The sequence below is a fragment of the Anopheles arabiensis genome, chromosome 3, assembly GCF_016920715.1.
Source record: "Anopheles arabiensis isolate DONGOLA chromosome 3, AaraD3, whole genome shotgun sequence".
Lineage (NCBI taxonomy): Eukaryota > Metazoa > Arthropoda > Insecta > Diptera > Culicidae > Anopheles > Anopheles arabiensis.
The window spans coordinates 20,167,656-20,685,397 of NC_053518.1; the positions used below are offsets into that span (position 1 = coordinate 20,167,656).

At 45.1% G+C, this 517,742-nt stretch overlaps 36 protein-coding genes and 3 long non-coding RNA genes across 60 annotated transcripts; 18 read left to right on the plus strand and 21 right to left on the minus strand.

Moving 5' to 3' along the window:
* Positions 1 to 2,593: 2,593 nt before the first annotated feature.
* On the plus strand, positions 2,594 to 9,070 carry LOC120904813 (facilitated trehalose transporter Tret1-like). Of its 2 annotated transcripts, none has more exons than XM_040315185.1 (6): positions 2,594 to 3,063; positions 7,058 to 7,421; positions 7,496 to 7,839; positions 7,911 to 8,125; positions 8,188 to 8,388; positions 8,456 to 9,070. In XM_040315185.1, the coding sequence occupies exons 1-6, from the start codon at positions 2,982 to 2,984 to the stop codon at positions 8,684 to 8,686; spliced, it is 1,437 nt and encodes a 478-aa protein (XP_040171119.1). In that variant the 5' UTR covers positions 2,594 to 2,981; the 3' UTR covers positions 8,687 to 9,070. The 2 variants fall into 2 exon arrangements, with proteins under 2 accessions (XP_040171119.1, XP_040171120.1); XM_040315186.1 differs by lacking the exon at positions 2,594 to 3,063 and adding an exon at positions 4,209 to 4,666 and having other exon boundaries at positions 8,456 to 8,686.
* On the minus strand, positions 8,960 to 11,919 carry LOC120904812 (zinc finger protein 250-like). The gene is made up of 2 exons (XM_040315184.1): positions 11,624 to 11,919; positions 8,960 to 11,552 (listed from the first exon to the last, which is right to left on the minus strand). Exons 1-2 carry the CDS (start codon positions 11,653 to 11,655, stop codon positions 9,173 to 9,175), a joined length of 2,412 nt encoding a protein of 803 aa, XP_040171118.1. The 5' UTR covers positions 11,656 to 11,919; the 3' UTR covers positions 8,960 to 9,172.
* A 2,176-nt stretch (positions 11,920 to 14,095) lies between these two features.
* LOC120904814 (probable serine/threonine-protein kinase fhkB) lies at positions 14,096 to 15,771 on the minus strand. The gene is made up of 2 exons (XM_040315187.1): positions 14,991 to 15,771; positions 14,096 to 14,872 (listed from the first exon to the last, which is right to left on the minus strand). Exons 1-2 carry the CDS (start codon positions 15,214 to 15,216, stop codon positions 14,391 to 14,393), a joined length of 708 nt encoding a protein of 235 aa, XP_040171121.1. The 5' UTR covers positions 15,217 to 15,771; the 3' UTR covers positions 14,096 to 14,390.
* Positions 15,772 to 16,152: 381 nt separating this feature from the next.
* Positions 16,153 to 22,752, minus strand: LOC120904811 (leukocyte receptor cluster member 8). Of its 2 annotated transcripts, XM_040315182.1 has the most exons (6): positions 22,604 to 22,752; positions 20,123 to 22,461; positions 19,847 to 20,045; positions 19,562 to 19,769; positions 18,813 to 19,132; positions 16,153 to 18,703 (listed from the first exon to the last, which is right to left on the minus strand). In XM_040315182.1, exons 2-5 carry the CDS (start codon positions 22,361 to 22,363, stop codon positions 18,853 to 18,855), a joined length of 2,928 nt encoding a protein of 975 aa, XP_040171116.1. In that variant the 5' UTR covers positions 22,364 to 22,461; positions 22,604 to 22,752; the 3' UTR covers positions 16,153 to 18,703; positions 18,813 to 18,852. The 2 variants fall into 2 exon arrangements, with proteins under 2 accessions (XP_040171116.1, XP_040171115.1); XM_040315181.1 differs by having other exon boundaries at positions 16,153 to 19,132.
* A 3,054-nt stretch (positions 22,753 to 25,806) lies between these two features.
* Positions 25,807 to 33,478, plus strand: LOC120902118 (cysteine sulfinic acid decarboxylase). Its single transcript, XM_040310630.1, has 4 exons — positions 25,807 to 26,975; positions 30,332 to 30,488; positions 30,578 to 30,788; positions 32,417 to 33,478. The coding sequence occupies exons 1-4, from the start codon at positions 26,238 to 26,240 to the stop codon at positions 33,015 to 33,017; spliced, it is 1,707 nt and encodes a 568-aa protein (XP_040166564.1). The 5' UTR covers positions 25,807 to 26,237; the 3' UTR covers positions 33,018 to 33,478.
* Positions 33,479 to 33,555: 77 nt separating this feature from the next.
* On the minus strand, positions 33,556 to 34,576 carry LOC120902119 (brain protein I3). Its single transcript, XM_040310631.1, has 2 exons — positions 34,392 to 34,576; positions 33,556 to 34,299 (listed from the first exon to the last, which is right to left on the minus strand). Exons 1-2 carry the CDS (start codon positions 34,465 to 34,467, stop codon positions 33,866 to 33,868), a joined length of 510 nt encoding a protein of 169 aa, XP_040166565.1. The 5' UTR covers positions 34,468 to 34,576; the 3' UTR covers positions 33,556 to 33,865.
* A 349-nt stretch (positions 34,577 to 34,925) lies between these two features.
* On the plus strand, positions 34,926 to 45,390 carry LOC120904747 (brefeldin A-inhibited guanine nucleotide-exchange protein 1). 2 transcript variants are annotated; one of them, XM_040315025.1, is made up of 3 exons: positions 34,926 to 36,062; positions 38,003 to 43,110; positions 43,186 to 45,390. In XM_040315025.1, the coding sequence occupies exons 1-3, from the start codon at positions 35,801 to 35,803 to the stop codon at positions 43,369 to 43,371; spliced, it is 5,556 nt and encodes a 1,851-aa protein (XP_040170959.1). In that variant the 5' UTR covers positions 34,926 to 35,800; the 3' UTR covers positions 43,372 to 45,390. The 2 variants fall into 2 exon arrangements, with proteins under 2 accessions (XP_040170959.1, XP_040170960.1); XM_040315026.1 differs by lacking the exon at positions 34,926 to 36,062 and adding an exon at positions 37,731 to 37,913.
* A 180-nt stretch (positions 45,391 to 45,570) lies between these two features.
* Positions 45,571 to 48,272, minus strand: LOC120904748 (carnitine O-palmitoyltransferase 2, mitochondrial). The gene is made up of 2 exons (XM_040315027.1): positions 47,076 to 48,272; positions 45,571 to 47,012 (listed from the first exon to the last, which is right to left on the minus strand). The coding sequence occupies exons 1-2, from the start codon at positions 47,845 to 47,847 to the stop codon at positions 45,790 to 45,792; spliced, it is 1,995 nt and encodes a 664-aa protein (XP_040170961.1). The 5' UTR covers positions 47,848 to 48,272; the 3' UTR covers positions 45,571 to 45,789.
* A 1,261-nt stretch (positions 48,273 to 49,533) lies between these two features.
* LOC120904749 (actin-related protein 2/3 complex subunit 1A-B) lies at positions 49,534 to 51,294 on the plus strand. Its single transcript, XM_040315028.1, has 2 exons — positions 49,534 to 49,952; positions 50,047 to 51,294. Exons 1-2 carry the CDS (start codon positions 49,880 to 49,882, stop codon positions 51,096 to 51,098), a joined length of 1,125 nt encoding a protein of 374 aa, XP_040170962.1. The 5' UTR covers positions 49,534 to 49,879; the 3' UTR covers positions 51,099 to 51,294.
* A 570-nt stretch (positions 51,295 to 51,864) lies between these two features.
* On the minus strand, positions 51,865 to 52,751 carry LOC120902552 (protein D2-like). Its single transcript, XM_040311397.1, has one exon. The coding sequence runs from the start codon at positions 52,703 to 52,705 to the stop codon at positions 52,085 to 52,087; it is 621 nt and encodes a 206-aa protein (XP_040167331.1). The 5' UTR covers positions 52,706 to 52,751; the 3' UTR covers positions 51,865 to 52,084.
* A 265-nt stretch (positions 52,752 to 53,016) lies between these two features.
* LOC120902551 (DNA polymerase delta subunit 2) lies at positions 53,017 to 55,821 on the plus strand. Of its 2 annotated transcripts, XM_040311395.1 has the most exons (5): positions 53,017 to 53,424; positions 53,497 to 53,680; positions 53,867 to 53,875; positions 54,816 to 54,940; positions 55,003 to 55,821. In XM_040311395.1, the coding sequence occupies exons 1-5, from the start codon at positions 53,134 to 53,136 to the stop codon at positions 55,768 to 55,770; spliced, it is 1,377 nt and encodes a 458-aa protein (XP_040167329.1). In that variant the 5' UTR covers positions 53,017 to 53,133; the 3' UTR covers positions 55,771 to 55,821. The 2 variants fall into 2 exon arrangements, with proteins under 2 accessions (XP_040167329.1, XP_040167330.1); XM_040311396.1 differs by lacking the exon at positions 53,867 to 53,875.
* Positions 55,822 to 68,382: 12,561 nt separating this feature from the next.
* On the plus strand, positions 68,383 to 73,094 carry LOC120905240 (serine protease 53-like). The gene is made up of 6 exons (XM_040316132.1): positions 68,383 to 68,518; positions 68,586 to 69,468; positions 69,566 to 70,438; positions 71,647 to 72,220; positions 72,592 to 72,785; positions 73,037 to 73,094. Exons 1-6 carry the CDS (start codon positions 68,392 to 68,394, stop codon positions 73,092 to 73,094), a joined length of 2,709 nt encoding a protein of 902 aa, XP_040172066.1. The 5' UTR covers positions 68,383 to 68,391.
* A 1,389-nt stretch (positions 73,095 to 74,483) lies between these two features.
* Positions 74,484 to 77,611, plus strand: LOC120903733. The gene is made up of 4 exons (XR_005739643.1): positions 74,484 to 74,648; positions 74,732 to 74,890; positions 74,955 to 75,091; positions 77,475 to 77,611. It is a non-coding gene; the product is annotated as an uncharacterized LOC120903733 (long non-coding RNA).
* On the minus strand, positions 75,085 to 79,117 carry LOC120903732 (protein dimmed). Its single transcript, XM_040313330.1, has 3 exons — positions 78,541 to 79,117; positions 76,281 to 76,541; positions 75,085 to 75,998 (listed from the first exon to the last, which is right to left on the minus strand). Exons 1-3 carry the CDS (start codon positions 78,937 to 78,939, stop codon positions 75,231 to 75,233), a joined length of 1,428 nt encoding a protein of 475 aa, XP_040169264.1. The 5' UTR covers positions 78,940 to 79,117; the 3' UTR covers positions 75,085 to 75,230.
* Positions 79,118 to 82,958: 3,841 nt separating this feature from the next.
* LOC120903731 (rac GTPase-activating protein 1) lies at positions 82,959 to 85,707 on the minus strand. Its single transcript, XM_040313329.1, has one exon. The coding sequence runs from the start codon at positions 85,613 to 85,615 to the stop codon at positions 83,666 to 83,668; it is 1,950 nt and encodes a 649-aa protein (XP_040169263.1). The 5' UTR covers positions 85,616 to 85,707; the 3' UTR covers positions 82,959 to 83,665.
* Positions 85,708 to 162,335: 76,628 nt separating this feature from the next.
* On the minus strand, positions 162,336 to 182,501 carry LOC120905189 (activating transcription factor of chaperone). 3 transcript variants are annotated; one of them, XM_040316053.1, is made up of 4 exons: positions 182,339 to 182,501; positions 180,689 to 181,006; positions 180,478 to 180,585; positions 162,336 to 164,930 (listed from the first exon to the last, which is right to left on the minus strand). In XM_040316053.1, exons 2-4 carry the CDS (start codon positions 180,840 to 180,842, stop codon positions 163,750 to 163,752), a joined length of 1,443 nt encoding a protein of 480 aa, XP_040171987.1. In that variant the 5' UTR covers positions 180,843 to 181,006; positions 182,339 to 182,501; the 3' UTR covers positions 162,336 to 163,749. The 3 variants fall into 3 exon arrangements, with proteins under 3 accessions (XP_040171987.1, XP_040171986.1, XP_040171988.1); XM_040316052.1 differs by having other exon boundaries at positions 180,478 to 180,588; XM_040316054.1 differs by lacking the exons at positions 180,478 to 180,585; positions 180,689 to 181,006; positions 182,339 to 182,501 and adding an exon at positions 171,660 to 173,649.
* LOC120905190 lies at positions 176,397 to 178,277 on the plus strand. The gene is made up of 2 exons (XR_005739884.1): positions 176,397 to 176,675; positions 176,747 to 178,277. It is a non-coding gene; the product is annotated as an uncharacterized LOC120905190 (long non-coding RNA).
* A 2,860-nt stretch (positions 182,502 to 185,361) lies between the features above and the next one.
* LOC120901433 (glutathione hydrolase 1 proenzyme-like) lies at positions 185,362 to 198,012 on the plus strand. Its single transcript, XM_040309381.1, has 6 exons — positions 185,362 to 185,817; positions 191,310 to 192,104; positions 192,195 to 192,620; positions 195,950 to 196,762; positions 196,847 to 197,275; positions 197,350 to 198,012. Exons 1-6 carry the CDS (start codon positions 185,813 to 185,815, stop codon positions 197,867 to 197,869), a joined length of 2,988 nt encoding a protein of 995 aa, XP_040165315.1. The 5' UTR covers positions 185,362 to 185,812; the 3' UTR covers positions 197,870 to 198,012.
* Positions 198,013 to 200,269: 2,257 nt separating this feature from the next.
* LOC120903036 (60S ribosomal protein L7) lies at positions 200,270 to 201,670 on the plus strand. The gene is made up of 4 exons (XM_040312220.1): positions 200,270 to 200,375; positions 200,465 to 200,838; positions 200,942 to 201,134; positions 201,220 to 201,670. Exons 2-4 carry the CDS (start codon positions 200,465 to 200,467, stop codon positions 201,481 to 201,483), a joined length of 831 nt encoding a protein of 276 aa, XP_040168154.1. The 5' UTR covers positions 200,270 to 200,375; the 3' UTR covers positions 201,484 to 201,670.
* A 3,423-nt stretch (positions 201,671 to 205,093) lies between these two features.
* On the minus strand, positions 205,094 to 212,820 carry LOC120900648 (DNA topoisomerase 2). The gene is made up of 5 exons (XM_040307938.1): positions 212,711 to 212,820; positions 207,929 to 211,981; positions 207,016 to 207,141; positions 206,595 to 206,915; positions 205,094 to 206,506 (listed from the first exon to the last, which is right to left on the minus strand). The coding sequence occupies exons 1-5, from the start codon at positions 212,723 to 212,725 to the stop codon at positions 206,429 to 206,431; spliced, it is 4,593 nt and encodes a 1,530-aa protein (XP_040163872.1). The 5' UTR covers positions 212,726 to 212,820; the 3' UTR covers positions 205,094 to 206,428.
* Positions 212,821 to 214,845: 2,025 nt separating this feature from the next.
* On the plus strand, positions 214,846 to 216,783 carry LOC120903966 (MAPK regulated corepressor interacting protein 2). Its single transcript, XM_040313652.1, has 3 exons — positions 214,846 to 215,355; positions 215,933 to 216,302; positions 216,601 to 216,783. Exons 1-3 carry the CDS (start codon positions 215,339 to 215,341, stop codon positions 216,748 to 216,750), a joined length of 537 nt encoding a protein of 178 aa, XP_040169586.1. The 5' UTR covers positions 214,846 to 215,338; the 3' UTR covers positions 216,751 to 216,783.
* Positions 216,784 to 219,082: 2,299 nt separating this feature from the next.
* Positions 219,083 to 223,565, plus strand: LOC120902024 (E3 ubiquitin-protein ligase CHIP). The gene is made up of 5 exons (XM_040310468.1): positions 219,083 to 219,873; positions 221,740 to 222,080; positions 222,166 to 222,271; positions 222,348 to 222,404; positions 222,474 to 223,565. The coding sequence occupies exons 1-5, from the start codon at positions 219,754 to 219,756 to the stop codon at positions 222,714 to 222,716; spliced, it is 867 nt and encodes a 288-aa protein (XP_040166402.1). The 5' UTR covers positions 219,083 to 219,753; the 3' UTR covers positions 222,717 to 223,565.
* Positions 223,566 to 224,712: 1,147 nt separating this feature from the next.
* Positions 224,713 to 228,447, minus strand: LOC120902023. Of its 2 annotated transcripts, none has more exons than XM_040310466.1 (2): positions 225,651 to 228,447; positions 224,713 to 225,563 (listed from the first exon to the last, which is right to left on the minus strand). In XM_040310466.1, exons 1-2 carry the CDS (start codon positions 228,341 to 228,343, stop codon positions 224,846 to 224,848), a joined length of 3,411 nt encoding a protein of 1,136 aa, XP_040166400.1. In that variant the 5' UTR covers positions 228,344 to 228,447; the 3' UTR covers positions 224,713 to 224,845. The 2 variants fall into 2 exon arrangements, with proteins under 2 accessions (XP_040166400.1, XP_040166401.1); XM_040310467.1 differs by having other exon boundaries at positions 225,427 to 225,563; positions 225,655 to 228,447.
* Positions 228,448 to 231,184: 2,737 nt separating this feature from the next.
* On the minus strand, positions 231,185 to 419,748 carry LOC120905096. Of its 3 annotated transcripts, none has more exons than XM_040315797.1 (9): positions 419,573 to 419,748; positions 415,259 to 415,764; positions 376,990 to 378,524; positions 295,811 to 301,454; positions 236,427 to 236,525; positions 236,138 to 236,336; positions 235,883 to 236,061; positions 235,621 to 235,777; positions 231,185 to 234,054 (listed from the first exon to the last, which is right to left on the minus strand). In XM_040315797.1, the coding sequence occupies exons 4-9, from the start codon at positions 297,074 to 297,076 to the stop codon at positions 233,114 to 233,116; spliced, it is 2,841 nt and encodes a 946-aa protein (XP_040171731.1). In that variant the 5' UTR covers positions 297,077 to 301,454; positions 376,990 to 378,524; positions 415,259 to 415,764; positions 419,573 to 419,748; the 3' UTR covers positions 231,185 to 233,113. The 3 variants fall into 3 exon arrangements, with proteins under 3 accessions (XP_040171731.1, XP_040171729.1, XP_040171730.1); XM_040315795.1 differs by having other exon boundaries at positions 235,621 to 235,786; XM_040315796.1 differs by lacking the exon at positions 419,573 to 419,748 and adding an exon at positions 417,128 to 417,300 and having other exon boundaries at positions 235,621 to 235,786.
* On the plus strand, positions 248,545 to 249,394 carry LOC120905097. Its single transcript, XR_005739867.1, has 2 exons — positions 248,545 to 248,974; positions 249,041 to 249,394. It is a non-coding gene; the product is annotated as an uncharacterized LOC120905097 (long non-coding RNA).
* A 4,920-nt stretch (positions 419,749 to 424,668) lies between the features above and the next one.
* On the minus strand, positions 424,669 to 425,449 carry LOC120902481 (vitelline membrane protein 15a-1-like). Its single transcript, XM_040311258.1, has one exon. It carries the CDS (start codon positions 425,349 to 425,351, stop codon positions 424,908 to 424,910), a length of 444 nt encoding a protein of 147 aa, XP_040167192.1. The 5' UTR covers positions 425,352 to 425,449; the 3' UTR covers positions 424,669 to 424,907.
* Positions 425,450 to 427,761: 2,312 nt separating this feature from the next.
* Positions 427,762 to 428,928, minus strand: LOC120905246 (vegetative cell wall protein gp1-like). Its single transcript, XM_040316139.1, has one exon. It carries the CDS (start codon positions 428,926 to 428,928, stop codon positions 427,762 to 427,764), a length of 1,167 nt encoding a protein of 388 aa, XP_040172073.1.
* Positions 428,929 to 429,557: 629 nt separating this feature from the next.
* On the minus strand, positions 429,558 to 432,934 carry LOC120902747. The gene is made up of 2 exons (XM_040311740.1): positions 431,918 to 432,934; positions 429,558 to 430,716 (listed from the first exon to the last, which is right to left on the minus strand). Exons 1-2 carry the CDS (start codon positions 432,870 to 432,872, stop codon positions 430,355 to 430,357), a joined length of 1,317 nt encoding a protein of 438 aa, XP_040167674.1. The 5' UTR covers positions 432,873 to 432,934; the 3' UTR covers positions 429,558 to 430,354.
* LOC120902749 lies at positions 429,935 to 436,211 on the plus strand. Its single transcript, XM_040311741.1, has 5 exons — positions 429,935 to 430,249; positions 433,368 to 433,483; positions 433,559 to 433,765; positions 433,839 to 435,534; positions 435,763 to 436,211. Exons 1-4 carry the CDS (start codon positions 430,203 to 430,205, stop codon positions 434,177 to 434,179), a joined length of 711 nt encoding a protein of 236 aa, XP_040167675.1. The 5' UTR covers positions 429,935 to 430,202; the 3' UTR covers positions 434,180 to 435,534; positions 435,763 to 436,211.
* LOC120902750 lies at positions 436,135 to 437,669 on the minus strand. Its single transcript, XM_040311742.1, has 2 exons — positions 437,456 to 437,669; positions 436,135 to 437,393 (listed from the first exon to the last, which is right to left on the minus strand). Exons 1-2 carry the CDS (start codon positions 437,464 to 437,466, stop codon positions 436,859 to 436,861), a joined length of 546 nt encoding a protein of 181 aa, XP_040167676.1. The 5' UTR covers positions 437,467 to 437,669; the 3' UTR covers positions 436,135 to 436,858.
* A 3,637-nt stretch (positions 437,670 to 441,306) lies between these two features.
* LOC120902870 lies at positions 441,307 to 446,066 on the minus strand. Of its 2 annotated transcripts, XR_005739497.1 has the most exons (4): positions 445,751 to 446,066; positions 445,584 to 445,665; positions 442,810 to 442,970; positions 441,307 to 442,732 (listed from the first exon to the last, which is right to left on the minus strand). XR_005739497.1 is itself a non-coding variant. In XM_040311924.1 (3 exons), exons 1-2 carry the CDS (start codon positions 446,027 to 446,029, stop codon positions 445,585 to 445,587), a joined length of 360 nt encoding a protein of 119 aa, XP_040167858.1. In that variant the 5' UTR covers positions 446,030 to 446,062; the 3' UTR covers positions 444,100 to 444,337; position 445,584. The 2 variants fall into 2 exon arrangements, 1 of the variants encoding a protein (XP_040167858.1); XM_040311924.1 differs by lacking the exons at positions 441,307 to 442,732; positions 442,810 to 442,970 and adding an exon at positions 444,100 to 444,337 and having other exon boundaries at positions 445,751 to 446,062.
* Positions 446,067 to 457,584: 11,518 nt separating this feature from the next.
* On the minus strand, positions 457,585 to 459,700 carry LOC120903183 (pre-mRNA-processing factor 17). Its single transcript, XM_040312445.1, has 4 exons — positions 459,408 to 459,700; positions 458,773 to 459,331; positions 458,213 to 458,691; positions 457,585 to 458,171 (listed from the first exon to the last, which is right to left on the minus strand). Exons 1-4 carry the CDS (start codon positions 459,597 to 459,599, stop codon positions 457,638 to 457,640), a joined length of 1,764 nt encoding a protein of 587 aa, XP_040168379.1. The 5' UTR covers positions 459,600 to 459,700; the 3' UTR covers positions 457,585 to 457,637.
* Positions 459,701 to 460,949: 1,249 nt separating this feature from the next.
* On the plus strand, positions 460,950 to 486,514 carry LOC120900929 (phosphatidylcholine:ceramide cholinephosphotransferase 1-like). Of its 3 annotated transcripts, none has more exons than XM_040308546.1 (4): positions 460,950 to 461,662; positions 483,888 to 484,596; positions 484,668 to 484,846; positions 484,931 to 486,514. In XM_040308546.1, the coding sequence occupies exons 1-4, from the start codon at positions 461,597 to 461,599 to the stop codon at positions 485,090 to 485,092; spliced, it is 1,116 nt and encodes a 371-aa protein (XP_040164480.1). In that variant the 5' UTR covers positions 460,950 to 461,596; the 3' UTR covers positions 485,093 to 486,514. The 3 variants fall into 3 exon arrangements, with proteins under 3 accessions (XP_040164480.1, XP_040164478.1, XP_040164479.1); XM_040308544.1 differs by lacking the exon at positions 460,950 to 461,662 and adding an exon at positions 471,938 to 473,398; XM_040308545.1 differs by lacking the exon at positions 460,950 to 461,662 and adding an exon at positions 480,670 to 481,213.
* A 134-nt stretch (positions 486,515 to 486,648) lies between these two features.
* LOC120900928 (protein tilB) lies at positions 486,649 to 488,471 on the plus strand. The gene is made up of 2 exons (XM_040308543.1): positions 486,649 to 487,131; positions 487,207 to 488,471. The coding sequence occupies exons 1-2, from the start codon at positions 487,122 to 487,124 to the stop codon at positions 488,409 to 488,411; spliced, it is 1,215 nt and encodes a 404-aa protein (XP_040164477.1). The 5' UTR covers positions 486,649 to 487,121; the 3' UTR covers positions 488,412 to 488,471.
* On the minus strand, positions 488,407 to 489,234 carry LOC120900930. Its single transcript, XM_040308547.1, has 3 exons — positions 489,034 to 489,234; positions 488,731 to 488,969; positions 488,407 to 488,650 (listed from the first exon to the last, which is right to left on the minus strand). Exons 1-3 carry the CDS (start codon positions 489,107 to 489,109, stop codon positions 488,456 to 488,458), a joined length of 510 nt encoding a protein of 169 aa, XP_040164481.1. The 5' UTR covers positions 489,110 to 489,234; the 3' UTR covers positions 488,407 to 488,455.
* Positions 489,235 to 489,372: 138 nt separating this feature from the next.
* LOC120903486 (probable protein S-acyltransferase 23) lies at positions 489,373 to 492,572 on the minus strand. Its single transcript, XM_040312945.1, has 4 exons — positions 491,843 to 492,572; positions 490,987 to 491,770; positions 490,422 to 490,913; positions 489,373 to 490,355 (listed from the first exon to the last, which is right to left on the minus strand). Exons 1-4 carry the CDS (start codon positions 491,992 to 491,994, stop codon positions 490,164 to 490,166), a joined length of 1,620 nt encoding a protein of 539 aa, XP_040168879.1. The 5' UTR covers positions 491,995 to 492,572; the 3' UTR covers positions 489,373 to 490,163.
* A 334-nt stretch (positions 492,573 to 492,906) lies between these two features.
* On the plus strand, positions 492,907 to 497,062 carry LOC120902415 (threonine--tRNA ligase 1, cytoplasmic). 3 transcript variants are annotated; one of them, XM_040311136.1, is made up of 4 exons: positions 492,907 to 493,096; positions 494,537 to 494,585; positions 494,691 to 496,613; positions 496,684 to 497,062. In XM_040311136.1, the coding sequence occupies exons 1-4, from the start codon at positions 493,079 to 493,081 to the stop codon at positions 496,827 to 496,829; spliced, it is 2,136 nt and encodes a 711-aa protein (XP_040167070.1). In that variant the 5' UTR covers positions 492,907 to 493,078; the 3' UTR covers positions 496,830 to 497,062. The 3 variants fall into 3 exon arrangements, with proteins under 3 accessions (XP_040167070.1, XP_040167069.1, XP_040167068.1); XM_040311135.1 differs by lacking the exon at positions 492,907 to 493,096 and adding an exon at positions 493,598 to 493,792; XM_040311134.1 differs by lacking the exon at positions 492,907 to 493,096 and adding an exon at positions 493,799 to 494,208.
* Positions 497,063 to 497,205: 143 nt separating this feature from the next.
* Positions 497,206 to 499,341, plus strand: LOC120904496 (phosphatidylinositol-glycan biosynthesis class X protein). The gene is made up of 4 exons (XM_040314529.1): positions 497,206 to 497,472; positions 497,546 to 497,824; positions 497,915 to 498,098; positions 498,853 to 499,341. Exons 1-4 carry the CDS (start codon positions 497,348 to 497,350, stop codon positions 499,009 to 499,011), a joined length of 747 nt encoding a protein of 248 aa, XP_040170463.1. The 5' UTR covers positions 497,206 to 497,347; the 3' UTR covers positions 499,012 to 499,341.
* Positions 499,114 to 514,241, minus strand: LOC120904495 (putative inorganic phosphate cotransporter). 8 transcript variants are annotated; one of them, XM_040314524.1, is made up of 7 exons: positions 514,125 to 514,241; positions 513,633 to 513,767; positions 504,522 to 505,863; positions 500,894 to 501,222; positions 499,943 to 500,818; positions 499,715 to 499,865; positions 499,114 to 499,637 (listed from the first exon to the last, which is right to left on the minus strand). In XM_040314524.1, the coding sequence occupies exons 3-7, from the start codon at positions 505,855 to 505,857 to the stop codon at positions 499,576 to 499,578; spliced, it is 2,754 nt and encodes a 917-aa protein (XP_040170458.1). In that variant the 5' UTR covers positions 505,858 to 505,863; positions 513,633 to 513,767; positions 514,125 to 514,241; the 3' UTR covers positions 499,114 to 499,575. The 8 variants fall into 8 exon arrangements, with proteins under 8 accessions (XP_040170458.1, XP_040170457.1, XP_040170459.1 ...); XM_040314523.1 differs by having other exon boundaries at positions 504,522 to 505,866; XM_040314525.1 differs by lacking the exon at positions 504,522 to 505,863 and having other exon boundaries at positions 514,125 to 514,238.
* Between the last annotated feature and the right edge of the window lie 3,501 nt (positions 514,242 to 517,742).

Sequence of the window (517,742 nt, forward strand, 5' to 3'; positions counted from 1 at the left end):
AGAGCAAATTAACATTTCTCGACTTAACATAAAAATTCCTGGAGCTGCGGTATTTAATTCCCCAATGCCCCTTTGCAATTCCCAATGTCGGCGCCCAGCAAAAGCGAATTCACCTTCCAAATACATACACTCGTATGGCATGCATTAAGTTGGTGTCAGTGCTCCATCGGCAATGAATTTATCGGATGGTGCTGTCAACATGTTATATGGAATTTAATAGAAAACGTGGGATGTTGAACAATTTTTGATTTTTTAATGCCTTATCAAGGTCTATTAATTACTACAGATCGGTCCGTCCAGTGTACTTTGACCAAGGTGCATAGCTAAAACAGGTGGGTCTTTAGCTCTGTTTTTGGTAGCCATGATCGATGGAGATTTCTTTGGAGATTGGCATATCGAACTTGTGAGAGTGTCGAACTTGACGTCGGGAATCGTTCGAATCTCACAGGAGTCTGAGGCAAGGTGACGGACTCTCCTGTCTGCTCTTCAACGGCGCCCTGAAAGGTGTCATTCGAGGCGCAGGGCTAGACAACGACATCCGTTGGAACGATCCTCTACCGGTCTCTTTAATTGCTTGGCTTCGCGGATAACATCAGCAGCAAAATCCCAGGAGACGCATTGTTCAGGGGAATCGGGCATACTATGGCCTTCGCCGACTGCTGAGATCCAGAAGACTTCGAGTCTGCACGAAATGTGAGCTCTATCGCACACTGATTAGCCCGATGGTCCTCTATGGACACGAATCCCCTGGACCATCCGAGCAGAGGATGCAAACACTCTGGGCGTGTTTGAGCGACGCATCCTCCGGACCATCTTTGGCAGTGTGTTCGAGCATGGAGCGTGGAGGAGAAGGATGAACCACGAGCTTGCTGAGCTGTACGGTGAACGGAGCATCGTGACGATGGCGAAGGCTGGCAGAATACGATAGCTGGGGCATGTCATGAGGATGCCAGACACATTCCCCATCAAGAAGGTGTTCAACAGCGATCCCCAATTCGGCATAAGGCGCAGGGGATCACAGTGAACTCGACGAGGTGAAGCGAGACCTGTCGGAAATCGGGTGTCTACATGGATGGGAGGCTGCAGCCAAAGCCCGAGGGTTGCTAACATTCTGGGGGGTTGCTAAGGATTTTGTGTGAGTTGCTAAGTAACTTTAGACTCCCTAGCTGTCAAACAAAAAATTGTCGTGGAAAAATTAAACATCGAATTGAAAGATGTTGAGATCGATGGGTAAACCCTGCATTGCAATCAAGTAAAATCACGTGTTTCTTTACTACGTATATGCTCAACAAAAAAGGAGGATCAACACTTATTAGAGTGCGTAAAAATATCTACCCCATTGTGCTTAGCTACTATTAACTGGTTAATGGGAGATGGGTGTAAGCCTCAGTGTGGCCAAACACACCCGCTACTAAATTTAACATTCAACAATCAACTAACATTATTCACCCATAACAAAACAAAAAAACAGCACAAAATGCTGCCCTGAAATTGAGAAAATCTCTGATCAAACAAATGGCCACAAAAAAAAAAATCAACGCGCAAATCGACAATCGCTTTGCCCCGACGACCCACCACTTGCGCAGCATGACGTACGCGCGCGGCTGAGCCGTTTTTAGCCGTTTCCTTAATACGATAATTGAAATACACTACGCACCACACACACACACACACACACACACACACACTGCGCCATCCAGTGGAGCATTCCCGGCACTTTTGCAACTCCAAATTGCCTCCAATTCCGTTCCATTCATTCGTGGACACTCGTGTGGTCGTTCTGCATCGGGAAGCTGACGCGCACAGCACAATCCGGGTGGTGGGAGGTGGAAGGGTATCATTAAATATCGGCTGCAACAATACCGCACACCATAGCCGGCGGGGGGGAGGGGGAAGAGGAGTCGGTTGGACGATCAAATTTGGGAATGACCTAACCTTCGTTGGATGGAAGATGTGGAGTGGAGCACCGGGGAACAAGGGAGCATCCGTTCTACGTGCACGTGTCCTTGACCAGACAAACGTATTCCTTCGGTAAGGGGGTTTGTAAGGGACTAACACACACACACACACCGGTCAATGTGCAATCAAACTTCCGCAAGTGCCGGTGGACCTAACAAGTGGACAACAAGTGAAATCTGCGTCATGTACCTCGCATCCCTTCTCTCGATGCCTTTCACTTAATCTCATTTGCGTATCTTCGTATCCCTTCGTCAATAGGCAGCTGGTGTTGCGTAGCCCGAGCACAGAAGGGCCAATGGCCGTGCGTGGGGCCGTGTCGCCCATGCCGCGAGACGGTTACATCGCGCCCTAACCTTCTCCACTCTCTCCGGAGTTCAGTGGTCGGGAGATAAACATCGCGTCACATCAGCTGCCACCTTGCCTTGTCTGTCCCTTAAGGGATCATCGTCAGCGCTATCAGAGCAAAACACTCAACACACAGTGGGGCGAAGTGTGCGCAAAGCTAAAGCGAGGGGGGGAATAGCAGCACGCGACAAACACAAGCCGCTGCGCCAACAATCGGAAGTCATACTCTTGCGCCCGACTTCTAACGCGCACACAGGCACACACACACGTTCTGGGGCGGCGCTCGCTCCGAGAAGCGTAGTCACTGGACGCGCCGCTACAAATCGCATTCGCCGTCGATCCTCCAAACGAGCAACAGGTGCCGTGTTTTCTGCTGCTGCTGCTGCCGTGTGTGTTTTTGCTGTTGGTTGCACGTGCCGCGTGATTCTTGCCACCGTTCTGATCTTCCCCCGATAGTGGCCGCTCGTTCATCCGGGGCTCGTGTTTCGTGGAGTACACCAAAAAAAAAAAAGGGCACACAACAACACTGCAACAGGCGCAGAGGCAGGCGAATCGCTTTAAAGAAAAAGGCACGTGTCCGTGCGTGTTTAGGAGGAAGTGTGTTTGATCGCGGATAGCGAAAAGTGTGTTGCGGTCCCGCGGTGTTAAAGTGACTCTCTCGCTCGCTCTCTACAGCCATGACGGCCCAAAAGCATGGCAGTTCCGGAACGATTAAGCCGGACCGGAAGATAGTGAAGCTTTATTTGGCCGCGATCGGAGGTAATAATCGGTCTCACATATCACCTGGTAGCAATTAATGTTGTCCAAATTTAAACGTTAAGTACGCTCTAAAAAGAAGAAGAAGAAGAAGTGAAAGAGTTAAAAATAGCAAATAGAAGCTTCGGCTGTGTTCCGGTAAACCGATCGACCCGGTACGGCAAGGGATGATGATCGTGATCGTGAGCGTCTGGCTGCGGCGTGCCCCCGTCGTTTGGTGCTCCAAGTTCAATGTTACAAGCGACGAACCCTTCTCCCTTGTGCTCTCCCTGCTCTTCCCCTTCCATGTACAGTTTATGCACCAAACACTGCACAATACAATTGACCGTTAAGGTCTGTAATAATAGTGTAGTGCGGGGTGTTTCTGCTCTTCCCACTCACTCTCAAACGAAATTAAAAAAAAAAAGCACAAGCACACACGCGTGCGCCACGTGCGTGTGGCATTCATTTGCCGCTTCTTCTTTTTCTCACACCTCTGCCCCCTCCCCCCTCCCCTGAAAATGCCGCTGCAAGTTGCACACACAATGGAGTGATGTGATCGTGGTTCGTTTTTTTTTTATAAACGATCGCAACACACGACACGGATCGATCGCGCTTGATCGAGGTGCTGGGTGAAACTAATTCAAAACGAAATCGAAATCCGTCCGCCGGAGCGTCATTTTAAACGAATTTTCCCACACACACACACACACACACACACATGGCCCCCGAAAACTGCAACGATCTAAGGCAACGCAAGCAAAGTCTTAGACGTTCCGAGATTGTTTGAAGAACACGCGGGGTGATACCGGGATTTACCCTTACGCCGCGCACTGTTTACACTGTCTGTCTGTGTTCAAGGGGGAGGTGAGGGGGGAGGGATTTTGGTGTTTGTGGATTTCGTAAGCCTTCCCCAACAACCCGCTCGAGCTGCTCTCGCTGGTGGGAAGGGGAAGCTTTCGTTGGAAAATTCCATTACCAGCACACACACTCTTTTGCTCATTCGATGTCATATCCTCCCTTGGCTAGAACAACAACCGTCCTTGTGACAGACAGACGCCCTAAAAGGTCGGATGTAATGCGGGGGAGTGTCTTGGTGCATCTTACACCCCCTGGGCACCTGGTCTTTTTGGGGGGAGACAGAAAAAACAGCTCTCTGTTGCAACCCTAAGCCACCCTTTCTCAACAAAACGACCCATTCTGTTGCTTTGTTGGCTGTTCATCCGACCGGCTGTTTGGAAAGAATTGTTTTTTTTTCGTTGGATGGGCTCTCTCCTTATTTGCTCATATGTTGTTATGGGGCGGCAGCATCTTCACCTCAAATCGCGCACAAACGTTCGGCACCGGGGTCCATTTCGGGAGCGGCCCTGGCAACTGTGACCGTCGTTCAGTCATCGGCGGAAGCTGCAGTTGCTTGCAGGTCTCACACAAATCCACCCCTCCCCGAAGATAACGCAGCAAAGTGCACATACGGACAAGCTCTGTCACCGTTCCTCCACTGGAGAAGTTATATTTACCCTTTCCAGAACGCGCGAACCTTCGCACGGCGGGCGTCACGCGATGCGGCCCATGTTGACGAGCTTCCGGGATCGAATTTTCTCGAAAGTGCAGCACAAAGCTTGTGCCGGTAGGGTAGTTTGCTTCTGTTTTGGGGATTCACTGTTACTGTGACTGTGCCATTTTGTTGTGAAGGATCTGAGAATGAGAAATGAGAAAAAAATCTAATTAAAATGGTTTAATTTTAAGAATTGCAACAAGGTGCTCCAGTTGGTTGCTAAGCCAAAACAGGCCAATGTTGCAATGTGCAGTGTACACGGATGACACACGATAAAAACAGATAACAAAACAAATAGAGCAAGTGAATGAATTCCATTAACAAGCCTTATACGCGCGGGGTCTTTAGGCCTGTGAGTGCTAGAATATTCAACAACTCCCAGGCTTAGAACCAGCAACGCGTTGATGTTCGATACCGAGTTTCCAATTCGATGGGCTGTTTTGTGTTTGTATAAATTGGCTACGACGAGCGAACGATGCCGAAAAGTGTTGGTTTAAGCTGTACAACGGTAGAGAGAGTGTGGTGGATAACAATTCGCATTTGTGTGACAGTGGACGACCCATTGTGATGATGTGAGTCATTCTGTGTGGTTGATTTTGATGTTCTATGTGTGTTTTTTTCTATACTGAAATGAGTTTCTAACTTCATTGGAGATCATTAGTTGTAGCTGGAATAAGATCACACATCAAAATGACGAAAATTCTGTAAACTCTCTAGTGCTCAGAAATTATTGCTGTTAGTCACTGTCACCAATTACCATCCATGATATGAAATTGGTGTCATAAACCATGTTCAATCATATCTAAATTTTGAAATGATATTCAAGACCTGGGACTGCAATCGATGTTCTATTCGCTACTCCAGGAACTTTTCGTACCTGTGCCGTAGTTTAGCTTTTAGATGCACTGCTAAGCAATATTTCCATCTTGGGCGGATATCTCGAACTCCTCTTACTCAGGGCTAAGCATCTTACTATTAAGCAAGACCTACAATGTCTGCAGATATTGCCCAGAATACTATTTTCTATGGTGGAACTGCTCCCAAACCTATACCAACTCTGCTAAGGACATCGAATTGGACCTCAGATTGATGCTGACCCTATTCCAGGGCTAAATCTTTCGCTGGACATAGCTCTGGGCCTATATACCTGGTCCTAGACCTATTTCTGAATTTCTATTTTGTGGTTCTCAACCAACCAACCTGTACTGTTCTTCAAACTATTCCAACCTTGGACTTGATCACGAGCTCTACAATTGATTCTGAATTATATGTTATAATGTCTGATCTGGAACTAAGGTCGAACACCTTCGTGATGTTCGGTCTTTCCCTGAATTTATTCTGTAGTTAGGTCTAGCGAAGACAACTGCAAAGAGAGTGAAATTCTAAGCGAAATGAGCGTGAGAACTTAAAGCATTGAGAACTTAGTGTAGGGCTTTCTACCTTCTGCGTTGATCCCATCAAATAAAACGCCATTAAGGGCACACTAAAAAGAACAATCAACACGATAATAGAAATAAAACGATTGAGTGCCTTCTAGTTCACCAATCGCTCAATCTGCGCGCCAATGTTTACCAAACAATCGAATATCTCCCTCCCCAACGATCCCCCCATGAGAAGGGGAGAAACACTCTGGCATTAGGTAGGCATTATCTTGAAGATCAAATCGAAGGACGCATGCCAGTGCCAGTAGCCACTTCACCTTCCACCAACCGGCTCTGATTGAAGCGGGAATGAGGCCCCAACCATTACCCCAGCACCAACAACAACATCAACACCCCCGTCACCTCCCCATCTCACCTTCGGGTGATAATTCGTGACCTTAGCCAAACGGTTGCTCGATAAATAGCTCCGCAATGCCCCTCGCTCCGCGGGTGCGGTGTGATTAAACCGGAACAACCAATTGGGCGTAACATTTATTAACCTCCCCACACACACAGACACACACACACATTATCGTTTGTGCTTAGCGGGGTTTTAGAAAAAGAGAAGGCTCTCCCTCCGAAAAAAAAAACAGATGGAGAAGGCAAGGGCCATGGCTCTCCGGACCACCCGGTGCACCATCACCCTGTAACGCTACTGTGCTCTGCTTGGGGGTGCATCCACAGCAAACTGCAATCGTAGTAGGCTCTATTTTTACCTGGAACGTTACGGACAGACGTAAACATTGCTTTCGTCATCGTCGTCGTCGTGCCAGGTCAGGGCGTTGATAATCGCAAAAGATGGACTCGGTGAAGGTCGGAACCCAGTGGCAGGTCCGTCGGCAAGATAGGCAAGCTGCTTGGGAGCAACAACCAAACCAACCCCCCCCCTCCCCCTCTTTTTTGTTTGGTTTTGTTTGTTGGTCTTCTCCATTGTTGAGTCAACACCGCACGCCTGGACTTATCTTGTTGAACTATATCCCTCTCTTGTATGCATCTCTTACCTTACCTTTCCTTCCTTCCTTATCTAATCCGTCTCCGGCAGCCAACATCATCTCGCTGTCGCTGGGCACGGCGATCGGCTGGCTGTCCCCGTTCCTGCCGCTGCTGATCTCCACCGACTCGCCGCTCGACCAGGGCCCGGTGACGGACGTGCAGGCGACCTGGATCGCCTCCCTGCTGTGCATCGGCGCATTCGGCGGAACGCTTCTGTTCGGCTGGAGTGCGGAAAAGTTCGGTCGCAAGGCGTCACTGCTGGCGACGGCCGTCCCCCTGATCTGCTTCTGGGGCTGCGTTGCGTTCGGGACGACGGTGGAGGTGCTGTACATTGCCCGACTACTGGCCGGGCTCGGTGCAGCCGGCGTCTTTCTGCTGGTGCCGATGTACATTACCGAAATTGCTGAGGACAGGTAAGGGAAATACTGATTAATTCTGAAAGTTCCTGAAAGACACCAACACTTAATGCACTTACGCTTCGTTGCAGGATACGCGGCACGCTCGGCTCGTTCTTCATCCTGTTCCTTAACATCGGCACGCTGGTGTCGTTCGTGATGGGCAGCTACCTGTCCTACCACATGACCGCCTACATACTGTTCACGCTGCCGATCGTCTTTCTCGCCCTGTTTCTCCAATTTCCCGAAACGCCCCAGTACCTGATCCGCCGGAACCGCGTCCGCGATGCGGAAAGTTCGCTCAAGTATCTGCGCGGCTACACCTCCACCCCCGACCATCTGGAGATGTTGCGCTCCGAGATGGATGGACTGCTGGTGCAGGTGTCGGGCGAAAAGGACAGCACCGAGCAGAACAGCATCTCCCTCGCCGACTTTGGTAAGGAAGCCCCATGTGACAGCGTCATAAAAGCATGGCACACTAAGCACACACGCTTTGCTCTCCAACAGCTCCCCCGTCAGCGAGGAAGGCGCTGCTGATTGGACTGGTGCTCGTGTCGCTCAACCAGCTGTCCGGCTGCTTCGCCCTGATCAACTACACCGCCCAGATCTTTGCCGACGCCGGGTCCGATCTCGATCCCAACATGGCCGCCATCGTGGTGGGTGCGATCCAGATCATCGGCTCGTACGGTTCCACCATCATTGTGGATCGCTGCCCGCGAAAGGTAAGTTTACGGGTGGAATTTAAAATGGGACAACTTTTGAGCTAATCAAACACCATTCACAGCATTTGTACATCGTGTCGAGCTTCTTCGCCGCGATCGGTCTGTTCGCGATGGGGACGCACGGCTACCTGAAGAGCCAGCACGTGGACGTGAGCGCAATCAACTGGATACCGGTCGCGAGCCTTTCGTTCGTGATTTTCATCGCCTCGGTCGGCCTGCTGCCACTGACGTTTGTCATCCTGTCGGAGATTCTGCCCCCGAAGGTATGTTCATGCCTTTTTTTTTGGGTGTTTTCATCCGTTTTTTAATCGATTTTCTTACCTTTTCCAGGTTCGTGGTCTTGGTGGCTCGATCTGTACGGCGTTTCTGTGGATGATTAGCTTCCTGGTGGTGAAGTACTTCCCGGTGATGGTGGAGCTGATCGGGCTGCATGGCTGCATGTGGGTGTTCAGTGCGGTTTGCCTCTCGGCCGGCCTGTTCAACGCGATCTTCATACCGGAAACGCGCGGCCGCAGCATAGAACAGATCATACACGCGATGGAGAACAACATTAAGAGCTAATCGAAAGGGGAGATACTATTACGGGGCAGAGGGGAGATATTCAATTCGAAAGGTGATCGTGGTGATCACCGAATCTTGTACAAAGTACTTTTAGCGTTAGCGTTTCCTTGTGCCCCCTTAATCTCCCGTTCCAAAGGTTATTTTATTTATAAAAAGTGTCACCACTTTTGCTTGTACATATTTATCTACCATTTAATGCATTTGTTAGTCGAGCACGCTTCACACAACCCACGTGTGCAGCACAAGGCAAGGAGAAGAAAAGACACGCAGAAGTATTGTCCGTCCCCGGTCGGGAGGATGAAGCGCCGGTTTTATTAAAATAATAATAATAATAATAATAATAATAATAATAATAAACGCCCCTCCGTCATCGATCAATCGCAATCAGGCAAAATATTAATTCCTTTTCCCCTCCTCCCCCTTCTGGTTTCACTTTGTCGAAACAGGAAGACACAATCTTCTCACACCCGTCGTTACACCTCGGCATCACAGCTCAATACCGTGCGAACGCTTCAGATGCACCTCGAGCGCACTCTTGTAGTCGTACTGCTTCGAGCAGCGATCGCACGCGAACGCCCGGACCGCTTCGTGAGATTTCAGATGCCGCTTAAAGTTCCCCTTGGTCGAGAACACCTTCGCGCACACCTCGCACGTGTACGATTCCGGTGCGCGAGGCGCATGCGTCCGCGTGTGGTTGTACAGCTCCCGCTTGTCGTTAAACTCCTCCCGGCAGTGGTAGCAGTAGAACGGGACGCGCGACGTATGGTAGTGGAAGTGGTTCTGGTACGCCTCGAACGTTGGCAGTACGCGATGGCACACGTTACACACCGTTGGTTGCGTATCGTCCGCCGGATCGTACGTACTGCGCGTCAGGTCGAACGCATCATCGCGCCGTACTGGGTCGCACCGCGCACAGTCGGGAAATGGGCACAGGTGCGAACGGTGATGTTCGCGTAAGGACGGTTCATCCTCAAACTGCTTAAAGCACAGCGGACACCTGTGCCCGGTGGTGGCGTTTCCCCCTTCCTCGGCCCGTTTCATGTTTGCGCGGAAATCGGTCGTCCCGTCGGCCACGTGGCGGGCCTCGTGCTGCTGCAGCGTCTCCTCCTCGGTGAACGTTTCCGGACAGTAGTCGCAGGAAAAGTACAGCACGTTCACGTCCAGCGATGCATCGTGCACGCCCATATGCATCTCGAGCGCCCGCTCGTAGTAAAACCGACGATCGCACACGGTACATTTGAACTTGTTGCGGCCCTGATTACCCCCTTCGTTGCTCCCAGCCATTGCACCGCCAGTGCCCGATTCCTGCTGCTGCTGTTCATCTCCCTCCCGCAGACTGCCTCCCTTCCGCTGCGTTTTCTTTTTCGGCCGCGGAAAGTGCACCTTAAACAGGTGCTCCTTGTGGCTCGCCTTGTAGCAAAACACCTTCTCGCAGTGCTCGCACGCGATCGTGTGCTCCTCCTGCAGCTTCTCGTGGTACTGCAGCTGGCACTTCTGGTTGAACGTCTTGTGGCAGCGGCCACACCGGTACGAGTTGGCCGCAATGTGGGCCGCCTTCTCGTGCGTGCTGACCGTGCTCTTGTGATTGAAGCGCTTGTCGCAGTACGAACACTTGTACGGCTTTTCGCCCGTGTGCAGCCGCATATGGACGGCGAGCCGCTCCTCGCTGTCCAGCACCTTGCTGCACCGGGCACACTTGAGCGCCTGCTTCACCTTGTCGTGGATGCGCGCGTGCACGATCAGGTTCGATTGGTGGTTGAAGCACTTCAGGCACACCTTGCACTGGTACGGTTTTTCGCCCGTGTGCAGCCGCCGGTGCACCTGTAGCTTTTCCTCCGTCGCAAACACCTTGCCGCACTCGACGCAGGAGCAGCTGCTGCCTAGGCCACTCTCGCCGTGCACCTTCTCGTGGCAGATGAGCGTACTCTTCGTGCGGAACGTTTTGTCGCACATGCGGCATTTAAACTCGAGCCCGGCCGCACCACCGTTCGGCTGGTGGGTGCGGTTGTGCTTTTCCAGCTTCTGCTTCGTGTCGAACGATTTCGGACAGGTTTCACACTTGAAGCGTACCTTGCTGCTGTCCGGCGGCTCACACAGCGGGGTGTACGGGGAAGGTGTTGCTGCTGGTGGAGCAACTGGCGAGGCGGTCGGGTATGAGGCAGGCAGCGGGGAACCAGTTTCACTGGGCTGGATCGGTGGAACCGGCGGGGCAGGCTTTTGAAGCACGTACGCATACGGTTCCAGGGAGGAAGGATCCAGGTGGTCAAAGTAGTCGTGGAAGCTCGACGGATGCTGTTGCTGTTGGTGCTGTTGCTGTGGCTGGGCTCGCTGTAACTGCTCCGGTCCAAGTTGCTGTGGTGAATGCATATCGGATGGCACGATCGTAGGTAGTGGCGCAAGTGGCTGCTGGTGGTGGTGGAGGAGCTGCTGCTGCTGTTGGTGTTGGAAATGAGGAACCGGCTGACTGTGTACTGCATGGTGCTGGTGAGGCGGCAGTTGGTTAGGATGTGAGGGAAGATGTTGAGGAAACTGTTGCGCAAGATGGGACTGCACGTACGGTGTCGCCATGTACGGCATGTCAAACGCTTTGCGATAGAACAGGGGAGGTTTCTCCACATCGCCCGGTTCGCCGTAACTCCCCGCCGTGCCATAATGATGATGATCCTGGCTGTAGTTGACGGGCGGTGTTACCGTTCCACCCGGAATAACCGATTCTCCGCCCACCGGGACCGTCTCCTGCTTGATGTACGGTGGATTGGGCACTTTAAGGAACGGTGACGGTGCGGTGTCATTGGCCGGGAAGAACCCGGAGCTGCCTGGGACGGCTGCTGCTGCTGGTGGTATGGTCGGCTGCGATATGCCACAGCTAAAACCAACAAGCAAAGTGGGTTTAATGGACCTGCGGGTGGATGCTGTCGTGCTGATGATGATACTTACTACGGTTTGTTGTAGGTGTTGTTGTATTCCATCGCGACGCAAGACGCCAGAACCGGCGTTTTTCCGCGGCCTGCTCTAGGTAAGCGTCGCGATGAAATTGGCCCCTTACTTCAAGCGGGCAACAGCACGTACCAGAACAGCGGAGGCCACTGTGCGGCTAACAAACTGAGCGGGGGGAGGGGTTGGTAGAAAATTACGAAATCATGGATTGTTTTTCTTTGTTTTTAGTAAACCAAAAGCGGGAAGTGCTTTAATTTTGTTGACAACAAATAACCAAAGAAAGCAGTGACGTTGTCAAGCCGCGGACGCATGAAGCGATAACAACAGGCTAAAGCAGCGTCTACACGTTGACGGAGGCGGAAGTGAGATAAAAGTGAGAATGTGGAAATAATGCTAGGGGCATGTGAGACGATTTGCGATTCTTCTCACTATGAACATTCTTCTCAGTATCGATGGCTGTAAACTGAGAATCCTTTACATTGACCTTCTCAAAGTGCACTATACCCAAGCGCCACAGAATAAGCTTAAACGACTGGAAAATTACCTTCACTACTTTCCACAATAGATAGGATTTTATAACTCATCATTATATTGCTGCCCTTTTCGTGCAATGTGTTTTGCCTAGGCTTCATCTAATCATCTAAACATAGGCTTCATCTAATCATTGCATACATAGCCTTCTAACTTTTCAAGCAAAAATCTATAAGAATGGTAGTGTGGTCAGAAACGCGGGTATCAACTTCAACAACCTTTACTCAAATCTCACTTGCTTCATTTCTAATGGTTCACATTGGAGTTTAGTATGTAAACAATCGTATCACCGCTCTAGTTCTAGCGATGCATAACTTCAATGCCATACAAACCATATATAAGTACAGAGGGAAAGAGAAAGTACTCAAAGCGAAGAAAGCTCTACCAGCTGGATATCCCATCAACAGATGGCGCCACCAGCATTTTTTTTTTGCAATTTTTAGAATACATCAGTCGTTTTCCGTCTGCTAAACGAAACCTTTTTAGATTCCTTTTAGGTTGAGAACTTGAGTCGTTAAGAATCCTTTTAGTGATCGTTTAGTCGATTTGTGGCACTTGAGATTCACAGTAATGAACGACTCGGTTCACTCTCGTTCACTTAAAAGAACAGAAACGCCCACCTGAAATCAGCATGGATGGCTTCCTGTTTAGAGTCCTTTACATTGAGCTTCACAAAAATGCACTATAATCACATCACCTAAGGTCCAGTATAATGGTTCAATTTGAAAGTTTGTCGGCTCTTTTCCTTCTAACTTCAAAATCTTTGAGATCGCAGCTACTCTCTTAAGATTGAAGTAAAAGACACCCCAGGATATATGAAAGTAGATCTGGATAACAATTTGGCACAGTCTGCTACAAACCAGAGTTTCAGGTGTATTTTGGTTGAGTCGAAAATGCAAAAAATAAACTGACCGTCGTCGATCCGGTGCGAATAAATGCGAATGCTTTCTATATGAAACTCATTAGTTCCAGCATCCGAAATAAAGCCACATCGTGAAGAATACTATTTTCTCGCCAAACCACCTACAGCTCACTGCACCAACACTCACGATGGCATAGTGAGATCACAGGATTCATCTCATTACGTGCAATCACAAGCCGACATAAACTCAGTATGGAAATTTGAAACTGTCAGCAAAATCGCTATAGCAAGAACGAACTGTCACCAAAATCTCCGTGGACCTGGATGCACGGTTCCCGAAAATACAAACCGATCGCTTGCCGGATTTTATTGGTCCGGTTTTATTTCGGCTCACCCGTAAACATGCTGTTCCATGCTGACTGGAAGGACGATTTAATTTATGTTGAATTTAAAAAAATGTTCTCAGACAACCCAATGCTGGCATGGCAACACTCACCACATGCACCCCGACGGACGGACGGCATGGTGTGCTGTAGATGTAGCTAAAGCTAAAGCGCGCCGAATGCCGTATGATCAATCCTGCTACCGGGTGTATCTGCTTGCTGGGGAGCTATCTTCGACAAGGGAACCTTTATAAGTAATTTTTCTTAACATTGTGATTTAAATGAAAGCTGCATCACAATTAGCAGTACCCAAGCAGTGCATATGATTTGCATTGACAGATTTGATGTTTGGCACGGCACGGATGAAAACGCATCTTCTTGTTGCTCAAGGTGCATGTTATGAGTGGGGTTTTGCGAATAAAGCACCATTGGTCTGAGTTTTTAAAGGGAAAATGGATTTAATGGCTGTATGGTTCATTTATAAATGCCTTCCCATGCCTCTGTTATATACACTTTGCCGATTGGCAGATGGCCTAACAAACATCGGCTAATCATATGCATGGCATCGAACATCATCGAATCGGACTATTGCTTCTCGCTAGTATCATTCAATGATTGTATTCCCAGGATCCGCTCCACTAGAACATTCCTTTCTCAACAGAATCTTCGGAAGCGACAAAACAAAGGACACACTGCTCACAAACAAATGCTTAAAATGCACCCTACATATGATTTATTCACGTAAACGAAATGATAATTTTATTTGCTTCCTCTTTTTTTTAGGAAAAACCGTACAATTAGAACGCACTCCTCGACGCCATCCTCCCTCGGTGGCCCCCGTGTTCCGGGAAGTTAGCAGATATATAAATAAAAATTAAACTATTTTCATCACTCCATTCCTCCATCCATCCGGCAGCATCCGCATGTTGCAGCACAAGTTAGAAACGCATGCTGGTTCGCATCCGTGTGATTTAACCAAATTCTTGCTGCCCTATGACCCATGGGGTGGAAACATTCTACTGTCCGGCGTGGGCGAGCTAGTCGAGGATGAGGACGAGAAGGAAGAGGAAGAAGAAGATGACGACGATGAAGATTCCTGGTGCGCTTGTTGTTGCTGCTGCTGCTGCTGCTGCTGTTGTCGTTGTTCCTGGTGTTGCTGGTGCTGATCGCGCACCCGTTTCCGTTTGGCGAGCCGCTTCTTCGCTATCGACAAGTACTGCATGATTTCGCGCTTAGTACTTTCGGCCGCCTCGTCCGTCATGCGGCTCAGCACCAGCTCGAGATCGTCGAAGAATTCGGCATTCTCCGACCGAAACTTGATGTCCTGGGTCAGCTTTTCTGCCAGCGTCGTGAGGCAGTGGTACAGGATCATCTTGACCGTGCCGATCATCTGGGGCCGCGTGTACATGTCCTGTATCATGCGCTTGAGGCTGTTCTTGCCGCGCAGCTGTTGCGGTTCGCTGTCGTCCTCCTCTGCGTATTTAGGGGATTTTGAAGGGGTGCGGATAGGGAGGTGGGGTTGGGAAAGGCGATACAGATTTTTAGTTATTTGAAGTAGGCCGTGCAAGCACACACTCACACACACACAAACCTTCATCGTCGGAGATGATGTCCAGCATCGATTGGCCGTCGCTCTCCTGCAGGAAGCAGATCATCGCCTCGTCCGGACAGGTCGCCAGGCAGACCTTGTCGATGAGCGTTTGAATCTGTGCCAGCCGGACGGTCGTTTCCCAGATCTGGAATGTGTTGGTCGAGATGGTGTTGCGCTCGTACGACTCCGGCCCGCCACCGATCGGTGGCCGACTGTTGGACTCCATTGCTTCTGCGGACTGGGGGGTGTTCCTGTCCTGTCGCAACCACCCACAATTGGTCTGGTCTCTCTTTCTCTCTCTCTCTCTCTCTCTCAACACAACAAAACAACCCCAACACTTTTTATGCACATCACAGGCCACTAGCAGCCAAATGATTTGCGATGAGGTTTGTATGAATTAAAAGTTCTATCACCGAACTGTTTGACAGCTTTCTGTGCGTTTGAGTGTTTGCTGTTTTTCCTCTCTTTTCTCTTTCGCCTCAGTTTACACGGGCCCTCTTACAATCGTCGCCTCCTTTGCCACAGAGCCTTTGCTTTCTTTACGTACTACTAGCGCAAATCCGATCGAACCTTTTGGTCGTCACACGTTTTCCTCGCACAATGCTCCTACGTACCCTCTATTGCGCTATGCACCACACAGTCACGTATTGCGTACGATTTTTTTGGAAAATGCTCTCCCATAGACGTCTGTCGGGGTACTTGCGCTTGCCTGCTTGCTGCTGCTGCTGCTGCTGCACTTCTACCAAACGAACCCAACTCTTGCTGCACACATTTGACAGGCTGCGTCGTCTACGATTTGTAAACAATCTGTCGCACGCTTTCTGCAGCCGCCCGACTGAGTGCACTCTCTCTCTCTCTCATTCATCCGCCCTTGTTTATGCGCTGCTGTTATGTTGTGTCAGTGCAAAGCTGCTGCTGCCTTGGAAATTCCAATCGAAATCTGATCTAGTTTTACATAATTTACTTACTTCTTGCTGTTCAATTTCCAGCTAGCATTTGCTGCATTTCCAATGTTATCCAAAAGAACTTGGATTCCAGGCAGAATTGTTCGGTAACGTTTCGCTCCCAACGTCATACTTACATCTCTCCTCTTCCTCCAACGCGTCTATGTGATATAGCGTATTGTGTTGCCCGATATTGGAAGATGGAAATACAGCACGCGATTGTTGCAACTAAAACTTTTATTTATTTGAAATTCTTACAAGTACAGTGGATGATGACGCCCAAAAACCCCGCCCCTCCCCGTCACAGGCTCGCACAAGGGGCTGGTGGTTTTTGGGAAGATTGCGAGATGATTGGTGCAAAACAATGAACAAGGGAGAAGGAGGTGGCGATAACATACGATTTCCCTGTACACCGTGGCAACGAATGTGATTTTTTATGTTTGCTCTTCTCGCTATTTTTTACGCCGAAAACTTACATCTCATCTCGTGTAGCGCGCGCGCGTAAACCGGATTAACTAGTAGATAATTTTTATACTCTATATTATTTATATATACACACATATCAACATAGCAAATAATAACAGTAGGGGGGGAAATGGATCGAAATTAACAGCACGGTCCACCTCCCCTCAGTGGCCCATTTTTTGTTTCTTCTTATCCTAAGCGGAGAGCACTGTGCAATACTGTCAACAGCATGTGTCTTTTTACCGGGACGGGGAGATAAAAAGCACACACCAACCAGACAGGAGGATGAAACGGTAATGGTAATGCGGCATTACGTTCCTTTTTTGTATGTTAAGAAGTTAATTTGCACGTGTGATGTTGCGTGTCCAATGATGTTCGATGATTATGGCGACAAACGATTGTACCGGGATATGTTACAGTTGCTGTTGAATTCTTCCTGCCAGGCTTTGCAAACGACGATACGATCCCCTTTCGATGGTTTTCGCGAGAACGAAGTCGGTGTAGCACATCCGCGCCCGGTTGGTGGGGCGGCGGCTGGTTCCATCTAAGTAGTAAGTCAACTGACTGTGTCAGCGTCATAAATACACAACAACAATGGCGTCAACGTGGTTTTGGGACGGGATAAGTCTTGAGGGATGAGGGATAATCTCTTTCGAGATTAGACGGGAATTGTTCGAGAGTTGCCGGACAGGAGTAACATAGAAGGGTTTTAAAGGAGTGTGCCCCAGGATGGATTGTTTGGATAGTGGAAAGTTATAGACCCATTCTTCCCCATCTGCAATCAGTAGTAGCAGCAGCAGCAGTCGGTGTGACCGGAAACCTCCTTCTCTTTGAGCGCATTGTTCACAGCCAGTATTATACGCAAATCGTCGGTCTTCGGATGCGGTGTGTGATGTAGAATTGTGGCAATATAGGTGGAATCTTCGATCGGAAACAGGTTAAACCCGGCGAAAATGTTGGGTTTTTCCTTTCCCTGTGCACGTATACGCACACTCCTGTGAGCTCTGGCCATCGATCTGTCCCCTTCACTAAACGGATTTTCCGTTTGCGCATCGGCCCGGCACACGAGCCAGTCTTTGTGCTGTCCTTTGTTCATAATTTCGAACGACTATCTAGCGTCACACATGTCCCTTTCGCTTGCAACAGTTCTTCGGGGCTGATTGTGCTGTGCCGCGCGGTTCAGAATGAAACGGAAGATAAATAAACATAAATAGTTCCTCTTCTTTTCTTCGCACTGCTCGCCGTTCTCGGAAGGGTTTCGGGTTTCGGTCACACTCTGCAATTCACTAAGAAGACACTTTTTGCTCGATTGCCAGAGTTAGGAATCCCTTCCTCTGTACAGATTGAAAATGATGGAAATGCCAGCCTGGGAGTGGCGGAAAATTGCAACGCTCTGGATGCGCTCGGAGCGATCAATTTGCTTCAAGAGCTCCCGTTTGCTGGCATTTTATGGAGGATAACGCGTGGCACGAGGCAGGAGTAAAGGTAGCAGCGCCATTCTTCCAGCACATCAAAAAACGACGAAATTCATGAAAACAACCGGCTGGAGCTTTTCTAAAACTATTTTACGGTAGCAGCAGTGTGTCCTTTGTGCTATTGTGGTGATTGTTGCCCATAACTTTGTAGCAAATTTTGAACTGTGCTGTTGCCTTGTAACGATAGAAGCGGAATATTGCTTCTTCGAACAAGTTATGGCGATATTTTTTGGAGAGCACATCTAAAGCAGTGAAATTAACGTTTTCACGCAGAAGTTGCTCGAGCGCCGATTAGTCCGATGATCACTGCATTCCAATTTCACTCACTCCATTTAAAAAAAAAGATCCTAAATCACACCGTACTCACACAAATCGCACTTCACATACACACAAAATCACACGCAAGTCCAAATCTATGCCATTTTTTGCGCTGTACGTGTCTCGCCCAGTGTGTGTGGGCCATATTGATTGTTCCTTTCCGTAACCACACACACAAACACGAACAGCATTTGAAGGATTATTGCCGAAAGGAGAAAAATTCTAAAACAAATTTTTCTCCTTCCCCACGTTGAACGTTGCGCGCCACTCACTTCGCTGCGGTGCGTAACGGCTCGAAGAAAAACACGAAGAAAGCGGGAGGAGAGCGGACCAGCTTTGGCCATTGCGTATCGCGTACCGTGCGTACCGACTAAGGGAAGACGGCGGTTACGCTACAGGCTAGATATATGCGCCTGGCAAACGGGACAGGCCGAGACCGCCATGCTTGTACACAGTCGAACATCGGAAGAGAATGCGCAATCTGTTGGCCGAACTTGCCGCCATCGCCACATCAGCTCTTCTTTCTGCCTTGGACGTAAACGAACTCCCAACGGGGCAAGGCATCATCGAAACGAAGACAGCTCCATGGCTTACTTGACTCCGCTTCCCCCTACGGTACGCCGTCGGGCGTGGCGCGTTTGCGTTTTGAGCGCAGCCGAACTAGAAATTGGCCAACAGGTTCATGCATAGCTTGCAGTCGATCACTTTTCTCGTAGCACTTGGTACACTTTTACTATCCACAGCAGCAACAGCAGCAGCAGCAGCAGCCGTACCACCCATCACCGCTTCCGACGATCCCTCCGCCGGCGCTGGTTTAGCCGCTGGCACCGGTACGCTGGCCATGATCATTTCTAACGACTCTAACCACTCGCAACATTTCTGCTCGCTGTCGAATGCCAGCGTTTGGCTGACCATTTCCACTGGCACATTGGGACGATAACTAAACACATAAGTGAAATCGTTAAATGGATTATTTTGCTAAACATTTACATAAAGAGAAAGAGAGAGAGAAATAGGGGAATGCTAAAAACAAGGGAATGTTTGTTATGGTGATGCATCGATGCTAAAAACAAGGGAATGTTTGTTATGGTGATGCATCGATGAGCGCGTTGAGGAATTGTTTCTGCCGACAGCACGTCACACGCAGCAGCAAAAGGGGAAAGGACACCCACTCTCCCAGGTCCCGGTTATGGCCATTCTGAGAACACAGCTAACACAGAGGAAAAGCACGAACATCACAACCGCCGGTTCCGGCAGGAAGGGGGACCCACCGCTCACCTAGAAACCTGTTGTGCCCACAAACCATCACCCCACACACCGCAAAATGGTTCACCCCACGCCCAACCGATTGCCCCGGATGCATACGTACGCTTTAATAATGGATTTGAGTGCAAGTTTGCGTTCACGCTCGATGAACCAATCGATCAAATACCCGGCCATCAATGGCGCATCGCGATAGAGCTTGAAGAAAGTGCTATAATTGCTCAGCGCCCAGGCCGACCGCAGCCGGAGCGCGAACCCTACAATGTCACTCTCTTTATCCGCCGCCGTCAAGGACTTGAGAATGGTGGTCAGATCTGCCCGAGGGAGGAAACACAGAAAAAGAAAGATATTATTGCATACTGCGAACAGTAAGGATCCGGCTGATGCTTACCTAAGGTGTTTTTGGTGAAGATGTAGTACAGGATTCGGTACGCGGTAAACTCTAGATGGTTCTCGCCCCCCACATCGGTATAGAGCATTTTGAGCTGCGTCTGGCACTGGTTAAACTCCTCATGGTCGCCCTTTTCCATCGCAATGCGGGCGTGTGTTTCGTAAACCTGTACGGTGAACGCGTCTCGAATACCTTGTACCTGTAGAATAAGAAAAACAGGAAGTTTTTCAATACACATACATTTTTTTCTGATCGCACACCTCCCCCGCCCCTTACCGTTAAATCCTGCCTGATCGATTTGAGCTGATCGCAGGCATAGAAGTAATCCTGCTTTTCGACCCATCTCTTCTTGACGTTCTGCAACGAGTGGCGCAACACCTCGACCGGGCGCACCTCGGACGCGGCCGGTGCCTTCGTCAGACGGAGGAAGCTCTTTTCCAGATCGCGACACGTGCCGACGATGTGCAGATCGAACAGATCCACCTCATCGTCCTCGTGGTCGCGATCGCCCGCCTCGTCGACGAAGATGCGGGACGCCACCGTCGGCATGGTCTGCCTGCGGTCCTTCCTGCCACCGAACGGCGACACGATGTTGGAGGCAACGACCGGCGGCACCTTCTTGCCGCCCTGGCCGTTAAAGCGCGCGGCACGCTTCCTCAGCTGCTCGAGGTCACCCTCGACCGCGCCGCCAATCTGGCCGTGCTCGGAATAAAATCCACCGTGCGATTTGCGCTGCTGCTGCTGCTGCTGGTTTTTGCTGTTATTCATCTGATTTTTCTGATTCTTGTGCTTCTGTTGCTGCTGCTGGTGCTGCTGCTGCTTGCTGTTGCTGCTACCCTTGCCGAACGATTTGCTAGCGTAACCCCCGGCACGGCTGTCGTTGTCGCTGCTGCTCGACGATCGCCGTCCCTTGCGGCGTGGCGACCGTGAATCGTCGCTGGACGAACGGCTGCGCCGATTGCGGCTGCCGCTGCTGCTATACCGGCTGGGTGAGCGCGAACGCGACCGCGACGGGCGGGAAGATTTCCTGCTGCCCGCGGTCGAACCACCGCCCGACTTGACGCCCAGCCTCGTGCCGAACGATTGCGAAAGACCCGCCTGGTTTGGTGCCGGCTTCTTAGCCCCGTACGGCGCCGGGTGCTGGCCGCCTCCCTTGACGTTTCCGAGCGGGCTCTGGTACTGGGACAGCCCGCCAAGCTTGCCGCCCTTGTTGTTGGGCGAGCCCATGCCCAGCACGCCGCTGCCAAGGTTAGGCAGCAGCAGCGGCTGCTGGTTGCGCTCGCTGTGCACGCTCGGCACCGGCTCGTTGTCCCAGTCTTTCGTCCACAATTCACCCTTGTTGGCCGCGGCCGTAATGCGCCCCTTCAGACAGATGTCGATCTGATCTTTGTCAAAATCGGTCTTGCACTTGGCGTAGCATCGGGCCACGAAGTTGTTCAAGCTTTGCGGCCAATCGTCGGTTGGATTGTGGAACGGGTCCGGCTTCTTCGGCGGCCCAACGTTCGGCGGCGTCGGTGCCTGCGGTTGCGGCGCGAGCCCAATGCCGGCGCCGGGACCGACACCACCGGGAATGGCAACACCCGGCACTGCCGGCAGCGGAGGCGGCGGCTTGCTCAGATCGGGGGGAGACGTTACAAAGCTGGCACCGGTACTGCTGCCAGCAGGCGACACCGGCAGCGAGCCCGCCGGCATCAGTGGCGGAATGTTGGCGGTCGGGTTGAGCATACCGTTCATGAAAATTGTACCACCACCACTAGAGCCACCATTCCCATTGCCATGCTGGTTGTTCATGTTGTTGTTTTTGTTCTTTTTGCGCTTCTTCTTGCCACCGCCCGTACCATTTTGGTTTTGGAACGCGGCCATCATCTGCTGGTGTTGCTGTTGCTGCATATGCTGCTGCTGTTGCTGGGCGTGTATTTGGCTTGCCTGTGCCAGCGGATTGCTGGCCACGATCGGGCTCACCCGCTGCGGATGCTTGTTGATGTTGAAGCGAATCGGCCCGAACTGACTGGGGGCCTGCTTGAAGCCCATTCCGTCATTGCCGGACTGCTGTTGTTGCTGCTGCTGCTGCTGCTGGTTCTGCTGAGGAGAGCTGAAAAACTTGCCACCCGCCATTCCAATGCCAGGCGAACCCATACCACCGGCGACACCGTTATCGGACATTGGGCCAGCCGAAAATCCGGCTGGTGAGTTGTTCATCGTGCCGCCCACGCCGCTAACGCCCTTGTTGCTGTTGGCCGCCCCGAAGCCAGCCTGTCCCATGTTGCCCTGCAGGCCACCGCCAGAGTTGCTGTACTGCAGCTGTTGGTACAGCGCGTAAAACTGAGCATATTGCTGTTGCTGTTGCTGCTGTTGCTGCTGCTGCTGGGTCATTCCGTACGCTCCGCCGTAGCCCCCACCAGCTGCTGTCTGCTGCTGGACTGCCTGGGCGGCTGCCATCCAGGCAGCCTGCTGCTGGCTCAATGTTTGATCTTGCGAGTTCATAATCCTACTTACGGCTGTTTCACCTACATTCATCGCACACGTCTACACGATGCGATGGACACGTTGACGCCAGGGATCGATGTCCACGTCGTTTGCTTCCCGCAGTGTCCCGAAAAACACACCAACCGTGCCTGCAGCACAAAGCAGCAACAGCGGACGAAAGCGAAAAGTGAAAATCCAAGATGGCGTCAGTGTAGGGCTCGTCTTATTTTTACCTGTGCGAGCGGGGTGCAACTTTGCACCGCCGATTTACGGCAGCCAGTTAAAACTTACCGAAAAGAAAATGGTGCTTGTGTAGCAGAAAAGTGTTCTTTGTTGGCTGACGCTGGTTTTTCAAAGGGTTTTGCACGTTTTTATCACTGAAATAGAATAATTAATCTAAGCTCGTTTCACACACGCATCTACACTCTGCGAAAATAAGGCTGTAGTGATGGCTTGACAGCGAGAGGAACAATCATTCCGAGAACGAACCGGTTCACGGGGCGAAACCGGTTCAATTCAAATTGATGTCGGATTGTAAACAGATGACCGTTGCTGGTTTGAAAGAATCTGGTTTTATTGGATGTGTAATTATTCCGTCAGCATAAAAGGTTAAATATTAAGTGATTTATTTACAATATTTTTTTAATAATTTATTTACGAAAACTGTTTTGCTGCAAATTTGTGATAGAGCTGATGAAATGACTGGTTCAAAATATATGGCATATCATATTTGTTGATCTAACATTACTCTCATTACGGACTATGATGATCTGTCTGCTCGGTGAATTTTTTTTTCGATGAGTTGGAGTAATGGAGGATCTAAAGGATATGGAAACGAATATAATGGATCGAAACAACAATTCCAAGACATTTATATATTTGTGGCTTAGACAGACCTTGACCGATAATGTATGATGCACCAAAAAAGAACAAAAAGAAGAAGAAGAAGAAGAAGAAGAAGAAGAAGAAGAAGAAGAAGAAGAAAAAAGCAACCGTCTCGAATACAGGGCTTCTTCTTCTATTTGTAATACACGTCCTACGCGGACAAGCCGGCCTATACAAGACTTTTGAGACTGGGCTACGCAGTATAATTTCAAGGATTTACCCTTTTTTAATACAAAGGTAATCTCTGGTTTCTGTCGGTATTCTCTGGTGAGCCGGTCTCGTAGTACAGTCGTCAACTCGTACGACTTAACAACATGCCCGTCATGGGTTCAATCCCCAAATAGACCGCGCCGCCATACGTAGGACTGACTATCTTGCAGTGGGGGGGAATCAATTAGTCACTGAAAGCCAAAGCCCACTAGTGGTACAGGCAAGCCTTGACCGACATCGGTTGTTGAGCCAAAGAAGAAGAAGAATCTCTGGTTTCTAGCCCTGAGTGGACTTAAAATTGGTCCTGAACCTGCAACGGTCTTGGAAATGCTACCAAAAGGCACTGGGACATCCTGGATCCTGGAACTTATACAGATCCTAGAACTGATCCCAAACCGATATTGATCGTGTAACTGATCCTGAGCTCATACCGGTCGTGGAACTTGTAAAGTACCTATACTTTTTCTGAAACTGATCTCCATACCATACCATTCCTGATACTGATGCTGAACTTTACAATTTAAGTAAGGTACCGGGGTTGTTTTGGTCAAAGAACGAACCGCAAACCTTTTACGATTTCAGAAATGATACAGTATTCGATCCAGTTTGATCCAGCAACAATAATAGTTCACAAATTAACGTGTTTTTTTTACAAAACAAGGTTATTTTCAAACTTTATTTTTCTTTAATTAAGCAGATTTGTGCAGAAATTATCACGAGCCATATATAGAAGGATCTACAATTTGAACTACCCCCGGGATGCTCCAAAATAAGTCAATTAAAAAATGTCAATAAATAAATGCAGAAATAAATAAATACGTTACAAATACACTACGCCTCGTTAGGAAAACAAATTTATTAATTTGCTAATTTGCAATACAGCCAAATTTCCGTACAATCAGTGCGCAACAATCATTACGCCGATTTTACGCAAAACGTTAAGCGTGCCATGAATTAGTTAATCAAACGATAATTTAAACTCCCACCGTTAATAAGGATGTTCCAATTGACCGATCAAACGGTAACAATTTTTTTGCGACTCATGGAACCAAAAATAATAATACTAATAATAACTACAATTGCAAACATTAACTGACCAGCTTGTTCAACCTTCAGGAGCAATAGAAATAAAGAAGAAGCAAAAAATCAGCTCGCACATGTTTTATCACACAGTGGTACAGCTGTGCGTGCTTGAGATTGTGATAAAGAAGGAAATAATAATGTTTTTCCGATCCACGCACGCACAGCGAAATGAGGCGTAAAGAAGAAGCGGGAAGGCGCAGGCCGCGTGAGGCGCTATAAGTTCAAGGTAGAGCAGCACCAGCATTAATATGCGAAAGTGATGCTTTTCTAGCTCGGCCAAGCAAACGGCAAAACAATAACGACTTTTTCTACACCGTATCATTTGGCACCCGAGACTGACTGCCGCCTGACGATCGAGCGCTGATCTTCCGGGCAAACAAGCATAACACACAGACCACATGGGGCACGGCGGTCAGGTCGATATGGTTTAGCATAATTTTTTTTATTTTTATTTTTTGCACTCGCGATCACTCGAGGAAACGTTCTGCCAAGGACGAGTCCAAATAATGCACGCTGGTAAAGGAAGGGAGGTGATCATGCAGATGGATACATCCCCCCCACGCGCCTCAAACTCATTCATGTCTCTACCGGGAAGCGTTATTAGAAGTGGCTTGCGTAACGGTCAGGTAACAATTAAAACCCGTTTAAGTGTTTAGTTTAGTAAATAATCCCCCCCTTCACCAGGGAGTGACCCGTTGCTACCAGCAGCATCAAACATTGTATCGTGCACTCCTGTCGAAAGTTTTTGCTCCACATCTGCCAGCAAATGATCTTCGCACGAAAACGCTTTTTTTGCATCAATCGATCGTGCCCCGTACGCACCAGTTTACGTTCGATTCATTCATATTTTTTGCTGCTCAACTCCTCCTTCAACTAATTGCTCCATCGATTTACCAGCACAATGACAGGCGAACATCGCATGCACTAACCTCGCCGAATTGTGAACACGGTAGCGTGTTGCTCTGTGGCGCGCGCGCGCCCGTACGTCAAATCAAAACCACCGACACGTTCCGGTAGCGGTAGGGCGCGTGCCACTGCCACCCGTTCGCGCTACAACCAATTTCGCACATCGCCCAACGGGCGAGAGCACGCGCGTAGTCGTTCTGTAGTGCATGCCACCCCGTACGTTCTGTGTACTAGGGGACGCGAACCGAACGATCGGCCGACACACACACACGATCAACCTTCCGATCGCGCGCCCCGAACGGAAGGAGCCGAACGGCGGTTCGTCGGTTTGCTTTGCTGAGGGGTTTGATAATCCGGCCGCGAATGGGGCCGCCGTTGTAGATGCATTCGATATGCCCGCGATCGCATCACACACAAACACACGGGGTGGGAAGGCTAGGTAGCGAGAACCGGCCAGTACGCTTCATATATAAGAGCGCGCGCCAATGGACGAAGGAATTTAGTTTGAGCCTGACCGCTTCAAACGTTGCGCAGCAAGCAGCAGTGCGTGTGTGTGTGTATGTGTGTGCGAGAGAAAGAGTGCGTGTGCGTGCGTGTGTTTGTGTGCATTTCGTATACACTTCTTTGCACTCAGTGTCCATTATAGTTGGCAGCAGCCCGCAGGTGCAACGTAACCGCACACAGCATCCTTTCGCCCCACGTGCCCGTGTGTTGCGTGATTTTTGGAGCAGCTCAGCGAGAGTCAGGCGCCTCCACCAAGGAACAGTGTGACCAGGAACAGATACAGCAGGTTGATCATCCACATCATCAGTGCTACGCGAAAGCAAATAAAACACACAAAATGCCCGCCAACGGTGTGTGTAGTGTTGGGCTGGAGGTGATCGAGGACAATGCCACCTATGCCAGCGGCTCGGACAGTGCCGGCGTGTCGGAGGACGAGGACGTGCAGCAGCTGTTTGTCAGCGGTGCCGATCGGGTGACCAGTGTGCTGCCCAAGAAGTCGGACATCCGCAAAGCCTCCCAGGTGGACGAGCAGGCAGCAGCAGCAGCAGCAGCAGCAGCAGTGTCGGAGAAGCGGTACGCCAGCCTGCCGAACCGCGAGCAGCATCAGCAGTTTCTGACGCAGTTCCTGACCGAGGTGCTCAACTCGGCCGTATTCAATGCGACCGATCGGGCGAACAAGGTGCTGAACTGGGTCGATCCGGAGGAGCTGCAGCGGACGCTCGATCTCGCGCTGAAGGACGAGCCGGACACGCACGAGAAGCTGCTGGAGCTGACGCGCGCCACCATTCGCCATTCGGTCAAGACGGGCCATCCGTACTTTATGAATCAGCTGTTCTCGTCGGTCGATCCGTACGGGTTTGCGGGCCAGGTGCTGACCGATGCGCTCAACCCGAGCGTCTACACGTACGAGGTGTCGCCCGTGTTTGTGCTGATGGAGGAGGTGGTGCTGCGGGAAATGCGCACGATCGTCGGCTATCCGGATGGTGAGGGCGATGGAATTTTCGCGCCCGGTGGCTCGATGGCCAACGGGTACGCAATTAGCTGCGCTCGCCACAAGTTCATGCCCGACATTAAGGTAGGTTGCGATTAGAAAGGACACTAAATGTGGGAGGGCTTTTAACTTTACTGCTTATGAGTATGTGTTTGTGGAATGGGAAAATAAGAAGGACAATTTTACTTTTTGCTGTTTTACTGTGCCATATAAGAGAGCGTGTAATTACCAGTCTATTCCAATTATTGTACAGCAGTTAAGCATCTTCCAGTAAACCCCACACTGTGGCCACACTTATCGCTATTAAGATTAAGTACACAAATGTGCGCTGCAAAATTATCCTCAAACGGAATGTACTAACTGCAGCGCAAAATGGTTCTAGTGCCATTAGCATCACACTTTCATTTCGCACGTGTCGCACACCAAGCAATCCCTAGAACGTTCCCTTTCTACGAAACTATACGCCAGCTTGTCTGGCGGTTGTTTGCCGGCACTAGCGTGTGGCATCATCCTCATTCACAGCGCTCAACATTGGCACGAGTTATCTGTACGTAGCCATCTGCTGATGATGATGATTTAAATATAATTCCCGTCTGTCGCTTCGACCATCGATCGCGCCACCGGCAGTAGCTAAAGTGAAAGGGATGTTTGTGTGTGTCTCTGTGTGGTGCTAATATGGGGTTAATTGCAGGAACGAACTCAAGCTCCTTAAAATAGCCTGCCCACCCTACCCATCCAAACGGTGATGCACTCTGAAGCTGTAAAAAGGCTCCCCTTTCGCGTGTGTACCGGGCCCGATCCTCAAATAGTACACCAGAAGGCCAGAAGGCGCGAGAACTACCCCTTGCGATGTCCATGAAAGACATAAAAACCGACCAGAAGCTACCGACCCGCTCACTCATCCGACCATCCCCTTCCCCGAGGAATCCAATCAACCGTTAAAAAAGGGGAAGTGTTACTTCCTGCTACCTCGCTGCCAATCACACCGTGACATCTCTTTTACTGCGCCCAGTAGGCCTAGCTGGTGTTGTTGAATTTTATTTGCACCGTACGCCTCTTTGGCGGCGGAAAGGCTCTTGGCCCCTTAAACAGCCAATGATGACTTTGGCCCTGAACATTGGCTGTGTGTGTGTCCGTGCCCGATACATCGCGAAAACAGAACCTCTGTTATGGGGGGAGGAAACAGCAACAGGCGCTGAACTGTGCGCTCGCGATCACAAAATCCTGCCACGCGCGTGTTCTTGCGCACCGGCGGCGGCAACTGCCGAGGCTTTCGGCCGACACGCGCCACTTCCATCGATCAGTGAACTGTTTTTGTCAAGTGAAGGGTGGAGGTGGGCATGGCATTGACAAGCTAGCGGTGTTTGTGAAGGATCCATTTGACCTCCCGTCTTGAGGAAGAGGGAGTGTGTTAAACGACCAAAAACAAAAAAAGGCTCAACATTGCCATTTTCTGTCTCGCAAAGTGGTTTGAGCCGGTTTCTTCGATCTGTTTCCTCAAAATCATAAATTGGACACTTGTAAAATAAAACGACAACATTAAAAAGGGGCGCCAAGAGAACCCGTCCCATGCATATCAACCGAGATCTCGTCTGTTTACAAACAGTGCCTACGGGTGGAACAGGTTCTCTTTTTTTTTGGTTGGTTGATTGATATTCCGCGATCGTGGTGGTGATCGCTTTCGTGTGCCGTTATAATCACTTCTCGTGAAGGTTAGTTGGTTTTTGTTTGTTTTGGTCTCACTTTTATTCAATTTTTGCCACCTTTTTGTTTAATATTCATTCCATCTCTCATAGACGAGAGACGAGTGCAAGCGCTGTAGAGCATTCCTTCGATTCATTCTTCCTGCTTGCACAATCATGCAACAAAGGCAGAAGCTTTGTAAGAATTTTCCCATTAAACCTATAGACACAGGAACAAAAGACAGCAAACAACTCCATTCACGAGAGCTTGGAATTTCCATCCCCTCATGGAAGTACCCAGCCTTTCTCGAAAGATAAACGCGCCCCAGTACAAGGAAACTCCAAGCAAAATGGGGGAGTTATTGTACAAAGCGCAACGAGACAAGCAGACTACTGTGTGCGAGTGTGTGTACGGGGGGTAACCCCTATCCACCCATTAGTAGACGCTAATTATCGCTAATACTACGTCCGTATCAGATCGCTTAGTGATCGCGTTTGATTCATCAAATCCGCACGCTGTGATCACGCTATCGACAGCATGATCAATCATTATGTGATGTCAGATAGAGGTGCGAGAGAGAAAGAGAGAGAGGTGCTCACTTTGCATGCTAGCCACAGCCTTCTAGAGGGCACAATTGCATTAATGAGGTGGGAAATCTCCCCTTGTTGCACGTCACTGACAACCATTGCATATTGTTAGCAGAACCGATAGTAGGCCTTGACTCGATCGCTAATCTCATTGCGCTCGGTTGTCGCTTTCTACCTCTTTTCAACATTACACAATCTCGGTTGTAGATAAGCTTGGATTGAGCTGGATTTCTGAATAAAACAAACAAATCATGCACATTGACATTGGGTTTGTAAACTTTAACAGCGGTTTAAACTGAAATTAGCTTGTTGTGGAAATATAAGCGTCATCGAAAAGGTCATAACATAACACTACCGGCTAGACGAGACGGTCGTAATCTCAACAGCTGATTGATAAGCTGATTTACATCAAGCGTTCGATTACACCTACCGATAGTGTCAACTCAGTAAGAAAATTTGATATGAATTGGACATATTAGAGGATGATCCTGGGAGGAATAATGGCAGTCTTGTAACAAATTTGCTTGACAGCCTCTTTAAACTTGAACGACTTGTTGATCTAAAGTGATATTTTTATATTTTGTATGGTCTATGTACTAAGGATGACAACCTATGGCAATTTATTAAGCAACCAAGGACTTTTATGAGTTCTCGATCACTTGATCGAGTTCTTAGAAGTTTATAAACAATATAAACTATATGATAAATTAAAAGAATTCTACTAGACGAAGATCGTTCTTACGAGAGTTGAGTTAAAGACGCAATTTCAAATCCTTTGGGATAGGTTCCGCATATTCCGCAAGCTGTTCATAAGCTTAAAAGATTCCTACATGATAGATTGTCAGCGTTAATTAAGCCTTAATTGCATGCCACATGAATTCTTTGAAGTGGTAAAGCGAAAAGGTTAAATTACTCTGTAGAGTGTATGGCATTAGTAAAGTTCTTGATTGCTAATAAAATACTCATTAGATGCACTTGGTAGACTTGCTGTATCAAGTAGAATACTCAAACGGCTCTGTTTATTTGAAAGCTGAACTTTCCCTGATTATCATCGCACATATATGATCATCTGGCAACAGATTCGGATTGATCCTTTATCTATTTGTAATCGGTACCTATTGATGACTTCAACCAACATTCAATTTACTTATTATTTTTGCTTCTTTACAGACGAAAGGATTGCATGCTCTTCCCCGATTGGTGATCTTCACCTCGGAAGACGCACATTACTCCGTGAAGAAACTGGCGTCGTTCATGGGTATCGGTTCAGACAACGTCTACGCTATCAAGACCGACAACGTTGGCAAAATTCGTGTCGAGCATTTGGGTATGTTGGAAACAAACAAAAAACACCCGGCAAAAGGTGAACAACATCATTTACGATATTGATTCGAACGCATTGCTTCGTGTTTGCAGAAAGTGAAATCCTCCGTGCCAAATCCGAGGGAGCGCTCCCGTTCATGGTGTCGGCCACGGCGGGCACCACCGTAATTGGTGCGTTCGATCCACTGGAGCAGATTGCCGACCTGTGCGCCAAGTACAATCTCTGGATGCACGTGGATGCGGCCTGGGGCGGCGGTGCACTGATGTCCAAGAAGTATCGTACCCTGCTGAAGGGAATCGAAAGGTAAGCCTGCTTCTACCGCGTCACAAGCAACAACCGGAAGTGTGTACAGTGGTTGCGTTTGCGTGCTTCGAGTGCTTGGTTGTGATCTCGGGACGTGTTTATCCCTGTTTTGGGGGTAAAAAACACAGCCTGAAAACAGGTTTGCTACCGGCACAAGGAAGAATAGAACCATTCTTACTGGTTTTTGTTGTTGAGTTCTTGCTGATGATGTTGGGGGGTTGTGACCCACGTTGATGGACAGCACATTTCTTCCCCCTTGCTTCTTACAAGCTCTGTCTGCCGTACTGTACTGTCCAGCTGAACGAGGAAATGAATGTAGCTCGATCGAGTTGGAATGCTTCTGACACTGCCACACTACCACGTGGTTCCACTCTCGCCTCCACTGCGCGTAACCTTGCGCGTTTGGCGCGAGGAGGCGCAAAGGCGAGCTAAAAAGGGTTCTGCTTCATCTTGCACGGAGTTCTACTAAACAATGCATTCGAATGAGTGCTACCTGCATACCCCTTCTTACCCACCCGTGCGCTCGATCACAATAAAAGTTTCTTCATTTGGCCTTTACTTTCCGCACTGTACTTTGCGCGGCAAAGCTGCCAAGCCGGTGCGCGACCTTTGCGGCGGGAGGTGGTTTAGCGTGACACGATCAGGTTCGAGATCGGCACAGTTTTTTTAGTTTTTGTTTTTAATGATCAGTTACTAATCGATCGATCGACAATTGGTGCTGCTACTTGATGATTATACTTTCATGACACAATTGCTGCCGCTCTCAGCTTTGTGACAGCGAAGAAATCTGTACAGCGATCGCCCCTGCCTTCCTCTTTATTTCCGGCTCCATGCACCTGACCCATGTGTCCTCCATACGATCACTTGATTTTAAACTCAAGCAAAGCAAAAAAGGCCCAAGCATCGGAACAAATGCATGCAATAATTGCCCGGCAAAGTGATTAACTCCCCAGACCGCACGGAAAGAGACGGTGCTGCTCGATCGATCGCTTGTTTGGGGTCAATTTTCCGGCGAGTGGGAAATATAATTCGCACCGTCACTCGCCTCATTAGCTACCTACGTGGTGGCTACGGTTTTGGGGGCCTGGTACACTTACAGCACACGTTTGGCTTATTGCACTTTATGCCAACGACATTGGCCCAAAAGATCTGTCTACTACCGGTCCGGTTTTGCTGTAGCGGTGTAGTTAATCGCTCACAGCCGCCCCTCCTAACATCACAAGCTGCCCCCGGGGGCCCTGAAGGTAGCTATTTCTTGGTACTGGGGGCCGCCTTCACAACCGTGCCATGCTGCACAGTAAGGCCAATGTCAATGGCACGGCACGGTGAAAATGGACGCATCCTTGATCTGTGGCGGTCGCACATTGGCACATTGGTGGGGCGAGGTATAGGCAAAAACCAGAGCTAAACCGGCTAACCGTAACGCGACTGTGGGTCATGTCGGCGTGGCTAGTTGGGCTTTCATAGGGGGCGGGGTGGATAAAACATTGAATGAAATCGTTTTTGGAGGCCGTTAACCGTGCAGCACGGTGCAGCGTTTGAATGAAAAGTTTGATAAAATGTCTCCAATTGCTTCTCGTACGTATCCAATTAACTCAGTTCCGATCTCACTTCCTGACATTTTGCAGATCCGATTCAGTGACCTGGAATCCGCACAAGCTGCTGGCCGCACCGCAGCAGTGCTCCACGCTGCTGACCCGCCACCGCAACATCCTGGCGGAGGCGCACTCGACCAACGCGACCTACCTGTTCCAGAAGGACAAGTTCTACGACACGCGGTACGACACCGGCGACAAGCACATCCAGTGCGGCCGGCGGGCCGACGTGCTCAAGTTTTGGTTCATGTGGCGGGCCAAGGGTACGGCCGGGTTCGAGGCCCACATCGACAAGGTGTTCGAGAACGCGGAACACTTTACCAGCAGTATTAAGGCGCGGCCCGGCTTCGAGATGGTGATCGAGCAGCCGGAGTGCACCAACGTCTGCTTCTGGTACGTGCCGCCGGGGCTGCGCGGGGTGCCGCGCGACTCGGCCGAGTACCGGGACCGGCTGCACAAGGTCGCACCGAAGGTGAAGGAGCGCATGATGAAGGACGGCTCGATGATGATCACGTACCAGCCGATCCACGACAAGCCCAACTTTTTCCGGCTGGTGCTGCAGAACTCGTCGCTCGACAAGTCGGACATGAACTACATCATCGACGAGATTGAGCGATTGGGCAAGGATTTGTAGGGCCGCGGGTGTGTGTGTGAGTGTGTGTCCGTGCTCGGGCGAATTCCTTGTTGTTTTTTTTCTCTCCCCCCTGTTGCTTAACTTATTTTCCACCCCGTTTCTTTATCGCGTACAGATGTATTTATTGAAAGCATTCGTTTACTAGCTAGGAGCTAGGAGGGTAAAATTTACAACAAAAAAAGGGAAGGCAAAACACAAACGAATTGAATGTAACGGTCACCTTCTTTCCGAAATGGTGCAAGAATTTGAACGGGAGAAGGCAAAACAAAACAAAACAAAAATACATCGCAAGGTGCACCCTGGTAGAGGAGATATGGTGGATGCGATAGTGGATAGTGAAGAGACACGGTACAAGTGGAATAGCATGCACGTCCATAATGGGGGTGATGTTGTTCGCTTAAGATTACTTATTTGTGCTAGAAGTGTAAGCATGTTCCAATATATATGACTATTTTTATCAATGTGTCGTTTTAAAAAGGAATTTTCTTCTTGATATAATATCACATTTAATTCTTCAAACCGAAGCGCTGCGGAAATGTTTAAAGGGTGATTATAGTTCATTTATTTTCTCGTTCTTTCGTCCATTTTTTTGTTTGTCTTTCAATAATAATAAGTGTGGATTACAATGAATAGCATCTGAAAACACACAGAAAACATTGTAAATTATACAAGGTACCATTTCCTTTCCTCATTTCTCTTCCTCTCCAGCTCTCGCTTCCTGATATCTGTGTGTGAGATTATATCATCCTATCTAATGGTTCAGTATCACATACCGTTAGCTAGTACCAATTCCGTGCGTGGGAAATGGTTGGCATACATGATTCGATCCGTTCCCTACCCACCCTGCCTTAGAACTGTACGCCACAGTTCGTGCAGCGCCGATTGCGCAGCGCCAGACAGGCCAGTATGCCCAGTGGGAAGAAGAAGATGGCACAGAATATTCCCAGACAGGAATAGTCGTCCTCCAGCATGCCGATGCGGCACACCGGGCACCCGTTCACGACAATGATCTGGTGGTTGATGATTTCCGCCCGCTGGGGCGGCACGGTTTGTATGGTTACCTGCGGTACGATCGGTACCGGGCCCTTGTTTCCACCGTCCATGGTGCCGTAATACGGAACCGATCCGGCCATCGGCGTCACGTACGTATGGGTGGTCGCGATGGGTTGCTGCTGAACGTACTCCTGTCTTGGGTAGGAAGCCGACGGGGCTGCTGAAGCCGCAGAAGCAGCTACTGTGGGTGGAGCGGAAGGCTGTGCTCCGCCGTTCCCGTTACCCGTTGCTGCAAAAAAAGAAAGAAAGATGAGTAATGTTTTCGCAACGGGGGGAGGTGGATTGCTGTTTTGGTATGGAAGTGGATCTTGCTCTCTTTACCATAGTTCGAATGATAGCTATCCGCTATGACTTGATCGTACGATGGCGGCTCGTTGGAATACTTTTGCGAAGCCATTACGAGGAAATACGCACAATACTTGATTATTTCTTTTTAGCACCCCGAAACAATAAGCTCGCACAACTTCACTGGAAATTAGCTTCTGTGTGTGAGTGTGTGTCAATGTTTACAAGAGGGCGATGAATCAGCTGTCAACCAGCGATTCCAAAATAAACGCATACGTCAGATGTATAAACCGTGTACAGTTTTAGTACAAACATTTGATGTACAAATTGTATCGGAATTTTTGGAAAACTTGGAATATTGGATTGATATTGTTACATAATTTTAGATCAATCTGTTTCTGTTTATTTTTACACACATCAATAAACTCATTTCAATTGAAAAGTAAGAATAAATTTCTCTTTTTGTTTTGTGTATTTGATACCCCTGTATTGCCCATCACTACCAATCGCTGTCGATTTTAGAACAAACAGCCCGTACTAAAACCACCCGAGCTGTCAACGTGACGTGCCAAATAATCAAAAAATAATGAGAGAAAAAAAGTTTGTGAAAAATTGCCACCGTAATCGAGAACGAGAGACCCGTAAATTGGTCCGAAAATTGTATCATTCGTGCGTGTGTTTTTACCCGTAAATGCTACGCCATACAGCGTGGCAGTGTGTTGTGCGATTAGCCTATTAGTGTAGCGATTAGCGAAGCAGGAAAAGCTGGTGAAAGTTGTGCGTGTCGTAGGCAGCGAACAGAAACGCAGACGTGTTGGGTTCTGCCGTGCCGTCTGCTGGACGTCTTGCCACACTGCACTTCGGGTCACTCCCATATTCCCCGTTGCACCTGACCGGAGCTGCACCGCCGTCTGCAGAGATCGGATCGGATTACCCCCCACCCCTTTCTTTGCCAAGTGTCCAACTAGCGTCATTTCCACACGAAGCATCCGTCCAACAAAAAAAAACCTTAACACGTATGACGACGATTGTCCGATTGTTTGACGACGGGTGAATCAAACTCCCAGCTGGGGTAACAACACGGGGGGCGATGGCGAATGATGGGGAGGGTTTGATACGTTTGCTAAGATGAACCATTGATACCATCCGAAAGAGACGGACTAAAGGTAAAGTAGGTGAGTCTAGCCGGTGGTACGATTCGGAAATCGGAGCGAAGGTTAACATCGTCCTCGACGTCGTGGTATTACACAGCTCGTAAAAGTGTCTGTGGGTTGAAAGGCACCATCAACCAAAACGAAGAAAAACAGCGAACATCCGGTGTGTTTGTGAGTGAGTGTGTTTGATGCATACAGTAGCGTCCGGGCGTTTCAGGGGGTAAAGTAAGTGCTATCGAGGTGCGAGGACACACACCACCACCACCGATCGGCCCTAAACGGAACGGAACTATGCAAACTGTGGCCGGCGGTGGAGCAAACACGACCAACACTAGCAGCAGCAGCAGCAACACGACGAAGGGACCGAGCGGCACGACAGGTCCGTCGGTGGCCACCAGCACCAACAGTAGCGGAACGACGACGAAGGCGACGACGGTAACGACAAAAACGAAAGAAATGTTCATCCTACGAGCGCTCGAGAAGATCCTGAGCGATAAGGACATCAAGCGGTCACACCATCTGCAGCTGAAGCGGGCCTGCGATGTGGCACTCGGTAAGCATGCTTGGCCGATGATTAATATTCCCTAAATATTGCGTTATTTGCGTTCACTGTAGATCCCCCCCCCCTCGCTGTCTTGTTACGTTAACGTGTCTGCTGATAAGCCCGGTAACTAGTTCGAGCATGTCGTTTAGCCGGGGTTTTGAAGTGCGTTCGGAGCCAAAGAACCCTTTTACCCCCTTATTATTGATTATCTGTTGGTTACGTTTTTTCCCTCCTTCGGTTCCTCTTTTCGATTCCATTTGTTAGCACATTTATTACTTTCCCTTTCCCGTGCCATCATCGTCTTGAGGCGCCCTTTCCCGAAAGTGCATTCCACCAGCAGGAAGGAACTGACGGTGGAAGGTCACTCAGAGCCTTTGCCTTGTGCAACGAGCGCCACCCGAACCATGTCACGCGTCTTCGTACGCGTATAATTGCCCGCACGGAAAAGCGAATACGTGCTGACAGCGGTCGGAGAAGTCCGGGGAACAAAACCGGGAGGAACAAATGTGTAAAGTGAGAAAAAATCAATAACACTTAAGTAACCTACTTGAAAGAGGGCACCACCAGTACCGTTTTTTCCGTAGGCTACTATGATGTACGACGTACGATGAGGGGGGATACTGGTACGAAAGCACAAGTAACACACGCGCGCTCGCCTGGTCGTAGGTAATTGTCGCCTATAGGCTTCGTCGTCCTTACGTGTTGTCGATCTTGCTCTTCGGGGAGAGGTTGTTGAATGAATGGGGTTTTGATTGAATTAATTATGCGAAAGATTGAAAATTATGCATTGATTCGATTTTTGTTGAAAAGAACAGTTTAGGGTTGAAAAGTTGTTTTATAATTTTCTTCTTTCAATTATACATAGCTTGAAATGTACTTAAACTTCAATTGTATGGACGTTTGGAATTTATAACTTTGTTATAGATATAAAGATTGTTATTCATTTTGTATAATTTTCAAAAATAAGTTTTTCTTTTTTCTCAGTAACCCTTATCGAATATGGGTAAATTTAGCTTTTAAATATATTAAAATAATTGTTTCACAATTTTTGTGTAAATAATTTTATTCGCACGTACGGACATACGGTCCACACAGACAAAATTTCAAATCAATGCGGCTGACCTAATTACACAAAATCAGTTCAGCATATGCTTATCATCAGGATTGTGTATGTAACATATGTTTCTATTGAATCATGCTAAAATTACCATTTCAGTTACCACTAATTTGTTGGTTTAATTTTCCCTTAAAATGTTGCTAATAACGCTTCACACAATTAAACAATCCTGCATGCTGGTTCATAAATTACCCCAGCATAACAACATAAGAGGTGAAAGAGTCAATAAGAGAATGGGAAGAGGGAGGGAATGACGGACTCTGTCCCAAATTACCAATACCTTCAAAAGCCCCCCCCCCCACCTGCCCCATAATCTCTGCGTTCGCCAGGTGACAAACATTGTTAAACTCTTCACAAACAGCCCGAAGAGAGGGAAGGGTTTTTATACAAGCGCAGAGAGATAACACGCTCGCTGTGTGTGCGCCCCGGGATTGTGCAACGCGAGAGAAGTGTACTTGCCATAGACAACTTGTATCCCGAAGGGAACGAAGCCTCGTGTCACCCTAAGTACCATCGGTTGTGCTTTACTCTTCCTCCCTGTTGTGTGCGCAATTGTTTTCTTTCACAAATTCAGCCGAGCCGAGCAAATGATAAGCAGCAGGGTACGGGTTTTTAGTCATCACTCAATCGTCACTGATAGCAGCAGGACGGTGGTTTGTTCGATTCTGTCGCCAAAGCGATGGATGAAGTGTATCTGAATGTGTTCCAGCGCATAGAAGACTATTGGGGATTCGGGGCGAAAGGTCTCTTTTGCAGTAAAAGGTGTAATGTTTCCCCCAATTTACCATTCTAATAAACATTTTTTCCTTCATTGTTTGCCCCCTCTCTACAGAGGACATCAAGGAGGAGCTGAAACAGGCGGGGCACACAGACACCAATGGCGAAACGCCCGTTCCGTCGGCGGCGCTGCCCCTGCCGAAGAACGACTCCGGCAACATCATCAACGCGGAGAAGTACTTTCTGCCGTTCGAGCTCGCCTGCCAGAGCCGCACGCCGCGCATCGTCGTGACGGCGCTCGACTGCTTGCAGAAGCTGATCGCCTACGGTCACCTGACCGGCAACATTCCCGACTCGTCCAATCCGGGCAAGTTTCTGATCGACCGGATCGTCACGACCATATGCAACTGCTTCATGGGCCCGCAGACGGACGAGGGTGTGCAGCTGCAGATCATCAAGGCGCTGCTGACGGTCGTCACCTCGCAGCACGTGGAGGTGCACGAGGGCACGGTGCTGCAGGGCGTGCGGACGTGCTACGACATCTATCTGTCGAGCAAGAATCTGATCAACCAAACGACGGCCCGGGCCACGCTCACCCAGATGCTGAATGTGATCTTCACGCGCATGGAACATCAAGCATTCGAAGCGATCGCGGCGGCAAACTCGTCCGCTGGTGCGGCCGTTGGGAGCAACAGCAGTGCGACGCTGCAGGGAGCGTCACCGAACGTCAGTGCGACGGGCGCAACTGTCGGACCGGACGAATCTCCCACCAAACCGGCCGAGGAGAAGCATCCCGACTACGACGCGGTACGGGCGATCGTGGAGGAAATCGTGGACAGTGTGATAGCGCAAGCGGCGGCTGCTAACGGTGCACAGGAGTCGGAACACACCGTCGACGGTGTGGGACTGACGAGCAGTGTAAGCGAGCCGGCTATAAACCACCACGAAACGAGCGAAACGGCCAGCATCGGGGGCATCTCGAACGGGGGTACCGATACGACCTCCATCGCACGTGTGCCGTCCCAGGAAAGCATGGAGGTGACGAGCGAGAACGACAGCATCGTGACGGCCAAGTTTACGCACATCCTGCAGAAGGACGCCTTTCTGGTGTTTCGAGCGCTGTGCAAGCTGTCGATGAAACCGCTCCCCGAGGGCCACCCCGATCCGAAGTCGCACGAGCTGCGGTCGAAGATTCTTTCCCTCCATCTGCTGCTGTCGATCCTGCAGAACGCCGGGCCGGTGTTTCGCTCGAACGAAATGTTCATCATGGCGATCAAGCAGTACCTGTGCGTGGCACTGTCGAAGAATGGGGGCAGTGCCGTGCCGGAGGTGTTCGAGCTGTCGCTCTCGATCTTCGTCGCGCTGCTGTCCAACTTTAAGACGCACCTGAAGAAGCAGATTGAGGTGTTTTTCAAGGAAATTTTCCTTAACATTCTCGAGGCGCCCAGCTCGTCCTTCGAGCACAAGTGGATGGTGATCCAGGCGCTGACGCGCATCTGTGCGGATGCGCAAAGCGTGGTCGACATCTACGTCAACTACGACTGCGACTTTTCCGCCGCCAATCTGTTCGAGCGGCTGGTGAACGATCTGTCCAAGATCGGACAGGGCCGGCAGGCGCTCGAGCTCGGCACGTCCGTCAATCAGGAGAAATCGATGCGCATCCGCGGGCTGGAATGTTTGGTTTCGATCCTGAAGTGTATGGTGGAGTGGAGCAAGGATCTGTACGTGAATCCCAACTCGCAAACCACGCTCGGCGACCCGCCGTCGGGCGGTATCGGAGCCGTGGAGCGGAAGGGCAGCTCGCTGAACACGAGTGTCGGCTCGCCCGTCGATGAACCGTCGGCCCACGAGATGGCACTGAAATCGCACGGTGGTTCGAGCGTGAGCATCAACTCGCTGGGCAGCACCAACACCTCCGGCGGCAATCGCGAGGTGCTCGACCTGCCCGAAGAGCTGGAAGAGCGCAAGCAGCGCAAGGAGGTGATGGAGACGGGCATCGACATGTTCAACCGGAAGCCGAAGAAGGGCATTGCGTTTCTGCAGGAGCGCGGCCTGCTCGGCACGACCGTGGAGGATGTGGCCCGGTGGCTGCACGAGGACGAGCGGCTAGACAAAACGCAGATCGGCGACTATCTGGGGGAGAACGACGAGCAGAGCAAGTCGGTGATGTGCGGGTACATCGACGCGATGAACTTTGCCGAGCTGGACATCGTGGCGGCGCTGCGCTACTTCCTCGAGGGCTTCCGGTTGCCGGGCGAGGCGCAGAAGATCGACCGGCTGATGGAGAAGTTCGCGTCGCGGTACTGCGACTGCAACCCGAACAACACGCTCTTCGCCAGCGCCGACACGGTGTACGTGCTGGCGTTCTCTGTGATAATGCTGACGACGGATCTGCACTCGCCGCAGGTGAAGCACAAGATGACCAAGGAGCAGTACATCAAGATGAACCGGGGCATCAGCGACAACAAGGATCTGCCGGAGGAGTACCTGTCGCAGATCTACGACGAGATAGCGGGGCACGAGATCAAGATGAAGAACACGGTCGCGAACAAACCGGCCGGCAAGCAGATCATCGTGAACGAGAAGAAGCGCAAGCTGCTGTGGAACCTGGAGATGGAGGCGCTCTCGACGACGGCCAAAAATCTGATGGAATCGGTATCGCACGTGAAGGCGTCCTTTACCTCGGCGAAGCATCTGGAACACGTGCGGCCGATGTTCAAGATGGCGTGGACCTCCTTTCTGGCCGCGTTCTCCGTCGGGCTGCAGGACTGTGACGATCCGGAAATCGCGTCGCTCTGCCTCGATGGCATCCGGTGCGCGGTGCGCATTGCGTGCATCTTTCACATGAGCCTGGAGCGCGACGCGTACGTGCAGGCACTGGCCCGCTTCACGCTGCTGACCGCCAACTCGCCGATCAACGAGATGAAGGCGAAAAACATCGACACGATCAAGACGCTCATCATGGTGGCGCACACGGACGGCAACTATCTCGGCTCGAGCTGGCTGGACATCGTGAAGTGCATCTCGCACCTGGAGCTGGCCCAGCTGATCGGCACCGGCGTACGGCCGGAATTCCTGTCCGGCCCTGCATCGCACCGGGACACACTGGACCCGAGCGCGAAAGAGCACATTGGCGAGACGAGCTCGCAGAGCATCGTCGTCGCGGTCGATCGCATCTTTACCGGCTCGATCCGGCTCGACGGTGACGCGATCGTGGACTTTGTCAAGGCGCTCTGCCAGGTGTCGCTGGACGAGCTGACGCGCCCGCAGCCGCGCATGTTCTCGCTGCAGAAGATAGTGGAGATTTCGTACTACAACATGGGGCGCATCCGGCTGCAGTGGTCCCGCATCTGGCAGATACTGGGCGAGCACTTTAACGCGGTCGGCTGCAACACGAACGAGGAGATTGCGTTCTTTGCCCTCGACTCGCTGCGCCAGCTGTCGATGAAGTTCATCGAGAAGGGCGAGTTCACGAACTTCCGCTTCCAGAAGGACTTCCTGCGCCCGTTCGAGCACATCATGAAGAAGAACAACTCGCCCGCGATCCGCGACATGGTGGTGCGGTGCGTGGCGCAGATGGTCAACTCCCAGGCGCACAACATCAAGTCGGGCTGGAAGAACATCTTCTCCGTGTTCCATCTGGCGGCGGGCGACCACGACGAGGCGATCGTCGAGCTGGCCTTCCTGACGACGGGCAAGATCATTACCGAGCTGTACCAGAGCCAGTTCCACATCATGATCGACTCGTTCCAGGACGCGGTCAAGTGCCTGTCGGAGTTCGCGTGCAACGCGCGCTTCCCCGACACGAGCATGGAGGCGATCCGGCTGGTGCGGACGTGCGCCATCTGCGTGAACGATTCGCCCAACCTGTTCGCCGAGCACGCCGGCATGGAGAACGACGTGTCGGTGCCGGAGGAGGACCGGGTGTGGGTGCGCGGCTGGTTCCCGATGCTGTTCTCGCTGTCGTGCGTGGTGAACCGCTGCAAGCTGGACGTGCGGACGCGCGGCCTCACCGTCCTGTTCGAGATCGTGAAGACGCACGGCGACGCGTTCCGGGCGAACTGGTGGCGCGATCTGTTCAACGTGCTGTTCCGCATCTTCGACAACATGAAGCTGCCCGAGCACCAGCCGGAGAAGGCCGAATGGATGACGACCACGTGCAATCACGCGCTGTACGCGATCATCGACGTGTTTACGCAGTACTTCGACGTGCTCGGGCCGATGCTGCTGGCCGATCTGTACTGCCAGCTGCACTGGTGCGTGCAGCAGAACAACGAGCAGCTGGCCCGCTCCGGCACGAACTGTCTGGAGAATCTGGTCATCTCGAACGGGCTGAAGTTTAGCGAGGACACGTGGAGCAAGACGTGCCAGTGCATGCTGGACATCTTCAACAGCACGCTACCGAACGAGCTGCTCACCTGGAAGCCGGACCCGCTGCCACAATCGATCGGTGGTGGTGGTGGTGTGCAAACAAACCAAGCCGCATCGCCACGTGTGCAGGAGAATGGAGACCTGCCCCGGCACGGCATTCTAAAGCGCTCCGGTTCGCAACATTCCATGCACGGGCAGGACGGCCATGGAGGAGCAGGTGAGCAGGGCGGTGTGACGGCAGGCATTGCCGCCAACACGTCCGTCCTCTTCTCCAACCTGCTGATCAAATGCGTCGTCCAGCTCGAGCTGATACAAACGATCGACAATATCGTATTCTTTCCGGCCACATCGCGCAAGGAGGATGCGGAAACGCTCGCCCAGGCAACGGCGGAGCTGAGCGCGATCCACCAGCAGCACGCCTCGTCCTACCCTTCCTCCCTGTCCGGCGAGGAGTGCCAGCGGGAGGAGCAGGGCATGTACAGCTACCTGAACACGCCGCACCTGCTGCAGCTGGTGGACTGCTTGCTGCAGAGCCACCGGTTCGCCAAGCAATTCAACTCGAACAACGACCAGCGGACGGTGCTGTGGAAGGCCGGCTTCAAGGGTTCGCTCAAGCCGAACCTGCTGAAGCAGGAAACGCAATCGCTCGCCTGCGTGCTGCGCATACTGTTCAAGATGTACAGCGACGAGAACCGGCGGCGCGACTGGCAGGACATCGAGAAGCGGCTGATCGGCGTGTGTACGGAGGCGCTCGATTACTTCCTCTCGCTGCCGAGCGAACCGCACCGGGACGCGTGGACCTCGCTGCTGCTGCTGGTAATGACACGGTTGCTGAAAATGTCGGACGCGAGGGTAAGTTTGGCGTTGAGAAACTCAAATCCACTGTACCGAACCGCTGATGGATCGTGTTCTTTATTTCCGTTCCAGTTTGCGGCCCACATCGCCAGCTATTACGTGTTTCTGTGCGATCTAACGTGCGTGGATCTGAAGCCGGAACTGCGGACCGTGCTGCGGCGCGTGTTTCTCCGCATTAGCCCAGTGTTTGGAATCTCCAGTGCCAGTGCGTCCGGTGCGAACGGCAACAATAGCACCGTGCCGATGGCAGCTACCTAGTATCGGCGGCACGGTTCAGTCAGCCGCACTACCACCGCAGCACCGCACCATCAGCAGTGGCAGTACTACGCATCGCCGCCAGTGCTGTACCACCAACAATACCGCGCCGGTTATTTCACACCGTCGTCCGCCGGCGGCTGCCAGTGTTATCGTTGGCGTGCGCTAGCGCTCAGTGGCCAAAACGGTGGCCACTTGCGCTCCTTCCCGTCCTCGCCGGAGCGACAGTGCGGTGGTGGTGGTGGCAGCAGTCGGACGGCTTACCAACGGCGGGCTTCAACGGCGGGTGTGTTGGGCGCGTTCAGCATCGGTGGCTCGAGGGCGGCGGGACACCACCCGGCAGCGGTGCGCAGTAGCAATAGAGGCAACAGTAGCAGCAATAGCAATAGCATCAAAAATATCATTCACACTACCTCTAGCAATAATGGCAGCGATCGTGTCCGTCGCTCTTCCGGTGCGGCTGCTGCACCTTCACCGGCACCGCGTTTTACATCGCTTGTTTCGTCCTTCACACGGCGCTCTGTTCCCACTTCCGCTTCCCGTTCTTCTTCGCCTTTTAATTCAGGTTCACCTTATTCGGTGAATGCAACTAACCCTACCATCGCTGGTAGGACGGCAGGGACAGGGCGTAAGAACAGTTCCCCGTGGACGAAAAATCGGATCCTGTAGTGTGAGAAACGATCAGCGAATCGATGCACTTAGTGCACCTTTTTATTGCAACTCCACGCAATGCACGGGATTCCAGCACGCTGCATCAAGCGAGAAAACATTTCCCCGTTGATTGAAATTTTTTAGAAGAAAAAACAAACTAATCCAAAGATTGTGATGCAATTCCTCCCGGCCCGAAATGAAGATCGCAAACCAGAAAGACGGCTTGAAAGCTTTCCAACGTAGAGGTACTGTGTGTATGTGTCTTATCTTATGTTCACCACTTTCATAATTTTAGAACAGGCTGTATCTTCTGTTTTTTTTTTTACTACTTGCATGACAGGCCTCTGCAAACACATAATTAGATCCGATTAGAACGATGCTCTGCTAGTAAGAGGAAGAGGAAAACGGTTGTCTTTTGTACATAGCTAAAAAGGAGGATAGAATACTTTAACGAAATTAACACACCACACTCGGTTGCTGTTTGCTTTATGAGAGCAAATTATACCTTTTCTGCACCTTCGAAAGCAATTTTGGGTAGACTGGGAGAGCGTAACATACGCAAACGTCACACGGCGGGATATCTTAGTAAAGGGTTGTCCCGTGTGTTGCGATGTGTAGTACGAAAGAAAAGAAACTCAAAATAGGAAACGGAACGCAGTGTCGTCGCAAAAGTAACATTATTTAATCAGTAAAGTTAGAGAACAAAACAAAAACAGATAGAAATTAAATGAAATAGAACAGATAGCAAGAAATGATGATTAAAAAAACAACAAACAAACAAATAATTAAACAAAAACAGGCACAACTCTTCAAACGGTTGTGTGTGTATGGTTAATGCATAGATAAAAACGAAGCAAAAAGAAGCATACTAAACTAGCAAATCGCTTTTGTAAACAGGAATACACGGCCGCGCGCGCCGCGACGGATGAGATTTCAGTGCAATCGGAACAGTTTTTTTGGTGGAAATAGAATCAAATCCTACTAAGGGGCTTACTACATATAGTATAGAAGGGGGGGAGAGTGTTGATTCGACATCCGGTTCCGTCAGTTTGATCGATTTGAGTGTGTGCACCGTGTACGTGTTTCGGTTGATAGGAATTATGTTACATTTTGGCATTTCCAAGCACTCGGCACGAGCTCTAAGATGGGATTGGTCCAGCAATATGTAGAGCAAACAACACAAAAACATAAGACAAATGAATGATGTACGTTGGTAGCATTATACTCTGTGATCGATGCCGAGGCAAAAACAAAAAGAAAAAACGTACTGCAGTGAAGCGTCGATATATAGAAGGTGATAAACTAATCATTTATTTGTTATGTGAAATTATTATCGAAAGAGAATATACAGTATATATAGAGTATAATGTATACTAACGAAATGCATATGACTAAAACAACAAATGGTGTAGGTTTGGAGGTTAATTTTATTTATTCATCGGATTTGGTTGAAGCGAGAGAGCACTAAAATGCTCGGGAAAAAGGAAATGTGGAACTTGGAACTATTTTTCCCCTAAATTTCAACATCCCATGCTTAAAGTGCACTTGTAGTAGAGTATTACACAATTCAACTTTTGTCTTTATTTTGTCTACATCGTACAAGAAATAACCAATTAGATAAACTATCCCAAAAACCAACACATCTAAAATACAAAATTAACGGGATTTTCGCTCTTAAACATTCAACCCTTCAAGCTTTTTTTCGGCAACAATAATCAATTTGCTCAGTACTGTTGTTGCCTCTCTCTCGCTGTCTGCCTCTGTTTTCAATCACTTTTCCTTAGGCGATGGCCCAGTGGCGGCCAACACCTTGCCAATGTCCTCGTACGCCGCCCGCAGACAGTCGACAAATTCGCGCCCATTCCGGTGCGGTTTGTAGCTCGTCACGACGCTGCCCAAGTACCCGTCCTGGATGTTGTACCCGATGCCATACCCATCCTTCACAACCGGCCCAAATCCACCGGCCAGCAGGGCGGGCGAAGAGAGCGTACTGGTCGACAGGATGTTATGGTTAATCGCACCATACGCCGGATCTTCGTACAGTGCCGGCAGCGGCAAACCGTTCCTCTGTGCCGTATGCTTCAGCCCGAACAGATGCCTATCGAACCCTTGCCCCATGGCCGCTTCCTTCGTCAGCTGACCGTGCACCGTCGAGCATTGGTTCATCATGTCGCGCAGCTCGGCCATGCTTTTCTTCTTGCCCGAATCGCGCCGCTCCACCTCCTGGCAGAACGCTTTCGTCGCGACCGTGCACGGCCGCATCGTTTCCGTGCGCCCGTGCCGGAAGGCGGCCGTACTGCACGATTCGTACGTGCCCACGAACGCACCGTGCTGCTTGTAGTAGGCCAGCTGAAAGCCGAGCTGCATCACCGAGTCCGGGCTGATGCGTTGCCTCTTGCACACGCTCTTGTTGATCGCTTCGTACTTCATGTAGTTCATGTCGAGCGAATCGATCACCGCGTTGTGATTGTTTTCCGCCGTCCGGATGGCCGCCTTCACCCGATCGTCCAGCGTGAACTCGATCGGTACGACTGCGTCCTTGGACTGATTGTCCACGCCTTGCAGTCCGACCTGCGCAAATGGTGCCGTTGTGGTTTCCTTAAAGATCTCCTGGAAGTAGCGCAGCACGGCCACACCATCGCCCCAGGAATGCTCAAAGTTAATACCCGCCGTTCCGTCCTTGGCCACGATCAGCGTGAACGATTTGTCGAACCAACGGTTGGTGCCGTCGCCGAACAGGAACTCACGGATGGCAGGGATGGGATTTTCCGGCTCGATCGTCGAACCGTCGAGACAGATGCAGAACAGGGCCGAATCGACCAGCTCGAGCGAACGGGCATTGGTGCCGAGCTGGGTAAGGTGCGTTCGGGCCGTTGCCCACGTGTCACGGTTTTCCGTCGTCAGCAGACCAAGCGGATCGGCGGCCGGAGCTTTCGCGTCCTTCAGTACCCTTTCGAACCGGGCCAGCAGTGTAGCGGGTTGTTCAATGTTGCCTAAAACAAGCGAGAATTGGTGTTAATTTTCACTACCCTGCGCGTTTGTGATTCTTCCTTTACCCTGCGCGTCTAACACATCCACCGCGTACATGTTTCCGTTGCGCATCACCACCACGTGGCGAGACGAATCCGTCCGATAGATGCGATCCTTGCCCAGCTCGGGAATGCGCGTACCCCCGAACAGTCCTTGGTACTGGCTCATGTCCAGCGGGAACGCCTTGAACGCGTACGCCACGTACGTCGAGATGAAGGACGGCATCATGGAAGTAACCGTGCGGAACGTGGGCGTATCGCTTTTTGCCGGATTCATATGGAACACTTCCGGCTCGAGGATTTTCGCCCGCAACGATTTCATGAAGCGCAGCGAGCTAATGACCAAATTGGTCGTACGTAGCAGCTGATCGTTAAACTGTGGCCGCGGGTCGGGATTCATCATCAGCAGTGGGTTGTAGTTGAGCGGCAGTGGTGCCCGATCTCGCAGGTACATATCGAACCACGGTTCGGAGATGTAGCTCGTGTGCTTGTTGGCCGCATCGAACTCCTTCAGCAGTGTTTGCAGCTTCGGTCCGTCTTGTTGGGAGAACTGGTTGACCAGCTCCTTCGTGCGCTCAAATGCATCGGGCGACAGGAGTGGCTGCTGAGCGGCCAGATAGCGGGCGCACGTTTTCTCCAGCTCCGGTATGGGTAAGCGGGGCAGGGAGGGTTGAAAGTGGAGCATCGGTATCTTGGACCGCTGCAGATACTGATACTCCTCGCCGGTGGTTGGGCGGGCAGAGGTAGACTGGCTACGGGCGAGACATGCAAGCCATTGCGTTTTCGGTACACGTAACATGGTTGGGGACGGTTCTTTGGTTTGGCTTAGAAATTGTGTATAAAATTAAGGCACTACGACGACACCCCGCGCACAATGCACTTTGTTAAACGAATGAATGGAGCTGTGTGCTGTCTTTTGGTTCAAAGTTCACCTCCCTTTGATTTCACTTGTACTGTGGAGGAATACAGCAGGTGACGAAGCTTTGAACTCTCGTAATCTTATCAAACCACAGACACAGGAAAAAAGAAGGAGCAATGTTACACCAAGAACCAAAAACACGGTCGAAAAGATTAAACTACAAAACTAGACAACGGGCATTAATCCCGGGGGTGATGGAGCAGATATGTATCGTGGTGGGGGGTGAAAAGTGAGATTTGTTTCGTGTCTTTTTCAGCCGCTGGCAGCTGATCCACTACCAACAAACAAACCCTTCCGATATTGTTCAAGGGTGTGTTCTATTCGACCGTTGGGACGTTTGAATAATATCCAAAAAATCTTTGCTAGAATGCGAGATCAGTGAATATTCGAATAAAATGACAAAACATTTTAATAAGGGAATAATCAAACATTTTCTATAAATTTTCAATGCTTTACAAACGTTAATATTGAAAATTGTAAACAATTACCAAATTGAACACCAAGCGACGGTTCAATCTGGCAGCACGGCCATCTGACAGCTGTCAACGACATCACCCGCAGAGTGACCAGAAATACCGATTTATCTGTATTCCTACCGATTTTTCATATGCCTACCGATTCACAGATGAGCCCCTAAAACTACCGATTTTTCATTTATCCTACCGAAAATCACAGATTTTTTCGTAATACTAACCAAAAAGTCATATAACCTTTTGTGTTTCGGACTGGTGCACAATTGAGGATATTTAAGGCACACGCGGCGCTTCTGTATAAACCACTTATATTCTAATATAAATAACATATATTCTCCAGGACTGTTGTGTGTGTCGGGTCGCAGCCTATGATCGAGTGCCGACCCTCGGTAGCCCGATCGCTCCCGAAGCTCTTAACGGCCATTCGGACGTCGGATGCTGTCAGTTGCACGACAGCATCGAGTCGCGGTTACACTGCACCGTTTCTGTACACAACATAACCATTTCCCAAATCACTTAATGTATAAAACTCTATATGGAAATCACTAGCAACCAGAACACGTTGCACGACAGCATCGAGTCGCGGTTACACTGCACCGTTTCTGTACACAACATAACCATTTCCCAAATCACTTAATGTATAAAACTCTATATGGAAATCACTAGCAACCAGAACCAGTACTTCAACAGAGACAACTAAGGCCCGTGTCTGCACTTCATGAAGTCGAACGCGCTGATACAATTTTATATGCAATTTGACAGATAATGTAACCCGGCGCTCTAGCAGCAATAGAACACGACATCGAACATGAAAAATGTATAGGACTTCACATGTTCGATTTGTGGGTTATCACATCGAACATGTAAAATCCCATATATTTTTCATGTTCGATGTCGCGTTCGATTGCTGCCAGAGCGTCCCAATCATTTGTTGCGTTAAATTCCCTAGTACAAATTTCAGATCGACACTTCAGAAAGGCCTCATGTGACTCACAAAATTTTAAACTCCTACCGAAAACTACCGATAAAATTTTGATGCGCCTACCGAAAACCGCCAAAATAATCTGGCCACACTGATCACCCGTCCGCTGCTTCTTGGTGAATCATCTTTCTACGGTTGTGTGAGTGCGTGTTTTGCATTTGCAGCGACTGTGTCCCGTTTTTCGGATTCCTCCCGGGGTTTTTGCGGATAAAATTCGTGTAGACGGACCAGAGTCCGCGAATTTTATCACCTCTTCCCACTTTCGGCGTAACTTGCTTCGTTTTTTCATAAAACTGCCCTACTGGAGTTGGGGATCCCGGTGAAGGAAAAGCAAAGGTTCCCGTTTCCTGCGATAAAAGCTGGGCGTTTCCTCCTTCCGTGGTGCTGTGCAGCATTATCTCTTACGGGAAGTGATTTTTAAAGTTTCGATCTCATCTACTGTAAAGTATTTTACGCAATGACGGAGCGCCATACGTTTGGTGGCACGGTGAGCCCCATCACTTGCCATGCCTGGAATAAGGATCGTTCCCGTAAGTAGGCTTGAACTGTCTTTCCACCCCCCTGCTGAGATGATTAGTCAAGTAAAACGGCGCCGACTCACTCTCTAAACCTCACTCCAAACAGAAATTGCCATCTCGCCGAACAACAACGAGGTGCACATCTACAAGCGCACCGGCTCGGAATGGAAGCTGACGGACGTGCTGAACCAGCACGATCTGCGCGTGATGGGCATCGACTGGGCGCCGAACACGAACCGCATCGTGACCTGTGCCGTCGACCGGAACGCGTACGTCTGGACGCAGGGCGACGATGGCAAGTGGAAGCCCACGCTGGTGCTGCTGCGCATTAATCGTGCGGCCACCTGCGTCCGCTGGTCGCCGCTGGAGAACAAGTTCGCGGTCGGTTCGGGCGCCCGGTTGATCTCGGTGTGCTACTTCGAGTCGGAGAACGATTGGTGGGTGTCGAAGCACATCAAGAAGCCGATCCGCTCGACGGTGACGTCGCTCGACTGGCACCCGAACAATATGCTGCTGGTGGCGGGCTCGACCGACTACAAGGTGCGCGTGTTTTCCGCCTTCATCAAGGACATCGAGCAGCACCCGGAACCGACGGCCTGGGGCCCGAAAAAGCCGCTCGGCCAGATACTAGCCGAGTTTAAGAACTCTTCCACCGGTGGCGGCTGGGTGCACAGCGTGAGCTTCTCGGCCGACGGCAACCGGATCTGTTGGGTGGCTCACGACAGTGCGATCAACATCGGCATGGCGAACGGGGGCAACGTGACCGTGAAGCAGAAGACGGAGTACCTGCCGTTTCTGTGCTGCGAGTGGATTTCGCCCCAGTCGATACTGGTGGCGGGCCATAGTTGCGTGCCACTGATCTACACGGTGGGCGAGGACGGTAAGGTTGTGCTGGCGGCCAAGCTGGACCAGTCGACGAAGAAGGAGCAGAGTGGCATTTCGGCGATGCGCATCTTCCAGTCGTTGGACCGCAATTTGCGCACGGAAAACTCGGACACCAACCTGGAGTCGATCCACCAGAATGCGATTACCTGCGTGTGCTTGTACAGCGGGGAGAAGGGCAATGTGCAGCGCGTCAGCACGTCCGGGCTGGATGGGCAGCTGGTCATTTGGGACATTGACACGCTTACCCGATCCATGCAGGGGTTGAAGCTTTAAATGGGGCTTGTCGGCGGGGAATGAAGGAGAAGGAGGAGGAGGAGCAGGCCTGTCTTTCCCTCGCGGGTCCATTACTATCACCTGGTTAAAAGTATTTCCCTTTTTCTCATAGGATTGTTTTAGTGCATTTTAATAGCTCTACTTCCGAGAACGAGAATCGTTGCAAATAAATACTTCATTCCAGCCAAACTTGTAATCGATGTTGGTTGTTTCTGTGCGGTACAAAACATTACAAATAGTAATGAGAAAAATCAAGCTTTCTGCAATAGATTCCTGATAGTAGGTCCAGAATCGATTCCGAAATCGGCTCTGGAATCAGAATCGGTTTCGGAATCGAAATTGATTCCGAAATCGGAGTTGGTTTTAGGTTGTCCATTAGAATAGTCGTTTGGATCCAATGATGCAACGTATTGATAGCCGCAAAGAATCAAAATTTACTTGTAAACGATCCATTTTCATGGAGATTCCCGGAGTGATTTCGCTTCTGAAACTTCTTATTTCAATTCAAGTACTGATTCTCATTCCGGAGCTAATTCCAATTCTGGAGTCAATTCTGATTCTGTTACGCGAGCCGATTCTGATTCCGAAGCCAATTACAATTTTGGAATAGATTCCAGAGTCAACTCTAGACTCGCTCCGGAATCGGAATTGGTATCGGATAGGTCCAATTCGGAGCTCCCACCACTAATTCCAACGACTTACCATCAACACAGCATTGATTTTTTGCCACCCCCCACCTTCCGATTATGACACAGCGAACACAGTATGCGGGGGGTTTATCAGTAGTGTTTATTTTTATTCTTGTTTGCCTTGTTTTTTTCCTTTTTTCTTGTCCATCATTTGCTTCTAGCAATTTCTACCGATGCAACCGGGACGCCACCATTTTCCTTCCCCGCATTGGGTAATAAGTGCAATATGGTACGAGGGATTCCAGAACCTCCAATTAAGCCAATTTAGAGCACTGGCTTCGGTTTCGGGCACTATTTTTATGCACCCAGCTGCTTGTACAGCAGCGGCACATAATCGTCCCATTCGGCCTGGTAGAAGTTACCCGCCACCGGATTGCCCAGCTGGTACTTCTCGGCAAACTTGCGGATGGCGAATCCGCCACGGTTGTCCGCGCTCGTGTTGGTCAGCCGCGGCTCATCGAACGTCAGCTTGCCGTTCTGTTTGTACACCAGAAACACGTACCGATGGAGGCCGGTTCCCTGCGGTGGGCCCGAGCCCACGTACGCCGACAGCGTTTCGCCCTGCGCTACATCGGCCCCGGGAATGTTACCGACCAGCCAGTGGTGCCACTCGCGGTACGTCGGTTCCTTGCGGCTCGGCGCATCCGGATCGGTCATGCAGAGCGTGTACAGGGCGCCACTGTCCGCGTTCCATTCCACCTTCGGCACGTCCTTTACCTGCGTGGGGGTGAGTACGTTGCCCTCGCTGACGACGGCACCGCTCGGGTAGGTTACCTTGGCCACCTCGGCCGGGGCGACCGGCACCACGTCGGGGACGACTTCGTGCTTCTCCATGCTTTTCGCAATCACAGAACTGAACAGCCGGATCGAGGTGGTAAAGATGGACGATGCACGCGTTTGCAGCCGGCAGATTGACATAACTTCGTTGTTGGATGCTGTCTCGCAACTGTGCGGAGGGGAGCACAGGCTTTTTTTGTAATGGGGCGAGCTAGCGAAAGGCGACATCTGCAAGGGATGTTGCTACCTGCGCTTTCGTTTGTGTACGTTTTAAACATTCAAACAATGCGAGGATTGGTATTTTTGCATCATAATTCATGTGAAAACAATGCAAAATAGAACATAAAGGCATTTAAAAACCCCGAATTCCTTCACAAATTCATAAAAAACGGCAATTGTTTTGCATTCCTGGAATGCACGTAACGAATCACCCTGTGCTGTCATTCCTCGCGCGCTGTCAATGTAGGCGCAAAAATCGTTTGTTTTGGTCTGTTCACGTAGCATCATTTTTACAAAGGTCTGCAGTGAAACGCGCCGAAGAGAAAACACGGATCCATTCTATCAGCACCATGTTATTTCCCGACGATACAAACTTTTCCAGCCCATCCGCGGAGGGTGGTGCTTTTGAGCGACTAAAAGTGCCGTACACGTACCGGTCGGAGTGTTACCATTTCGCGAAGAAAGATTTCTCCAAACAGTTCGCGTTCATCTACGCTTCCCGGCTGGAGGAAATGCTGAAGCTGCTGGAGGACAGTGTGCAGAAGAAGTGGGGCACCGAGATGCCGATCAAGCGGTTGGCCGATCTGAGAGAGGACTGTCCGCATAAGTGCGTCATCATCGGTACACTGTTTAAGCATCAGGTATGAGACATTGAAAGGCAACAGCTGGGAGGTCGGTTGGAGATAAATGTTTTATTTACTTTGCATTTTTAGGAACTAAAACCAAGCATATTGCGTGAAATTTCGGAAGAAAATCAGCTAGCACCGCAACCGCCCCGGTCACACTACACGAACGACAACGATATTCTGATCCTGGAGGACGCGCTGCAACGCATCAAGCTGGTGGGCAAAATCGATGTGCACTCGATTGTGACGGGAGTTGTCTGTGCCGTTATGGGTAAGTTTTGTTCCACACCTTGCTTGGGTCTCTTTTGCGAAGAAGAACAGTGAAAACGAATGATGAAGAAAGCAACGCAACAAACGATTTGAATCCTAATGCCATATTCTATTCGTTCCATTGCAATGCGAAACCTCTCTCGAATCAAATAACTTCTCTCCGAACCTATTTCCTCACCACCACAAGGCCAAGACAGTAAGTGAAACAATCGCATCTAGCTTCACTGTTTTCTCACGAGTATGTGTGTGGTTACATTTTTTTAATTTTTAAGGTCTTATTAGCACTCCTTAGCTTTAAGCATTCATGCTGTTTTTTTATACACAAAATCACTTATTTGTACATACACGATATAAAAGCATGGAGGCTTTTCCGTTTTGCTGCTCATACTAAGCTAAGCTATTAATTTTTTTGCCATTCACCACAATTACCTACATAATTAGAGACTTCCTTTGAAAAAAGCCATACATTTTGGGAGAATTTTATTAACACTCTCAGTTCTAATTCAAATCCATATTATGTTCATACATGTAAGTGAATGTATACATCTTTAGCATACCTGTGAATATTTTATCAAACTGTAGCAAACCAAAATTACTTACTTATTCGTCGCACCGTAGCACCGTTTTTGCCATGTCAACTTGCTGCAGGAACGTTCGACATTTGGTCTCCTGCCATTGTCGGCCAACTTCACTCCCCCTCCCCCCTTCCACCCCTTTTTGTCCATGTGGACGATCTCAAAGAACTTTACGAGCTGGTAAAGTCATCCAGTTTCATGCTTGATACTCTGAACGACTAAGAGATCGTAGCGGCTTTTCCATTGTCGATCACATAAACTAATATATAATTTAATCGACATGAAAATTTAACATATAATGATCTAATTTTACTAAATCTTATGAATTTTTCCTACTACTAAAGCTCATTATGTGAATGTTAATGTAAATATGATTGGAAATGTTAATGCTTTATAACAGAGCATTCTTCAAATTAAATATCAAAAATGGGTTTCCTAATGTTAACACGTCATTACACTTCAAACTTATGTTTTTTTGCATTTGAATCTAAATAATGTTCAAAGTATTGGAACTAATTACTCATTTTATTACACCTAAAACTACGAATTGAACCACCGAAGGGTACGAGGAAAGCGATGGACGATTCTTCGTGGAGGATTACATCTTCTATCAAGGAGCGCCGCAGAAAGAACTGCCATCACTTCAAACTTCCCCATTGCTGGTTCTAATTTCGGGCCTTAATGAGGTAATATGAACGTAATGGATTTAGCAATGTATTCAAATTAACACTTTTTCTTCCAATTCCAGTCAGCAGCGAACGATTTTTCCACCCCGCTGGAGCTACTGCAGCAGTGGGTGTTCGGTAATCTCGAAGGCCTGCTCGACGGTCACGATTGGGAAGCGGCCAGTATTGTGCGCATCGTTATCGCTGGCAATTCGGTGAAAGCAAGCCCTAAGCCAAAAAACCACCATTCCTCAAAGGTAACGACCGAAACGGATGCACTGCTCGGCGCGGTAAAAACGGTCGATTCGCTCATACACAACCTCGCCCAATCCGTCCCGATCGATCTGATGCCGGGTGAGTTCGATCCGGCCAATCATATGCTACCGCAGCAACCGATGCACCACTGTCTGTTTCCACGGTCGAAGGGATTTGCCTCGTTCAGGGGTGTGCCAAATCCGTACGCGTTCGATCTAGCGGACCGATACGTCGTGGGCACGTCCGGACAAAATGTGCTCGATGTGATGCGCTACTCCAAGATTGAGAGCTCGCTAGAAGCGCTGAAGGCTACGCTGCGCTGGGGCCATCTGATACCGACCGCGCCGGACACGTTACCATGCTATCCGTACTATGAGAAGGATCCGTTCATTATTGGTGAGTGTCCGCACGTGTACTTCGCCGGGAATGTGGGAGAATTTAGCACGGAAATGTGGACGGGTGCTGGTGGACAGCAGACACGGCTGGTTTGTGTACCATCGTTTGCGGACAGTCAAAGCGTTGCCGTTGTCAATCTGCGTACGATGGAGTGCCGCAAGGTTAGCTTCAAGGTCGGTGGGTTTGAGGGAGAGGAGTGAATTGTGAAGTGTAGTGTGTTTAATATAAAATTTATATTTTTTCATAATTAATCGTTCTGATTTTATATAATTGTGGTGTAGTTGAGAAAATGTTGCTGACTTACCTTTCTTTTTCTATACGATGTTTAAGAAACGCCAATGCCATCGTTTTTCTAACAGTAACTATATTTTGTCAATACTTCACTGATGAAATTTGTTAGAACCAATGCATTATTTACTAAATTTCTAATGAACTTTAAAGGCAAGGAAGTACTGATGGGTAAATACCATTTTTCCGGAGTCGGAAAAGCTACAATTGACAGTTTGTTCAAAGGTTTAACAGCAGGCGGAGTTTCGGAAATTCCGGTTCGTGTATTTTCGGTCTTATACGGAATCGTACATATTCGATGCCTTATTTGAAAGGGAACGCACTCATCAAGAATTGTTTGAAAGATAACTGACAGTCCTTTTGGGATTTAGCAATTGCATCGCCATCTTACCCGCCCGGATTCGACAGATCTGGACTGATTCCGACTCATCCGAACTGATCCGGACTGATACGGATTGATCTGGACTCATCCGGAATTGTGGACTCGAATCCGGTTATGATCCGGAGCAGGATTCATATTTTGAGCACTGGTTTGAGCACCTACTTGTAATGACATTAGTCGAAACATTAAATAATTGAAAAACCAAAGAACTAAGACACTAAATAACTAAGGAACTTACTACCAAAAAAACCTGAAATACTAAATAACTTGTGAAATGATAGAAGAATTAAAAAAAACTAAAGAACCAAAGAACTAAAGAACTAAAGAACCAAAGAATTAAAGAACTAAAGAACTAAAGAACTAAAGAACTAAAGAACTAAAGAACTAAAGTACTAAAGAACTAAAGAGCTAAAGAACTAAAGAACTAAAGAACTAAAGAACTAAAGAACTAAAGTACTAAGGAACTAAAGAACTAAAGAACTAAAGAACTAAAGAACTAAAGAACTAAAGAACTAAAGAACTAAAGAACTAAAGAACTAAAGAACTAAAGAACTAAAGAACTAAAGAACTAAAGAACTAAAGTACTAAAGTACTAAAGAACTAAAGAACTAAAGAACTAAAGAACTAAAGAACTAAAGAACTAAAGAACTAAAGAACTAAAGAACTAAAGAACTAAAGAACTAAAGAACTAAAGAACTAAAGAACTAAATAATTTTAGAACTGAAGAAGTGAAGAAGCGAGAAAAAGGAAATAAATAATTTATGTTTTCAAGAGATTCGAAATACCTACCAGGAAGAATAGAACTAAGGTGTCGGCGACATATCAACTTATCATTTTTATTATCAACACTACAAAAAACACACACTAAAACAAAATCGGTTAACATTATTTGAATGTGGTTTTATTATTGACCCCAACGCACACACACACGGTAAGCTGTATGCGCATATAGCCCGGGTTTTTTTTGCTTATGCTTTGCCATTGTTTTGGCTCAACCTTCATTCTACTAACATTCAGATACACACGAGAATAGGAAGTTTGGTTTGGTAGTACAGTTGAAGAAAACACGCGACAGACACGCTAGATGTGTGAGCACCTAAACACATTTACTCACGAATTAAAGAGGGTGCAAGCGAGCGATGCGTGTCCCGGTGCAAGATGATGGTTCGGTTGGTAGCTAAAGGGACGAAGGTTAAGGTTAAAGGTCGAACAAGATGGTACACAGATGGCCGTCTAATGCTGCAGTGCAGTGTTAAATGTTTTCTAATGCTAATATGCTTGCAACGCTGAGTTGCCGTGTTAAAAGCGATCAATGGTTCTTATCGAATAGAGCTTAATATACATTTACCACTACTAATATAACAAAGCTTTTTTTACTATACAAGTGCGATGAAACACGTTCATCTGAATTTGCTCCCCTGGAGGGTGGCTGCGGTGTCAGTTTTAGTCCGTTTTGCTTACATGTTTCTTTAATAGTTAGAGAATGTATTTTTTGAAATAGCTGCACCATGGAAGGACATCGACACATGTACAAACGGAGATCCCATGTGTTCACTCTTGTTTTTTTCGCTCGCTCTGTTGCTATTTTTACTATAACAATGTGTCGGGTAAACGGTAAGCATTACTACTGGTTTGGTTTAGTTTACTGCTAAAAGTGGACAAGCTATTACTTATAATAATAACTTTTAAGAGTTGTAAATTAGTTAATTAACATCATTCGTCTTAAGTTCTGTTGTATGTTGGCACCAACTGTTTGACTAAATTCCAGCAAGAGTGCTTAAGAACGTTCTGAAATTTTTGTTTCCTTATTTCACGCACAATTTAATAAGCTTATTTTCAATGGCAAAAATTATTATTGAAGTTCGTTAACGATCGCTTAAAATTAATCAACTCTTTCCTACCGTACTTTCTTCTATGCCATTTGACATGCGCTCGCTCGCTCGCTATGCTTAATTTCCTTACTAATCTTAGGTTTTATTTTCTCTTCTACATTTTATTTCATTGTTTCACATTTCATTGGAATGTTTGTTTGTTTTGTTATCATATTTTTGTGCATTTTTTCATTGCATTTTTTGTTTTATTTGGCAATTCGTTTCTTTATCATCCATTTGTACTTGTTCGTGTTGGTACCAGCAGCTATGTTGTATGTTTGGTTTGCGCGGGTGGTTTACTAGTTCCCCTTATTTACACATCGTTTCTGGACAGCTTGCGTTACATCTTTGCGGGAATTAGGTAATTGTTTGCTTTGTTATATTAAACAAATTAAACATATGTTCTTCATTTAATGAACGATCGTTTCATTTGTTTTACCTCTGTTTTTTCATTACACTGTGTTGCACTGTACAAATTATAGTAATAAAACAATATTTCCATTTTTAACTAATCGCTTTTTAACAAACAATAGCGAGTTTGCTGTAGCAGCTCTGCATTTCACCATTCTCGTTAGGTTCTTATGATTTAATTATTTATTCGCACAGCATCGTTGGTTTAGTAACGAATTTTACTAAATAATGTGTAATGTTTAATTTTTAATTAACATGTTTTGCTTATTCTTTTTTGGCTTATTTTTCTACATTTTCCATACCATTTTCTCATCAATTATGAGCCATCAGCGCGCGCTGTATCATTTGACGTCGTTGTGTTATTTAAAATGGTTTCTTTTTTCATTTCTTTTTTTATTTTATTACGCATGGAGGAAGTTGATTTACTTAACATTTAAAGCTTTAAACTATTATTTTACAATTTTGGTTTGTTTTAGTGCCCATGGTTCAATGTTGCAAGCGATCGAGAGTCTCTACCCGTAGCGAGCCGTTTAATGGGGTAACTTAAATGCAAGATAAAACGAGAAAATTATACCGGTAATGATGAAAAAACAGAAAATCAGCTGGCTCGATAATGTTGCTTTGTAAATTTAAAACATCAGATACCGTTCCTTTTCTGCCTTTAATGAATTTGTTTTGTGCAACTTTCTGGTTTCCGTCTCCGAGCTTCACCACCATGGTTGTGGTTGAAAATACGAACCAAATGATTATGATGATGGTGGTCGTTCGGTAGAAAATAGTCTCGTTAAGCTTCCACACCTCTAGGTGGGTGTGTGTTTGATGCAGGGCTTAGAAAGTTGCCAACGCTTTTGAGATCAACCCGTTCGAAAGGAATGGAATGTTGTTGTGCTGCTTTTTTCACCGATGGGTTAAAAATAATTGCATTATACAGCTCCATTAAACCGGCTGTTTCTGTGCAACTCATACTCGGTGGAGTGTGAGCTTGGGAAGAGCACCATGCCAAATAGCACGTGTGGAATGGATGAGAAAATATTACTGCATTCAAAGACACCCACAAAGAGAGAGAGTGCTTGTGTGTGAATGCAGGTCAGTGACCGAGGTGCAAGATGTGCGTTATGCAGCGAGTAAACAGACCATAAATAGAGGATTTAAACTAATGTTTGGGGTATGGAACAAAAAGGATGAATTGTTCAAATGGTGGAACATGTGGAAGACAATTTTAAACAGAAATAGAAAATCTTCCAAAATGGCATTTACAGGGTTTTCCTGGACTTCTCATAGCTGTAGGACACTTTATTGACTCTTTCTTGCGTGAAATGAAAGTAAATCAATGGGAATCAAACTCTATAGCACGCTTGTTGATCAAATCTAATAAGAATTTCCAAGGAGCCTGTTCAATAAGAATGCCATAGAGTAGGGGTCTCCAAACTACGGCCCGCGGGCCGCATGCGGCCCTCGAGAGCCTATTATGCGGCCAGTGGCAACTTTATGAAGGTTAAAATAAATAGTTGATTATTGTGACTATTTTTAAAGAAAATGTAATTGTTGCTTTTTAGAGACGTAGACCAAGCTTTAATAATAGAAAGCTATAGGAGTTTTGTATATTATGCTAGTATTTTCTTATAAAGACGAAATTGAAACGTTCGCATTAGATACAGGCAACGGAAAAATGACCCTCAACACTATTATATGTGAAGCAATGCGGCCCGCGAACTGAAAAGTTTGGAGACCTCTGCCATAGTTCAATTTCCATCATATGAAGTTCACTTCTCATAAGAAAGAGTCATGGAAGTGTCCCACAACAATGACAATCCCTGGTTCCCCTTGTAAGGGGGGACACATGACCCGTCTTGTACGATCGAATTTTAAATTTTAAAGGCCTTTTTAAAAGCTGCATATAAAGCCTGTAGGTGACAACTGTCGTGTCCAGGCCTACTTATCTGCTACAGAACGTACTCGAAAAGCGAAAGTGATCTCCCGAAATGGATTTAACAAAACAACTGTTGTGAAAAGTGCAAAAAAAGTGTCTAAATACAACCAACAGCTTCTTGTTTGCTTCCATTTCCGCGAAAAGTTACTCATCTTATCGAGTAGGATATTTAAAAACACCGTTTCGTTGGTACTGTTGTTTACAGGGGTGCTGATTTTCTCTTGTATCTCCTCTCTAAGGCTATGCAAGCTGTAAATCCCTGTTCCAAAAATAATTCGATTACCAAGCAATAATTAGACCCCACTCCCAGAAGGAGGATGAGGTCCGCTGTCTTGTATGTGCTTTGGCAATGGAGGCAAATCCGCGATGATGCGCGATGACTATTTAAGGAGCAGAACTCATCCGTTAAGAGGAAAAGCACTGCTCCAAGCAAGCCTTTTCCTTGTGTACAAACAAACACCCGCGTCTCTTCAGCCCTTCTTCTTGCTTGGTTGTGATAGAGTGTATTTTGAAGCGTTACATCAAGTTCTCCCACCAGATATGGTACTACAACAGGAGAAGGAGAAGCGCCACGGAACACGGAAGTGCGTTGTTTGATTCCAGGAAATCGGCATGTCAAATTTGATTAACATAAATATGTGAGTTTTTTTTCTCCTCTCGCTAACACAGCATGACACTTTTGAACGAGTGAAATGTCCTCATGTCGTCGGCAGACCGCACCGGCGGCGCCCCAACACAAGCACACAGGGATGTGTGTCACTGTCCCGCCCGGCGTTGTCCCGCTGAATCATATCCAAACAGATAACAGATGATTCGGATGATTCTCGAGATGGAGGAGGACGAGAGGTTTGTTTGAAGAAGAAGAAAAAAAAACAACTACTAATGTGGCACACCAACTCCAAACGACGAGTGTCACGCGAACCGCAAACAACGGCGCTTCGCGTCATGTTGGCTGAAGTTATTACTTTTCAAGCAGCAACCAACCAACCCCATTTCTCGGCCTGCTTTGACAGGGAAGAAAGGGTTTGACAACCTTCCTCACCAAACAAACTCCTTTTCTTTTTTGTTGCAGCATTTTGTTTGAATGAACCGCGTGAACTGGGAGGGAGTTAAAAAATGGGGAAACACAAACACACAGACGCCAAGAAATAGAATAACAAATTCGTTGACGCGTTGAACTGACGAAAATCCTGATAAATCGTCGTCGTACCCGCTGCTCCGTGTTCTCCGTATTTTGTCCCGTTGCGTTCCGTTCGGTCTAAGATTGGTGGATGTTTTATGTTCTCTCTCTCTCTCCTCGCACCGTTTCGTTATGGCACTTTGGTGATGAATGATATGCTTAACAACAACAAGAAAAAAAAGCATTGAAAATGGGGTGTAGGGTAGTAGCAAGGCAAAGGGAAAGCTTCCATATTTGCACGGCAAGAGTGAAACCCGGCGTATGTCTCGTACCGGAGAATTCTTCCGCAGGAGCGAAGCTTACACAAGTACACACATCCCACGGAACAAACGGGTAAACTGGGGGAATGTCCTTTGCCCTCTTGTGAACGAAATCTTTTCCATCGTTTCTTGGGTGGGTTGGAATTTGGGCCCTGTTTTTTTTCAATTCCCCGTTGGCGTTATCACGTTGGTTGGCTCCACAAGCAAAAGCTGGAGCTTGCCCATATATACACTTTTCGGTTGCTAATGGTGTTTCACACCTTCGAGTAGAAGAGGGGGAGTGCGTGGGACACCCGCATGCCCCGAGGGAGGCAACCCCTATCTCTCGAGTCGTCGAGACGTTGCGTGTTGCGCTACTGCACGCCTTTGTAGAAAGGGCGTAAATCTGCGTGTAATGTTATTATAAACGGTTCCTTAAAGGATTTCTGCTTTCGGTTCAACTTTCGATATGAAAAACAACAGCAAAAAAGCAGGCAACAGGCGAAGCAATTCTTGGAAGGATCCCCCAACACCAGACACACCAAAGAGGCGTTGGAGTTGAAGAACACATCTTTTTGTTTTGCGCTCGCTTCGCTTCGTGATATCCTAACCCCATCCAAGGGGGGGTGAGTGCATTATACAGGGTCGTACGAGGCTCGGGGTACAGCATTCAATACATCCCTCACCATGCCGAACTGAGTGGGGCGAAGAATCGGTTTGATAGAATTAGCCCTATAACACATAAATACGTGTTTATCTGCTTTTGCGTCTTTGCGCCGAAAAGACAACAACACGCCTGCCATCAGGCGGCAACACGTGGCCGGAATGGCGCATGGACAGGGTGGCGACAGATTGATGTGAAGCCGTTTGCACATCGCAAGTGGTGGGATGTGTGATGAACGAGGATGTGTTGGGTTGGGAAGGATTAGAAGATTGAGCAAATTGAGAATACACTCGAGTTGAGTTGGAAGCGTTGCGAGGCGTGACGTGACAGTGGGAAATAATTGAGCCTCTAAGAATGAATACCACCTGTTGATTCTCGTGGTTCAAGTGCGAATGATAAAACAATAAATGGGAAATGTTAACCGAGGCCTCGTCAAAGAAGGTTTAGAGGGGAGGGGGCACGCGAGTCTTTTACAATTGAGAGAGCGAGAAAGAGAGTTTTTTTTAAACAAAGCATATGCCAAATGTAATTTAGTAGAAGGAGACATAAGTTGGCGGTATTGAATGTCGTGAATCATTGTTTTATAGTGAAAATTAATGAAAAACTCGAGGACGAACAGCTTCTACACCTTCAATGGAGACGCTTGGTAGCTGACAAAAGATAAGTGTTAAGCCTTTGTAAAATGTAAATGTAAAAAATAATATAATTTAAAGTTTCAAGAGAAATCATTTCACAATTATATACATGATAAAAACACTCAAATGTAATAAAGGGTTGTCTAGAGTTTTAGCTATAGACATTTCTTAAAAGTGTTAAAACTAGTTTAATAATCAATTCGGCACAAATCCAAATCAGCCAAGACAAGAACGATTCCAGAAAGTAAGCGATTACTTGTAACATTAAACCTGAATTGTTTTATAACCTTTAGTACTGGTAAAAAAATAGAGTAAATTTAAAAAAAGATCTTATACAGGTATTCCCAGATATTTGAAAAATTCAATATACGCGATTTGGTAAATTTGACAGCACTTCCAGCAACATGTACCGATTGGACACATCAAATGTGAAAATTTTAAAAGTACAAAATTGTAATCTTCAATTAAAATCAGATAAAATAACTAATTTAGTAAGAAATAACAAATCAAATAACTAAACCTACTACTTCAATCTCAATTGTTCGAAAATTAGCTATAATTTGACTGAAAACCTCGAAATTCGACTTAAGGTAATATTTGCGATACACTATTGCCGCATTAACAGCGTATATCGGGAAATACCTGTATTGTTAAATAACCGATCACAAAAAGTTTTGCTAAATCGTCAAAAATCGATTAACTGGATTGAAATGTTAAATAAAAAAAACTTACCAATAAATTTAAATCTAACAGGATAGAAGAATCAATAACTCTATTTGATAATAGGAAAAAGCACCAAATTCTAATTGTATCGCACGTGGCAACGCAAGAGCCATCTATAGCAGGCGCTGCTTTTACACTTTCCCTTTAAAAGGAGACGCCTTGCCCTTTATTCTTCAACATTGGCGCCAGTTGCTCGAGTTGAAACGAGAAAGTGAAGGAGGAGAAAAAGATAAAATTATGATTGATGTATTCAGATTCTTTCCACAATCGTTCCGATACGGCCTACACGGTGTATCATTTCTCCCCATTGCCACACTGACATTCATCCCACCGGAACCCCGGCTTGGTGGTGGTGGTGTGTGTCGCACGATCGTCAAATTATCCTATTCGATTCGGGTTAGAATGAAATTACTTCCATCTTGGGACGGGCTGGAGATAGAAGGGGTGGAACGGTGTACAAGAACGGAAAGATATAATACTTTCACACGCACGCACGGTCGTCATTGGTGATAACGATTGCCCGATAAACCCGCTTCGTCCTTCCCCATCGAATGATGCCCTGGAAGACGTTCTGGATAGGTAAGGGGTAGCAGGGTGGGGTTTCGGAGTAGGCAAATAAACGACAAAAAAAACAGGAATCGATTTGCCATGACAAACAGGGACGGAACCATGGTTAAACCCCGGCCGCCGGCGAGTTTGCTGCTTCCCTGTCACGTTCTAAATCGTTTTACAGCTTTTGAATTCTTTCGCAACAGAATCATTGCCGTGCACGGTGTCACGGGAGGGTTGTGGAAAGTGGGAATAAAATTGTGGAACTTGAGCAGAAGCAATGAATTCCAAGGTCGTGTAAAAAAAAAAAAAAGAAAAATGAAAGGTGCGTATAACAAGTTCACCCCGGGTTCGACCCGAGTTGACGAGGGTATCAAACTCTAACAAAAAGGAAGCTCTTTAGAGCAGAAGCAGCGTATTATGACAACAGCCAAGAAAAAGTCTCCCATTTGGGCTTGCAGAAAGGTGAAACGTACACAAATCTATCTCCTTCTAAACGGTACCTTCGAACGGTAAGAACGAAGGCGCACGGTGGGGCTCTTTATGATGCAGGAAAGCTCGTAAAAGCGTTAGTGCTGAGGAATGAGGCACCCTGGTAGGGTGGGGAGAAATATTTTCGATAAATTTATTATCTGTCGCCTTTTGACGAAGATACGTTTCGTCGGCGGCGATAACGAGAACGAACGCCTGGCGGCTGGGCTACAGTATCACCGTATCTGCTGCCCAATTGCTGTGCTTTAAGGTGACGACAGTCCTGGGCAAAGCAGGGACACGTTTTGCGTGTTTGCGAGGCCTGCGTCTCGTCCCTTAAGTCCTCGAAGTGTCCCTTCGAAGTGTGTAAAAACGTGTCACCTAATTTCAATCCGCTAACTTCTTTACCGGCCTAGGTTTTGTATGCTTCATCATCGAAGGACGTAAAGGACATCCTTGAAGGCTTGCAGTAGTGCCCAATAGAGGGAACTCGTTGATTCGTTTAGCGTTTTTTTTTGTTTTGTACGTTTTGCGTAGACAAGGAAGGAAGATGCACATGAAGATATTTGGGCAAAAATATCCTCCATCCATTTTAGATCTTTAGGCTCCAGCTTCCATCCAGCCAGGCAGTCTCCAGAGCTAGTCCATTTCGCACACAAGCGTATTTGGGGTGGGTTGTAATTGAATTTGAAGGGCTTAGGAGAAAGTTTGTGTTTTTCGTTACTGAAAGATTTGAGATCTATATATATTTAGACAGGGATAGAGCTGTGTGCATGTAGAGCGTGAAGTTTGAGGAAAGGAAAGGAGGGGTAAAAACTGTACTTCAAAGTATAGGGCATTACTAAAGTATGATTGAATTAAACTTGAATGATATTCGTATTGGCTGTTCGATAAACCTGATATGAGGCTAAATTTACTGATATTCCTTCCATTATTCGAGGCTAATTCGAAAGAATATAACAGTAATCTCATAATTTATGTAAAACATGTGAAAAAACCTTTTCATCTTAATTGAAAATAATTACAAGTATTGTTTTGCCATGAGATACGACTGGTCTATATCGAATGCAGTAGAATAACTGTACCTATTATTAGCAGTGTAACAAAAACCTGAAATGATGCAAAAACGCATTAAAATTTGGCTCATATTAAAATTTTGAATTAAAAAAAAGCGTTTGTAATTGATATACGAAGTTTCACATCATTTCCTTGCGTATTTTCCGAAATATCATACAAAAAGCGCAAAGTTCAAGATTTTTCGGCAGATTTGCTGTCAGCCAATAGTTTGACCAATTCCGTTATTATGAGAACCAGAACAGAAAAGTAATGAAGGTGTGATTTTCAATAAAGATTATTTGATTGCAGGATAGAACTGTTTGGAATTTTAAAATCACGATTAACACATATTTTTTCAATTTAAGTAGTACCGAAAGTAGGTACAGTGGCGGCCACCTAAAGTCGGACAAATCATATTTTCACCTATTATCTGACTTTGCGGCACCCTGGACAGTTCCCCAGTCCACTTATCGGAAAACTTTTTTCACTCATTGATACACAATGACTAAGTAGTTCGCCAATATTAGCCCATATGGTGCTAAAACGATTTGATATCAGTTCTTAAAGGTCCATCGACTGTTTTGGGTGGTTATCTGCGTATTACAAAACCTAGACCAAGTACTCTACGGTCTGAATGCGTGCGAACAGATGGCGTCCACGGGCCTGCCCACGCTCGAATGCAGAGCCGATGGCATACGATTCTATCTTCACCATTAACATGAGAGAGACAGAGCTTATACCACGAACTTACCCGAAAGGTGTGCATGCTTCACTCATCAGGATCTAAAGGCAAGCACAAGGCAAAAGAGACACAGAAAAAAATCCTCCCGGCTATACATGTCCTCTAGACGCGTTGTCTATGCGTCTCGCTCGGTATCACAGCGGCATACGGCAGGTAAGGAGTACAAATGCTGCTACCTGATACGCACACATGTTTATCGAACACAACTATTCGGTTCGACTCGGTAAACTTCACGAGGATGCCGGAACAAAAGGGCGCAGACTTTTTCATGATTTTGTATGACTTCGGCTGTTTTGGACTACGCGTGTAGGCGCTCGCAATGAGCCAATTACCTTGGGTAGAAGGCTCGAAAATAGTATCATAATTTTGAAGACAATTGTGTTTATTTTGCTGATTGTTTTTCATAAGTTTAGCGTTACTTAAACTTTTAGAAGCATCAGAAATGAAGGAGTAATGGAAATATACTGTCCTACTTGCCATTAAATACCTAATTGCCTCAATGTTCATCATTTAGATAGAATAATTACTGCATCGAATTGGTTGAACATTTTCGTTCCTGGCTTGGTAACTGAGCATGCTTGAACCTACTAATAACATGCATCGTATCTATGTCTAGCACGGTAATGACTAAGACGTGCCATAAGCGCTCATGCATCCCCATAACTTTCTAGATACCCTAACAAGTTTGACGGGTTTAACTATGAACATTCCTTCTGGATTTCAACGGCCTGCGCGGCATTTTCCGCATCAAAACTAATGTTTTTGTTTGATTGATGCATTCAACATTCTAAATCAAAAATAAGATTTTAAGGATTCCTTGACCGCTTGCCTAAACCTTTGAATGTGGCTTCCTTACAGTCTTCCTACAGTCAGTACACTCTTAATTTCATAGCAAAATGACTACGTAATTTGCCAATGTTGGCCAATATGGTGTTAAAATCTTTTGATATCAATTGTTAAAAAAAGTCCAATAAACTGTCATAAACATAGTTTCTGCCTTTTTACAATAATTAAAACAGCCTGCCGAAAATAGGAATAAAAACAGAGTTTACTGTTCTTAAAATGAGATATCAAAAATAGCATAACAATACGATGGTTTATCAACCCATAAAACATCCCTTTTAATTGCAAACAATAAAAAAAATTAAGTGTACGACCACAAGTGTACGACCTTGTGCTGATCGAAACACGTTTTAACGACCGCTGATTTCGAATGGTTCGTGCGCTGTAAACCATACGCGACCAAACACTAGTTTGGTTGTGTCTTCTTCACGCGCGAAGATTATTGATTTGCATAACTCGCATATCGAGCTATCAATTTGACCTTGCTCGATGAAGATTCCCAAACCACGGTTATGATTATGTTTGGATTTGGAACCAGTTCTGGGGATTTCCCTAAATTCTAGCGACCACCACACACAGCATTAGCGTTGATCGTTTATTCTCGTACCATATCGACCGGTCGCGGAGATCACTTCCAGTCCAGCTAAGGTTCAGTGCGGTCGCAAGCTATACTCGAGTTTCCTTGTGGTGCATTTCTGTGTGTTTTATAGTGCCATTATGTATTATTCTGTTAAACAGTATCTCCTGCTAATGGGATGTTTGTATTTGGTGACCCAAATACGTGGACAGGACGAGGATCAATTATTGTGCGGCAGACGCAAAGTGCAAACAAATTCCATGAACAACAACGGTGATGCCATTGCTGGTCACTGGCCGTGGTATGCGGCTATCTACCACCGAATAGGCGAGAAGCAAGAATACGCGTGCGGTGGATCCATCCTCGATGAAACGACCATTCTCACGGGTAAGAAGTGATGCGCGAGACGGAAAACGATATGATTGATTTTTTTCTCCCCCTTATCACACTCAAGCATCTAATTGCGTGTACACTCCAAGCGGTGTGATCTCGGCAGCGCTCGTGACAGTACACGTGGGACAAATCCACCCGAAGCAGGCCAGCGCATATGCGCAGACGTACGGTGTGCGCGAGATAGTGGTACACCCTGGGTTTAGCGAAGCCAGCACCGTCAACGACATTGCGCTGATCAAGCTTACCGCCAGCATCACCATGACCACCGAGTACGTGCAGCCCGTCTGTCTGTGGACGATGGACAGTGCGCTGGAGTTGATCGTGGGCAGAAATGGAACGGTTGTTGGATTTGGGCCGAACGAACGGCGGGATGCTGTGTCAAAGGAGCAGCTGCAACAAGCCACGATTGGTGTGGTAGATCCGCAAACGTGCATTGCAAGTGATCCGGCCGTTTTCGGCACACATCCCCCGCTGGAAACGTTCTGTGGCAAAAGACGACAGAATGGTGTGGGCACGTGCAATGGTAATAGTGGCGATGGCCTGTTCGTCGAGGTCAGCGGCCGATGGTTCGTGCGCGGCTTGGTGGCGCGGCTCCAACCAGTGCGCGGGAGTGACGGTCTGTGCGATCCGCTCCAGTACACCGTCTACACCGACGTGGCCAAGTACGTGGAATGGATTAAGCGGTACGTCGATCCGCGTGTGCTACCGGTGGAGAATGGCGTGCTAACAATGGGGGTGGACTACGAGGAGAAGCTTCGTCGGCTGTTCAACTTTGACAGCTGCGGTTTAACATCATCCGTCGCTTTGTATGGTCAACATAATTTAACTCTACCGTGGTTGGGGGAAGTCATGGTACCACCGAATGCAGACAGTGTTAAGTGTATAGTTACACTGATCAGCGATCGGTACGCTGTCGGGCCGGCCCATTGCTTCGTCGGTGGCACGTAAGTATTTTGTGGCAATTCCTGCGAAAGTTACATACAACAACAAACTTAATTGTGGTTTTCCATTGTACACTCCCCCCCCCTCCCCCCACCAAAGACCTTACATTTCGCTAGACGGTGTCGTCTTTAATGACTATTTGGAATGCTATTCCAATGGTAATGAGTCCTCAACGTGTACCGCTTTGAAACAAAAGCGGAAAATTCAGCGGGTTATTGTACATCCAAACTTCGACAAAAACAATTCGACAGACAATATTGCGCTTATCGAGCTGCTGAGCCCGGCAAACACTAGCCACCCGAACGTACTGCCTATCTGCATGCCCGTAATGCCCAAGCTTAGAACGCAAGCAAAGACCAATTTACACGTGGCAACCGCCGAAATGCACGGTACTATACCAAAAAACGTTCCCGTCCGGTATCTGGAGCCCGATGAGTGCACGAAAGTGTACGCGGAAGAGCAAATTGTGCTGAATCTGGACCTGCACAAGCGACTGTGTGCCGTAATAGAGCGCTGGGAGGACGAAGAAGCTTGCAAGCCACTGGTGGCAGGTGCACCGCTCCAAGAAACGAAGCAGTTCCGTGGTAAGGAGCAATACGTTCTGCGTGGATTTGAGCTGGCTGGGCTGGCTTGTCGTTCATCTGCGCCAGCAATTTACCACAGTATCGAACCATACGTCGACTGGATACTGTACAACATGATGAGGTACAACGTGGTAGAAGAGACGGATGTACCAGACGCTGAAATAACTCCACCGACACTCGAGTCAGAGAGGAACAAGTTGCAGCAACAGTCGGGAAGTGATAAGTTGCATCTGTTCAATTTGGATACTTGTGGCCTATTCAGCCTCGAAAGCAACAGCCAGACAGGCAAAGAAGCAACTTTCGCACCGTGGATCGTATCCTTTGACAAGGTACACAAAAGATCAGCTAACGTTAATGAAGTAATCAGTAGCACAGCCGTGCTTACAGGGTTTCCCACGATTTATTGGTGGGTTCCCATTAATTTTTGGTGGATTCCCATATTTTTTTCGTGCGTTCCCACGATTTTTTGGTCGTTTCCCAGAATTTTTTGGTCTAATTGTATTGATATCCAATCGGAAAATACCAATAAATTATGGGATCGAACCAACAATCTATAGGATACGACCAAAAAATCGTGGGAACGCACCAAAAAATCATGGGAACTGACCAATAAATCGTGGGAAACCCTGTATCAGTGAATGGTACGCCTTGGCGGCCAAAACTAGTGTGCAGAAAAATGTTGTTTCGTGAGTATCTTTGTGCGGAGTATGACTGCTCCACGCTCTCTCTCTCTCTCTCACTCTCTTTCCCTCTATCTCTCTCTCTTCTCTCTCTATGTCTCTTTCTATTCCACTCTCTCTTTGTCTCTTGTCTCTCCATATTAGTGATGGGAAAAATGATGTTTTTGTCGAATCGGAATCGGCTCCGGAATCGAAGTCGGCTCCAGAATCGGAATCAGTTCCGGAATCGGAATCAATTCTGGAATCGGAATCGGAATCAATTCCGGAATCGGAATCGGTTCCAGAATTGGAATCGGTTCCGGAATCGAAATCGGCTCTCGAATTGGAATTGGCTCCTATATTAGAAACGGCTTCCAAACGGAGTCAGTTTCGATATCGCCACTGGATCGGCGTTTGGGTCCATTCATACTGCGTATTGATAACCGCAAAAATCAAAATGTACTTATAAAAGATCCATTCTCATGGAGATTCCCGGACTGATGTCGCTTCTAAAACCTCTTTTTTATATTCAAGAACTAATTCACATTCCGGAGCTAATTCTAATTCTGGAGTCAATTATGATTTCGTTATCGGGGCAAGTAGCGATTCCCAGGACAATTCCGATTCCGGAGCCGATTCTGATTGCGGAATCGATTCCAGTGCCGATGCGGGAATCAGCTCCGGAGTCAACTCCGGAATCGGCTCCGGAGTCATTTCTGGAATCGGCTCCGGAATCAACTCCGAAATCGGCTCCGAAGTCAACTCCGGAATCGGCTCCGGAATCGGCTCCGGAATCGACTCCGGAATCGATTCCAGCATCGGAATCGGCTCCGGAATTGATTCCGAACACGGAATCGGAATCGGGTAGGTCCGATTCCGAACTCCCACCACTACTCCGTACTTATCATTCTCTCCCTCCTCTTACTTCTCGTTGCAGGCGATATCTCGTCCTGGGAGTAGGCTCACATTTCGACACGTTCTTCGTGGATATCAAGAACATAATCCTTCCGCCGCCCGATCATCCTAGGCGGCTGTTTGCACTGATCGAGCTGCTCGAGCCAGCTGATCTGACGATTCCGCACATCAAACCGATCTGTTTGCCCTTCTTGGACGGACTGCATCGCAACAAACCCGCGGAGGTGATTTTGTCGACAAGGTTGATAAACTCATTCAAAAAGCTAAAGATGACCGACTACCAACGTTGCCTGGGGCGACTGCTGTACATCGATCAGCCGATCACCTTCGACACCGAGCCTTCGTGTGCGGTAGAGGATTTAGAAGATGTTTACCAAGCGTCATTGGCTTCCGATCCGGGAAGTCCGTTCCAGGCCGCGGTATGGTACGGAGAACGGCCGCGCTACTTTCTGTACGGTATGCATGTCAATGAGTCATCCATTTTCTCAACCCTGCACCACGGCCCATACCTATTTCACAAGATCGAGCAGGCAGATGTTGCATGGATAATGGAGAACGTACGGAAAAATGAACGTCAATCTTCGTTCCCCAGCAAGGTACGCAATGAACGGGTGACTTTGAACCCAGTTCAGCGCAATGCATCCAGGCGCGCTCTGCTTAAGATTTATGGAACTTGCGGCGTATCAACGAACAGATATCCAACGCCTTGGATCGTAGCATTAGTAAACAAACCATCTTTCGGTTTCCCACTCGGATATGTGACACTCATAAGTGACCGGTTCGTTGTTGGTCCAGTATACGGTTGTGATGGTGATTCTAGTACAGTGTAAGTATACGGTTGCGTAGTTTGAATATGTATTAGAAATGTTCTTTCAAATCTTTTTTTTCCAGTTGCACTCTCTTTGTAAGATTCGATGGCCTTCCTGAGCCATTCATTGCAATCGACAAGGTCTTTGTTCATCCACAGTACGATGCAGCCAACCATGCTAACGACATTGCATTAGCTCGGCTCGTCGCCGCTGTGGATACCTCTTTACCGAACGTGCAGCCCATCTGCTTGCCGATCAGCGACACTATTCGCAGCTATGATCTATCAAGCCTATCGATGGACTATTATGATTCTTCATTGTGGAGCTACAACGTAATCAATGCTGGTGATAGGTACATCGATCATACAGATTGCCAACAACGGTGGGAAGGATTGAAGGTTCAACTCAGCGTAGACAGGACGAATCATTGCGTGACTCGCAAACGAACGATAGAAGAAGATGCACTAATCGATATACGTATTGGATTCGCGCTTCACTCACGACAAAGTGCAGCATTGAGTGAAAGAGAGTATCTGCGCGGTTTTGCTGTGTTTAAAGCTATGCATGCAAAAAGTTACTATCCCGATGTTTACATCAACACAGATGCCTATCTGGATTGGATATTGGACACTATGGAGCAGCGACCAGCGCTTCCTTTTGATCTACGAGAGAAGCTTATATTCAGCGATAAGTAAATAAACTTTGTTATCATAAGACGAACAACCACGTTCGAAAGTATAGAATAAAATTCTTTTTTTTTGTAATCACCTTCTTCTCATATCTTATCCCAATTGTAAAAATCGTTTAGTTTGGAAAACTGGAACTCATTTCATCAAACTCATTTTCCTGGCATACTAGATGGTTGCTACAGTTATTTACCGTGGGGTTTAAGGACCGGGCCCAAAAAATGTGTTGCCATCGCTAGAATTTCATGTGATCGTCGTACGTTCCCGCTACAAACGGATTAAATGATACCAGCCAATTTCTCATACTACTTCGCACTTCGGAAAGGCCTACATTCGTCTAAACCGCTTACAGGGGTTTCGAGGATTATAAAAACATGTTCAGCGAGTTGTAGATTCGTTCAGGCATATAATAGACTCTTTCAGCGAGATAAAGAATTGTTCGGAAACCCTGTATTACTTCTTCGCTTAACATTCCCCATATGCTGTTTTCAAAACCTTGCCCCCCCAAAAAATAGCCTCTTTGTGATAGTGATGCTCCAAAATCTAGCACATCATCATTGAAAACAAGGGAACAATACTATACCCCAAAAATCCATTACAAAGAAAGCAATATAATAATTGTCTTTATCCTACAACTGCTTCTAGTGATGTATTTTTCTATCACTCCACATAAGCAAACAATAAGAACGGGCAGCACAGTTTTTCCCCGAATATGCATGCAAAGATTAGAAGTAATCTGGAACACTAAAATGCTCTACCTTCCCTCTCTCTCTCTCTCCGTTGAAACATAACACGTGCATTATTTGCCTCATCCGATTCCATTTTCCATACCATCATCATCCCACACACAGGACTTTCTTTATATGAGGGAAAATGAAAAGAATCTTCCCTTCGCCACACAACCTCTCCTTGTCCCATTTTCCAGCAGTTCCAGGCCGTTGTAACAGAACTCAAGGACGACCACCTACTGGTTGCTGACCCACGGGCTGGCTGGATGGCTGGCTGAGGCAGGGAAGGCGTTGCCAGCGGAGTAGAATTTCAGCCCGCACGTGGAATAATAATAAATCACCAACAACGGACAAAACTGAGGAGAAAAAAGGAAGAAGAAAAAAAAAGATCCAACTATCCCCTCAAGCAGCAGAAGAAGAAGACATCGCGCAGACCGATTGGACAAACTGTATTCGCCGGGTGCGGGTTACACTTGAATGTGTCCACGTTCTGCAAACGAAACAGACAGACACACCAGATCGTAGAAAGCTGGTGCGCTTAAAATTGCCCAAGACACGGTGGGCTAGTAAACATTGAAACCTACAGTGGCCAGGTGACCAGGCGTGCGCGTAGGTTGCGGAGGAACGTTTGTCGGAAGAACGAAGGTTCGTGGACGACGAGCGCGGATCCCTTGGAAAGTGGAAACGTGCATCAGATACAAGCCGAGAGATTTTAAGAACCAATCCCGGACCCGGGCTTGGGAACGGAAGCGTATAAATTCAAATCAAAATGTAGCACAGAGCGGGAGCTGGAGTTACAAAGTAAAGGGAAAACACAACACAAACATTTTCGCTGTAGACTCACACTCACCCTGTGTTGTTCTAATTTTTAAAATATACTGTAGAATTGTTGGAGCATAAGACCACAAGACAAGAAGCAAGAGATTGCTGATGTTGGGAGGTTAAAAGAAGTTACTAAAGTAGGCCATGGCTTTTTTGTTGGATGTTGATATGAGCTGTCAAGTAACAGTGACCTGCACGCAATTCTAGCAAACAGTACTGGGGTAAGGACTGAATTAATTGGGAAGTTTAGGAAAACTAACTCAATGTAGCTTCTCCATTTTTCAGGAGGAAGGAAGAAATCACTACCTTAAAGCCACACTTTTTCCACATTGGCAATTCGCTCCAGAAACTCCGAAAGTTTTGATAAAAAAAGAAACCAGCTGCCACAAAACAATTCACCAATATGGCGGACTATCGTGTAGGTGGGTAGTGTCCTTCACGCTGATTCGTTCTTTTCCTTTGCATTCAGGTAGAATTTATCAGTGTGTGTGTGTATCTGCATGGGTGTATGGGATGCCCCCCTCTTGGGAACGGTGTATAGTTCGAGTCAAGAATGGGGGATTACATCATCTGAAATGGATCCTCGTAGAAGCTGTTTTCGATATCTATACTGCTAGCGCTATTGTTATTGAAATGGTGGGTATTAAGGTGATTGTTGTTTATGCTACCGTGCTGCTGTTGCTGCTGCTGCTGCTGGTGGTGATGGTGATGGTGCGGATGATGCCCATTCGTTCCCGTCACGGCGGACACATCCACGATGCTGCCGGTGGAGTTGGTTGGTGGATTTGGCGTTACACTCGCGTTACTGCGACTGCCATTGCTTGTTGTGCTGGTGCTGCTGTTGCTGCTACTATTGCTACCACCACCACCGCCACCGCCATTGCCTGCACCGTCCTGCACCTGCGGATGATGATGGTGATGAGGATGATGCGGCACTAGCGACAGGTGATGATGCTGCAGGACGCGCTCGTGGCAGTCGAGCGCCGTGCCGACGGACGCGGAGATAAGGTCGAGCGAGGTGGTAATCGGATCCACATCGGCTGCATGACACGGACCCACGACTTCCGGTTGCTGCGCTTTGGTCGGGATTGCTGCAAGACAGTTGTTCTGCAGGGCGAGTGCGCCAGCATCGGTTAGCGGTAACGTGCTGCTGCTGCTGCTACCTGCCAGCGGAAGGCCAGCATTGGCGGCAGCGGCCGCTTCGCCTTCGCCCCGCATCACGATAATGACGTCGGTTAGCGCGGTGATGTAGTTCTTCGCCAGCGTGAGCGTCTCGATCTTCGACAGCCGGCGCTCCTTTTTCACATGCGGTATGACTTCCCGCAGGGACTGGGGTAGGTAGGTTAGGTAGGATAGATAGTAGATTCCACGATTGATGAAAACCCGGCGTTAGAATTCGCACCATATCAAATTCCCGATCGATCCAAATGCCGGCCATCAAGTCAAGTTGGACATTAAAAAGAAAAACAAACAAACGGAAGAACGTATTAAGGCAAGTTGAAGAGCAGTAGCATCGCACAACTTCTCAAGGGCGAGTGCGATATTTGAGCCGGAAGAAAGAACTAAACAATTTCGCGTACCAACAATACCACGCGTGCTGGGAAATCTCACCTGAAACGCATCGTTTAAGCTGTGCATTCGCATTCGCTCGCGTTCGTTCGATTCGAGCCGTCGCAGGTTGCGTTCCTTCGCGTTCATGGCGCCCTTGCGACGGCGGGCCGCACTACTGCTGCTGCTGTTACCATTGCCGGCGGCGCCCTGGCCCGAACGGCCACCGCCGTTACTGCCCCGGCTGCCCGTGCGGCTACTACCGCAGCTCGTGTCGTCACTCTGCGAGCTGGAATCCGTCATGTCCGGATCGATGGTAGCTTCCTGCGTGAATGAGGGAAAGCGGTTTTTTTAGGACGTAAGAAAAGTTTGCACATGGATGGGAGTTGGTAGTTCGATCCGTGTTTTCTTTATATGGAATAGAATCAATAGAATGTGATAGGATAAATGGAAAAGTTCAAAGTTGTACTTTGGTTCAGGTGTTTCTACAATTATCTTGGATTCTACAAATGACAATGGTCGTTCCCTTGAGATCAGAATTCTGACTAATTTGAGCGGTCAGTAGCTGCAAATACTAGATCCCTGTGCATATTTAGTAACTTTCAACAAATCTACGATTCCTGTTAAAGAAAATATGATCAGTACGTAAACAGGAAAAGTAAAAGTCTAGCAAATCTGGTGACTTAGGCTTGGTACAGCGGAAGTGCAATGGGACAATATCGGGAACATTAGCAGATACAGTTCCTGAAACACAGGAACAGATGCACTCTCGCAGATCTAGAATTAGATCAGAATAGTGACAGAAACATGGTATTATGGTATTCCTGGATGTCCAACCCTGGATGTCCGGAATCCGAATACATCCGGACGACTCTGGGCCAATCCGATCGTATGGACTCGGCTGAGTTCTTCTTCCGGAGTCTTGCAGAGTCTTTCGGAATTTTGGAGTGGAATCCGGTTTTGATTTGTAGTCGAATTCTTTTTATCAGAGCCAGAGTTGGAAAGAATATGTGACTCAATTCTTAATTACTCGCCACCATTAGACTAATTCCTAGTGTATGATTGGGAGCAACTTCTCTGAAGTCCAAAACCAAGGTCTTGTGAACTAACTAATGCCCTGTCAACGCTGTTAATTTGTTTTATCGAAATGTGTTTGTTTTATTCTTCATTACTCAGCGATGCATGCGAAAGTTATTGCATCGATTAGTAATAGCCTATCTAATTCATTTTAATTCTGCTCTCTCCTTTTCCATTTAGCTTTCCTGTTTGATGTTTGATCCCTTTCCCCTTCAAACGATACCTCTATACCGATGGATCATCCAATGCAAACCGTTCTCAAGGCTCTAATAGCGCTATAAATTGAACAAGATTACAATCCCACGATAGAAAACTCATTTCACTTTCGCTTTCCTTTTACTTCTAGCTATTTATGACTTTCACTTTCGTTGCGCGTTCAACAGCCCTTGGCTGGTTCGGTAGAATGTGGAATTAGAAAAAGTAAACGGGAGAAAATATTATAGCCCACAAAAACGCAAGTCCCAGTACTCAGCAGCAAAAATAGATGCAGGTGAGTCCAAACATAACGAAAGCCCCGGTTGGAGTGGTGCATTCGTTTTCTGCTGTTCCACGAAACCATGGCCCAATGGGAGAGCGTACCCACCGTTTGCCAATATTCGTGAACCGGATTCAAGGCACGATTATCATTATGACAGAGTAAACAAAAGCGTTTAATATCCACCACGTCGGACACACGATACCGACCGGATTCAACGGTGGCACTTGGGAGGGCTTTGGAGCATTTGTCGCTTCTTTTCGGCAGTTCCCCAGGTACAGCCTTTTCCGCCACTAGGTTGATTGAATTTTCGCATTCGTCGATGCGCCCACAACAAACCCCCCCCCCGCAAGTGTGGCACCTGGCATCTGTTATGGTGGCCTGACCTAGCGCCCCGATACGTGCGGAGTGGTGTGCCGGTACGTTTGTGGGTTGCGATATCGATTTCAGTAATTAGAGTCGTAAAAAGTGTGGACTATCAGCTTATTTTTATCGCAAAATAAAAACCCCATCTTGCAAGGGCGAAATTTCAGGGTGCTCGGGGAGCGTAGAGCGAGAGAGAAAGAGACCGGGTAGTATGAGGACGAGTTGTTTTTACGAAGAAAGTCGATTAAACGGTGCGCAAAGTATGCCATGGTTGGTAAGGTAGCGCGTTCAAACGCTTGAAAACAACGCATGAAGTAACCCTGCACAACACAATCCACCTTAAAGGGCGCTGTAAAAAAAACCCGGCAAAAGGACACAAGTTACTCGGTTGGCCACAACGCTTACCATTTGCATCCGTCTGGTGGCCCTTTTCGGTCGTGACGTTGCCCTCAGCGTTGCACCGCCGGTCGAATGTGTCGTAAGGGAGTCGACCGACAGCAGGTTAGCGTTCTTGTCCTGCTGCAGCTCATGCTGGTGAGGGTGAGGTTGGTGATGATGCTGTTGGGCATGGCCACTGTGATGGTGATGATGGTGATGTGGTTGGTGCGGCGAATGATGTTGCTGCTGCTGCTGCTGCTGCTGCTGCGAATGATGATGATGGGAATGGTGTCCAGTGCCGCTGATGATACCGTTGGTGGAACCGTTCGAGGCCAGCTCGTAGAATCCGCTGGTGTCGGACGATTCGGCTATTTCTGCCGCAGCCAACTGCACGCTGTGCTTGTCGTCGGACAGATCGGAACGCATCGCGATTGTCGAATGCGTTTGCTCTACCGGCGTGGAGAGGTTGGTACGTATTTTGCGTGGAATTTGAATGTGAAAAGGTATCCTTTTTTAAGGAACTGCTACGTCGTCGTTTGAAGCGTTATTCGATGAAAAGGGTCATCATTTTTTCTCATCAGCAATAATGATGAACTAATGTGACGTCTACCTGGAAGAAACATTAAGAAACGAAGTGAGAGAGACATTAAGAAAGGTACTAAAAACGAGATGAAATAACATAAATATTAGAATATTGCAGTTTTACAGAGCGAGAGTGGTGAGAAAAAATGGTATCGCGCAATGCGAAAAAGGAACTCTGGAAAAGAACACGGCGTGATAACAATGTTGCCAATCCTCGTTAGCCAGCCACGTACGGGGTGGGGGGAAAACGGGATAAAATTCTTTACCAAGTGGCAAGCAACCTCTCCTTTCAATCCCCCCCCCCCCCATTTCAACCAAGCGTGTAACGATGGACCGAAGAAAAATGGGCCACGGATGGGCGGGCTGGGTAATCGTCCCAACTATGAATTGCCGTCGGAGGAAACACCGCCCGATTGGCGTGTGCACGCAGGCAGACCGCAGATTATAAAACACTTCCGGACCAATTTAGTCTGCAATCTATTTTTATTTCAAGATTAATTTGAAGACATGCCGCAACGGTGGCCGCGCTGCAGAACCTTTCGTGACGGCTGGGGGCGATATTCTATGCGGCTCTCGCTGTCATGCCGACCGAGCGGGCGGGGTCGTTACAGGGAAAGAAAAATTCCCGCGTCCAACATTCTTCAGCCGAGGGTTGGCTTTGTTCCACGAAGGACTTGGGATACCTTTTACGGTGTGTTTTTTTCTCCTTTCCACTTGCTTTAGTGACACAGAACGGTTTCGCTAGGGCTTTCGTCGGCTGGCAGGTTCTGTCAGGGAGGATATTGTTCTACGACCACCCGACCGACCGACCGACCGGCTCGTAATAACCGTGGGCTACCGTGGAGCGCTCCGATGGCTCCGAGATTATCACCAGGGGTGAACTGATGACGGGAATGGATTAGCAAGTCGTTCCCGGGAGTCGGGTCAGTCCTCGGATGCAGCAGCAAAGAAGAAGAAGAAGAAAAAAAAAATACAAGAACACATTTTCTGCACTGTAGACGATGGCGAGGAGGCAGTTTAAACGGGGTAAATGGGAGAAGAATAACGGTGATGTTTTCCTTTCTAACCCAGCCGGAAGTTGGGGAAAGCTCGGCACGGTAAAATCAAATCTTCTCCCGCCGGCACCACCATATCCGGCTGTGGTAAGATTAATGTTGAAAGTTTACTGCACGAAAGTGTACGAGGAAAAAAAGCGGAATGGATGGCAGATTCTGATTAGCGCGCCACTGAAACGTATCGCACTATAGAACAAATCGTTCTCATCGCTACATCGTGACCTTCGTAGAAGGTGGTACAGGAATTTGTTTTGCCTGTCCTGCATGGGAAGGGTTTGTAAGGGTTTAAAGTACTGTGTGTGTGTGTTCCCTTTTTTAAAACATTTTATCATATATTTGTACTAGTTTATTGAGAGTTGAAAATAATATTGCAAAGTTTGTCCTATGTCCATTTAGGACAGAAAGGACATTCGCAACATCAAGGCATCTTTGTTCTTTGGTTACGAGTAACTTATCCCGCAAACTAGTTTGGAATTATGAAAGACTTCAACAAGATTGTCACAGGAAGTTCACTGCTCACAAGGTCCTCAACATGAGTCAAATTTTGGAGAAGAGGACATAACAGCAACCGAAGAAAGCGCTTTTATCTTTTCATAGCATCAAAAAGGAAAACAATGCACCGACACAGGCTCTGTTTTTGAGTCCCGGTCCCATCTGAAGGCCAGTTAAATAATGAAAAATCTGATGTTTACGAATCACGAGTTGCATATTAAACAGAATAGGACCAACCACTAATAACAAAGGACGTTAAAGGTAGAAATTCTTGATCTTCTTATGCTAACTTAAGTCATCATACTAGACCACTGGCAATAGTTTGGAGATGAAATTGATTACAAAGATCTATCGTCCACAACTTTTGCCTAAATAATAGTGCCCTAGAGTGCACTTAAAGGCTCACTAGAGTTAAATGCAGCTGGTCATGTCATTCATCCGACACCGGACAATCACTCTAATCTGTCTTTGAGGAATTGAGAAATTTTGAAGAATCTAGTGAATGATGGTCAGTCTTGCTTGTGAACTGGAATCCAAGACATTTCACGTAGTCCTGCCTCGTAGGATCCATAGACCATCGACTCTTCCTGAAGTCCAAAAAGCCGTTAATCTATTCAAACAATATACGAATTTCCTGGACGAAACTATACTCTCCTAAGTCATCCAAGACCGTCCCACACCCTGATATCATGTTAATATGGATTCATTTGACAAACAAGTACAAGTGATACAATGTTAAAATTAAATTCGATAACTACAAGATACATGGCTAATTCTAGTATCCTATAATGTGTGAAAATGTCCTTCAAGGTGTGATAACCTGACCAAGGTGGATGGCGGCAGAGATTCATTCACCCGACACACCCGTGGGACACACCGAAAGGATAACAATCCGATCTAAGCCCTTGAAGGGGAGGGTATCTGCACTTGTTCCCCGAATATCGCATTTTCGTGTGCCTCGGTTTGGGATGAAGGGATAATTAATTTATCAAACGTGTCGATTGCCCCGTTGAAGTCCCACTGCTGCTGCTGTATAAACCCTCCCACGTCTAATTTAACCATTGATGAATCGTAAATAGGACTTCATTCAGTGGACGAAAGTTATCGGATGGCGTAATGAGGGAAGAAAAAAAGAACATACATACACACACCCAACACATATCCAAATTGGGACCGGCCACTGCTACATGTGGCGGACGAAACACGGTGGCCCAAAGTTAGTGCCAAAGTGACGAATTAGCTTTGCAGCATTCCTCCGGTTGCCGCTAATTAAGGACATACGTAATTAAATTAGACCAAGTATCCTTTCCCAATCCTTCCGCATCGTCCACGTGCCACCAATGCCAATGCCTATCTGTGTTTGGGCAAACCGGACTCGCACCGTGTCTCGCCGTCTTCCGCTCGCAAACGGAACGGAGAAACCCCGGAGCAAAAAACCGTTCTATTTCCAATTTCATCAAAAATTTATCACTTGTGGGACGACGACTCCGCTGCGTAAGTAATTCTTCGGCCCACAATCTATACCAGTTGTGGATGGGGAGGGTGACATCGAGAGCCATGGCACGCACACACACACTGTTTAGGAACTTTGTTCCGTCTGTGGGGAAAGGAAAATGATTCTTTGACCGGCCAACCGGGTGTGGTGGTGCTGTGGTGTCTATTGAACCGTGGAAGTTGTTGATGAAAACAAATTGAATCATATCCCGCTGAGATTATATTCTTCTAATTTAGCCAATCTTCTCTTTTGCTCCGGGGGACAACAGAGAGCTGGCAAAGGTTCGCTGCTATTGGTCGATCAATTGTAGTTTTTTCACTTTTTCTCTTTTCTGCCGGACGCTTGGGAAGCTTGTGTCGACAGGATATCAAATTGGAACGTTCCAAGGATCAAATACCACGTAGGAATTAAAAAAACGAACGAACGAACGAACGGCCGGTGGTCATCGCCATAGAATGTTGGCGATTGTTCGTCGTGTGTCCTTGGACGAATGATGATAAAACGATCTCGAAGTGCTGCTAAAGGAAAAAGGAGTAATAATTCGAAACGTATCGAGGAAATTAATCAAACTCTTTTACGACACACGAGTGATCGCTGTTTGGCTTTTGAGGGTTATCAAGGGCAAGTCGATGGGTAGGGATGGCAGAACCAGTGTCAGTGGTTGAATGATGATTAATTTTTCAAGTTGAAGTTAAGTGAGTTCTTCTGAGTTTCTATACTCTCTAGGGATGGTAGACCTCATGTACAAAGGTTTTAGGCTATTTTGTTAAACTATATGTTGGACATTTTCTGTAATATTGCGAATTATTCAAAGTATTTCATAGAAAAATGTATATTTTTATGCATACAATGTTTAACGCTAGAAAGTACATTTCATTCAACTTGATAAATTGCTTCTATCATAAGTCATATAGGTCTCGAAAAGGCTTTTAAGGGTTTTAGTATAATTTTTGGTAGAAAAATTGTGTTAATCAGTACACACAAAAGTAAAGCAAAGAATAAAATATCATACTAACTAACAAAACTGCAATTTGAAGCATGATTGTGATCTTGAGAGACGTTGAAATTAGCAGAGTTTTGTTAACTTTCACATGTTTGCTTCATTTTCAATAAGAATGCCGTTTAAAAACTGTTCTGTTTGCTCACAATATATCGTATTTGGTGTGCATACGGTTCTATGTACTACGGCGAATTACCTAATTCCTAAAAACGACCCCAAAATTAGGCGATGCATCGTGTAGGTTCAATGTTTTCCTATTTCTCAAATTCGCTAATCTCTTCGAACTGGTGATATATTGGACTGAAGTGTTAAATTGCTCATTCGATTACATCCCTTTCGGTTTGTTGTGGTTAGTGAATTGCTTTCTTTTTTATTAATCAAAAATGTGGATGGAACAACAAGTTTATACACCCTCGATCGGGGATAAGAGGAAAGTACAGAGAATAATGGTTCATCATTAACTATATAATAAAGGTTAATTTAAGTAACTTTATAACTAAGCCCGTGCGGCGCGGTCGCTCGCTTTGATTAATCTTTCGACGTCTTATACGGCGGTGTCGCATAATACTTCCTGTCCTTGCGCGGTCGGCGCAATATCGGCGTCTCCATGCGCCGATCCTTCGACAGCGACTGCATCATCAGATCGCCCGCACCACCGCGCCTCGGCGTCGGTGCGCCCATGTTGCTGCCCCCGTCGCCACCCTGGTCGACCGGCTGCAGCATGATGAACTGGCTCCAGTAGTCGGTGGAGATGTGCAGCATCGCCTGCACGATGCTAAACTGGACGTACGTTTCCGCACACATCTCGTTCATGTCCAGATCGGCCCGGGTGTAGCCGACGATCGTTGGGGCGAACACGCGCGCCAGATTGTCGATCGGCATCTTGGCCGCCTCCGATTGGGCGACGCGCTGGAAGTGAAGCATCAGGAAGGCAAGCGTGTCGCGGTTCGGCGCCGGCAGACGCTCGATCAGCTGACAGAGCTGTTGCCGCATGCGCTGGCCACCGTTGGGGCTGGTGGCGCCAGACACGGCGCTGCTAAACTCGCCCAGTAGCGCGTTCGGGATGAGCGGTTCGCGCAGCGTGCGCAAAAAGTCCTTGATGCAGCTGCACAGCACGTTCACGTCGATCTGGCCGAGCGTCGGGATGGTTTTGCCGTGCAGGAACTTTTCCTTCAGCGCACGCACCTCCCGCTCCGAGCCGGACAGCCGGTACAGACCGACCTCGGTCAGGCCGCGGTTTTCGATCTCGCTCACGCAGTGCACGATCAGTGCCGGGATGCGCGGGCTGGACGAGGGACAGTAATCGTCGAGACAGCTGATGGCACCGGCAGCTTGCGGTGTCTGCGGGCCACCGTTGGGCGTGGCTGTGCTGGCTGTGCCGCGACGTCCGTTCTTCGTTTGCGACTGCGGTACGCACGGGAACGATATCTTTTCGCGACAGTACGCATGGAACATGGCCTTACATTCGCGGCACCGCAGACTGCTGTTGCCGAAGCGAATGCGCTGCTGGCACTGGTTGCACGTAACCGAGCTGATGAGGGTACGGCTGACGAGGTCGTGCTGGCGCTGGATGACCGTCCTCATGGGCTCGTGGTGCTTTTCCGGCGCCGTTGGTGTTGCAGCCGTCGGTACGTTCACGACCGTTGCGGCGGTCGAGTTGGACGACGCGCAGCTCGTCACGACCGCAGGCTGTCTTTGCGGTGCCATCGTGCGGAAGGTCGATTCGGCCTGTATCGGTCCACCGTCCGGTCCGGTCGGTACCGTTACCTTGGCGTGTGCGATAATCTCACCCTCCGTGCGCGGTTCCATCGTGTTCGCTGTCGTGCTGATTTCCATCACGCGCTTTGTTGGCTCCTGTGGCATCTTGAAGCTGGCGTTGTTGTTGTACGACGGACGGTGCTTCTTCCACGATTTGCGCTTCGCCTGCAGTTTCAGCGGCTCCAGGAAGTCGTCCTCCGATTGCGTCAGCGACAGGTCCACCAGGAACGACCCGGTGGAGTTGATATCGTTGTCCACGCCCCCGCCTCCTCCTCCTCCGCCGCCCGTCATTTCACGGTCATCGTGCCCGGCGTGGCGCGATCGGCGCCTCGGTTCCGTCGCAAACACGGCCAACTGTTCGCGCGTCTCGTCCCGCAGCGTCTGCTCGTTCCGCACGATCTCGCACACGGCCATCATCTTGCGCTCCATCGTGTCGCGCTCGTGTTCCGCGTGCCGGCGGGCCTTCGTTTCCGTCTCGAGCAGCTTGCGGGCGTGGAACAGCTTCGACTCGAGGTTGGTAATGCTGCGCAGCGCATTGTCCAACTCGCGCTGCAGGCGCTTGGCTTCCTCGATCGACTTCAGCCACTGCATCCGGCACTCGTCCTGCAGCTGGACGAAGCGCAGAAACTCCACCTCGGCCGTCCCGTCCAGCAGCACATCGCACGAACGTCGAAGCTCATCGAATTGAGCCACCAGAGACAACTCCATCACTACAACCATCGGTGCACCACCATTCGGTGGGTGATTTTCCGTTATGAATACAAAACTTACGGGGAACGCGTCCTTCTGACGGGACGGACAGCACACACAATGGCACGGAAGCGGCCGCTCGTTTCGAATATTTAGCCGCCGCCGCCGACCGTTACGGAGCCGTGTTGACGGTTGGTGTAGCTGTCAAACGGGCCGATCAGCTGTCAACGCCGGAGCAGGCGGCTGTGAATGATCGCGTTGCGGTGGTATCCTACCCCTCGTGTCGTGAACGTTGTTTTTGAATTATTTTCAAATGTTTTTACGAATTTAACAGTTGAAAATCTTCTGTTCTTATGATTATCGTTTATTTTATACATTTTTATCTGAGTTATTTAATTTTTAAAAGAATAAACTAAAAAAGCCTTTTGTTTGGTTAAAAGTTAATAAGCCGTTAAATTTGAATTTTAACCAATGTCAGTTATATTCGTTTTTCCAAAAAGTGTTTCTGAAAGCGAATGCAACCAGAACGATTTTTGTTCTTTTAACGTTATAAGCTCATTTGTTGGAAAATAAATCCAATTAGAAGGTTTTTATCTAATGATAATAACGTTAAACCTGTTCGTAAGCTGAAGAAAAGCTTTAAAACTCCCTCTTCTATTATATTGTAACCATTAAGCCATGCCCACGTTGCTGTTCCACTCGAACACTAAGGGCCTGTCGTAGCTTGTTAGTTCTCAAAGAGCATTATTGCTGTGTACTTGGTTATCCCACACACAGCAAGAACGAACCCATATACGTGGTGCAACAGCAACAACATTTGCCCAGAAAAATGCACTTCTCCGTGAAGGGTTGGACCTGTTGTTGCAAGTGAAAGTTCTCGCAAGAGAGTGTGATGAAAAACTACTATCATCGACACGTCGTAAAACATCGACAAAAGCCCGTAAAGCACTTATCCAATGATGGTAGGTCGTAAAAAAAATACACGTAGTACCGCGTAACCCAATCCAAACAGGGGGTTGAAAGGAAGTGTGGATAGTTTTACGATCGAACGCTTTTAAACGAGCTCTGGCACGACTTAGGTAGAAGGGATGGAGTGTGGTTCGCTCTTTTTTCTGTATAGAACCTCACATACTCTCGACCATAGTTTTAGAATGTTCCAACGAAGTAGTAAAGCGTTTGAACGCTTTTACACTACAACGCAGCATGTTTTACAGAGGAAAAGTGTGAGCTGTGAGTGAAGAGGGTTAAAAAATGACTCTACAAATATGTTTGCAGTACATTTCTTTGCATAAAAAGAGTCAAATCTCAACACAAGCACCCCGACGACGGTGTGAAGTCTTCTGGGGAGGAAATTGTTGGAGCAATGTTTGGCCATGCCCGACCGGATAGGGAGAAGAAATTAATAGCATAATTATATTCTGCTCTTACACTGCACTGCTTGCCAGTAAGCGTTCCTCATCCGTCACGGGGACAGTTGGCTTCATTAGGCACAATTAATCGTACGGCAAGAAACGTGCCTAGCAGCGAGATTGGTCACGATGGTCCCCCAGGAATCCCATCATCATCATCATCATCGTCGTCATCTTCGTGGTCAGCTTTATCGCTATTACCTTTGCTTGCCGGCTAGGGCAAGAAAATATTTATTTTTGAGGGTAAAAGTTCCACCAGCTCTCTTCGTTGGCTCGAGGGGCGACATCGGGGTTCTGGTTGACCATCCGGCGGCGGCTGACGGGCGAATGGGTGGGCAAAAAATGATTCTTATTTTTCACCCAGAACTTGGCACTTGGAGGCACTTTAGCGCGTAGAAAGTAACAAACGAGCTATTTGTTCGTTTGTTCTGTTTTGATGAATTGCGAAAGAAGAAGGTTCACGCAAACAGACACGCTTGGTGGCCTTTTAAAAAAAAACCCAGACTGGAGCAAAATTGGTTTTATGGATTTTTTTGTTGGTTTCTTTTAATCTGACAGGGGATTTTATGCGCGTGTTAAAATATGTTTTGGTTTTAGATGCCTTGCATTATTTATATCAAACAAATGGTTCTAAAAAGCTTCAAGCTGTCTTTACTATTTATAGCATCTAATAAAACACGAATTCGACCAATTTTTACGGCTTAGAAAAAGGTTCACAGAATAAAACACGAAAAACGATGCAACGACGCTATCGATACGCGTTTGATGTGTTTGATTTGATTAGGCACTTAGCATTGGAGGATATGGGGCTCAATCTCAATCCCGATTGAATGCTTCTGTGCCACCCAGGTGCTCTACAAGGTGTTTGAAGAGATAAAACTGTTGATATTACACATAGCGCCCATGACCCATGAGGGTTATTTTTGTGTGATTTTAAAGGCAACCCTTACCTTTAAATGACATATGATCTGACCCTTCTTAAATGGAATGCCGAAAAACGCGAATCTTTAAAAAAGATTTTATATCAGGCAATAAGGCCGAAGTCGTTCCTTCTGAATAAAAGAAGAAAGAATTTATGTTTCAATAATGAAGGAATTTGTCTCATGCTGGAGAAGGATATAAGTAAAAAGTGATTGAATACGTTTTTCACCCTAAAAATTTGCGTAAAAATATTGATGGCTATTGTTCTGCTACAATTTCTGTAATGCACGAATACCAATTGACATCTCTGGCACAATTGAATCTTTAATAACACTTTTCTCCTATTTATGATGCTTTAAAAGCGTACCTTTAATAAAAAATAACCTCAACAAGGGTCAAAAACATTCGCACCAATGTACCATTAAGCAGCTTTTTTCTCAATTGCCTTCCCATTTAAAATAACCGGAAAAAATCACCAACCTTGAACGGGTCAAAGTTAAAAGCTGTTAAAAGTTTTCCCCTTTCTCCCGTTTTGTGCCACCCAGACGCGTGTTTGATGCAAAGTTGCAGCTTCCGAAACGACGGCGCCAGATTGAACCAGCGATTATAGGGTCACCGGGTGTATAAAGAGAGTGCAAATCGTTACCCTGTTTCGTTGAACCTTGACATAAATACAGCCTCTGCAGTGTGGCACGGCTGCGCCATATGGGCTCAGGTAGTACGGCCGTACGGCACGAGACACTGCTGGGAATGCATTTTAATAGGCTCGTGTGCACGGGTGCAGGCTTTAATGTAGCTAGCTGTTGGGTTGGTTTTGTTGTGGTGGATTTACCTCCATTCTGGCTGCACTGCTAGATGGGACAAATCCGGCAAACGAGTTGTTGAATTTTTTGAATGAATCGGGGAAAAATAAGATTTTTACCCAACTCAAATTTTACCTCCCATCAGGTCTAATCATAACAATACATATAGCTAGGTACAATAATATATTTTTGCTATTTTATGATTTCAAAAAGAGAGCGAATCGAATAGATGAGCCTTTATACCTGTCGCCATTATAGTTATTCTGTATCAGTTGAAACATAACTAGTCAAAGAATGTACCAAAACAAGTTCTTTACAAAGCGACAAATTAGCTAAAAAAACTCCATTAATCAGTACAGATTGTATAAACATTTCCTCAACGCCATTAAGGTCTGGCGATGCAAAGCTACAAGTGATACAAAGTGTTACAAGATTATTGAAAACAAAAAGACCACCACGAACACAACACACCCACTTGCTTGGTTACTCGTTGCTTGCTCCTTTGAACCGTACAACGGATCCACCATGGTACCACCACCATTATCTACTTTGTGTAATTTGGACCGTCAATTGTGTCTTTGTGCCTTAATAAGCGTCATGGGATGAGCTTACTGCAACAGTGGATGATGTTTAATAGAACGCCGGCATTACCTGCATAGTGGTACAAATCAACCCGGTTTGAATCTTAATTTGAGGTTCGCTGCCCATTACGCTTACAATAGTCTCCAAAACGCCTAAATTTATGCAAAAGGATTTTTTAAAGCTAATACACCATTTGCTCCACAAGAGCCATGCAACGCCCGAAAGTAGGCAACATATTAAACATAATCGGTCGTAATTTTTATAATTTTGTTATTGTTATTGTCCTTTCTGAATAAAAAAATAAGCTTTACTGGACTGCGCAATATTTTAATCATGTTTATAATTGATTTAATTGCCTTCATTTTAATCTGCAGAATAATAAATTAGCGAACAAAAAAATGTAATAAACTTTGCATACTTTTAGGCGTTCGTTATATCCATGCAACTGTGAAGAATGCAAATTAGGAGAAAACACTTTGCATCATATTTGTTTAAATTTTACAATGCATTTTTTACGACTTTGCAATATATTTGTAGATTATAATTAATTGAAACATCCATTCTTAATCCTTTCTATTTTGTGTTTTATCAACCTTCTTTAAAGGTTAAAGGCACTCATTTAAACATTAACAAGCTTATTGCAATGCTTGCACCATAAAACCAATTAAATTTTGTCCAAATATCCCTCAACTCCTTTAATACAATTGTTGCATAGTGCTCCACAGACGGCACAAGCGTACGACTGTATGCAGCAGCATTGTTCTCATTCTCGTTCTCGTTTGTCACGACCCTCGCTTTGTCGTTCCGGACCCGGACGGTTCGTCCAACTCGCAGCACATCGCACGTCTCCTACACGCGAAGCGTGGGAAAAGGCGAATCCGGCATGGTGCGCAACCCATTCCTTTCGGATCCCAGGGTTAGCCAACATTGCGTTCTGCACCTTCTGCATCCGGTGCACTTTCGCTCGGAACCGGACACCGTACCAATGTCGTTTCAAACCCACGCGAGGACTCGCTCTCTCTCTCTCTCTCACACACACACACACACACAGACACACACACCGTGTTTGTGAGCTGGCCCGGGCGCACCGGATCCGGACGCATAAATCATGACACTGGGCGCATAAACGTGAGCCATGCTAAAGGTCAACAGAGATCGTGGCTTTTCCACCGGCATGGATTGTCTGGGCCAGGGATGGAAGACTAGGGAGGGGGGTCGTGCGCATTCCAACGTTCGACACGTCTGCGCTTCGGCAGCCAAAAGGGTTTGGGCGTTTGCACAGCAGCGTGTTGCACGGATTAAGGTTACCCCGCGTCGTCAACTGGTGCAGCCGTGAACCGCCAAACCACGAGCACGCGAGATCGGCAGCATTGTGATCATTTACCGGGAAGTTGCATGGTAAATTATTTCCCATAAAACTTTCCCAACCACCTACCACGCTACGGTCCTGACCCGGTTGGGTGCATTACTTCAGTATCAAATAATTGCCTTTTCGGATGGTAATGAAGATAATGGTACGACCCTTCGCAGTGATTAGCTTGGCTGTTCGCCCTCGTTCAGTCCACCGTTCTGACGGCGAGCTCCGAGCGGCCGACGGGTGTGTTAATGTGCTTCCTAATATTTTTGGCCGGTTCCGGTTCGGTTTTTGAGGAACTATGGAGGGAGAGGCATGGAGTTCGACAAAATTATCCCAAAAACAAGCCACGAAAGCCGTGAGAGGGGGCAAGTTTGGATGAGTTTGTTCCTTTAATAAGAGAACACGACAGTAGTGGAGCGGGCATGGGGCATGATGGGGAAGGAGATAGTAAAGCGGCCTTGTTAGTGTTGGAGTTTATCATAATCGCAATCGCTGGCGCTTCGTACAGCTGCTTCTCTGGGCTGGTTGCTGGTCCGTCACGAGCACGACCAGTTTGCGCTCATTGCATATTCATTCAGCTGTTCAGCAGCAGTTGTGCTTTAGATTGTTTTTAAGAAATTCTACACGTTTTCTTTAGTACCATCACCACGCGAGAGGGCAACCCTTTTTTGTGTCCTGTTGCTAACAATACCGAAAGGCAGGAAATAAAACCAGATGAACAATTTAGATGCGACCACCTGTACTGCGGCTGGACAGCACTGCCTTACTGCGCACAGGTTTGTGCCTGTACAACAAACCAATTTGCTGTCGCTTGATTGCTACAACATCATCATCATCATCGTCCTCATCGCTGGTGGAGCTAAGCGTCATCATTATGCCGATGGTGTTTCCATCCAACCATCAAGCCTTACCTTGGCTGTGATTCAAAAGGGCTTTTGAATAAGATTTCTATTCTCTGCTCTCTCGTCCTATTGACAACAAGTTATCGGGGATTGTGTGAGTGTTTGCGTTGCGTTTTCGTTTGAGGGACGCCTGCGAAGCACCGGGATAAGCATAAGCCTTAAGAAAACATTGCTTTCGCCCATGATCAACCCCCGTTTCTCGTTGCGTTGTGGGGAAAAAGGGAAACTTTCTTTCCTTATTTCCACGTGCGCGCTCTCCGTCTCTCTCTCTGTCTTGAGTGCTCAAACTCTCAGCTCAAGGACGAAAAACAAGTCACCGAAAGTCACCGCAGTGAGTCGACGAGGGCCTTCCTTCTTGCGGCGACACCCACTCGACCGGGGTGTGCCCCAACGAGCACACGGCAAAGCACAAACACACAAAAGCCAGAGTGTCAGACGGAGGCGCGCATAAAATGAATTAATTTGAATGAATTTTTCACACTCTCCATCCTTATTTGCGTGGTTCGTGTCTACACCGCCCGGGCGCTGTGGCCTGCGGCGCATGCAATGCAACGAAACGGTCGCAGACGAAAAAAATAAAAATGAAAGCATCAAACTTATGTTGCATTGGGAATGATGGGAATTTGTTGTATGTTTTTTTTTTTTGGTTTGACTATTTCTTTTTTGTTATCATTTTCTTTTCTGCTCTTTCGTGCTTCTGTTAGCGTTGGTGACCTGCTTCCGCTCGGTTTGCAAGCCAAGTGCATCAACTGAACCGGGTGAATTTGCCAAGGTCAGCGCGCTGGGAGAGCGAAAAAGTGTGTCTGCTGCACGCAAGCTTTACCGTTTTATATAGAATTGCTCCATTTCACAGTGTTTAAAACGGTTTGAACGGAAGTTTGAAGCCGATAGGAGTAAAGTGCAGCCGAAGTAGTTGTCCTATATTTAAGGAACAGGCATTAAAGGCGTGAAATTCAAGACTTTGTTCTTCTGAATGTTCTATTTATCATAAACATATTTTGGACTTGATGCCATCAAATCTGAAAAATGTTAAACGTTTTACATACAATCGTTTTCAGAATACTGCTACATCTTCGTCAGTTTGTCTTTTACGCCTGAAGGTATGCAATATGTAATTTTCAATTTTGTGCGGCTAAACGCTTGATTTTAAAATTATTTTAATATTGCTCACATTAATATTGCTAATATTGCTAAATAATATTGTTAACATTATTTAACTATAATAATAAATATTACTGATGCTAAACGGTGTTCCGTGATAAACCATCCGATATGCGTGATATTCGTGGGGAAAAAAGGAAACCTTGCATTTGCATACTTGTAGGCGTAATGTAACTAGGCGAGCAATTTCATATTTTGGAGATAATATACGTTACGCATGTTTTATGCATCCGTTCTGCTTGTTTCATTTAAGCCCTATAATACTCCTACAAAAATGGGATCTCTTCAACTCCAAATCTCTTTATCATCAATGCTTGAAGCCACATGAAAGTTCTATGTTATCGTTAGAGTGCTTCTCTTACTAAAATTTTAATGTATGGTGAAATTCTTACTGTACTGTACTGTACCGTCAAAATTATGCTTTACCGTTGCATAACATCTTCATCTAAACGAAACACCAATCACAGACAAATTGCTTTCCCTTTGCAGAAGAGCATTGCTCAGCGTTTCAACGAACGATTTAATTTTATACCGTTAACCCAAAAAACGCTTAGCGCTTCCGTAGAAAACACCTACACGCGTACTGCTACCATTTCCCATTTCTCATTTCCTCCCCTTTGTTCCCTCTTTTCTTAGCAAAAGTCACGTTTGCCAGTTCGGTATGCGCACAAGAACAATAAAACATGATTTCATTGTTGAGCCGCTCGCATCGTGCGGCACGTGAAATTCTCGATAAATCCTACACGACACCGGAATCACCACCACAGTCACATCCATTTCCATCCCCTCTCCCACCCCCCTCTTATTCCTAATTCCCTGGCTAGGGGGGGGGGGGTTTGTTTTTCCGTTTCATCGCATTACGCAAAAAAAAATCTCATAAACATTTTTCATTTCTTCACTCACTTGCGACTCACCGTACACCGCAGCGGCTCATCCAGCACAACAGCTCGGAATGTATTCCACCGCACGGAGCATTGTCGGAGAATGATTGGCGTTGTCTTAGGCTTCTGAGCGGCATACGGGGCAATATACTGGGCCGCATTCTAACATTTCTACACTGCCTAGATTGAGCCAATCTAGCGGTATGAAACAATGGGGGGAGGAGCTGGCAGGCCATTGAAATTCCAACCCAATGGGAAGCCATTTCTTTCGTTTCGGTTCGCTTGTGATGTGTGATACCAACCAAATAGATAAAAATATGACAAATAATATGATTTTACTTGTTAATTTTCATGGCAAATTGGCATTCGTTGACTAAAAGGAGTTAAAAAAAGTGTTGTTTTATGAAATGTGTAATGTTATTGAAGCTTAAGTGAGTTTTTCAAGGTGGAAAAATTCACGAAAATTTAAATATAGCGGCCTTTTCATTCTAATTTTCCTAATTTTGCTTTTCATCCTGGTAATAATTGCTAGCCCATAGGATTGTGTCGCAAACATTATTAATTAGACAATAGCAAAAAAAGGTTTAGAATAATTTACAAGAAAAGTAACAATTTCAACATGATAACATGGTGATATAATAATGATCTTTAATATAAAGGCCGGGCTACATTGATCGTACTCGCAAGTGTAATTTCGATTTTCACTAGCGCATCTGGCGGCGGCTAACCGAAGCATTTTGACAAACAATTTGAGACTGCTCCAGAAAATACGTTATTTTTCCATGTTTTTCACTTTAACTGGACTGAGAAAGCTTTGTAATTGATACATAAATATGTTGTGCAAGTATTTCAGCTGTTTTCGCATCAAAAAACGATGAAACGACTACTTAATTTTGAGATCCGGTACGACCATTCCCTCTATGACCAAAAAAAGCTTCCACCAGCCGCCGCAAAATTACACTACGGAGTACGATCAATGTAGCCCGGCCTTAATATATTTAACAAGTTTTTAATCGCACGTGTTCTATCCGAACCATCAGAAACTAACCCTTTTGCGTGCCGTTATACATCTGGTTACCAAGTGCTTTTGCTAAGGCAACGCACGGTACACGATGCTTCTTGAACATTTTCACGCACCAAGGGTTATTGACGATTGCTAAGCAACGGATAGGATATTTCACGCAAAGCACATTTTCACAGCGGTTTGAGCAGTGGAGTAAATTTTCTTGTCCGCGTGGGAACGGTGAAGGAATTGAAAAATGAAAGAAAAAAAAATTCAAGAACACAAAATCACACCACGCGCAGCGAAAAACAAAACCTTGCCAAACAAGGGCACAAAAATACCCAAAAAAACCCGGGAGCGGAAAAACAGTTTAGAAAGCGGAGAAGCCAACACCAAAACACAGGGACACAAAACCGGAAAATGAGACCCTCCCTGCCACAACACGCCTTGCATGCCGTCACGTTCGATGGTACCGTTCAATTTCTTCTCCTGTCTCCGTGCATCGTTTGACTTTTGCTTATTGCCAGCCTGTTTGAAAGTTTTACAGCCAGTTGGCAGCAATTTCGGAGGTTTCAGTTTTTCTCGCTGGCAGAGCTTGAAGGCACAGCACAACAAGAACAAACCACCACTTCCACCCGGGGTGGGCACGTGCCGGGAGTGCCAGGGCCCGACCCGAGCACCGAACGAATAAAGAACCGGATGCGCAAAGAAAAAGTGTGAAAGTTCTATACAAAACTCTTCTTCGGTTTTGGGGGCTTTTTTGCTCTCTCCAGCGATTTTCTTTTTTGTTTCTGTGTGTGTGTGTGCACATTCGATTTGGCTATGACACTTTTATGAATAGAGGTAATAAGCGGGAGCAATGTGGGTGCGGGGTAGATTTGGAACTCATTTTCAATTTTCAAAGTATTTTGATGAACTGTTTTGAAGTGGAACGGGAGAGTGTGAGGCAGAGTGGGCCAGAAAAAAAACTTGAGCAAACAAGCCAACAAACGCAGCAAAGTTGAACAGAAGCTCGTAGGGATGTGCAAAAAATTAATAAAAGTACTGAAAAAGTACCTTAAAGAGTAACGAAAGTACAATTAGTGTCATAAGATTTGGAGTAAAAACAATAAAATATCTAATTTAACAAACAACAAAAAACCGAAAGTAAAATAAAGTATGAAAAGAGTAACTTTAAGAGTAACACAAACATAAACCCAAGCAACGAACCTCTTTAAATTTGATAATTGCACTAAAAACCTACGTCCGATCGTTTCCTTTCAATCTTACAGCGTGACCTCCCCACCACCGAAATGCAAGTTGTAAATATTCGTCCTGAAACGTTTATGATCACGACGTCTTCTATGTCTTCAGCTCATTTTACCCTCTTCTCGCCCAGTGTCAGCACAGAAGGACAGCTTCCGGTGTGCGGAGTACATACATGTATGTGCACGTATCCGGTTGAATGCATTGTAAACTTTTGATTACATTTGAGATTAGCAATAAACTTACCGAGCGAAGCAGCAATACACTGCACTAGCCGGTAGCCGAGCCCCGGAAGCTTGCCAGAAGTAATTAAGTCGATGGAGGCAGTACACCCGGCAGAAGCTCTTGTTTGTAAAGATGGCCCCGGGAAACCCTCGGGTCTCCGGTGTCTGGGGCCTCCGGTGCAGTAACAGGGGTGACGTATCACCTTAAGGCGGCGGGAAGGACCACCAGCTACCGCATGGCCCCGTGCGGTGTGTAATTAGAGTCGTAAATCTTAAAACATTTAACGCTTATTCTCACTCGCCCTGTCTCTGTCTCGGTCTGCTGCGAGTGCAAGCATCTCTTCTTCATAGTGAAACCGTCTTCGTGTTTCCCAAAAGTGTCCTTAAGGACAAACAAATCGAGAAATCGAGCTCCTCTTGGATGGAGGGACGAGCTGCTTTTCTGTGCTTCTTTTCTTCCACCGACAGAGCACTTTGGACCAGTTTTGTGGCAAATCGGATTTCCTCGAAAGGTTCTGAAACGTTCGGACAGCAAGAAAATGGAACAAGACAGGGAGATGGTCGACGATGACACGAGAGGTACAGCTCTCTGTCATGGTAAATTCAAGGCAACTACGGCAGCCAAACTGATGCCTGTAAATATTGACATTACAGCGGAATCGGGCAAATCACCATCGATGGTCGGAGTGAAGTGACAGTGTGAAGGACAAATCGTTGGGGCCGAGTCGAGAATTCCCAAAGCTATTTGGCAAATATTTTAATTTGCCTTGCTTGCCGACCTGAGCCCTGACCTCCACCTCCACCATACAGAAACGGGGGCCAGGGGTTTGACTTTGCCGGGTGGAATGCTAAAGACGTAGAGACGTAGCCAGCTGGCTGGCTGGTGTGTGCGATGATCCCCGACGGCGGCGGTAGTGGTGTGAGATGATGAAAACGTTCGTGTTTATTACACCGGAGTTGTATTTCTTCAAACTGGCAATTCCCCCCGTTTTCGTAAACCCTTCTTCCCCTTGGGCTGTTACAGGATGATATAATTTTACAATTCTCCAGTAGTTGGTAAATGGCCCCCGGGGTGGATCAGTGGCAGTTGCTATGATTAACTCGTGCACGGGTGAACCTGAACGAACGGACGAATTCGGGTTAGCTTATTACGTTGCAAGTGTTTAAAGACGGTCTGTTTGATTGGCGTGACAGTACAGGTGTGGTTACAGGCTAGTGGAGAGCTGTTCTGCTTTTGACCGATCGGTAGATGCGAACGCTTTAATGTGAATTAATTCGTTTAAAGGGTGGTTTGTTGACTGAGCATAAAATGATTTAAGTTAAAACTAGTGTTTGTCCATTACATTCATTAGTGACAACACAAGTTGTGTGGAGTTATAGTTATGTACACAGCTTGATAATCTTGATCTAAAGATACCATCAAATGTTCACTTTGTAATACGCATTGCATACCTTAAGACGCTTGATGGCGTAGCTGGAGCGATAATTTCTTTAGCAGTAAATGGAGCTGCTCCAAAACAATGTCGTGTGATAATTTATCAACAAATATGAATAAAAAGAGCATTACAATTTATAAACAAAAATTGTAAATATTCATTCGTATTCGTTTGAGCTTATGTGAGAAAAGCCAAATGTTACATCAAATTGCATACCTTCAGGCTCTTCATGCTTAAAGCTCAAATGAGCTGAAAGCAAACCAAATGTTAATATGCTCATATTGAATATTTCTTAAAATGAATTCAATGACTTTAAATGTAACTTTTTACAATGTTTAAGATTTAAATCCTTCCCAAGTTCAAGTTCGTTTAACCACTTGCCTAGCGTACATCCTACTCCGTTTCTTTGCTGGCTTCTTTCAACGGTTTTGCTTTATGACTGTCCTTCGCAACCGTTTCGGATTGTCATCGAAAAAAAAAAACACACACACAACCTTCCGGCAAAGCACGACCGTTGATCCCCGCAAAGAGAATTATCATCCGGGCGGACACCAGAGCGACCAATGTCTCGCTGCGTTTCGGAGGAGCAAATGTCCTTCGCCAAAGGTTTCGTGCTGTACTGTACTGTAATGTTTACTGCCAGCGTGGCACTTTGCCCTCCTGCATTGGGTGTGAAATCGTGGTCATTCTATCAGACTCCGGCACCGTTGACAGGAAGTGGGTGGGAATATTTAAATAAACTTAAAGTTTTATTTACCTTACACCGAGTCCGGGTGGCTTACACAGTGCAGAGACTGAAGCAAGGAGGTTGTGGGAAGCAGGAAAGCAGCAAAACACTTACAAACAACGCACCAAAGAACCTGCCTGCGCTGAGATGAAGCATGAAGAAGGAAAGTGTATGAAATCTCGCTGGTTTAACCTCTGGAGGTAGAGCTGAAATGGCTACCACACAATGATTCATTATGGTGGCGAATAGACTAAATATACAACGGTTCCGGAGCAACGGACTGTGTTTAATACTGTTGCAGGGATCAGGGTGGGTGTGGATTACCAAAGCATCTTCAGCTCAGGGTACGAGCATTGGTTGCTAATTACAAAAAGGCGAAGGGTAGAACTGTGTTGCTCCGGGAACCAAAGACTGTAAACAGAGCAATTGTGATAGGTTGCTCCTCGGTTGCTTGCTCGTTTTAAGGATGGTCATCTGTTGGTTTCTAATTCTTTGTTTTGAAAATGAGTTTTCGTGGATTATTTTGAATGGAGAAATTGATAAGAAACCCGAGAGAAACTCGCTTTCGCATGCGCCTGAAGGTGCAAAACGATGTAATTTGTTAAAACAGCATCCAAATAATGTAGCAAACATGTTCACTTTTGCACATTTAATTTAATATACTTGCCGCAAAAATATACAAGTATATAAAAGAGTTATTTTGCGAAAAAATACATTCAATTCATTTAAGCAAAACAACCGGTCCAGTGTTAAAATCCAACGAATAAAAAAATTTGCAGCTTCGCACCATGAACGTCCTAAAAGAATGGAGACTTTAAATAGCAACTTAACAATTAACAAGGTTTGATTTGCCTCTTTTAATCAGAAACTTACAACTAATCGTAATATCGAACACCAAAAGGATTAATATTTATACTTGCTTTGCCAAGCTATCTGCATCAATTTTGCATATCTTTAGGCGCTTTGAGCTCTAAGCCGAAAACAATCTTTACTGCACACCTTTCATAATACCACATTCATCATAAATATGAAGTAGTGGTAGAAAATAAAATGAACAGTATATTACAGTACATGTTTTATCTACAATTAAGCACTGATGTACAACAATTTCTTCTATTAGATAATAATTCCAAAAAGGTACAAAGCACCAGGCTGCTCCATCGGGTTTGTCTTTCGCTCCAACTCGCAACAAATTCAATACGCAAATACTTCGAAATGAAATTGTCCATACCGCGAACCATTAACCTGATCCTTTTCGCGCGCACTTTGGCGCTTCGATCTGACCGGAATTTAATCAAACAAAATGAAGATGTCAAAAAAGGCCCCGCGCGTCCGTTTAGCGATTTAATTAACTCTTGCGATTAACGCTTCAATCACAGAGAGAGAGAGAGAAAGAATGCTCCGTGCTACGTTCTTAGCATTGCGCTCCGTTTCCCTTCCGTCCCCGTTTCCGATCCAACGGCGTACGGCGTCATGGCGTTTTCGTTAATGAACCCATCGTGACCGTTGTCCCCAGAAACGAGCCACAAACACCGTCACCGGTTGCCTACCCCGCACCTCCCGCGTGTACAGCAAACCCGAAAGGGAAAGGCTGGCGCTAACATTCTTGTGACAGGAGAGAGGAAAAACTTTTTTCGCTCCTTGCAGCAATGAAGCAAAAAACCGGCAGATTAAATACTCTTTTCCTTTCACTCTTTCGCGGATGCTGTCCTATACTTTGGAAACTTTCTTTTTTTTGTGTGGTTACTGTTGGTAGAGAATTGAGCAAGCTGCTAAGAAATGCCAAACACAGTCCAATAGAAAGCGGAATGGACGATTAAATAAAAATCAACTCGTTTGCGTGCCTGCTTTTCCCCCTTAGTGATCTTGTTGCTGGAAGTTTAGTAGAGCTGTGCAGGGAACGCGGTTAGTGTTTTCTCGTGCTCGGAAGCAAACACAGAGAGACACACATTGTGTACAAGATTAAACAAACACCAAACGGCCCAGCCCGGCCACATTCACTTCAATCACAATTACAACTTCTTCCTGCACGATTCCGCTTCCGTGGGGGTATGCTCGTACCTAGAACAGGCGTCCTCATGCCCTTTCTGCTGCGCGAAACTCATAATTGTGTAACGCACCACCTCCGGCCGGTGGAATTTCGTTCGGCTACCGACGTCATCAACCCTATCGGTATCGATGCGGAGGCGCGGAGGGTGGGATGCGAAAATTATCGCCATAATCTCGCATCGTCGTCGTCGTCGAACGTCGTCAATATTTTGACGATCACCGTTAGTAACACACCGTCGTCACCGGAGGAAGGTCACCAGTATGGGGGAAAAGCAATAGAATCCATCCCTGTGGCAGGTCGGAATCGATAGAACGGCGGAGGGATGCGAGCGGAAGCCAAAGCCGAGAAATGTCTTAATGAAACATAATTCACGCATTGGATCCTGCTGCTGCTGCTGCTGTTCGAGCTGGTAGACTCGGTTTTTCGTTGCCGCGCGCAAGCAAAGAACGGGCAGCAACAGGCTTGACTCGCCATGCTTTTCCGGCGCTTCTGCCTCCCCTTTCCCGTTCGGTTGACAGAATATTGATAAAGTCAACAGCAATCTGTTGTTTATACATGCGACTTTCGTACTAACTAGCCGGTCGGCGGCGAAGCGAAAACGGGGGCGTCCGTCCATTAAGCGGGCGTAGCGACCGGGTGAGAGAAGCATATGCTGGAGACATAGCCAAACACGACAGCGGTGTGTATGCGAAAGAGGGAAAGATTACTACAACAACAACGACAGCCAAAATGGGGGAACACACACCACGACACCAACGACAACGACGACGACGACGAAATAAATGAACACTTTCCGCTGACGTTCTGATGCTTGTTGCCATGGTGGCGACACTTTGCCGGCTTGCTGAGATTTATTTTCGTTCATCAGGTTAAATCGATCCCTCCGTTTCCTCCATCAACCACCATTCTTTCCTTCCTAGCATGCCGCATCGATGGAAAAATTATCACCCAAATGCTATTCCGATCGATTCCGTCCGAAACGCAAGAATCTTGTGAGTGCGAGAATCGGCACCGAGGAACCGTAACACCACGAACCGCGGGCGCGAAGATGACGATGACGCTGATGTACACGCTACAGTTGGTGGCGGCGATGGTGATGAGCGCGATGTTGCATTTTCTAATCTTTCTATCTATCTATCCACCGGCTGGAGACAGACGACTGCCCCCGACTGCCCGTCTAGAGCGCCGGCGGCTAATGTATGCAAATTGTTTTCTCACTCATGGCGACAATCCAATCAACGCGGCAGGCGTTGATTTAAACGCGCGCGCGTCGGATGGCATACGCATACGCCACGCAGCATCGCTGCGCGCTTGATAATTATCAGAAGCGCGAGGGTGACAGCTCTGCCAGTGTATTTGTAGCTAATTTTAAGCTCACAGTGTAGAGGGAGTTTATTTTTATAATTTTAATGTGATTTTTTGTACAAAAATAAGCAGGTGCGTGGGATTTAATGAGCTGAAGTCGAATTATTGGGAAATTGTGCGTGAATAGAAAGGTAAAATGTTCATCGTTCTTGTCATACGAGAATGCAGATGCATTTTCTTGAAAGGAAAACACGAACGCAGCAGTAATTTTTTAGTCTTGCCCTGGCTAAAAGATATGCAAGATGATGATTATTTTTAAAATAAGGACAAACATGATTGTTTTTTTAATTGAAATTAATGATAAACATGAAATCAAAAATAAATACAAAAAAGCATGCCTCGATAATGCAAAGGAAAAGTGTTCTTGCATCCCTTTGCTCATAGGGGGTTAAAATTGCCTACATTCGTTTAGATATCCTCAAAAATAATTATCAATATTTTTCTTATATACCCAGCACAGATGTTGTTTGAAGAAAAATTTCGTAATTAACCACCCCTACTGATAAGGCCACAATATGTTTATTTAAATGTAAAATATGTATTTGCCGTTTTTTACTCTTCCCCACTACAAAGCCTAAACCCAATTTGATTATGCCAGTTTTCTAATTAAATTTCTTTGGAATAGACCAGAAGCCACCAGAATGGTTGGATCTCCCCTCCTCCCCCACTTGCTTCTAACCCTATCGATAGGATAAATCTGTTAATTTAAAAGTAAAACAAAAGTCCCCGCCGCCAAACAGCAAGTAGCGCCAGAAAAACCTTCTACACTCCCCAATCAATTATTGAACAGAATGTCAACCCACCCCAAAAAAAAGCCCTAGCAATAGCAAAGCAAAATCATTTAATGCATAATTAATACCAATAGGCTCATGGCCCTAGGGGGGAAAAAACGGCACAAAGAAAAACCTCAAATGAAATGTAGACGATTTTTTTGTTTTCTCGCTTTCTACTTCATGGATTGATTTTATGCTTTGTCGCTAATAAACTTCTAGATTTCCTTATTACCACACCAACGCGGTTTCATTTAGTGCCTCGTTTTTGCTGAAAAGAGTGCAATGGCTTGACGGGGAAAGCTCGAGACTTTTCAGAAGTGAAAAAGGAGAAAAAAAACAGGTAAGGAGAAAATGTTCACCAAAGTTAATTTTAATTTCTACGTCTTCATACACACCTTTCTGTTTCTGTGTTTTGTCAAGCATTCATTTTGGATTTTTGGTGTTGATTTCCCATTAATGAAACGAACACATGCATCTGCTGATGAAAGAGGGGACCATGAAAAAATGGTACAAAAAAGGGAGGAGGAAATAGAAACACAAAATTAGAGCCCGTTAAATGTTGGTCAAAAGAGTGAAAGAAAGTCACACTTTTTTCAACCGATTTCATAATTGACTTTTAAGCAAACGCAACTCTGCTGACACTGTTTTTTGCTAAAAGTTGCGCGTGCATTTGGGTGTATAATTTGACCGACACGTTGGTGTGGTGAAGGTGAATAAGTTTATCTTTTACCTTCCATTTAGTTTTGTAAAAAAGAACGAAAAGAAATATCAATCAAATGAAATCTAATTAAAACAAATTAATTCTTATGACAGTTTTTGGTTACGGTAATAAAAAAACCAAAGTCACACTTTCTTAACGTCACCGGACGTTAAGGTATCTTTAAGAAATGAATTCTCGACTAGCCTAGATTCGCACATTGATTGGTGTTGTGCGCGGTGTGCCGTCCGCATCGGCAGTGGATTAGATTGTGTTTTACCATTAATCATGCTGCGAGCGGTTGCAAAAAAACAACAACAACGAGGCCGATGGCCTGCCTGCAAACGGTCCAACTCCCAAACACCCCCCGCCCCCAGTCAGTCCCCAAATGCAAATAGAAGCGGTTCGTTGCTTTCGCTGCCTTCGCCACTAATCCACTGGCGCCTGCCGGAAGTATCATTTTCCCTTCCCGGCGTCGCTTCAATCAGAAGCATACGCAGGCCTGGGTTCTTGGGGTCCCACATACCCTCACGAAGACGGTGAAGACGATGGGGGGTGGGCTGCTTTCTTGGGCTGCTTATCGAAACGAAGCAGAAGTAGAAGTAGAAGTGTGTAATGCATTCACTCAGCTGGGGGGGATCCAATTTTTTTTTTTTTTTTGGTTTGTGGGATGAATATCATCGAAACACACACACATACACACGTGCGGACAGAATCCGGCAGAAGCATTTCGGAACGGTTCGAGCTGTTTGCGACATTTTTGCTCCCCTGTTTGACATTGACGGTCACCCATCGTTTCATCAGTGCCAATCGCCAGCCATCCGTCTGGAGACGATGGAGCGAAGAAACAAAACGAATAATAATAATAATAATAATAATAGCAGCACCAAATCTGTCAAATAACAAAACCCACCCACCGCTGCCACCCACTCGAGTGAGTCTCGTGCAACGTATTCAGCGGTGTGGCCGCTGGATGTCGCAAGACATTTCGGGCGGCGCGCTTCGCTCGTTCTGGCGGAAAATGTGACGAAAAATAAAACAAAACTGTGGCTAGCCGGGCCCATAATCGATACCATTTATCATTTTCCTTTTTTTCTAATTGTCTAAGAGTGTGTGTATGTTTGTTTTTCCTTCGAATATAAGGCTGCGGTCGCTAAGGTGTGTCGTTGGAGCAAATTATGAAATGAAGCTCGATTTCAGCGCAACCAGAAGCAGAAGGTAATTGGGTAGAGCTTTTTAAGAATTGGTCATTTCTGTGCTGTGGTGTTGATAGGCAAAATCAATCACGTTACAAGTAGTACTGATTAAAAGAGCTACAAGCAGAGAAGAATGTTAGATTGTGGGAAAAATGTAAACTGTTTTGCAGGAAATAATAAACTCAATTGATATTCCGAAGTTTCACTTTTGATTTACTTCATGAGCCATTTATTTTTCGATTATTTTATAATAAATTATATAGTACGAAAAGAAAGCAACTATGCAAGATCATACCGATTTGTGTGTTCAAGTTTGTGATTTTGTATATGAAGGAACTAGTAAATTCTTTGTTTTTGATATTTGATTTTAGACCAAATTTATTAAAATAAAAATAACTTGTCTGTGACGCTTTAAAATGAAATTAAATTGTAAATTGACAACAAAATGCATCAACACAAGCTCAGACTCATAATAGGCTAACAAATTTGCTGAAATAATAATTCATTTTTTAATTCGTGTATTTGTCGGATTTATGTAGATTTTTTTAACCGATTGCAGCTACTAATGAAATGAAAAATACAAACGACGCCAGATAATTCTTCAGTTGAAATTTCAAATTTCATTTAAATAAGAAATTTCATTCAATTTGCATTCGATTTCTCGTTGCCACAACAATTTTCTTCGTTTCAAAAAAGAATGAAGATTAAAAAAAATCCGCACAAACCTTCAGCCAAAGCACTTTGTTTTCAATTTTTCCTCGCACAGCAGCAACCCAATCACCATCTAAAGCGCATTGGTGCAGCTGATCCACTTACATTGACTGTGGATTTCGTTCCTCTACCCCTTGTTCTAGTTTTGCTTTGTAAAAAACGAAAAGAAAAAACACAGACACAAACAAAAACTGGTAGCGGACAACTACTTGTTGAGTTTTTTTTTTTTCATCTTTTCCAATTGCCACGCGATGTAAGCTCAGCTGCTAGACGGCACTCCCTCTCCGAACATGAACCTGAGTGCTAATACACGCACCCCAAACGACGAAGGTCGACGATTGGATCCCAGCCACCCCAGTCCCGGCAGACGCATGCAACAGGTGGCCAATGATGATGAAGTTCTGGCATCGATCTGCCCTTTCTGTGCTTGTCTGCCAATTGCGATGGTGTGTGGTAGGTGGAGAGTGGGTGGCAAAAAATAGAACGATCGAAAGCGGAACGAAAATCCCCCATAATTGTTCCAAGGGATGCTTTGTGCAAGGACGAATCGTAATCGTTTTTCACTTCATCTGAAGGAAAAATATTTAACCTTTGAGTGACTAGCTAAATCGAATATAATGTGAGAATTAAAGCTTTATTGTCTTGTCTGTTAATATTGCTACAAGAAAAAGCTTAAATTTATCACAAATATATTGTAAGGCTTTATAAAACAAATGTATCTTTCTAGACACTAGCAATTCAAGGGTTATTATAGCTTTTATCTTCCCGTAGCATAAGGGACAAAAATGGATGCTATTCAAAGTATGAGTAAAGATCCCGTGCATGTGGAAGGCAACTCTCAAGGCAAAATCGCAATCACGTCAAAGAATGTGTGTGTGTATATATCCTGTGTCTAGCATGCGTTTCCACTGTGTGTGTGTGTGTTTATGTGTGTTTGACGGCACTCACAACAACAGCACAGGCACAGCACGAGCGTGGTCGCAAGCTTGTAAGGAATCCTGCTAGAACATAATGGGCGAATTAAGAATACTTAGGATGCCACAACGAAGCGCAATCCGATTGTGTGGGACGTACACGGTACCCGGCTTTGTGGCAAAATAAAAACCAACTATAAAGTGAAAAAAAGAGGAAGAGTGGGTAAGTGAAGGTAGGTTAGAATAATCACTTTAAAAGTAGATTTGTTGAGCAAGCAAATTTCTTCATAAAACTTTACAAACTGTACAAGTTGTGAGAGGGTAAATAATGCAATAACAATAATAATGCAAATGCAAATAAACAGTTACAGTGTAGTACATAAATACATTAAGAATGGTAAAACAATATGCAGAGATATTTATTTAATTTATTAAATAAATATATATTTATTTAATACAATATTTATTTAATTTTGCAAGCGTAGCAACGTTAAACCCAACTGCAGCATTTGACAGTACAAGCGCGTCAGTTGTTTTCAAAACGTCATTATGTTTAACTCAACCTTCGCACTTGATATCGCACGCGTGGTACATCATATCACAATTCCAGTGTTGCGGATTCAAGCAAGTATTCAACTACTTGTGTTTAAACGGATCCAGGTCAATTGTCAGCCTTAAAATTTGGTTCAAGCTGTTTGGACATCTTAGAGCAAAATTCAAAACTACTTTTTCACGTAAATTCACAATTATATGGGACAAACACTTTACATAATTCTGTGTTTTCAATGTCCGTGTGTGTGTGTGCATTACTTTAAAAACGTTTAAAGGCGATTGTTAGCTGATAACTTCCAGTCGCAAACCCCTTTGTGATATTGTGTACCGCGCTTGCGATATCAAGTGCAAAGGTTGTCTTAGGCGCGATGACGTTCCGACAACAACTGCTGCACTTGCCCTGTCAAATGCTGCAGTTGCGTTCAACTTTGCTACGCTTGCGAAACCAAGTAAAAAACCTTGTAAATACTTCTCAGAAGAGAAAAGAAGAAAAAACTTCTACAAATTAATATCATTATTAAAACTGTAATTATCATGAAGCAAAAAGAACAATATACAAAATATTCATTAGACTGAACATTATCAAATATAAAAATGAACTTATACAACAAATTAATATAATAGAACATATAATGAGCTCATTTCTATCAATCAAAAAGCAATAGGAACAAAGTAAAAAGCACCTAATGAAATGCCTCTCACAATGACCAAGGTAAGTGACTTTCCGCATCAAAAGAAACACTAAATTTAACGCTTAATTTTGTCCCTCGAAAAATCTGGAAATCTTTGTCCAATAACCCACAATAGAGCAGAGAGAAGGGGAGAGAGAGAAAGAGTGCTGCCTCTAAGGTGCTCGAATAAATCTAGTACCACTTTAGCTGCGCTACTGATAAAACGTAATTTAAAATGATTTTCAGCCAATTTGTAGCCGTTTCGGTGGAAAGCCACCCAATTCCAAAGAATCTTTTTGTCACTCTCCACTCCACTTCTCCCTGAATTTAATCCTCAACACATTTGGTGGTATGGGAAATGGGAAGTGAAAAGGCGGACATTATCTCGATGGTGGGAAAGTACCACCACCCAATATGATCTTGACTTCTTATGCGCCTTCTTTTCCGCTATTTTCAGTCCACTCGTGTGCCACCCGATAATAAGCAACCTTCTTTTCTTTTTACCCCGGTTGGTAGCTTTTCTTTCTTCCCAGCTTTTTTTTCTTCTTCTGTTGTTGCTATGAAGCTAAACGAGGCTGTTGATTGGCCAAGGAATTCAGCTGGTGACAAAATCCATTACACTTCACGGTAAAATGTCACTGAGTATGTATGTGTGCACGCGTATCCGTTACAGCCGCCTTTTTAGCCGTCGTGCCCGTTTCCTTCCGAATCAGCGGGTGGCGCAGCACGAAATGCGACGATATTCTTTCCCATCGCGAGAGCAGATTATCGGCATCGGGGATGCTGGATGCTGGAAAAATCGGCTTCGTTCCGGTGGTCGAAGATTTCGAATTGAACGCGTGGAAGAATGAACGCGTCGGAAAAATGCCTTCGACCAAGATCGTAGAACGCAACGAGGAAGGAAGAAGAGTAAGAAAGGGGGGAAAAAAAACACACACACACACATTGCTTTAAGGACAAACCATAAAAGGAAGCATATCGTGGGCTGCCCACGCACGCCTTTGCTCCCTTGGTTTCAGTGCGGAACGAAGAAAAACAACCAACCAGCAAGAAAACCATCCGCCCCCGGGACGAGAAGAATCTTGCGCGAGAGCGGTATTGACAGTTTAGAGTAGGACGGGCTCAAGATGAGAACCGATACGGGCACCGAAGGAGGGGGTGGCCCCCAGAGAGGGAGAGAGAGAGGAGAACCCGACAGCGAATGAGCTGTAAATGGATTGGAAAATATGTTATTATTTTTATTATTATTTGATTATCGTTTCAGTTGCAGGCATCAGCGACCTGGGACGCTTGTGGGAGTCGTAGGAACGTGGACGCGTAAGGACGCAATGGGAGCGCGCAGACTGGGGGGGGCGGCTATTGTCACACGCCGGGTAATTCTTGAAAGACTGACTGACATCGTACAACAATGGAAAAGCGGGGAAAGGGAAAAGACATATTGTCAAGACACGCAGCTCCGGGCCAAGACGGCCGAGAACGGAAGCAGAACGTCCCCGTGGCGTGGAAGGATGAAACACTTCACTTCACTTCAGTCGGGCACATTAGTCGCCCGTGTTGGTTATGATGGGCAAGGGTGAGTGAAAAATGAGTTGAAATTATACGCACTGCGCTAGGTGCTGGTTCATATTCTGCGAACCGTTTTGCTGGGAATGGCTGGTACGGCTGAAGGTGATCTGTGGTGAGTGGTTTTCTCGATCGAAAGGATTGTCGTATTATACAAACATTGATAATGGAGAGCTAATGATGATGGGAATCATTAATAACTTTATTTTATAGACAAATTTTGAACCTGTTTTGGTGTTGCACAAGACTACTTAAATGGTGTATCCTTGTAGTATTTTGTTTTGACTAGATTTCAGGATCTTCAGATATTCTTTAAATGCTTTCATGCGTCCTGAATAATTAATTTAGTGTATTTGTGTTAACATGGATGAGCTCCAGCGTCTCTCATTATGCTGATTTTATCCGAGTTGCCGACTGCTAGAGCATGAGCATCCTTATTTAAAAGCCTTATTTATAAGAAAATTGGTCTGACAGGCAGGTATGACAATTACTAATTAGAAAATGCAGACTCTATACAAGTATGCGCACGCGAGGGCTATTCTGTTAGAAAATGTCAGCTTAGCAACGATTATAATCAACTCTTAAGATAAGATGAGATGAGATAAGATGGTAAGATCTTTAAATATCTACTTAATTTCCGTGCAGCCTGGATTGATAACATGCGCACCTCCAGTTCAATTCTCCTTTGGATAGTGTACCATCGGCACTTAAATCTTAGATAACACAATGACTTGGCATTGATTCTGAAGTACAGCGTCAACATGTTATATATCTCAAACTTGGAAGTATCTCAAACACTGGCAAACACGCAAACGAGTTTTCTCAAATTTGCTACGAAACTAGTTCACTATTCTATAGCGAATTTTCAGTATCTCAAGGAAGTGAATGCCATTTTGAATGTTCATTATATATCTGGAAGCTAGGAGAAAAAAAAGATCCATCGCAGCCTACGTCCAAGTTAAACCAACTAACCAAGCAGCTTCGACCACCTGTATAGTCTATTAAATTTATTGGATGCATCGTACATTATATTGCACAAAATATTACATTATATTTTATAACCCAAGAACATAATGAAGCATACATTGAGGTAGTATTGGGTTTGGTCATTGGCTTATATAAAGATCAGACGTGGTTCGATTCTTATCCGATCTGGCGTCCCCACGTAAAATCGTCCAATGGCATTGTTTAACCCAATAAAACTCAATAAGACAATAGAAAAGCGGCGGTCTCGTGGTAAATACGCCATCTCGAACGACTCAATAACATATCCATGGGTTCAAGCCCATAATGGACCGTCCCCCCGTGGCAAGGATTGACTATCCAGCTGCGTGATGATGAACTAATTCTCAAAAGCCTGTATATAGGCCGACATGTCCGCGTGGGACGTTACGCCAAATAGAAGAAGAAGAAGAAGATTATATACAATCACAATCACAAAGATCACTAGATCCATAAAGGAATGTTTGATCACAGAAATACCAAAATATCATTCATCTTTTTTTCCTTTACGTTAACCAAAACTTGAAACTTGTTCAATAAAAGAAAATGTTTTCCATTCAACATTTCTTGAAGGTAATTGATATTGCAAAACCAACGTAGTTACAAGAACAAGACACAGTGTCTATTTCCCAGTAAAAAATACTTCCACTACAATCCGGACTACCAGCTCGATTACAAACGTCCGGACAATCATTGCTTCCGGTGTGACTTCAAAGCACGACTGCAATTACCGGCACAGTGCTCAAACTCATTGCTCAACGCAATGCTCTGCTCCTATTCCGGCGTTGGAATGTGTGTGTGTAGAACGGTAAAATGGTACATTGAGGCAAAGTCAACAACCGTTGTTGGCAATAGGTTTGTAAGTTTGCATAAATCCCTCATTCACACACTCACTCACTCACACGTACGCACTGGAACTTGAATGGTCCCTCCACAGGGTGAAGATACACTTACACAAAGGGCGAGAAACATAAATATAGAGCTCGAGAGCCAAACGCACTCGAAAAGGTGTTAATTATACACCTGTCAAACCTGCACCACAGCCCCGTACGAAGGGGCAGCCTTGTCTACCATCTAGTCTACCCCAGCCGAAAACGGTCGGTTGCTAGCAAAACGATGCTGAAGGAGCTTCTGATGAAGCTATGTTACCTTCTCGCCTTCTGCAAAAAGGACAATCTTTCGCCGTGTGGAAGAGAAGAAACGGAACGAAATACAACCCGCTCATCGCAAACGCGCGGAGGTAAAGGGTGCACCACTTTTCACGTAACGCAGGTCGTAACCTTTTCCTTTCCGAGGGACTGGAAGGATGGTTTGGAAAACAATCCCAAATCCTTAGCTTTTCTTCGCAAAAAACAGAGAAGACCGGTGGATAATGAAATGGGATCCTGTTGGCAGCCACTCGTCCTCCTGCACCCTTGTCCATCGATGGCTCGAGGACCACAGATGGAAGCAAAACAAACACACACACACACTCTTATCCAGCATGGCCGGGCGACCGGGACGTAGCAAAAGAATTGGCCCCGGTTTCACTTCATTCTGGCCGAAAGAATAAATCATTTCACGCCAACTGAACCGTTGGCCCAAATTAGGGTTCTTCAACGGCGAGAGGATAACAATCGCTTACACAGGACTACCAAGGTACCAGCGGTGCCACGTGTCAGGGAGAAGGTGAACATTTTGGGGCTTGGAATAAAACTGTTTCCATCCTTTGCACGGCGGTAGAAGCATTGTGCTACAGCAACCCGTTCTCAACCTCGGTGCGGTAGTTCATGGTTCGGTAAAGATTTCATAACTCTGGCACAGACACACGCGTCTGCACGCTTTCTAAAGAGAACTGTTGGTTCGGAAGGATTGGGTGGGCTCGAGCTCAAATGAAGGATCCGAGAAAATGCAACAAGTACCGACTGAATCATGCGGTGTGGTTGGAAAGATATTTTGAGTAAGCAATCGTCGTGCATGCAACAGGTTTGGAGTGCTCAGCGAACCAGCCGGTGCAATATGCAACTATATTGGGTGGATTGGGTGGGTGGGCTAACGAACCTTGGACCTTTCTTTTGTGTGGTTGAGATTGATTCCAAAAATACTATTGTCGATTGAACGGTTCGATTGCTGACGAGTGGTTCAGGGTAGATTAATCTGGATGCATCTGTATATGGACGAAATATGTTTACCATGTTTATGGGGTATACATGATATGTTTGTGTGCTTGGATTTGGAAAAAAAAATCTGTAAAAGAAGAAGTATAAGTATGTATTGAAGGATGTATATTTGATGCACTTATTTAAAATAAACTTTGAAAAGCTTTTTTGGTTTAAAAGAAAGCTTTTAAAAGACCTTTGGACAGTTTTTAGCTGTGTAATCGAAGCAGGCATTGCAAATTCTGTTTTTAAATTGCACGTTAAATTCCTTTGAAGATTGCCCTGGATGTTAAATCGACCACATTTAAAAAGAATAAAAGAAAAGAAAAATAAGCAAACAAATCTTATCTGCTGCGAGCATTATTGATCATGGCAAGTAAGAAAAGCGAGGGCCGTTTAAAGCAATTGGGCAGTATGGTCACGCTTTTTTGAACAACCAGCTGCAATAAAAGGCAGCGAGATGATGTTTTATTATTTTTCATGGAATTGATCTACTAAATCTTTAAAAAAGAAGAAAAAAACATGAAAACTTTAAAGATTGTTCACCAAACTCATCCTTTAAATCTTCCCCAAAAAATCCCCACCTTCAAGTAAACGTAACACAAAGATCAGAAGGCCATCTCATGTTTCTGTCTTGCCATTTGTGGTTATCCACTTACGGGTTAGCAAGAACAAAAAAAAAATGTAAAGGGAAAAAGGGCCAACATCCCTCCCCCAAAGACGTATAAAGTGCCAACGTTTGACGAGCATGAAACATATCATGGTACGCACCAGCACCCAGCGCCCGGAGCTCATGACTCGACACATTTCCGCACGCATCGATACGAAAATCCCAGCCGAGGGAAAAACCCTCCCCCTTACCACCACATTGGAAACACTTCTTTCCATTTCTCTCTTCTTCGATTCGGCGTTCTTCGATCGCCATTTTTTTTTTGTTACTTTTTCAAGAAAAGCAGTCACATCACAGCCCACAGTCGAGAACGTAACGTGCCCTGATTCGGCATAAATCAATTACCGCATCATGAGGCGTCACTTGCGGTGGTGCTAAGACATCGTAAAACGTGTGCGCGTGTGTGTGTGTGTGCGTATCGTACGAAGTGTCTAGAAGAAAAAGAACGACCTAAGATACCGCCCCAAAGTGGTGTTGGATAAGATAAATAGCCCTTAATCGACCGGTTGAATCGATCCGTTTTGCTCGAGATAGGAAGAAAACAAACAAATATGGTTCACATGTGTGTATGGAAACATTGAAGGCAAGTGGTTGAACGCATTCTGAATGTGTAGCACACAAGAAAACAGTGAGAGCGCCTTAACCTCTGTAACACGCAACCACCTGTCGATACATCGTTTCATATACGTTTGCAATTGCATGCTGGAGGCAATTGCTTCGTGCTGTAGCGTCATGTTATGGGGGCGACAAATCAATTCGTCTTACACGCACTCGTCAGACGCTAAATATTTGCCGTGTAAGGCCTGTCAGGTTGGCTGACTGACGGACTGACAGTGTGGCAAAGCGAACGATGGGCGATGAAAGTCTCACCCGTTCTAAGAGTTCATCAGTATCCCACCTCATACCTCATAAAACTCATACGTAAAGAGATTTCTCCCCGCCCGAGGAAGGGTCACCGAGAGATAGCGACCGAGATTCTAGGAACGGCACGCAAAAATGTCAACGACAACATTTCCTCGTCATCTTTTCTGCATCGCTGCTTGCTACATGCCCGAAATCGACAGTTCGTCCGCCGTGCTGGCTGACGTATCCCAGCCGAGAGTGCCCTCGGAATCGGTGCCCCCCCCCTTTGGATGGCGTGGAGGCAAGCGTGCTGTGTATATGTGATGTATGCTTTATGAAAATTGTATCAACATGATTTGATATTTCCTGCGTAGTTTGGGGTGCAGAGGAATTTCGATGATCGATGCCGCCGAATGCGCTCGGAGGAAGACAGTAGAAGACAGGAGGGGGTGGAATTTGTTGACATTCGTAATCTCTGGCTGGAGTCGGGAAGTGCTGTTTGAAACGGAACAAGAGACTAATCGAGTATATAAATAGCAGAAACAGTCGCATTTAACTGTCGGGAAGTTCACCAATTCTTGGAAACTTGCTCGGCTTTTGCATGTAATTTCGTCTTATTATATTTTTATTTTCTTTTTGTTTTTTTGGATTAACTTTAAAATAAAATTTAAAACTTTTATAGACCATTTTTTCTGATTGGATCTAGGCTCAGTTAGACTAGAAAAATATTAAAATATGTAAAAACCACTGTAAACCCAACAATGGGATAATTTTTACTAACTTTATCATTCCATGTCGAGCTTTGGAAAACGCCTAAAAGTATGCAACAAAAGGAACAGCTGTATTGTCTAATATGAGACGAAATAAAGATTTAGGATTTAACAGACGACGAAACTGATTTAACTGAAATGCACATTTTCGAAAGACGTTAAAACTTATCCAAAATAACTACTATAGTCCCACAAGTCATACAATCTACCACCACTTTGTCACAAGCTATGCAATAATATGTTTTCTTGGTAAATAAAATTCAACACGAATCGGTACCATACCGTTGAAAAATATTCAAAACTGTCCATCCGTCTAGACATCAAGCATACGAGCTTGTAAGTAAATTCCGGCCAACCTTCTTACAAGAATGTCACATCCCAGAAGTGTGCTCGATAAATCATATAGCATTTCGTTAGAACATCCTTCCTATATCCATCGGCTCCTTTTGTCAGCTATTGAAAAGCGACAAAATGATAACCTATCAACGGGATAACGTAAATTCCAAAAACATCCGCAACCCCCCCTCCCCCCCCCCCCCCCCCAGTCGGCTTACATTGGATCCACCCTAGCAGTCCTCTACCTGCAGTCCCGGCACCGAAGGAAAAATTCTTAACACAAACCCACACACCCTACCCTGCAGTCTAGCCGTTTCAAAGTGCCAGCACGGATATCAGCTTGCTAAACGTGTTAACTCCATCAGTACATAGCTTCTGATACTGCACCATCATCATCATCATCATCATCGCCATCACCATAATCATCTGCCCGCGTATCTTTTGTCAGAATGTCTCCTTAGCGTGTTCTGTTGAATGTGTCCCTTTGCAGGCGTCTCACGCGGAAGGACGCTCACAATGGCCTCACTCAATCAGGCGCACCCTACTCCGCACCGTCCCACAGTCGCCGTGTCGCCGAGGCAAGTGAGAAAATGCGTGTGGCTCGTCGTGGTTGGGTGTGGAAACGAGGGCCAGACTTTAACGCAAATGTGAACGTATGCGCAACATAGCGGGCGTACTATGACCTTCCGAAAGCAGAGGAAGGAGGTCGTCGTCTTGTACACTTTTGAACCTTCTGGCTACATGCACAAAATGCTTTCCGTGCCCGTGCCGTACCGTGCCATTGCCGTTGATGGAGTAATGATACAAATTTGAAAATATGACTCAATTTATCTTATTCCTCTTTCTTCTGGGCACCGGGCACCGCTTCTAGCTTTATCACCGCTTCTTGTGCTTTCGTCTCCGGTGGTTTAGAATGGCCACCGGATTTCGCTTTGATTGTATGTAGAGCAATGAAGACGCTAGAGCAAATGTCTACACACACCAGGTCACAGGACCGGAAGGGACGGAATAGGGGGCTCCACAAGCTCCGGCGCATCGGACTAAAGCAGTTTCATATAGGTGGCCGTGGTGCCTTTTCTGCCAAGTTGAGGCCGTTTCTTCACTTTATCCCTCTCGAAAAACAAAACCTCGCATCGCGCGTAGTATGTCTTCTGTCCATCGAAGGGAAGATCACAAAAGTGTAGCTACTCCTGTACATTATGTTATTCTTGCGCCTTGCCGTCTCTCCCCATTCCTTTCGACTTCTGCAGGTTCGCATAATTTTTTACTACTTGAGCAAAAAGTTTCACTTGAAGAACCATTTCCATCGTTGCGGCCAGCTCGCTCGTTCGCGAGCCCGGTCTGCGTTTGAGAGGTTTTCCTGATGGGCAAAAGTTTTTCGCTCTAGCTCTATTTTATTTCCCTCCCATTTGTGCTGCTTTATTTTACACTTTTTGGTCGGGCGGGAGTGTTTTTACCGAAGTGTGGAGTGTGTGATTGAGGGAGGACAAAAATAGGAGGAAATATAAAACTGGAATGAAAAAAAACGACAAACACAACATTTGTGTTCGGTGCAGTCGGACTGTCTGTCTTGCTTTTGGGACGATGTTAGTATTGGAGATTGTTAGAGAAAAAACTGATATTTGCATTGGATTTGATATTTTTCTAAGAAATTAATTTTGGATTAAGAAAATACAAGAGAAGGTCACAAAAGCTCAACAAAACATTATATATAAGTCCCACATTTAAATCCCACATTGAGTAGTACACAGTTGTCATTGTCAAAGAAATTATAAAAAAGAATTAGAGAAGAGAAACGAAAAAGTTGACAAGGTTTTATGCAACATACTTGTAAGAAAAATGTAAAACTAATACTTATGTTCATTTTATACATGCATAAGGTAATGTATTTGAAACCAAACAATGCTTATTAGCACAAGAAAAGCATCTCATTGCATACTTTCGGGCGTTTACTTTCGAAAAGATAATCTATATTTGGCCTTTTTTTTTAATTGAGACCGTAAGCCGTACTGATTAATTTTTAATAAAAACAACATGTTGGCTCAAGGTCTCTATAAAAAAAAACAAAAAAAAAAACAATTATAGATAAACATTCTGTTGTAGTTATTTGCTATTTGATATACCTGTGCAAAATGCATTCCGTTTTACGATTCAGTAAATTTCTTAATTTTTGTTTATTCATGTTTCAATGAAAATATTTATTTCTACTCTTTATCACACATCTTTCTCATTAGTGGCATTAGTTGTTTAGTTAAAATTCCAATATTTCATAATATTATAGTCCAATTGCAAAAATAAACATCAATTCACAAAAAACACAACATTTAAAAAAATGTGTCTAAAGGTGCTTAGTCAGCTAATAATCTTATGAATAACAAAATTATCCCAATTTGGCTCTCAATTACGTTAGTGTCACATCTTAAATAGATCTCATATGACCCACACACACACTCACACACAAAGCATGATGCATCTCTAGAAGAAATGTGATGGATGATGTTTGCTTTTCTGTTCGGTTGTAAGCTGCTAAAGGTGCCTGCTGCCCGAAGTGTGTTATTTCGATCGACGCCTCGTAAATGTTTAATTCGATCTTAATGAATTATTTTACCACTGTCTTTTTGCGGGTGTAACAATACACACTTCGCATCGCTGTACTCTTTTTTTGCTGCTTTTGCCGCTCATTTACTCGCCAGTCGCCAAAAATGCTAATGAGAACACGCGGCACGAGAACGAAGCGAAACGATAAACCAGCAGCCAAGAGGTACGATAAACACGAGACACCGTGGGACACTGTCTGTTTTGCCCGTAAAGCTCAGCCCGCCACAGCCCGCACTTAATTAACTTTTCCCGTTCTGACAGAATAACAAATGAATGGTTGCGTCGCTCGGCAAAAGGTTCGGGCAAACCGCAGATACTGTTTCATGTCCTTCCGCTTTGCCACCTGGCTGGAGTCTGTGTGTGTGGTAGTCGTTTGAACAGTGCTCTACCGTTTGAGAACACTTCGAACCCGAAACACACATCGGAATGGATATTCTACGCCACGCCACGCTGGGAAAAAGCCGGCAAGGCTGGAAGTGAAAGGCAAAAAATAGCTAAATTGGGAAAGACGATGACTTGAAGAACGATGGACCGAAGCTCAGTAAACTGACGATGATCCACGGTTTTGCACACGAACAAAAAAGCAAGACCACTACCATAGTCAAGAGTGGGTGGATGGGTTGGCGATGCCTAAGAATACTAATTATAGGATGATGCTAATGATGGGTCACAATCGTCACAAAACTCCACCCGCCCTTTCCGCGGGGGTGCCGACCGTATGCAATTATTTGGCGTTCTCAGCTAATGGGAAGAAAATTAATTTCAGAAACACATTTGACGGCGCTTGCAAAGACGACGATATTTATCATTCTGCCAAGATATGTCTAAATCAGTAGAGAGAAGAGTTGAGTTTTATTCGAATTGATGACAATAACTGGAAATTGGATGCGTGATGTGGTAAATGTTTCGACATTTTAGTGTTTTTCCTTAAAATGATTGAATGGATTTTGAGGGTTTTACGTATCTATGTGTCTGAAACACTTTAAAATAATTGTAAATCGAGCGATTTATAATTTCATTTACAAAATATTTGATAATATTAAACACTACTATTTCGCCCATAAATATATTGAAATTACCGACAATGAAATATGTCAAGAGAAAGTTACAATTAAGTTCCACAGCCTTCACGCATGACTACATGTTTAAAAAACTGTGAAATATGCTTACAAAAATGATAATTGATTAGTGGCACAAAAAAGGTAGAATTTAGGCAAAACTGGATAATTTTTATAGTTTTTTGTACTTTTCAATAAATATGTTTAGCCTTCTACATTTTGTTAAGATATTTTATTTCATGTAGGTGTTAAATGTATGTATAAGTGTATGCATTAGTACATTTTCAAGTACATAAATGTGTATATTTTTTGCATTATAGAACCCCTAAAAAGGTAACATACGAATTAAAACATACATTATTGCATATCTTTAGGCGTTTTAACAAAAATCTAAATTATGTGAGATTATTTTAATTTCTCGCGGGCTCTAACAATTACGACAAAAAAATCTACTTCGAGTTTCTATATTCAATTCAATCAACGGAAGAATGAATTAAACTTGCTTTACAAACAACACCACATTATAAAACGTAAATTAAAAATTTTGAACGTTGCCTGTATTTAAAATAAAATTAAACATCAACCGAACTCATTTCCTTTTGCTCACCCTTTTCAGCACGTTCTCAATTAGTCAATTCAATTTATACTGTCCGCATCGATCCGCATAGTAATCTTTAAGCAAAAACATCAATGCAAACCGCTCACTTTCTTTATGCCAGCAGTTGGCGTGCAGCATTCCGACCCGAAGCACGTAGCCCATTTCTGATGGATGGATAAATTTCGCAATCTACCGATCGAGAATGAAATCTACCCCCGTTCCCCGTGCAATACAATTCGTCTCCACCGGAAGCCAAAACTTCAGAATCCGACATTGCACCGCTCAAAACCCAACAAAAGCAGCAAAACTCGCACCGACTTGAGCGTTGCATAATGTGGCGAATTAATTATTATTTATACGCAGACACCTTTGCCTTTGACGGCGAGCGGGAGGGAGCAAGGGCAAGTTCTGAAGCACAAGACATCACGTGCAACAGCCGCCAAACAGGGGGTGGTGCTGCTTTGCAGGAATGGAGTTGAATTTTCTTGCCCCTATACTTGCAGCAGCACGTAGCAAAAACGCGTGCAGCAAAAAAACCGAATTAAAACCATCGCAGCACCTGCCCACCTGCCTTATCCGGTTTAGCGTCTCGAGCGAGCGACGATGAAGCAGATTGGTTCGAAATCTCGCGATAAGGCAGCCACCCCGGGACCTGTTATAGGTTGGATCGTGCGGGTCGTGAGCTTTCTTCCCCGTGAAAACAAACAACGGGAGGCTGCTCCCGAGGGGTCGTTTATCGGAAAGTTCTGGTCAAAGTAAATTGCTTTCAGGGAAATTGCATTCAGCCCTCAGCCCATGCTCCGTTCTCACTCGCTCCCCGATACATCGGGTGCATCTTGCGATCGTCCCGAATATAAAGATACCATCCCGACCTGCCCTCCCGGACTGCAAGAGCAAACGTGAAGGTGAACCATAAACTTAGCTGTACCAGTGCGAACCGTCGTACCTGGTAGGTTAAGCGAATAAGAGGTTCTTATGTCACCTGGTGTTAAGATATTTGCTCGCTCCGCTGGTAGTAAGGGCTTGGCAGCCCACGCTCCGAACGGGGACGACCAAAAGTGGTACACTATAAACTATAATGCCACCCATTATTTGGTCGCGACACCAGCTGCACTACTGCAGCGGGAAAGGAGACAAAAAATAGGGGAAGAAAAAAGCAAAACGCACAGCAAAATAGGGCCAAGATAAATTCCCATTTTCCTACCTTTTCACTTCACCGCAAGGTCTGGACTTTAGTGGTACAAGGGTAGCATCTTCCGTGGTGCTGCTACTACTGCTGCTGCTATTAGTTGGCCAGGATGTCTCCGTTTCAGCAGGATCGTAGCACAAGCGGTGCTACCACTGCCGCCCTGTCACTGCCGTCTCAAGCCGGAGAGAATTATCTAATTAGCAGTTTAATTTATTAATGGAAAACTCTCGCTGCCACTTCACTAAACACACGCACCGAACAGACAGACACACACACAGCACCTGTACCGAGGTTTGTCGGAATAGTTGGTAAGTGCTCAGGGCTGGGGTAAAGTGAATATCACCTTTGACACTAGAGCACGGGCACACAATCACGGTAGCAGGAAGTTGGAAGTATGCTGCCAAGAATGGTGCCAAGATGCGTACAAGCACACACACACACTACTTGGAGCACGTTCTAATTGGCATTGAATCACACGGCAGCAGTGTCAAAGTTCTATACAGTCCTCTAATTGAGCGTGTAGTATGCCACAGCAGGTAAGCACAACAGGTTTATGGGAAGAATCACTTCTAAAAGTCTTTCCGCAAGAGCACTGGGAAACTTTTGCTCCCTCCTCGATCTATTTGTCACTGGGTAATTGTTGGTACGCTCTGGCACTACACGACACCGACTGTGCTGATGAATCTTTTTGGAAGTTTCTAGCCAAAGTAGCTTACAAAGCAACAGGTAGGATGTTAGCCTACTGTGACTACCAACTACTGCACACTCCGCACATTGTATTATTCTTCTTCGTTTCTACTCACAATGTCCACTTAAATCACCCAATTCGATCATCGACAGATCATTGGTCCGATGCGACACTAACGCACACACAAATCACCTCTAGCACCCACATCCACGGGGGACGTTCAACCTGGACTATTGATTGGCGATGTGCAACAGGCAACTGTTGGACGCGTACTGAACCGAACGCGGGCCGCAACACAGAAGCAACACGTAGCCGTGTCCCATGTGTCGCTTGTTTTCCCCACCCCTTCTGGTTCTATTTTCCACTCCGCTCACCTCCACTTCTTATCTGGCAGCACCAAACGGGAAATGGGAAAACACGCCAACAACAAAACACGAACGAAGGCTTCGGAAGGAGCAGAGGAGATTCTATGTTTCGGTCGCAACAGGTTCTCGAGTGTTGTCGGTGCCGCTTCGGTAGCGTTTTTCCTTCCCCCACACACGCACGCCATTCTCGGCTTTGGAGAGTTTGTCTCACTGTACTGTTCCTTTCCACCCACCCTCTTTGTCCCTCAAGATGTCCACTGCGCGTCAATGAAAAACCGCGAACAGGAGGCCGAACGGCCACAGGGACGGGGGGCGCGCGCGGTCACTAACTGTAACCGAACTTGTTGCTTTTTGCCAACAAGTGGTTCGTTCGGGTTCGCTGTTTCGGCGGCTTCGTGCAAAACTTCGTGCCCGCTTCGTGATCCGTTGCTTTTCAGCCGCACAAATGCCGTTGGACAGAGCGAGTGCGGTACAATTCCCCATGCTGCGATGCTGGTGGCAGTTTTGGCTGCCGTGCGATTGTCGTGCACCACACTGTACCGAAGGGATGTGAGACGCGATGGATATGCTAGTTGTGGTGTGGTTCCATTCCTGTTGGATGCCCGGTGACTTGGTGCGGCGTGAAAGAGTACACTTGCACTCTCGTTTCGCAGCCTGCGTAGCCTACTTGATGTAGGCAGAATACTTGCTCCTTCTGCCGCTGTTGCTGAACGTTTTAAATCTGCTGCTGAGATGGCAGAGGCTACAACGCTTCAACGCTACCCACCACGGTCAGTGTGTGCTGCGGTCACCGCAAAACGCGCTTCTGCCGCTGCCGGTTAGATGGATAACGTGTGGGAATAGCTGCGGTATTTTTGGCGGCCTGCATGGGACAGTTTGTCGCGTGCGTGCGGTGGATTTAGCGCGGCGGTGTGTTGGTTGTTTTTTCTTTGTGTGAGCGACCAGGCGACTCCATCGGGTAGCGTGGTGCGTAGGGAAATGAGGTTGTTTTTTCGACACACACACGCAAAGCCACCGATCGGTTGCAGACTAGCGGCTACAGTTGTTTTGGTGCGGTTGGAGTTCTAGTATGGCTCTTGGGATGGTTTGGATGTGTTGGGTTTTTTGTGTTTTTGTACCATTCACGCGCTGAGATAAAGGATGAATGGGATTACTCTTTCCGCTATGCGGTTGATTTATGCCATTTTAGGAGCAGCAAATAATTCTTATGATTCTTTTATGGCAATGGTTACATGCAGATACAAAAGTCATTTCTAAAGACCGATATATCAACATTTCTATTGTTAAAATTTCAACGATTTTTAAATTTTAAAATTGTATTTGTATTTCTTTAAAATTACATAGCTACTATTTAAATATTTCGATTCATCATTAAAATCAGTTTTTTAAAGGTTTTTTTGTTTTACACATTTCCGGATAGTTAGCAAACCATTAACATTGAAGTCATATGACACCTTGGTTTGTTTATGGGTTTTTTGTAGCGTTGAGAAAAAAAGAAACGACAAATGCCGTATGAATATAAATAGCATAAAAAGGCAATAAAGTTCCATCCCATTCCAAATTTCGTACACCCTCCGACGCGACTCGCATGACACTCGAACCGGCTTTCAAATTTCGCATATGTTCTTATGCTGAAATTGAATTCTTACCCAACGACCGTACGACCTCCCTCGCTTGGCAATCGAATTTCCAGCCTATCGTCTTACGGCGCCTACGCCTGCCTGCCTGTTTTTCCGATGATCGAAGTCGCATCGAACGGCATCGAACCACCGTAAGCCACCAAGCGCCTCCTTCTGAATGTTCTGAAGGGTGTCTGCCTGCCTACTACCATCTTCCCTGTTCCCCCGTTCTTTAGAGTCCACAAGCCTTCGACCGCGTACGAGGACCGCCTTGGTTCCGGGCGCACTAACGCCAACGCAACAGGCGCGCCAACCGTTCTCTAGCAGGCACGCAACACGAACCACAAAACAGCGCGTGGAAAGGATGGTTCGGGTTGGATTTTTTCCCCTCCACACGAAGCGCAGCCGAACCGAAAGTACACGAACGAATGGTTCGCAGTGAAGCTGTCACAAACTGTGAAAGCATTCGCTCGTCGAACGGCGTACTGTGTGGTAGCGCGTTGCTGCTTCATGCCGTAAGCAAACGCTTTACGCAACACGATGCATATCGGAAAGCGCCGCAATGTAGGCAACCAGCGCTGCAGCAAGTAGCGTAGAACAACGCGCAGCGGACATTCTTTGCAAATTGTGGAATGTTTTCTTTTCCATTCTTTTGGCTGCTTCTTTTGCGAGAACGGGAATGGCATAGGGACGTGTCCGGGACGTGGCATAATAATGATAATGTGACACGAGAATGTAATAAAATCTTATCGAACTTGTTTGTTGGCGTATTTTCACACGCCACGCTGTGGTTCTATTTTCGATGCTTGTTTTCCCCTCTTCTTCGGCTTTCACTGCCCCTTTCCCACTCGATACTGTTTTGATAAGGGTGTTTTGCGTTGGCTTGAGCGAGCTGTTGTAGTGGAATAATCTTATCTACCCCTAACAGTGTGGAGAATATGGAAAATGTGTGGGCAGATAGTGGATAGAAGTTATGGAGGGTTTGTTTTCGGTCCTGCTTTTTTGTTTTTGTTTTTTTTTTTTGTGTTGAATACGCAGAACAATTATTGGAAGGCAGAAATGGTAGAATTTAGCATAAATTTTCTGGTTTCAAAAACCAAAAATATTTAAAAAAAAAAAAGCTAACAGAACCAATAAGCGCTTCAACTTCTCAATAACAAAAGTTTGAGGAAAATTAGCACACGACAAGACAAATCGTCCTGCTCAGTTCACGGATGCCTTTCCCGATGACGAGGGTTCTTTTTCCGCATTTGCTCCTCTTGCCATTCAAACTCCAAAATAAAACACTTCATCACCGTTCATCGATTGTCGCCGTCCATGTTTTTCTTTCCCTTTTCGACTGTGGGACTGTACGAAATGGGGGAAAAATAGTATGCTTCAACTAGCACCCGTTCTGTAGGGCGAAAGTGCCAGCACACACACAATAGGGGTGGCCGTGGGATTCTTCCACCGGACGACGCCGTTCGTTGCCGCTTCCTCCGTTCAAAGCCCACCACGGAAGCTGCCCAGAACAGAGAAACAACATTAAAATTAGACACGTTTACTCAGCGGGTGTCCTTTTTGCCTTCCGCCTGCTCGGGCTGCTTCGTCCGTGCAGATCGTGCTGACCGGTAGACGGGAAGTCATGCCGGGCGCGTTTCATCATGGGAATGACGAAGGTTCTTCACCGCGTGCATCTCACTGCAATGTCGCCGTGCATTGGAACAGCAACGAAATAGGAAAGAAAAAAACAAAACAAAACCAATGGATTCGTTTTGGGATGGATTGGACGGCGAGGTACACGCATAACACGGCCACTCACCACTATTGACGAGCTGCTGTGGTGCTGGTGGCGGAGTAGCTTGTATTGAAATAGCTGCCGGGACGGGCATATGGACCGCTAGGTGGGACGGCAAATACGTCAGACTGGGTCAGTCAGTGTGTCGCTCGTTTAAAGTGTTCGATTGTGTGACGTCTTGTGGGGGTCGGGGGTTGGAACGGTTCTTGGTGAGTGAAGTTGGGAATGGTTGAGGAAAGGTCAATGGACGCAATGGTTGATCGATATACTGTCGCAGTACAAGATCATTGGCAGTGAAGTTGAGTTGGATTGAGTTGTTTTAAGATGGGTGTCAAAGCTTACTGTCTTAGAAATATGTTGGATATGAATAAACATTTGTTCTTTGCCCTAGCATGACTATTGTTAATTCAATTCTGTTTCAAATTGTTTATATTTTCAATTTTGTTTTTTATGAATATTCAGAACAGAAAATTTTCGCACAAGTAATCAATAATTAGATTTTTTATATATAATTTAAAAACTGCCTTTTTTGTAAAATTAAGCTAGTACATACCTCAAGTTACTTACGAAAAAATATTTAAATACAAAAGAAGACATATTGGTTTCACTGCCTTATCTAATTATTATAAGGACATTTTGCAAAAAAGACATGACATTAGAGGCACCTGTTGGATTATTGACCAGGTGATTATTGGACCTGTTGGATTGGATTGGAAATATTATTACTAGACATAATAAGAGTTAAAAGAGGGCCGGTCTGGTGGTACAGTCGTCAACTCGAACGACTTAACAACATGCCCGTCATGCGTTCAAGCTTCGAATAGAACGAAGCTCCATATGTAGGACTGACTATCCTGCTACGGTAACAAAAACTCACTGAAAGCCAAGCTCACTTCTCGTTGACGGTCAAGGGCTGTCTTGTACCCACCCACTAGTTGTTGTGCCAAAGAAGAAAAAGAAGACTTGTTAAAAATAAGTATAAATTGACAGAAAAACTACCATAAAACCGATTTTTGAGTATACAAGTCACAAAATAACTAGTTTTTCGCTTTAAATTTGTGATACTTGTATCTCAAAATGAATGATTTTGTAAAATAACTATTTAGGAAATAACATATTCAAGAAAGTTATGATATTCAAGCTTTCCAACCGCTTGTTTTCCAAAAAAAAAATATCTATGTTAATGTTTATCTCCTAACAGATTCTCATATTAAATATTCGACAGCTTCTTGGGCTCCATAGATCACGATCTTAAGTATAGACGCCTGTTTTTGGGCATTGAAAGCTTAAGAGAAAACTGCGTCAACACTAATATTGAACGATGTTTTTATCTTGTTGGTAAAAATATATGATGAGAAACGTACCTTTTCCCAAGTATAACTTCTCTCACTACGAAACCCATTCACTATTCGTACTGCTTGAAAACATTCAGCACCGAATGATTGCACTGACAACAGCATTACCGAAACCGATGGTAAACAGACCACCATCATCGACAGCATCGGAACGAACGGTGATGATTAAACTTTCCCTTTACAGCTGCTGCTGCTGCTGCTGCTGCTGGTCTGTGTAAGGAGTGGAGCGAACCAGATCTGCCATTATTTAAATAGTTACCGGTGGAAAACCTGTTGAATAGGAAATGCAGTACAAATGCAAATAAGCCACCACACACACACACGGTTCGACGGTCGAAGATGATGGCAATTATATGAGGGTAGGATGGTTTTCGTTGCTGCAAGCGACAAAAAAAGGAAACTCACATGTCTAACTACGTTAAGGGTGTGGTACGTTCATTGACCTTTAGCAACAGGTTTCCCTGGACAAGTGGAAAATGCTAATTCGCCTCACATATTCAACCATGAGTTTGGAATGAGTTTTGTAAACAGCATAAGCTTGCGTATGATGAAAGTGGTTGCGTGGAAATGTGTTGGTGGAAATGAGATGTTTGCCTTTGCTAAGAATCGTTTACGATAACAGTTTAAATAGAAAAGCAAAAAAAAAAGTCTTTAGGCTTCCAAAGCAAGCAAAAGTAAAAAATACACACCCCTTCGTTGATTTGAATCAAGGAAATAGAAGCACTCAAACCACCATGCCCCGTCTGTTTGATCGAACGCAATTTGCAGTAATTCTGAATCGGGGCGCATATTAATTGCTACCACTGGCTTTCACGCTTTGCGACTGCAAATCATGAAATCCTTATCTGAGTGTGGTGCAAAAAAAAGAAAGATAAAGCACATACATACGAACTTCCTCTTTGCGGGTGCGATATATCGATAGCAATAAATTGATGCTAACTGTGCGCAGCCCAAGCGACAACCGTCCGCGCGCTAGTGGTCGCTGATTGCGCGATAGGGAAGAAATGATAGATATGATCGCTCCTCCCCCCCCCCTCCCCCCTTCCTCTTCAAACGATAAACTACACACTGCGACTACACCTTCCCGCACTGCTGGATGACTTACGATGGAGCACACACACACTTTTCCCGGGACGTTCTCATGCTTTTCCACGCGGAGTTTGCGAACATTGCGCCACGGCGACGGTTATTGCAGGTGCAATCTCAAGCGCGAATGTAAATACCTTTCGCGCTGGAGAGAGGGGGGATGGGGTGAGTTGTTGCTTATCAAACGGGTTTACGTCATGTGATGATAAGCCTGCTGCTAGAATGTGTGTGATGTATTGGCGGGGATGTGTCGAAAGGTAGCCAATAACGATCGATCGGTCGCTGGTAAGAACGCGCAGGAGAAGCAAGCATGAATTAAGGGTTTTTTTATTAATTTTGTAATTTTGCTTTTCTTTTAATTTCAAAGAGTTTAATTATAGGAATAGATACATAGCAAATATAAATAATAAATTCATGTTTTTTTCTTCTATTTGGCGTAACGTCTTATATGCCGGTCTATACAGGCTTATTCAGTACTACCAATAAGATTCTGTAAAATCCTCAATTTAGCAATGCTAGAACTATGTTTGTAATCCAAAACACATAAGAAAAATTTGAATTATACTTAGGTACATAAAAAAAATTGTTAGTTTAGATAAACAAAGTACATTGAATATTAAAATAAAATTCGTATACTACACCTATACAACGCCATACGCCTAACGATCGCCACCGCCGATCGCGATGATCAGTGTGTCTGTTTACTTCCCACTAGCTCGTAAAACTATCCTACCCGTCGGATACCGTTTCCCTCGAACTACATCTCTAGCACGACTTTTGCTAATCCACCAACACCGATGTCCACCAACATCTCCTGCAGTTGCTATCATTTAAAGAGCGTAAAACTTTCAATCCCACGCCATATGTATTCAAATAGTCGCTCCTCACGATGGTCGAACGTTTGCCTAGTAATATCACTGCTGGCCTCACCGCCCCCAAAACGAAACAGTGGCCACTTACTTTGCGTAGCTGATTTGCATCTTTGGAAGCGTTGTGAAACTTATCAGAGGGGAACAAAATAAAATCAACCCTTGCAAAGTAACGGATAGCAAAGTAAACCGTTCAAAGGGAAAACAAAACCCTGTACCGCGGGATGCAACACAGGAGGGAAGGAAATTAAATTGAACCAAAAGTGGAAACTTACTTCGAAAATCTCCACCAAAGCGACAGTTCTGGTTTCTGGTGTGCTACTGATGTCCTTCTCCTTGCGTGTAGCTTCGGGGGATTTGGGGTAGGGGTGAAATTGGGTTGAGCAGATAAAGTGACATAGTTTGCCCAAGTGGCCACCGTTCGTGATAAAAGAAGTGATACAAGCAACAACGTACAACGAAAGGTAACAATCGATGCTGTTTTGTGCAAATGTGTGCGTGTGTGTGCGTGTGTCTTTTAGGTATTCCCAAAGAGCACTCGAATAAACAATCCCAATATGCTTCAGCAGATGGTGGATATGCTTTCAACCAAATTAGGACACAGTATCGATTTCAATTCGCATCTAGTCAAATTTACTAAATTACTACGCTAATTTTATGCTAGTGGTTAGGAGGTTTTTATTTTAGTTTTTAGGAGGATTTATTTTAGTTAAATTAACGTACATTCCGATGCTAATTCCTGGGCCGATTTTCGACACAGAAGCTATACTGCGAAGAATGGTCGTCGACTTACGGTATCAGTTACTGGATCACAGTTTGGTACAATACCAGGAACGGTATGGCTTCAGTATCAATTCCAGGACCGATTTCTGGTTCGTTGTTAATTACAGGAGCATAATGGATGCTTGATCAGTTCCAAGACTGGTAAAAACTCAATATAAATTCCAGAACCAGTACAGGATCAATATCAGTACCAGGGCCGTTATGATTTTAGTATCAGTTCTGCTACGAATTTAGTATTAGTCATATAACCAGTATCCAGCTCCGCGATCAATTACACGACTGATACGGTAACGAGCTCGTTCGTAGAGCAATCAAAAGTTTGTCTTAATTAATAATTTGCTTTCTAGTTTGGTAGTTGTTTGTTTCGGGGTATTTATTCTAGTGGTGGGAGCTCCGGATTGGATTTCTGAATCCACTCCGACTCCAACACTCTCAATTCGGATCTGACTTCAAAATAAATGTGGCTTCGAATCCGGCTGCTCCGATCGAATCTAGATCCAATTAGCTCCAATTGAATCTGGACTGCTCCGATCAAATCCAATTGGCTCCTATTGAATTCGTTATACATAATATGTGGAGCAAAATACTTATACTACAGCCCATTTTGTCCATCACTAATTTATTCCTTTACCACAAGTAACTGGAAATGGTTAATTATATTGAAATAATCAATTGAAAGAATAAGCTGTTTGTATATTTACAAATTTTTACAGCATAACATTGCGAAAAGCATGGAAGTAAAGACTTCTTATTCATGATTTTTTATTTTTTATTCTTTAATTATTTTTATAAATAAATAAAAGTTGCAATAAAGTATGGATTATTCGATTATACAAAGGATATAACATACTTATACGAATTTTAATAATTAACCTATATTTCATTTACGTCTTATTTTACAACACATAACTCAGTTTAACTTAATGCACTTCTATACTAAATATATAAATCAATCAATCTTACCACTCTATTACAACAGACCGACCGACTGTTTTTATGTATCGATTGCTACCACAATTATTGTGTCGATTTAACAAGCGACAAATCTATCACACACGCATCGCCAGCACCCGGCAAGGTGCGGATAATCCAAGATGTTATCCGTTCTCCGTGCCAAGCTTCCGTTCGCATGGCGTTGCATAAAATTGCTGCCTGTTATGCTTGCACACACACACACACCTAAACGTCCCCGTCCCTCCTCCGGCAGGTGTTAAACGCTTCTCTCTTCTAATCAAATGTAACTTCAAACGGTGATGGTGAAGAGAAGAAGTGAAACATTCCACCTGGCAGCTTGCACACAGGGGATGAGCGATGGACTAATTTCCAACCCCGTTTTAACGTGGCAACCGTGGCAGCAGTAAACAATAGTTCTGTAACACACCGCGTACACGATCGGCACGTATGTAGCGTGATGCAGCGGTGGTCCCTTCTCATGCTGAATACGTCCCTGCTGCACTGCAGCATGATGCAGGTGAATATGTAAATTTCACCTCTCGCCCAGCACAACCGTCCGGACGAATCGTGACGAATCATCGGATCAACCACGGCCCTTCGGCTGTGTGAGGTGCGAAGCGACAGCGTCAATGGTGAAACCAGTCGCAATACCCGGAGCTGTTACAAATGTGGAAAACGCATGCACGCGCAACAATGCCCATGGCATGGCATGCGTTTTCCCCCGGGGGTGGAAGTAAGAGAACCCGTACATAGAGCGGGTAAATCGGAAGACGTAGATTAAAAGCACAAATCACTTAATAAAATGTACATCCAATTGCACAATTTCCCTTGCATGCGGGGAGGCCTTTCATTCCGTACCTGGCTGGGAAAGTATGTAGCAATGGCGTAAATGAAGCGGGGAGTTTTGGTTTTTTTGTGTGGTAGGATTTAAGCGCTTCAAGTAGACGAATATTGAATTGGAGGTTTTATGAAGGTTCGTCATGTCAAGCGTTTCGGACAGAGCGACGGTTTGAGGTTTTTTGTGTTTAAGTGAAACGGTTTTGCTGAATGTTCACACGGTGTATGTATTAGTGATGGGTAAAGTTGGCAAAAATCCGGAGTCGACTCCGATCCGATTTCGATAAATTTGGAAACGACCCCGGAAGGAAGGTCCGCGCTGCAACATCCGGAGTCGTTCGGAATCGTCCGAAAAGGTCCGGAGTCGTGCGGATTCGACTGGAGTCGTTTGGAGTCGCCCAGAGTCGTCCCTAGTCGCCCAGAGTCGTCCGGAGTCGTCCGGAGTCGTTTGAAGTCGTCCGGAGTCGTTCAGAGTCATCTGGATTCGAAGTGGTCCGGAGTCGTTCGGAGTCGTCCAGAGTCGTACGGAGTCGTTCGGAATCGTCTGGAGCCGTCTGGAGTCATCCAGAATTGTCTGCAGACGGAGTTATAAAACGACTCCAAACGACTACTACTCCGGGCGACTCGAAACGACTCCGGACGACTCCGACTCTGGGCGACTCCGGACGACTCCGAACGACTCCGGTCGACTCCGAACGACTCCGGACGAATCCGGGCGACTCATACAGGACATCATACAGCACATCACTAGTGTGTATTAACTTCATTGCTGTTCGTAGTATTATTTTACAATCCTTTTGGGAATATGAGAGTTAACAGTGTCACCTTTAAAGCTTTACAAAAAAAATATGTAAAGAAATATATTCTATGGTTTTCAATGAGAAAGTACCTTTTTATTAAATAAGAATAAATTAAATTAAATTAATTTAAAAAGATAATAACACCAAATTCATCATATACAATTGAATAGGTATGGCATAATGCTAGTAAAATCAAGAAATGTAATGTTTTAATAGATATAAAATATTGGTAACAATGTTTTACAAAGATTTGACGAACAATAAATAAAAAAACAGGAACAAAAAAAGTTATTTAAAAGAGTGATACCGTAGCAAAGTAACTAACATCCTTTAACACGACACCAAACCCGACGAAACCATCCACGGGCACAGTCATCCCGCAGCCAAAGCGCCATCCACAGCGGAAAGTGTTGGCGGAAAATTAGAGCAACGATCGGTCCGGCGCCAACGAGCCAGACACCGGACAACAAGTGATTTAATTCATCTCCTCATCTCCTGTTCCCTTTTAGCTCTTAGCTCGTGCGGCGCCCTTTAACGGGGCGAGCGTACCAATAGTGACCGACATTAACACCCCCCCCCCCCGCGCTCCTGTCGTGTACAAAGAGTGTACAAAGCACCGCGTAAACCGACCTAGACTGCAACGCGACAAGAGTGAAGGCTAAAATGCTTCCCATTTTTCAGCTCCAATGCGGAACAACTATAATAAATCAGCTTAAAAATTGTTCACAGATTCCGTTGAACAAGTGAAGCCTGCGGGCCTGTATGCCGTAGGATGTGTGCAAACTATGTGCCCAGCAAAACCACTAATCTCAATATCATTCCGTTGTAGTTGGGGATTCTTTTTTTGTGCATTGTTTTATGAGCCTTTGAAAAGGGGAACTTTTAAAACAAAGTAAAACAGAGATAGAGAGCTAGGTGGAAATAGTAATACAACCAACCATCCTTGATCTGAATGTTACGAAAGGGCGCGCCCATGTCACGCAAAGCTAATAATCGTCATTATTTACCGAACGATTTTTATTCGAAAACTTTACCGTTCTCTCGATCCCGGGCCGCTCACGCGCTCGTGTGTCCCCGTGTTCGTGTTTCCCGTTCTGATAGGTGGCTTATCCGGCTGGCTTCCTTCAGCTTTTCCCCTCTGCTTCCCAGGGGTGGCCAGTGGTGGTAAGCGATGGAAAACTTTTCCCATTCCCAATAAGGCTTCCGGTAATTGCGTGCACACTTTAGCAAAGACCGTCGTACATCCCATCATGTGTCAATCATTAGATGGGGAATGTTGCGAGAAAAAGTGAGCACACTTACCGATTTACGGGAAAGTTTTAGCACTGCAAGAGGAATGCAATACCTCCACCCCGGGTGCTGTCGTTTGTGTGGGTTGAAGAGGAAAGTTTGATGTGGAAATGAGCTATATTGAGCTTTTCGAAGGGGGGATGGTGTATGATGGGACAATGGATTCATAATTTGGACAAATATATAGTGGAAAGTAGGTGAAGATGGACACTGCGGGAATGATGGACACTTCTCATACATATATTTGAGAAGATTTTAGGCAAGCATATCTAATAAATGCGTTAAATTCATGAACAAAACAAACAAAAAATCATAATCTTGAGCATCTTTGTGGATCTAGTTTTATTTCTATAGATCTTGAGCTCTACAATTTACGTTGTATTTTCGGTAGTTTTACTAAATGGATAAGTGGTCTTGATTATAAAGCAAAAGCCTGTTGAAAATCTGGTAATGAAAACTATAAAAGTTCCTGTTTTCTGGTGGTTTTAGCATCCAGAACACCAAAGAGGGAAAGACGGACACTCTGTCTTAGGGAAAACTATTAAACTCTAATTAATTGTCAAAATAATTTCTTTTTCTAATTGATATAATGATCTGCATGATCGTATCTGTCTACACAGGCTTTCGTCACTTACAAAGTAACAAATACAGTAGATGACCGCTAACTAAGAGGTAAACAAGCTCCAGTTAACAAACAACGTTCGCTGAATGGAGTGACGTTTCTATGGATTGATTGTTTTCATTGGCGTTGATTTGAATAAACATACTAAACTTTTTTTTTTCATTTTTGTTGATATTAAGTATAGTAGTTCGTGTGATGGCGTAAGTTAATAGCAAACGTCGGCAAACGACCCTACATTTGTGTGAAACATGGACATTTGCGATGAATTTCTCTTCATGAGATTCCAGATGTTTCAAGTTTTGACGTTCAAGTGTTTTTTAACTGAGAATCGCTCCAGTTAGCGAAACTCCAGTTAAAAATCACTCCAGTTAAAACAAGTCCAGCCAATAGAAAAAGCATTGAAATAAGCGAGAAATATTCTCGATAATCCTGTGAATTGGTGAAAATTGCAGCTAAATTATCGCTCGACGCTGATGAGGCACTTCACAACACCTAATATCTTGCCATGACGTGTAATACTTTAATTAACCAAAAGAAGACACATCGATACGACATCATTCAGTAATAGATAACAGATTCTAAAAGATAACAACAATATAAACATTTTGATAGTATCGTAAAATTCCCTGGTTAGGGCGACTCACATACTAAACCAGAACAACATTGAGCTAAGAAGGAAAATGTGAGATTTTTGATTGAAATAATTATTTTTATAACAATTTCATATTTGAATTTTGCTTAGTATAATAAAAAACTGAGCTAAAAAGCTGAGAATTTCATAAGTAAAATACACTTTGAGTTGTATACTGAAAACTTCTCCCTTAGTTGATCTAATGAAACACTTGATGACCACTGTATCACATTACTTTTATAGCGTACTGTTAACGAAGATTGCGGTGCTTTCCATGCAAATCTTTCGGCGAGACTTCTGAATGCACTTTATTATGCCTCTCCAACTCAAACAAAATGAACAGTTCATAAAAGGTTATAAAAATGTGGCTAAAACCAGTGAGCGATAACAATCAACCGTACAATAACATCATAAACCCCTGCGCCTGACAAAGTGGTCAAGAAATAATTCGTTTGGCTGCCATTTGGTTCCTTTCGCTTCGTTTACACAATAATCTACATTCTTAACCAACATTGTAGCGATTTATTGATGGTATAATTTTTACCATCCCTTTAGATCAAACGAAATCTCTTAAATCTCTCGCACATCCTCATCGCAAGCACAAACATACAACACCTCAGCAAGCGACATGTTGTAGGTAGAGCTACACGAAATGAAGAGATATCCAATGTTTTTGCCACTCCACACCGAAACCGGGCGTAAGGTCACGAACGTGTCCTCGCCCACCCCCCCCCCCCAACTCGTTTCGCCGGTATCGCTTCAAGGTGCACACATGTATTTAGGATCATCTTTGCATCATGTGCGTCGCATCGGTACGGAGTATCGACGGTTTACCCAACAGGTGCCGTGCCGTTGGGTGCGGGAAAACCACGAGAATGAATAAGATAAACAAATACATCAAGATATAAGATATTGATTACATCAATAAACACCTCACGAACGTTGACGAGCGATGACGAAACGTTTGCACCCCAGCGGCAGCGGGAACCGGCACATGGGGGAAACTGCTTGCTTCCTGCTGGAAGGAGTACAAAGCTCGGAAAAGGATTGAAGGACATACACCGCTTACATTCAACCGTGCTCAATGCAAAACCATCGGATCGGGCATCGGGGCAAAGAATGGGGTGCGAAGTGGTAGGAGGGTCTGATTCCCCCTCCCCCCTCCACCCCCTTAACCGGTGACACATCCGTGAAGGGTTCTGTATCGGTATCGAGTATAGCACCGGATAAGCACCCACGCAGATTGAAACCGGGGGAAAACTTGGAACCACGCCGTCGAGTGTCGCCATGACAGTGTCCAGAGAATGTGCTAGCATCTTAATATGGGGGGTTTGTGCATGTGCGTATTTATTCGTGCGATAATATGTTTACCATCAAGGCGTCGGTCCTCGAGGTTGGATTGGATTCTGGGAACAAGTTTGCAAAGGTGTGAAGGTGTTTTATGTCCAACACACGCGCAGCATGGAATCAGTTTTATTTGATTTACATTTTAAATAGAGACTAAAATAGATTCGTTACATAAATTACTCATCTAATTTTGGCCATTAGTGAAAAAACTGGCCTGACGCATTTATGAAATCTACTAAATGTATTGGAGCTATTGAAATACGTGCAAGATGTCGAAAACCGCACTATGTTGGTAAATACTTAAGACTGGCGGTTTTAAGGTTTGATTTAAATACATGGAAAGCTACTTATTCTTTTGAGAACAATGATTGCTTGATGCAACACACTTAAAACAGGTACAATAGGTGTCATATTTAAGTTAGATCTATATCATTAGTTAGCAGTATGGAATATCTCATATCGATATCAGAGGTTTTTGCATTACCCATATAGGTTTTTCAATAAGCTTTTCATAGCTTTGAGACACATTCTTGACTCTTTTTTTTCCTAGAAGTGAACGTTATGTTTATCAAATTAAGCTAAGGCACTCTTTTTGAACAGGCACATTGTAAATTCCTTCTGGATTTCAAATCAGCCTGCCTGAACAGGGTACCGAAGAGTTCACTTCGTGTAAGAAAGATAAAATAAAGTGTCCCAAACTTATGAGAGCCTCTGAAAAACCATGTATCACTTTATGTGTCGCTGCCTTTAATTTCACAGGGTTTTCCGATAGAACTCAAGACCGCGGGGCACTTATATGAATCGGAGACAGTTAATCGCAAGACTGCGGAACGATACGTGAAAACGTTTACGATACCGGGATCAGTGGATTTTTATCGCAAGACTGCGGTACACTTTTTCGGGCACATTATCACCTCCCAGGGACACATGGTCTGACAGCAGGGATTTTTCAATTTTAAATCTTGGCCGTCCACTGTCTGGGTTTTGGAAAATCAAACATTGGACCCCTTTCTGTTTTTAGATCGTAGACTGAAATTTCAGCCTGTCAGCCTGTGTTTGCATTCTATAGGAGTTTTTGAGCAGCTATCAATGTGGGTATAGTATACAGGTGTGCTTATCCCAAGGTGTATGTATTTAGAAGGCTGATTTTTATCACCTCTGCTTCTGAAAGAAGATTTTAAGAATGTTTTGTGTACTCGTCAAGCTACCAGAAAGCCTGTTTGAGTGAAAGTGTTCAACCGTCCTTTCAAAATGTGACGTTCAAAATTGATTATAAAAAAAACCTGCTACGAGACCACCTGGTTTACATACACTTTGATTCTAGATTCCATCTCCTGATCTCTTTAATGCACCTTTAACACTACCTTGTTTTGCCAGGTTTTCGAGCAGGTACTCGAATCTAATTCTAATTTTGAGGCTGAAATAGTCTAGACTGAAAATCGTAGGGCAGTTTTGTGTGTGGTTTTATATGGAATGTTTACATGATTTCAGCCTCTAACTGTCAAAATCCATATAAAAAAAAGCTGACTAGAAGAAACGTGCTGTGTAGTAAAATAAGTATTAAAAGTTTAGTGTAATAATTTCAAAGTTAATATTAATGCAAATCCATACTTTTCATGTAAGCAAACAAAAAATCCTAGCAAAAAAGCGGTGCAACTCTGTTGTCATCGGCTCAGTGTCAACGATATTTTTTATCAGCACAAATCATTCCAGCAGCTCGCTATTACTACCCTTCGGAGAATCTCCCTCTTTCCGGCCTTACATGTGTACCGAAAGGATCAACAAGTACCGGACAACGGTCACGAACCACGAAGAAGAGAAAAAAGGGACTGATTAAGTACTTGGTACACGGCGTTACCTTAATACCTGCCATCCATCCGGCAGACAATACCCGTTCGATCGGAGGGGGAAGAGGGGGGAGGAGGTGGAATTTTTTGTATCGCTTCACCTGGGTCCGTTTGTGCCACCGCCCACCACTGGAAAGGAATTAAACTGGAGCAAGAACGAATCAAACATCACGCCTGGCGGCGCGACGATGCCATCAGCAACCACCCACAGGTACACAGGTAGTAAAGATGATATTAAAAACTTGTGCATCAAATCGTGCAGTAAATATTGACGATCGTCGGTGTCCCTTTTTTCACTTTGATTCCCGTTCCTGTCTACACCTTCATCGCTGCCCAGGGTTTGCCGTGGTGACCGATTTTCCGGCGACATTTAATACGCTCGATAAAACCGCCGATATAGACTGCTTACGATTGCCGTTTATTCTGTGCACACAGAGCCGTTTGTTGCCGTGGAGCGTAGTGGAGCATCATTTCCATCATTTCATGGATTATATTTTAACGACGCTGTCCTACTGCATGCGAACGCGCACTGATAAAAGATCTAGGACATTCAATGGGCACCGACGGAGGTTGCGTTGTGACATTACAATAAAAATCTATTTCCGGCTAAATGTACCTCACACCGATCGGTCAAGTGTGCTGGACAGTTCCCTGGACGTCCCTGGATTTAGTAATTCAAAAATATCTCCCCACCATTACAGGGGGGATCTTCTGCATCGTTGCCCGTATTGTGCCCCATAGCATCATTTCTTGCCAATGGCGTGCCACAGACGTAGTGCAATTTCAACTGCACGACATACGACATCCACCTAATAACCCACCTTCAATGAAGTCATCCCCGAAGGTACGTGGTTTCGTTGACAAATTATCCTTATTTGCCCAAAACACAAATGCGACTGGCGGCGCATCGCTGTATCGTTTTGCCCCTACCCCAAAACCGCCGTGCCCCGGGAAGTACCCCGGGCGAAGTGGACGCCAAGTGGAAACGTTGACAAGCCGTGAAATAACTCCCGATCTCCCTCTCTTGTTGTCTACATTGGACGAAAACTTGCCCCAGCGTGCCCCAGCGTCATCTATTTCCCGTTCAATTTTCCAACTGTCACCCAGGGACAGGGCGGCGTAGGGGATCTACCCGCACTCCCACTGCCTTACAAAAGCATGTGTGTGTGTGTTTGTGTGAGTCCACACAATACCCACGCGATCATTGTCACGCCGTCCGAAGGTCCGTCCGGGCGTCCAGGGGTGAGGTTTTCTGTGTACATTTTTATCACCAAGCTATAATTTATTATGATTACAGTTTGAATGTTTCAAATTAATCTTACTTGCGCCCGGTCCGGTGCGGAGCCGTACCAATCACGGCCTGGACCCGACATCATCACTCCGACACGTTCTTGTCGCTTTGCTGTGAGATCAGCACAGTGGCGGCAAATAATAATAGCCTCCAGGGCAGGATTGGGGGGGGGGCGTTACCGAGCGATGGGTACATTCTTTGAAATGTGTATATTTTTGTCCTCATTCGTATGATAATGAAGGAAGGCTGAGATCTGTAGCTGTGTACTCTTCAATAGAGTGTCTGTAACTGTATCTTCCCATTGCACCATCAACGGTCCAGCTTTTATGTTCAGGTCACAGTTCGTTGGCTTAACAATCTTTACGGACATTAAATTGCAGTACAAGAATTTCTTACCAATTGACAGTTGAGTAAAGACCCCTCCGGACCGGCGCAATCGTTCAAACACCAAAGCCTACGGGAAACGGAAATGCAACAGGTTAGCCATCATGGGTCCCATCTATGTATAGCGACTTTGCTTTGCTACCTACCCGGATGTCGGCCTGTTTACACCATTCGGTACCATTCCGGTCACGTTTTTCCCGTAAGACAGCATTTCACCGCTGTTTGGCGTGGCGTCGATCCGCGAGGGTGGAAAGATTTCTGAACAAAACAATTTTACTAGGTCCCCTGCGTACTAACCTTTTGCCCCGTTTGGGTAGGAGTTTCCCTCTTCTTAGCAACATCCAAGTAGGCCAGCCAGCGCGGTTGAGTTGCTCGTTCGGTGGTAGGAAAATTAATGTCAGCTCCTGTGTGTTTCACCCGGTGATGACAAATAGGTGTTTGTGTGTGCGTGTGTGTGACAGTGTTCAGTCAGCCGGGTGTGCATAAAACGGCACACGCTCTAATCTTGTCAAATCACACGTGGACACATTGCTCTGAGGTTCGCCCGGTTTACTTTGTTAAAATGGAAATAAAAATTGATAATATGCGTTCGACCGTAGGTGTGCGTCGTGTGGGTCGTTCGAACTGCTGCACGACAGCATGATTGAGATGCAAATCGAATTTGTCGAACCTTTGCCGAACCTTTTCTGTCAATCTTGGGTGTGTGTGTGTCAAATGAAGTCAAAAATAATGAAGATAAAGATTCACTCGTTGTGGGAAAACACGCGTTGGTGTGTTTTGTTTCAAATTCTTTCAACGAAAGTAGAAAAAACTAAACCGGAGCGTCTCGGGGAATTCATTAATTTTAATTTTCAATCATCCGTAACTAGACAAGTTTTTTACAATTTTACACGTATTTTTGCTGCCATTGAGAGAGTCTGTGGCAGTGATATTATTTTGAGATCAATAAATAAGTCAAGAAAGAACGATCAATTGATCCAGCAAACTGAAGCTAAATTTATTCTTCACCTGCAGATTGGTAGTAGTACTTATTCTTTGATACTACGAAAAATGAATATTGTCAATTTGATCATTATTTATTTTTTATACTTCATTCATTGTATGGAAAATTTGGTAATATACCATGTAAAGTATTTTAAATATTGTTAGAAAACGAAGCGGAAAAAATTGGGCTCTTTATTCCGCTGGTTATTTGATAATAATCTCGCGGATTGTCTTTCGAGCCCTTTTTACGCTATTTTGTTGCATATTCTCTCTCTTTTCATCCTCTATTTTCCTCTTTTCTTTCTTCCTAACGATAATATTGACAGGTCGTTGGAACCATCCTAATCTGCTGTTATAAGGTTCCAACAACTATGCTTCCGGTGAAGGTAAGATCTCGTCGTTGTACCGGCATCCGTTGAATGCAAGGACATATGGGGTCAAAGTTCTTTCTGAGCATCTTCATCTCGAATGCAGCTAAGAGGGTTTCATTAGTCCATAACTCAGAGGTGTGTGTGTCTATTGGTACTATAAAGTTGCGATATTGTCCCAGCTTAAACCGTTTCGATAGGTTATTCGAGGGAAACTACTTTCTCAGGATTTAGAATGGCTTATAGTTGGCAACTCAGACTCCACTGCTGTTTTTTGGTGCTGACCTTTAACCTGAGGTAGGGAAAATCTTGGACGACTTCAAAAGCACGATAACCACAAATTCATACGACATTCCTACGTAAATCGGGATTTGTTTTATATGATGCAAAGTCTAATCGATGCTTACTAAATTATTCAAGGAAAAAGCCTTAGTTTCAATAATCATCAATAATTGCTTTTAATAGGTTAAATATGATAGATTAAGTGAATAAAAATTATATTTTTTAATTTATTGGTTGACATGTCTGAATAGTTAATTAGTTAGTTCTTTTATTTCCATTTTTAAATTTCATTAGTAAGTACAACAGTTTGAAATCTTACGCGATAATGGGTACGAAACTATGTTCTCTCCTCATTGAATTCTAATCTTAATGGCAATCTTGGCCGGAAGGACTTAGAAGATTTCTAACAAAAGCTAAAATAAGGAACAATTTGGTTAAGGGGAAAAAATATAATTGGAATTGAAAACCCCTTGGCTGAATACAAGACTTAAACTAGTTTTTGCTGCTTATGATACTATGTACAGGCCTTAACATAAAAATAAAAATAAAAATAGTAATTGTAAACCTAAAACATGTCTGAATAAAATAATCCCTTTGATAATAGAATTCCAAATTTTGATCACATCGATGGTGGTTTTAATAACAGAAAACCGATTTCCCATCGCATCAAAATCCTTCCACAGGTGCATCTGACATCGACACCACTGTCTTTGACAATCAATAGCCAAATAAAAGAAAACGAAGAGGATTAAAAAAAACACAAAAATTGCTTGTCTAACTCAGACTTTCTACCAATCCAGCCAGTGCAGCAGCTGGAGCAAAGATTCCACTTTTCCTTAACAACAACCTGTTCATTACACCGCATCGCACACAGCATGGTACCAAGGTTTGCGTCTTCACAACTCAGGCTCAGGCCCAAGACGCTCCCGACCCAGGACCCGCACAATGTCTCCTTGTCGAACATCATTGCAAGCCATCTTGAAGGCTTAATGCCCGCATCACAATGCTTGTACAGCACTCGAAAGTGCGTCCACGGTGTGCTGACACAGTGTGGTCCTCTTTCTATGCTCAGGGCGTATAGTTCGGTGCGGGAGAAGGAACTGCCTCTCCCATCCAAGAGGAGCGCAAAAAAAGGGGTATCATCTTCATCTTGCATTGTACTGTGCTGACATCATTATATAATTGAGGCATTAAATGAACTGAGAGTGCTATTGACGTTTTCATTATTATCGTTATAAAGTATTATTATTGTTTCCAGCAGCAGAGCGGGTACGTCTTGCACGCGCATCGGAAACGCAGCGGCAGTCGATTGTGCAAACGCAACAAAGAGGAAAGCACCCAAACCAGCACCAGGCGCTAAGAATGATGTTGATGGCAAATAAATGGGAAACAATCAAACGATAGCGATGGCATAGCGATGGAAAGTTGTGAATTAATGTTGAAACAACAAAGTGAGATCGTTTAATGTGTTGTTGTTTTGGCTTTAATACGAAGGATAAGGATGCCATGAACTAGCCACTAACACTGACAAACGTGGAAATTGTGTTAAATAAATACGGAAATGAGCACGAGACAGTGAAAGTCAACCGCTGCCCGAGCCAGAACCCATTACAGAAGGTAAGTTTCTAACGGTTGTTGTTATCTTCACACTATCAACGTGTCTCTATCAACGGGTCCTATCAACCTCTCCTCTCTTCTCCTAATCATTAACAAAGCCATTTCGGTTTAATTGATTTATACTAATGGCATTCAGAATGTTGAACCAACTGTCAACTCATCGGCCCCAAAAGGCCCGAAACCGTTCTGCTGTCTCTTACCAACTGCTCCCCCAAAAGCTGCCCGGGGCCAAACAATAATTATAGCCTAAAACGGGGATACACCGGATCGAAAGACACCTCCATGGGGGAAGGGGAGCATTCACGACGCATCGGAGGCGCCCCCTGTCGGCGTTGTTGTCGTACATCACAACGTACAAAAAATTAATCCAATTAAGGCGCAAGCGTAAACGCTTAGTGCGAGCACATAAAGTCCACGTCCGGTAATAAACACGGCAAGGGAAATGCTCGTGGAGCACGATTTATGGGGCGTCCGGACTCTCGGTTGGTAGGTTGATGGCTTGTAATCCTACGGCGTAGCGTAGGTAGGTAAGAGTCTTCAAGCACTCTTTTCCGTCCTATACGCACCTAAACGCAACGGAAAACGATTGACCTTTTTCGGAGACGGTGGGGAGGGGGGTTGTTTTTCTGCAACCTCATTGCCATCCAGCATCACCACCAGAGCGCTTTGCGTGTGTGTGTTTGGATTGGAACAGCCCATGAGCTGTGGCTGTGAGATTTTAAGGTTGTTTTAGGACGGTTCGGTATGTTTTAAGGACCAACAATCAAGGCCATTCGTGATTTCGAGATGAGTCTGGTCGTTCGCTTTAATGCACCACGGATTAGCTGCTATAGCTCCATGGAAAGGGACTGTAGAGAAGGTGTATCTTTGTTTACAGTGAAACATGAAACAAAATAATGCTAGCAAAATTCGCAAGAAGATAGATAAAAACAAATTGATATGATAATAAGTTAGATTAGCTGCTTGTCGTCTGTTCGATTCGAACTACTAATCGATTAGTATCAAATTTAAAAGGTTTATTCAAACATTCAATTGCTTCGTAATCATGATTGGTTACATGACGTTTAACATGAATGCTTTTGTTATTAACACAGTAATGCACTTCTAAATGTTGTTCAATATCAAAGAAACAGTTGAGAAAGGTTCCGCGAAATACGGCCGATTTTTTACATAAATGAGTTTTCTGTGAGTAATTTACCAAAAAGGGCAAATTTTGCTTTTCTGGCTGAGTGAAATGAAATCAAATCAAATTACGATCAAATTGCGCAAGAAATCAATATTATGACAGAAATCCTTGCTATTCATACGAAAGCTTCAATAGCTTCAAAACTAAGTTCCATTGCTATTATACACTGTTTTATAGGTATATTTGTTTACCACCACCAAAGGAACACAATACGACGACAATAGGAACCATTTCACCATTACAGGTACAACGAAGCAGTCACAAAAATATGTATTTTTTGTAAATTTGATGTGTTTCATGGTAAAAATGGTTGTGATTACAAAGATAAAACATATTCCAATTGCTATGTGTTAAAATATTCATAAAATTTCCTTCCTGACACTTTTAAATCCATTACCACACATCTGCACCACTATTGGTACATTTACCCTAATTAAACATTACTTAAAATAAAAGTTAAAATAAAAAAACAACATAAATAATCAATAAAATACAGAAGAAAAATAGCAAGAAAAAAGCAGTCAAAACGATAATAACACTAGAAAAAATAATCAAAAACCATACAATAAAATAAAAAAATAAATGATAATCAATAATAAATATATCTCACCGTGGGGCAAAGACTGACTATAGGGCTGCTGCATGGTTCTCAATAAGTCTCAATTCCCTGTATAGACCGGTATAACCGCGTAGATCGTTACGCTAACTAGAAGAAATATCTGTTACAGAGCATCGCATTGCAGTTTAAACTAACTCTATCAACGCCGTTATAAACTATAAACTAACTCTCACCTGCCATTATACAAAATGATTCAAAAACTTAGTGAATCTATACTTAATCCTAAATTTATACCGTTGCGGGAGCTAATATTCAACTTTTATTGATTCTGGAACTGATCCTGAACACGAACTAGTGCTGGTACTTTTCCTGGAATTGAAGCCCTAACCTATTCTAGAAGTGTTGCAGAACGCGTGTAAATTTTGAATTGACATATTCACCCAAAAATTATTCCATGAGTCAATCCTGGAATTTATACCCGCACGGGACCTTCCGTAATTTATTCTGAATTTATATCAGTGCTATTTTTTTTTTCTTCTTTTCTTTTTTTATAGTGACTTTGAGCTGATTGGCCTCATTCGCCTCTTTTAATCGGTTGATTAATTCTCTACTTAAAGCCTAACATTCTTTTTTGCAAGCCATTTGTGGTGACAATGCTGTGGTTCAATTTGCAGGTGATGCGTTCCGCAAAATATCCATGGCTTCGGTTAAGATGTGACGAACGGTGGTCGACGCCACAGAAACTGCATAGTGGTGGGCATGTACCTCTGGTCTTGGTGTGATGGATGGTCTTTTCATGGTGGTGTTGTGGTCTTGGTGGTTCTCAGGAAAGAGCGGCCGCTGCTAACCCAATAACCATTCCAGCTATTGGCGATGATGGTTTTGCTAAGGTGAATGAAATCACGGCGTGGAAGAGTGTTATGGCAGCAGGCCGGGATATTACGTCCTGCGTTGGCTAGTCGGTCAGCTATTTCGTTTCCCTGGATACCTGTATGACCAGGAATCCAGCAGAATGTGACTTGGGGTGAATTTGGTATATTGCAGAGTTTTTGGATGTTCGGGTTGCGGGTGGTTCCAGATTCAAGTGCTTGAAGGACACTTGCACTATCGGTGAAGATTACGTTAAGTTTGTCTCTGTGTAGACCTTCATCAGCAGCAATAACCAGGGCTGTGAAGATGAACCAGGGCTGCGGTAAAGATTGAGGTATGGTCTGGTAGTCGGACGGCGCTATTGTCGATACTGGAGTAGATTCCACAGCCAGAGGAACCATTTTGCACTGATCCGTCTACCAGTACTGATAATGATGTCAATCTTTTCCCGGAACTGATACTAATTCACCTAATAGGCCTGGAATTAACCCTGAATCTAAACCGAATCTGCTACTAATCTAGAACCCATTATCATTATTTTCCTAGTCTCGCAGCAGTGCTTTTGGAATTGATCCTGCAACCATTACTGCTGGTACTGGAATTGTTCAATTTTGTATTCTACTCTAACAACTGTACCTGTATCTGTCTCTGTCTCGGTGCATGAACCGATACAGTATCTACTACGATCCAGCATCATATTCTGAGGAAAACAAGAATGAAACTGAATGATTCCTTTGCAGGTCTATCAGAACTATTCCTTCCTGAAAGCTCACCTTACTTGCTAATTCAGTGAATTGTCTTACGTGTACTTCTTTTCTCTAGTTTTAACATTTCCAGCAACTCCATTTTTGCCATATCATCAGATCCACTTTGAGTTATCGTTTCGCAATCTAATTTTTAGTTTCACCGTCAAACAAGAAAAACAATGACACCCTTAGCTTTCACCACCAATATCCTTAACCTACTACTCGACACCATGCTTGATCGATTGGAAACCGCTTAACCACTACAGCGAAAACGATATTTTCTTCCATAAGCTTGTGCCAATATTGTTCCTGCCCTGCAGGTGCCTTCGCGTCGGACAACTTCACAACCCACGCAGATGATCTGCTCCAAAGTGCTCCAAGAACATCCGTCCCACGAACATTCTCCTGCTCGCTTGTCACGCTTGTCTTACTTTTGGGGTGGGACGGGGGGGGGGGCTGGGCGAGCGGTGTGGAAATGATGTCTTGTTGTTTTTCGCCTCCTTCACCACCATTCCTTTGCTTCCCGGTGCACCGATCCGCCGGGTAGCACATCTTGGAAGTTGGCTCGCGTTCTGCACGCGTCTGTTGACTTTGGGATGTTGCAATATTGCCGGCAGCAATCGAGTGCCGCTCAATGAAGGAAACCCGGCAAAGTTCCCGTCTGCAAAGGCGGACCACACGGCAACGATGCAATTGTGTAGCCGTGTGGTATAGGACAGTGGCAGTGGATATTCACGTGGAGGAAGCAGCAAAAGTTCACCGCCAATTTGTCGCAGGCGAGTACACTTCCGTTCTGTTCGCTGCGGGGATGCGGCGAAAGGATAAAGCATTAACCGCAACCAGAATGTAATGGCGTCAGCAAACGCATTCTAGTTGGTTTTTGGGGAAAAGGGAACGGTTCACACAACGGTGTGAACGGTGTGCAATTTCCGATTGTTTACGCGCACGAAATTGATCGACAAAAATTGTGAATACAAACGAAAGCTATCGCGACGGCGGATGGTGGGATAGGATCAAATTGTCTAGCTAGTTGTTGTTTCAAATACTGTTGCGCTGTATGTGAAAGTTTCGCAATGTTGCTTCATTCATTTATTTAAACAAAATAATGTTTTATCACTTACATTGTGATATCATTACAAATAAGTCTTTTACGTATTTGCTCCAGTTTTGGACATGATTTCACTGCTTTGAAAACCTTTAAATAGCATTAAATTAAGTAATAACGAGAACATTATCGTTTGCATGGCAGAAGCAGAGCAGAAAAATCAATTATATAGGCTACATGTTAAAAGCTGTGTGAAAAGGAACTGACCCATTAACAAATGATTCATTCACTACGATTTGTAAATTGAATCATTTCAATTATCTCAAATTCACAATTCATTTAGATTCATTTAGATTATTTTAGATTCACTAAGATAATTTAGATAAGATTCAGAATCATGCTAAGATTAGGAGTACTTTTCATTTCTTTCCTCTTAAGAAAATAGTTTTTTTTTACATTTATCAACTTTATTCATTTATATTTATCAACTTATTTAGTTATGTTGTTATTTATTGATTATTCATTTATTCATTAATTTATTTATTTATGATTTTATTTATTTATTTATTTGTTTATTTTTTATATTTGTTTAATAATTGTTTTATTTTTTTATTTGTTAATTTATTTATTTATTTATTTATTTAATGAATTATTCATACAACTTTTTTTCTATTATTTTTATTATTTATTCATTTATTTATTTTTTAGATTAAATGTAAGAGTAATTTAATTATTATTTACTACTTTCTGTGAAGTTTAGTGAATAATAATTTCTCTCACTTTACTCAATGTTCATATTTTAACATATTTTTACGGATTGTTTTACTTTTGATAAATTTATGCAGTAAAATTTATCACTAATAAAACTACACAAATGACATTTATTTAATAAAATAAATTCATCAAATGAACTTGGATACATTGCATTATGTAAAAAATGCTTAGTAAAAGTTGATGCTTAACATAAGTGACCGAAAATGAGTGTATTTTTACAAAATCGCCATTAACAAAACTATCATATGTATTTAACAAACATACAAACAAGAAAAACGAAATTACTCAACTGATAGATGATATATTATCATTCCTTTTTTAGGTTTGAGAGCTCCTGATACATCCTGATAAAAACTTCACAGTCTCAAGTAAATTATGGAAAGCGCTTCACTCCGTCAAATGATTTCCGCCAGCCAAAACGGGCCAAAAATATTGCATTCCGTCGCCGCCTCGAGGGTTTATGACAGAGTCGGAACGCAACAGTTATCACCATCCCCTTAACCAGAATGCTCCCTACCTACTCGGCAATGATAATCGACACAACCGGAGGACGGCATCAAAATGCTAAACTAAAATAATTTCCAAATTTAACGAACCGAACGATGGAACATCACCATCGCCAGCCGGACCAAATCGGTGTGTACTACGCCCGAAGTACGACGCCAGTCAGCGTTGACTGTTTAGAAGCGCACACAAAATGAGACCAAGTGTTTCGCTCTTTCTCTCTTTCACTATCCCTCCCCTTTTATCTCTCACTCTCTTTGTGCTGTACACACTACCGGGAAGCTGTGCGAACCGGAACACTTTACACACACCCCACAATTGTCGATATCCATGTCAGTGGAAAGCTGTGAGCGCCGGTTCCTGCAAGCTGTGGCTGTGTGCATGTGTTGGCACCCTCCGGTTGGCGCCTGACTGGCGATTCATTATCTCCGATGATGCTGAATTATAATTTGTAACCATTTTCCTCGCCTATAAAAATAGCGTGGTGGAAAGTGTTGTGCCTTTCGCTTTCTCACTGTTACATCCTTCGGCCACCCCTCGCCGTCTGTACCTTCGAGGCAGCATCCCCCCGCTCGTCACTGCGCCTCCCCATTACACTGTGTGCGCGTGTACCACGCGCGTCCAGAACGCTAGCTACACACACATGAGTGTGCGCGCACCCGAACCCCTTTCAAAACCCTTTCAAAGGGGGTGGTTGGTACCAGTTTGTGGTTGATGCGACTCGCATGAATGCACCTAGTGAAAGTGTGCCGGTTTTGTGGCCGATAAAGGCAAACACTACAGCAACAAGCAACAACACAAAGAACGCTGCTCCCTGAACGCTGTTCGAGAGGCTTCGATGGCGAAGCTGCTGTGTTACTACAGTGTTTCGTATTAGATTGGGGGGAGAAGGAAAACAGAACGGAGAAAACCTAGAAAATCCTTCCGAGATCATGATGACATCCTCCTTGCCGAGTGGCGAGGATGTGTGTATGTGCGTGGACCGTTGCCGCCAAACTGGAGACAAACGTTTCTACTCGCAACACCTCGCCCCTTTTTTACACTAATAAACCACCTCTTAGGATTCAAGGGGGTGTGAAGAATGGGTGTATGTTGGGTGTAACACCTAAGTGTTTTGTTGTAAATGTGCGTGGGCTGTAAGGTGTAGTGAGGCAGGAAGCTGGAAACTTTCCTTCCGGCAGCGCTGTGTTTTTGACGTTGTTTGATGCAAATAATAACGACTCGTGTGTCGTTTCAAACTGAACTTTGCTCACTTAACCATGAGCGCCTAAAGGTATGCAATACAATGTTTGGTAACGTACTGAGTATTATTGATTATTGAATATTTTAACCAAAATGTAAGTCTAGTCCCGCAGTACAGTCATTAAATCATATCCAGATCAGAACTGACTACGGTTATTACTTGAAATATGACGAAGAAGTACCAAAAATACAATAATTTCATTTAACAATAACAATTGAAGGTGACATGGCTGAACGCCATAAAGTATGCAATTAAACAATGTTCTATAATTGTGTACTATTTTTCTCAAGAAATCATTTTTTGATGTACAATATACAATAAATTGTATAAAAACAAAGCGTTTGCAGCACATTTTCTTCAGAGCATTTTAGCAATATTTTTTGTTCATTTATCGGAAATAACCAGAGTTCGATTGAATTATTGATTGTTTCTTGCTATCTACTATGACATTATTCGATAACTCACATTCAAAAACAAGTTTGAAGGTCATCGATTACGTTTAAAAAAATTGTACAAATTTTTTTTCAGCAGTTGTAATAAATGACTTTCTATTCAGAGTAGAAAACTTAATCAAGTGCACCAATATGTGAGATTTGAGACCTTGTATTTACAATTTTCTTGATAAATATAGAATTTTTTTTAACACTTATCACACAACAGTCAACCCATCGAACGTAACACAGCTATACCATACAAAAATAGCCAAAATGTGCCCTTTCACTCATAAAGTGTACAATCTGTTTCATTCGCTTTTAACAATAATCTGCTAAGTATTTCATCCTTTAGCATTAATCTTCTCATCGTACGGAAAATACCTCATTCTTTTACTTCGAACAAAAGTGCATTCCTACACACAAACGACTGTCCTTCTTCAGCCGGCAGCCCATTTGCAGGCGTGTGGAAAGCGTTATTATGTAATTTACTGTTATTTTTTCACTTGCCTTTTCCTACAATGTAGCGAAAGCGGATCGAGCGTTAAGCTCGATGGTGCCGTGCACTTTCTTGAGCACCGCACGTACCGGTTGATCAGGCAATTGATTAAATTATCGATTGTGTCTGTTGATGAAACGCTAGTTAGAAACTTAATTCCACCGACACTCAACCGATTGTCGCTGCTTTGTTTTCCATTTCTTTTAATCAACTGACATTTGAGCTCGCGTCCGACATTGCCTGTTGACACACGTTGATTATCACCACTGTAGGTGCAACGGTTTGAGAAAGAAAAAAAAGTCATTCTGCAGATCCAATTAAGTGAAAAGTAATTAATTTGCTGCAGTAGCGTAACACACCCCATCCAGTGCGATATTACAAGAACAATGGTGTTGTTTTCTATACCGTAACAGTCAATTGCTATGTTCGTAGCACGTGTTTTTTAGTTTGATTTTTAAAAAAATATTTTACAATTTTCAATTTCCTTTAAAATAAAATAATGTGAACCAAGTAAAGCTGAATTTGGAAAGACGAGTGAAATTATGCCGACCTTTCGCATGTAACGCAAAGGACACATGAGAATAATAGATACCCTCGAGACACGAGATTAGTGCCGAGGGAGTTAATTTACTTCGGTGGACAGGCGTGAAATGTGAACCCCCGCAGCAGTTGTCAGCAAATTTGGTGTAAGTGATACGCTTTTTCGTCCACAATTTGCCAACCAACCGACCGACCCAGCGATCTCAATCAACGAGAAGCGACAGGACGGACGGCAGCGACAAAACGACACGATTAACGAATTTCAAATAGGGGTCAGATATTTAAAATTAATGAATTAATCACCTACTAACGAGGATGTTGGCACGGTCATTTTCAGTTAGGCACAAGCGGCAGCGTCTGCTTTCCAGTGCCTAATGAAATTAACAAACATTTGGAAGGTGTGCACTAATGCACAAGCCTTATTCGATTAAATCGTACGACCAATTTCAAACCAAACGTCTGCTTTTTTTCTCACTAATTCCGATGCGATTTTGTTGGCTTAAAAAGGAGCAAATAGTGTTGAAAGAAAACCCTCTCGCAAGATTCCTGTTGGAGATTCGAAACATTTTTCAGTAAGTTTCAGACGTTTGTAGCGCGTTCATGTTTCATATAAGAATTTTATATAAATATTTGTAGCTTTAATTTATGTGGACAGTATATTAAATTTAATTATTGATTATTTGGTCACTTTTTGTTCTGGTTTTGTTCTATTTAATTGTTATAATCTATTGTTTATACATCTGAACTTGTTTTAATCAACATTGAACTTTTTGTCATGCCAATTGCATACCTTCAGGCGTTTAGCTAGGTCGTTAAGCAGGAAATGTACAAGTTCCTCATAAAAGGAATAAACGATGAGTTTGAGCGTATTTCCAATTCATTTTAAGATTTTATCTGCTTGATTTAAAAATATTCCCTATGATCTAAATCGCAATATTGATCTAATTATACTGACTTGCAGCACAATAGCTTCCGATGAATTAGACCGTAATGGGGGGAATTTGAACACAGAACGAAGTCATTTTTAAAACATCTATTTAACTACCGTCAATTTCCACTGAACTGCCATGTTTCTAAAACAATTCTCAAGATATTGTAACTCTTACCACTGTTTGCTCACCCACCCAGTACAGGCAGACGGCGCAGCAAACCCCCAGGGGCACCATTGCACAAAACAGTAAATCGTCCATTGTTTGACGTCATTCGAAAGCTCAGCTCGTAAGACACCCACTCGCGCGTCACGCTACTTACATCGTGGCGATGGCGGGTAACGGCCCTGGCCTAAGCCCCATACAGCCGAGCCTACACAAACAGCGGGCGCAAGCGTTTGTCTACCTTTTTGGCTCACAGCACAACACACAGACTCGCACGATGACGGTATTCTTATTTTCCATAGGCTCCTTAGAATGGAGGGTGGGAAGCAATTCGGGAGCGAGCATCACTTTCGCTCACACACGCTTTATGAGAGCAGGTGTGTGTGTGTGTGCGCGTATAAGCATGCGGCATGTCTTGGCACGCTTCAAATCTCATTATGAACTTTTCAATACAATTTCTGTTGCCCCTTTCAATATGTGCGCCATCGCTGTTGTGTGATTTTATTTTGTTTTACTTTGTATTCTTTCTCGCTCTCTCTATGCTAGATCCATTTTAAATCGATGAAAATGTTTCGCCCTTACATCTACTCCTACTTCAACCCATACCTCTCGATTGGGCGCAAATGATAAAAGCGACCGTACAATACCACTTCTTCCTCCACCAAAGACGGGAACGGGGGAAAAACCGGATCAAGTTTTGCCGCTTTCTATTCATAGTATTTTTCTTATCACGCCAGCACCCCGTGCCCGTGACGCGAGCTCTGGCGCAGCTTTTCTCGTTGATGCGTTATTATTGTTCGACCCACCGGCACGGCATGGGAATATCCTTTCGCGCTAGTAAAACGAACCGACGGGAAAGCGGTCCATCTCCCTGGCCCACCCGATACTCCGATTATCCGAGCTGAAGCGGACTTTCTTCATCAACACAGCGACGGTTATGGAGTATGCGGTTAGTGGCATGATGCACCCCGCCTTCGAGTCGAGTCGCGTCACGATGGGAGGTGAATAAAAATCAAAGAAACGTATAAAAAATAACTAACCAGCCCGGCACTGGCTGGTGCGAGGGGGGAAAGAAATTAGAAACTTCATAAATCTGCACATGAAAAGTGAGACTTTCCGTTCTGTGTGCGTTGTGAAAAAAGTTGCTCCTATCGGTTTAGCGCAAGTGAGTTTCCGCTGGTTCGTATCCTCGCTGCAGTCACTGCTGCAGTCACTCCCTTATACTGTGGCTCCGGTGACGTGAGTGGTACTGCAACGACGGTGAAGTTGAATTGATGTCTTATGAGATTAGCTTGCGTGAGTCAAATACTGAACCGCCGGGGTCGAGGCGGACAGAGTCACTTTATGGCGTTTTGATCGAATGTATTAAGTTATGAAAATTCGACACTCAATTATCGGTTCATTGGACCGAGCGGGACCGTGGTAATTGAAGTAGCGCACCCAAGTGCTACTGAAAGGAGAGACTGCTTTCTCTGCTAGTTCGTATTAAGCGTTTGATTTAGCAACACTAAACAGAGCAACTTCCTCTGTAACAAAGATATGAATAAAATGTTTTAAACAGTGAAGAAGTCCTATTTTTGGGTAGTGTAACGCATGAAATAGTTGATTTGTTAAACGATTAAAGTTTATAGCTATTAATTAACTTTAAAAGAAACATAATATAATGCTACTAAATCTTGTAGCTGTGTTAAGGCCAAAACATAGAGCATAAATGCATTGAAAGCGCCTAAAAGTATGCTGAGTGATTGTAGCATTGCTTCTTCAGCTAGATTCAATGTTTGCTTGTTACATTGCATACCTTCAGGCGTGTAACAAGACAAGCTAAAGGAAGGCAAATACTTATGCCTGAAAATCATGAAAATTGTATATAGATAAACAATGCAGCAAAATGGATAATAAAATAAAACGACTTAAGAAAAGTCAAGAAAGAATTTTGAATTTTCCCACTAATATCATTGCCGCTTTTAGCTTATTTCTGATTTGAAAAAGGTTGCTTAATTTCGTTTCAGAATTCTGAAAAGCTTGCTCTTAATTGGTAACCACACTATTTGTGACTAAAATTACATTCTGCTCATTACCCACCACTAGCAGCCTGTTAACTACGAAATGACCCCCTAACGCAATCAAAGGCAATCGGTTTACAACAAACCCCATTCAAAACAATTCCTAGCCAAACGAATTCGGGGTTTTGATTATTATTATTTCCACAAGGAGCTTCCCGCCAGACCCTGTTCTATCTGCGCTTCCCAGTTGCCAAAGCGGCCAACATCAAATAGTTATCGTGTACAGCCTTTCTTCTCCTCGGTGACCATTCTTGTTCAGCCACACGCACCACAGTAGTCATGGAATGGTGAAGCGTGGTGGATAATTTTCCTACGATTGTCATCAATCATGCGTCCCGACCGTGTGCCGTCCGATCACAACCAACATCCAAACCAACAGCACTACCAGCACTGCCGCAATCAATTAGCATTGGGCACCATGGGGCGAACCGTACCAAAACGGACACTGGATCGCTAATTAGCATCGAACAATGAAGTTTCAATTTCACAATAATCGACTTAGCAGGGATTCAATTTCTCGACCTTACAATACCGCCCTTTCGCCTTTCGCCCGTACCCTCGTTTTGGTTCTTCCCCTTCCTATTCCACCATGGCGTGGCTACATTCAAACATAACTAACCCCTTTTAACCAACCCGAAACTTAGGGCGAGAAGCATACTAAGATTTAGCCAAACAACATCACGATTGATAATGTCCTTTGGCGCCATGGTGGTGATGAAATTTGGGGAACTAATGAATCACAGGCAAGCAAACAGACGGCTAGAAAAAGGGTAGCAGAGTGCCACCGTAGTGTGAGGATTCGCTGCCGCCTCTCTAGGTGACCGATTATTAAACAGATTTCTTGTTAACAAACCATTTAACACTGTTTTCATGGAAGCTTTCGGTGCTGTTTGTGTTGTAAAATATAACACTGATACAAACGCTATGTTCTCACGAATTGAGTTGGTTTGATATGAAACTATATTTGCACAGAATTTGATTCAAAATATAACTAATATGTACTTAATGAAAATAACTTGTATGACGTCTTTACTGCTTGATTGTCTGTCTTTAAGGTTGTTCTCTCTGTTGCAATCTTTTACCCCTACCTAAACCCATTTTCTATCATTATTGGTGTATAGTTCCTGTTATAAAAACGAAGCCCTAGTAAAGCAATCACATCGATTCATTTGTTAACTTATACTAAGTAGTTTTTGTTCAACAAAATAGCTTCCGAGACTCACAGTGAGACAAACATTTATAAGACAAACCAGTACGCTAGGATAATCGAATCCTTTTTATGGCTTCGTTTGCGTACATGTTTAAGTGGGAGGCTTTAATTATAGCTTCGAATAGCTCCGCAGTGTTCGTTTTGTTTGTTATTGTTGAACTGATTTTACTCACTAACGTGATGATAGTTCTGATTTTACGTACATAAATGAGATCATATTCAATATTAGGACAACAGCGTCGCGTTTGCATAACTTCAGGAGCTCTTAAGCGGACCATTAAATTAAGGCAGGTACAACATGAAATGTAGACAAACTTATGATTGGTGATTTTTGTACCTTTTCATTACTAACCAGTATTGTGACATCTACACAGCTTTCCTAAGGCTTTCCCACGATTTATGGAGCTATTGCTAGAATTTTTGGATCATTTTTATTGATTTGCAATGGGATGATTTTTCATAAATCCATGGAATCAATCCAAGGCGAATCCAAAACAACACTGTAACTGACCTGTAAATCGTGGGAAACCCTGTATCGAATTAAAAAAAATCGTCTCACTTCATCCCATACATCTTTGAAGGCGCCCGCTTAAGATGCTCATTTTATCGGTCATGAAATAGCTACAATCAATCCATAAACAATAGCATTCAATCACTATTTTGCTCACAACAAATGGATAAACGATGTCACACTCTCCTAATAACTGCCGTACCGAGGGCAAACCCTCAAAGCGAAACCATTGTCGACTCTAAATAAAAGACTCATTTACCACTTTGACTACCGACCGTACTAATCGCTTTGTGCCTGCAGTTTTGGTCAATTTTATGCTCGCCTAGCTTTATGGCTCGACCGGCCTGAACGTGCCGGCCCTAGCCGGAGCTGGTAGCTGGCTACGGTGACCACGGTGGTGAAATGGTTTAACTCTGTTACCCTCGCCTCGTACACTTACAGTGCGCCGGTTTCATCTTTTAATTGCGTTAGTTTTTCAATTTCACCCTACACCATCATCACAGGCGCAACCCCAGGCGCCGGGATAGATACAATATTGAATTTTACATTCACCACCTGATGCTTCGAATGCATCCGGGGGAGCATCGGGATGCATCGCTGGCGTAAACTCTTTTATGGTGGTGTTGGTGGTGGTGGGTTGTATCGAAATGCTGACGAGCTAACGAATCGAAGCATGCCGTGCTGCAGATGCATTCTTTCGTTGTTGTCTGACTACTCGTTCACTCGTTGAATGGAGAAAGCAGAGGAACGGAGCGAGAATTCTGTCAAAACAGCTTTGGAAGTGCCAGTGGCAATTGAATATTTCATTTTTCCACAAATGTTGCATTTATGGTGTTTAGCAAAGCTTTCTTCAATGGAGATGTTTTACTTTAAGATCTCTATCGCATTATGTCTGAAGTGGATCGCTGGATCCTAACGTTTAAACGTCTCCAGTTGTAGATTTGAATTGATTTTGCTGGACAGATTATGGAATTGTGCCACATTACTACTGTGTGCGCTGTAAAGTTTGTACGAATTCTATCTTACTCAATCTCTCAACTTCAATGTCCACATGTCCGTCATGGAGTCAAATCTAGAATGAACTCGTTCCCCCGTTGAAAGGACTTTGACTGACTATCCGGCTGCGTGGTACTGAAAAAAATCACGAAATTCTGTATAGACCGATATGTCCTCGCAGGACGTTACGTCAAGTAGAAGATGTGGGGTCAAATCTGATACAAATCTGGCACCAATCGTACACGACATCGAACAAGCAAAACGTAAGCAATTTGACATGTTCAAGGCGATGTGTGTCAAATTGAACCTCATATCATGTCCGATTGGTGCCAAAACGCAGCATGTTATTATTATTTTTTCTCTCTTTCTGAAGAATTGTTGTGTCATAAAAACGTTCGCAAGGCTAAAAATCATTAAATAATCTACCGCTACCAACATTCTATTACTGTATTCTCCAATATTTTTTGAGTTCCCAAATGATTTTGAGTTCGTCTTACGAATTATTGACACTTTCTCACATGTGCTTGAACCATTCCACGATTGATCAACCATTCCTCAAAACTGTGATAGTCGGTCTCCCAATTTATTGACTTGAAACATCTTCTTATCCTTCTTCTTATTATTTGGCACAACAACATTCGTCCGCCAAGGCATGCGCCTGTGCCACTACCGGGCTTGGCTTTAAGTGACTTTTGGATTACCCCCCATAGCAGAATAGTCAGTCCTACGTGTGGCATGTTGTGAAGTCGTACGACCAGACCGGATCGACGTCGAGACGACTCGATTATAAGAATAGAATACGCTTGATTGAAACATATTTAGGACACAGTCAATCAATCGTAGAACCATTTCTAAACTTTTACTTTTCAACCACAATTTTAAGAGCTGAAGTGATATCACACTATCGTTCAAAGTATTAAAGCTGTAACGAATATTTTCACTGAGCGATGTTGAATAAATAGAAAACGTGTTGATTTTCTATATGCTTTTATTCCTTATCCACGGCTGATCCAGCCTGCAATGAGGTCAATAAGGTATCTCGTGATAATTGACACGCGTCCTTGTGGGTTGGCCTTCAGCTCAGCCTCGATCTCGGCCTCGGATTTGGTACTAGCAATCTGCTCCTGTCCCTGAGTTCCCTGAGATGCCTGTGCCTGAGCGTTCGCATCCTCGGTAGGCTGTGGGTAGGCCTGGCAGATGCATACCACCGCGAACAGAGCAAGCAGCACAAGAGCGAACTTCATGATGGCGGTTGTAGAGAGAGCGTTGGGTACTAGTCAACTGATGATCGTTCGAAAAGCCCGAGCCTATGCTTTTATACTACATCCAGCAAGGGAAGATGTCCTCCAAAGCGCACAACAGCTTTGCGATGAAGTAGAGTTTGCTCAGATGGTATGAGAAGCACAGAATTTTGCATTCGTGGATTTGTATAACGTGTTCAAAAAGATTTCTGTATCGATTTTTATTGCACGGACGCAACATATGTGGACCTGCGTCAAAGTAAGCTAGCGAAGTAGCAACAAGATCTGTTTGTTTATTTTACTGTTTTGAGTTGTGTTTAAACGATAGCTCTTCTTCTCTCTTCTTTGGCACAACAACCGCTGTAGGTCAATGCCTGCCAAATACCCACTATTGAAGTGAGCTTGGCTTTCAGTGACTTATTATTACCATAGCAGGATAGTCAGTCCTACGTATGGGGGGCACTGGTCTATTCAGGAGTTGAACCCATGACGGGCATGTTGTTACGTCGTACGAGTTGACGACTGTACCACCAGACCGGCTCAACACGATACACAATAGCACATATGCGTTAAATATGTCCCATTTTGTATGGCATTTGTATAAGAACTTGTAACTAAAATCAAATCCGATTTCAGTTTGTAAGGAAAGAAACAAGCCAACTAATGGATACCAACTCAAAAGTTGACAAATTATGGAAATTCAATGCAATGAGTTTGACCAGTATTTGCTTCAATAATGTTTGTCCGATATAAAAACATGGCGAAACAAATGGCAAACTATGCAGGAAGAGTCAATAGACGAATATTTGTGTGAAATAAAGTGATATCGCACTAACGTTCAAAGAGTGAAGACTGATATATACGTTTCTATCGTTGCTTTAATTCCTTATCCACGGTTGATCCAGTTTACAACGAGGTTACCGACGATACCAGCAAGCGCTCCCCAAAAGCGTCCCTTTGGGTTGGCTTTCAGCTCAGCGATGATCTCGGCCTCGGTCTTGGCACTATCAGCCTGCTCCTGTCCCTGAGCTCCCTGAGATGCTTGAGCTCCCTGAGATGCCTGTGCTCCCTGAGCGTTCGCATCCTCGGCAGGCTGTGGGTAAGCCTGGCAGATGCACACCACCGCGAACAGGGCAATTAGAAGAAGAGCGAACTTCATGGTGACGGTTGTATATTGAGCGTTGGGTACTAGTCAACTAATGATCGTTCGAAAGGTCCGAGCCTATGCTTTTATACTACAACCAGCAAGTAAAAATGTCCTTCAAAGCGTTTTTTGTGTAAGTTTAACAGCTTTTCGGCTAAGTAGAGTTTGTTCAGATGATTTGGGAAGTACAGAATTTAGCTTCCGTGTATTTGTGTAAAGCGTCCAGAAAGATTTCCGTATCGATGTTTTTTATCACACAGGCCTAACATATGTCGGCCGAACGACCCGCGTCAATGTAGGATAGCGTGGTAGCAACAAGATCTGTTTTTTAGGTAAGCATTTGGACACCATACAAGATAAACAAACACAAAAACCACTCTACTTGAAAAACAGCTCTTTGCGTACACTGTCTTATTCTCACAAACATCCTTTTCGATCGGGTTTAGTAGTTGAAATGTTATAAATGCAAAATATTTTTGGGTAAGAAAAATAAAAATTTATACGTTTCGAAGCTGATAAATATTCACCGAAAATTAGTTTTTTTTAAAGAAAAAATAAACTCTGTCCCATTGGAGTTAATAAAGCACAATAATAAAGCACTTATATCAAAGAACAACAATTCTACAAAATGCAAATATTTTGAAATATATAACAGTTTTTGTAAAACAGTAGATTGATTCGAATCCATGTTTCCTCCATTGACCTTTGCTAGACTTCTCCTGGCTTAAAATCATTAAATTATGCTGTAACAGGTATATTTCCTGATTCTTTAACAACAGCTTTTTTATTTGCTTTACAACGTGGCAACGTTCGGTGCGGTACATCCTCTATTGTGTCATTCAACCTTCATTGGCGATCGTGTAGCAAGCAAAGAGGCGGAAGTATTCTGTGTTTAGTAGGTTTTCTACACAAATCTCTCGCAGTGTGGCTGTCTGTCGTTGCAAAACCATCTATCCAAGCAAAAGTACCAGCTTGCGTACCCCACATATTTGGGAAATACATGTTAAATCTGCTGTGCTAATAGAAACGTATGGAACATTTTGAAGGACGGCTTTAGTGGCGGGTTTAACGCAACCGCGGAAGGTCTATCGATTTGGGGATCCAGTGGATTTAATACAGTGGGTATACTAGTCCCGTGAGGGTTAATGATTGCATTCGTTTCTCTAACCGTAGCATAAGCATTGGGTCGACCGTATAATCGATTATCAGATGACTCTTATTAGTAAGGAGAAAGCAAGTATCCCGGCACACCATTTCAGTCGCAAATTGCGGCTCATTTGAATGTCAACCCGGATATCACCCGTACGTAGGACTGACTATTCTGCAAAGAGTAATCAATAAGTCACTGAAAGCCAAGCCCCACTAGTGGCATAGGCAGGCCTTGACCAACAACGGTTGTAGTGCCAAAAAAGAAGGATAAATAGAAGAAAAAGAACAGTCGTGAAGCCGCACCACTTAACAACATGGCCTTCGTGGGTTCAAACCTCATATGGCTATCCCACTACTTGTTACTTTATAAGTCTCGAAAGCCTGTGTAGACAGATATGATCACTCAGGTCATTATACCAATCAGAAAAAGGAAATTATATTGGCAATTAATTAGAGTTAATTAGAGTCGCTCGATCTTAGAGAGACGTTTCACTCACAGTCAATTGTATCGCCGTTTTAGTTCTAGCGATATATTACTTTAATGCGATCATCATTCACAGTAAAGCAGGAAGTCGAATGCTTTCAAAACTATGAAAGCTCCACTAGATAACAAATTTCACAACAAATTGCGCCACCCTTTTTGTTATTTTTGAAATGCATCAGTCGCTTACCTTCTGCTAAACGGAGTCTTTTAAGATTCGTTTTAGGCTGCGATCTTGAACCGATTACACCTCGTTTAAGAGTCGTTTAGTGGATTTGTTGCGCTTGGGATATTGCAACTAGACTGAGAGCTTGAATCGTCTATACCTCGTTTAGGAGTCGTTGAAGGCATATGTGCCGCTTGGGACAGATCTACACCACTTTTCGCTCCACAAAGTATTTATACATTAAAACAAAACAATTATTCACTGATGAGCGACGATTTTTGTTCGACGAACGAAATAGTTGATAAGTATTCATCCGTCTTTTAGTATGTTCACCTTTATGCCCCGTGAATGACCGGAACATCGTAAATGTTTTCGAGTTATTTTTTTTTCGTTAATGATATATGCTCAAAATCATACCAAAAACCGGCATTTTTGAGAGCTTGGTTCGCCTAGTAACCACAAGTGTGACATGTGTGTCGTTCGAAATGCTGCTTGGGTTTTGCAAACCCCTCAGGCGTTACGTGCGTAACGTCACCGCAGCGCGACGGGGTGGCTACTTCAGCAGATCATATGATTGTCAACGTAAACATAAACACATTCGCTATTTCGCAGACCGTACCGTGACCTTGGGTCATTCGTTTCCGTTCCCCGTGTGCGTGTGTGTGTATTTCCGTCCCGCCCAGCGATGCCAACATGGATCTGCTCGAGCTGGACGAAGATTCGCTGATGGAAATCTTTTCCTACTTCTGCTTCAACGAGCTGCTGGTGCTGTCGTCCGTCTGCAAACGCTTCCTGTACATCAGCCAGCGCCATTTGCGTAAAATACGCAACTTCGAGCTGGACTATCGGAGCGTGGCCGGGCGGGACAACTATCCCGAGTATCTGCGCAACGTATTCACCAGCCTTGGACCGACGATGGAAGCGTTCCGCTTTTCCGGCGGCTACATTATGGACGAGACGCTCAAGCAGCACATAGTGGACAATCTGGCGGCGCACTGCAGCAACCTACGATACCTTACCATCAACTACACGATCCTTACCGAGCAGCATCTCCGTCCGCTGGCCGTCCTACTGGCCACTCTGCACCACCTGGATCTGGGTCGGTGTGATTTGACCGACGAAAGTTTGGGTGAGTTTCTACGGTCCCGCCCGCTGCATCTTCGCACGCTTGCCATACCGGGCAATCCGAATTTGTTGGGCAAGTTTTTCAACGATTGGACCACGGCCCGCGAGCTGGAGCAGCTCGATTTGAGCTGCTGCTTTTCACTGAATGTGCAGGAAATGGATGAGTTTTTAAACACCGCCAAGTGCCTGCAAGCGGTGGACGTTACCAAGAGCCTCTGGTTGGAGCGGAACAAGGACATCTTCCAGAAGGACGGTCGGTCGATAATGCTGGGCACGAGCCTGCCGGTGCTGGAGTACTACAAGGCGGGCTAACGAGTTGTAGGTATAGGGGAATTTACCTTACCTTGCAACAAATCAACGAAACAATTCCTTCCAAAGTGTTCCAAGTTCCAAGTGTTTTCAAAAGGCCTACCCAGAGGAGCGAGATTAAAAGCCGTCCAGCTTAGTTGATTGTTAACTGCACTATATTGGCCATCGTTGTGTGGCAGAGCCTACTTTAATGCGACAATCTCCCTCTGGCCGGCTACACAGGCATAGGAGATCCTACGCCTACTACACAAAGGTGATGGTACAAATAATCGATTCTGAAAAACCTAGTTCAAAACGATATTCTAAAACTGGCATAGCCTCGAAAAGCAATCAATTTATTATTATTTGTATTTAAAAAAAAAAGGTTTGTGAATGTTTTAGGTACATTATTAATTCTATTATTGCATTGTTAAGGCCTTTTTTGCAGCAACCTACCATGATAGTTGCATTCTACGATCAATACGCTAGTACCTGGCCTGCCACTCCCTAGTGCACATACAAGCACGATCGATGATCTCATCGATCAAGTTATTTGAAACGCGAAGATAAAAAATTCACCCTCCCCCAAGATCCATACAGACGAGATGATCGTAGACTAGACGTTGGTTTTTTTTGAGCCGGTTTTTTTTCTTACAAATATCTTTCAAACACATAGACAAATAATAACGCCAACCAGTTTTCTTTCCCCGTTCGGTATAGGGTTTACCGATAAAAATATATATATTTGAATAAACAAACGGGGGGGTTTTATTTTCTGTGATCAAAATCTTCATATTCCTTTCTGGATGTTTTTTATGTGTATTATTACGCCATCACTATCGTATTGAATTCGTTCGCTGCACGATTTGTGCCTTATGGTTGTTTAGAATGAAACGTATTTGAACATGAAATACAGTGCATTTAAAATGTATTAAGAGAGTGTGTGTTTCTTTTTTTTTTTAATTGCCTTCCCTGACCCTAATCTATAACACAGTTTGAGTGAAATTTCGATCCTGTCTCTCTGTTCCTCACTGTCGTTGACAAAAAAAACAAAACGTTGTACATATGTTTTTCTCCCCGAATTCAATACGATCCCCTTGCGCCATGAAAAAAAAAAGAAAGAAACCGTTCCCCCGCCGGAGTGGTGGTAGACAAACGGTTCTGCAGAGCTTCGGCACAGCATCACACTGCACGCCATACACAGAAACCGCCTGCCCACCCACACCGGCAGGGAGCGGGAAGGGGGGGGGGGGGGTTCACAAAAATACAAAACATAGAAACGGCCGTACAATAAATGGCGTCAACTAGCGACGTATGCGTAATCCGATCTCAACGTGAAAATCGAAATTTCCACCGACATTCTCCTACGATTAACTGCAAATGGTCGATGATGGGTAAGATCGATAGAACTAGACAACGAACCTCGGTGGCGGCATTGGCGCGACAAAGTGTCCGGCACAATTGGGTATAACGATTGCCTTTCACACCCCCAACTACCAACGCCACCTCCTCTATGGGACTACAAAACCCTCTACTCTCTCTCTGTCTCTCTCTGCTCTCTGCTAAGATTCTTCGACTTCTCACGACCGTGTTCCTCTAAAACTGAGTGTCGAGCTCGGGATCAGACCGGCGCATTCGTTAGCGCTGCTTACACTAAGCCGACGCGAAAGGAATGAAGATATGGAGTTTTGTTGTTGTTAAAGTCTAAAATGCATCCACAATGATCCCTCCTCTTCTACCCCTGCTAAGGTGCGTTATAAAGGTGTCCTTGGGGTCCTCCTCATACCTCACCTAAGAAAGGGTAGCTTCGGCTCGGACATATAGCATGGATGCATGGATGCATGTTTAAAATAACGACGATCGCTAGGACTGTCTCTCTACACGAAGAAGGTACGCGAAGTAAGTATTTTAATGGTTGTTCTGGTGGCGCGCTGAAGCGCTGCTCTCTCCAAGTTTGCCGTTAGCTCGGTAGCGATTATTGATTGAGCTCCTGATTTTAATATTGCTTTATTTTGCAGGCAAACTACTTTTGCGTGTAAACTATAACTGGGGTACGAGAGATACAAACAATAATTATCTTTTACTGCTTTTTTTACTTTTACTTGACTGTTTTACAAATGGAAAATGTTTTGAATCGCTTTTTTTGCATTTGCTTCTGTTAGATCAAACCCTTGCTACGGCAAAACTCGCGCATCAGCTTCTTGATGCAGCTGATCTCGCGCCCCAGATCCTGCGACTTGCGCTTCAGCTCGTCATTCCTTTCGCGCAGCTTGCTCTCCTCAATAAGAATCTCCTCGATTTCGGCCTTCTTCTTCTGCCGGTAGCGCGTGGCCGCGTTCTTGTTTTGCTCCTTCTTGCGGGACTTTTTCTCCTCCGGCGCGCGGCCACCGTACGTGCGGGTGGTGGTGCTGCCGCCGCCAGTACGCTTTTTCGTGACGGCACCGCCGTTCCGGACGGACAGCTTCTTCGTCTTCGACGGGCTCCAGTCATCGTCGTCGTCGTCGTCGGCGGCGGCAGCCTCATCGTGCCGGCTACCGTAGTATCCGGACGATTCGGCCGAATCGCTGTACACGGGCGAGTGGGCGACCAGCGAGGAAGCCGACGAAGCTGACGACAGCGAATCGGCACCATTCTCAACCGAACCGGTCTCGGAAAATCCGGCACACGAATCCTCATCGTCATCGCCGCCCTGGAACGAATCATCGTCCATCTGCAGACTGCGCACGATGTTGGCCATCTCGCTCAGCTGCTGGGGCGTGTAGGTTTCGCTGAAGTGGAACGGAGCGGACCCGATGTCGGCCGGTACCTGCTGCAACGGTTCCATCGTGGCGGTTTGCTGCTGCTGCTGCTGCTGCGGCTGCTGCATGCCACCAGCACCGATCTGCGTCATTGTGGCATACTCGTCCACGATGTAGTAGCCGGTCGAGAGCACGTTAGTACCCTGGACGAACGGAACCTGCTGCTGCTGCTGCTGCGGCAACAACAGTTCCGAATTCGACAGTGGAGCATACAGGGGTTGGAACTGCTGTGCTAGCTGCTGTTGCGGCAACGGTAGCTGGGTCTGCATGGGCAGGACGGTACCGACAACACCACCGAAGGCCGTCGTTTGGGGCGGCGTTTGCGGCGGTGTCAGCTGGCTCATCAGCTCCAAGCTGCCGGCCCCGGGACAGTCAAACTCCATCATCAGCTCCGGTCCGGCCCCATTGCTGCCCTTCGCCTCCGGCTGCAGCGTGAACGGGTAGAATTCATCCTCCACAACGGTCGGCAACGCGCCATAGCTGGCGGCAAGCAGCTCGGACTCGCTGGACGATATCTTCACCTTGTCATCGTAACATAGATCTGGCGGGAGAAATAAACGAAAAAAAAAGAATAATTAGTTAATATTATCTTTCAAGTGCATTAACCGTCAAAAGAGCATTCTAGACTCGAATTTCTTCCCCGCGGGACAGCAACAGCTGGACCGCGATCACGATTCCATTGGATGGTGATAAAAGAGTTCCATTCAACGACAGCAAAATTCAATGCATTATAAATAAAAGGCATCACATCACGGCGGGGACCTTGCAGATACGGTTGACCGTAAGAACAAATCGACACCAGCCAAGAGAGATAACCGTTGCACGAGATCCGGCTCAAACCGGATTGTCCCGAAAAGTGGATCGTTTACAAAACCGGCTATTGTTTCTATCGTCGTCGCATCGTCGGCTCCACCTTTGACCGTTGTTTTGTGCCTCGGCAGCCGTCAAATTTACAACTGTTCCTCCCTCCGTTCACCTTTTGGACATTTTTTATCGTTAGACGTTGATTAACTAGGCTTGTGATTGTGCGAGATTGAAGCTATAGAGTCAACATGTTGAATTATTGAAGGGAATATTTAAGACTGGCGAAAACAATGAATGAGGATTTGAACGCAACCGTCTCTAATGTTAAGCGACGAACGTCCAATAGTGCGCTAAGCGGAGTACCACACCATATGCTGCAGACGGTATGACTCACAACACTATCCACCGTTTGCAAGGCAAGAGAGCATAGCATAATCAGGAGCATTTTACACTCTCAAACTATGATGTCACGCCAAACCTCGCGCCTCATCGCGCTAAGGCCAATTTCCAACCGCACTCTGAGCGATAACGCTCCGATAAGATATTCTTATTACACCTCTACACACAGACACAGACCGAGTTTGATTTTTTGCGATATAATGGTACAGACCTGTACTGTACGGTAGGGTGTGCTGCACCTTTCTTTCCTTAGCAACAAACAGCGCGTTTATGCTGCAAATATGTTGCGCATAGCAACATAAAGGTAAGATAAGACTGCTATTGCTGACATGTTGGTGAGTGTTGGCGTTTTTCTGTGCCCTACTGTTACCCAGGGGAGGACACGTTGTAGATTACATTTTATGACTCAAACGTTCGAAAACGGACCTGCTTTACGTGTAGAAGCGCCAGCCCAACTTTCTCTGCATCAAGCTGTGAGAAGCAACAACAAATCCCCCTCTCTTATAATATTCAAAAGTTCTAAATACACATCTCGTCCGAAAATAAAGGGTGGTTTCCACCCCCCCTCCCTCCTTTCTTATCGCGCTGCCTACCTGCGCGGGGAAAGTGATAGTTAAACATTTCCGCTCGTGATGTGCAGCGTCAGGCTTTTGCGTTGCTCGCGCGATTCGGCCCGCGGGATCCGGTGCAGCAGGCCCCCGGTCGCCCCACCGGCACAGTAGCAGCAGCAGCAGCAGCGACAATCCCGGGACACGGTGCAGCAGCAGCAGTGTACCGAACCCTCACAGATTGGGCGCGAAGACGAGAGCGGTGCGGCACCACCACCACCACAGGCGGCAACCGACGCAGAAACGGCAAACGATGACAACGGCGTTCCAACACCCGGCAAACAACCGTGCAGCAGCGGTGCGTAAGCGTTTATCTTCATTGACACAGGCGGCGGAGGAGATTGTCTCTGTGGACCGTGGGGGTGATTCTCCTTGCGCTTTTTGTGGTGGACAGAACAGAACAGTGTCTACTTCTTTTCTCCTTCCGTATATCTTTCCCAGCAAGGGGATGCAATGCTGATCACCACCACCACCAACTTGATCGCTTATTTCAAATCTCTATTTAAAACTCAACCGAATGAAGCTACTAAATTTGAGGTGGGCCTTTAGGTAAGCCTTCTTGCGCCCATTCGAAGTCTCTTTCTGTTGCCGCACACTACAACAACCCAGCGCACACACTAACGGTCGGCTGCAAACTAAACTGACTCCTGGGCCCCACCAAACGGACGCCCGAGTCCTCTCCTCGCAAGTTGCCATCAACATCATCATCATCATCATCGGCGGCGGCGGCGGGTTGCGCTCTTATCGGTACCATGAACCTTCCCACCCCAACCCAATAGGTGATAAGGCAAGGGCAGTGGTAGTAGTCGCGGGATAGGTGGCACCCCTTCTCCCCGATGAGCCTGGGATGATGATGCCTGCGGTGCACGATCTTGAACCAGCTCCTCCACGGACCTCCAGGGGTAAGACAATAAATAGGAAATTTGCCAATGAAACCCCCACTGGACACATACCACGCATCACAAATACAAAAAAAGAGAGAGAAACAAATACATTGTAGAGAGCGAAAGAAACACTTTCTTCCTTGATGGAGCTTTAAATACGATCGCGCGCGAGGGTTCGTCGCTTCTAACGATGAAACCGAAGGACACGCGTGGACTTCTATCAGGCAGGGGGCATCTATTTCGGGGACAATGGTCTCCCGACTCGCCGATTGTGCACTCTTTCGCATCCAACCCCCATCCCCTTTAGCTGGTGTTGTTGGTTCAGGGTTCAGGTTAGGCTTCCACAGACAACAACGGTTGCTTGCTGATGCTGCTACTCGTTAGTCCCGTCGTTATCTAATACCAGGCCAAAAGCAGAGCTTTATTGTGAGAGCTAAGCCAGACAGAAATTCCAGAACTTTAACTCTAATGCAAGTGATCTTTCCGCGATGATCGTGCTATACACGCATGAGAGCAAGGCATTGACCGGGTTCAAGGAAGCTCGTGGTACGAATTTCCGGATCACTGCGCTCCGTACGGTGCAAGGTCTTCTTTTGGGGCCATAAGCCAACAACGAACCAATCTCGTTCTACTTCTATTTTCACGGTCTCATTTTTGTACCACGAACAACACACGTGAATTGTGTGGTTTTTCTTTCCATTTTGCTTGCTCAAACAAACAAACCAATATTGCAACAATAACAACGCACAACAACCGTGCAAAACACGATGCGTTGCAGTCTTCTTCTCTCCATTTCTCGCCTTCGATCGATCAATCAAATCTATATTAGATCAATGTGACAAAACATTGGTGTTGGTCGGTTCGGATCACGCCACGCCACCGGTCGATTGGCGGCATTGTGTGAGACCGTCGTTTGATATCAGTGTCACGTTTTGCAAAACAACATCGTGCGATACTACCACTCTCCTCTTGATGGTGGGTCAGAGAGATATTGGGTACACAGAGAGAGTAGGGATTAAAATGCCATATTTCCCTCCCGATTATGTGATCTTTCTTTAATGAGCATGCACTTGTCTCGCAAGGCAAGGACTCTTTATGATTTGTTGTGTCACTCTAAATCACAATTTCATCATAGCGATCATTACAATATCTGGCTCACTCACTCCAAACTACTCTATGGCCATCAGTTGCATTCTCTAGCTCCTTCGCACTTGTTCTTTCTCTTGAACTCATTAAAGCATTACGCGTACATACACGCTCGAGCTGACCTACTTTTGGCATAAACACACACACCAGAAGTCCTCAATTCGCACGCAGCCGAACCAAAACACCGAAGGAATAGAAAGGCAAGGCCAGCGGGTCAATTCATTGATAACTTCTACACCACCACCACCACCTGCAGCAGAGCTCCTCCACTTTGCATTCTTCAACTTCAAATTTGGCGGGCTTAGCTTTGCTTTAAGCTTCAAAAGCAGCACTGCGTGATCAGAAAGGGTCATTGGCTTGTGCGTTTTTTGTTGTTATTCGGCGAAGCATTTCAAGTTTCAAGGTTACAACATTGGCGTTGTGGTTTCAGGGGTGTGCTGCTTCTTGTGCACACTTCCTGTCATTGCAAATTTGTTAGAATTAATCGAATAGAATCTTTCCACGCAAACATCAAATTGCAAAGTGAACATTCCACCAGATGCAAGAAAAACAAACCCATAACATTTATCACACATCATACGTGCACACAACTCCCTTTGCGCACCCGGCTAGACACTCTCCATTACAAAAGCCGGAGTGTGTTGCAGTAGCACACCGAATACACCCAGCGACTGCTGCTTGGCGTACTTGCTTGCTTGGCGCAGATATAACCCGATACAAAAATATAAATATTCATTGACCGTGGAGAATGGAAAGCGCTCTAAGGCTGGCAGAGTTTGGCGGCCTCCCTCGGGGCGATCCAGCACAACCCTTCCGAGGGGAAGGTGTATCCATCCCACTACTAACACGATGCGAAACCTGTTCCTTCCTATGGCAAACAATTCCTCATTGTCGCACGGGAACACCGGTTTCTTCGTTCCATTCCAGACCTTCCTTCCTCTTCGACACACAGGTTGGTTCGTGGTGCCTGCCTGGTGGTGTCGTGTATATTCATGGATTCCGCTTTTATGGGTTCAGATTCCACACAATGCAACATTCGCTTTCTTACGCACGCACACACAGGACCTGGGACTAAAACCCACTTGGGAAGGAATGGTAAAACTGGTTAAAAGCAGTTTGTTCAAGCTCTCTTAAGTCGCGCAGTTAGAACAATTGCCGTCACCGTCACTGTAACGATTGTGTGCAGTCCGTGAGCTAAAAAAAATGTCCCCAACTCCCGCCACAATGTGACCGAATATCGACCGACAGAAAATTAAAACCTGTGCCGGGCGTTTGATTAATAAATAGACCACCAGCTTTGCCGCTTACATTGGCCCGCTGCCCGGCTGTGTACTAAGCCGCGCTGTTTTAAATGGACGCCCACACACGCAACTTAACCACACCACATTTGCATGGGTAATGTTGTTACGTTAAACGAAGGGGGGAGAGGAGGATCTTCGTTTCCTTCCACACCGGTGGGGAATAACCACTCTAAAGCCACCCGCTATCTCCCTCCGCCTTCCGGGGTGTGTGTAGGTACTTGTTGTAAAACGATTCTCAATTAAAAAAGCGATCAAGGGTACTGGTACTCCCTAACCGCGATAATGGGGAAAGAGTGAGTGCTCCCGCTGCTTGATCGTTCACGATCATGATCATTTTGCATGGGAAAATTAAAGCCCATTACAATAGGCAGGTAAAACAGTAAAACAGCGTTCTTTATGCGTGCTTTATAGTGTAACGTAAGGAAAACGTTACACTCCATTCATGAGCAACTGTTTAGCGATGAGTTAAAGGTGTTTAACAGATGTGTGTATATGGGCAGAGAGGAACCTGTTAACGCAGGCAGAATGCATTATTTATACTGACGCATAGAGTTTACGCAACACAGGCGCCATTCCATAGGCAGTAAAGTAAACAGTCTGACGCACAGAGCTGTACAGATATTGTTGAGGTGAGTTTATTGAATTCCCATCTCATCTGTGAGACCTAGAACTGTGATCTACCTATGCCTAGAAGTATGGGAAACGCGCGGAATAACAATAATAACTTCCGGGTTTAATGCACATTTCAAACCTCGTGTATGTAAAAACCCAATCCAAGATTGTGTTAAAATCAAATAACACAAGTCGATAACATATTATGAAAATGAAATATTCAAATAAGAATTTGCAGTCATTATAAAAAAAATCCCCAAATCAATGATATTGATGAATATTTTTAAAGAATTAACAGAAGAAATTCCAAGATGTCCAAGAAAACAAAAAACGTCATACATTGTTGAACTATAAAACATCTAAAAGATAAGGTACCAAGAATCAAGGGAATTCACAATAATTAAAAATTGGTTTAAGATCAAGATCAATCATCTAAAGGTCCTGATTCTTCATCATGTTCAAAACGCATTCCAACTCCCCCAGTGTGCAACCCGGCACAGATATCAAAATGCTATACTACCAGCAAATAAAACGATAAGTCATAGTCCACACACTCATCCACGGCGGTAGGGGGGGACTCACCGACGGCGTGCTGGATCAATGTCCAAACACACACACTTTGAGGTGCGCCCTCTATCGGTAACCTAATTTTGGACGGAATCTAATCTACCAACTACTGCGCGCACCGTACACCGATTGATCAAAGATGGGCCCTCCTCTCTCAACAATTTGCGCAGTTCTGTAGCGGCACCATCTCTCTAGATTCATGCGCTCAATGCTAATGCCAATCACTTAAAATAAGGCCACAAAACCACACACCACACCATTGTGCAATCTGATCCTGATAGACGTATTGTTTAGTAAGATGTGCATGCATCATCACACCGGATCATTCTTCAAAACCCCCACTACAAAGCCCCACAAAATGCATCGGACCTCTTTCGAAGTGTGTGTTCGCGTGTGCTGACTTATCAGCCTTTTCGCAGCCTTACGGCCCATCTGCCCAAAGAAACAAAAGCCGTGTTGTTTTCATTCTTGCGATCATAACGCTCCCGACCAGTGTGTCCTAGCCATACCGCCCGGTTCGCTCAACACACACTTATCAGACTCACACGCGCCGCCGATGAGTGTGACGACGAACCTTCGAAAAAATAAAAACCGATCGCGCCTTAACGCATCCGCCGCTTCATCGCATCATCTGTGGCCTCTTCTGCTATGCGCGAAAAGGCAAAAGTCACAAGAAACTGCCGCGGTTTGCTGATAACCGACCGAAGATAGTGGAGCTGTTTTGCATTTGCAGAAGAAGCAAAGGGCGACGCATCTCTTCACACTGGACTGGAGTCAAACTGGAGCAATGGCTTCAGGTTTAATCTTCGTTTCGTTGCTGCACGATCCAAGAGGAGAGCCATCTTCATTTTATGACGGGTGTTTACATATCGTTTCGAGGGAGCACTTTGAACCCATACACATGTGAGGGGGCAAATGCAAATTCAACTTGAATGCGTTTCATACTAACCGTAGACATTCATCATCTCGTAGGGATCACCCCGCTCGAAGGGGTTTGTGTAAACCGTGTGGGTTGATTTGTCGAAGCTTTGCTGCTGCCGCCAATTCCCACCCAAGCCGTTCTCTATTGTCTATCCCCTACTCTGATGGCTAAAGTTACTTCCTTTCACCTGTTACGAAGTGAATTGAACGTCTTCCGATGTCTGTATCTAAAGACACTCCTGCTCGAGAGGCTCCTTGAGACAGCTCGAATCGTATGTGTGTGCGTGTTTACTGCTTTATTGCTTCCTGTCCTGCTGCTCTCTCTCTCTCTCGCTTCGCTCGTACCGTCGTCCGAGTTAGAACAATGACAAACAATCTAATTTACGCGGTTCAAGTGCTAATGACTACTTCTACTACCTAAAATTAATCTCGCAACAGTGCAATCACACTAAAGTTTAAAAATGTATATATGCTTCCTATGACTAAACCTCTGCTGCTTAAAAGCAATATCCACCAGGGATTCGAAAATATGGGCACAAAAGAATTTCACAATTGGTTTTTCGACAATGCGCTAATGCTATTTCTCCTCCAGGCAAGAATCGAGTGGCAAAAATTGGAAATATTAATGCTGCCAAAAATTGGTACAAAACCTTAAAAAGAAAGGATAACGAAACGGCAAAACAGTGGCGGCCACACCTCCAAAAGCTCACACACACTCACCCACTAACCCCCGAGAATGTGAGTCAACCTCTGTCTGTGTGTGTACGCCGGCGCTGAGAGAGACTTTACCGCACTACAAAATCGTACTAAAATTTAAGCAAATCGTCTAATGATCGTTAACAACAAAACAAGCAAACAAATTATTGTTTAAAAGTATTTATATAAAAAAAACACACAGCAATTTTCAATCACAGATATTGTTTGCGCACACCAAATGAGAAATAAAATATTTCAATATTAAACACACACGCACACAGGGTGGGTGGGTGTTAGTGGTTTTGAGTATTGGCAAGATCCCTCGGTTTGCAGTTTTGTCTATTTTCGCGTATCCTTAACTCTCTTCTTTTTGGGGAGGGTTTGTTGTTGTTGTTGTTTTTCGTAATGCCTCTTTGCCTCCGGAGAATGGTTTAATAACTCTAAAACCGTACTAAAACTGCAAAAAAGAGAGCTTTCTTTAATTATTGTCCCTATATACGTCTCCTTCTCAATTCACAAGTGTTCGTTTTATTCTGCACGTTTTACGTGGCGTTTTCCTACTCAAAAAAGCATTGGCCGTTGTACAAGCGTAATGGGGTTTCGACTCGTGCTAAAGGTCCTTGGACTGTGCTATGTTTGTTGCCCTCTTCCTCTCTCTCTCTCTCTCTCTCTCTAGCTCGCTCGGAAGGACTCAGACGGCAGCAGCAAGCACGGTACGCACCAACGCCACCGGTCGTCTCTTCACCAGCTTCTGGGAGTTGAACACGATCTCGCGATTCCAAGTGTATCGATAGGCCACCGCAACGACGGCCACGACGCTCATGCTCACGGGTGGTAGCGGTAGCACTGTATGCCCAATCTTGCCAGCCCCGTTGCTACAGGGCACGAAAAAGGGGTTAGGATCCCGCACACGGCACACACAGACACACACTTTTTACATTAAACTTCCTGGTCCTGGTATCGCTCCACCGGCAAACACCAGACGACAGCGGACGACCTTCTTTTGCTTCATACACCTCCGCTCACCGAAGCCACACGGACACACGGGACACGCACACACACACTCCGGTGTGGTAAGTTTCACGCGCACTTTTCCTTTCTAAAAATGTCGTGTGCGCGTAAACTGTTAACTGAGTGATTCAATTAGAACACTTGTCGTATTTGTTTGAATAATCACTTGCCGAAATAAAAACAAAGCACAAAAGCTTCCACAACAAACCAAACGGCAACAATCAGAAGAATAAGCAACGCAAGCAAAGCTTTACGCAAGCGCTAGCGCAACCACGCGGACACGCGACTCAAACGATCGACTGAGTGTAACTGATTGAGCCTGTTTTGTGATGGCGCCGCCGCCGGACACCCTCAGCAGCAGCAGCAGTACCCAGCTATTGGTATTGGTGGTGGTTCTAAAGGTGATTTCGATTCGATTTCTCATCCCCCGAAGCAGGGCAGGGTGAGTGACGGCGCATTTTGCTGAAACCCTGAAACAAACACAAACGCATTCCGCATCGCGGTGTGTGCGTATCAACACCACCGTCAAAATGGCTCCACCACACACACACACACACACATAAGGGCGTTAAGTGTGCTAGTGTATTACCCCCGCGCAATCAATCCAGGCCAGGAGAGCCTAAACGGAGAGCGGGCGAACCGTACACATCGTGGTCAGTGAGAGTGATCAACACCCCGAATACTATCGCGCAACCCCCGTGTTTTGAGGGGGTGAGGGTATCGACGACCAAGACGACCACACAACCCCCGCTAATCCCACACCAATACACCCAGCAGCACCCAGCCAAGCACGCATGTTTTGACGCACACCAATGCCACTAGCGAGCGCCAAGACGGGTCAAAATATAATGAGAGGCACAAGTTGCTCGCCCATTGTGTCGACAATCTCGCGATTCGTAATATTAATGGACGAGCTATGGGCTCTGAAAGCGTGTACTAGGGTGGGGATGGAATTGCACCACCTTGTAGCGTTCATCTCAACCTGCACCAGCGACATCCAGCGAAGAGCCTGTGTTTAACATTCCTTGCAATCCTCCTTTGTGCCTTTGTTTCCGTGCGCAAGCATCTTACGCATCTTCGTTTGGGTAGATGACACGTTTTTACACCCCAAACACACCAAACCCCACTTGTGGCCAGTGAAGGGTCTTCCGTAACGGTGTACCAGTCTGCAAACGCCATCGACGACAGCAGCAGTTGAACCTGTTTCACCACTTCCCGGGTGTTGTTCAAGACTCCGAACCACCCTTTACCGGGGAGGAGTAGCCACTTTCCCGTAGCTGCCCTCCTCTTCACGCCCGTGAAGGCTAATGACGGTGACGATGGCCATCCAATTTTAAGAGGTAAGCGCCGCCCCAGCCGACCCCTTGCTGGCTTTGCTGACCCGCGATAAGCGCAGCTGGTCCAGCGGGTCCAGCGGGTCCAACGGATCAGAAAGAAAGAGAGAGAATAAAGCCTATCACAACGCGCCATATCGTACGGCTACAAGACCCAGTGAAAGTCATCCGAATAAAAGCGGGCGACAACACAACACACCTGTTTGCCATGGATTTTCGTGTGGAATCGGTAAAAATATTCGAGGCTACCGAATTAATGGGTTTCCGATGTTGGGAGACAAACCCCGTCAGACATCGAGAGGGTGGGTGATGAGGGGGCTTGAGATTCCTAATTAGAGAGGTAATCTTTGACATTTTCATTTGAATCTTATGCAACGAGTGCTTGTGTGGAATGACCCGACTTCAAGCAGATGAGTTTGGAGATCGGCTTAAGCGAGTGAACAATTATGTTCCCCAATATCCCAATATAGCATCCTTGTTTGACAAATCCAATAGGAATTTGCAAGGCAGGCTGTCCAAACAGGGTACCATATAGTCCAATTCCCATCATATTAAGTTCACTTCCGAAAGGATAGAATCAAGGAAGTGTCCTACAACTATGAGGATCCCTGGAAACCCCAATAAAGTACTTCTTGTAGTACACATCGCACCACTCAATGCAACCTCCACATCACTTCAATTCTTTGAGATTAGCACTGACTGCCACAACGAATCGCCACCAATGCCGATAACACTTCGTTTTTCAGTGCATCATCCCTGTTTCCGACTGCATTATGCGTTGGTGAGATCACGGTCTGTGTTGTATTCTACTTTCCAGAGTGCGAGAAAACATCCTCTAACAGGTCATCTCGGGTGTGGGCACAACATACAGACATTAAGCCCTAACCTTCCCTCTATCTTATCACACCCGAGGCAAGAAAGAGCGCACAAAGCTCTTTCAGTGAGGACGCTTAATGCATTTCCCGGAAGGAAAGGGCAGCAGATTGTTTCAACCGAGTGACCGTTTATAGCAAAAAGTAATTTCACACGCTTAAAAACATGACACCAAAACAAATTGTTTTCATCAACAAACACGCAGCAGCGTCTGCTCTGGTTGCCCATCGGTGTGGTGTGTCCAGTTTGTCCCCTCCCAGGCAGTCTTGATATACAGACATTCCCGTACACACACACACACACACACACACACACACACACACACCAACTGACAGTGACAACGACGCAAATCCCCAATCACATGCTTCAATTAAATCGTTTAAATTATTTATCATTTACCGCGCGTTGTAAAACGTACATCAGCAGCGACTACCGTAAAAGGGTGGCAAGCTGGCAGGCTGGCGGGCTCGCGGCGCTCCTACCAGGGTTGTATGCAAATTGCGACAACATGCGACATATTATTGCCTGTGACTGTGATATTGAGACAAATCACTAGTAGCAGGACCGCGTACAACACATACAGGCAAGAAAATCAAACACACAAAAAGAATTGGATTGTCCATCGCTCCATCGACTGTCCAAGATTGACGGCCACGGGGTATTGCTCAAACCAGCCAACCCGTCAACCTGTAGGTTCCTGTTGACCGTTTCAAATCAATCAAAGGGATTTCCAGACGATTGGAAATTGCCGGTCGGTTGTACGGCCGTGAAGCGAGGGTTTCCCGTACCTCATCGCAAACCGGGCATCGAACGTGACAGAACACAAAAAGGCAGCCCTTTTTTTTGTTTGTCCCGAGAAACGGGTTTTGGAGAGGGTATTGCTTTCTTTCAAAACAACAATCTTCTCCCCCTTAGTTGTCGCTCCCTCTAGAAAAGGCATTTTGAGCGAGCTCGGCTTAGTGTCAATGTGTAAGGGTGTGTAAGGGTCGCTCGCGCTATCAGCATCCACCCAAACGTGCTTCGGGCTAGGGCAGAACGCGTTTCAGACACAGCCGGACAGGACACAGGCGCGGTATTACGTCCAATACAGGAAGCTAACCCGTCAAGGTTAGATACGGTTACATGTGTCTGTAAGTAGTGCGGTTGAAGTCTTCTGATTAAAACGTACTTTGTCAGCACAATATTTAATTCTTTGGACTAGGTGATGCTTTCCGGGTGTCTCAATGGATCATCAAGGGCTTCTGTAAAACAAAATCAATTTAACAAGTCATTGGAGCGGATCGTAGAAACTATTTAGAACGCAACGAACCAGTTCAAACCAGTCACAGTTTGCACTGGTTGTTAGATAAACGATCATTTTGTTTAATTCGTGACCGATCACTGAAAGAACCGGTTGCAGTAAACTAGCAAGACCTAGACGTGCAATCATGATTGATCAAGTGCTAATAAATTAACATATTGCAGCTATCATAACGAAACCGCTAAAGTAATCGAGACTATCAATATAATGCGGTAATTCCCAATCGATCCAGCAATACGTATCATTCCATTTTCATCATTATAGAGCTTCAAATTTGCTCGTAGCGAACGGATTTTTCAAAAACATTACTGCTCCTGCTTTACCTTCATTATTTACTAGTGAAGTTAATAAACTTGTTCCATTATTTTAACGCTCCAATGATAACGCCTTCAGCTCAACAAAGGAATAACGAAAGCATAAATAATAAACTTAAAATCCCCCGGCCCGGTCGAATCGAACACCACCAACTTCCTTTCTAGGTGGATCGATCATGCAGCAGTCACGTGATATCGCTAACCAGTAGCCGCACTCTAGCTGATTCGAGCCCACACGCACACACACCCAACCAATACAGCCATCGAACGCTCGCAGTAACATTGCCAAAGTTGATAGCTCCAAAGCACATTGGGGATGCATTTGGGGTCCGCTTGGGTCAAAAACTTAGAGCAAAACAAAAACGACCCAAAACGAAAGGAAAAAAACAGAACTCAAAAAAAAACACCAACTAACACAAAGCGATCGAAACGAATCATCCTCTCTCGGGGTGGCACACTGATCCCCACCACAAAACCACAGCCTGAATAATGATGCGTGATGGAGCAGGTTTTTGCTTCATGGAAGAGTTTGTTCCATTTTTTGTGTGTGTCTGTTTGTTTTTTACTTGAAACCTCTCGTGTCTTTGAAGGAATAGAGGGCATATAATTTACTAATTACACGATTTTCCTAAACCAGATACAAAAAAATGTTTCAATTGAAGTTAATCGTAACGTTTTTTTTCTCCAAACCGTTATTAGGTCTAATAAACAAAGTAGAGTTAATGTTTTGCCCTTTACTGACTTTTGTGAAGATTTACTTGTATAGAAGATCAAATACATATCATGAACGTTGAGTAGGTTAATTCATGTTTTTGTTATGTCATTAAAACTAAATTAAAAATTGTATACATTAGTATCTTATCTTGACTTCTTGATCGAATTCATTCGATAGTCAATTTTATATGTTGCAGTTCACTACAGAGGCACTCATGGAAATTGAAGATTAAAATGAAATAATCGTGATTTTCTCTCCATCTTATCAAGTCAGTCAGCTCACAACGCCCATCACACAACCAACGCATGAGATAGCAAATGGTAAATCAAATGCATTACGATTATGTTGCAGCGATAAACACAATTAGCATTATGGAAGAAATATAATCACAATATAATCCACATTACTGTGCTTACATGGTTATTTCATTTTCGACGGCAATAGCTTCAGATATCAGATATTGATTATACAAAACGATAATATAAAGCTTTCAGCCTTAGCTGATAGTCGTTTATTTAAAGGATCATATCTGATTAGCATTCAGGTGGATTTGATTGTTTGAAAATTGAGACAGCAATATTCATTGTAATTGCAATTTATAAGGGTTTATGTGCGCACTTACAGGGGTTTTTACTTGATTTCGCAAGCGTAGCAACATTTAATGCAACCGCAGCAATTGACAGGACAACGAGATCAGTTGTTGTCGGAACATCATCACGCCTAAGACAACCTACGGACTTGATATCACAACCGCGGTACACAATATCACAAAGGGTTTTGTGGCTTAAAGCAATCATTTAACCATCGCATATAAAATTTTTCAAAGTGATGCACACACACGAACATTGAAAGTACAGAGTTAGGTAAAATGTTCGTCCGTTATAATTGTGAATTTACATGAAAAAGTATGTAAATGTTCCCTCAAAAACTCCTAAAAACTTGTGAACAACCAAAATTTCAAGCTGATAATTCACCTGAATCCGTCTAAACACAAGTAGTTGAATATTTGCCTGAATCCGCAACACTGGAATTGTGATATAATGTACTGCGCTTGCGATATCAAGTGCAAAGGTTGACATAAACATAATGTCGTTCTGAAAACAACTGACGCGCTTGTACTGTCAAATGCTGCAGTTGGGTTTAACGTTGCTACGCTTGCAAAATCAAGTAAAAAACTCTGCATTAATGTGTTCGCACGTACATATCTACCCTGTTATGTATGATTGTATCTATCAGCGTATTTGTTAGTTGAATCTTTAGTGTGTAGTATGTGTGTAGTCATTACCATAAACTAAGGTAATGTTTTGTTTAGTGATCCTCGGACAGTCCTAACATATTACGGACGGTTGGAACAGAAGCTCACCACCATGACGAGCTTAGAGTGGTGATTTAACGCAATCAACTAATCGTGAAGCACTAGACAACCCAGATGCTGAATACCATCGTTCACCTTACTTACTTATCCGGCCTAAAAAGACGGCCTAAAAAGACTTTACGGGCTGGGTCGTCCGTTTCCATGCTTACAACATGGCCAGCCCACCGGAGCCTGGCGAGCTTGATTCGCTGTACGACAGTGAGGTCGCCGTACATCTCGTATAGCTCGTCATTATAGCGACTCCTCCATTGTCCTTCCACACATACGGGGCCAAGTATCCTTCTGAGCATCTTCCTCTCGAACGCGGCAAGAGGGCTTCGTCAGATTTGGACAGTGTCCATGTCTCAGAGGCGTATGTGAGTACTGGTATTATATAGGTACTATATAGTCCCAGCTTCGTCCGTCGACCATCGTTCACCTCACACCCGCCAAATACGGTGTCGAGGCAAGCTCCACTAAAGCCTTGCTCCTTGGTTGGGAAGACTACAAATTCTCATAAAAATTATGGAAAGAGAACGGCTGGAATCCGAGCCCACCCGGAATAAGGTGCATAAAACCGAGCAAGGAAACGTTCTCCGACCAGCCCATACATGTTATGAAGCACAATAGAACAATCAATGTTAAATTTAAGTCTAGTTCATAAATGATACGGCCAAATAGGCCGTTCTTACGAGAAATTAAAAAAAATGTATAAGGTTTACATGAAATATTAACAAATACATTGCAAAGTAATAAAATAAACTAAACAATAGGCAACAGGCAGAATAATGGATTCTCGTAGTCGAACTGAATATTTAAAAAAGTAACCATTTCCTGCTGTCAGTTATTTAAGTGTCTCTAGTTAGTCGGAAAATATCAAAAGATTCGCGAATGTTTTTCTAATTGCTTCTTTTGTTACGGAAGACAAGCATTTCATGTCTCTTCAAGAGGATAAGCTATACCTTTTGAGTCGTTTAGAAAACCTCCGCATTGCCGCAAGTCTAAGGCATGAAAAATGGAATGTACATTCTTAGTACAGTACAAGGTTATCTCGTTATACAAAAGAAAACGTCGTCGAAAAAGAAACGAAAAAGAAACGTTTAAAACAAACGTATTCCAAAACGTGACCATAAAGTGTAAACATAACAACGCGGAGCGATTGTTGACAAACCTTCGCTGCTGTTAAGAGTACAATGGTACAATTTTGCACCCATTATCCCCAGAAACACACAAAAAACACGTATCCTACCTTCAGGCAGCGTTTCAAGAGGAACCTCCAGAAAACTACCATCCACTAGTACCGATGGTTCCGGCTTAAAATCAGTTTCTAAATCGATGAGAGCATTATTGAACAGGTCTTCTAAAACGAAACAAATTAGAGAGAGAAAAAAGCAAATTGAAGTGAATTTTGTTTGGTTTGCTTGAAGCTTCAAATATGCCAGTGCACGAAAAACACACACCTTTGCAGTAATCGTAGGTGTCGTCGAAAATGGACTCCTCCTTAGCAAAGGAGAAGTCGGATGGAGACGCCGGCTCCATCTTGCCCTCCCAATCGATCTTCAGGGGAAAGGCGGTCGGCGTCGTCAGCATATCCATTAGTGAGGCGGACTGCATTGGTGCGGAAGTTGGATGTTGTTCTTGTTGATGATGATGTTAATGTTCCGCTAAATTGCTCCTGGGCAATGATGGTGGATGATGGTAAAAATTGTTCTTGTACGAAATCGGTGGCCTCCGTCGCTGGGGACATCATTTTGCTGGTTTGGGGTGCCATGACGGCGCTGGAAGTGGGAGAAAAGCAGAAAAAAACCATCAGTGTTTGTGCTAGCGTAGACGTCGAAGGGTTTCATTTGAAAGTGCAACACTTGCTCAGCCCATGTTGAACACGGCAAAATCGCAAAAATCCCCCGTAACCAATTACCTCACAATCAAACTATACGATCGAGGCAGCGTAAAGTAACAAAACAAATACTATTGCATCTGGCATATCTCTTATCGCCGTACCATCGCACTCGACAGTAAATAAACAGCGTTTCGTTTTCGATAAGATTTCGCATTCCGCACCGACCACTTACAAGGGTTCGACGTTAAGAAAATTGATTTCACCCAACCCCCAGGTGGGTTACCTGGCAACGTACAGCGCGGGTCTTTTCTAATGCGATGACGATGACTCATGCTCTCGCAGCTAGAGATCAGGAAATGTGGTGTGCGTATTTGTGCAACATATTTGTATGTGTCTGTAGGGGTGTGTGTATGAGGGTATAAGAGCATCACGGCAAAATTGCTTCGTCATTCGCATAGCATTAATATGTGACGCTAATAGCAGCATCACGTCACCCGCTTCACTACACGGATGCCGGGCCGATCGACCAATGGTCAAAACGTTGTGAAATTCGCTATTCCAACACATGGAGCATTTTTTTTTTTCTACAACAAAAAATAACTCTAACCCATGCTTCAAACAAGCCGTGGTAAAAGTAGGTCAACATAACGCTCAACGCTGCAGAAAAAGAAAATCTGCACCGTGTTGAACTAGCAAGTGCAACACACCCCCACCCATCAATCTATTTAACCCATTAAAGTTTCCATCACAAACCAGTTTTTCTTTTCCCCCCGATAGGCCGAGTAGGCCGTGCTTTTTTCGCCACACACCTGGTGTGTTGAGTCCAACGGGCCACTAACACCACCCCGAGGGGAGTGAAGGCGTCCAACATGAATTGCAAGCACGCGCATAGGGCATTACATCATTCTCGACCGAAATAAATTTCCCTCGCTTTTCCCAAATTTCCGGCATCGTTCGATGGGCGCTTTGTTTTCCTTCCGTTTGACACCCGTTTGGTGACGGTGCGATAACGCTAAGCGGGTAAAATTGCTGCATTTTTGATTGCAGTTTACACACACCCCTCCGCCCTCCCGGTACGCACAGTTCCAGCCAACCCCTTTCCTCCATGACGCGTATGGCCCCAGGGGCTCAATGGGCATGTGTATGTTGCGTAGCAAATATTTCGCACCCCTATGCCCCTTCTCGTTCCTTTACACACCCGTTTGTCTACGAATCACCCTATTGCTTCTCACTGTTCCGTGGGTATATGGAGCGATTTATCGATACTTACAACGTGTTAAATAGCATTTTGTTGGGTGTACTTTGGGCACCGTAGTGCGCTTGCTTTGCAGCTGGCGATTAATCCATTTTTCACCTTTTTATGAGCACAACACAAAATTTCAGTACGTTCGTTCTTGGTGGCTGCATTTGGGAAACTGAACTCCAATCGTCGCGTGTAAACCACGGTACGGTGTGTAGAAAAGCAGGTGAGATCATGACGCTTTGCGAACCGCCATATTGTACACACGTTTCAATTTTGATGCGTTGGCATGTTGGTACGTTGAACATTATTTTGAATGTTTTTTTTTTTGTTATTGTTATTATTACTTGAGTTTTTATACCATTACCACATCATATAGATTCCAGTAAATTATCGGCACACAATTTTGATTAATTTTAATATTTTATCAGTTTTACCTTTATAATTTAAAACTTTTTTTAATTTAACTTTAAAAATTCCTGTTTTTATTTATCAATTAATCCTTAATCCTGATTTCTAGTTGACTACACGTTCAAATGCACAGCATAATACCGTTAATTTAAAACAAAACTTTCCGTGGACAAAAAAAAAATAGCTTAATTTAAATATTCGTGCTTCCGATTACAATTTCACTCAGCCCAGTGTGCAATGGGCCAAATATTCCGATTGACAGGCTAATTTACAGCTGATCGTGTATTGATGATCTTCGCTGGCGGTTGCGACGGAAAGGTAAACAAGGCAAAGGTGAAAAGCCGACGCCTATAAAAACAGAGAGTTTTGTGTGTTATTTTGTGATCAAGCGCAAAAACAAGCTTTTGCAAGTTATAAGTAAATTAAAAATTTTCATAGTGAATGTGAGTATGGTAGTTTGGTGAATACCGGTCGTGCAACGTGGAAACATTTTACCTGGTGAGTGCCGATCGATTGATCTTTTATTGCATTTCTCATTCGTGTCTTTCGTGCATAGAAAATGTATTGTAATGATAACATCATTGTGACTAAAATTAATAACTCATGTCGTTCTTTCACATCGTAATTCATATAACTCAGTATAATTAACTCCGTAAAAGTCAATGTTAAATTGATCCGTTGAAGTGTATTGTGCGAAAGAAATTTAGGCTAACACATTTAGATCACGTGATTCCGGACACATCATGTTCCATCTCGTTAATAGGAAGAACGATTTCCCTTCGATATAGAATTAGAATTTAAAATATCTTGTATCTGCAAATATCTGCTTACGTAATCTATCGAACCTAACGTACTGTGGGTGGGGATATTTGCCATCAATTGTCATCATCAGGCGCGCAAACCTTATTACAATACATCATGCCGGCCCCATACGGACCAAAAACCTGCACCATCAAAACAAATTTATTCCCAAAACTTTCTGCACCAATCAATGTGCAATCGCGAAATAAATAAACGCCTCGTAAACCTTATCAAATTCTGCCAATCGATCAAGCGTTCGCGCGTTCGCTTTCGCGTCAATGAGATAATTAATATGCTGTCTCCGAAACAATTATCTTTGATTGTGTCGCGAGAGATCGCACGGTTTAACCTAGTATTTGGGCACACGCTAGTGCAGAACGCTAGTACACACGCTTGCCAATGTTTACGAGCATCTTCAACGATCCTCTTGGCAGCATCCTCTTGGTGGCTACCCTGTTGGCAAAACTCAGTAGTGCTTCTGAGTGACGGAACTCATGCTGCCGGTACTTTGCCGCATGGAATGCGCCAAAGTGGCCATCATCTCAAAAACTACTAGTCACATTCTAGCGAGCGATACCGTTTTGGAATCAGCTTGTCCTATACAGGCAGTCTCCGAGATACACGGTTCCCCATTAGCCGAAAACAGGCACTAAATTCCGCGTATCTCGAATTTCCGCGTAAGTCGAATCTCGTACTTTCCATCCAAAATATCACTAATGTTCGTATAATTTTGCAAGGTTTTAGCTACTTTATCAATTATTTTATATTATACTGACTGAATACTACAGTTTCAAACCTTTTGAAATGGTTTTTCACATTCGAGAAATTCTAAAGAGAAATTATTTTTATTTGCCAATTTATGTGTCAAATCAGTACAATTTGCCCAAATAACTGTCAAATTTGGAAAACCGCGTATCTCCGATTCCGCATATAAGAGGTACCGTGTATTTCAGGGACCGCCTGTAGTTAAAAAATCAATTTATGTGTCTATTGGTCATCAAACAAAGATATATCGGAATGAGGGGTTTTAAACCAACTTAAAGCGGGTAATAAATAATACCTGATCTTTTATTAGAAGGACAAGTAGTATCGTTATCAAATCCTAGCCGTGCAACTAGACATATCATCCAAATAGCGTCGCACTGTGAAGCGTGAAGCCAAAATCTATTACATATAATGATATTCGATGAGAAGTCCATACAAAAGCAATCGCTTCACTGCGTGAAATTGACTTGACATGTCTGGATGCACGGTAAGGTTAGAGAGCGTAGATTAACCAGCAGCGGTGCGTAAACTTGTACAGATAATAGGTATACGGTAAGCGGAATAAGACGAGTGTGAAGAGATCAATAAAGAGAACGATCATTCGTGTTGAGAGCACGGAGTAGAACACTACAGGCATGATGTATTTCCATCCTTTTTCTGCAATTTTGTCAAAACCAATGATCGGTTGCAATACTTCAAATCATTTCAGCACACTTTCTAAACACCTTCTAACGTTACGTTGTATTCTGTCAACATCACAAGCATTGATACTCCAATTATTCCACTCCAATCGCAAAACACTACTGTTTGCTATTTTGTTACTATGAATTATAAGCACTTTAAAACGATGTTTCACCAACCAAGCTGTGTGTAAGTGTGTGCCACTCGAAAATCGTTTCAACCGGGCGGCAGCGATCCAATGCACTGCTGGAGCATAGAGAGGTTGAGATTGAGTGATTATTTGCCAGCAGGGCAGCGCGCGCGCGCTCTGTATGCCGTAGGGCCAGCGTCCCACGACGACGCAGTGGGAAGGGTCTATTGTGCTGCGGGCAGACCGCGTGCAGTCGTTGTGGACGCCGGTACATTCCCTCCCCCCCCCTTCACACACCTCTCGTAGTCGGTACGCGGAGTATATTAGGCGGTTCATATCGCTTGGCCTCTGCTATCAGTCGCCTCAGTCGCGGTTCGGCAGTGGTGCCCTAGAGATGTGGTTTTACTACGGTGTGATCGATTTTCTTACGTGTTGCTGCGCGTAAACCTTCCCACCCCCCAGCGAGATCTCTGCTAAAGAACCGACTGTAAAGTTTGCGATACTTACTATTAACTCATAGTGAAATTTTGAGTGCGTGTGTGATCAAACAACGAAAACGGGGTGATACATATTGGAGTTGTGATTATAATTCAATTAGCGTTTGCGGAAAGTGGTGTAGTGGTTATTTAAAAATTGCGTTACTTTAGGCACTCGGTATCAACGATCCCGCCCGTGTGTGTGTGTGTTTTTTAACTTCAAACCCGGAGGGTTAGAAAATGATGTAAGTTGACAACCACAAACGCAAAAAAAACATTAACAACGCACCTCGCTGTGAGCCACGTCAAGCACCTGCGCAAAGCTTGCGGTTGTATCACTCACTGCCTGCCGAAGATCGATTTGAACCGATCGCGTTAACCTAGCTATGCAACTCTCTGTGTGTGTCGTTATGTTCTGCATCTATTATTTCCTTTACATCATACAGTGGATCATTTCTTGGGGTCTTGAGTCTTTCCCATTTCTCTGGCACAACATTTATCTTGAGCGCACCCCTACAAACACCCTTCTATTTACGTGCACGCTGCTTGTTGCGAGATTCCTACCATAGGTTACACACTAGCAAATAAGTCGAAACTCTGATCGCGATCGACACAGAAACCGATCAGATAATGTGGATCATTCTAACCATGCGATGCGTCTCCGAAGATGTGAATTAAGTGTTGTATGCTTATGGTGATCAATGGAAACCCTTTGTGCATGCGGGGGGAAACACCCTCTCATCGTTCCAGTGCCTGCGTGTACCGATCGGAAAAGCCATCCGGATGAGAGGTACCACTCCTCCACACTCGCGTCAACCCGGTACTCGACTGCAAACACAGCGCCTCTAGCACAACCTGTGGAACAAGAATGGTAGACAGGCCGCGTGCAAACATTCTGTCATGTATCGAACAAGTATTTGACATTATCTTGAAAAAGTGGGGAGGTGTAGTGTACGGGGGTAAAACGGGGTTTTGTGGGGCGATTTTACAACGCTTCCCGCGATAACCACATTCAAGATTCAAGAGCGCGTAGCACAAATGTACCTCAACCGGTAAATGAAGGCGGCGTGCTGAAGCATTCCACTACGATAGATAAAGCCCTCATACGCGCACTCAATTGTTTGGCGTTATCTAGAAAGGACCAATTATGATGACGGATTTTTAATCCCGATTGCTAGAGTACACGGTAAATTGGGGATCAATGACTGGACAGTTTTGGCCAGTTCGCCCGGGTCCAGCATATCACACGTGGTTATGCCTGTGACAAATGGTTCTTTTATTTTTAGACGAGCTAGTTTTCGGGCATCCATCAAGTGCGAATGAACTTTTTTATTAGAATACATACACGGTTCAGTCTATTTCCGGTTTCGGTTTGGCGAGATAATTTTCCAGGCCCATTACGGAACTCGTTGTACAAAATGTGCAAAACGGGGTTTTTTGAGGGCTGATTTTTTCCAAACATGATCGTACATCTATGGAATCTATGGATGAATACATTAGAGAGAGATAATGATGGCCGCGACGCCAATGGCGACGACGATCAGCAGCAACCCATTCGTCCGTCCGTCCTCTCTATCAGGGTTGTGTCTGAATGAGAATAATAGAATTGTTGCAAAAAAAAAAGCCCTCCACACACACACATTATTGTTCGTATCGTGCATGTAGGGCTTGTGGGGGGATGATGGGAGACCACCCTTATTATTTGATGCAGCTGTACCATTTGGCCTTGGACGTACGGTGAGTGAGCTATAGGCATGGGAGAGCATGGCAGCATTTGGTACGTGCCCGATCCACAATGGACAACATCTCGCACAACCCCGATTCCAATGTGAAGCCAAATCAGATGGAGAGCACGGGAGATCTTGCAAAGGGAGAAAGCACCAACCCACTTCAGTGCCACTGGCGGAGGAACAGTGATCTTTACCAAGTGCCACCGTCCGCTTATGCAATCTACTCCGTTTAAAAAAACTTCTTTTCATTCGCAGTTTGTTGCTTCACTATGTGACACTTAGCATGACGCCCGTGACTGATTGATACGGCGGTCCGTTGGGTGGTTCGTTTGCTGGCCACCGGACCACCGGCTCGGAAAAGGGAGCTACAGACGGGGAGATCCTTTTCTCTATTTGACATGACGATGAATTGACAAAACAGGAGATAATTGAAAAACAACCAGCCAGGGAACCAGCCAGGGCACTACACAAAAGGTTTGATAGTAGTACCTTTCCATTTGCTCGCGCTCCCTTCCATGCTGGATCGATGGCAAACGTCGTCGATCGTCATACAGTAAGACTGTGACTGACACAAAGCGTCGACCAAAAATAGCCAACAATCCATTTAACACCCAATGTGTGTGTGTGTTTGCCTTTCGGATTGCGGATGTTCGGAACAGTTTGAATGGTAATAGGAATGTGCCAAAATCGTCGATCATGCCAATAAATTTAACACCCTTGTTGTGGGGTGTCTTTCCCATTGCATTCACGCTCTCTCTCTCGCTCTCTCTCTCTCTGTCTTTTTGCCTGGCGTTTTATTAATTGAAGAATAAAATAGAACAAAACCCTGCTACACTTCCCGAAGATCACTTAAGAAACTAGGACTAGTTCAATCAATCATCGCCCAATTGTGATGTACAATTGGCCTACATTTGTTGGGGACAGGCTTCCCCGCAGAGTAGCCGGAATGGGCAATAAATAGTGTTTTGCGAATTTCATCTTTTCCCCCACCCAATTGTGGTGGTTCAATCGGAAAACAAACTGTATCCCTCGCTACGCGGGAAAGTGTGTCCATGTGTCAATCTGTCTGTATGGACTACTGTTTAACAAGCTATCAACTTTATCAATCACTTTCAATGGCGGCACAATTCCCACTTCCCACTACACGCTATCTGCGATCTCGTTTACAAGCGTTCATGTTCGTGATGAATGTCGTTTGTACGACGAGTTGCACATCGCTCCCCAAAAAACCGCTTAAATGTTCCCCAATTTTCTTGCACACAAGGTCGTGTGACAACATCCTACAAGGTGTGCCTAGGTAACGGGTAACAACCCTTCAAGCTATTCGCTTTTCTTCTTTGCCTTCCTTTTTTTCCATGTGAATAGGGTTGTGTGGAACGATCGCTTGCAAACTTAATTGCCGCTCCCGATCGATGATGCCTATGCTCCAATTCGGTGCCCGATCACCTTGAACCACCGACAGGGCAAACATAAACAGACAAATTGGTACGCAAATTGTGCCCTTTTAGTGGTAAAAGCACCCGTCACGAAGGTAGACGCTGCCGGGAAATGGGGACAGTTGGTGAAGCAGAGGTACTAATTATCCTCACCCATCGTCATGTCGTTGTTACGGTTCTGGGTCTCCCCCTACGTATGACAACAATTAGCAACAGTAAGGGGTGTACAGTTTTATTGTTATACAAGTGCCGCACGTCTATGTCTCCACGGCTTTTGAAGAGAGGGAATGCACGTGGTCGGTTGCACTGTTGTCCACTGTCCACTCTAAGCACTCGTTCAGGTGAACCCGTTAGCTACCGTGTGTGGTTGGCTTGTTGGCGCCCTCCTGTAAAGCTGTTTGGCTTATTCCGACGCGTGCTGGCACTTTTGAAGCGGTTGTCAAGTTTGAAGTATTTCCTCCAGTGTGTGTGTCCGTAAGCTCATCCCAAGCGAGCAATGTCTTTAGATGGGCAATTAGTTGGTGTTCTAGGTTAGATAAAGTGAAGAATCATTCCAAAACTGTGGCCGTAGATAACTGCTGCGCCATGCTTGAGCAAATGTCGTAAATGTCTTCTGTGCCAAAGCATGCTATCGTTTGCCGTAGCTCCATTCCGAGTTATCAGTCACGATCACTTTTATTGTTCCGCCGGTTGATAAACGTAAGAGATTCCGTCGAGGCGGTTCTTGGGTGGTCATCGTCACAGGGTGTGAGCTCCGGTAGGTTGGTCTACCCATTTTCTGAAGGTCGTTATCGGAGCATCGGAGATTGCGGTGAATTCGGACGTCACGGCACTTCCGCGCCGGTTACAAGTGGATCCTACCACATACCTCATGAATGGATCTCATGAGGAGCATTTAAGATTGGAAATTATTGTTTTAAGATTGGGGTGTCCCCCATCTTGCTGTGAGCTTTATGGCCTAGACTGACGCTGATAATGGTTGTTGTGAAGAGCTAAGAGCCCGAAGAGCAAAGTGAGGACAAGAGTGATCTTTGTAATTAGTATTTCAACTCTTGGCCCACGATCTTCTCGTTCAGTATAGTCTTCAATAAAATACCTCTTCCAAGCTAATTACGACCTTAGCCGCTCTAGATCTTCTCGTTGGGCTCATTTATCTGGCAAACTCACAACATGCAGGTGCCATCACAACAGCATCTAGTTAGGGATGGAGAGCTTTTATGGTACTGCGCACTGCATTCTACGCAGTGGCTCATGCAATCTTTTTACTATCCTTGGATTCTACTATTCGGCAAGAATATATGGAAATTGTAGGTTTACTATAGGCTCCCATTTTAAGCAGTGACTTTAGGCGACGAACTCTACGCTCTTAGGTTACACAGGTTATAATCAGCGAATGTTGATAATTTTGGCCAAAGATTCTGATATCTCATTCTCCTCCTTGGTATATTCACGAAGAATATTAGATCGTTTGGTTCAATAACCTGGATTGTTTTTTTTTGTGTGTGAAATTATAAAATGGAAACCAAACAAGTTCATCTTTCGCATCTTCAAGTTCCTCCTAAAGCAATAACAATGTTCTCTTAGCTTAACTTAGGTTAATAGCTCACGTGGAACCGACTTACACCCTTTTTTAGCATACTTTATTATGTTTTTGATGCTGTTAATACAATTTAAAACAAAAATCGAGTTGCTTCTTTTGTAGTCCATGTAAGATAAACCTTCCTTCGAATTGTTTTCAAAGTGGTGCGATCGTCTGCTACACTGCACGGGGATCACTCGATACCCGATTCTGAGGCTGCTGCGTATGGGAGCTGCGCATGCGTCGGGTTGTCTTGGGATGATATGTGACACCGCACGTGGAGCTACAGCTGAATACCCGAGGCTACAACTCGTGAGAACGTCTTGCTTGTTGATATAGGTTGTCATTATAGTAAAAATAAACATAGACCATAAACTAAAGCACTAGATTGCAATGGTCAGAAAAATGAGGAATTCTTCAATATCAACCGCAAGGAAGGAAAAAATATCATTTATGTTTGCGTAGTCCGTAGTCAGCTCACAGCTCATCTCGAGTTACACAGTAGTCCAATGGAGAGAAAAGACAGTTGGGCTCGAGTAAATGAATTGGGATATTGATGTACGAAACAAAAGTTTTCGTGATCACTTCCACCGTTAAAAGATCGTTATTTTGTGGTATATTGCCTTATCCTAGTCATATAGTTGCAAAGTGCAGTAACGATTAGCAATTGTGAATCTTCGATCGTTGTCAAAACATTGAACTCATCTTTAAGCCACACTGTCTTTAAACAAACATATTTAGATGCGATCAAGACGGCTGAAGCATTCCTCAACTGTTTCCAACTGTTGTGCCCAACAAGAAGAACTGTGTGAAGAGATCTTTGTAATTGGTATCCTAAATCTTGGAATTCAAGACAAAATTTGATCCTCTCATTGTGTGCTGTCTTCAAATCATACTACACAAAACCATGTGTTTGTTACACTTTGCTGCCGTGATCTACCCCATAACCTCTTCAACCGCTCTTACAATCCTGCACCTGTGTCACGTTGCAGATTGAATGTCAATAAGAAAAAGCTTCTGCTGCTATCCGTCCTAGCAGCGATAGTGATCGTCGCCCTTGCCGTCGGCCTCACCGTCGGGCTTCGCTCGCGTGACAGTTCAGACAATCAGCATGCCCGGCTTACCGGAGCCGCCGTCACCTCCAACGGCATCGAGTGTGCCGGCATCGGTGCAGACATCCTGCGGCGCAACGGTTCGGCAGTGGATGCCGCCATTGCAACGCTGTTCTGCGAAGGTGTAACCTGCCCCCAGAGCATGGGTCTCGGCGGTGGCTTCCTGGCCACGATCTACATCCGCGACACCAACACGGCCGTGGCGTTGGACGCACGCGAAGTGGCACCGGCCGCCGCCACCAAGGACATGTACGTGAACCAATCGTCGGTACAGGGCGGACTGGCGGTCGCTGTGCCCGGTGAGGTGAAGGGTTACTGGGAGCTACACCAGCGCTACGGACGGCTGGAGTGGAAGGAGCTGGTCGAACCGACGGTACGACTGTGCCGCGAAGGCCACCTTGTAACGGGCTACCTGGAGCGCATCCTAAAAGGCCGCGAGCAGCGCATCCGCAACATACCAACGCTGCGCGATGTGTTCATCAACCCGGCCACCGATCAAACTTGGCAGGAGGGCGATCGGCTGAAGCGCCCAACGCTGGCCGACACGCTCGAGGTGATTGCGCGCGAAGGCGCGGACGCACTGTACAGCCGCAACGGGACGCTGCTGCCGATGCTGATGCGCGATCTCAAACTGTTCGGCAGCATCATCACCGAGGACGACTTTTACAACTACGAGTAGGTTATCCTTCCAGTCTGTGCGTCTGTCTGTGTCTAGGGTCAGGTATGATCTCGTCTAACGCTTTCGGCCCAATTTGCCATTCGCAGACCACGGTGGGTTGCTCCGGCACGAACCAGTATTAGAAAGTCTAGTCACGTGTACTCGTTCCCGCTGCCCGGCAGCGGTCCCGTACTGAACTACATGCTTAACATCCTGGACAACTACGACGAGCTGCGACCGGACGACCCACTGTCCTGGCACCGGATCGTGGAAAGCTTCAAGCACGGCTACGGCATGCGCACGCGCCTCGGCGACCCGGCCTTCGTGCCCGGCATCGAGGACAATCTGGACAAGCTGGCGAGCAAAACGTACGCCCGCTACATCTCGGAAACGATCCAGAACGATCGGACGCACGCCGAGTACGCACACTACGGCGCGGAGTTTTCCAACGAGCGCGACCAGGGCACGGCCCACGTGTCCATCCTTGCGCCGAACGGTGATGCCGTCGCGGTCACCAGCACCATCAACAGTGTGTAAGTGTGCTTGTGTGTGTATGCTGTGTGTATGTTCCGGCACCGTTCCTCAAACACTCTCTCTCCCCCGTTGCTCTTTATCGTCTATCGACAGCTTGGGCGCAATGATACGCTCCCCCTCGACCGGTATCGTGCTGAACGACGAGATGGACGATTTCTCCACGCCCGGGCTGATCAACTCGTACGGGCTGCCCGCATCGCCGGCCAACTTTATCGTGCCCGGCAAACGGCCGCTCTCCTCGATGACACCGACAATCGTTACCGATGACACGGGGGACGTGCGCATCGTGGCGGGCAGTGCGGGCGGTTCGCGCATTACCACCGCCACGATGCAGCTGATCGTGCGGCACCTGCTGTTTGGCGAAACGCTCGGCACTATCATTAGGGCGCCCCGGATGCACCATCAGCTCGCGCCGATGTCGATCGAGTACGAGAAGGGATTCGATCCGGTCGTGATCGCCGGGCTGGAAGCGCGCGGGCACGTTTGCGTGCAGGCTGCGTCGGACGGTGGGTTTGCGGCGCTGACCGCAATCGTACGCCACGCACGCGGCACACCAATGTCCACCCTCATCGAAGCGACGTACGATCCGCGACGATCGGGCAGTATCGAGATTTTGCAGGATTGCACTAGCACTAGTTGTTAATTTGTGCTGTGCGTGTGTTTGTATCCATGCCAGATACATATCATTAGAAAGATAGATAGAAGGAACAAATGGGAAGAGAGGGAGACCGGAGCTGCGTGTGGGGTTCCTGTAACGATAGCTTGCCGTTTTGTTTTAGTATTGTTGTTAGTGATATTACAATTCATTTATGTCGACACCAGTATACGTCTGTACAATCGTTACCTAGTTACCAGATTTTGTATAATAAAATGAGATTTAAAGAGCAAACATCACGTGTGCGTACGTGTGATGTATAGCAACAACAGCAATAATGGGGACAGCATCCTATCCTAACAGCAAATCGCACCGCTTCCTTTCCGCACGTAACACCATGACTAATCTTCGCGTACTTCTAACCCAAAGCACCCAAGCGCGGTGTCATCCATCAATTACGTAACGCCTATAATCTTGATTTTTAACATATAATTACTATCCAATTCCTCTCAAACTCGGACGATTTCAAACATTCTGAAGAGGGGCATACAGTTGTGAGTCTTATTTTGTACGAAATTGAATAAATATTACCAAACAGCCCTTCCAATGTATATGTAAAGAGCTACAACAAACATGTTTGAAAGGGTTTGCTTACTTAATAACTCAAAAGGGTCTTAGTACTTAATACTTAATTGTTAGATGTCTTAAACAACTCCTCGACGGGGGGTCTAAACGACCTACAATCTCAGCCTTCCTTTAGACGGCAAACAGTAAACGCTTGATTAAAAAAGCAATAACAAACAGTGGAGAAACCCAACTAACGAAACACAATGCTTTTTGATGAGACTGAGAATATTGTTACGGATATTAGTTACTAACTTATCCGGCGCTATAAACGCTTTGCTTTGTCTTGGTCTGCCTCAGGAGTGTCCGAACCTCCTCACGGTCTCGCTCCTTAGTCTGCTAATCCGTCATTCCGGCCTCCACGCCATCTTGCCACCTCAATTCGGGCATACCACGCGTCCTTTGTCCTTGTGGACGGCCTAAAAAAATAAGAAATAATTAAAATCTCGATTTCGTTGAATAAAGTAATTTCAATTTCAATAAGAATAAAGTAAATAAAGTAATGGTGATGGAAATCGATGTTTCCGTCGGAATCGATACCGGCTAGCTCCAAAGTTTTCTGGAATCGATTCCGGAAGTATGTCCGGAATCAGTTTCCGGAATCGATTGCGGAATCGGCTCCGAAATTGGTTCCAAAATCTGATCCTTAATTGGAATCGACAACGGAAATGGCTCCAGAATCATAATCGTTTCCGGAATGGGAATCGGAATCGGTTCCGGAATCGGAATCGTTTCTGGAATCGGAATTTAGTCTGAAATCTGTTCCGAAATAGGAATCGGTTCCAGAATCGGAATCGGTTTAGGAATCGGAATCGGTTCCGGAATCGGAATCGGTTCAGGAATCGGAATCGGTTCCGGAATCTGAATCGCTTCCGGAATCGGAATCGCTTCCGCAATCAGAATCAGTTCCAGAATCAGAATCAGTTCAGGAATCGAAATCGGTTCCGGAATCGGAATCAGTTACGGAATCAAAATCCGGAATCGGAATTGGCTCCGTAATCAGATTCGGCTTCGAAATCGGAGTCGGTTTCGGCATCTTCACAAGAATAGAGGAATGGGAATCGGAATCGGAATCGTTTCTGGAATCGGAATTGAGTCTGAAATCTGTTTCGAAATAGGAATCGGTTCCAGAATCGGAATCGGTTTAGGAATCGGAATCGGTTCCGGAATCGGAATCGGTTCAGGAATCGGAATCGGTTCCGGAATCGGAATCGCTTCCGGAATCGGAATCGCTTCCGCAATCAGAATCAGTTCCAGAATCAGAGTCAGTTCAGGAATCGAAATCGGTTCCGGAATCGGAATCAGTTACGGAATCAAAATCCGGAATCGGAATTGGCTCCGTAATCAGATTCGGCTTCGAAATCGGAGTCGGTTTCGGCATCTTCACAAGAATAGATCGATCGAGGAATGGGAATCGGAATCGGAATCGTTTCTGGAATCGGAATTGAGTCTGAAATCTGTTCCGAAATAGGAATCGGTTACGGAATCAGAATCAGTTCCGGAATCAAAATCGGTTCAGGAATCGAAATCGATTCCGGAATCGAAATCGATTCCGGAATCGGAATCGGTTCCGGAATCAAAATCGGCTCCAGAATCGGAATTGGCTCCGAAATCAGATTCGGCTACATAAATCAGATTGAAGGGGGATTCTTCCAGAGCTACATTTTGTGGCAATAGCACAGGCCAGGCCCGGAATAAAAAAATGCAACTTTAGCGTTACGTAAATGATGGATGATGCCCAAGGTGGCGTCGAAGCATGAACAGGTCATCTAGCGGGTTACGCGCCATCGATCCTGTTATCAGCGGCACGAAATTGACCGGCAAAACAGCTTAACTAACACACGTTCGCATGCCTCCAAAAATGATGGAATATACGGGGACCATACAGGAATGCATGTAACATTTAGCTTAGTGTAGCTTCGACTGTGCATCGGTTCGGTAGTAGATATTAACACACTTTCCACCAGCATGTTCTAACAGTGTTCTCGGCTTTTTTTTAACTCCCATAAACAAGAAAAATAAATAAATGTCTCATTAAATACATTGTTTTTGCTTAAAAAAGAAATTAAGCAGTGCGTGTCGATAGAACACTCATCGACCCGCCCCCAGCATCATGAAGCGCAGAACCATTCTCTCGCTGCTGATCGCAGCGATCATACTCACAATCCTGATCGTCGTGTTTGTGCTAGCCACCCAGGGCAACATAACACTCCCCCCTCCACCGGGTGAACCTATCGCCCATCATCACCGTACCGGTGCGGTCGTCGCGAACGGTGCCGAGTGTGCCGCGATCGGGGCCCAAATCCTGCGCCAGAATGGTACCGCCGCCGACGCTGCCATCGCCACGCTGTTCTGCGAAGGCGTGACCTGCCCGCAAAGTATGGGCCTGGGCGGCGGCTTTCTGCTGACCATCTACGACCGCCAGAACGGTACGGTGGAAACGCTAAATGCACGCGAATCGGCACCGGCCGCTGCGGAGCGCAGTATGTTGCGCGTAGCGAAGGAACGCGGGCAGGATACGCGTGGCCTTACCGTTGCCGTGCCGGGCGAGTTGAAGGGATACTGGGAGCTACATCAACGGTACGGTCGGCTAGAGTGGGCAGCACTGGTACAGCCAACGATCGAGCTCTGCGAACGGGGCCACCTGGTGACGCCCTATCTGAGCCGGATACTGGCGCGCGTTGAGCGACAACTCTACGCAGAGCCCTCGATGCGGGAAGTGTTTTTCAATTCGGCAACGAACCGCACGTGGCAGGAAGGGGACACAATCAAGCGGCTGCAGCTGGCAAAAACGTTGCGCATCGTAGCGGCCGAAGGAGTGGACAGTCTGTACAGCGCAAACGGGACGCTGCTGCGCCTGGTCCTGAAGGATCTGAAATCGTTCGGCAGTATTATAGAGGAGGAGGACTTTTTAAGCTACAGGTAAGAGCTGGAAAAAAAACCAAGGAAATGTTACAAAATAATGATCCTCTTTGTCCCCCCCCCCCCTCGTTCCCCTTTTTGCAGACCACGCTGGGAGGCACCGGACACGGTAACGCTGGCTGCCGGCGAACGCGTCCACTCGATCGTCGTGCCGGGCAGCGGGACGGTGCAGAACTTTATGCTGCGCGTGCTGGACGGGTACGCGAACATGAGCGCGACCGATCCGCTCAGCTGGCATCGCATCGTCGAGAGCATGAAGTTTGCGTACGGGCTGCGTACGCGCATCGGCGATCCGGCCTTCACGCCGGAAGCGGTCGCGGTCATACGCAACCTGACCGATCCCCAGTTTGCGGCGTACGTGCGCGAGCAGCTGATCAGTGACGAGCGTACGCACGACGACTTTGCGTACTATGGGGCGGAGTTTGCCGACGTGGAGGACAAGGGAACGGCCCACATCTGCGTGCTGGCGCCGAACGGTGATGCCGTGTCGGCCACAAGCACCATTAACTATCTGTAGGTGTAAATGAGGGCGAATGCCATTATCTTACAAAAAGGAAGTCATCATCATCATCATCATTTCCTTCCAGACTTGGCGCTAAAATACGCTCCCAGTCGACCGGCATCATACTGAACGATGAAATGGACGACTTTTCCACACCGGGCACGGTCAACACGTACGGGCTGCCGGCATCGCCCGCCAACTTTATAGCGCCGCGCAAAATCCCACTCTCCTCGATGACACCCTCGATCGTGACCGATCGGAACGGTGCAGTCCGCATGGTGCTGGGTGGTGCGGGTGGTTCGCGCATTACCAGCGCAACGGCCATCATGATCTATCGGCATCTGGTGTTTGGTGATGATCTCGCCACGATCATGAACGAGAAGCGGCTGCACCATCAGCTGGCCCCGATGTGGGTCGACTATGAGGCTGGCTTTCCCCAGACCGTGCTGGATGGGCTGGTAGCGAAGGGGCACCGGGTGAAGGAGAAAACGCCGGACGCTGGGTTTGCGGCGGCGACCGGCATTGTGCAGGATGCAGCGGAACATCTGGTGCAGGCGGCTTACGATCCACGGCGCGGTGGCAGTGTGGAGATTGTGAAAATGTAAGGTGCGCACAGTTGAGGCGCATACGCGGGGGTAAACGTAAGGGGAACGGTTTTGGGTGCAGTTGGTTTAAATGTAATCTTTATAATTGAAGTATTTACCGACAAATAAAATGGCACACAAACAAGTGTTTGAGGACAATAAAATGTTAAACGTTTGACAAAGTGAAAGCAACATGTCGAGCGATCACATCCGCTGTTCATGAAAGGTAGGAAAGAGGTAAGGAAAATACCCTGGCTCCAAGTCTAGGAGTTGGAGTTTATCTACTTATGAGAAATCTACGTCTGCGTCTTCCTGGTGGGACTTTCCGCCTGATCACGGCTTTGAATCGAACGGAAAAATATTTCGGAATCAAACCAACCAACTCGAGTCAATGAAAGTTTTAAGGACGTTTAGAAGTTTTTTAACAATCCTACGTACATGAAAATGAAAAAAATCAAATTAACTACGTTTAATTTGCCATGTCACTTTCCGTTCGACCTTCCGTGCGAGTGCCGTGATTAGGCGGATTATTTGCAATCGTCTTAAGCTTTCGTGTTAAGCTCTCTGGCTCACCGAAGCCAGGCTTAACAAGACCGAACTGAATCTTCCTCCTCAACACGTGTTTAGCATTCGGTTAAAGATCATTCGTATCTTTAACGTATCATTCATTTGAACGGTCCAGATCTTGTCTTCGTAAAGGACAATATCTCATATTTCGTGTCTTCTGGAAGGCTTGCCAATCTCAGGAGTTTGAGGAGTCCTTATGGTTGCTTTAGACCTTGCGTGAAAGTGATTTTTTTTTGCTATATTTTATTGGATATTTATCATAATATGGCTTATCGTACACCAGCATACTGAAATAATGAATTTATTACATTTCCTTGTGATTCGCCGCTGACCATTATTTTTTTCACTGTGAACAACGCAAGGAATAACATGGAAATGCATTTAATTTATTATGTCAATATTTTTTATAGTCTATTAAGTTGGGAAATTACATATCCTTTCTATTGGTGTACGATAAGCAATATTTCTGATAAAGATGTATTGAAATATATCAGAAACCCCCAAAACTTCAGGTTCAATTTCAACTTCTAACGTGGGCTTTATTCAGAACGATTTGCTAATAATATCACCGTATGTCACTTGTGACTTCACTGTCTACAATTACGACCACATACAGGATTTACTTTTTTCTCCATTTTTTATTTTAAATCGAGTTTTTGTTTCGTCTTATCATATTCCTTTTTTTATCGTTTCTGCAGTTTATTGGCATTCTCTCAATATTTTTGAAAGAAAACAAAGATTAAATAATATGAAAAACGCTTAGAAACTATTTTAAAAAGCATATAAAATTCTTGGGAAACAATAAAAAACCATGGTAAACGCTGTAATACATGTCCTTAATCTTCTCGAGATTCAATTAATCTCCTCGAGAAGTCCCCTACTGTCTATCAAGTATGAGTCAACAGGTGTGTATCCAGTATCCAACCAAGAACTTCTAGCATAAGGATCTCCATTATCAGAACCTTTAAGAAGTAATCAGAAGCTCATGGAGCAACTAGTTGGTAAGATTTGTAATAATAATGAATATCCATATTATAATGAAGATGTTGTGTATTTGTCCGAGTCACCCGATACGATACAACCGTTTCCAAGATAGTAGGTCTCCTCTAACTATTAAAAATTGACGCTGTCCACGACCTCCTAAGCGATTTATATCACATTTATAACCACTGGATCAGATCAGTCATTCCCAATCGTTCTTCGTTTGATCCCCTCTATGCTTTGACGTAGGTGAAATCTTCTGAAAATAGCATTATCGGTGTCAAGGCTCTTTGTATAACGGCTTTTTAAACGAAGTTGAAAAAAAAATTATCGTTATCCTGTTTTGGATAAAGAATTGAGTTTTAACTGCCGAAGAGATTGTTACATCACGTTCAAACGGTAATTCTTTTATCACTGAGAATTCGGACTCAGAAGATATTCAAACGAATCTTACAACACATTAGATTATTTTATCGTTTCGTTTTTAAATGACAGTCAAGTGGTGCAATAGAATATGCGTTCTATATTACAATGCGGGCACATCCTTACATTTTTATATAAACTGTCCTTATTAACGTAAAACCGTTAATAAAAATAAAATTGACCGTTAGCTGCGCCGTTAATAGCAGTCTGCTTTGACTGTTATTATTATTGTGACATAGATTTTGTTTTTTAATTGAATTGTACCCCATCGCTCTATAACTGTATGATAATTGCCCACGAACCACATTTTCTGCAAAAAAAAATTCCAAACATTTGTTTATAATTTCGCCACCGGTTATTTTGAAATTTCAAACGCATCCCAAGGTACATCTACAACCCCTCTAGCCATCTTGCCCTGTTTTGCCGAGTTCGCCCCATACGGAAACTCACCATTTTCGCCCCGCCGTTGACGTTTGCCGGGCTGTCAAATTACGGCGCTACCAACTGATGACAACTTCCTACTTTTTCGGTCTTTTCGACGTACAACGTGCTGAAGGTAGGAACGGTGCATTGTTTTCCTGCCCGAAAAATAGCGCAACAACAGTGAAATCGGCCCTGCTAACCGTGCGCTTTCCCTCCCTACAGATGGCTGATAAGGCTAAGAGTGCCCCGCAGGCAGTGAAAAAGCCGGCCGTTGCCAAACCGGCGGCCACGAAGGATGCGAAGCCGAAGGAGGCCGGCGCGAAGAAGGTGAAGCGGCTGCCCGTGGTGCCGGAATCGTGGCTGAAGATTGCCAAGTGCAAGCGAGGCTGCAAACCGAATGTGCTGCTGCAGCGCCGCAAGCTGCGTGCGGTGCGGCTGCTGCGCCGCAAGCAGAACCTGCTCCGCGCCATGAACTACGAGAAGAAGTATCTGAAGACGGAGCGTGCCGTCGTGGAGCAGGCCCGCATTGCCAAGGAGAAGGGCAACATCTACATCCCGGCCGAGCCGAAGGTGGCGTTTGTCATCCGTATCCGTGGGTAAGTGGTTGGATGGTCTTAAGAAGCTCCGGCACCAAGGAAAAGTTGTGGCCCCGAAATGAATGCTAATGCACGCCTTTCTCCTCCCCCTCACCGCGTTCAGTATCAACAAGGTTGCCCCGAAGGTGCGCAAGGTGCTGCAGCTGTTCCGTCTGCGCCAGATCAACAACGGCACGTTCATCAAGCTGAACAAGGCCACCAAGAACATGCTGCGCATTGCCGAGCCCTACATTACCTACGGCTACCCGACACTGAAGTCCGTTCGTCATCTGATCTACAAGCGTGGCTTCGTAAAGGTGCGTTTCCTCCCCCCCTCAGGGAATTGATTGCGCCCGCCCCGCCATACTAACCTGCTCAATGTTCCTTCTCTCCATCCTACAGCACCGACACAGCCGCATTCCGATCACCGACAACTTCGTGATCGAGCGTAAGCTCCGTGGCCACCGCCTACAGTGTGTGGAGGATATGGTGCACCACATCTACACCGGCGGCGCGTGCTTCAAGAAGGTGAGCAACTTCTTGTGGCCGTTCAAGCTGAACACGCCGACCGGCGGCTGGCGCAAGAAGAACAACCACTACGTCGAGGGCGGCGACTTCGGCAACCGCGAGGACAAGATCAACGAGCTGATCCAGCGTATGGTTTAAGTTTTCCCCGTAAAACACACTGCGCGTCCATCCTGGTCTGTCCGTGCCTGGCGGCGAACAGCGGCCGCCTCACCGGGTGTGGGCAGGGGCAGATTTGTGGAAAGTTTTTTTTTTAGGTTGGTGTGTGTGTGTGCATCGAGATAAGTGGAATAAACGTGAAGAGAAAAGCCTCGAGGTGAAAAATCTAGCTGCTCTTGCGTGGAAGTGTATTTCAGCGTTAATTTCGCGTGTTACTTTGATGCGTACGTGCAGATGTGTGAAAAGGAAGGTTGAATGTGGCTTGTGTACGTTGGCAGAAAATGGCAGAGAGTGGTGGTGGCATTGCTTGGTTGCTATGGCGATTGAGACACATTCGAAGGTGGTGGTGGTGGTGGTGGCGTGGTGTATGTGTGCGTTCCGCAGAGGTGGTTTGTTTTGGTTCGTGATTGATTAGAGGGAGGGATTTTGTTCTTCTTCCTTGGCACGCGTGCTTGTTCTATTGGTATCCGGTGGCGTTTGTTTTGTTGCATTGTTCATACTAATGTGTTCTGGTTGTGTTTTGTGTGACCACTTTAGTCTTTTCCAACGGGTAACTTTTCCGATAGGATAAGAAATTCTGAACTTTAAAGTGTTTAGGGGCGGTTAAGTGCTGGTATTTGTTGCTAATTTTTTACGGTCAACGCATAAAGCTCTCTAAGGTTTTTGAAGTCATTGGAGTGTACTCGCGGCTGTTCGGCTTACCACTCCCTACTGCTTTAGGATTTAGAATTTTTAATTAATTAGTAGAATACGCCAAACGAAAACACAACATAAAGTAATGTAAATGCAAGCGCACGATTGTTTCAAAATCACAGCAAAATTGTGCTGAAGATACATCCATCCTACGTACCTTGAACCTATTGGTTATATTTCGCTGTTTGCCTTTTGTTGGTGAATTTGCTCCACGTGGGACATTCATCTCGGCATACTTCACTCAGTGATCATTCGAATGGTCTCTATGGTCACCCCACTCGGTAGCACAGGCTATGCATCAAACAAACATATCCGAATCAGGTCGTTTATTGTTCGTGCCATCCTCTACCTAAGCTCCTTCCACTTGATACTTGATGAAGAATGATCAAATTGAGTCCTCAAGAAAGAAATATTTTATTTCAGCGTTTACGAGAAGAAGCAGCAACGAAAATAACTAAAAGGTGTCCCAAATGCAATACTGCCATCAGGTATTCCATTCAGACACGAAGCACGTGGCGTTAGTTAGCATGCTCACTCAAGCCAGTGACTATGGACTGCAGCAAACTGAAGACATAACACGTTAAACACATCTACTGATCAAACAGTGGAGATCATCCCGATGAACAGAACTCAATTAACGATAAATTAGATTGACCGCCAACTTATGTACATCTGAAGCAAAAAAAATCCTTTATACTGATTCTCCGCCCGAAAAGAACGTCCAATGTTCTGACTGTGATGGATATAATTGTTTTTTTCCTCTATTCGACAGCATGTTTTTTGATGGCTTTAAATAAGCATGTTATTTTTTACAAGAGGAAAATATTCTATCTATACGCCTCAGATGATTAAAAAAAACAACAGACCCTGTCCTGGGTTCTAGCCCCAAATGGATCCTATGAACCATACGTAGAACTAACTATCCTTTGCAGCACGGGTAATCATAAAGTCACTTTAACGGCTTTCATGTCATTTTTCTTCATTTCGCATCGGATCGAACTGTAATTGGCCGTAATCCTTCGTCCCACATGAACATTTTGCCTAGGACATAGTGGTCGGCAAACTTTACCAGCGAAAGAGCCAAATTCTACAATAATGTTCATATAGTTTCACTTGAAATATATGGAGCTGCTAAGAGCCGCCATCTCGATATCAAACAGCCGTAATCGGCCGATCGTTGGCCTAGGACAGGGGTCTCCAAACTACGGCCCGCGGGCCGCATGCGGCCCTCAAGAGCCTTTAATGCGAGATGACTGGGTGAAGGTTAAATTAAATAGCTTTCTTTTCTGACTAACCAATCAACATTTATTTTTTTAATTCTGGAAGACGAAAATCAAGATCCAATAAAAGAAAGCTCCAGAAATTTTGCTGTATTGTGTATGTATTGTGTAGAAATGTATTTTGCTAGTATTTTCTTATTAAAACAAGATTTGAACTTCCACCCATTCTAAAGGTAGCGTCAAAAAGGTCCTCAACAAAGTTGATTGTGAAGCAATGCGGCCCGCGAACTGAAAAGTTTGGAGACCCCTGGCCTAGAATATCACAAAACGCTTGCTTTTACGGAGAGATCGATCGAGCGATCAGTCTAACGGCTGTCAAAACGCTTCCCACTCAAAAATGCTTCTCCAGATTAAGCATCGAACCAGTGGCGGGTTTGAAGGAATCGGAGCGGCGGTAAGAAAAGCTACTTCAAGGTCCTTGCGGCCACAGGGCCTCCATCGAATAATGGGCAAGATTTCTAGCCATATTGAAGACATTACGGGACGGTCAATTTGTACAGTTCGCCCCAAGACTCTCTCTCTCTCCTCTTGTTATCCTGCTAACGATAAAGCAAGTCGATGTGACATGGCCCGGTCAACAATAATTCTCCAGGATGCTCGATCCTGCCAGCCTTCGCCAACGTCAGGTTGCACGGTTCGCCGTACAGTTCAGCATGCACGTAGTTCATCCTTCTCCTCCACGCTCCATGCTCGAACACACTGCCCAAGATGGTCCGTAGGCTGCGTCGCTCAAACACGCCCAGAGCGTTTGCATCCTCTGCTCGGATGGTCCAGGACTCGTGCCCGTAGAGGACCACCGGGCGAAACAATGTGCGATAGAGCTCACATTACCTGCGGACTCGAAGTCTTCTGGATCTCAGCAGTCGGTGAAGCACATAGTACGCACGATTCCCCTACACAATGCGTCTCCTGGGATTTCGCTGCTGATGTCATCCATGAAGGCAAGAAATTGGAGATACCGGTAGAGGATATTGCCACAGATGTCGTTGTCTAGCCCTGCGCTTCGAATGACGCCTTCCAGGGCGATGTTGAAGAACAGACAGGAGAGTCCGTCACCTTGCCTCAGTCCTCTGTGAGATTCTAACGATTCCGACGACAAGCTATAGAGCCCAAGGTATCCATATAGAACCGAAGGACTATAACGATCTAATCCTCTCTAAATCTGTAACGCTTTTCACTGATTCTCCCACCCATTTTGCTGCCATTTTGTAAAAATGCTTCTACAGGTAGCTCAATACAAGATGCTTCTTCAGACGCAATCCTTTCGTTCTAAGATCGCTTTCAGTATGTAGCATTTGTTTCGCTAATGCTCAAGACGAAAACGTCCCATTGCTGGCTAAAAGTCATGGCTTTCTTTGTTGATGATATTCTGTTAACAACTCGATCAGCCTTGAAGTTGATCATCATGTTGTGTGTTTCAACGCCAATACTCTTCAATGTCGCATGCTTGTGCGCGGCGTGTTTTACCACGTGTTCGATAAGATTATTGAACATATCAACCCAATGTTGGGGTTAGGAAAGATACACTTCCGCTCCATATGTACCATGCTGCTTCTTAATACAGCACAATATTGGGCAATGTTTCGGCCTGCCGTTGTTTACAATAAATCAACCCAATGTACAAAGTATCTACAGTGTTTATTTGAAGTATTAATTTTAATTAAGACGACGAAAAAAAACTAAACAAATCCGGATCCACTTTGGCAATTTCTATCAAGTACGAGGGGGCCAAATTCTATATGGAGAGTTGTAAAGTGTAGTGGGTAGTAAGGAGAGAAGAGTACATTTTGAACTTACATACATACACACACACACACGTTTTTATTCTTTTGTTTTACATTTAAAATTCAAGTTTTCTGTTCTGTTGCAGTAAACGGGACAACATTCTGCGTTTTGCGCAATGTGAGAATGTCGATTTTTTCAGCTTCCGCGACCGGGGGGAAGTGGTTTCTGGTTGTAAATGTAAATTGTACATGGTACTTATAGCTGGTTTTACGGTAATGTATTCAGTTTGATATACGTTTAAGTTGTGTAAAATACTACTACAGATGCCCAACCTACAATCGCACCCAGAGCCCCGCTAACCCTCTCTAAACACGCCGGAGTAGTGAGACCGGGTTACAGTTATAGGCGCGGGGGAAAACAATCCATCCTCTTCCACTTCTTATTCTAGCAATGTTGGCTGTGTCATATAATTTGCTTTTATTCTGGCCCTACCAGATAGAGAGTGTATTTTTATTGCTGCTAATTTAGCTGACAAAAGAAGGTTTGTATTACTAATCCCTCATGGTTCTGTTACAATCCACTGCACTGTAACTGTAAGGGAAAGGGCCAGGACACACCAGGACACTACCAATTGTGGGCTTTTCTTATGTGCGTGTGTAGTGTTTGTGTAGTGATGTCGTTAAACGATTTAAGAACGCTTTCTCTCAAGATGGAGGGAAAAAAGCTTCTGCTTTTGAGACCTAACCCCTTTTCCCACTAAACTCTACCCTCTTTCGAGCGAAAAGCATTCACAAAACGTACACAGACACACACACACTCATAAAACAAACGTGCCATCATGTTTAAAGCATCTATTCGCTTCTAATACTTCTATAATCGCTTACCTTTTAGCCGGCACAAGAAATGAAATACATTAGAACGGCTACTGCCGCTGCCACTACTGCTTCTGCTTCTGTTTAGTTCATCGTTCCCTAATTACTTCTTCTTTTCATTTCCCTCCAATATTCTAAACACTACTTCGTTTGCTTCTCTATCTCCCCTCTGTGTCTCTGTGTGCGCGCAGTTCATCATTTTGGGGGGTGGGGTGGCCGGCGGCGCTTATATAAATTGGGGTTTGTTTTAAAATTATCATATAAAGGGATTTTCAACGCTACGGTTGGTGTACAAAGTAAAATCACGAACTCTCTCTCTCTTTCTCTCTTCCTACTTCTCCCGGCCAACCGCCCATTTTAGAAGTCCGAATCATCATCGTCATCCATCGACGGCGAATCTTCCTCCTCAGAGTCAATGACCTTCTTCTTTGCTTTCTGTAACATCAAACATATGGAAATGAAAAACAAATTAAATATAAGTAAAGCATAATTGTTAAGATGCAGACGCTTAACACACACTCACCTTTACCGGTTTGTCCGTTTCGCTACTGCTTCCCGCTGGCTTGCGGCCTCGCTTGGTACCCGCCGTCGTTTCCGTCGCCTTCGGACCAAGCGCACGCTTTTTCACCGGGCCCGGCTTCTTCTTCACCGGCGACGAGTCGTCGTCGTCGTCGAGATCGATCACGGAGGCACCGGGCGCATCCTGCACCTCCACATCGCTGTCATCGGCGGCGCCCGGCTTGCGGCCACCCTCCGGATTGTTGTCGAACATTTCGTCATCGGAACGGTTGAAATCGTCATCCTCGCCATCGTCGCCCATGTCCATTGCGGAATAGTTCACCTTCTGTAAATGTCAATGTTGGGGGGAGGGGAAAGGAGCGGTTTACATTAAACATTCCCGCGTCCGCAGTTTGTTCGCGTCAGACGCAATGAAAGAAACCTACCTTGGCAGCAGCTGCACGGCGCCCCGTCTTCTCCCGTGTCGGGACGTTCACCGGCGAAGCGAAATCATCACCGCTCAGGTCCGAGTTAAAGGCATCCTCCTCGTCGGACGATGTGGCCTTCTTCTTCTGCAATGTGTTGAAAGAAAGGGAGAAAAATAGAAAAATGCATCAGCAATTGAATTTGTGTGGAATCGATTTCGGAAAGTAGGTCCGGAAGAAGTTTCCGGAATTAGCTCCAGAATTGGAATCGACTCCGGAATCGGATTCGTCTCAGGAACTGGTTCCGGAATCTGAGTTGACTTCGTAATCAGAATTGGATTCGGCCTAGGAACTGGTTCTGGAATCGGAGTCGGCTCCGGAATCAGAATTGGATTCGGCTCAGGAGCTGGTTCCGGAATCGGAGTCGGCTTCGCAATCAGAATCGGCTCCGGAATCAAATTCGATTTCGGTATCTGCATGAGAATAGTCGTTTGGGTCCTATGCAGTTACAATAGTATCGATAGCCACCAAGAACCCAAATTTACTCGAAAACGATCCATGTCTTTGGAGATACCGGGACTGATTTCGTTTCTAAAATTTCTGACTTCAATTCTAGAACTTCTTCTGATTTCGGAGCCAATTCTGTTACCGATTCCGGGGCTGATTAAGATGTTCAGGCCAATTCTGATTCCGATGACGATTCTGACTCCTGAGCCCATTGCGGAATCGGAGTCAGCTCAGGAACTTACTCCGGAATCGGAATCGATTCCAGAATCGGAATTGATTCCAAAATCGAAGTTGTCTCTGAAATCAGCTACAGCATTGATTCCGAACCCAGAATCGGAACCGGATAGTTCCGATTCCAAACTTTCTCCACTAATTTGAACCACCTTCCCAAAACAACTTGTGTGCCTTCATTCGTGCATCAACTTACCCGTCCACGCTTGCCCTTCTCGGCCGGCGAACCCTTCTCCTTCTTCACCCTCGGCGCTCGCGGTGCTTTCGGCGCCTTCGGATCCTTCGGCTCCTTCTTGACGCGCGGTTTCGGCTTCGGCTTGTCGCCCGCCGTACCACCCTCCACCAGCGCATCGAACTCATCCATCTCGCCGCCACCCTCCTCCCCATTCTCGCCCGGTTCCTTCTTCTCCTTCTTCACCTTGCCGGCGACGGCCCGCTCCAGCCGCTTGATCATCTCCTCCGACATCCGGAACTGTACCGGCTCGGCATCGACGCTCGGCTTCGTGTCGTCGAGGGCCGTCTTGCGCGACACGGCCTTCGCACGACCACCGCCGGCGCTCGCCTTCATCATGCCCGCCTTCAGCTTCTTCTCCGTGCTGATCGCATCGAGCCGCTCCTTCTCCTCCACCTCGTCCAGCTTGCGCGACAGCGCATCGAGATCGTCCATCCACAGGCCCTGCACCGTCTTCGCTTCCAGCGACTTCAGCTCGGCCAGCTTCTGGTCCCGCTGCTTCAGTATCTCATTCTTGCGCTCCTCCGTCAGCATCCACATCGACATACCCAGCAGGTAGTTGAACTTCTTCACATCGGTCAGCCGCTGGAACGCTTTCTCCGGATCGACCGACGAGCTGCCGGCACCCTTGCCCTTGCCGGCCGTCGATTTGCCCGGCTTCACGTCCTCCTGCTCTTCCTCCTCCTCGCCCTCGCCCTGCTGGTCCTCCTCCTCCTCGTCGTTGGTCTGCACCCGGCGCTTCCACTCCTGGATCGGGTCGGCCCGGTAGCCGCGCTTGATCAGCTCGTCGATCAGCGCCTTGCGCTTCTTGTTCTCCACCACCAGCGTGCCGTTGCACTTCTCCATGATGAAGCGCGCCTTGTCCGACAGGCTGTCCGCTTCCGCCTGCAGCATGCCGAGCAGGTACGCCCGCCGCTTGCCGTAAAAGTCGAGCCGCACCGTGTAGAACTCCATGAAGATTTCGTTCGCGTGCGCGTACCGCTTCAGGTAGTTCTTGTCGTCGAACGCGTTCATCGACGCGGTCGAGATCGAGCTGGTCAGCTTGAACAGCCGGTGGAAGCCGCCCTCCTCCGCGTACAGCTTCTCGTACTCGCCGGGCAGGAAGGAGATGACGAACCGCACGGTCGTGTCCGTGTTGTACTCCTTGTAGTCGGCAATGACCGCCTTCGCCTTGTCCGACCCGTGCAGCAGCGGTTCCAGCACGTTCTCCTTGTACGTTTGCGTCCACGTGCCGATCGGCAGTTCGGAAATTTCAATCTTCTTCCCATCCAGCAGCCCCACAGTGCCCGCCGTGAGGTACTTCTGATGTCCGACCGATTCGATCACGCCGCGGAAGTTCTTGTACCACGGCGTCAGCATCTTCGGCTCGTCGCCGTTCAGCATGCGCCGAATGTTGGCAATCACGTCGCGCGGATTGTGGTTGGGGATTTTCGTAGCCCACCCAGTGCCGATACCGTCCGCCCCGTTGATCAGCAGCATCGGAATGATCGGCAGATACCAAACCGGCTCGATGCGCTGATTATCCTCGTACTGGTACTCCAGCAGCGGATCGTCGAGCGGATGGAAGATGTGCCGCGTCAGCGCGGACAGCATCGTGAAGATGTACCTGGGGCTGGCGCTGTCCTTGCCACCCGTCAGCCGCGTACCGAACTGACCGCCCGGGTACAGCAGATTGATGTTGTTGCTGCCGACGTAGTTCTGCGCCAGGTTGATGATCGTCGAGCAGAGCGACATCTCGCCGTGATGGTAGGCGGACTTTTCCGCCACCGAACCGGCCAGCTGGGCCACCTTTACCTCGCGCTTGTCGTCACGCTTGAAGCACGTGTACAGCACCTTGCGCTGGCCCGGCTTCAACCCGTCCAGCATGCACGGAATGGAGCGCACGTTGTCCGAGTTGGAGAACAGTACCAGCTCCAGGTTGACGAAGTCCTTGTAGCTGATCTCCTTGGTCGTCTTCGTGTACAGGTAGCGCTCCTGCAGCCCGACCGACTTCCGGTGCCGGCACTCCTCCATGTGCGCCGTCAGCCAGTCCTTGCGCTGCTCGATCGCCTTCTTCGAAAAGGCGAGCATGATCGCATCGTCGTCCCCGGTGTCCTCGTACCGGAACAGGATCCGGTGCCGCTCCATGTTCTGGAAGTACTCCTTCGCCTCCTTCGACGTGGACGTACCCAAACCCTTGTAGTACTTGATGTTGTACGTGTGCGAGTTGGCCGTTTCCGCCTTCCACTCCTCGAACTCGGGCAGCGAGAAGAACGACAGCTCCTCGCCATTCTTCTTCGTCGCCTTCACGATCGGCGTAATGAACTCCTCCAGGAACGGCAGCCGCAGCAGCTCCGGCCAGTTCGTGTGGATGAAGTTAATCAGCAGCCCCTTGATGTGCGACCCGTCCTGATCCTGATCGGTCATGATCATCACCTTGCCGTACCGGAGCGTCTTCAGGTCGTCCATCGTGAGGTACTTCTTCTTGTACTGCAGGCCGAGGATCTTGATCAGATTGTTAATTTCCGCATTCTCCAGGATCTGCTTGTGCGTTGCCTCGCGCACGTTCAGCAGCTTACCGCGCAGCGGAAACACGCCGTACGTGTCGCGCCCGACCACCCCCAGCCCGGACACGGCGAGCGTTTTGGCCGAGTCTCCCTCGGTGAGGATAAGCGTGCAGTTGAGCGAGTTGCGCGAGCCGGCATCGTTCGCGTCCTCCAGCTTCGGGATGCCCTTGATCTTCGATTTCTTCGAGCCGGACGTTTTGGCCAGGTCGGTTTGCGCCTTAAACTTGGCCCACTGCAGCACCGACTCGACGATGCCGCTCTTCGACACAGCCGTGATGAACTTCTCCGACAGTGCGCACTTCGAGCCGAAGCTTTTCGACTGCAGCGTCATGTTTTCCTTCGTCTGCGAGTCGAACGTCGGGTTCACGATCAGACAGTTGATGAACACCCACATGTGGTTCTTCACCTGGAACGGCTTGATCGTGACGCCGCCCTTGTTCTTCTTCTTCAGCACCTCGATCAGCTGCTTCACGATCATGTCGGACACGTAGTCGACGTGCCGACCGCCCTTGGTCGTCGCGATCGAGTTCACGAACGAGACCTGCTGGAAGCCCCGCTCGGAGATGGCGACCGCCACCTCCCAGCGCTCGTTCACCGACTCGTAGCACATCTTCACCGGTGCGCCCACGTCGTCGGTCGTGTCGCGCAGGAACAGATCGATGTAGTCCTTGAAGTTCTTCACCGGCACGCGCGTCCCGTTCAGATAGACGCTGACGCCCCGGGTCGACGCGGCCACATCGTACGCACGGCGCGACAGCAGCCCGACGATATCGTCGTCCAGCTTCTCCATCTTGAACTTGCTCAGATCGGGCGAGAAGGTGATCTTGGTGTAGTCATTGCCGAAAAAGTCCTCCTTGATCTTCGGCTCCGTCGTCTTGGACATGTTGTCGCCCCAGGTCTGCTTGAAGCACTTCTTGTACTGCTTCGACGCCGTCTCGACCGTAAACTTTGTGCTGAAAATGTTGCACAGCTTCGCACCGTACCCGTTGCGGCCGCCCGTAACCTTCTCCTCCTCGTCGTTGTAGTTGGACGAGGTGAGCAGATGGCCGAAGATCATCGTCGGCACGTACATCTTTTCCTCCTTGTGCATCACCACCGGTATGCCGTGGCCGTCGTTCCACACCGAGATCGTGTTCGTTTCCTGGTTGATCTCCACCTTGATCGTGCTCATCTTCGGGTCGCGCTGCTTGTTGTCCGCCGCGTTCACCAGAATCTCGTCGAAGATCTTGTACAGCCCCGGGACGTACGTGATGTCGCGCTGCACCATCTTGTTCGCCTCCTTGTCGAATATCCACATCGGTTCCTTTACCATCTCGACCGACCCGATGTATGTGTCCGGTCGGAGCAGGATGTGCTCCAGCTGCGATTTCTTCTGGTAAATCTTTTCGATCGATTTACCGCCAATCTTCGGGCTCGCTGTGGCGGCAGCGGCGGCAGCTCCCGAGCCATTTTGCTGGTTGGCAAACATTGCCTAAAATTGGTAAAAAAGCGAATTGTTTTAAAACTGCCCATAAGAAGTAAGTGTTTTCAATTACATATGCATGTGTTATTTCTAATTATTAATGTATGTACCCCAAAATGTCGTTATTTTTGCTTTCATTTTCATTTTACGCAATTTAGGAGATAAAAATGATTTTCCTGTGCTTTTTAGCGTCGATTGATCTTCCTGTCTGTCTCTACAAAGCCAAACATAAACCCTCCAAGTAGCCAGCCCCCGCCGCTTCGAATCAATCCGTTGCAAAGTGTGTGTAGTTGTTTTTGCACCGCTACAGCGTGCTATCTCGCTTTCACCCGACCTAATCGGTTGCCGCGCTTGTGTGTGTGCGAGCAGGACGCAAGAGTAGCACAGCTCGCCGCCAGAGCGCGTTAAACACAAAAATGGCGGCTTCAGGCAAATTCCGCCGCAAAACCAAACGCCGAAGCGTACCCCGCGAGAACAATTGCTGGGCAATGATGGCTTCTGATTAGTTATTTTAAAAAAAAATTCTCCTTTCGTGTAGATTTACAGGTACATTTCTGGGAAGCGTGAAATAGCCTTGAGCTTCCAAAGACAGCAAAATTAAATCGAAAAAAGACAAGCTCCTACAAGTTGCAGCTAGGTTGTCACAACCGGAACACACACTACCGGTAATTTGGTGCGCTTCACCATAATAAACCTACGCCTGGTTTGGGGTTTTGGGGCGAGGAAATTTCCACTTACCCGGATGTCGGTCATTGCTGCGGCTTATTCTTCGCGTACCAGAGCAGCTTCTCTTCGCGTTCCCAACCAAGATCGTTATTCTCAGCGCAGTAGACTGCGGCAACGGCGGGTTTGTTGCTGTGGGGAAGCTGCTGCTGCTGCTGCTGCCGGATGTCCTCGACCAGAGCAGAATATTGGACCGAAAAACACACCAGTAATCACCCTCGCTGTTCGCTTGTTTTGTTGGCAAGCACTACCCGCACACACGGAACCACACACAAACACACAAACACGCGCGCGCACCTGAAAAAAACCCGAAACACCAAGTTAGTTTGTGACGCTGAAAATGTTGACCTATAGCTAAAAACAGGCGAGCGAAACGAAACAGAAAAAAAAATCTACCGTCAGCACACTTTAGTCTTTTTTCGCAAACACACACTCGCAGGGACTCTAGATTTGATCACGGCGTCACCCACAGTACCCTGCACCACCCGGCCCGCGTATGTGTGCGTTCCTACCCGGCAGAGGAAACAACTAAGCAGGCAGGGAAAAATCACTTTTTTCCGGCGTTTTCTCCAGCTTCCCACAGCCGGACACTTGCGCTTGTGTTGCTTACCTGCGAGATCTGATGTGCGAATGAAACCAGCTTCTGCCAGACCCGAGGTGGACAAACACAACAGCTGCAGCTTTCGTTTGCGGTGACGCCGGCAGTGCGAAAGAGCGCGCGCTAATCGGAAAAAAGCCGAGCTGTCAACCGAGATACGGTTGGGATGCGGCTTCACTTGCGCTCGGAAGTGTTCTATTCTCTAATCTAACGTGGTTTTGTTTCACTTACAAATGATAGCCGATTGCTTACCTTTTGTTCTTTTCAGCTAAACTCCTCACCGCGACGCGATGTGTTCGAGTTTGCAGCACTTTGCGGTTAGCGGATACGGCAAAGAGCGGTTTTCGAAATTGGCGTTGTTTGGAATGAAATTTAAATGTGCAAACGTCAAAACCGGTGACAAGCCCAAAGAGCAATTTCGTTTTGGTGATATGTCAAACTAATCGAATTTTTCAAAAAAGACCTTTTGAACGGCCTTTTTTATGCGGACAGTTGCAGTTTTGAAAATTCTTGGAAAGGATCGCAAAGCAACTCCTCAGAGCAAAAGCGTGAGTAATTTCTCTTTAATTTGCTTTGGAAATCTTCTTCTTGATCAATTTAAGTCAAGAGTCGTTTAAGCTTAATCTGTTAAATTGCATCCGACCAGCGTTACCACCGCCCTAACATCATATAATCATGGCCTATATAGCCTTCAAACAATCTGACCAAAACCCTATATGAATGGTCGCGTGGTCAGATACGTGGTCGTTTAGTGGTAGTTTAGTGAATTTGTGGCACTTAGGCATTCACAACTTTGTCAATGCCAAACACTTTTACCAATGGGACCACTGCATGTGTTCTTGAGGCACTACGAATTTATTGATTTAATGATGTCTGGGGGCCGGCCTGGTGGTACAGTTGTCAACTCGTACGACGTAACAACATGCTCGTCATGGGTTCAAGTCCCGAATAGACCGTGCCCCCATACGTAGGACTGACTATCCTGCTATGGTAACAATAAGTTACTGAAAGCCAAGCTCACTTCACTAGTGGGTACAGGCAGGCCTTGACCGACAGCGGTTGTTGTGCCAAAGAAGCAGATAAAGAATGATATCTGGTAGTGTTGGGTCATACGATTCATTTCACGACCCGCCCCGGAGTCGGGTGCAAGCCAGTCGGAATCGATTCCGACCCGTGGGTGCAGCGGGTTCGCTAGGTCGTAGTCGGAATCAAATCCGACCCGCGGGTGCAGCGAGTTCGGGTCGACCCGATAGATCAGTAGGTGCGAGAAAGCATAAGCGACTCCGACCCGTTGGTGCAGCGAGTTCGGGTCGGGTCGGGTCGGATTGAACCTATCTTGACCTATCTTGACTTACTTCAGTGCTCAAGAAACAGCTTTATTGAAAATATTCCTGTGTTTGGCGTACGGTTCTTGAGACATCATAGCATTATAACCGCATTTTTACCTAAACATCGTTAACGGTTTTTTTTTAAATGCCTGACAGCTCGAACGCATCTACTGTGGTAATTGCTGCTCGAAACCCGAGCTGCAAGACGCGCTTGTCAAAACAAAAGCCATCAAACAGAAAAGAGGTGAAATTTTATTTTCGTTTTCTGTTTTACCCTCAAAAAGCGAAGGCAAAAGGACAGGGCAGGAATACAGGCAGCAAAACGCGACACCCGCCTCGTAAGCAACCTGTACGGTGGCACGTTGTGATTGCATTCCGCACCCTCGATTCCAAAGCAGCAGCAGCATCAGCACTACCCAAACAATTTCGGGTCGAACCGTGCAACCAGCAGCAGCAGCAGCAGCACCCCTCATATTCATCATCGTCATCATTAGCAACGCGCAAAACCCGTCCGCAAAGGGTGGACGGACGGAGGGACAGACGAACTCAAGAGGGTAAAAGCGCATTCGTGTTTTGGGTGAACGCTGCACCATCGTTTTTTGGGACTGCCAGAACTGGGGACGATCGTGCTAATCTACCGTACGGTACAGCTGATAGGCACACCAGCACACCATTAGGTTGGAGTCATCCCGCTTTTCACCAAACGCTGACAAAGAGATGGATCGAAATATGGTGTAAGTAGATATATGCTGCTGTGCGCCAAGTGGCCAAGTGGGTTTCGCGCGTTAGTGTGACAGAGCAAGCGTGTCCGCACCCGAGCGAGACACACGTAGTGTGGTGTAGGCCTACGGCCGAAGAAATCGGGTTCACGCGAAGAAAACTCCAGGAATGTACTTCCGCATACGTTGCTTCAAGCGAAACAATCATCGCCCGCGCTGTGGTGGAGCATCATGCTTTCCTTCCCTTTTCGCACCAAAGCCCTGGTGCTTCTTCCCGTTTTTTGTTTGGCCGAGGACGAGAGTGCCTTTCATCGTATGTAGGTGGAAATTCCCGCGCGTGTGTGCGTGTGTGTGTGGATGTGTGCACCGTGCTGGTGTATATGACCTTGTGTCCGTAATGTTGTGTACGTTCGCTGGGCGCCCATTTGTGTGTATTTTTCTTTCATCGTCCGTTTTGTCGATTTGTTTACGATTGACAATTAACACAAGGCAGCACAAGTTTGGCCAGACATGGGCGCGCGCATTCTTATCCGTAGCGTTGTTGTTGTGCCACACAGATTTGCTGATCACAATTTGTCCCCTTCCATTGCAGACGGCAGGGAGGCATGTCGATGTCACCGGGCGTGATGCGAAGACCGGGCGGCATGGGCGGCCGGGATATGCATCCACAGAATCACGCCCCGTCCTACCAACCACAGCAAAACCTGGTGTCGGCCACGGCCGGTGCCATGCTGAACAATGGCGGCAGCAGTAATGGGCCACCGCCGCCGTCGTCGGTGGCGCCTCCTTCGGCGATGCATCCGGTAATGCACCCGATGCAGCAGAACCAGCAGCAGCAGCAGCACTCACAGCAAGTGCACCAGCAGCAGCAGCAGCCACAGCAGCCACCGCAGCAAACCGCACAGATTCAACATTCGCAGCATGACGAGCTCATTCGATACATAAACGAAGCATGGAATAGTGTAAGTGCCATTTATTCGCTCTAGCTTCAGCAAATGAGGCCAACGGCAGGTACGTTGTTAGCGGCCCTGTGCTTACCTGGACTCGGAACACTTTCACTTTCGCGCGGTAAATTTGAAACTACAAAGTGCAACTCCCCCCCCCCCCCCCCCTGCTTTGAGAGTCGTTCCGTGGGTAGCCATGGATTGCTAAGCAACGCCATCTTGGAGCATTTTGTTTCTTCTTTTTTAACCATTTAACCATTTGGCCATCTTTAAACTCATCTGTTTCTGGTTTCTCTACCCCTTTGCCCCTTTGCAGATAACTACCGACAAGAGCCAAAAGGCGCCAGTATTCTACAAGAGTGGCACGGAGCCGCGATTGTCCGGATTCACACCATTCGATCTGGAGCGCTGGTGGGGCCAGAGGATGGTACATCACATCAACATTGGCTCACACGGACACCAGTGAGTGGTGCACGCAAGTGTACGAACAGGGGAATGGGGGGGAGGGTGGGATGGGAGGGTTGGGACAAGCGTTGTGGAATTAGTGAAAGGGAAGAGGGGGAGGGATGAGAGGGGGGAGGGGGGGGGAAAGCAGGGAGGAATGGAATCAAGCCAGCCAGCCAGCTAAGATTGCCCTTTGGCACACTGTTCATGGACGTGTTCTTCGTCATCCGCCGAACTGAATGCTTCAAGTTTTCCTGCTGTAAGGTGACAAGGGTTATCATTTTCAGGTTTCCCTTTTATCCAGCACCAGTGTACTGTAGCTGGTGCGTGTAATGTGTGTAAAGAATAAGTTAGAATGATGTTTTTAACGTTTTTGAAGTCATTTCCTTCCAATTTGCTTTTTTTGGGAGCAAGACCGTCCGGCCCTTAGTGCCGTGCCCGTCTGCTTCGGATTAACAAACCAAACCAACAGCGGCGGGGTGGGTTTCGAATCTATCGATCGATTCCCATTCCTAATTCTTAAACTGATTGTGAGTTTCGTGGTGAATATGGCACAAAAGTGTGCAAACGCAATACAAGGGCAGAGAGTTGAAGGGCCCCCGTGCAAGACGTGACGGCACGAAATTATTTTAAACAAAAATACAATTTCAATTTTATAGCAACTGTTTTATGTATGTCAGAAAATTTCGGTTAGGCAGATACGACGAAAGGCAGGGACCATGGATAGGGAGAAGAGTGAACTGTCGAAGAGCGGCTTAAAAGCGGGGAAGGATGTTGTAATCAGAAGCAGAAGAAGAAGAAGAAGGATGCGCTTAACAGACAGGATCGGAATGTATTTGAAACAAAATTGCAATACAGTGCAAAAGAGAGAAGTGAAGTGGGGAGAGAGAAAGAGAGAAGTTGATTCAAAATGAAGCGGAGCGAGAGAAGCTAACGAGAGATGGAAGAAGCTGATTAAAAAAAAGTGGAAAACAACATAAAAACGCGCTGAAACATAAACCAACAACCCCGGTGGAGGAGTTTGTAGGCAATTGCACATTATTTCTTCTATTCCTCATTCTTTTTTTCCCCCTCATTCATTCGAATATACACACAGTACTCAAGGCGCGCAAGGTGGCAATAGAAAAAAGCATTGGTCGCGGGCACGGTGGTGGCGTAGTAGTGGTAGTAGTAGTACGTGTAGTACCCGAAGAACAAACACAACCCACTGCGCGTCGATGCCGCTCATTTTCCGTTTTACTACTACTGCTGTTTTACTCCTGCAGAGGACGATCTACAGGACGAAAGATAGAAAAGAAAGAAAGATAAAACAAATGGAACAGTTCCACAGTTGCAACCAGGAAATGATAACAAACACAAACAACCATGTAAAATTCCTTCGTAATTTAAGCGTGGGGACACAGCGAAAACAAAGCTTCAAACGGGATTGGCAGTGTAATAAACTCTATCATTTGAAGAAAGGTGAATCTAGTTGTTTGTATGGTTTTTGTTATTGCACGGAAACATTTTATTGTTTGATGATTTAAAAAAAACGCTATATTTTCCGCACATTTTAAAATATATTTCAGCAATTTAAAAATAACGGTCAAAATTGTCAGCTACACCCTGTGCTTCAAACAATGACGTACGGTTTCACCACTTTTGCCCGCAGGCTAAAAACCTGGGTTTCGTGAACTCGTCAACGCTCCAAATCGGTGCGATTTTTCCTCTCTGGCGATGCTTTTCGAAAGTAACCAGCCAGATAAATTGAGCTAAAATTATCCCTATCTTACCGCAAAATCATCGGTAATTTAATAGTAATTCTATGGCAAATTAGCAGTCGTTAATTTAGCTTTTCGAGCAGTTTTGATTGATCCTTTTCTCTATGCTTCCTCTATGTTATTGTGATTTTTTTCTCGGCCAAATTGTTAATAAATAACACGAAATGCGTTAAATTATAGTTTCATGTTTTTATTTAATCGTTTTCCACAAGTTATACAAATGATTACAGCTTTCAGCAATCTCGACTGGAATAGCCGCTTCGCCCGGAGAAGGATTTTAAATTAGCAAGAATAACATCTCGCCACGTCTCGTTTTGAACATCTCGTTGACGTCTTTTTCCGTTAAAAGTACGTTAAAATAATACACTTTATGTTCTTATTAACAACTTTTCACCGACAACAAACGACAACGTACCGCTAAATTGCTCTTCAATTACTGTTGTTCCAGACAAAAACAACTGCTCGAATGGGTAAATTAGCAGAAGGCTGTCTGGCTGGGTAGTTGTGACGGTTTTTGACGTTTCGAGCAAGGGCTGGCCGCCAAAATGCTCGGCGGGTGGAGAAATTTCGAATGACAGTTGCCAATTGCCAGAGAAGAAAGAAAATACACTCCAACAAAAAACAACAAAAAAAAATCAAAGGGATTTCATGTGTTGTGCGTGACGAAAATCGACCAGCCACAGAGGGACTGCAGGCGTACCGAACAGCAAATACGAATTAATTTCCCAATCATACCCGCGGGGGGAGGGCTGTCGTGTGCGTGTGTGACCGAGTTTTGTGTTCAGTTTTCCCACACGGTCGAGTTTCGGTGCATTCGCTTTCGCCCAGCTGCAGCTCGGCTGTGTTGTGTTTTTGGTTGGCTGTGGCAGTGGTGGTGGGGCGGATTGATATTTTCCCTCTTCCTCCCTTGTTAGTAGAGCAGTGAGGAAACTATTTTGGGTCGCCGTGTGTGTGTGACAATTAGGTCCGCATTTTATTGGAACGCCACACTGGAACACCTGGCTGGAATGTACTGTGGTCAGGGTAGAGTAGTGAAGTGATTCCTGGTTTCTGCTGCTGCTTGGAAACGGATTGCTGAGTGGCATTGCTGCACACTCCTTACAAGTGCATTGAAAGTATGCCTGGCTCGATGCTGAACTAGAAGACCCAAGTCCATCCGGCCTCCAAGCGGGCCCGTGCGCGAAAGTTGTGCCCGAAAGAAAAGAAGCAAACAGAAAGAAACGGTCCCCCTGTGCGGCCCACCGAAACCCGGATACATCCCAACAATGAGCAAGCATATGTACTCCACGGCGAATCTGTCGGACGTCGAGCTAAAGGATCAAGGCAATCGGCTCTTCTCCGCCCGGAAGTACGACGATGCCGTCAATCTGTACACGAAAGCAATCGTAAGTATCATCATCATCATTGATTCGCTCGCATAATTCGCCCTGATCGCGTGATGCAACTCGGCACACGTTTTTGTTCTAATCTGCAGTGTGGGAAAATAGGTTGGGGCTAGGCTTGGGGACAAACCTCCGAACAATTAGGCTGCATTTCAGGTCCGCCGTCCTACTTGGCTGGGGCTCTACTCCTCGATGCACCGTTCGATGCCTGAATGCACTCGGATGTCAATAATCTGTCCATTCATTGCCTCGTTCTGCTGCTGCTGCTTCCACCGTATGCTCATAACGTTCCTGATAAAAAGGGGGAAGGCATAATTTGTGCATGTTTTAGTCACGAAAGGACCCCCCCAGTCAAATGAGCTTTTTGACATGAATATGTCCTTTTCTAATGGGTTTGTTCGGGCTCCAGCACGGCTCGAAATGGCGTAGCGAACAAAAAGAAGAAAAAAAAACCTCCCCAAAGTGGTGGGCTCTTAACCCATTTCAAGGTTATCGTTTTATCGATAAGGGGGGATTGCGTTTTTGTTTCTACTAACCCCACCAATCAGCTAGAAAAATGGGTGGAGAGTGTTTTGTTGGGGAAGGTTTGTTGCTGTATCCTCGCACAACCTTTACGCATAGCTTTAGGGTTTGCTTTTAGAGGGAAATTGCCCTTCCATTGTTGAGCTATGCTCGTGCCCGGAGCCGGAGCGGATTGTGTCGCTAGACGAAAGTTCGAATTAATTAACACACTCGACGAATCTATCAATTGTGAGCTTGGTTCGGGTGAGGTAGTAGAATAAAGTAAGCAAAAGTAAATGCTCTCCATGGATGGATGGAACGGATCGTCACGATTGCGTGTGATATTTTCACTCGATAAACGGCAACGTGTAACAAAACACTAAAGGAAAGCATACAATCGAAATGTTTTATGTCCAATATCCAAGCATATCGGTCCTTCCTATAAGGTCATTAGCATTAAAATTAGCCTTGTGTTGTACGATTGAACGAATTGATTGGTGCTAATGGACCGTTAATCACAACTTGCCGTTACCATTCAACCTTATCGTTTTGCATTCAAATGGATCGATTTTATAGCAGTAAAGCTCTGTTGTCGTTTGGATTTTTTTTTCTGTTTGCCTTTTCATGAAATCTCTAATTCCTTGCGGCATTTTACTTTGCTTTGCGCCCATGATCAGCTTATTGTCGCGCGAATGTCGTCACGCGTGAACCTTCCCTTGACGTATGCTCGTTGCTACGATTTATGAATGAAACATTCACGGCATGCTTCGGGAGCAACGAGTGCATAAGCTTATTGGTACCTCCCGACGTACATTGCGGGCTTGTTTGCGGGCTTTTCGGCTAATTGGATTAAAATCGCTACAGTTAGGAGCCACCGCAGCTACCGACCAGCGCTCGTCTTAGGCCACCTTTAAGGTGGTTAAAATTATAACTTTAGCTTTGATTGCGTTGCAGTATTGAATAGGTTAAAGTATGTGTTGCACAATTTTCTACCTTCTTGCAATTTTAAACGTTTTTCTTTGTGCCTTTAACACACGTTTTGTGAGGCTATACTCGAGTGCAAACACGTCTAGCCACAGGGAGTAAAGATGTCATTGTACGGTGCCTACGTGGGCAGCGTTTTTGACCTACGCCAATGTGACCAAAGCGTGTTCCGGTACGTTCGATACGCATAGCCGCACGTGACGCAAGCAAAGGGCGCACGTGCGCCGGTATGCTTCGGGGTTTCGGTATCATGTTTCACCACAGCGTGTTCGATGCTCGATTTGTGTGTGTAGTAGTGTGTAGTTAGTTTTAGTACAAAAGCCCAAAAATCCCGAATCAAACCGGTCCCTAATATAGCTGTTTATTTCTACATTTTCTTCGCAGATCAAAAACTCCACAAATGCCACCTACTTTACGAACCGCGCCCTCTGCCACATCAAAATGAAGCGCTGGGAGACGGCCTGCGTCGACTGCCGGCGGGCGCTCGATATGGACCCGAACCTCGTCAAAGGGCACTTCTTTCTCGGCCTCAGCCTGATGGAGCTGGAATCGTTCGACGAAGCGATCAAGCACCTGCAGCGCGCCCACGATCTGGCCAAGGAGCAGAAGCTCAACTTCGGGGACGATATTGCATCCCAGCTGCGGCTGGCGCGGAAGAAGCGCTGGAACATACAGGAGGAGAAGCGCATATGTCAGGAGATTGAACTGCAATCGTATCTAAATAGGTAGCTGAACTGTGGAAAGGAGGGGGTGCTTTTGATGGCAGGAATTAATGGTTTTTCATCCTTCTTTTTTTACGGTTACGGGTAGACTTATCACGGAAGATATGGAAAACCGTATGGCCAAGCTGAAGGTGGACGACACGATCAACGAGGAAACGCTCAAGGAAAAGGCGATGGAGATAGAGCGAGAGGGCGTAAGTGTTTTGCCTTTTGCTAAAAGGTTTAAAAGAAAACACTCTTTTCTAACCCAATTATTGCTTTCGATTGCAGGAAAATCATATGACTGAATTAAACAATCTGTTTGCAAAGGTGGACGATAGGCGACGGGTAAGCATGGGGCAGGTTTTTATTTCTCCGCCTTTTATTTATCCGCATCCTCCCTTTCATCCACCCTAGAAACGAGAGGTACCTGACTACCTGTGCGGTAAGATCAGCTTCGAGCTGCTGGTAGATCCCGTCATCACACCGTCCGGCATGACGTACGAGCGGAAGGACATCGAGGAGCATCTGCAGCGGGTCGGCCACTTCGATCCGGTAACGCGCGTCAAACTGACGCAGGACCAGCTGATATCGAACTACTCGATGAAGGAGGTGGTGGACGCGTTCCTGCAGGAGAACGAATGGGCGCTCGATTATTAGGAGACGGCGGCGACGGAAACGAAGGAATTGCAACGCGATTCTCCCCCGAGGTATGTGTAGCAGTAGCTAGGAGAGGATTACGGTTTGGAGTGCGTTTGAGACGATAGGGGTAGAGAAAAGGGACAGTATGTATGTACATGGTAGCACCAAATTAAGCAACAGTGTGTTTTTACAACCTTGATTGAATGCAAAAAGTAAGAAGAACAAAAATAATTAGAAGTTTAAAGAAAAAAAAAAGGAAATTTGTTATAAAAAAGAATTTCTATGATGATCGTTATAATTAGGATGAAAAACACAGAAACAAAAAAAACGCTCCGCAGAACTTCCCATCATAGGTTTCCCCTCCCCCTGTAGTTAACGGCCAGGAAGTAGCGCCTCATCAACAATTCGATGTGATTTAAGTTAGTGACCCGTAAAGTGTATGGCTAGATATGTAAAGGGAACAGCTCGTCAGCACCGTCAGCCAGTTGGCAGCATTGTTTGTGGAGCGCATCATCTTCCGTGTTCAGCGAGCTTTAGCTGTGTGTGTGTTGCACGGAAAAAAACAATACTTACAGCAATACTATATCATCCATTTTGTTTTGTTCTTCTACGTAGTTTTACGGTTGTTTTGAAGTGTTACGCTCCTTTCCAATAGGTAAACTCAATTGTAAAATTACCCTCTTCTCCCATTGCTGGGTTTTGGAGTCGTGGAGCGAGCGAAACGAAGCTTAACTTAACATATCCCATCCTCCATTCGTGCGTTCTTCTACTCCTTCTTACATGTGAAATCGTGCTCAGAAAAGTTTGTTGAGTGATTGTTAATGGTGTATTTGAATTAAGTTACAATAAATTTACCATACCCACCAGGTCGTGTGCAGTTAATCAGTGTTCTCACCGCGTACAAACTAGTGTTGGGTTGTGGTGAATCTTTCGTTGAGATTCATTCATATGAATCTTCAGTGATGATTGATTCGAATTTCGAATCGACTCTTCAAAGATTTTTGAATCTCTAAAGACTCATAAAGATTCATTAATTCATTCATTCTAAAGATTCATTCATCTCCATTCATTAATCCATTAAAATGTATCATATATATCCAGGAATTCATGAATGTTTAGAGATGTATGATTTTCAGAATATTGAATTGGCACGATCCCACCTAAAAACAAGCCCATCGTGGGTTTAAGACTCGCATGGACCGTCTCCCCGTAGCAAAACAAACTAGCTGGCTGCGTGGTACTTGCCAAGAAGTCTCGAAAGCCTGTATAGTAGGCTTGAACAATTCGGTTCATTAAGATGAACTGAACATGAATCACGATTCATTCGTTGATTTCAGTTGAAGAAAATATGGTAAATTAGTTGATTTTACAAGAAGAACATAATTAGTGTATTAGATCTAGAAAATTATTAGGCAGATCAGGATGATCTTAATAAAGATTGGTAGGACGTTCTTTCCCTGAACGTCCTGGTATTACGGATCTCGTTCATATTTGTATAGGAGGAAATGAACGACCTGGTTTTGTAGGACGTTCTCATTTCGCCGGGTAGGACGATCTTTTTATGAAAGTCCTGATACTACGGTTCACGGTCATATTTGTATGGGGAAAATGAACGACCTGGCTTTATGTTTATTATTTCGACGTGTAGGACGTTATTTTCATGACCAACTCTTTACATTTTGATTTATAAAGAATCGATGAACGTAGTTCGTTCGTTCTTTAGGATGAATTGAATGAATCGTACAGTTCTGGTTCTTGGGGCACACCTCTACTGTATAGGCTGGCATGACCATGTAGGTTGTTACGCCAAGAAGAAGAATAAGAAGGAGCTGAAGCTCTATGAATCTTGATTAATGACTCTGTGGAGATTCAAGAATCTTTGTAACCGAGATTCAGATTCATTGAATTATTGAAAAGATTCATTCCGATTCATGAACCTAGTACTATGATTGATTTAGTAGTGAGAGTTATGATTTACCCAACACTAGTACAAACGAGGAAGTGTAGGACGGGATGCACTTTTCACATAGAACAATCAATGAATTTAGCTTTATTTGTTAGTCTAACGTATGAGGTAGAGTTTCATAAATAACAGACAACCTAAAAATAAAAAAAAACTCAAAATGCTCCACAGTTTGTCAAATAGTTCAGCATTTCGCTTGATGCAACAGCTTCTCGCGAAAAGATTTCATTTGCTGTGCTATTCCCGGCATCAGGTAATCCGACAAACACTCCTCCTCCTCCTTACGCGCCTTCGTTCCAGCGCAGCCTCGTTGCGGCGGCCTGGCGTGGGCATAATAGTTGAACCGTTCCAGCTGCACCTCGTCACCGTCCGCCGGAAGGCTGGAGCGACTGTTGAGGAACATTACCAGCCCACCGTCCAGCGGGCAGGTCGGGACGGTCGCAAAGAATAGCTGCAGCACCTTTTCCGTTATCGTTAGCCGGTAGTACTCTTTCTTCGGTTCTTTGGAACCGTAGCGAAACTTCCCCGCGTGCTGTAGCGCTGCTAGCAGGGCTTCGGCGCCCTTACCGCCCGCGGACAGACCGAGCAGCTGGCAGGCGTGCTGATCACGCACCGGGACGGAAAAGATGCCATCGCAGGGAGGATTTACGTTCACCGTGAGCGGATTGTGCTGCAGCACGTTGCACTGTGGCCAGATGGTGGGATATTTGGTGTACCGTACGGACTGGATGTTGATGTGGGTTAGCAGCATGAAGTGTGCGGAGGAGCCGGACACTTTCGTTGTGGCAAGCGGGATGCACGGCGGTGCTCGGTGGCGAGATCTGTGCGGTTCGAGCGAAATGTACCGGCCGATGCGCGGTGGGCTGATCGTGACCTGTTCCTCCTTTATTGCTCGATTTCCTCTGCAATGATTAAGACAGTGGGAAAGAGAATCGAATTAGTATTTGCAGTTTCTTTTGCATCCCCGGGGAGGCTGGGCTGCATCGTACCTACCCTCCAGCGAGCTGTTGGATGTAATTTCGCTGCAGGACAGGAATACATCGTCCAGGACTACCGTTTGTCTGTTGGTCGCGAAGAGAGCGTTCGCTCGCGCCACGATCGGATCGAACGCTGCCGTCTCCACCTCGACCGTTCCGCCGACCGTGTTTAGATCTTCCGAATCGTTCACGTAGATGATATCCGCTTCCGGGGTGGGCAAAATTTGCACATCGTTTTCGTAGCCGGACGAATCGCCGCCGTGCGCTTCGACCTGGCTCAGTGCTTCCTGCTTGATGGTGAAGCTGTGCAAGGACGCATTGGGCGGTGTCGAGCCCGATCTCCCGGCAGGCTGTTGATCGTTTGCCACCTGAAACGGTGGTATGACCGAGCTGGCTTGGGACAGTGTTTGACCAGCGTTCGGCCTTATCGCAGCGATTGGTGGAGATAAATTGGAGGAGGCCGGTGTGAGGCCGGAAGCGAAGGGGTTTGGCGCAGCTAATGGCGGTATGGTTGTGCCGGACAGCTGCAGTGGATCCTGGGTGAGTGGAGGAGGCTCTTGGGCGAGCAGCGGCACCGTCTCTCTGTCGTAGGGCTGCTGGGATTGCGTTTGCTGGGTGGAGCTAGCGTACGGCACAAAGCTTAACGTGTCGGGCGTATCTTGGCTATGGGGAGCGTTCGAATCCTGCGACAACGGGGGTCGCAGTTCGCTCGGTACGGGGGCGTTGGACGCTATCGATACGAATACAATCGACTGATTGTTGTTACCAGCGTCGGGTGCATTATTCAACACATCCTGATCCCGAGGTTGCGTGTTTTCGATCGAGTTTATCGAACTGTCTGAGTCGTACTGAATACAGCCGGGTCGCGTGGGCACAACTGTGCGCAGGATGGGATCCTTCTTCTGCTGTTTTGCCTTTGGTTCGTTGCTACTGGTCGGCCGGGGCGGTTGAGAAGCTGTAGGGCGTCGTACTGCCGGTTGCGGAACCGGCACGGGTTTCGGTGGAGGACGAAGCTCTAGCGGTAAGCTATTGTTATTGCTCGCGGACACTATGGCTTGTCCTTTTTCCACTTTGCCCAGCGCCCATACTAGCGGTCCCTTTTCCGACAGTTCCTTCTGGTCCTGAGGGTTTAGAAAGTTTATTCCTTCGGGAAGCTGGTGGCGTGCGAACGTGTCCCGGTATAGATTGTAGTACTTTGCCACGTACTTATCGATCTTTTCCAGCGACAGCGACTGGTTTTTGCCCTTGTTTCGCTGCATATAGTTCTGAACGGTCCTCACGTAGATGTTGGTGTGCTTGGTGATGTATTCCAGCGTGTAAACCACCTCCCCTCTCTGCCGGCGTGTGCTGGGTTCGCGTAGGACAGCCGACAGTTCGTTGGAATGTGCGTTGGCGGCTTGTATAGCATGGGCAGGTATTACCACCATCTGATGGTTTTGGGGTACGTTTTCCGTGTTCGGTGCGTTCACTGGTTGGGCAGGTGCACCATCCTCTGCATCAGTTGTAATGTTTTCCACTTTTATATCCGCTTCCGTCAATTCAATCGCTTCGTGGATTGCTTCTTGCGTATCCTGTCTGTACGCGGAGCTGTCGTTCACGGGTGTAATGCAACGTTCGACCGAATCCATCCTAGGCGGTCTCGGCTGCTGCCCAGCAGCACCACCATCATCCCGGAAGTCAATGTTGCGCACCGCGTATTCAACAATTTCCTCCGGCTCGACGGCCACATTCAAGGGGAATTTGGAATAGTTCGCCACGCCGTACCTTTGGTTCAGATGATCGTCATCGAACCGCAGCAAACCCCACACCATACTGCGGCGCTTTTCGCTCGGTAGCCTCCACTCCTCGATCAGATCCTCCAGCACCATCGGCTGCCTCAGCGTCCAGCTGCCCTTGAGCGAGGAGTGATGCTTTACGAGCGAAAGGAACTTCCGGTCCTCGGTTTCGCGCTTCCGCTGGCACATCAGAATGTAGGTGGGAAGTTTCTGCAGCTTCGACGACCAGTGCTGAAAGTCGGCCTTTAGCTTCTGTAGTACCTGGGCCTGATGGTCGAGGGCACTGTTCCGTTGCGTCATGTCTACAAAGCAAAGCTGAGCGATTCCTGCCCCGGCTAGGGTTTGCTTGTGTTCCAACAGTGCTTGTGGCGACGTGAGTGGCATTTCGGTGGCCATACGAAACAAACCCTCGTGGTAGCGCGTGTCGAACCGCACCTCGTGCAGCGGCTCACGGATGCGCATCTTGGGCTGTTGCACGTAGAGCTCGTAACAGTGTGCCGCGTAAAGCTGCTGCGTTTTGGCACTGCGTTGTGGCATCTTTTTGGCCACGATCTCTTTAATGTTGGTGTGCTTTAGGAACAGTTCCCGTGCGTACGAATTCTCTGCCAATTGTTTGTTCCGCTCGGCAGTGGGTAAATTTCGCACGGAAGGCATCGTTTTCGGGGTGGATGGTTCCGGTCGGGGTCCTACATTGGCGGGTTTGGAGGGGCCTGGTTTTGTGGTTATCCTGGAAGTTGCCGGTGCACCTGACGTTCCCCTTGAGGGTCCTGGTTCCGGTGCGGCCTCTGACGAGCCGGTGGTCGGTACGCTTTGCCTTCGAGGAAGCAGTGTATGCTTCTGGGTATGCTGCCGTATGTTGGCCATTACCTCGCGGATGTCTCGCTGCGTACTGGAGCTCGATTGTTTCGATGAACCCGGTTGATTGGCCATGATTTGTTATTATTGTTTTCATTCACACACGCAACATTAAATTAAACATTTGCCCAGCAGCTATGGAATGTGCATTCGTTGAAATTGGCGCGCTGCTGGCAGTTGTTTACGAATTTGACAGCACACTGTGACCGCGCATCCTTACCCGGTCATCCTGTTTTGGCAAATTTTGATATGATAACAATTTTTATCCTGTTTTTACAGTCTTGATAAACTTTTGGACTAGTTGTTTGTTGCAAAAAGCTGAATGGTCAGTATTTCTTATTTTTATTCAGGTTTTAGCAGTAATATTTAACAAAATAAGCAACCAAAATAATGATTTTGATTTTTTAGTACACGTACCGATTTTCGGTTGTACTAAAATGCCCGTGGTTATAAGGTGATTTTGTTCATCAATCCCAGTAGACGCTGCAGCGATTTGGTTGTACATTTTGGCTATTGAAATGGTTCAGTTTGTTCGTCACTTCCTTCCAATATAGTTCTCTTGGTCAAGTAATGCAAATAGTTCAGTGTTCTGTGTCGTGGAGTTATTGAGTTTAGCAATTGATTTGCTTCATGAAAGGTAGCAACAAATGATGCTGACTTTGGCGTAACTGCAGAAGCTTCCACTGGACGGGGAAGGTAAGTTCATATCTAATTATTAATACTCATTAATTATATGCTGCAATTACAATCGTTTTTGGGCTGCTGCAAGACCATCCTGAACTTCTGATACTGAACTGTTATTGGTCTTGGAACTGATTCTATAGAATTATAAGGCTCCAGTTTAAGGGAATTTGCTCGAATTCCCGATTATTCGTGCTCGAAAATGTCAATTGGGTAAACCCTTACCAGTTGTGGCACTCTGGCAAGAATCCACACTAGTCCTGGAACTATTCTTGTACCCATACAGATCCTGGAACATATCCTGACCTCATAATGGTCCTGGAGCTAAAACTGAACCTATAAGTTTCGGAACTTATCGCTAATTCATATAGATCCTGGAACTGATCTTCAACCGTTCCTAGGCAGTATCATTTCCGGTCCTGGAATCGATCGCAAATCGCGAACCCTATTCATATCCAGGAACTGATTAACTACTTACTCCGATACATGAGCTATTTCCGCCACCATACTGGAAAATGCACCATTCACGGCAGCAGTTGCTCAGTTACTTGAAAAACTCATCCTAGAGGTTTAGCCATCCTAGTAGCCAGGAAGTAGCAAAACTAATGCACATTACCCCTTATCAGAATGTGTTTATAGAGATGTTCTAGTTATAGTAATAGAGATGGCTACGAAGTCTTATCGGTCACGGGACCTAATGAACCACGGGTGATCTCTGCGATTAATTTGAATACCTAGCTGATATCTGCTTCTACCTACTGCCACTAATCGTATGTTGTACTTACAATTATTCCCGCTCCCCACACCGACATGGTTCCTGGCTGTTCCTTTATCGTACTTACCATTACAGCCGCCACAGGTTACGAAACCCCGGGATGCGTAGACATACCGCTTAAAACAAATTAAGAACACAGTTTTATTTTCTTATTAACATCTCCCTCACATTCTCTCTTCACATTTATTCCTTTTTTATTGTTGGTTGTTGGTTTGTTTTTCAGATTGCCGCATATCATCCAGTTGCTTGCCTAAACTTACAAGGTTAATCGCATTTGTTGCAGTGAGTGTGTAATATACTTTCTTGCTTTTGTTTCGATCGATTAAGTTTCAGTTCGGCGTAGTACAAGTAGCTTTTACATCGCTATGCCATGGCCATGGTTGTGATGCATTTATTTGCCAATTTTGTTCGTCTCCTTCATCTGTGGCTGTGTGCTGTTTCTTTGTTCATTTTTTGTTCTACTGCTCATGGGCAACAGTTGCCCAAGCTTCCTTCTTTTGCTAACTGGTGAAAAATTATGCTTACATGTTAACCAGCCCTTAGTGTGCGCTTGTTTTACTTTTCTTGCTTTCTTTTCTTTGAAGCGTGTTGGACTTTCGTGTTTGTGGAGGAGATGCATTCTCAGCGCCCTCGGGGTTTTGTGGAGCACCATTCTATTAGCGCGAATACGGGATGGGGGACGCGTCAACTATTGTGGTGTGTGTGGAGTGTTTTAATGATTCTTTTGTTAGATCTAGCCGCCTGGCTGTAGTATACCTTTTGCTTTGGCGTGTCACATTAAGTTGTTATCGTTGCACACCGTTTGGTCTAGGTTTCACCCTTCTGCTGCAGGCTTTTACAGATAGCGGAGCAACAAAATTATTGTGGTGTACTTCATTGTCGCCTGCTTTGGCTGTAAAAAGGCGAACTCGCGAAGGGAGTGGTTGGGATGTTGGTTTGTAGTTGGACATTATCAGTAATTTGAAATTATCAGTTGGACTTTTCCACCAGGTGTGTCTTTGCTTACTGGTTTCCTATCGTTTTGCACTACCCGGCTAAATAACTAAATCCTGTGTACGGGCCACTTTTTCTGGTGCTTATGTACTTGGTGCATAACCTAGAAGTAACTCATCATAGCGACGTACCGCAATGAAAGCACGATCTGCACAAAATAAGCTGAAACAAGAGCTGTTCTCTCCGCTTCTGCTACTGCTTCGCCAATATTTACTTCAGTTTGATTTTATTTCTTTATGTTTTTGGAAGCTATCGCTTATGCGTGATCTTTTCCGTGATCGTACTTTACTATACTTTACGTTCTGGCTGTTGCAGCATGTTTATATGCCTATGACTTGCTGACAATGTTGAAACAGGCAGAAAATTTTACTTAACCAAATGCGCACACTTAAATAGCATTTAAATTTATTCGAGACTGAAATCTGATGCTGAAATCTATACAGAAAAATGTCAGCTTTTGTGTTTGGTTTTTTTCAATTTAGCTTATGGCGTCTTGCTGGAGTATCCCATCCCTAACGGTCACTTAAAGTTGTACAAATCTGGCTGCGTTCAACTCATTTCTATATTGCATCAATCGTGCGGCCCATATTCGCATCCATCTTGGAGACCTCCATCTTTTCTTCTTAGCACTCCTCCTCATCCTATAGTGTTGAGTGTGTATCTCGCGACTATTTGCAACTTGTCCGGCATTATTTGCTACCGATAGATTTGGTAGTAGCGTTTGTTGTTTCCTTTGTTTAGGTTCTCCCTCTCACTGCATCCCTTGATTTGTATGATTTGAATAAAAGTTCTAAACTTAGTTAACAATGCAATAGGTTTATTATCGTTTTGATTTTTGTGTTGCCTAGGGCCAAAAATCGCTGTCATAAATCCTTTCAAGTAGCGTCAACAAATTTATAATCAACTCCTATTGTGCATCAGAACGTAACGGGTACTCGTTTATAGAATCATCTGTGTGAACATAATGTACAAGGCTGTGGAAGGAGGGCACCGGGGACGTGCGCTTGCGCAGAGCGGGGTTTAAGAAAGGTTCGTTAGTTTGAACTTCTACTGCCTCGTGGCACGTGGCACTCTACAGTGTTTGCGTCTTTGATTTTATGTTGAGACATGACATTCTTTGGGTTTTTTTTTAAATTTATGTTTGTAGTTCTGGTTGATTACACGCTAATTAGACACGTAACAAATGTGGAAGTGGTTACGAGGGTTTGCGGGATGGTTTCGTTCGGTTTAGGGGAGACAGAACGGGTTGATCGTAAGAAAGGCATTTGAGCGTTTGAAACAATGTCAAATAATTGTTTAATACCAGATCATGTTGGCAACTGAAATGCTAGTCTGCAGGTGGGATTGCCTGCCTAGCTAGCCCACTAGAAGCACCACATCATCGAACCAGAACCAAGTAAATTGGCTCGCTCAAAATTAGCTCCTGGAAGTACCTCGTTACTGTTTGGTTTTTTAATCAATTAAATCTCTCGATGGCAAGCTTGTGTTTATGTGTGTATATGCAGTTTTGTGCTCTCCAATTAACCTTGGGCTTGGTGTTCGGTAGGAGTGTCTGTGTGTGATTGTGGTTTCTCCCCAATTTTTACACCAATCTGATAAATAGCGTTACGCTGGCACACAATCTGCAGGATGCCCTCTTGTTCCACGCTAAAGTAACTCCGATTTTGTGAGTGTGTATGTTTGTGTGTGTGTGTGTATTTTGTTTATTCAGAAGGCTGCCATGAGAAGTTGCTCAATTTATACACGTTAAAAATATATATACTTGTTCAATACATTGTAGTTTGGTTTGTTTGTTTGTTTGTTTTTTTTTACACAATCCGATGGCGATATGTAGAGCTAGACACTAGACATGTTTCTTTTTTTTCTGTTGTTGTTTAAATACTTTAATTATCATGATTTCCATAGCAACAAGCCATGACGGTATGAAGAATACTTCAAAAGCTATCAAAGCGATAAATCAATAGACACATCACCGAGCAGCCTCTGCTCTGCTCTCAATGCAAGGAAAAGTAGCCATTTTGCCTGCGGTTTGTGGTTTGCTCCTGTCGCCGCGGCCGCCTCACGTCTGCGCGATCGCGACTACGATCGAGAGGGTTTTTTGTTGGATTTGCTTCTTAGCGGGTGGCGCGGTAGCCTTTGATGTTTGCCGATAGCATCGTCTATCGTGTGCTCTTATCGGTATCATTCTTCCTGTAATCAAACCTGTGCTCCGCCATACTCACGCGCAGGCTTTCGATTCTCTTCCTCTCTACTGGGGTGTTTGTTGTATATAAGTCTATATAGCAGGCAAGGAAAACGGGGGGGAAATGAGTGGTTCTACTACATACGCTAGCAGCGAGACACGGGGCGTGAATGGGGGTGGCGGGGGTTTTCCTTCTTCACCTCTGCATCGTACTCTACTGTCCTAACTTCGCTGGACTTAACACTAGCTCCGGTTCGGTTTTGTTGGAGCTGACCGATGGCGCGTGCAGCAGCGTGGTGGAAGCCGCCGTCGTGATCGTATTGGTTCCGTGCGCGGTCGGCTCCGCGTGCTGCGTGAAAGGCGGTGGCGAGTAGATGTAGTTGCTGCTGCTGCTGCTGCTGTTGCTGTGGTAGTGGGGCGAAACGGACGACGGCATGAAGCCGGGCAGCGGCGAGGAAGTGGATGACGATCGGTAACCGCCGGCTACCGACGACGACGGCAGGTACGACGTCGATGGCAGTGGCGAAAGCTGACCCGGCAGTAGCGTGCTGCCGGCGAAACTGACCGTCGGCCCGCCGGCACTACCGGCCGTTGAGCTGGCGGTGGCGGCGGCGGCTGGAAGCGTTAGCAGATTGCCGGGCGTGGTGCTGCTCGTGGCGGTTTTGTTGCCCGACTGCCCCGCACCGTGCACGGCGGACCCGTTCGCGGACAGGGTAGGAACGGTGAGCGTACCGCCGGGCGTCCGGGTCGGTGGGGTTGCGTTCGCCGCCTTCGTCGGGGAGCTCAGCGGCGTTGGGCCGATGATCATAAGAGACGTTTCCATCAGCAGGCTCGACGGTTCGCTGGGTGCCGTGTTGTGGCCGGCTGCTCCGCTGTACGCCGAGCTCTGCAGCTCTCGGGCCGGCTTCTGCTGATGCACGGAGGTGCGCTGGCGACGCAGTTTGCTGTCCTTGCGCTGGTGGCTCGTGCCACTGCTCGGCGAGTGGGACTGCTCGTCGTCTTGGTCTTCGCCGGTCAGATCTATCACCTGCGTGTCGGACGCATGGTGCTGGGCGGCCGCCTGCTTTCGATGCGAATCGTCCTCCCCGTCCGATATGCTCACGATCGCAGCCTCGTCCTTGCGCGATTCTAGCTTCTTCAGCTCTAAAGGTGGTTCTGTGGAAGGGGTTCAAATGGGTTGATATTGTATGATTGTTTATAACATTTTGTGTGATTGGCTAGGATGTAGTTTGTATAAGGTTCTTTCATGTTCTTTCAGTCATGCATGCCATCAAGAAATTCTGGAGTTAAAGCCTCGACAGTACTGTGATTTCCAATACCTAATAAATATCGTTAATCACGATATTAAAAAAAATCAAGTTTTGCAAGAACTAAGCAACTTGTGTATCTGAATAACAATAATAACTCAAGATTCATGAATCAAAGAATCTGATTTATTCGCAAATCCTAAATCTTAAGACACAGGAGCTGTATCAGGCTTATATTCTTTGTTCTGGAAATTGGAAATCAATTCAGACTCATCAGTCATTGAAATTAATCGCAGAACATTAATTGAATATTCTTGAGAAGATGTATGAATCACCACAATCAAGATTTACATAGCTTGAGATTTACTGATGATTGATGATTGATGTGAATGATTTTGGTCCGAATTCAGTATAGCTTAAAATACAGACTTTGGCCAACTAACCCAATTTCCAACGGATCTCCAAAAAACCCCAAAATAACATTACAGGGTTTCGAATCATATAATGGACTACTTGATCCACTCGGTGGAATGTTTCAAATGGTTAGGGGATGTGTGCAATGTTGCTATGGAGGTTTGCAAGCATATAGGGGAATTTGTCAAACGCTTAGGAGAAGTGTGCAAAACAGCTATGGAGTTTTGCATCTAGCTATGGAGCGCTCGGTTGTAGAGCTGTAGAAATTAAACCTAGATTTTTTCAAAAAGCACCACGTGATGATTTTAATGTTTGAGGTGATTAAACACATGTTTTAGGATCATCAGAAGGAAATAGTGGTTAATCCGTAATAATATTTATTCGGATTAATTTTTCACTACGTCGTATCCGATTCAACATCCTATTCTACTATTTCTTTACATCATCAACATTTTCACAAGTATTTAAACATGATGATTCTTGAGGGTATTGTAAAGTTTTAAAAGAAATCGTTTGACATAGGCTTTAGTATTTTCTGGAATTTCAGGCTGGTTCTTAGTTGGTTCTAAATTTAACGCGAGTGATTAAAGAAGGGGGGGGGGTAATTTGATTACTAGGTGGGAGGACTATGATGGACATTATTTGAATATGCCTGTTTAAATATGAGGAAAAATGTTGCCGCAAAGAAGAAATAGTAGAGTAGAGAATGTAACACAGAATATTGTTTAAATAGCAAATTCGACTTAAAATTTAAGTATTATGTTGCATGACAATACCAGAAACATATGTTTAATCACCCCAAACATTTAAATCATCACGTGGTGCTTTTTAAAAAATGCTAGGATTAATTTCTACAGCGCTACATCCGAGCGCTCCATAGCTAGATGCAAAACTCCATAGCTGTTTTGCACACTTCTCCTAAGCGTTTGACAAATTCCCCTATATGCTTGCAAACCTCCATAGCAACGTTGCATACATCCCCTAACCATTTGAAACATTCCACCGAGTGGATCAAGTAGTCCATTATATGATTCGAAACCCTGTATCCAAGTGTTCTTACCTTCTAATTTCTCCGGTTCTTTGATAATAGGAACGATTCGGTTCGATGACACCTTTTGCTCATTCTGCAGAAAGAGCGACGTGGTTGCGATCTGCCGCAGTGCCTCCACACCTTCGTAGGTTTTGGTTTTGACGATAGATTTAGGATATATCTGAGGCTGTTTAGTCTGGTTTAAAATGGAATTAGAAAAAATGGTGCAGAAAAAAACCCCAAATTAGATTCAATGACAGGCTTCTTAGTGGATGGTTCACTTCTTCCCTACCGGTATGTGAGGTCCGCGTGCTATCGATACTCGTTTACTGTCGCCTCGTAACAGGGAAGTTCTATGATCTGCGTCTATCTTGGCGTTTTTCTTATCTCGCGCTCTACGACTAGATGATATACAATGGGATGGGCATATACAAAACAGGATACGTAATGTACAACATAATAAGCCGAGACCTGAAAGAAAAAGTCGAATTACGCGGTTAAAAAAAGAGTTGTAAAAGTATTGAAGCAAATTGTAAATCCAACCCACCAATTAACGATGGCCCGATTAGTCTTAGTTCAACCGTTTTGAATCCTTTCTCGCCAGTACCGACGAATGCTATCACTAAACCGATTGCTATGGTACCTAAACCTACGTATAGGAAGGCATTGGCGAATGAACTGGGTCCTCTGAGTACGCCGAGTAGGTCTTCATCGTCCGAGGAGCCACCTAACGATGAGTCTTGTATCTGGAAGGTGGCAAAAAAGAGGGGGCAAAAATGGTGTTACATGGTGCTGCGTGATTTGTGGACAACCTGCTGGCCCCGGCGCTCTCTTACTCGATTCCGTTTGACCCATCGTCGATGGCAGGAGGCGGGTGTTTCCTGTACGCTGCAACGTCTTCCTCTTTCTAACCATGCTGCACGACCTTGGGCACACTGTGGCACACGGTTTGGTACGGGGACGAAGAATACAGAACAGAAAGGTAAAGCTCACATTAGAACAGTGAAAATGTGTGGGAGTATTTAAGGGGGTAGATTGTTTGGGGAAGTTGAAGGGATTTTTTCATGGAGGAAGTAAAGATACATCTTATATTGTTGGTTTGGTTTCCTTTTCATTTTTTGTGAAAGGTCATAATCGTTCGTAGCAAGTCGTAGCAGCATACTGGTTTGTTAGCAATTGTTTTGTACATTTCTGAATACACTGTTGGCGTTTATTTTTTATTTTTACACGCTGATAGTATTCATTCATTCTTTGTTGCAAATTGTGTTTATTTTTCAGCAGTACGTGTCTCTGAACTACATTTTGTCCTCTTTACAATCACGATCGATCATGATCGTGTACCGTTTCGGATCGTTTGTCGGGGGTGGAGTTAAGGAAATTGAGGATAAGTAGCTTACCTAGAATGGTGGAAGATAGAGAGTGCAGAAAGAAGTTTTGTGCGCGTTTTGGCGTGGCCCACACACATACAGGCGACACAGTAATGGCGAGTGTTTTTACTTAAACATTAGTTACTTGAACAGTTACTTGCATTTTTTGTGAAGAAAATATTGCTAGCATAATACAGCACACGACACTACAGAGCTTTTGGAAGCAAACAGGCATGACAGCACAACATTACCAACTACCAACTACGAACTATAAACGTTCAGCACACTACGTAAGCATTCCACAGAGAGCCTGCCTGAGTTGCAGAAGACACCCTCTACTTCTGTCGCGTGTTGCAGTTATCATTCGTGCTACTATCCCCTGGTTGCTTGCCTGGTTGTCCTTTCCGTGCCTTGCCGTGTGGTTAGTGTGCTGGTGCGTGTATTTGACTGTAGTGTGTTCCACTGTACTGTAATTCTCTGGTGATTTTGCAAAGTGTTGGTACGTATCAGTGTAGCATTGTTTGCGAGTAGCCGGTGCGCGCACGTTAGCATAACGAATGGGTAAAGTTTTTCCTATTGACGGATTTATCGTTCGCGAATTGATGGCGGTGGGTTGGTTTCCCAATCCTTTTAATCGTGATTTACACGCCAGTTACTTACCTCAGTGTGACGGCTCAGGGAACAAATGGGGCTTAATTGTGGTGTGTAGGGTGGTTGCGTTTGAGTACTCTTTTTCATTTTGTCACCCTCCCATAGCTAATGACCATTCGTGCATGTTATTGATATTTTACGTGATTTAAACAATTTGGTTCTAGAGTCAATGTTTTTAGGGACACATTGAACCAATTGAACCAGTTTCCAACTCTAATTCAGGTGAAACGATAAATGTCCGAGCCGTATGCAAAATGATAATATGCGTTTGTTGGACTAAATCTGTTCTTACCACGTAGAAAAATTCTTGAAATCCTCAAATGAAACTTTACTTTATGTGATTTGAGTCCTGAGTCTTTCCTGTACGGGTCCATTAAAATCGTAAAATAGGCTTAAAATGTCAATGGAATGGTTTCGAAATTATAGAATTAGCTTAAATAAGCATTCTTCCTTGATTGTCTGCTAATGATGACTGTATTGGAATGTTTTCAGACGAGCAGTGTTAAGTAACTCTTCTCAGTATAAAGAAGAACTTTAATTGACAAAAGATTTCTTTTTGCAGATTAATAGTTGACCTTATGAATGTATAATGTAACAATTCGTATAAAAGTTTTTCTAAGGAGAGAAGCTTTAAAGCGGATTTTTTATTCAATTTAACCTCACAGTTCAAATTACTCGAAGTGCCAATTCCGTCTGCCCTTGGAAATGAAGCGTCCGGCGAAACATCCATAAATAACGAATGTGTTCATGCATTTTAATTACTTCCTAATCACTTTAGCTTCTCGAAGCGCTGGACGCGTCCAGCTGGAAGGTCCAATTTCTAGTGTCAACCACGCGATACCCATCGTACTAGGGAACGAAAACGGCCGTAGTGGTTGCTGCCCAGCGAGACGAGAATGTGCTGCTCTACACATCATCATGTACTCCCCGAAGGATAGAAATTGGTTGTTAGTGCTCGCCGGAAGCTTCATCTCAGCTACCAGCATGGGGAGGAGGGCAACACATACGAGCACGAAACTGTTTCGTCACACACTGGTGCCAGAGACGACCACCAGTGCGCGATATGGAGATGCTGGATTACAACCAGACCCACCAGGCCAACCGGGGCTTGTCCGTGGCCTAATCGGGAAATGCGACGGTGACACTATCGCTACTATTGCCAGCGAAAGGCGTACGCTAATAACCGTAATCGTTTGTAATAATGACGATAAACGTAAACGTCAGCTAAAATTATGCATATTACGTTTCGCAGCCGCGGGAATGAGCTCTCAGCCGTTGGCGAGCAATATTTCGGCCGCTTTCGGAATTTTCAACTCCGTCCGTCGCGCTAGCTCGCCAACCTCGGACATTGTATCAGGTTGCGGGTTGCAGGCAAAAGCAGAACCGTTGGAAAGCTTTTGGATGGCTTCTGGACGGTGGAAAAGTGAATGGCAAATGGTTCTGTTGTGTCGCGTGTTACATACCGCCGCGGTACTGTCGTGTTGTGTCGGACAGTTCCTTGTGCTGGACGCTTAACACAACACACTGGACGAGAGCGCACAGAAGCGAACAGGCTAACAGTTTTTCCCTCCTGATTCCTGACCCATTGTTGCTTCCGTACGTTCACCCGACATTGGGTGTGAACGAAGGAATGGAAATGCTTTTTGGCACAACGGTATGATTAGAGAAAACTGTGTGGTGATTGGGCCTGGCGAGCAGCTGATTACTTTTGCCTGACAATTGTGATGGGGGCGTGCGGACCCGAGCAAACGCAAATCCAGTTCAGTCGTATTCGGACGCAATTTGAGATTTGGATTTCAGGCTAAGCGACCAAGCAGGGGGCTGTTGCTATAAATATTGGGCAAGTAATTTAATGATATTATGGCTGATACCCGGGTCTCCGGGTGAATGACCTGCTAATTGAAATTGCTGGAGTGTTCCGAATTCAGTGAGAGACAAGCTGAATCAAGCTAGAATAGTTTTAGCGGAAAAAATATGTCATTAAATTTATTCTTCAAGGAATAAAATAATTAGGCTAGTAAAAGAAATTCCCTCAATGTCCTTATGATACTGTTATTAATAAGGTATGTAAGTACATATCAGTAGATATGAAGATTTTTTGCGTTACTACCAAAAGGAGCTTATAAATACTTTATAACTAATCCATCACACGTAATCGACGTTACAGTTTTTATTAGTTTAGCAAAATAGTTTATTGACATGTATGTCCAGTCCAGTAATTTCTGTTTCAGAAATTCTCAGAAGAATTCTTGCTGAAATCAGCAAGCGACGAGCCCAGTTAAAAACCGTTATATGATCATCAAAATGGTTGATCGATAGTTGATTCATCAAGCTTTTGGCCTCTTGTAACAGGCCTAATGAGTGTTCGAATTTTGTATGAATTGATCCCCCACGTTAGAACGGACTGTTCCATGTTTCGTGCTAGCGTTAAGCGTTGGTTTCCAATTGGTTTGGTAGTCAGCTAAGACTTTGTGATTACGTGAAAATGCGCTAATGACAGTTAAATAAAAAAAAACTTGATAGATAATTGGACAAAAAATCGCAAGCGTTATAATTTCAAAATGGGTCTGTGTCTTACGTGGACGCTCTCAAACTTGTTATAAATCTTCAGTATATTAACATCATTTCCTTTATGTTAACCTCTTACTGGCTTGTATATGCGGCATGTACGCTTCGAAATTAGCTCTTTTATTGGCCTCGAGTGCATAAATTTTCTTTTCTTGCTTTTCCCGTTCCCGGTTTTCCAACCGTTTCTACGAAGTCGTCTTGTGTTCCCTCTCACAGCCAGATAGTTTCGATGAAAAAAGCACATTAATTTCCCTACTCCCCTTTTTTGAGAAGCGAACTTCCTTACAGTTGCTTCCGAACACACTGTGTGGTGTTGCCGGTGTTATTGTTTCCGGTCGTTATTCCGGCCTCCAAATCCGGCCGCCGGCACAACCTATTTAGCAAACGAAGCTCACCACAAACAGCTGTATGGTGGCTGTCCGATTCGGCGTGTGCCGTTTTCTGCAGCCTTTTAACATCGCCGAAGGGAGTCCACTTGCGTACCACAATATGTAGAGGGGAATGATGCCTTTTTTGCAAGCACAAGACCGCGGCAACAAGTGCTTCGGAGTGGCTCCGGGTCGTGGGGACGGTCTACGATGTGTGTGGTTTTATGTGCTATGAGCGCGCTCCCGTGTCACAACGCTCTAATGCAACCGGACGCAGATCGTTCGAGTGCCGTGCTCCCGATGTGTGTTTGTGCAGTAAATCGTGAAGACCTTGTTGGTTGGCCCGACCGGCCTAGCAACAAGTGGAGGTAGCCCTGCGGGCGAACGTGTAGCCCCGGGGGTCAGGACAAATAAAAACCCACCAGTCCGAGATAAAGCTGGCGCAAAGGTTTCAGTCAGGCGGAACGATCCCGCCGCCGGGCTACGGTGAAGCAGCACGCCCTGCAACAGGATTGTTTGCGTTCGCGAAAAACGAAGGGAGGAGAGGTTGTGCCGGGAGGGGAGCGAGCTCGAGATGGAGCCGAAATCGTTAAGAAACTATAGCGTGGCAGAGGTTTCGGTCAAGTCACTGATACCGCGGCATGCTGGCGTACGATGGTGAACGATAAAAGCTATCCATCCGCTTTAGCTTCACGAATAGTCGCTGCCGTTCGTGGACAGTTGCTTGTTTCAGGCAAGGTTTCAGCGCCGCTTCTTCACCGACGGTTGAGGATAGGAGGGTTTCTTCTCTTCCAGAAAAATTAGGTTCTTAGCTCTGCTCCACTCGGAACTTCCTCAACTTGGCGTACTTGGGTGAACCGCGGTAGATGCGGGGAATGATATATTAATTAGCTAGTGGTTGGCATTTTAAAAGCAACGCTTCGTGTGTTTCGGGCGATGGGAAGTCTGGGGCGTTTCGATAAGCATAGATTATTAGCTGAAACGATTATCTACATCTTAGATAAATACAATGGACGGAAATGTCTGTCTGAGCGAGGTGCTGTGTAATTACGTTTTAATGGTATAGCTTCATTAGGAGATACATTGTGGAGTTGTTTTAATTATTTTTTAATTAAAAGCGTTTAAAGTGCTTTGAAATTTTTGGCGGGCTTTGGTACTATAAGTTGTGCATTATTTCCTTGTCGTTAAACTGATGAATTTAAAGCCATCCTTTCATTTCGTTTAATTTTGACGACTATGTATCGAGTGTCTGATTATGCCATTTCCAGTGCAAGACTGTATTCTTGGAATGATTATCAAGTACTTAAAAAAACTATGGATATAAAACTTCTAGGGTCTATCAGAGTACCTGAAGACTTTTTTTCATATGTTATTTGACGTAAATTCTAAAGCCATCGTCTACAAGTCAACCCAGATTCTTGTAGATATGAGTGATTTGTAATCTTCCTTTATTTAAGCCTTCTAAAGTATCGAGAAGCATACGGAGGGCTCTTTTATTAGCCAAATGAGCCAGCCGAAGATCAAAATGATGGCAACTTCCAACTGACCGTTGTAATCAAATTGCAAAGATTAACTCAAGTCTGCTTTAGATCGATTTACGGAACGGTGGTCACACCATTGAACCTGCTTGACATACCGTTAAATATAAATATTCCGCTCATCGTTCGTGGTTTCGATTGGAACTAAATATCTGTGGCTGTGTTGACCTGAACACTTGCATTGAAGTGCATTGAAAAATCGAGTACGAATAAAACTCAATACAACACCACCTATCTATCCTATAGATAGCTAGAGACCACGCAATAGACCTATAGATTGTCGAATTCACCTCTGATAATCCGTTATATTCACCTATCTGTAGCATTGCCTAGTTAATCTGTCCCTGCATATTTAAAATTCTACTTGTACGAAGGATATTAGAAATATTTGATCGAAAACGAGGACTTATCAATATTAAATTGTGATAAACACGTGTTTTTTTATTGAACCTCAAAACCTCCAAGAAAAATATTAAATTGTTCTTTTCCGCTTGCTATTTATCTTCAATTATATCTCCCAAGCTTGGGTTCTACATTTTTAATACCTATTTTTAAAACTAATTGTAATATTTAACCATCAAAGAAACCATCAAAGAGGCATCAGAGGGGCAAAAATGTGATCTTAAATTGTACATGCTAAAGGAATGCTTTTTGCGATGTAGAAAATTGATCACATTATGTTATTATGTCTCTTCTTCATAATTTATTGTTGTAAAAGTCGATAAATAAGCTTGCATTACATTTGAGGAAAATACTGTAATCACGAAGCCAAAACAGGAAACTTGCCGGACAGTGATTGAACCTGTCCCATCCAATGCCCAAACGATAGATCAATATTGGACAGCCAGGAAGTGGTTTTCACTATCGCTCACTTACACAGAACTATTCTGCAGCATAGTGCGCGCGATTACAACCGCAATGAAACTTCCGGCCCCCCGGGTACGATTGGGTTTCAATTGCGTACTCGTTATTGAAACGTTTGGCCCTAGCCGAACCGAGCCAGGGGCGAGCAACAAAAAAAGTAGGACAATTTATATCAAACATGTTTAGCATGCTCATCACACGAACGGACAGGAGAGAAAGAGGGAGTACACAAGCCTTGCACACCTTGCCCCTCCCCTCAACCATTCCCGGATGGGAAGGTGTGGCGTATATTTTACATTTTATAAAGCCGGAAAACCACATCCAAATACCAACAAGCGTGACGGGAGAAGTGGCAGCTGGTTTATCCGTTTTTGCTTCCATTGCGCTGCTGGGTATGAGCTATCTGCTGAAAGGCTCAAACACAAACACCCGACCACATGATGGTAGGACAGGGGTGCAAAAAAAAGGCGCACGCTCACCGGAAAACTAGATCCACCGGAAAAACCTAATGCTCAATGAAGGCCGGGTAATGCTCGGTGGTGGGAATTAAATGGGGCTTGCGTTGCTGTACCACGTTTTGACAGCTTCAAAATGCAGCACGGTGGTTGGTGCACACGGGCAGGCAAAGGGCAAGGGCACACGAAACGATAAACATTCACACCGACCAAGCCCGTTTCCGGTATCGGTCTCCACCCGAAGGCCATTTTGAGGCCAGTGTGTGTGTGGTTGGGTGGGAAAAGGAGGGGAAGCCGAGAGAGAGAGGACGCATAATAAAATGCAGCGAGCACCCGAGGCCGTGACCGGGCGCAATTGAAATAGAATAAATAATTGCCGCTGCTGGCCAAATAATGTGATGATGCATTCGGTTATTTCGGCTCGTCCGTTGCCGCTTTGGCATTGCTTCGCTCTGTGGGCCGTGTGGGCTAAAGCTTTCTAATTTGTGCCTATTTGCTGCGCGGGGTTTTTGATGCAGTTTCGGTACGGCTGCGCGGTGCACACACTCCCCGCGGAATAGTGGTACGGAAATAAAGTGATGTTGTTTGTTTTTATTGTTTTTTTTTCTTCAATGGACCGGAAAGCCGTGTGTGTGGGGGAGGGGAGTCTTTCCGGATAGGTGCATGGAAATTTCATTGCATTTGCTAGTTTGTGATAGTGATTCAGGTTCAGTTTGGTCCCTCCTCCCTCCATTTCTTTTTGGCGCTGCCCTGATAGCTTACGCTGATAAATGTGATTTGTTGCGAATGATTGCCGAGTGTGAACCTCACAAAGGAGTGAGAGTTTTTGGAATAATAGTTTGTACAGGTTTGGCAAGCGAGTAATACATCACACAAATATCACCAAAACGGAACAGCGAGTGTTGAACGATCTGATTCGAATCATTTGCAGTGAATTATGCCGCAAAGTGGTCGATTTGTACCGTTCTGATCGCTTTTACCCCGCTATTTTAACCAGTGTATGGCAGTGTAGGAGAGAAAGAGAGCATTAGTGTGAATTGTAAATTAAAAAAAAAAACTATGGTTGATGTGAAATCATTTTACTGTTGTTTGGTATCTTTTATGCCATGTTTGTTGGTTTGTAAAATTTTTTTATGCAAATTGATAAAAAAATGTTTCTGTTATGTTCTTCTTTGTTTTTTTTCACTTTGAGCTGGCGTAACTGTAACCGTATTGCGTTAAGTAGTTTCACAAAAACTGCTCATCAAAACTGAAAGTTAGAATAAATTCTTCAACCATAATTTTTTTAATAAAAACCATACTTTCATTGGGTTACTGTTCTGGTTCTTATTTTAAGAAAACCTGCCGAACCATTGACTGACAGCAAATTTGCCGAAAAATGTTGAACTCTGCACATTTTATTTTATATTTTTGAAAATATACAAGGAAATGACGTGAAACTTTGTATATGAATGATATGAATGAATGAGCATATTTTCATTTAAAAAAATGTGTTTTAAGAAATTTTTTTTATACGTTTATTGGTACGTTGATACGAAGTTAGGCATAATTTCACGTTTATAGTTACTTTTCCGAAAACTGATACAGTTTGTGTACTTTAATTTAAAATTATATTAAAAGCTTCGCACAACATTGATTGCTTTAAAACAAAAATATAGCTTTCGTTATAATAACCGAACCGGTTACTCGTTGACTGCTTAATGCCTCAAAAAGAAAATATTTCCAGGCAAAGATTTTGTATGTTCTTTCAAAATTTGTCTACATTATTTCAATTTAAGCAACTTTAAACGTTATCAATTTCATATCAGATCATTGTCATATTAGATAATGAAAGATGCAAACACTGTTCCAGGTATAATTAATTTATTTTATGTAAAATCCACTACCACCCGTCATCAATTTGTCTGAATCGGAATCGATTCTAATTGACGACGATTTGTATCCTCATCGGTATTGTGTCCGATTGGAATGTCTTGTGTATCAATTATCGGGCAACCTATCGCGGGATGTATAGTGCGCGCGCGTGTGTGTGTGTTTATGCGCGTGTGAACACCGTCTTGCCGAACACGCAAGTTATTTGACTTTCCCAGGAGATGGCAGATAAAACCCCTATCTCTCGGGCTGCAGTTTAATAGATTCCTCCACGCCACAGAGCCCCATCACCGACACCACCACCACCACAGGGTAAAAGACACCGGGCGCGGGCAGATAAGCGCCAGTGCGACAGAGCTGTAAATCAATCAATCACTTCGGTCGATGGTTGGTTGGTTGGTTGGTGTGGTGCGCGCGTTTGTCGCTCCGCAGCCAAGTGGCAGTAATCCTAATCGATTTACGCAATTATGGTACGGCGCGGCGCGAGGATAAGTGGGGTTATGGTTATCCCACTTGTGTATCGGTTCGATGTATCCCCTTCCCCCGGGGGGGTCGAAAATGGGATCCGCGTGACCGCGATAAAAATAAGCAGCACAGATCACACAGGCACAGGATGTGACTCGCTCTCCTGGCGTGCCACTCCGTCTCGGAAGTGGCAATGGCGTAAAGCAGTGATACAAAAGAGATAACACAAAGCACACCGCTGCCGTTGGTAAGCTGCCCCCTGCTCCCCATTACGAGATGGAAAGCAAGTCCTCGGCGTGCTATGATGGGTAAACATAGCAAGGGAGTCGTCAAGGAAGATGTCTCATAAAGCTGCCACACAACAGCTGGATAGCGAGTGTGTGTGTGTGAGCGAGAGAGAGAGAGAGAGCTTGTGAATGAGTCTCTGTAATTTACTTGCATTGCCACGTGGGACACATTAAAGCATGTCGACTGATTTTTGGATGCTCCTTTTCCTCCTTTTCCAGGGTCCGACCCTGCCAAAAAGTGCCGTTCCACACGGTTGGTAGCGTTAGCGTTATGCGTTACGTGAGCATGCATCGTGTCGTTTTGTGTCGATGGCGTCAGGAAGCAACACCACCGCGCTGCTGTGCAAGTTTCGAGTCGAGCTCGAACGATAAAGATACCATTTTGTTAACTTATCTCCTTTGGCCGGGAGTGTGTTGTCGTAAAAATTCTCGACTTGCTGCTGCTGCTGGTTCTTGCTGTCTCGTGTGCCAGTTTTTCCTCCGTTACCAGTACACACACACACACACGCACACTTCAAGTAGTTTGTTTGGGTGCCAAGCGGAACATACGGTCGGAAAGCACCGAACGGCGTCGCTTTCCTCCTTGCTCATAATGCGCTCATGACATGCTGCCTAGAGACCGTCGCGGTGTATTCCCCGTGGCAACCCATCCGCCGTCGAGCTTATGGGTCTTTCCTGCGTAAAACACGAGCGCATTCTCGCATACGCCCCGTGTTCGCTCGATGTTTGTTGTGGGGTCATAACATTAAAGGAAACATGACATCAAACTGCTGCCGTCTGGCAGCGGTGGGTGCCGCTAGAGAGCAGCAAGCAAGGGCAAGCATAATATGTTGTATACGACTCGTCCCCATCGCGGCGGCAATGGGTCCCCGGGCCCGGTGCCGCGACTCGTAACGGAACCGATGCCATCGCCCGGTTGTCAATGAAACGTAATCGAGAAATAATGTTGCTTTTTGGCGGGGCGCGCTTGGTTCCGTTTTTTTCCCCCGGCAACGGTTGGGGGAGGTTTGTTGCAGGAGTTCGGTCGCGTTACGGGGGCTGTCAGGATGTGGCGAGGTGTAGAAGTTGTGCAGTGCAGCGAAAGAAAACATGGCGGCAGACGTTCTCGGGGAAGAAAAGGTTACAACGATGGGAAGAAGCATCATTTCGCGCGCTTCGATACACCATGTTGAACGTAATGTTTTAATACGCTTGCAGCGCGGGCACTGGTTGGAACTTTTTCGAAAGGGGGGGTTTGGAAGGTTATCTCTTTAAATTATAGACTCTTGGGTTGGGAAAATTAGTCACCACTAATGGGGTGTTGCGGATGGTTAAGTAACATCTCAGTACATGAGTTATTTTTATGTGTTTCCCTTCTTGCTTTGCATGGTTTTGTAACGCTCGTTAGTTTATCTTGTCGTTCGGGGTTAAGATAATAAAAAGAATCGTTAAGCTAAGAGGACAAAACATCGTAACAAGAACAAACGAAGACGTTTGTGCTGAGATTGATACTTTAAAGGTTAAGTATAACGAGCATAACTGAATGTCTTACACGTGTCTTTCGTGATTTTAAAACACACAAGATTAAACACAATTCAAGGTTTTTGTTTGGCTTGAGTTTTATGTTTCATATGGTATATCGTACAATATGGTTCGTTTTGCTATTCCAGCTTTCAATTCAATGTTTTAATCATTGTTTTGAATTGTTTTAGTTCTGCCGGAATTGTTTGAGAGTTTGTGTATATCAATATGTATCAATATCAGTATCAATATATACTGGTATTATATTATATATTTATAGTTTTACATTATACATAAATCATTAATTAATACATGATAATTTAATGATTTTTATCATGTATCAACAATTGATCAATATTTGTAATAACTTCAAGGAACGAAAAATAATCATCCAAAATTGATATTCTCCTTTCTTTATATTTTGCTTTAAATATTGATTTATGCTTTGCACAGACTTATTGTTTTGAATTACAAGAGTGCTGTTTGATCCTTTTTATTTTAAATAAGTGAGGCCTGTTTACATATAAATTACAGATACTGTATTGAAATAATATTTTGTTTACGGTTTAACCCCATGAGCAAATTGGGTTACAGCAAAAGTTCGTCCAAAAATCGATTACAAAGCAATATTATCTCGCGCTACACAGCGAATGTATCTCGCGTGGCGAACAAGATCTAGCGGTCGGCAAAGCGGCCGAAAGTTTCGTCAACCTCCCTGTTGCACCGAACGGCTGCTCCGGGCCGATGATTTACGTTCGCAATTTAAATTGTCAGTTAAATTACCGTGGTCATCGAATCGTGGTGAGAATATATTATTGTTCGCGCGCAGTGCGTTGGATTGTGCTGTGGTGTGCAAAGTTGAACTTTGCCACCCAGTTAGTAGCCGGACGTAGTTACAGTAATGGTTCGATGTAATTGTATGATAAGCCCTGTCGGCGGGTATGTAGCACGTGCTTTTGGGGTAGCCGATATGATTTCACTGACTGGAGCCGAACACAACACACATTTTATTCACTCTCTTTCTCTATCAAATTGAATTAATTTCCACGAATCTCGCGAGCAGTGCTGCGAGTGATTTGTTTTCACGTGCCTCGCACAAGTACGTGCGGACAGCACCGCGTACCTGGAACGGGCAAAAAACAACAGCGGCTTCTATTGCTGCATTTCAAGAATTCGCTTGATAAGAGCTACCGATGCTGCTCGACAGAGAGAGGGGGGGGGGAGGTAGGGGGGTTCGTTTTGATTTCGTTACTATTTATTGAGCCGTTGGCACAATCGATTGCGTTCAATCGCTTACAATTGGTCGGCCGTGATTCTTCTTTGCAATCGCTCTAAAGTAGTGTAGTCCAGGCTGAACGAATAATAATCATGTTGCAGTGCGTGGTGGCTTTGGTGATGGGCTTGTTCTCCATCCTTGCGATGCATGAGGGCCTCACAGTTATACTAGGGGTGAGTTCAGTACGGTTTTATTTATTAAGTGGAATGATGAACGACTGAATTAATCATCCTCGATAGGCATCAAACATCTGCCCGCAAGGAATGCGGCTGGATCATCGTGGCGTGTGTCGGAATATCTTTGATTGGCATGATTCTGATGCAATCAGTGCGTAACGAAGCAGAACGTTCAATTAGAAGCAGTATATGTGTGTGTGTTTGTGTTAAAATTGAAATAATGCATACTTTATGCTTAGTGAAAACTGATCTTAAAATAAGTTAACATTACTTTTAGCTCATAAGCTTTTGAATTATTCGCCCCAAGTGGACAAACCATTGGTTCTGCGTTAATTAAGTAGTGCAAGAATCCATCCTCAAGTACACAGTAAGTTTACTTAATATAATAAAATGTGGATGAAAGTGTTTGATTTCGAATATAAAGCATTTAATTCTATGAGAGAACTAAAAACAGAAACAAAGCAGTTTAATGTACAGTAAAGTTGAAAGAATCCAATAGCTACCAGCAATATTGTCATATTAAAAGAATCACCAAAAGACCAAATCATCGATCACGGATTTAAGACGTGATAGACTGTAAGGCTACGGATTTGCTCCTGCACGACCGGGGGTCTGTAAGCCTTCTTTTTTGTGCTGACCTTGAAATATGTACATCCTTCATTCTTTTTTATGTTTCTGCCGTTTGCACGTGGGAAATAAAAAATCCCGAAAACAAACAAAGTCGCCTGGTCTGGTGCGGGCCGCGCTTGGCTTATGAATTCTTCACAAAGGCGATATTTTTTTAACCTTTACTATCTGCGAACGTCCGCCCAGCTAAAGCTGGCCGAGTCGACGTTTCCTTGCATGCACGTTTCCTCGCCCCGCTCGACCGCTCGGCTTTGCTGACTTTTTCCCGAAAGTCGAAAGGAAATTGGAACACGAACTGACCAGTCATCTCAATGACAGGTCGAAGACGGACGCAATGTTTTGTTTGCGGATCACGGCTTTTGTGTGTGTGTGTGTATGCGTTGCCTTCCGTACACTGTACATTCCCCGGAGACGCAGGGATCCGGACACGACACACTGTATTCGATAAATTAGACAACGAGGGAGCTGGGCATGGTGTGCTTGACAAGGGGCGAATATGGTGTTCCAATGATGGCCACGGCGGTCCGTACAAACAAATCCCTTTCGATGTTTGTGCCTTGGTTAGTTCATTTGAATTGCCAGGGAAGTCACAACTTCGGACCGGCAAAAAATCTGTATCAGCATAATGGCTACCGGGAGAGTGGTCCTGCAAGTCACCGAGGATCATTGGAAGATTGCGACAAGAGCGGGAGAGAGAGCGAGAATAGCGAACGGTGTCCTGTTCTGAATGTTTTTTGTTGATGTTGTTGTCTGTCTTGTTCCTTCACCACACACCGTTGACGTTGGAAAGGCATGCCGGGCTGAGAACGCACCGTGCTGCAAAGCCGGCCGCTCAGTTGACCAATCGCTAGTTTGTCTATTTCATTTATGAATAATTTATCTTGTTTGTTTTGCCACTGCATCCGGTTGATGATTGGTGTGGTAGTGGTGTGTGAGTGTGTTTTTATTTCAATTTCTGTTTCGTGATTTAGGGAGGAGTTTTTTTATAGTCACCTAGCAGCAGATACGATAAATTGTATTTGAGCACGTCACTGGGCTAGTAGTTAAGGATTGATAACTCATGGGATATCTATGAAGCACGCAGAGTTGGTGGCGCACTAACTTACCAAGTAGTAGGTAGTGAAATGGCTAATCGATAATTGAATTTGTGTGCCTTGAATTAGTCTAACGTGTTATATTTTGGGGACAAACATATCCAATGCTTGTCATACTTCTTCCATTTGGCGTAACGTCCAACGAGGACATGCCGGCCTATACAAGGTTTTGAGACTTAATTCATTACCACACAGCCGGATAGTCAGTCCTTGCTACGTGGGGTCGGTCCATTGTAGGCTTGAACCCATGACCCCATGACGGGCATGTTTTTGAGCCGTTAGAGTTGACGACTGTACCACGGGACCGCCCCTGTCATACAAAGTTTGTCAAAAAGAGCACCTAAGCATATGCAACTACACAGCACAATATCGTGTCAGACATTCCATCGAAGATCGATGACAGAAATTTTGCGAAAAATCATACGTTAATTGTGCATTGCACATCCCACTATATGCCTAGATATTATCCTAACCTAATTGCGACTAGACGCTTCGCAAGCAAAACAAAGTCAACTGTTTAGCGTAGGACGAACGATAGCTGAATGCAACATTAATTCCAATCCCTCCTTAAACACTCGCCACCCGACACTCGTCAGGCTAGATTGCGTAACAAACGGCAAAAGAGCTATAGGAAACCACACGGGAGCTAGCACTTGATACGAGACGTTAACGCACTTAGTTTACGGTTTACCTTAACGCGCTGCTCCGTTCGAAAGAAGTTAAGGAACGCTTGCGATGCCGGCGGTAGTACCATTCACGTCGAGTTAGTCGTGCCGGGGGGAAAACGACCGAGTAAACACACACTGCCTCCTCACAGGGAAAAGGCGGATTTGCTAGGTGGGCCGCTTCACCACAAACCGAACGTACGATACCGAAACCGGGAACAAGGAACACCAAACCCTGGTGATGAAGCAAATAGCTTTATGTCTCGTCGATACTCAAACTCCAACTGACCACTAGAACCCGGTACGATCCAGAACAGTCACGACAAGCAGAGAACGAGACAGAGAAAGAGAGTGGGATACAAAAGAGCCCGAGTGACCGTGCCTCGTACTCGATTATCGATGCCATCCGTTGGCCGACATGGGTTCGACGAATTATCGAAACCGGGAAAAGCGGTAGATGCAACCTCCTGCCGAGAGGAGAAGGCGGCAAGCAGGGGCAAACACTGGAGCATGCATACAGAGCGCCTACAAAGGCTTGGTTTTGATGAGAAAACGGTACCATTGTTTCAGATCTAATAGCTCACCCACAGACAACCTCTCACTCCCCCATCGGTACCGGTTGATGATGGTCAGAGTGGTCGAAGATAATCTAGGACAAAGCCAAAATGATGTCTGTTGCGTCATCGGATCATGAGGCAGGGTAGGGTATTTGAAGGTGATTGGAGGGGTAGGCTTATCGTGTACCGTTTTCTTCCACCAGGTCTTGGAGCTGATTTAAATTCTCCTCGATCCCGCTCCTTAATATCATTTCCAAGCTTCGCCAGACTCCTCTCCAAACAATGTTCGGTCCGGGGCAAGAAGAAGCCGGTCATAGAAAATCGATTGTAATGAGTTTTAAAGTTTCAATAATTAATCGTATTTGCTGCTAGCTCTCTCTCTCGGTCGCTCTCTCTCTCGCTGTGTCTTGTGGTAGACGATTTTGAAAGCTCAAGGTTTTTGGGGCTTGGCACTTGGGACCACAAAGCAGTTGCCCGTGTTACAGTGTGTCGATCGGTGCGGTTAGAGAAGAGAGGGGAGGGCCGAGGTTGTGCGCTCGTTATGGATCGGTTTTGAAGGTTGATTTGCAAAACAAGGCACGTTGGCAGACAGGAACAGGCGTGAGGTTTGCATCGTGTGGGCCCGTGCAGCGGCATCGGTTGGGCACACGTGTGTACGTGGTGCTAAATTTATAACTCCCCCGTCGCCGAGAGAGTTCTCTTTCGGCTGTGTGGCTCCCCCCCAAATGGTACAAGGTATAAATAGCAGATTAAAAAGTTTTCCAATTACCCATTGATTTTGCCATTTGGGGACTGTGTCAGAATCAATGGTAGATTGGTATCATGTTGTGGGGAGGTTTTAAAAACGACCCAACACAAGTAGGATCGTAACTGATTGGTTGGGAATTAAGAGAAGTGGTACAGATAAACATAAAAAACGATTCAGCTGATGCATTAAATGTAATCTTTAAGGGTTTAGATTGATTGTAACTGTTGTAGAATATAACTGGACAGCTGATCTACGCTCTGCGGGGTGTTCCAATGGTATACCCGTCAAAAACAGGGTATTATACAACGAATGTCTGTTGTTCAAATCTTCTCTTCAAATGTTTGTTGTTTCAATTTCCTATGGATTAATAAGAGCCTGCCATATCCAGATGTTGCTTAACAACGCTATGACGTGAGTAATAATACGTACACAATGTAATGAAGGGTAGCAATGTCAAGTCTAGGTTAGTTACACTGGTGCGGGGTGAATAAGAAGAAGATCCTTTCTTCCGGCGACCTTTTCTCCAAATTTCTGTTTATTTCTGCTGCAATCATGACCTTTCCTACCGAAGACTTGCTTTCCAGTTTGCTATTACGGCTCATTTGCATTATAATATAAGAACTCCCGACTATTTGCAAAATAAAATCGCACAGCTAAAACCCGCCCCAATAAATTTAGCCTCTATCGGTCATGTAATTTTGCAACGGCTCGTATCGTTTACCGAGCCCCTTACCCCCTTTTGGATGAACCAAAAGCCCATGAAACTGGCCAGCTCGGGGTGGTAAACTTTGACGCTGCAGTAAAACTGACCTCAATTCGTCAATTTGTCAGCATGGTTTCGTGCGGGAAAGGCCACATCATACCAACGCCCGCCATCAGCGTAGGCCATAATTTTATCCCCATTTCCGGTATGCCGTTCTTTAGGGCGCGCGTTAGAGAACGGCGGTGGTGGTGGTGGGGGTGGTGCATCATGATGCACCCTGAGCCGAGAGCGATGTCGGAATACCATCACGGCAGGCGAAAGTTTTCGCTTCCATCTAGATAGCGCGGTCTTCAGCCCTTCAAGCGCGGAACGATGGAGCCGCACGTCGGATGATGATGGGCTTGGGCCATTTGCATAACAATTGCTGTGTTAGCAGGGGATGGTAGTAACTAAGGAAAGCGAGAGGAGCGAATATTCGGCATACGGCCGCGTCCGTGCTATACGTGCCCTGTAACTGTGCACTTCCGGCTCTGTAAAGGCGAAATTTTAAAGCAGAAAATGAGCCCAGAGCTCAGAGCGATCGTAAGGAAACAATAGCGGGCGGAGGAGAAGAATGCTTTGATGATGGTTGGAGGTGGTGCCCAGTCGGGCGCGCGCTGGTCAAGGACAGGGTACTTCTCACCAGGTACGCCAGCAGTGCTTTGGTGTGAAGCGTTCGTGACTTTTCGCTTCCCTCGATTATGCCCGGCAGAGCACGGGTTAGGTCACGCAATATGTGGCCACACTCCTCCATGACACTGCTGGCTACGAGCGAGAGCGTTTAGAGTAACGTTGCGATGGGGTCGCAAGTTGCACAAGTTGTTGTTTACTTCGTCAGATTGGATTACGACGGCCCCGCATGTCCCATGGCGATGGGATGACCTTCACGTGCGGTTGCGAATCGGTTTGCGCCGACGACCAACTGCTGCGCGTGTCTTCCAACCGGATCCAGCGAGCGGGCACGAACGGACGATAAAGTGCGCTCGCAGCGCAGCGAAAGTATCCTCACAAACGCACACCAGGGATTCGCATCCGTGCAGGTGATCCTGCGATTTTTTTTAAATGTCAGTTAATTCATTCCACGCACAGTGTAACCAATTGTACAGTGTACTGGTCCGACGGGTGTCTAATGGTGGTCGTAAAAATGCTATTATACGTGTGGAGAAATTAATTGCCATTATTAGTACGCGTAAGTGAACATTTCCCCCCTTTAAGGCGAGTGGCCGGGTGAGAGCGCTCTTCCTGTAGCCGATGTTGTCGGTGTTTGTTATTTGAAAGTTTACGTAGGGAAAAAATAGGGGTAAAGCGCGGCTGAGCTCACCCAGTGTTGGTCAGTGAAACACTGAAACGAGTTAATTATGGCGCTGGGTCGGGATATTTTACCTTCGTTACGAGCGTACGATTGTGTTTCCCGCTGGGTTTAACCGGTGGTGGTGGTGGTAGTAGTGTCCCAGCGTCAACAGGGGAATTGTTGTGATTTTTCATGCCATAAATACCACGCATCCCGGGGTGCAGGGTTGGTCGTTATGGCTGCGTTGAATAATTGGACCCTTGCTTGTTTGTGTCTGTGTATGCTTTCACTCGTAATAAAGACGTTCTTTAGTATGGTAGTTGAGTGGGAAATTTGTTACTGTTGATATACATCGAGAAAAGGGCAATGAGATGCATTCGCAATTTTGAAGCACAATTTATTGGATTGTTTTCATAGCGCCTGTTTAGGATTGTGGTAATTTGGAGTTAAATTAGGGGTACAATTTTACAAACAGAATTTTAAGATTGAGCTAATATATGAGTGCTAATTGAGCGACAAATTTTTCAGTATTATGGTACCAATTTTTGCAGAAAAATAAAACATGGAAAGTTTACACAAAGTACACTCAAAAAGGGGTTTAATCATGGACAAATAATAAAACATTAATAACAACTCTTTACTAATTTATATCCAGTAGAGCCGTAAAGGATTTAGATATTAAACTTAGAGGGAAACCCCATACTAAACCGCTTTATCATCACTCAAAACAACCTCCTCAAACCAGTGTCGTGCGAGGAAAAGGCAGTAGATCTTCCGGTTCCCACGAAATTAAAGCTTTCACTGACAGTTTAATTAGCTGCTTAAAATGCGAATTAAATCAACAGAGGACTATTAATTACATCAACTCCGCTCCACTCTTTCCGCTGCCACGGAAAAGCCAAAACCACCAAACTATGGTTTTCGCGACAACAAGTGTTAAATTTCACTCGCCAAGCCACCTTCCCCCCATTAATTTCGAAAAAAAGAGTCGCAACCGATCCGAAACATTCAACCCGTCAACCCCATGTATACTACAGCTTGTTGCGTGCAGGGGGTTCGCAAAAGGGCAGTTAACATTGCGCGGTAGAGCGAGCGGTAACTATACGGTGTAATTTATACTTTAATATAATTAAAAGCATAATTATGCAAATAAATAATGTCTGCATGCATTGTGGATCGCGGCGGCATGTGGATCAGGGGCACCACGAAGGCGGCTGGATCTTGTTCATTTCAATGTAGATAGGACGTGTGTATAAAATGAGAATTACATAGTTGGCGGAGGAAGAGGAAGGTGAGCATCGTTGTACCGGGGAGTGACTCCGGTAATTAAATATATGAAAGGCCGTCGCTAAAGCGGTCTAGGTGCAACAAGCTGGAGCGGTAAAGTTGGCATATTGATTGCACAGAGGGCATCCATTTATGTGAGCGTGCTGGCAAATTACAACATTAGTCTCCTCACACCCTATGCGCGCGTTTGTGCCAGCACCTTTTCGCCGATGATTGCAATGATTAGAATTTAGCAGGGATTTGATGTGTCTTTATTTCCATCTGGCCCCACATTCGCGCCAGTTACCGATGTGCACCGATGGAAAATGAGCTGTCAGCTTTTGGGTTTGTGGGGTGAAGTAATTGAATTATTTACCGCAGCTGCAACAGTCTTGCAGCCCATCCGGTGCTGCCCGCGCAAATACTGAATGATGAGTTCATTTTCTGCTGAATTGGGTCGTTGGGGTCGGAAAAGGGTTGAAAGGAGCAGAGCGGAGGTACATATTCAAATGCTGGAGTTGGCGGTGTGCGAGCCAGCCTTTACAGTCTGCACCGGGCGATAAATAATGCACATTGCTGTTTAGGAGTTCATTAATTTCGCATTAGCTTACGGGCGGGGTGGGTTTTGTGGCCGTTTAAGGTGTACGCAGATTTTTAACCACAGCTTAATGCGAAACAGGAAAATGATAGATAAATGCGGAAATTAAGTGGAGAGCTTCACAGTAAGCTTCACTTTATATCCAGTCATTAAAGGAGTGGCAAATGATGGACTGTTCAATTCAGATGAAGATGTTGCTTTATGTTTAAAATAAACTAAGAGTCTTCTTTTAAGGTCTGTGCTATCTTACTTGTTATTTGTCATTTTTCATCGTGAACTCTTTCTTAGCGCATAACTATGCGCTTAATAAACCGATGAAAAAGGGTATCGATATCGATCGCATGTGTTAAAGAAAGTAAGATTAATATTTATAAACATTAAGCATCCAAGACAGCCTGAGCAAATACCTAAAATACTCGACAGATGACGCATCAGATTAACAGAAATGCACAACATGATAGTATCATTTGACAACTATGATTTCCCAAATTAGATCCAATAAGAAATAAATCCAGAAACATTTACTAATATGTCAAATAGGACAAGTTGCTAAGCTGATCGGTAACGAAAAGACGATACCTTTTTGAAAACTGTGTTCCTCATGTGTTCCATGTTGTATACATTGGGGCGTAAAATAAAGAAACAACATTGTATAATTGACACCGCGTATTTGTTTGCCAACGTGGTACCTCTCTGCACGATCGGAGGAAGATAACATGCAAATAGTTCCGCAGGTTCATTAATTTGATAAACCGATAAAGAAACATGGCCACACGGACAGATTCTTTGAGGAATGTCCGGCTTTCCTGTACGCCCTTCGTACACTAACGTTGTGTCGCCTGATTATGCACACGGAACCCTGTATTTGGCTAGGCATTTCTTTTTCCCTCTTCATCACTACCATATCGTCCCTCGGATCTTCAGTTAAAGGGCGCTTAAAGGGCGGGGGTGGGTGTACCTTGGATCATTCCAGTAGAAACATTCTCGATAAACCACTTACCGCCGTCTCCCCTCACACACACACTCCTTATAAGTAGGGGTTGGGTTGTTTGTTCTTGTCGCTGCAATGGACAGCAGCGTCCTTGCGCGGTGAGTTTTTACCACCCGGCCTGAATATTCAGCAGCCGGATATGGGGCAACATTAATCCCGCATCCCGCGGTCCCGGCAGGACGCGCGTACCTAGCTGAAAGCTGAAATGGCCTAGCTGACCCAAATCCGCACCGTCTCGCATCGGTGCGTTGTCACGTAGGGACACTAACACCACCACTAACCCACCAGCAGTGGAGGGTCATTGACGACGGCGACGGCGACAGGAAGAACCTTCCGACGACAGGACACAGTTAGCGGAAAAGGGGGGACGGTCGATTCGTAATTTTCATAAAATCCATGTCTCCGGCCTGTAATGCCATTACCTTTGCTTGCACTATTGACCTTTAGCAGAGCGCGGGGTTCGTTCCGTGTCAAATTTACGTGAGTTTGAAAAATTGATTTTTGGCACGGCACGACCGCATGTGCTTTCATCGTGTGTCGTGGTGGAAAGGTGTAAAAAACTTTCCCTGCAACCTAACGGCGATTGCATGATACGCGAACGGCAAAGGTGGCAAATTTGAAAAGCGGTCTAGGGAAGAGAAATAACGTTGTAAAGCAGGAAAGACAGTTTATTTGTGTATGGTTTTGGTTTTGTAAATAAAAATTTGCCTTATTTAGTTGCAATATTTTGCAAAATGGTTCGTGTAACCTGTGAAAGGAGTTCAAGGTCAAGCTGTTGAATCTGAAGTTTTTAGGTAAATTGTCAATTGTGACGTATTGTAGTGTTGCAAAGTTGTAACATGGTTTAAATAAATATAGTTGTATCCTATTATATTGTAAAACTCATCACTTTATGTAACTTTGAACAAAGATATATGTAAAATTGTACTCAAAAACTCACCACCCAACTTAGTCAAGCGGAAGCAGGTCTAATGGAAAAATAAAATGTATTCCTGTAGCCCAATCGACTTCAACGCTCGGAAGGCCACAAAATTGCTCTTGCGAAAACAAATTTGCATGACCATTTGCCCTCCCTAAATCCCGAAAAATGGAAATGGAAAACTATTCCAAACGGACGGAAAAATGATTATTATTTCCCGTACCAACATTCCCATCGCGTTCCACTTCGACCTGCGCTCTTGCGTTTCCCCTCCTTGCGAATCATAAACAAAGTTATGCTACTGACAGTAGTAATTATTGTGGATAATTGGCACCAAATGGATGTCCGTCCTGCCACTGCGGCATGGCGAGCGAGCGACGACGACCCAGCGCTGCCCGGACTAGGCGCAATGTGTGCGTGCGTTCGGTGTCCCTGGCAAAGGGGGAGACGGAGAGTAAGAGAGCGAGCAGATTGGATTGAGGACGTTTTGTGATTTCTCGTCTACCATTTGAATTTCAAAATGGTGTGGAAAAAGCGTGGAGCCACACGGGGGGTTGTCACTGGTCGTGAGTTTCTGGAAGGGGCCGGTCGAGTGGTCAGCGGGCTTGGCTGTTGTACGGTCGCCACACGGAGCTGAGCCTGATTGTGCAATAGTTTTGATGGCTTTCAAAACCCTAACCGCCCAGCCACTCTTAAGCGCCCAGATATGCGGAAGGGCAATTTTGATACCCGTCGTGCACATTTCAGTTTTGACGACCGGTCACGACGTGTACGGCCCCGAAATGCTGGGAAGCACACGTGACTACTGTACAGAACATCCCGACTGACCGACCGTCTACCTACCGAGTCGTGTTTTGTGATGCATTTGCAAACCCGGTTTATCGTGGCTTTTGCGTTTTAGCTTCTAGCCCATGGAACGATGCAAGCTACAGGAAAGACACTGGATTTGGGTGTGCAGTGCGTCGTCCGTATCGGAATGCACCGGAAGATAGCAAAGCTAGAGCTAGTAGGGGGAGAATACTCGGTCGACCGCGCCGCCAGCGCTCGTACGATCGAAGCCGCGGTACAACATCATTATTTGATTTACGGCGAACACTTTATCGCACATCCAATCGGTTTAGCACGTGTGTGTGTGTGTGTGAGCAGTTGCCCCAAACAGCGCGTATGGTAGGTGGCTGGAAAGGCCATCGTGTCTGGTGGGATTTCTAGCCTTGACTTTCAGTGCGTGCATCGGCACTACCTGTGCAATTTGTACGTGCTGCCCCGCTCCGGAACAGCTTATGCTTATGCGGGGATCCGTTGGCTGATCGCTTCGCGTAGGTGTTTTTTATCAGGATCATCGCCCCGGCATCCGGGCTGGAGGCGCGTACTGATGCGTCGGTTTCGAACTTCCCTTACGCCCGTACCGGATAAGCTCGCGCAAGGAGCAATATCCGAGCTCAGGTGAGCTTTGGAGATTATTAAATGAAGTCCACCTGCTTTTGCCTTGCTTGTCAGAACTGAGCTTGACTCTGCAACGTTAGGTCAGCCTTTGCGTATGTACGCCTTCGAGGTGGACGTGTCTTTGGGAATGGTTCGTGTTTTGCACCACGAACGACTATAGGTGTGTGTGTGTGTTGTCGTGGTCGCTGGCTATATAATGATGATTAATTACAAGGCTGCGGTGGATTAGGACAGGCTTCTCGGACCGGGTGCGCTACACACCACCGGGTGCGATCAGCGATTATGTATTATGCGAATTAGGATCACGCAAATGGATTGGGTTTTGGGGCAAATCCTGTGCGCGTCACTGAAGATTCGTTCGCAGTGGTTGGGCTTGGGGTTGAGTTATGAGGATAATTACATTTCTGGGGAGAGAGCCGTGTGCTACTGATTGGATGCACGTTTCAGGGGTAGCAAAGAAATTGTAATCAGCGCGAAACTGGCTAGATGTTGATACATACATCTGTAAGTTAGTTTGTTTAATGTAGCTTAAGGTTTTTTTTGTATAGTAAACCACAATTTTGTATAATCAGATTCCCACACAACGTTCCCATCGATGCATTAAACAAGAAGGATAGATCTTCTCAATTAATAATTTCAGAGCTTAACCAAAACTTGCAAAATCTCATAGAGAAAAACGTTGAGAAAAAAGATGTTTTCTTTTATCGTTGAAGCAATCGTTTGCTTGTGTTGTATGTGACGTGTATAAATGTGTTCATATTTACGTGTGCTGCTGCTCTTACTGTTGTCTGCTTGTGGTGATAGTTGTGTCTCTCCTTCACTGTGCTTTCGTATAAACCTGCAAGTCTGTGGCTCCTACTCACCGTTGTCATTATGGACAAAAGGTTTAAATGGTGTTTGAACTTTAAAATATGTCATTATTTATCAAACAAAATATTAAACAACTTGGTTAAACTGTTTGAACGATAGAACAGAACGCATTAAACATACAGTATCAACGTGAATCAAAAACAAACGCTAAACTACTTATTAAGATTAAACGATCGGAATCCATTTTGGCTCAGCGCATGACAAACAGACATTTAAATGGGGATCTTCGCTTGTACTATTCTATGCGTATTACAAATGTAGTATATAGGGGAGAAAAACAAAGAACGGTTGAATCAAAACAATCAATCAGCGCAATGAAATGGAACAAAATGTAAGGGGGAACAAACTCTATCTACTAAAACGAACGGCATACGGTATTGTTATGGTTTAGAAAATTTGTAATTCGCAATGAATTTATATTACTCTCACATAGGTTTCGAAATGTATCTGCGTCGCTCGGACAAGCGTAGGACAAGTATTGCATATTGTATGTGGGTTGAAAAAATATTTGTACTAAATGCAGGGAAGACTTTATTAAGGAGCAGAGAGTAAATGCATCTTCAAAAGGAAGTTACAGAGTAATCCTTAGTTATTTATTCGGAGCTTACGCTTATTTTACTTCGACTAAAGGATAGTCTTTATACAGGGTATATGTAGAATAATTGCCAATTATGCTTGTACAGGCGGTCCCTGAGATACACGGTTAATGAGGACCGAAAACGACCGCAAAATGCCGCGTAAGTCGAATCTCGTGATTTCCAGCCAAAATATCAGTATTTTTTATATGATTCTAACTGAATATAACAGTTTTAAACATTTTGGCATTTTAATTCACATTAGAAAATTGATGTGTCAAATCAGTACAATTTGCTAAAAAAAACTTTCAAATGTAGAAACCCGCGTATAATCTCCAAATCCGCGTATAAAAGGTACCGTGTATCTCGGGGACTACCTGTATACTGCATTTTATAAAATTGATGAATTAATTAATTATTACTCTTTCAGCTTATATCCTCTATTCAAATCTCATCCAATGTTCAAGTATGAGTTACATTATAAAACGTGTGGAGCGCAAACGTTGACGCAAGTGAACAGTAGTTGCACGAATAAGTAATGGATGGTAAAAATACAGGACCAAAGTATATGAAAAAAAAAAAATGCAAACTGTAATAAAGAATTGTTTATGGAAAAAAACACACACACATACATCATAAAGAATAACGCAAAACTATCATATTTACCCATTTGCTGCTGTTACATATTCAAGAGAGAGAGATAGAGAGAGGGCGTATGTTAGTGAATGTATTTCAATTCCTACATATATCATCCCCGCAGGTCGTTGTGCTGTGCTCGAGAGCTAAAGGGAGCGAGAGTGCCTTGATGGTTTTTTTTTGTCTGTTAAAAATTGTCTGCGCTGATTGAGAGCGTTTGATTCATCGCACAAGAGTGCAATAGGACGGTACTAGATGCTATCCCGTTGCGATTACGCTACCGCTGAATCGTTTCCTTTGCTGACTCTGTGTGGCTCTATTCTAGTAGTGGTGTTTGCACGCAACAAACCTGGTACGTGATTTGTTTATGGCGAAACGTGTAAACAAATGTGAAAGAATGTGTAATATTGCAGTACAAGTTTGTTGGAGGATTCATTCCAGAAGAACTATAAACTTATGTATATACAATCATCATTAATATCGTTCTCGTGCTTGTTTTTTTACTTCTCCTCTCTGTTCCAAATGTGTTGGTTGTTCTTTCTCTAACGTTTTAATAAGAAACCCTCAGTTTCTGTCCAGTTGCTTTCTTCGTCTTTTGTTTTTTGGTTTGTTTTTTTTTGCTTTGTAAGTTCATGTTTCCAACAGCGCTTTGCTTGGAAATATGTGCTTTTTCTAATCCTAACGGAAGTGTGTGTGTGTGTATGTGTGTGTTAACGAACTGTTTTGTTTTTTACCGTACTAGCAGTTTGCTCACCAGGTGAGCCACAACGCATCTATAGAGTAGTTTGTGGACGTTAAGACAAAAAAAGCAAAAATTAGTGCATGGCTTTTCAATTGCAACTGGCCTTTCTTCTTCCTCTTTACTGCTAAAACACCAGAAATGCACACTTCAATTGAGTAAGATCAACAACAACGTGTCGGAGAGCGTTCGATATTTGCATTCGATGATGACACAGGCAGAACCGTGTGGCCTGATCCGGTTGTGATTGGCCATTTGGGTGGCGCGGTTCTGTACGAGGAACTTGATCATTCTAAGATGCACGCTACGGGGGGAAAACGAACCGGAAAACAGCCCGGGGTGGTGGTGGTTGGTTGTGAGTCGAGGAGAGAAGGTGGGGAGTTCGGCGCCGGCCCCTATCCACCGCGGGCGATGATGATGTGTGGCCGTGGCGATGAGACGCGCTCCTTCTCCCTGGCCAGTCCCTGGCGATGATGGCGAGTGTTTTTTTTTGTGTGACTGTGTGGTTGTTGTGGCCACCCCTCAGTGCGGCATGGGCGCATGTAATGTTGGGACCGTTAAGAGCAAACGGTGCTGCGACACGATGATATTGTGGTAACGAGAGACAGAGAGAGAGGCTACGATGGTGGTGATGGTGGAAGGGACACTTGAGACCGGAAAAACACTCGATCCCCGCCTGCTGGCCCCGACTCGACTGCTGGGATTATAGAGAGTAAGAAAGGGGGGGGGGAGTGGTTGTGATGCACACAATCGTGATACGACTTGGGATGACTCGATCGCAGTTCCTCGTATGAGATGTCCTTCGAAGGTGGTGGTGGGATGGTTGAAAGTTAAGGGTGTCCGGTGGTGTCTAACGATGGAGGTCCAACGGTGGAAGGGGGTAGGCTGGTGGGTTCTTTTTACGGGGGGCTACTATGTACGACGGAATGTTCTACTGCTCTCGTGACTAGTGAGGTCGTCACCACTTCACATGCGTGTATGGGTATGGCGTTTGACACGGGATTGTAATGGGTTGCGCTTTTTTTTATCGAGGCATTTTTAACCCTTAAATGTGCAGAATTATTCGAGAGAGGATCTCTGACCGGGTTTGGAGCGTGGGGTTCATTAAGATGATTGGAAGTTGTTTGGGAGTTAAAGTTGATTTATAATGCTTTAAAGATATAGTATAAACAATTTTAATTGATATTTATACTTTAATATATTGAATGAAAGGGTTCTGATTTTATGGTTTGTCGAATTCTTTGTAAATTATTTGTTTTAATTTAGCATGAACCAAGTTAAACTAAATTTGGAAACTGCTCGAAAAGAACTCGAACAGCACCAGAGCTAAGTTTTATGAACAGAGCTTCGCGATACAGATTCGTTATATTAGATTGACTTTTTTTTGATAAAAAATTATTTTAACTGTGAAATTGTTGGAGTAGTTTTTGTATGAGCCGTACAAATTCGAATTATTTTAAGTTAAAATGGGGTTAAAACATGTTTATCCAACTTCATTTTACTGCTTAGCTTTAAAGCTGATCATTGGCAGGTTTTTTTTACTTTCGAACATCCGTCAAGTAATCTAGCACATTTAAGGGTTGCACGAGTAAGATGTAGCTAGGATTACGGACGGTCTCCGGTAGAATTCGGACCAGCTCAAGGGAAGCAACTGTACGTACGTAACTAACGTAGTGGTTGTATATTGCACGAGAACCATTTGCCGCGAGCTCCGCCGGGAAACCCCGGGCGGCGTACATCATTAGTCCAAGCAGAGGTCACGGGCACTTCACTTTCGGCGCGACACTTGTGCGCTGTACGGTGTGCGTGGGCAAACAATCATTAAATTTAATGACGCTTCCCGCACCTCCCTTATCGATGGGACGATGGACCCTTCCTTCCACGTGTGCCGCCCTGTGATCTCTGACCCTCGCCGGAAATCGATCCCTGTCTCGGGTGCAATATACAATCACTACGCCAGTGCACGGGTGCACCATTTTGTGTTTGCTCGTCTCCGCCGGCAGTCGCTTACCGCTTTCGTCACGAAGCGTTTCGTCTACAGTAACTACGGCAGTGCGGTCTGCATGACCAGCGCAATCATTGTAAACGGGAGCGGGGGGAAGTTGCTGGTCTGGAACGTAATCGTGATCGTTCGCCAGCAACCAACCGCCCCTCCCCACCACTGCAGCGTAGCACGAAACGCGTGAAAACCGATTTCTACTCCGTAGACCATCATCCAAGCCATTTGCGAGATGCAACAAAAAGCGCACACCCATTTCCGGATTCCCGTTTCTCCCTTCCTGCTGCCGGCTCTATGGTGGCATTTTTTGGAGGGCACGCACGCATTCGCCATTTTCTGGCTGGATGTGTTTTGATGGCCGCCATCGCGCAAAATCGATGAAGAAGGAAAGACCGACGGTGTGATGGTTGGTGGTGGTGGTGCTAGGAGCGCGGTGGCGGCAACTACGACGAATGCAACTAGCGACGCTGATGGCTTTTGGTCGGTGGAGGGCTAAGGTGATGTGAGTACTGTTTCTGTGGTCCGCTTCTTTTCTTTCCCTCTGGGGCGCTCTCTTGGTCGGGTGGGTGGGGAAGGGGACGGTTGCCAACCGAGTTCCGCCGATGTTTCGGGCTTACTCGCTCTCATGCATGTGTGTTGTTGCTGGTTCTTGCTTATCGTTGTTATGTAGGTGTGTATGGGCGTGTGTGTGTGTATTGTATCTTTACTGTATGTGATAAGAGAGAGGAGGGCTTAGGAATCGGGATCTTATAAGGAAAGGGAACGGTTGCAGGATTACTGTTATACTCTAGCAGCTCTACCGTACTGTCGGACGCCGTAAGGGCCTACCGTAGTCTCTGCAGTTAGGTTGGTTAGTTTGCTTTCGATTGGCTTATGCACTGTTACTAAAGCTTTCTTTTGTGTCAAATCAGGCCCATTACATTCGAAAGAAAGTTCTAAAGCACACACAAAAACTTACTGGTTATCTCTGCTGGCAATCAAAAACATTCAGTATCTAGTAACATTGGAAGCTACTACTAGCGTAATGTTAATGATACAACTTTGTGAACATAATGCCGAACTATTGTTTTTTTAAAGTATCAACCGTCTCAGAAGTATTATGTAAGTGGTAGGGTAGTTCAAAGAATAGTATGTGTTACCGATATGTTCAATCAAATGGGTGTGTTATTGTAAACAAATTATATTAAAAAAGGTAACTGTTTCTTGCATTTAACTCAATTTAATGAATGGAAGACGTTTAGTTTCACTTTTTAAAATGAAAATGATAGTTTCAAGGACTATACTTGGGGGTGCTGGCAGAAACATAGCGACTAACTACACTGACGCTATAAAATGCACACGGTGGACTCATATCTGGTAGATAGTAGATTGGTTAAATTGGGTATAGTTTAATCATTTCTATGTATACATTAGTTACAGCGTTTATTATGTTCAAATTACAAATTATGTCAGTTTGTTTACAAACCTACGTCTCCGTTATGGTTTGGATAAATCTAATCCTTTACGTATGAGGTGTAGAGAACTAGACAAAGGAAGGGGGAGAGAGTCTTAAGGGTTCAAGTAATAAAGGAAGTGTGCAATTGTGTTGTGTAGACGTGTTTTCAATCAGTGTGTCGAGTTTATATATAGTCAAATGGGTTTTGTGTTGCGAATCAAAATGATTAAATCAGCGTTTAAATATTCGTTGTTTTTAAGTTAAACTTTTTAAATTAATTGTGGTTTTATAAACGTTTTTAAATCAAATTGCACATGCTATAGTAAACTTCTTTTCATACTGCAAAAAAGAAAAACAAACAAAGTTTTCCAATGGTAACAGCTGAAGGATTCAATTTTATGATCAAAAGTAAAGCCTGTCGTGATGAGTGGTTTAAATATGTTTACTATTTTACCAGTAAATAGATAAATGTTAGGAAATCATAAACGAGTCATCTTGAAACTGTTGTCTTAAAACCATGCGAAAAAAAATGTGAGTGATAAAAAGAAGGAAGTATATTATCTCAAAACGGTACGCAACAATGTAGAGGAAATGAGCGCTACCCAAGCAGCAGACTGACTGCACCATCGATGAAACAACGGAACGTTGGTGTGTGATTAATAGACGCGAAAATCAAGCGAACTGCTCAACACATGCACTAATCTGCTTCGAGTGGATAAGAAATCACCGCGAGGTGTGAAATTAATCTTACTCTACTGCCCAAAGGGTAAGAGTTACTGCCGTATTCACACAGGAGAATGTCAGCACGCTCTGGTGGCACACCATAAATTGCACCATTTGGAGTGCGGTTTTCCCTCCCCCTGGTCACGAGTGGTTTCGAAAATATTCGTCACTAAATTTGCATTTCTCGCTGGGAACCATCTTCTCTCTCTAGCCCTTTTTTTTCGTTCGCGCATACCAAAACGCTAAAAATTTCCATTTCCATTGTACGTGCTGCGTAAACCTTTTCCCTGTACGGGAGATCCCACCACAGCTGCAGTATACTGTCAGACAATGGAGCCTTTCCTTCCTTCATAGAAAGCGGAAGGAAACGAGCGTGTGTGTGTGCGCGCGAGTGGGTAACGTGCGGGCAGGAAAAGAATTAGTTTTCTTTGCTCGGCCAACGGTTGGAACGGCCAGTGGCAAATGTTTGCAAAGTGGGTCGTTTTCTAATGGCAGTTTCCGATTCGGCGGTACGGTAGCGAAGGTCCATTTTTGGCTCGTGTTTCGTGTGCTGGGTCCGGGATGTGGATGTGTGCTGGATCTTGCGGAACACTAGCATACACACACACCGATACTCATACACGTACAGGTTCGCCAACCGAAGCCGATGCGCGAATAATGAACTTGTTATCGTAGAAGGAAATGCTTTTCTTGGAAGTTGCGCCGTGGTGGTTTATTTTTGTTGCGACCTGCTTATACCCGCTCGTGCTCGCCTTTCCCTTCACTATGCTGGCGAAACTAGCTGCTGTTGTGTTTGTTTGCCCGAGGACCGCCTGTTGGCAGACGTTCGCTGACGAGAATTGTTTATTTCCCGGCTAATGAATTCAAATGAATTTCGCATGATTTTGAATAGTAATGTTTGGTGCACTGGAATCGATACGGAGGTTTATTGAGTGAAAGATTATTATCGCATAAGAATGTGGAGCGATTTCGAAGAGAAAGGGGAGAGGGTCGAATTAGAAATAGAAATATTTGCCGTTTTTTTTAAATTGACGTATGAAAAGGTTGAGAAAAAGGCCTTGAAAGTGGCTCGAGTTAATCAACCTCTTTTGTGTATAAATTTGTGCTTAACGAAACAAACATAAAATGTCAATGACATCAATAGACTTAATGATTCAAATCTTAATGTTATGGGCTTGAAGGTTGTGTGCTTGATGGATACGCCTGGTACTTTGTAAATTTTTAATGTATCTCAATCATCAGGGTACATGTTACATTTCAAACAGTTTTTTACAGTTAGCCAAACAAATCAAAAATTAGTTTTCATTGACAAATTTTTGCAAGTGTTGGAAAATTTTAACATATTTTTTTATCGATTATGTTCAAAGGATGCGCCTGGTACTTTGTTAATATTGAAACAAGTATCGTTTGTAATACTTTATACAGAAAAAATATGCGTAAAAAACTAGATTATATAGAATAAACAAATTTATTTCGTATTGATTTTATTTTTTTGATAGGTTGAATGAGTAATCAGTATTGAGAGAAAACTTATAAAATACGTGATAGGTAACTAGGACTGAATTAATTATAAACTTATACCTGCAAGAAAACAGGCCTGCATGAGCCAAAATTTCACAGAGTCTGTTCTGATATTCACATTCAATTGGTGATGGTAACCGTACATTAGACCGAGCATACACAAACAGACCAGTTTCCATCAAGGCCAGAAAGTACCCGCGGGAATATGTATTTACCCACCGAGTGTAGGTTTATTCATGTGTTTGTGTGTGTGTTGTGGCACACGTTTGTTCTGATAATTGACTCTACATGTCACATTGACATCGATCCCAAGAGAGTAACAAGCAGGAGGCAGGCACTGGTAATTATAGTAAAACTGATTGCAAATCACATCAATCCTCTCGGGACGAACAAAAAACAAAATAATGAAGAAGATTTTACCGCACCATTGTGTGGCATGCTTAGTATGTGTTTACCGTTTGGGAGGACAATAAAAACCAATATCATTTTAATTAACTGAGCCCATTATGAATATAAATAATAATTATAACTCCATCACCGCACGACACTAAGCCACAGCTTCACATTTACATACATAGTCTGAATGTGTTTGTGGAGGAAAAGCAACCTCAATTAAGCTTCATTTCTTTCACCGCCTCGTATCAGGAAATGCCACAAGCTCGGTTGGGGGTAGCTGTTTGTGTGCCAACAAAAGAAAACGCTTGGAAAAACTATTTGCTATGAACGATATTTAAGTTTAATTTCTTTTTCCCTCCGAGAACCAACATTCTCGAACTGTAGAGTGAAATTTAGAAAGGGTAAAAACCAGAACTTTAGTTGACACATAGGGGGGCACATAAACGAAAAAAAAGCACACATAGCAGCGAAGCTTTAAAAAAAAACAGTATCTACAACGACGGGAAACAGCTTGAGCACCGTGGTATTATACTGTTTTATGATCGAAGGATGTTGAGGCACAGGAACGGAAACGATGGGAATATTTCTTGCTCCCTTTGGGCACTGTCCTCTTGCACTCCATTTAAAAGCATCGTTGGAAGAGAGGAAAAAGATGACTCGCTGTCAAAGAAAGAGACAGTTGGTGGAAAGTTTTATTTTTGCATGGCCAACTAGAGCTGCCACTGCCGGTTTGTCACTTCTGGGTGAATAGTTTCCCAGCTAAGGGCCATATTTGAATTGACGCTACCGAAGAAGAAAGGAATATTCTGCTTTTACATGTATTTTTTGCTACAGAAAGTAACGTGCATTGCACAAATTTAAATGCGAAAACTCCAACCCCAAAACTTCTCGCTTTAAAAGGTTACCGTTTTGCAATCTTTAAGATGTGTTTTGCGCCCACCTTTGCAACATGATTGGCGTGTTGTAGAGCAAATCTTGGTGGTGCAAGAACGGAACAAAAAATCTCAACAATGTTGGCGTTTGTTTTTAAAGCGCCCACACGCTTTACATGCCGTAAAACTGTTCTCTCTAGGTGCGAAACCAGAGGGCATCGAGTAACATGTTTGCAATAAGCGGCGCACGCCAGCATATGTGGCGCATGGTGTGCGTTCGTATGCCTTTATCAGGAATTTCACTGGCCAGAGAAAGTGAACCAGTCGAACCAACAGGAACGTTACGGACTGTGTTTGTTTGACTTCAGTTTGCCTTCTCCCACGGCCCTGGTGTACGCGCGTACCGGAGCCATATGCACGAAATTTTCATTTCGTACTCTGCTGCGCGGTAATCAACGGCGGAAGTGGTTGTCTGTTTTGCTGTCGGAGTGTTTTTTTTTGTGTGGTTCTTGTGCGATCCCGTACATTTTTGTTGCTAGCCATGGGTGGAGGGTTTCGTTTTGTTCCCTTCTACTTTTGGTTGTTATTTATTCGCGTTTGTTCGTACGCCCTTTCCCGTACGCGCCCGTGCGGCTGGCTCGTTCGATTGCATTAACAAGGGTGTGTGTGTGTTTTTTTTCCATCGGTTACAATTCCCGCGCGTGCTGTCTTGTAGTGTCGAGATTATTGGGAAAAAGCGCCGACCGCATTTGCATAGCTATCGGGAGAAAAACACGTTGGTGCACGTGAATATTTCATACAGAGGTGGCGAGTGTGCGGCGAAAGTGTTGTTTCTGATTTCATTTTGCTTTTTCGTACACTGTTGTCCGTTGATGTGTGTGTGTGTTTGTGAGTGTATGTAAACCTCGTGAGATTTGACTGTACTTTGTACAGTGTGTCTTTTGCTAGACTGTTAATTGTGCTGAGCTTTTTTGTTACGTGAAGATTTTTTTATTTCGAATAAAAGAGGAATTTTATTGTCTGCTTACTTGTTGTTTTTAATTTTCCATAAAAAAAGACGTTTATCATTTTTAGTGTTGTTGTCGTACATTATTTTTGAGTTGCAAAAAATAGTGATTGATAGAAGAAAGATTGTTTTGTTGTAAAAAAAAAACTATATTCAATTTAGAACCAATTTCGATCGCCTTAATTTCATTTAGAGTGACAGTTTTGCGTCAACCAATTATTCCGTTATGGGACTGGCAGGAACACATCAACAACATTAACGGAAGCCTTTAAAACTTACCCTTTGCACACAATGTACGTTCTTGTCACGGATTTTCTACCCATTTCTTGCCCGCCATTTGCACAGTTATGTCGCTTTACTTTGAAGGTTGGCATCGCGTCTTTGAAGGTGGCATCGCATAAACGTATTAAAGCGAAGGTAATATTTACATAATCTTCAAAGCTAATGTTTTCCACTCCAAGTTGTGGACCAAGCTAACATTTAGGCCCATTAGGCACAAAAAGTGGCAGTTAAAACAGTATTACTTACGCTGTATGGTACGATCGCTGAGTACTGCGTACTACTTTCCTAACAATTGTACATACATTTACATGGAGCATGTTTCTGTTAAAGGGTTGCCAAACATAGTACTGTTGTGCACACAAATGCACATTAGCTGTTTAGGAGTTTTAAAGTGATTTATTTAATATTATTCATGTAGTGTCATAATTGTAGTGATAAATTTTCTGACGGAAAAGCATCGTCCACCATCGTTTTAATGGGTTGGACATTTGCACGGCTTCAGAGGGTGCATTGTACGGTAGCTTTAGTAGTTTGATAGCGACAGAGAGAGAAAAAAAGATAGAGAGACATTAAATAAATACACCTAAGTAGAAAATGTGACGGTGCCAAAGGGTGGTAAGGATGCACACATTTCTGTACAACGCGTGTCCACCGGTATGTGAAAGAGATGCTAAGGACCCGTGAGATGTAAATTGTAGACAGTGAGTGGAAATTGACAGAGGGTATTAAGAAAAGCCTGCAGGCAGGTATGGCAGAGTAAGGCAGCGAGAGAGTTAAGTAGAAGGAAGGGTGAAAGATGCTTTAGCGAGCAAGAAATAAGTAGACCTGGTACATGTAGAGCTATGCAACGTCAACGACACAGACACATAGACAACAAACATACACAGTAGGGTAGGGTAAGATGAGCGTATCCTTTGCCGAAGTGCAACGTAGAGAGGAAAGATAGCCAGAAATGAAGTTAAGTATAGGTGTAGAGAAAAGGAGTGTTTGATAGCAAAGAAGAGGCTCAAAAATAATGAACATGATACATCGAGAAAACATACGACGTCGAGAGCCGTAAAAAATGGTTGTAGCAGATTGTATTATTATTTTTTTTTTAATTTTATATAGTCTGAATGTTTTTTAAAGGGCAATTTTAAAAATTATCCTGGTCACGGCACCAGTATTTTATTTATCCATGCAATATGCATGTCAAAAGTGAGATTATTGAGCTCTAAGTTTAGATAATGTAAGATAGTTAATGTTGTTCCTTATTTCTTTACGATAGTAATTATTTTTTGTTACGTCATAAATGAGTCCCATTCAGTAGTATAGTATAGATTTTACGGGAAAGTTTTATAATAGAAATTAAAAAAAAATCGTAGAGCAATTATTATCCAATCGCAGATAGGCTTTGCTTTGAAAAACCTCAACGATGAATTGGATTCAGGGCGATTTCCGTCTGCATTCAACCATTTTTAGTGAGTGAAATCCGGACCTTAGTCATGGAAGGAAGCCTTTTACTTCCGTTTGCCACCTGTCAGGAAGCGCCTTCGTTATTATTTTGTGTTGCATTTAAAAGGCCTTATTTTTTTTGTACGTTCCCAAACCAACATATTAACCCAAGCGAGCAAGGCCGAGGCGGCGGCGCACCGGTGTTACTAATGAGTGGACGGAATGAGAGTTTTCCCTCTGGCTCAAAGTGGCAAACACGCACACACACAGAACAGTGTCATGTCAAGCGAATGCGGAGAAAAACGCGGGAAGTAAATTAAGAGCACAGGAAGTATCTTCAACGCTCGAGGAAAGCACATTGTACAGCTTTTTGTTTAACCCCTTTCTAAAGGTGCGATAGCGATAAGAGAATAAGCTTAGTCAGCTAATAGTGTGATGGTGATGGTGCAGTCAGAAGAACGCTAGTGCGCGAAATATGTGCAATAAGGGTAGTTGTTGAAGTAGTGAACAGTTTGGTGAGATAATTAAACTACAAAAACAGAAAATTCATTTGTGAAAAGGTTATTTGAGTTATTGTAATAAAATAATGATGTGTTTTAGATGTAGATTTTTATTTGAAATATGTTTCGTGTTGATAATAAAATAAACAGACATTTTGTATACAACAATGTACATTCTAAGCACAGAAAACAAAAAGTTTATGATTGTGTCTATTAGGGTTATGCCATCGTAGGCTAACTGTGCTCGATCGACAGTTTTGAGTGCAAGCTATAAGAACAACGGTTGTGTTTTATTTTACCACATTACATATACTTCTGAGAGGGTTTTTTAATTAACGATACTGAATGCTTGCTGATACGCTTCTGGTAAGGTGCAAGTAGATCAGAAGACAGCATGATAAGAACCTTTCCTACGCTAAAAATCAACACTACTGCACTAACGCAATATACGTCAGACTTACGCTAAATGAGCGCCTAGCGTACTGCAGAAAAGCATTTCAATTTGCTCGTGTCGTCAGCTAGGCAGATAAACAATTAAAACTACTTGCACAAGAGCTCTAGTAGTGAAGAGGAGAGAAAGGTCTGGGTCAATGGGGAAGGTCAGTGTGGAAGCGATAGATATATATATAGAGAGAGAGTAGGGCGTAAGTGAGTTGTTGATTCGAATTACATTTTCTATGATATAGTTTGGCTGAAATTGAGAAGCACAAAAAACCAAAAGGAAAAGGAGAAGAGACGTGAGAAGAAGAAAATTAATACTAAAGTTCGTTGGTTTTTTTTCTCTCGCTTTTTTCATGTGTGTGGGTGTGTGAATGGTTTGGTGTCGATGTATGTCAAAAGGGCGGGTGAATGTGTGGGGGTGGGTAGTTCAAAAGTATGTGTGTGTGTGTGTAAACACAACAGTAGCGTTGTGCGGGTGGTATATGGGGGTAAAGAAGCAGAGAACCGTGTGTCATATTGCCGTCTCTGGGGATTGCCATCTCTGGTGAATTGGGTGGGAAACGGGGCTACGGCTAGGGTGCACACAACAGGGGGGGGGGGGGGGTTGATGTTGGTAATAAAACGCGATGATGTGTGGGTAAGTGAGCGGCAAAAGCGGTTGATACGTTTTGAAGGGCGTTTCCGAGCGTTTGACTCATTAAAAAGTTAGCAAGAATAAGAAAAAAAAGCGTCCCGGGCAAGATTTATGTGAAAGTGTACATTAAATATAAAATCACTCGCTCAACGTGAATCGATATTTTTCATTAAATCTGATAGCGCCGCCTAAGCGGAGGGGTGAACAAAAAAAAACACAAAAAGCCAACAGTTCCAACTAAACACCTCATCGTGAGCGTGTTTGGTGTATTTTGGTGTTTTTATTTGGGACCTCTCCCGAGAAAAAAAACGATCGTTTGGTATTTTCACGCTATTTCGCACCCAGCGTCGATTAATGCTGATGGCATATCGTGGGGGTCCTACAACCTTTAATCGAGGAAGGCAGCAGTAAATGAGGCGCAGAGGAGTAGGGCAGAGTGGGCAAAAATTATGACCACAGTATCCTTACGCAACGAGAGGAACAGCATCAAAAGGAAAAAGAAAATGACGAACCCAACAAAATCATCAACAGTCGCCCGAGTTGAGCGGGGTTCACTTTCTGGTCAATGGATAATGATTTTTCGAGAGCTTTCTAACGACGACCGACCGACCCCTCCGCCTATGCTAGCAGTAACCGGATTTGGGTCTTTCGATTAACGGACAGCCGAGTGTTGTTTTTTTGTTGTTATTCGTTGTATGGTTGGGCTGGCTTCTGTTTTGTTTTGGTACACATATTGATTTTGTCTGAGTTTTGGTGTGTATGTGTGAGGGCTTTTCCACTTGAGCCTCGTGAGCATTGGACGGTCGCGTGCTGTCGCGCGCGTATTTCCCCCGCCCAGTTTTTTTTTGTTTTGCTTTCAGCCGGGGTAGAAGAAGGTACACATCAAAAAAGGTTAAATGTAAATACACGCCGTGCTTAATGCACAGCGAGCTTTTCAAACCGCCATTACTTTGAGTGTGCGAGTGTGTACTCTGGCACACCGGGAATATGTTTGGTTCGGCTTCATTGAAGGGATCGCTCTGGGTTTTTTGTTTTGTTTTGTTTTTTTTTTCGGTCGTGTTGCCTTTTTTTCGTTGGTTGTTGTCGCTGTTGCGTGTGCAATGGTTACGGCGAGACCATTAGCAATGAGGCCGGCCCAGTAGGAACGCGTACAGGAGGAAAGTGCGTATGGGTAAGGCGCGTGCTATAGCAAAGAGGATCGGAATGGAATGTGCGCGCACGGCGGGGATGGGTGAAAAAATGCTGACGTGAGAAATGGTGACAGTGCGCTACCCTTTGCTGGGCACTTGGTGATCACGTGATCGTTGACGTGGCCAATCAAGTCGTTCATTTGGGTTGATTACATTTTTTTTCGGGCGTGCAATTGGGGTATGCTTTCAGTGGCAGCAAAAGGGAGTTAGAGCATTTTAGGCACTTCAATGTAAGCCCAACAAGCTTCGTCGTGGTAAAAGCTTTCTTTTTGTGCAAAATTTGATAATTAAATTTTACGATAATTTTTGTGATTTAGTTTTGACGTAGAGTATTTTAGGCTACAGCTGACACGGGTAAAATTGAAGGAAAAAAATTACAATCCAATTCACATTTACGGCACATTAACGTACATTTACAGAGAGAAGATGTAAGAGCACAAAAAAACGGAAGAGTAAGACACTGAAAACATCAAATGCACAATTTTAAGATTCGCAGAGCACGTGGAAAGGAAGGATGAAGCATAGTACACTAATGCGGACAGGATAGACAACTAAACTAAATAACTACAATGAGAGCACAATGAGAGTGACGATAGAGGAGCGTAGTAGATGCGTGAAGGTGAAAAAGGAGGCAGACGGGTGAAAAAAAACAAGGTACGCTTTCTTTACCGTAAGCGAGCACGAGCGAGCGAGATAGCGAGTGCAAGTGTATGTGTGGCTGTGTGGGAGATTGTGTGTGTGTGTGAGAGTAGGTGCAGATAGTGAAATAGTAGTAGAGCTTACAGAGAGATAGAGACAGAGTCACAGGGTTTGAGTGTGTGTGAGAGGCGGAAATAGTATGGGGGAAGTTGAGGCGAAAAGGATAGAGAGAGAGAGAGAGAGAGCGACAGAGAAAGAATAGGTGGTAAAAGTAGCTTGTTGATACATTTACTTTGGTGAGTTACTATTGCGTTATTATTAGTTTTTTTTTCGTGGGAAGGGTAAAATGTAATGGTTTAGAGTAGAGTAGCGTATTTTTTTTGTTTAGTAAAAATTAAATGAAAATCATACCCAAGATACTGGTGGGAATGGTGGATACGGTGGAATTTCTTTGGTTGCAACATTGCTTGGTATCTCACCCTTTCCTTTCTTCAAACGTGATACACGTTGCTTTGATCTTAGCATCAAAGCCGCCTGCATTTTGATTTTTTATATTCTTGTTTCGTGTTTCGAGAAAAAAAAAGAGTTATCAACTTGAAGTTGATCCTACCACACACCCGTTCGGTCGTTCGGTTTTTCGGTGCTTCTTCTACTACTGCCTGGGCTTTCTCCTCGCTGCGCTATCACTACTACTCGCTACTGCTCGCTGCCCGCTGTGGTTGTGTTCTATTTTCTTGAGTCTTTATGGGCAAGAGCTATTGCTTGGTGCCTTGCTCATATCTGTTTGCACATACACGGCGTCGTTTAGTGTTTTTATTTGTGTCTGTGTGAAAGTGTATGCGTGTGTGTTTGTTTCTGTGTAGTTATTGTTTAGCTATTTATTTTAGTTGCTCTTTTGTAAGACTAACTTGAAGTTTCTTCCCTTTGCTATTTTATCTCCTTTTCTTTTTTGTTCTCTAAACTTCTTCTCGTTTTACTACACAGTAGGCTTAACTACACGCTTTACGCTTTAGTTGTATAAAAAATAGACTCTCCTTCTCCTAGTTTCCTTTCTTCGTTTGAGTGTTCGTGTGTTTGTGTGTGTGTGTGTTTATGGTTCGTATGTAAGGTGTGAGTTTTGTAGTTGGTTTCCTTCTTTCCTCTTTCTCTGTATCTTATTGTTACTTCTTTTCGTTTTAGTTAGCAAATTGATTACTAGTGATTCAGTGGTGGTATTTCATGTTCTAGATTCCATAGAGCGATTGTTTCGATAATTCCTTGTCCAGTTTGGGGTTACGCTGTGTGCTCACTGGCAGCACGACCGTTGTGTCGTACGCTTCGTGCAGCTGTCATTGTATTCCATTTTCGCATTCCATTCATTGCATTCTAACATTCATTCTGAATAAATTCCAACTGATGCTTGGCGGCGGTGATTAGGATAAAAGACAGTTTCCCGAATCGGTAAAACCGCGAATCTAAACGAACCCGAACCAGGGTGTCTTGCGCACGGCCTGGTATTTGTAACGAAACGCGCTTCAACCCTCTCGATCCCGCGATACAGAAGCGTGTGAGCTACGGGCAGATCACGCACACACACACTTTATCTCGTTGCTTATGTGTTGCGCGTCGCTTTGCAAACCATTGACGTGATTATTTCCTTGATCTTAAAGGGATTTTGTTGTTGCTGTTACTGCTGCTGCTGCTGCTGCTGCTGCTGCTGCTGTTGCTTTCGATGATTGATCCTTGAACCTCGTTGACACACCGTAGACGGTAGATTTTTGATTAGCTTTTTCTTTTCAGGCACTCGTCGCGCGTCGTCGCGGATGACACTTTTACGAAACGATAAACTCGCGATTTTCGAACGGAGAAAGAAACGCGCGCACTCATACACGGACGATACACACGCGATCACAACATACAACGGCGGAACGGAAACACTCACACACGCTCACTCACACGCACATACGAGCAAAATACACAACAGCATACACGCGTTCGCGCAATCGGAATTGTGGCGTTTCCGTGCACTTTTAGCTTCGTTTCTCACACGCAGAACGTGTCACTAAGGCGTTGCTGCTCACCTTCACTACTGCCTCCGCCACTACCGTCACCACCACCGCGGCCGGTGGTGCCCGGTCGGCTCGTGTTCTATTAGTCCGCTTGCACCCGGGGCGCACTGTCAGCACTGTGGCACCGGTACCACCACCGTGGTCGTCACTGTCGTCGTCCGCTTCTTCCGCTCCTGCCTCCCCTTCGTCACCGACGGCTTCTTCTTCGCGGCTGCTTGTTTGGATGGCGTTTAGTGTCGCTCGGGTTACCATTATCACTGGCGCTTTTTTGCTTTAATTGACACGCGGCTCGTTAGGTTAAAAGAGATAGAGAGAAGGAGAGAGCGAGAGCAGAAATGGATAGGCGCGAAGAAACTAGGCGAAAGATGAAGAGAAAGAAGAGGAGCAGTAGGCTTCCCGGACAGCTGGTTTGCGTTTGAGTGCTGCGGGGAAGGGAAGACCGGGAGCGCACTTGCTTTCTCGTTAGTGTGTTTGGGGTAGGTATTGGTACGCGATTTGTTGCACAACTTATATTGCAGCTTTGCCACCTTTTCTCAGCATCTGAATCATATTGCACTGCATGCGTAGGTCGGCATGAATACAAACACTTAAACTGAATACACACATACACCTTTCTCGAACACCTATGTACAGTGTGAAGCTCTGGCTCTGCTCGTATTTCGGCAGTGGTGCGAGCTTTGTACTTGTACGTGTGGATCGCGTGCACACGTTGTGCTTGATTGTGAGCTACCCAGTAGGGAGCTACCGGATCATCAGCATCATCAGCGTGCGTCTGTCCGGCCAGCGGCACAATGCAACGAAACAACACATCCTTTTGGGCTTTAGTGAGGCATCTTTTTCCGCATATTGATCGTGTGGTGCGGAAACTCGTACAGAAAGGTGAACTTGAGCACTTGCTTTGCTTTGATCATTTTTTGATACTTTAACCGTTTCCAACTGAGAGTCTGACAAGCACTGGCGGTTGTTTACAGAACGGATGATTGTTTCTCTGTGAAGAGTGGATTCGGTAAGGGTTACGTGGGTTATGAGGGTACGATGACAGCATTGAAGAGAGAGAGAGAGAGAGAGAGAGAGAGACCTAGAGAAAAACGCACGCACGTATCGTAAACAATCAATCCATATTCTTCCAAACATATAGAATTCTTCAATCAAATGATATTCTGTCGCTGAAAGGCACTGCAGGGAAAGAACGACGATTTTTAAAATGCGCAAGAAAAAAGAGACTCTAACTGCAGATTTGGATGAGATGTTGATTGGGACTTTATGTTGATTCGACCCCAACATTTTGGTCCTTCGACCCGGATACATTTTGGTCCTTCGAACCGGATATATTTGGTCCATTCGAACCGGATATATTTGGTCCATTCGAACCGGATACATTTTGGTCCTTCGAACCGGATACATTTGGTCCATTCCGGATAAAGGCGGTGTAATTAATTTCTGTAATTCAAAGATTAATATTGTTTACTTCGCATAACATAAATTCTTAAAAATGTTTCAAAATGATTCAAACGTATTACTTGTCAATAAATGATGCAATGATAAAATGATCTCCTGAATAAATGCATCGTGCATGCCCAAATGTATGTGCAAATTGTTGTATGCATTCTTTCCTATCACATACATCTATTGTACGTTGGAGATCCGTAAAATATCGAAAGCAATAAACTGTTTGCCTCCGTTTACGACACAACTATAATGATTCATTTCAACGCCACGCTAAACAAACCTAGCAATGCTAGTAAAACATCGCACCCAAAAATTAGGTCAAAGTCAAGGGTAGTTGTAAATAGTTTCAGCCACGACAATCCCATGTACCGGTGCACAAACTATGCGCTGCGGTGCTATCCGATGCTTTGTTGCCGCAGAAACTAATGAAACAAAGAAGCTACAGCCTTAATCGGTGCCAATGTAATCTGATTACTGTTTAGAAAATCCAATTAAACTTTTTAATATCTTTTGCCCCGGTGAGGCGCAATACAAGCGGCCCAACGATTTAGGTTGTTTGCAAAGCGTTGCCAAGAAGAAGGAAGGTATGTGTATAGAGGTACGGCAACAGTTTTGCGCTGGAAGTTTGTGCTAACGAAAGAGCAGGCAATAAGGTGTTGTACCATTTTAATCACAAACACCGGGCGCCTCCATTTCGATTTTTATGCGCCACTAGGCGTCTCCATCGGGAATTGTTTCGTGCGCCGGGAAAGGTAAGGTTTGTGTGTTGGTTCATTGCATTCAATAAACGGAAAGTTCTAAATGAGACAGAATAAAGCAATGAAGCCATTGAAACCGGCTGATTTTCAGAATACATAAGGCTTTAAAACGATTTCACAATGTTTACAAATTGCAATCGATAAGCTGTGCCGGAAGCGTTGGCATAGGAAGTTTGTAATATAAAGTATTGCGTGACAATACTTTTAACATGACTGAGCGTTCATTTTACAACTGTGCGTTTCATTCAACTTCAAAAGCTCTGTTTGAACCTCAAAAGTTCTTGTGGGAAACATTTTCTTCTTCGAAAAATCAAACCTCATCCTAACGAGCTGACATGAAATCGGATCCAAGCAAGCATTTCATCGCCCCTGACAAAATCTGCTGACCCATGAAATAAACTACCGAGCCTTGGCGCTTTTCTCGTTCACCGCTCGGCAAACGTTTGCTCGCTTCTCGGCCATATTGATGGGAGCCCAGCCCGAGTATTTACGCTTTCAGCGCACTTTGCTGCACGTTGCAGTTTTCTTCAACAGGAAGGAGGGGAGGCCAAAGGTGCTGCATCCGGTCGGAAGATTGCTTCCCAATTTTTGCCACCTTATGCGAAACAGAAAATCGAAACTCGGTTCGAAACGTGACTAGCGATTGCATGTACAACACACAGTAGCGTGGGCCCCGTCTTTCTCGGGCCAGTGCTGAAAAAAAAGGACGATGATGTGAGGGTGATGATGAAAATGATAAAAGATTGACGACAACGGGTTAGTGTTGGACGATTACCAACCAACCTCCGTCGCTGTTGCTCGGTGTGCTTGGCTACCTGGTGTGCTGGCTCGATAGTTTGAGGCAAAACAAAAAAGACGAGAAAAAGGAACGGCAAGCAATGCACTACAAACGAATGTGCCTTCGGGCAACTGGGACGAATCGAACGGTACCGAACGATGAAACTAGATAGGTCGAACCTGATGTGTCAGCAAAAACTCGAATCGTTGCGAAAGGAAATGAAGTGTTTTCTCGGGCCCTGCTGGTGTAAAACCGGACGCCGAGTAGGGCAGATCGAGTTTAGGAGTTTATTTTTGCCATTTTCTATTTGACAGGGAGCTGTTCGGTGGAAGGATGGGAAAGGATGGCAAGTAGGCGGCACCAGTTGCCAAAATATCGGCAAAGGTGACATTGAGCTTAATTCTGTCGCTTGTTTACAAGAGTGTAAACGGAGCAGCAACCGAAACGGGTTCGGTGTGTCCGGAATGGTCTTTATGCTGGAGAAAGCTTTTCTCTAATCTCGGCTTTTGGTTATGGTGAACCAGTAGGGAGGCATAGCAAACCTCACGGGAGGGACCCGTGTGTACCACCCGTAAATGGGTAAATTGAGATTTAGATGTTATGGCGAAACAGCGCCAGCACTGCTTTGTGTCCTGATGAAAGTGAAGGTAAAACAAGAAGGGATTGTAAAGGTGGCAATCATATACAATGATGTTCATTAGGGCATTTGGGGCATTCTTTTTGTCTCGCATAAAAATAGGTTCTTTTGTATCGAATAGGAAGCTGAGAATCGGTATTGAGCAGGTGATTTGGGATTTGGCACCGTAGCAAATGAAATGGAAATACGCAAGATGGTATTATTGATATTATTTTCAATTTGGTTGTCAATTAATAAATGAATTTTATCTATGATGGGGGAATTGGGTGAATAAATTCGGAACATAACTTTCAGATGTAAAAATGAATTTTGGCTTAATTTAATCGGAAAGTCACTTAGTAAAGGATTCGAACGAGACATGTTGCGCACGAGAGTGTTAAACAAAATTCTAATATAAGTTACAGTTAAATTAAATTAAAATTTTGTAAAGGAATTCACACGACAACTTGTCTTATAATTTAAACTATACTTTCAGTATGTTAAGTTAGAACCATAAACCATTACCAACACATTTCTTACTTCCTTATATTGCGTATGTACCAGATGATTCACGTTAGCGCAACGTGTTGCTGTACTACATTCCGCAATAAAGATTTTATCCCACCGGGTTTTAGCCGAACGAACGTGTTAAGCTTTTGGCTGGGAGTGCTAAACGCGCCTGGCTGCTCTATGCTTGTACATTTATATCTTATCATGTGCACTTAATCCGCGTTTTAGATGCGTTACTCTTGCTCACGCCGGTACACAACGTACACAAATCCACTGCCAACTGGTTCACGAAAATAGTTTGAAATACCTTCCGCTAACACATCGCTAACACACTTCTTCATCCGTGAGAAAGTACCCGAAAGATACGATGTATGTGTGTGTGTTTGTGTGCGCGCTCGCGGAAACATGATAACATGGAATGGGTAGACTAACAGAGTTTTCACACCACCGAGGAACCGCTCTCGCATTAAGCGGCGATACAAGCGGCGGTGCCAAAATAGTTGCGTGGTAGGATGATAAGGTAGACAAAAAATAAATTTATCATTCTGTGCACACGAAAACATACACACACACACACACACACTTAAAGGCACACAAAACGTACAGTGTGACGCCCGTGGTGGATTCGCATGCGAAAAGGGAACACAACCATTGGCGGCCGTAAGTGGCTCAAGCCAGTAAGCCAAAAAATGATAAATTGCATTGTGCGCGCCACACGAGCGAGAGGGAGAGGATGAAGCAAACCGGGCGGGCAGAAAAACAGTTTGTTTACAGCCCTGGACGAAGAACACACACACACACAAACCGACATATACATTGCTCTGGTGCCTTGCTCATCCGTGGTAAGCTTGTTTGCGCATTTGAGGAAACCCGTGGATCCTTCGCTGCGCCCCCCTGTATGGAAAGGATATTTAAAGTACCGAATGCTTCCACTCTGTGTGTGTGTATGTGGGCACCAACTGGTGCCAGGGATAATGTCGGAAGAATCATTTGTTTGTGCCTCGGTGCCTCGGTGCCTGTAAGATAGTTAGCAAATGCTCCGGGTGTGTGTTCCCTTTGAGCGCGAGCCTTTCCAAACCTTTCCAACGAGCTTTTCTCCCGCCCGGGGGCGAAGGGGAAGGGGCCTGACGGGCAAATTGAAACTGTGCCGAAGTCGAAAATCCGTCCGTTTTGTCCGTGGGTATAGGATTTGAGCAAATATCCAAACAAACAACCGAACAAACAGCATTCGCACAGGTTGCTTAAGAAGGGGGGGGGGGGGGGTAAATGCCCAAGAGGGAAGCAGAACAGGGGCAACAGGACAGGAGTTGGCGTAATTTATGCTTCCTTCCCGGTGGTTGCCGATGTTTACTCGATCAAGAGTATTAGTTGAAAGATGCACCATCATCAGAGTTACAGTGGGAAGAAGAGATTACTGAAATTGTTGGGGAGGAGTTTAGTTGTTTTGCACCTTTGATATGCCGAGGTTGTGATTTACAATGATTGCAAAAATAATATGATGATGTATGAAACAATCAAAACTACACAATTCCAATTTTCCGAAAACTAATCAGATAATTTTGACTACATTTTCTGAATCCTGTTTAAACGTGGTGCGAACCATTCAGTATAATTTTTAGAAAGATAACGATGACGAAAAGATCTGACGAGCGAAAGAAAACATAAAAAGTTATGCTTTCCCCTTTTTTTCTACGCTAAAGTTCTCGCGAGTTCCATTGAGCGTGATGAAAGCCATCAGTGAGGGCAAAAGTTCGCTCGTGGCTTCTTTGCCTAGTCGCAAGCGAGCGAAACTAATTTCCCTTCATATTGTACTTGAGTGCCGAACCATCTGCCAAAACTTTCATTATATTGATTTCTGCCCTTTTCCTGCCGTGAGAAAATCGATGCACACACAAAAAGCACAAACATGGCTTTTTTTGTTCCCATTTTCGCTTTCCTTTAAGCACCATTGTGTGTGATGAAGCGTTTCTTGCACAGGATAAAGAGAAAAAAAGAGGCCATGTGCTTTTAACAGTTGGATGCTACAATGTTTAAAATCGGATTGGATTTTAGTGAAGAGAGAAAAAAAAAGATTTCCTAGGTACAGTGGAAAAGTAAAACATAATCATCATCACTGCACTACTAGTCGGAATGCATTAATCCTAATGAAAACGGTTGTGTTACATTATCGATTGCCCCGCGCGCTCGTCGAAGTTAACGAATAGTGGGGGACGTCATTCAGAGGCAGGATTAGTGTGTATGCGTGTGTGTGTGTGTGTGTGTGTCTAGAAGCACTGTGGGTGTACCGATCTAGTAGCACAGATCCCCGAAAACTAATCTCACTAATGTTCGTTTTTACTTTTGTTGGTGCTCTTGCCGCCAGCGCACGGGAAGATCTGGCTCCCGGAGCTCGGCTTCATTAGACTTTTGCGATGTTCAATATCAATGGACCCAAGGAGAGACGATCCCAAATTTAATATAATCACTGCTGACGGTGATTTTTGCAAAAGTTTTATCGAGTAATCGAGATGGAGCAACCCCGCACAACCCAAGCGTGTAAGTCCGAGGGCGTCCCGCTGGAAAGAAAGTAGGCTTCCTCCTTTCCGGCTTATCTGACCGGTTGACTTAATTAAACGGTTGTACGGCGCCATCGGAGCCTGTTGAAGTCTTCTCGTTACTATTTTGGTATAGCAAAAGCCGAGGAACGAGAAGTTAACTTCCTTTTACTGGCTAGCACTCATGGGCACTGATATCTATAGTTCTTAATCCTGGTAGATTCTTAAGTAGATTACCATAAGATGATCCGCAGCAGATCGTACATGTTGCTGGTTATCTGGTTATTTTGGGGGATTTTTTGCACCAACTACCAATACACCAATCACTATTGTAAGAAGGGCTTTAAGGAACTTACTAAACAGAATTATTATTTTTTTGAAATGTTTCAAGTTGTGCTACCCCATTTGAATGTACACTCATTTTTCCTTCACATTCTAAAGTGTCCCAACCTGTCTAGAGCAGAATTTAGTTTCATTAAGCTGCCAGAACATTAATCAATCTCAACCTTGGCTTTCCGCAATGGCGGGTTTGAGCACTCCACGTGCGCGCTCCACCAGCCACTGATGCTTGACGAATGAGGCACAAAGACTCGAAGCGGCTCGAAAGGTTCCTGTGTTCTGCCATATGTCAAGCGTCCTAATACCTGTGGGGCGATAGTAGTGGTGCCAGCTTCCCGGGGCATTCGCAACACACTTCGCCCACGGTTCCACGGAGCGCTTGAATCACGTCTCTATTGCCGCCCCAGAGAAAGGATTACCAAACGATGACAAGGTGGCAACAGTTTCACCACCGGGCAGATACTACACCACCGTCACCACCAGCTTCAACGGTAGTTTGTTCTAGTTTTTTTTCGTTCGTTCGTTCGTTCGTTCGTTCGTATCCCGTTGAATGACAGGCGCAACCGTACCACGCTCGAATGGATTTCGGTTGGTACACTGTGGAAGCAGATGGGGGTTGCAACAAAAAAATCACTCCAAGAGAAAGAGATTTACAACGAGAGGGATGCGGAAAGACACGGTTGGAATGGGTGGGGTGGAACGGGGTTAGGGAAATATGTTTGCATTAGTGCTTTTCAATTCGCATAATGTAATACCGTTTTCTACATACAATTACGCCTTGTTCGTACGGCGTTTGCTATGCAAGCGAAAAGTTTTTTGTGTGAGTGCTATCCTGCCGGAACACAGACGTTCGTTGGTTGTATGGATCACACTCAAGTCTCATTCCCATCATTCATTCGCATTCAACCGATCTCGTTGCCGTATGTAGTGTGCAGGACTTTTTTTAGTGTGTGTTAGCGTTAGTAGTGCTATTGCAGTTAAACGAGATGAAAATGATGGCTGGCCCGTCTAGTTTCAAGCAATCGTTGTTTAGCGCAAGTGGTGGGAAGAGCCGGAAAAAGGGATGATTTTTTTTTTCCTGATGGCCTACCAAAGAACATGTCTGTGTAAATGCAGTACGATGATTATTGTTCCACACTGTAGCCGTGAAAGTGATTCATTGGTGCAAGAAAGTGCTGGAACTGCACGAAGAGGGAGAGAGTCGCCATTGAGTGGTGCAATTAAATGGTTTACAGGGTTTCCCATGGGTACTCATCGATGTGGGACACTTCCTAGACTCTTTCCCATTGGAAGTGAACTTCATACGTTGGAAATTGAACTCTATGGCATCCTTTTTGGACAGGCTCATTGGACATTCCTATTGGATTTGTCTAACAAGGTTGCTAGAAAGTCCAATTCCCTTTACAATAAGTTCATTTCACGTTAGAAAAAGTTAATAAAGTGTCCCACAGCTATGAGAACTCATGGAAAACCCTGTATGTGCTGTGGTTCGAATGGAATGTTATGCACATACACATTTCGAGCAACTTCATTTCGCAACTTTTTTTCGTAATTGTGGCAGATCAATGCAACATGATGCCTTTTAGTTGAAGTTGCTAAAATGAAATAGCAAACACGTTTTTGGAGCAAATATCGTATAGACCAGAGTTCTGACAATTTAAAAACATTAGTACTTTACTATTAGATACTCGCGCCTTACGGGAGGATGCAGATATAGCTCAACTACAGTTGTTGCGGTCTATAAGAACATAGCTTATTTCTTTTCTTCTTGAGGTACCTTGTTTAAATGTGAAATACACTCACTTCCACACGCGCCATTAGTTTTTACCAACACTTTTCAATCCCAAAATGGCGATGGTGGTGGCAGTTTTTGCTGTGCGACTGTGTCAAACCTTCAATATCGTTTCGAGTAAGATCACCTTAACCTACTACTGCCGTGCGAGCATCAGGGCGGAAGGTGGTTTCCAGGGAAAAACTCGTCTCGCATCCGGGCTCCTTATCCCAAATGGCCTTGCACGTCCGATCCGTTGCAACACACGCCCGACCCTTCCACCACCCACGGATGCCCACGGATCTCCCGCATCACCCTTACACCGCCTACACCTAAATGCATTTCGAAATGTACCCCCACGCACGTCGTATCCCGGGACGACGCGGACCCGGGAACCGTTGTGCATTCGCATCACAGTCACACACATATCGAGCTGATGTTTGAGTGAAGTTTCTACTTCCGGTAGACTGGGCGAGAGAGAGAGAAAGAAACGGAGATATTACGTCGACGAGGACGACCACCACGACGGCATCAGCAGGTCCCGGGAATGGCCTTGTGCACTGTGTGTGTGTGTGGTTTTGTGCATGCACGATGCATGCAGCGTACTGCCTTCCGCGCATGCAACTGCCGCGCCGCTTTCAAAGTCTTTCGGGCAAGTGGCCAAAGTTTTTCACCTCCCACAGGGTGTGCCGGTGGACTGGGGAGGGCTTGCGGGGAAGGGGTTTTGGAGACAGGGATGGTGCAATTTGAGCGCTTGTTTTGAAGCATCGCTACACAGTCGCTTGCTCTGCTACGCGTCTGGCTTGTGCCTGGTCGGCTGCGAGGTCTCAGTCCTCGGCCCAATTCTGACAGGTCTCTGTCTATGTGTGTGTGTCTGTACATGCAAGTGTAATCGTTACATGGCAGTGTGTTGGGCGGGGGAGGGTGGAACATTTCCCCCCGATTTCGTGCTGCTTCGGCAGTTGCGGGATTTATTTTTTTTCTTCTTTCCGGTAAGTTGGGCCTTCCCCAACCCCAACATCGAATCGAAACATTTCTCATTTCTTTGCCCATTTATTTCTCTTTTGGTCGTCGCAGTTGATATGAGTAAGTTGCAGAAAGATAGAAAGAAGCTCCTGTGTGTAGTGGTATATCGGCCTCCCAGCGGCCCCTTCCCCTCCCTCTCCTCCCCTTTTTCTGGTGCTGAGATAGGAGCAAATGTTTTGCAGTGATTTATCGATTTTCAGCCGCCGTGCTGCGTTGAGCCGTGTGCGCCGGGCGGAAGAGGGGGCGTTGTTGTACCCGCAGTTTTTGTGGAACCACACCGTTGCCAATAAAGAAGGCTGGCGGTCTTTCCCTTTGCGGGTATCATTTTTGGCGCAGGTGTGCTTACGGGTACGTTCGGGATTATGGTTACGGCTCCGTTTTTGGGAACCGTTCAGCTCAAAAGGAAGAGCTGGGCATTGTTTTATTAGCGTGCGCGCGGGACAAGAGTGGCAACAGATTGAGCGTTCCGGGGTGAACACACCCGACGGAAAGTGGCTATCGTCAAAATCTGGCGCTGGGCTTGTGAAAATGAGTTTAAATATTTATCAGATAAACGTCTCTGTGGTTCTGCTGCTGCTGCTGCTCATGGGATTCCGTCGTGGGAGAATGTTTCAAGCTGAGCCATTGCCGTATGATTGACAGTAAGTCTTAGGGATTGCGGAACATACAAGGCGGCAATTACACGTGCTGGAGGCGCATAAATGGCTTGTAAATGTGTTGGCTTATTGCTGCACTAAATTATGTTACAGTGAGCAATTTTAAACTAAAACATAAATTCATTAAAATGGGAAAAATTCATAGTGGCTCTTGTTCTTATCATGATTTATTGTTGAATTACACATCACAAGGGTTATTTGAATCAATATGAAAAGCTCCATTGGTAACGGTAACGCAAGATATACTGCAATTATTTAAACAGAGATCTTTTCGTGATTTTTTGTAAAAAAAAGAAATGTATTTGCTGTTATTTACGCTTTAAGAAAAATCTAAGAAAGTTTTAAAATCTTTTTAAGTGTATGTATACATTTTAAATAATGTATACAACTCTTCTGAGCGCTTGTAAAATTAAAACAAAAAAATGCGGGTGTAATTGGTGTTTTTATATAAAATTCCCAAATTTTTACGATTACGATTTCTTTTTCCTACCATTTTGGAAACAAAATATCAATTCCGTTGTATTTGTTGTTCGAAAATGTTCAAAAGTGTCACTTTAATCTATTTTACGCATGTTTAGTTTATTTATTTTTACAGTTTAGCTAAGCTCAGCTTGTACATATAAGCATTGTATTCTTAAAAATCAATAAACATTTAAAAGTTTGCTAAATTAATGGGACTTTGCTGTAACGTTGTCTAAAGCTATATACAACAAGTATTCCTAAGCAAACTACATAAATACATACATTAACATAACGACAATTTGTGCACATTTTGTATGTAAAGCTATGCAAAGCGCTAAAAAACATGACCAGAGGATCATCATCAACAACACAGCCCGAAGGCCTCAATTCAATTGACATTTTCTGATACCTTCGACATGACAAAACTGGAGCAAAAACTTCCCCTTCTTATACCAAAATGGATTCCTAAATATGATAACAAAAAAAAAAAAAAAGAGACTGCCTCTATCTCATAAACAAGGTTAGCTTCTTTTTTGCTTGCCCACACACCCACGCTACGCCGAGTCGAGATGCATCTTTGCTGCAACATATTCGCCAAAACGCTTGACGACGCTGTACAGCCGATGCTTGCGCCGTTGGAAATCAATTTTGGGAGCATTCCAGCGACGACCACACATTGGTAGATGTAGCAGCAGCAGCAGCATCGGCACCGTTTTTGCAATTTGCAAGTGAAATGCAGCCATCACGTGATTTGCATCGTTCGAGAGCGCACTAGACACGCCTAGTTCGGTTTTCTTAGCGAACGGTACAGTGTGGGGAACACTCGGCAACACACTAGCAAAGTGTATGGAAATTTGTCGCACACACACACACACACACACACACACACACACGCATGCAAACACGACTGACGGGAATGATCGTACGCGTGGGCTGAATGAAGGTTTGCGAAGATGCAGTTTGCAGTTTTACACCCGTGGGAGATTCCGGCGGCAGACACAGTCGTGCCACTCACATCACTCATACTAAGATGGATTGCAGTTGCAGATGTGTGTTTGTGGCGAAGGGTGTGTGAATGTTTCACCCGTTCCTTCATTCAAGCCCGGAAAGGTCAAAGGCATACTGCACTATGTCTGCCTTGGGGTGGGATGAATGTTTGTGGCTTTCCGCACGTTCCCTGGAAGCAGCAGCAGCAGCAGCAGCATCAGCGTGCCGTGTTGACAGCAGAAACAGAAGCAAGAGGTAAAAAAAAAACAAGCGAGACTCCACATTCGTCTGTATGGTGACATTGGTGCTTGAAAGTGTGCAATAATCATAAAGCAACTACCGACATGGCGGTGCGCGTTTGTGGCGTGTCGTGTGCCGTCACCGAAGTGACAATGGGCGCAGCAAGACACGCTCACACAAAAAGCCATCCTTTCGCGTTTATGTCATTGTCCGCCTTTTTTTGTTAGCTCTTGTTTGTGCTGTTTTGTGTTGCGTGTTGCCCGGAAAATGTTGGAAAAAAGAAAGAAGAAGAAAAAAAAGGAAAAGTGGCCACAGTTCGCGTGCATATTAATTGTACCGCTTTTCTATGTTTCTCTTCTTCGTTTTTGTTGTTGTTGTTGCCCAAATGGACCATGTGGGTAGGACACCCGGTAGCTTGTTTGGCGTGTGTGTGTGTGTGTGTTCTTCCACTATACAACCGATTGTTTGTCATTTGGCATAGAAGGGCGATGAGGAAGGAAAGTAGAGAGGGATTGGTCTTCTCACTTGCGCCCGGTGAAGGCCACACACATCCGGCAAGGACACGCAGCCTGTTTGGAGGAGGACGAAACAACTCACGAATCGGTCTGGTGTGTTTGTGTGTGGATGTGTGTGTGTGTACAGCCATGCTCTGTTGTGTAGCTCCCGTTGTGGTTGGTTGTCGCCGGATCCGCTCGAATCCGTCCGTCAATTCAATCATTTGCGAGCTTCATAAAACCGAAACCCCGTAAAACGGTTCCAATGAAGCGCACTGTGGTAGGTGGCGCGCAAGCAGGGCGGCCGGGAAGAGGTGAGCTGTGTTTCATTTCTTTGACAACCACAACAGCGCGCACACACACACATGCCAACGCGCCAAGGCGAGGCTGTGTGCAGCTTCGGATGAATTGATGGCGCTGCGCCGCGTGCCATGTGCTCACACTGATGGCAGCTCCCAATGGCGCACTGCCGTGGACGAGACACCAGCATCGATGGTTGAAGCATCGGTGGTGAGTGAAACGTTTCCATATTTCATATGCCTCCGGTTTCGTTTTTTTTAGCTGCCCCATTTCCATTTGTTCGGTTGTCTGCGTTGCGCGGTACTTTGAATGGAGATTTTGATGGAGTTTGGTTTTCTGCAGTCCCAGCAAGAGGGGCGCGCTTGACACGGAGGAAAGCCATGGCTAACACAGATATATACAGACACAGATACCGCACGGGGCCGAAACTAGAGCAAGGTTGCAATACAATCGCTGGACGACGCTCTGTGTGCCGATTCCGAGGAAAAGCGAACAAATCGCTGAACAACATCAGGAAACTGGTCGAAAATGGGGAGATAATAAAAATGGCGACTCCACCACTGACGTTCTGATGGAGGATGGATTGCAGTTTGAGTTTCTGTTGATTTTGTCGCCATTTCCCCGGGGTGATGGTAGGGGTACAGAGTTTCGTCTCGTGCCGAGCGCTTGTGCCTTGTGTTCTGTCGTTCTATTTAAACGTGTCTGAATGTCTAGGGTTCGTCGTTTGCATGATGCATTCGTTGTTTGCAAAGTGAAGCTTTCAAAGGTTTTAAATCTACTATAGCATATCATCGTGAAAAGGCAGCATACGCTCTTGTTTATGAATGTTTGATGTATTTGTAGTATTTTCTTTAATTTGATTGAAATCAGAGTTTTCCAAAGTCTTACGAAAGTATTACCACGTGTTATAGCTGTCCAGAAATATAGAAAAAAGCTTTTTTCAATGTTTATTTTTGGGAGAAAATAAGAAGGGTAAATTGTGTCCTTAGTTTAAATAAAATTTATAAATTTTCATAACATGAATTCCATTAAAAATTCTTCGTTCGTTCGAAAACGTTATAACACACACACACACACACAACATTTCAAATTTATTGCCCATTAGTACACGCAGGTATGCAATATGCTTGACATCTAAAATCACGAAATTTAATTAAAACAATATTAATGGGTCCACCAGGCCTTTCACACTGCAATGGTTAACCTATGAATGTGGTGTGTGGTATTTGGTGCGAGCGAGGCAGAGTGAGAGAGCTTCAATAGTACCGTTCAGCGTTCATTAGCCGAAAGCATAATTTTAGTTTTTAGTGCAATACAGCAAGCAGGCAAAGCGAAGCAGAAAAAAAAAAGATAGAGATATTGTGCAATAATTCCTGCGCCGACCGAGAAGGGTTTGGCTCACGCTCACGCCAAAGGCTGACCAGCGTTTACCGCCCAATGCCCACTGGAGACACGGTCGATCATCGGCGTGGCGTGCGAATGCTCGTAAAACGCAAACCCAAGATTAATGTTGACCATCGCGTGTGTGTAATTAAAGCAACATTAATCACACCATCTTTCCCCCCGGGGCCGTCGGTGACTTTTGCAATCGTCAGCTTTGTGCAAGTGCGCACGTCCAGTGTTGACATTTTGAAGCTTTAAGTGTGAGGCAGAGGATTAAATGTACGGTGGCGATTGTGTGTTAAATAAAAAGGCACGCTCTTTTGGGCACTTTATGTTTCCCTATAAATTACCATAAAAAGGAAACCTTTCTTCAGATATAATTGTAACGTTGTTGAATGATATTTGGTAATATTTTATGCTGTGGCTATTTGTCACATACGCTTTCAGAATAAATAATTTCCTCACGTAACAAACTTGTCGTCTTTACGCATTCTACTTTACTTCAGAACTTTTAAATCAAGCCACGTATACATTGTGTTTATTTTAATATTCATCCCTAAAGCCTTCTAAACGAGTTCTTCCTACTTTCTACGCATTTTTCACTACCCATCAGCTCGTCACCCTATTTGCTAGCAGATTTAAGATTAGCTGGACTCGTTGGCACAATCGAAAAAAAAAATCTTCAAACGGAAGCGATTTCGTCAATCACTTGTAAAAGAAAGTTGCCAACTGCAACAATGGTGGATCTGCTAGGAAATGGACCAGCAGTGGAAACAGAACCATCGCCGTTCCGCTTTGCGTGCGATAATGATGCGGATCGATGCAGACACGACGATGCACACACGCGCCGACCGTTGTTTCATAATTGAAAAAGTTAGCAACGACTTTTGCTCCGGACATTTCGGTCGACGGCTTTAAGGGCTACCGAGTGAGAAGACGGCGAGAAGGTCGTGCGGGTTATGGCACTGCACTCGGACCGTTCCACTTCCGCCCGTAGTTGCTGGCAGAAGGCATTAATGTTTTCCATTTCATTAGATTTCGTCCATCGATGTGTGCGAAAGCTCTGAACCCCGGGGGCATGGTAAAACCACAACCACAAAGCTATTTAACGAACGGAAAGGGGGGACAAAGGGATGTTCAAAAACCGAGCACCACACCGGACCTTTCGAAGGTGGAGCAGAGGTTACACAAGAGCACCCGAGTTGAACTTTCGTTTCGGAACAATGGAGGAACGATTGCTCGCTGCTCTTCACAGGCTGGTGCGCTTCCCTTTTCGCAGCATCGGACGCGCACCGGACATGATAGGAACGGGTGGCCCGTTCATCGGCATGGCAGTGTGCAAAAGGGACACAGCACAGTTAGTGTCAGCAGGTCAGCAGGATAATGTAATGCAAGGCTGGGAAGGGCTGGCAGAAGGTTGGGCAAAGGTAACTGGGTCGGTTTCCGATGTACCTTTGAAAACCGATCCGATAAGTACCGTCAGTGCTCTGTGTATCTGGTTTTGCTCCAGCTTTGACCCGTTTTGTGTGTGTGTGCCTGCATACAGTGCACGGTGACAATGGAGCGACACCGTTCGGGGGTAATGGTCAAACTTACGCTGATTATGTTGTTGCAGTTATGCAGGCCTGGAGGAGGACGGTTCTGGTGCGTCTGGCCTGTACCGGGCTGATTTGAAGCGTTTTGTACTGTTTTGTTGATTTAAGTTGTCTTCAGCCTGTTTGACAAGGGCTTTGATTAGCATGCAGACTGTTAGTTTCGGTCAAGAGCAATATCTCTTTGTGAGGTAAAATAATATTCCCTTTTCCGTAACAATCTTGTCTTCTCGTGTGATAAAGCATCGTAAACGAAAGACGAATGCTTTATTAAACCTCAAAAGCGAATGACTTCGTCCACACTGTAGCAAACGTACCAGCAAGCGTATCCACAATGTCTTGAGCTTGAACTTTGCATCAAAATATCTAACGTATGTACACGGTGGCGCTTTTGATCGACATGCTCTCCTAAACCATCCAACCCTCAGCCATAACTGGCAACGTGACGAGTCGTCGTAAAGTGAACGAGCTCCAAACTACACTCCCGACAAGTAGCCTTTAGCCCCGGCAAAGCTCGCAAAAAGCTAACCCACAACATCACTTTAGATGCACTTCGAAGTTCCCCATTCGATGGACGAATCGAAAGCGAATTGTTATTCGCAGTAAAAACGGAATTCGCATGTGGAAGCGCAAGGAAAAATCATTTCCCCATACAAACGAAAGGCTCTCAATCAACGAAGCGCACCAGCCGGGGCACAATTGAGTGCTTCTGGTAAACCCACAGTCCCCAACCACTTCCCACGTTGGTCTTTACCGGTGGAGAGTGTGAGTGGTACTTTATTACCGACCACATAATATGCTTTCAGGCAAGCATAAATACATTCAATTACGTGCTCCCATTCGCCTGCCAGTGTTTCACGTCGGTTGTCGGAAGAGCCAGAGCGAAAGGGCATTGTATTTTTTATTTTTATTGTTATTATGATGACTACCCATCCGCTTTTTTTGCGGCTGTTCTTCGTTCCTTCGAGAAATGCACCATCCACAGTTTGGGGGAAGGCTTTTGAGCCGTGTGGGACTTATTGCTCGATACGAATCGATTCGAGAAGAAGTGGCAGTAGTAGCGCACGGGAGATATATATGTGTCGAATGGCTGGAAACAGGATGCAGCTTGATTTACGTTAACGAATAAAAACGGGCTGCTGGCCGATCGTGCGGAGAGATCTCGGCTGCTGTGATCCGTACTCCCGACGATCGTGTGTAAGATTGTATCGAATCGTATCGTTCCCACCAACGCCTCGTTTGGATTCCCACACAGAGCTGTGTGCATGTGTGGGCAAGGAACTCCACACAGTTTAACTCGTCTCTCTCTCTCTTGGAGCTTGAGGACCTTTTTTTGTCCTCCCATGCATACCAACGACCGGCTACGGTTCCCTTGGCTACGTTTTCGTAATAAACGATAGCATAAAGGAAGCCGATTGTGATTTATCATTTTGATAGCGTTCCAGTTCTGCAGGCGGCTCCTTGTCGTGCATATGCTCCGTGGGACAGGGCGGCGGGCCTGCAAGAGCTGATACGAATCGTTTTGCACGAGTTTAGATAGCATCTTCTTTGCCAGAGAGCAGTGGCAGCAAAGATGGTTACGCTTTTCCTTTTTTTCTCTATGGTGAGAATTTCTCGATTTGATGATAAGTTATCTTTTTTATCCCGCTTTTCCCAGGGTGGCATTTAAAATTGCGAATAAAAGTCAGCTCCGTGAGCCGCAACGGTGGCTCGAACGATAAGCAAAATGTAATATTCAATGGTTTGAAAATGAAGATAAAGTTGGCGATAAGCCGTGAATTGAGGTATCGATTAAGGATATTCGATTATTGGAAGGCATTGTGTCGTTGAAATGGTATCTAAAGGATGTGGGTGATGTTCATCACAGCATCTCACGCAATTTGAAGTGATCAATACTCAACCTTTGCTGCCTTACACCTCAAAATATCATCTCCCAAGTCACTTACTTACAAAGCTGCACTCTTTCCAGTATCTGCTGACTTGCTACGAAGATTTAGCTTGACTGGTGGGGAGAATACATCGTCATCTTGGGCGCATCAAGTGTGCGCAAGGCTTACCTCGAACTGATCACAGGTACACACACCGTACTGGCGGTGGTCACACTCGCAGCAGTAGTACTCCGAGTCCCATTTCGCCAGCTGCCCCTGCTGGTGGCCGGGCGTGGTCGTCGTGGTCGAGTGGCCGCCCCCGTTCGGCATGCTGCCGCCCGCCGGCGGGAAGAACACATCGTCCGGCTGGTACGGGTGGTGCTGCGCGCTGCTTATTGTCGTCGCGTTGTAGTGCCGCTCCTCGAACGGGTCGTCGTACTTGCGGGCCCGGTACACGCTGCACTTGCGCTCGAGCGCCCCGGGCGCCGGGCTGGCCAGCGGCCGGACCTCCTCGTCGTCCGTCAGCACGAGCGGCTTCAGCCCGAGCCGGCCCGGCGGTGTGGCCTGCGGTGTGGCCGGCGTAATGATGATCGGATCGTTCGGTATCTGCAGCGTGAGCGGCTGCGTGAGCGCGTCGGCATCTCCGGCCTCCTCCTCCCCTTCCTCCTCCAGTTCGTGTTCCTCCTCGTCCTGGTCGTCTTGGCCCAGCTTATCGAGGTGCTGTTGGGAATGATGATGGTGCTGCTGCTGCTCCAAAAGAAGCAGCTGCTGGGGATGATGGTGCGGGTGGGCCGGCTCGCCGAACCCACCGAGCGTTTGCTCGGGCGTTTGCGGTGGCGTGTCCTGCGCCTGGGAAACGAGCGGCAGGGTGGCGGTGGCGGACTTGGTGAGCTGCTGGCGCCGCACCAGCCGGTCGTACTCGCGGAACCCGGTCGGTTTCGGCATCGGCGGAAAGGATGCACCGGAGGCGGGCGGATGGCCCGACGGTCCACCGGCCGCACCGTGCAGATGGCAGGGATGGCCGGGCACACCGGCCGCACCGCCCACATGGTGATGGTGGTGGTGGTGGTGGTGCGCGTGCCCCAGGTGTCCCGGACCACCGTGTGCGTGATGCGCAGCGCTGGGCGTAACGGCGGCCGGCCCGGTGTAGGAAGCGCACGGATGGTCGGCGAACCGGTGGTGCATCGGCGGTGCCGCCGCCGGTGGCTGCTGCTCCGCCCCCGGTATGCTCGTGTAGCCGGCGCTCAGCTTCCGGTGGTGCTGGTGCGGTGCGCGCAGATACGACGCCGGCAGCTGGTGGAAGTGTTTGCTTTTGGTCGGCGTGGTGGCCGCCTTCGCCGCCAGCTTCTCCCGCAGTATCTGCTGGTTGGTGGCCTTGTTTTTCGTGTTCTGCTGGGCCTGCTTCTTGCGCGCCTGGCGTGACGCCAGCGAGGCGCCACCTGCTGCTGCATACATCTTGCGCTTGCGTTCTTACACCGGCACGGGTGACTTACGGCTGCTACGAACGCGGCTAGAGAGGCGGCTACTGCTTCTACTGCTGCTGCTGCTGCTGCTGCTGCTAACAACAACCTCACCACCACCGACAACGACGACGATAACGATGGCGCAGTGTCGCATCCACAACAATAACAACAACAGTGATAATAACAACAATATGATAACAGCAATAATATATAACGACGACGACGACGATGCTTTCGGGTGGCGATGAAGATTGTTGTGGGTGTGTGGGGGTGGCCACTGGCCGGAAGATTGGGGTGCGGGTACGTGTGAAGTATAGATAGCCCGAATTTCCACCGCCTATAGGAGCTTCGCGTCAGCCTCAAGCCTCTGGCGACGGGTAGGGGACTGGTAACAGGAGAGCTTTCGTGGGGCGTTTTGCTTTCTCCCCGTTCGTTTTAACCGCTGACAAGTGGTTTGATTGGTTGGCTTTTGGATGGGAAGGGTTGCTGGGAGGGTTTTGACGGGACGACTGACCGATGGGATGATTAGTAGACGGATATAGCTCTATATAGCACACAGTTGTGAGGAGTAAATCACCTATACGCTTACAACAACAACGGAAGCTGCACGCTCTCTCTCTCTCCCTTTCTCTTGCTTTCTTTTTTCTTGTTCTGTATCTGGCTACTGCTTGATCAATTCACACGGGCCTATATCGCTACGGGCGCTTCCCCCTCCCGACATTTATCTACACGCATGCAAAGTAAGACGGTATCGGTTTACTGTGTGTCTATGTGTTAATTTTCTGCTGTTTGTTGCTGCTTTTTTGGCGATTGAATTAGCTCTCCTCTCCGCGTACAGACACACTTACAAACGAGCTGCTACTACACTACACCGTTAACACTGAAACGCCTTACACTTTACAGTATCCTTTTTGCGCGCAACATAAACCCCTCGGCGCACGCTTGCAGGGACACTTTCGCCTCCTATCCCTTAACCTCTGTAGACAGTTATCAAAAAATGCTTATCTCTTGGGTGCACTAGGTGCTGGATTTAAGATTAAGTTTTTCACTTGTGTGTGTGTGTGTGTGTGTGTGTTTGTGTGATTTTGTGTGTTTGTTTCAGCGTGTATGTTGTGTGTGGGTGTATTTATTACAAGGGAGTAAGAAAAAATCTTGCTCACCTCCTTGTCTAGCTATTTAAACTTAGTTTTGAACGACAATTCTCGCTACTGTATCGGCTATCGAGTGGGTTTTGTTACAAGTATGTGTGGTTTTTTGGTTTTTGCATGATGTGTATGTTGTTTGTTTTTTTTTTATTTTTCGCGGTAAGCGTCAACGACGAACCCCTCCTTTTTTGCTTATGAACCGTTTTTACCTTGCTTCTTCGTTCTTTTCAGTGAGTGGAGCGAATGTAATAGTAAACGACCGATAGAAGTGGGGACGCACGACGATTGCTCTACTACGAATGGGGGGAGTTTTAGAGTATGATAAATTGCACACCTCTACACTGTCGGCAGGTGATTAGTACCGCGCGTCCTAAACAGACAGACAGACAGAGACACTAACAGTCAAAGCACAGTCACCTCCCGGCTAGGAGTAAATGATAGAAAACCAACACGAACACTCTGTCGCACGCGGGTGTTCGTTCTTCACCTGCGACGTTCGCAGCAGTACAGTGGTTAAGTATACGTTTAATAGTTTTCCCATCGATTTTTTCGAACGCTACAGCAACATTCAGCTACCATTCAGGTGATTAGTGCGGGTTTGCTCAAGGATACATTCTACACACACACATACATACACATACATACATACACACATGGTTTTGCATAGCGTAGTTTAGGTGGACAATGCAGGCCACGGTAGGTGTGGAGCTTTCATTGCCGCCACCTCCAGCCGACACGTTTAGCCGACGGAACGGAGGAGAAAAGCAGTGGTAGAAAGGGAATAGAGCAAAAGTAAACTAAATAAATTTATCTATCTCAAATCCGCTTTGCAATCAGATAAAAACTGGACAAAACTCTGCTGCCTCTTGTACACACCTAACCTAACCGTTTCAACCAACACCGGTTGCTGTTCGTGTAAAACAATTACCAAAAATATGACAAACCGTTACCGAGCGATACCAACATGCTGCTAATAGTGACATGCAACGCGTTGGTGCGTATGCACTGTTACGGGCGTTACGGGTCGCTTACAAAAGGTAACATTACTACAACAATAATTTCATCTACCGTATATACCATACATATATCTGCGCGTGTGCCTCCTATATGTTGTTGCATCGGTCAAACATGAATGTTTCGCTTGTTGGCTCGGCACACATTACGCGATGTGTCCCGCTGCTGACACACTGTCTTGCTTGTTTTTAGAAAATATGGCTTTGATTGAAAGTGCGTCCAAAATGGGGGTATGCGCTTGTATTGTTTTACCTTCTGATACTTTCTCCTACTTGCGTTTTACTAACAACAAACATCGGGTATATTCTATCATTCGGTTATCTTATATGTTTATATTGTTCGTGTGTTTTTTTTTGTTTCTGCTGTTTCTGCTGGACTAACTCGTAAAATTACTGGCAAAGAAACCTAACCCCGAGCCGATCGACTTTGCTTCACTGTGTGTCAATATTGCTGCCGTTTTTCTTTCCTTCTCCAAAAACCATTCTCGCTACAACCTGGGCCGTTGTGGTCGTGTACACAGTGTGCTGCTTCGAATGTCAACGGTGGTGCATCCAAGTGCATTCGAAACGGTGCCTAATGGTGTGTCGGTAGAGTTGCTTCACTCGTGTGCTGGCGTATGTGTGTGTGTCTCGCTGTAGCTTACAATCGTTCTCTTTCGCTCTCACTGCTAAGTATAATTATTTGTATTAGTCACATCCTGAATTACCCCATTCGCCTTGCAAAGGCTTTCAATCTGTCTGCTGTCCCGCTGTTTCGGGAAGTTTGCTGCTTTGCTGCAAGCCACATTCAGTTAACTTACAAAAAAACACAATTTCCCAATAATATATTACTGCTAGCTAGGCGCAATCTGGCGTACGGTAAGCCGCATCCGATCCGGATCGACTTTCTCTGGGGAAGGGATTTTTGGGGGCTGCGCGTCTGCACGTCTTCACTTAAGACTTAACTGTCTCGAAAGATGGGCCTTCAAAGTCACGTGCAGGAATCGTTTGTGCGAATCGTCTCGAACGAAAAAAGCCTTTATTGGGGTTTATCATATACTAAACATACATCCGATGCCTTTGGTTTCGTTACATTCGCAAATATCTAACTAAATAAACAACTACCACAACCGGCACGATTGTTCAATTCAGGTTATCGGTTTTTTTGGTTTGTTTGTTTTGGTTTTGGGGTTCGTCGGCTTACCGCTCTAGGGGTGCTGCTCGTAGTTCCAAACCGTTTTTGTATTGTCCTAGTATTTTCTTTTGCGTTTGCTTCCGTGTCGTCCCCCTGTCCCTATATCAACAAGTGCTTACAAATGTTAACGTTTGTAGCAAATTAGAAAAAAAATAGTAATGTATCAAAACTTGTACTAAAACCTGTCTGTCCCGCAAGAAGCGTACGTACGATTGCTTTATGTAGGTGTGTGTGCGAGTGCGAGTCGCTTACTGCAACACTTGTTGGTGTGTATTGAGTGACCCGAGCCGTTCGCTTTGGTCAATGACGTTTCTTCCTTTTTTTACGGTAAATCTTTCAATGTCTTTTGTATCGGTATAAAAATAGGGTACTGCAAAAGTAGTGGACGTGTAGCGCAGTGGGTAGGTGGGGAAGTAAAAGAAGCTTACAAAAAATACATTACAATTCCTGTACCTGTTTACAATTCTCAAATTTGGTGGTGGATTTGGAAACCACAGTTTTGTGGGGTTTCTCGCTTGCTTACTTACTTCGCGATCGGTTCAATGCATCTACCAAGCGTATTGGTTCCGTGTGACTTTCAACTGCTTTACCTGATGAATAACTCTCCTACCATAATAGGTCTGTGTAAATATCTCTCTTCTCCTAAGACTGCTTCTCCGTCTGTGTGTGCGTGTATGCAGCTGTTTCTATTTTACTCACAAAATGGCTCGGTTTTATCGGAGATCGAGAGCACCGCGTAAGATATGGTAAATTTATACTGCGCCAGTACACTTAACGAGAAAAGGGAGAGTTTGAAACGTTTAACAGACAATTGTTGTGATGCATTGCACCGGCATTGTATCGCTAGCGTATAGGTGATTGTTCTTTGGTGTGGTGCAGGTTAGGACGGGAGGGTTCGTTTGTGAAGGATCATTTGGGAAGGATATTCGATGACACCATTCCATTTTCGATAGCCGCTAAACCGCTGTCAATGTTGATGCTATCTGTATCCCTTCAGTTTCCGTTGCCGGCTGGCGCTGTCGTTGGTGGGCTAGATAGCTAGGAATTAGAAGAATTGGGGTTAAGCGGGAGAATGTATATTGTTTAGTTATGTGGCATACATAATAAGGATACAAATTGCGTGAGATGGTGCGAGATGGACGGCGAGGTAATGATATGGCGTGGTAGTAAATATGCTCAATTGACTCGTGAAGTATAAAAGACAATGAACTTGTCTTCTTATTAAAGTATTTTTTTCCCTTACAGTTGCACTTAATCGCACAACATTTTCAGCTAAATCATCATTATTGATCCCCCGTAACCCGCTGCAGGTTCGTCGTCGACAGAAATTACTCGTCTCGTGCAATGCCCTTTGGTCAGTGTTGTTCGTGCGTCTCATCCTCATTTCCCACCGTCTGACCCGGGGGAGACGCAAACACGTCCACCCGCTCGCCCCGATTGAAGTGTGGAAATAAATCAAATCACGGGAAAAAAGGGTGAAGGCTCTCTTTCCTGCGAAGGCTTATGGGGCGTTTTTTTGTGTTTGCTAGAACGCTCGAGTGTGTTGTGGTTGTTATGAATTTTTTCCCTTCTTAAATATGTGTGCGATGGGGTATTCGTTTGGTGGTAAATAACGGGTGGTAAACTCGCCCCCCCTTAGAGTAAGCTCCACGTGCCACAGCGCGTACCCATCAATCGTACCCACTAGGCAGCTTTATGGCCGCAATTTGGTCCTGTCTGCATACTCTCCGAGCTCCCCCCCCCTTCAATATAGTGGTATGACGATGCTTTGTTGCTTTGTCGTTGTAGTTTTTTTTTTTCTCTTATCGGGGTTTCCTCGCTCACACGACCGAAAAACCGCGGCGCGCACGTGGCGAGGGCGATGATGGTGTGGGTGAGGAGGATATTTTCAGCTACTTAGCGCAAATGAAAATGTCTACGGCTTTCCACGCGCTCTCGCTCGCCGTCTCGCTCACCCATCGGTTCTGTTTCGATATGGGTGTGATGTCGTCATCACCGTCCTCATTTAATGGGGCGACCCTAGTGTAAGGGTGTGCTGGGTGCGCAGCCGGCTGTACGGGTGTTGGATCATATCATGAATAATGAATATTGTTCACACGCTGGTTCGCCGCGCGTACACCAAAAAGCCAGCGGCGGTTTGCACCAAAGTTGATCGTTTGTGCTGTGTTGTTTTTGTTTTTTCTTTTTCTTTGCCTGGTACGGTCGAATCTAATTGAAGACTAACTTCCCCGTTTTGGGCAAAGCGAAGACGCCCCGGGGGTGGTGAGAAAGACGGGAAGAAAAATCGAATCACGACCGCAAGCCGAGCTTTGCTGGCAATTGGGGTGGAATGAGTGGAAGTAGTAGTTTCTAGCAACTACTCGTGCTAAGAGAGTTGAATGACGAATTGTGATGTGTGTTGGGCTACGAAAAAAAAACGATTCACAAGAAAACACTCATACATACTTGAACAAAAAACCATCTCCCCTCTTTGGTAACGTATAACGTGCAGACCAGCGGGAAAGCAAAAAATCCGGCCTGTGCACACAGAAGTTCTGTGTGAAGAAATCAATATTCTGGCCGCGAAATTGTAATAAATATTGCTTCCGGCAGCTGTGTGTTTGTGGGAGGAACTTTCAGGTGGTCAGAATTAGCCAGTTTGTTCGTGGAAGCACAACAAAAACAAAAACACACGATGCGATAAGGATCGTACAAACACTGCATACTGGGAAATGTTTGGCTGCAGTTGGAGCTGTTCCGAGGTGCAGTTGGCCGAGACTGTCGCATTACCCTGTCGGGCCCAGGGTTTATGATTAGTGGACTTGCTAGTACAGGAAGGTGAAGGTGAAGCTTCTTATGCCATCAATTTCCTTCTTTTTTTGTTACTGGTACAGTTTGTTATGCTTGCTCTTTGTTGGTGTTTGACGTTATCGATACAGAAACCAGGTACAACTCTATCAAAGTTCAATATTTTGCGATAGAGAGTAAAGTCAGTGACGACCAGGTCACACAACAAGTTGGCTCAACAAAACGAAAGCGATCGAGTAAAGTCAGCGTTTTCCCCACTTTCGAGCAACTGTGTGGAGCAGCTGTTGTTACGTAAACATTATACGTTCACGGATAAATATTTAAGTCCGTCGAATCGGTGCAGTTAAGGAGGCGGGTTGTTTCGCATGGGAGAGGATTTTATGACGCGCTACCCGTTGATAGAATGTTACATAAACACCTGGGAAAGGATGTTGCCTTGCTGCTATTATGCCAGCGATTTTAGCAAGCAAAGGGTACAGTTTAGAAGCTCTTGAAAATGGAAAGGTTCAAAAAGTTAGAAAAGTGTATTGAAGTGACATAAAAGTACGCAAACATTTTAACAGCTTGATAAAGCAGGGTTGATGATGATTTGGTTGATGATATCAAAACATGTAGCTTCTGTCTTGTTCAGTTGGCAATCTGTTTTACGAGAAAGGTTTTTGGTTTATAGAATAAATGCCTTATTTATTCATTGTATCACTATATTTTATCACTTTTGTTAATAAAATTATTATCAAAAATCATATCATTGCGATAATAAAGTTAGGATTACTCGAATAAGCAAGACAATAAATTCACTCCTATACTGAGATAAAGAAGGAATCGCGATATCGTCTCTAGGAAACGTTTGAATAAACTTGAAGTACCTTGGGAACAGTTGAATAACGTATTGTTGTGAAATGTAGTCTTCAAAGCAATTCAAACTCTTGATCGATGCTTTGTGTCGCGCTCTGATGTGCTGTTCTGACAAATCTTAAACGAGTCTCATAATAGCTCTGGAAGACTCAAACGAATATATGAACTTCATAACGCCCCAGGACAGTGCTTCAGGGTCGAAAACTGACGACGAAGTAAACTACCCTCTACTGTACTTGCGCTAGTAATGCCCATATTAATGGTTATTGATCCACTCACAATGTAGTGTTGAGCACCGTTGGGGCCGTATGGTAAAAAGTAACAGACGAAAGCGCGTCTAAAGACGTGTTCGTGAAAAGCACCAAGGGTGGGACACGCTTTACCCCGCTACAAAGGGGATACACATCCGGCAAAACTGTCATAAAATCGTAAACTGCATCCTTTTCTTCTGACATGACAGTCATTACAGTCTCCGCAATTCCAGCTCTTCCTCTGTAGTCCCTCTCAACCCGACGATGCTTAAAATTAAGTTTTGAAAGTTAGCAGCTGATTCGAGCGCGTCGTAAAACGATCGTGCCAGAAAATGGGAATGGAGGACGGGAGCGCGAAGGTGCCTTTATCGCATCCACTTTTCCCAACCACTCCCCATCTGGCGCTAGAAAGCGTGAGGAATATGGCAAAGGAAGTAGGCAGATTTTACGATCGCATTTCCAAAAACCCAGCGCCGCTACAATGTTTCGGTCGGAGGCAGTGGTTTGGTAAGTCGGGATGGTTAATCACGACGGGTGCGTTTTTTTTGTTTCGTTCTCTACGAATTATAGGTACTTGTTTCGTTCTTTTGGGAGTGGTATTTTTTCCCGCTTCTGTGGTATGTTGTCTGTATCTTCTCCTTAAGGCGACGGTACACTTTTGCTCGAGTGTAACTTTGGAAATAATTTAGCTCTATAATTGTGTGCACCACAATCTTCGCTCTTGTTAGTCCCGTTAAAACTAGTGTTGGGTAAATCAGAATCAGATTAATGAATCTGAATGAATCTTTGGAATGATTCAATCAATGAATCTGAACCTCGGTTGGGAAGATTCATGCATCTGAAAGATTAATGGAGGATTCATGAATATCGAAAAATTCATTAGTCTCGAAAGATTCATGAATCTCTAAAAAATCAGAAAGCTCTCTAGCTTTTTATTATTCTTCTTCTTGGCGTAACAACCTACGTTGTCTCTCTCTCTCTCTCTCTCTCTCTCACTCTCTCTTGTTGGCCTGATCACGATAGAGCACCTACTTGGTCATGTCAGCCTATACAGGCTTTCGAGACTCCTCGGTAAGTACCACCTAGCCGGATAGTTTGTTTTGCTACAGGAAGACGGTTCATGCGATGTTTGAACTGACAACGGGCAAGTTTTAGGTGAGATTGGGCAAATTTAATATTTTGGAAATCATACATCTCTAAAGATTCCTCCTTAGAAATACATTGATTTTAATGGATTTATGAATCTTAAGAGATTCATGAGTCCTTGGAGATTCATGAATATTTAGAGATTGAAGAATCGCGAATCTTTGAAGAATCGTTAATCTTTAGAGATTCGATTCGAATCTTCAGTAATTCGTGAATCTTTGAAGATTTGCGAATATTTAGAGATTAATGAATCGTTTAAGATTCGGCTCGAGATTTGAATCATTGATCACTGAAGATTCATGAATCTGAACGAAATCTCAACGAAATGAATCTGAATGAATCTCAACGAAAGATTCATGAAACCCAACACTAGCTGGTACCCCAGACCAGACTGGTGGTAATGAGAGAGAATTTCAAACGTCTTTTTGATTTTTTCGTTCGTATCTTGTTTCGGCGCTGCACTGGGGTTTAATGATGCCGCAAGTTTAATATTTTTTGACAATTTTTTTAGTCTCCGGTGACACAATTTGTTGAATTGTGTAAGAGTAAAGAAAAAGTGCTCCCTTTGGTTCGATAGCTCTCGGTGCAAATGAGCAAGCAATCCTAATGAAATTATTTCCAGCAGCACTTGCAGCAGCTGCAACGATAGCATTGATAATTCGTTCCGGAAATGAATTTTGGAAATTGAATTCATTTAATTTTCCAAAACCAAAGCCCGGTTCGTGAGATGTTTACCAACTCACCAACCAAGTGGCGGGTGGAGACCGTGGGCAGGGAGGAGGGATGAGTCGCTGCGATCGATCGATTTTGTGCCAGGGCAAGTACGGCCAGTTAAAAGTCGGCAGTCGCCGCATCCGGGTGGCGCTAGTTGGAAATGAACAGCTAAGAGATTCTGTACTTGGGATGGGAAAACGAAAGAACTTAAAAAAACTACATCTCTCCCCTCCCACACACTCCTTCACCACAGCATACGGTGAGCAAGATACGGTGAGACAAAATAACTACTTTAGCCTTCCAACATTGGCGCCATTCGGAGGTTGTGTACCACACACACACAGAGCCCCAAGTGAGCCGAAGTGGCGGGCCTTATTTTGATTTTATTTCACGCTCCGCAAAAGATTTGCTTTTGGAGAAGTATGTGTGTGTGTGTTGCTATCTCTTCCTCTTTGCTTGTTTGTGCATCGAAGAAAGCACACGGAAGAAGGTTGTGCAGTTGTGCGTCGGTGGTTTGCCGTCGCTGCGGCCTCGAACAAACGCAGCATCGATAGTGCCCTGATAGCGGGGGACTGGGTGCAAAGGGGGCGGCTGGGTCCAAAATCTGATCACCATTTTGCGTACCCGGTGCTGCGAAGATGCGAGTTGTCTTCTTCGATCGTGCGCGCTGCTTGCTGGAACGAAGCCCAACTTTTCCTTTTTCATCCAGTCGCTTATCGCCACTCCGCCAGTCCCAGGATCTTCCGTCCTCCTGTCACCTTTAAATCATGTGCATTCTGATTTATCTTTTACGGGGGTGGAACGTAGCAAAGAAGAGCTAAAACTAAAACTAAAGAAAAATCCCATTCCGATGCACATCCGTAAGAGAAAGAAGAGAGCGCTTCAGCAACAGCGGCTGAGGGCGGCTGTGCTTCAGCGTAGAGCGAACGCGGTAACAAATGTGTAAATGGGTGCAAAAGGGGGGAGACGTCCTGACAAACGCTCCTTTCGCAACGTTCCGGGCGTCGCGTTGCTTGGGCATTTAGAATGCACTACTGGGAAGGCATCCAAAAGTTGCCTCCAGCCGGTTTTGGCAACGCTGCGCTGCTTTCGTGGCCTCCTTCTTGCACAGTGTTGCCCTCTCCCCCAGTGTTTGGGAGGTGGGAGGCAGCCACTGAACAGAACGACCAGTTACGCGTACGGCATAGACACTAGGGCAACACGTGCACACTACACAGACTCACACGTACATACATCCATGCATTCGGGTAAGTTGATCTCCACCGCTCCTCAAGTGGTGGCGTGTTATTTTTTTTCTTTCTCGTGTTGACGAAGGCGTTGAAAGATCCAAAACAACCAATCGAAGGGAGCCAAACTTTTGTCCATATCACCGGGCACACATACATCTTCTGCAGCCGCGAGGGGCCAATAGATAAGTCGGATTTTTGCTGTACGTATAAGAAAGCTTATTCCGGCGAGCGCGGTGGCGGCCCGTTTGCTGGAGGTATCCGCCCCAGACCTGTCGACGGCGCCTGGGATTAAGGTGCTGGTATGGATGAAGAGGAGAGAGAGAGAGAGAGAACTTCGATGTAGGTTTTATTCGATCCACTCTTACCATCTGATCCTTGTGGGAGGGATGATCGTTTTGCGAAGGAAACAAAAAAGTCACAAAACCCACTCCCCGGAAGCTATGTTGGAGCAAGTATTCTTTCGGGTTTTGCCTCTTTTTGTCTACCTCGATCTTTTGAGCTATCGGGCAGGATCTGAACCATGCAGTGACGTAGTTTGTCGCTGTTCACGGGCAACCAGCAGAAAGGAAGCTTTAGATGCTCGGGAAACCTCCCCCACGATCGATCGTTGGTTTTGGGTTAGCTGTGTGGTGCAACGATTTTTTATGCTTCCATCGTTCCATTTTTTTTTGCAAAAACATTGAAAAGCATCAATGGAAAACGCCTTTTTCCGCGGGGGAGCACGAATGAAAGGTAATGTTGTAAGGAAGGCGCCAGGGAGGAAAAACGGAGCATTGCAACATTGCAACCGAGTCGTACCCGCTCGGGCTCGTACTGCCAGCCGCCGTTCGATGCTCGAAATGGAAATGTTCCAATTCCCATTCGGTGCTTCGGGGACGGTGCTGTGGTGTGTTCGAGAGAGGGGTGGGGGGAACGTTTGATGAAATTGTCAGTTGACCTTCCATGGAATCAAACGGCACGGGGTGGGAGGAAAGGGAAGGTGCATTGGGGACGGCAGGGTAGAGGCAATGTCGTGGCAATCGATTTTGGTTCCGGAATCGGCGGGTGGGCTCAATGCATCCATTTCATTCACACGCCAGTGGAAAATAAGCGCGAGTCGGGCACATGCATGCAGTGGTGGATATACAGTGGTGATCAGTACGTTATGATTGCTCATATGTTTATGTATTTATATATTTATTTTTGGACAATCGTTACTCATGTCAAATGGAAAAGAAAATACTTTAATTCAAATGCCCAAGTTAATTGAAGTTATTACAAAATAAATAGCGTCAATAGATCAATTGTAATTAACTTCAAATAATTTGATGGTAAACTTTCAAGTATTTTATGGTTCTAGTGAACCTGAAATATCAAATAATTATTCAAATTATTAAATTATTCTAATAAACTGTTAAACTTATTTCAACGACCGTCACTGTAGCCCAGTGCACTATGCTAATTTGTTCATCGAAGTGGAAATTAAAATTTTAGCTCGTTGACTATTGTGCTTAAATTAATTTGCAAATCCAATTTTTCACCTGCACCAATTGCCATTTCCCTCCCCGGTGCAAAAGTCTAGTTGGAAATTGATTTAACAGGCTACAATTTTGGTATCAAACTGGTACACTTTTTCCTTTTTCCACCCTTACCGCTCACTTTCGAAAGAGATTCAATAATAGTTTTCGTCTGTCCGTTTTGTCACCAATAATATACACGTTCTTTAATTTCACGCGCCACCTCGAATAAATCACCCTTGGCGCGTCCGCTCTCCTCCCCCCCCCCCAATGCTAACCACCGTTGACAATCGATAGTGTAGCGGTTACCGTTGACGGCTCATTGTGGGCCATCGGATAAATGCCGTGTCTATGGCAAGGACTAGCACCATCTGATGGGAACAAACGAACGAACGAATGAATATAAAAAAAAACCACACCAAAATAAATGTTAAATAAAACGAGTAAAAATTTGTTTTTACCATCAGCAATCAGCTGTGGGGTTTGGGGCAACGAGTTGTCGCACCGGGGAACGGGATTTATATTTCGCGGTTTGACAATTCACCGCCCAGAGAATGTTCGCATCCGGGGCCAAGGGCGCCAAAGGGGGGTAGAGGTAGGGTAGAGCAGAGATAAACCACTTTCCTGCCTTGCCGCGGTGCGCTGCGTGGTGGGCAAAATTGTCGCTCGAGGAAATGTCAAAACCACGGAGTAAGCGTGGCGGTAGTGATTTCATTTGGTCGTGCTGCCCTTCGCTTAGTTTGGTGAAATGGTGCGGTGACATTTGCAGATGAGCGGGAGAGGAGGGGAGCGGCGGCCATTGGGAGTGGTCCTTTCCCATCATAACATTGTCATTGCTTACGCGCGCTCTCTCCCATTGCGAAGAATTGATTTCTGTAATGAATTGTGCTCGGCGGACACAGAACCGCAACAAGGACTGCTGGTGGAAGTGGTTGTGGGTGTATCCTGGAGGAAGAAGACAAACAACAAATTCGTTCCTGACCGCGCACTAGCAGCAGGGTCGAACGCTGCGACATCTTTGATGTCGTTTGTCAACTCCCCAATGCCTGCCTGCCTGCCTGCTCAACCCTAAGTCCTCAGGGCGAGCCACATTGGGTGGATATTTCATCGCAATCGAAAACTTCCTCCCTTTGCGAAGAGGTGCCACAAGCAAACGAACGAACGAACGGCAACCGATGGGGAGAACATTTGCTTTATTGCATTCATTTTGTTCATTCCTTCGATTATTTATGTCCGAGTTTGTTCAAAGGTGGCATGCTGGGTTAGCGAAGGTTTCGGTTGCTTTGGATTGTTTTAACGCTTTGTTCGCTTTCGTGCGCTTCTAGCTTTCGTTCGTCGTTAATGTCAACCTTTGGTTGAGATGTTTTGCGTCGTGCGTTGCGATTGATATTTTTATGCTACCATGCCCTTTGCAGCATGAAGCTCTGTAGCACGCAGCGAGAGGAATCACCAGAAGGGCAACGTTCGAGTGAAGTAGAAACTGTTAAAACTTTCATAAAGATTAGCCCATTCGGTTGTGGCTGTAGATTGAAGAATTAAATTACGTCCGGTCATAAAATTTGCACAACATCTCTCGGACGTTGGGGGGGGGGGAGAAAATGACGGCGAAGGAGGGACGGAGCTCTACTCACCAAATGAATCTCAATAAAAGGGCCAGCAGCTCAAGGTGATCGATATTGGGAAAGTTTTGTGCGCTGCAACTTGAAGTGGTCGGGTCGTCCTCCCATCGGGTTTGCGGAAGAAAGGGCAGTCGAGAAAAGGTGACAAGAAGAAGCTGAAGCTGGGGGAAGAGAAATTTAATTTCTCATCCCATGTTCGCACGTGTTTTGCATTCGAGCAGGAAAGGTGATTCTCCATGGAGGGAGGATTGCCGTGTGTGTGTGTGTGTTGGGAGAGCTGGTCCGAGAAAAGATTTAACGATCGATGCCGCATCGTTGTCATAAATATTTTGTCTCGATTTGCTTCCAGCTGGCACCGGGCCCATTGGATGGAATTTATCACCCCGGGGGGGGGGGCAGCCAGGATTGATCGTGGGCGGATTGGAGTGGTTATGTATGGACGAGTGGATTGTGTGTGTGTGTTGTGTTTCTCATGCTTTTCACGCTGGGAAGGTGTTTTGTAAGGAGCTAAACAATAGTGAACTTTGTGTGAGCGATTGCTTGAAGACGTTGATTGTTGTTTTAAAATTAAAAAAAAAATATAAATGCTTGGTAGCTTTTATTTGAAAGTATTTACATTCAATATACAGGGTTTTCCAAGAGTTCTTATAGCTGTGGGGCACTTTGTTGGCTCCTTCTTCCTGAAATGAACTTAATGTAATGGGAATTGGACTAAATAGCACCCTTGTTGGACAAATCCAATAGGAATTGTCAAGGAACTCTTCCAAAAAGGGTACCATAGAGTCCAATTTCCAGCAAATGATGTTCATTTCCCATCAGAAAGAGTCAAGGAAGTGTCCCACAACTATGAGAACCCCTGGAAAACCCTGTAAAAGGAATTAACTACGATTTTATTGATAAGTTTAATTTTTTAATGAATATTAGGCGTTTTTGGTGTTTGGAATTAAATTATTGATATCAGATAGCAGATGTCATATTATTCGTGTTGATTGTTTTAACTTCCGAATGTAAATTTGCTTTGCTGTTGTTCTTTATGCTTTTCTTGCTGGACCGGCAATTTTCTGCACTTCAGAAAATTAAGACACTTAAAAACAAAATAAGAAGTAATGAAAGTAGTTTTGAAATTATCCCTCACAAACAGCAAATCCTCTACCTAAACATTTCATGCGGCTGATGCAATCACTTAGAACACTCTTTTGGTCGAGTTTTACAGCAAAAGTGGTAAGTTTATGACGTTGTTTCTCTGTAACATAAAAAACTAACATTTCCTTTTTAGTCCCTCTCAAACCATAGAAAGCTCAGGTGTGTGTGTGTGTGTGTGTGTGTGCATGCAGTTTTGTTTGATGAAGTTTTGCCTCCTTTCTCCATGTTGTCATAAAACTATCCCAAAATGAAGATACAAACACGCTGCACTACCTACCCATAGCATCATTCGCAAGGATGTCTACCGTAATGAGCTCCCAGCAGCAAGTCATAAAACTTTCCAGAAATTCTTCCAAGAATCTGGAATTGCATGACCCTGGCTGGTGTGTTGAGATGCGTAGCCCAAAGGAGAGATAGCATAACATTATCATTCCCCACCGTTGACGGTTCGAGTTGTGGCCAAAAGGTTAAGCACAAGTGGACACGCGGCGGGATTTAGTGTGCCGTCTTGCAGGGTACGATAAAAACGAGACAGGGCGAGGATGTGTGATCAAGATTTCGGTACACCGCAAGGCATGTGTTTATTACGTGTATGTGTGTGGCTATTCAGTAGGAAGAGCGTGTGTTAAGAATAGGGTTGATGCTGTGCCGAAGCTATGGAGTGGTTAGATGCAGCATCATAAAATATTTGTCGATTTATCGGACATTGGAACTGGATGATTAGAAGTGGAATGGACGATTAGTACCTAGGGCTGTTGTTTGGTTTTTCAAGGCAAATTTAGCATTATAGTTTATTGCGATATGTGAGATTTGGAGAGGTTTGATAAACGTTTATATAAATTAATTTTTGGAACAAAGCATAAAGGTAGTTAAGTAACCGATTTCTTACAAATGTACCCTACCATTCCGCGTTTCAATTCATTTAAATTGAATGGAAATAGTGATCCCCTCGACTTGTCCTTTGGTTTACCCCTTGAGACCCATTCGCCGTTAGCAGATGTGAATTTTCTATGCTCAACTCGCTTGACCCTTTTTTTTTGGCCGCTCAGCCGTAATTTCCATTCGCAAGCAAACCCCGACCGACCCGTGCACACAATTACGGGCCATGTTTGATCTTCTTGTTTGTCGTCCGCTATTCATTACTTATTGATTTGTACGATCCATTTACGGTGCCTTCTCGTCCACTTGATTCCGTTGATTCCGTCCCCACCTTCACACCCATTGTGCTGCCATGTGGCGTAAGCAATTCCTCTGTGCCCTTGTTTTTATCGCTAGGCGGGGGCTTAAGGACACGGTCGGAATAATGTGCAAAGGCGGGCGCGGGCGTTCATGTAGCGGGCTTTGTTGCGAATGGCACCGAGAAACGGAATCCTTTCCAAGGGTGAATGCCAAAACCACCCCCGGTCAGTGGCCGGAGCTAATCCAGTCTATTCCATTAGATCACACGCCCCGGGGGCGCCCCCTGATCCGTGCCGTGTCGTCGGAGGCTTGAACGCGCCCAGTCAAATGTGGTTAAACATATCTCGTTTTCCTTTTCTTTTCGTCTTTGGAGTTGTTTTTTTCTTCGCACTCCGATTGTTGAGTCAGTTGAACGAGACTGAAAGGACGTGCCTTCGCTTCCCTCCCTTTGCATCCGTTTCTGCTCGCTAAAATCTCAACGAGCGAAGCGGCGGAATTCATTAAAAAGTGAAATTTTTGGATCCGTGCTAAATTTTGTATCACTTTAACGCCCTTTCTTGTCTTGTTCATGGCACGCTCGTTGTGAGACAAGAATGCCTGCAGTGAGCTGGCTTGGTACGAAAAGCGTACCCGTCGGCACCACCGCTGTGCTAAATAGGGAATGAGCCGTAAAAGGATTAAACCCAAGCGGAGAAGAAACGGATAAACCAGCACCGACCGAATGGGTCTCTTTGGAAATGAGAAGATTTTTTTTCTCTCCACCCATTCCAGTTGGTATAGTAAGCCCACGGTTGGTGAAAGGTGTGAATCCGTTTGGGAATTGATCTGCCCGACCCGAAACCGGGCGAAAGGTTGCTATTTTTGAATCTCGACAATGCAATCGGAAATAAAGGTGTCAGGCAGTGGGCGTAACACGTAACGCGCAACGCGTCTTTCAGTTTGATGAAAGTTTTAGCAGACTCGAAAAGGAAACGCAAGGAGACTCGTTGAAAAATGGATGCAAGCCAAAGGCGGCGCTGGATGGTTGCTGGTCGGAAAGCTCAGCACGAACAAGGCTGCTGGTGTGCTACCAGGGTGGACCAGCAGCAGGCTGCAGGGAATTTATGTCGAGCGTTGAGCAATTTCACGGCACAAGCCATTCCTACGACCGACCCGTCTTTGGCCGGTGCTCTCGCTACTGCCAACGCTTTCTTTAAGGAATGTAGCGCACGCCGTGTACGGCCGGTTGTGCTGCTTGCTTCGTTGCTGGGCAATTTGGCACGTTACTATAAAAATACATTTTACGAGCATGTTAAAAGGGTGAGTTCTCTTCCCCCGCGGTCACAGTAACGCGAAGGAGAAGGGCAATATGTGTGGGTTTAGCTCGTTTAGTAACGGCTTTAATTGCAAAAAATGCACATTAAAAGTCGTACGTTTTATGTCCGTGGTTGGGCTGTGTGGGTGCCGGGGTTTGGCACGGGCAATGAAACGGTTTGTTTTAAACCACACTCACTCTCACACACACACACACAGCTATGAGCACGTGTGATAAAATGGCAGTAAAGTAGAGAGTTAAGTGATTGCATTAATGTTTAAAGCATAAACGTTTTCTCGGGGTTTTTGGCTTTGATTTGGTTGCATTGGTAGTGGAGTGATTTAGCTCGAGCGGGGTGAGTGTCCAGGGTTTTCAGTGAGGGTGTACTTGTTGCATTTTTTATTATATATGGTAATTATTTATAATTTATAAGGTAGATTGTTAGATATGTGATGAAAAACAAACTACTATTCATTTTACATTCAACATGTGTCTTCTATGAATGCTAGTTAAATGTTGTCCACGATTATTACGTACATATTCTAAGTATTACTAAAAATTTAATTGTAACATACATATTATACATTATAGATAAAAGTAATAATTTGTTGTTGATCGATATTTTTTTAGGTCAAATCGGTCGGTCACAAAGAACATTTAATTCTTTGAAAACCTGTTGTTGAAAATCAATCCTACAGTACGGTATAACCGCACCATTTTTTATGTGCATCAATGTGAATAATCTAACATCAATTCAAAATCCAATAACAATCGCTGCATTGTAAGTAAACATTACCCACACGCTCGCATTGGAATACAATTGGTAAATAGGGCTTTTGAAAGCTTTCCAGTTGGAAATAATTTCTTCCTGCGGTTGTTCGATTCACGCTTTGCGCACTGTAACGCTGAGCTACTGTTTTAAGCTTGTTGGGGAAAAATTACAACCATTACTTTGTTTTGCTTGCAAGCAGCGGCGATATATAGCAACAACACCAGCGGCAAAACAACGCAAGGTAGAGAACGGCACGTTTTTATCAACGCCACGTGCTGCAGTGTGGCAGTAACGGGTGAACTTGCGCCATTAAACTTTTCCCAATCGACGAGAAACTTCCGCATACCGCCACCGGTTCGATCGGCACATTCGGTTGAGCGGTGGGAGAATTGGGGAGGGGAGGATGGTAGTAGCCATGAGGTGGCAATAAAAAATGAATGGTTTTGGGAAAGAAAATTTCACTTCACGTGTGGGTGCGATGGGGGCGATACAGAAAAAAGTAACAGATTCTCTAAACACACATACACAACAGCCCTCACCATCACACTATTATTGCTGAACCCACTGAAGGATGCTTTGGGTGAAAATCGACCACTTGAACACCGCTCTTATGTGTGCAACGGGGAGGGTAACGGGAGAAAAAACGGAAAACGAGAAAATAAATATCTGCATAGAATGGCATTTACGGGGCAACGCAGCCAAGAGCACAGGTTCGGACCGGTTTAACTGGCTTCATTGCATCGTCATTTTCCGATGTTTCTTTGGTCCGCGCCCCCCGGTCCGATGGGCGAAGGGGAGCCAACCGGAGCCAACCGTCAATGCAGTGCGCACACAAGGCAGCATGGAGCCTGTTACAATATGCATCGAGCCGAGGGAGAGAGAGAGAGGAATGTAAAGAGGGGCAACTGGTGAATTGGTTTCCCATCCAGTAAAATGCACTTTCACTGCAGTTTTTGTTGTTTATTTTTCCATCAACTTTCTCCCTTTCCACACAACGCCCGCCATCCGTTGGGGCAAGGATGTGTACTGTGTTGTACAAAGAGTAGCAGCAGCAGCAGCGTCGACAAAAGGCACCACCCAACAACCGGTGCGCTGTTCTGGTGCACCACTGCCTGGGAAAGTATTAACAGCTGGCTTTTCGTTCTTCCCGTGCCCCTTTTCCTCATCGATGTTGATGGGCGAGTGACGGGTTCGGGTCAGCAACAAAAAAAGGGGGAAAGGAAAAAATGATTATAATGAGGAAATGGTGCATTTTTTCTCTCTCCCACCTCTCTCCTTTCACACCAACACACCACGAGCGTCCATCCTGGTTCGCTTTGTTATCCTTCCCGACTTCATTCGAGCTTGCCCGTTGGTGCTGGCTCCACGACTGTTACTGTGGTGCTGCGTCGCACGAGAAATCGGTTCGCCGAAGTGGATGACATCGTATTTTTTAGCTTTAATTCACTTTTTCCTTCGCTCATTCTTCCGCTTGCCCTGGTGGTGGTCAGTGTTTGTGTGCGTTTGGGAGCGGGAGTTTTTTTGCTTCGCTCCTGCTTGCGGAGTAAATTATTCATGGCCACGATTGTGTAGCGCACGCGGCGGGGCCCGTGTGTATTTGTTGCGGTTTTGCAGGCTTTCCCCATTACGATGAAGATGGATGAGAAATTACGAAACGAAAGACGTATGGTTCCAATCAGACAGAAAGGCAAAGCGATAAGCAATAGTAACAACAACACCAGTCAGCATACAAAACATAGACTTTGGGCAGGTTTTTTGCAACGTTTTTTTGTTGTTGCTGCTTGCTACTCATTTCTTCCCTCCCGTGCTATCGAGCTCGAGCTGCAAGCCGGAAAACATGAGTATCAGCACAATATCAAACAGACAAATTTGCTATATCCCCAAGTGAAGAAGGAGCAAAAGTCTGCACAAAAAAAAAAAAAAAAACATAAAATGTTACGAGGAGCAGTGTGAGGAAATTTTTGAGCAAGGCCTAAGCTTGGTCGACCGGTTGGGGGGCCGAAGCGGCAAGAACTTAATTCCCCAAACTCGTCGAAAGGCTCTTGAATAGTTGCTGCTTCTCCTTTTTCTGCCGCTAGTTCCTTCGCGAGGGTTTTGCCAGCGCTAATTTTTGATTAATGATGAGAGTGAATATTTTGTTTTCGAGTTGATTTTTCCGCCTCCCGGGTGTTTCTTTTGCCCGGTTATAGATTACGTTTCATTATGGAGCGAGGTAAAAAAAGGCTTTTTTAATTTCTTTTAAGGCAAAAAAATGTTTGGTGAAACAGTGGGCAGTTTGCCAGTTCATATAAAAAATAAAGCTAAAGTCTCTGACATTATTTTATTTTCAACTTAGATTGTGGAGAACAAATTGTAGAGTTGCTTTTAAAACACTGTTTGAAATTAAAAACGTCCAATAGGGAACAGGTTACAGCACTGCAATTCTTTTCCTCATTTTTGCAAAGAAAAAAGCTTTTGAATCTCAAAATGGCTATTTTTAGTGTTCGATCTGGGGACTTTTTCGCTGCAAACGTTTTTCCTTTAAATCAAGATGAAAAATCCCATCCCAAAAGGGATCCCCCCAAAACATATTGGTGTATAAATCAAACATTTTCGGTTCATTTTTTTCCTCCCCTTGTGACAAAGCTCGAAGCTGTGGTCGAAGCTTTTACCATTTTTATTCCCTTTGCCGTTTGTAGATGGCATTTTTTTTTGTTGGTTTAGTTTGGTTTGGGCAGCTCTCACCCCCAAATCCTGTCTATTCCCTGTTTTCCCACGATTACTACTGTCCATCCGTTTCGTTTAATGTTTATTTTTCCTTTTTTTTTGGCCCGGGATCATGACCGGTTTCGCTGTTCGGCTGGATGGATTTTGTCATCACACACACACAAGGTCAATCAGTGGATGGACGATTTTTCCCGGTCTGGGGTATTTCAGGGTTTCTTTTTTGTACTATTTCGCTTTTGTTTCGAGGTCCCCGGGAACAGTTAGTCGAGTACTGCTGATACATCAACTTTGAGCTCTAGTCCTCAACGTGTCCCCAAAGAGTATTGAGAAACCGTTTCGGTATGCGGGCCATGGAACCGCGCGTATTGGGAAGGAAAAGCAGCAAATTGTGTCGCTTTTCATATACTTTTGGCAGACGGGGAAGAATATGGATTGAGTTGTTAAAGAGCGACATTTTTTCTTATCGTCATCAACTGTGTTCTCGGTGGTCGATTGCGTTAGAGAGGGAATTCGTTGGAGTTTTCCCACGAGGTGCGTTCTCTTTTTCTCTTTCTCTTTCTCTCTCTCTTTTCAATGCTGTGTTTGCACTGACAAACGATGAATTACGTTTCGTGGGAGGGTTTCGTACTGTGTTCATACACCGTTTTTCATTTAGCATGAAAGCAAACAACGGTCGCTTGGGATTGTGAAAAGAAAGAAAGATAAAGAAATGTTCCCCCATTCGTTACAAAATACCTTTCGACGATCGCTTTACCGTAGGTGGAAACACAAAAAAAGAGCACCAACACTGATACACCGAGACCGCTGTGCTTATCCGACGGCTGCTGGTCGGCTAGCAGCGCGTTGCACCATCACTAACAGACGACACGGCATGTCGTTCACACCACGCACTTACACACACACTTCACAGCACTTAAAATCACATTTTTACCCACCCTTCACTCGCATGAAAATACTGCACGGCAGTAGCAGTTGCAATCACAATTGGAGCAACACAATGCACGGGTGCACTATTTGTCATTTCTTGCAGCTTCGTTTGCACACTTGCACGACATCTTTTAGCAGACGAAATGGTTCTCTCCTCGGCACTGTACCGAACGGTTCGTCTCGGAGAACGAATCACTTTATTGCCTTCAAGTTTTGATTATCAAACTTGCAACTGGTGTGCCCGCGGTGATGGGAGGGCGTTCCCGTGCCCGAGAGTAAGCATTCCCGCAGCGGGCAATAAAGCACTTGGAGTTAAAGCACTGATAAGAGGGCGAGTTGGATCGCGTTTCGCGAGCGCGACGGGTAAAACAGTGCAATTGCAACGCTGTGTTGTAGTTGTTATTGTTACACAACGTTCTTCTTGTGGTGTTAAAAGATACAAGTTGGTCGAATTTTATCGTAAGGCTTTCGTTTTTGTTCAGAGTATAAGAGTGTCCCGCTGTTGGAGCAAAAACAAGCCGTTACACATCACAGAAAGTAGAGACTATTCAAACCAAACACAGCTAACAGTGGGAATGCAATTATTCGTGTGTTTGTGTGTGTTTGTTGGTTTCTTATTCCGATGCACTTTTGTAAATTTTTGTAGACACACTGCTCACGTTATCCTTCGTTCTGCATCTCTGGCAGCTTGCGTAACCAGCACCTTGACGATGATCGTAGCATCTTCGAGCAGTCGTTGAGTCGAAGAAGTTGTAGCACAAACTCTGTTTCGAAATGGAACTGCACCCGCTGAACACTAAAAACTGTATCCAATCGAATCTTCTTCACTTCAGAGCCCTTGCGCAACCTTCCCGATGCTCTCTACGATCGGGGAATGCAATATAGAACGCAAAGACCACACGCAAGACAGTCGCACAGTTGGAGACGCACTTGGAAAAGCAGTATTGCTTTGTGATGCTGACGAAGAAGATGGTGAAAGCAATTGCGAGCCACGCCAAGAGGTTTGTGTCGTGCTGTTTGTTGTGAGGGGGATGGGCAAGAGGGAAGATGTCTAGGGTGTATCTTGGCAGAACCGTGGGCGGTGTGGTGTGCATCGACGGGCCGCACTCGTCAACTGAACTGTTGCAACCGATCCGAGCGTCAGGTTCGCCCCCAAAACAGTGGAAAGCCGTAGACACGCGCGTACCTTCGGCATCGGGCCGCCTGGCTGGTTGGGACAAGAGCGCGCTGTTCGTGAAGTTTCGTCACAGTTGTGACGATTTTTTGCTGTTGTTGTTGTTGGTAGGACGCGTACTTGTGAGTCAGACGCGCGAAGTCAGCGTTATTGAACGTTTGTTGTTTGAAAAGGAAAGACTTTCGGGGTGATTACTTTGCTCAGAGTTGCTCAAATTGCTTCATTGCGTTACTTTTCCTTTTATTGCGCACTGTTGTTGTTGTTGATGATCACCATTTCACACAGGGGGGTGTAGGGGAGGGATGCATTACACAAAGCACTCGAAACAATCGCGACGAACGACACACGAACACACACGGACACATTTAAATACGCATTTACACGACACCGATGAAACGAATAGTGGCAAATGGAGCAGGAGAGCAGGCACAATTGCCGGAGAACGGGCGGGGGCTGTAGTGTGGGTGGTGGCGTCGGGCTGCAAGTGCACTCCTGTGTGTGCTGCTCGACTCGCCAGAAAGTCGACGGTAATTGTTGGCAGCGGAAAGGCGTTGGGTGACGACGATGAACTTTTGCTCGTTGGAGAAGAGGTAACGTGTGGGAGCGCGTGAAGAGTAATTGGTTTCGTGGTGGTGGTGGTGGTGTTGGGTGGTGTTGGGTGAGAGCGAGGGGAAGTTACAAAAAAACCAATCCGACACACAACATCAAAAAACGCGCAACCGGACCCGGGACCGTACCGGACGACGTCCTGGTAAGCAATGGCAGCGCGGCCCGAACGTTCGAACCCAAACCGAAACCCGATCGTTGCGAAACCAACCCAACCCACGTTCGCTCGCTCCTCCCACGCGGGTCGATTCGCGAGGGCGAAAAGCTTCCACCGTGGGGAGGCCTCGGGCGAAATCGACCAGCTGACTGGGTCGGCCGAAGTGCCGGCAACGAGACGCGTGAGTGCCGCGCCATCGTGTTTCGGGTGGAAAGCTTTCGATGCGAGCACTCAGTGTGAGTGGGGCAAGTTTACGACGTACAGCTGAAGCGGTGCTCACTCTTATCTCAACCATCAGACCGTTGTGGGGGGGCATGGTAAAAGGATTAGCTCGATGGGAGAGGGTGGGTACCGTCCTTCCGGCTTGCCCGTGGCGGAAGTGTTTGACGTGCTTATTTTTTTGTTGTTGTGTGTTTTGCACGCAGCCTTCTTCTCCCTACTGCTGCCCGGCCATCGTTCGCGTCAGTTCCGCGGAGGTGTCGATCGTGTGTCACCTTGTGTGAGTTGAGTGGTCAGCCCAGCGCTCCCATGAAAAGGGGGTGCTCGTTGGTCGATGGTCGTATGATTAATTGCCCGGGTATTCTAATCGATAAGTTGTCCATGAACAGATTTCTGTCTTTTTTTTTCGTTTGTCCGTTTCCCGTGCCAAGCGGTTTCTTTTTTTTCTCTCTAGATTTTTGCTGGACAGTAGGTGTTGATGCTTCCGAATAAACGTTGTTACATCAAACGTTGTTTCTGCGGTTCCGAGAAGCGCCGGTACGTGTTGGCGGTTGTTGACCATGAACCATGTATGATAGCTGTTGGGTTCAAAGACGACCGAGCGCGCGCTCGCTCAACGCTCAATGCGCAGGCAAGTGTTTGTGCGTGAGCTGGAGGGCGGGAGCTAGCGGACAAATTGAGAACTACAGTCAATAGAAGTGTTATTTGTAGAAAGTTTGATGATTCAATACCGAACGTAAATAGTTCCATAGTACTTTTGCTTAAGAGCTTGCAACTAAATTGGTCTGTTTTGTTGCGTCACTTCCGGAATCATCAGTTTTTGTAAGAATCAATTATAAGCTGCAATAAACTAAATTGATCTGATCATTTTGTTCATCGATCATCGATTTTTCTGGTTCTGGTACAGTTAGGAATACATATAAAATAATAAATTGAATTATACTTGACGATTCTCGCGCAGTTTGAAAACACCGCGTATTATTAATTAGAAGAAACAAATTATCAAGTTTGCCGATTTTAGTTATTTTAGAAATGTTTTTGTTGTTGTTGTTTGCTTTTTTGCTACGATACGGTATTTTATTTTTCTTTTCCTTGTTATGTCGATTGTTTTCTTTGTTTTGTTCTCTTTTCTTGAAATTCTTTTACTCTATTCTAGTGCTTGCTACCTTAGACTTGTAAGAAAGCCGCCAGTTGAAACTTAAACTGATTTAAGTTGGCTTTAATTGGTAATCTTGATTCAACATTGTTTTAATGCTGTTTTTCTTTCTCATATTAAAAATGACATTGAATTCCATTATACAATTTCCGCTTACAATATTTCCCTTCAACAAGACACAATTAGCGTATTATGGTTACACTTGCCTAGCTTTTAAATATTTACCGCCGGTCGTGTGAGTGACCATGAACGTCTTGTCAACGTTTGTGGTTTCCTAACCGCTGCCATGCCGCTGACACAGTTGGCAATGGCTCACCTGTTTTCCATGAAAAATTGAAGCAAAAACGTGGGCCTTTTTGGCAGGGTAAGGTTAACCGCCTATTAAACGCTACCATCTGTTCATCTGCACATCAAACAAACAACAAAAACCGCTTCCGGGTTTGCTTTGTTGGCAACCGTTCCACCGTACCGTGTTCTGTGGCATTAGGTGTCAAGTTAAGGTTTGTAGTGGGGGTTTTTTTTTGTGGGTCACCCCACACAGTGCCAGGTACAAAGTGTAGGATGAGAGCGGATGGAAATGTTTTATTTTGCTGGTGCGGCTCGCTCTCCGTTGCCTTCACCGAAATACCGGGTGGGATTAATCTGACCTGATTTAAACCGGTGCCCGACCACAGATGCGATTGAAACGACACTGCCGACCTTTTCCGGTCCAACATCTCGCGCGCGCCTTCACACCACGCCCTGGCCTCTCCCCCCCCCGCCGGTAGCTTTGCCCCAAGAATTAGCGTCCGTCCATTGATTGGCCGATGGCAGGGGGCCAAATTGTAATTCCACTAATTAATTATAAACGATACGGCACCTTCGCCGTGCACTTTGCTTTCTTTCCGATCAAGGACGGGCTGGGCCATGGATATTGCAGCATTCCCAAAACCGGGCGCAACGGTGACACCTGACCGTGGTACCCAGGGGGAGGGATAAAGCTAAAATCCCTCCCCCTCCCCCATATCGAAGCGATGGGCAAGGTTTTGGTGCCATGGCTATATGATGCATGTGTGTTATATGTTGTTTGTGTGTGTGGGTCAGTGGGATTGAAATGGCCGAACGCCTGCATTGTGCATGGTGCGCTCGGACGCAAATGAAATGGGATTTACCCCCCGGGCACATCGATCCGAACCGCCGTTGGTTTCGGTGGAAAGCCAGCAGGCTAATGATGGTTTCATTTCAATGTTTTGCTATTGACATTGGCAAACGGGTTGCTGGGCGCAATGGGTCGGCTAGAGGCGGCAGCTTGGCGTGCTGGGATGGTAGGCTTGCGTGAGCCAGCCAGCCAGCATGGTGCAGCACAAGCACAATAGGTGGCAGTCGCGGAGGCAAATGGAATGAAAAATTCATCATTTATTTTGATTCCATTTATCAGCCATCTAATGTGGGTTTCGAGCAAACCAAACCGATGGCACCACTTCATTGTGGTGGCGAAGGTAAAGTGATGCGCCATGACCTATCACGAGTAAGTGTAATGGGCTGGAATGTAACGAAATGGTGAAACGAATTGAACACCAGCATCCGAAATTATGTGTAAAGCTTTATAGTTTATTTTTCTTATTTGTTTCAACAGTGTTTTTCAGTTAAGATAGTGTTTTTTTGTTTAAAAAACATTATGTTCTTTGTGGCTTTCAGAACTTTTCTTTTTATACAGTTCAAACGAAAACTAGCATTAAATAAATACAGGCGAAAGCATCCTGCAGACGGGAAGGTGTGTTGAGTGAATAAATATTGTTGTTTTAGTTTGAGTGCATTTCTCATAGAGGGCGCCACGAAGGATGATTTAGGTTGAAACTAGCTTTGTGGCCTTTTTTTCTTTTTCAATAGATTGCAACGCAATCAATACATGTGATATTGAGCAAACGAAAAAGGATCTAAATCAAAACAAATGTTCATTGTTCGCCAGCCAAAAACTGAGTGCTGAGAGTGAACAGTTCATTTCAAAGTTTCTCACGGTAACTCAGCTAAACTTGCAAAAGAGAACCTTCATCTCGAAGCTTTCATGGAAAGCTGCATTTGGAAAGTAGCTTTATAGTGTAGCAAGAAGCTTTTGAGCTTAATTGTACGTTATGCTGAAGAAAATGTTTGAATATTGTAAGCTTATTTATGTATAAAAAAGGTATAATGAATTGTTTTATAAAATAATGATTTTGAATCGGTTCATAGCATTATTATCAAACAAAATTGATATATTTTCTTGTAACTATTCTTACAGGCAGTTGTCCTCATGATCCATTAATATATTACTTTATACTTTAGTTTGAGAAATTCAAGCAATAGTACACTATTCCAAGCTACTCCAAACTTGCTTTTTCATAATGCGGATTCTTAGCGTTTTGCATAGAAACTTGTCGTCTAAAATGCAATGCCGGACAGTGGCTCTAACGGAGGAAAGTATGTTTAAAATTTTAATGAGCACGTTTCGTGGTGATAATTTGCTGCGATTTATGAATATTGCATGAAACGGTACGGGCGGGCGGAGGACGACAGTTGGTTTCCTGATGGCCGTTCCGGCTTTCATTTCCGCTCCTGGCGGTGAACTTGCTCGCTGGCCTTCAATTAGTGTTCACGATCGTACTGGACAGTGATGGACGACATTGTTGTGGCAGGTCACGCAGTTGAAATAAAGGACATAGCTAGTAGAGTGGATGTAGGTTCTTTGAAGTTAGCATATATGTAAGGCCTTATATTGTGTAAATAATTTGTTTAAGTTAATGCATAAAATAACCAATTGTAAAACTGGGCTGTTTTTGTACAGTAATACAACATAAAGCAACCATCCAATCTATTTTGTGGTGTCAGTTATCACGTATGCTTATTTTATATTGCACTATTTTCATAACTTTGCATTTGTTTTCGTATTCTTCCCACGTCAAATTCGCAGTATAAGCTCGTGTGCCTGTACCATTTTCCCAGAAGGGGCGATGGATATGATTTATGAGTGCTTTTTCCGCCAATTTTCGCCTTGGTGACGCACCTTCATGCACGCTCGGTACGTGTGTATGCATGCGAAAGACGCGTTTGTTTGTTTAAGCGGGACATTTGTTCAGAAGAAGATGGACAAGCGGGTCGGCTACATAGTGGCCTTGCGGTCTGACAGGGATGGGACAGTTTTAATTATTCATTTTCGAGGAATTATGCATTCGATAGATGGAAGAGGTAGTCACAGAGGGTTTTTGTTTTTTTTTTCATCATCGGCTGCTAGTAAGCGGTAAATGTTCATGCGCAAAGGATGGGCTGTGCGTTATTGGTTGCTAAAGAATTTTTTTGTTGGAGCAGTTTTTTGTACCATATGCATGTGTTCATATCGAAGATATTAAAAGGTTGTTACGATTTTGGACCATCTTTTGACATTTAAATAGAGGAACGTTGGTCATTACAATACAACAGTTATGATGGATGATTTACCTAAATAAGCTAAACTTTTTTGTATGCTTATGTAGGAAATAATGCTCTAAGTGCAGAAGGTATTTTTATTCTAAAATTAAATGGAGAATGAGGAAGCCATGTCTCTGCGTTCAATAGAGATTGATGGTAGATTGACTCGGTAGTGAACATGTATTACCTTTATTTTGATTGCCGTTAACAATACAAGGTACTAGGCGCCTCCATCAATAAGACAATATTTGATGTGAAATTATCATCATTATGATTTACTAGAAAAAACTCCCTTCGAACTATCGCAAACGTGTTAACATATCGAATGCTTGTATATTTTGTTAATATTATACTTTATAAATAACAATGCGCTCCATTAAAAATACGTTGTAGAGGAAAAGTCTGCTACAACATATGTTGATTAAATTTTATAAAACCGTTTATGTTAAAGATAAGTGTAAATAATTCAAATATGCTTATTCTTTTTAAACTTTGACCTGTATCAATAATTTTCCCATACACCGTAGCTAGCCGATTTCATTTGATTGCTTAAACTGCTTTGTGTTCAATAAATTACGATCAGGCTTAATTAATAATGGATTCATTGATAATATTGTTTATCTTCCTTGACCACCAATGCAATAATGGTTGGTCAACAGCTCTACCATGAGCGAGTACATATATTTACTGTTGGCCAGTATGTACTGATAAACAATACAATAAATCAATTTGAATATCTTTTAAAGGACTAAAGTCACATTTGTGTGTGGTTTATGATATTTGTTCGGCTTTCAAAGCACTATTAACAGCTATGAAAAAACAGACTAATTTGTCTTTTCCTGTGTAAAACAATAGCCGGTTTAATCTGAATCGATGCAGGAAACAATCAGGAATCGTTTAGTGGCGAACAAATCGAGAAATCCTGGAAGGAGGAACATACCTAGCCACTTCTGCTTGGTTGATGTTGTTAAAAGTATTAGGCGGAAATTTAATCAAATATTCATCGAGTCAGTTAGCCTCTCACCGTAGTAAGTCTTCGCTTACGCTAACGGGCTAGCAGGAAACAGCTGCTATCCTGCCAAATCCCGGTATGCGCTGGAGGTGTGAAGTGCGAGTGAGCACTGGAAACAACAACTCTCCCGAGTACATGTGCTTGAACAGTTGATTGAGAGCAGTTTTGTGGGAATCTTTACCCCGTTTACGAACCCCACCGAAGCGGAAGAACCACGCTTAACCACCGGGAAGACATGCTTGCTCTGGTGTGGGAACTGCTTCCACGAGCGCTGAATAAATGATGGCATCATAAAAAATCGCTACCTCCACCATCGTGTTTTGCGCTCGCTTGTGGTTTTGGTTGCGGTCGTGGCGTACACGGTACAGAGACAAAGACAGTGCGAGAATTCACTTTTGGGAAGTTGCCCGTTTAGCCAAAGTTCTGCCAAATGATTGTTCCTGTTCGGTGCCGTTTCTTCTTTTCCGACCCGATGATATTTCTCCCCGAGGGCGTATGTGCATGCGTTTGATTGGAGCGGGTGTGTGGTTTAGGTTGAGAGCCTCCAGCCCGTAAAGTAAACGTGACGCCACGTGTCATTGTTTTTTGTTGTGTGTGATTTTCTTGCTCCTCCTTGCCCTGGGAATATGGAGCACACCGTTCACCCGGGCTCAGCACCTGGACCGTATCGCCCAGACGACGATACATGTCGATGATGATGGAAATGATGCTAGCGATGATGATGGTAGTGAGCGGTTTAGTAATGTTTAGAATGTTAGCTCCCCCTTCCTGTAGAGTGCTGGCAGAGCGGAGTGGGGAAAATGTTGCCGGGGAAGGACGAGCAGGAGTTAGAGGGCAGGCATGTTTACCCGTCCCACTGGGAGGAGTATTTACGACAGTATAAATGAGACTTTTGCGCTTCAAGCTCACGCGAACGCACACGTGGATGCGTATTTTTTTATGTGCGTGCGTGGATGTAAAACGTGGTGTTTTGTTTTGGGGGCCGTTTCTGAAGCCGTTTGTGTTCATTACCAACCATCAGGCAATCAGGGATGATGTGTGCGCGTTGGAAAACGGGCGATGGCGTGTTTTGGGGTGTGGTGTGTGTGTGTGTGGGAGAAAGAAATTACGCCTGGGACAAACTATTTCAAATCAACAAAAGTTGCTCCGATTCGATGGGAACAGATACGCTCCCAACGGTGGCTAATAAAGACTTTGATAGGCGTTCCCTCGATGGGAACACGGGAATGTGTTGTTTTGCTTTGCTCGACAGATGTTGTTATTGTTAGGCGTGTGGAGCGAGCATGAAGAAACGTCACAAGAAGAAGCGTTTTCCGCTATAAGCCCGCGTTAGAGCCCCAGTGAAAGTGAACGTGAAATGTTGGACTTTTCTACTATAATTCAATTAATTCTAAAAAAATAAATTTATGGTTTATTACTTATTTAATTAATTTTTAAAATGTTTTAAAGTCTCAATAGTTAGATAAATTGTGATAAATTAACTATGAAATATAGCAAAAAAAAACCAAAATTTCACGTTCATTTTCATGCAGGGTCTAAAGCGACCTGATCAATTTAATTCTTTGGAGTTTATCGAAGAAGTTCAACTCAATGCGTATAAAACATTTTATTATGATAAGGACTTTATACATGACTTTCTTATTGCAAACAGCCAATGTTGCAAAGTTATGAAAGTCTTTTGAAATGGTTCACTTTTTTCCCATACAGATTATCTTCATACAGATCAGTTTTGATAGATCAATAATTTAGTAGATAGTTTTTGACTTCAATAATTTCAATCATTTAGAACATTTATTACATTTCCCCACTTATTGTGAGTATAAGTAAAAAGCAATGCTAGCAATCTCTTCTTTGTTTCTGATCGCGCAAATCCCTACGTTGTGTTAATTTTGATATGTTTTACTTAAAACTGCTTTATTGAATTATAACGCGAAACTTTTGTGTGCTTACGCAAAGCCGTCGCTCTTGGTGTGTCGGTTCTTGTATCAATTTGATCGATCTTTTCCCGCTATCCTAATCGCTATCTATCGCTATCCTAAATACATACAAAACAGAAACTGTCAAATATACGCACAGGCCGATAAAAACGCAATTACGTAAACGACTATGGGTAACCGTAACACACATTCCTAAACAGTTTCTATTTACGCAAAGCCTTTTCATAGGATCTGGTAAAAAAAAATCCTCTTTCGGTTTAGCTTCATGCTTTGCCCCCTACCAAAACTAGTCCCAAACGGTATGACGTCCCTAGCGACGACATTGTTCCCAACGTCATATCGTGCGTTATTGTGGTGGGGCTTCCCTGACCTGACTCCAACTTTAGAGTGCCCAGTGAATGATGTCAGAAACGGTTTTACAGATCAGCTATGGATTTACCTTGCAGCATTTCAGCTAAACTACTCCCGTACAAAGTCACAAAAATGCACCAGTTCGGATGCTGAAGTCGTAGTAAAGGAACACTGCCATTTTTTGCATTGGTTTGCGTTTCGACTCTCAGAATGTATGTTGAACCTTTCACGAGATTTGGCTTACGGTCTGGAGTGATTTTGTGGGAAGAAAGCGATTGGATTTCATTTATAGAACTTACTTACTGCTTCAACTTTGATTCGTGTGCTTTAGTAAGTTCTTGCGACAAGTTCAAGTACTGTTTATCGTGACTGTTTATCTATTGAATTGGTTTTATTCGTTGTGTTCATTCATATTTTCATAATAACGTTTAATAAAACTATACTTCAAAACTCTATTTGCGAATTTAATACATAATAGTTAATCAAATATATTTCCAGTATGCAGTCCTTGCCGCTGGTTTCACGTGAGCATAGATACATCCGCAAAAAAAACCAGAACAATTCGCCTAGATAGTACGGTTTAGTGACGGTGCATAATTTCCGAAAGTGTTGTTCTTCATTATATTTTATTTCTGCACTTTTCCTAACGCCACCTCCCTCCGGGCGGTCATTTAAGAGCCCTTGTGACAGAGGCATTGCCGTGCATAAAACAAATTTCTGCACAGTAGCTAGTAGAGTCGTACACCATCCTCTGCCGGTGTATCATCGCAACACGGTGGTCCTTTTTTATGCATCATATTTGCCAAAAAAAGCGTACCTGATTCACCGACCGAAGCGACTTGTCTCTTCGGCTTGTGTATGAGCACAGGTGTGTAGCATCACTGTCCGCCGTTGTTACCGGAAGATGATGATGGAGTACGTTTCATCGTTTCGGCGATGGTCATTATTTATGTGTGTGTGTGTGTATGAAAAAAAGGGAGGCATAAAAAACTGGTTCCCCACCACGTTGAATGATCCCGTGGTATAGTGAGCACCTACACATGTCACACACACCCAGACACCCACACATGCACGAAATGCTGCTAGCGAGTAGGGCACCACACCGAAACGTGCAGCAAAGACGTACTGGATGGATTAAAGTGATAGTTGACGATGGGTTGTAGGGTCGCCTTTCGGTTTGCCTCTACAGCTTGGAGCTCGGTGCTCGTGGAGCTCGTTACCGAAAAGGCGGCAACGTGGTACTGAAGAGCCACTTTTGGCCCTTCCTTGCTAGTCGCATCCGCTTCCAGCGTACGTACGGAAAGGGGACCGTTGCCACACCGGGACCCAGCTCAGGCCCCATTGTGTGAGCTTCTGTGAGCGTAAGGGCAGTAAGGGTTTTTGAATCTGATTCATCATCTTGTTATGCTGTGCTAAAGGTTCTAATGGTACTTCAATATGCATCACCTTTTGTGGGGGGTCTCTATCGGGGCGGTGTCCTTGAAAATTTTATCTTCATTATAGTCCATCTTTTTACAATTTGAACCATTGTTAGCGAATAGACACGGTAAAGTATGAGAGGATGACGGTAAGGGTTTCGTTTGTTGGAAGGATTCAAAAGGAGGAAAATAGTGATCCTTAATGTGGAAAATAAAGCTTATTGCATTCGTTTTTACTATGAATGGAATAGTAAAGAACCATGTATTTAATATGACCTTTTTGGATTCAACTGTGATCGAAAAATTTGATGAATCAAATATGGCGCCAAAAGATTTAATGATAATGCAATAATGCAATAATTTTCAATGCTAATTCTTTTCATACAATTCAGTGAGATAAAAACAATACAGTTGTTATGTGTTTAAATGCTTCTAAAAAATACTTCCTGAGGCTCGAAAAGGTCTATAATCTGAGCTACTAAAACCACTACCTCCTTAAAGTAATTAACTAATACTAAGCATACACATTGAATGCAAAGAATAAAAGAAATATTCTCCAATAAAATCGTTGATGTGCATTGTAAAGCCTACAACATATGCTCGTTTCATCACCAGACTACCACCAGCAGTAATTAATTCCAGCCTTTACGGTTTATAAACTGAACGATCAGTATAAATCTTAAGCATGAAGGATTATCGTTCATTTCAACGAAATCTCAACGCGAACGGAAGGTCGCAAAACAAAAACAAAAAATCAAACCAAAAAAACGATTGTAAACTTTCCTTTCAAACGTTTATTACTCACCCATTATCATTCGAAATCCATTATTTTATGAGAGCAAGTGCACAGTACACTCCCTACATCATTCACCGGAAGGAGAGGAAACACGGGCGCGAATGGCTTCTTTAAGGCGCTTTTCCCAGGCCCATTAACCATTAACTCCACCGTAACCGTTGCAAGGCCGGCTTCCGGTGCGTACAATTACAACTTTCACCATAAATTTAATAGGGTCTAAATCTAATCTATTACCGGGCGGCAATGGAATGGCAAATTTTTACGGCCGGTTGGGAGCTTTCACAGTGGGAGATTAATGTGCGCGTGCACAAGTGTTTGTGTGTTTGTGTGTGTGTATGTTGAAAGATTCGTTCTTTTTGTTACACTCATTCATTTCATCTTTTACGCATCGTTTACGCTTATACGTCTGCATCGGTTGCTCGCTGGCAGGTGGATTAGAAAGACATATTAAACGAAAAAAAAACTTACTTTCTAACTTACAGCAAAAGCAATTAGGATGCATTAAACGTTTAAACATGGTTTATGCAATGTACCAAAAAAAAACCGCATCACGTTATGAAAAAAATCATCACCTTACGAAACACCTTGCCAAGAAATTCACCTTAAAGCAGAACCGGCGAACAAGCAGCTCTCCCAGCAAACCGTTCCTAAAGCAGTCCAACGTTTCATGCGCTGCGCATTGTTTCAAAACTTCCACGTGGACGTGGAGCCAAAATCTTTGTTCATTTAATTATGTGATAATTAATCTTTCCGCTGCCTCCAGTCAGTCGCTCTCTGCCACCCACGAAGGTCATTAAAAAACGCGAAAAGAATCTGTTCCATCATTGCGGAGCGCTCCGTTCCGTGTTGCAGCGTCTTCCGGGGGCTGTGTGATGTTTGGCTGCGGCGTTGTTGCGCTTCACGACCGGACCCGTGAAGCCAGTAAATTGCGGCATGCTCGTAAAGAAGGAAGGGAACGGACCGCGGGGGGAAATGTTGATGCTGAAACATCATCCACTACCCGTCGGGGAGAGCTTCACGCCCATTGTAACCCATTTTACGATCTGCCGAGAGATGAGAGAGGCCTGGTCTGTTGGAAATGGGCGCAGTCCTAAAGGTTGGACGACTTTGGATGGGTCTTCTTTTGTAAAGCGACTGCCACACCGAGTTGGCAAGGAGAGGTGTCTTGGCTGCTGATGCTTTGCAGCTTTACTTTAGATCAGAAAATATGAGCATTATTCAATCGAGCGACAAAAGGAAAGAGTGAGAGAGAAAGATGTACAGTAAGGGGCATTTCGTTTGGCAGAGTTTTGGAAATAAAACCACAAAGTCGCTTTACGACGTGACCTTTCCATCCACACCGCCCTAATCGACGCAGAAAGGAGGCATGAGGGGGGGGGGATGGAGAAAGGGGCTGGTAGTATTTGCGTATAAAATATAATTTTACGACTCGTGCGCCTTCTTAAATAAGGCCATAAACATCTCGAATTCGACGGATTTGCCATCGCCTTCGTGTGGAACTGCTTGCACGATGTTCGGTTCCCTTCCCGCCTTACATCGTCCAACCGGATTAGGGTTTCGTTTTGTGGAAAGGTGCTTCGAAAGGTGGAAGGACAAGGAGTGCGCTGAATTTGAATAGAACTTCAGCGAAGAGAATATGACAGACAGAGAAGGGATCGAGACGGAGAGAGTGAGGATGGTGGCGAAACAAACGCAGACAATTCATGGCGTGAGAACAATTCTTCCTACATTGTGCTGCTGGGCCGGGGTTAAGGTAGCAGCCACCCACTTTCCACCCCGCTTCTCTCACTACCACCCAAGGTGTGGAGGTGCAAGATAAAGAAATCCAACAGCAGCATCGTTTTTTTTCACTCCCTCTCTATCTCTCTCTCGCGAAGTTCAAAGCACAGCCTCTTCTTCCACCACACAATAACCGCGCAGTCTGTGCCCCAGCACGTCAGCAATTTGTTGACGTTTAATGTCAGACGATTTGGAGTTCTTCTTGTTGCTACCTTCCCCAACTCCTACTCCTCCTGCCACTTCCCTCTGCACGTGGGGCTGCAGTTCAGAAATCAAATGGAATCATCACCGACAGACAGCGGCACAGAAGTGGTTTTACAAAATCCAGTCCAACTCTCCGCAATGACGTCTGCTGTGGGAGGGTGGCATGGTTGGTTGTGGGATGGCGCAAGATGTAAAGGAATCAGGCCGCAAACTTTGTCTCACTCCCCGTGTGTCCGTCTCCTTCGTCCCCCTGCGCGGAAATGGTTGTTGAATTCGTTTTCCTTTCGTTTCCAGCGGCAAAAGCCTACCACCAGGAGCCTGAAACGCAGACACAGGCAGAATTGTGGAATTGTGTAGCCTCGATGAGGATGATGTTTCCGACAAGCAATTAAACAAATCTTGCTCCCCCACCCATTCTGCGGGGCACTTCCTGTGTAGAATTTAAATAAAAAAAGAACAAAACAAAAAAGTGAAACCAAGCTTCTGCGCGATGACAGCGCGTGGATGTATTTTTGCAGCAAAACCAGCGTCTTGTCGGCTGTGTGTGAGTGTTGTGCTGACGAAGAAGCCGTTGTGGATTATTTAAGCTCTTAAAGCTTACGGCAGTTTGAAAGCGCTTGCCCTTCCCCCCTGTCCTCATGCCCCTTACCGATCACTTTTCTAAATTGTGGAGGGATGATTCCTATTTTCTCATTCCGGGGTTTAGGATTTTGATAGGCTCCTACCCCGATTGGGAGGGGCACGATTGCCCATCGTATTGTATTTTAGATGACGGCAGGGAAACAGAGCGAAAACGACAACAAAAAGTACGAACCTCCCAGGCGCGCTACACTGGGATTGAATTTTGGGAAGGAAATATAATGAACCGCCCGAGTACGACCGCCCTCCGGCAGCTGGCGCGAAGTAATGGCACCTAATCCCTTTTTCGCAGTAACAACTCCCACGGTGTGTTTCTATCCACCGAAAAGAAAAGAAAAAGAAACAGTGGGTAGATTTGTAAATGGTCATAATTAGCGCTAAGCACCAATGGTCACTAAAAGGCACCAAAACAGTCCGGGAAGCCAGTGCTCCAGCAGCAGCAGAGCCGGTCTATAAAGATCAGCCGTCTGTGCTTGCGCGCGGAGGCTTTTGATAATCCTGCAACACGCTTGATTTTGCTTGATGAAGGTTTTTGGGGCAGTCGGCAAGCAGCTTGCTTAGCGTTTTGGTTTGGAAAGGAAAAACAACCTCCATTTGATTCATATTTGGATGTGGCAGTATCGTGGAAGAAGTGACGCCCTTGCACAAGGTACGCACGGAACGAAGCACCGTGTGTACAGGAAGGGAAGTATCAAATTGTGACTACTCATTTACTGTGGATTAACTGTGGGCTGTAGTGGTTGTAGTATTTTTTTGGACGCTCTTGTTGTTGTTGTTGTTGTTGTTGTTGTTGCATGCGAGCACGTGTACGTGGGATTTACTTCCAGCACGCAAACGCACCTCAGTAGCAGTCACTGGAATTGTTATTGATTTTCTTGCGATTTTACCACGATAAGCGTGGTGTAGCGTCAGGTAGGAGAGCAACAGAAAACTGCTGAAAGCCATGCTTTTTTTACACGGACGGACACACTCAAGTTTACAGCGTTTCGATTCGTGTAGGTCAAGGTCTAAAGGTTTGTGATTGGTGCGGGGTGGGATTTGAGATGAGTTCTATTTTTAAAGCAAACCAACATGTATGGGCATGGGTCGGCATCATTTGGCAATGAAGCGGTGAAGCGTTGTTTTGCATACTGATTGGATGGTAATTAACTTACTATAGAGACTCTAAGAGCTCTGAAGGTTCTATAATCATGAAAACAACAACGACAATTCAGTTACCAACCCATTTTTGTAACTAACTTAAGGACCAGGTTTTTGATTTTTTACTTTTATAGTTTAAAAAAAGGACTGTTAACACGAACATTATAAAACATATAAACTATTTATAGATCGGGCCGTCGGATATCTCAAGATTAATCATTCTTAAGCCAACATATACACTGAAATAATTTGATGGGATAGAAAAAACGACACATAAATCATACAGATTAATATTATTCAAACTATCATTAGGCTCATTATTAGGTCCTGCTAAAAAGTTTGACATCGGATCTTGTTGCAAACACATAAGTAATAAAGTGGCACGATATGAAAGGACATCACACCCAGAATTGGTATTGTCCTGCATTGACCATAATATAAGAATGAAGACGATTATGCGTTGTATGATAATCGGAATGTTCATTATTCTTCTGTTACTTACAAAGCTTCTGTTTACTGACAACACTCCTGGAATCATTTCTACATATATACCAAGACATTACATAGATACCTAACATATACCAAGACTCTGGAATTTCCACAGATTTTTTTTGATGTCGCGTTTTTGATTCGCGTTCCAAACAGAGCGGTTGGGTTCAATCTTATTGCCTAAATCACTGTCTTTGTTCATCGCGCAGTACTATGAAGGTAGTCAAATACATCTTTTTCACACATACTAAAGCCTGGAAAGCGTCAAGTGTGATAAGCCTCAGCTAAGGTTGCTTAATAACAAAAATAACGATGTCACAACCAGGGGTTTTAAGTGTAAATAACAAAAACATATTCACCATGCGGCAGATCTTGGAGAAGATGGCTGAATACAGACACGACACATACCATTTCTTCATTGACTTCAAAGCCGCATATGATAGCATAGCCAGGGTAAAACTGTATGACGCTATGAGCTCTTTTGGAATCCCGGCCAAACTGATAAGGCTAGTTAGAATGACTATGACCAACGTCACATGCCAGGTGAGGGTGGATGGAAAACTTTCAGGACCTTTTGCTACCACCAAAGGTCTGCGCCAGGGGGACGGGCTTGCTTGTCTCTTATTCAACCTGGCGCTAGAGAGGGCCATCCGTGACTCGAGGGTGGAGACTACGGGAACCATCTTCTATAAGTCAATCCAGATCCTGGCATACGCTGATGATATAGACATCATTGGTCTGCGGCTCTCCTATGTAGCAGAAGCCTACCAAGGGATTGAGCAGGCGGCAGAGAGCCTCGGATTGCAGATAAACGAGACAAAGACCAAACTGATGGTTGCAACATCAGCGGGCCTACCAATAAATAATTCGAATCTACGTAGGCGTGATGTACAGATAGGTGAACGCACTTTTGAAGTCGTCCCACAATTCACCTCTATTGGGTCAAAGGTCAGCAATGACAATAGCATGGAAGCTGAGTTGCGCGCAAGGATGCTGGCTGTCAACCGGTCATTCTACAGCCTGAAAAAGCAGTTCACCTCAAAGAACCTGTCGCGACGGACGAAGCTGGGACTATATAGTACCTATATAGTACCAGTGCTCACATACGCCTCTGAGACATGGACACTGTTCAAATCTGACGAAACCCTCTTTGCCGCGTTCAAGAGGAAGATGTTCAGAAGGATACTTGGCCCCGTATGTGTGGAAGGACAATGGAGGAGCCGATATAATGACGAGCTATACGAGATGTACGGCGACCTCACTGTCGTACAGCGTATTAAGCTCGCCAGGCTCCGGTGGGCTGGCCATGTTGTACGCATGGAAACGGACGACCCAGCCCGTCAAGTCTTTTTAGGCAGTCCTCAAGGACAGAGGAGGCGTGGTAGGCCCAAATTGAGGTGGCAAGATGGCGTGGAGGCGTCCGCCATTAAGGCCGGGATAACGGACTGGCCGATGAAGGTGCGAGACCGTGAGCGGTTTCGGACACTCCTGAGGCAGGCCAAGACCGCAAAGCGGTTGTAGCGCCAGATAAGTAAGTAAGTAACAAAAACATAAAACTTATTTATTCTGCAGAGAAAGAATGTTACTTTAACCATAGGAATCTTTCTCACAGGTACTTTTGTAGGAATCTTTCTAGATGATCCTGATCATTCAACTTAATTCCCAAATGTAGATCTTAAGTGAATTAGGAGTACCACCAAAGTAAAACGAAGGTACAGGAAAGTCAAGAACTAGAACTGTAGTAACTCTGGCCATGGTGAGATTGCGTAAATCATGACATATGGAGGATTTGAATTTCCTACTGATCAGCAGATCAGCGATACAAAGTTGCTGTAGTGTCTGAGGAGTAATTAAAAGCGATGTAAAACCAGTTCTACCTTTGTTTGCTACATACATTATTGAGCTTTTGTGGTTCTGGTCGAAGAGGTCAAAAATTGTTCCATTTCACTTGACTAATTGAATTCATTGAGCTGGATTAATAATTGAATACTTGTCGATCGGCTTTCCGCCGCAGCGATCCGATGAAGTGATTTTCAACGTTATAACGTATGATTTTTATGAAACATGATACGTTGATTGTTGCGTTGCTGTATTCTGACCACAGGCTCCTGTTCTCTGTCCCTCCGGTGAGCAATTGACATATCTCTCCCTACGCCCCATTGTGTAGTTCACAGATATATCTAGAAGCTGGAGCATAACGACGTGACACCACATACGATAACGGTCAATGGTAAATTGATTGAAAGTAAACGAGGCGTAAAGCACCGATCATCGAGACAAGCGTGCCCCTCCGGCACATACATACATACACACACACACGTGTACATGCGTTGCATGCAGTGATTTTCGGGCCTTCTCGGGAATTTATGGTTTCTGGAACGGCTGCCTTCGTCCGGTGTGGTGGGTTCGAGTTTTATTTTGTAGCCTTGAGCCTTGACCGCATGTATGCATATCGTATTAGTGGGTGTATGGGGCGTACGAATAATGTCAAACACCCACCCGCAGTGTTGTCGGGCTGGGCGCAGTTCGTGGGCGATGAAAGAAAAATTGTATCTCCTCGGTTCCAGTCACCACCTCCCCCTCGAACCCACTTCCCTTTCACAGGACAAGGCCAGACGTCGTCATGGGCGTTCGCCACAGCGGCGTCGGGTGCGTATTATCGGTGAAGTCATGCATGCACGTGTGAAATATCATCACCGTAAGAGATTGCGAGGAGTCGTCCGATGCATATAAATCGCCCGGGTCTGTGTGTGTGTGTGTGTGTAGTGTGCTTTTTTTTCTTCCCTCTATTCCGTACGACAGTATCCACTGCGAGGAAAAGGTTCCATTTCCTTCTCCTGCCCACCCAATTCAAGCTCGAGTTGCAGTACATAGTGCAGTGTGTGTAGGGATGCTTTATCAAATTTGCTCCACTCAAGAGCTCCGAGCCCCGGGGGCTCGTGGAGGGTCACATTCGCCATTGTTCCCCACTGACGGTGCATTAGCCGAACGTTATTAGCCGTAAATCGCTGGCACTTTTCCTCCGCGTTGTCCCGGCCGGGCGGCGATGCATGTGGTGGTGGTACATGCGACTAGTGAAAAGCGAATCCAGTCGCGCCGCCGGGCAGCGAAAAAAAAGAGTGCCGGGAGGAACCGTGAAACGGTGCTGGCATGATTTAATGAAACATTTCCGCCGTTTTATGATGGCAATTTGCTCGAGTTTCACTCGCCTCGAGTGTATGTAGGGCACGAGGAAGTTCGTCGTCGTCCAGCGTTTTCGAGTAGAGGGTACGAAATTCGATGTCCTGCCGAAGCGCGGGGAAGAGAGTGTGCCGATCATTTATGCACCTGCCATGTTGTTGCGCGCGCGATACTTTCAGGTCATTAGGTGAGTAGGGGAATGGGTGAATGATACATTTCGAAAAAGGTGCACCATCGTGCGATGGAGTCGAGTGTGGCGTGTATGGTGGTGCTGGTGCAGTGCTGCAAAGTAAATGATCGCTTCTTTTGAACGTTTATCGGCGGGGTTGCGACGTGGTGCATCGGTGAAATCAATATTGAAGATTTACTGGGCTTCTACTTTCAGGATACTATTGACAGAAAATAAATCGATGTCGTACGCGGTGGGGATGCATTGAAAGAAGTCGTTTGCAAAGTGGATAAGCAGCAGGCGGGGGGTGATACATAAATTGTGTATTGAAAATTGGAGTCGCAGTAGTGGTACTCTCGATCGAAGTGTGGTTTTTGCTAAACGATAATTATGTGCAGTACCTGACCGGAGTGTATAATTTATTTAAAACAATTGTAATCTATAATTAGTAGATCTGAACAACAAAAAGATGCAAACAATTATCAAGCTTATTGATTCAAAAGTACTAATAGCTCAAGTGAAATAGATTAGGTAGCCTCTACGCATGATAGAAACGTTATTAGTTTGCGTCTCTCCTGGGTCCGTCTGTTAACATTCTACTCATTATAACAGGGTATACTATTCTTTGGGAAATAAAAATGATTTTATTTCCCCAATTGATATTTTCGGCCACGAATAATCGGGAATTCGAGCAAATTCTCTTAAACTGGAGCCTTAAACTTCCCTTAAACTGCACCATTTTAAGGGAATTTAAAAAAGGCTTTTAAAATCAACTGTGAGGCGACTTTTCCGTTGTTTTCTTCTAGATTCGCTCGGAAATGATGTTTCCTATCGTTATGGTTGGTCATGTTTCCATTTTATACTTAAATAATATCAATCTTTTATAAAATAACGTCATACAAAATTCGCTTTTGTTTTTTCTTAAAAAATCAAAGCTACGAATGTAAAATGAGCTCGACGCCATCGTAAATCGATAGAAGAAAGTCTAATTTACGAACTTACCGAATCTTGGCGTTTTCAACTCACTTGATCACACACAAATCCACAATTTCAGGCGTATCGAGTACTAATCGAGTAGATATGGGAAAACAATTTCGAGCAAATGTCACTCATATCATTCATTTCATATCATTCCAAATATTTTATTGAGAACGTTTTGGCCCCAGTAAGTGTGTAGAAAATTCATTAAATTTCGAACACATTAAAGATCCATTAAAGATCAAATCCTGCAAGAGCATGCCGTTGAGCTATGTATTTGCCGATGATATCTGTGAATCATCGCCTTACTTTTGAAGGAAAATTATTTTGTTTAACGGCCGTACGAAAGATCAATATTTTCATTTTATTATGCACTCAAAACACCCAACCAAATATTCATTTAATGGTGATTAGAGATCCCAACAAAAAGCAGTTTTTAACCATCAATGTCTCTGCAAGCTACTGCCAAAGCATAGATTACTCACAAGTTTTTCTCCAGCTAGAATATAAAAAAAATCACAAAGAGTAGAAATAAAGCAGAAATCAAATCATGCCAGTGTCACAAACGATAAGTTCCGTGCAGTTGGTTGGTTCACTTTATCGCCGTTCAATATTATTCGTCAAGCTTCTGCAATGAGACCGTCCGCGTCCGCGTCCCCCCACACTGGACGGGTAAGGAAATGCGAAACAAATGATAAGGAAATTTAAAATTCAAATTTAAATTTAACCATGAAATGAGTTCGGCCAAGCCCTGCGGGAAAGGGCTCCGGCAGAGCGAAGGGTCAGCGAAACGAACTCGCAGTGTGACTGGAGTGGGTAAGAAAGAAACGTGGGAGAAAGAAAGCATTGGTCACATCATGCACCACCCACACTGTCTGGCCTTCTCGGTCGGTCATTATTCTTGCAAGGGCGAAAATTTTATTTGCAGTTTAATTTTCTTCGTGCGCGTCTTTCGCATTTGTTTCGTTGATAATGCGGTTCCCACCCCGGTCTAGAAACACTTTTCACACGAGGGGAGGAGGTTTGTGTTTAGGGAAAAAAAATAAAAATAAAAATAAAAGAACACAACTGTTTTCGGACCGTCGGGTGCACCACTTCGAGCAGAATGATTATGTTGATGGTGATAATGATGGCGTGGGGTGAATATTTGCGTTTTTATAATTTTTAGTCAGCGATCCGAATTTCGGAATAATCGGAACGAGCGAGCGAGGTTGGTCGTTGGGTACGAATTTCGCACGAAATAAAAAGAGTGTGAAATGAGAACCGACAAATTTGCACCAACATCCAGTTTACTACGTGACTAAAATATGATATGTTTGCGAAATAACCCCAACTTTGATGATATCGTTTGAGGGTGTGCGCATTATGTTTTGTGTGAGAAATAACGAAAATGGTCTTACACGGTCTTGTTTCGCACACTGACAAGATAGGTGCTCTGGTGCGATACTGACCTTTACAGGGTTTCAAGGGATGTGCTGAACCCTTTCATTGAATTCGTAATACATAAATTGGATGAATCTTCAGAGATATATGACAATACACCTTATCACATGTGTAGTTTTGTCTTAAAATCGTATATGCTACGAGCAACTATTGAAAATTGTATAAATTGAGCAGTAAAATGTGATTATTAAATGCATTTCCGGAGAAAACTCTTAAACAATAAGCAGAGCTTGCAGTTTGTTTTAACAGTAATTTGTTAAACCAAAAATGTTTCATTCATCAAATTTTATAACGAAATTACAAATAGCATAAAGACACTTGAAAAATATTGCCATATGGAAATATCTCCCACTTCCAGTTATTTATATGATGTCACGTGTCAATCCTTTCTCCAGCAGTCCAAGTCTTGTACAGTTTTGTGAATAACTGTACACTCACATACACAACCCACATACAAACCCACCAAGGGTTGGATTTAGCTTGCGTGTCATCACGTCAACCAGGCGCCTCCATTGGGATGGAATTTAATTTCAGGTTTTAAAGCACCCGAGACAGATTTGCGTTGAATCGTGCAAACGAACCGGCTTGCAGCATGCAGACCGCACAGCGCAGTGCAGCCCCTTAAGCTTGCTTGTACAATTGTGCCCCCCTCCCCCACCCAAAGCGTGTACGTAAGTGCAGATGATGCTGCCGGGGTGTGCTCCCTTTCTCTTTATCGCTCGTCCTTCCGGGTCGAGACCTCTTACCTAGAAAACGGAATGGAGCTTATTTTTCTGTGTGTGTTTTTTTGTGTGTGTGTATGTGTTGTAGCTTGCGTTCTCTCTGTGCTGTGTATCGTTTCGCATGAGAAGTTTTACATGACATGTACGGTAAATCCCCAAATGTCACCTCGGGTAATATGGAAGCTGGGGAGGTGGTGGTGGTGCGAAACGGGGGGAGGCATGTATCACGAAGGCAACACTTCCTTACATCACCGCCTAGAATGGATGTACGATGCGATGCGATTGGATGCAATCCATGTGCTGTCACGTACCAGAAGACACACACGCCCGGGGTCTCACCCTGCGGCACGATTTTGCTCTCACCTCCGTGACGGCTTTTATGGCGCACCCTGGAGCACGGTCGTCCCAACGTCCGAACCATGACCCTGGACACAGAACGTACGCGGGCGCATCTGGGCGATGCACGTGTGGGAAAACCTGCCACTTCTTTAACCCCATTTTTTCCCCGGTGCTTTTTTTTTCGCGCCATCGTGTTACGCGTTCGTTACGCAAGAGAATCGTTTGTGCGTGAAGCACGCAAACAAGCAAAAGCAGGAAAGGCAGGGGAAGGAGAGAAAGAGGGGCAGAGATAAGGTGTGAACCCACTTGCAACGTGTGTTGGAAGTTTAATAAATGTAAGCTTTGGTGTGCACTGTGCAACCTTCCAATGTTGGCTGCACCGTCGGGCTTTAGGGGTCATGGCGATTCCATTCTACTGCATGTGTGCTATTTGAAATAGCTTATTGAAACTTTTGACTTCATAATTCATAATACAAATTCAAAAATCAATGATTAGAGCTCACGAAATGTTTAAATTAAACTTTATTAAAATATTTAAAAAAAATCATGCCAACAACTTAAGCTCAAATTTGGCTTATTCTTAACCAATGCTCGTCCCTGAGGCATACACATCCTTTTTCCACATTTATGTTTCTTTTTCTTTATGTCCCCCACCGCATGACGACCGTAAAAGCACACTGCGCACATATTTTACAAATCGATGTTTGCTTTCAACGTCACCGTTCCCAATCAAACCCAACACACACGACGGCCATCGTCGTACGTACGAATCGCTGAGTGATGGATGAAAAATAAATCACTAACAGTGTACGTTTTCCCGTGTGGCTGCTGGCTGTACTGCTCGGTACAAAGGAAAAGAATACCCCAAAAACACCCCCCCCCCTCTACTCCAGCCGACGGGGCAAGCTTGCAGCTCAGGATCAAGCTGCTAAAAATGTTGCTACTTTGCAAAGCTTCAAACGTTTCGATCGTGTTTTTTTTTGTCGGTGCTTTGTAGAGCAGAAAGAAAGAGCGGGACAGAGTGAGTGGCAAATGTTGGTGGCAGATCCTGGGGCGGTATGAAAGGGGTAAAATAAATTATACGACACAAATCCCCCGAGAAGCATTAGACGTCATTTAAAACCTAAATGGAGCATAAATCTCGCCGGCTGCACACAGTTTCGATTTCGTTTGTAAAAAGCTCCCCCGAGAGGGAAGGGGGCGTTTTTCTTGCGCTTACTCTCTCTATATCTCTCTCTCTCTTTTTTTATCGTGTGCCCATGAAATTTCATTCTCTCTTTCTTGCGTGTGGAGGGATGCCCTTTCTCCCCAGATCACCAGGCGGCTTTGGAAGTAAAATCCGTCGAACTCTCAACCGACGAAGGATTTGTGTTTGAATTGAAACATTTGGATGGTGGGATTGTTTGGTAAAAAAAAAGGTGAGAGAGAAGAAAAGCTCTGAATAAATTTACATCGACGGGAAACGCTGGGTGTAAAAGGCAGTCAGAGAGAAAGAGAAAAAAAGGAGCGAGAAACGACACATTAACGGGTTAGTCTACGCGACCGTAAATGCAACGTGTTTCAAGGCAAACGATTTTATATTGTAAAATGGCACAGTAACAGCAGCAAAAAAAAAAAAACGAAAAAACTCCCCTCACAGTCACGATTTGCATCGCGAACCACGAACGACCCACTCGTTTTGATGGATGCTCCAAATTACGGCCATCTTTCCGTTCATTGATTGCGCGTGTGCTGCGGAGCGTATAATCTTTTACGCCACATAACGATTCCACCTTCCGATGCGTGTATGAGGGCGTGCGCTCTTGCGCCTCATTTTTGCACGCCACGGCACGGCTAAAGAGAAGCTATTTTATGATTTAATTGCTCCCACCGGGATGGATGCAGCGCAACATTGGTGCTTAAATGGGACTCATTTAGCTGTACTGTAATGGACTTTGTGTGCAGGTGGCGGCAGTCTGGTGTTCAGCTTCGCCGGGCTAATGTGTCCCCCTCCCCAGCTGGTGTGGGTGGAAATGTATTTCAACTCGTTAAAGCTTTATTTGCTCAACGAATTGAATGCACAAGAAGCGGTGTAAAAATTCTGGGGGGCGGTTTATCTTTTAACCAGTGGTAGTTACGATTTTCGGAATCATTTTCTGTACACCAGGGATGTGTGACGAGAAAAGGTGGTTGATTTGGTAAAGACGAGAATCATGAAGAACATAATGTCTTTGGATATGTTTTTTTTATGAATGTCTGGTGGAAGAAATTCCAAAAAGTGGTATAATTATTACCGAAATTATTATTATTATTTTCAATTATTAAATAAACTTTTTTAAAAATGGGCCCTTTTCCGTTTTAAATTCGTAGGCTAAAATTTCAGCCTGTCAGCTCTTTGCATTGTATAGCAGTTTTCGAGCAGCTATTTAAGTGGGTATAATATACAGGTGGGCTTATCCCAAGGTGTATGAATTTAGAAGACCGATTTTAATCGTTTCTGTTTCTGAATGAAGGTTTTAAGAGTGTTTTGTGTATTGAAGCCTCCAGAAAGCTTGTCTGAGCAAAAGTTTTCACCCGTGCCGTCAAAAAGTGATGTTCTAATTTGGTTGTAAAAAACATGATATGTGACCACCTGGACTACATACACTTTGATGTTGGATTCCATCACCTGATCTCTTTAATGCACCTTCGTGGTCGAAAATGTCAGTTGGGATCTAGACTGAAAATCGCAGGCTAGTTTTTTGTGTGGTTTTGTATGGAGTGTTTACATGATTGCAGCCTCCAACTGTCAAACTCCAACTGTCAAGCTGACTAGAATCATGAAGGGCCCCTTTGACAGTTTTGTTGATAAAAGTCATCTACGTTATTTTAGAAAATGTTGTTAGACTGTATGTTGAAAAAGCAAATCTAGATTAAAACGGCATAAGTTTGGTGCCTGACACAAACTTTAAATTTCACAAGAAATTGTTTTTTTCTTCTTCTACAAATCAACCATCAGACGAAAAGAAGACAAAAACAAACTCGGTTTTTACTTATAATTTTATTTTGCCTGGCCCGCATATCGCTCTTTCTTGCCCCACCTAATCAGGAGTAAATCATTTCTAAGGACAGCCATAAATATTGCTCAGAATCTGCGCTGACAATCTTGAACCTGAGCAACACAGCTTCTGCCAGCTACTCCACACACCGCCTGGTAAGAGAATTATCTTAACGCTCCCACTTTCTCTCTTTCTCTCTCTCTCTCTCGTTTCCTACCTCGTTCTGGCAGCCGCGCGCTATCTGTTGCATAACGAAACTGTTTCGCTTTATTGGTTTTTAATTTATTTCTTGCAAAAGCACACTGCCGGTGCCGGAGTCAGCAGAATCGTTGTGTACGGTAGAACCACACCCGAACGAACAGCCCCCTATTCGTCCCATGGGTTAAGAGGGAACTTTTCCCCAGTTTGCCACTAAATGCTGCTACTGCAGGACGTTCACCCATCCGGATAGTTGTAATAATTTTCTGATAACGGAGCAGACGCAGCAGAAAGTTTTTCTTGTTGCTCTCGTCGAGAAAACGCCCGCTTACACAACCCACGCATACAGCCAAATCGTGGGCGAGAAGAGCCACCGTCAGCGGTTGTTGCGGGTGGCAATCGTTAGCAATCGGCAAATCTCTCTACGCGACCGAAGCAGCCACAGCAAGGCGGGCAACACTAACAAGCAATATTCTAGCTTCCTTCCATGCGTACAATGTTGCGTTTTTTCTTCTTTCCATACACAGAGGAACAATAAGGGTAAGGGTCTGAAAAAAAAACACATGATGAACTATCGGAAATAAGGAAAACAACGGTTGACAGAGAGCGGGGTTCCATCGTAACCGGATGCTATCATCTTGACCTCTCTTTGATCCGGAAATTTCGCCTACGTCTTCGAGCGGATTGCCCTGGCCCTCGCGTATTTTGTAGCGTGTATCGTTTTCTGCCTCCGTTTCGTGCGTGTGTGTGTTTGAGTGCTCACAGTGCATGCATAGTAGTGGTATTATCACAAACAATAAAGATGATCGCATATAATTTAGAGCTCCGTTTTACCGATTTCACTGCAGTGCTGAGAGAACTTAGAAACAGTTTGAATAAACAGTATGTTTGACAAAGTTTCCCACGATTGTCTCTAACCCGTTTCGCTAACAATGTTCTTCTGATCAAAGAGAACGCTACATCAAAGAAACCCCAGATTACCCTTTTAGCAAGATCGAACAATAACAGGTCGGAGAAAAAAAGAAGGAAACTGTTTTTCTACTTTCGAACGCAAACGATAGAGGCACATTGTACCCAATGTTTATATTGTTCGAATAAAATGTCTGCCACAAATCTGACCAAACTCCGTTCGAGCACACACAAAAAAAAAAACTTTTCCGGGTAATCTTCACATTGGAATCGTGTTTTCACCTACGCTCCATTTTACCGATGCATGTCATATAGAGCTGCTGGTGCTACCCGAAACGCTCATCCGTCCTTTCATGTGCCACTGCTTCGCGTTCCGCGCTCGCACACATCCGAAAGGCAATACGAAATTTATCGACAGTGACAAGCGGCTGAATAAAATGCCATTCCCACGACGGAGCGAGGGAAAACGCTATCGGGCTTCGATAATGACTTGCCTAATGGGTCCCCCAACCAGGCAGCGGGTTGGCCCGGTGCCAGAACCGGTTGCCCGTGCCACGGGGTTTGCAATTTTGTGGCACCAGGTAGACTCGGTCAGCCACAGAAGCAGCAAGTTGTGACCGAAAGGAGAGATAAATGAGTTTCGAAGCAGGATGGCGATAGGAAGGGGGAGGGAAAGGATCGGGTGTGTCGGTGGTTTCGCATACCTTTGGAGACGCTACCGGTGTCTGAGAAAATTGCTGGCCGAATGGGCCCCGTGGAGGAGTGCTTTCGTTCGGGGCAGTTCATTATGTGCATTGGACGGTTGATCGAATTTTGCGAACAGCGTAATAATTCATTGTAATAAAGTGAGGTCAATTAATAATGATATTTAAATTTAAACGACATTGTACGTATAATGCAAATCATTTGAAGTGAAATGATTCATAACAATTTAAACCGATTTGATAAAATAAATAAAATAGCTTATATAAGGAAAAATCGAAATAATTCCAAAAAGTTTCTGCAAAAAAGTGATCTAAAATGCACTGTGGTTCGGAAACCTTTCCAGCACCTAATAAAACCAAGCAATAATGCTAATTTTCCAATCCTGCTACGCTTCACTTCCCGCACAATCGTTCACTTCCGTACACACACCCGCATCCACATTCCCGGCCAGCCAAACGGATGCTTTTCATCAGCAAAAGGTGCAATCAAGAGACACACAGACAATGGACCTGTGTGCGATGATGTTGCACGCGGAGCGGAGGGTGGGCAACGGAACGATTGAACAAGATTTCAATTTCAAAACTGTCGAGAGCTCGAAACGAATAGCAGTCCAGCGGCGGCGAGCGTACACGTCAAAACTCCATCAGCTCGAGGGAACGCCGCCATCACATCGTGATGGCACCTTCTTGATGTTCCCCGCCTTATAACTCCCTCCACTTCAATTGATTGTGTTTGAAGAAGGGAAACGATGAAAAAGAGTGAGAGAGAGAGACAAAAAACAGGCAAATCAAATCCAGTGAGGTGAGGGCAAAGGCCACTTTGGCAAATCGATCATATCGCCATCGGTGGTGCTGCTGTTCCTTTAGCCGCATACATACGCCATTTTTTTGTTGTTGCCGGATGATGTCCTCCGGTAGAGGGTACACAACGGAGAAGAGCAATGGGTGGAGACGGAATATCCTTCCGCTTTTGCTCAATATGGTGAATGGCGTTGATAAAGAGTTTTCCATGAATATTTTACAACAGCGCTACTGGGCGCCTCCATCGAGCCCGCGCACATCCTTTCGCGGATGGGGCAGGGAGGATTGAAGCGCAATGTAACAAGCGGAACTGATCTGTGCAAGAGGAAGGGGGGGGGGGTAACTTTGCCTGCCCCGAGCATATCTTTAGGGGGCGAAAGCAAACATATTGAATGTTGTTGTTAGATTGGTTTCTTTCGTTTTTTTTTTTGGGTTGCTTTTGCTTTACTTCCCACTAACCTTGTCTGTCTTCGTCATCAAGCATCGACGGTGTGTTACAAAATGTGCAAAACAGCCCGTGCTGAAAGGTGTTTTGCTGCGAACGCTTGCTGTTGGCGTTTTTGCTTTGCATTTGGCGATGTTTGTATCGTTCCTGCCCGGCACAGAGGAAAAGATCCCTCCCCCCGATGTGCAAAGATTCACCTTTCCAGTCAAGAGTCTTTCCAACCCGTGAAGCGCGAGTTTCGATTTTCAATCAAGAAAAGGATTAGCTTGTTCCAAATCACGAACACATTCGTGCGTCAACACCTTGAAGGTTAGTGTTGCCGCAGGGGGGGTTTTCCGTTCTTCACAATTTAAAGAACTATTAGTGTGATTGTGTAAGTGAAGTGGGCGAAAGCGGACGTTGCCAGGCACAGCAGAGCAGCGTGAAGTGGGGGCGGTATTGATTATTGACCTGATTTGAATGAACAATGACGATTCGCACACCATCCGTTTAGCCGTGTATATCGTTCAAATCGGATGCTATTTCATTTTATTTCCTTTCGCACGAAATTGCACCATTGTTCTTCGGCTGTTCTTGCTTTGGTGCGCTTTCTTCTTTGCCGCCAGTGCTGGCCACGAGGCAGCTATCGGAATTCGATTCCGATCAATTTGGTGAAAGCAGCGGATGATCTTGGAATTTGAAAAAAAGGGAAAGGCATTCATTTCGGCCCTCGCTTGCTTGCTCGTCGATCGATAACGATGATAATATCGTTCGCGGCACGGCACGTGACTATTAGAAAGGTGTGCGAACGATGGAACTGTTGTATTGAATTTCACCTTTTCTTGCCAGACACGGGTGTACACTGAGGTGGGTTTGAAACGGTGCAGAATTTTAGGGAAAGCTGAGGGACACTTTAAAAAGGGAAAGGGAAGAATGACGTACAATTTAAGGGGTGGTGTAAATAAACGTTTTTACTTAATTTTGTGAGAGTTACAACGCTCAACAACAAACCTGCACGGTGGTATGGTTTTTATTGCATTCTTTAAAAAATATAAAATTTACAATTTTATTACATTGCATTGCTTTAAAGGTGGGCTTGCTTGGCATTGCAAAATAAACAACGAAACACGAAAACAGCTCCGCCGCATAATTGGTTGTAGCGACGTTTGGCTATGGGCATAATTCATTCTTTGAAGTCGAGAATTAAACCATTAAGAGTTTGTTATCTGTAAAATTCCCACCCATTCCCTTTTATTTGCCTAACGGCCGCTCTAATGACCTCGGCCAAACATTTGTGCTGTCCCGTTTTTTGTTCCATTCGTTTATGACCGCTCCGACGCTGTGCGACGTGCTCACAAAATTATGAAAGCTCATCGTCCACGGGCTTCTTCTCCGCAAGCTCTCCTCCTGGATCCTTGGACACAACCGGCGATACATCTCACCAGCAGACGAAGCGGTCCGGCCCGAGACGAACGCGCCGGGCCTAACGACAAAATAAACGTTTACATTATCTCTGGTGGGCGCGTGCCTAACATTAATGGTTTACCTTCGGGTTGCGTTCAGGCTCCCCTGCCTCTCCCTCCTCGGGGGAATTAGATTTACTGGAATTAGACAGTAATTTCACTGCTGCAGGTGACGCTTGCCTGGCGGCTCTTATTTGCATAAATTGACTTGCCCCGCCGGCCCCTGATGCGTTCTTCAAACCCTCCGTTTCTCAGCTACACGCTCCGGCACGCTGGGCACACTGGGGCTTTTCCCCGGTTGAATCGCCCGCTGTCTCGGTAAATCATTCGGCTGAGCAGTGTGGAAACGCACATCCAGCAGGCATATGTGAGTGTGCGTGTGTCGGATATTCCCATCGTTTGATGTGGCCGTTCAGCTGTGAAGCCACGCGGTGTTCATATACAAACGCAAATGTTTCGTATTTCGCTGCCGGCAATGGGTGGGGTAGGTGGTGGAAGATCTTTAAATCATCATTAACATAACAATTACCTGAAACTCGTAGTGTGGTGTTGAATTTCGCTTGGGCGCGATGTTTTCATTCTGCATCACTTTCACGCCACTGCCCTCTAGGTGTGTGTGTGCAGTGGGTAAGTGAAAACATTAAAATTGCTCTACAACCAACACTTGTACTACCAAACGAGCGATGCTTCATAAAAACGTACACCAAACGTTAAAAAGGAAGCTAATTAAATTGTATACTACTGTGCAACGAAGCTGGAGGCGTTTAATTTTTGCTAACTTGTTCATAATCACTTGAAATTGTGACAGTGTTTGGTCAGTGAAGGATCATGAGTATGAAAACTGAATGATGAGTCATTCGTATCTATGAACATTTCCCTTAGAGGGAGAGTTAAAGAGACAGTATTAAAGAGTCAACGTTTTAAAAATCAACTTATCTTAAGGACCCTGCAAAACATGAGACATAAAAGCTTTAGTAATCGAAGCCCTTTGTGTAGATCAATGCTTAATCTGATGTGTAAATAATACATTCACCACCGAAAAAGCCCCCGTATCAAGCTCAGTTCTGTCTACAACGGCGTCTAACGACTACGACAAATAATGGAAGCTTTACATGCATATCCATTTCATAATCAGAACACTCATAACCACACGCCTGCAGGGATTTTGTAATACCCACAAGCTACTGAGCGGTCCAATATGGGATGCATAATTAAACAAGAGGATGGGCTGCGCGGAGGATCAAACAGCTGCAAAAGGTACGACCGACGTGTAACATCGCTTAATAATTCAATGTTCAGGGGGTAGCTTTTAAAAGATGACACTGTTTTGTGCTTTCGGGCTATCTCGAAACAGTGCAAGAGAGTGAAAATTGTTAATCATTCAATTAGCTTTATCGTAGGACGATGGATGAATTAATAATTAATTTTCAATTATAACTCTTGTGTTAACGTTTTGGGTTTGATATCAGAGTAATCAATTGAATGAGTGCTTTATTTTTATTTATATCCTTTGTACTGTTATGAATCTAATTACGGGCAGCTTCAAATTCCGGACATTCGGCATGTTTTTATTGAATTTCTTCAAATCCAGTCCCTGGCCGTACCACTTTTTAATTTTATAAGATTGGTATTATGTACTAGAATCGATTAAAAATGTAACTGTCCCCTAGTAGGCCCTGATGCCACAGTAAATATATACCTTCTGTCAGTCAGTTCACCACCAGATGCGTTCTTTTCGCAGTGTTGCTAAAACCGAGTTCAGCGTTATTTCTTCGATAATTCTTATTAATTGCGTCCAAGTAGAAATACATCGGAATTCAATGTGGAAGTAGTTATCAACGTGAAACCAACAGTGTCATAATGTGCTCTGAATTTCATTAAATTACGCATTTAATTCTGTCCAGAATTGAAAGCAAGATTTTTGTTTTTTTATTGTTGACAACCGAAGTAAATTGTTGTTAATTGTATAAAAATATGTTTTTAGACACTGATAATAACAAGAAACCAACGATATTTGAAGATTTATGTCTGGCTCGATGGCCGTACGGGAAAGCCCGTCAATTCGCCTTCCCGTCACACAGTTCTTTGGTTATATGCATTTACGAGTACAAGAGCAAAACAGCACTCAAGCCCCGTTGTTTTTAAGACCGTCGTTCTGTCGGTCTAGAAGGATTCCTTCACTCAGAATTGGATGTTTGGAACTTTAAACAAGTTGAAAACTAAAAAGGTGTATTGTGAGTGTGTATTTGACAATTATAGAAGAAATTTAGGTGCTGTCTGAAATTTGAATAAAAAAATTTCATAATTTGTAACATGAGCTCGAAACTGTCCGTAATATGAATCAAAATATCATTGTAATTTTACGATTTTTTGCAATGTTTCTAATAAAATAATTCGAAATCTTCATTTTTTCTTCAAATGTAGAAGGTTTGCTTTAGAAAAGTGAGCTATACAAAGGTTTGACCGATTTAAATTGAATTAGTAAGAAAATAATATATGCCAAAAATGCCTTAAGTGTCCGTAATTCGAAGCAATCCGGTGTGACGTTTTTATTTATAAAAAAAATAAATCTAAATACAGTCTTTGACATATTGTGTATTAGCACAAATATGGTTTATCGAATTTTTGTATGAAATTTTATGTGGAATTAAATCTTTTAAACGATGTACCAGAAAGCCCCGACCTAGGTAAGCAGAGGCAGAGTCCGTAGCAAAATAAACACCATTTCTGGTGACAGAACTGACGTAGTAGTTATTTATGCAACACAAACGTGTTTAAAGATAGCTGCCGGCGAGCAAGACAAAACGCACCACAGCCAGCTGACACCCGTATGTGTATGTGTGTGTGTATGTGTGCGCGCTCCAGGCGAAGTAAAACAAGAAGCTGCAACCAACAATGTTCATTTGCAACCAGAATGCAACGTTGGCGAACAGCAACACAAAAAAGGACACAAATTGATGCTGATACTCTTGGAACAAAATAGCAAAATAAAACAAAAAGAACCAAACACAGACATACACACACACACATACAAAAAGCTCGTTTGCACAGCAACAAAAAGTCATGTCGCCGCTTTAAAACCATTCGCCTTTGTGTGCTGCACCTTGCAGCCTGTGGCGAAAACAACAGCCAGTATAAGGACGGTGTACGCGTTTGCCTGGCTACAAGCACCATTACCACACCACCAGCCAGTGCACCGGTTTGTAAACACTGTGCGCTCTGGCGGATGGCGTCAGAAATCGTCACCACAGTGGCCGAGCACTAGCGTAAACTAGCGGGCGAACTAGTTAGCAGAGCACACGCGTTAGCCACCCGTGCGGCCAGGTGAGAGAGGTAAATGGAGCTCTAAAACTTTTACCACTCAGCCCAGCGCATACGAGCGTAAACGCAAAATATTGTTGGTGCAGGCACACAGGCAGTTAAAAAAGTAAAAGAGTTTAACAATGACTAGAAGAAGAAGAAAAAAACATCAACCTAAAAGGATTGGTGGGAAGGGTAAAAACCGGGGCGTGACAATAATTTGCTTCCCGAACTTTTTGGCAGCTTTGGAGCCACAGTTTTGCCATTTCGAAAGGATTTACAGAGGTAGTGCACCGGGGTTGGTATCGATAAATTTGTTGCGTGCTGGTCATTTACTTTTGCCAAGCCAGTTGGGTGCCAATTGAGGTGGTGGGGAGGGGGGGGGGGTGGTTGATGTTATGTAAATCAGTCCTTTGTGTAAACTTTGTAACAGAATCAGATTTAGTTGGGGAATGTGTAAACATTTGTTGCAATGAAGAGAAATCATTTCCTTAATATTTTAAGAAGTTTTTAGTAAGAATCTGATAGTGATGTTCTTTTCCATCTATTTTTTTATTTATTTGAGGGGTTTTAAAATAGAAACAGTTTTAATGGTTTATTGGTATGTTTTTAATCTGAAATATGTTGTATCGTTTATTGCATTAACGACAGTTGAAGAGTCATAAAAATATAAAAATAAGAAACTGTCGAAAAATGTTCTAAAACCATGTTTTGTTTCACCTGTTTCTCTTATAAAAACTCGAAGAATAAACTTTTCTTATGCTTCGTAATTGAACAAAGGTAGGAACAAGTTTTCTTACTTTAAAGCCTCCCCTTACTTAGCTGAACAACGTTACTGTACAACTCGCCTACCTATTTCCCTTAATTCAATCTTCAGCCTCCCATGAAGCGTAAAGTTGAAATGGAAGGAAATGCGAAAGGACCGTTTGCAAAATCGGAATGTGTGTGAATGTGTGGATTTTTTTTTGCAACTCCCCCTCGGGGGACAAGATGCTATTTCCTGGCGAATCCTTTCGCAGCAAAAGCAGTACGGCAGTCCACGACAAAAGAGGGGTTCTGTGTTTCCGTCTGCCGCTCCGGCCGGGCTGCGAGCTTCCATTTTGCATATATTGATCATTCACCGCGGCTTACAAGGTTTGCCTGATGCGCTGAGCCAAAACAGGATTTACGGTGCTGCAGATCGTAATGCAATCAAATGGGTGGAAAAAGGGTGAAAGTCAATGATACAAACATACAAAAAATAAACATCAAGCACCCCGCTCGCTTTCTTGCGTTTGCTTTTTCGATCTCCGTCTTCCATGGAAACACATTCTTTGCGCTCAAGAACTATGAAGACAACTCAGCAAAAGGATGTAAAAATATCTTTCGCGTACTGGGCAAACTGGGAAACGCGCAAAGCGGGAAAACGCGTACCGTACCTACTAACTGAGAGAGAGAGAGAAACCATTCCCATTCTGGAAAGTAACGCTTTGGGGCAGCAGCAATACGAACGGAACAGTAAAGTATCCGAAGCTGCTGCAAAATGCCCCCGAAGCTATAAAACGAGCAGATCGCTGAAAGGAGCGAAGAGGGAAAGGGTGTGATGAAAAATAAAGCCAAACCAAAAAAAAAAAAGAAGAAGCCCCCGAAGGTTGAAAAATGGACCAAGACAGCTTTTCTCGGTTACAGACCGCCTCAAGGCAACCCCGGGTCTTCCTTTATCAACCAGCAGAGATGAACCACGCCACCACGCCATCTTCCCAACCCTGCCGTGTTGCACCTACCGGTGGGGGTAAGCTAATGTTCATTGCTATCCCATGTACCGGCGGTTCCGTTCGAAATGCAACTTTTGCTGCGAGCGCTAAGGCGACAGCAGCGCCAGAACCGTTTCCGTTTTGCGCGCTGGGTTCGTCCGTTCGAATGGCGGTGATGATGTAATCGTTTGAAATCCTCGCAGCAAAAGCCATTTCGGTGTGCCTTTCGGGCGCAGCGATGTGATACCTTCATTTCCCATTAGAGGATGTGAGATGCTGTGTACACATATCCTCCGGCAGCTGCTGCTGCTGGTTTGGGGGTTGTTTGGGAAAATTAAAGGGAGAACAAACGTCAACGTTCCTTTGAAAAGCAGCGCACTTGAAGAAATAAAACATTTTGTTTTATATGTTCACTGAATTGAAACTGGCTTTGGGATTCTATTTTTGCAAATTACTTTTTTACCCTTTTTTTGTAATAATCTAATTTCTTTTTCACATCTCCACCTGTGTTAAAATCAATATTCCGAACCAATAAACAGCGAACGTGAAGAGAGCTCAATCGGTGCAAACTTTTCCCGTCACTCCAACGGATTTCCCTTTTATCTCGTAACTTTTGCTTACAAAAAAAAAAAGAAGAGCCAGAAATTCCTGTGCCCAGGAAAGAGAGAGATAGAAAAAACGCGCCGCACAAAACTTCGCGGGAATGAATTGGGCTAAGGGCTAAAGTGCCCAGTGTGGGCCCGTTGTCGATCGATAAACGGCATTGATATTCCGATGGCACCAGTTTTTTTTCCCGAAACTCCAACACCACCACCTACCAACACGATGGTGATGGAAGCATTTATTAAAACTTTTACCGATAATGAGAAAACGGCCTTTCCCCAACATTTCATGCCCTCCTCTTCCCGGAACCACCAATCCCCCCCCCCCCTTACTGTCGACCGAGTAACAGATCGTACGTAACCATCAATTGGCTTTTGTTCTCGTTTCTCTTTGCACGATTTTATCGCTTCCGGGGACGGATATTCGGTTCGTGGCAGGCACGAACTAGACAAACAAATAACATCACACAGATTTTCCTACAGGCACACACCCACACACACCAACACCCTTGGGCTTTGTAGCGGGAAGAATGAAGCAGTCCTTCCCGGAAAACGGTGGAACGCATCACCGACCATCGGAGCAATTACAAAGCGATGGTCGTTCATATCGATGAGCAACAAAAAAAAACAGAAATGGAAGCCTTTTGCGCAATCCTTTGGGGGGAGTGGGGCGGTGGTTGGTTTCGTGTGGTTGCGGAGCATTAATAATGGACGTGATGATGCATCGTAGATGAGTTTCCGTTGTGTGGTACAGCAAATAGAGAGTAATTTGTCGTGGTTCGTGTTGTGGAGGGTAAGTTAATGGTGGGTGAGGGCTGAGGAAATTCTGATTGTGGCTTCGAAAATGCAACACACAGTGTATTTGTTTCGTATTGAAGTTCTTGGTTTTTACGTATGTTTTTGTAGTGAGAGATTATTTTTACATTTATACCAATTTTGAGAGAATTTCTATAATGTTCTACATTGTAAAAAGAGATTTTTACTGGTTCAACAAAAGCAATTTTACCAAATCAAATTGCTGATGTGTAATACAGTTTTTAATATGTGGTTTTACCAACGCTAGTTACTTAAAGGCATACTTTTATAGAAGCTTTGAGCCTTCTGACCAGTGCTGCAGAACGTCACTGTCAATGCCATAAAAAATCTGATAAAATCATATAAAATCACCGTCACGTACTCAATTGTGATAATCATAGATGATACTCAAAACAATTGATGTGATCAAAGCATGCTGCGTGACATTTTTGCAACCAACGCTTGGTCAGTCACTATGTTATGACTTTTTTTTTTAACTTTGATCAAATCTACAAAATGTCACTGACATAGTCATGACAAATTCCGGCTGAAACAAAACAATGAAACGGCTGAAACAAACAGTTGTTGTGATCATCATATCCTTGGTGATATGGTGTGCAAACAAATCTTGGTCAGTCACTTGGTCGCGACATTTTCAGTCGGTGATCATCGCTATGGTCATGGGGGATATGCGGTGCGGGCGAGTGGTTCCAAGAAACAAAATGAGCATGGTTTCTTGCTCTGTTTCACCTGACACACCATCAAACTAGACAGAGAGAGTTAGCATGCTCATTTTGCTGCTTGGGACCACACACTAAGTATATTCCAAGAATCACGGGATTGCGCCGACAAAAATGTCGTGACCAAGTGAGTGACCAAGAGTTGAGTGCTAATCAAAATGTCACCAAGCATGTGATTGATCCTCCAACTGTTCGAGTCTCGTCACTGATCATCTCAGTTGTGTACGTGAGTTGATTTGAGCTTTATTTCAGTCATAAGTGTTGGTAACTGAAACAGTGGCATTTGGCAGCACTGTTCACAGTCAGAGAAAAATCATGATTGTGCTTGCGCCGGCGTTAAGCTAAGCTTGTCAGTCAGAGTATCGCGTTGGACTCAAAAAGTCGCATGTCACGTTCGGCATGTCATGACGCACTTTTATTGAGTATCAGTAATGAGCATCAAGCTACCACGGATATGTTCATTGTTTTTCTTTGTGAATATCTCGTGATGCTCATTTTGCAGCACAGGCAGGTCTTGACCGACAACAATTGTTGAGCCAAAAGAAGAAGAAAAAGAGCTTTGTTTTCCATTAAACTGCTTGCTCCTAGACTCACATTAAGTTTTTGTGTTTACAATCGGTCTTGGATTACAATTTGTACAAAATGGGAACCAATTATGGAAAGCACACTGAGCTGTTGTGTTGTGTTGTGCACTTCAAATAAAGTTCTTATCAAAGGATTCATCTAGTACACCGACCGTTCCAAACGTCCTAAACTCTACAAGCTTTGTAATCTCTTTGGCCACAAACCAAACCAACCACAGGTTGCAAACGGCATAAGCACTGCAACAGCTTTTCCCACATCCCAAAACCCAAAGTTCAAGCGTTCACTCGACGCACACACGTACGCTCTGTGTTGTAAACTCGTTTCTGATTGCATAACAAACATAACTACACAAATGGGAGTGAATATTGAGAGTGAAATTGGTCCCCGGAATACCCGTCGAACCGCACCACTCGGCACTCTGGGATCGAGTGTTTCCAATTCGCAGTGCATATGTACTCCCGTCCACAGTACCTGGTGGTGTGCCGGCAAAAGTGCGAACGGCGAACGGTCAATCATTTCCAAAGGATAGCTCAATTTCGTACCCAATTTTCGTTCACAAACATGGAAACATATACAACCACACGCACAGGCTCACGCTCTTTACCGTGCCTGTTCGTTTGGACAGCTGCAAGTTTCCTTCCATCGAGCTGTTGGGCTGCGTTCGGTAGCAGCAAAATCCATTACCTATGGCTGTGCGGAAGACGCTGGGTCGGGAGTTTCTCGAGTTTTCCAACGCGCCCTGCTTTCTTGTGAGGTGAAGGTTCTGTTTGCCGCGCCCTTCCCTCCAAGGCCCGGACATGCCCTCTCAAGCGTTTGGTTCAATAATCTAGTTCAAGCGTTCGGAGAAAAACAAGAACACACTCCAGAAAGGCAAACAGAATCCCCAGCCCGGTTGAAGCGAGGCGGGATGGACGGACGGCACTGGCGACGGAGGGCTGATTGTTATGCTTCGAGAACCATTCGCTACCGTGCTTCGGCACGGAACGACCAGGCAGACCGTTCGCTGGACAACGGCGATAACTCACACCTCTCCGGTTCCCCACCCTTACCCGCCGGTGATAGGATCGCGTATCCCCAACCATTACCGGGGCGAAGCTTCATTATCGTTTCGGGCACGTTCGTTCGCGGTATCCGCACACCTGCCCCAACACACACCCACACACACACACACCAAGACATTGCCGTCTTATCGTGTGTGCAAATGAAGCAAATTTTCCGAACAAGTCCTTGGCCGGTGCCCGGTTTCATGCGAAAGGTCAGCCCCCGCGGAACACGTACCGTCCTCATTCCCTTGTACACTGTGCTCTGGCATGCTCTGCTGAAGCAGGAGCGGGCGAAGAAAACGCGGCACGGTTTGCGTACAATGCTCCGTCACCTTCGGCGGCACCTCGTTTCCAAAAAGGCGTGTTTTTGTGCAGCGAAATTGTTGTGCGTGCGTCCGCGGGGCGGGTTTCTGTTAGCGTGGTAAAGCGGGCAAGCGGTTGGTTGTTGGTTGAAGCTCAAGCATCAGCTTAATTTGGCGGAAATGAATCATCAATAAAGTGTCCGTGATGAAGGATTTTCGGTTGACTGGGCGCCGTGTTTTTGCTTCGATCACAAGTGCGAGCGTGAAGTATGATGCGGTCGAATTGAAGTCGAACGGTGGTTGGGTGTGTGTGTGTTCGCGGTAGTATTACTCATGTAATAGATTATTTGGAGCGAGGGCGCATTTCGGGCATTCTTTTTTACATACTTCTGCATAGAAATGAGGATGATTATTAAAATCTGTGATCAAGAACATCATCGGTAAAATAATTGAGATGGTTAAGAAAAGCAATGGACAGTGGAAGCAGCCTGTACAAACACCGGGATAAATCTAGTTTTTTAGTAGATAATACTTTTTATTGAAGAGAAATTTCACATTCTATTTAGACTTAAAACTTATTAAGATTCAAATAACAAATAACAAAGACTAATATTTTGCTAAAATTAGTTTCAAACAAAAACATAACCAATAACATTAGAATAGAAAATTAGACGGAAGTTGTATGACTATAAAAAAAAGAAAAAAGCTTTTGAAATTTAACTAGCAACGTTGGTATTTCGCGGTATCCTATATACCGTGTTTTTTTACATTTTGACTCAATATTCAATTTTACCTACGTATATCTTATTCTTCTTGTATTTGCATCTGTGAAAATGCTTGAAAATAATTTTAACAACCCAGCTGTAATTTATATTATATATCTATCATTGCATTCTTGAATTCATCTGCATTCAATGCATTTTCGCTTTCTTGTAAATATGATTACAGTTCTAAAAACTGCTAATTTAAATTCCTGCTATTTAAAATAACACTGTTATTTAGTATCCCTTTCGAAATAATACTATTAGAAGAAGTAATATGGTCTATATTTCTTACATACTGATAATTACAAAACTGTATAATAATTACATGATGTAACTTATAAAATTGCGCAAAGTGCATCTTGATTTTCTGTCGTTAGCCAAAAAATTACATTAAATCATTTTACAATGTCTCGTACTAGAGAAAGACATTTTATTTATTTTTAATGTTCTTCTTATAATTATTACTATAATTCTTTTGAATATGAAATAATTGTCTAAATATGACATTAATTTTAAAGGTTATTAACATTTATAAAACACTGTTTACCATGAAAATCCAAGCACTACTTTTTGAAATATTGTCATAGATTTTCATTTCACTTTCATATTGAAACCCGTTAAATACTTTTAGAAATAAATTAAGGACCTCCAGTATTATCCATTGGGACGAATTTTGTAAAATTAAACAACATGAAATATATTTATCAATCTTCAGTCAAAAGCAGTACTGTTGTTTAATTATTATTATAAGATAACTTCAATTAAATAGCTTGTATAGTAAACATGGTTTGCATTACATACATTTGATACATTTAGAGAACAAATTGCAAATATAGATAACAAATCCTAAATATAGATAACACAAAATGTTGAACTATTAATGATACTTTTCAACTGCCACTACAATAACTACTATTAAAAGTAAAATCGTTTCCATGCAATGTACAAGAAAAGACATGGAGTTTTAGTGCCAATCCCAAATCCCGACAAGCTTCACACACATCTTTCTTACGTCCTTTACGTTAACCTCGTCAAAGCACAATGTATCTTGGTCAAAAAACACAATCCATAAACACCATCTGCGGTACAGCTTACCCAACAACCCGTGAAATCGTACCCCACCAAACCGCACTCGACAGTCTGCAATTTTATCGCGTTGCATTAAATCAATACTTTCGCCCCATAAACAACCTGCCAAATCTCATGCCAAACCCCCGAGAAATCCGGAAACCATTCCAATTACAGCCACGATTCGGAAACTGCTGATGGTATCGAAACTGTCTGGAATGAAGCATCGGTTCGAATCGATCATGCAACTGGGTTTAGGGCGAAGGGGAGAAATCGGAGCACAAATAGAAAAATATCCACAACCAGAAATGCAATCTCAATCAAATGCTACCAAGCAAGCAAGAATCTTGCTGCTGTCAACGAAACCGTAAATGAGCAACTGACAATCCAATAAGAGTAAGAACCCGTTCTTCTTGTGTTGTTTTTTTGCCTTTTTTTATGTGTTTTGTTCTCCCGCAAGATTGTGATGCGATGTCGGTGAAGTTCGGTTGCAGTCGTACCAGCGCCAAAGAAACAACACAAACCGCACACAAATAGTGTAGGTCAGCATCCGTGTTTGGGGTTCGTGGGTGGAAGAGAATTCGTGTACTGTACGCTTTTTTCCATGCCGAGCGTCCATAGCAACCGTCCGTAGCACTCTCGGTGCCTCGCAACTACTGCATATTTATGACAGTTCGCGATGAGAAAGGGAAAGGAACTAAAAAAAGGCATACAACAGACCCGCCCGTAGTCGTCATACAGTCAGTACACTCTCGGCATGAATGTTGTGAAGTCGACGATTTTAGAAACCGGTGTGATAGTTACGGTCATGATGCTTTTCACGGCATCCTTCAGCACGGCGCAAAACCGTCCGCTGACGCAACGTGACAGTGTGACAAGAAATGAACACGATGAGAAATGTCGTTTCAATCATGTCGTTCCGGTTTTTTTTTGCCAAGCACGTAACCCAAGTGACCCTTTGTAACCATCAGCAGCAGCGTGGAAGCGTGTAAGTGAGATTCTGCTCAAAGCAGTAAAAAAGTGCACCCCGCAAAGTGCCCAAAAGACTCGAACCCCGAAGCAAACACAAGAACCTATCAAAGAGTCGTAAAAATTATCCCCATTCAATGTTTGGCACACGGTGCCGTTGAATGGTGAGGACGGCGAGAAAGACGTCCAAGGGTTGATGTTTTATGAAATTGTTGCTACAAAACCACGGTCAAATCTGAGCTTTCGGGTGGTTAATTCCAACACACACACACTACTCTGGATTGTGTGCGTTCCCTTTGAGAGAAAAGCCAGAGAAATTACATTTCCCAAGCGTGAACGTGAAATTCAGCTGCTGCTACTGCTGGCCGGCATTGCAGTTCGAACATGGGGTTAGACTTTTTTTTATGACCATCACAGCTAACCAAACGCCAGCTGGTGACTTCAATTCCGATGCGCACGGTTACGGGGTCACCCACTATCATCGTATGAGCAAACCGTCCTGCATGCGGCTGGGCAGTGTGGCAGCGAACTATTACAAAGTTACGATCCTCATCAAACGAATGTGAATCGTTCGTTGCCGGACTACGGTGTACAGTGTTTTTTCCCCACTTTCTTTATTATTCCACAAACGAACATCTCGACAAAAAGTGCAATTTCCAAGTTTTTTTCCCTACCTCGCTCTCTCTCTTGCTCCATCTTTTACGATTGCTGTCTGTTTTATTTGTCGGGTAGGGAAAAAGGAAAAGCATAAAGGGAGAACGTTTCACCGTTCGGCCCAGCGTTAGGGAAAAAGGGGCAAAATATTACGAAATGAAATTTATGAATAGTTTTTTAATCCAACCCATTATTCTTCGACCTGGACAGAGTTTGCAGGGGTGATGCAACAACCAAAAAAAAGCATGATAAAATCGTTGCAAAGGGAACTGACCGTAGGGCAGGGATAGAAAACCAGCCATTTCACCACCTACCGTGGAACCCATCGCTCGTAATTGTGTGGGAGTAAAATCGGGCAGGTGCATGCAAAAGCGTTTACATGTCCAGTTTTGTTACTGTTTTTTTCCTCTTTCTCTGTCGTTTCTTTCCCCTTTTGGTTTACCGGTTAAATGTTTTCAATGGAAATGCAGCAACTGCAATCGGAATCAGGATTCAGGGGGGTTTATGAAGAGCAAGAGGAAACGAAAAATGGACAGCGAAGAAACACCCGATTTTATGTAAAAACGTGGAGGCGTGTACTGTCGACTGTGCACATGTTTTGCACTATATATCGTCTGCTTTTTTCGCTCTCTTTCTTTTCTTCTCTCTTTGTCTCTCTAGCTCACTTCACAAACGGAACCTATACGAACGCTTAGTGTGCTGCAGTACAACGTGAATGGAATATATTGAATCAATATTCAAATCTTTTCTACGTGATCCATCAGTTTGCAGCAGCAGGAGCCGTGGCAGCGGTAAAAGTATTTCACCAAGGTAAAAGTTTCACCATAAAGATATATCGTGAAAGATACTCTCCCCTCCCATCGGGGTGGATTTGTATCGACCGTTTCGTTTGTCATTGTGATATACGGACCATCAATCCATGGCGCTGTGCAGCTTGCAATGAGGTAGGTGGATGCTGTTTTAGAATGGCTCAAAATTGATCCGTCAAATGGAAAATGAAATATTGTGCTGTCAAGTAGTGCATTTTGAGGGAACATTGAAAGGGTTCGTCGCTTGGCACAAACTTATCAAATATCTTCTCAAAAAACAGAGCGTCATGAGCACCATCATTTGAAAAAGTATGCCAACTGTATCATATAATACAAAAACTCGTTAAATAAGATTCTAACCACATGTTTTATGGCTTGCAAATAAGAAACTCAGCACTAAATGGTGCAAACAGTAGAGAGAAAAAAAAACACAGTCACCCCAGCGCTAAACTTTAACTTTTGCTGCTTTCATTACCCTAACCTTACGGCTTTCTTAATCAAAGCAGTACTTAATCGTTGGAACGTGCTCATACGAACAACTTGCCACGCTCTGTACTACGCTAACCTCATAGTGTAAGGGTCGTTTTCCCGCAAACCAAAAAAAGCTGCATCTGGTGCAACTTTGCTGCGATCAGACGGTGCATTAGAATCTAAATTACCGCAAGAAAACTTTCCACGGTTAAACGTCGTGGGCCCAGGTGGCCTTGGGCTTGCATTCCGCACTAACCTTACCATCGGGCCAGATTGTGCAGACACAGCGCAATGCTCCGGCGACGACACAGCGCACTAGCACTCGTTTGCTGAAAACGTGTCACCATGGTTATGCCCACAACCCCACACTTGAACGCACACCATCTGTGTGCGGGCGAAGCTGTGTAGAGAGTCGGGCAGATTGCTTGAACTCGGAAAAGGGTGTGTGTTGCGTAAGAGTTTTTTTTCTGCACGCGCTCCCTTCATCCAAGCATACGAAGTCTTAAAGAAGTTCGGCAGTCCGAGCAAAACGGGTTGCCTTAAAGAAGAAGTGTAGCTAGCAAGGAATACAAAAAAAACTACAACAGCAAAAAAAAGTAAAGGCAAAAGTGGCACACACCATCCGGACCAACATACTCTGTTTCTCAACGTTTGGCCAACAGCCGGTTGACGAACAACCGAAAGCCGAAACGAATCAACAGGGGCCGATGGGTGTTTCTAACTTGTGCGCTCTCGGTACAATTATCCCTTGCTTGCCATTGCAAATGTCGACAAATTTTTGGCTGAAAATAGACAAATTTACACTTGAGAGGGAAACGGAAACGGGATGAAAATAAAAAAAAAAAAACAAAACAAAACAAATCCAAACGGGGTACCCCAACAAGAAAAGTAAGTCTATTCACAGACGGTACTCATTTCGGCTTTTCTGTTTGAAAAAGGGTTAAAAGGAAAGCCGGCACAGTGTACAGCGCCTGGGCTAGCAATGAACTGATGCGGAGAAATGGATGGAACAAACGACCCCACTCACTCCCCACTTTAGTTGGGGCTCTTCTTTTTGGACAAACTTTAGTTCGCTTTTACTGCTTCAATGTTTTACTTTTTCGAGCTGTTATGTCAGCCTGTGTTGTTTTTTTCGTGCTTTCTTTGGATTGTTTGGGAAACGGCTCTAGAGGAAGATGCAGCGTTTGCTTTCATTGCAACACAATCACTTAATCATCGTATGCAATGTAGAGTGAGAATGCAGTGCGGAAGATCCGAAGCAATCTTGTGTTTGAGTGCATTGGTGCATTTGAGCGCAACGTTTTCATTGTGGTACCCAAGGCCTGTTATATATATCTTATTTTTATCCAAAACAGGATAGGTGGTGTGAGAGTCGTTGTCGCGTTGGGCAGCACCAATTAGCTTAACAATGTTTTATTTTAAAAAAATCCCTCAACAAATACTATCAATATGGATAAAATTTCTACCCCAAAACATGTTGATACTGTCACACAAATAATTTTAATGAGTTTTCAACAACTGTTAGCAAAATGAAGACTTACAAAATACTTTAAAATTGTTATTGTAATATATTTTGCTCTAGTAAATCATGAAAATACCATTATTCTCATTCCTCAAATCATTAAAAACATACCTAACGGTATCGAGAGTGAATATAATTCGTATTTGAAGTATTGCTTTAGGATTTTATGATTTTAAGCTGGCTTGTAATGCTTTGTGATAGAAAAAATAAGACGAGGAAGGAAGAAAGTTGGGCCGTAACATTAAGGCCTAAGTATGCTGTCAATCGTTGGTTTGTACCGTTACGCTCCCTCCACCACTTGAGTTTGGTTTTGGTCGATGCATTCCAGTGCTCTCCAACGTATGCCGTGAAGCTATATCCCCGTCAAACACCACCATGCTCTGGAGACTGTCAGTAGTGCGGTGATCCATTTTCCTTCCATCCGAAAAAACGGGAATACTACTTCGCTTCACCTTCCGTGGTCTTTTTTTTTTTTGTTTCATTCTGCAGTGCCGCTTTCACAAAATATACCTTTTCCAGGCCAGATCCCAAAAACATCAAAGGAAAACCAAATCGGTTGTACGTACGGCCGCGGGTGGCTTCGAGTGCGCGAGAATGTTTGTGGCAGTATCACAGATCGCTTTTTTAGCGCTTCTTGGTCTGTGTGATCGCTATCTTTGTGTGTGTGTGTTGTGCTTGTGCAAAACTAACAGAGCGTAGCGGTACTCTACCATCCAACTCCCCCCAGCCAACAAACAAAACCGTACCATTTCCGTTCTACTTTTCGCTCACATTGCAATTCAATTGCTCGTTTGTGAATGTTTGCCTTACTTTCTCGCATTATTTTTTCTTTCTTTTTTTTTAGCGGGGTAGGTTCTGCCCATCCATCGCACAAACCAGACCCTGTCTCTCGGCCGCCGCCTGGCTTAGATCAAGAGAGTAGCTGTGCCGATGGTAGCATTTTTGTACTTTACTTTGCAAAAGGTGTTTTTTTTTGTTCAATAGAAGCTTGCCTCATAAGAAACAGGCTTTGTGCGGTGTAGCATGATTTATGCAAATGTCGACACCGTTCACGTGCCTGAAACGTCGCACAAAATTGCTCCCGAATTGGGGAAAGGGCTGGCGAGAAGCAGCGGAACCACGAGGCATTGAAGTGATGAACATAGATCAGGTTTGGACACACTGGATACAATTTTTATCGTTTGTGAATCATCAGCACAAACGGGCAGGAAATTGAATCTTCATTTGGAAGCCTCATTTCCATTCAAAAGGCACATAAAAAAACCATTCAAACGCTTCGTAGCGCAAATTAAACATAAACAGATTGTGCACATGAAATGCTTCTTAAAATATTCATGAAAATAATATGAATTATGTTGTTAGAGTGTTAAGATTATAAATTGTTGGTTTTGTGCAAAAAGCTAAGCAACAACCATCACGTAAACATAAAAATGGAATTGTTTTCAAGAAAGACCAGGCGTCTCCATTATACGTCGTTTTGAGAAAGCTTTTTTCTTTGTCAGAATTTTAGAAGTTTGCAAGTCACGTCTGCCATTGAATTCAATTGTTTGAAATGCTTCTCTATAATGTTCTTAAGTTGATGCAAAAGTATCCAATTTACGCTCATGTAACACTGATACGGTGAATGACAGCAAAGGCTATAATTTGTAATGCATCACGGGTATTAAACAACATCCAACCGCGTTTCTAAACAATCTCCACCTCAGCACAAAATGTGGTTGATCCTGTATGCATAAAAATCCCATGCCTCATTATCAGTACCATCCCACTATCCTTTGATCAAATTTATACGCATTCGCGACTGTTGACAATGTAATTAATTTGCCCACGGAGGTGGAACAATTGCACCCCACATCCATGGGTGGGTTGTCCGCGGGAAGCTTTCATCGCTCACAATGTCTAAATCAAAGCCCGCCCAGTGACACGTGCAAATAAATCAAGCATCGATTGACTGCTTCATGCTCACGACAGCGTGCCTGTGCATGTCACGGACGGGCACGGTAGCCTTGGAAACGCATGAGTCATTGTATCGATAATGAATTTGTGCTTTAATCTTTCCTATCGGGAAAAAAAGTATATCTCCCCGTCATCTCTTCAATGGGGGTAACCCATCAACTAAAACAAGCAATCGAACGTAAGTGTGCTGCGCCCTTCGCTGTATGTGTCACCAATACAGCTGTGCATCGTTCCATATCCCCGCTTCTGGCCTAATTGGAGGTTTCCCACCACTACACCAGCAGTCTCGCACGCGCAAAGCCCCTTTTCGATGATGATGCTCATCGTGTAGGATGATTATGATGATGGAACGATATTAGGAGCACCAAAACGCAAACGCGGGGCAACGCATTACGGTTGACAATATTTTCGTAATGTTGCTACAGTTCCCAGCACCAACCGGCCTCAGACACTAATCTAATGATTCCCAGTGCAACACCACTCTTTGTGGACCTTCTCCCGAGCTTTTCCAGCATCGCAAGCTCGGCTTAGCTCGTGTACTACATGCGCCTGGTGTGGAACACCATCGAAGCACGAGTTGTGTTGGCAGGTAAAAGGGTCACAGATGCTCCGATCAACGATCGTCTGCCCGCTGCTGTTTATGCTTTTGGGGTGGGTTGATCCCGTTGTAATCGTTTTACCTTTTCCGGTGGGGGCTCACCAGCAAAGGACAACACTGGCTGGTACGCCGGTTCGGTTTATCGATTGCGGTTTGGTAAGAGAGCAAGAGCTGTACACATCGTGCCAAAGCTGTACAAGCTGTAAATGTTGCCAATCGTAGATATTGGGGAAGCCTCACACAGCACTCAACGCGCTACAACGATGTTCCTGTTCTCATAAACATCGACCCCATGTGTTCGTGTACTTAATGCCTGACTGATGCGGCCGTGTATCCACGTCCGGATGACGATGTTGCTTGGTCCAAATATTAACCCAAGCCTTGTGTTGGGTCTGTGTGTGCGTATGTATAGTATGCGTGTTGCTGGTTGGGGACGGGAAACGTCTGCTCGTCTTCCGGTTGGATCGTCACCAGCAGTTCGTCTGCTGACTGCATAATCCAAACCCATCCCCTGCTTGCTTTGCGCGAGCGTCGTAGGCTTACCCGTCTTCCAGCCTCCTCCCGCACGGAAGCACTTTGGCAGCCGAGCGTGGGAAAAGGCAAGATTGAAAATGTCCTGATGCGTAAAGTCTTTTACTTTTCACTGCTCACATTCCAACTTGTTATCGCACTGGCTGCGGAGGAGGGTTGTGGGGCTCTGTACCGGGTGTATCGAAAGCTAATGGATTCCTGGAACGCTCCCGAACAAGTGTGGAACAGCAGCAGTTTTGAAGCGTGAAATGAGAAATCGGTGATTGGTGCTGTCGAAATTGACATTTGAACTAAAAACTGTTCATACGAGCTGACGAGATTGCTTAGTAAGTGTGACATTAATTTACAGAAAGGAACAAGCGGCAAAACAGGATGAGGTGAAATAACATCCATGTTGAGACATTGCAAAGAAAGTCGTTCCTGTAAGTTTGGTCACAGTGTGTTGTAGTGGTAGACAAAATCTCTAATTTATTCTGAATTTCCATGAAAAACCTTACTTAAAGATATTGCAGCATAATACGTCATGAGTGCCAAAATATTCATTTTTATCCTATAGTATAGTTTTATTTATCTGTTTTTTTTCCGAATGGTTTAATTGTCTCCTTCTCTGGAATAGGATTTATTTAATTGATTGATTGATTTAGTTTATTGTATAATTAAAATATTTGTCTGAAGATTATGTAGGAAAAAAACTCAAAAAGACTGTCTAACGCTATGTGGCGATTCTTTCTTAGCAAACAATGCTGTTGAAACTGTTGACACAATTGCTCTCAACTTTCTCCTATCCGAGCGGTACCGGTAAGTGGAAATGTAACTCTCACTTGCCGGAGCAGCTCATAGAACAAACATCGCAGCATCATTAGTTAATTGTTTGTTCATTAGTTTAGAGCGCAGAACGTGCGGCAGCGTGCCACACACAGCTGAAAGTGTTCCGTCATACCAGACCGCACGATAGCTCCTTCAAGCAGCGCAACTTATTCAAAGATACTGCTACTCCATCATACGCTTCACCGCACAGACACAGACATACATCAAGCATCGATCGAACGCTTGCTTAAAACTCGTCTCACGTTTCGCGATATCAATATCCGAAAAGTTTTGGGTGTATATTCTGCTGTCGATTTAGCAAACGGAGCATCTGCGGAGAAGGCTGCAAAGCTTCCTTCCCGCGGGGACCCGCACTCACCCGCGAATAATCTAATTTTGAGCCAGTCGTTCGAGAAATTCCGCGAACACGGGTGCGCTTTTGATGCAGTCCGTGCTTCGTTCGATCGCAAGCGAATGTTTAAAATCGTTCAATTTGAACTTTTTGGAAGTACGCAGATACACACACGGGTTGAAACGAATAGCTCGAACGTGGCCGGAGGGCGTCCCAAATCTGGCCATTGCAAATGCAGTGATAGTGAAATCTAGCCACCGCGCACAGCCGTGATGTATTTCTGAGCTCGTCGAGCAGCTCTCCTCCTTCACGCCCCACTAGACGCACTGGTTTCACAGTAAACGATTGTTCACTCGAAAGCCGTATCAGATTAGGCGAATCATCTTGACTTCCGTTTTGGTGTGGCACTCAATATCCCTTCTTCCGGGGAAGCACTCGCCGGACCTCAAGGTTAATCGAACGGATATCAGTGTCGATTGGGCTTGCTTTCGGCACTTCCTTTGCAGGTTTCACTGTTTGCGTTTACTGCACATTTCGCATCTGAATTCCACTACTGAAGGGAGTAAGGAGCATTTGCTCAGTGAACAAACGGCAGTCAGTACGCATACCCGATGGCGATGCGGCAGCATTTTTTCCCTGGCAAGTATGAACTATCCTCAAATCTCACACTCAGGAACGAGCCATTCAATTTCCAATCGGAACCTGACCAAATCGAACCATCCTGTCCTGTCGTTTGAAGTGCGTTTGAAGCTCACTTCATCACTCGCACGCAGGTTGTCCATCATCCGAAACCGGAGCGTCAAGTGTCTGCGGATGCGTTGACAGGCTCGTTGAACAGTGTTGGTGCGCTGCCGGGTGCTTTCAATTATTCACCGAGCGCGTCACCATGAGCGCGTGTGTAGATCATGCGTGTGCTGCCTCGGTTAGAAAATCGTGCTCGCCAAACTGCAGCATGCAACGCGCACGGATCGACCGACCGTAACGCATATTGCCACCAGCAAACTGCTGCTAATTGAATGTATGGACTCGTCTTGCCCGTGCTCGTGCGGCACGGATATTGAATTCGCGCGTGTATGATGCGTATGCGATTTATCATGCTGCACGAGAAGAAAATTAAATTTTCCCTCCGCCAATCTAGCAAAACCCGTTGTTGTTTCTGCTGCTGCTGCTGCTGCTGCTACTGTTCGCCACACTTGAGCGTTCGGGCAGGCGCAAAAACTAATTAAGATATCGCACAAAAGAGACGCGAGCGTGTGTGTGTCTGTGTGCTGTGTTGTTGCGTAGCAACAAATTGCTCTCACATAAATACTCGCGTGGCTCGAAGCCGCCGAAGAGGCTGCCGGTGATGACATTGATGGAAAAGTCAATAAATAAATGTGCTCTCAATGTCAGTGTGTTAGTGCCCACGGGCGCGCACCCATCAACAATCAACTCATGCCAGCATCCGTAGCGATGGGGAGACACGGCCTGGTGTAGCATTGTTTGTGTGTGTGTGTGTGTGTGCGGTTTGGAATTTCATTAGATAACACGGGCACGGGTTGTTTGCTGGTGTGGGGTTTTTTTTTGGTCTGCGGGCTAGCACGAGAGGCAAAAATGTAATTTTCATTGGAATTTCTAGGGAATGAGCCTTATAATGGAACGGCCGGGCGGCAAGTACTGCTTGGCTTCGCTGAAAAATGTCCCCCTGCAACAGGAATGCTTTCATTAGGTTTGTCGGAAATTAAGGCCATTATTCTGGGCGTAGTTGAGTGGTTTCATTCGACTAATATGCTTTTTACTGTCATGTAAAAATAATAAAATTTCCCTCACAGCTTGCTTTGCTGTATAACAGAGATTGCATCATTTTTGGGAGTCTATCATCATTTCATGACAAATTCAGATCATTAGGAAGAGAACAAATTAGACAAATTCCACCCAAAAAGGTTCCCGGACGCTTCTTAAATGGCACAATTGTACCGAATTTCGAGTTTATTTTAGACACACTAAGGGTCAAGGCATGATGCTATTTTATATGTGTATAAAACCCATTACTGCATGGGAGCTAGGACCGTGACACACAAAACTCACCATGACTACAAATTGTAATGCAATTTATTGCACAAAAGGCAAACACCGCCACCGTACGGCACTCTTGGCTCGTCAGTCACGTCCAGCTACGGGCTACAGTAAATTTTGCCACACAGCGAACAATAAAATGCATCTGCAGTGCAACACCGTCGCTGAGTGCTCTCCGGGAGTCTCGCTGCAGCCGGCCGTAGGGTTTGAGTGTGTGTGCTGGATGTGTCTATGTGTGAAACAGGTGACAGACACACCCACACAAAGGCTCGTTACACAACTTTTACGGCGGTGGCTATAAATGTGACCACTACGGGTCTGCTCAAGGTGGCCAAGATGATGTTGCTCGAGTCACGGAGTCGGCAAGAACCGAACTGAAACTGAAGCAAAACGGGGTGGGGGGAAGAACACTTTTTGCCCCCAAAACTAGCCAAAAGTAGCCATTTCTTGGCATTTTCGGTTTGGCTGGGGCCAAGCTAGTCGCAACCGGGCGTAGTAACCAGCTGTCCAGAAGCTGTTTATCACCAATTTATTTCGGAACTTTTTCGCCTCACCATGCCTTCCTCCCGGCGAAAAACGCCCCCGTACTGCCGAGGTTGGATCGGTGTGAAAATGTCTCGCTCGGTGGTCGTTATAATTTGTTTTCCCCATCCCCGTCCTGTCAGCATGGAGCGCTGCTGCTTGGACTTATCAATCGATCGGGTTTTGCGAACGGCGGGTTTTTTTTTATATTCGCCCGTTAGTGGTCCGGCAAAGGTCATTTCGGAACGGAGCGTCCTATCCAATGGTGTGTTATTAGGCACCGCTCGGTTGTGCCTGGACGACGACGTGTGTTGTGGAAAAAATGGTGAGAAATTAGACGGCTAGTTTCAGCGACCATATCACCACGATAGTAGTGTGTCCCGTGTTGTGTGTTTTTGTTGTTGTTTCTATCGCCTTTCGATTCGCCTTGCCATGTCTTTTACCTTTCCCACTCGTACCGCGTTGTGGTCGTTGTTGTCTAACACACTCACAGGGCACCTATATTATATCGAGTGACCTATTTTGGGTGAAAAAAAGGCCAGAGATCCCACAAAAAAAAAAATAGACCAACTAGCAACGAAAGCTCTTCATCGGCGTTGGAAGGCTACTAGGAGCAGCCAGCAGACGGGACGACGGCACACGTAGGCACGAGAGCCCAATCATGCTTTCAAATCCATTCCAATCCACCCTACACGAAGGGTGAAAAACCCCCCTCCTACTCCTCCTCCGTTACGAATCGTCCCCGGGTTTTATGGCCGTCCAAATATTGCCTTCTTTATGGCTTAATTTTATGTTGCAAGTCGGACCAGACCGGACGCCGGTGTAAAATGTGTGTGTTTTTCTCGTCTCGTTTCGCACTTTGAAGTCACGACGGGTGGCGTGGATGTGTTCAAGGAACCGGGGGCGGACTGTTTGTACGCAAGGAGCGGTGGTTTCCACTTTTAGGACCCAACCAAATCCCAGCCAGACCTTCCACTCCTTCTCCACAAAATCAGTTCCAGTTCTGAACAGTGGAACAGCGAATTGTTTGTCGACTTTCTGCCCTCGGGGTGGTTTGTTTTGCTTTGAAGTCATGTCTGCACAACATTCCTTGATCAAGAGAAGGTAGACACTTCAGACACACACACCTATATACACAACACAGGCGTTTTCAGTGCTCGTGAGAGGGCTTGCGTTTTGGGGGCAATTTTGGCACCGACAGCCGCTTTGACACTGACAACAATAAAACGCTTCCCGGGTTTGCCGACAAGTTGTCCAACAGGTGGTATGCTGTGGTGGCCGTGTGCGTGATACGGGCTAAAGCTAAAAGTCAGCAACAAACAGTGCAGAGAGTGTTTAGCAGCAAACTGGCAGGGCTGGCTGGCTGGATGTAACACACAGTCGCTGCAGGGTGCACATCAGAAAAGCAATCAATTTTAATATCCATATCCAGGGCCTGGTAGTGTCACTAATTACCGCTATCTCAATTATTGATTGTACGTTACACAAAGCGAACGTTACGACTGATGCAAATTGATCCTTGGACTTTCCACTGGAGGCGACGGCATACGAGATGTACCATTTCTCTGCCCATCATTCAAGCACAAGCATCATCCTGCAGTGTCCGGCTTTGCACATTCTCAACTCCCGCCCCAGTCGATGAAAGCCTTCAACCCAGGCAACCTGTCCGGCCACCTGGCTCTGGCAACGCATTGTCGTCAAATAATCGTCACCTTTTGTGACATAAATAAATTAAATCGATTACTGTCCCCTGGGGCGCACGGGCGCGGAAGTCTGCCAGCGTGCCGGGCATACGGTGTTGTCACCCACTCATATTCCCCCGTGTGTGTGTCTATCTTCCCCATGTGCTGGACTGGTACGTACGTAGGGGCAGCAATTTAATTAAACCCGTTTGATTGTCGACTCTACGTCCTCTTCTACCCTATCCCCATAGTCTGGGTTCCTGTGTGTGATTATATGCCTAGACAGCTGGCGATGTGGATGCGTTCGGTTGACAGCTGGAAAACCCATGGTCATCTTTTATCACCATCAGAAGACATCAAAAATCAATACTAATCAAGTGAGGCAGAAAACGCTACCACTCGGCACCGGTGTTTGGCCTTCGGTGTACGACTGCCCCGGCACGGCGGGGAGGAGTTCGGTACGTTAGGTCCATCAGAGTGCGGGTTACGGGCAAAAGCCTTGAGGGCCATGTTACCAGCGATACGTACGGCAGTTGGAGCGCCAGCCCGATGGGTACGAACTCCTCTCAACCCCATCAACAATCTGCAGTTGTTGTCGGATTCAACCAACCAATCGATCTGTGTGTAGTTCACCACCGTCCATCCTGCCAGAGGCTGCTCGGCAACGGCTTTCTGCGGCTTTTGGGAGGAAAATTCTAGCACACCACAGTTGGTACAGCATTCCTTTGCCCCGATGTGTTGATGGTGCAATGTAGCAATGGCACAGCACACGGAGCCCAAGATGAACACAAACCAACGCTGACTGCTGTGCGGGCAGTTTGCATCATTGAGTAAAGCGGCGGCCCGACAACAAGAAAGCAGCCCGCAGGGCGCTTCGTGTGCGCTGCAAGACTTGCAGCGGGGCCTGCGATGCATCAACGGGTTTATTGCAGATGTGGCATCCGAGCCGTTGTACTTCTTCGAAAGGTGGTTTTTGTGAAGGTTGAGGAACCCGCCGGGGGTTGATTTATCGTACCGGGATATTGTGATGAAGCTGTTCACTGTTGTGTACCACCACACCAAGAGCAAGCAATCGCCTTTTTCCGGAATCCAAACAAATATCCTGAAGTCCCACACAGACGGAATGAGGCACAGCATTCCCCATTTTGCCATTTCGCCAACCGGTCGGGCGTAAAACACGGCCCGACTACAAGCAAACGGATTGATTTGTGGATGAGCTGAGTGTAGTTGCTGTAGTCGCTGTGGTGCGCTCCCGACCCGACATCTCGACCCCTGAAAGGGAGCCCGCCGGGGGAGGAAAGCTCGGGAGCGGATCAAATTACGAGACTTTCTGTACCATTACTCTAATCGCAGCAGTGCCTTTAATCGACAAACATTCTCGAAAGGGATGGGTTGTCCGGGGGCCCGGAATCGTGGCAGCCAACAGGCGCAGGGAAGATACCAACGCTTTACGGATGTGTTACACGGGCACGGTCTTCCCCAGCCGTTCCCGAACAAATGTCCTCTCGCATCAGGAAAATAGCTCGTGAACGTTCAGCACACAGTCGGTCGGTGTGATTAGTAAGACGATAAGGCTGATCGGATCGGGTACAGGGCCACGCACAGCGGGAGCGTGCAGAAGCTAATAAATAAATGATTTATACGATATTCAGTCGCCACGGTTGGATCATAAATCGGGATCGAGCGGAATCGGTATCGATCGTAGGGTCCCCCAGCGGGCGCGCGCGCGCGGTCTGTGGTTCTGGTTTCGGGGCAGCCAATAATGCTAACCAAGCAACCACTTGAGAATTCATCCCATTCATGGAGACCATCGCTGCCACCATCCGGTGATACAATCATTAGTAGCAGGTGCATCCGCCTGGGCTGAGTGGAATAAACATTATTATTAGTTTGTTAGTGAATTAGATAATGATGCATGTATATTTATAGCGAGCCGTAGGGCGGCAGCATCAGCAACCGGAACATGCTTAATCCCTACCAATCGTAAATGGTTTTCATTATTTATGGACTCGTTCCAGTTAGCAGTAATGAACGCAAACGGTTGAATAACGCTTATGATACAGTTTTTACTAAATTTCTGCTACGTTTTAGCAGATTGAACATCAATAAGTGTTTTTATTTCATTCAGGGAATTGACCGATAATGAATGTACGCTCAAATGTATGCAATTAGTGTTACATTTTTAGCTTATTCAACGACAATCAATGTGTAATCTACTTTGTGATACCGAATGATAACACATTTTACAAGTCATGGTGGTCATTGCAAGCCTTGTTATTTCATTGCATCTTCATTGAGTATCCGACGAGCAGCTACTGCTCATGAAGGTACACCAACTGACCATAACCATTTGTTGTCGATTTGGAATGGACAATTATTGCTCCACAGGCAGCCATTTGTTTGTCTTAAAAGTCCCACAAAATCCCGCAATGGTTGTGGTGAAATCTTTTTCAAACGATTTCGATTCGAATGTGCCAATGTACAGAATGTCTTATTACCTGTGAAGTTACTTTATCGGATAAGAGAAATGCCATTCAACACAAACACGATCATCCCTCGCTAGGACGGTGTTTGTTCTTACGTTCCCGACAGCAAACACGAGACGTACTGGTGCACTGAGCCCTGAGGTTGTCTTTATCCGACAGGTGACAACATCATCCGAATGAAGCTATCAGGTGTAAAGCATCTTGGTGTCTTGGTTGCTTTTTTACCTATATCCCAACACACCCCGCAAGCAGACGGAAACAATAACAGTGCTCAATTTTCGGACGTTCAAATCCATACCAGGCCTATGGGTACATACACAGACAAAAGACTACGACATGGTCTGGTGTTGTTGCCGAAGAGTCAATAGAGCTTAATTTTTATGGCGCCATATCATTATCCTCTTATCGTCCCACGACTCGAGACGCGTGTGTTCTCTAAAGCCAGGCTATGTGTGGTATTTCTTTCCTTCTCCTTCCTCCGCCCATTGATGCAATCTCGACACACGCACACTTTCAGTCGGTGCAAAGGTTGGCCAAGTGTGGCCCAGTGTTTGGAAACCGTTTGCCAATCTGAAGCCAGTTTGGATCTCTTTAGACGTTCTCTTGGAGGGCGCAAGAGAGAAAAACAAAACAAAACAAAACACCGCCCATTTACTCCAAAAAACCCCTATTGGTGAGGTGTGAAGATACGTTAGGCCTTCAGGTGAAATAAGCCGAAAGACTGTGCGGGGCCTCAGGGTCAGGAGGGGGTCAGATTATTATTCCCAACTGTCGGGAGAGTTTCCACGTCGTGCCGAGTTCAGAATCGGACCGGCGCGGGACGACCAAATGAAAGGATCCACGCGCCACGTTGCTGTGTATCCTTTTTTCCGCCCGAGTGGCAACGCAAACTTGACGTGCAAAAGCACCCTGCGGGGGTCATTTTCACAAACACACAAGCACACCGACACCTCCGACACGGCTGAGTGTGTGCCCGGTTTCTTGGTATGTTTTTGTTTGCCAAAGCAGTGGTTAAAAAAACTCTTTCTCTAGTGGTCGGTGTCTTTTTCGGCAATTTTACGGTTTTTTTGGCTTTTTAGTGCACGCTTGTTTAGAGAACCATTTTGTCGACTCCAGTGGCTTCAGTATTGTTTTTGTTTCGCAAGGCTCTTTTTTTTATTACTATCCCGGCTTCAGAGGCAGAGCAACAAGAAAAACACACGCGTTCTCGAGTGAGGGAAATGAGATTGGAATGGGATGGAGTAAAAGTACATAAATGATCTCACCTGTTAGGGGGGTCCGGATTGTGCAGGCACTGGCGTTGGCTGACGGGCAAGCTGGTTAGATTTGCGACACTGCTTCAGGGTAGGATGGCAACGGCTGCAGGAGCGGTCTAGAAGCCTGTTTGGGTCTAGAAATTGTTTCGTTTCTCTTTTAGTGTTGTTGCTCTGTTGCTATCCTCAGTTGGTAGTTGGCACAAAACAAACTTTTTGCACTGTTAACGCAATTGATCTGTCGTATATGGAGACACGTAAACGCGCGCACACACTCTAGAGCACATAATAAAAAGCACAGTGAGCTGCTCACCACGGAAACGAGATGGTGTGGGTAGGATCAACTATCTGAACTGTGCCTGAGTGGCTTGTTGGTTTTTTGTTACGCTCTTTCTCTCTTTCACTGACTTCAAATCCACTTCACTTCGTTTGGCAGATACGATTTATTCCATTGTCATGTGATCAATACTCAATCAGATTTCAGATTTTTTTTGTATGCACACTGCCAACGCTTACACTTTCACACACACACACTCACACACAATTGAATGAGAAGCAATCACAACTGCGACCCTCGAGGGGGAAAAACACGATCAACCTCACATACGACACACGCTTTACATTGCTACGTACAAGCGGCAGAACGCACCGACCACGCACTGTTGTTTGCTTGCGCTTTTTTTCTTCTGCCGATCACTTTCCGGCCACTTACATCACTTAAATCCACAAAATCACTGCTTTTGTTTTTCACCGCCGAACATCATTAATTTTCTCCCGATACCTTTGCTTTCCTCTGCTTGACCACCACACAAACACACACACGTACACGCTGTATTCCCTCGGTTTCTTTGTTTCACATCATTCGCCTTCGCTGTTGGGCTGATTCTCACTGTCAGCTTATTTCACACTGACTGGGCACTAATTTTCCCAAGCTGCCACCGCTGTTTGCTTGGACGCGTCAGGCGGCGTTGTGTGTAAAAGGGAAAGATTTCGTTTAACGCCTCATTGGTAAGCGCCCGATTGAGGTTGCGCATTGAATCGAACGGCCAGCTGGCTGGCGCACTACACTGTGACACATGGTGACAATATTTGGTTGCTTAATTACTTAGGATTGTTGAACAATTAGCTAGGTTTTAAACCATTTTTCATTCTTATGGACACTGTTTGCACTATCCCTCCCCTTCACTGTTTGCAAGCTGTGACACTTTATGGCGATATTTCGTTTAATATTTATCAATTATGACACTCACTTTACGAGCATCGGTCGAAAAGCTGCTCACCTTTTCACACTACGTTTCGCCACGTATTTTCGTTTCTTTTTTTGTGATTTCTTACATTGATTTATTAGCAGCTTTTTTGCAACGCCACGTCACACTTGTGCGCTTTAGTTTGCTCCACACTTCAGGCTGCGTACGTATGTGTCGATTGTTTCACGTCCTAGCACTTGTGCTGATGGGGCTGGGAATGCCGTGCGGAAAGAAGCAACTGCTTTGCGAAACTTTCCCTCCACGTGATGTACGGCACGTTTTTGCACCGACTGTAGAAAACTATAGTTTGCGTTGGAGTGTGTGAGAGTGTGGGAGAAGAAAAGAAACGGAGAACAAGCATTAGTAACAGGGTACGATAGATGGCTAAACAATGAACCACCACCATCAGAGCATCGCTTCCCCCGACAAACACGTAGCAAATATCGATCAACATTACGGCGGCGCCCATAACTAATGTGCCGTTTTTTGTGGAAAGTTTTAGCATCAATCCATTAAATTTAGTGGCACTTTGTGTGGTGGCCAAACTCGCAAAAAGCAAAGTTTTCGCATGGCTGAGTGGGGGCAGGAGGGGCCGATGCTGGTTTTCTGTGCGGAGGGGAAAGTTTTGAACCGTGGGCTAGAAAATTAGCTCGAGCGCTCTACACGTGACATCACACTCGGGAATGGGGTGTGTAATGGGTTTTGGGGGAGGATACTTCCGTTTTTTTTTTGACCGCGAAGGGTTTTGTTGTGACTTAATGTCATCATTTTTGCTTAGTAATTTAGACTAGGAAACTTCAAAATGGTGTTTAAGCGGAATCAAAACTTCCTTTAGTTAAAGAAATCTTTAAAATCTGACGATAATTATATCTTACAACTCTGAGGATAACAAGAAGAATTGGTGTTGATGTTTTTAATAAAAGTTTGAAGCTTACAATTTCGCTGCTTTAATGAACGTTACACCTTACAATTTTTGATTCTCTCGTTTCATCAGCAGAATTTTGTTGCTTGTAACACATATTTATGATGGTTGAAAGTGTAATTTAAACTACATAACAAATTATACGTAAGATAATACATATAAGACAATTAAGCAAACCATTGTAACCATTGATTCCTACACTGCGCGAAATTAAAATAACTCCACCATGTTTTGTTTTCAATAATTTTGGAATTACCATCCCGATGAAGATTTTTTTTAGTTAAGAGTATTAAAATAGCCTGTTTTGCACCTTTCAAGAACATAACATTTAAATTTTTATTAATCAAATTGCATTAATATTTATTTTTCAGATGCAACAGTACTTTAATAATATTTTTCAATTATGCTCGAATATTGGTAAAAAACAGGTGCGAAATAAAAAACCATAAAATCAAAAATAATTTTAATAAATTTTTGATTGTAGCATATTAAACGTATATTTTAAATACACTGTGAAATATATTCACTAAAGTGCTGGACTGTGATATTAGCTTAGTATAAATTTGATGAAAATGAGAAGACTGCACCTTAATCGCCGGTCTGTTTGCAACTGTGTATTCGTTTGTCCCATAGTTCAATACATAATTCATTACAAAGTTCATTCGTTTAGTTCGAGCAGTTCATTTCATGAAGTCCAAATTAGTTAGGCAGTTTTATCTATATCCTATGGTTTAGTTCCTTCTAATTCCTACGTGTTTTCCTATTTGAATTCATCTTCGAAATATTAATGTTAATCCAAAATCCAACATACACAATGAAAATTTTTGGAATGAAAATACATTGATAAAAATTTTTTAACAGCTTATTGATGGTCAATAATGTAAACTATAGCGAGTGATACTCGATGTGTTTCAAATATTCACAAATAAGGGATTTTAGTATGCCATACCTTTTTGTTTTTATCTATTTTCATTTTTAATAAAATAACATACTAGGGTAGCCAAATGATTTTTCATCGGGTTTCAATGCTGGATTTTAATTGTGTGCAATGAATAAGCTATCGACATCGCCATGGTGGACTTATCATACAAATACACCAACTCAAACGTCGGATAAGCTTTCCAGTTATTTATGTTTATTGTACATCAACATTATGACGGCCTTGGCCGTATTTTAAATACATCATGTGTTAATTGATTTTGTCCTCAGCACATTTGCTTTGCTTCCTGTATATTTAGGCTTATACCTTATACCTTATGCTCTCTTAGATAGCCTTATACCTTATTCTCTCTTCTCCCTTCATGCATTCTCGGTTGAAACTATCCAGTTAATTGTTGAAATAGAGCAAGCTTAGAGGCAACATAAACTTAGTGCGAGTATGGGCTTTGATCGGAAAAATGAGATAAAATGGGACTTATGGTGCAATGTGATATTCTAAAACTTTTTTTTACACCACCTAGAAACACAAATAAAAAGTTAAAAAGAACATAAACATGTAACTTTAGAGAGTTTTAAATTAATTAAATTCCATTAATCACAACCAGCAACGATGTGCCTTCAGCAACCCAGCACACTGTATACCGGAAAGCTTTCCAAACACATCGCTTTCATGTTCTTATAACCTTTCCCTTGCAATGCAAACGCCAGCAGCTGGCCCGTACCTTCATTGTTCCATTTGCCATTTATCTTCACTTTTCATCTCCATGCTTCAAACGGCATCACGCACACTGTAAAGCATTAACGCACTCTCTACAGCGAAATGGGAGAAGAAAGGAAAGGCTCTGCAAAGGCTCGGATTAAATGCAATCCCAACCGTACCGGATCGCCCGGATCCTTCAATATCGAGAGCCCCAAAAGCAATGGGCCCGCCTGCCCGCCCGAACTGCCGTTATCTAATGGAGTGAAAATGGACTTCCGGTCGTCGGGTGTTTCACGCACTTTCCAGGCACCAAACATTCCGATTTACTGCCCCGATAGTGTTTGTGTGTGCTCGGGTCGAATGAAAGCGTAGCGTAGGGGGCAAGTGAAGTGCGAAGGAAATGGAATACTAATTTTGCATACACAAACATTGTGAGGGCCACCACCCGTAAACAGCAATCTCATGTTTTCATGCGAGCCTTATCTGGATGAGCCAACCACCACCATAAGGATACGGATAGAGGGAGAGAGGTTTATCGTGTAGAGAGTGGTGCACCGAAGGCCTGGGTGCGAAGGTTGACGATCGCTCGATAAGCTTACAGTAATGGCAAAAGCTATCCGATGCACTCCGGCTTTTCCGGTCGAACAAATCGGATACCTGTAGTGAAATCAACATAGCGTTTTGTTGCTGCTGTTTGCCATAATCGTTCTGAACAAACTTTTAACCCGGCACTCTGCTGGTGGTGCCATCCCAATGGGTAGTTTATTTTTCCTTGCAAGCATACACAAACATAAACAAAAACAGAAATAGCGCACAATTAATTACGAGCTGTGTTTTTGTTGGCGCTGTGGAAAATCATTGTGCGAATGCGATAAGAGCTGTGGTGTGTGCTGGTTGTGTTCAGCCCAGTGAGACCGTGACAGTAGTGATTTAGATACGAGTGGAGTGGAAAATTGTAAACAATACCCACGCATAAAACAACAACACCGGAGGGCACACACACATTCACATTTACACCAGCGCTGGACAAGCGGATTGATTCTACGTTCGTCGCTTCATCGCTCAAAAATAAGAAGAAAAAAAACGGGCAAAATCGACAGCATACATTCAAACACACAGCCACACGCACACACCACAAATAATCAGAACGGCACGAGGTTATGAATGTTCACTCCATTTGCGCTCGGTGCTGTGAAATTGTTAACTTTCCACGCCTCGACACACCGGCGTCCATGCCAATCTTTTCAACTTTTGGTTCTATTTATTTTCACCCTTGCCGCGGTTCTCTAGCCCTTTCGGTATGGTGTGCTTTTGGATATGAATCGTCGTTCTTTTTTCATCCTTTCTTCAATGTATCGCGCACTCAGTAAGTTGCGGAAAAGGGGTGCTCGACTGGGATCGTAGTCTCGTCTCGACTCGTTCGTTTTCAAGCTTTTGCGAGTTGATTTCGCACTGCACGCGTGTGCGTCCACGACTGCACTCGAAACGGTAAAGTTTTCTGAGAAAATTGAAACTTTCAGTCATTTCAGTGACGTTTACGTGGCTCAAATATGATGGATTGAACAGGGTTGGAGGTGTGGGGAGTCGAATGGCGAGCGTGCAAAAGGTGTGTCGGGACAGCATGAAAGCGCCTTAAAGGCCTTCAATTTCTATCGATACGGTTCAAGGCCAGCAAAACTTTGTAAAACCCTCCCAGTAATTCTCTACCGTTTGGGTGGAGGGGCACTGTCCCTTCTGTGTTCCCGCGCCAAGCGTGGTTTCTACAAGCTTGAAAGAGGGCATAGGAAACGTCAAGAAACGCAAAGGAATACATGAATTTTTATTGGTTCGTTGAGCTTGAATCATGATTTGGACCACGCAAGGCCTTCGTGAACGCAGCCAGGCCTTGTAGCCCAAGAAGACGGAACGAGACACACACACACATACTCACAGAAACACACGCACAAAAGCCAACCGCAGGCTCGTGTTGCGATTTTTGCAACGGTAGCGTTGAAAGTTTACACCACAAACTGAAGAAGAAAAAAAACACACACAAACGCGACCTCTAACATCTGACAGTGGCTTTAGCCGTTGATTAGAACGTACGTGATGGGAATCTAAGCCGGTCCGAATTGGCCAATCGGAAAGTGTATCGGCATGCCATGCCAATGTGTAACGATGTTTCTATGTGCTCCTTCAGCTGTTCAGCTTATGGCTCACCCAAGCCAGGACCAGGGGCATACAACGTTGGCATTAAGCTCTGCCGCCACCAACCACCAACTACAACCGCAAATGGATGTAATGCCCATTTTTTCGTAAATGAGTACAGCAGGGGTCCTTTCATTCTCTGTATGTGTGTGCACGTTCCTTCCTTTTTTTTTTACTTCGCCCACAAGTGTTCTGTCTCACTCTCACTCGCCGGCAACAAGAATCGGCCGTGATTATGTTGAATGAGGTGGCGTACCGGTAACGGGGCCATAACTTATGCATGCTTTCTGCGGCTACATCCTCCTCCCCGTCGACCGCCCGCCCCACAGCAAACCAGATTTTCGGCGCAGGCCAATGAGGTGAATGATTGTAAATCACGGTACGTGTCGCGTGTGTGCTGGCGGTGTGTTACACGGGTTACTTCACTCGCTACTAGGGGGAGTGAATGAATTCCGTCGCAGCATTAACAGCGATACATCCTGTGGTACATTGCTGGTGCTGGTTTCTGATGATGCGGCATGCTTTAAGCCCATGAAAAGGGGTTAACTGGAGGGTGTGGGAGAGTGATTTTTGGAAGCTTTTTTTCATCTATAATTCAACACATCAGCAGAGGGTATGCGGTTCGTGCGTGAGCACTTTTCATGCGTCGCTTTATTATACGTAAATGTATTTTTTTTTTTCAATAAAATAGATTTTTACTCTTTAAAAGACAAAAATAATGAATCATAACACAAGATGATACGGTCAGCGAATGTATGCAAATGTCTACCAAATTTAATAAGCATATTTGGCACAGTCTTTAAAGCGTGTACTCCACTGCCACAGTGATGTTCGTGCATTCATAAAGGCTCAAAAAGCGCACCGAATAAAATCGTAAATTACAATGTTGAGCAATGCTCACGGTCAAACACGCCATAGAAGCACTCCTACTCTATTATTTCGTAAAATTGAAATGTAGTTCCTTCTTTTGGTTCTAACATGCAAAGTAGCTAGGCAACGTGAAAGAATATTAGCGGAAAAACACTATAGTGCTAGTAGGACACTTCCTTGACTCTATCACATGGGAAGTGAACTACATATGATCGAAATTGGATTCTATGGCATCCTTTTTGGTCAGGCTTCTTGGAAATTCCTACATGATTTGTCCAACAAGAATGCTATAGGGTCCAATTCCCATTACAATTGGTTCATTTCGCGGAAGAAGGAGTCAATTTAGTGTCCCACGGCTATGAGAACTCCTAGAAAACCCTATAATTTATATTTTTTATTTATTGTCAAATACTCCGAAGCAGAATATAGTGAACGCTTTTGTAACTAGTTTAACCCTTACATGTGATTTATGGGAGCTTTTTTTTAAATCAAATTTGTAATGAAAATATCATTCAAAAGTCGAATAATTTATCTTTTAGCTCTTTAATTTTATTAGCAAAAGCCTGTATAACGGCCAATCAATGAATTATAAATGTAACCACGGTGCCGAGTGCAAAACAAAAAGGCCAAGACTACATAAATGGTATGTAGGATGCAGCTGTGAATGCATTCACATTCGTAAGAAGGAGAATTTGCACAGCAGAACAGAGCGTTCGCGTCATAAAAAAACTTGTTAATAGTAGTCCACTGTAATCAATCTTCGGAGATAATCAAGCTCAAAAGTAATCCTAGAAAGTAAGGCAAGGAAAGAAAAGAAGGTTGAAAAAACACTTCTCATTCTGTAGTTAATTTCACTCCTACCTCATACAGACAGACATCTAGACAATTTAGCTCATAAATCTGTGTTATCCTTTCAGGTAGTACCGGGAGAGCGTTATAACTGTCAGATGTGCAGTGAATAAGTTAATTCAAAACACGAAACATATTATGAAAAACCCTAGTATTGCACCCAAGAGTGAACTGCAACAATAATTACTCACATCTGCACCTTGCAAAGGAACGACGACCAGGTGCACGAAACAACGCAAAGCGCATTATTATTTCAATCCACCATGTAAGTGAGCATTCCTGCCAGGTCGGGAATTGCATTCTATCACCATTTCAGTGCAGTGTGTGCCATCGCTACTCCAGTTTTCTGCGCTGTTCCCAAACGCAAACGGTACCTTTAAGCACGTTTCATCGTAATCTAGATGGGAAATATAATTGGTATACTGGTTGGCTTTTAAATAACTTCCATTTGCGCTCTATTGCCGGTCGTAATGGAAACTTCCGTGCAATAATAAAAGCGCATACATTCGCTTAAATGCAGCGAAAGTTATGCACCTATTCGTACATTATTGTTGGCAAACAAACATTATGTGACGCATGTAGGTTTGACGCAATACCGTGCTACCAGAATAAAGAAAGAAATCCTTTTACTGTTAAAGAGAGTTTTAAAAATAACACACCTTCCATGAATTCATACCTCAAACGGTAAATTTTTATCAACAATGGATTGCGTTCTTTTTTTTTCATACAAAAGGTCGTCTGCGTAATGTTGGCCATCGAGGTAAAGTGTGCACAAAGCACAGCTAAAACGTGTACAACCCCCATAACCGACTGCGGTTAAATTTGTTCTTTAGTTACACACACACACACACTCAACCCACAGCCAGCGGGCATTTGCTGTTATTGCCGACCATCAACGTCGGGTGTCGGGTGGTTTTAGCTTTGAAGTGAAAAAAGGGCCCAAGGTGGTTGCGTGGTTTTTTCGGTCGGAATTGGGGAGGTTTAACTTGGTTTTTGAGGTGTGGTTAACCAAAATAAAAACCAAAATCCCGGGCAATTTGCTGCGATGTGTGTAATGCCCAATCTGTTATTATTTCAAAGAGACTGATGTTTCAATGAAAATGAATTGCACATTGCCAGGAATATTACACTAAAAATAATCCTCAGATGAAAGCGCAAAATAAATTACATAAATAATTGTGATGTCTACGCTTAGTAGTAGCAGCAGCAGCAGCAGTACCAGCAGCAACAGCACCATCAACAAAACACACGGAAAGCTGCCAAGCTTCGTTTAATTTCTTTCCTCATATTATTCGCCCCCACCAGCAGCTCCTGCGGCTAGCCAACAGAACGACTGCTCCCGGTTCCCACAGCTAGACGAAACTCGTTCAGCTAGCACCCGATAAGCACCGGAGGTTTTTCCCAGCAAATGCCACCCCTCGTTAAGGATCTTTGGCCACCAAAACAAATTATGAAACATTCCGGCATACTCCAGTAAAGCCCCTTGCCGGCAGCGGTCCCGGGCGCGCGCGCGCGCTCGCTGTGGTAGTCGGTTTAAACAGCGCAAAAATTTAATTACAAATTCTTCCAACACCCACATATGCACCACTGCACTAGCACTCAAGCCAACTCACACGAATGGTGCCAGATTGGTGGTGCTGGCTCGTACTGACGTTGGTCGTTGTTAGCGCGCGGAGATTGTGCCCCATTTGCACCGGAACATGCGAAATAGGACTTGGAAAGCATTGATTGATGTTAAATTACTATTTGCTTAGGTTGTTTGTTTTGCTAACGGTGCTTATACTTTGACGATACCATCCTTTACACCGGTTATGACGATGTCTTTGTAATTATAATTGTTTTTTTTTTGTGTTTGCTTCTTCTGACGGTTAGCGGACGTGTCACACGAACATAGTTCATCTAGCTTGTGTACTATAAATAATTACAATCTTTTCCTCGAAACCGTCCCACATTCCCAGAAGCAGCCCAGAGTGTGGCGCAGTGTACGATAACATTTAAATTCAATTACACAACGCTAGAGAGCTGGCACAATTTCCATAGCCAACCGTTTGGCGCTCGAGTGTCCCAGTGCAGTGGCGGTCGTACCACAACTAGCCACGAGAATGAGTGTAGAAATCATGGCATTTTCTTTCGGAAATGCTAACCGACCCTCGGCCCCTTTATTGCCTGCACGGGATTTCGTATTCCCCAACAAACCATATTCCTACGGCTGCCTAGGAAAACATCGAAAACTGACCGGCAAAAAAGAAAGAAAGAAAACAAAATATAAAAACGTACAGAATCCCTTACCGATAACAATCCTCTCTAACGACAAAGCGACAGAAACTTCTTCTCAAATCTGACAGTGAGCATGGGCGAAAGCTCAACAATATTCTAGCTAGCAAGCGCCGAGCTCCCATCAAGGTACACATCCCAAATGGCCATCCACCCTGTTCCGACGTTGGTAAAGGGGTGGCTAGAACCGAAAACTTGTTCCATCGCTAGACAGGATACAAAAAAAAAAGATTGAAGGAGGTTAAAAGCTGTGTGGCAGTAAAATGAGCAAGGACATGCAACGGGAAGAGCGAGCAAGATGTTTCAAAACTTTTGGCATTAAAAAAACGGGAGAAGCTTTACTAGATAAGCACCCCCTGCGTACCAATTTTCTGGCCGGCGTTGAATTCTAGGAGCAACTTTGACTTTGGTATAGGTTCGTGAACAAAAGGAACAATTTGTTCCTCGTTGTGTTTCAAGCATCCATCCAAGCCGAAGGACGTCCCACGCGCCCAAACGCTGACAGGGTAGGGTAGGAGGGTTGTGTGCGTGCACACGTGAATGGAAATGATTGCAGGTGTGTGTGTGCAGAGTGTGTCTTTGGACGACCTCCGTATGTGTGTGTTTGTGTAGGTATGTGTATTTAGGATGACTGGTCCGATTTTGGAGAAGGATCACTTAGAGCCAACAGCACCATCAGCACCACGAGCACCACCACCTGCACTGACGTTGCTGTCCGGGGCTTGTCAACCCTCATCACACCGCTCGCGAAGATAAAGAGTGAACAAACAGTGAAACTGTCACTCGACCCGTGGGCGTTTGTTGAAATGGTATGAAACGGAGCAGCAACATAGAAAAAGCAACATTCATCAACATTGCTTCGAGAACCTTTCGTCTGATCGATTCTCGAAGGATGGACTGTTTAATATGCGGACAAAATGAGGGATCGTTTCGAGTTCGGTTGCTTGATGGAACATTTAATTATTATTTTAAATTTGATTTCTCTCATTTTATGTTTCAAGGAACATCGTCGACTTGTTTCTTGGTCATCAAAATAACAGAGGTGTATTTTGAACGACGTGCAATTTAATGTGTTGCTTTGTGTTTGTTTATCGTCCTCTTGTAATCAAGTATAAGCTGATAATTATATTTTAAATAAATATGTTACAGTGTTTCTCAAGGTTTCTTGGTTGCTTCTCAAAAATGTTTGGTTGCTTCCCATGTTTTTGGGCGTTTCCCAGAATATACAAATAAATTGTGAGAACGTAACAAAAATCTATAGGATACGATGAATAAATCGTAGGACGAGCCCAAAAAATTATGGGAACTAATGAATAAATCGTTGGGACCCTATATCTTTCATTAGTTAAAAAGTAAAAAGTATCAGCTTTATCCATAGTTTCTCAAAAACACTCTTTACCCTCGCCTCAATTTTTAAACATTTGTTTGGATTGCGTTACACAGCTAGATGATGCAACAGATCATATTCTTTCGAAATGCATTGCCAAGGCAGCGTTGCTCCTTTGTTTTCACAATATTTTCCACATCATGCGTACAAACCCCGTGGTAGCAGCGTCTCGTGCCATCGCATCGTTATTGTCCGTCCGGCTTTTTCATCATTCGATTGAAATATAATTTCAGGCGCGGGTTTGAGGTTATGGTTTTTAGCTGATTATCGTTGGTCGCTCAGCACGATTGTCCGAAGTTGAAGGAGTTGCTCGTCTGTGTAGCACAGTTTTCCATCTCCAGCACGATGCATCACTGTGTGGCGCTAAGGCGCTTATGGACGGTTTGCCTGTACATGCTGAGCAGCGAGTTAGCGAAACTGCTACATTGCCGTTTTGCCTTTACACAACAGATGATCAATGTAAATACAGGGCTTATTCCATCTCAAAGCACTCGATTATTGTTGCTGCCTTGTGAAGCAGGACCCGTACTTATCCTTATTGGATTCGGCATAAACTCAAAGATAAGCTCCACAAGGGTACGGATAAAATGCACATTTCAGAATTAATTGCAATGATGATGAGCGACGCGGCCATCCTCCACTGCATCCCTGTTTGCCATCGGCCATCCCTTTTTGGAGGGAATATTAAAATTACCCCAATAAATAACGCTGCAATCATCAATCATAAGCGGTAAAGGATTTTCTGCATTCCCCTGGCGCTTTTTTGCGAATTGCTTCGAGCAGCTGCGGTCCCTCGGTTGGATGGAAAGCAAGCAGATGGAGTTTCTTACCGCTGCTTGGTGAAACTTAATTCATGGGACTTCCATTATGCAAATGAAAGAGCATCTCTTTTGGGTCATTTTTTGTACTTTTTGCTTTTGCTTGCAATTCTGCGCCAGACATTTGCATTCTTACTGACCATTACTGAAATTGCGGAAGAATTGCGGAAAGTACCGCTCCGTGAGCTGTGGTACTTGGCGTGCGAGGATATCGGAATCCGTGTGGGGAAGATTGCGTTCGGGCAAGATTGATCGGTAGTTTTGCAATCTTGCATTTTTCATCCGCGCAAAGCTTAAAATGATTAGATACTTTTAGCGAATGTCAGCAGAAATGCTTGCAAAAATAAAGCACATATAAGTGAAAAGTAATGTTATTTACTGTTAGATTTCTACACCATTACGCAATTGCTTATCGAACTGGATTATCGATCGGCTATGCATTCGGTTCAACAACCATCGATCAGTTGCATTCTCAAGTTGTACGTTCTTGTCCTCCTGTCGCCATGTACCACACAAAGCAAGCGCCGGACGATTTCGTTCGCCACTCGCTGCTTTGCGTAACCATCCCATCGAACGGCAGTAAGAATCAATAACAACGATCGCAGCGACAAAATCGGGTCATATCCGCAAGGCTGCATTACAAATGCAAACGATACGGCACATTCTAGGGAATCATGTATAATTGGATGTACTAAAACGGCAATTTGTAACTGCAAAGTAATCGACCGCAATTGATTGCTATGTGTTTAATCTTCCAAACTCATGCTTTGCTATGCAATCAATTGGATGTTTTATACGATAAGTTTGAAAAGTTTTGAAAATAAAACGAGTGCTCCGCCAAGTAATTGTTAGACAATTCGTAATCATCATGAAGCGTAAGGACCAAATCCTTTACAATATCAACAAGAACTATGACGCCACAAGTTCTTTTGAATAAATAAAGTTTTGATAAAACATAGGTCTAACATGAATGAATGAAGAATAAAGGTCTCTTTAATGTCTTGTTACTTTCACACAAACTTCTAGCTCATAGTCGGGAAATTGGCTCTCCACCTTTTTTTCTCATTTGCCGCCAATTTGTCACGCTTCGACTCTAATCAATAGCATCTAGACATCCGACTATTAACCCACGCGATAGAAATTGGATGATAAACCGAAATTTTTCCTTTCCTTTTTCGCAATTTACCCTTCCAACATCTCGATAGAGTCAAAATACGAACCGTTTATCGCACCCGCTGTTGACTTTGCAGTTTCGGTGCATGAAGAACGGTGCACAACGCAATTACCGCATACGGCACAGAACCGTTCACAAATACCGACCCAGCTCGCGGACTTCTGCTACTATTGGGTGGCCCAAGAAATGCCCAGCTACACCAGGTGTGCAATTGGAGTTTATTTTCTAACGTTCTTATGCTCGCTGCACCCAACTTTGCATACGAAAACAATGGCATGATTTCAGCACCAACTTTTGGGTTCGTTTTACGATGCACACATGCCCCCATGTATGCGATGGGCGACGTTTCTAGTCTGCCCTTTACAGTTCGCTTGCTAAGCGAAAAATAAAATCGGTAAATGGTGTTTTGCTTAACCCACGACCAAACGGGAACGCTTTCGCAACTGCAGCGCCTGCGGTGGCTAAAGTGAAGGCGGTATTTTGACGCTATCGCCACAATACAATCGGCGTCAGCTCGGTCCACCACCGGTCCCGTTTGGGGTAGGTGAAAGTTTTCTCCACTATCTATGGAAATGTCAGCGCTCCATAATGTTAGAGTTTTTGAAAACGGGGAAAAATCGCACAAACAGTGCAATAAAAAAAAAACGAAAGGAGGGAAAACACCTTCTCACCAAAGCGAATAAGATGGCACAGGGAAGCGAGCATGTCAATGCTTGCAAACCTCCTCCCTTTCCCGCTTTGGCAATCAGTTTTATTTTTATCTCAATGATTGATTGATCGACAACAAGCGGGAGGGGGGGGGGGTGTACGTTTGATACGTTTTCCATCATTAATCTATTAAATTTGTGGCACGTTGCATGAAATAAAAACGGCGCCACGGCATTCAGCTTTCTCCACCCAGCCCGTTCTTTCTCGCACCTGCCGCGGCACGGGCACAAATGCAACGCGTGGTGTAGCAAACCTTTCCGTCAGCCTGTGTGAGTAATTTATTGGACATTTCTAATTTATACGATTCGATTGGCACGGTAGGGTGGGGATTTTGTGGGGCTGCTGCACCCTCCCTGCCAAACGTACCATTAAATTGAATTATCGCTCACTGTCAGTCGTTCTTTTCCAAAAGGCCAACGGGGTTTAATTGGCGAGTTCGTTTAGGAGCGGGTTGGTATTGAAATTGTGCTTGCATTTTTTATGTCCTCAGTTTTTGCTGCGCTCTATCGTTCGCTTTTTTTTTGCTCTGTACAATTGCAGCATTTTAGCATGGAGATTGAATCCAATTAAATTTCAGTAAATTGTACAAGCGGTTCATTTTAGAACGATGAAACATGAAGCATGCAGTTAGAAAAAAAGGTCTTAAAGAACAACACCAGTAGGGCCACCAGACATCAGTAGTGTGTGAAGTTGTGTACCTTAATTGTATTGTATAGTATTGTAATGCGAACTGTACCTCGAGTATCGTCGCGGTAGGTCAGTGTTTCGCTGACATGTATCGAGGTAGAATAATACTTTGTTCGAAGCGGACTTTTCGACACTTGATCGTCCAGGCGATCATAGAAACCTTTAGGAGGTTTCCCTTACCGGAAACGTTGGAGATTAGAAGCCTTACCTTGGGTAGAGGGATATAACTAAACTCTTTAAATGAGAAGTCGATAGATGTTGAATGGGTATATCCTATCCTATCCTGACAGTCCGAACGAATCTGACTTGCCACGGTCGGAATTGGTTTTATTTATACTCAATGGGTTTCGTACATTTGGTTTTGGAATGTGTTTTTGTCCTAATTAAAGATTATTGATATGAGGTGCAATTTATACATTGTATCGGAGTGAGGTGTCTGTCTATTTGTGCCCATGCTGCGCTTTTAGTGTTTTTACAAAGGTTCTGGAAAGTTTCAACTGTTCTAGCCAAGGAACGGGTGCGTTGGTCGATCTTTACCTACGCTGCGCTTTAAGCGTTAAGTTGCTATGCGTTCTCAGTTTGTCTATTTTGCTACAGTAACGCTTGAATTGAATACAATTAATTATATTTTGTATCAAATATATGGGAATTTAATTTACTGTCTAGGGTGACTCTCAAGTCCCTAAAAGTGTTGCTACGCTGCAATAGAGTTCCTTATATTTCGTAATTATGTGTTAGTGGACAGACAGAACGATGGAACAAGATACACACACACACTTATCGACGGAAATTGAAAACGACCTTAACGCGCCAGTTAGCAAAACAGTACACCGATCTCTGTAGAGAGAGAGCATCAGTCGTTACACGGATTGGACGAAGAAGCTTAAGATCGCCGGCATACAGTAAACATTCCGAATCATCAACAGCCGAAGTGACGTCGTTAAAGAAAAGTGAGAAGAGTAGCGGTCCAAGATTGCTACCCTGTGGAACGCCAGAAGAGCCCTCAATGTACAGCTCAATGAAAATTTTACTTCGTTGCTTTTAAATATTTGTAATATTTTCTTCTCTTTTTAATAGATTTTTTTTTATAAAAAACAAGAAACTCATCACAAAAATCTACATTTGATGTCATTTTTATATCAACTGTTTCAATTACTAAAATGATGCACATTTCAAATACGAACCACTTTAGTCAAAGATCTCGCCATTCGCGTCAAATTCATAGCGACAGTCAAGTTCAAATTATTTACAAAAAAAATCTCTCTCCAAACACGAAAGAATAACCTCCACGTTGCCACCGGACGCGGGGAGCATTTTTAATGACGCTCGCTGTAAAAAGAACCACCCCGCGTATTTGACAGTACGGCGGGCTCTTGAATCAGAATCACGTCTCAAAATGCGACAGAAAGTGGGAACCGAGGGGTGGTTCGAGTGGGGAGACAGCTGGCACTCGACCCGCATTCGGTTCGCTACCGTTTGTAACTGGGCTTTAATGAATAATTCACCGTTAATCCAATTATCTAAGATGGATCGTAAAATTATGCAAACTTTAGCTTAATGCGCTCACTGCATAACTTGTTCCGCGGTTTGACGAGCGGGCGGGCCCGGGCGGCCCCAACCAGCATCCAGCAGCATGGACGAAACGCAAAGAGCCGGCCGGCCAGCCGGTAGTCATCATCCAGCTCGTTGTCTTTTTTTTTTGTTTTTGGCCAGCTCGTCAGTCACGAAAGCGTCATCCATCTTCCTGGGTGGGGCCACCGGTTCGCTCGAGCTTGGTTCTGCATTTTGCTGGACATATTTTCCTTCCACCATAACAAACCACAGCTAATGGGCACGGTAGAAAGTGGGGGACGAACAAGGTTACCTCCTTGCCTTGGGGATGTTTTGAATAATTGCTTAGACATTTTAAGACTCCAACCGTTGGCGGAGCAAAAAAAGAAAAGGGTTTTCTCGGCGTGATGAGACGGCAAAAGATGGACACCGCACAATTTACCGTGAAAGTGAGGAAAAGCGTGTTACTAAATGGTAGCAGGAATTGCTCGTTTTCGTCCAACCTTTCCTTCCGGCGATGAAAAAGGCTCTCTATTCGTTCACGGTAAACTTGTTTCATTCCCGGTGCTCAGGCGGAGAAATGAAATAGGAGTTTTAATTATCCTTTGCATTCTTTCAACCCGTCAACAATATTGTTCTCATAATGACAGCCATACTGTCGGTGCTAAAATCAACAACAGCCGAATGGCGCTTCAGCCACCCATCGATAACCGTGTCGATAGCAATCGCACCTCGCTAAACACGACACAAACACCCAACAGCCTCAACAGAACACACACACACAAAACCACCCACACAGCCAGCCCGCCGATGAGATCAGACCGCGACCGAGTTTATCCGAGTTTTAATGAAGGTCTTAATTAGACAGAACATAATCAAAAGCATAGATAACGTAATTACTGTCAACCACGACGCGAACCGAGCGCATTGTGCTGTTGGCACTTCTCGTTGGCCAAACACGCTCCCCCAGCAGCACCGAGGCTTGGTGGACCACGCTACAGAACCGGAAGAGTCACGGTGTGCACAGCCGAGCTTAACCGACGCCCTGAGGACATCGCCGCGCATGAAGCCAAATGAAACGATTTTTTGGCATAATTAATGAGGCATCGGCTTTTAAAGCAGACCCGTTTCGGTTGGTTTGCGTGTGGTAGACCTATGCCGAGTATAATAAATTCTTTGGTTTTCATCAGGATCCCCCCACTCCGTCCTGGTTGGCCGGTGGACTGATGAGGTCCAGGCTTTGTGGCTGAACAGTTTCCAGCCAAACCAAAAACCATGCTAATATGTTTTTCCCCGAACCCCAGTAATCCAATTGACGTTCCACGATCACACTAAATCTTGGGAGTAGTAAGGGGAAAACCACCAAACGGGGTGACGGATGCTGAGTGAACGAAAAACACTCTCATCGAACTAGAACACCCCGCGCTTCCCCTGTCTATTCGAGGGGGGGTTGTGTTGCTCCGGGAAAAACTTCAGCATCCAATCTAATTAACCGTGCGGAGGTGTAATAAAATTGTTTGCTGCTACACACGCGGCCAGTTGCTGTGGTGTGCCTTTTTCGCTTTTGCCCCGATGTTGACATTGTATGTAAGTGGCACAAAGTTCAATACACACACACACGCACACCAATTCTCTTGAGGGGAGTGGGATAAAAGTTTTCTCGCCCCGTTCCACCCGAAGCCCCGAAAATGGCGTTTTCCTTGGCGGCTCCATCTATTTCGCACTGCGCTGCGTGTGATGTTTGCGTATGTGCTTACGCCACCCGGGATTAGGTCACTGTTTGGACCTGTGGCAAAAGATTAGCAGAGTCCCACACTCCGGTTCACAATTGATTGCAGACGGAGTGATTTGATCCCAGGATTTCGTGTCCCCAGTCCACGCGTTTTTCCGCAGGATCTTTCGAAGGTGGATCGTTTTGTAAACATGTTTTATGGGTCGACTGGGTCGCAAGAAACGTTTTTATGTGTCTACGCGTGCGTCGTTTTACGATGTTTTCGAATCGGATGCTTTTTATAGGACGGTATGCTATGTGTTTCCTTTGCTATGCTATGCAACCTTTGTTGATATTAAAATGGAATGAATGGAAATGAAATGTAAGGTTGCAAACGAACCAAGATTTGGTATGTGCTTGCAAATAATTCAAAAGAAACTTACAACATGAAATTACGTACAACACACAAATTAAAGTAAAATGGCAAAAGTGTCCTTAAAATGTTGGTCATTTTTTGAAAAAGTTTGTCTATAGAGAGGTAAACAATTTAATTTCTTTTTGTTCAACAGGCAATCAATAACTTGGGTTTTACTTTTCTTTTGTAGCAAACAATTGAGATACTGATGATTAGTTTTGTATGTCTCCTAATAAAAATAAGTTTATTCTACCTATTGTTTTGCCTATTTTTGTAATTCCGCTTCAGGGCCAAATATGGCCCATTGAATTAAATAAATATCAAATCAAATATCAAGTCTTATGTTGCTTATAAATATTCAATGAAATTTAATTTAAATTTGGAAATAAGTGAAAAAAGAACAAACCTAGCTTAGTTCCCGGTGAATAAGCAAAGGACGGTATGCTACCAGTGTGTGCCGATTGGATGTTTCGTTTAACTCTCAGTGTTTAATTGAAAGTAAATCGGACTTCTTTTACCCAGTTAGTACATGTACTGTGCTGTTTTATGCCTGTTAAACTTTTCGTTCTTCCAGCAGGACCGTTGCAAACGGTAGTGATTCGTGGTCACGGAATGGCAAACAATCAAAAAGGTTATCAATGTTTCTGAATACAGAGTAAACTGCAATTACTTCTCCTTTATTCTCCAGAAGTGGCAAGAAATTTAACCAATATAATCTTCCTAATAGTAAATTCGTCCACTTTTCCGCGTTAACTATTAGCCGTTTGTTTGTAAACACTTTTTCATGAAACTGTCAAAAGCGAACTGAAAATGGCAACCTAGCAACGGGCTTTGCATCGACTTGTTCTCCGTAATAGATCTTGCTTAGTAACAACGTTTGCTTTAATTTATTTCATGAGTGTCGTACTAAGTAATGCATCCAAAATGGCAAAATGTTCTAAATCATCCATCTACAAACGATGGGGGTTTACTAACGATTTCATGTAATTTTAGACAAACTACTCGTTCCCAATACGATCGAGTTTGGGAATGTGGCGGTTGTAACCCATCGAAACAATGTTGTTTACTGAACATCCTACAAAACGACTGCAAAATTCACTTAAACTACAAAATTTACAAAACTACTTCATTCAACTTGTACGGAAAATAGTCCACTAAATTTAAAACGGAGAAATAATAAAAATGTAGCAAAAATACCATGTTTAAGGTTCTCTATAATTATAAACCCTATCATGTATGTCATCGCAAACTGACTCCATATGGTGTTGCGTTTTGGCAACGTATCAGACAAGCAACGTCGAGCTTTCTGGAAAAAATGTTCACTCCATTGACCAACAAACCAGCATCTCTTCCTTCTCAGGAATGTTTTATTTTCATCCGTACCGAAACGACCGGTTGCACATTGAAAGATAGAGCAGCTAGCTGAAACTAAAATGGAAGTAAGAAGCAATCCCGTGCCAAGCCAATGCACTTGCACTACAAGGCTGAGCATAATCTAACACACAACGTACTAAAAACCCCCCGACAAACATACACCCAGCGTAAGCGTGTGGGGCCAAAAATACACACCATAGTGGGTTGTAGTGTTTTCTGCATCAAATTCACTCCACTATAAATAAACTGAAACAAACCCGTCCAAGAAATACATGGCCAGCGCGGAAAAAAAGAACCGAAGTGCAGCTTTCGGCATCCAGCCCCGAAACTCTGTCGACGCTGACGAGGTTGGTTGCTCCTTTTCATCATCAGAAAAGCTTTCCAATCGACCACTATGTTCGGTTTTTTATGTCCACCTCTGCTGCTCCGCCCTCTGTTTGGTGTATAAACAGTGGCCATGGCACATGGCCGCCTGAAAGCCTGCCTGAAACGTTTTCCGCAACCCATCACAGTTGAGTTGATCTGTCGCATTTATACGCTCTGCGAGTGGTTTCATTTTTCTTCCTCACTTTCTTTCCCCGACCTCCGGCGACATTCTATTGCCCTTTGGATTATTTCCTTTCCCCCGGCAGAAGCTTCATCCGGTGTGTACCATTCGGCTTCGGACAGCGCGGAGACCATTTGGCCAATCGCCGTCCAGTGTGGCTCACTGCTCATCCCGTCACACAAACACACTCAAATCCCTGCCTGACGAGGAGCTTGACAATTCAATAGAGAAAAACACACACTCTTGCAAAGCGCTCAGCCACCCGCAAACGCCACCCAGCGCGCTCTGACAGCTGCCAAACCGTGTTCGGTGGAAGGGACAGAAATTTCATTCAATGCCCCCAACCCGCCCAACTGGGAATTGGGAACAGTACATCAATTTTTACATTCCTATCGCACTGCTTAGCAGCGGAGAAAGATAAATGGAAACTGGAAGGCAAGTCAACTACAACAGCAACAAAATCCCCAAGACATTCGCTCCCCTCCCAGCGCCCTCGTCATCCTCGCCATTCGCCATGGAAAGAAAGTTAAAGGCGATCGAATTAGAGAAGAAATGAAAAATAGGAAGCGGGTCCGGAAAGTGGGAAAATCGAACTTCCTTCCCGATCTCGCCAAACTCCCATACACTGTGCCGTACTGCACTGTACTGTACTTCGTCGTAAATGCTGTTGGTGTTGGTGTGCATTCGACCCGGTTCCAGATGGATTACGTTCGATGTGTTGCGCTGCCCGGTGGGAGGGAAAGCAAATTTTCCGGGTTCGTTGGAGCCACCTCCCACTCGATGAGAAGGAGAATGATGATGATGATGATGATACTGCACAGCGCTACTAGGAAAGCTTTTCTTTTTTACATTCCGCAAGAAGAAAAAAGCAACCGAGGGTACCGGGCAAGATGAGGCTGGAACGCAGTGGGAGGGTAAAAATTCGGAAAAATAAATAGCGCATGAAGCGACGGCCGGGCAATGGGAAAACAATCTTTTTTGGCAACAGTTTTGCATCTCGCGCACCCCGTTTCATAATCATACCCAAACAGTTAGCCATAACTGCTTTGGGCCAATGTCCCGGGCTCCGCTTTGGCCCGAAATCCCTCGAGGGAAGTTTTTGTTTCGACCTATATTTTGTTACAACTTTCGGTATTATGCTTTTTCCGTTTTTTCCGTTCTTTCATTCAACCATCCCCCGCACAAACGGTCACTCGATGATTGTTTTGCATTGTTTTATCGCTTTTTTGTTGCTTTCTAGCATTCAAAGTGTCTCCTTCTTTTTAAGGATTGTTTACGCTATCGGGTCGACGATGTCTTATGTTTCTTGAGATAATAAAAACGAAAAAGATCAACAACGACAGTCCATCATTTCAGATTATCCTAAGGTCAAACGATGTAAGCAAAGAAGTTTCACTGCAGTTACAGGAGACGTTGTTTGTCAAACGGCAAGCGTGTGCCTTACATAATATTACTTTGAATTTATTTTCATAAAAAAGTGAAAGAATTAAAATAAACCATAAACCATGCTGAAAAATGCTACATGAAACATACAATAATTGTCCGGATGAGTTGAATGGGAAGAATTTTGTTCATATTTTATTGGAAGAACTCCAACTAAAATTAAAAAAAAGCTAATGTATTAAAGCTTTTCATGCTTCTTCGAATCGTGGAAAGTTAAACTAAATTCAATCATTTATCAGTTTTAAATTCTGGTTACGTTTAATATCTCATGTTTGCAATGTAGTCGAAATATCTTCAGAACATCTGATTTGTGCTTATAATATGATGAGAATTACAAGGAAAATTAATAGTAATTTAAAATAATCTCAAATTCCTAGCAGCAAATTCACACTTATGAAGTAAAACGGACTCACTCATCCCTGTGAAAAGGACTGCGAAGTTATCAAATCCTTTGTAAAAGTTTCAATGCTTTTGCTTTTCAAGCTAGACATGCTCTAGCTCCTCTTTTACAAGATTGTACTTAATTCGACAAAGCAATGGTCTTGAAGTTATAGATGTCACTGAAAATCTTGCCAACCAGTCACTCGTTACCACAAGCAAAAAAAAAAAAAAGCAAACTCCAAGTTAGTGTCGCAGGTCGCATACAGCTCCAACTGCAACCCAACTCCGACGTCCCGCTGTGTTCTGTGGTGTTGTAGCAAAAGCCGCTGGATTGAAACCTTCCTTTGCCAACTCTCGCTTCAAAATCGATCTTCACAGTTGCATAACGATGTTTTCTCGTGTAAAACGATGTAAGTGCCACCGTGCTAAGGGCGGAAAGTATGGCATCAACCGTACTGTAAAATGCTTTCAGCTAGATTTTGCTCAACTGCTAACGTTTCCGTTCCTGGGCGCCTAGAGAGCGGAGGATTTGTTCCACCGACAGACAGAAAACCTTGGATAAAGCAGACTGATGGCCATGAAGTTTTACGCTTCGTTTGGTTAGCTCGAAGCTCCGAAGGGCTTGCACCGACTGGAGGTTAAGGGTCAGTCAAATGTGCAAAATAAATGGGAAAAAAGTAATCAGTTGTTTGATAAATCAAGCAAAGAGAAGTGTACATTTCCCACAAATTTGTTTTGAGATCTTTTCTCAACAAAACAAGTAACAACAATAGATTTGCTTTCATGATGCGTACCACAGTAAACTATTTTGTTGATTAGTTCCACAAATCCGCTTTTTGTTTCTCAACACACAATGGTGGTCATATTCAATTAACAAACATTTTTCGTCCAACAAACTTTACGTGCCTCTCAACACTTTCAAGAAGCTCCTTCATGAAGCGTTTTCGCCCTAATGAACAAACCGTGTTGTAATAAAGTGCACTGGAGAAAACTTTTCGCTCGCAGCTGGTCATCCTCCCAAGTGCCTCGGCAAAGCTTCTTCATTATAACCGTCTCACCTTTCCGAAATACCACGAACCAGGCGGGTGAACATTTCCAAAAGCAATGCACCACCCGTTCAAGCACAAATCAAGTAATGCAGAGAAGTAATTTCCTGCGACAATTGCAGCGTCCATTAAGAGGAGAAAATTGAAACAATCATCTGTGGCCCGGTACGCTTCGAACGCAAACTTTGCACCAGCAGTAACGATGCCGCGCCACTCAGTAACCCTCAGGGAGGGTCAAAATTACTTACACGGAGCATCGTTGACACGCTGCCAACTGCAAACTGGTGCTGCTGTGGGAAACTTATTGCTACCTTTCGTTGGCCAAGAATGTCTTCTAACGCTACCCATTCCAAAACCCGTTGGTCCAGCTGCAACGTTGCACAATTGCTCGCTCGAAGTGCGTCCGTGAACGATGCTGCACTCTGACCGGGCGAGAAAACAGAAATCGTACTGTGGGAACACGATCAGCAATGCTTCTGGCGAGGAAAATAGAAATTCAAATCGAAATGAGTTCGCACAAACCACAGCAAAGAATTATGCAAAATCCTTTGCCATCCACCGGTTTGCAGCAATCCACCGGAAGTCGGGTCGGTACTCCTTCATCATGAGCTGGCGGAGTGCTGGTTTCGTAGAGCCCGCAGAGAATGGACGCATAAATTACGACAACTGAGCCCCCGGGCATTATGCCACTGCTGCTGCTCCTGATACGCCCGGACCTATCCCCACACTTCCGCTGCCGGTTGCTTCAGCTAATAGGATATTGCATTTGCATCGCAGCTGAATAGAAGAGACGAACGAGATGAATGGATCTATTTTGCTGCAAATAAGCTGCTTTATGAAAAGCTAACTAGACGTGCACTAATCTGATTAAAGTTAGTACTATTTTTCTTTGGGGTTAAGTTTTTATTCCCTACTGAGCTAATTGAAAATGTTGAACAATGGATCGGGGTGTGATGGTTACAAAATTCCGAGCCGAAATATTTCAAATGTGGAGTTCAGTAATCGACGGAGGGAACATTTAACTTAGTTAAATGATGGGCGGCATACCGATCTAAAAATATACATAAAAGCTCCTACAACACTATAACTAGCTCTAGGTAGATCTATATAATCAACACTTATTTTCCCAAAAAGTATATTTACCAAGAGCCGTTGCATCGTTTTCATAAAACAGTGGAATATTCGGCTATTTGTAAAAAAATCTATTTGCCGCCGACAAAATTCCTCCGACATTCGTCTAAAATGATCGCATAGAGTTTTGGCGCCATCGCTTAGAGTTGCAAATCCAGTGGATGCGATTTCTGCTTAATGATAGTTTTGTTCATGTTTCCCAGGTATTATTGCACCGTTTTGTTCATTGCATCGACCTCGCGGTCAAGCTAACGCAGCGGAGTAGCGACATTCCCCTAGGTCTTCATTTTCAGCATCATTTCAGTACTTCAGTACGGTCGCTCAGGGTCGTCGGAACTGGGCTTGCTTTCGAGGCTCTGATTGTTGCCTAGTAGTGCCAAAATGTTATAGTCGGAACAGACCTATACTTAGACGTCCACAAACTGCAGCACGGAGTCCGTTTCAGATGCTACGGAGTGCCGTTCTTTTTTATCTTGCAAGCTTCTAAACGAAGTTGCTTCACTTGTTTGGTCATCACGGTTAGAGTTCGACTGATCAAGGTGTAAAATTTTGTCTGCTGCCTTATGAAATACTAGTTTTGAAAATACAATTTATGTTTTGTTAGTGAAAGATAAACCCATGAAAAATTGTCCATTTTTATACTGCAAACGTTGAAAGAATATCTACTTTAAGCCTAAAAAATACGGAAGAATGTTAGATTGAACAAGTTAGTGTATCTCGTTCTACTAACCTCTTTGATGCAGTCTGTTTGTTGTTAATGTTTGCAATCCTAACTGTGATACTAATGGCTTTCTCTGTCCCTGTTTTAGTATGCGCTAATTGTGCTGGTATGGTTCCATAAGATGTAAAATTTAGATCTTCTATCAGTCTCAGTTCTATATCTGCTTATAGCTTTGGATTGGACGATATCTGACGATACATAATCTGGTGCTATTTTAGTATATATAGTATCCAAATAAAATCAATATTGATTTTTTTACATAAAGAAGATCTCAACCACTCTTTTTCCTTTTCAACCACTCTTTTTGTCCTTTATAGATCACAAAGACGTCCAATGACGATCATTTGGACTTTGATGACTAGATATTTTTTCAACGTTTTTAAGTCGTTCATTTGGACATAAAAACCGTTGTAGTTCAACCTCTAGAGAGCTAGCTGATTTATATTTGTTATCGCCGGCTGTAGTGCTTGTTTACTATGCAAGTATAAAATTCTTAGGATTTTTAAACATTTTAAGAATTGAGCTAAATAATTGATGGCAATCATAGTTTTAAGTTTCAATAATTTTGTCTACAGGCTACTAACACTGATGCGCAGATACTTCATCGCATAAAACATACAAACACCGATGTTTGGATTGTCATTCAGTAAATAATTTACTTCTAGTCTAAAGCAATTACACACGTTTAGCTTTTCTGTGAGCTGCAAGCTAATATCATTTCTCAAAATACTTATTCCCGTAGCACATTCCGTCTATTTAATTCATGTGTCCAACAATTACGAAGTATAAGCTAGTGCACTGAAGAGTAGATGATCCTATTTCTATTGGATCGATTCTCATCTGAAGACAGGTACAATAAAGGACATCTGATACTACTATACATGATGGTTCTTTACAAGAAGTACTTAACTGTTAACTCACACACAATGGGGGCAAAATGAAAAATGAAAGTAAAAATTAGTACAATTGTAGTGTTTTACAGTTAGTTAGTTCGTTTTTAATCAAACAATTGTTCTTAGCTGAAGCAGAAGCAGCACAATCTGCATCGCTTCGTGTTTTTTCCACTGCTTTTCGACTAAACTATCACAATACTGCTTCATTTAAACTTGCTCGGCACAAATTCCACCGTCAGGTAATGGCTACGCAGAGCTAAAACACTCTTGTCGAGTGTGCTTGACAGGGTTTTTTCTCTCTCCCTCTCTCCACACCGTTACTTACTGACAGCATCTCACTGCAGGACACGTACACTTAACCGCGCACGAGAAGATGAAAATAACTTTGACGAAGTAAAATGGAATTAGTTGAAATAAGAAACCCCACTACAGCAGCTACAGCAATGAAAGAAGAGAAGAAGACAATGTGCCCGCTAAACCGAGAAGGTAGTTAATCTTGTCCCACGCCACAAAACTGGCAGAAGAGACGTTCCACACGAGATAAGAAACCAAATCGAGTGTGCGACCGAAAAGCTCGCTGCTCGGGATACGGGACGGCCAACACTGCGCAACAACTTACACGAGTGTGCTGGCGCTGCTGCAAATCTTAATTCAATATTGAACTATGCTGGCGCCAGCGGTTTTTGGCCCGAACACGCTCTCCCAAACATTCTTATCGCGCTGCCATTCGAAACCACCCACTGGAGTGTGTGCGTGGTAGGGAAGCAACGAGATGAAGTGTATTTTCACAACGCGCGTATGGTGTGTTTCGCCGAATAGAGAGGAAAGGGCAAAAGAAAATCGCCGAAGGAGGAGACCCCCGAACAACAAGTTTAGTGCGACTACTTTTACTCATTTTGCTCCAGGGGAGGGGTGGTTGGCAAGTGGATCACTGCTGCACGAACGTATCCCATCGGCATGCTCACACACCCGCTTAAACCCCCCCGGCTATACGTGGAGGATTATCCGGACATGAGAATATGGCAGCAACTGACACACGCAAACAAACAACTCTCCGCTACATAACTTTTCCTTCAGCATCACTTTATATAAGCGCTGCTCAATTGGTGGATACACTCGCAAAGAGGCCCAAACACACTCACGCACCCACACACACACAAGCAACAGTTCAAGGATTTCCAATCATCGGTCGGAGCATCGTCGCCACACAAATCGGATCCGCTACGACTCATTGACGGATCTGTGCGGGCAACGAGGCGAACAAAAAAAAACCCAGCAAAATGGTGACACACAAACACGCAACTGTTCCTCCACATCCGCCACACGGTGCGATTGTTTGTCTACCAAGATTGATGAGTCGCCCGACGACCGATGGGTGCCTCAGGTCACTCGGGAGGGGTGCGCTGTCATCAAACAAATTCACTGTCACGTACCATATGCGGCCGTACATTGTTTTCCGGCTTCGCAGTGGTCCACAGGCGCAGTCCTAGCAGCACTTTCCGTTTCAATTTTCATGTCCGCTGGTGCCTGGTGCCTCTATCTACTTGTTGGGCCATTTTGGCCAGGTTCCCGGCAAAATAAAGGGCCATTAAAATAAAAGTTAGATTATCACCAACCTGTAGCGGCGGCATCGGTTTGCTCCCCCGGAGTGTCAAAATGTTATGGCTCTTTGCAACCTTGAGAAGCGTGCGGTCTTTGAGCCTTTCTGTCCTTTGTGGGGGACGAGTGGTGGAAGAGGTAGAGAGTTCAGATTTATTTCGCTCACCACGCGCCAACTCTTCCCAGTCGACGGCCAACCGAAGCCCGAAACATTTGATTCTTTTATTGGTAAATTTTCATTAAAAATTCATTGCCTACTCGTTCGGGCGTCTTCGGGCATGGAAAAAAGGTAGCTTCAAAGTTGTGTTCCTTCCCCCTTTGCCGGCCGATGGTGGGACAGGTCCAACAAAAAGGCACACACTGTCTCCGTCGGCGACTGCTTTGGGTGGCGTTCGTCGAGTCATGCTCATAAAAACATAATCCTTTGTGTACACACAGAGACACACACACGGGCGCGCCCGCGGAGTGCCAAGGACAATGCGCGATGAGACGCACGGCACTGTCGCCCGTCACGGTCCGTACAGCAATACACACACCAACTCCCGGGGACGATCCGAAGACACAAAATCACATAAAATAAATATGGGGACGATGGGTTTTATTATATTGCCGCCGTCCAAAACGCGCTCGGATTGCGCTCCAGAAACGCGCAACACGCAGGAATGCGGCCAGTGACCGGGAAGGAGCGCAGCATTAGCGAGGCGGGGGAAATAGGGTAGCCGCCAGCCACGCGGCCACGGGGTTGAAGTGAAATATTCCAATTTTTATGGCGCTCAATTTTTCATATTTTTAATATATAGATATATTTCTTCGTCTCTCTAGCAATCATGCGAGCCAAATGTTTATGTGTGATTGCGCTCTGTGTGTGTGTGTGACATGGACACATTTGAAATATATGGCATCGAGGGAGATTAAATGACGCCATGGCGTGGCTTGCAAAATGCGCGCGCGTCCCCTTCCCCGGAAGCGTGGAGAAAGTTTTTCCCGCTGCTCCGGAAGGGAAAGGAAATCTTGCGCCGTGTTTGTCGAGCGGGAAATTCCGCCCAGAAGGATGTGTCACATTTTTGCTGCTTTCTTTGCGCCCTTCCGCTTGCTGCGTGGGGAGTCCCTCCCGTCCCGGGCAAGTAGATAGAAAACGGAGGGTGTGCTTCAGTGTGCTTTCCGAACGTCAAAAGCAGTGGTTGCAGCAGAAGGGATGAGCAGCGGATCGGGAGGAAAGTATAAAACGTGTTTTCCGATTCGAAAGCTCCACATCAAGCACACACACATACGCACACCCTCTCTCTCACACACACATACACGAAGAGAACAACCAACGAAAAACATAAAATAAAAACGGTCATCCAACCTTTTCCCAACATCGGGGAAGTAGGTACAAAACGAGGGCGACTCGCTGACGGCTTCCCTCTCCCTTCCCACCGGCGGTCTATTGCGGTGTCCTCGACGGTAAAGTAAAGTTTTCCAAACACGCCTCCAGGCGAGCGAGGGGGGTGTATCGAAAACGGGAAGTCGCTTTGTCACATTCGTAAGCAATTTTGACGTTGGCTTTCGGGCAGGGCCGTGTGCGTGTCGTTTTGCTTTTCTTTGTCCTTGCCTTGGCTCGTACTCCCGCGAGACGGTGTGTGTCACGTGGCCTTTGGACGTTGTTGCGCATACGGACGACGACGACGACGACCGGACGACGAGTGCCGGGGATAACTTCAAAGGGAGCAAATAAACAAAAAAATGCGATTGTACCCACACGCAGATACTGTTGCTTGCGGAGCGTGGTTGGCACGGGAGTACGGGAAGGTATTTGCAATTCATTAAAACATTACGAAACCTCTTAAACGCTTCTGCACTGTGCACAATTCCTCTTTTAAGGTATTACTGTTTTTCGTCGCTTTGGCGTTTTTAATGTTAGGCTGTGCGTTAAAAAGCATTACTACCTGTAAAAGCCTAATCAACCTAGTTTATTAAAAAGGTTTCTCAAATTTAATTGTAGAATTGTTAGAATATGTGATTATTTTCAAAAGCTCCCCATATGTTTATTGAGCGGGAAAATAATTGAGCTTTTTATAACTTTTTTTGCTTTCATTAATATGGTATCAAACAAGGTTTTTCCTTGTACAGGGAATCCCCAAGATTTATAAATTTGATCTTTGAATCATTGAGCATATTCTAGTGATTGGCACATCAATTGTCAAATGCAAAAAATGCGTTTTGGTCGAATTTCTTGATTCTTTCAAGAACGTACAACATTTTTAGCTTGAGTCAAAATGATATCAAATAATTGATTTCGTGACTTAAACCCATCACTTCACGCAAAATAACGCAAAAATTAGTGATATTTGAACTCAAAACCGTGAAGTTGGACTTCGCAATACGCAGAAATTCGACATACGCGGTTTCTTCTCGGTACGCATTAATAACGTTTCACTGCAACAACCTGCGTCCAGTGTTGCAAAATGTCACTGTCAATGTCATAAAAAAATCTGACTGAAACAAAATCTATATCAGTAAAATATCACTGAGATAGTCATGAGAAATTCCGGCTGAAACAAAATGATGTCAGCGTCACGAGCTCTGCTGTGACGATCGGAGGAGACAGTTGCTACGACCATCACTTAGTGCCATTGTTTGCAAACATCTCTTTGTCAGTCACTTGGTCGCGACATTTTCAGTCGGTGATCATCGCTATGGTCATGGGAGATATGCGGTGCTTGCGAGTGGTTCCAAGAAGCAAAATGAGAATGTTTTCTCGCTCTGTTTGACCCGACAGATACTCAACACAGACAGAGGGAGAAACCATACTCATTTTGCTTATATTCCAAGAATGTCGTGATTATCACCGACAAAAATGTCGTGATCAAGTATGTGACCAAGAGTTCGGTGCTAATCAAAATGTCACCAAGCGTGTGATTGATCCTCCAACTGCTTGAGTCTCGTCACTGATCATCTATCATCTCAGTAGTGTACGTGAGCTGATTTGAGCTTCGTTTCAGTCATAAGTGTTGATGGTTGAAACAGTGGCACAGTCCGAAAAAATCATGATTATGCTTGCGCCGGCATTAAGCTAAGCTTGTCAGTCAGCGTATCGCGTAGGACTCAAAAATTTGCATGTCGCGTTCGGCAAGTCATGACGCACTTTTATTGAGTATCAGCAATGAGCATCAAGCAACCACGGGTATGTTCATTGTTTTCGTTGGTTTATATCTCGTGATGCTCATGACATTTTGCAACACTGCCTGCGTCCTTCTAATAGGCTAATTGATGTATTCGTAACGTGTCATAGCGTCAGTCATGCGTATGAGGTTCATCCAACGTTTGAACTGAAGATAGATGTATTGATAACCCTTGTTTTAGACAGCTCTACCAGACTCAGATTTATACGATAAGTTGTGGTAAAAGTAGCATCCATCTTGAAACTATCGTAATTTTTAAAGTTCATGACAAAAAGGGTATTCTTACTTCATACATTTAAGATTTCGTGAATTCAAGCAATGTTATAATAAAATGCGCATACGGTGATTAAACGTAAATATAGAATTAAAAAAATATATGATATCTCATCCATCATCTTCGACGCTTCCTGGCAGAAACAGAGCTTAAGCTACTCTGGCCAATTTCCTAAAATAATATTATGTCAGGCGAAGCCGCTCCAGATAGCTTGAAGACAAGATAAATGTTAGTCAACCTGCTGGCTACCAGCTGCCACCTATATTAATTAAAATTGATGAAAAATATTCATCCCGCTGTTGGCTTGCTACTGCTACTACTGCTAGACCCAACAAAAGACACTACCTTACCATCACTAGCTTCCAGAGAGAAAAAACGAGAATCATAAACGAAAGACAGGGAAAAAATCGGCAACTAAAATTAATTTATTCCACCCCACCAAGCCGGAAAGCTTAATCGCCAACTGGGCTGCATGAAGAGCTTTTCCGCTTGAGCCGATTACTGAGAACCCGCGAAAAGATCCGTCCACCATCACCGGCGTTACACCCGTCCACCCCTGTTCGAGCGACCGACCCGTCGATGATGTGCCGTCTGCCCGGCACCCCTTCGAATATGAAAAAGCACGCGATGAGATGAGTGGAAAATTTTCATTTTCTCATTTGCCTGATGTGGAAACAGAAAAACAACAGCGAGGCTCAACGGCAAGCAGCACTCAGCAGTCTGTGTGTTTGTGTACAGAGTGAGAGAAAACAACCAACAACAAAGTTGCATTTTACATGCACCCGACATTCACTAACCTGCCGGAACCCCCCTCCCCCGAAACGCCTCGCCTTCTCGGCTGGCTGCGGGTTGGAGTAATCCAGCAAAACAGTGCGAAAGCGCTTGTACGCTTCGAGATAAGTCGGCACAATGGACGCCACCGTGGCGGCCCATTGTTGGCGAAGTAATTTATTCTCGCAGATGCATTTACGTACCGGCTCAACGCTTCCAGCACGATGCCATTGCTCATCGCTTGCGTATGGTGTGGCAAATGGCGAGGGGGGATCCGCGAGGACGCTGTACTGGATGGTGATGTGAAATTGGATTCAAAATCGATGCATTTTCATGGTCTCATGGTGCAGCCATGCTTGCCGCCTGCACGGTGCGATTGAGTCGGGTTCACCTCATTGAAAATCAATTATCAACGGTGCAAGAAGAGGAGAAAAGGGAACATTTGTGCAAAGTTATGCACGTCGACAAGCCGTCAATTGGTACTGGTTGAAGTAGTTTATTAGTTAGTTTTATTGCTGAATGCAATCAAACATTGGGGTACGCTTTATGCACAACCACAGTGCACATAAAAACGAATCAAGTAGAGTAAATAGTGGCGGAACTTTCAATGGTACAGATTTTTTTTAAATGGATTAAATGTGCCAAGAAGGTAAATTATTAAATATTTTTGCATACTGCATAAAAAATATATTCAGTTTATCTTCTTGGAAACAGTATTTTACTGTGTTGCACTCATAATGATGGTTTTATGTTCCTAAAGCGGAAATAGTTGAGCAATACTGAAAAAAACTGAATACGATTGGCATGCATCTGAGTTTACGTGTAATTGAGTAAGCTTGTGTTTGACGAGCAAAGTGAATATTTCTCACCTATTAATGATTGATAGCATTTATTAGTCATAACTAACTGATTGACTATTGTCCGTAAAAGAGTATCATAAAATAAGTTTAATTTGAATTTAAAATTTCCAAATTGACTCAGATGACGGTTTTTCGCCTTTTGCATAAAATGCTAAAATAAATTCATGTGACTGTAATATGACTGTTAACTTGAATAGTTTAAGAAAACCACCATTAAATAAAACAATCTGAGCTAAGATTGTTTTGTACAGCTTATTTTATGACTGTAGCGAATACTCCAGAAACATAAAGAACAAGGAACAATAGAATAACTACCTATAATGAGAAATGAGTACCAAAACAGAAACATTTTGAATAAAATTACGCTATTTATTGACAAATGCTCTGGGAATAAACATAAATGCTACGTAAATAAGTTAATACTGACTAAAGCGATGATAAAACAGGATTATGCTTTTGAAATTCCGCGCAATTCGGAAATATGCAATTGATTGTTTACGCAATGGTGGATTTTCAGTTGGTATTAATATAAAATAAATAAAATCAATTAAGGTAGTTTGCCAACCGTTGCACACCACGCAATTACTACACGCTGCTTGTAAATTGCTTTATTTCTAAGTATATACAAAACATTCCTGAAAGTTAATAATTTTCCTCAAATATTGACAATTTTTGCTGCATATTCTTTTACTTAACTTTTTGACAAAAACAAGAAAAATTTTATTCCAAAAATTTTTAACTTATGGCAAAAAGAAACACTTGTAACTTAGTCCACTGTTCAATAAATGGAACAAATAAAGAGTTTCGATATTATTTTACAGGATTTTACAAGTCATTATCAAATGTCAACAAAACAATTTCAGTAGCTTAAGATTCAAATTAGCTGTCAGAAATGTTGTTGTGCGTGCTCTAGTGCTCCTAGCTTTTTGCACAGAAATTCCTCATTTTTACAATAAGTGCGAAATATTTGATAAATATAACGCTTAAGCGCATAAAAGCATTGCTTTCAATAACATATTCAAAACTCGTGTTTGAATTTGCCAAACGATGCAAACAGTCTCTGAAAAAACAGCTTGAGCGTTTGAAAAATCATATTGCGCATGTGAAAAAGCATCGGTGGGATAAAACAACAACTTTTGATAGCTAAACTGAATCTTGAGCTACTGAAATTGTTTTGTTGCATTTGATTGTGGCTTGTACAAACCCTGTATTGCACAGACCAAAGCATCAAATTTTCTCCGTGGCATTAGTTTGATAGTGTTTTGTTTATCATTGACGTGCGGCAGCAGGGATAATTTTAATACTTATTTTGTGAAATTCCTGCTTGAACGAAGGACTGATGCAAACCTGAACATAAAAGACTTAAATTAGGTTAGGTTTAAAAATCAGTTTTTTTTAATTGTGTATCTTTTTCGAATTAAAATAAAATATACATACTATTTTTTAAACAATAAAGATGTCTCTATTAGCCACACATAACATGAATATTGTGGTTTTATCCAATTCAGATATATGATCAGATATATAAATTACCCTAGGATATGAAAAATAACAAAACAATTCCAAAGACTGCTGGTTGTGCATACTTACACTGAATTTATAAATTTAATCATGTTTGAGCACGCATGACTCATAATTTAAATGTTCAAAATCTAGTAGTAATATGCTACTACCTTTCTTAAGCTATACAGAAAAGCCGTCTTATCCGAATATAAAAAAGTACAACTACCTTTCAATAGGTATAAAAAGATCCACTTACTGCCAAACATCTCACCGGAGGAATGTTAAATCCTACACTTTTTCCCACCGAGCTTTTAAAGAGGTGCTTTTTTTGCATTATGGTCCATCATATTGCCGCCTGTGCCACTCGCACTTGACACAAGATTTATTTTGCCATCCACTTTCCCATGCTGGTGAGCTGTTGGTAAGCAAACGGAAAGGGGGAGGGGAGGGGATGGAAAACAGAACCAACACCGCTCAAAAGATGAACACAGTTCCTCTTTTGCCCATTGAAAGGCAGGCTAATCTTAGGTCACACTAGGGCCCACAACACACGCTAAGCATCGTTCGTGTGATGTGTGGAGCTGCCCGATGCCATAATGCTCACCGTCATCGCCCGCTACTGCTTACCACCACCATCTCCATAATAGATGTGTCGTTTTCGCATGTCTCTTCTCTGCGATTGACACATAGTACCCTTCCGGCAAGCGTGCGGCAGGCCGACAGGCCTGGCATGATTTCGGCGTCTTTGGTGAGCCGGGAAAAGCGTCATCTGCTCGTCGAGAGCATCGTGTAAAGGTGCGGAGGCGTGCCCCCCTTTCAACCCCCTTTGCTAGCATTTACCTACTCGGGGGAGAGAGGAGTGGGGATGATACACAATGCGCCAAGATGATGATACTTCATCGTTGAATGGATCGTTGCTGCTCTTTCGAAGGGGGAAGCGTACAGTTTGCGTCGGTGGGCGAGGATTGCGTTTGGCGCGCGGGGCATGATGTGTGTAATCTAGATTACATGAGATGCGCAACATCATATGCCACACCGAAGAAACCAACCTGTCCAAGTGGCGGCAGTGGTGAACATCATCTTCTACAGCCATAGGGAAGATGCCTTACCAAGCTGACAGCACCAAAAGATGGCACACTTTTCGTCAATAGAACTCACGCCATGGCGCGAAAGTGGCACATGAATAGGTGAGTGTAATCACGGGTTGGTATTGAAATATGATTCAATTTCTATTCAACGGGTGTACACAAAAGCGATGCAAGATGATTAAAACTTGTCTGTTTACCAACCGACCTCATCGCAGATGCACTTTATGTGGCAATGTGTGCAAATTCAATGTAAAGTGAACCACTAAACATGCTTTTTATGAAATGAAAATACATTAAAAACACTTTTATCAATTTAAAAATGACAAACAAAACAACAAACTTTCCATCAATTTACCCGATAACTTCCCCGGCACGGCAGCATGCACCGCGCGCCGCCCGCGGGTAATTAATTTATTATACTTTTATCTTTATTACTTCCCCGGGCCCATTGATCGCTTAATCAATATCAATTAAAAACCACAGTTCCGAAGCGAAACGAAAACTAGGGACCGGCTCCAAAAAACGGAGCGGAACAGTGGAAAGATAATGAAGCATACGCCGGCCTTCGGGGGGAGGGGTGCCGCCACTCATAATTAATTTCGCTGTAGCTGTAGTGTAGCGGAAAAAAGCTCGAGCCTGGTGCAAAATTGGCCCCAAATGTTTGGCCTGATTGGTGCGAAAGAAAGTAAGAAAAAGGCCAACGAGAACACCAAATCGATTTTCCCGAAAAACAGTCGGTACCAGCTCGGCCTGATGATCAAGCAAAACAAATTGACTACTTTCTACACGCACCCCGGGACTGGGTTGAACAAAAAACAACGCACACAAAAGGCTGCTGGCCCGTATAATGCGGGGGCCCACTTCGGCCGTCGATCAGGTTCCAAATCCGGTCCCATCGACGCCGGGCACTTCATCACCTAATCCGCGTTACGCTCTGTGCCAGGGGTGGATTTGAAAGAAAAAGGTGACACTAAGCTTCACTCTCGCTATCTCTCTCTCGCTCTCTTTTCGACCACTGCACTGCCGAGGGCGCGGGAGCTCGCCCGCAATCCCATAATTTTCACCCAATTTCACACCACCCTCTAATGACAATATTCAAATTTGCTTTGATGTAACGCACCCGCCAAAAGTGGTGGCCACCTCCCCCCGTTGGAATCTTTTCCGGTGGCCAGCTGGCAAACGAAGGCAACCCAGGCCAGTAAAAGCAACACACAAAAAACCGCCCAAAAAATGACGAAACTAAATGGTTTCAAAACAAAGACAAAAGGCGAGAAGGCTTAACGGGGCGGCGGAAACAAACAAATGCCAGCGGCAACGGGATCCTTATCCAACCGTATCGAAGCAGCTAAAGGCAAAGAGTGGATGGTTTTTGTTTTTCTTCTTTTTTTCTCTCTCAATCAGTTTTTCATGCCACTAGTCTCTGCTGCTGCTGCTGCCGCTAGTTAAAGGAAGCTTTCGCGTGCTTTTCCGTGCTTGATGGAGGCGCCTAGTGCCCTGTATCCGGATCCGCTTGAAGCCTTTAGCAAAAAGGCACTTTGCTGCCTTAAAGCAGAGCGAAGGCCCGATCCACCAAGCGGATGTCTGTGGATGTGTGCATGTGTGTGTGTGTGTGGGTGTTTGTACTACCGTTTGCTGCCCATTTCCTGGGCAAAAAAAAAGAACGTACGACGACATCGCTGGCTAAAATACACGCCGCGCTGCTGCCCCGTGTTGAAAGCGAGAGTTGGAAAATGAATATCGGCATCTCCCATGCGATACGGTCGTTTAAAATAATAAGTATGGAATGAAATAAAATTTACATTTCGTTTCGGGCTAGAGGCCCGTACGCCGCCGCCGTGCACATCAGCTCGCGGTCGACTCGCGCACGAAAACTGTCGTTCGTTTGCGATCGCGTAACGCTGCTACCGGGTGGGTGGGATAGCACGTTTCTTGCACACATATATTTTCTCAACCCACCACGATCTCCTCCTTTTGACTGGTAGCATCAATGTGCATTAGCATATCAGAGAGCATAGCATACGGCGCGCTGTTGCGGATTAAAAATCTGCCTTTATGAATGCAAACACTACCGCGGGCGCGTTACATGTGTTCAAAGTGGCACGAGAGCGGAATTTCCAGCGCTTCTGGCCGGGGCTGCTCTTTGATGCTCGGCGAACACATTACACGGTGTAGAATCGGTTGTGGGGATCGGGTTTAAGCTTTGGGCTGGAACGCACGATGTAGGAATTGTTGCGTTTGCATGCTTGAACACGATTTAAAGTAATATTTTCACTTCTAAAACAGCAATATATTTGTGAACAGTTGTTATCATTCGCTTGTTATTTTATTTCACACAAGACACTGAATAAAGTGTCCATTTATTTTAGTGAGCATTTAAAATTGCTCTTTTCCCACGAAACAAAAAAAGAAGCATGCCGCAAAACCTCATTAATTCGTCACAAAATATCAAAGAATTTGCTTTTACTGTGCTACGCCCCTTGCCGAACGGCACACAGTGGCTCTGCAGGCTCTGCCATCTCTTAGGCACCACACTTCACATTCACCTCGTTGTCATACTCCTTCCTCCACTTCGGGCTCGGTGATAAATTGCTCGTACGTGAGGGCTGTCACGCTTACTGCTGTTGTATTACCAGTCATTTCGAGAGCTGGGGCACGAAGCGAACGCATCCATATCCCGTGTGTCCCTTTATTGACACCGCAACAGCAGTGGCACGAAAGAAGAAAAAGGCACACTCACTCAAACGGTTGAAGGTTGTTACGGTGTGCCATGAAATGGGCAATGGGGGTGAAATTTCACTTGCCGAAGTGGTCAAAAACGCATTTACGCTCCAGCGCACGGAGAGACAGAACCTGGGACGCAGCGAACCCGCTACTACCACCACTACTACTAGTATGGAGTTTGTCGGCACGAGGTGGCAAAATAAATATTCATGAGCGTACAAATTGCGCTGTTCCCGCTGAACCGGTACCGGCGGTCGGTTCATAAACTGTGTGTTGGCTGACCGATCGAAAGCCATACACAACATTTGGGCTGCATAAACACATACCTGTCTGAAGGTTGAGCCCGCTTTGTTTGGCCTTCCTTCCTTCGGTGCTTCACTTGGTTAATCCTTAGTACTGCTGCGTTTGTTCACACTGCTACTAAAGCTGCCTAGTAGTATCTCGCATGAAGCTTCAGTAACGCTACGCGCTTGTCACACTTTACGCCACACACTCATAGAAACACAGTGTATCACTGCAAGCTACCGGTTTCAAGCCTAGTTGATAACAGCTTCCTTTGGGTTTCGCACATAGACACCAATTATCCATAGATTAGCTACCATACACACACAAAAGCACGCTCATACACGCACACACGAGGATGGGAATAGACACTAGAGCGTTGACGTTCACGACACAGACACACAGCAAAGGGCTAAGTTAGTTGAATAGACAGTATAAGCAATGCACCTACGCACATACGCACACGCACACACACTGGGAATAACACACTACACGCGCACAATGCACTTCTACGTTGGATTATCTTACTATACCGGCAACGCGGTCAATTCTGCAGGGGGGATGGAAAAATAACAAACAAAAATTAGCTTTTCAAGCAGTTTTGTTAACTGCTTCACATTCCTTTCAGTGTAACGGTGCATACGCTTAACAGAAAAATAAGTAACACCAAGTACACTAATAACAAGTAACACTAAGCAACGCAGCAACGGACCCGCAAAACTCGTGTCGCGTTCATGTAAATCGGTCAACTTGCTGCTCTATTATCTTCCCAACCAACGGGCTTCCCCTCGTAGATACGTACCCTGAGGGTTGCCGTGGAAGGGCGTAAAATTTGCATTACTGTGCACAGGTTGTGTGTATTGTCCTTCCCTTCTGTTGTTTGCAAGAAAATTGCACCGCTTGCTACGTTGCTTTCAATGCATTGTCACTGTATCCTGTGCCGTATATTGTGCCACATAACACAATCTGTGTAGCTAGGAGAGAAGGAGCTCTACCCGAACCCACCACAGCCGGGTTTTGCGGGGCTTTGTGCCACATGGCACTGTGTTCTGTGGCCACTCGTTGCGGCCTACAATGCTTTCACTTCCATCCACTTTCTTGCGGCAATTCTTCGAGCCCGCTCAAGCAGAAACTCGCCCTCCATCTGCCTCCTCCTCGCTTGGTTATCATCATCATCCCTTTATCCCGGGCCCCAAAACGAGCACACGCTGCCAACTACAACAATGCAACCCACGCCCGGAACAAGCGCGTCAACAAGCGGCACACAAGTGGAGCAGGCTCTTTTGTCTCCATGCCCCGCCTCTCCCCACACACACACATCCGTGGCATTGTTTTGTCTTTGCATTGCATTGGCGCTTCCGGTGCTTTCGTTTCGCATTTACCGCACCGTTCTCTTTTTGGTCGCTTTGAACGCTTTCTTCACTATTGTCGTTGGGTGATTTGGCAGGCACACATACACACACACACACACCCACAAAACAGTTGCCAGAAATTAAGCCACTCACTTAGATCGTAAAGGCAGAAATGACAGCCACTGTCACTGACAGGAGGTAATTGTTTCAGCTGCGGGTTGGAAGATCCTGCAGTGAAGGACGCAACTGTAATTGAGGTTATTGTTGAACCAGTGTAATCTTAACTTCTGGAAGATCTATATTTCGTTTTGGGGTGTCTTCTGTTCGCATATGTTTCAGAGTAATACACAAACATATTCACCCACTCACACACACATACACACACACACACACACACACACACACACACACACACACACACACACATAAATCCCAACATCTGATTATGACCACACCAATTACTTCCGGGAATGTAACATCAGTGGGAGACCATTTCAGCAGAGTTCAGAAGATATTTGTCCGCCTTAAACTATCGCACACACACATACACCCTGTACATACATCCACACACGGAAACGGGAGCCCCTCAGCTCCTGGCACTGTGATGGGCACCTCTCCGAAAGCTTGCACGGTTGCCTCAAGCCCGATCAACAGAGTGTCTCCAGGCCCTAGTTTCGGCAAAACCTCCAAGTTGACGAAGTGACAAAGTCCCGCACGGAGAGACTGACACAACTGACTCACCACACCAGCCAACTGGTACTGGTCGAACCGACACCGACTGCTGCGACTATCGCCATGGCAACCGACAGCGATTACCGATTGCCACACATATACGCACGGCCTACGCACACCGAGACAGTGATCGTTCACGCTCCTCTTCCGCTTTGAAGCGATGCCTTGCAAGTTGAGATTTGCATTCCCAAAGCCACTCCAATCACTCTGTTGTGCGTTTCGCAACGAAACTGTGTGTATGGGCAGTTTGACGCTCGCTCTCTCTTCGTTTGTGTGTGTGTGTGTGTTTGTGGATCATTCTGCATCGGGTTTCCGGTTTTCCCGAACTTCACAAGCTCTCGCTCTCTCCACATCCTGTGTGCCGTATGTGTCCGTGGCTTCTCTCGGGTGGTTCTCTCGTGTGCTTATGCTTCTTCTACCAGCGTGTGCGTGTCTGCGTTCGGGCTGCTGTCATCCCGACAACATCCGGCATCGCTTATCTCCCCGTCTCCTGAAATTCTTATCACTTCAGGCTCGAAAAGCGGGAGTAATCGGTACTCGGCCCAAAAGTAGAGATACCTGCTTCGGGAGCGAACCGGAACATATGGTGTGCTCACGCCAATAAGGCAGGGGCAGCCACACCGATCAGCAGTCTCCCATATATCCGTTCGCACAATGGGGTCCGTGCTTGCACGAGAGCATTGAATATGCACGCACTCGGCCGTACAGGTGGGGCGTCGGTCCAAAACACAAATCCACCTTCCGTGCCGAAAAAGTCACGCATACTCTCTTAAAATTATGCACGAAATGCTATTTGGAACTTGAGTTTCGCGTTAGACAGAACAAATAGATTCACAAAACCCACTTCTGGAGCTGGCTGGAAGAGTCTTTTTGGAGCACAACCTCTAAACGAAGCTTTCGAGGTCGTCTCCATCCGAAACTGTGACATAATGTGGCAACGCGTCGGAAACCTCCACGCAGGCAGGCTTGGCAGACGACGGTGCTGCAACACGTAGTTCCGTCCATTTCCGGAGGTGTGTGCGCGACCTTTTCCAAACCCACACAGACACACGGACCGTGTAGCGCAAGGACGCTGGGAAACACAAGGAACACACACCGAACCCCACCCCCGAGACCGACGGGACGGGAGGTTTTCTTTTTATTTATTTCCGCCCCAGTCTCAGGCCCAGCCAGTGAGGGCGACTGGGTTCGTAATTCGTTGCGACGCGAAATTGATTGGCTTGGCACAGGTTGCTTTCGAGCACTGCGAAAACAATAAAAGGACACTCACACACACACAACAACCAAACAGTGGGTGCCGTTGTTGATAGCAAGGATCCTCGGCCTTGTGTGCCTACGACGAAACAATCACACCCTGTGGTGGTGGGTGTTTCGCTCTTGCTCACTCTTTTGTCGTCCCGTTCCGACACTTCCGTTCCGTAGTACGTCTATTTCGCACACTTTTCGGCACACATACACACGCCCTTGGATAGTAATCGAATGAGCAGAGTAGGCGACTACTTCTTCGGCCTTCCTGTCGTCGTCTGTCTTCTTATCGGGACAGCTTGTATTGGGAAGCTTTTGCTAGGTGGGCGAACCTTATCAGGCGTCATTTTTGTGTGTGCTGCTGCTAGTAAAGGATTGTCGAAGGCTTAAACAGAGAGCCATAGAGAGGGAGTTAGAGAGAGCGAGCACAAAGAGACGGAGAGAGAGAGAGAGTGAGCCTCGAATACAGTGCGAAACAACGAACGGAAAACTTTTAAGTTAATTAACAACGGGAAAAAAGAATTGATTTATTCGCAGCGTAAGCACACGGTCACGCAACCGGGAGCATCCACCGAGGCAGTCGGAGTCATTTTGGACACTATTTTAGTTCAGTATATGGATGGGTGGTGGTGGTGGAACTGGGGAGGGAATGCTTACAGGGTGCTCTTATCCTCTTTTGCACCACTTCATAGTCAAATTTCTGGTTTCGGGTTCCGGTTTCGTACGAGTTCTTCCGAGTTGTTACAGCTCAGCTGTGTTTCAATGATGTTGTCTTGCTGATTTCTTTCCACCAGAAAACTTTGAGTAACTTTTGGGCGTGCGTGTATCCATTTTGTCCTTCTTCTAGCTTTTGTTCATTTCACTGCTGCACAAGGTACACACATTCTCCCTTCGTGGATTTACTGTTTTGGACGCAAGCCATTAGGCTAAAACCGCCTTTGGGAAAACATACCGACAGGCACACGCACTGACACAATGATGGTAGGATCAACCCATAAAAAAATTGAACTTGACCAAACCAACTCCTACCGTGATGAGGGACACAAAGTGGGAAGGGACCAGAATGGTTGATGACGCTGCTAGTGTTGGGGTTGGGTTGCAGAGGACAAAACAGAGATGACAGAGATTGACCGATAGGCGAATGGGTGGCCTTGCGAAACGCGGTACGCGGCACATACGACCGGTGGGAAAACTGACTGAAGACTGAAGGTGGAAGCTTTTCCGACCAGCAGCAACCGCTTGGCCGACGAGTGTAGCAGCCGCCTGCAACGGCACCATACTACTACACCCTTCGATCTCTCTCTCTCTCTCTTTCTCTTCGTACGCGCGCGGGTGGTGTTACTCCCTTCGCGCTCTCATGCTCGCACAGTCGTGGGAGTATTGCGTGTCCTTCGGAGCCGCGAAACACAGGCAGGCGCTTTCGGTGTGTGCTCTCTTGTGATGCGCTCTCGCAGACAGTCAGCTAGGGCACGAGTGGAGTGACAACGGGAAGCAAGCTACTGCCGTGTAACCGGTGTGAGGGTGTGTTTGTGTGAGGATCCATACCGGAGCCAATCTTAGGGCGAGCTTCGCGGAATCTTTCGTTGTATTTCGGGAGAGCGGCAAACAACCGTTTCTTGCGCACGGCCATCCACTAGGAAAGTTGTTGTCTAGCGTAGCGTCTTGGTGGTTAGGGCTCGAAACCGAGAATGGGAATTTAGTACATTGGCCGACTTTTAGTACATTCCCGTTTGAATGGTGTTATATTGTTCACTAATGCACTAAGAAGGAGTCTTAATTGGGTCAGTAGTTTTTATGTGTCTTTGATTGGTAGATTTTTTCGAAATGTGAATATAATAATGGGTTTTTAATGTATTTAAGTAATAACAAATATTTTCCTTTTTTACAAAATGGCTTCCATCTCATTTGGCATTTACCGTCGTGTATTGCATATTTGTCAAAGCTAGTAAGGTTTTTTTTAATATTATTAGGATTAGTTTAATTATGAAATTAGTCAATATTGCGCAATAAAGATTCAAAGTTAATCATGAGAATTCAACCATTTGGAAATGAAATTAACACTTGCGACTCCGAGTTTAAAATAATAGATGATTTTTTGTACGTAATAAAATTTCTTGTAAGTTGAAAACATGTTCTAAAATATTCTCTATTATGAATCTGAATGAATCTCTATCTATGATCTCTCCGAAATTCTGACTCACAGCAATTAAGAATTTTCACCCTTCCAGTAGGAATCTCATACAGATTGACAAACCTCGTCTATTTGCACAAGTTGGGCAAATTCTTCGCAACACAAAACTGTTCTACTGTTATATTGTTACCTTCCAACGCCACGCTTCCAATGAAATAGAGACACACTAACTTGAGTTGGGGCAAGACTCCCCCCTCCTCCTCGCCCCCAATAGGGCACTCGGTTGTCATTGAAGAAACCGAACCGACGACATGGTCACCGTAATGCGCGCGAACCGTTGCGCAAGGTACAGGTTCTGCTCTCGCTTGCGATGCGTGTCAAAAACACGGGATACCATCCCTTACCGGCCCTTACCCAACACAGGTCTGGGGCAATGGGTCAGGTTTGTGTTTTGTCTCTCTCAATCTGCATCTGAAAGGTTGTCCATGTGGGTGAGTATTGGTATTGGTGAGCTTTCAGGGCTTTGAGCACGCCGTTTTAGGAGGATTGTTTATGCACCCGTACTGCTTGAATAGATTGGGGCAGTAGAAAAAGCATAATTTCCAAAAATGATGCAAAAACATTTTGTAGTTTAAAATAATTTAACTTTTTCATATTATTGCAAAAGAATAATTTGAGTTTTAATTGAACATGGACCATGTCTTATGTTTTAATATGTTGCTGGATTCAATTCGAGATTTCTTGTGATATTAAACTAAGGTAATTGCTGCTAATACCATGAGGATAAATGAAGAATAAATCTTAACACACATCTCACTAACGTAAAAAAAGCTGCTGATGATAATGGTTTAAGTATAAATCAACAGGTTGACGAACCTGAAGCTATACTGCGCCTAAATGTATACAACGAGGCATACGGTGGAGGCAGTGTTGCGTGCCAATTTTCATTCTCTAGCTTTTCCCTATTCACTCATGCTACACAACTTTCTCCGTAAGGTTCGTGCTTCAACATACTCTAAATTAATGTATAAAAAAACGTGACCTATAATTATCTGCGAACACCAATGGTTGAGAATAGGTATCAAGAACCTAAGGTAAAATACTGCTAGAAACATGTGTTAATATACTAAATATTGCAAAATAATTGTTATTTCTTTGTTTATGATATCGTTGAAATACGATTAACAATAAAAAAGATTTGAAATAAATTGTAAAATTCATTTAATTAACAGCCTCTTATCAGCTAAACCTCCAGGTGAGGTTTAAATCACATCCATGCTCGTTTTAGCACTACCGCAATTATTTCATTAAATATAAGTTTAGGCAACGATTAAACAACTAAAACTGGAAACTTGCATTAATTTACGCCTAACAATTAGGCAAATGTACGTGAAATATTTTCTTTCTTTGCATTCCACCTTTACTTTTTATTGAGGTTCAATGTAACAGTAAACGCAATTAGAACGATTTAGCGCGTATACTGTAAAACTTTAAAATGTAATACAGGTAGTCCCCAAAGATGATAATACACCTAAACACTTGTGCAATGGTGACCTTTGCTGGTGATTGCTCGAAAAGTTTAAGATATTAAAATATTAAAAGCGCACTATCAGTGAAAATTCTTGGTTAAAAATCAGTTAAATGAATTTGGGATGATTTTCTCCAGATTAAAATATCATTTTTATCTATCTTTGCTTCATTTTGTGGTGTTTTTAATATTTAAAAGTTTCCGACATTACTCCAAGATTTTGATGAAAGTAGTTATCAGTTTTATTGTTAAAAATTATCAACTTCTTTCTAACGCATGCGAGGCGTTCACTCTTCCAGTAGGAATCTCGCACAGATTGACAAGCCTCGTCTGTTTGCACAAGTTGTGCGAAGTCTTCGCAACGTGTAGTGAAGTTGTGTGAAGAGAGTAAATGTACACAGAGCTACCGATTCACGAAGATACGAACACTTCGAAGATACGTAATGCAAGATGTCTTTTATTGAATACTTTTACAACACAATATCTACAGCACGTATCAACACTTGAAAATCGAACAATCGATTTGTAGCGAATATATTCAACGAAAAGCTTATGGTTTATTGTTAATGAACTCGGTGATCAGGTTTGCCGCCAATCCTAACCAGTAGCGCCCCGTCTCGGTAGCTTGCAGTGCGGCAATTTTGACTGGATCGTACGGACTCGGCTTTTCACTTGCAGATGCACTCATCTCCATCGGTTCATTAGCGGTTGCACTTTCTTCGTCGGCCGGCTTTGGAGCAGCCTGACAGATGCTCAGCACTGCCACAAGCAGGAATAGTAAGGCGAGCACGAACTTCATTTTTGCGATTGTTGTAAAATGTCTTCCTATCTTCACGTCAGCTATCGAACAAACGGCCACATCATGCGTACGGATTGCTTATATAGCTTCTGTTTTGTGGCTGTGTTGTTTTTGATAAACATTGAACGTTTGCAGCTGTTTTGGGGAACGAGTTCCTCATCCGTATTCGTCATCTAGAATGTCTAGCAAGTTTTTGCACTTCTGAGTGTTTTTTTGTTTGTAAACTGCTGCAAAACAACTTTTGGTGGAATCTGAGAATGTTCTAAAAATAACGATTCGACCATTGCTGAGTGCCATTATGAAGAAGCAATAAAAACTTATATGTGTTAGATCCACATACAGAGACATATGGACAACCATATTTATATGTTCTGGACCAATGTTCTTTCCGGAAGTTTTTAATATCGTAGTGACAGACAGTTAATACTGTCAGACGTTTGAATGGGACTGATAATCGCACACGTGATTTAAAAACATGCAATCATAACAATTAACTCCTCGATTAAAATCTATGTTAATTATGCGAATAGTATTAAATAATGCATTAATTTAATTTACATTTAGAAAGTATTGGTTCATAACAAAGAATGATTTGAAACGTGTCAACATTGATCGGTAACATGACTTTTTTTTTTGTACAAGTAATCCATGTCTTTCCAACTTTGGGCAGTCTCGTGGTTCCCCTCGCTACAAAAAACCTGCTCTTCACAGGATCTATCGAAAGGCTCATAGGATCTCCATACGTATCTCCTATCTCTAAACTGATCAATTCACAGATAGCCAAGGTCATTAGAGGGTTGTGGTTGCTCTAAATCTACTGCAGTTATTGCGCCGGATATGAGGATAAATGAAGGATTCACGTCCTTATGACTATGTCAAACAGTTTATGTATTTGTTCTATCTTTATCATAATCTAAAGCAATTATTTTTTTTACTGAACAGAGTGCGGGTGTAGTAAACTTCAACTACATGCTTTATTTGATAAGATAATAATGTTGAATAAGCTTTAACACATGACGTACAAAAAGTGTACAAAATTATGTATAAAAACATGTTTAATAAACATATAAAATCCGAAAAGTTGATATATTTTATCTTTCTAACTGGAAATGATAAATGTTTGCTTTATTTTTGTTATAACCGCTTAGCGCAAAAAGTCTACAAAGCATGCCACTAATATGAGTAGCCCTGCAAAAGGATTACAGTTGTATTTTGATGGTCTCATAGACCAAATTGGAATGCTTTCTTGGAATAATATTTTTTTATCAATTTTTTCATGTTCTATTTGCTTTGTTAACACTCTGGGCGCTGGCATTTTGCATTAGCTTTCTGCGAAGAACACAGTACAAGATAAGAGAGCGATGAGCGCGTTTCATTGGCTAACGATCGTTCACTCTCTTTCCGATCCTCACATACGATGCCGCTACTACAATAAGCGCTCCCTCTTTCTTCCCGCTGCAATACGCTCTGCTGAGAGTTGCTGCGAGACCAATCACAGAGAAGGAGAGTGAACAAAGTTGTGATTCCAAAAAGAACCACACAGCGCGCAGAGTGTTAAAATTATGTTTCTATGACCACTCATTCAAAGCCCAAATAATAGTTCTAAAACTAATTCAAATTTTGAATTTTCTTTCAATCACTCATGCAATAGGAAAACTTTAAAAGCATTGTCTTTTTGTTAGGAAAATTCACATTTTATTGTGACGCAGTCCCTGTTTCCACCTCATTTCTCCAATCGACCACAAACTGTTCGACTGATAGAGGGGGAAGGGAAACCAGGGCGGATAGGAAAATATAGGAAAGGAATTGTATTCAGTCTTGAATGATTCACCAGCCAGCTTGCAAAGCGTTTTCCTCCTTGCGCACTGCTGCTGCTGCTGCTGCTGCAACGACCCTCGCAGACCGCTTACATCGCCTCCGAGCTGCTGTCGATCGCTTCTCCAACGTTGTCGGCGCTCTTGCCCTTGCCGTGGTGCTTCTTGTGGTGCTTCTTGTGGTGCTTGGCGCGGTACTCACCATGCTCCTCGGCACCATGGTAGGCGGGAGCGGCCGGGGCGTAGTGCGGAGCCGGCGCATGGTGGTAGGCCGGGGCAGGGGCCGGAGCATGGTGTCCATAGCCGGCGTGGTGAGCCGGGGCAGCCTTGCACGGCACCGGGTGATGGTGGGGATCGCAGCTCACCAGCAGATTGTGGCCGCACTTGACCACCGGTGCGACGGCCGGGTAGGTGTGGACGACGGCCGGTCCCGGCACGACTCCTCCATGGTGGGCGTGTCCACCGCCGTACTTGGCGGGAGCCGCAATGGCCACCCCAATCACGGCCAGCAGAGTGATCGCAATGAAGCTGTTCATCCTGTTCGTCGGTGGTTGATACTGCGCGTAATGGGACACTACTGTACTGAAGAAGGGAAGGCTTGCCAGCTGACTGATGCTCTTACCACAGACTCAGGGGTCATTTTATATCACTCAGACATTGGGTAAACGCTAAAGGAAGCGAAATGCCAAGATAGCGGCCAAGGAAAGAGTAACAAACAAAACGTGGAGGATGTTTTTTTGTTCTCTCGCTCTTTGTGCAACGCCTCACTCCGAAAGTTGTCCCAAACAAGTGGCTTTCCGACGGGTTGGTTGCCCGAAATTCATGTTTATGCTTTCATTGCGGTGAAGAGGAAACAACCCCGTTGGTTGGTGGTGCTCGGGTTTGTGGCAGAATGAAAATAAAACACACGCACCGTTCGTGTTTGCTGAATAGACGGTAGAAGCGACGGTAGCGAAAAGCAAAGCATTTCGCTTACGCATTTTGGCGAGGTTCTTCTCCAAGTCGAAGGTCTGGCAGAACATTCGGCTAGCACTGATATGAGCACATCATGATCAAAAAGGTTTATTAAAAGAAGATTTCAAGGGATCGGACTACTTATCAACCATTATTGGAGGTTTAGCATAAAGCAAAAGTTTTCTCCTAATTTTTGTTACAATTCCTCTGAGTGTTTCGTTAATTTACAGAACATGGTGAAAATTGGCATTTTTCTATGTTTTGCTAAAAAAAAGATACATTTACCAGTTTTCCAAAAAATGTACAAAAAAAAAACTCGGAGCAGTAAGTTCAAACTTAGACTATTTTAATTTAATAATGTTAAATTAGTTTCTCCACATTATGTTTTTCCTATTCCTTAGGATAGAGACTTTGAGCCGATTGGCCTCATTCGTCTCTTTTAATAATTGAAATAATTTTAACATTTAGAGGTGATAATGTTTAATGATTTTATCAAGCTGTACAGGAGAGCTTTATCAGAGCAATATACAAATTATTATATATTAAAATCCATTATTTAGCAGATATAATCATCCATTCTTGTATTTTAACTTTTATATCAGCGTTTATTAAATTTGTTATCATGTTCTATATCAGTAGACATATTCAAGAAATTTAAATTAAATTACTACAGAAATACATAGCTTCTCCACAGAAATAAATTATCTATTCATTATGGAAAAAATGGCAATTAGAAAGTGAGTTGATGAATATATGATGTTTAATGTTTGTTACAGGGGTTTCCACAATAGGTTTCCATAATTTTTTGGGCTCGTCTCACGATTTATTGGAATCGGCCCATTGGACATCAATATAATTAAACCAACAAATTCTGGGAAACGCCTAAACAATTCTGGAAAGAAACAAACTAATGGGAAGCAACCAAAGATTTTCGGAAAAAAAAACAAAAAAACCTTAGAAAACCCTGTTAAAGCTTCATTATACATGTTTTTTCAAGTATCATGATTTTTAAATATGAATTTAGGCAACGGACATGAATGGGGTTGCGTAGACTGATGGGAATTCAGCAATAATAGTCTTATCAAGCTATCAATAACTTTAAAAAGCTATCAAAAAATATTTTAAAAAATAAAACATTGCTGAAAACTGCATTTCAATGCTTGTATCGTTCGATAAAAGTGAATCAAAACGATGCAGCGTACAGTAATTTTAAAAGGACGGTAAATTTCTTCCAAGCCATATCTTTTACCTATTTAATTAGGTTAATAGAAAATGTTTTAAAATAACTTTTTGTACTCTAAAATATCCATGTTATAACAACAACATTTTCTACTTCGCATATCTGGTTGATGTGTAAATGAAGATTTTTGTTTGTTTTGCGTTTTGAAAACAGTTCGAAAAGACTAAAGAGATTCCATTTGATATCAGCGCCAATTTCATTCACAAATGCCTTTCGATCGGTTCATGTGAAATATATAAAAAAAGATTTAATAAAGTAATGTATTTTGATCGAATGCAACGCAAGCATTATTTTTTCAAGAAAATATCTATTTCAATTATTTTCCAAGTTCATTGGTGCCAAGATCATCCGTCGATCAGCTACAATGAATCAATATTAAATACAAGCCTCATTCTATGGCTTTATTTAAAGATTTTAAAATAAATATTAAGCAATTAAATCAAACCCAGCACAACAAAACCTGTATGGCAACATTCCATACCCTCAACAACCAACGCTAACGCCAGGCATTTGGGTCATGCACCGCACCAAACAACCTCAGCCAAACCTTTTGCTGACGTGAACAAATTCAAACTCCACACGCGTCGATCATACTTGCGCAACAACAAAAAAAGAAAAGAAACGCACACGAATGAAACCACCATTGAGCTAAAGTTTTGTTTCCACCGAGCCACCAACCCAAAGGCGGAGACCTGGTGTGGACGGGTTTATTTTCTACCTCAAATGTACCAAACACCCCCACGACATCCGCTTCACCGGGCAGTGGAGCCCTCGGCAACGTCCGTTGAACTTTCCGCGTTCGAGCCCCAGAACTCTTCGTTTTCTTCCTGCGGGACGGCTGGCGCGGGCGTCAGCGCAGGCCCCACCGGCGTCTTGGGAGATGTCGTCTCACCCTCCACTCCTGCTGCTGCTGGCGCTGCTGTCCCATTGATACTCGGTTGGGTAGAGCTGACCGGTGGCATCCCGGCGGTCGGTGGATCGGACGGTTTGGCAAAGGCGGAGATGATCGGCACTTTGGGCGATTCGCTCAGCGGTTCCTGGACGGGTGCGGCAAACCCGGGAATGTCTTCCGGTGTGGCGGCTTTGTACGATGGGCCATACCCGTGGGCATCTTCGGACGGTTTGGCATGGTGAGTTGGGTATTCGGAGTGCTCTTTCTGCTGGTGCATTGGTGCTCCGTGGGATGCTGCCGGTGAGGGATAGTAGTGGGACGATGGTGGCGGTCCATACCCACCATAAGGTGCTGGGTGAGGCATTCCATAATGATGAGCTGACGGGGCAGGCTGGTACACTGGAGCCGGTGGGTAGTATGGAACACCGCCCGAAGCATGACCATCGTAAGGGGAACTCGCGGAGCACGGAACCCGCGTCACGGTGGGCGTACAACCGATCAGTAAATTCTGCGCACAGCTTGCCTTCGGTGCAACGGCTTTATACGTCAGCGAGGTTGTCTTGCCGTACGACGGTCCAGCTGAACCTTCCCCACCGTACTTGGCCGCTCGGCTTGTCTTCTTGCGCTCGTACAACTTCCCAACGGGCGCTCCCTTCAAGGTGTAATCACTGCGGGAAGATTTACCATACGAATCGTACGACTTGCGGCTGCGTGCCTTGTGCACATCGTAGTGCGACTTTCGCCCGGCACCGTAACGCTCCCAGTCACTGACCTCACCGTCCTGCCGGAAGTCATTGGCGTACCGGTAGACTGCTGGGGTGTAACGGCTGGCTCGCAGGGAACGCTGCTGCTTCACCGTGTAGTACTCCTCGCTCGGTTCCTCGTAGCTGCGGGAAGATCGCTGCTCCTCCACACTCGGGTACTCCAAATCCGGGTCTCGACCGTACCACTCTTCACCGCACTGCCCTAACGCCCCCCGGGCCGCCACCACCGACAGTAGACACAGCAAACCGATCTTGATAGCCATAACGTACCGCACTCACTGTTCACTGGCCAATGTCTGAAGGTCTTTCTTATATAAAGAGGTTGACGGGAGACTCACACACACTTAAGGCACCAGCCGGCATTCGGGCAGACTCCTTCGGGGAATCTCTCTCTCTCAAGAACGCGGTAACGGGATGTAACGGTCCACAGCGCGGGCAGATTGATCTCTTCCGGGTGTCTTTTGTTATGTTTTATTTTATTTGCTGTTACAGACACACCAGGTCAGGCGGAAGCCAAAACCCGCACACACACAACACGCTCGAGGACGGACGAGCGACGACTACCGGTTCACCGGTTCGATGGAAAATGAAATGGTTGGACGGTGAGCAATCGAATCGGTGGATGGATCGTTGGAAGTGCTCTTTTTTTTTGTGCAACAAATAAGTGCTTCGGTCAGCGCTATTCAGCAACAAACAGGGCCTATTTCAGTTCCTCGTTTTATGCATTAATCGACAGTTGAGGAAGAAGGTAAAGAAAGAAGAAAAAAACAACAAATGGCGATGATCGAGGGTTGAAAAATGCTTTCCTCCACCTCGGGACGTGATTGTATATTAGTTTCGGTGTATTAATGAGTTTGGTGATGTATTAATACAAATAAGGAAAAGAGAAAAATGATGTTGCCTAGCATGTACGGTATAATTTATTTTGATTGCAACTGGTGGTCCAGCCACGCTGACCCAATTTTGCGGCCTTTCCTAGCAACAAGGCAGACCGGCGGAGACAGGACGGAAAAGAATATCGCATTACATACCATTCGATGGAATAAAACACTTGTGAAATGAATTAAAAAAAAAAGAAAGCCTAACCTAAACATCAGCAGTTATCGTATGTAACGTTATATCGCCCCCGCTACGTTACAAAACTGCTGCGTGTACTGCGTGGTGCTTTGCGTTTTGCGCGCGCTGTGTGTTGTGTCTTGCGCATCGACGCACAATGCACCGCGGATTAAGTTACAGCATCAACGCCGCGCACTACCACCCACAGCACGTCCGCGACAGAACGGCTTGCTGAGGTGTTCCTTTTTGGGGTGTTGTGTTGTGTTGCAAAAGGGAAAAAAGGGAACTCCCCGCACTTTTCTTGATCCAAGCAGCCGTCGCTGGTGCGCGTCCTGCCCCAAAACATATCGTCTGTCAAAATAGTGTGTGTGGCCCGTCGTCGCGGTGCAATCAACAACAACGCTCCGTTTCCAAATGATTGTGTTTAAATTAAGTGTAATAAGTTAAGCAGAAAAAACACGTTGTTCCAAATTGTGCTCCAATGTTTTGGAAATGGCTGGAGGACAACTTCAAGTACCGGCGAAAGTGGTAACGTATCGAAACGCTGTGCTTTCCCCGTGTCTCAAAGTGTGTTCCGTGCCTCGATGTGTCGATGCTGTTTGTTGTAAAACTAAACCGGAACAAACCCCTGAACTAGCCATTCAGACAGCCGCAGGTGCATTTGCTGTGCGCACAGCAATCCGCACACAGCCCACACTTGGTGCAGAGGGCGCGCGCGTTCTGCTGGCAGGCGCCACACTGCGGCCACCGCAACATGTTCAGATGGTACGGATCCCAGGCGGCGTACGGGTTGTACACCATCGACGGGAGCGAGTAGTGGAACCGGGACCGTTCGAACTGCTGCGAGCGCTGGCCTGACATCGGTGCGAGCGATCCATCACCATCGTACGCCACGATCGGCACCTTGTTGAGGACGTGCGTTTGGCCGTGCGTTGACGGTGTCGCCCGTTGCTTGCGGCCCAGCTTCTGCGTACCGGCACGCTGTTGGGAGGCAGCTGTAACGCAAAAGAGGGGTGTTGAGAAGCATTAGAAATGGACCAGAGGAGTGGTGGGAGCTTGGAATCGGACCTATCCGATTCCATGTTTCGAATCAAATCCGGAGCCGATTCCGATGCGGGAATCAATTCCGATTCCGGAGCCGATTTCGGAGTCGATTGCAGAGTCGATTCCGGAGCCGTTTCCGGAGCCGGTTCCGATGCTGGAATCGATTCCGGAGCCGATTCCGGAGACAATTCCAGAGCCGATTTCGGAGCCGATTCCGGAGCCGATTCCGGAGCCGATTCCAGAGCCAATTACGGAGCCGATTCCGATTCTGAAATCGATTCTGACTCCGGAGTCGATTCCGGAGCCGATTCTGGATCCGATTCTAGAGTCGATTGCGGAGTCAATTCCCGTATCAATTCCAGAGTCGATTCCTGAGATGGCTTCGGTTGCCGATTTCTGATTTGACTCCGGAGCCAATTCCGGAGTTGACTCTGGAGCCAATTCAGGAGCCGATTCCGATGCTGAAATCAATTCTGACTCCGGAGTCGATTCTGGAGCCGATTCTGAAGTCGAATTCGAAGTCGATTCCCGAGTCAATTCCAGAGCCAATTCCAGAGTTAACTCCGGAGCCGATTCCGGTGTCGGCTTCGGAATCGTATTAGCGATCAGAATCGGTTCCAAAATCGGAATTGACCTGGGAATCGCAATTTGCCTCGGCAACGCAATTAGGATTGACTCCAGAAATGGAATTAGCTCCGGAATGAGAATCAGTTCTTGAATTGAACTCAGAAGTTTCAGAAGCAAAATCAGTCCTAGTATCTCCTTGAGAATGGATCGTTTACAAGTAAATTTTGATTATTTGCTGCTATCAATACATAGCATCATTGGACCCTAACGCCTATTCTTATGGAGATGCCGAAACCGACTCCGTTTCGTAGCCGATTCTGATTCCCGAGCCAATCCCGATTCCGGAGACGATTTCGATTCCGGAACCATTTTAGGAACCGATTTCAACTCCGGAGCCGATTCCAGATTCAATTCCGATTTCGGAACTAATTCCGAAGCCGATTCCGATTCCAAAATCGATTCCGGAAACTGATTCCGGACCTACTTTCCGAAATCTTTTCCAAAAAACTTCGGAGCTTTCCAGAATCACTTTCGATAAAAACTTCATTTTTCCCATCGCTAGACCAGAGCACATTTCCTACTCACCATAGTCTGCGTAGCGATCGTAGCTCATGTCCTCCTCGCGCTGGTAGTCTCCGGACGGTTTCCTTCTCCCAGCCGCCACCCGACGGCCCTGGGCTTCGATGTCCTCGAGCGTGCGCGACCGCAGCTGTCCCTCGCCCCAGTCATAGTTGGAGCGGCGGGCCGCCAGCGTGTCCTGGTTGCGCAGCGCAAAGAACTCGTCCAACATCCGCTGGCTCGTGTGCTCGCCGTAGTCGAAAAAGGGTGCCGAGTTGGCGTACGCCGATTTGCCCTGCTTCAGCGGCATCTGTTCCATTTCCCTTTCGAAGCTCTCTACATCCGTTTGACCATCAAACGGATTGCCGCCACCGCCATACCATCCACCGTTCGGTGCCTGCTGTTGCTTCGTAGCGGCATCGTCGATAAAGAACCGTTCGGAGAGTAGTTCCTCCGGCTGTTCCGGCTGCTCGACGGAGGAGATCACTTTGTCCAGCTTTTCCTGCACGTTACGCACCGGTGGAAAGACCTTCCGCTCGACCCGATCGGTCGGTTTGCCGTCCATCTGCTCCTTGGACGTCGCGTAGTTCTCCACCTTCAGTGAGCGGATCGGTGTGCCGATCGACGCTGGTGACGATTCGTTCGCCAGCTGCTGCTCGTCCGAATCGACCGAGTAAACCTGCACCACCACGTGGCTGTTTTCGGCCTGCAGCGGATCGTCCTCTTCCCGGTGCGAGTGCGCCCTGCCCCGGTAGCGATCGTAGCGTCGCATCCGGTCGGCCGAGCTCTGCGGTGGAAAGGATGCGGCCGATATGAGCTCCCAAATGTCGCCCTGTTCGTTCGGGTCATGGTTTGCCAGCTGCTGGTCCCCGGGTTGGTGCTGCCCACCGTCCGCCGTACTGCTTGCGCTTATGAAAGCGATCGATGCCAGCAGAAGCGTGCTGGCCAAAACGACGGACACTATCGTGCACATTATGCTCATCACCCTTCACACCCCGAAAGTTCACTGGATCAAGCTGGCGCTCGATCGTGCGCTTATTAAACCAGGCACCTGCTGGCGCCACCCGGTTTTATATAGCTTTCCCGTACGCTCCCCCTGGTGCTAGCTGGACCCACCGTGGGTCATTTGCTCATGGCCGTGACCGTGACTTTGCCAGCAGCTCTGTAAACAAAGCGCGCACCGGCAGTGGGGAGAGCTAGCCAGATTCTTTGAAACCCCAAGCAAGACCTCCCTCCTCACGGTCACCAGAACGGTTTGTTTTGCATTTCTGTTTACGGGCGACCTCTAAGCTCGCTGCAAGCCCACCGCGTAACGTGATACATAGCGGGCGACCCCAGTTTGCGCGTCTAAAAATGCGGCCTAAAAGCAAAGAGAGTTGCTGTTGTTGTTAAATAATCCAATCCGTTTTAGGCACATAAACACACACCCCGTTTGCTTATCTAATGTACCCGCTTTTCGCTGTGTTTGTCGTTCAAGCGCGATCGTGTTTGGCCGGAGGCGCCGTAACTCGGTGCTGGAAGTCAGCGGAAGTCAGAAGATCACCCAGCAGCAGTACCGTGCCCTGCTGGCCTGCATCGATTATCTGGAGCAACGTGAGGCGGCTCGTACCGACAGGCTGTGTAAAAAAAAACATTCCACTGCATGACGCTTCTTCCCCCTTTTTCCAGACATTGGCGTTTACGGGCTGTTCGTGACCGGCGGTAGCGTAACGCACGTGAAAAGAATATTCGACAAGCTGAAAGCTGGCTGTCCACTGCTGCTGGATTACCTGCGCTCGGCCCATGCACCGCGGGAATGTGCGATGGCTTTCCATCAGTTCCTTTCGCTGTATCAGGTGCAAGTGCTTCCTCAGCGTTGTGTCGATGTCGTGCTGGGTAGGTTGTGTTAAAGCCATCTTACCGGCCACAAAGCCCCACCCGATTTACCCAGCTGTAACCTCCTTTCCAGGGGATGTGGCCGGTGTACCGAAGCGGCTGATCGCCCTCGACGTGCTGAACCTGCTGCACGAAGAGTACGACGATACGCGCCTTCACTTTGCCAAGCGCTATCTGCAGCTGATGCGCCGCTACACCCTGTACGGCTACCTGCGGCCGACGGAAGTGCACGCCGTCATCACACCGTACCTGGTGGTGCCGAAAATATTCCGCGGCCCCGATCTGCGCACCAACATGCAGTCGAAATCGATGACGCTGTTGGAGCTGTTTCTGCTAGCACAGCTGCTGGACGATCCGTCGGCACTGTCGGAACAGTTACAGCAGGCTTGTGCCGCGTATTGGCAATCGAACTGAAGGTAGAACGTTTCGAGGTAACTGGAATGATAAAAAAAACCCGCCATATGGTGGCCGTTTTTGCTAGTATGTTCGTTACTTGCGTCGATCATTACCACATAAATGTAAACAGAAGAAGACGACGCGACGTGTCTTGCAGCGGTTAAGGGTGGCCTTGTCGTTATCAGATATCGTTTGAAGTGTATCTATTGTACAGATTTAATTAGCTATCAACCGGTACAAATCTTTCGATAGCAAACACTTTTTTATTTTCTCTCGCTTTCGAGGCCACAAAGTCCCTGATAGTGTTAGATTAGATAGCACCACTGATTGCGCGCTATAAAATGGGTTCATTTTTAGTCATCGCGATAAGCAAGGTTTCCTTTCCTTTCTATTCTTTTAGTGTCCCACCAGAAAGATGTTTATCTAGCTCCGGTTGGAACGTGAATCACAGATTTGAATTAATCACAAAACAGTGATGAGTAAGGCCTCTTTTCCCAGTCTCTGCAGCAGAGCAAACTGCATACTCACTCGGCAAATCCTCAATCTGAGCATAACAGACGTTATTTGTTTGTACGCTGGAGACTTTTTTTGTTGCTTCTCTCTTGTTTGAACAAACGTGTTGTTTCTCGTCGGAAGCAGCGTTCTCGTTTGCCTCACCAACACACGCCGGTGAAGAGTTCTACCGGTGGTGACCGATAAGAATCCGGCCCGCCGCAAATGCAGCGCACAACCCTTGTGTCTTCTTCCCTGTTCGTGTCTTTATCGGTTATGAAACCTGGCGAAGCGTGTGGTGGTTTGGGATTGGGTGCATGCATGTTGGTTGCTAGAAATATTTGCTACGCATGGATAGCAAAACGGTGTGTGACTAAAGTACATGGGGAGCAGCAAAACAAAACAAAACAAAAACGAAAACGAAAACCCCAGCCCAATTGCTTCAGTCACAATCACAGTCTGTTCACAGGGGAGTAGTTGTTCCTGCCTATCGTTTCACCCGGCTGGAAAGTCGCAGTTTTAGTCATCCTTTTTTCGTCCACGACAGACGGAGCAGCCGAAAGGGTTTGTGGAAACGGGGGGAGGGGGGAGGCTTTCGCGCACATGCTTGAGGGGTGTATACGTGTGCCACCTATCGTATGGTGGCTGTATTGTGGCTGTATATTTGAAGTTCCCGCTACTATCGCCGATCGCTCAGTTGCACCTGAACCGTCCTCGGCCTCGAGCGGAGTTTCCTTAACGGGCGGTCCCGGATCAAATCAAAGCCACGAAACGAAACGAGCGACCCCACCATGTGTTTGTGCTGTGGAAACCGCGAAGGTTACGATATCGACGATGCCAACTTTGGCAAATCGTACAACGAAAGCTTCAGCACGAGTCAGGTGGGATTTTGGAGTGTGTTTTAAAAGAAGTGTTCTTAAAATCGAATGAAACGGTTTTGTTGTGAACTACTTCTTGTGCCTAACAATTTAACTTATACCTTAAACTTAAGTAACAGAAGTTACTCACATTGTACATCACATATTCACACAACAGTGATTGCACTTCATTGCCACTACTGCAACAGCCACTAAACGTGTATTATCGTCTTATCATTTCCCCCATTTTAGACGGCTGAAGTGGGCCCACCGATTGTGATCGTTAATCAACCGACCAATGGGGCCGTTTCCGAAGGCTCCACAGTACCGCCGGACGCACGATAAGGCTGTGAGCGGACACCGTAGTCGATAAAATTCCTTTCCGTGCTATCTGTTTGTTAGCTATCAACTTGTATCAGTATCAATTGAATTACACAAAGGCCCACTGCAACTGAATGCAGTTTTCTCATTGAAGAAGTGGGTTACGGTCGAATGGGAATGCGGTTTGCACAGTGGAACGTTTCAACCCAGTCAACACGTGTTGGCGCTTATCAATTGTTTTAATTAGATGAAATGGTGATTCGGTGTATGCGTGGTTTTCCATTGTTATTGTTTTTTTTTTTCTCTATCGGCAGTAAATAGTAGTTAATAGTGGTAGGGTTAAGTATTTACACGTAATAAAATCGAATATACAGATGTAACCTGAACAGTGTTAGTAATTGCGTTTCCTGCAGCAATACAAACAAACACAATTTAATTTCTTTAACGCTATTTCCCATCATCGTTTATCTATCAAAATCAAAAAGTAATATTGAGAAAAGGATCCCTTGACTCGTTTTAATCCAAATTACTTGTTTAAATAAGTCGATTTATTTCAACGCAATATTCCATTCCATTGCTTCAATTTTTTTGAAGTTGACGAATATATTCTTTACGATTCTATTCGTACTAAATACCTTTAAAACTATACTTTAGCCAACAACCTTAAAGTACTCTCTTCCTCTCCGCGAGTACGTAATGACTGATAAATTCGTTTGAGAAGTATTTCACATCACTATTGCCGCTAGGCACTAAGCAGTTCTTAGACGTTCTAATCACTTGATACGATTTGCTCCTTTCTATCTGGGTATTTGTTTCCAGTTATAAAATCCTTTTCGAATTTTACACCCATGAGAGGAAATTCGTTAAATTCTATATCGTCGTACACGACGTTTAAACTCAATAAAAAATTAATCCACATAAAAGTAACACAGCTTAAGATGCGAAAAAGCAATGTAAATTGTTTGCTGGAAGCAGTTAAAAGAAAGGCATATTTCTCACACAAAAAATACCGATCACGCCAACTGTTTTAACTGGTCAAACTGGGCGTTTCCGTACGGACACACTTAATCGCCCGGTTCATCACATCGCACAGCTCGTCGTCTTCGCGAGCCGTCGCACCGTCCTCCTCCTCCAGCATGCGCCGCTTTCGTTTGCGGGTAATCTCTTCCAGCAGCCGTGGATGGTCCTTTAACCGTTCCTTCAGTTCACTTTCGTCCATGTAATCCCACAGATCCCAATCTTCCATCAGGGAGAGTGGCTTTGCGTCCGGATTGCACACTTTGCTCAGGCATCCCTCGCCGGTCGTTTCCTCCTCTTCGTCCGACGATTGCGGTGCAGAGCGGTACGCATTCATAAACAGCTCCTGGTACGGGTCTTCCTCGCCCTCATCGTCATCTTCCGGCTCGTCATCGGAATTGTACGACGGGCGGTATCCATAGCGGTAGCTTCGGTAGCCTGTGTCGTAGGGAGATTCTTCCGATGTTACGCTTTGGGCATCTTGTTCGGACGAAGCAAGGTCTCGCTGGGCTTGTTCATCTACTGGGGTGCTCAGAATGGTAGCGCTAAAACCAAAACAATCAATTCAGCACATATAGGCACGGCAATCTCCGTTATCAAATCATACCTTTCCGCCATTGCTTTATCACACTGCTCATTCGATAGAGCTCGGGAAGGAAATTGTTTTACAACAAACACTGGCACTGATTATAGATCGTTTGAATCATTTGCTAGCTTTCTAAATGAATCACAGCAACTTTTTCCCCGACGGAAAGAGCAAAAGACCGACAAAATGTAAATTTTCGTATTTGTTTTGTTTTGTCCTCTGTTTTGGTTATTAGCGGGACCATCAAATGTCAAATTGCAGAAATAATCGATCAAACGATGTTCGATGAAGAGGGTGTGCAAGAAAATTTTACCAAGAAAGTTTTAGTCAAGATACACCGTTGTAATTTTAAATGAGCCGTTAAAATTAAAATAAAAAATAAAAAAAATAAAATGTAAAATTGTTGTTTGAGTTGCACAAAATGTTGAAAACTGATTTTTCAAAGCGGATTGTATGTATTTGAAGGCTATTTAAAAAAAATGTTTTGTATTTATTATATTATAACGTAATACTTTTGACGTATGTTCGGCCCTATAATGTTGATAATGTTGATCTGCAAAGAATTTCATCCTAGTGAATTGGTTATTGCTATTTAACTGTTTAAAGAGGGTTTAGACCTATTTGTGCCCTTATTCGCCTCTTTGGTAGTGAATTACTTTATCCCTAACATACTCTGTTAAATTTTACAGAAATAATTAAAGCCTGAAGTAACCTATGCGTTGATGAAAATTTTATCACATAAAATGAGAGAATAAATTGTACAATTTTACCTTTTCATATATTTTTCAATTCTATTATAGCCTCCTTCACATGTAATAAAAATAATCATGTTTCAAAACATGTTCAAAAAGCCTAGTTTTTTTATGTGGCAAAAAGTGTTTAAATTTTCGTTTTTTTAAACATTTTTGTGAAATCCTGAATTGTAAATATTAAAACGATTGATTGTTTTTAAATTATGTCAATTTTGCAAAGCTACTTGCAAAACTGTATCATGAATGGAATAAAGTCATCATGATCCATTACTGACCTTCAGTGCTGCTCTCCTAAATTTCAATGCTTCCACGAAACGATATGTGGACTGTTTGCTCAGCAAACATTTGCTAAGATTTCGATCGAAACGATCAAAGAATTGTGGTGGGCGGGTAATGATGCTCTCCACGTCTGCCAATAATGAATGATCACACAAATCTCTTAAGATCATCTCATCTTGCCTATAAAACAGACCTCCTCAACCGGACGCACGTTCAGTTCCTCTCCATTGAATTGTCGCTGTCGTAGGGCATTGTGCTCATAAAGTTGTTGCAGTAAAGATGATGATCCCATACTTAACGATCGCAACGTGCTGCTCGGTGGTGATATCTAATTTCGCGGAAAGTGCTTATCTTCCGGTACAACTGCCCACGGAACTACAGCTTCCACAGCAGCTACATTACTACAATCACCCCGTAGTGTATCAGCTGAGTTCGTATTTATACAAACTCGATCCAAGGGCGCCACTGCCAAGCGGTATGATTGCAGTCGAGGATTTGTCGGCGGAGCGTGAAGAAACCGAATCGGACAACGAAACCAAACATCCCGCAGTTGATCCGAACCGGTTTGCAGTGATCGATGCTCCGGCTGCATGCCGGCCAGGGGAAGCTACCGACGGTAGAGGAAAGTGCAAAAAGATAGCTAATATTTTCTAATCTACCCTACCCGGCAAATAAATGGTCCAATGGATTTGTTGCATTCGTGTACTGATGTATTTTCATGAAATATCACTTTTTACACATTGAAACTGGGCGCTTCTTTGAAATGCCCGAAACGATAAGCGTTTAAATATCAGCTCAAGATATATTAAGCTTCAAGAAATCATACTCAAACTATGGTCTCTATCACACTAACCCATAATTGGTCTACATTTTCCTTGATGGTCGAGCATCTGTCCGTCGGGGCATAGTTTCGGTGGATCAATCACGTTCGCTTTCTGAAATGAGCACATTTTCCAGTACATTGTGGTGATCTCTTATCGAACTTTTATGATGATCTCTTACCTGTACATCAAGTAAATTGTTCACCTCTTCCGCAATAGCCATGGCTCGAACGAGAGGAACTGCTGGGGGTGGCTGTTCTGGTTCATCCTCACATCCGACGGGATATGCATAGGATACGCTCGCCACCAAAACCACACCGAACAACAACACAATCAATTTCATGGCGATCACTTGCTTTTCGATAAACACCCGTTTCAAAACTAAACAGAAATTCCTCTTTGTTTTTCGAGAAACAACCGCCAAGACAACAGCTTCTTTCGGTGGGTAGTTTACAATTAAAGTACGTCGTTTCCTACACCTCAATGGCCCTCCAGATAAGAGCGCGCGACACGACAATGATCGCCGTGTTTTCAATTGTCCGACAGGCGGCTTATCTTATCATCACGACACAAGTCCAGCAGTATGTATCGCTTGTTTATTTTACTTTTATTTTAGGAAATGAATAGCTCAAATCGGAACCATTTCAAAGGGCTTTGTGACGCGCTCTAGTAGTTTTAGTTTTAACAATTAAGCCGTTTGAACGGGGATAAAAATGGACCATAGAGAGAACTAACGTGCCATTTTCCTAACTGGCTGATATTTGCCAATCGAGCTTATCCTTTATCGGTGATCTCGCGGGTATCACCGGTCTGCATTTTCCGTGACGATCGAGCTTTTGTCCTGGAGGACATAGCGTTGGTGGATAAAAAAGATCATATTCATGAACTGATGGAATGGAATCTCCCCAGGTCTGCACCATACCAGATCAATCAAAAGATACCAACCAGTCTGCATTTTCCATTTAGATCGGGCATATGTCCCGGAGGGCATACCCTTGGTGGAAATATGTCCTTTCTCTGAAATGATTTTGTTTTTCGTAAATACTTCGTTATTGCCTGTTTGTATATGCGTAAAATACACGAAATGGAACGATTTATTTACCAATTTACCTAGCTTTATCAAAAATACTGGATTTTCCGGATTGGGTAGCTTTGAGGAACTGTCAGACATGATCGGTTGGCTGTAGGACCCGTTAGCCCACAAAACCACACTAAAAAGCAAGAGAACCAATTTCATTTCGGTCACTTCACTGGAATTCCCGTTACGCGTTTAAATCACACTATTCGAGGAGCAGCAGCTTCTTCAGCAATCAATAATTCCAACTCGAAGTAATGTATTTTATTTACAAAACATGTTAACCTCATTTCATTTAAAAACGATGTTGAAATTCTATTCACTGTAATCGCTCAGGGTGTAATGAATGCAGTACATGAGACGAATGAGATTTGTATGTTACTCAGAAGAGAAGCAATAAACAATCAAGATTAAATGATATGAAGCGTTATATGAAGGTTTCTTTGTTTTATTGTACAATTTATTGAAGCCTTCCTAAGCCTAAGGAAACCTTCAAAGGTGATATCTGAGTGAGACTTATTCTATGTATTATTATAAGAACAATCAGGCAAACAAATGTTTTATTCTCGCTGACTACTCTCATACCTTCCATTCATTTACGAGGCTTACGCTATGCTCACAACAAGGAGAGAAAAAATGCACAAATTCACCACTAAATATCAGATTGATTGATCCGGAGGATTATTGATGATCTTGAGCGGTATACTTTCAATCATTATAAAGCGGCATACTTCAATGATCAATAACGCTTGGTGAATACTGCGAGGAGGTGAACGAGGTATCAGAAATATAAAAAACAAATTCTGTCACCGTAAGTAGCGCTTAATATAATCAAATGAGCTTCTTTCGTGAGCGAGTTGAATGAAGCCTTTTTGTAGAATAGCAGTATCATATAATCCCAATATCTCATAATGGCCACCGTGAGGTAACAAATAAACAACGAGCTGTCAGAAAGAAGAACCCAAAGAGAAGATATTTGTATATTTATTAATCAATCGACGGACGTCATAAGCCCACCCGATGCGTACACGCTCCAGAGATTTACATATTACAATAATTGATTTACATAGTCTCACACTCACACTTATACGTAGGACTGACTATCCTGCTATGGGGGGAAATCTATTAGTCACTGAAAGCCAAGCCCACAAGTGGGTACAGGCAGGACTTGACCGACATCGGTTGTTGAGCCAAAGAAGAAGAAGAAGAAGTCTCACACTTACGCACAACACTTACAAAGAAGCTAACCATTCTGACGCGATGCACGAAGAAAATTAACACGTGACAACAGATCGGCATATGAAACGATTAGCCTCGTATTTCACTTGCAGGAGGTAGTTTTGTGAAAGTGAGTCAATATTTATTCTTCAAATATGAATTTATCTCCCTGGGCGCATAATCTTTCTGCATATTTCCCTATGATCGAGCATATGCCCTGCTGGGCATACCTTTGGTACACGAATTCGCTGAAACAAGTCGTTCATTGCCCATATAGTTATTGTCTGTTTTGTACTTGTGTTAAGTGATCCGATGGGTAACGATTGTTTTACCATTTGACTGTAGGATACGCCAGCCAAGAAAAACATGCTATAAAGCAACAGAACCAATTTCATTGTGATCACTTCACTGAAAATACCTCTATACGCACTCAAATCGTACTGAATTATACTTCAGGTACGAGTTGGTAGTTACTGCTTAGCCTTATGATTTATTCCAACTGGCGTGACTGGATTTTTATTTTAAAAAAATGTTGGAGTTTCATGCGCTGTAGTTATTCTGGGGTGTAACAAATGCGGTACATGAGACGATTGACTTGTCACGTGCCGATTTGTGTTACTAGCGAAGGAAGCAATCAAAAATCATGTTTAAATAATTTAAAGCTATAGGATTGCTTGCGCCATTGCACGATTCTTTTAAATCAACGATGTATATGATATTTGATCCTAATCGGAGAATTGGATAAGTTAAACTAGCATAAGAAAGAACGCACTTTTTCCCTTTCTTTCATATGTTAAAAACTCACATGATAAACCGCTCCGCTTAGTAAATATTGCAAAAAAGTCAAAGAGATATCAGAAGTTGAAAAGTGTAATATCATCTTGTAAAATGTGTAAAACTTAAATCCACCAGTTGGATAGTGTAATGTAGCCAAAATGCTATCAATTTGTAGCGGAGTTTGTAGAGACGACCTAGTTGAAAAGAGCTACTTCGTTGGATAGTTGAACGATATATTTGACTTATAGTGAAACTAAGTTGCTATTTATTCTTCAAAACTGAATGTTTCTCACTGAACGCTAAACGCCTCAGAATTTTTCTCTATGATCAATCTTTTGTCCTAGAGGGTCTTTGTTAATCGAACTACGCCATTATCCTGGAAATAGTAATTAGTAATTGGTTCATTATTGTTTATATATGATTTTAAAGATCCACAAGGAAGATTTTTCCTACCAATGTTGTGCGTGCCGATCACGCGTTACTGCAGTCACTCACCGCTGACAGTCCCAGCGTCAGCGTGCCAATGTGTTAGTTAGAGCGGTTCGGCAGGACAGGGCAATGATCGCTCGCCAGGCCAACGAACGGGAGCGATGGTGTCGTTTCGTGTAACAGACCTACAAAACTATCCTCGGTGTAAGCAGTTTCTAAATATGTGTGAAGTTTGTATATATATAGCTAAATTACCAATAAGGGAATATCACATTCTCCCCCCCCCCCCCCACGATACAATAGTCGATAACACTAGATCTTGAGTATTAGATGGTTGATTATTGTCCATCGGTTTGCTTTTGGCGCACGCGGCCCAACAAAACCGTGCAAAAAAGTAACATAACATAATGTCATTACACTCACTGCAGTGTAAAATCCCGTTACGTATTTAAATTGCACTGAAAGAGCTACGAGATGGTAGCAGCTTCATGGGTTTATACCAACTCAAAGCAGTGCCACTGTTTCAAATGCCAGCTAAAAGGGCTCATTGGGTAATAGGCACCAGTTAATGAAAATTGATTAATCCAATTCATTCTAGTTTGCACTGCACTCACTGGTGTCTTTAGCCCCGATCTACTGAGTGCATTATGTGCCCTCGTTCATAGTTGAAAACATTAAAAAACACGTGTAAAGCTGCATTTCTACCAATCAAACGTATGGGCAATTTAAAGTGCTAAATCTAATTAGAAGAACTATGTATTCCACGAAAAAAACAAAGATTTTCAGACTTTTATTTCTTACCGGAGTGGTAAGCAAGAGGTTTTGCTTATGATGTGTAATCGATAGAAATTTCTTAACTTCTTTTCAAAACAGTAACATATATTTGCAGTACAGCACACTGTTTAATGAATAGCCTACACACCAATACGAGATAGATAAACCTACACAAATGTAAGCATTCCAAAAGCAACGTCATTCCCACGATTGACCATGATACCGGAAATCGGAATTGGAATTTACGCCCGACACTTGCAGTGCGATAAATTGCACCGCTGGAATGTGGCGAATGCTTCGTGTGTGTGTGTGTGTGTGTGTGTGTGTGCACGACTGTGAACAATCGAATAAAGATTACGGTTTTACGAGCACGAGATTACACGATCAATCGTAATCCATTGAGAACTTCAGTGGGGGAACAGAGATTACAGCGATTGAATGAAAGAAACCAACACCAACAACAAAACTATCCATAGTTGCCACTGTACACACATTAGTCATCGAAGTTGGCATTGAACTGAAGATGCGAACGCGGGTATAATCAATTGATGACAGTAGGTTAAGCTTTATTGCATCACTTTGGCGTAAGGTGTTGTAGTTAAACAAACATTTAGAACATATTCATAGTGATTGTGAAGATCGACTTTGCGATACATTGTTGGGTTGATTTAGGGAACTGTAAATTTGAACTTCATCTCCCCATCGGTCGTCGGCATACACCCTTGTGATCCAGTACGGTACCATCCGGGCACACGATCGGAGCGTCAAACAATGCTCGCTGTAGAAAAGTAAACATAGGTCGTATAAGTTACAATCAAGCCTTTTCAGTACGGTTGCTATATTGGTGTTGTTGTTTTGATATTGCATCACTGTTTCGCAACGCAGCACGATCATATATGACAACATTCCCGAGAAAGATCATTCGTACCATTCCAATTATTAGTTGTGGTACGATCGAAGTTGTCGGCGGTCCGTTTGCACTTCCCTCATCCTCATAATAATCGACCACAACACCGGCACTCACGCAAACCACCAATCCAATCACACAAATCCACCTCAGAGTAGTACCCATTACTACGAGATCAAGCATCTATTCCAACCGTGTCACGTTGATAAACGTGTATCTAAAGCCCCAAGCTCTTGTACAACTAGCACTCTCGATCGGAGAAGTCCCACAGCAAAGATGCAAAAACCGCGCACTTCCTTCTCGCACGAACTCTCACTCTCAAGTGGCGCAGTTTTATCTTATCATTCGCCAGCAGCCGCGGATTCACTACTTGCAGAAATACAAAAACCATTGCATTCGCGCAGTCCCCTTTTGACTGGGGATGAACATGATGCGGCGCTCAGTGTCAGTCGCCGGCCACTTGACCGGTCCGGTCTTGCCGTGCTGTATTCCATTACCCTATCTGTGTACCTTTGCAGTATTGATATAGGCAAAGATCGATATCATGTCAGACGAATGTGTATCAACCTGATGAGATGTGATGGGAGGAACCGGGGGAAAACACACATTTTTACGCTCTTGAACTAGTCGGCAAGTTGCTTGCACTGGTAAGTCCAGGTGACGCGTGTGGGGAAGTTCATCGGTGAGTTTACCCACTTCCGGAGCTGTTGATATCAGAACCCGATACAACGATTCACGCTGTAGGGCAAATATTAACCCTCACCGTCAAGCAGGTGTGTGTCGTTGAGTACACTTGAGACCAGTGGCACAGTAACCAGTAACGGCAGTCACACATCTCAATGCGTGATCAAAAGCCGGCTCAAAAAAAAAAAAAAAAAAAGGAAGTCACGTAGTCGTAGCCCTGCCGTACTAAACGTCACGATCAATCAAGAAAGCGCTTGATCCATCAATTGTGGTGGCACTTCACATCAATCTTGCTAGACGAACTGGCAGTGGACGCTTAATTCCTTTAACGACGATCATCTTTTCCCGGGCAACAGATCCCAAACTTCCCGAGTGGAAACTCTCCACACAAAGGACTACCCGTTGACCGATGTTCTGGCCGAAGCTTACTCACCTCACAGTGTGGGCCGACACTTGTCCTTATGATCGACACGATAGCCCGGCTTACAGGCGGTCGGTGCGAGCAGTATGTTGATCTGTGGATTGGACACATGGACATGGCGAAATTTAAGCATTGCAACGCATAACCGCAGACTCTAACACGCTCAACATTACACTCACCGGCTGCATCACGAACATTCCGCCCGGGTTCGCTCCGTCCGTTTCGGCGGCTTCTTCCCCATCCGTATCGGTTGCTTCACCTTCGCCTACACCTTCTTCCCCATTGGCTTCCGGGGTTGGTGCGGTAGCTTGCTCTTCCTGCACCACCTGCGCTTCCTGCGTTGTGTGCGCTTCCTGCTCCTGCTCGTCACCTTCGTCGGATAAAACGGCCGACGGTGCAGTAGTGATCGCGAGCAGTGCAAGGCACAGCCACACTGCCGTACGTGTTGAGTTCTTCATGATCGATGGTACAGTGGAAGTAGCTCATAGTGGTTCGATTAAACAGACTGTTTACGTACTACGCTTATCAGCGTTTTGATTTTGGGATGCTGCAAATCTCGTTCCAGCAGACCAGCAGACTGAACAAAGAGAGAAAGAGCGCGAGAGTAAGCGATCTGTTCGTGCTCTCTTTGGTATTATCAAGGGGTCCAATGTGTTTTGGGGGGATTGCGTTGCCTGTAGCCGGAATAAATTTAGGTCGCTTTGGAAGGTCACGCGGCGAAGGCTAGCATCTTGTGTCCGAATGTCGTATTTCGGGGATTTTTCGGTACGATTTTGCTATCAAGATTGTCTTTTTTTTTGGCAAATAGGCTAGACATGATGGTACATGTATATGTATTGAAGGTACGATTGAAACGCATTTAAAATCAAATGTTATCAGTTTTGTTACTAATGAGGAGTTTCCGTGAAAGCTTTTTCTGGTGGCGCCATCTATTACACAGTAGCGAAACTATACTATCGACACCTTTTACTACAAAAATCCCTGTACAGATATAGCTGATATTAATCGATGCAAGCATCATTGATAGTGACTGAATGAGACAAATGTGGCTTTTTGTTATGATTTTCATTTAAAGTTTTATTGTTACATTTTTATTTAATTTCTGTATGTGCCATTCGAGCCGGTCTCGTAGTACAGTCGTCAACTCGTACGACTTAACAACAACAAGAAGAAGAATGTGCCATTTACTGTCTGTGATATAGAAATGATGACCACACCGTTTGGTTGTCTTCTGTCTAATGCCCGTTTATTTCACCTTCATGCGGTTTGTCGCTTTGACAGATTGACGTTGTCGGAGCTGTCTGAACCTGCACGTCACTGATTAAAGTGCAGGGCTGCCAAACACCACACGCCCCCATGATGTTCTCATCACTTAATGTCTACAACAAAATCTGCCAGTGCCTGTGGCGGCCGTCGGTTCCGCGCCGGTCGACCTTCATTCATTTCTATGGGTTGCTCATCAAACTGGGCAGGAATTTCAGCATATTGCTCAACGCTTGTTTCCTCTTGCTCCTCATCAACTTCGACATAAGCGTCTATAGAATCATTCGGGTTTGACCTCGCATCAAGAAAGAGATCTATCTCGTCCTCAGCTGCAGATGATGGTAAAGCAATGTGTGAGGTTGTCAAAAAATCTCTTCCCCCGTATGTACTCGGAGCTCTTCGAATGTCAAGCACATGTCTCGGCGTGCCTTCCACCTCTACAGTGTTTCTTGATATGACACCAGTCACTGTACCAGGCTTCCATTTGGTTGTACAGGTTACTTGGGGTGGCTTAACGAATACTGAATCTCCTGGCTTGAAGGGGCATTCCTCGATGCCTTTTTCTGAAGGCTCTCGAGGTTTTGCCGAAGGATGTCTCCATTTGTAACGGAAGATGGCATCTGCTGGAGATTCCTCTCGACTACAATCCGACGCCAGATTGTACCAAAACACGGCCTGGAGAGGTGACGTGGCACTTCTGGCAGCTATTCTTTTAATTGTTCGATGGTTACGTTCGACAATACCATTACCGGATGGGCGATAAGCTGCTCTATATCGCCTCACTACATTCCAGTTCCTACACAGCAGTTCGACATAGCTAGAGCGGAATGCCAATCCGTTATCCATTAGCAATTCATCAGGAGGTCCTCTTTCACGAAATACTCCTTCCAACACCTGACTTATTTCTGAGCCACTCTCTGTTTTTATCTCGCGCCATATCGCAAATCGTCCTGGTCCACAATCTACTATTGTAAGATATTTACTTGATTCAAAGTGAGTTACGTCTACAGCTAATCGTTGCCATATTCTTTTTACTTCGAGATCACCTTGCTCGTGTGTGGTCGGTGCTGGGTCGATAGATTGACACTGTATGCATTCGCGTACGCACTGCGATATTTCATTTCTATTTATTGTTGGATCTACCAGTCTTGCCAGATAGAGTGAACGATCTACGCCAAAATGATGCTGTTCATGCAACCTCTTCACGTTTGCTGCGCACGCCACGTGTAACTCACGTGTGATCGGTTTAGTGAGCCATGATTTTTTCACTCGCGTCAAGGCATCTGCTTTGTTCTTTTCAGACTGAACAAAAATCACGTTCAACTCCAGTGCATATTCGTTCATGAGTTCTCGTATTGTGCCCAAACGTCTTCTGATCAACATCTCTGAAGCACCAGAAACCTTGGCTCTTGGTCCCAAATCACAGGCCGATCGAAGCCAGCTAACCACAGTAGCCGAATCACACATCACTTTCAGCTTACTCAAGCCCCATTTCAGTGCAAGGTTGATTCCTCTCATCACCGCGTCTAGCTCCGCAATGTTAATATGGCCAGCATCTGCTTCTTTTCGCAACCACGCTGCGTCTTCTACTATCTCGCCACCAATTTCCAAGACTACACCGTATGCTACAGAGCTAGCGTCACACCAAACAATGCCTTCCGCAGCATCTGGTGGCACCATCCAACAACCTCTAACCGGATCATCGCGTTGCACTCTTTCTAATATTTCCCGGAGGATCATCATTGCCTTTTCTCCAACACCGTCATCCCATCGCTGCCCCTGACAATGCCTTTTCGAGTAGCTGCACGCGACGCGCAACCAATTAGCCACTGGGTAGTGTCCCACCAGGCGTCCACACACAGAGAAAAATTCCCTCCTCGTCAACTCGTGATCAGGGAAAGTCGGCAGATCATTCCCTCGACGAAACAACACTTGCCTTTCGTTCTCGCTAAGTTCTAGCCCAAGAACTCGCCCTCCATGCAAATGTACTGGTGGCTTCGCTTCTAGCCCATATCGCTTCAGGTGGTTGACAACTTCGCCTGCTGAGACCACACTTTCATCCACGATAATATCGTCAATGTAGCTACCAGTACCTCGTCTGATTTTATCATTTTGAGATAGTACGTATTCAACTATTTTACTCATGATTTTTGGTGCGCTACTCAACCCAAAGCCCAAGCGTGTTAAGCAATAAGATCGGTTTTTGAAACATACCTGTTGAAAGTCCCAGAGGCTAGGATCGATCCGTACCTGAAGATAGGCAGATCGCAGGTCCACCAACTTTAAGGGTCCCTTCATTCTCCGCCACCTTCGAATCGTTTCATCGCAAGCAGGAGCATCCAATCCAGGGTTCGATTGAACAAAGCTGTTAAGCTCACGATAGTCAAGAACCGGTCTAATCTTGTTCTTATTCGGTTGTTCTACCGCCATGAGTGGCAGCCTACCGTATACCTGTGACTTCCATGGTCGCAGCCAACCATTCTCAATCCATGTTTGAACCTCTTCATCGAACCGATCTTTCTTTACAGGATCATCAACGCTGCCGTAACTAGCGGTAGTGTTTCTCAGCACCGCAGGGTCTTTTTTCCATTTCCACCGTGCAGTCCACTCCTTCCCGTCAAAGCTCGCCTCAAAATCTCTATCGTCTATTGTCACTGCTGTTGGCACCGCTCCACATGCTGCACCACACGATGGCTTCGAGGTTAGCGCACAACTTTGTCTCCGGATCGCAGTAGTGGTTCCCAGAAAAATTTCGGTGCTCGTAATCATTACGCCACCGAACAATTCTATCGCGTCCATTCCAAGCACTACATCAACGCCATCGACCAGCTTGTCCAAAACAAGACACTCGATGCGGGCTGACATTCCAGAACATTCGACCAGTACACGTTCATAACCTTGGCAAGAAACCCTGTCTCCATTAATTGTTACTATCGTTGCGAGCGGTCCAAACGCCGTAGATGTGGAGAACCGGGGCGAGATGATCGATTTTCCACAGCCAGTGTCGATAAGGGCCCGCGCCTGTACACCGTTTACGACAACTCGAACAATAGGCAGCGCCTCTAAGCATGTCGTGGGAGATCCGCTGGCGCCGTAGAACTCCCTTGTCCGTTTCCCGCAGGGCAATTACGCCGAAAATGCCCTACCTGCCCACACGTCCAGCATAGAGGTGGTTGCTTTGGAGTTTTACACTTTTTTGCCGAATGCTGTCCCCCGCATCGCGGGCATACCTGCATTGTTTCTCCTTGTTGTTGCCCTGTATACCGCCGGTTAACAATAGCTGCTGCCGCCATGTTGTCGTTCACGCGCACTCTTTCATCTGCTTGCCGCTTCCCGTACTCGCGGAGAAGAGATCGCGTCGCATCTAGAAGCTTCTCGGTGTCGGTCAAATTTTCTGTCATCGCATGCAGCGCGCTTCTGACCGACAAGGGCAACCCGTGGCAGTATTGTGCACGTAACACCTCGTCGCCTTTGATGCCTGCGTCTTTCATTAAACGGCATAACTTTTGATGATACTGTTCGGGTGGTTCGCCAGCCCACTGTGCGCCAATGAACGATGCGTAAGATTCAGCTGGATCCGGACCAAAGGCTTTTCTGAGCGCCACCTTTATTGCCTCTGAATCTTTCTTCTTCTCATCGCTCAAGCGATCGTACACCAGGGCTGCTCCGCCATCTAAAAACAGCGGCAACAGTTCTGCAACATTTTTCACTTTGCGCAATTCTGCAGCCCTATCAAAGCGATCCAGCCAACCGACGATATCACCATCGCCTGTAAAGGGCTTTACGACATCCACAAAGCGAATTTCTGCAGATTCCACCATTTTGTATCAAGCGCCGAAATAGCTTGTGATATAGAAATGATGACCACACCGTTTGGTTGTCTTCTGTCTAATGCCCGTTTATTTCACCTTCATGCGGTTTGTCGCTTTGACAGATTGACGTTGTCGGAGCTGTCTGAACCTGCACGTCACTGATTAAAGTGCAGGGCTGCCAAACACCACACTGTCAATACTCCAGGAATCAAGTTTAATCCATTCCAACGAATTGAAAAAAAATTCAACAATAATAATATTAATACAAAGCTCGTACAATGTTTATAATATGCTGAGAAGAAAGGCGAAACTATTAGAAAATCTATAATCTTACTCAACTCCTCACAGCAATGTAAAGCCTTATTGAGGTTCTTTAAGTAAGAAAGTCTTACTGAAGACACTATGTAAAGCACGATTGTTCAAATTAAGCTTCTATCAACTGCTTTTGGAATGCTCTAGTTTCCCAACTTTTCAGTTGGCTGTCCGCTTTGCGTCGCAAATAACGTTATTGAGGACGTTACATCAAGCTAGCTAATTAACTTCAAATGTTTATATGATGATCTTATAATGAATTATGATTTCATCAGGCTCTCAGGGTCGCTGTTACTCTAGTTCCAATACCAACTAAATCGGACCGATGTTTCCGGCCAGAGTCGCTAGACACCTCCGTCGGCTCAAATCCCTCAGTATTCAAAACATTACCATTCAGCCTTTGATATCTACAAAAATCAAAATCAAAATCTGACCTAAATCAAAATCAAAATACCAGATCAAAATTGAGAAAACATTCCCGTTTGCCCGTTTGCACAAAAAAAAATCTTCATAATGGAATGCATTACAAGGAATTTGAATAAGATTCTATCTTCTTGTGGGTTAGTAACCAGGATATTACCTCATTAGATTAAAAAGGCAAACCGATGCACCCTGCCTTGCGTGCTGACATGCGTTTTAGACCTTATCAAACAAGTTAATAAAATAATTTAACAAAAATCGGGGAGTAAATAAGTTGTTTGAAGATTTGACATTATCAAAATTTGAGATATCCTTGAAAACAATACGAGGATCATCTTTGCGTTTTACGAAGATCGTTCTGTAGAGTGTGTGGGCAAAGCTCACAATTTATTGCGTTATCACGAATCTTGTTGCGAAACAAATCATTCTGCCCGGTCGACAGGGCTCTATCACCCAGTGCCCAACCGAAACACTATCAGGATGATACGGCGTAGCAGATGCCTCCACCACCGAACCCTCTACACTCACTTTTAATTCAATTACCCGTTGACAAATTCTTCGCGATCATGAGAGCAAAACCACCACAACAACAACAACACGATCATTACGCAGATAGCGAAACCAGGCGCGCGCGCGAGCGCGCACACCCCCTCTTCGGCAGCTTCCGAATTAGATAATGCGTCTCCAACCGTCTTGCAAGCCAGCGTGGTGGAGTGCCCTGAAAGTGAGCTGTGTGATCCGATTTAGATTACTTTGTCACTGATCCTGTGTGACGTTGATGGAAGGCGTGCGTATCGCACCCATCACGATCACTGCCCATGCTCACTCGCTCTGAAGTGTCTGGAGCAGTGTTTTTCCACTGCTGAGTCGCCGGAGGGTGGTTGAGGGTGCTCTCTTCTCCCCTACTTTCGCGAGGCAAACCAATCATTTCATTAGCCAAACCAATCAGTGCCAAACGCGCTCGGATGTATCCAACATGCGACTGCGGGTGCCGTGGACTTCAGTTCCTTTCGAGATCGCGAACGGTTCGTACCACAAGTCTGCAGCAGTGACGAACGTCTTTTTTCCATATTCTGTGCGCAGGAGTAGTGAGGTTTTGTGTATTTAACAAAAAAGCATTACAAACGGTTTCATCTCTACTGTGCGCTAAATTGTGTTGTTCAAAAAGACGATGGCCGCACGGTGTGCGTTTGGCAGTAGAAATGCCCCTCCGGGACACAGCAGGAATCGCATACTGGCAGTCCTGTGCGCTCTCGCCCTCACCCTGCTGCTGTTCGGCGTAACGGCAGTCGATGGCAAGCGTGCGTTTGCGATCCGGATGCGCAGCAAGAGCAACCACAACACGGGCAGCGCGCTGGGGCGCAATTCGCGCAAGAACTATCACCACATGCACCAGGAAGGTGTCGGTGGGATGGTGCGAAACCCACCCGTACCGGACATACAGCCGCCCAGACCGATCGGTTGGAGCGTGGACGGTCACACGAACAGTCATCCGATAGGGCCACCGCCGGCCTATCCGGGACTGGGGCATCACGTCGTCCCCGGCGGTGGTGCACCGCCCGCTTACTCACACTCCAAGATCAATCCGCCGAGCTACGCGGAAGCGGTAGGACATCAGCATGCGTACGCAGCGGCCGCACCACTCGTCGGACCGCGGCACTACGATTACAACCACAACAGTGCACTGTACGGGGATTCGAATGCGATCGGGTCCAGTTATGGGTCGAGCTACGGGTACCATCATCGCGGGTCGAGTCCGTTCAGCATGGGCAGCATTCTGACCGGGGCCGCCCTCTGGCATGTGGCGCACGGCATTGGGCACCATCACCATCACGGCCATCACCATGGTGAGCATGGCATCAACTCGGAGGAGCAGCATTTCTACCACCACAACCATCCGGCCCATCACGGGGAGGGCGAAACGAGCACGTTGCCGCCGGAGGTCGAGAATCCGCACATCCAGGTGAACGCCAACTTTGACTTTGGCCCGTCACCCAACCCGCAGGAGGTACAGCCCGCTCAGGGGGACAGCAGCAGCAGCAGCAGTACGACCAGTGTGCCGAGTGAAACGTGAATGGAGCAGCTTGCCGCCCGAAAATGAGGCATCACTCCCGGACAACATTCTCAGGCATTCTCTTCCTAAGTTCCCTATGCTCTCTCTCTCCGTGCAAAGCTCCTTTCTGTGTGTCTCAGGCCCGAGCGCAGGGTTCGGGCTTATCACTGGCAGCTCTCCAGGCTTATGCTGTGTGCAGCTTCTTGTCCACTGGGTTCACTTGGTTGGATCATGTTATTCTGTTTTCTGTAATATACGACTGTCTATTTATTATTGTAAATTTAATCGATAAACTCCCAAACGTCGACACGATCCCACTACTACTGGGATCGTACCTACATCCCCGCTGAGGCAACCCCACACAGTATGGCAGCTTAGCTCAGTACGCACACGGCCTCTTGTGGTGGCAACAAAATGCAACTCTGGCGGATAGTTATAGTGCTAGCGGTAGGACAGGTAGCAGCAGGCCATGATATACCCGCAAGGAATTACTACGATCTTGGAGGCATCAGGAGTGTAAGATCAACAGCATCATCCTCAACATTGTCCCCTTCGGCATCGTTCCTGCGCTCCAAAGTGATGCGCAATTTACGTCAGAGCCGACATTTTCACATTTCGCCGAATGCGGGAGTCGCCGTCGGGCCGCCAGCGACCGAACAGCAGCACCCGACCAGGCCGGTTATGTGTCCGCCGGACCGGAAATCTCGTCTACACAGCAACGATCATCAATTGGTGGGTGACTATCGTTTGTATTTTATTTAATTCGTTAAGTGCTTGCGTTAAGCGTCGAACGAAGCGACGGTTCGTGCGCTTGTACTGTTTGGTGGTTTGCGCAGGGTGCTCTAGTGGAACTCTTGCTCAGTGCCGGTGAATTTGCACTGCTCCTGATAGATGCGGACCGTTTTGAGCGTGTAATCCGTCATGGTGTGTGTAAGCGAGAAAGGATGGGAGAGAGCGAGTGAGAAGAAGAGAAGTGGAACGTTTATTGTACTGATTTAGCGATTACCATGTATTTTTTTATACAAACTAAATATTGATAATAAAGATTTTAGTGTGTTCGAAGCTATTTTGGTTGTTTTTTTTATTGTTTTTGAAAGAGGTAAAAAACAACGCGAAATCAGATTTGCTAAGAATTCAGCTAACATTTCTCTTTACTTTGAAAACATTACAATTAAACACAATACAAAACAGCAATACAAAAAGAAACTAAATAATAAGAAACAACTTCATAAACAACAAATCGCAAAAGTTTTTGCGACAATCGCAGAAGTTTTTGCGACTTGGTGCTAGTTCGCAAAATTCATTTTAGCAAAATTCTTGGTCGTAAAATTTATTTTCGCAAAAATCTTGGTCACAAAAATCTTGGTCGCAAAATTCAAGGATGTCGTTAACAGAGATTTCAATAAGCTGTCCACCTATTAGTACGCAATTCTACTGAGCTTTTTCGCCAGCTTTCCAGTTAGCTAAAACGCTTGATGCGTCTATACTTTATTTTCAAATCTTTTGGTTCAGCATTTTTTTTTTTGTGTTTTTTTAATTTAAAATAATTTATAAAATAATTAATTTTAATTACTTTTAAATATTACTTGTAACATATTCTTTGCTGGATGAAAAATTAAATTACTATAATATTTCTTTCGTTAACAGATGTGCTTTATGATTTCTATTAGTAAATAAACTACGTTTTTGCATAGTTCTTATAATGTTTCATTCCTAACAGATTTTTTTAACTGCTTCAATAAGTTTCATAAAACGGCATTGCGTGTGTAGCAAAACAACTCTCATTCTCAATAATAAGAGTTGTATTTAACAAATCGATCGTCAATCTGATCAACAACCTGTGCTCCGAGTCCGAGTTTGGTTGCACTTACAGTTGCAAAAATATTTACGGCATTTAATGATAAGATGGAAAAAATGAATTTGCAAACACAACGCATGTTCCTACGGGCGTCTGGTTTTCTTACCGGGAAATACAACAACATGTTTTTCCTCCACTTCCTGACACTGGTACGTACGTACGTACTGGGGACTGGCTGACGCAATTAAAACACAACTGTGATAGTACCATCAATGTTTTGATGTTTTTTTTTCAGTTAACGTTCTCTAGCACCTAACGCGTCGACTAATGATAGTTAGCGCGTTTGCATGTTTTAATACCTTTATCATCAACCTTAGATGCTGGCAGGGATTTTATTTTCCAAAGATTACGCCTTTTTCCTGCTTGATAAAACAGAACGATCTAATTGGAAACAACCGAAAATGGTAAAATAACCAAAAATGGTATATTAAACGTATTGTGAGTACGATAACCTCCGCATGCATCTCTTCGTAAACAATGATAAGAATACGTATGGTCAAAAAATTTCAAAAAAAATGCCCCTTGGCAACAATTGGTTAAATTGTCATGAAAATTATCACTTATTATTATTGTTGGTGCAGCTGGAAAGCTTTGTTGTGCTATGAATTCTAATATTAAGCATATGGGTGGTAGATATGTTTAATTTAAAATCTTCTTTTAGAATTTTTTACTTCATTATTTTTTCCAATTATTTACATTTCCTACGAATTATATAAAAAATATATATATATATTTTGTCTATTTTTATTTTCTATTGTAAATTAAAAATGATCCATATTTGTTAAAACGTTGAAATTAAAGAATATCTGTTTTTTAACACAACTTCAACTGAAATTCAATAATTCTAATACACGTGTTGTACAGTTAAACCCATTTATTTTTCATTACGCTTTACAATTAAACCGTTCAAATGAGTTGTTTGGCCCATTCCCGCTGATAACACCCATCATTCCATCCCGTCGTATGACGAAAGCACCCACTTCCCTTTCTCTTGCCCTATCAAAGAAAGTAAAAATCTCGTGACCGAGCACATGGAGCCGATACGCAGCAAAACTCCAGAGCACGAGATTACTACTAACCTATACACTAAAGCGCTTGCGCTTGCGCATCCATTGCGCCAATTGTTTTTATTTTGCACCTCTGCTGATCAAAGCACGGAGGGGGGGGCCTTGGATGCGTTACAGAATAACACGAATGACCTAAAGCTCCACGGTGGAGGACGATGAAGGGGGCTCGCTTCAGGGGATGGTACGCATGGCAGGAGGTGTGTCCGATGGTACTATATAAAGCATTAAGGTGTCGATTTCTGGTCAATAGTACTCGTTCTACCAGACAGAACGTTACACGAATTAAAAGTTCATCCCTTAGTAACAAGTGGAAAAAGGAAAAAGCGAAACAACATGATCACTCGGACAAGCTTCGTCTCAGCAGCGACTGCAGTTGCCTTCATTGTGCTGCTAGTGATCGACAATGGCCAGAGTGCGGTAGTTATTAGCCGTACCGATGGAAGTGCATCTCCGGTGTCGAAGGAAACCCCCGCAGCAGCTAGTGGCAGCGTTCGTTACGTTTCAATAATTCCCGGTGACGACAAGCACCACCGCAAGCGTGACAATTTGCTCGAGCCAGAGCCACCAGTCGTGCCGACGGACGGAGACTCCAACGGTCATAAACGACGAACGTTTACGAAGAATCAGCTCAGGCCGTGCACGTTTTGTCGGTTCTTCACGACGGTAACGCCAGCACCGAAACCGAAGATTTATCTTAACGTTGTGCGACAATGAGACAAGCAGCAGGAACTCGACTGGAACGAAACAAGAAACCGGTGGGAAGCCGAGTCGAGTAGAAATGGTGCAACTGATTCTACAGTTGTCAGTAGAATAGTACAACAAGACTGAATAGTGATTAATTTACCTATAGATCTTACAAAATTATCTCTCTAATTGTTTAGTTAAGTGAACGCTAATCCAATCTGCCGAAAAATATCAAATATTTGAAATAAATATCATATCAATTAAAATCGTTTATAATTTTTCGTGATTAAGAGGTAATTGATGACATTGAAGCTTACACAGAAAAGCTACTGAAACTAGGACAACGTCTAGGATAATCAATAATTTCCGAAGAAATTCTTGTTCAGTCATATAAGCTGTTTTGTTCAAATTATGAAAGCAAAACGTCATCTGTCTTCAACCGTATACCATTTTACATGAAACAATGAAACATTTTACAAAAATTACCTCCCATCAGATCATTGTGTTTCGGAAGCGGCGCGAAGTTAACAAGATTACACCATCGTACCATTATTTCATCATTCTCTTCACTCGCCATACCCCGTCGAGCGAACGCGTTCAATCCCAGTACTTTATTACTCCATCCCAGCCGGCCGTCACCAGCTTGCTTGCCTCGTGCGGATGCCACAGCGTTGCTATGCACACGTTATCGTGCGCCTGCCACTTCTTGTACAGCTTGGTCGTCTTCCAGTCCCATATGTAGCACTTGCCGTCGCCATCGCCCGACACCAGGTAGCTCATGTCGGGCGAAAAGTCCAGATTGCACGCGTACCCCGACACCATGTGGCCGGTGAACGTTTTCTTGCGATTCATCTTGAACCGGTTGATCGCGGAAAAGATGACGATCTTGTTGTCGAGGCTCTGGCACGCCAGCCACTTGCCGTTCGGTGCGAGCGTTACCGCCGGCATCGAATGCATCGTCGGATCGGCAATGTACTTCATGTCCACCGGAATGTCCCACTCCCACACGCGCAAGCTCTTGTCGTCCGAGGTCGTCACGAAGCGTCGGTTTTCGTCCACGAACGTGATCGTGTTGACCGCACCGAGATGGCGATCGTACTCCTGCAGAAGGGGAGAAAGAAATAAGTCAAATTAATATCACGCTAGTGTCCTATACAGTGATAACTACTTACACAGATAATCTTCTTGTCCGACGTGCCGGCCACGAACAGGTGCTGCTTGTTAAAGTCCGGATGGAACTTGACGCAGAACGGGATCTTGCGCGAGTTGAACCGCGATATGACGTCGCCCGTTTCCGTGTCCCACAGCTTCAGGTACCGGTCGTACCCGGCCGAGATGAACCGTTCGCCCTTATTGTTGAAGCTCACATCCCGCACCGCCTGCCGATGGCCGGAGTACGTACGGACGCAGCGTCGCTCGTTGTACACCTCCCACAGCTTCACGCGTGCGTCCATGCTACAAGAGAGCAGCAAATGAGCGGAAACAGGAAACCAGCGGATCGCCGATATGCCCTTCGTATGGCCGGTCCAGGTGTGAATGTGTGCCTTCGGCAGGAAACAACGATCCGGAGCACCCGCTTTGCGCAGATTAACTCCAACATCGTGCGGTGGGTGCAGAAACGAACGTCCTTGATAATCGAAAGCATCTTTGACTGCAAGAAGGAAAGAAAAGAAGACAATGGCCAACATTATTGAAATGACATGATAGGATATCCCCTCCTCCCAACACTTACTGTGCAGAATCGATTTCTCCTCGATCGGCTTGTCTTCCTTCACCTTGTGGCGGCGATGCTTCTTAGCCATCATTTCCTCGATTTCGGCCCGCTCCTTCTCGCTCGGCCGGGCCACCGTCTCCTCGTCCTCGTACTTGCCCCACGGTCCCAGGAATCCTTCCACATCCTCCGGATCGTCGTTCTTGACGCGCTTTCGCTTCTCGCCCGCGTTCGCCTTCGCCTTGGCCGATTCGAACACGGTCGCACCGTCCGTATCGTAAGCGGCCTGCAGATGGCCCACGTAGCTCGGCCCTTCTTCCGGCGCCGTTCCCTTCCCGTCCACCGACGGATCCATCGCGTACCCATAGCTGTGGAACGTTTTGCGCTGATTTTCAAACTGAAAGTCGCTGATGTGTGCATTTTCTACGAAGCCCGTGAGCATGTTTTTCTGTGCCTTCATTTGCTGCGTCAGGAACGGATTCTCGGGCCCAGCCACCGGGGCGAATAGCTCCTCGTAGCGGGGATTGTAGTTGACCTCGTTTATGGTCGGTGCTAGGGCGCGGGACACTTCCGACTGACCCTAAGGTGAACGAAACAGGAAACCATTGTATTATTACGGAGTGGCATTTGTGAAGACGCATTGTAAAATCACTTACCATCGGGACAACTAACGGAGCAGCACATATTTCCAACGATTTTACCACGGAATACTTGCTGTCGACGGGCTTCAGATGGGCTGTCGCATCCGCCGAACTTGCTGGCTCTGTTTGCGGGCTTTCCACTTTGCTCTTGCCATCTTCCGGTTCCGAATCACTTGCGCTACTACCGTAGCCTTGAAGGTGCAGCATTTTTGGAGGATTTTTCTAATTAATTCCCTATTTTACACGGGCAAAACGCAAACGACGCGCTCTGGAGCAGTGAAGATGTTTGTTTACAATTTTAGCACGTTTGACAGCTGCACGTCGACATAAAGGTTCGTCTACACGTATACGTTTTCTTTTACGCCGTTTTACAAAAAGGACTCGATTTTTTTACAACACTTTTTAATTTTGAAAATGTTTTTGTAATTTAGTATTAACAACATCCTTTTGTTTGCTAATTTTATTTAATATTAATTGATCACTTGTAGCTCTTTCTTGTACCATGATTTTTTGTCATCTAATTGTAACCCATTTTTTATCTCACAAATAATCCTCTCTTTTCTTATTCTCTTTCTCTCTCATTCCAATGAGCTATTGAGCAAACTACGGAGAGCGGAAGAAGCATGACCGTAGCAATAGACGATGCGCAATCTCAGATTGCACATATATTTATCTGTCAAACGGGTCGGTTTGATATATTTATCTGTCAAAAAAAATCATATATCTCGGACATATAATCTTGAAAATTTATGCGCAATCTTGGCGCAATCTGAAAATGTATGGAAATGACGTTTATAGCTCAGGGTTGGCTACGCGAAATGACTTATGTTTTGATAAAACGAATATATGCGCAATCTGAGATTGCGCATCGTGTATTACAGGGTTTTCAATGATATTATTGACATGTTCAGCGAGTTGTTGATTCGTTCGGGCATATAATTGACACTTTCAGCGAGATATAGAATTGTTCGTAAGCAGGCGTTGACAAGTTCAGCAATTCTGTAGTGTTGTCATTTGTTTTGTTTACACACTGTGCCGCAGGGTTCAATTTTTCATTCATAAAAGCCCTAAAAGTAGCTAATAATCATTCCCCAAGCTGTTTAATTCATGAATTAGTTAAAACAAACATATTTTTACGAAAACCGTTTGTTTACCTTCTGATGAGAATGATCCAAGCTGCAGTCCAAGGGGTACGAAAGTGACAGCTCTATAGTATCGCCGAACTTGTCAACGCCTGCTTCCGAACAATTCAATATCTCGCTGAAAGTGTCAATTATATGCCCGAACGAATCAACAACTCGCTGAACACGTCAATAATATCATTGAAAACCCTGTAATATGGTGACGAAACTCCTTCCCACCGCATGCATCATCGATGACGCCATCAGTTTCAAACAAACTACCCCCCTGGTTCTTCCCCACCACCCCTTCCGCACCAACATTTACCCCCTTTTTCCAGCACGAGACCGTTTCGCGATTGGCTCGCAATGGTGCGCGCGTACGGGGCCAACGACTGTGCCCGAGCAGCGCACGCGGGACCGCATTGTTTACGTTCCGTCAGTCAAAATCGAATAGCAGCAGCTACCGGTCGTCCGGAAACGGCGTTGCGAGTTGCCGTTTTTTTTGTTGTCCGTGTGCGTTACATTTTGGTGTTGTTTTGAAGCGTTGTAAAAGAAAGCATTCTGCAGTGCTTTAGTGGTTTACGTTTGTGTTTTTGTTCACTCCGTTAGTGGCGGTAGTATAAGTAATGCAGTATCGTATGCTGTCTAGCCGTTCCCATCTTGAAAGTGTTGGCACGATCTTGCACGGGGATCAGCAAGTGGCGCAGCAATGTATGTGTGCTGTAAAAGTGTTCTGTAATAATAGCTAATGTGAATCATCAAAACCTCTTCGGTTTTCGGTTTACGTTTCACGACAAGCTGGCGCAAAACAAAATTTGCGTTTGAGCCAAAGGGAATACGAAAAAAAGGCTTAAACATATTGTAACCGCACACCGAGTGCCGGTCATTGTGTACGTGTATGTGTATGTGCGATATTGTTTGTGTACATAGGTGTGCGTCATCCTAATCCCGTAGGAAAGCTTGTCTACGCCAAGCCTGCAAGATAGCCTTGGGCGAAGCAGAACTGTAACAGTTGAATAAATTAAATTCACAAGCAAAAACAAAAAACAGCCCGAAACTGCAAGCAAATAATTAATCATCGAAATGGAAATTAACGCAAGAGGAAGTCATAAGAATGGCTCCGGTTTGGATCTAGCCACGGTCGTGATGGTAAGTATTCCGTGGTGCAATTCCGTTTGCAATTTGTCCTTAACACAATTAAGTGTCATCGTGTGGGTGTGTGTGTTGTTTGTTTTTATATTACAATTTACCTATACCTATTACGAAGCATTTTCTAACGCACGTGGTAACGCAGCCAGCGCCAACAAACTTAGAGAAGGTGTGTTAAAAGGTGTGTTTTTGTTGCTAGCAGGTGTAGCTGCTACTGATTGTGTGTTGCAACACACTCAAGCACGCACACACACACAGACCAAATGAGCACACCTTGATAAGCGGAGCAACAGTGTACCATTTGTAATATGGTAAGGGCTTTTTGGCTGGGTGATGGGTTGCTTTGTTGGCCCGTTCTGGTGGTGCTGGTGGGTTGATTGTGAAAATGCGTTGCCATCGCACACATCGAACCCCCAGCCATTGGATACACACAGAAGGGGGTGTATTTTTTTCTTTCAACAAGAGCTAAGCAAAACGTTGTAGGGCTGATAAACCAAATCTTACACCATGCTTGGGTTATTGGTATGAATCGTTTATACAAAAAAGTTCTGTTTTTTTAGTATTATTTTGTATCGACATATCGTTTAAATCTACTAAAATCACAACACAACCGTTGACGACGGGGGTCAAGGCCTGCTTATACCACTATTCATTATCCATAACAGGGTAGTCCAGTCCATAGCAAGAGGTCACGGTTCATATGGGATTTGAACCCATGCCGGCCATGTTGTTAAGTCGTGCAAGTTGACGACTGCAGCACGATCACCGAATGATCGAATATGATCATTGCTTAACATTGTACAACATTTTGCACAATACAGTTGTAAGCGTATGGTAGCGATCGAGCAAGAGCTTGTTCATAGCTTGTTAAAAAAAATATATAAAATGAATAGGATTCAGAATTCAGAATTATCCTACATCACGGACCAAGTTCTAAAAATATATCTTCACATATCCTCCATACTAGTGATGGGGAAAAAAAGTTTTCTTCGGAATCGATTCCCGCTAGCTCCGAATTATTCCAGATAGTAGCTCAGGAATCATCTTCGGAATTGGAATCGGCTCCAGAATTGTATCCAGAATCGGCTCCGGAAACAGAATCGGCTTCGAAATCGGAGTCGGTTTCGGGATCTCCATAAGAATAACTGTTTGAGTCCAATGATATTACGAATTTATAATAGTTTAGAACCCAAATTTACCAATTCCCGGATTAATTTGGCTTCTAAAACTTCTAATTTCAATTCAAGAACTGATGCTTATTCTGGAGCTAATTATAATTCTGGAGTCAATTCTGATGCCGTTTCTGGAGCAAATTGTGATTCTCAGGTCGATTCCAATTCCCGAGCCGATTCTGATTCCGGAATCGGTTAAAGAAACGATTCCAAACATAAATATGAATCCCAAGTATAGTACCTTAGTAGGTCCAATTCCAAGCTCCTACCACAGCTGCATAGAACATTTCATATTCTAAATTTTAATGTATTTCAATGTTCATATAGTGTCGAAATGTTAATTCATATATTCGAAAATACATGGGTGTTTACAATATATAGAAAAAGTAAAACTAACCTAAAAATGGTGTATTAAGTTATGGAGTTTTACCATAATTGCATATTTTATAACATTTTAATAGTTTTAAGTTATAAAAGTAAGCATTTAACTTATTACTTACAAAATGTTTAACAATATATGTTCAAAAGGAACCTTTTTTGTAAAATAGAATAAACTTAAAATGAACAACTGAAACTTACAATCATTCTCCTTCCGCTTCTCGCGATGTTTTTTTCCATAGTAATTGTGTCCTGTGATTCTATAAATAGCCTCCATTACCATTTTACTTTTTTCGAAAACGCCCCGGAAACCGACCGATTTTCCAAACCCAATTCAAAATTGAGTCCTGTGGTGAGTCCTGCCTTTTTTTAAGCCAACGTCATCGTTGCCGTTCTCTGTTGTTCGCTTCGCCAACCAGCAGCAGAACATGAGAATGGTTCGAACTCCAACAATGCTTACCTTTACCGCTCACAAACAACATTCAAATTCAAATGTTATGAATGAATAAAGTGTCCTCTACGGACAGTGACGCAAAGAAAGGGAAGGAAATAAGATGGCACGGGACACAACAAAAACGCAACTGTGCCACAGAAACCATCTTCAGCAAATCACGCCGGAATGCCATTTGACTATTTTTAAATTCATTCATAAACATTGGCCCGAACGGTCGCGAGGGGACGGAAAGGAAAGCAGGAACGCACGTCACAGCAAACCCGGGACAACCACGTCCCCAGGACACACACAACGTGTGTACAACGTAATAGGAATTCCACGGCAGCCCGGGACTGGCATTTCCTACCAGAAAAAAACGAACACGCATTTACAGATTTGACGGCGGAATAGAATGGAAAATGCTTCAAATGCCATACCTTCGATCGATTGGATGATATTAGGTTCCATTTTTAACACCACCATATCAGGATGTGTTTTAGAAAAAAGGCTTTTACTATGGCCATGACAACGACAATTTTTGATCTCCCCCCCCCCCCCCCTTTACAACGGATCCTGCTAATGGTCACCGGCCAATTCCGGCGGTTTCGCGCTTTGACGCCGGACATCGGGTCCGTGATTGGGGTCCGTGCTCAAGGTTTCCATGGGCCACACGTCTCCCGTCTCTGCTGACCTCTGGGGCCCCGCATACCAATCGGGCACTATTCTGCTCGAGCGCAACTATCCACGGTGAAGGCCAGATGCGGGCCAAACCATGCGCTTGGGGCGGATGTTTTTCGTTCATTAACGATCCACGCGGGCGTGTGAGGCATTTTTCCACCACGCTGATCCTCGATACACACACACCCACCCACCCATCCTTCGCCTCTTACCGGGCCAGCAGGCGTCATAAATGATACAAAGTTATTGCAACACTGGTCAGGCAAGGAAAAAGCAGCTTGGCTGCTCCACCACGCGTTGATCGCGAGAAGTGCGTTGATCTTGAGATTTTATATTTCGCGCGCACACCCCACAAAGAGTGTTGCAAGAGCGGGCATTTTTTCAATGTGTGATGATCGCGCGTTCGCGCTTTGATGATGGGTGTTTTTTTTTCTTTCTTTCCTCTACTTCTGTGTGAGTGTATGTGGAACGTTCGATCGCGTTTGGTTTAGCGTAATTTTGGAATTAAAAAAAAGTATTGCACCACAAAAGATATTGCCTGCTGCCAAACCTATACTGTGAAGTCTATACGTGTGTTTTGGTCGTTATTTGGTCACGGAACTTGCGCGCAGTTGAATTATGGATTTTGGATTAATTATGAATTACGGTTTGAATTATGTATGATGTGAAATAAATTACATTAAACTAGCTACGTTCGCTTTTGATCGCATCAGAACTTCCGACTCCGGGTTTACAAGAATGTTTAAAAATTGGCTGAGTAAAATAATTAACCATCAATATCGAATAGAATTTGTGGTGAATACAGTGCGCTTGAAGTAGTAAATAAAATAACAGTCAAAACAGATGTAAACAACATCATCATCGACAACGGTGCGAGTCAGTTTCCGAGAAAAAAAGATGATCCTCATCACTCCACGAAACGGTCGTAAGTTGTCGGCAGTAGTTGACGTACTTTAGCTGATGATTTAACTGCTCTACTGTCCTCTCGGCGATCGGTTAATGATTCATCCATTCGTGCAACAGACGCCTGCGCTCGCCCACGTTTGACGATCGATGAATCATCTACCTCAGTCTCAATCGCATTTACAACTAATGCTCTGACCGGGAGACGGGAATCCAGTACGTCCAGTCCAGTATGTAGACCCACAATCAGTATCGTAAGCCCCCCCTTCAGACGTCTGTATAATGCCTTTTGCGGAAATGATAAGCATTGGCGTTCGCTTTCTATTCGCCCCAGGCCACTGCTGCTACTGCTGCGGCCTTGTCTGGACATTGAGGAATGCCCTACTGTCTTATCGGCATATTTCTGCGTAGAATTAGGTGCACTGTGTGCTGTGTGTTGAATCGATGACGTAAAGAGCACGTGTGAGTGTGTATGTTATCTACTATGTCTAGCGTTTCTTCTGTATGAAGGGTAAGGTCAGTGTATTGCAACACCATTGGGGCACATTATGTTGTATCTACTGACTTTAGAGTGTTAATAATTGATTTTTTTTTAATTTTAATATCCCAATAAATTTTGAAGTATGTATAATCATCACTTTTAATTGCTTCTTCCTTAATATTTGTTTCCTTCGTTCAAAAATTGCACAAACACAGAATGCTTCATAATCTACGCTTCAGATCAACATTGAAAATCACAACAAAACAGTTTACATCAATTTGAAGCTTTGCTGTTGCAGCGTGCAGCACTCAGCTTCGAGGAAGATCACGCCGCACCGATGGAAAGCGCATCGAAGTGGAACATTTTCACAACGGAAGCAAACTGGCACAGTAACCAACCAAACCAAAAAAAAGGGGGGAAATAGAGGGGAAAAGAGAAGAAAAAAAAACAGAGTAATATTGGCCAAAGCTCCTCTCTTTTCTGCGTTAAACTGTGCCGTGGACCATATCTTCTTTGCTTCTCCACAGGCTTCCCCTCCTGATAGCCCGTGGCCCAACTTAAAGGTCAATTTCCACTGTCAATGTGGAACACACGAGTGGAAAATGAACAATTCGGAGTTGAATTGTTGAATGATGTTTCACCTTCATTTTGTGTTTTATATCAACACGCGGGAAGAAGAGAGAGCATTCTATAACTGTTTCCTTTTTATTGACGTATTTTTTTTATCAACAAAGCCCTGTTAAAATGTATACGAATAAAGAACAGTGACATGGACCTTTCATCACAACTCACGCTCAAAGCCTTGATGACACCGTAAATTGTCCTCCATCATTCGCCTGCCTGTAAGGAAGTTCATTAATATTAAAGGCTTGGTTCACCACATTAATGGCCTTATCGCTGCTCTGAATCATTCCAAGTCAAAGAAAGTACTTGTCCCGGACGGACTTGCGTATGCTTTCCACTACTTCTCCGAAGGCGAAGGTAGAACCTCTAGAACCTTCTAATTGTCTAAAGGTGTGTCACATACAAACGTTCCGGCACGGTAGAATGATTTACTGTAATCGTGCGTTCTGTGCGTTGATGTAATAACTGCGATTAAGAGCTGGAGTTGGTTATGGAAGTGGAATTGGGAAAGAAGTACATCGGCAAGTTTGAACTTTGATAATTAAATATCAATCAACCTGAAAGGAATATTGACAATATTTGGTTGAACAGTACCTGTTGAACTTTAATCGTTTATAATGTTAATTCGTTTTTCATCAGACATTGTTGAATGTACAATACTTTTCGGTACATTTTAACCTTATTTCGTATGCTCCCAATGTTCGCCATTGCAATCTTCCGTCAAATGTCACAATTTATTACATTTTTATCACCATCAATCATGCCAGTACGTTGGTTGCCAGTCCTGCCCTGGGTGGAGCAGCAGCAGCAGCAGCAGCAGTATCAAAGGCGGCTCCTCCGCATAAACGGACAAGAAAGACATGCAACCGTAGGGCGAGTAAGTCGTAGCAAGGGGTCAATGGGTCATTGTGTTACGTCGTACAGCAAAACCTGTAGAGCGAAAGTGGCGCTGTTTGTGTGTGATTCCGAACCACGTTTGACCGAACAAGGATAATAATGCGGAAAAAGCGGATATCGAAAGGATTGCATGCAAAAGGGTGTATACGCGGTTGTTCTACTCTGCTCCCACCGTAGTCGTACCGCGAATTAGGTCAAGGAAATGAACACTGACCGACCACAGGGGAACACTGGGGTGGGGAGGAAACGCAACACTACAATTATTTTGTCTGCCAGCTCGACAAACGCAAACTCTCCACACCCTGGACGATTCGGTTCCGTCCGGGGCAGTAAAGGATGGTTAAAAGAATGAAGCGGAAGGACCGTATGTGGTGGTGGTAGTAATGGTGAATATCCTTTTGTGGCTGGGTTCGTTCGCATTCGTTCGCCTTTGCAATCCTTGCATGGATGGTGTTGGTGGTCTGCGTACAAACAAGTGCCAATCTGAACGATGGCTTTTAATCCTGGGAGGGAACGCTGGTTTGCTTCCTGTTTTGCTGTGGTGCAGCAGCTACTGCGTGTACTACGGCTTGCTGCACTCGGACCGTGGACTTCCGGCCCGGCGGCTAATTGATTGAAATTAGTGATTGTTGATATTTCCTTTTTTCTGTTTGTAATTACAGTGCTGGTAAAAAATGTATGTCAACTCACGCAGAAAAAAAAGGATTTCTCCAAACAATAAGCATTAATAAGTTCAGTCGATCATTTCAAGGCTTCAAATCTGAGAAATTTAACAAAGAATATCCAACCCCTCAAACATTCAGATAGTTCAGTACAGCTTTGTGATAGTTTATTCCTGATTTATTGCTTTTTAATCGTATTAATAAAGGGTAATGATTAAAAATGAACGACAAAAAAACCAAAATTTTAGTATTTGATGTGCTTTTTGGACAGGCTCCTTGGAAATTCCTATTGGATTTGTGCTATAGTGCTATTTGTGCAAGGGTGCTATAGAGTCCAATTCCCCTTTACATTGAATTCATTTCGCGTAAGAAAGAGTCAATAAAGTGTCTCACAGCTATGAGAACTCCTGGAAAACCCTGTAAATATTTTCACAGCATTCTTTCACTATATTTTATTTGACCATCTCCTTCTCACACCAATGCAAACCAAACTGAATCATTCTTTTCGTGCGGAAAGGAAAAAAAGATGAACAGAATTTATGAAAATGAAACTGATGGTGACATAAATATTAAAGAAAAATAATTGTAAAAGAATACAAAATTAAAATAATAGATTCGCAATAATGATAAAAATTATACATTAAAATTTTAAACAGGAATAATGAAAACAAAAATAAAATTGAAGTATGAAACGGAATGAAAGAGCAATTTTGTTCAAATATATACAGATGTGTTTTAGAAAAATTACAATACAACAAATTGAAAAAATAGTCTTGCTCTCATTTTGAATTTGCGGAAGCTCCAATTCATTGATCTATTCTTTTTATTGTCAGTTAATTATATTTTTTTGTTTAGAGTTTATAATAAATATAAATGTTCTTTATTGATTTCAACCAAAAAATATTCGGAGTAGAAAAATGTTTAAATACATAGCGCTTAAGTGCTATAACATACTTACATTGAATATTTAACACTGCAAGACCTTGAAACTACATAAACCGCAGTAAATATGTTTGAGTTTAAGTGTCCCTGAAATAAACTCTAATTCCATCACTACACCCGCGACTGCACTTTGGAATACTCAGACGATGAGTCACTAACGCCTTCCCATCGATTTATGCACCAAACGATTGGAACAATACACAACAGTTTGTACTGTGTAGATTTCATCCCACGGAAAGTGACAACTTCAATGTTCTCACGAAGTAATTTGGGTCCTAAAGTTAAATAGAGAATAAACCAAAAAAACAACTCTACACTTTTACACTATCATTAAACTATGGAATAAAATATTTACCGCACATTAAACCGTTGGCCCACCGGTGTAAGGATTCAATTTTCAATTACCATTGTCGTTCATTCTCCACTTTGTAACTGTAATGAATAATTTATAGAACGCCATAGAATCGTTCTACATCGCGCGGGCTAAGATTTTCACATTACAAGCAACTTTTCAATCGCAGCAGAGCGGAATGGGAAAGGACGGTGTTGCCATTCCATTTCAAACTCAATTTTTAAAAGGCTAGTAGTTTTATGTTCTATTCTACCGTCCGTGGCATTAGCACGATGCTTACTCATCGCCGGTGGGGTGTGTGTGTGTGCTGCTATTCAGTGTAATGTTGCGTAGGAACGGAAGTTGAAGGCTAGCAAAAGCGCATACATTGCCGAATGATTCGAACGTAATTGGATTGTACCCCGTTGTTTGGTTGGCGAGCGTTCGAGAAGTTTGCGGCTGGCATTTTGCTTGTTTCCTGCCATGATGTTTCTGTGTGATTGTTGCATCAGCGCTTTCGATATGCTAAAACAGTTGAAATATTCAATCGAATTTTTCTTAAAGCTTGGAAAGCGACCATACCCGTTCCATAACCTGTTCGTTCGGTTCGATCAATCGATCAATGGGAGTCGCAGCTGTAGGAGAAGAATTGAGCATTAATTTCTATCACGTATGCCATGCCCAGATCGCATTCCGACGCCCCTATCTAGACTCAAGTGTGCATTCAAACGCAAGGGTGCAACACTTCCGCGATCGTACCCTTCCATCCAGGCACGTACGTAGGCACTCTCGGCTCTCGCCCGGTTCCCTCTCAGTTCATCTAAACCGGTACTTCCCACCCTAGGCCTTTTGGTCGATGCAGTGTGGAGGAATAGAAATGTTAGAAAAATAGTTACACGCCACTGCAACACCACTGCAACGCACCCCGCACCACCGGAAACGTTGCTCGAACGCTGAGAAACTCTCGAAAGATCTACTGTGGAAAAAATAAGGAGGGAGCAGTACAGAGTGTGAGAGAAAGTTAGAAAAATGCTACGCAACAACCCACGGAACGGCAAGATGCATGTAGAGGTAAAAAAAAAAATAGAGATGGAAGGGAGAGAAAAAATACTAAAAGCATTATGAAAATAAGAGGCAATAAGTTGGGCTGTGTGTCTTTCAATTGGTCTCTTGTACGATAAACACTGATCATGTGCTTAGTCAGTAAAAAATGTGTTTTTATACTTACTGTCCTGTCAGCTGTTTAACAAACTGATTCGTTTGTTGCAATGCTCTTCATCACAAATAGAATGGAAGAAAAATATTAAATAATACTGACGCTTTAGTTTGTTTACATTCGCTGGCAATGGCAAGGGTGTCAAACCCTTTTTGTGCAATAATAGCATTATAGGATTAGAGAGAAAATTTAATTTTGAAATTCGACCATTCTGATTACAAAACATTAAAAAAATGCACTTGAATTAATGGACAGAACTGCGACCGTAGTTTGACACCCTTGCGCCGAAAAGAATCCCAACAAGTGTTTGATCGTTGCTGGACGGCCGCAGGGGTTGCAAGATAATCCGAAGAGCGAGAGGAACCGTGAGCTCGGGCATCTGGCTGGTTCCTATTTCTTACACATTCAGCGAGAGTTGGTTACAACGAACACAAACAAGCAGTGAGAGTTGCCGCCGCGGAAGAGCGAAATATAAGCAGTATGGACATTGGGGTGAAGAGGTCATCTTAACGAACTCCTTCGTGATGGTTGCTCTCGTGATGGTTAGCAGCATGATCCATGTTTGGTAGGATAGTTTGCAAAACAAATATTTTATAATTCTAGTTTATCATATTTATAAAAATTTTAATTATTAATAGCGCAATAGCTTGTGAGGAAATGATGAATGTAGCTTTTTGAATAACACATGCACAGTAATTTTAACAACTGTATAATGCATATTTCTGTGTAGCATATTGTGGGTACCTTTCAAAAGTTGCGATCATTAATCAGTTCTCACTTGATTCTGCACTGGTATGTCACATTGGAGTTTAGTATTTAAACAATAATTTCGCCGTTCTAGTTCTAGCGAAAGAACAATGGATGAGCCGTTATAACGACGAGCTATACGAGATGTGCGGCGACCTCACAGTCGTACAATGTATCAAGCTCGCCAGGCTCCAGTGAGCTGATCATGTTGTACGCATGGAAATGCGCACGACCTAGCCCGTAAAGTCTTTTTAAGCGTTTTAAGGACAGGCGAGGCGTGGTAGGCCCAAATTGACGAGGCAGGATGGCGTCGAGGCGTCCGACATTAAGGCCGTGATAACAGATTGTTTGACGAAGGCGCATGACCGGGAGTATTTTCGGATACTCCTGAGGCAGGCCAAGAACGCAAAGCGGTTGTAGCGCCGGATAACAACAACAAGTCGTTTACCTTCTGTTAAACGAAGTCTTTTTACATTTCTTTTAGGCTAACAATTTGAGCCGTTTAGACCCCGTTTATGAGCCATTTTGTGGAATTTTGGCGCTTGGTTTATTGTTATATTTGTTATATTGATCAGGAGTTTTGAGTTAAAGTTAAAAGTCTCTATTGTTTTTTTTTGTTTTGAAGCAAAAAACATAGCAGGCTTAACTTTATTGAAAACGTTAAGCCTTCCTATCGCTTTAAACGCATCAACATACGAATGGGCTCCATTTTACCCCGGCCTCCCACACAACGGCTAATCAAGAGAGCGTTCGACGTCTGGCTGCCGTCTACAGTTTGAATTGCCGCGGCGGTACCGCTCACAAAAACACGTTGTTCAGTCTCGCCGCCGAGCTGAGTGGACCGGTATCGCGGCTTTTCTTACGCGCGCGCGAGCGCCCGTCATTTCCACAGTGTGTGTCCCTCTCAACGAACATCGCGCGAGATCGCGATCACATGCAACACACACGCGCTCGGGTTGTTTGCCTTTGGATCGTGCGTTATTTGTGCGAGTGAAGCGGAACCAAACGGTCGCAACGCTTTCCTATACGTGAGAGTGTGTGCCGCGTGGTGGCCTGTGAGAAGACCTTCATTTTCGTGCAAAGTGTAAACGCGCTCGCTCGGTACCTTCTCGAAGGGTGCTGCGTGTATTGTTACAATCCCACCCGCGCATCCCGCCGCCTCCGACTCGATCATCCGTCTTTGTTGTGTCTGCAGATAAAGTCAATCAATTAGAGCACCCGACAAGCACGCTACAGGCAGAGCGGACGGGCATTTAAACCTTCTTCGGCTGCTGCTGCTCCTGTAGGTGATAAAAAGGGGCAACAGTAGAAAGCCAACGGTGTGGCAGAGTGATAAGAAAACAATAGTTTCGTGATTTCTTAACTCTCCGAGAGGGAGAAAAAGGGCCTTCGACTGCACCGTGGGCCGCCAGTGTACGCCGAAACGTCGTTGGACGAAGGGCCAGTCTCTGCAGCATAAGTCTGTTGCAACCTTAAATTTCTCTCTTCCTCTCCTTCTCTCTCTTGTATAAGTCGGGTCTTTGGAGTGAGAGCGTACAATGAACCTGTGGCATCTTTGGACGCCGATGCAAATGCACGCACGCACGCCGTACGCATCGTAATTGTTGGGTCCGGAAGAGGCAGTTGAGTGTGTTCCCTCATCGTGATTGTGTTTGGTTCAATGTTGCCACCGTGATCGTGCGTACTTGAGAAATAAAACCCCGCGTGAATAACCCAGCAAACAGCAGCAACCGCGTAAAAAGCGTCAACTTGATTATAGACCGCGCGAAGGTATATCGTTTCGGTGTTCAAGGCTGCAGAAGCACGTTTTTTCTGCGATCGAGTGTCGCTTCTTCCGCCTTTAAACCGCTTCTCGTCATATCTAGCCAGCCTTTTATGTGTGTGTGTGTATGTGCGTAGTTTGTGTGGTTTTATCCGAAGAACCGAACCTCTCCATAAGACCGACGAAGCAGTGTACCAGCCGAGTTAGGATCGTCGAGCGACCTTAAGGAAAGAAAGAAGGGATACGAGATTGGTGTCGCGCGTTTTTTTTTATGTTTTTAAACCCAACAACCCAACCAGACGTACACATCCGCTACCATCGTCCGTTGCCTGAGCGTGTGAGTGTGTGTGAGTGTTTGGCCCTTTTTGTCGGTTTGGGTTCATTCCTACTTCCTTCGTGACGATGTCGTACTACGCACCGAAAGCGAAGCCGGTGGCAGGAGGCACCTTGAGGGCCGTCTACGAGAAACTATACAGCAACTGTTCAACATTCCGCAAGCTGCACTATGAAGTAAGTAAGAAGCAACGGCAACGGAGAAACATAGTGGTGGGAGAGTATTGGGGAGGAAGTAACTGCTATGCCGTGCCTTGCCGGGTCAATGTGACGCAAGGTGGTGCCGGCTTAAGACGCTCTATTTCTCGTACATTCTACCGTTTCCATTGAGTCATGTGGTGCTGTTTTGTCCGATGCTAGATAGGGGCAGATATTAGTTTCCCCCCGAAGAGCACAGGTTGGCCGTGTTTTGAGATGAAATTCAACTTTGAATGATACTGATCACGCTAGGGGATTGTAATGGTGGGAGTCTTACTAAAAATAAAGCGACCGGATAGTTTCGTGAAAATGGTAGTAGAGGACGTTCTTCGGTGTAGCAAATCGTAAATAAACAGTCGGCGGTTCTGTTCGGCATCGAGAAAATGCCTGGTGGGCGTAAAGATTTCCCGCTTTTCCCTGTACTTTTTTTCTACGCAAACCACTGATGATCGTTGATCATTAGGTCACAAACAGAGAACGCACTCTGCTCCCTTCTGAAGGTAGCAAAGATAATCATGTCATGACTGGCACCGATTGGATCCTCCCTCTCTATCTCGCTTTATATCTAATAGAATGTGGAAAATTGCGTCGCAGAAAATTATGTCAACCGTCCGTTCTGTTCTGACCGAGATACGGCGGGGAGTGCTCCGTCTCCGAGCACTGACGGTGCATATTTTCCACCGCCTCGATACAGTAATAGAACGTGAATGGTACCACCAAACGAAACGGGTGGTAGTAGTGGTGGTGCTGGTTCTGTTTATGTGACTTTGGTCGCCATCGTCCTCCGCCGGAAGCCAAACAAATCGAAACGAAAAACGCCTCACCGTCAAACCGCGCCACAAACACAAATTGAAGAGCGCCATTGAGAGTGTGAGTCAGTTTATTTACTTTTTCAAAATCAGTTTCGTCGGCAAAAGTTTTCCTTTCACGAAGCAACACTCTCAGCGGCTTTATTATTTAAGGGACCAAACCCAAACGGTGCATTTAAACGCAAACGGGAGACGGAGAGATCTTCCACTACCTTAGCTAACACACTGCCCCAGCTGGGCTGATTCACACAGACAGACCGGATGATGAGGGGGGAGAGAACAATGTTCTAGAAGTGTCGGGTGACCGCGACCGGCGACCCGCGTGTGACGAGTGGAATTGTTTCGCCTTCAACGTACGGAAGGTTTTGTTGGACGCAAAGTAAGAGTAATGTGAAACCATTTCAGCTGGCAAATGGAGCTTGTTTTTTGCTGCTGCTGCTGCTGTTGCCGCCGTGTGGTTCTACAGTAACGACTGTTTTGACTTCAAGATGGTACGATCGTACGTGTGCGATCAAGTCGCCAGCAGCAAGCGGAGTGCGTGCTTTTTGGACACAATATTTATCCATTCACCATTCTGAGAAGGGGTTTGCGGTTTTGTAATCGATTTTTTATGTTGCTCTATGCTTTTTGCATGTTATATCACACATGAAGATAACATCAGACAAGCAGAATTTCCGCAAAAGGTACACTAAGAATTGGTAGAAGTCTCTCCTCTTCCTAATATTTAGCTATCATCGTGTGCTCTAGAGATTCCACTTGTGACGACAAACTAATTATCAACCTGCTTTACGGTCTTGAAATTCTCCCCCTTATTGAGCAACACTACGAGCGCATTGCTAAACACCTGCTAAACGGTTTGAAACCAGTGTCCAAGCGCAACAGTTAGTCAGAGGGACTATTCTCCTTGTCAACGGAGTAGCGGCTCACGTTGCGTGCATTGTTTGCGTGCTTGAGCTGGTGTGTCTGTCAAGTGTGTGTCAGCCTTGCCGTCATAGTGTTAACTTTCCAGTGTCCAAATCATACAGACGAGGAGCTCATTAGCCCAGATCTTGTCCAATATATCTATTAGATTAATAACAGTTACATCTTATACTATGGTGAAGATAACTGGAACCAAAAACCTACTACCAGAGTCCCAATATTCTAAATAAACTAAATTTGCATAACTTAAAAGATCCGATAACGATGCCCTTGCCTATATCTGAAGTTAATAACAGTAGTTAACACTTCCAGTTCTCGTCAACAACATTCGGTGAGATTGAGTGCGACGAGTGACGGACACAATGGTCCATCCGGTCGGCCTCTTGATGTGTTAAACGCCTGCATGTGCTACTCGAAGGTGTATTTTGTCGCCATTGGACCGACCCCTTCAGTGCAGCCGTGTTTCTCCTCCGCTGTGCAGAACAAATAAGTAGCAATAGGCCCTGCCCTACAATCACGGGACCATTCAAGAGGCCTTTACTTGATGCGTACACAGCTAACACAACCGACCCTATCCCTATCGTGTAGTCAGTCGTTGGTCGCCTCTACTTTGATGATATCTGCCAAGATGAGGATGACAAAATTGAGCGATAGTAGTGACCAAGCTGACAACAACGGATGCTGCGATGGGGACCGCGTACGCGTCCTTGGCAAGCACCATCTCCAGTATGATAATCGTCCGTGTTCGGTTGCGATGTTGTTGTGCAACCAAATTCCACTCAATCGCAATCCCGCTTTATTTGTATCTACCATGTAAACGGAGGCGTATTACCTTGACCGGTAATAAATTCCACATCGAATGTTCTTGACTTCCTGCGCGCTAGCAGCAGGACAACAGAAGTTGAACTGAACGGCAGTTGTTTTGTTGGTGTTGTGGTGCCTCCTTTTCCAGCAAACTTTCTCGTACAAACTGTATCAACTGATATTAAGAGAATGCAACGAATTGTTATTGAGAAGCAATTGAAGTTAATAAATATGATTGCTGGGGTTGGGAAATCACAGACCAATCTGTTTGTACATACATGCGTCATATTTTCACACATTGTTCGCTTTGACTCGGGAACTTCTTGATCTTGGACTTCGAGCTTCACCGGTCCGTTGTTTCGGCCTGTTGCCGTTCTTTGTTGTGTGTGTGTTTTGGGTTGACCAATCTAATCGAATCGAGTGAATTATTGACGATCGTCGATCGTTCACGATCGCGACGACATATGGCGGTTACGCGGGAATGTTTTGGGGTCGAAGGCGGCGCAGTGCTTTATAATTATTTATAGACCCGTCCGGCAATCGGCGTTGAGCGTTCTATCGCGATCAGCAGGTTACGTACGGGGCAGCTAACGGTGTTTACTACCGTAGTCATTTAGTAGCACAAAACACACACACACACACTCAAATGAAGTCAGCTGAACAGGTGGAAGGGGTTAATGGGAGGGGGAGGAGGAACTGCTATTGACGTTCTCGGGACGCTGATGAGTGCGGAAATTAGCAATTCGTTTGCACACCGGGTTTTGCGGATCGTTGCGAAGTATAAATATCGATCGAGCGGCACAGATTAAATGCGTGCAATTTATTTTGCGGCTAGCAGCTGGCAACGGTGAAGGCCAGAGCTGTTTGGAATGCGTTTTGGACGCAGAAGATTATCAACGGTACGGTGGTCTCCATTTGTGTCACCCATGCCCTTCCTCTACCGGTGCGCCGATCGACAAATCGTTTAATTCCGCCACACGAGCCAACGATTGTAGATAGCGATTGATTGGTAGTGCTCGGTTCGTAGGTGGGTAGAGACAGTGACCAGTGGGTGAATAATTAATGTGCTGATAGGTGTGTACCCTTTTTTGGACGGACAGGGCAGGGTAGACAGCAGACAAAGCGAGGTCGTGCCGGAAGAGGTGGTAAATGCAAATTTGTGCGCATTACTCACTGCGTTTGGAATGGAGAACAAAACACTGACACTGGGAAGTGTTGATAGGAAATAGCAGAGCCTTCTGCTATTCTGATCGTGTGCACACAGTAATAATGAAATGTGTCAAATGTGTTAAAATAACAACAACATCACAATATCTAGCCAATCAATCAGTGCGCTGAACATGAAGCGCTCTGATAAACGATAATACGTGTCAACCAGCCACCACAGTCCTCCTTCAACGGCACTGGAAGCCAATGAATGTGCAAGATGATAAGTACACAAATAGTGTGTCAGAGTGTCAGAGCGAGAGTGAGTTGTGACAGAGTAAGTCCAACACCCTCCCATCATTGTGAGAGCCGTCCTTCCTCGTCACACATCACCCTCCAAGGCCAGTGGAGGAGAGAACAAATTTAGCATCCATTATCACTCGTAGCCCGATTATCTGGCACACCACCTCCTCTCGAGATCTCGGTACTCGTGCACTAGATGGCAGTAGGTGCAGGTATACGTGCCTCTCCGGAACTTATCTGGACGGATGACGATAGATGACTTGCCTGTAGAGAGAGAGTGTGTGTACTGTGTGTACTCCTTATAGCGTCAATAAAAAAATGATTCCCTTGTGTACGCGCAATCTCCTGCTCGGAGGGGGGTACGAGTAGAGTCACATTATCAACGCAGCAGCACGCTCGGTAGATGATAAGAAATGCGTTTTTTTGTTAGTACACAGGGACAATACTTACTTACTTATCCGGCGCTACAACCGCTTTGCGGTCTTGGCCTGCCTCAGGAGTGTCCGAAACCGCTCACGGTCTCGCGCCTTCGTCTGCCAGTCCGTTATCCCGGCCTTAATGGCGGACGCCTCCACGCCATCCTGCCACCTCAACTTGGGCCTACCACGCCTCCTCTGTCCTTGTGGACGGCCTAAAAAGACTTTACGGGCTGGGTCGTCCGTTTCCATGCGTATAACATGGCCAGCCCACCGGAGCCTGGCGAGCTTTATACGCTGTACGACAGTGAGGTCGCCGTACATCTCGTATAGCTCGTCATTATAGGTCACACAGGGACAATACATGGTAAAAAAGGTGGTCTATGTGTTGGTAGAACGCCATTAATACCAGCAGAGAAAAAACGCTTAGAACATCCTGTTTCTTATGTTGGTAAAAAGAGTGGAATTTTGCATTCCATTCCTATTTCAACGTACCCTAAGACTTGTCTGTACGCCAGTTCTATCAGCAGTATGTGCCGATCGTAGCTGATAGTGGTTCAGTGAGGTACAAGTACACATTCTAGAGCAATTGAATAATTCAAAGATCGCAAGCCAGTGACAGCATGCGTTTAGACTGGCTTCATTTGCAAACCTACCACCATGTTGGGGCAATGGAATGTTTACTATGCACGGGATGAATTATTTAATCCATCCCCACTCCGAGGATGGAATAGTTCGTTTTATTTTATGATCAAACGATACGTCAAATTACTCTGTTGCCGTCCCCCTGCGCTTTGATGAACACATAGTAATGTCCACTGTCATTACCATCAATTAGTTGGTCCTCGTGAATTTCCGTCAGTTGGTACGCCCTTTGTTTTAAATGTCTAGCACATCTCCGCATGGAAGAGGGCACATGATCTGTATCTTGGGACAGTAAAACAGTAAAACCTGGTGGTGGTCGTTAGTGGTTGCTGATTTGGCATTTCGATCCGAACATGAGTGACTACAAATGATACGTTCACGATGGTGGTGTGCTTATCTGCGTAATGCGTTGCGATAATGTCGGATAACGTTGGAACGATTATCGTGTATCGTACAGTGCATCAATTAAATCAAATAACCAGCGGCTGGGTTCTGTTCTAATATGTTGATCGTTTAATACAACCAGGGTGACTATAGGTCATAGTTATGATCGTCCATCGTTAATGGGGATTTCTATCAAGATAGGCAGTAGGAGGGAAATGGTTGTCGAGGACTTTCTAAGGACAACAATAGACGCTTAAGTCTATGTTTGTTGGATTACTCAATGGTTTTGTCAACCAGTAATGTAGTTCTTATACAAAGATTCTCCGGCATGTAGAGAACGAATCTCTTGGAGTTATTAAGCCCTTTTGAACTATCAGAACCCCTGAAAACCGCTGTATTCCAAATGTATTGCTCTCCCAGAGATGAAAACGGAAACGTACGGAAATGAAACGGAAATCTTCGGGACCTCTAGTATATTTTAGCGATCCCGTGGTATAGTCATCTACTCGCACGACCTAATATCATGACCGTCGTGGGTTCAAACTCCGTCTGGACCGAACCGTTTCATTTATAGGACTGACTGTCCTGCCATGGGTAATCAATAAGTCACTGATATTCATTTAGTGGTAAATACAGCACTAGACTGACAACGGTTCTTGAATCAAATATGAAGAATGAGTAGTATATGAAAAACTTTTGGAGTCTATTAAAAATTGAACTTTAAAAATATATAATGTCAAATAAACATCAGTCAGCAATCATGGTGTAGAGAAAACCACAACAACAACATGAATGTGGAGTCCAAACAGTGTGCAAATGTGATGGCATCGTGGGCAATCGCAGGCGCGGGCAATGGTGATAATAATTCTGTTTACTTAACAAGCTGTTACTTTGAAGTGGTTCGTTGAGCCGTCGTGTACACATGTGCGGTGGGTTTTGGATGGTTGGCGAGATACAAAAACTCCAACAAAAAAAAAAGCAATAGTTTTGTTTGCTCCAGACAGAACGTTGCCCAAATCTCTGCCGTTACTGAAGGAGTGTACTATTTGCACTCCCAGTAAAAATGGTCAGCAACACCCTTTCTTTTACCACAAGCGTTATCTACCCAACTGGTAGCCCCTAAACGCGCGGTAGCACTCGGCTCCAACACACACCTTGTTGCTATAAACCCCCGAATGTACCATCGCGTACTAAATTGTCGGAAAATTGACTCTTTTTTTCCTACGATTATCTCTCATACGATATGGCGGATTTTGTTGGACGGCAGCTGATGTTATCTAGCCGAGTTGACAGTGAGCTGCGTATGTACGAACGTCACACAAGCTACAGGACTTTGTCGTTGGGTCTTCTTCCGCGGAGGGACAGCTGCATCAACATTGCGGCAAATGTCATGTTCCGGGAGTTTCATAATTCACGGGTCGTGGTTAATCGTCTTCTAGGGCAGATGTTTGCTGTCATGTATGGATTGTGATAACGAATGATAAATAAATAGAAGGATAAACCTTGCGCAGATGCCAGATATATCGCTTTTTTTGGGGAATTCTATACTATATATAGTTCCACTTATGTGATCCGACATCTAGTTAGTGTTAAGATCAATTACAACACTGTTTAGAAAGAATAAAAAGGCAATTTATTACACGCATCATAGCGCGTGTACTCAAGATAAAACGTGCAAGATGATTAGATTAAAATACAAAAGTACAAAACAAAATCCTACCTTTTCCGCCGTTTTACATCACACACTGTAATCTAATGATAAGGACGAGGGCATAAACACACAAACAACTGGCAAAACCGCAACCGGGAGCTCAAGTAACAACGAGTCACCCACCGCCATACAGTCGCGAGCGAGTGCGCTCGCGATCGTTTTGCTGACTCGACGACGACGTCGGCAATGACGAAACGGCCAACTAATACCACACAACGATCATCGGTGCAGGGCGCACACAACAACTAACCGCGGGTTCGGTAGTGTGTTTTTTTAAATGTACGGCCATCAATCGGTACAGTCGCTGTTGCTCCTACGCCGTGCGACGTGACGCATTCGTGGTAGAACTCTTCAGTGCGTCGGTTGTGCTTTTGTGTGTCCCGGGGTCGGTTTTTTTGTTGTTGTGTGCCCGCTTGTGTGGTGGCGCCGCGTGACACATACTGTGCGCTGTGTGTAGACGGCCTCGATCCTGGTGCCTTTTTTTCCGCCCCTTACACTAAAGCCACCTGGCAGTGGTGTAGTGCCTTAGGTAGTGGATATCAGCTGTGTTGCCGCGATGAAGGTGATGCTCAAGACAGGATGGCCCTCGGCAAAGACGATACAAAGGCTGTCGTACACGTACAGTGTGCATCCTTGGAGCTACCTCCCCTGCCAGGCAAGTGTGTTTGTGTGTGAGTTGTAATGTGAAATGAAGAGGATATTTGGAGGCAAACAAAAAAAACGGTCAAATCAAGTAAAGCACACACCGGAATGTGCGAGAAACTAGTTCTGTTAGTGAGTGATAAGCAATGCGCTGGGGTGTATGTAATGAAGCGCCAGCTCCGATGGAGGACGCCATTCGTAATCTCATCTGGACCGATCGCTTCTTTACAGACGGTGTCGAAATGATTACAGTATGTGATCGCGGGTCAGCTTGATGCAGCGTTCAATGTAAAGTGATACTCGAATGCAACTGAAGGATCACACACTCACACCACAAAGCGCAGATGAAAGTGTAAACAGCTGTAATAGGATAGCTCTAGAACCTGTGTAATGTTCTCTTGTGAAGCGTATAAGGAAAAAAGCAAAATGCCCGTTCAAGAACTTTCCTGACCACCGTGTGGAGACCTCTCTGCGTGCCGGGGGAAAGTGATCGTGCCGCTTCGTGTGCACACACAAGGTCGCAGTGGCAGTGGTGCTGTCCGAATAGCAACCGATCTCTCTATTGTCAGCTATCTTTCGTGTTAGTATATGCGTTACCAATCCCAATAGGGATTTATCAAAAGCAATCAAATTAGCAAATTACAAAACGGTCAAAACAGTGGCAGCACGATTTTTACGACTGCAGTCAGATTTTTGCAATTCCCGGACGCTCGTGTGGGACCCATTGATCGATCAATCTTAATTGCAGTTTGCTGGGGGGTGACCACAGAAGGGTTCACAGACGACGTTATCTTGATGCATGGGTACAACAGGCCATAAAGATATTAAATCGTATCGCGCTGTTGGTCCCCATCCTGTTGGGAAAATAGAGGTAGTAAGACAAAGTAAAACGGGTAACAGGTTTAAAACTGTTTGGGTGGAATAGTATGACTTAATTACTTGATCATTAGTGCATATTTCCACTGCTCAAGACATAAATAATATGACTACGACTTCCTAGTCTATACGTAATACATTTATCTATCTGTCTGAGGCGTGCATATGACTCATGTCTGTGAAAATCCACGTTTGGCAATCACTGCAAATCCCTCCCTGTTTCTTGATGGTCGGAAGCTCTGAAAAGGGCCGTTGGAATCACAAGGATCAGCGCTGTTTTTGGGGATGGATTACGATAAGATTAGTGTAAAGTTTGCTGGTTTTCTTCGGTGATGTCCAACACCTGGTGCGACTCGTTAATGATACAGTAGAGGTAATGATAAACGAAAGTTATCGGCTGGATTAACCGGGTCGGATCGATGGGAAATTACGAGATTACGCGGGGGTACCGGGTCTAATAGAGGACAATTTGTGGACCACTAAAATAAGGTCATGAGTCACGCGATGTGTGGAAAATTCCCATACAAAGGGAAGGAAAACGGGGCCTGCTCGTTGTTGTTTGACCTGTGCTAGGCAAGTGATGGGTGAAGTTGACAAAAATACGTAGTCGACTCCAACCGGACTCCGATAATTTCGGAACCCACTCCGGAAGGTAGGTCCGCCCAGCAATGTCCGAAGTCGTTCGGAGTTGAAGTCGTCCGGAGTCGGTTGATGTCGGCCGGAGTTGACCTGATTCGATCTTCGAAACAAAGACCTGTATATGAAGTGCATGCGCAAAGTGAAAGACAAAAAGCACCATGAAATGTCTGATCACAAGCACATTGCACCAGGTCGGTCGACTCCGATCAACTCCAGATGACTCCGAATGGCTCTGATTCCGGTCGGCTCAAACCGACTCCTAACGACCCCAAGACCCCGACCCCGGGCGAAACTAGTGGTTCAGATTTTGCCGAAGTCAGAATCGGACTAACAATAGCAGGAGTCGGATTGGGGTCGTGAGTGCGCTCCAAAAAACACCACACTACAAGTGACACTCATTATTGTGATCATTCAGCCAAGAACAAAAATCGCCTCAAACTTACAAAACGACCGCCCAAAAACGTTCGAAACGATTCCAGAAGAAGGTATTACACTGTAACGGTTATCTACCTGCTTTACATATACAGAGCTTGTTGTTGTTTTTTTTGCCTCTACCCCACGATCGTTATCTACACACTCTAACCACAGCAAACAGGCAAACACAAAAACCCATCGCTTTGGTAATGCCTTGTAAAGCAAATGGTTCAAAATCGTCTTTCCCCTCGGGATTTTTAATGGTTTGTTGTTCTTCTCTACCCGGTTCCGGCACAAAAGACAGCGGGACTATGTACCTCCCCATGTACCAGCAGAAGGTGCAGCACATCATCTTTTCTTGTCAAAGTTCTGCCCTTGAGCACACACACACACACGCCCGGGACGCCCTGGGTAAAGGAGCTGTGCAAAAGTATAAGTAAAGAATTCGGTCCTGTTCTTCCGTTACTTTTATTACTTTACTGGCTGCAGCAATCTCGGTGTCTCGGTGAGCGCAATTGAGGAACGATTGGGTGTGTGTCCTATGCCGTGCCGATAAGATACGTTGTACATGGAAAGTGCATTTCCTTCCGTCCGCGTGTCACTGGCGGTGCCATTTCCCTTTGCATTAGCACACACAATATAACAAAAAAAAACCCAACCCACAAAGCAACACAGAACCAAACCCCCTTGCAAGCAAACGAAATTAACAAGAAAAGGGCTAATTGGTTTTTCCGCTTTCTTTACTACTTTTTTCACAGGAAGTGCCTGACTCATACGACTACAACAGCCCCAATGCACCGAACCACCACCCGTCGGCCTACCCACATCCCGGCTCGCCCTACCACCAGCAAAACCACCAGCCGCCCCCCTCCGACACCGGCAGCCCGTCGAGCGATGCGGTAATGATCAAGATCGATACACCCTCGCCGCTGCGGGACGATCAGTCGCGCTATCCGAAGGAAATTGGCAAAACCCTGCTAGCGCTCCTGTTCCTAGCGGGCAACTTTTTCCTTGCCACCGTGTCGCTCTCCCTGGTGCACGATCGCGTCCCCGACCGGGACGTGTATGGGCCGCTGCCGGACGCTTTCCTGGACCGGGTGCAACCGCAGGACTGGGCGCTCGATGTGAGCGAAATACTGATCATGGTGGTGGTGAACTCGTGCGTACTGCTGATCACCTTCCACAAGCATCGGTTCATCGTGATGCGGCGCGTGTTTCTGCTGCTGTCGATCCTGTACATGATGCGTTCGCTCACGATGTACGTCACGGTGCTGCCCGTGTCGAGCCGGACGTACTACTGCAGCCCGAAGAGCAACGCGAGCAGTGCGGGCGTGATCGTGAAGCGCGCGTTTCAGCTCATCTCGGGGATGGGGCTTTCGATTAATGGGAAGCAGATCTACTGCGGCGATTACATCTACAGTGGCCACACGGTAACGCTCGTGCTTGGCTATCTAGTGATATCGGAATGTAAGGCAAATGGCGCGAGCAGGTGATCGATCGAAGGTTGTCGCTTATTGGTGTATTCTTCCGCTTCACAGATTCACCCAAACGCTTCTGGCCGATCCATTGGATCTACTGGTTGGCCAGCTTGACCGGTGTCGTGATGGTGCTGGTAGCACACGGCCACTACACCGTCGACGTGCTGATAGCGTACTACGCCACGACGCGACTGTTCTGGACGTACCACACACTTGCCAACAACAGCTTGCTGCTAAAGGTAAGCCAGCCACAGCCTGTACTGCGCGCGTAAGCGAAAAATAAAACCACAAACTAATCGTTAAAATCTTCCCTTCCTTTTTAGCAAAACGGCAACAACTACATCGGACGTGAGTGGTGGTACTTTGCCTTCCGCTACTTTGAGCGCAACGTGCGCGGCCCAATCCCGCTCCAGTACGATTGTCCGCTGTCGCTACCCTCGTCCTGGACGAAAAAGTCGCCCAAACTGCCGGGACGCGAAAGTTGATGCCTTACCACCGCCGTCTGGTTGGTGGCTGAGGATGCGCCGGAACATCCGCCGGCAGGCGGAGAGCTGGCGCATGTTCAACGGTCGACCTGTTCTCTTACCGCCGCAGCATATCTACACCGTCTAGGCGACGTGGCGAGAAGCCTAAAATGTCCATAGGAACAGGAAAAGAAAAGACTTGAAAACCAATACCCCGTTAAGTACGGATTTAGTGCAGGATGTTCGTTGTGTGCAGGGATCTGATAGTTGTGCAAGGGGTTAGTTAAAGTTCGTGCCACGAGCCAACAACCTGTTCCCCTCGCGAGTGAATTTTCCCATTTCTGTCTGTCGATTTGGATTTACAATAGCACCATCCCCATTTTTTTTAATAGAAACATTCAGCAGCAAGCGTTTATTAAATTAAGCCCAGTTTTTTGTGAATTTGGCAGAGCAGAGTGGTCATGTTGTTGCAAGCGAAGGCAAGCTTACAGAAGTCAGATTAGGTAGATTCTATTTTAGCTTAGGTTTGTAAGGCCAAAACTGTCCCTCCCTCTTCATCCCTAAGTGCTATTGGTATGAAGAAGTATTGTGGAGCTATGCTGCAAACCTCCACACAAACCACACAAAACGAACGACGAAAATCAATGTGATATAACAAATTGCGCCGAGCGCAATGCTAGCAAAACAAGCGGAAGATTGGAGCAAAAAGGCAGGGGAGAGCAGGTCCCGTTCGTTCACGGGTGTAGTGGATGGTTCATTTGCTGGGAATGCAGTTTTGCAATCCTTTGTGTACAGTACATCCTACACATACATATATGTAGTGCATTTTAGCGGGTTTCTTTTCGATTCATTTAAGCGTAGATGTGTATAGGCTAGACTCGAGGCTTCTAATTTGGGTTTTTGTGTGTGTCAGGACGTTTTCTTTTTTATATAAAATCTCTAATTCGATTTTTGAAAAAAGAAAAAAAAAAGATTAAGCGTCAGCTAATTTGCCAAAATGAACGCATCTTCGCTTATCTGTTACCATTTGTATATAGGAGCATTGTGTTGCGTATCGAACCAGGCGAGCCAATCTCATCGTGCGCTGCCGATACGAGAAGATAGCAATAATTAGTCTAAACCAAAATGAAACATTCGTGCGGTGATGATCCTAAGAGTTGAACGGTGCCTCTAGACGCAGGATTGGTGAATGTTTTCATTTTTGGTCCCTCTTTTTGTTTTAACTCAAGATGAGCTGTGCACGTTCCAACTTTGAAGCTGTTCCCGCTTCAGCCCAGTCGTACGCAGCCCGGTACTCGTTTAGCGAGAAACTCTATAGACTGTCGCTCGTAAAAGCCCGTGTTGTTTGTGCCTTCGTAACTGCCTTTGTATAGTGAAAGCGTTTATTGTGTAAGAAACCGAAACGAAATCATGAAACAACCAATAGAAGAAGGAAAGAATACATTTTTTCGAAGCTTTCGTTTTTTCGAACAGTTCGTGATGACTTGAAAACAGAATTAGTGAGTATATTAAGCATTTGGCTATACATTATTGTACTGTACGTTTCACTTTAACCGATAAGCAATGCGCACTGCTGACCCTTTACAATGCGACAGGGTTTTCCCCACCCACGTGTACGGTGGTCATTAACTCTACGCTAGTAACTGCGCACAGGAGAGAAAGAAAGAGAAATTGCTGTACGTCGGAAAGATAAGACAAGCTTTAAAATACCTAATCAAGCAAGTAAAATCTTAATTCAAATCGCATCAAGCTGATAACGGCGTGACTCAGATATTTGCACTGAAAGGGTGGTTCTGGTAACTGAATCACATGGATCAAGCGGGGTTTTTTTGTGTAACTGGGTTTTAGAGGTTTTACTTTAGTTTGAAATAACGCACGTGCTCAAAAGTGAACGCGCATGCTCGTTTAAAATTGACACGTTGGCCGCCAATTTCCTCAGAATGGGTTGTTTTTATCGAATGCTCTATGGAATGAACCGTTTCCATGGCAACGCACAAAACAGTTTTCTTCGTTCGTCACTCATAGGCTTGCTCTGGCAGTGGTTGGAAGTATGGTTAGAAGTAAGTAATTTTACAAGCCCCGTATTGTGATAAAACTGTAAAGCAATTGAATAATTCTTTCCCCGGTCCCATCAGTAACGGAACAGCTAATACGCAAAAAGTCCGAGCACAATGAGCTCATCATCGGCACGCTGGAGGAGCTCTCCCTGCACCAGGAAGACATCGAGCGCATCGAGCACATTGGCCACTGGTGTCGGGAGCTGAAAATATTGCTGCTCCAGTCGAACCTTATCCCGCGGTTGGAAAATCTAAATCGGCTCAAAAAGCTCGAATACCTCAACGTAGCGATCAACAACATCGAACGCATCGAAAACCTGGAAGCGCTCGAAGCGCTCCAAAAGCTCGACCTCACGCTCAACTTTATCGGCGAGCTGACGAGTGTCGAAAGCCTGCGGGCTAACTACAACCTTCGCGAGCTCTTTCTCACCGGCAATCCCTGCACCGACTATCCCGGGTACCGGGAGTACGTCATCATCGCTCTGCCCCAGCTCGCCCACCTCGATGGGAAGGAAATTACGCGCAGCGATCGGCTGCTTGCCGCCAAACAGTTCCCAGCGCTGCGCGAAAGAATCGTTCAGCTCGAGGCGCTGCACAAAATCGAACGCGATGAGCAGCGGGTGCGCGTGCAGCAATCGATCGAGGAGCAGGAGGCGAGCGTGCGCGACCTGCCGGACGATGACGAGCGACGGGCGACCACCTTCTGGCAGCAGAAAAGCGAACACTGTCCGGAGACGCGCATCCAGATGGCAAAGTTTTCACGCCGCGCAAAGGAACAGGCAGCCGCCGGGGGGAAGAATTTGGACCAACCGGATGAACGGAAGCGAACGCGCCGGCTGTTTGCCGAGTGTGGCCGTCCGTACAGTTTAAACGAGCCGCGGGTGAACTTTGAGTTTCGCGATGAGCCGGACCGGTTCGAGCTGGATCTGCACGTGTACAAGTATCTGGACACGTCGCTGGTGGAGGTGGACGCGCAGCCGAACTACGTGCGGGTCACGATCAAGGGCAAGGTGTTTCAGCTTGCCCTCAAGCAGGACATCCAGACGGACCGGTCGACCTGCCAGCGATCGCAAACGACCGGCCACATGCTGATTGTAATGCCGAAGCTTAACCCGGAACGAATCGTTGCACCGGCGGAGGAGAAACGTCCGAACAAAGTTAACCAATCGCAAGCCGGTGGTGACGGTTTGAAAGGTCCAGTTGACATCCGAAGCATCTGCGGTGGTTCAAGCCAAACGAAACAACCCCGAATAAATGAAGATGAAGTACCGGACCTGATATAGGGGAAAACGGCCGGGAAAAGAACCGACCGTTGTGTTGCTTTATTTCATTGCGCCAGAGCGCTCTTTTCCAGCTCCTTTGCAAAGTTGGCAAAGTCTTCCTCGGTAAACACACTCGGCCCTGCTACATCCTGTTCGTCCTGGTCGTCGTATGCCGTCACCGTACTGTCGTTGTTGTGGTGATCCTTCTTTGAAACGCGTACTCGCGACACATAGCGACCGGTACGGGCACGCTTCAGGATCTGTTTCGTTCGGAAGGAGAAAAAGAAAAAAGGGAAATTAAATACGGAAAAACGTCCCTCCCTTGCATTGCAAATCTTACCGTTTCGCGGGAAACATCGTCGAGGCTTGAGCGGGAGAACATAAGCAGCATCCTGATGTTATCATCGGTAGGATCGTGCCGGTTGGCGATCTGGTGCCGCACGTCCGTGACGGTGAGTTTTTCCCTGCGCCTTATCATGTCTTTCTCCACCCTTTTACCCTTTTTGCCTACCAGCTCGACGAGCTTCTGGTGTCGCGGTATCAGCTCCAGTGCACTCGCTTTCCTTTTTGTAGCTTTTTCTGGTGGGAAAATTACACACAAGTGCTAGTTGTTCGTTGTGGACAGTAGGACGAGTTGCCTTACCGTCTGTTTTACTCTTTGATGCCGCCAGTTCCTGCTCTGCCAGTATGAAGGCTTTCTTTACTAATGATCTGGACATTTTGTAGTTTGTTTTTAGTTCACTATTACACTATTTAAATGAAAAAAAAGGAGAATTTCAGTTTCACCAAACGGCGCACATGCGTTTGTTTACATTTCGCAAAGGCAGCGAGCTCCGGCAACTGTCAAACAACAATGTTGACATACAGTGGTGGCCAGAAAAAAAGCGACACAGTCCGCTACGATTCAAATGTTTACACGTGTCATTTCGGATTTTTCCACCAAATTTAAAAAAAGCGGAAACACACTCTTATTTGATTTCGATTCTTTTGTGTACAAGCAGTTTTATTTCATTCTGGAATGGAACAGTGTATTAAAGCAGTTCGCTCGTCACACTGCACTCACACACGCACACCCACCTTTCGCTGCGCTAAAGCTATGGCTATAAATTCCAAAGGGGCGAAATGATTTGTTTTTATAAGACATCGACATCGCTTTGTGCATGTTACTTGTGGTAGATGGAATTGTACGATTAAAAAGAACGCGGTCTCGTATCTCCCTTATCTTTACACACGATCACGATCGACGATCGACGAAGCTACTAAAGGTTCAATTTTCACTATTTCCCGTATAGATTCTTTTGTTTAACAGTAAATAAAACGCTCACGGTAACGCTTCCCCCCTCAAAAAACGGTAACGACGCGGCCATACAGCTCCGTAACAAATGTGTGTGTGTGTGTTTTTTTTAAGAATCATTAACGAAACACTTAGTAAGAATCATAAAACCCGTTTTGTAAAACGTAAAACCCGTGTTTGGTCGTAACGTTACGTTCAACAACTTCGACATGGCTCCGGGTTTCCTCTCCTCTTAGGTAGACTGTGGCATGGCCGGCAAATGGTGTGAACTCGCGCTAAAATGGCAAAATGGCGAAGAAGTGGTAGAAAAAGTATGGCGATGCGCACCACCAAGCAAACACTCCAAGCTCGAATTTCTCCCCCACTCTCCCCCCTCCGGAAGCGGTTTAGTTGCGCGGTTCGAGCTAGCTGCTGCCGCTGCTGTTGCTGCCACTGCTGGTGATGCGTTTCCGGCGTGCGCCGGAGTGGTTGGGCAATTTTCAAAGGTTCTCGTCGAGGATGTAGTCCTGGTCGTCCTGGCGGTCCGGCAGGCAGACGAAGAACTCGAACAGATTCAGCACCGGGCCGCGGGAGAACGGGTTCTGGTACCGGCCGCGCTTGTCCCGCAGGTACGGGTAGCGTTTGTAGTTGAACATTTCGTTGGTGGTGAGGTTCATGCAGGCGTGCAGTATCTGGGAAGCGCAATACAAACATACGATCAAACCGGTACCATCCTTCTAATCGACCCCTGAACTTACCGATGTGCAGGTGAGAATCCACCCGAGGCCACAAAACACGAACGCTTCCAGCAGCCCGAGCACGTACAGCAAGCTGAACCCCTCGATCATGACGCAGTAGCAGGCGAAGTAGATCGTGAACGAGCAGTTGATCGCGATGCTCAACACAAACAGCAGAAACCACATGCGATTGCGCAGCCCCACGCAGTTGTAGATGAACGGACAGTGATGGTCGAAGTACGACACGCACCGATTGCATATGCGACAGTGCTTCGCCCGCAGTGGCCTCAAACAGCGACAGCTGTGGCAGAGCCGGGACAGAATGATGTTTCGCTTCTTCCACTTGTCAAAGTACGGGATCTGCTTGATCGCCCGGTAGTAGGTGTCGGAGTTGAGTGGGATGTAGCCGGGATCGCGCCTGTTCGCTATGATCCAGCTAATCCACATGACCGCATTCCAGTAGATGAAGCAGTAGTGCGACCGTCGCAGTATGTTCCACGTGATTGGAATGCACTGAAGAGAATGAGATGTTTGTGTGATTTTAGTTACAAAGTTCCACAGTAACAACAGAGTAACGTTCACTTACCCTTATCATGTACATCGGATATCCCCACAGCAGTACCGACACCAGGAACAATATCAACGGTCCCTTCGATGCACCGGCCCCACCGAACAGCATACCCCAAATCTCCGAAATCGGTGGCATCCAGCGGGACTTTTTCTTCATCTCATTGTGCAGCAACTTCACCACCTCACTGTTCCGGTGGCTCTGGGCCAACATTACCGGCGTTTTCCCATTTTTATCGCGCGGTTCCAGCTCCAGATTGCGCTTCTCGCACAGGATCTTCACGCACTGCAAATTACCCGACAGGCAGGCCAGATGCAGCGGGGTCGAACCGAAGTTGTCCGTCTTTTGCAGATCCACCCCGGAGTACATTAGCAGCCGTATCAAATCCGCATGCCCCTTATAGGCTGCCCAGTGCAGTGCCGTATCGCCGTTAATGTCCGTTAGATGGTTTTGCGCGCCCATACCCAACAGATAGGCAGCCGTTGCCGTCCGCCCGTACATGCAGGCCGTCATCAGTGGCGTAAGGCCCTTGAAGTCGGCCGCATTCACCGCTACCCCAGCCTGCAGCAGCACCTGCACGACGGCCGCGTGTCCCTTGCGGCAGGCCCAATGTATCGGGCGCGGTCCCTGCGTACCCAGGCAGGGCAGATCGACTGGTGCATTGCGCTCGACCAGATAGCGCATCATCTCCACATTCCCATCGAGCGCTGCCCAGTGGGCCGGAGTGTATCCATGCTTGTCCCGAGCGCTCAGTGCCTCCTGCCCTACCTTTTCCACCAAATTTTCCACCTCCGACAGCTCGCTGGAACGGGAAAGCGAGCTGGACGTTACGTTTACTGCTCAACTGAAGGCCTGCTTCGACCGTTTTACTTACCCCGATTTGATAACATCGAAAATGTCATCCATGCTGCTCTGGATCAGTACCTCGCTGCTGTCGGTGCGCGCTAGCAGGTTGCTATCCTTCTCCTGCGTCGGCGTCTTCGCCTCCTCCGGATGGTGTGGATGATCACTCTCCTCGGTCACCATGTTGCATGATGCCGTCAGGGGCAGTGCCCACACCAAAGTGCGAGCACTACCAGGACTCGGATGCACTCGGGACTGCGTTTTGATACCGTTGTCGAGCGCCACGTTAGAAACCAAACGCACACCCACACACACACAGACTGGTCTGGCCTGGCGCTGGTGGCCTGGCCTCTCGCTACGGTTTCGCTACTCGGAACTGCTTCCGGAACTTTCCTTCGTGCCAATCAGCAACCTTCACCTGGCGTAGTGATGTGATCCGCCTACTTCGGTTCAATGTTTCACCAGGCAGGTGAGATTAATTTCACTAGCAAACCCCACCAACGCAGTAGCCGTTCCACCAAAGAGACCCAGAGACAAAGGCGCCAAAGTGTGACTTCGTTCGAGGACGTCTGGCTCTGGTTTCGCGCTGGTATGACGGATACTGCGGTGATATTGATTTTCCGATTCCGCTGGCAGGCGAGCGTTTGGGACCAGTGAAAACTTTGCCACAAAAGACTGAAGTACAACTTCCGCGACAGTGCTGCGGAGCATGCGTGGTCGGTGGGAAATTTTTGACAACCGGTCGGTTTGCGCCAAAGGTGTGCTGATGGGAAGAAGGGGGGAGGTTTTGTTTTGGAACTCCAGCCGATGGTGCGGTAGGTCAGTGACAAATACCGAGAACTGAATGGGGTGTGTTATGGGGAAAGATAACTGGGGGTTTCAACTTTGTTGAAATTTATTTTTCGTGTTTCGGGTGTTCCCAATTATTTGACGGCATTCTAAAATGCAACAGAAAATGGAATTTTATTGGAATTTTAACCACTTTATTAATCATAACGATAATTTCTCAAAAATTCTTAAATTCATACAATCTGGCAACAATTGCCCGTTTTGGCATTTTCGGAGTCTGCGCACTGCAATCTTGTCAAAAGCATTCACAGGCCTGCAGCGAGCAGAACGGGGATGTCCTAGCTACACAGTTTGTTTAGATTTTCACAGAAATTGGGCAAAAGAAACAACAACCAACAAAGTGTTTTTGTGTCCAGCAGATTAACTACAGTTTGTGAAACATCTTGCTACTCAGCACCGTCCATTTAACGCATTTATAATGGGTAAAAACAACAAGGTAAGAGGTGGCATGCTCGATTGATCCGCTCTCACGTGCAGAAGTTCAATGGCTACCCGGTGGCCGGCTGGTGTTGACGACGTATAAATAGTTTCCTATCAGTGCCCCTTTTGTGTGATGGTGTGTTAAAAGAAACAGTTTCATTTTATACGTTCTTTACTTTGTCTTTTACCAAGATTAGGGGTTATTTTATGCTGAATTTGTGCAAGGGGACAACATATGCGCCTGAAATGATGCAATCTGTGTGCAGAGAAATGCTACAGCTCGAGACGAGCATGTACAGCAACATTCATTCAGCATTTAGTGCTAATTACTGTATATGATTGTTTGTGAAAGGATAAGAAATCAATTTAGTTTTATTTCCTGCAAAATACTTTACACACAAAAATCTCCCACTTCACAAAACAAAACATTTTCCTAAATGAATCGATGAAACGTGTAACCAATGCGGCCTCGAGCTTGCACCGTGTAAACGAAGCTTCAGCTCGACGTTTCGCAATTTGACAGTTGTCAGGCAACAGCCGTCTCCCACGACAGCAGCACCGCGAACACGGCAGAGAACGGAATTTTACTTTACCAATCGATCCAATTTCCACTTTTTATTTAGTTCAATTAGTTAGTGCATCGTCGGTGAGGAAAATGCCGGAAAACGCACCAACCGCCGAGCTGGCCGGCCTGGATCTGAACAAGCAAAAGGCATGAGTTTACACCAACAGAAAACATCACTTTCCTCTACTTTCCTTCTACTGCTTCCCTCAAAAAAATACCCCTCGGCGCATTGAAACCCTCCTCTGGGTCAGCACTTTGCCGACGTGTGTGCGTGTTTCGGTGGTTGTGTGGTGTGGTGCAGGGAAAAAGTGTGCACCGCATTGGTAAACGAAAGCGAATAGATGAACACTTGAAGAACGGTGCAAAGAGCCCGCGAAATGCAACAGACAGTGGGTGTTTTCGTGCGCCACTCGGCCCGATGGTCACTGGTGGCTGCTGGTGGACCGGGTGCAGCATACCGTGCGAGTGGTAGCCGGGAATGGTTGCGATTACGGCAGCTGCATCGACTAGCGCAACCGACACTGGGAAGCCAGCGGCAGAGCAACCGTCCCTTGGCAACACTGGTTCGTTGGGTGATGATGATAGTCCCAGTAGAGGGCAAATTTTTGTTTTAATTTACCCTTTTCGTTTGTTTCTTTTATGTTTTACAATGGGTGCCGCCTGTGCTCCGTACAGCCGGAGTGACATAACCTCGCAAAATAGTTCATGGGGGGAAACAGGGTGGCTTGTTTTGAAGATGCGTGCACGGTAAAGACGTCACACACATGGGGCTTGGGGCGGCGGCGGTACAATGGAAACGATTTTGTTTAGTTGTTTATTTTAGAGAGAAAAAAGCTAAATATGTGTCCTCGTGGCTTCTAACACGTTGTCCGTTTCTGTCGCTATTTGCAGGCGAGCAAGGCGAAGAAGGAGAAACAGAAGAATGCTGCCGCGGATAAAGGTATGTGTGGTCGTGGAATCGTATGACGCATACTAGCGGATATGATTAATAGTGTGTTGCACTAGCCTGATGCAATAATTAACTTTTGTTTCGTATAACTTGCAGCTGCTGCACCGGCCCCAGCATCGGGTCAAGCATCGGGTGCCGCGCAAGAAATGAAGGACGGACCGGAATTCATTGACCATCGTATCAAGATCTACGATGAGCTGATGGCGCAGTACAAGGAAGAGCTGGAGAAGCGGGAGAAAACCCCGATCAAGGTCACGCTGCCGGATGGCAAGCAGGTGGATGGGTTAAGCTGGCAGACGACCCCGTACGATGTGGCACGCGGCATTAGCCAGGGCTTGGCCGACAATACGGTGATTGCGCGCGTCAACAACGAGCTGTGGGATTTGGATCGTCCGCTCGAGGGTGACTGCAAGCTGCAGCTGCTCAAGTTCGACGATCCGGACGCACAGGCCGTCTTCTGGCACAGCTCGGCGCACATTCTGGGCGAAGCGATGGAGAAGCGCTACGGCGGCCACCTCTGCTACGGACCGCCGATCGACAACGGGTTCTACTACGACATGTTCCTGGAGGGCAGCGGCATTTCCAACCAGGACTACGGTGCGCTCGAGTCGGAGGTGAAGCGCATCGTGAAGGAGAAGCAACCGTTCGAGCGGCTGGAGATGAAGAAGGCCGACCTGCTGCGCATGTTCGAGTACAACCAGTTTAAGGTGCGCATCCTGAACGAGAAGGTCACCACGGAGACGACCACGGTATACCGGTGCGGTCCGCTGATCGATCTGTGCCGCGGTCCGCACGTGCGCAACACCGGCAAGGTGAAGGCGCTGAAGGTGGTGAAAAACTCGGCCACCTACTGGGAGGGCAAGGCGGACGCGGAAACGCTGCAGCGCGTGTACGGCATCTCCTTCCCCGACCCGAAGCAGCTGAAGGAGTGGGAAAAGATCCAGGAGGAGGCGGCCAAGCGCGACCACCGCAAGCTGGGCAAGGAGCAGGAGCTGTTTTTCTTCCACGAGCTGTCGCCCGGGTCGTGCTTTTTCCAGCCGAAGGGTGCCCACATCTATAATACGCTGATGGGCTTCATCCGCAGCGAGTACCGCAAGCGCGGCTTCCAGGAGGTCATCTCGCCGAACATCTACAACGCGAAGCTGTGGCAAACGTCGGGCCACTGGCAGCACTACGCGGAGAACATGTTTTCGTTCGAGAGCGAGAAGGAAACGTTCGCGCTGAAGCCGATGAACTGTCCGGGCCACTGCTTGATGTTCGACCATCGCAATCGATCGTGGCGTGAGCTGCCGCTGCGCATGGCCGACTTTGGCGTGCTGCATCGCAATGAGCTTTCCGGTGCGCTGACCGGGCTGACGCGTGTGCGCCGGTTCCAGCAGGACGATGCGCACATCTTCTGCATGCCGGACCAGATACGGGAGGAAATTACGGGCTGTTTGGACTTTTTGCGCCACGTGTACACCATCTTCGGGTTCACGTTCAATCTGGTGCTGTCGACGCGGCCGGAGAAGTACCTCGGCGAGATAGAGGTGTGGAATGAGGCGGAAAAGGCACTGGCCGACTCGCTGGACAAGTTCGGCGAGCCGTGGAAGGAAAACCCGGGCGATGGGGCGTTCTACGGGCCGAAGATTGACATAACGATCATGGATGCGCTGAAGCGCAACCATCAGTGCGCCACGATTCAGCTCGACTTCCAGCTGCCGATTCGCTTCAACCTGAACTACATCGACGACAGTGGGGAGAAGAAGCGACCGGTCATTATTCACCGGGCGGTGCTCGGCTCGGTGGAGCGTATGATTGCCATTCTGACGGAGAATTACGCCGGCAAGTGGCCGTTCTGGCTGTCCCCCCGGCAGGTGATGGTGGTGCCGGTTGGTCCGGCCTACGACGATTATGCGGACCAGGTGCGACAGCGGCTGCACGAGGCAGGATTTATGGTAGAGGCCGATCTGGATGCGGGCGATACGATGAACAAGAAGATTCGCAATGCGCAGCTGGCACAGTTTAACTTCATTCTGGGTAAGAGTGGATGGATGGTGAGAATTATGAGATTTATAATAACTTGCTTTCGTGTTTTACCTTTGCACAGTGGTTGGCGAAAAGGAACGCAGCTCGGAAACGGTCAATGTGCGCACACGCGACAACAAGGTGCACGGCGAGGTGACCGTCAACGATCTGGTCACCAAGCTGTCCAAGCTGCGCGACGAGTATGCACGCGGTGAGGATCAATTTTAAGCGGAATTGGCGACCATTTCTCCCCCGGAAGCATTTAGAGAGCGCTAACGTCGCGCAATTGCGCAATTGTGTTTGCCGCGCAAAACGTGGCCGCGTAAATTAGACAGGGTCTGATAATTCTTTGATTTTTTTTTCTACGTAAGTTATTGCTCATCATTCGTTCTGCTTGGCCCATTCTTATTCGCGCTACAGATACTGAAATGGAATAAAATTCGTTCTAAAATATAAAAAATCGGCGGTTCAGATTTTGGTGGAAAAAATGTGCGATTGCATTCCGAAAAGAGGACGCAAAGAAAAGAAAACCCAAAATAAACAACCCCCCGCTGACAGTTGACACCACTTGACAGCAATGCGCCGGCTGTCACTGGCAGGCAGCAAAAGTAAACAAACCAGTCGGCAGCAGAACGAGCAGCGCCCACTCTTCGGTGATTCTGGAGCGAATGGATCGTTTAGTTTGCCTGTTTGTTGGCATTTGTCACGTTTAGTTCGCTCCCACAGGCACGGTCGTTTTGCTTAAAATGGTTTCAACTACTAGCTCAATCTACACCATAAGTGCGGCACTGGCGTTGCTTGCTTTCACCCCGGCGGCGGTAGCATTGAGCGCTTTCCTGAACGTTGCCATCCACAACAGCGGATTTCATCGGTAAGCTAGAAAGCGCAAAGTGTTCATAAATCGAAACTCATTTCTTCTCATTCCCCTTTCCCTCCCTTTTTAGTGATATTCATTACGGCCTTCGGTTCGGTGGCATCGGGCGGATGTCCTGTGAGCTGTTGCTCGTCCAGCAGCTACCGGCCGCCATCTACGTCAACACGGACCAGCTCGTCGATCTGAAGCGGTTCCACAAAATCAACAGCTACGTGCCTTTGTACGTCGATGTGGAAAAACCGGCCAGCAAGTCGGACCCCTTCACCGTGCACCTGTACGAATCGGTGCGGCGCGAAATTAACATCACGCTTCCGATCCACTTCCGCTATCACGACCCATCCACACGCAAGTAAAGAGTGTTTGCCGCCCTACCCTACCTATCCGCGCTATCTTGTGCAAATGTTTGTCCAAAACACCGTTGCGCTCTGTTTGCTTTCAGATTCGAGCGGATTCAGGTGGAAAGTCCCACCCTGTACGTGCGCTGCAGCAATGTGCATGCGAGCAAGTACCCGCTGCGAACGGTGGGCAAGGCAACGCTGCCCTGTTCGGACAGCTCGGAGATCGAGGACTACGACAAGCTGCACCAGGCCGAGCTGTGCGAGTGGGACGAAATGGAGTTCAATGTAGGTGTTGCTATTTGAAGCATTCTGCATTGTTGATGTGTTGGATTGGAGCACAACCACGATTCCGATCCGACGCCGGCAAAATCCGAATCACTAGTTCAGTCTGGAGTCGTTCGGAGTCGTTCGAAGTCGTCTGGAGTCGTTCGGAGTCATCTGGATTCGTCCAGAGTCATCTGGATTCGTCCTGGAGTCGTGCGGAGTCGTCCGGAGTCGACCGGTGTCGTCCAGAGTCGATTGGAGTCGACCGGAATCGAAGTAGGTCGGAGTCAACAGGAGCCGTCCGGTGCAATGTACTTGGGATCAGGCATTTCATTTCGTTGTGTTTTGCGTGTGCACTTCGTATACAGGCCATTGTTTCGAAGGCCGATTCCGACTCCAACCGATTGCGGACAACTCCGGTCGACTCCGAGGACTCCGAACGACTCTGAACGACTCCGCATAATTGCGATTCCCATCGACTCCGGACGACTCTGGACGACTCCGGATGACTTCAATTCCCAACGACTCCGGACGACTCTGGACGACTCCGGATGACTTCAATTCCCATCGACTCCATCCGACTCCATACTACTCCAACTTCCAACGACTCCGGACGACTATGAACGATTCTGAACGACTCCGGATAATGCTGGGCGGACTTACCTCTTTCAATTCCGAAATTATCGGAATCGGATCGGAGTCGACTCCGGATTTTTGCCAACTTTACCCATCACTATTCTGCATGTCTGATGACGACACTTTCTTCTTTTTGCAGAACCTTCCCACGGTGATAAGTGTCCTGATTCCGGTGGGAAACAGTGCATCGTACGGGTTCGTGCTGCCGGCCACAATCCTGGTCAGCTGGATCGGCAGCATGTATCTGATCTACGTCATTCTTAAAGTGGGACGCAAAGTGAACAAAAAGCTACTGTAAAGCTTTCTGCAGTCCCAAAGTCGCGATCTCATGCCTCAACCTCACACACACACACACACACGTGTGTTCGCCAGGCTCAATTTAGCTTTCAAATGCATTTGATCGTATTTCAGTATTTTTTTATTATCATTATTACTATCATTAGCATAACGGTTTATAAATATAGCCAATCTTTCTACGGATGCTGTACAGGAGGGCGTACAGCTAGCGAAAAGGGGATGACAAAAAACAACATGTTAGCAAAATGTTATTTTTTTCAACTCCCTTTTTTATGCATCTCTTTGGCCCGTTTTTAGGCCTTTGCTTGCTAAAAAAATACATCCATCTCTTTCTCGCTCTCTCTGTTTTAGGATTTCGGTAGTGTAATATCCCATTTTTGCAATTGTTTCTCCTTATCTAATACTAAATGATATGACTGTAACAAGTAATGTTCTTCCCCATCCACTTCCGTCTCTACTCAGTTCCTTTCCTCGGAATGATATTTCGATTTGACGATTGGGCGGTTTGTGTTTTGCGAGCGTATTTGTGTTGTGGACTAGCAAGAGCAGCCCCCGCGAGATGCCTTTAATCGCTGTGATTCGCGTTGTTACCGTCCGTGTTGTGGGCATTTCGCGCAGATTGGGTTTCTGAAAAAAAGAGCGTCAATCAAACATTATACCAATGCCAATGGGAAAGGCTCGCTCGCCAATGGGAAAGGGCTTACCGTTTGCATTGGACACGGTGCGAGGGATAGGCGACTCTGGCTCATTCCAGGGCTGAATGTCAGCCTTGCCAAAGATGATGAAGGTAAGATTGCCGAAGAAGTACACTCCGGCGGCAATGTAGAATACTCGGCGCCACTGAATAGGATCAGTCTGGAAGGGAACAATCGATCGGGAACAGTATAAGAATTGATTGTACGGGAATGTAAACGCGTCCAAACACTACTCACCGCGTCCGATATCACCTGCCCGACGATGAGCGGCGCAATGATCGACATGATGTTGGCCGCACAGTTCGTGATGCCCATCATCGTGCCGGCATGGTTCGGGGCAAGGTCGATATGGTTCACCTGGAAGCCCAGGTACGTCGCGGAGTTGATGCCGACCGCCAGCGTCAGCAGCACGATCGCCAGATCGGACGAACCCTTCGGCACGAACGCCAACCCCAGCAGGGCCACCATCGGCACCCACAGCCCGATCGTGTTGAACAGCTTCCGGCTGGCCACGCGTGACAAATACTGCCGATTGATGAGGAAATCGGACAGCGGGCTAAACACGAAGCTTAGCATCCACATCACCAGGTACGGGAGCGACGACAGCAGTGCGTTCTTTTTAATGTCCATCTCGAGCACCTCCTTCATGAAGGTGGGCATCTCGGTCAGCAGCGTCCAGAAGCCCCAGTTGTGGCAGCAGTGCGCAACCGTCAGCGCAATCATCGGCGCAGACGTTAGGATCGCTACCCACGGTGTAACGATGCGCCTGCTGTGATCTTGCGGCCCGAACGAGCTTTCGATGAATTCGCGCTCCTCCGGTGCGATGCCCCGGTAGTCGGCCGGCGAGTTGCTGCCGTAGAAGAACCACGCCACCGACCACAGCATTCCGACCGCGCCGGAAATGTAGAATATGCTCGGCCAGCCCATGCTGGAGGAGGCCAGCACGCCGCTGACGGCCAGCATGATCACCGTGCCGAACTGGGCGCCGGCGTAGCTGAGCGTGCCGAGCCGGCCCCGCTCCGATGCCGGTGCCCACCGGGACAGCATCGTGTGGGTGGAGGGAAAGATGAAGCCCTGGCTTAAGCCCTGCACTATCCGGAGCCCTATCACTGCCTGTAAAGCACAGGAGGAGTAAAAAAAGGAAGCGTTAAAAAGGGAACCAAAGGAAAGCCAAAAAAAGCGCCATACCTTTGCACCACCGGCATGGGCACAGAACGGTGTCAGCACGGCCAGCAGCGAGCAGACGCCGATGGAGAACAGCAGCAGTATCTTGGGCCCGTACCGCTGCGCCAGCTGGCCGGCCGGGATCTGCGTCACGACGTAGCCCCAGAAGAAGCTGCTCAGGATGACGGATTTCGTTTCCTCGTCCCAGTCGAACTCCTCGTAGTCCTTGTTGGCCGCCTTCCGGTCGACCATCGCCACGATCGCGACGGACAGGTTGACGCGCAGTGCGTACGCGACGGTGAGGGCGAAAAACAGCAACAGCGTCTGTACATGGCGCGCACCGAAACCGCTCGCTGGAACGATAGGAAGAAAAGCTGGCATTTTAGTAGGCTGTCGCTGCTGGGTGTTTTAAAAAAAATAGATGCAGCGAGAGCACTGGCATTACGTTGCTGTGGAAATCCAATCGGGCGATATTCGTATCGGGACGTGGCGTCACCGCAGCAACCACAGCAGAATGGCATCGTTTGTGTTTGTGGCGGTTTTACTTTGGTTCGATTGCTAGCACCCCGTGTGTGCGAGGGCCGTTACAAGATTCGATTGGGCACGTTACGATGCGTTACGCGGCAGGCGTTAGCTGGTCATGCAGAGCCTTCGCGTTGCTTGCGTTGCTACAGCGGAAATGCATGGGACGGTGGGTGTGCGCGCGTGTATGGCGGTCAGCCCACTCTCACTATCGTGCCATATGGTAGAGTGGGGGGCATTGGTGGGAGGTTTAATAAAGCAAATGATAAAGCTGTTTGTGCCCGGTGGAGAACGCGCCTCATGTACAGTGCATGATGACGATACACAGAACACAAAAGCAGTGTGGAACAGAAACAACAAAGAAAACTGCTCAAATCACTACATTGATGCACGGTGCCCCCCGAGGGTGGGGAGGGGATAGCTGCCGCACGAAAAAACACTTTCACGTCTTTGGTCGGTGCATTTTTATCCAACTAATAAACTAAGCCACCATCATTACAACAAGCTGCAAATCACGAACTAAAGTGACACGGTTTCTGTGTTTGGTGCTGCTGCTACACTACACTACTCCTACCACTACCATCGGCGATGTGTTTTGCGAATCTGCTCGGCCTGGTGATAGAAATTGTGCCCCTGTTACCGTCCCTTTTGGTGTGTTTATTTTACACAGCAGCTGTTCGGCCGCATACACGCATGACTGACGCGGCAACCAGCTACACACAAAAAACAGTCCTGCACGCACACAACCGTCGTACACACGCTCGCTCTCGCTCTCTCTCTCTCTTGGCAACGGAGATTTTACCTGTTGCGTTGGTTTGTTGCACAAAGCCATCGCGTGCGCGCGCGCTCTCTCTCTTTATCTCTCTTTCGCTGCCGTAGAGTGCAGACAGGTAAACAACAAGCAGCGCTTTCGCTCTTTCACGTGCTAATTGCGTGCGAAAACATTCTCCTTCCTGCTTACTCTCTCTTCTCTCTTGCAGTGGAAGTGTAAATCAGCGGTCGTTAAGGGATGAGGCGGCGATGAAGCTGTTTAATTTGGCATTAATGCATCAGCAGGTCTGCATCTGCTTCATCAAGAGATAAACAAACCGTGAACCTCTTTCCTGTTCTAGCACAGTTTTATTTGTGTTTGATTGCCCTTATAATTGTCTATTTATGGAACAGCGTGAGTGTGACTAATTTAATTAGCACAACATTCTTATTTTTTTTAAATTTAATTATAGTATAATTAATTTTTGTACAAAAAATTACACAGTATTTTAACGTTTTACTACACCTATGGGCCCGATTTTTCCTCTCACAAGTCGATAATCTCATGTCGGTGACTTTTTTTAATACACCATTACAACCCTAAAACAAGGGTGTAATAAAGAGAACGGCCGTTGCGATGTAACAGCCGGGTGTGGTAGAAAGGGTGGGAAAAAAAACAAAACACATGTACACGTGTGGCGCTTATCATAGTGCAGATTGCACTAGATTCACTACGATCACTGGTAATTACACTAAACTAAATGATCGTTTGGCGATTGTTGGCTTATTGAGGAATTGTTTTAAAGAAAAAAAAAATAGAACATTTATTCTTTTTTATTTATTTAAAGAAAAATTGAAAATGTTTGCTTCGAAAAATAAAATTTTGTGTTGAATCTGTTGTTATGTTGTCATTTCTATATTTTTTTTTCATTATCAAAGGTTACACCGAAACCTGCACCTGTAGATAATGTTGGCCGGTAATAAATGTTTTGTGATATTTGTCGGGCTTTGCTAAAACGACGTTGTACTTATTTAAAACAAAACAGTAATATATATATAATTTATTACTCCTAAGCCCTTTTTGTGTGTGACCGTCCCGCTCGGCCGCCTTAATCCAAGAGAGCACGATCGTCCTTTCGATCGTGCTGAGTGGCCTCTCGGCTCGCTGAGTGACCAGCCAGTCGGAGCCGAACTGTATACGCAGGTTGACTCACTTTCCGTAATTCGCCCTAAAACGCCTCCATAACATCTCCCTCTCTTAAAATGTACGGTACACCTCGAACCGACTGGGCAATCTTCTATTGCGAGAAGAACGTCGTGGTTCCTGTACCCGATTTCAGCTTTCTAGGACGTGCGGTTGCCGTTCTTCTAAATATTTGCGTAGACGATGCGCTGAAGCAACCACTGATGCCGTTTTGTTGTTGCTGCAAGACCACTTGTTTATACAACTTGTTGTTTTTTTTTTTTTCAAACAGCCTTCTTTTAAAGTGTTTTCTGTGTTAGAGTGCTCTTTTACTTCTGCCAATACCTTTTCCTTTTTGGCCGTAATCTGTTTGCGCTTTGTAAATGCTCGAGATGCGTGCTGTATGGTTATTATTTAATTGATTATGACTTGGTATTTTTGCTTGATTGTGTTGCTCATGTACTACATTCCTTTTCTTTTAGTGGAGGATTCTGACCATAACTGTCGCTATTATTTTGTTTTCCTTTTGGATTCTTGATAAATTTTCGTTTAGGCATTTCTTTTGCACATGGGGATTGCTACCCACTCTCTCTTTAAACAAAATAGATCGCCTTTTTTCATGAAACGTGCAAGCTGTGGTCTATACGACACTATTGTTGATCAACTTTCCTTTAAGCATGCGTTACTTTCTATTATATTGGTTTCGTTTCCTTTTTTATCATATTCCTTTTTATGCATCTCATTTTATATATTCCATTTTCTCTTTTTTTTTTTGTTATGTAGCAGTCGTTGTTCCGTTTGTAAAATAATAATCGTTGCCTGATCCTTTAAAAACGCTGGGATATTCTAAGCTTTTAGCAATTGGTGTCGTTGTTGAAACTGATTCACAGTACGCATTCATTGGTAACGATCCCAGGTTAAATGATTCTATTACGTCTGCACCCAATAATAAAAGATTTACGCGAGCTACCCGTATTGTGGCTGTTTTCGTAATTCCTCCAACCGTAATAATTCCTTCGAATTCCCCGTCTATGTGAAGGTTAGCTCCTGACACTGTCTTTGTTCTTATATCGCATGCATTTAATAAAGGTTCTCCTAAGCTTTTCCACATGGGTCGATTTATGATCGTGATATCGGACCCCGTATCGAGTTGCAACCTGGCATTGTTCCCATTTATTTGCACGTTTACGTACTTACGGTTTACTGCGACTGCACAAGCATTCACCGTGACGATTTTAGCCTCCGCTGATGGGCTGTGCCGAAACTTTCCGAATCGACTTGCGGTATTGCAGTGTCCTTCTCGGTGCCCTTCTATTCCGCAATCTTGGCATGTGTGCGATTTGTATTCGCAGTCTTGCACCCAATGTCTATCGCCACAAAGCCAGCATGGTCGGCTGGGCTGGGTGTTCCGTGCGGGAGGACGCTGCTTATCATATCTTTGGACATTATTTCTTCTGGGGAATTGCCGGTGCTGAAAACTCGAATTGTTAGCTTTAGTATGGTTGTTAAATATTTTTGTATTACTATTGTTATGCAATGCGAGTACTTGCCGTTCATTTTCTTGTATCATTGCGCTGTCTCTTTTTAGTGCGGCAATGCGACTACAATCCTCTGACAGTTGCTGCAACGTAATCTGCTCTCGATCCTCGATTTTCGCCAACAATCTGGTTCGCACTTCGACGTCTCGTTCTTCTCTTAATCCACAAACGAATAAGAGGCACTTTAGCTGTTCCTCGTCGAGCTTGCTGAGCTCGAACTCTACGCATGATTTATTTACACGACATGCGTAGGTAAGCAGATCCTCTTCAGGTTTCCTTGTAAGCTGCAAACACTTGTACCTTTTGCTTATCAAGGATTCCTGCACGTCGAACAGCACAGCGAGCTTTGCGATCGTCTCCTTGAATGAAAATTCACTTGAACGTAGGGGCAGGATAAACGACAAATACCGATCATGCTCGGCTGCACCTAGCTTCCTTAAAAGAAGTCGCACTTTTGCTGCATCACTTAACCGACAAGCATCCTCGTTGAACAGCTCCTCGTACCGGGAAAACCATGTTCTGAAGGTGATGCCAGCTTCAGGATCGAACCGAAATTCCATAATCGAATTGGCTAATGCTTCCGTTGCTTGCTCTGGATTGAAATTTGGCGTAAATGCGGGCTGGCTTATTTGCTGGGCCATTATTTTACTAATAAGCTGCTGTTGCTGGGTCATTTGTTGCTGCATCATTTTCAGCGTTTGCAGGAGTACGGCGTTATCCACTACAGCTGAGCCCGTTTGCGATGGCGGTTGCACAAATTGCGATGGCGCTGATACCGGCTGCGCTGATGCGGGTCCCAATTGCGATGGCGGATAGAGGTGCCCGTTTGGGGACACCTGATGATGGAACGCTACTTCGTGCACGGAGGGAACGTGCGGCTGCGATGTTCCGGGTTGCTGCATCACCGCCGGGTTGAAAAATCCCGGCCGGCCTAAGGATGCACGTCGCTGCTCCTCCTCCGTCGTTAAATCCATCGTTGCATCAGCGGGGTTCATCTTGCGCTTCTTGGGACGTGGTGGCGCAATTGTGTGGGTGTATGGTGTGTGAGCGGGACACGGAAGAAAACGAACAAAAAACGAATTAAAATTTGGTCAGCACTTTACAACACGAAACGATCACATTAACTTTTCTCGTCGCCACTTTTGTGATATTTGTCGGGCTTTGCTAAAACGACGTTGTACTTATTTAAAACAAAACAGTAATATATATATAATTTATTACTCCTAAGCCCTTTTTGTGTGTGACCGTCCCGCTCGGCCGCCTTAATCCAAGAGAGCACGATCGTCCTTTCGATCGTGCTGAGTGGCCTCTCGGCTCGCTGAGTGACCAGCCAGTCGGAGCCGAACTGTATACGCAGGTTGACTCACTTTCCGTAATTCGCCCTAAAACGCCTCCATAACAAAATGTTAATGGCATAAAATATGCATAAATATGACCCAGTGTGTGCGTGTGTGATAAAGCTAATGATATGAAGGACTTCTACTTCACCGAAGGGAAAAGGGACGATAGAGTGCTGGGGAGACTGTGAAATAAACGACTGCCAACTTAATGGGAGGGCAAATTTGAGCAAAATTTTCTTGTGACACAAATTTCAATGCCAACATCGGCTAACCTCATAGCAGCAAACACACACACACACATCACACACAAGCACCCAATTGTGCATAGTTCATAAATAGTGCGCGATTTAAGCGACGATATCCTTCGGTGTTATCAAACGCCAACAACAGGTGGAGCGGTGCCACGGGCGATATCATGTTGCGCACAGCAAATTTGCTAAAAATCTCCACAATCTTGACTCACACACGCAGACAAAGGCAATGTGGCCACTGGGAGTGCTTCTGTAAGCATGCAAAAACGGTAGTTTTTGCTTATAATTTGCATACACAAAGGCCTTTTTTCTAACTGATCTTCAAAATGATCCCCCAAGATACCACTTTTGGAGGTTTTTACATCGTTTTTTGTTCTTTCTGGCACTTCATTACTGGTAATTTTGTTCCCCAATGATAGTAATTCACGTTTATCTAACATTTACGAGCCTTGTGAGCTGGTATACTTTTTCTGAACAATTTCATAAAACACTTCCAGTTCAATGCGGCTCAATAACACACGAGACAGTTTTTTCTCCTTTCTATTTGACACTTGAAATGGTTTGGCAATGGTAGAGTATAATGCTAGGCTATTTTATTTTAAAGATACCTTCATCTTTCCGATTTCGAGGCATGGCGATGGTTTAGAACGGTCCAGTTGCTTCCGGCTGCACTTGATCGAATGTGTCGCTGTTCTATATTTCCAATCGACTAATCATATTTGACCGCTTCCTGAATGGTCATTGCATCACTGTAAAATGTATCTCCCCCACTCCCAGTATCAATCGATCGATAAAAACACCCCCTCCCCCAAAAACCTCCATGCATGCTTATCAGCCTGGTACAGCTGAAGTGTGTCGAAGAAATCAAACTGCAAACAAATCCCTCCCGCTCAACACACATCGGGGATCGGTGCCCCCTCCCCCTCTGAGGTGTGTTTGGAACCTGATCGATAAGAAACCGGGCCGGGTGGGAAACTGAGAAACTGGTAGTAAAGTTTGTAATGCGGCTCAAACACACATCGCTACGCACTGCGGAGTTTGAAAACATTTCCAACAAGTCATCGGGAGCACTTGACCACGGATGCTTCGGCAGTAGCGCGGAGATCGGCCGGCGTTAAGTGGAGTAGCAAGTCAAGTTACGAAACGTGACCAACGCCCTTTGGTGGTGGTGGACGCCAACCGTTTTGCCCTTGAAAATGTGTCCTGCGACGCGCCGTGCGATAGCGTCGAATGCGCGCCAGAAACAACAAACAAAGCGCGTCGAGATGACTGTGCCGATGAGGCTCCGGGAGTACTGGCGAAGATTGTAGTTAGAATGACACGGAAGGACGTTCTCGGCAGATTCTCAGTGGGTCGTGGCAAAGGCGGAGTGAAGTAGAAGTACATTGCTGATGGGTGATGTGATCGATCGTCTAATCAGGCTAACAATATTGCAATGTCACTTGTATTGATCTTTATGTCTTTAGGAGATACTTCATCTTATCAAAAGTTTGTTATTACTTGCAGGATTTTGTTATAGTTGTTTGCATTAAACATTAATGCTGGTCAATGTAGTTTTTTTTTGTGTATTTAATGGTTTATTTACTGCTTTTTTATAGTTTTGGATTGCTACAATAGTTTTGCAATGCAGAAAGAACGGTCTGGTTTCTATCTTCTTTTATTCCACCAATTAAGTTACTTCATGTTGTCGTAGTTTTGCACCATATTCTTTTATTTTTGTAACTTTTATTACATTTTTTTATTTCTCTTACTGTTTTTTTCTGTTTTTTTAATATTTGACTGATTGTGTATAATACAGTAGTTGGGACTAACTTTTGGCTCTAACTCAATTATTTGTGTCTCTAAAGCACATTTTTTCAATTCCTAAGGCGCACAGTGTGTCAAAATTGCTTCTAAGGCAACCATTTTTGACTTGTGAATTGCTTTATATTAAAAAGTGTTTCAAAATAGAAGGTATGTAAAGTAGTTAACAAGTTCATTGATATAATTTAAAATATAACAAATATAATGCCAATTTTGGAAGTTTTAATGGAGTGTGAAAAGCTGTGGCATGATTTTGAGGTGTAAAAACTGGCTTTAGAAGTTATTAAATTTCATTAATTGTTCATTCAAATTCATGAAACTACACGATTTTTGTTGCTTTTTTGTACAGCAGTTGCCATAGATCTGCTCAAATATCTTGTAAATGTATCATGATTCTTACAAGAGTAAAAAAAACTGACTTACAGACAAAAATAGGTGCTTGAGAGTCGAAAATTGATGTCTGAGGGCCAAAGTTTGACGAAAACTTATATTTTTTTAGAATTAACTGATTAACTGATTTTTGTAAATTCTATTTTTTAAATATCTCATTCTCTATATTTGACACGATCTTCAACGCATGTTTCATATCTTTTCATAAAATTACTTTGACCTATACTTTTCATTAAAAAAAAAAACATAATTTTAATAAAGTCGAGCCTTTTTTATTTTAATAATAGAATGAAAATAATTACACAACACAAACATAAAAAACTCCAACGTTTGCTGTAAAATGATTCGATATTAGTTGGAAATCCTCAATTAAATCTCATATAAAATATTACTTGGGCGGCCCCGTGGTACAGTCGTCAACTCAAACGACTCAATAACATGCTCGTCATGGGTTCAAGCCTAAAATGGACCCCCCGTAGCAAGGATTGATGACTATCCAGCTGCGTGATAATGAATTAATTCTCGATAGGCTGTAAAGGCCGGTATGTCCGCGTAGGACGTTACGCCAAATAGAAGAAGAAGATTACTAGGCGAATTGGTTTTGGTTATTATTTTTACTAATAATCAATAAAACACCGATCATATCAGGCATAAGAAGTGGAAAAAATCAATTGATTGTGAGACAAAATTCAACCATCAACAAGAATGACACCCTGTACCCCTGTTTCTGCTGGAATGTCGTAACACCCTTTACCATCGAATGTCTTAATTTTCCTGCTCAGCCTTCATTGTTACCATGGATTCGAACACATTTATCCATTCCTTGAACTTGTACGTGCCCTGCTACGGGTTCGAAAACAATGCATCCCCCCCCCCCTGTTCCTGCCACCCGAGGTTAAAAGCCATCCCACGACGAATGTCCACTTGCCCACTCGCCCGAAAACGAAACGAAACAGTTCCAAAAACGGATGCAAAAATGTGTATTCGATCGATCACACGCCGCCATGACGCACTTGCCGGCCCGCATGATCGTTCCCTGACTGACGACCGGAAGTGTATAAACCGCTCACAAAACGCGCTCCATTACACGGTACAGCAGGAGGGGGGAAGGAACGTGACCACCTTGCCAGCCGGTGGACGTGTTCTGCGTTGGCGGGCCCGTTCAAACATTTCTTCTCCCCGCCACCTTTCGTAACAGACTTGTTGGAAGATATGTAGCCGATGATCGCACACACTAATGTCGGTGACACTTGGTAGCGCCACTTGGAGGCACACAAATCAGCAAACAAACGGGCACCATTGGCAACGGTTGTTCGCGTTGTTTAGCCCCCAACAGTGTCGATCGAACAATACAGTCTGCGTTTATCCCTGGCTTGTCCACTTGGCGCTTAGGGGTCGGGTGGTCTAATGAACTGGCCTGATTGGGGAGCCCTCTCGGAACCGCCACGGCCCTGGCGGTTTATCTTTACAACCGCATCGACCTGATTGATTACGGCTCGATTGGGTCGCCCCATTCGTTCTTCGGCACTCGAATGGTACTCGAATGCGATGGGTTATCAGTCGCCGAGAGAGCCAGAGGGCGCTATGATTATGTAGCTTATTGTGGTTTGTAAGTGGATTAAGGACTGCTTTGAGGACATGCCCCACCGGACTCAGGCTCTGGTTAACCCGGTTACACAATCCACGGACAAGGTGTTTGGGAAAAGTAGTTTTAAAATAAGTGATTTATGGTTTGATAATTGGATGGTATTTAGAAAATACGGAAAATAGAACTGCAACATTCTTGCACACGATCAGTTCGAAAATGTCACTCCCGCTAAGCCTTTCAACCTGCTCCGTGAGTGGCATATGCAAATTGACACTCTAATCTCGCTCAGTAGCGTGCTCTTTTGAAGCTGCCAGACGGAGACGACAGCAGCAGCAGCAGCAGCATTAGCAAGCGCACACAACAAAATCCGCCAGTACACGTTGCTAATCCCTCCGGACGTCAAGAACGTCTTTGTCCGATCAGCATCGCAGGCGCGGGAGGGCATTGTTGTGATAAAGTCATCTGCTCTCCCTCCACATCTCCCCACACTGGAATGTTCCGACATGTCTCTCCAACTGACTGTCAAAAGCTTCCGCACGTGTTCCCGTACAGCGTCTTTGTCGCAAGAGCTGATCTTTAAAGTGGGGGAGGAAAAATCGCGCGAAGATCACATGCAGATCATAAATCAGACTTCACCGCCACCGGAACCGCATATAATCGAACAACTGCAAAAATGCCAAACGGAACTTCCCATCCCGTGTATCTTGATTGATGTGTTTAGGCAGCGTGCGCGCGCAGGTTCATGTTCGTTCTCCCCAACACGAGACGATCGCGATCGCGTACCGCCCGTCTCTAGATGTCTCCGGATATTAGATCTCGCGACAGTACAGCACGAGCATTTCCTTTCTCGGGTTAAGATCTCATCTCACGACGACGACCAAACAACGATCGAGTTTTGGAGCAAACGCTCGGTACAAAACGGGGCAAAAGGCATCGTGCCTGCGACACCTGGCGTTTGCGCTTGATTCGTAGCGATCCGAACAGGTTTGCTGTGTGTGGTTCGACACCTTGTTTCACCCTTACGCTGGGATAACCTTCGCACAAAAGAGTGTGCAAAAAAAGCAGCTCCCCATAGGCGGGGGGAGGGTATGATTGAAAAATAATAGAATTCCATCGTGAGTGAGCGCGCGCGCGCGCGCAATTCCGCGCGGAACTGAAAATCTGCACGTTGTTTACAAACAACTCTCGATCTTTTGGCGTTGATCTTGCGATCGTTTTTTTTTGTACATCGAAGGGGCACGTTAGGAATTCACGCGTACGGTGATCGCTCAAATATTTAGCCACTTTGGTTGGTGGTGGCCGCTATGAGGCCTTCACCTTTTCAGCAGGTTGCAGCGAAAGTTTCGCAAACCGGGAAGGAACCGGACAGACAGCAGCATATCACTCGTCCCGATTGCACCGTTTGTGTGGTTTCGCTGCTGGTTTGTTGGGCTTTTTGTTTTGGTTTTTAGCTTCTCGGTTTGTTTTTGGAGTTCTTTGGGCGCCTGTCTGCTGAGAGGGAGACAAGTGCGCGATCGTCCAAGGACGGTCAAGGTTTTTGGAAAGGATTCGTTTTCTGCGCTGCACAGTTCGCTCCCCTCTTCGCTTCGCGCAGGGTAGGAATGTGGGATTCTGCACAATCAACAACACGGGGCGGAATGACTTGCCCGGGGTACCGGCGAATCCTGTTACCGCCGTGTTTATTGTTTCATCGTTCGGGTTGATCGGTCACAATATTGCGGAAGAATGGCTGCAACTGGAACGATAAAATGCTTGCAAATAGTGCTCGCTTTCTGGCGACGGGAGATACCGCCGTAGGTTAAGGACCGGCAGTAGAGGGTTTTTGTTTGCGTTTTTGTGCTTCTGCAGTAGCGCCGTCCGACCAGCCGGGAAGGTCACCAGACACCTGTGCGGTTTTAATCGGTTGGTGATCCATCCGGGCGTTAATTTACTGTTTTATTTGCTTGTGTCGGCGGCACACACATCAAGGGTTGAATTTATGGTGCATTATGTTGGGACCGATTCGGATTCGCTATGGTGGTCTACCGGTGATTGTGATTTGTGTGCTGATTTTACTGCTACGGTAACGATTGTGTGGGTTGTAAAGAAGTGCACGATGTATTGGAAATTAAAAGCATTCTATGCATCAATCTTTTTGTTGCATTTTTTGAAGGTCATTTCACTTAATGCTTATAAATTAATTAAATCAATAAATTGTTCTTATTTTCATTAAAAAACACATTAACCTTAACCATGCATTTGAAAGGAATGTCTTCATCAACTGTTTCATTTGCTGTCTATTACTCAAAAATATAAATATTTCCAATGTATAAATAATTAATAATAATCAATAATAATGTCCAGAAGTAAAAACAATGGTGAGACACTATTCTAAGTAAATCTTTTGAATTTAAAATGTTATCAATTGAACACATTCGAGAGTGATCGAAGTATAGATATATTTAAAATAATGTTCCAAGTGCTATGAAAAAATCGGGGAAAAAATAATTTTAAAAATCAAAAACTCAAACCAATCGTTATAAAAACTGAATTAATAATAACCTGCATTATCTATCTTACCATCTAAATTAAATTTTTCTATCATAAAATAATGCCATTTTTACTGATATATCTGAAGAATTTGGAACAGCAAATTAGAACAAAAATGGCATAGAACCAAAACAAACTAAAAAGGTTTGAGGATCGCTTAACGCAGACTTAATTATTTTGCTTTTAATATGCTTTTTCATTATTTTTTACAGTATTAAAGGAAACTAGGCTGTATTACAAATGTAAGTGTTAATGTAAGGACAATTACTTCAACTGTCTCATTCTGTTGCTTAATTTTCTTAATTTTCGTCGGTTTTTTTTTCATTTAATCTGAATTGGAATAATTTGCCTCTTTTTGTCATTATGCATCCTTGACTGGGCATTAAAATGCTCTAGTCTATCCATTATCATTCTTAAATCAAAATATCAAAATTCATTGTAACATCTCTTCAGAAATACAATACATTGATAACCGTCATTTTTGCCACAAACAGGTTAGAGAATAGATAAAAGCCTAACTTTAGAAAAAATATGCACTTCTGTTCACGGTTTCCGTCCACATTAACACAAAAGCATTCCATAAATAGTTTAGATCCAGGTTTATTACCAGAATATCTTTTTACTTTCAAAATTCTCAGCGCTGTGATTCTCAAGTGCTATATAAATAGCTGAATGTAAAACACTTGTCCCAAGCAACTTCATTTCACACGGCTTATCGTGCAGGTACGTAGTAATACATCGTAACTAAAGGCACGTTACTAATAGTACGAGTTCATTTATAGCTTTATGGCATGATCCGTTTCCATGAAGTTTTAAATGGTACACACTGAAATGGACTCCAGTATTAGGGCACTATTACTACTACTTACGCGCTTTTCCTTCTCCGGCGAACGTTTTCATCTGCTCCAAATCTTTCGCTGACCCGTTCGTCACTTCGGACCGTTTTCCGTCCGCTGTTGTTTTGCTATCCGACACCATTGTTGCACTTTTACTCTTTTTACTGACTACAAAAAGGAATTTTGAAACACTTGTAAAACTACCAAGCAGACTTAATGCTCTTTATCTTCTCTTTGCTTTTGCAAAAATTAAAGTTTACACATCGTTTTTGCTTCGTTACTAGCGTTTTTCACACCCAACAACACTTCACAAAAAGGGAGCTACGGTTTGCTGTCTGATGCGAATAGTTAATCCCCCCACGCGGCATGCATCCGGATGTGAGATGAGCTATTTTACGTTTGGTGCTGAGCTCTGAGCTAAAACAACAACAAAAAACTGCGCGTAACCAACAATAGCACGCGACGAGCCCGCATCGGCAGCCTCATTGACGAGAACACGACAGTACAGGGGAAGTGTATACACACTGGCAGGTACTCCGAAAATCCAAACCCGACACAACCGACACACAACCGCGCTGTGTGGCACCTCAGCACTGAACGGAGGCACCCGATAGAATGCAGAAACAATCGATCGTTCGAGCCTGATAAAGCTCGATGGAAATGGCCAACCCGCCGCCCGGTCCACTACTAGCAGCACCACTACACCTGTGTGTGTTGCGGGGCTGTGGGCATCACTCCATTCTCCACAAGGTGAGGGGGAGGGGGGTGCTACCTCCACCATCCTCTCTTGGCGTGGAGAAGCGTGAGCAGCTTTCAAAGTTCTCCCACCGGCCACTTAATCGACTGTTCGAATTAAGTGCACAACAACGCGTTTGTGAACGTGTATGCGTTGCATTCTAGCAGTGTGTGTGTGTGTGTCTGTAACAACATATTGTTTTTTTTTGTTTAATTTTGCTGAGTCAATTGGGAGTAATGTAGGGGTTCTAACTATGATCATGATCATGTTCTAGCTGATCTATATGATCTAACAGCTTTAAGTTCGGCTTTGAAGTTCAGTATCAGCCTTTTCTCTGCCAAACCCTGTTTGACCATGCAGAAGGGATTATGTGCCCCTCGTTATCAGACTCCTTCCACTATCAGTCACCAAGCCCGTGATCAGCTCCTGGTCCCATGTACCTGACGTCATAATACCACCGCTAAGGTCAACTCCTGCCCGGTATCGATAATACTTGGGCCCACTTCAAAAGATGCAACGCTGGCCTCATCCTCCCGCTGCTGGACCGCCCAGCCACAATCAGGAACGAACTAGTTTACCCCAGGCGCGACCAAGAATGCAACCAGTATGCACTCAGGAATGCTTTTTTTGAGAATGCATCACTGCTGTGCTGATTAATTGCCCTCTCATTGCACTGCGTTTTATTGCACGTGGGAAAGTATCGTAGGGCGAGCGGCGATTGGCAGTTGGCCGGATGGAAAGGAACTGCGGCGTGAGGCGAGTCCCCAGGAGCACACTCAACATCCGGAGTTCCTGTTCCGGATCAGGGATCTGTTAGACCCATGGACAAGGGGACAGTAACGGAGGGGCGATAATAATCATTAGCTAATAGGATGATTTTAAGGAAATGGCGAGATTCCATAAATGTGCCGTTTAATGTCAATTAGATCCTCAAGTACAGGGTTACCATGGTGACTATACTATGGGGCGCTGCGCTGCGCGCGTGCTTGTGCGTACGCTGCGCGCACGTGAGCGGTGCCGTTGAATTTGCACAAACAACGCACACACACACACACACGCACACACGGACACGGAGGCACATATCAGGTGGTGTTCAATAAATTTTTGAGTGAATGTTAATTAGACACCCAGGCACATGGTTGACAACACTCTGCGCTGTTGGCAATGGAACGGGCGTCGGGTTAGGGTCACCACAGCATAAGGTGGCGGAGGACGACGGCGTGTTTCAGCCGATGTCGGGAGCCCCGTTTGATGAGCTGTTATCCTTTCGGGAAGTGTAGCCGAGTGGCGTTTCACTATCAGTATCAGTCACCTTGACCATTATCCAAGCAAACCGAGCGCGAGCCAGTGATTTGCAGTTTTTAATTTTCGTCAGTTTGAAGAGCTCCTGTCACAGGAAGTGACTGTGCGTGTGTGTTTGAAAGCTGCTCGAAAGCGTGCGAAAGCGACGGGGATTGTCCAACATTTGAGTCGCACTTGAGAATGGTGTAGTAAAAGGTAGAGTAAACATGTTCGAAATGCTATCACTTTCACGGGCACGATGGCTGATTGTTGTGTGATGAGAACGTTTCGAGAAAAAAACCCGGCGGCATGTTAGCTGTACACCGCGAGATGATTCTACTTCCCGCATCGGATCGGTTTCACTAGACTCCGCTCGAGTGCAGCGTAAAGCGGAAGGACTTTGGCGCAATAAAAACGTGGCCGCGTGGTGTCCGTTTGCAGGCCGTTCGGGGTTCATCTGCCATGCTGCCACTTGCTGGACGGGTCACTGTAAATGTGTGTATGTGTATGTGTCACATGAATGAACTGAGCTGCCGTTCTAAGGAGCGCTGCTTAATAAACAGCCTTCAACGGTCGTGCGGTGGTTCCAAAACATGTTTCCTATTCGGTCGGTCGTTGGCACGCATGCACGCACGCACGGACGCACGGTAGCACGGTGGTGTTATGGAGATTTATGATGATGAAACACGACACGGAGACAAGTGTCCGTTAAACGGGCACATTTGCTGCACTGTGAAAGATGACTTAATTTTTATGGAGCTAGGTGTTGTAGGTGCATGCGTTTGAGTCGGGAAAGGTATGCCGGGCATTGGAACGTTAATAGAAAAGTGAGTGAAATTTAAAAAGTATGGGCAAAACGACGCCCTGACTGACATACACCGCGGACTAGAATTTCTCTTCTTTGCGGTCAATTTTCTCAGGATTTACAGGGTGGACCGGTTGATCGTAGAACCGGTATATTCTTTTTACTCAGAAAGAACGATTAAAGTAGGCCGTGTTGCTTAAAAGAACAACTGGAACAATTTATAGGATCCATTTTGATCAATAAATAATAGTCTAATTGCCATAGTAAGAATGTCAAGGATTAGATATCTGCTTTTGAACGAAACTTGTTGTGACAGGGACTCAGTGTGTGCGGGTTGGATTCGTAATATGGATCCAAACCTGGGCGGGTCTTTAGTACGATACGTATTCTGGAGTGCAGCTAGAAGGTTCGTTTCGTTCCGTAATGGGAATAATCCGAACTATGTTCAAAAATCGCAAAGGTCGGAATATTCAAAACGCTCAGATTAATCGGAACAGTGGAACGGTCCGAAGGAACGGAACCGCAAGGTATATCGGCATGGTTCTTCTTCTTTTGGCTCAACAACCGTTGTCGGTCAAGGCCTGCCTGTACCACTTGTGGGCTTGGCTTTCAGTGACTTAAGGATTTTACCCCCCCAAAGCAGGATAGTCAGTCCTACGTATAGCGGCACGGTCCATTTGGGGTTTGAACCCATAACGGGCATGTTGTTAAGTCGTACGAGTTGACGACTGTACTACGAGACCGGCATGGTTAGAATGACCGAAATAATCGAAACAGTCAGCTTAGTTGATGGATTCTCGGAAGGCTCCTTGTGACCTAAAGTATTTAGAGCATAGAGTAACGATAGAGCATAGAGCTCCAATTCCCTTTTAAATCAAAACCAGAGTTCTGTCCGGAGCTGTCCGGAGCCATCGGTTTCCGTCTGGTGCTAACAATGATGCTCTTTCTGAAGTGTGCCTAGTAGGTTCGTTTCGTTCCTCAATCTGAACCTCAATCGAACTGAAGTTCAAATTTATGATCGTAGTAGATTCGGTCGGAAAGGGCCGGGACGATTTGAACTTTTAGAACGATTTGACGTTCCGGCTCGTTCAGTTCGATGGACTCCGCTCCCACGGGCCCCCATTTTACCAACCCTCCCCCCAACCCTCCCCTCCAACCCTGCTCCTCTTGCAAAACGAATCTAGTTCCATTCCGTTCCCTACTTTTCAACATTTTCTCAACACCTAGAGCCACTAGTGGACATCCGAGCCGTTGATGTGTTACCTATCCTACTCCTCCAATTAGATAACCTACCCTAAATTGACTGGAATGCAATCGAAGT

What these genes read in the sequence shown, in the direction of transcription:
- LOC120904813 (XM_040315185.1), top strand. Translation starts at nt 2,982, where the DNA reads ATGACGGCCCAAAAGCATGGCAGTTCCGGAACGATTAAGCCGGACCGG. An exon ending in CATCTCCCTCGCCGACTTTG is followed by an intron (nt 7,840 to 7,910) that starts GTAAGGAAGCCC and finishes GCTCTCCAACAG; the next exon opens with CTCCCCCGTCAGCGAGGAAG. An exon ending in CGGAGATTCTGCCCCCGAAG is followed by an intron (nt 8,389 to 8,455) that starts GTATGTTCATGC and finishes TACCTTTTCCAG; the next exon opens with GTTCGTGGTCTTGGTGGCTC.
- LOC120904812 (XM_040315184.1), bottom strand. Translation starts at nt 11,655, where the DNA reads ATGGAATACAACAACACCTACAACAAACCGTA. An exon ending in AACACCTACAACAAACCGTA is followed by an intron (nt 11,553 to 11,623) that starts GTAAGTATCATC and finishes TGTTGGTTTTAG; the next exon opens with CTGTGGCATATCGCAGCCGA.
- LOC120904814 (XM_040315187.1), bottom strand. Translation starts at nt 15,216, where the DNA reads ATGGAGTCCAACAGTCGGCCACCGATCGGTGGCGGGCCGGAGTCGTAC. An exon ending in CATCATCTCCGACGATGAAG is followed by an intron (nt 14,873 to 14,990) that starts GTTTGTGTGTGT and finishes CTAAATACGCAG; the next exon opens with AGGAGGACGACAGCGAACCG.
- LOC120904811 (XM_040315182.1), bottom strand. Translation starts at nt 22,363, where the DNA reads ATGAATGTAGGTGAAACAGCCGTAAGTAGGATTATGAACTCGCAAGAT. An exon ending in CGATCAGGCAGGATTTAACG is followed by an intron (nt 20,046 to 20,122) that starts GTAAGGGGCGGG and finishes CTTATTCTACAG; the next exon opens with GTACAAGGTATTCGAGACGC. An exon ending in CTTCACCAAAAACACCTTAG is followed by an intron (nt 19,770 to 19,846) that starts GTAAGCATCAGC and finishes TCCCTCGGGCAG; the next exon opens with ATCTGACCACCATTCTCAAG.
- LOC120902118 (XM_040310630.1), top strand. Translation starts at nt 26,238, where the DNA reads ATGCCCGCCAACGGTGTGTGTAGTGTTGGGCTGGAGGTGATCGAGGAC. An exon ending in AATTCGTGTCGAGCATTTGG is followed by an intron (nt 30,489 to 30,577) that starts GTATGTTGGAAA and finishes TCGTGTTTGCAG; the next exon opens with AAAGTGAAATCCTCCGTGCC. An exon ending in CTGCTGAAGGGAATCGAAAG is followed by an intron (nt 30,789 to 32,416) that starts GTAAGCCTGCTT and finishes GACATTTTGCAG; the next exon opens with ATCCGATTCAGTGACCTGGA.
- LOC120902119 (XM_040310631.1), bottom strand. Translation starts at nt 34,467, where the DNA reads ATGGCTTCGCAAAAGTATTCCAACGAGCCGCCATCGTACGATCAAGTC. An exon ending in TAGCTATCATTCGAACTATG is followed by an intron (nt 34,300 to 34,391) that starts GTAAAGAGAGCA and finishes CTTTTTTTGCAG; the next exon opens with CAACGGGTAACGGGAACGGC.
- LOC120904747 (XM_040315025.1), top strand. Translation starts at nt 35,801, where the DNA reads ATGCAAACTGTGGCCGGCGGTGGAGCAAACACGACCAACACTAGCAGC. An exon ending in GGCCTGCGATGTGGCACTCG is followed by an intron (nt 36,063 to 38,002) that starts GTAAGCATGCTT and finishes CCCTCTCTACAG; the next exon opens with AGGACATCAAGGAGGAGCTG. An exon ending in TGAAAATGTCGGACGCGAGG is followed by an intron (nt 43,111 to 43,185) that starts GTAAGTTTGGCG and finishes TTTCCGTTCCAG; the next exon opens with TTTGCGGCCCACATCGCCAG.
- LOC120904748 (XM_040315027.1), bottom strand. Translation starts at nt 47,847, where the DNA reads ATGTTACGTGTACCGAAAACGCAATGGCTTGCATGTCTCGCCCGTAGC. An exon ending in GGATGTGTTAGACGCGCAGG is followed by an intron (nt 47,013 to 47,075) that starts GTAAAGGAAGAA and finishes CGCTTGTTTTAG; the next exon opens with GCAACATTGAACAACCCGCT.
- LOC120904749 (XM_040315028.1), top strand. Translation starts at nt 49,880, where the DNA reads ATGACGGAGCGCCATACGTTTGGTGGCACGGTGAGCCCCATCACTTGC. An exon ending in CTGGAATAAGGATCGTTCCC is followed by an intron (nt 49,953 to 50,046) that starts GTAAGTAGGCTT and finishes CACTCCAAACAG; the next exon opens with AAATTGCCATCTCGCCGAAC.
- LOC120902552 (XM_040311397.1), bottom strand. Translation starts at nt 52,705, where the DNA reads ATGTCAATCTGCCGGCTGCAAACGCGTGCATCGTCCATCTTTACCACC.
- LOC120902551 (XM_040311395.1), top strand. Translation starts at nt 53,134, where the DNA reads ATGTTATTTCCCGACGATACAAACTTTTCCAGCCCATCCGCGGAGGGT. An exon ending in GTACACTGTTTAAGCATCAG is followed by an intron (nt 53,425 to 53,496) that starts GTATGAGACATT and finishes TTGCATTTTTAG; the next exon opens with GAACTAAAACCAAGCATATT. An exon ending in TAATTTCGGGCCTTAATGAG is followed by an intron (nt 54,941 to 55,002) that starts GTAATATGAACG and finishes TTCCAATTCCAG; the next exon opens with TCAGCAGCGAACGATTTTTC.
- LOC120905240 (XM_040316132.1), top strand. Translation starts at nt 68,392, where the DNA reads ATGAACAACAACGGTGATGCCATTGCTGGTCACTGGCCGTGGTATGCG. An exon ending in TGAAACGACCATTCTCACGG is followed by an intron (nt 68,519 to 68,585) that starts GTAAGAAGTGAT and finishes ATCACACTCAAG; the next exon opens with CATCTAATTGCGTGTACACT. An exon ending in AATCTTCGTTCCCCAGCAAG is followed by an intron (nt 72,221 to 72,591) that starts GTACGCAATGAA and finishes GTTCATCCACAG; the next exon opens with TACGATGCAGCCAACCATGC.
- LOC120903732 (XM_040313330.1), bottom strand. Translation starts at nt 78,939, where the DNA reads ATGCGTTCCGATCTGTCCGACGACAAGCACAGCGTGCAGTTGGCTGCG. An exon ending in CCACCAGACGGATGCAAATG is followed by an intron (nt 76,542 to 78,540) that starts GTAAGCGTTGTG and finishes TCATTCACGCAG; the next exon opens with GAAGCTACCATCGATCCGGA. An exon ending in GCTTAAACGATGCGTTTCAG is followed by an intron (nt 75,999 to 76,280) that starts GTGAGATTTCCC and finishes TACCTACCCCAG; the next exon opens with TCCCTGCGGGAAGTCATACC.
- LOC120903731 (XM_040313329.1), bottom strand. Translation starts at nt 85,615, where the DNA reads ATGGTTGTAGTGATGGAGTTGTCTCTGGTGGCTCAATTCGATGAGCTT.
- LOC120905189 (XM_040316052.1), bottom strand. Translation starts at nt 180,842, where the DNA reads ATGCAGTCCGCCTCACTAATGGATATGCTGACGACGCCGACCGCCTTT. An exon ending in CACCTACGATTACTGCAAAG is followed by an intron (nt 180,589 to 180,688) that starts GTGTGTGTTTTT and finishes GTTTCGTTTTAG; the next exon opens with AAGACCTGTTCAATAATGCT. An exon ending in TCTTGAAACGCTGCCTGAAG is followed by an intron (nt 164,931 to 180,477) that starts GTAGGATACGTG and finishes TTCTCCCGCCAG; the next exon opens with ATCTATGTTACGATGACAAG.
- LOC120901433 (XM_040309381.1), top strand. An exon ending in GAGGACTTTTTAAGCTACAG is followed by an intron (nt 196,763 to 196,846) that starts GTAAGAGCTGGA and finishes CCCTTTTTGCAG; the next exon opens with ACCACGCTGGGAGGCACCGG. An exon ending in ACAAGCACCATTAACTATCT is followed by an intron (nt 197,276 to 197,349) that starts GTAGGTGTAAAT and finishes ATTTCCTTCCAG; the next exon opens with ACTTGGCGCTAAAATACGCT.
- LOC120903036 (XM_040312220.1), top strand. Translation starts at nt 200,465, where the DNA reads ATGGCTGATAAGGCTAAGAGTGCCCCGCAGGCAGTGAAAAAGCCGGCC. An exon ending in TTTGTCATCCGTATCCGTGG is followed by an intron (nt 200,839 to 200,941) that starts GTAAGTGGTTGG and finishes CACCGCGTTCAG; the next exon opens with TATCAACAAGGTTGCCCCGA. An exon ending in ACAAGCGTGGCTTCGTAAAG is followed by an intron (nt 201,135 to 201,219) that starts GTGCGTTTCCTC and finishes TCCATCCTACAG; the next exon opens with CACCGACACAGCCGCATTCC.
- LOC120900648 (XM_040307938.1), bottom strand. An exon ending in AGAAGGGCAAGCGTGGACGG is followed by an intron (nt 207,142 to 207,928) that starts GTAAGTTGATGC and finishes AACACATTGCAG; the next exon opens with AAGAAGAAGGCCACATCGTC. An exon ending in GCCGTGCAGCTGCTGCCAAG is followed by an intron (nt 206,916 to 207,015) that starts GTAGGTTTCTTT and finishes TGACATTTACAG; the next exon opens with AAGGTGAACTATTCCGCAAT.
- LOC120903966 (XM_040313652.1), top strand. An exon ending in TAAACGAAGCATGGAATAGT is followed by an intron (nt 216,303 to 216,600) that starts GTAAGTGCCATT and finishes GCCCCTTTGCAG; the next exon opens with ATAACTACCGACAAGAGCCA.
- LOC120902024 (XM_040310468.1), top strand. Translation starts at nt 219,754, where the DNA reads ATGAGCAAGCATATGTACTCCACGGCGAATCTGTCGGACGTCGAGCTA. An exon ending in CTGCAATCGTATCTAAATAG is followed by an intron (nt 222,081 to 222,165) that starts GTAGCTGAACTG and finishes GGTTACGGGTAG; the next exon opens with ACTTATCACGGAAGATATGG. An exon ending in AGGTGGACGATAGGCGACGG is followed by an intron (nt 222,405 to 222,473) that starts GTAAGCATGGGG and finishes CATCCACCCTAG; the next exon opens with AAACGAGAGGTACCTGACTA.
- LOC120902023 (XM_040310466.1), bottom strand. Translation starts at nt 228,343, where the DNA reads ATGGCCAATCAACCGGGTTCATCGAAACAATCGAGCTCCAGTACGCAG. An exon ending in AACAGCTCGCTGGAGGGTAG is followed by an intron (nt 225,564 to 225,650) that starts GTACGATGCAGC and finishes TAATCATTGCAG; the next exon opens with AGGAAATCGAGCAATAAAGG.
- LOC120905096 (XM_040315795.1), bottom strand. Translation starts at nt 297,076, where the DNA reads ATGTATGCAGCAGCAGGTGGCGCCTCGCTGGCGTCACGCCAGGCGCGC. An exon ending in GTACCTGTGATCAGTTCGAG is followed by an intron (nt 236,526 to 295,810) that starts GTAAGCCTTGCG and finishes CGTGTGCCACAG; the next exon opens with TGTGCCCAAGGTCGTGCAGC. An exon ending in GATGGGTCAAACGGAATCGA is followed by an intron (nt 236,337 to 236,426) that starts GTAAGAGAGCGC and finishes GCCACCTTCCAG; the next exon opens with ATACAAGACTCATCGTTAGG.
- LOC120902481 (XM_040311258.1), bottom strand. Translation starts at nt 425,351, where the DNA reads ATGAACAGCTTCATTGCGATCACTCTGCTGGCCGTGATTGGGGTGGCC.
- LOC120905246 (XM_040316139.1), bottom strand. Translation starts at nt 428,928, where the DNA reads ATGGCTATCAAGATCGGTTTGCTGTGTCTACTGTCGGTGGTGGCGGCC.
- LOC120902749 (XM_040311741.1), top strand. Translation starts at nt 430,203, where the DNA reads ATGTTTTGGAAATGGCTGGAGGACAACTTCAAGTACCGGCGAAAGTG. An exon ending in TTCAAGTACCGGCGAAAGTG is followed by an intron (nt 430,250 to 433,367) that starts GTAACGTATCGA and finishes TTGTCGTTCAAG; the next exon opens with CGCGATCGTGTTTGGCCGGA. An exon ending in TTGTGTCGATGTCGTGCTGG is followed by an intron (nt 433,766 to 433,838) that starts GTAGGTTGTGTT and finishes CCTCCTTTCCAG; the next exon opens with GGGATGTGGCCGGTGTACCG.
- LOC120902747 (XM_040311740.1), bottom strand. Translation starts at nt 432,872, where the DNA reads ATGAGCATAATGTGCACGATAGTGTCCGTCGTTTTGGCCAGCACGCTT. An exon ending in CGATCGCTACGCAGACTATG is followed by an intron (nt 430,717 to 431,917) that starts GTGAGTAGGAAA and finishes TTTGCGTTACAG; the next exon opens with CTGCCTCCCAACAGCGTGCC.
- LOC120902870 (XM_040311924.1), bottom strand. Translation starts at nt 446,029, where the DNA reads ATGAAGAACTCAACACGTACGGCAGTGTGGCTGTGCCTTGCACTGCTC. An exon ending in GAATGTTCGTGATGCAGCCG is followed by an intron (nt 445,666 to 445,750) that starts GTGAGTGTAATG and finishes TCCAATCCACAG; the next exon opens with ATCAACATACTGCTCGCACC.
- LOC120903183 (XM_040312445.1), bottom strand. Translation starts at nt 459,599, where the DNA reads ATGCTGCACCTTCAAGGCTACGGTAGTAGCGCAAGTGATTCGGAACCG. An exon ending in CTCCGTTAGTTGTCCCGATG is followed by an intron (nt 459,332 to 459,407) that starts GTAAGTGATTTT and finishes CGTTCACCTTAG; the next exon opens with GGTCAGTCGGAAGTGTCCCG. An exon ending in CGGACAAGAAGATTATCTGT is followed by an intron (nt 458,172 to 458,212) that starts GTAAGTAGTTAT and finishes GCGTGATATTAA; the next exon opens with TTTGACTTATTTCTTTCTCC.
- LOC120900929 (XM_040308544.1), top strand. Translation starts at nt 473,291, where the DNA reads ATGTCGTACTACGCACCGAAAGCGAAGCCGGTGGCAGGAGGCACCTTG. An exon ending in CTATCTAGTGATATCGGAAT is followed by an intron (nt 484,597 to 484,667) that starts GTAAGGCAAATG and finishes TCCGCTTCACAG; the next exon opens with ATTCACCCAAACGCTTCTGG. An exon ending in ACAACAGCTTGCTGCTAAAG is followed by an intron (nt 484,847 to 484,930) that starts GTAAGCCAGCCA and finishes CTTCCTTTTTAG; the next exon opens with CAAAACGGCAACAACTACAT.
- LOC120900930 (XM_040308547.1), bottom strand. Translation starts at nt 489,109, where the DNA reads ATGTCCAGATCATTAGTAAAGAAAGCCTTCATACTGGCAGAGCAGGAA. An exon ending in ATCAAAGAGTAAAACAGACG is followed by an intron (nt 488,970 to 489,033) that starts GTAAGGCAACTC and finishes TTTTCCCACCAG; the next exon opens with AAAAAGCTACAAAAAGGAAA. An exon ending in ACGATGTTTCCCGCGAAACG is followed by an intron (nt 488,651 to 488,730) that starts GTAAGATTTGCA and finishes CGAACGAAACAG; the next exon opens with ATCCTGAAGCGTGCCCGTAC.
- LOC120903486 (XM_040312945.1), bottom strand. Translation starts at nt 491,994, where the DNA reads ATGGTGACCGAGGAGAGTGATCATCCACACCATCCGGAGGAGGCGAAG. An exon ending in TTCGATGTTATCAAATCGGG is followed by an intron (nt 491,771 to 491,842) that starts GTAAGTAAAACG and finishes TTCCCGTTCCAG; the next exon opens with CGAGCTGTCGGAGGTGGAAA. An exon ending in GGATTCTCACCTGCACATCG is followed by an intron (nt 490,356 to 490,421) that starts GTAAGTTCAGGG and finishes TGCGCTTCCCAG; the next exon opens with ATACTGCACGCCTGCATGAA.
- LOC120902415 (XM_040311134.1), top strand. Translation starts at nt 494,023, where the DNA reads ATGCAACAGACAGTGGGTGTTTTCGTGCGCCACTCGGCCCGATGGTCA. An exon ending in ACCGTCCCTTGGCAACACTG is followed by an intron (nt 494,209 to 494,536) that starts GTTCGTTGGGTG and finishes CGCTATTTGCAG; the next exon opens with GCGAGCAAGGCGAAGAAGGA. An exon ending in ACAGTTTAACTTCATTCTGG is followed by an intron (nt 496,614 to 496,683) that starts GTAAGAGTGGAT and finishes ACCTTTGCACAG; the next exon opens with TGGTTGGCGAAAAGGAACGC.
- LOC120904496 (XM_040314529.1), top strand. Translation starts at nt 497,348, where the DNA reads ATGGTTTCAACTACTAGCTCAATCTACACCATAAGTGCGGCACTGGCG. An exon ending in CACAACAGCGGATTTCATCG is followed by an intron (nt 497,473 to 497,545) that starts GTAAGCTAGAAA and finishes CTCCCTTTTTAG; the next exon opens with TGATATTCATTACGGCCTTC. An exon ending in GGGACGAAATGGAGTTCAAT is followed by an intron (nt 498,099 to 498,852) that starts GTAGGTGTTGCT and finishes TTCTTTTTGCAG; the next exon opens with AACCTTCCCACGGTGATAAG.
- LOC120904495 (XM_040314521.1), bottom strand. An exon ending in TTGTGCAGTCGCAGTAAACC is followed by an intron (nt 501,223 to 504,521) that starts GTAAGTACGTAA and finishes CTATCGTTCCAG; the next exon opens with CGAGCGGTTTCGGTGCGCGC. An exon ending in CCCATGCCGGTGGTGCAAAG is followed by an intron (nt 500,819 to 500,893) that starts GTATGGCGCTTT and finishes TGTGCTTTACAG; the next exon opens with GCAGTGATAGGGCTCCGGAT.